Here is a 420,029-nt window from a genome sequence, read left to right as displayed (position 1 = left end):
GAGTGCTCAGGATTGATTATGAACAAACGATTAGGGACATTGATGGATCACAGGGCAAGTATATGCTTAACTTTATAAGAAACTTCCACATAGTTTTCCCCAGTGTTTCTACCATTTTCATTTCCACCCATATTATCTATAACTTCCACTGACTCCACAGCCCTGCCAAATTTGGTGTTGTCTTTTGTATTTTAGCCTTTCTAGTGGGTCTGAAATGGTAACTCATTGTGATTTTCATTTCTGCTTCTCTGACAACTAATGTTGAAAGCTTTTCATGTGTTTAATGGTCGCTCACATATCTTCTTTTGTGAAGTGTGTATTCAAATCTTTTGCCCATTTTTAAAATTTAGGTTTTGTGTTTTTATTGTGTATTTGTAGAAGCTCTTTAAATATGGATCCATGTCCATATTGCCAATATATTTTCCCAGTCTATGGTATGGTTGCTTATTTTCCTAAAGGTGTCTTAATTACATCTTTCTGGGGCCAGGTCACTATAGCTCAAAGTTTTGCAATTTATGTCTTAATGAGATAAGATTAATCAGAGTGGTATAGTCAAAATTAAATGTTTTGATGTCCTGGTCCCATATAGGTAGGACTGGATCATCTAACCAAGATGCAAAAAAAAAAAAAAAAAAAAAAATAGCACTTGGAAAAACTTATTTTAAATTAAACATCTTTATAAAAGCAAACTAGATCAGCATACATTAAAGCTAGCCACAAGGCAAAAACTATACCAAGAAAAAAATAACAGAAATTTTAAAAAGAAGCCTCAGAAGCCTCTTGACATGGTATGGATCTGTGTCCCCACCAAATCTCATGTAGAATTGTAATCTCTAATGTTGGAGGTGGGGCCTGGTGGGAGGTGATTGGATCATGGGGGTGGTTTTGGTTTAACACCATCCCTTTTGGTACTGTCATAGGGAAAGTGAATGAGTGATCTCAAAACCTAGACGTTTAAAAGTGTGTGGCACTTCCCACTTCTCTTTTCCTCCTGCTCTGGCCTTGTGAAGTGCCAGCTCCCTCTTCACCTTCCAGTACAATTGTAAGTTTCCTGAGGCCTCCCCAGAAGCCAAGCAGATGCCAGCATCATAATTCCTGTACAGCCTGCAGAACCATGAACCAATTAAACCTCTTTTCTTTATAAATTGTCCAGTCTCTGGTATTTCTTTATAGCAGTATGAGAATAAACTAATACACCTCCTATCCTCCAAATTTAAATTCTAAACCTTTAATTTGTTGCACACCTACTCTTAAAGATTGACTAAAGGAAGTTCTTCAAACACAAAGTAAATGATAAAAGGACAAATGTTGGAGTATCAGGAAAGAAGAAGAAACAAAGGAAAGATAAGAAATATGGGCACATATATAAGACTTTTCTGTTCTTGAGTTTTATAAATACATTTTTGATTGAAAAAAACACCGATACTCAAGACAAAGATTTTTTTTTAATGGGGAAGGTAGGAGACCTAAATAGAAGTAATGTGTCTACACTTCATTCAAGGTGGTTAAATGCTGATACCGATAGACTGCAATAAGTCACATATGTCTAATGTAATATACAAAACAACCACTATAAAAACTATACACAGATGTACATTCAACAACTCTATAAATCAATTAAGATGAATTTATTTAAGTATTTAAATATTTAAGTAACCCACCAGAAACCAAGAAAAGCAAAGCAGGAACAAGAACCAAAGAAAACAAATAATAAAACGGTAGGCCTAAGCACTAATATATCAATAATTACCTTATAAGTTAGTGGTCTGAATATACTAATCAACAGAGATTGGAGAGTGAATAAAAACCATGACCCAACTATATGCCATTTATATTAAATTTACTTCTAGTTCAATGAAAATAAAAGGATGGAAATAGATATACATACAAAATAATAATATAAAGAAGGAGTATCTATATTAATATATGGTAAAACAGACTTTAGAGGAAATAAAATTACTACAGACAAGAGGTGTCCATTGTTCCTATCATGAACATAAGAATAAAGGATCAATTAATCAGGAAGAGATAAGCCTAAGTGTGCACACACCAAGCAATAGGCTTCAAAACACATGAAGCAAAAACTGATACAGTAGAAAGGAGAAGTAGATATATCTGCATTGTAGTTGAGGACTTCAATACCCACCTTTCAGAAACTAATAGAACTACTAGATAGAAAATTAGCAAAGATCTAGAAGATATAAACAACACAATCAACCAACAGGTTTTAATTGATATATGTATAGAACAGTCTGCCAGCAACAGTGGAAAACACAGTTTTTTCATATTCCCATGATAGATCATATTCTGGGACATAAAACAAACCTTACAAATTTAAAAACCTGAAATAATATAGAGTGTATTTTCTGACCATAATGGAATCAATTAAAAATCAATAACAGGCAATAGCAAAATCTCTAAATAAATGAAAATTAAACAACACACTTCTATATTACCGATGGGTCAAAAAAGAAGTATCAAATGACATTTTAAAATACATAGAGCTGAATGAAAATTTTAAAGTCACATATTAAAATATAGAGGATGCATTCAGTGCAGTGCTAGGAGGAAAATTTATAGCACTAAATGCTTGTATTAGAAATGAGGACAAGTTGACCAGGCGCAGTGGCTCATGCCTACAATACCAACACCTTGGGAGGCTGAGGCAGGTGGATCATGAAGTCAGGAGATCAAGACCATCCTGGCTAACACAGTGAAACTCCATCTCTACTAAAAATACAAAAAATTAGCCAAGTGTGGTGGTGGGCATCTGCAGTCCCAGCTACTCGGGAGGTTGAGGCAGGGGAATGGCTTGAGCCCAGGAGGTGGAGCTTGCAGTGAGCGGAGATCATGCCACTGCACTCCAGCCTGGGCAACAGAGCGAGACTCTGTCTCAAAAAAAAAAAAAAAAAAAAAAAGAAATGAGGAAAATTCTCAAGCCAATAATCTAAGTTCCTATAGCAAGAAACTATGCTGACAGGTTGATGAAAGGGTAAAGCTGCTGCTAAGATAATAGAATTCCTCATCTTGCTGTGCAGAAAAAGGAAAAAATGAAATTGGATTATTTTACCAAATGATTATTTGCCAATGAAAAGTACTCATCACATGGACCATTTTCTATTTTAAAATGTGATAAAACAAAGTATTGTTTAGTAGAGCTTTGTCATTATTTTGGCTAGTTGTTTAGAATCAGGGGTTGACTATATTATTTTACTACTGACTCCAGCTCTACTGATGGGAGAGTAGAAAAGTCATGGACAGGCTGGGTGCAGTGGTTCATGCCTGTAATCCCAGCACTTTGGGAGGCCAAGGCACACAGATCATGAGGTCATGGTGGCTAACACAGTGAAACTCCGTCTCTACTAAAAATACAAAAAATTAACCAGGCATGCTGGCACACACCTGTAGTCCCAGCTACTTGGGAGGCTGAGGCAGGAGAATCACTTGAATCCGGAGGTGGAGGTTGCAGTGAGCCGAGATTGCACCACTGCACTCCAGCCTGGGTGACAGAGTGAGATTCAGTCTCAAAAAAAAAAGAAAAGAAAAAGAAAAACCAGGGATTGAGGCTCTGGAAGTCTGAGTGCTAGTCACCACCTCCTACCAGGTGATCCTGGGAAAACCCTTCCCTCCATCCAGTCTCTACCATCAGAAAACACCAAGGAACTGAACTGGATCATCCCAAGAGACTCTCTGGGTCAAAAAAGGAGGCTGCAGCTAGTGGGAAATTTATCAAGAGTTGTAAAACAGCTGGGTTCCTATGATATTTTAAAATATCACCAGGGCCAGGTGCAGTGGCTCTAGCCTGTAATCCAAGAACTTTGGGAGGCCAAGACAGGCAGATCATCTGAGGTCTGGAGTTTGAGACCAGCCTGGCCAACATGGCGAAACCCTGCCTCTACTAAAAATACAAAAATTAGCCAGGGGTCGTGGTGCACCTTTAATTCCAGCTACTCAGGAGGCTGAGGCATGAGAATCACTTGAACCCGGGGGGTGAGGTTGCAGTGAACCAACATTGTGCCACTGCACTCCACCCTGGGTGATGCAGCAAGACTCTGCCTCAAGAAAAAAAAAAAAACTCCCTGAAAGACAGATTGCCCCACATATTGGGCAGAATCTTATGTTAAAGCAGAGGGTCCAGATATGACCTACCGGTTTACACAACTCTTCACATCCCAGCCCTGTGTTTCTCTTACCAGTGATACATACACTGCTATGGACTGAATATTTGTGTTTCCCCCAAATTTGTATGTGGAAGCACTAACCGCCGATATGATTGTATTAGTCCTTTTTCACACTACTAATAAAGACATACCAGGGACTGGGCAATTTACAAAAGGAAGAGGTTTAGTGGACTTACAGTTTCACATGGCTTGGGAGGTCTCACAATCATGGCGGAAGGTGAAAGTCACCTCTTACATGGTGGCAGACAAGAGAAGAATGAAAACCAAGTGAAATTGGTTCCCCTTATAAAACCATCAGATCTCATGAGACTTATTCACTATCATGAGAACAGTGTGGAGGAAACCGCCCCCATGATTCAATTATCTCCACTGGGTCCCTTCCACAACATGAGGGAATTATGGGAGATAAAATTCAAAATGAGATTTGGGTAGGGACACAGCCAAACCATACCATTCCACCCCAACCCCTCCCAAATCTCATATCCTCACATTTAAAAACCAATCATGCCTTCCCAACAGTCCCACAAAGTCCTAACTCATTTCAGTGTTAACTTAAAAGTGTGCAGTCCCAAGACAGGGCAGGTCTCTTCCACCTATGAGCTAGTAAAACCAAAAGCAAGTTAATTATTTCCTAGATACAATGGGGGTACAGATATTGGGTAAACACAGCCATTCCAACTGGGAGAAATTGGCCAAAACAATGGGGCTACACCTATGCAAGTCCAAAATCCAGGGGGCAGTCAAATATTAAGTTTCCAAAATGATCTCCTTTGACTCCATGTCTCATATCTGGGTCATGCTGATGCAAAAGGTGGGTCCCCATGGTCTTGGACAGCTCCATCCCTGTGGCTTTGCGGGGTACAGCTTCCCTCCCAGCTGCTTTCATGGGCTGGTGTTAAGTGTCCATGGCTTTTCCAGGTGAATTGTGCAAGTTGTTGGTGCATCTACCATTCTGGGTTCTGGAGGATGGTGGCCCTCTTCTCACAGCTCCACTTGGCAGTGCCCCTGTGGGGACTTTGTGTGGTGGCACCCACCCAACATTCCCCTTCTGGACTGCCCTAGCAGAGGTTCTCCATGAGTGCCCTGCCCCTGCAGCAAACTTCTGCCTGGACATCCAGGCATTTCCATACATCATCTGAAATCTAGGCAGAGGTTCCCAAACCTCAGTTCTTGACTCTTGTACACCTGTACACTCAACACCACATGGAAGCTGCCAAAGCTTGGAGCTTACACCCTCTGAAACCATGGCCTGAGCTGTACCTTGGCCCCTTTTAGTCATGCCTGGGGCAGCTGGGACACAGGGCACCAAGACCCTAGACTGCACACAGAAGAGGGACACTGGACCTGGCCCATGAAACCATTTTTACCTCCTAGGCCTCCAGGCCTGTGATGGGAGGGGCTGCTGCAAAGGTCTCTGACATGCCCTGGAGACATTTTCCCCATTGTCTTGGGGATTAACATTCGGCTCCTCATTACTTATGCAAATTTCTGCAGCTGGCTTGAATTTCTCCTCAGAAAATGGGATTTTCTTTTCTATTGCATTGCCAGGCTGCAAATTTTCCAAATTTTTATGCTCTGTTTCTCTTTTAAAACTGAATGCCTTTAACAGCACCCAAGTCACCTCTTGAATGCTTTGCTGCTTAGAAATTCTTTCTGCCAGAAACCCTAAATCAACTCTCTCAAGTTCAAAATTCCACAAATCTCTAGGGCAGGAGCAAAATGCCACCAGTCTCTTTGCTAAAACATAACAAGAGTCACCTTTGCTCCAGTTCCCAAGTTCCTCACCTCCATCTGAGACCACCTCTGCCTGGATTTCATTGTTCATATCATTCTCAGTATTTTGGTCAAAGCCACTCAACAAATCTCTAGGAAGTTCCAAAGTTTTCCACATTTTCTTGTCTTCTTCTGAGCCCTCCAAACAGTTTCAACCTCTGTTACCCAGTTCCAAAGTTGCTTCCGTGTTTTTGGGTATCTTTTCAGCAGTGCCCCACTCTACTAGTACCAATTTATTGTATTAGTTTATTTTCACACTGCTGATAAAGACATACCCAAGATTGAGCAATTTACAAAAGAAAGAGGTTTAATAGATTCACAGTTCCACATGGCTGGGGAGGCCTCACAATCATGGTGGAAGGTGAAAGGCATGTCTCACATGGTGGCCCACAAGAGAAGAATGAAAACCAAATGAAAAGGGTTTTTCCTCATAAAACCATAAGATCTCATGAGACTTATTCACTACCACGAGAAAAGTATGGAGAAAACCACCCTGCTGTGATTCAATTATCTCACACTGGGTCCCTCCCACAACATGAGGGAATTATGGGAGCTACAATTCAAGATGAGATTTGGGTGGGGACACAGCCAAACCATAACAGTGATGGTATTTGAAAGCAGGGCTTTTGGAAGATAATTAGGTTTAGAGGAGGTCATGAGAGTAGGGCTCCTGTAATGATAATAGTGTACTTATAAGAAGAGAAAGAGACCATAGCTCTCTCTCTCTGCCATGTGAAGACAGTGAGAAGGTAGTTAACTGCATGCCAGGAAGAGGCTCTCACCAAACACCAAATCCACTGCCCCCTTGATCTTAGACTTCCTACCCTCTAGAACTGTGAGAAATAAATATCTGCTGTTCAATCCACCCAGTGTATGGTATTTTGTTATGGCAGCTGGAGTTGAATAAGACACCAGCATGCATGCACACATACACACACACACACACACACACTGTCATTGTACTACATGCACATGTGCATAAGCACACATACCATACACAGATAACATACTATACACACATACACACAATTTCATGCACATATACACACCACACTACATACAAAGCCCATGTACACACACCCCTCCCCATCTACCTTCACACACACATATCACTCAGCAGCATGCCCTTGATCCACACTGATTGGTCATTCTCCAGGTGTGCAAGGTCCTTTCTCACCTTTCAGGCCTTGACACATGCCATTGTCTACACATGGAATATTTCTCTGTGACTGTCTTCATCTGACTCATTCTTCCTCATCCTTCAGTTCTCATCTTAGATGGCCCTTCCTCCAGAAAGCCTTCCTGATGTCTCCATTCTCCTACCCTAACTGGCTTAGATCCGATAGGGCCCTGTTGTTGGCTTGTACAATAGTTCCTGCTGATCTATGGTTCCACTTTCCATAGTTTCAGTTACCCACGGTCAACCACAGTCTGAAAACATTACTTGCAATAATATATTTTGAGAGAGAGAAAGTCCACATTTATATAACTTTATTACAGTATATTATTATAATTGTTCTATTTTATTAAAAGATGTTAACCACTTACTATGACTAATTTATAAATTAAACTTTACCATAAGTATGTATGTATAGAAAAAAACATAGTATGTTAACCACTTACTATGCCTAATTTATAAATTAAACTTTACCATAGGTATGTATGTATAGAAAAAAACATAGTGTTCATGGGGTTTAGTACTAGCCATGGTTTCAGGCATCCATTGGGGGTCTTGGAATACAGCCCCTGTGGATAAAAAAAAGTACTGTTCATTTTTTTGTAACTCCATTCAGTGATGTCATGTTGCTGCTTGAAATTTGTGGGAATCTTTACTCATGGAAATTGACAAACACTATAAATCAGGAGCTTTTTTCTTTTCTTTTCCTTTTTTGAATTTTTTTTTGGTAGAGCCAGTAATTAGACTAAGCATACCACTAATTAGACTCCTCATAGTCTTCCCATAGCACCTCATAATTTCTTTTTATTTATACCTAACACGTATTACCCATATTTTCTCCTTGTCTGTATAGCCCACCAGACCATAAGCTCTGTGAGGACAGATGCTGCCTATCTTGTTTTCTACTGGTACACCCAGTACTTTGCATAGCTCTCAGCTACATGGTCTCAACAAATATATTTGGATAGATTACTAAATGAATTCTTATTGTCTCTCTCCTTCTATTTGGTATCTGACATAGTCAATCTCCTAATTGTGGATCATAAAGCCATGGGAATGTGGTTACAGGACAGTTCTGCTCCAGGTAACAATGAACAAGTCAACAGAAGCTGAGACCCAAGCTCTGGAGCAACATCTGTGAATTAAGAGCTCAGTCCTTCCAGGATGACATTACCCTTTTATCTCCAGCCAGCTTTTAAGAAGGTGGAGGAGGTGAAGCACTTAGAAAATGATGAGATGAGACTTAACAGCAAGACTCCAAGAAGCTCTTCCCCCACTTGCTGATGTCTGAACTTGCCTTAAAAGGAGACAGAGCATTTATTTCCATAATCAGAGAGAGATATCAAATGTAAATGTCCTGTTAGGAGTGACATGTCTTGTTTTAAATCCACAATTCAAGTAAAACATTCCTACAAAATCTTTCTTTAAAGCAAACTTTGATGGGAGATATGGAGGGAAGCAAAGGAGCCAAGAGCTGAAGGATGCCAATTGCCTAAAATGGGTGAAGGAAAATACAGTAGACAATTTCCAAAAATGGTTGCCATCAATTCCACCACCCCACAGCAGGTGCATGCCACACCTTCTGCTCCTCCCATGAAGAGGGGAAGTCACCTTGGAGCTGGACTGACCTTAACTTGCTTTGACCAATAGAATGTATTCAAAGTGGCCCTGTGTCAGTTCTGAGCATTTAAGAGGATGCTTCCCTTTCACACTTTCTGGGAAAGCCACTACTAAGAGTTTGCTGTGCATCCTTCCAGACCTCTTTTTATATGTTCATATCATAGATTAAAAATACAATTGTTTTATGTCATGTTTACTTTAAAATTTTTCATTTGTATATATTTAGGAGGTCCAAGTGCAGATTTCTGACATGCATATATTGCATCATGATGAAATCTGGACTTTTAGTGTACCCATCATCTGAAGAGGGAACATTGTACCCAATAGGTAATTTTTCAGTCCTCACTCTCCTCCCACATTTTGTAGTCTTCAATGTCTGTTATCCCACTCTGTATGTCCATGTGTACCTATTGTTTATCTCCCACTTATAAGTGAGACCACACGGTATTTGACTTTGTTTCTGGGTTATTTCACTGAGGATAATGACCTCCAGTTCCATTTACTTTGCTGAAAAAGACTGGTTTCTGTTTTATGATATTTTATAACATAAATTTATGTACTGTATCTATTTTATAACTTTCTTTTTCTTATTCAGTATCAATTTTTGGAGATTTAATTCTGTTGATAGTATACAGGTGTAATTTATTGCTTTAACTACTGTAATTCTAGTGTATAAATATATCACATTTTATTTAACTATTCCTCAAGTAATGATCATTCATTATTCATAATTTTTTCATTATTACAAAAATACTACATGGAATTATGCAGATCATGACACATCTCCACATATGCAAGTGTTTCTCCAGCTGGATCATATAGCATGCACATCTCTAACTTAATAGAAACTGCCAAATTAGTCTAAAAAAATAAATTCATCAATTTATTCTTTTACTAGCAGTATATAAGAGTTGTTATTTTCACACAATTTTATAACTCCTCAATATTGTCATTATTTAATATTTGCCTTTATGACGGCTAGATACAGTATCTCACTGTTTTAATTTGCATAAAGCTGATTATATATTTAGCGATATATTTACAGCCACTGTTTAATCATTGAAAGTGCTTGTTTATATTCTTTGACCATTTTTTCTGTTAGAATGCTTCTTTTCCTCTTTTTTTACATAAATCTGCATTACCAATTTGTTATAGACACCGTGCTAATATAAATTTTAAATTACCTAAAATAAGTCTTCTGATTTCAAGTAGAGAGAGCAGTTTAGTCACAGGGAGTAACTGAGATATATATATCAATAAAGCAAATATTCATAATAATGAGAAGATGGGAGAATAGAAAACCACTTAAGCAAGACTATTCTGACATAAAATTTTATTTGAAAAAATAGTTTGTCCTAAGGTGTTTAAAAATGATAGCTTTATTTAAGGAAAATTCTCTTGCCCAAATAAAGTTACAGTTTAAGAAAAATTGATGTGAGTGTCCCGTTTTTGTTTCCATGTTCTTCTATCAAAAGATAACATTAGCATTCCATAATTTTCATACTTTCTTAGTTCATTTAAAATTTTGATATTTTATAACCTCCTTAATACTAAGTATGGTGATACTGCTCTGCACACTTAGCACAGTATTAAGTATTATCCTGCAACGCGGAGTTTTTTTAAATTTAGCTTTCAGCAAATTAGGTGACTAGAGATATTTAAAAAAGAAAAGAAAAGCAGGTCAATGCCGGGCATGGTGGCTTATGCCTGTAATCCCAGCACTTTGGAAGGCCTAGGTGGGCAGATCACTTGAGCTCAGGGGTTTGAGATCAGCTTGGCTAACATAGCAAGACCTCGTCTCTACTAAAAATAAAGAAAAATTAGACAGGCATTGTGGTGCATGCCAATAGTCCCAGCTACTCAGGAGGCTGAATGAGGCTGGAGTATTGCTTGAGCCCTGGAATTGGAGGCTGCAGTGAGCTATGATAGTGCACTGCACTCCAGCCTGGGTGACAGAGAAAGACCCTGTCTCAAAAAAAAAAAAAAAAATCATTTTCCAAACATTCCTTGACTCCTTGGAAAATTTTGTAGGAACATGATCTACAAATCAAACATATTGGTGAATGCCTAAATGTGCCCTCCTCACCATTACAGGCATCGCTGACCTACTGCACCAGCAACGGCATTTGCTTACCCATTTGGATCACTGTTGCACCCACTTGCCCCTTCAGAAGCCCCAAAGTTTCAAGCTCTCAGCCATTCTTCCTGCTATGAAAACCTGCTATTAGAATAAGGTCTTATATCACGCATTTATGTCTATGACTGAATATAAGCCAAATGTTATCTTCTTCCTGGAGTATTTACATAGAAAGCTTCTCTCAAACTGAGATTTACAGCTCTGATTATTAATCATGGGGAAAAAAACCACATAGTATAAAGATTACCATCTTAACCATTTTTTATGTGTACAGTAGTGTTAACTATAAGCACCTTATTGTGCAACAGATCTCCAGAACTTTTTCATCTTGCAAAGCTGAAACTCTATACCCACTGAACAATTCCCCCTTTCTTTCTTCTATCTCCAGCCCCTGGCAACCACCATTCTACTTTTTGCTTCTATGAATTTGATTACTTTTCATACCTTATATAAATAGAATCATGCAGTGTTTGTCTTTTTGTGACTGGCCTATTTCACTTTGCATAATGTCCTCAAGGTTTATCCATGTTGTAGCATATGACAGGATGTCCTTTTATAAGGCTGAATAACATTCCATTATATGTATGTATATACCACATTTTCTTTATCCATTACCTCATCTGTGCACATTTAGGTTACTTCTACCTCTTGGCTATTGTGAATAATATTACAATGGACATGGGTGTGCAAATATGTCTTTGAGATCCTATTTTCAATGCTTTTGGATGTATATGCAGAAGTGGGATTGCTGAGTCATATGGTAATTCTATTTTTAATTTTGTGAGGAAACTTCACACTGTTTTTCATAGTGCCTGCACAGTTTTACATTCTGACCAACTAGAATGTTTCTTGCCTATTCATACTTTTATATATCCTGGATAATAATTGCCTGTCATATATGACAAATACTTTCTTAAGCCGGTCCCTGGATTTTTAGAATCTTTTAAAACGTCTTTTTTTCATACAGTAGCTTTTTATTTTGGTGTGGTCTAATTTATCATTTTTCTACTTTAATTTTTCTTCCAAGCCCAAGGAAATAAACATGTTGTTTTAAACTTTAAAAAAATGTTTAGGACTTTATCTGTAATTTATTTTTGAATATGGTATCAAGATTAAGCATACTTTTTTTCTTCATAGGTAATCAGTTGTTTTTTCTCTGACTTGAAAATGCCAATTCTGCCATACAAAACTCTTACATGTAGCAAATTCTTCTTCTACCATGTTACCTTGGCTTTTACCTCCCAAATCTGAGTGGAAATAACCACAAGACTTTCCCCTATTATTCAGCAAGCATGTAATTGAATGTTTTGAGTGAACAAAGTTAATCATGGTCACAACTGAGTTGGAGAAGGAATTGTGGAATAAATGGAGAGCACAGAGCTTTACTTTGAAGAGATTGCCATCTACTCAGGGAATACAAAGCACACACAGATCATTACTTAACAGCACTAAACAGTAACAAGATCAGCAATGTAAGGTGTAGATAAGCATAGAAGTGCTATGGGGCCCACTCTAAACCAGAGGTTACTTCCTGGGAAAGTGAACCAATCCCTTCCTTCCCTTCCCTTCCTTCCTTCCTTCCTTCTTCTCTTCCTTCCTTCCCTCCTTCCTGGGAAAGTGAACCAATCCCTTCCTTTCCTTCCTTTCTTCCTTCCTTCCTTCCTTCTTTTCATTTGGTTTTTGAACTGTAACTGTTTTTATTGTGAGTAACGGGAAATGAATGTACGATTTTCCCTCTGGCTTGTCAGCACTACATCATATATGTATATGCACATAATATATATACACACACAAACATACATACATGTACACTATATACATTATATATACATACATATATAAATAATATATACATATATGTTTACTTATATATACACAATTTGTATATGTATTTGTATATATATTTATATTTTATAAATATAAATATATTTGTTTTCATATATTTATTGTTTTATTTTAATAAGTAGCAAATAGTAACTTAAGATCATTTGGATTCTTATTTCTTAAACCACTAGAGAAGCTAAACATTTTAAAGCTATATTTGTTTGCTGTTTGTGTTTTCTTTCTGTAAATTATATTATGACTGCTGCTTTGTTTATTGAGACTCAGATTTCAATCCTTCACCAGATAAAGTTTTGCACAGTTCCAAAACTGATTTCATTATCTCCTCAATTCCCAATTTATTCCAGTGAGATTATTATTATTTAATTTTACTATATCAGCTCTATGTTGTTCTCCACCCAAATCCCTCCCTACCACATGGATTTTGCCAGAATTGTTTTTGACAGTTTCAGGCCATTTTGACACTTGTCATTCATACTTACCTGTACATATTCTTTTTAAAATTTGTTTCAATTTTTATTTTAGATTCAGAGCATACATGTACAGGTTTGTTACATGGGTATTTTGTGTGAGATGGTTTGTGGTACAAATGATCCCATCACCCAGGTAGTCAGCATATACTGATAGGTAGTTTTTCAGTCTTTGCCCCTTGTTCTTTCTCCCCCTTCTAGTTGTCCCCAGTGTCTATTGTTCCCATCTTTATGTTCATGAATGACCAATATTTAGCTCCCACTTGTAAGTGAGAACACGATGTATTTGGTTTTCTGCTCCCGGGTTAATTTGCTTAGGATAATAGCCTTCAGCTGCATCCGTATTGCTGGAAAGGACATGATTTTGTTCCTTTTTATGGCTCTGTAGTATTCCACAGTGCATATGTACCACATTTTTAAAGGCCATTTGACTTTTATTTTTAGTTTTTAGAAGAATGGAAACAAAATGGCCTATTATTGTGGATTATCTTAACAGTATTCTCATAGGTAGATGAAAGAATGGACCTACCAGATAGGGTTAATTATATTCACCCATTAAATGTTGGACAAACTCTACCAAATACAATTTTAGTTGCAGTATAATTTGTGCTAAACTGTTCTTTTTTTAAACTTTTATTTTAGGTTCAGGGGTACACGTGAAGGTTTGTTATGTAGATAAACTCATGTGACGGGCAGGAGGGGTTGTTGTACAGATTATTTCATCATCAGTTATTAAGTTTAGTACTCAATAGTCATCTTTTCTGCTACTGTCCCTCCTCCCACCCTTCACCCTCAAGGAGACCCTAGTGTCTGTTGTTTTCCTTCTTTGTATTCATTAACTCTTATCATTTAGCTCCCACTTTTAAGTAAGAACATGTGGTATTCAGTTTTCTGTTCCTTCGTTAGTTTGTTAAGGATAATAGGCTCCAGATCCATCCATGTTCCCAGAAAAGACATGATCTCATTCTTTTTTATGACTGTGTAGTATTCCATGTTGTATATGTACCACATTTTCATTATCCAATCTGTCATTGATTAGCATTTAGGTTGATTTCATGTCTTTGCTATTGTGAATAGTGCTATAGTGAATATTTGCATCTATGTGTTTTTACGGTATTTATATTCCTTTGGGTATATATCCAGTAATGGAATTGCTGGGTCAAATGGTGGTTCTGCTTTTAGCTCTTTGAAGAATTGCACACTGCTTCCTACAATGGTTGAACTAATTTACACTCCCAACAACAGTGTATAACTGTTCCCTTTTCTCCACAACCTCACCAGTATCTGCTATTTTTTGACTTTTTAATAGTAGCCATTCTGACTGGTGGGGGATGGTTTTGATGTGCATTTCTCTAATGATCAATGATATTGAGCTTTTTTTCATATACTTGGCCACATGTATGTCTTCTTTTGAGAAGTGTCTGTTCATTTCCTTTGCCTACTTTTGAATGTAGTTGTTTTTCTCTTGTACATTTAAGTTCCTTACAGATGCTGTATATTAGACTTTTGTCAGATGCATAGTTTGTAAATATCTTCTCCCATCTATAGGTTGTCTATTTACTCAGTTGACAGTTTCTTTTGCTGTGCTGATGTTCTTAAGTTTAATTAGAGCCCACTTGTCCATTTTTGCTCTTGTTGCTATATCTTTTGGCATCTCTGTCATGAAATCATTGCCCATTCCTATGTCCAGGATGGTGTTGCCTAGGTTATCTTCAAGGGTTTTTATAGTTTTGGGCTTTATGTTTAAGTCTTTAATCCATTCTGAGTTATTTTTTCTATGTGATGTAAGGGAAAGGTCTGGTTTCAATCTTCTGCACATGGCTAGCCAGTGATCCCAGGACCATTTATTGAATAGGGAATCTTTTCCCCATTGCTTGTTTTTGTCAGCATTGTTGAAGAGCAGATGGTTGTAGGCATGCAGCCTTATTTATGGGTTCTCTATTCTATTCCATTGGTCTATGTGCCTGTTTTTGTACCAGTACCATGCATTTTGGTTACTATAGCCCTATAGCATAGTTTGATGTTGGATAACATGATGCCTCCAGCTTTGTTCTTTTTGCTTAGGATTGCCCTGGGTATTCAGACTCATTTTTGGTTCTATGTGAATTTTAAAATAGCTTTTTTTCTGGTTATGTGAAGAATGTCATTGGTAGTTTGATAGGAATAACAAAATAGAAAATTGCTTCAGGCACTATAGCCATTTTCATGATATTGATTCTTCCTATCCATAAGTGTGGAACGTTTTTCCATTTGTTTGTGTCATCTCTGACTTTTTAAGCAGTATTTTGTAATTTTCATTGTACAGATCCTCCTTGGTTAGCTATATTCCTAGGTATTTTATTCTTGTTGTGGCAATTGTGAATGGGATTGCCTTCCTGATTTGGCTCTCATCTTGACAATTGTTGGTGTATAGAAATGCCAGTTATTTTTGTACATTGATTTTGTATTCTGAAACTTTGCTGAAGTTGTTTGTCAGCTGAAGGAGCTTTTGGACTGAGACTATGGGGTTTTCTAATATAGAATCATGTCATCTGCGAACAGGAATAGTTTGACTTCCTCTCTTCCTATTTGGATGCCCTTTATTTTTCTCTTGCCTGATTGCTCTGGCAAGGACTTCCAACACTATGTTGAATATGAGTAGTGAGAGAGGGCAACCTCATCTTGTGCTGGTTTTCAAGGGGAATGCTTTCATCTTTTGTTCATTCAGTATGATGTTGGCTGTGGATTTGTTTTGAGGTATGTTCCTTCAATACCTAGTTTATTGAGAGTTTTTAACATGAAGGAATGTTGAATTTTATCAGAAGCCTTTTCTGCATCTGTTGAGAAAATCATGTGTTTTTTTGTCTTTAGTTCTGTTTATGTGATGAATCACTTTTACTGATTTGCATATGTTGAACCAACATTGCGTCCCAGGGATGAAGCCTAGTTGATTGTGGTATTTTGATTCAGGTATTTTGTTGAGGATTTTTGCATCAAAGTTAATCTGGGATATTGGCCTAAAGTTTTCTTTTTTTTATTGCCCCTGCCAGGTTTTTTTTTTTTTATTATACTTTAAGCTTTAGGGTACATGTGCACAACATGCAGGTTAGTTACATATGTATACATGTGCCATGTTGGTGTGCTGCACCCATTAACTCATCATTTGACATTAGGTATATCGCCTAATGCTATCTCTCCCCACTCCGTTTTTGTATTAGGATAATCCTGGCCTCATAGAATGAGTTGTGGGGGAGTGCCTCCTCAATATTTTTGGAATAGTTTCAATAGGAATGGGACAAGCTCTTTTTTGTGCATCTGGTGGAATTTGGCTGTGAATCCATCTGGTCCTGGGCACTTATTTTGGCTGGTAGGCTATTTATTACTGATTCAATTTCAGAGCTCATTATTGGTCTCTTCAGGAAATGAATTTCTAACTGATTCAGTCTTGGGAGGCTGTATGTGTCCAGGAATTTATCCATCTCTTCTAGGTTTTCTAGTTTGTGTGCATAGGCACATTTTCTTTATCCAATCCACTGTTGATGAGCACCTAGGCTGACTCCATGTCCTTAGTATTGTGAATAGTACTGCAAGGAACATATGAATGCATATGTCTTTTTGGTAGAATTATTTATTTTTCTTTGGGTATATACCCAGTAATGGGATTACTGGGTCAAATGGTAGTTCTGCTTTAAATTATTTGAGAAATCTCCAAACTACTTTTCACAGTGGCTGAACTAATTTACATTCACACCAACAATGTGTAAGCATTCCCTTTTCTCTGCAGCCTCACCAGCATCTGTTATTTTTTGAATTTTTAATAATGGCCATTCTGACTGATGGCCATTAAGATGACACGTCATTGTGGGTTTTATTTACATTTTTCTGATGATTAGTGATTTTTTTTTTTGAGAAGGAGTCTTGCTCTGTTGCCCAGGCTAGAGTACAATGGTGTGATCTCGGCTCACTGCAACCTCTGCCTCCCGGGTTCAAGTGATTCTCCTGCCTCAGCCTCCTGAGTAACTGGGATTACAGGCACCTGCCACCATGCCAGCTAATTTTTGTATTTTTAGTAGAGATGGGGTTTTGCCGAGTTGGCTAGGCTGGTCTCGAACTTCTGGCCTCATGCAATCTGCCCGCCTTGGCCTCCCAAAGTGCTGGGATTGCAGGAGTGATCCACCGGGCCCAGGCGATTTTTATATATTTTTTAATATGTTTGTTGGGCACATGCATGTCTTCTTTTGAGAAGTGTCTAATCATTTCTTTTGCTCATTTCTTTTAATGGGGTTATTTGGTTTTTGCTTGTTGAATTGTTAAAGTTCCTTACAGATTCTGGATATTGGACCTTTGCCAGATACATGGTTTGTGAATATTTTTTCCCATTCTGTAAGTTGGCTGTTTACTCTGTTGACAGTTTATTTTGGTGTGCAGAAGCTGTTTAGTTTAATTAGGTCTTACTTGTCAATTTTTGGTTTTGTTGCAATTGCTTTTGGTATCTAGCCATAAATTCTTTTATAAGGTTGATGTCCACAATGGTATTTCCTAGGTTTTCTTTTACGGTTATAACAGGTGAGGTCTTATGTTTAAATATTTAATCTTTCTTGAGTTAATTTGTATGTATGGTGAGAGGTAGGTGTCCAGTTTTATTCTTCTGCATATGCCTAGCCACCTGTCTCAGCACCATTTATTAAACAAGGAGTCCCTTATCCACTGCTTATTTTTGTCAGCTTGTCAAAGATCAGATAGTTATAGGCATGTAGCTTACTTCTGGGTTCTCTCTTCTGTCTATTGGTCTATGTTTCTGTTTTTGCACCAGTACCATGCTATTATGGTTATTGTAGCCTTGTAGTATAGTTTGAAGCCAGGTAATGTGATGACTTCAGCTTTGTTCTTTTTGCTTAGGATTGCTTTGGTTAATCAGGCTATTATTTAGTTTCATATGACTTCAATTTTTTCTAATCTGTGAAAAACGATGTTGGTGGTTTGATAGGAATCATGTTGAATCTGTAGATTGCTCTGGGCAGTATAGTCATTTTAACAATATTGATTCTTCTGATCCATGAGCATGAAATGTTTTTCTATTTGTATGTGTCATTCATTATTTCTTTCAGCAGTGTTTCATATGTAGTTCTCATAGAGCTCTTTCACCTCCTTGGTTAGATGTATTTCTAGGTATTTTATTTTTGTGTATTTCTAGGTATTTTATTTTATTGTCAATTGGATTGTATTTCTTGATTGGCTCTCAGCTTGAATTTTATTGGTATATAGAAATGCTGTTGATTTTTGTACATTTATTTTTGTATCCTAAAACTTTGCTGAAGTCATTTATCAGCTCTAGGAGCCTTTTGGCTGAGTCTTCAGGGATTTCCAGGTATAGAGTTATATCATCAGTGAAGAGAGATAACTTGACTTTTTCTTTTCCCATTTGGATGTCTTTTATTTCTTTTTCTTGCCTAATTGCTCTGGCTAGGACTTTCAATATTATGTTGAGTAGGAGTGGTGAGAGTGGCCATCATTATTCTCAGGGGTATGCTTCCAGTTTCTGCCTGTTCAGTATGATGTTGGGTTTGGGTTTGTCATAGGTAGCTCTTATCATTTTGAAATATGTATCTTTGATGCCTAGTTTGTTGAGGTTTTTATCATAAGGGGATATTGGATTTTATCAAAAGCTTTTTGCACATAAATTGAGATAATTATATGGTTTCTGTTTTTAATTCTGTCTGTGTGGTGAATCACATTTATTGATATATGTTTGCTGAACCAACCTTGCATCCCAGGAATGAAGCCTTCTTGATGACGGTCAATTACCTTTTTGATGTGCTGCCAGATTCAGTTTGCTAGCATTTTGTTGAGGATTTTTGCATTTATGTTCATAAGGGATATCGGCCTGTGGTTTTCTTTCTTGTTGTGTCTCTGTTGGGTTTTGGTAGCAGAGTGATTCTGGCTTCATAAAATGAGTCAGGAAGGAGTCCCTCCTTATTGACTTTTTGGAATATTTTCAGCAGAATTAATTCAGCTCTTCTTTGTACATCTGGTAGAATTTGGCTGTGAATCCATCTGGTCTGGGGCGCTTTTGGTTTGGTATGTTTTTATGACTGATTTGATTTAAGAACTTGCTATTGGTCTGTTCGGAGTTTCAACTTCTTCCTGATTCAATCTTGGGAGGTTGTGTGTTTCCAGGAATTTATCCATTACCTATACATTTTCTAGTTTATGTGTGTAGAGGTGTTCATAAAAAGCTCTGAGGATCTTACGTATTCTGTTTCACCTTTTTCATTTCTGATTGTGGTTATTTGGATCTTCCCTCTTTTTTCTTTGTTAATCTGGCTAGTGGTCTATCAGTCTTATGTATCCTTTCAAAACACCAATTGTTGGTTTTATTGAGTCTCTAGATTTGCAGGGTCTCAATGTCATTCAATTCTATTCTGATTTTAGTTATTTCTTTTTTTTCTTCTAGCTTTGGGCTTTGTTTGTTCTTGTTTCTTTCCCTCCTCTAGGTGTGATGACAGATTCTTAATTTGAGATCTTTCTAACTTTTTGATGTAGGCATTTAGCAATATAAACTTTCCTCTTAACACTATTTTTGCCACATCCCAGAGACTCTGGTATGTTGTGTCTCTGTTTTCATTTATTTCAAATTGTTTAAAAATTTCTGCCTTAATTTCATTGTTTATCCAAAAGTCATTTAGGAGCAAGTTGTTTAATTTCCATATAATCAAGTGGTTTTGAGAGATCTGCTTGAAATTAGTTTCTATTTTTATTCCACTGTGGTCTAGGAATATGGTTGGTATGATTTTGATTGTTTTAAATTTATTGAGACTCACTTTATGGCCAAGCATGTGGTCAATCCTAGAGAATGTTCTGTGTGCAGATGAGAAAAATGTGTATTCTGTGCTTGATGGGAGAAGTATTCTGTAGAGGTCTATTAGGTCCAATTGTTCAAGTGTCAAATTTAAATCCAGAATTTCTTTGTTAGTTTTCTGCCTCTATGATCTAACACTGTCAATGAGGTGTTGAAGTCTCTACTATTATTGTGTGGTTATTGTATTATTGGGTGGTCAAGTCTTTTTGTAGGTCTAGAGGAACATGTTTTATGAATCTGGGTCCTCCATTGTTGGGTACATATATATTTAGTATAGTTAAGTCTTCTTGTTGAATGAGGTTTCAACCTTTATTATTATGTAATGTCCTTCTTTGTCCTTTTACTATTGTGGGGTTAAAATCTGTTTTATTTGATAAAAGAATAGTGACTCTTGCTATTTTTAGTTTCCATTTGCATGATAGATCCTTCTCCAACCCTTTACTTTGAGCCTATGGTGTCATTACACTTGAAATTGGTCTCTCTTTTTTTAAATTATTATTATACTTTAAGTTTTAGGGTACATGTGCTCAACGTGCAGGTTTGTTACATAGGTATACATGTGCCATGTTGGTTTGCTGCACCCATTAACTCGTCATTTACATTAGGTATTTCTCCTAATGCTATCCCTCCGCCAACCCCCACCCCATGACAGGCCCCGGTGTATGATGTTCCCCGCCCTGTGTCCAAGTGTTCTCATTGTTCAATTCCCACCTATGAGTGAGAACATGTGGTGTTTGTTTTTTTGTCCTTGTGATAGTTTGCTGAGAATGGTGGTTTCCAGCTTCATCCATGTCCCTTCAAAGGACATGAACTCATCCTTTTTTATGGCTGCATAGTATTCCATGGTGCACATGTGTCACATTTTCTTAATCAAGTCAATCATTGATGGATTTTTGGGTTGGTTCCAAGTCTTTGCTATTGTGAATAGTGCTGCAATAAACACACGTGTGAATGTGTCTTTATAGTAGCATGATTTATAATCCTTTGGGTACATACCCAATAATGGGATTGCTGAGTCAAACAGTATTTCTAGTTCTAGATCCTTGAGGAATCACCACACTGTCTTCCAAATGGTTGAACTAGTTTACAGTCCTACCAACAGTGTAAAAGTGTTCCTATTTCTCCACATCCTCTCCAGCACCTGTTGTTTCCTGACTTTTTAATGATTGCCATTCTAACTGGTATGAGAGGGTATCTCATTGTGGTTTTGATTTGCATTTCTCTGATGCCCAGTGATGATGAGAATTTTTTCATGTGTCTGTTGGCTGCATAAATGTATTCTTTTCAAAATGTCTGTTCATATTCTTTGCCCACTTTTTGATGGGGTTGTTTGATTTTTGTCTTGTAAATTTGTTTAAGTTCTTTGTAGATTCTGGATATGAGCCCTTTGTCAGATGGGTAGATTGCAAAAATTTTCTCACATTCTGTAGGTTGCTTGTTCACTCCAATCGTAGTTTCTTTAGCTGTGCAGAAGCTCTTTAGTTTAATTAGATCCTATTTGTCTATTTTTGCTTTTGCTGCCATTGCTTTTGGTGTTTTAATCATGAAGTTTTTGCCCATGCCTGTGTCCTGAATGATATTGCCTAGGTTTTCTTCTAGGGTTTTTATGGTTTTAGGTCTAGCATTTAAGTCTTCAATCCATCTTGAATTAATTTTTGTATAAGGTGTAAGGAAGGGTTCCAGTATCAGCTTTCTACATATGGCTAGCCAGTTTTCCCAGCACCATTTATTAAATAGGGAATCCTTTCCCCATTTCTTGTTTTTGTCAGGTTTGTCAAAGATCAGATAGTTGAATATGTGTGGTGCTATTTCTGAGGCCTCTGTTCTGTTCCATTGGTCTTTGTCTCTGTTTTGGTACCAGTACCATGCTGTTTTGGTTACTGTAGCCCTGTAGTATAGTTTGAAGTCAGATAGCGTGATGCCTCCAGCTTTGTTCTTTTGACTTAGGATTGTCTTGGCAAGGCAGGCTCTTTTTTGGTTCCATATGAACTTTAAAGTAGGTTTTTCCAATTCTGTAAAGAAAGTCATTGGTAGATTGATAGGGATGGCATTGAATCTATAAATTACCTTGAGCAGTATGGCCATTTTCATGATATTGATTCTTCCTATCCATGAGCATGGAATGTTCTTCGATTTGTGTTCTCTTTTATTTTATTGAGCAGTGGTTTGTAGTTCTCCTTGAAGAGGTCCTTCACATCCCTTGTAAGTTGGATTCCTAGGTATTTTATTCTCTTTGTAGCAATTGTGAATGGGAGTTCACTCATGATTTGGCTCTCTGTTTGTCTGTTGTTGGTGTATAAGAATGCTTGTGATTTTTGTACATTGATTTTGTATCCTGAGACTTTGCTGAAGTTGCTTATCAGCTTAAGGAGATTTTGGGCTGAGATGATGGGGTTTTCTAAATATAGACTCATGTCATCTGCAAACAGGGACAATTTGACTTCCTCTCTTCCTAATTGAATACCCTTTATTTCCTTCTCCTGCCTGATTGCCCTGGCCAGAACTTCCAACACTGTGCTGAATAGGAGTGGTGAGAGAGGGCATCCCTGTCTTGTGCCAGTTTTCAAAGGGAATGCTTCCACTTTGTGCCCATTCAGTATGATATTGGTTGTGTGTTTGTCATAAATAGCTCTTGAGATACATTCCATCAATATCTAGTTTATAGAGAGTTTTTAGCATGCAGGGCTGTTGAATTTTGTCAAAGGCCTGTTCTGCATCTATTTTTATAATCATGTGGTTTTTATCTTTGGTTTTGTTTATGTGATGGGTTATGGTTATTGATTTGTGTATGTTGAACCAGCCTTGCATCCTAGGGATGAAGACAACTTGATCGTAGTGGATAAGCTTTTTGATGTGCTGCTGGATTTGGTTTGCCAGTATTTTTTGAGGATTTTTACATCAGTGTTCATCACGGATATTGGTCTAAAATTCTCTTTTTTTGTTGTGTGTCTTCCAGGCTTTGGTATCAGGATGACACTGGCCTCATAAAATGAGTTAGGGAGGATTCCCTCTTTTTCTATTGATTGGAATAGTTTCAGAAGGAATGGTACCAGCTCCTCTTTGTACCTCTGGTAGAATTCGGCTGTGAATCCATCTGGTCCTGGACTTTTTTTTTGTTGGTAGGCTATTAATTCTTGCCTCAGTTTCAGAGCCTGTTATTGGTTTATTCAGCAATTCAACTTCTTCCTGGTTTAGTCTTGGGAGGGTGTATATGTCCAGGAATTTATCCATTTCTTCTAGATTTTCTAGTTTATTTGCAACGAGTTGTTTATAGTATTCTCTGATGGTAGTTTGTATTTCTGTATGATTGGTGGTCATATCCCTTTTATCATTTTTTATTGCATCTATTTGATTCTTCTCTCTTTTCTTCTTTATTAGTCTTGCTAGTAGTCAATCAATTTTGTTGATCTTTTCAAAAAATCATCTCCTGGATTCATTGATTTTTTGAAGGGTTTTTTTGTATCTGTATCTCCTTCAGTTCTGCTCTGATCTTAGGTATTTCTTGCCTTTTGGTAGCTTTTGAATGTGTTTGCTCTTGCTTCTCTAGTTCTTTTAATTGTGATCTCTCAGTGTCAATTTTAGATCTTTCCTGCTTTCTCTTGGGGGCATTTAGTACTATAAATTTCCCTCTACACACTGCTTTAACTGTTTCCCAGAGATTCTGGTATGTTGTGTCTTAGTTCTCATTGGTTTCAAAGAACATTGTTATTTCCGCCTTCATTTCATTATCTACTCAGTAATCATTCAAGAGCAATTGTTCAGTTTCCACGTAGTTGTGTGGTTTAGAGTGAGTTTCTTAATCCTGAGTTCTAATTTGATTGCACTGTGGTCTGAGAGACAGTTTGTTATGATTTCTGTTCTTTTACATTTGCTGAGGAGTGCTTTACTTCCAACTATGTGGTCAATTGTGGAATAAGTGCAATGTGAGGCTGAGAAGAATGTATATTCTGTTGATTTGGGGTGGAGAGTTCTGTAGATGTCTATTAGGTCCGCTTGGTGCAGAGCTGAGTTCAAGTCCTGGATATTCTTGTTAACCTTGTGTCTCGTTGATCTGTCTAATATTGACAGTGGGGTGTTAAAGTCTCCCATTATTATTGTGTGGGAGTCTAAGTCTCTTTTTAGGTCTCTAAGGACTTGCTTTGTGAATCTGGGTGCTCCTGTGTTGGGTGCATATATGTTTAGGATAGTTAGCTCTTCTTGTTGAATTGATCCCTTTACCATTGTGTAATGGCCTTCTTTGTCTCTTTTGACCTTTGTAGGTTTAAAGTCTGTTTTATGAGAGACTAGGATTGTAAACCCTGCTTTTTTTTTTTTTGTTTTCCTTGCTTGGTAGATCTTCCTCCATCCCTTTATTTTGAGGCTATGTGTGTCTCTGCACGTGAGATGGGCCTCCTGAATACAACACATTGATGGGTCTTGACTCTTTATCCAATTTGCCAGTCTGTGTCTTTTAATTAGGGCATTTAGCCCATTTACATTTAAGGTTAATATTGTTATGTGTGAATTTGATCCTGTCATTATGATGTTAGCTGGTTATTTTGCCCATTAGTTGATGCAGTTTCTTCCTAGCATCGATGGTCTGTACAATTTGGCATGTTTTTGCAGTGGCTGGTACTGGTTGCTCCTTTCCATGTTTAGTGCTTCCTTCAGGAGCTCTTGTAAGGCAGGCTTCGTGATGACAAAATCTGTTAGCATTTGCTTGTCTGTAAGGGATTTTATTTCTCCTTCACTTATGAAGCTTATTTTGGCTGGAGATGAAATTCTGGGTTGAAAATTCTTTTCTTTAAGAATGTTGAATATTGGCCTCTACTCTCTTCTGGCTTGTAGGGTTTCTGCCAAGAGATCCGCTGTTAGTCTGATGTGCTTCCGTTTGTGGTTAACCCAACCTTTCTCTCTGGCTGCCCTTAGCATTTTTTCCTTCATTTCAACTTTGGTGAATCTGATAATTATGTGTCTTGGAGTTGCTCTTCTCGAGGAGTGTCTTTGTGATGTTCTCTGTATTTCCTGATTTTGAATATTGGCTTGCCTTGCTAAGTTGGGGAAGTTCTCCTGGATAATATCCTGAAGAGCATTTTCCAGCTTGGTTCCATTCTCCCCATCACTTTCACGTACACCAATCAAACGTAGATTTGGTCTTTTCGCCTAGTCCCATATTTCTTGGAGGTTTTGTTCATTTCTTTTTACTCTTTTTTCTCTAAACTTCTCTTCATTTCATTAATTTGACCTTCAATCACTGATACCCTTTCTTCCATTTGATCAAATCAGCTACTGAAGCTTGTGCATGTTTCACATAGTTCTCGTGCCATGGTTTTCAGCTCCATCAGGTCATTTAAGGTCTTCTCTACAGTGTTTATTCTAGTTAGCCATTCATCTAATCTTTTTTCAAGGTTTTCAGCTTCCTTGTGATGGGTTTGAATATCCTCCTTTACCTTGGAGAGGTTTGTTATTACCAACTTTCTGAAGCCTACTTCTGTCAGCTCATCAAAGTCATTCTCCGTCCTGCTTTGTTCTGTTGCTGGCAAGGAGCTGCGATCCTTTGGAGGAGAAAGGGTGCTCTGGTTTTTAGAATTTTCAGCTTTTCTGCTCTGGTTTCTCCCCATCTTTGTGGTTTTATCTACCTTTGGTCTTTGATGATGGTGACCTACAGATAGGGTTTTGGTGTGGATATCCTTTTTGTTGATGTTGACGCCATTCCTTTCTGTTTGTTAGTTTTCCATCTAGCAGTCAGGTCTCTCAGCTCCAGGTCTGTTGGAGTTTGCTGGAGGTCCTCTCCAGACCCTGTTTGCCTGGGTATCACCAGCATAGGCTGCAGAACAGCAAATATTGCAGGACAGCAAATATTGCTGCCTGATCTTTCCTCTGGGAGCTTCATCTCAGAGGGGCACCTGGCTGTATGAGGTGTCAGTCAGCCCCCATTGGGAGGTGTCTCCCAGTTAGGCTACACAGGGGTCAGGGACCCACTTGAGGGGGCAGTCTATCCATTCTTGGAGCTCAAACACCATGCTGGGAGAACCACTACTCTCTTCAGAGCTGTCAGACAGGGACATTTAAGTCTGCAGAAGTTTCTTCTGCCTTTTGTTCAGCTATGCCCTGCCACCAGAGGTGGAGTCTACAGAGGCAGGCGGGCCTCATTGAGCTGTGATGGGCTCCACCCAGTTTGAGCTTTCTGGCACTTTGTTTACCTACAGAAGCCTCAGCAATGGCAGATGCCCCTCCCCCAGCCAGGCTTGCCACCTCGCAGTTAGATCTCGGACTAGCAGTGAGCAAGGCACTGTGGGCATGGGACCCACTGAGCCGGGCGTGGGATATAATCTCCTGGTGTGCTGTATGCTAAGACCATTGGAAAAGCATGGTGTTTAGGTAGCAGTGTCCTGATTTTCCCAGTACAGTCTGTCATAGCTTCCCTTAGCTAGGAAAGGGAACTCCCCTGACCCCGTGTGCTTCCCAGGTGAGGCAATGCTCTGTCATGCTTTGGCTCACCCTCCATGGGCTGCACCCACTTTCTGACCAGTCCCAGTGAGATGAACCAGGTCCCTCAGTTGGAAATGCAGAAATCACCTGTCTTCTGCTTTGATCACGCTGGGAGCTGCAGACTGGAGCTGTTCCTATTTGGCCATCTTGGAACAGAACCTGAAATCGGTCTCTTGACAGCAGATGGATGGGTCTTTTTAAAATTCAATTTGCCATTCTATCTCTTTTAAGTGGGTCATTCAGACCATTTACATTCACAGTTAATATTGATATATGAGGTTTGAATCCTATCGTGAAGTTGTTAGTTGGTTGTTTTGTAGTTTCTACTGTGTGGTTGCTTTATAGAGTTTGTGAGTTATGGGCTTAGGTGAGTCTTGTGGTGGCATTCTTAGAACTCACCCCATCTCTACTAAAAATACAAAAATTAGCCTGGCATGATGGCAGGCACCTATAGTCCAGTTACTCGGGAGGCTGAGGCAGGAGAATCGCTTGAACTCAGGAGGTGGAGACTGCAGTGAGCTGCGATCGTGCCACTGCACTCCACCCTGGGTGACAGAGCAGGACTTTGTCTCAGAAAAAAAAAAAATGCTTGTAAGGCCGGTTTATTGGTTTAAAAAAAATTAATTCCCTTAGCATTTACTTGTCTAGAAAAGATTTTATTTCTTTTTGCTTACAAAGCTTAGTTTGATGGAATATAAACTTCATGGTTGGAATTACCTTAAGAATGCTGAAAATAGGCCCCCAATCTCTCCCAGCTTATAAGGTTTCTGCTGAGAAGTCCAGTGTTAGCCTGATAGAGTTTCCCTTTAAAGGTCATCTGATCATTTTTTTCTAGCTGTCTTTAAGATTTTTTTTTACCATTGACCTCAGACAGTCTGGTGACCATATGCCTTTGTTATGTTCATTTTGTAAAGTATCTAGCAAGTGTTCTCTGGATTTCTTGTATCTGGATGTTTACCTCTCTGGCAAAAATAGGGATATTTTCTAGAATTATTCCTTCAAATATGTTTTCCATGTTGTTTACATTTTCTCCTTCTCTCTCCAGAATGTCAATAATTCATACATTTGGTTACTTTACATAATTTTATATTGCTTGAAGATTTTGCTCATTTTTTAATTTCTGTCTGTGTTACTTTAAAAGATCAATCTTAAACTTTGAAATTATTTATTCTGCTTGGTCCAGTTTATTGATAAAGCTTTCAGTTGTATTTTGAAATTCCTTAAGTAAGTTTTTCAATTCCAGAAGCTCTGACTAATTTCTTAAGATATTTATCCCTTTTTTCATTTTCTGGATTGCTTAGAAATTTCTTTGTGTTGATTTTCAACCTTGTCTTGGATCTTGTTGTGCTCCTTGCAATCCATGCTTTGAATTCTTTATCTGTCATTTCCAGGTTTCTATTTTGGTTATGGACTATCATTGGAGAGTTAGTGTGATCCTTTGGTGGTATCACAACATTCAGATTTTTTGTGATGTTAGAATTCTTACACTGATTTCTTGTCATCTGGAGATGCTGGCACTTCTAATTTTTGTAATTATTTTCATATGGACAAGATGTTTTTTCTTTCCTTTTTCCCATATAATATTTTTTTCTTTCTTTTTCCTCACTTCCCTAGGGGGTGTAACTGGAGAGAATTCTGGATACGGTCTTTTGGCTTTGTTTCTATAGCCCTATAAACTTCTATTAGCAGGTTTTATATTGGGCTATGCAGTTTGACCTAGAAGTCACAGATGATTCTTTTAGGTAAGAGTTGGCTGCAGCCAATACGGTTGGGTACATACTTGATCCTTGTTTATTGGAAGAATTTCTCTGTTACCTCAGGCAATGGGCTGATCCTGGAGTGCACAGTGGTCTGAGCACCCTGCTCAGCCCAGGAGTGGGGGCAAGATGGGTGGGGCTGAACCAGACAGAACCATCTACAGGTCCCCTGATGGTAGTCACAAGCACTAGTGCTGAAGGAGAATCCAGTGGGTGGCCACCAGGCACCCAGAGATGTGCCTAGGCATAAAGCTAGGAAAACTCCTTGACCCCAATTTCTCTGCATGGGAAGTGAAGGTAGCCTAAACTCAAAATCCAGGAGAATGGGTATGTCAGATGTGTGGAGATCTTCCTGGGCATGAAGTGTAGGGGGCTCCCACTATACCAAATTCTCTGCACATGATGAGAGGGGTGCCTCAGGCTGTTAACTGGATAAACAGATGCCCTGAATGCCTGAAGATCTGCCTCGGTGTGGGGTGAGGATGGTTGTGCCTCAACACACCCTTTTTATCAGCTAGACACTGCCATGGAGGTTGTTTGTCCATATTCTTCTCCCTAAGATCTAGGATGTCCTTCATGATTCCAGCAGATTACTATTATTTTTTCTAGAATGAAAGCTCACAGAGTTGATCTTTATGCACTATTTTGCTGTTTCCAGGTGGCTGAAAAATGCTAAAAGCCTCTAATCCACCATCTTTGAAAAAAATGAAAAGTGAATCTTGAGTGATGTGGAGAAAGATGCAGCTTGGCTGAGAAGTGTAAGTCTGGGAGGTGGGTGAGGAAAGACAGGAATAGAGGGAATTTGTACATATATCTGCATAGAGGTAATAACCAGTAAAAAAAAGTTAAAAATGAACATATTTGATTGACTAGAAAAGAAACAGTGTCATGCAGAGGTTAAACATAGGACTATAAACTGAAGTTGCAGGAGTTGGAATACTGATTCTGCCACTTACTGCCTTTGTAACTTTGGAAAACTTTCCTAAATTATCTATGCCCCAAATTCTTCAACTGTAAGTTCTAGGTAACAATACTTTTTGTAGATCACTGAGTCAATGCATGTGAAGTACTTAGCATGGTGCCTAGCACATACTAAACATATTGGAAAAATGCTTACTGTGATGGTTAATACTGTCAACTTGATTGGATTGAAGGACGCAAAGTATTGATCCTGGGTGTGTCTTCGAGGGTGTTGCCAAAGGAGATTAACATTTGAGTCAGTGGACTGGGAAAGGCAGACCCACCCTTAATCTGGATGGGCACCATATAATCAGCTACCACCATGGCCAAAATACAAAGCAGGCAGAAAAATGTGAAAAGGCTAGACTGGCTTAGCCTCCCAGCCTACATCTTTCTCCTGTGCTGGATGCTTCCTGTCCTTGAACATTGGACTCCAGGTTCTTCAGCTTTGGGACTCAGACTGGCTTCCTTGCTCCTCAGCTTGCAGACAACCTATTGTGGGACCTTGTGATCATGTGAGTTAATACTACTTAGTAAACTCTTATATATATAGGAGTTTATATATACTATTAATTCTGTCCCTCTAGAGAACCCTGAAGAATACAGATTTTGGTACCAAGAGTGGTTCTAGAGAAACAGAATATTAAGGATGGAGTTTTTCATTGGTTTTGGGGTTTCTGGAGTTGGCTGCTTAATATGGTTAGACCCAAAAATGCTAAGGACTCTACTTCTAATAGTATGGAGAACACTGATAGTCCTTGGTATGAACTGTTTAGAGAGTTATGCAAAATAACATTTGACATGCCTGAATCACCACTCGTGAGAGGCAAGGAGTTCAGTTACTCTATACATCATGCCTTTGACTATATGTGGAGAACCAAGGAACATAATGAAGAAAATTTGGTTGGTTGCTCCTAAGTTCACTAGACAAAGTGATGAAAGAAAATGATGAACTCAAAGATTTTAAATGCTGGCTTCAGAAGCAGATACTTGAGATATGAGTCTCAAATCTGCTAAGATTGCCCTGAGTGAGAGTCTTCTCTGCTGTAGAGAAACAGCTGAAATTGTGGGAAAACAGACACAAGCTCTTATCATGTGAGTGGCTGACCTGCAATGAAAGATGCATGCACAGCCTCACCAGGTGTCTACTGTTAAAGTGAGGGCATTGATTGGAAAAGAATGGAACCCTGAAACTTGGAATGGGGACATGTGGGAGGACCCTGATGAAGCTGGGGACACTGAGTTTGTGAACTCTGATGAAACTTTTTTGCCAGAAGAAACAGCTTCCCCATCCCCAGTAGCAGCAACTTCTCCTCCCTAACCCATGTTGCCATCAGCCTTTCCACCTTTATATGAGGAGATACACCCTGGGCTGCCTGAGGCAACAGTGATGGCCTTCCCTGTGGCAGTTGCCAGGCAAGATAATTTTGATTTTCCTCAGAAGCCAACCCCCCCAAAACCCCTGTTTGCTTCTAGGCCTATAACTAGACTAAAGTCCTGGAGGGCCCCTAGAGGTGAGGTTCAGGGTCTTACCCATGAGGAGGTGTGCTACATGCAAAAAGAATTGTTTGAGTTTTCTAACTTATATAAGCAGGAAACTGGGGAACAGGCATGGGAATGGATATTAAGGGTGTGGGATAATGGTGGAAGAAACAGAGTTGGATCAGGCTGAATGTATTGATTTGGGGTCACTGAGTAGGGACTCTGCATTTAACATTGCAGCATGGGGGATTTAAAAAGGTTCCAATAGTTTATTTTCTTGGTTAGCTGTAATATGGATTAAAAGATGGCCCACTGTGAGTGAGCTGGAAATGCCTTATCTCCCTTGATTTAATGTAGAGGAAGGGATCCAAGGGCTTAGGGAGATTGGGATGGTGGAGTGGATTAGTCACTTTAGACCTACTCATCCCAGCTGGGAAGGTTTAGAAGATACACTCTTAACCAATGCTTTGCAAAATAGATTTGTGAGAGCAGCACCTGCATTTTTGAGGAGACCTGTAATTGCTCTTTTCTGTATGTCAGATCTAACAGTGGGAACTAGTCACTCAACTATAAAATTTAAATACAATGGGAATAATTGAATCCAGAGGTGGCAGGGGCCAATTGGTGGCAGTTAATCATCAAAGGTAAGGTGGGTGTAGCTACTGTAATGGACAGCACAGGCAAAGCAGCAATCAGAATAGTCTGACTTGTGTCAGACTATGGCATTGGTTAATTAATCATGGTGTTCCTAGAAGTGAAATTGACAGGAATCCTACTGCATTTCTTTTTTGAGATGGAGTCTCAGTGTGTCACCCAGCCTGGAGTGCAGTGGTGTGATCTGGGCTCACTGAAACCTCTGCCTCCAAGGTTCAAGCAATTCACCTGCCCCAGCCTCCTGGGTAGCTGGGACTACAGGTGCACAAACCACAACCACTTTTTCTTTTGTATTTTTTTTATTTTTTATTTTTTTTAATACTTTAAGTTTTAGGGTACATGTGCACAATGTGCAGGTTAGCTACATATGTATACATGTACCATGTTGGTGTGCTGCACCCATAAACTCATCATTTAACATTAGGTGTATCTCCTAATGCTATCCCTCCCCCCCGCTCCCCACAAGAGGCCCTGGTGTGTGATGTTCCACTTCCCGTGTCCATGTGTTCTCATTGTTCAATTTTTTCATATTTTTAGTAGAGATGGGGTTTCACCATGTTGGCTAGGCTGGCTTGAAACTCCTGACCTCAGGTGATCTGCCTGATTCAGCCTCCCAAAGTGCTGAAATTACAGATGTGAGCCTCAAGTCCTGGCCTTGCATTCCTACTTAATTTATATAAGCAGAAAACTTCCAGGTCAAATGGACAAAAGACTAATTTGAATTATAAAAACAGAGAATCACAACCCCTCAATCAATTTCCAGACTTGAGCCAGTTTACAGACCCAGAACCCCTTGAATGAAGAGGAGGCTGGGTCCCTTTGAGGAAGGACCCCACTGCACAACCAACAATTTATGCTGTTAATCTTTCTCCTATCCTTCCCCAGGAGACTTCCAGCATTTTACCAGGGTACATGTGCATTGGGGAAAAGAAAATGATCAGACATTTCAGGGACTGGCTCTGAGCTGACTTTGATTCCAGGGGACCCAAAATGTCATTGTGTTCCTCCAGTTAAGTAGGAGCTTATAGGGGGTCAAGTAGTTAATAAACTTTTAGCTCAGGTTCAACTTACAGAGGGTCCAGTGGGTCCCCCAGAATCATCCTGCAGTAATTTCCACAGTGCCAGAATGCATAATTGGCATAGACATACTTAGCAGCTGGCAGAACCCCCACATTGACTCCATACTGGTGGGGTGAGGGTGATGATGGTGGAAAAGGCCAAATGGAAGCCATTAAAGCTGCCTTTACCTAGTAAATAAAAAACAATATTGCATCCCTAAAGGGATTGTGGAGATGAGTCCCACCATCAAGGACTTGAAAGATGCAGGGATGGTGATTCCTACCACATCCCCATTCAATTCTCCCGTTTGGCCTGTGCAGAAGACAGATGGATCTTGGAGAATGCCTGTGGATTATCATAAGCTTAACTATGTGGTGACTCCAATTACAGCTGCTCTACCAGATGTGGTTTCATTGCTTGATCAAATTAACATATCTCCTGGTACCTGGTATGCAGACATTGACTTGGCAAATGCCTTTTTCTCCATTCCTGTCCGTAAGACTCACCAGAAGCAATTTGCCTTCAGCTGGCAAGACCAGCAATATACCTTTACTGTCCTGCTTCAGGGTTATGTCGACTCTCCGGCTTTATGTCATAATCTTATTCCAAGAGAACTTGATCACTTTTTGCTTCCACAAGCTATCACACTGGTCCATTACATTGGTAACATTATGCTGATTAGATCCAATGAGCAAGAAGTAGCAAACACACTGGACTGACTGGTGAGACATTTCCATGACAGAGGAAAAAATAAATAAATCTGACTAAAATTGAAGGACCTTCTACCTCAGTAAAATTTCAAGGGGTCCAGTGATGTGGGGCTTGTTGAGGTATTCCTTCTAAAGTGAAGGATAAGTTGCTGCATTTGGCCCTTTACAACCATTGTGCATCTTTAGCACAATGCCTAGTGGCCCTATTTGGATTCTGAAGGTAATATATTCCTCATTTGTGTGAACTGAAAGGCTGCCAGTTTTGACTGGGGTCCACAAAAAGAGAATGCTCTGCAACAGATCTAGGCTGCTGTGCAAGCTGCTCTGTCACTTGGACCATATGACTCAGTAGATCCAATGGTGCTTGAGGTGTTATTGGCAAATAGGGATGCTGTTTGGGGCCTTTGGAAGACCCCCATAGGTGAATCACAGTGGAGGCCTCTATTTTGGAGCAAGGCCCTGCCATCTTCTGCAGATAACTACCCCGCTTTTGAGCAACAGCTCTTGGCCTGTTAATGGGCTTAGGTGGAAATTGAACATTTGGCCATGGGTCATCAAGTCACCATATGACCTGAACTGCCTCTCATGAGCTGGGTGCTTTCTGACCTATCTAACCATAAAGTGAGTCATGCACAGCAGCATTCCATCATCAAACACAGTGGTATATATGTGATCAGGCTCGAGCAGGTCCTGAAGGCACAAGTAAGTTACATGAGAAAGTGGCTCAAATATCCATGGTCTCCACTCCTGCCACCTGCCCTTCTGTCCCTGAGCCTGCACCGATAGCCTCAAGGGGAGTTCCCTATGGTCGGATGACAGAGGAAAAGAAGACTAGGGCCTAGTCACAGATGGTTCTGCACGATATGCAGGCACCACCCGAAAGTGGACAGCTGCAGCACTGCAGCCCCTTTCTAGGACATCCCTGAAGGACAGCAGTGAAGGGAAATCTTCCCAGTAGGCAGAACTTCAATCGATATACCTGGTTGTGCACTTTGCATGGAAGGAGAAATGGCCAAATGTGTGATTATACACTGATTCGTGGGCTGTAGCCAATGGTTTGGCTGGACGGTCAGGGACTTGGAAGAAGCATGATTGGAAAATTGGTGATAAAGAAATCTTGGGAAGAGGTATGTGGATGGACCTCTCTGAGTGGTCAAAAACTGTCATGATATCTTTATTCCATGTGAGTGCTCACCAACGGGTGACCTCAGCAGAGAAGGATTTTAATAATCAAGTGGGTAGGATGACCTGTTCTGTGGACACCACTTAGCCTCTTTCCCCAACCACCCCTGTCATCGCTCAATGGACCCATGAACAAAGTGGCCATGGTGGCAAGAGTGGAGGTTAGGCATGGCCTCAGCAACATGGACTTCCGCTCATCAAGGCTGACCTGGCTACGGCCACTGTTGAGTGCCCAATTTGCCAGAAGCAGAGACCAACACTGAGCCCTCAATATGGCACAATTCCTAGGGGTGATCAGCCAGCTACCTGGTGGCAGGTGAATTATATTGGACCTCTTCCATCATGGAAAGGGCAGAGGTTTCTCCTCACTGGAATAGACAGTTAATCTGGATATGGGCTTGCCTATCCTGCATGCAATGCTTCTGCCAAGTCTACCATCCGTAGACTCATGGAATGCCTTATCCAACATCATGGTATTCCACACAGCATTGCCTCTGACAAACGCACTGACTTTATGCATAAAGAAGTGTGGCAGTGGGCTTATGCTCATGGAATTCACTGGTCTTACCATGTTCTCTATCATGCTGAAGCAGCTGGATTGAGAGAATGGTGGAATGGCCTTCTGAAGTCACAATTACAATGCCAACTAGGTGACAATACTTTGCAGGGCTGGGCAAAGTTCTCCAGAAGGTCGTGTATGCTCTGAATCAGCACCCAGTATATGGTACTGTTTCTCCCATAGCCAAGATTCATGGGTCCAGGAATCAAGGGGTGGAAGTGGAAGTGGCACCACTCACCATCACTCCTAGTGATCCACTAGCAAAATTTTTGCTTCCTGTTCTCACAACATTCCATTCTGCTGGCCTAGAGATCTTAGTTCCAGAGGGAGTAATGCTGCCACTAGGAGATACAACAACAATTTCATTAAACTGGAAGTTAAGATTGCCACCTGAACACTTTGGGCTCCTCCTACCTTTAAGTCAACAGGCTAAGAAGGAAGTTACAGTGTTGGTTGAGGTGACTGACCTGAACTATCAAGATGAAATCAGTCTACTACTCCACAACGAAGGTAAGGAAGAGTATACATGGAATATCATAGATCCATGAGGGCATCTCTTAGTATTACCATGCCCTGTGATTAAGGTCAATGGGAAGCCACAGCAGCTTATTCCAGGCAAGGCTACAAATAACCCAGACCCTTCAGGAATGAAGGTTTGGATCACTCCACCAGGAAAAAAACAAAACAAAACGAAAACAAAAATGACCTGCTGAGGTGTTTGCTGAAGGCAAAGAGAATACAAAATGGGTAGGAGAAGAAGGTAGTCATCAATACTAGCTATGACCATGTGACCATCTGCAGAAACAAGGACTGCAATTGTCATAAGTATTTCCAACTTCTTTTGTTAAAAAATTTTTTTGCGTGTATACACTTGTACTAAGAAAATATCTTCATTTTATTTCCTGTTTCCTTTATCATGTGACATAAGTTTTATTGACTTCATATCAGCATTTAAGTATTGTTAACATTATGTAATAGTATTTGGGTTGGGGATTGGTACATTTCTGGTTGTACGAAGGATAGTTGTATTATGTTAGGTGTAATTATGACCTTATTATTGTCTCTATTTGAAGATTATGATCTCAGGAGATGTGTATGAGTTCAAGTTGATAAAAGGTGGATTTGACAGTTAATACTGAGTGTCAACTTGATTGAATTGAAGGATGCAAAATACTGATCCTGGATATGTCTGTAAGTGTGTGGCCAAAGGAGATTAACATTTGAGTCAGTGGGCTAGGAAAGGCAGACCCACCCTTAATCTGGGTGGGCACCATGTAATCAGCTGCTAGCATGGCCAGAATATAAAGCAGGCAGAAAAACGTGAAAAGGCTAGACTGGCTTAGCCTCCCAGCCTACATCTTTCTCCTGTGCTGGGTGCTTCCTGCCTTCAAACATTGGACTCCAAATTCTTCAGCTTTGGGACTTGCACTGGCTTCCTTGCTCCTCAGCTTGCAGATAGCCTATTGTGAGACCTTGCCATCATGTGAGTTAATACTATTTAATAAACTTTCATATATATGTATGTGTATATCCTATTAGATTTGTCCCCTCTAGTGAACCCTGAATAATACACTTACCTTTATCTGGCAACTGGAGGCAACCAGTCAAAAGTACATTTTGTGGTTTCAAATTGCATTTCACTAATGATTAGTAATGTTGATAATTTTTTCACATACCTTTTGATTTTTTTATGTCTTCTTTTAAGAAATGGAGAAATATCTATTTAGGCCCTTTCCCCACTTTTAAATCAGTTTATTTGTTTTTTTGCTATTGTATTGTTTGAGTTCCTTATGTATTTTGGATACTGATCTCTTACTAGACGTATGGTTTGCAACTTTTTTTCAATTGATAGGTTGCCTATTCATTCTGCTAATTGTTTCCTCTGTTATGCATGAGCTGTCTAGATTAGTGCAATCCCATTTATGTATTTTTGTCTACTTTTTCTTTAGTTGCTTGTTCTTTTGGAGTTATATTCAAAAAATTATTGCCTAGGCCAATGTCAAAAGCTTTTCACATATGTTTTCTTCTAGTATTGTTATAATTTCAGATGTATGGTTAAGTCTTTAAGCAATTTTGAGTTGATTTTTATATTTTGTGTGAGATAAGAACCACAATGAACTATCACTTCACATCTTTTAGGATGGCTTTTATCATAAAAAATGAAAGACAAGTATTGATAAGAATGTAGAGAAAAGAGAGCCTTGTACACTATTGTTGGGAATGTAAATTAGTATAGTCATTATGTAAAACTCTATGGAGGCTCCTCACAAACTAAAAAGAAAACAACCATAAGATTGAGGAATCCCATCATTGGGGAAAGAAAGGAGATCAATATGGCTCCTCACAAAACTAAAAAGAAAACAACCATAAGATTGAGGAATCCCATTACTGGGGAAAGAAAGGAGATCAATATGGCAAAAAGATATCTGCACTCCCATGTTTATTACAGCATTATTCTGAATAACTAAGATGTGAAATCAACTTAAATGTCTATCAGTGGATGAATGGATAAAGAAAATGTGGCATATATGCTAAACGAAATACTATTCAGCCTTAGAAAAGAAGGAAATTCTGTCATCTGTGGCAAGATGGATGAATCTGGAGGACGTTATGCTAAATGAAATAAACCTGACACAGAAAGACAACTACTACATCATCTCACTTTTTTGTGGAATCTAAAATAGTAGCATTCATAGAAGCAGGAAGTAGAATGGTGGTTAACAAAGACTATGGGTTGAATGGGGAGAGGGAAGATGTTGATCAAAGAGTACTGTCTGAGATCTATCACACAGCGTGGTAACTGTAGTTAATAATATTGTACTGTATATTTCAATGTTCTTAAGAGAGTAAATTACAAATGTTCTCATCACAAAAATGATAAGTACATGAGGTGATAGATATGTAAATTAGTTTGATTTAATTATTCTAATTGTATGCATGTATCATAACATCATATTTTACCTCATAAATATGTGCAATCTGTCAATTAAAAATAAAAATATTTTAGACAGGAGGAATATGTTTTGTGCCTCATAAATATATGCAATTATAATTTGTCAAATTACAATAAAAATTAAAAAATAAATAAAATTCTATATGCAATTAAAAAATTAAATTTTGTTGGAAAAGAGGAACTTTTTGAATAATCAGTTATTTTCAGAACTGTGCTAAGTATTTGGGAGACAGAAGGAAAGCAGAAGACACAGATCCTGTCCTCATGGGAAGGGGAAAGAAAACTAAGAGTTTTTGAATGACTCCTATGCGGCAAGAAATTTCACTTTCATGTACTCCTCATAACACCGAGAGGTACTTATTACTACTTTCATTTTTATGTAAAAGAAAACTAAATTTCAAAAACAGCCAAAATTATACAACTAATCAGCAGTGAAATTGGGATCCTGACATAAGAGTTATTTTAACCTGAACATTATGACTTTCCTACTTAACATGCTGAAGTCTAGGCAGAAGCTCAGACTAATTTGGCAGGAGGTGTCGTGGGGAGAGGCAGCATGGGAGAGAGGAGGAATTACAAGTCCTAACATAAATGAATCGAAATTAGAAAGATTAGAGATACAATTAGAATATGACAAATGGAAGCACATTACAAGAGGTGTAATCTGAACCTTGGGCAAATTTTACTTGGGATTAGCATAGTTGTTGAGTTGGTGTGTCTTAAAGAAAACTTACTGCTTTCTCTAAACATCATAGAAGAAGAAGAAAAAGAATAAATCTTAGAAGCACTGGAAAACCAGAAAGTTGTGCCATTAGGAGACCAGAATATTGAGGAATTTCTCTAAGGTATAAAACAGATGGTCTTGGGTATTGGCAAAACCTAATAGAGTGGGGAAATCCACTTTCTTTCTTTCTTTCTTTTTTTTTTTTTTTTTTTGAGAGATGGAGTCTCACTCTGTCACCCACCTGGAGTGCAGTGGTGTGATCTTGGCTCACTGCAACCTCTGCCTCCCAGGTTCAAGTGATTCTCTTCTCTCAGCCTCTCGAGTAGCTGGGACTACAGGCACATGCCACCACACTTGGCTAATTTTTGTAGGAAATCCACTTTCTAAGCAGTTATGTATAGCATTTATTCCTGGTCTAAGGGGTCTAAGGCCTGAAAATACCTCTGCAAATAATAGAGTTTAGTTCTAGGAATGCCCAGCATGAGCCCTGGGGCTGAAGAGAGAAGTAAGGTAAAGCTCCAAGTCACTTCTGGCTTCACTGTAGACAGGGAGCCCCTAACGCAGAAAATGAGCTTCTCTAGCCTTCAGAGGAAACCCACCAGTGACACAGACCCACTCACTAACAAGAGAACCTGGCTATGACATTTGAGAAAAAAAAGAAAGCAAGCCAATAAATGACATAGAGGAATTAACCTCAAGGAAAGCACAGTTAATGAAAAAGCTAAATAAATCCCAACAATTAATCACAGAAATGTTTTCTGAGAATTCAAGAAAATTGCATGCATTAAATGAGAAAGAAATAGTGTGAAATTTAAACCTGAGAACACTAAATAATTCTTGGAAGTTAAAAAATCTGGTTGCTACGATGAAATCTCAGTACAAGGACTGAATTGAAGAATGGAGAGGGCTAAAGCCATACTTAGCCACCAGGAAGCCTACTCTTAAGGACTATTCCAAGAACATGGTCAAAAAAAAAAAAAAAAGGAAAAATGAAAGCTATGAGAGAAAAGTTAAGAAAAATGAAGCTATATCCAGAGATCCAGTATTTACCTAGTAAAATGAGTGTGGAAGGAAAAATAAAATCAAAGAAGTAATGGAAGAACTTTTCATTTGCTAAAGAAAAAGTATGTGTTCAGATCAAAAGGGCCCACCATGTGCTTCATGCAAATATGAAGAAACACATTTTAGTGATTTTTATGAATTCCAAGGATAAAAATAAGATGATACAGCCTTTCAAAGAGGGGGAGGGGTAGGAGGAAAGTTACAAAAGACTTAGAATAAATCTGGCACCAGACTGCTGCTCAGCAAGAAGAGATGCTAGAAAACCCTGAAAAATCAGCCAAGATACTCTGAAGGAAAGGGATTTGGAAACTCCACAAGCTGAATTATCATTCAAGTCTGAAGGCAAAACGAAGAGCATTTCCAACATGCAAGCAATTTAGAAGTTTTGCCACCCACATATCCTTCTGAAAATATTACTCAAATAAAAGTGTAATCCAAGAAAGAGCAGGACATGGGATACAAAAAATAGAGAACAAGTAATTAGTAAAGTATATAATTAAGACAAATAACTCCTCATGGTGCAGCTGTAACATGTATTCTAATGGTTGAGCAAAGATTCCTAAAATAGAAAATATAATTTTAAAACAATTTGGAACAATGTTTTCAAGGAGGAAGAGGAGCAGTAGCAGCAACAGGATCTGGAAGACAAAGCAGAGGAAGCTCGGAGATAGGAAAGGAGTAAAATGGTGCCAATGGTCTGATCTTGTATAGTTTAGGGGGTAGCTGCAGGGAGGGTACAGTGCTCAGGATGCTACAGATTAGTGAGAAGAGACTCTCCCTCCCCTACTCCCACCACCATTGTCACTAAGATTCAATTAAGTCCCCAATTCAATTAGCAGAAATCACAAAAATTTCTCAGAACTCAGAACTACTGGAACTCTATTGGGTAAGAGCAGGTGTTCCATATCCTAGTGTAACATTTTCCTGACTCTTATTTGTTTATAAATAAGTTGGCCATAAGATGTCTCATCCAAATCTGGACATGTTTGAGAGTGAATGGGGCTTTTAACTGCATGCATGCAGAGGAAATATGCACAAATCAAGACTGTCTCCGAAAATGGGGCTAAATGGTCATCCTGTTAGGCAGCCATCTGCCAGTCATGCTGACTGCACTGGATGGAGCCCTGCCAGGTCTGAGAAAACAGCTGAATCCTCGCGTAGCCACAAATCATTTATACGTTTTCATCACCATCCCTGCAAGACTTACTTTACAATGTATGCACTTCTGTGTAACGCATGGTTTGCAAACATCAGGATTCGTTGGTTTTTAAATCAAGTTTCTGCTAATGGTCATTCTTACCTATTTTCCATCCTGTTTACTCCTGAAGTGGTTAAATATAACAAAGAAGGTGCCAAGTTTGAAGTCTATTTCGACCTTTGTTTAAAATGATCACTTCCTCACATTCAGAAGCTGAGAGGCAGAGGTTGTAAAACCCTCCTTTAAAGGGACCAAAGATATAAAATGGCCATCTCAGAGCCTGAGAGCTCTGCACACATTGTCCACATGGGCCAGTCACAGCTGAAGAAAACATTAGGAAGCATGAGCAGACAAAAAGACCATAAAACAGCCTTATTAAGCCCAAGCGTGCTTGAAGTTCAGTAAAAGAAAGCAGCCAATAATAGTTGTGAAGACCACAGGTGAGTCACACTCAGGGTTTTCCACCCATAACCCCTGCCCCTGCCCACTACTAGTCTTAAATGAAAGTACAATCAACAAGGCATTCCAGTCTATGGACTTTGCAGAATGTTCCTTAACACCGCCTCTGGCATATCCTTTCAGACTTGCAAGTGCCTGTTCTCTGCCAGTGTGCCTCTGTGCTCTTGCTGTCTTCAAGGTCTTTTTAAAAACCCACACTTAGGTGATGATTAAAATTGTCCCAAATACAAATACATACATGATGAATATGTGTGCACTTTTCTTTCAATTATTCCTTGTTTTTTTCTGGAAAACCACTATCCAATCTTGTTAAGCAGAAGTACAGGTAAGTGTGAAACCAGGTGTTACAAAAAATAAAAAATTTAGCTTCTAAAACAATGGAGTTACATTTATTTATAATGCTGAGGTTTAGTTATATAATATTATACCTAATGTTCAGCATCAAATTATTCCCCCTGTAAGATATTAGCTGCAGCATTAATGAGGTTTAGTATCTCAGTCTTGGTAACTCTGAAATCAGCCTCTCATGTTTTTCACTGAAAAGCAAGATTTAGTATAAAATAGGTCTATCTTGGATACCATCCAAAGTGGTTTAATTCCTGAAGTTCTAAAAGAAAATTACTATAAAGCAAGATGGGCCCCAGAGTATGCCTAAATTACGTCCATTTTTTAAAAAGTAAATAAATAAAAGTGAATATCTGAACATGGCTTACTATGTGCCTGGCTGTACTTAAAAGTGCTTTACAAATATTAGATCATTATAGTGAATTCAAAGGGCTTTACTCTAGAAAATTAATACTATCAAATGTGGGCGTTTGGTTTTGTTTTGAGACGGACTCTTGCTCTGTTGCTCAGGCTGGAGCGCAGTGGTGCAATCTCGGCTCACTGCAACTTCTGCCTCCTGGGTTCAAACGATTCTCCTGCCTCAGCCTCCCAAGTAGCTGGGATTACAGGTATCTGCCATCATGCCCAGCTAATTTGTATTTTTAGTAAAGATGGGGTTTCACCATGTTGGCCAGGCTGGTCTTGAGCTCCTGACCTCATGTGATCCACCTATCTTGGCATCCCAAGGTGTTGGGATTACAGGCGTGAGCCACTGCACCTGGGCTCAAATCTTTTCAAATCCTATTCTTAAGACATGAAAAAGGGACAAAGAGAAGGAGAATAAAGACGGGAGAGAGACCAGAGAGCTGAGAGACATAAAGAGAGAGAAGAGATTTTTTTTTTTCCAATGAGGGATATAATTGATGAAGAGAGTTAATAACCAGAAGGGGACAGTATGAAAAGCTACTCATCAAAACCTAACCCCCTTCCAGCATTGGTATTTTGGGAGTCTTTTATAAGCAAGGCACTGGTAGCAAAATTAGGAAAAAAAAAAAAAAAAGAAAGGAAAGGTGTATTCCTATTCTTACCTGAAGAAACTCCAGGTTCCCCGTAACTTGGTGTCTGCTTTTTTTTTTTTTTTTTTCCCCCACCGGTGAGCAATGCCAGACAATAACAACAAAAGTAATTACAATGAACATGAATTGAGAGTAAGCTATCTTACTGGCACTGTACTAGGCATATTACATGCATTTTAACCTTTGTGTTACATTCTGCAGAACAGCTTGCTGATATCTATTCCCTTATAGATGATGTCAATGCCACTGCACCACAGATATACTTTGTGTAGTCAGGAAATAGAGGGTGAAGAGTGAAAGACTATATTTTGCTAATTCTTTTATAGTACAGCTAGTTCCATAGCTTGGACCAAACAGATATACCTGCATGAGATTTGGGAGATTCAAGGATATCAAGTGAGGTCAAAGCTATGCTTCTATTACTTCTTCTGTAAAACAGTGCCTTGGAGGTATTGATGTATCAGCTATAGGAGAAGCCAGTCACTCAGGACCACACCTAGCTTTATGGCTGTTGAGAGGCAAGGAGCAGGGTGTCCATATTCTTAGTCCACATCCTGGCAAAGCTTTGGGGGGACAAGCAAACATGATGGCAGCTCCTTGTTCCCCCAATTTCCTGATTGTTAAAGAGACAAAAGCTCACTTAGTGGGCAATTTCTGCAGTATCATTGTGGAAGTCATTCCTGGAAGCTAAGCCTATAGTCTGCTTCCTCAGCCCTCAAAATTTTATAAGCACCTATCCCCTGTGCTAAATATCTTTCTGCTGAAACTGTCTTGAAGAGATTCTGTTATGTGCTACTCTGACCATAGTACCTTGACTGACTAGGACTGGTTATCTGATCTGGTTGGGTTGGAGGATAGTGAAGACTCAGTTGCCATTGAAGAATGAAATACTTATCATTCACAATATGCAGCAGTGAAATAATTCCTGAAACTATCACCTATAGTGATACAGAAATACTGCCTGTTGAGGAAATGATTTTGGAAGCTAGACGTTACTTCTGTAGCACAGTATGAGAAGCACAAGAAATATGAGACCTTTACCAAGGGTTGGATGCTCCTAACTGCACTTCAGAGCTTAAAGAGAATTCAAGGCTCAGCACTGTCTATTTTCAGATCAAAACATGGTCATAGAACTAGGGAATGTCTTAGGTTACCCTAAAAGAATTTCTTATCTCATCTCAAGAATAAGGTATCTAAAAGACATGGACTCAACCTAGGTACTCATCAACAGTGGGTCGCATAAAGAAAACATGTTACATATACACCATGGCATAATATACAGCTATAAAAAAGAACAGAAGCATGTCCTTGACAGCAACATGGATGCACTGGAGGCCATTATCCTAGGTTAATTAACAGAGGAACAGAAAACCAAATACCACAGGGTGGCAAGTGGGAGCTAAAAATTGGGTATTCATGGACATAAAGATAGCAACAATAGATACTGGGAACTACTAGTTGGGTGGGAAGGAGGTGTGAAAGGGTTGAAAACTATTGGGTACTATGCTGACTACCTGGGCGATGGGATCAATTGTATCCCAAATTTCAGCATCATGTGATATACCTATGTAACAAATCTGCACATTTGCCCCTGGATCTAAAATACTAATAAAGTTGAAATTATAAAAAATAAAAATAAAATAATAATGATGCTGCTAAAACTCAGACACAGAGTGTCATCATGTGAGCTGGAGAATCCAGTCTTAGAACATCTCTTATGTGAAAGAAGAGCACTGAGAAAGAGAGAAACCATGAGAATTAGAATGGTGATTTTGAGAGGGATGGGTTTTCCCAAACACTGCTGAACACCCTTTAACTGCAGAATAATCACGTCGTCGTTCCCTTCCTGAAATTTTCCTTTCTTCTCTTGAAAAAAGACCTATTTTCCTCATGTTCCACCTGCACCACCTCTCATTGCCTTTAGACTTTTAACTACAGCAATACATGATTTGTCTCCAGAAAGCCCCAGGAAACCAATCACGAAGTCAAATCCAAGAGAACACTTACATGCTAAAAAAAAAAATTATAAAACTTTGCTAATTTATCTATTGCTATATAACATACCACCCCAAAACTTATTGGCTTGAATAAAATAAATAAAAATTTTATCTAGCTCATGAGTTCATGTTATCGATTTGGGCTGAGAAGAGCTGGGTCATCTTTCTGGTCTGGGCCAGGATCAGCTATTCGTGGCTGAATATGCTTACATTCTAGGTCCTCAGCTGGCATGGCTGGGATGGCAATGGATTCATACGCTCTCTTTTTCCAGAAGGTTAGTTTGGGTATGTTCACACGGTAATGGAATGTTTCCCAGTGAGAGCAGAAGCTGCCACACTTCTTGAAGCCTAGATACTTTTATAGTATCACTTTCTCCATATCCTATTCGTTAAAGCTACTCAGAAGCCTGCTCATTTTCAAAAAGTGGGAAAATACGCTCCACCTCCTAATATAGATGGTGGAAAGAAATTGTAGCCATTCCTTTAACCTACCATACATATGGATAAATAAAAATAACAAAACTAAACTGGTGAAAATATGAGAAAATTAGTTCCAATTTTGCTAGAGTAGACTGAAGCAAGAGGAATATAATTTATCTTGGCTGAATTTAATGATATGAGTGCACTCAGAGATTTTGGATTTAATATGCTAGCTAGAGCAGTCAGGAGTGATTCTAATTTTCCCTAGGTTGAGCACCTTAAAATATCAGTTACATTTTAATTGAGATGCAAAAATTAATTTGTATAGCATAGAAGGAATCTATAGACTAATGAGAAAGGTGCTGATAACCAGAATAATAGCCACATACCAGGGACCAGGAATAGTCACTGCAATTAGAGATAGCACATGATTAAGCTCATGATACTTCACAGTCACACAGGGGAGTTAAATGGACACAATATTGCTTCATGTTTCCTATTTGTTATGGAAGAAGAGCTCCAGGAAACTCCACTTGGTTCTTATACGATAAGCTAAGAAGCATATTTATAGCATGTACTTGTGACGTTACTGCAAGGACCTTCCTCAAGGGACTATCAGTCAGTGAACTTGCATAAGAGGCTGTGACTGTCTATTAAAGTGATTCAAATCAGGCATCTGTTTTTAGGATTTACAATTATTTTTGTTATACAATGCTGTATTTCCAACTGAGGATAGTTTTGAAAGGGAAAGGGGGCACTGGAAATCATGAAAATGTATACATTTTTCTGATAAATTGGCTTATTACATTGGTAGACATATCTAATAGTTCTATTCAAAAACTATTTTTTAAGAGATGGTATCTCACTATACTGCCCATGCTGGCCTCAAACTCCTGGGCTCAAGCAATTATCCCACCTTAATGACCCAAATAGCTGGGACTATAGGCACAAACCACCATGACTCACTTATTCAAAAACTATTTTTTAAAAGAAAACTGTTTCTAAAAAATAAGTAACACACATTTGTACTTTAAAACAACATTTAAAGAAATTTATTTATTTTGATTGTTCAAACATTTAAAAATAATAAAAAAGTTGTTGAAGACCAACCATCTCACAAAGAAAACAAGCAAAGCAGGATTAAATTTTGAAAATTTCTTTTTGAAACTGCAGAACTATCCAGAATGCCAAGACTTGCGGATCAAAATCCCAGAGAGAAATCAGTATCATTGAGATGAGTCCAATAGTCTACCCTACTTTTTCCTTTGAGGCATTTGTTTTGCATAAGCAGCATTAGCTAAGCAGAAAGCAATATTTAACAATCTTAGAAGATAAAGGCTTTCAGAAATCTCACCTCCTGGAAAGACAAAAATTACAGTTAAGGTGGTAGAACAATTTATATTCCTTTGGATATATACCCAGTAATGGGATTGCTGGGTTGAATGGTAGTTCTGTTTTAGGTTCTTTGAGAAATCTCCAAACCACTTTCCATACTGGCTGAACTAATTTACATTCACACCAACAGTGTATAAGCATTCCCCTTTCTCTGCAACCTCTCCAGTATCTGTTGTTTTTTGACTTTTCAGTAATAGCCATTCCAACTGGTGTGCGATGGTATCCCATTGTGGTTTGATTTGCATTTCTCTAATGATTAGTGATGTTGAGCATTTTTTCATGTGATCGTTGGCTGTGTGTATGTCTTCTTTTGAAAAGTGTCTGTTTATGTCCTTTGCCCACTTTTTAATGGGGGTTGTTTGGTTTTTGCTTGTTAATTTGTTTAAGTTCTTTATAGACTGAATATTAGACCTTTGTTAGATGCATAGTTAGCAAACATTTCCTCCCATTCTGTAGGTTTTCTATTTACTCTGTTGATAGTTTCTTTTGCTGTGCAGAATCTCTTTAGTTTAATTAGGTCCCCATTTGTCAATTTTTTTTTGTTGTTGCTGATATGGTTTGGCTGTGTCCCCACCCAAATCTCATCTTGAACTCCCATGTGTTGTGGGAGGGACCTGGTGGGAGGTAATTGAATCATGGGGCAGGTCTTTCCCATGCTGTTCTTATGATAGTGAATAAATCTCAGAAGATCTGGTGGTTTTATAAGGAGGACTTCCCTGGCACAAGCTCTCTTCTTTTGTCTGCCGCCATGTGAGATGTGCCTTTCACCTTCTACCATGATTGTGAGGCCTCCCCAGCCACGAGGAACTGTAAGTTTATTAAACCTCTCTCTTTTGTAAATTTTGCCCAGTCTTGGTTATTTATGTCTTTACCAGCGGTGTGAAAATGGACTAATACAGTTGCAACTGCTTTGGCATCTTCATTATGAAATCTTGGCCAGGACCTATTTCCTAGGTTATCATTTAAGACTTTTATTGTTTTAGCTTTTGCATTTAAGTCTTTAATCCATCCTGAGTTGATTTTTGTATATGGTGTAAGGAAGTGGTCCAGTTTTATTCTTCTGCATATGGACTGCTAGTTATCTTAGCCCCACTTATTGTATAGGGAGTGCTTTCCCCATTGCTTATTTTTTTTCAACTTTGTCAAAGATCAGATAATTGTAGGTGTGCAGTTTTATTTCTGGACTCTCTATTCTGTTCTATTGATTTACGTGTCTGTTTTTGTACCAGTACAATGCCATTTTGGTTACTGTAGACTTGCAGCGTAGTTTGAAGTCAGTTAATATGATGCCTCTAGCTTTGTTCTTTCAAAAACTTTTTTTTAGGTATAAAACTTGTTTGGCTTTTACTTGATATCAACACTTTGAAAATGTTATCTTTGTCTTCCAGATTCCATTATTTCTATTGTTAAGTCAGCTCTCTGGATTATTTTCATTTCTTTAAAGGTAATGTGTCTTTCTTTGAACTTCTTTTAAGACTTTTTGATTCTTAACAATTTGATTATTGTATATGTAGGTGTGGTTTTCTTTCTATTTATCCTAGACTCACAGGGCTTTAAAATATGTTTTGATAATTTTGGTCAGTTTGGGAAAATTCAAAAATATTGCTTCTGCCCCTGATATGGTTTGGATGTTTGTCCCCTCTAAATCTTATGTTGAAATGTGATTCCCAATATTTGAAGTGGGGCCTGGTGGGAAGTGATTGCATTATGGTGGTGGATCCCTCATGAATGGCTTAGTGCCATCCCCTTGGTGATGAATGAGTTCTTGCTCAGCTAGTTCATGCAAGATCTCATTGTTTTAAAAGAGTGTGCCACCTCTCCCTTGCTCTCTTGCTCTCATCATGTGACATGCAGGCTCTCTCTTCACCTTCCACCATGATTGTAAGCTTTCAGAGGACCTCATCAGGAACAGATGCCAGCACCATGCAATCTCACCTGCAGAACTGTGAGCCAAAATAAACCACTTTTCTTTATAAATTACCCAGTCTCAGGTATTCCTTGATAGCAACACAAGAACAGACTAATATAGAAAATTGGTACCAAGGAGTGAGGCATTGCTATAAAGATACCTGATGATGTGGAAGTGGCTTTGGAACTAGGTAATGGGCAGAGGTTGGAGGAGTTTGGAGGGCTCAGAAGAAGATAGGAAGATAAGGGAATATTTGGAACTTCTTATAGACTGGTTGAATGGTTGTGACCAAAATGCTGACAGAGACATGAACAGTGAAGTCCAGGCTGATGTGGTCTCAGATGGAATTGAGGAAGTTATTGGGAAGTGGAACAAAGTTTACCCATGTCATGCCTCAGCAAAGAACTTGGTTGAATTGTGTCTATGTCCTAGGGATCTGTGGAAATTTGAACTTAAGAGTGATGATTTAAGGTATTTGGTGGAAGAAATATCTAAGCAGCAAAGCATTCAAGAAGTAGGGTGGCTGCTTCTTACAACCTATAATCAGGTACAGGAGTAAAGAAATGACCTAAAGTTGTAACATTTAAAAGAGAAGCAGAGCATAAAAGTTCAGAAAATTTGCAGTCAGGCTCTGTGGTAGAAAAAGAATCCAAGCATATGTGGAACAAACACTTTCTAGAGAGATTAGTATGATCAAAAGGGAGCCAAATGCTAATATCCAAAACAATGAGGAAAAAGCCCTCAAAGCCATTTCAGAAGTCTTCAGGGCAGCCCTTCCCATCATGGGTACAGAGGCCCAGGAGGAAAGAGTGGTTTCAGGGGCCAAGGCACTGTTGCCCTGCTTATCCTCAGGACACTGCTCCTCACATCCCAGCCACTCCGGCTCTAGCCTTGGCTCAAAGGGCTTCAGATACAGCTCAGACCACCACTCGTGAGGATGCAAGCCATAAACCATCAAGAAACAGCATGTGTATGTTTGTTGCAGCACTATTCACAATAATAAAGACATGGAATCAACCTAAGTGTCCATCAGTGGTAGAATGGAAAAAGAAAATGTGATGCATAAACACCATGGAATACTATGAAGCCACAAATAAGAATGAAATCATGTTTTTTGTGAGAACATGAATGGAGATGGAGGCCATTATCCTAAGCGAAGTATCACAGAAACAGAAAACCAAATACCACATGTTCTTATTTATAAGTGGGAGCTAAACAGTGAGTACACATGGACACAAAGAAGGCAACATCAGACACTGGGGCCTACTTGAGGGTGGAGGGTGGGAGGAGGGAGAAGATCAAAAAACTGCATATAGGGTACTATGCTTATTAGCTGGGTGACAAATAATCTGTACCCCAAACACCTGTGACATGCAATTTCTAATATATATATATAATGTAGAGAGAGAGAGAGAGAAATAGAGAAGAGAGCTGACTTAACAATAGAAATATTATATATATACAAAACAAACTTGCACATGTATCCCTGAACCTGAAATAAAAGTTAAAAAAATGAGAGAGGAAAAGGAGAAAATTAGAATGAATACTGTGGTGTTGAATTGATATTGGAGATAGTGTGAACCCATGGATTTCAGTAAATATATGTAGATATGGAAATGTTTTAAAAGTCAGAAAGTAACATGTTGATGAGGCTCCAAAGAAAAGGGAATGCTTATACACTGGTGGTGGAAATGCAAATTATTTCAGCTCCTGTGGAAAGCAATTTGGAGATATCTTGAAGAACTAAAAATAGAATTACTGTTGAACTCAGCAATCTCATTACTGGTTATACACTCAAAGGAGAATAAATCATTCTAACAAAAAGACACCTGCTCTCATATGTTTATCACAGCACTATTCACAATAGCAAAGACATGGTACCCAGGTGCAAGTGAATGGTGGATTGGATAAAGAAAATATGGTACATATACACCATAGAATACTACACAACAATAAAAAAGAGCAAAATCATGTCCTTTGAAGCAACATGGATGCAGCTGGAGGCCATTATCTTAAGTGAATTAATGCAGAAACAGGAAACCAAATACTGCATGTTCTCACTTATAAGTGAAAACTAAACATTTGGTATACACAATCACAAAGCTGGGAACAATAAATACTGGGACTCCAAAAAGTGAGATGGCAGGGGTGGGGGCAAGGGTTGAGAAACTACCTACCAGGTACTATGTTCACTAATCGGGCAGCAGGAAGCCCAAACATCAGCATCACACAACATACCCATGTAACAAACCTGCACATGCATCCCTTGAATCAAAATAAAATAAATAAAATAAGGCCAGGCATGGTGGCTCACGCCTGTAATCCCAGCACTTTGGGAGGCCAAGGCAGGCAGATCATGAGGTCAGGAGATCGAGACCATCCTGGTTAACACAGAGAAACCCCATCTCTACTAAAAATACAAAAAATTAGCCAGGCATGGTGGTGGGCACCTGTAGTCCCAGCTACTCAGGAGGCTGAGGCAGGAGAATGGCATGAACCTGGGAGGCAGAGCTTGCAGTGAGCTGAGATCGCGCCACTGCACTCCAGCCTGGGTGACAGAGAGAGACTCCATCTCAAAACAAAACCAAACAAAATAAAAAACAAATAAATAAAATAAAAAATATATTTTTAAGTCAACAACAACAAAAAAATGTTTTTGGGATAGCATCTCACCATGTTCCCTGGCTGCTCTCAAACTCCTAGGCTCAAGTGATCCTCCTGCTTCAGCCTCCCACATTGCTGGGATTACAGGTGTGCGCCACTGTGCCCAGGTAGAAAAAAAAATTAAAGAAAAAAAAGAAAACGAAATAAAGATAATTTTTAGACAAAAAAAGGAGCGAACTCATGCCAGTAAACCTTTACAGAAATAAAAAATTCACAAAGATGTTTTTTCAAGCAGAAAAAAATGATCCAAGATGGAAACATGGAGGTGAAGAGAAGAATGAAGGGTATTAGAGGGAGGAAATTTAAGTTAAAATTATTTCTTCAAAGCATTTATAAAAATGCCTTGTGGGAATTGCTGTATGTATAGAATTAAATACTAGACAAAGATAATATAAAGGATAAGAAGGATACTGCAATAAACATATAAATGCAGATATTTGTTTAAAAATAAACTTATTTATTTTTCTTTGGGTAGATACCCAGTAGTGAGATTGCTGAATCAAATAGTAGTTCTATTTTTAATTCTTTGAAAAATATCCACGCTGTTTTCCACAGAGGTTGTACTAATTTACATTCCCGCCAACAGTCTATAAGCATTCCTTTTCTCTGCATCCTTGCCAACATCTGCTTTTTTTTATTTGTATTTTTCATAATAGCCATTCTAACTGGTGTAAGATGATATCTCATTGTGGTTTTAATGTACATTTCTCTGATGATTAGTGATGTTGAGCATTTTTTCATATGTTTTTTGTGACTTCTTTCAAAAAAATGTCTGCTCATGTTTTTTTGCCCACTTTTTAACAGGGTTATTTGGTATTCGTTGTTGTTGAGTTGTTTGACTTCCTTATAAATTCTGAATATTAGTCCCCTATTAGTTGCATAGTTTGCAAATATTTTCTTTTATTCTCCATGTTGTCTGTTCAGTCTATTGATTACTTCTTTTGCTGTGCAGAATCCTTTAGCTTAATTAAGTCCCATTTGTCTATTTTTGGTTTTGACGCTTGTGCTTTTGAGGTCTTAGTCATGAATTCTTTGTCTATACCAATGTCCAGAAGAGTTCTCCCTAGGTTTTCTTCTAGTATTTTTCTAGTTTCAAGTCTTATATTTAAGTGTTTAATTCATCTTGCACGGTCATTGTTCCACCTGGCTATTGGCATTGCTCCTCCATGCTGACATCTTTTAAGAAGTCACACTCTCAGTGATTTTTAGACATACTGTCTATACCTCAGCCTCAGGTCTGCCAGTGTGCTCTTAGCAAGGTTTGGTGCCTCTTATTTCTTTCTTTCTTTCTTTATTTTTATTTTGAGATGGAGTCCTGCTCTGTTGCCCAGGCTGGAATGCAGTGGTGTGATCTCGGCTCCAGAATCACTGGGACCTCCACCTCCCAGGTTCAAGTGATTCTCCTTGTCTCAGCCTCCCAAGTACCTGGGACTACAGGCACTCACAACCACGCCTGGCTAATGTTTATATTTCTAGTAGAGATGGGGTTTCACCATGTTGGCAAGACTATCCTCAAACTCCTGACCTCAAATGATCCACCCACCTTGGCCTCCCAAAGTGCTGGGATTGCAGGTGTGAGCCAGAGCGCCCAGCCGGCTTGCTGCCTTTCTTAGGGATATAGAAAATTCTACTCTGCTACCAACCCCATTTCTGTTGTTAAACAGAAAACCTGATGGGCTGCCTCACACCTCTCCAGTCCTGCTCCCCGTGCAGCTGGCTCTTATTCTATTCTTGTTCTATTTCTCTAGAGAGAAGACAGGATGCCTATATCTCTTCTTCTCACATTTTGGAGAATTGTTTCTTTAACCACGCACCCTCCCCAAGTTTGGAGTTAACAACTAGGCAAGGAAGCAGGGCACAGCACACCCGTTCAGAGATTCTCACCATCACTGAACTCTCCGCCTCTAATCTAAATCATCTCCTAACTCCGACCAAGACCCCTCCTCCCTCTTCTGCTGGGAGCAGAGGTGCTAGTGAACTGGCTCAGCAGTTTCAACAGGACAGGCTTTTTCACACTTAAAAATCAAGAAATTAATGCATATATCCTCCAGTTCTGCCATGCTGATTTCCTCTTGGAGCAATAAAAACGTCTAGTCCAGCCCAAAGAGGGTAAGGATAAACAAATACACAAACAACAAAAGCCGTAAGAATTAATATTATTCAGCCACACTTTAACAGAGCTTCTTACAGGACAGCAAAGAACTCAATACTTAGAGTAAATTTTGCATGTGCAGATGCAAAGCTTAAAATTTTTCTGCCCGTATAGTATGGACCCTCTTAAATGTAGACATTGGCTTTGGAACAAAAAGAACAGAGCACACATAGAAAATGACAACAGAACAAGAATGATGAATGAATAGGCCGCCAGACAAAAGTAGAGTTTTAAAAAATTGATTGTTTAGTATGGAATAGTGTTTCTCACTAGGGTTATTAGACTTGTGAGAGTCTTTAAATGCATTTTCAAAGGTCCACCTGTTCTCTATAGAAATTCTGAGAGTGTGTATTTTCTTTTCAATGATAATCCTCAAAGATAATATAAACATATTTGTAGCCATCTGTGCAACCACTTTATCCTCAAATATTATCATGCAATTTTAGTTTCTACTTCTGAATTTGTGTTTGCAGTAGTCCTGATGAATTACTTTAAGTGACTATATTTAAGTTTAATGCATTGGAAACATGCTTGCCTGATGTCAGGGTCAGCAGCCAGACCTTAGGTGTCTTAATATTAGAACATAAATAACTTCCCTTGTTCCCAGTTACGTTAGAGTTGAATTATTTTTCCTAGTTATGAATATGCAACTTCTCTTTTGAATGATTGTTTTCAATTAAAAGGCTTTCCCATAGAATGCAATTTCAATTTCTTATATTAGTTGATAAATGAGATTGATTTGACAACATAAAACAACCTCCTGCCACCAAGTAATATAAGGGAGCATGTATTCTAATAATTACAGGCTAATATAAAAAGAACAGTTGAGTTTTTAATGCATAAATCAGACGTTTCTGCTAAATGAAGACCAAATGATGTCACTGTCAGCCTTATGAAAATAAATTTTTCACATTTGAATAAAGAAAAGGGATGGGAAACTTGAGTCATTTCATGGCACAAGAGAACTTAGGTATGGCAACAACAGAAGACCCAAACAATACCACATTCACATTTCACATTGCAACTTAGCCCATGAAAACCAGTTATTCATCACATCAGAGAATACTGTTAACTTTGAAAGTTACTAGGTTTCACAGCTTTATATTTAGCAGGTAAATTGATTTTGTTCTTGTATTTGTATAGAAACTATGGGCCATATGGAGTAGTTTTTCTTTTATTTTAACACATGTAAGAAACATTAAAATAAAAACAATTTGAGTTCTTAATGAACTCTACATGTGCACGCGCGTGCGTGCGCATGCACACACACACACACACACACACACACACACATATCCAGGCCCAGTGTTTTACCCATGATGTCTTCTAAACATTAAAGAAGACATAACACTTTTATACAAACTTTTCCAGGGAAGAGAAAAAGGATAATAGGCATTTCCAATTTATTTTCTAAAGCCAGTATAACCTTGACTGAAAAGAACATTACCAAAAAAGAAAATTGCAAACCTACCTCTCTCATGAACAAAGATGCAAAAATCCTAAACAAAATACTGTATTGTCAAATTGAATAAAAAGGGATTTTTCATTACTTGGGTTTGTGAATCATATAGAGTAACTAGACACTTATATTAGAACAACACTATGTTGCATTTTTAAATTGTGAATGTTAGTACATTTAATGAGGAATATGTACTTTAAAAGTTAACAGTAGCTTTTTCCCAGGGAAAGTATTATTTTTTGTTTGACTAAACACCTTGATAGATCTTGGTTCTGCAAGGCGGAGATGTGAAACAAAGAGAAAGCTAACTGTTGCAAATAATAAAGAAAAAGATGGAGTTCCTTTGGCAGCCAAAAGAAGACATGAAACTATTAGGCTAAAAAGGAAGAAAGATAAAGAAGTTGAGGCTGAAAGAGAGAGCAAGAGGTTCAGCAACTTGGTCATATGAGGCAAGAAAATCACTAGTGTACATTCCTGACAATGGATATGTCCAACGGACTTGCGAAAACAAAGGTGTCTAATACTCCATGTTAAGTTGTTGTGCTATCGTATAAGCTGCCACTCTATCACCCTCTAAACTTTGGGCAAAATTTTTCTAACGGTGTTGTGATGGAAGCACTTTACAGATATCTAGGAGAGGAGGCTGTGCTCTACGTTGGAACCAAAACAAGGTAGAAAAACAGAACACAGCCACAGGAGATGAGAAGTGAATTGAAGAGTTTCTTGAGCAAAGAAAATTTGAACAAGAACTGCTGCAATCTACAGGAATGTACACAAATCTTGGAGAGGGCACTGTAGATGGGACCTTTAAGCATTTTGATTTTAATATCAAGAACAAGATGATTTTTTTGAGCTGAGGACAGTATTTGGGTTACATATACATAAGAATAATACAAATGTTTACCAAGTTCTTAATAGGTATCAGGCAGTTTTACCAAGCCCTTTGCATGTATTAACCTATTTAATTTCTACAACCGTGTAACTTGAACAAGTTACCTAAACCTGGTTGTGCCTCATCTGTAAAATGGAAATAATTGTTGTGCCTCATAAGAGTTGTCACACAATTCGTATGCAATATAGTTGGGATTTGAACTGAGAGAGTTGACTTACCAGAGCCAGTGTTCTTACCTGTAAAGTCACACTGCCTCTTAAAAATGCTGTCTTCACTTTTCTTTTGAGGACTCAGTCATACATCAAAACAGACAAACAAAACAAAACAAAACAAAAAACATTCTTGTTGGCTTCATAAAATCCTGAGTTATATCCCAACTAATATTGCATTGGATCAGAACTTTATCTTTTGCATGGACTGCCCCTGGCTAGTCTCCTTGCTTCCAGTCCTAGCTCCCTCAAATCCTTCTCACATTGATTACTCTAAATGTATTAGTTTATACACTGATCAGTTGAAAACACAAATAGTTGGGTCAGTATCTGGCCTGAGTAGTTATTATCTGACTATCTCAGTAAAGACTTTGGCAATCAAGAGTATGTTAGACCAAGTAAACATCAAGGTCACCTGACACATCTCCTTTAATGAAGCTTATTCTGTACTTATTGCTGTCACACTCTGCTCTCTCTCTTCCTACAGCTGGGCAATGGAACACTGCTAGAAAGTCATACTTCTCCACCAGTGTGTGTTTTCCGGTTCTGCCCTTCTCTCTTTTCGTTTCCTTTGGTCAGTAACTTCTCTGTATTCAGTTATCATTGTAGACCTCCACCATCCTCAAGGCCCTAACATACTCGCTCTCCTCTCATTAGTAGCCAGTGACATTGCTCCCTACTTTACCAGTAAACTGCAGCAAGCACCTCTAAGCTGTTCCACCTCCTGCTACCCCCGGAGTTGATTGGTGGTGACACTGTTCACCCAAGAGTCAGATAGGGAATGGCCCTTGATTCCTCACCAATCCTCATCCAGTTGACTGCCAACCCTTTCCCAGCACCTCCCAAATGATAATTCCTTCTAACACTGATTTGGGGTGTCCTTATCATCTTTTAGAAAACTACTGCCATAACTCATCTCCTGGTCTCCCTACATCCAGTATTTCCCCTTTCAAATTTATGATCCAGCCTTTTGATCAATTCAAATCCAATTTCTCCCATGCCATGCTGCCTTGACTGCCCTATAACCATTTTTATATGAGGATAAAATGTAAGCTAAGTTATTTCTTCTCTTTCTCCAGTACTTTATTGGCAATTGCATCATCAACTTTATGGATTTTAAAGCCACTCCTGTTTTTCAGCCATTTGGAATCAGAGCAAGATAAAGAGGGCTGGTACTTAAAACTATTTTTGCTTAATGGCTGGATTATCTTTATAACTCTCAGCCCCCTGTTTCAGAATGAGAGAGAAGAAGGCAGCAGAAATGGAAAAGGAAATATTTGTTTTGTCCTGTTTTGTTCATTTTCAGGAACTTAGGATCCAGCAATGGTGGAACAGACATGGTACCTTATACTCCTCAGCTAATAACTTATACAGCTGGCATACAGCAAACTGAGGCTAATATACACATTTAAGTAAAAACATGGCATTTGATAAAAGAAAGTTACCAAGCGAATTATTTTCTTTTGTAGGAGCCATGTAATATTCAAGTTAAGTTGCTTTTGTGGTGTTTTCATGTATTCTGTCACGTTTGGGTTAGAATGTCTCCACTCCTGAGCTCGTTTGCACATGCCTGTGCAGTCACAAGTTGTGCTAGATGTGCATGATTGGAGTTAACACCACATATTTTGGAGACTTGTCATGTCTGAAAGCAGGAGCTTCCTATTCTCATGGACTGAGGCACGTACCTGCTTGTTTCAGTTCAGTTTTTCCTTCCCAAAAGGCTTGGGCACTCAAGGAAAGTTGACAGCTCGTTATTTAAGAACTTGGAAGAAGTGTTGAAGCTGGCAAGACTGAGCCTGTCTCCTTCACAATGCCTGCCTCCCTGATCCTCCATCCAGTTTCATTCAGTTACACAGATACTTATTAATTGACCTAGGTACGAAAGACTAGGCTGGACACCCCAGGGAAGAAAGGAGCATGATACAATTCCTGCTACAGAAGTTGTATTATGGGAGTATTCCACAAATACCTATAAGGTACAAAGAAGTGTCGTGAGAGCTGCATAAAGTGCTATGTGGGAGGACCAAGTTAAAGGGAGGACACCCTTAATGCTTAAGGCACCACTGTGGACAGCTGCAGTCAGCCCAGTACTGCTCTTTACAGCTGAGCAGGGTACTCATCTGAGAGCTTTTTCTTATTTGGAAAATGAGGAAATCTATCCTATGTCAAAGAGTTAGACCGACAATTAAATAGAATATTTTATGTGCGTTTCCTCAGCACAAAACCCAAAAGATAACAGGAGCTTAGCAAATGTTAGTTTCTTTTGCTTTGATAGTATCTTTGAGATGGACTCTCCCCAAAACTGATGGGAGATTTACAGGTGGGGATGGGGTGTGGAGATGGGCATGAGAGGACACATAGGTGGGGAAAACAGATTTTGTTCAGAAAAGAGTGAATACTCCAGTTTTACTACAGAGGATTAAGGAGACGGAGTTGGAAGGATAAGCTGGGGGTCACCCTGAGGGGACAGAGATGTCTGGAAGGGCAGTATGTGCCACTGTGAAGCCTGGACTTTGGAGCCAGACTGTTTGGGTCCAAATCCTGGCTCTACCACACTTTTTATTTTTCTTATTTTATTTTATTTTATTATTATTATACTTTAAGTTTTAGGGTACATGTGCACAATGTGCAGGTTAGTTACATATGTATATATGTGCCATGCTGGTGTGCTGCACCCATTAACTCGTCATTTAGCATTAGGTATATCTCCTAATGCTATCCCTCCCCCCTCCCCCCACCCCACAACAGTCCCCAGAGTGTGATGTTCCCCTTCCTGTGTCCGTGTGTTCTCATTGTTCAATTCCCACCTATGAGTGAGAACATGTGGTGTTTGGTTTTTTGTTCTTGTGATAGTTTACTGGGAATGATGATTTCCAATTTCATCCATGTCCCTACAAAGGACATGAACTCATCATTTTTTATGGCTGCATAGTATTCCATGGTGTATATGTGCCACATTTTCTTAATCCAGTCTATCATTGTTGGACATTTGGGTTGGTTCCAAGTCTTTGCTATTGTGAATAGAGCTGCAATAAACATACGTTTGCATGTGTCTTTATAGCAGCATGATTTATAGTCCTTTGGGTATATACCCAGTAATGGGATGGCTGGGTCAAATGGTATTTCTAGTTCTAGATCCCTGAGGAATCGCCACACTGACTTCCACAATGGTTGAACTAGTTTACAGTCCCACGAACAGTGTAAAAGTGTTCCTATTTCTCCACATCCTCTCCAGCACCTGTTGTTTCCTGACTCTTTAATGATTGCCATTCTAACTGGTGTGAGATGGTATCTCATTGTGGTTTTGATTTGCATTTCTCTGATGGCCAATGATGATGAGCATTTTTTCATGTGTTTTTTGGCTGCATAAATGTCTTCTTTTGAGAAGTGTCTGTTCATATCCTTTGCCCACTTTTTGATGCGGTTGTTTTTTTCTTGTAAATTTGTTTGAGTTCATTGTAGATTCTGGATATTAGCCCTTTGTCAGATGAGTAGGTTGCAAAAATTTTCTCCCATTTTGTAGGTTGCCTGTTCACTCTGATGGTAGTTTCTTTTGCTGTGCAGAAGCTCTTTAGTTTAATTAGATCCCATTTGTCAATTTTGGGTTTTGTTGCCATTGCTTTTGGTGTTTTAGACATGAAGTCCTTGCCCATGCCTATGTCCTGAATGGTAATGCCTAGGTTTTCTTCTAGGGTTTTTATGGTTTTAGGTCTAACTTTTAAGTCTTTAATCCATCTTGAATTAATTTTTGTATGTCTACCACACTTTTTCACTGTGAAACCCAGAGCAGGCTACTAACTCCCTGTGCCTTAGTTTCTTTATTTATCAAATGGGGTTAATAGGAATATCTCTGCCAGATTCCTCTCCTGTGGATTAAAAGGTTAAAATCTGTAAACAATTAGAACTGTGCCTGGTACATAGTAAATATTAATACCCAATAGATACTCACCAGCTCTTACGAGCAGGCTGAAATATTCATCATGAAGTCTCATGGCCAGAAGGCATGCTATGAGTGCATACCATTCAGAGGAAATTGGGTCCGCATTTACTATGGAAAATAATTCTTTCTAATCTGAGAAATCGCCTGCCTCTTTACCTGATGGGCATAATACGGAGGTTTCTAAGCAAAAGATAAAGAACAGGTGTGAACTCCTCCCTTAGACTTCCTGCACTTTAAATCATACCTGCAAGCCCCTTCAACTCCATAAGAGTCTCCTCAACTCCATAAGAGTCTCCAGTTTGCCCCAGTGACCATCTGGAACTCCCGACCAACAGCTAACATTACCCCTTCCTGCTTGCAGATGATTGGAAGAGCATTTATATAATGCTGGGTGGAAAGATGACTGAGTGACCAGAGAGAAGCTTGAGTAACAATGGTTCAAGTTTGTGAACTAAAAACCTTGCTTTCACAAAGAAACTACCAGAGACCTTGGGCTCAGGGATTAGAGATCTGTGTAAACAAACCCTAGCCCCTGATCCCTGCTTGGTCACACTCCAGAGGCTGGCTGTCTGGAGGATCCTCCCAAATAGGGAGCTTTTCTGGAGGCCTGGAAAGCCCCTGAGCATCCACCCCTGAGATATTATCTTCAGCTGATAGGCATATTCGTGGAGTAACATTATGCCCTTTGGGTTAAGAGCAGGTATTGCCACTTGATAAATAAACAGGTAATTGGAATTAATACTTTTGCTTTCAGAAAATCCATTATGAGAGAAATTCAATCCACATGGCTTAGAGAAGCAATAATACATTCAATGCGAACACCAGACCTAATCTCCAAGCAAAGGGAAGAAATTAAGAGGGAAACAATGTGTACATTTGTGTAAATTCTGTGTGTATGTATATGTGCATGTACTATAACTCTTTGGTGGAATGGATGACTATGAATTTCACAACTTCAGAGTAGGCAGATGGTGCAAGATTTATTGGGAAAACATGTAACCCAAGGATCAGAAAGAAGAGGTTTGGAGACCTGTGCCTTTTCAGAACCCCTGAGGTTCAGGAGTTGGAACCCAGGGCAGTGTAGCCAGACACACGGTGAATTTGCATTGCTGGGAAAGGACCCTGAACTCCTGCTATCAAACCTTATGGTATAAACTTGAAAGTGGATTAGTTGGGAGAGCAAACATCTTCAGACTCAGGTGTTAAGCAGGCTGAACTTAAGTGCTTGCTGATTAGGGGAGTGCTGAGAAGCGCCATCTGACCAGGTCCAGTGGACTTTGAGGGCCCAAGGGAATTCACAGCCCCTTGAGCTGCAGGAAAGAAGCCACCAATCCAGAGGTCACCATTTATTTGGCAAATTGGGCTCAGGTACAGCCCCTCCCACAGGGAATGAGGGATGTTCAGTCCCAGTCAATTTGTTAATCCACAGATCACTCTGGGGTCATTCCACAAACCTCATCCTTGGAGCCCACACACCAGAGAACCACAAGTTTTGATCTTGGAGGGAGAGTGTCTGAGCTATGTTCTCATTCTGACAGCCAGGGCAAGGGTGGATTGAGAAGGAGGAGCTGGGAACTGTCACAGCAGCATTTGGGGATTCACATAAGCTGTGACACTTTCCTTCTGGGTGTTTGAGATGGTGAAAAGTCCAAAAATCACATCCTCTAAAAACAGATAAAAATACTTTAGAGTGTTTAGTTTAGAGGGATGGGCTCAAGTTTAGTGGTCACACAGAAGCAAAAGTGGACTTCTGTGTAATTCCAGAGAGCAGACCTAATAAGAACAAACAAATTTTACCTCAGTAGCAAAGGACATGAAAACACAGTTGGAGCTGCCCAGAAATGAAGTGATCTCTTTCATAAGAGTGAGTTCTCTATTACTGGAGGTATTGAAGCAGAGACTCAAGACCATCTGTCAACTATTGTGTAAGTGGGATTTCTGCTTTGGGATATGGTTGAAGTAAGCAAAAGAGACTTATCTTTGACCAACACTCAACCAAGGTTGGTTTTTGCTCTTTTAATAGCCCAAACTCTTCCATGGCTTTAATGTTGCTTCCTAAGACCCCAGAAAGTTAAGGAGTTTTGGTTTTGTTTTTAGGTTTCACAAAGGACCTTAAGGATCATGTAGCTTAACCTCACTTTGTTTTATAGATAAGAGACTGGTGTACAACTATTAGGTGGCTTCCAAGGTGGTTGGTGTGTGGATGGTAGAGGAGCACTAATGCCCATGACCTGGGCTGTGATGGTTCCTAACTAGTCTGCTTCCATCTATTTTCTCCCCACTGTTTGCCCTACACATATACCAAATTTATATTCCTAAAACATGGCTCTGATTATGTCATTGCTGTATTTAAACTATCTCAAAAACTCCCTGTACTCTCAACTTGTACTTGGAATTCTTTATTACAGTATTTTAGATTTGACCTTGATTTTATCTCCAATTACAACCTTTCAACACCAGTTCTTTATATACACTGAGATGTGCTTTAAGTTAAAATGCTTTAAATGTAATTGGTTTGGGAAATAATAATTTATGTTTTGGATCATTTCTTGCCACATTCTTCTTTCGTAGGGATTACTGATCATCTGGTTGTTGACCAGTATGTGACAAACCTCCAGCTTTGTTGTTTTTTTTTAATGTGCTGTTCTTCTAGAAAATTAGCACAAGAGACTATGGAACAAACATGTTTTGACCAATGCTGAGCTAAGGGAGCATCACATGAAAGCCTACAAATATGAGGAGGAAAAACCTAGCCATGGCACATTTCCAACAATTTCTTAATAATTCCTCTTTTCTTAACCACAGAAATAAATCAGAGCCTTTAAAAGTTACCTTACAGATACCAGCTTCTCAGAAATTATTTTGCGGTTATGTGAGAGTATGTGCCTTCACAATGTCACCATCAACATCTTTAGTATTTTAAGAGGAAAAGTCAAGTCCACTGAAGGAATTTAACAGATTTTTCCAGAAACACTTAAGACATCTATAATTAGGTTTTAAAAGGAGTGACAGAATATCTTGAATCACAAATTAATCTGAATTCAGGACAATAATAACTTTAACTCTTACCCACTTTTATAAGCCATTATTCCCATTAATGACTGACAATCTATATTTCCCAATTTCCATGCCAAATGAGCTGAGCTTCCACTCTTTTGAGGATGAAAAACAGAATGACTTCTGAAGGATCTGCTATTTGCCAGTATATCAGTTAACTTTTGCTGCCTAACAGCTTACTACCAAAACTTAGTGGCTAAAAACAACATCTATTGAACTGTTAGAAGGTGATAGACCATCATCAATATGTGAAACAAACAAAAAACACAAGGCTCAACTTATTGCTGACACGGTAGGGAAGGGCAGTGCTGATCAAGCCATCTCTCCTAGCTGAGCAGACTGCTGACCTCATAGAATGTTTGGGGGATACATGGAGTTCAGAGATTGGTGAATTTTCAGGGTCATTATCTGAAACTCATTGTCATCAAGTGAGTTGACATCACTTGTTGAACCACAGTTACTTGAGTGAGACTTTAGTTGATTGGTTGGCATACTTAGAGATGTGCTTCTTCTGGTGAATACATTCCTGATTGATAGATTTACAGAAATGAGGGGTTAATATTGACTGGTTGGGCTTGCAAAAGCATGTTCACTGAGACACATTATAGTTGATCTATTTAATGTGTTTAAAATTGGTGTGGTGGCTACCTGTCACTATGGCTATACAAAAACCAGAAATTTTGTTTTTCTAAGAGGCAGACTTAAAAATGACTCTCAACGATACCTGCCTCCTGTTATGATGCCCTTGGATAATTCCTTCCCTTGAATAAGGGCTGCATTAGTAATTTGCTTCTAGCAAATAAATTTGGCAGATGTGATGAAATATCACTTCCAAGATTGGGTTATAAAAAGACTGTGGCTTCTGCCTTCAGGGCTTCTTTCACTTGCTCTTGCTGGGATCTTTCTCTCTGGGGGAAGCAAGTTGCCATGATATAAGCCGCTCAATGGCAGGGGGCCAAGGCAAGGAGGGGATGTGGCAAGGAACTGATATCTCCAGCCCAGTCAGAGAGGACCTGAAGTTCACCAAAGTCATGTGGGTGAGTTTGGAAGTGGATCCTTCCCCAGTCAAGTTTTGAGATGACGGCACCTTCAGCCAACACCTTGACTTCAGCTTTATGAGAGACCTTGAGCCAGAGACATCCAGATAAGCCATGCCTGGATTCCTACCTATAGAATAGAAGAGATAAGATATAAAATATCCTATAGATATATAGTCTATAGAATATAGGATATACGATAATAAATGTTTGTTACTTTAAGCTGTTAAGTTTGAGGGTGATTTATTACACAGCAATAGATCAGTAATACAGTGTGGGAATTTTCTTTAATCCTCATGATCTAGCTTATGATTCTGTGAGTCAATTGGATAGTTGTTTTGTCTGGGCAAGTTTATCTGATCTTTTCTGAACATTCTCTTGCATCTGTGGTAAGCTAGTGTATTTGACGGTGATAGCATGATCTTGCATGGCCTCAACCAACTTGATGGCTAGCTGGCTGGTAGACAAGACCCCAGTTTTCTTCCATCATCTTTCAGTAGGTTAGCCCATGTTGTTCACTCAGTGGCCTGTCTCAGAATTCCAATCCCAATAAGAAAGCAAACCCCAATGCACAAGTGCTTTTCAAGCCTTTGTTTGCATTGTGTTTGCTAATGTCCCATTGGCCAAAGTAAGTCACATGACCAGCCCATTCTTCAAAGGATGGGGATATAGACCAACCCTCTTGAAGGAAAGATCTGCAACATCACATAATAAGAGTGTGGAGGCAGAGAGGCAAGGAATTTGTAGTCATTTTAATAATCTATCATACAGAGAATAACAATAATAAATAACACTTTCATCTTTCTTCCATTTCCCAAGGAAGAAAAGAGATGAACACCTCAGTCACTACTAAACAATTATAACTATACTAGAAAGAGTTCATAGAAGTGAAAATTAAGGAATTATAGGGCTGCTGTAAAAAAGACTAGATGAGCAAAAATATGTCATTTGGATAAGAAATATGTCATTTGGATAAGTGATTCCTAGAAGAGTCTATACATATAGTGTTTGCAAATATGAGAATATATATATAAACATGGCCATGAAAACACAAAGCTAAATTTGGCCTGAACATAAAGAAATCCATCTTCCAAAGGGATTTGTCCAGGTTATTACAAAACAACTCTCTTGCATTAATAAACTTTGGGAATTGCATTGCAATAACCCTCATTTCGGGACTACATGGCATGTTTTCTGGATTCATGTCTAAGGATCATGTGTCACTTCCACATTTAGGGCCTAATAAGACTGTAGAAAGGATTCCAATAAGTCATCCTTTAAGAGATTCATCTAACCTATTGATATCTTTAGGTTTTCTCCCTAGTTGACCAAATAACTTTAGTGATCCAAATGCATAGGCACTATTTAAATTATAATCTGATTCACATCTATTTTCCTGTTTCCACTGAGACTTTCAAATGTTTTAGAGCCTTATTTATTTGTTTTGTTTTCTGAGTTCTTATCCAATCAACCACTTATACTAGTTCTTAATAAACCATTCCCCTTTTTACCGTGCCAGCTTTCACTTGAACAAGACGGCTTCTCTATATGTTTTGTGCTCATCATCATCGCAGAGAAAATGAATTCCAACCCCTTGCATAGCAGAAGGCCAACAAACGATCTTGAAACTCACCACAAGAAAAAAAATACATTATTGGATTCACATTTACAAACTTACAAAGGCAGGCTTTTACTTTCATATTTATTATACTAAAAAGTTGTTTGAAATTAATAATTATATATAGTTTAGTATGAGGCTGCATCATTAAATTCAGTTATATATAACTGGTTATTATGACAACTCCTTCCTAACACTTTCTAAATATTCCAGTGATTATTATATAAAATAAAGCAATATTATTTATAGGTAAAAATGAGGTTCGTGATTCATTCTATAAAAAGCTGGGCAATCAGTTCCTTTTCAGAAAAATAACTTGAGTTCAATTCCTTTCTCTTTTTTTTTTTTTTTTTTAGACAGAGTCTCGCTCTATTGCCAGGCTGGAATGCAGTGGCACGATCTTGACTCACTGCAACCTCTGCCTCCCGAGTTCAAGCGATTCTCCTGTCTCAGCCTCCTGTGTAGCTGGGATTACAGGCATGCGCCACCACATTGAGCTAATTTTTGTATTTTTAGTAGAGACGGGGTTTCACTATGTTGGCCAGGATGGTCTCGATCTCCTGACCTTGTGATCGACCCGCCTTGGCCTCCCAAAGTGCTGGGATTACAGGCGTAAGTCACCGCATCCGGCTGAGTTTAATTCCATTTTTATGGGTACACGTGTCAGATTAAACTGCTCTTGAGACTATCTTTTCCAGAAATATAACACATTGTGTGAATTAAAGAGTACTTTATAACCTGCCAGTTAGGATTTGTTTTGTCTATAGATATAGGGTCTTAATGGCAGAGTACCCTAGAACTTAAAGTATAATAAAAATATATATATATAAAATAAAAAAATTTAAAAAATTAAAAAATAAAAAAAGAAAGAGGTTCACTGACTTTTATTTAGAAATTACAGGCTTTTAAGAATGCTCCTTTATGTCTGTTTCATAGCAGAATCATTCTTAAAAGATGTCTATGCAGCCCATACTGTAAGGTCAATAATATAAAGACAGATTTCAATAACATTCACCTTAAACTAAATGATATTGAATTCCACATAATAGTTATTTTTGTACATGGTATATTATATATTTTACATGCTTTTGCTGTATTATATTTTTACGTGTTTTTAATGCTAAAAAATAAGGTCAAGAAGTTGGTGGAGACATATATAATCAGAATTTTCCAGTGGTTTCTTGTTCATCAATTCAGATGTGATTCAAATGTCTTATCAAAGCCATATGGTTAATATTTCTATAGCAATTTAGAATTACAAATAATTTTCTCATTTTCTTTTACAATAGCCTTACAATGGCCATTGTAGAAAAAAAAAACATTTTACAGAGGAGAAATCTGATTTTTTTGCAAAAACCCCATTTTACAGAGGAGGAATCTGATTCTCATAGGGTTATGGCTTGTCCCAAATAACTCAGCCAGTGAATGGCATAATCAGGACCACATTTAGGTCTTCTGGCTCCAAATCACATTCTTTCCATTTTATCACATACCTTTATAGAATCTTTACCCCCAAACCTCCCATAACCATTCTATTTCCCATGTACAAAAATTGCTGGATCCATCTATGAGAACAACACATGAGAAACACAAGCTCTATGTGTGCTCTCTGTCCTTCAGCAATTAAATAGCCGAGAGGGCCTTCCCCGTTTCACCTTATTCACTTCACTTGTTAATTAATCAAAGGCATCTTGAAGTTATAAAAAATCACTGGTATGTACAAAGTATATAATATTCATTAAACCCAAGCCCAAAGAATAATCAGGAAATTCCTTTGGTGTGCGAGAAAGAAATTCTGCCCACTTCTCTTGTTGGTATAAACATGCACATACATCTGTTGTTTACATTCTCTTTAATATTCTTAACAAACCATCATGTTCTAAAAAAGCTTATGATATGAATTTGAAAGAAAGGAACTCTTGTGTTTGTGTAGTGTTTTATAGTTTATAAAACATTTTCAAATACATTATTTAGCTGATTCTCCCACCAAAATTGTGAGGTAAGCCAGATCTCTATTATCTCCATTTTATGGACATAAAACTGAAGCTTAGAGAGGTTAAGAGATTCTTTCGAGTTTAGACAACTCTTAGGTGCAGAAGGCAGCCATCTCAGAACATTGGTGCTGGAAGGGCCTTCCTGAGATATGAAGGGAAGCATTTTCTGGCATGTGTTCTGTGCCACTCTGGTCTTGTGAGATGCTCTGTAAAAATGTGTTCAGTTCTCAAATAAATTTGAGAAACACTGCGTATTGTTAATCAAGGAACCCTGTTGGAAAATGCTGGTGTAGGGTAACCCCAATATTAGGTATATGAGAGAACTAATGTTCAAAAATATAAATTACTTAAAATCTCATTATTACATACATCAAAACCACAGATGGAACTCAAATCTCCAAATCCTGATTCAGTGCTCTTTCTAATACCCCATATGGTTCTCTATACTTGAATATTTACCTATTCTAGGTAAAATAGTTAGGCTGGTATTCATATTCAAAACCAGAGGTATATTTTGAACAAAAATTTTATTTAGAAAGACTGTCCTTAATTCTTAGTTTATCTTTGTGCTATCAAAACCATTTTGATAATAGCTACCATTCTTATGTGCCAAGATTATAAATGATTTTGAAAGCTTTAACAGACTTGCAAGTTAAATACTTTTACAGATGAAAACACTGAGTCGCAGAAAAATAAAGTAATCTGACGAAGATCACCCATCTATTAAGAGGAAATGCCATGATTTTAAGTTCAGTTGGACTCTAAGCCTATTCAAAAAACATCCTGAGAGTCCCATGTCTTTTAGAAGACATCCTTGAACCCTGACCATTCTTTCTATTGTATCATGACTACTGCAAGGAATTTTAAACAGCAGGCAAGTCATATAGGCAGAAAAAAAATGAAACCTGGACATATACTGAGCAGTCTGGGCACAAACAGAGAGTATGCAAGAAAGGAAAAGTTAGGTAATTATAACTGCAGTAGAGACCATATGCATTGTCTTGTTAATGACTCCAACTAAGTATTTTTAAAAACAGGACCAAAATCCAGAAGCATTCCTTAACTTTCTTTAACACTAAAATCAAACTACTAACTATTGACACATTACTGAGGCTTTTCAAGCGGATCAGAATTTCAGGTCTAATTTCAGGCCTTGGAAGACATGGCACTTCCCAGGACTGGAATTCTATCTACAACATCCCAACAGGTGATTATCTAGCTTCTTTTTGAACACCTCAGTGTTTCAAGGTCATCTTAATAACTCTGGAGGGAGATCATTTCATTATTGGACAACTCTAACTGTAGGAAGTTCTCCAATTAGACTGTATGACACTTAAAAGCAGGATCCATTTCTGTCTTACTCAAACGACATTCCTGGTGTCTAGCAGGAGAGAATCATTAAATATGTTTTTGAGTGATTGAATGATACTGACATAAATCTTCCTTCTTATAATATTTGTTCTATTATTCTAACTCTGTTCTCTAGGCAGAAGTTAAATAATTTTCCCAGTGGGTATCCAATGGGCAAGGCTCCCAGGAAACAACAAAATCCAGATACATTTTTTAAAATTGAAATGCAATTTAAATAACATAACATTCACCCATTTAAAATGTGCTACTTGGTGGTTTTTAACTTATTCACAAAGTTGTACAGCCATTACCACTATCTAATTCCACAACATTTTCATCACCCCAAAGAGAAACCCCATACTCATTAGCAGTTACTCGCTCCCCATTCACTCTCCCCTCAATCCCTGGCAACCACTGTTTGCTCTATGATGTTGCCTATTCTGAACATTCCATACAAATTAAATCTTGTGATATGTGGCCTTTTGTCCCTGGCACCTTCACTTGGCATAATGTTTTCAAGGTGCATCCATGTCGTAGCATGAATCAGTACTTCATTCCACTTATGGAATATAATACTCCATCACATAAACATAGTACATTTTATTTATTTATTCATCAGTTAATGGGCATTTGGGTTGTCTCCACCTTTTGGCTACCATAAATAAGGCTGCTATTAATATGAACACTCCTGTACAAGATTTGTGTGGACATATGTGTTCAGTTCTCTTGGGAATATAGCTAGGGTTGGAACTGCAAGGATATACGGCGACTCTATGTTTAACATTCTAAGGAAACATTCAACTATTAAAAAAATTAGAATGCAATCATTAAAAAGTCAGGAAACAACAGGTGCTGGAGAGGATGTGGAGAAATAGGAACACTTTTACACTGTTGGTGGGACTGTAAACTAGTTCAACCATTGTGGAAGTCAGCGTGGCGATTCCTCAGGGATCTAGAACTAGAAATACCATTTGACCCAGCCATCCCATTACTGGGTAGATACCCAAAGGACTATAAATCATGCTGCTATAAAGACACAGGCACACGTATGTTTATTGCGGCACTATTCACAATAGAAAGACTTGGAATCAACCCAAATGTCCAACAATGATAGACTGGATTAAGAAAATGTGGCACATATACACCATGGAATACTATGCAGCCATAAAAAATGATGAGTTCATGTCCTCTGTAGGGACATGGATGAAACTGGAAATCATCATTCTCAGTAAACTATCACAAGAACAAAAAACCAAACACCGCATGTTCTCACTCATAGGTGGGAAATGAACAATGAGAACACATGGACACAGGAAGGGGAACATCACACTCTGGGGACTGTTGTGGGGTTGGGGGAGGGGGAGGCATAGCTGTAGGAGATATACCTAATGCTAAATGATGAGTTAATGGGTGCAGCACACCAGCATGGCACATATATACATATGTAACTAACCTGCACATTGTGCACACGTACCCTAAAACTTAAAGTATACTAATAATAAAATAAAAATAAATAAAAATAAAGGTTACATGGGTAAAAAAAAAATAGTTGCTTCATTTTACAATCTCATCAGCAGTGTATGAGGGCTCCAATTTCTCCATATTCTCATTAACACCTGTTGCTTTCCTTTAAAATATTACAGCCATCCTAATGGATGTGAAGTGGTATCTCATAGGGTTTTGATGTGCATTTCCCTGATGACTAATGATGTCAAGCATCTTTTCATTTATTTATTGACCATTTGTATTTCCTCTTTGGGGAAGTGTCTATTCAGATTTTTTGCCTATTTAAAAAATTTGGTTGTCTTTATTGTTGAGTTGTAAGAGTTCTTATGTATTCTGGATACAAATCTTCTATCAGATATATAATTTGCAAACATTTATCCCATTCTGTGACTTGTCTTTTCACTTTCTTGATGGTGTCATTTGAAGCAAAAATATTTTTAATTTTCATAAAGTCCATTTATCAATTTTTTCTCATTGTTCATACTTTGGTGTCATAGGTAATAAACCATTGCCTAATCAAAAGCATGAAAATTTACTCTTATGTTTCCTTTGAAACATTTTGTAATTTTATGTCTTACATTTGTCTATGATCCATTTTGAATTAATTTTTCTATATGATAATGTGGTAGGGGTCCAACTTCATTCTTTTGCTTGTGGATATCCATATGTCCCAGAAACATTTTCTGAAAACACTCTTCTTTCCCATTGAATCATATTGACGTCCATATCAAAAATCAATTACCATAAATGTTAAGTTTATTTATGGACTCCCAATTCTACTACATTAATGTATAAGTCTATCCTTATGCAACTAACACACCGTCTTGATTACTGTAACTTTTTAATACATTTTGAAATTAGGAACTTTCAAAACTCTATGCTTTTTCAAGATGGTTTTGGCTATTCTGGGTCCCTTACATTTTCATATGGAATTTACAAACAACTTGTCGATTTCTACATAAAAAGAAAGACAGCTGGGATTTGATAAAGATTACATTGCATCTGTAGGTCACTTTGGGAAATATTGCCATCCTGACACTATTCAGTAATCCAACCCATATAGATGAGTTATCTATCCATTTACTTAGGTCTTTAATGTCTTTCAACAATGCTTTACAATTTTTTGTGTGCAAGTATTGCAATTCTTTTGTTAAATTTAAGTATCTTGTTCTTTAATGGTATTGTAAATTAAATTTCTTACTTTTATTTTTGGATTCCTCACTATTACTACATAGAAATACAATTGATTTTTGTATATTAATCTTGTATTCTTCAACTTTGCTGAACTTATTTATTTCAATCATTTTCTTTGGTATTTGTTGGCAAGTTACTTACACAAGACAATACCATCTGTGAATAGAAATAATTTTATTTCTTCCTTTCTGATCCATCCAGATCAGGATGCCTCTATTTCTCTTTCTTATATAATTTCTTTGACTAGAATGTTCAGAACAATGTTGAAGAAGTGATGAGTAGAAATTCTTGTCTTGTTCCTAATCTTAGAAAGCTTTCAGTCTTTTGCCATTAAGTATGTTAGCTGTGGGGTTTTCATACATGCTTTATATTATGTTAAGAAAGTTCCTGTATACTCCAAGTTTATTGACTGTTTTTACTATGAATAGATATTGAATATTGTCTAATGTTTTTTCTGCATCTATTGAGATGATCTTTTTTTGTTCTTATTCTATTAATATTCTGTGTTATATTTATTGATTTTCACATGTTGACCCAACCCTCCATTCCTGGGATCAGTTTCACTTGGTGATGGTGTATTATCATTTTTATATATTGTTATATGTGGTTTGCTAATATTTGGTTGAGGATTTTTGCATCTATGTTCATAAGGGATATTGGTCTGTAGTTTTCTTGGGATGTCTTTGTCAGGTTTTGATATCATGGTAATATTGGCCTCATATAATTAATGGAAAAATGTTCCCTCTTCCTCTTTTATTTGGAAGAGTTCGTGAAAGTTTGATGTTAATTTCCTTTAAACATTAGGTAGAATTAACTGGTGAAGGCATCTGGGCCTGGGCATTTCCTTGTGGGAAGGTTTTTGATTACTATTAAATCTCAATCTCTTTAATTACTATAGTTTTTTTTTTTCAAATTTTCTATTTCTCTTAGTCCCAGCAGTTTGTGTTCTAGGAATTTGTCAATTTTATCAATGTTAATTAATTTATTTGCATACAATTGTTTCCGTATAATCCTTTTTATTGCTGTAAGGTTAGTAGGTCCCTGTTTTGTTACTACTGTAAAAATTTGAGTTGTATCTCTTTTTTTCTAAGCCAGTCTAGCCAAAGGCTTGTCAATTTTGTTAATCTTTCCAAAGCACTAACTTTTGGTTTTGTTGATTTTTATATTGATTTTCTATTTCACTTATTGCTGCTTTGTTGCCTCTACTTGTTTTAAGTTTAGTTTACTTTTCTCTTTCCAGTTTCTTAAGATGGTAGATTAGGTTGTTAATTTGAGATCTTTTTACTTTTATAGTATAGGCATTTAAAGTTATGCATGTCCCTCTACTCACTACTTTAGTTGTGTCCCATAAGTTTTGGTATGTTTTGTTTTCATTGTAAAATGTTAAATCTGTGTTCATGGGCATATAAGGTATAAAGATGTAATTTGTATGATAATATATCACAAATGGGGGGACGGAATGGAGATTTATGGAAGCAAGTGTTTGTATGCTATTGAAATTAAGATTTATAGTGTGGTTTCCTCAGTTGTCTTTTATATACAATATTTATAATTTCATACATATTTACTTTTAGCAGTGCTCTTTATTTACCTTTAGCAGTGCTCTTTATTTCTTCAAATAGATATAAGTTGCTGTTGAGTGTCCTTTCATTTCAGCTTGAAGTAATCCCATTAGCATTTCTTGTAGGTTAGGTCTGCTAGTAACAAATTCTCTGTTTCTGTCTTGAAAAGTCTCAATTTCTTCTTCTTTTTTCGCATATAGTCTTGTTGTTTACAGAATTATTGGTTGACAGACTTTTTCTTTTATCATTTTGAATATGCCTATTCTGGCCTCCATGGTTTCTAATGAGAAATCAACTGTTAATCTACATGGTAGTTTGTTTCTCTTGCTTTAAGGTTCTCTTTGTTTTTAGTTTTCAACAGATAATGGTATGTTTGGGTGTGGATCTCTTTTCTTGTCCTACTTAAGAGTTTATTAAGTGTCTTTGGTGTATTGATTAATGTTATTCATTAAATTTGGGAAGTTTTGTCCACTGTTTCTTTTTTTTTTTTTTTTTTTTTTGACAGAATCTCACTCTGTCACCCAGGCTGGAGTGCAGTGGCACAATCTTGGCTCACTGCAACCTCCGCCTCCCGGGTCCAAGCAATTCCCCTGCCTCAGCCTCCCGAGTAGCTGGGACTACAGGCACGTGCCACCATGCCCGGCTAATTTTTGTGTGTTTTTAGTAGAGACGGGGTTTCACTGTGTTAGCCAGGATGGTCTCAATCCCCTGACCTCGTGATTCACCCACCTCAGCCTCCTAAAGTGCTGGGATTACAGGCATGAGCCACTGCACCTGGCCTGTCCTCTGTTTCTTTACCAAATGTTCTGTCCCTTCCCTCTCTTCTTCTCTTCTGGAACTCCCAGTATGGGTATGTTGATGCACTTTATGGTGCCCTATAGGTTTCTGAGACTGTTCATTCTTCATCACTCTTTTTTTCTGTCTCAAACTGAAAGATCTCAATTGATCTAGCTTCAAATTCACTGATTATTTCTTCTGCCAGCTCAAATCTGTTGAGCACCTTTAGTAAATTTTTCATTTGAGCTATTTTATTTTCTTCTGCATACTTTCTATTTGGTTATTTTTTATATCTCATTATTGACATTCTCTATTTAGTGGGACCTCATTCTCATACTTTCAATTCTTTAGACATGGTTTCCTTAGTTCTCTGAACATATTTTAAATAGCCAGTTTAAAATCTTTGAGTAGTAAATCCAGCATCTGGACTTCCTCAGGGATAGTTTTAATTGATTGCTTTTTTCCACTGTGCATGGGTCTACTTCCTTGTTTTGTTGTATGCCTTATAACTTTTTGTATTCACCTGGATATTTTAAATAATACAATGTGGCACCTCAGAAATCGGAATCCCCAAGGTTTGTTGTTGCTGTTATTGTTGTTGATTTTGCTAGTGTTGATTGCTGAGGGACTTTCCTTACTTAAGTCAATGAAGTATCTATTTTTTGGTCATGTGTGGCCACTGAATTTTCTGCTCAGTCAGTTTAGTGGTCAGTTCATATATGGACACAGATTTTCTTAAGTTATTTCAACCAATAAACCTTTGACAAGGGGATCTGTGTGCATGTTTGGGCACACCTTCAATACTCAGGCAAGCAATGTACAACCTTGACTTAGTCTTTGCTTTCTGATTGCACAGAGTCTCAAAGTCAGTCAGAGGTGAGATCCTAGAGAGCTTAGGGCCTTCTTAGATCTTCCCTGGACATGCACACAGCCCTGGACATGTACATGGCCCTTCTGGAATATGTTGGAACTTTTCAAATTCCCCTATGGACATCTTATTTCCTAACTTTCCCTTTTAATCACTTTGGTCAGCTTTTTGTTTTTCCCAACTGTTATTGGACTTAGATAGCTTCAATGCTAACATAATTACTGCTCATTATTTTCAACCAACACCCTCATGGAAAAGGCTGCACACATAGAATGAGTTCTGAGACAGGTCAAATAAAGAAAAGCCTTGTGAGTGGGCATTTCCAGAAAACTTCCGGATTGGTCAAATAGTGACAATTTTCTGAGAATGGTTCTTTTGGCCAGCTCCAAACAATTCTGCCTGCTAGGCTGCTGGTTTCCACCTGAGATTACAGAGATGTTGATTTTTCAAGCCTCCCAGCTGGGGAGAAGAGGATGGGAATAGGGCAATTTACAATATTAAAAATCTCACTGTTCTTATTCAGATTTGGCCATTTTTGGGGGGGGGGGATGGGGAGAAAAGGTCTTCAGACTGCTGCAAGCCTTTGATTAATACCCAGAGTTCTATAAAAGTAGATTTTGACCATTTTTTTCCCCTTGGTCTCATTACTTTTATGGAGGGACAGATTTTCCGGGGTTCTTACCCATCCATTCCACTGACATCCTAGGTACATTTTTTTAAAAAGGAAGAAATTAAAACAGATTCAGATCATGGACACTATTAAGAGATTAGAAGTGAAATTTGGGGTAGTGAGAGAACAGCATGAGTGTGTTGGGAACTTGAAGGAAGTCGACATGAGGACTGTAAACCAGCCCTCAGCCCTTCAATGAGCACTATTTTACCAAACACTGTGACATCCTACTCTGCTCCTTTTTTTTCCATTCTTGCATTTCCCTCTCTCTCTCTCTCATCCCTGTCACCTTTCCCCACAGAAAGCCACTCTCTCTTCCTGGACTATGCTTCCTTACTTTTGTACATGCTTCACCCTCTTTCTAGAATTTCCTTCATTCTTTCCATAGTAATTTCATTCATTGCTTAAAATCTCACATACCCTTCTGGAAATCCTTACCCATCTTCCCTATGTGAAAGAAGTTATTTCCTCCTTTGCTTTCCATAAAATATTTTAAAACCTCCTTTAATAAAAAAGTCCTGAAGTAATGTTTCTCAATCTTTAATGTATAAAAGAGCCTCCCAGGATGCTTGTTGAATGTGCAGATTCCTAGGCCACATCCACAGGAATACTGGATTCAGACAGTCTGGGCTAAACTTCATGAATCTGCATTAAAACAAAATATGATTATGATGCAGGTGGTGCATGAATCACATTTTAAGACACAGAATCCTCTAACTGGTTCCCTGTTGAACTTCCTAGCAGAGTAGATATATAATAAGTACTTATTGAATTAAATTTGCAAAATTTTCCCCAAATATCAGTGTTAACATAGTGTCTTATATACATATGGCAAACCAAAAATATTTTGGAATGTATGAAAACCTATATTATATACCCAGGTTAGCCACACTTTACTTATAATCAGAATCACCTGGGGAATGTTTTAAAACTGGTGACTGTACTGTAGTTAGACAACCTTAACAGTGTCTATTCTGTGAGGCCCCACCCCCAGACCTGCTAACCAGGAGCCCACTTCTACATATGTCATCACCAAATCCAGCAGCTGGCCTCTTCCAACAAAAGCACTACATTTTCCTTCTCTTAAATATGTATTGTCTTTAAGAGGTCTGGAGTTATTTGTAATTTGCACCAAATGACTTTTCTTTATTTCCTCATAGCAACATTGTTAATAATAGAAAATAATGGATATGACCCAAATATCCATTGATAGAATGCAAAAACCAGCTGTGGAATATTCACATTATTCATTTTCATACCAGTAAAAATAAAATATAGCTACACACGTCAGCATGGATAAAGCTTAGAATCACTGAAATATTGAGTAAAAAATGCAATTCTTAGAATTTTACATATTGCATATCATTTTCATAAAGCTAGACAAACACCAAATAATATACATTTTGGACATATACAGTAATTCTATGAGCACGGGAATAACAAAATTCCAGATTGCAGTGACCTCTGGGGTAGGACAAATTGCAAACACATGGATGCAAATTATTGGGAATGTTCTAGCCCTGGAGTTGAATGGTTGATTAGCAGTTTTATTATCTTTTAAAACAAATATAATGTACAAGACACATTAAATATTTGAAGGTATAGGCAAATGAAAAAAACAGGAGGAATACAATGTAGGTCCAGACACATCCAGTATGCATGGATTCCCTGTACACACAGTGCTGTCTTCATTATGCATCATCATAGGAACACAGAGGGCTGTGTGGTGGCTAGACCAGGAGGCAGAAGGACCTCAAACTGGAAGAAGGCATTCCTCCCTCTGAGCCTCAGTTTCTCTATACACAAAATAAAGGTGTGAACCCTACCAGGGATGACAAATGGCTGGCACACATATCATAGGTCTCACCTTCATCACCCACTGCAGACCTGGCTAATAGATCACAGCACTTTTTCTCACAGAGTACACAGACAACTTTGGACTCCTCAGCTTGGCACTGCAGGCTGCCAGGGTTGATGGGTCAGCCATGGCACACCAAATGACACCCGCTTGCTGATCCAAAGAGTCCATCCAGTTTGAGTCTGAGAGTTTGGAAGCCCAGCCAGCAGACGTTAGGCACCTAGCTGCCCCCAGGAAGGAGTCCACAGTACCTGGAGTCGGCCCAGGCCAGAGACCCTGACACCTGGAAATGTAAAGCCTCAGCTTCTTCATCACCCACCTCTGCAGCTTCCCATCTCCTGCAGCTGGCCCAGCCCCACTGTCTAGCTATCATTTGCCCAGGTCTCCCTATTCCAACCAGTTGAGTGGACAAGCTCTCGGCAGCCCTATCCTGGTGAACTTTGCCACACTTGAAAACAGTGTGACTAGCGCAGAGGACAGGCAGGGCTCATCGTCACCCTCTAATCCAGGGGGGACCTACAGAAAATGGCCCCATTGTGCGATATAATCTTACACAGCCAGCTGGTCCCCAGGAAGCCAACCCCCACTTATGCTAAGCAGGCAGAACAGACTGCATTCCTTCTACTACCTTTGCAGAGGCAGGCCTCCTACCCTTGCTGCTGAGCTAGTCCTCTTCCCCAAACCTGGTCACCCCAGCTTCCTTTCCCTTATAGCCTCGGCTGAGAAGAATCTTCCCCATTGCTCCTGCCCCAGCGGCCTTCCTCCCCAGTGGGAAGTAATTAACCTTTCCTCTAGATGTTCAGGACATAGAGTTCTGGTTCTCACAGTGTGTGCGAACACCACCTACCACTTTTTACTTGCAAAGGCACTGAAGCAAGAATGCATGGATTCTCAAGAATAAAGATGCCAGAGGTTCACTCTGGTCCCTGCTGTTCCCAGGCTCATCTTCTCTGAAGCCTTGAAAACTTTATTCACCCTGTCTCCTTGCTCTACAACCCCTCACCCCCATCCCATGCCATCCCAGCAAGCTCCCTACCTGGATGATTCTAATTCCCTCTTTAAACCCTCTTAGACATCCCCTCCTCAAGGCAGTCTCCTTTGCCTTCCCTTTGCCCTGCATCACTTATCCTCATTACCTGTTAGAACACACAGTGGGTTCAAATCCTGCTGCTTGCATGTCCGCCTTTCCTTTTATGGGACAGATTTGTGAAAGCAGGGCTCATGACTGACTCACCACATTATCTCCAGCCCTCAGCACAGGACTTGGCCCATAGTGAGGAGGAAGCAGGGCCTCAAAGAAGCCTGAGCTAAATACATGGTCTCTGTCTGATATGGTTTGGCTGTGTCCCCACCCAAATCTCATCCTGACTTCCCACATATTGTGGGAAGGACCCAGTGGAAGGTAATTGAATCATGGGGACAGGTCTTTCCCATGCTGTTCTCATGATAGTGAATAAGTCCCATGAGATCTGATGGTTCTATAAGGGGGCGTTTCCCTGCACAAGTTCTGTCTTTGCCTGCTGCCATCCATGTAAGACATGACTTGCTCCTCCTTGCCTTCCACCGTGATTGTGAGGCTTCCCCAGCCACATGGAACTGTAAGTCCATTAAACCTCTTTCTTTTGTAAATTGCCCAGTCTCGGGTATGTCTTTATCAGCAGCATGAAAACAGACTAATACACTGACTTCATGGAAATTATAGTTTAGTGAAAGACATGATGACAAGGAAAGTGAATTCTAGGTACCTTGTACACAGGCCAGACAATTCTTTCCTGATAATGTCACACTTAAGCTGAGATCTCACTGGTAAGGAAATGTGAACTGGGCAACAACAACAACAACAACAACAAAATGGTGTAAAGAACTTTCCAAAAAAGAGAATAACATAGAGAAACGTCTAAGGTGGGAAGAGCAACTTGTATAACTACTGAACTACTGAAAAGCCAGATAGTCCTCAGCAAGAGATAGGGCAATAAACAAGAGCTCATAGACCACATACATCAATCAGGGCAGGCTAGGTGATGCTGAGTAACAAATGACCCCACATAGCAGGGGTCAACAGTCAGGGGAATTCATCTATCATGCTATATGCCACCATTGCTCTGCTCTGCATCCTCTTGGATCTGGGCTCAGGCTCACTGAGCAGGCTTTATCTGGAATGTCACCTTGGTCACAGCAGTAAGAAAAGAAAAGTGGTTCTTACAGTGCTAGTGTTTACAGTGTGCCCACATCTCCCTCACTTGTCATCCGCTAACCCTTTGCCATGCCTGAGAAAGGCAAGGATGGGCTACAGGACCCTCTGACAAGGAGGGCAGTATGTCCGAAGGCACTGAAGGGGTGAGCAGTATTCCCATTCCACATCATGGTCAAAGTTTTGATGTGTATCTCGTAGGGGCACTGGAAAACAATTGACATTTTCTACTTTTTACCAATCTGTTAGTATTGAGAAGGAAAATAAATTGAAAACAGGCATGAGTGAGTGGATTTGGGGAGAAAAATTAGGCCATTTCAGTTTTCTGGGCAAGAATAAAAGGGTATTACTTTAAGACTAGGATCAGGGCAATGGAAATGGAGAACAGCCAACAGATTTTAAGATATGAGGAGGTAGTGATGTGCAGACAGAAGCAGATGAGAGATGTGGCCCAAAGACAGTGGAAGAAATGCAGCAGACTTGGTTCCTGGTGACTTGCCAGATGCTGACTCTAGTTTTCTGGGAAGTCCAATGACTCCATTCTCATTTTTGAGTTCTCTATGTTCTCCTAATACATCTGTTACATCAGGGGTCTCTGTTCTACCCAAGAGCCACTGCCAATTTCAGTCTGTCTTCCCAATCTGCCTGTCTGCCCCTGCTAGAGTGTCAGCTCCTTGAGGACAGGGATGTCATCAGTCTGGGTGATCCCTGGATCAGCATCTAGTCAGGGCTTGAGAATGTCTCTAACACAGGGAAGTAGGCAGAGCCAGAGGCTGGGAGAGGTGATTCCTGGTGACATCATCCAGCACCCAGGTACAACTAAGGTGAAGTTGGCCCAACATATTATTACCAGCACCAAAGTGGCCATAAAGGTCATCTACAAATATCAGCAGAGCAACTCCAACAGTGTTCATTAATATTTGTAGGTGGCATAGTTTGTATAGTTAGTCTTGTAGTTAGCATTCCTAGTTATAATTTATAGTTAGTGAAGCTAGGAGATCACTATTGCCAGTGACCTATGTGACACGGTTTGGCCTCCAACTCTGCTGATGACAAGACCCTTATTAAGGATTACAAGCTCCTCAAGAAAATCAGCCAAGGCAGCTTCACCAGGGTAAAGTTGGGCCAGAACATTCTCACAGGGACCCAGGTGGCTGTGAATGTCACCTTGAAAGGTCAGCAGAGATCCTCCAGCCTCCAGAGTGTACAGTGAGAGATTGGCATTATGAAGGCTCTAAATCACCCCAATGTCATCAAGCTCTTTCAAGTGATCAACACCATGGACACCTTGTATTTAGTCCTGGAGTCCAATGGCAGTGGAGAGCCCTTTGACTATATCCTAGAACATGGCCCACGAAGGAGAAGAGGCCCAAAGCAAGTTCAGGCAAATTGTATCTGCTGTAAAATACTGCCACCAAAAGAAAATCATCCACAGGGACCCAAAGCCCTAGAACTTCCTTCTACATGCCAACTACAACATAAAAATGGTTGACTTTGGCTTAGGCACAACATTCAGTGATGACCAGAAGCTGGGCACCTTTTTGGAGACTCCATCTTGAGCTGTCCCAGAACTCTACCCCAGTCAAAAATATGATGGCCCCATGGTGGACGTGTGGAGCTTGGACATAATTCTATGCACCATGGTGGCCAGGGTTCTGACATTTGTCAAACAGACCCTTGAGCTAAATTGATTGGTACTATATCTACAGTACAAAACAGTATTAAACAAAACAAATGTTCAAAAACTGGGTACGGTTTTCATTTTTTAAAAAAAGTTCAGAGGTCTTAAAGATTCAGGTTTACTAAAGGCTTTACCTAGAGCTCAATTGACTGATGTTTTCTTAATTGCCTGGAGACTAAACTTATTGATTTAGTTTTCATTGTATTATAATTAATGCAGAAGGAAGATGGAACTGAATAGGAATAAAAATATTACATGAACTCAAAGTATCTAGATTTCAAGGTAATTTTTTTACTAGATACTGATTGAAAATAAAAAAAGAAAAAACCTCACAGGACTAAGAAGCACAAGAAAAGGCCATCTTGCCATACGTGAGGTTCATATATCCCCTGATACAAAATGATAGCTCAGTTGCTAAAAATTTTACTGTTTGTGACTTTGGGGGAAAGCTTTCACCAGTGCAATGATTCAGTCATTTGATTCTTTGGAAAGTGTGTAGATACAAGGCAATGAAATTGGCTAGCTATATTAGGGTACGTTGATACCCTAGAAAAGAATTATGAGAAAGTTAGGAATAAATGTCAGTTAAAAACAGTATATTCAGAACTCATTTATTAAATGCCTCCTATATGCCAGGATTTGTAAGAGACACAGAAAAAAAAAACTTTGGATATGGTCCTTAATTTCAAGGAGTCCGTGTGACATTATACCACCTTAAATTCTCATGAATAACAAAAGATGCATGCTCTTTCCACCTGCTTATACTACTGATTGCTTGAGGAAAATAAGGCATGGAGAAATGAAAGGGCATTTAGACCCATTTCTTGAACAAATTGCTTTACCTATTCTATTTCTAACTTGCAAGGAAAAGTTCTGCACCTGTTTAGGGAGGATCCTTCCAAAACTCCTAGGGTTCTTTTTTTTTTTTTTTTCTCACAGGAAATAACTTTAACCACAGAGAACGTCTGATGCCTATTATTCCCATAACATCCTCTCTGTCCTGGATGGTGGCTATTTTTCCAGTTGTTAATGGATCATCCTGCAGGTTCAGCCGCCTTCCTCCTTCAAATGCCCAGATCTCTTGTGAATGCTTCTTCAGTAATCTCACCTAAAGGACCAAAAGCATTTCAAAATTATGAGCTGGGTGGGGAAGAAAAGAGAGTACCTGCAAATATAATACACTTAAAATAAAAATCATTGGCAACTACTCAGTTAGCAAAAAAGCAAGTTCCTTCCCTCAGTGTCAGATAAAGACATTCTGATAAGCACTGCTGCCGTCTCTTAAACCATCATTTTGCAAATTATTTTCCACCATGCAGAAGGGTCACCTTAGAGAATGACAGCTCTAGACATTATTTCTATTGTTCCAGTTCCTCCTCTGAGGCTCCCACAGCCCCATTCCTCAGCACACACATTGCTTTGGGAGTAGTTACTATTGCCACAGAGATGTCTTTAGATTGTGCTTCAATGTTAGTCAATACAAAAGTGAAATGACCTAGGATTTTGATTCAGTAGGCAAAACACTATGTGTATAAAATACATCTAAAGAGAAAAATTAACAAATTTGCCATCTTTGGATTTTACTTCCTATGGCTAAAAGCCAGATATCAGGCTTCTTTTAATCCTTTTCAAACTCTTTAACTTCAAGCTTTTTCTTGTATACCATCCTGTGTGTGTGTGTACATGTGTGTGTACACCTGACCCATTCCTACTCCTTATTTTTATATTAGTATAAGAACATCAGTAGATCAGTTACTCATCAACCCAAGCTGAATATGTCATCAATTAAAAATAGTTACTGACCATTCTCATATTTCACAATTTTAGTATTCTTCTAACAGGTACCTAGATGTCTATTTAAATCCGAATAGTCAAACAAAAATAATAACAAGATTGTTTTCACAGGACATTGATGTTTGATATAACACACTTGGAGGAATTCTGATTGTTTAATTAAATTGATACTCTCTTGTAATAAGAAATCGACACAACCACTTTGGAAAACTGTTGGCATTATTAACCACTTTGGAAAACTGTTGACATTATTTACTAAAGCTGAAAATACACAGGATTTCCACTCTTGAATAATACCTATATATGTGTGCATATAGATGCACACTACACTCCAAAGAGATGTGCAAAATATTGTTCATTGTGGAATTATCTGTAATGAAATAAAATGGAAACAACTCAATTCTCTATCACCTGGAAAATGGAGAAATAAAATTGTGTATATTCGTATAATAAAGTATTTTATAGCAATAAGAATGAATGAACCAAGCTACATACAACAAGAATATAGCTCATAACCTAATGTTAAGCAAAAAATGTCAGACACAAAGGAATGCATACTGAATGATTCCATTTATATAAATGCCACAAAGAAGCAATCTATTCTATATATTAATCTGTGATGACATACTAATGGCAGTGGCAGTAGAGGAACAAGGATAGTGCCTGAGAGGAAGCACAGGGGGCTCCTTGGATGTTTCATGATGTTGTCTTTCTTGACTGGGTTGTGGTTTAATGGATGTTTACCTTGAGATAACTGATTCAGCTGTACATTCATGTAATATGCATTCTTTCTTCAATAAAAAGTTTTAAAAGAAGTAATGATACATCACCAATATTTCTGATGCACGGAGGAGGCATTATGTGGAAAAGCACCGACAATTCTTGGTTAAAAAGTGACTTGGAAGAGTTAGACTCTGAATGTGAAGTTTTAGGAATATCTTAAGCAATTAATTTTGCTTATATGTTCCTTTTTATTATGCACAAGGAGGATATATGATAAAATTCTCTGTATAAGTAAGCCTTAGAAATCTCCTTTAATAAGTATCAATTTAAAATTCTAAGTGATATGGAAGTATAGTGACAGGTTTTTTTCTTAGTGGTACATAAAATAATGGTACATTTTACTATCAATGGTTTCTTAGATTCGATGGTATATAATATAAAAGTTATTGTTTATAAATTTAATTTATCCAACAAAAGGATTCAGATGGCAGTGAAATTAGGAAGTTGGCATAATCATAAAGAAACGTTGAAGCACTGGCCATGTAAATGCGAAGCTGAGTCAATGTAAGCAACAGTAGTACTAAGCTCAGCAAGTGTTAACTTGTACAGTGATTACGCAGAGTAACAGTTAAGCATAAAATCCAAGTAAAGAAAGAAGGAATTTAGAAGATGGATTAAATGAGAGCTGCATATCTGCTGTGGTTTTTAAAATTTCTGGTTAGCCCAGGGAAATTATTCAGCTTAGGTCCACCAACTTGGGCTAATTGCAATTACAGTTATAAGAATGAACCAAATATCTGCATCTTCCTAACTCCCACTTTTACTTTGTTTCTAAGTTGCCTGTGTACTTGTGTTATCTCCCCCACTAGACCATGACACCCTAAGGACAGGAATAGTCATATTTCTCTTGCATCCTCTATAGCATCCAGGTAGTGCTAAAAATATAATAGACAATTAGTAATCCCCCCAAAAAAACCTCTGCATTATAATGTCTCAGTTCAAGTATGATCCAAGCATGTTTTGTCAAAGACATCAAGAGGAACCTCAAGCGCTCCGAATGCTAGTTCATCTTCACTGACTGTCAGCACCAGAATTAACCTATCTTCCCAGTTTATACGCATGTTTGGGGTTAAGACGCAGTTGTAATTCATGTTTCATAGACTCAACTGCTAATGTAGAAGTTTCCGGCTCCTACAAAATCCCCACCACCCTACAAATATTTCTGGGTACCTCCAGTAGATGGCTCACCTATACTTAGTAACAAATCCACTCCTGGTGTCTGCTACTGCCACTCTCCTGTCTTTTCTACCAGTGCATCTTCCAGCCAACACCATGCTCAATGGGTACTTCTCTCTCCCACCAGAGAGGAGATAGCTGCATTTTACAGTGTTCTCTTGGAAAAGAGGTGGGTAATCGCCTTGCCTCCTTTGGGGTCATAATCTGTTAAAGAACTATTCAGGCCAAGCTGCCGGTGCACTAATGTCTTAAATTTAGAGAAATAGCCCTTCCAGTCTTTACTTTGTTCTCTCTTCCCAACAGTATTGAAGTATTCATGTTGTGGGGGCTGGGCTTGGAGATAAATCGCAACAATACACTCAGTGAGATCACAAAAACTGCCTCTCCCTTTGGAAGAGGCTCAATAGAGCCTCTGAAAAAGGCCCCTTTGGAATGTGGTAACAAAACCTTTCTTTGGGTCACCAAACTGTCACCTAAATTTGTTATATGAATATCCTTAAATATACAGCTGATTGGGGCACTAGACTTTAAACCAGCAATTATTGACTTGGATATTGTGTTTAATGTGTAAAAACAACTGCCTTTTGTTTCTATAGATTTCAAGTCCTGGCAGGTTCCTCGGGCCAGGGTGGCCCAGCCTACAAATGCCTGGCTCCTGAACAGAGAGGACCCAATGGCTATTTTCCGGGACAGATGGAAGCATCAAGACTGGGCAGCTACTGTTGCTCTTGCTGAGTCGCTAGAGAGGCGACATCATTTAATTTGCTTGGTTTTCGCTTGTACCCTCTCACTCAATGCTTTCTGTGTAAAAGCCCACTCATTGTACCTTCTTCTAGTTTCTCATCTTAAATCAAAAAGTTAGTCCTTATTCAGACCAATCTACCATTTGTGACTGGATCTATCTTCTTTGCCTCTCTCTCAGGAACTTCCTCAGCCTCCTAGAAACAGGCTTCTGCAAGCCACTACAAAGCTTGGCAGGCATGCCCAGGCGTGACTAGAGTTTAGGAGTGGGCAGAGTTCATACTACAGCTATTATGATCCCATCTTCAGTTAGTTAGGACATGGCCGAAGAGCTTGCACTGGTTATTTCCACTAGTTGACTCTTACCAACAATTAAATTTCAGAAACATCCTTCTAAGACATCATCTTGTATTAGAAATACATTAAAAAGTCAAAGGTGTCACAAGTGTCAGAAGTATTATGAAGAAGGCAGTTTATCTCATAATCTAAGGATTATCTGTCATAAGACAAGTTTCTATCTCATTTTTGGCAATGCTAAAACTATTCCTTTTCCTGATTCCTTTTCAGGCAAAGACATTCATTTCTGCTGAGGGCAATATTTCATGATGAAGACTTGTAATGAATAAAACAGTAGCATTTGTGTGGTTTTGAAATTGCTCATACTTATACAGATATTTACTTTGTGAACTAAATATGTATTTTGAATAGAGGCATGTAGTGACTTAGATGAATGTAGACTCCGGGTTGAAATAATGAAAAGCTTGGAGGAATGATTGAAGCAGTGTTCACTCAGTTGTGCATGTGAAGCTACATGCACCATCCTTACATTTAATATTGTTTAGTGTTCTGGAATGATAGTCGATCACGATGTATTTCAGTGGGTTAGAGTATTAATTATACAAACATGCCTACCAAAGCCATTAAGTCAAGAAATTAAGAAAGAACTAGGTATGGCAAATATACAAGGAGGGCTGTTCTGAAATATTGCCCTGAGAGACTAGAATTTCTTTCTTTCTTATTTATTTATTTATTTTTTCTTTTGAGAGAGGGTCTCACTCTGTGCCTGGACTGGAGTGCAGTGACGCCATCTCAGCTCACTGCAGCCCTGACTTTTCGAGTTTATGTGATCCTCCCACCTCAGCCTCCGGAGTTTCTGAGACCACAGGCGTGCGCCACTGCCTGGCCAATTTTTTGCATTTTTGTAGAGACGGAGTAGTGCCACGTTGCCCAGGCTGGTCTCAAACTCCCGGGCTCAAGTGATCCGCCCACCTCGGCCTCCCAAAGTGCTGGGATTACAGGTATGCGCCACAGCGCCAGGCTGGTTTAACTTTTAAAACTGAATTTTCTAATAGAGCCTCAGTCAAATCAGTTGACTCTCTATCCCCCTCTCCTGGAAGCTATTGGTACTCAGTGGTTTAAAAAATAAATTAAAAACCCCTTGCTGGAGCATTAGAAATTTTTTTGACAATTCCAATATTCACCCTTTGCTTTCAACTATAACTTGCCAATGCTTTTATCTTGATTCCAGAATTTATTCATTCTTTATAAAGAATTAATCTCTCATATAATTCTTATTGAGACTACATATTGAAGAAAAAGTAAAATAAGAATTTAAAACTCTGATTATATAGTAGATTCATACTTCATTTACTTTTTTCAGTTACTGTACTTGCTCAACTAAATACCATTTAACAATTTATTTGTTTTGATAAATGTCATCTAAGGAACACCAAAAACTTTAGATGTGTTTAATTCCACATGCTATTTTCCTCCTCCCATCTTTCCCTCCACTTCCCTCATCCCCAATCTGCCCTCATTCCTCGCCCCTCACCACCCTAGAGAGATGTCCTTGTGCCTGTCCAGCCAGGGACCATCATTCTCTTCTAAATCAAGCTGAGAAAACAATCTAACAACATCTTAACTAACCTTAGAGAGTGAGTAGAGAAAAGCATCAACACCAAACCATAAATGGGTGGCTTAGGTTGATGAATTGTAATCTTTTTCGGGCATTGTGGTCAGTTCTCTAAAAATGCTATTTACAAAAAGGAGATCCAGGGCTAAGACCTCCATTTTTAAATTTCATTTCAAACAAGGCCGTTTTAATAGTCCATGGCCTGCAATTGCCATGCCAGACCTGTGGTAGTTACTGACTCAGAGCTTTGCTGAATTATCAAATCCTCTTTTATGACACTTCTGGTATTTTCTTTACCTGTGTCAGCCTCCTTTCCTTCACAAGTCAGGGTATAAGCACAAGGCTGTAGAACCTTCAGGTTCAGAAACCCAAATACCACATTGCTCCTTAAGCTAGTATATTCACCAGGAGGTACCTCTCACTTTCCCTCTCAAATCACTTTCAAATGCTCCAGCTTCGATTAGTCATCATGTGATGGTGTCTTTATTTCCAAAATTTTTTTTAAATATTAAGTGACAGAACATTAAACTTACAAGATTAATCATCCTAGGTGGCTCATTAGAATTAGCTTTGCTACTTCTTATTCACATTTTTTTTAACCAGTCTCTAATTATCTAGCTGAAACTCTTAATGGTTTGGATGAATAGCCTGGCTCAAAGACTTTTTTACTTCCTATAAAATATAATTTGGATTCTGGAAAGGTGTTATGAATGCTACATTATTATTTAAAATGTCACAGAAAAAGAAATAGATTAATGCTAAGATTTTGTTTAAAACAGCTCTAGAAATTTTGAGACATTGTCACTTGCCTCTAGTTAGAAAAATATTAATTTCTAATGATTCCTATTAGACATTAGGATAAGAAACTTTTAAAAAGAAACAATTGGAGACTTTACCTTCTTTAAGGGCATAGTTTCTTATTCTTGTGCCAAAAAAAATAGATCTGGTACATGATGAAGACTTTATATAATAAAAAATATTCCCTCCTGGCACCACTGCCACACCTCACCAGCTCCTCATCAACAGTGAGCACCTGAAGGTCATCCATTCTTCTGAAGAGCTGCTCCTACATTCTAATTTGCTGAATTACAATTTGTTCTCCATATTGCCATCAGAATTGCCTTTCCAAAATGCAAATTGATCCTGTCAGTCCCTGTTTAATTGCAGCTCCCTCTTGTCCTTCCTTAAGAAAACCTTTCTATCTGTTCACCTAAATGTTTCTAGCGCCTCGTGGTGTATTTCACATATAATTATGGATACATGGGTAGATGGATGGATGGATGGATGGGAGCATGGATACAACTAGCAGATTTTCCATAGTACAGAGTTCCAGCTTCATACAGGATTTGGTTGACAGCAATTATGGAGCCTAGTGCAACTTCCCACTAAAATAAGTACAAAGAAAAAAACAAAAACTCACAACATCATAAACTAACATTTAAAAGCAATTTAATTGTGTTCAGAAAAATACACCCCAGTTTTGCCTCCTAACACATTTAGACTTCATTTCATGAAAAAGAGACTTCATCTCATGAAAAATCTCATCTCATGAAAAATCTGGGACAAGCAAACACATCTTCACCAAATTAAGCTAAATAAACTAAGTGTTCAACTTAAACTTAGGAAAGAAAACTGCCAGGAAGAAGGACAAATGAGTTAATAAAGATAAAAGCAGATCTTAATTAGCTAGCATAAAACCAGTAGTATATTAACAAATCCAAAAGTTGGTTCTTAAAAAGACCAATAATGTGATTATAATTTTGATGCTATATCATGAAACTGGAAACAATCCATCAATATTAGCATGAATAAATAAATTGTGTTCTAATCACACAATTGGATACTATACATTAACATGAAAAATCTGTAGCTGCATGCACTGTATTAGTTCATTTTCACTGTGCTTTAAAGAAACACCCGAGACTGGGAAATTTATAAAGGAAAGAGGTTTAATTGACTCACAGCTCCACATGGCTGGGGAGGACTCAGGAAGCTTACAATCACGGTGGGAAGTGAAGGAGAAGCAGGCACCTTCCTCTCAAGGCATCAGGAGAGAAAAAAGAGTGAGGGAGAAACTTCCAAACACTTATGAAACCGTCAGATCTCATGAGAACTTATTCACTATCATGAGAACAGAATGGGGAAAACCACCCCCATTGATCCAGTCACCTCCCTGCCTCGACATGTGGGGATCACAGTTCGAGATGAGATTTGGGTGGGTATACAGAGCCAAACATGTCACACCAACACACTTGAATCTTAAAAATACGATTTTAGGCAATGGATTCCAGACCAAAAATATTACATATTATATATTGTATACTTCTATTTATAAAAATTTCAAAAACAGAAAAATAATCTATGGTGTTAAAAATCAGTTTACCTTTGAGGAGAATCATATATAATGAATACTTTTCACGGGTAGGGTGCTTGTATGTGTCTGTATGGGAGATTCTTGAGATGCTGGTAATATGCTATTTCTTGACCTAGGTCGTTACATGGATATGTTTGATTTGTTTTCATTATTAAGTAATACACTTTGATTTCTGCATTTTTAAATATATATGTTATATTTCAATTCAAAAAGTTTTAAAAATTAAATCAAGAACAGAAAACGTTTTAAGAACAAAATATATTCAGAGAAAAATATCAAAATACTAGTAATGAAAATAGCTAATATTTATTGAGTACTGTATTAGTCTGTTTTCATGCTGCTGATAAAGACACACCCAAGACTGGGAAGAAAAAGAGGTTTAATTGGACCTGCAGTTCCATATGGCTGGGGAGGCCTCAGAATCATGGTGGGAGGTGAAAGGCACTTCTTACACGGCAGCAGCAAGAGAAAATCAGAAAGAAGCAAAAGTGGAAACCCCTGATAAACCCATCAGATCTCATGAGAGTTATTCACTATCTCGAGAATAACACAGGAAAGACTGGTCCCCATGATTCAATTACCTCCCCCTGGGTCCCTCCCACAACACATGGAAATTCTGGGAGATACAATTCAAGTTGGGATTTGGGTGGGGACACAGCCAAGCCATATCAGGTACTTACTATATGCACAATATTATGCTAAGTATCTTATAACATATGACCTTCTAATAAACCTAAAAGGTACCTACTTATTAGCCCTGTTCTATAAGGAAGTAAAATGATTCTTGGAATGGTTAAGTGACTGCTAGAGGCCACACGGTTCAAAGTTCCTGTTCTCTACCACTCTTTCATACTGCTTCAGAATAGCTCCAATTCTCAAGGCACAAATTATTTTATATTTATCACATGCTCTTTAAATTGTTCTAGACAAATGGTTTCAAACTTTGGATTTCAAAAACTATGAGAGCTAAGGGGAAAAGTTGGAGAGACCAACATGGAATTGCCAGGTTTTAATTTTTGTAGTAGAAACATTCTTTTTTATTACCATTTATCAGCAGAATCATTTTACAAAAGAATAAATAATCTAACATTGAGAACATGGGAAGTGCGTAAGATCAGAATTAAGGACTATTCTTTAAATCAAATTATGTTATAAAACCCATTGCATCTTCCTTATTTTTTTTCATTATACCAGGGAATCTTGAGAACTTTTCTAGGAATCAGCATTTGTATACTGTTGTATGTTGAGGTTGAAGTTAGGGGAATGTCCCAATAAGTTTTATAATGATAACATAACTTTAATGCTCCAACCTGAGAAAGATAAAATAGACTAAGATGACCATTGAATGCAAACAGAAAGTTCTAAATGAACAATTAAGCAGACTGAATTCAGTCCTGTGTTAAAATAATAATAAACATTTATTATTTTAGGAACTTCAGTTTTGTTTCAGAAATGTAAAATAGTTTAATACCAGAAATTCAATCAATATAATTAGCTAATAATATATTTGCATCAGCCAACTAATGCTACAATGTTGTATAACAGGCAATTATAAAATCTCAGCAGCATGCACCAGAAAGCATTTGTTCAAGTGTTAGTGTGTTGGCTGGAGTTTCATTGACCTAGGCTGGCCTCATCTGGAGAGGCTCTGCTCCACATAGCTCTCTCATCTTCTTTGGAGCAGAAGAATGTCGAGCCCAGATTTGGAGCTAGCAAAGCCATATTCTTCTCATGATGATGGCAGAGGTGTGAGAGACAAAAAAACATTCAAAGGCTCTGCCGGCACAGTTTCAGAACTGGTACACTGTCATTTCTGCCTCATTCTATTGGCCAAAAATAGTTACATGACTGAATCCAGTCAAGGGTTGGAGAAATAATACTCTTCCCTTTTAGCGGGAGGAACTGTAAAGTCACATGAGAGGGGTGAAAAATTGGGACCTGATATGGAAGGATGTGTGTCCCTTGCAACTCTCAAGTTGAAATGTTACCTCCAATGTTGGTGATGGGCCAAGTGGGAGGTGTTTGGATCATGGGAGCAAGTACCTCATGAATGCCTTGGGCCTGTCCTCATGGTAATGAGTTAGTTCTCATTCAATTAGTTCACATGAGACCTGGTTGTTTAAAAGAGCCTGGCACCTGCCTCCTCTGTCTCTCTTGCTCCCACTCTTGCCATGTGATATGCCTTCTCCCACTTCAACCTTACACCATCATTGTGAGCTTCCTGAGTCTTCACCAGAAGGAGATGTTGGCACCACACTTCATGTACAGTCTGTGGAACCATGAGCCAAAATAAATCACTTTTCATTATAAATTACCCAGTCTCAGATATTCTTTTATAGCAATACAAGAATGGACTAACACACAAAACTGGTACTGAGGAGTGGGACATTGCTATAAGGATACTTAAAAATGTGGAAGCAACTTTGGAACTTGGTAACAGGCTGAAGTTGGAAAAGTTTGGGGAGTTCAGAAGCACAGGAAGATGAGGCAAAGTTTGGAACTTCTTAGAGATTTTCTAAATGGTTGTGACCAAAATGCTGATAGAAATATGAACAGTGAAATCCAGGCGGACGAGATCTCAGATGGAAATGAGGAATATAGTGTAAACTGGAGTAAAGGTTACCTGTGTTATGCCTCATCAAAGAACTTCGCTGCATCATTTTCTCATCCTAAGGATATGTGGAAGTTTGAACTTAAGAGTGATGACTTAGGGTATCTGGCAGAAGAAATTTATAAGAAGCAAAGCATTCAAGATGTGGCATGGCTGCTTCTAACTACCTATGCTTAGATGCAGAAGCAAAAACAAGACTTAAAGTTGGAACTTATATTTAAAAGGGAAGCAGGGAGTAAAAGTTTAGAAAATTTGCATGCAGTCTGGCATTTTGTTGGAGAAAGAATCCAGAAAGGCTGCAGAGCAACAACTTGCTAGAGAGATTAGCATGACTAAAAGGGAGCCAAGTGTTAATATCCAAGACAATGGGAAAAGGCCACAGGCATTTCAGAGATCTTTTAGGCAGCTCCTTTCATTGCAGGTCTAGAGGCCTAGGGGGAAGAATGGCTTTGGGGGCCACGCCCAGGGCTCTGCTGCCCTTGCAGCCTCAGGACACTCCTCCCTTTATCCTAGCTCCTGGCTCCAGCTGCAGCTCAAAGGGCCTCAGGTACAGTTTGAGCCACTCTTCAGGAGGATGCAAGTCATAAGTCTTGGTGGCTTCCATGTGGTGTTAAGCCTACAGGTGCACAGAATGCAAGAGTGAAGGGGGCTTGGCATCTTCCATCTAGATTTCAAAGGATGTATAAAAACACTGGGTGCCCAGGCAGAAGCTTGCTACAGGATAGAGTACCCAGAAATACTCTACTGGGCCAGTGCTGAGGGTAAATTTGGGGTTTGAGCTCCCACACAGAGTCTTCACTGGGGAACTTCCTAGTAGAGCTGTGGGAAGTTGGCCACTGCCCTCCAGACCTCAAAATGGTAGAGCCTCCAGCAGCTTGAATCCTGAACCTCAAAAAGCCACAGAAACTCAACTCCAACCTGTGAGAGCAGCCACTGGGGCTGCACCCTACAAAACCATAGAGACAGAGCTGTCCAAGGCCTTGGGAGCCTGCCCCTTGTACCAGTGTGCCCTTAAGGTAGGTACATGGAGTCAAAGGAAATTATTTTGGAGCTTTAAGATTTAATGACTCCCTTCTTGGGTTTTGGACTTGCTTGAGGCCTGTTACCCCTTTCTTGTGGTTGATTTCTCCATTCTGGAATCACAATGTTTACCCAATACCTGTACCTCCATTGTATCTTGGAAGTGAATAACTTGTTTTTGGTCTTACAGAATCATAGGTAGAAGGAACTCACCTCCACATGAGACTTTGGACTTGGAACTTGAACTTTTGAGTTAATGCTGGAATGACTTAAAATTTTGGGACTATTGGGAAGGGATGATTGTATTTTGTAATGTGAAAAGAACTTGAGATTTAGGGGTCCAGGGGTGGAATGATATGGTTTGGATATTTGTCTCCTCCCAATTTCATGTTGACATGTTGCCTCCAATGTTGGAGATGGGTCTAGTGGGAAGTATTTGGGTCATGAGGACAGATTCCCCATGAAGGGCTTGGTGTTGTCCTTGAGAAAACGAGTGAGTTCTCACTCTATGAGTTCACAGAGATCTAGCTGTTGAATGAGTGTTGCCTCTCCTCCCTCTCTCCCTTGCTCCAACTCTTGTCATGCGATATGCCTGCTCCCCCTTCACCTTCTGCCAGGATTGGAAGCTTCCTAAGGTCTCACCAGAAGCAGATGCTGGCACTCTGCTTTTTGTACAGCCTGCAGGATGGTTAGCCAAAATAAAACATTTTTCTACATAAATTACCCAGTCTCAAGTATTCTTTTATAGCAATACAAGAACAAACTAACACAGAACCAATGATGCAAACTGCAAAATCAAAGTAGAAAACAATATGATCATCTCAGTAATACAGAATATATATTTGAAACAAAAATCTATTTCTCTCAGCAAACAAAGCCTGGGAGGCAGAACAAGACCTTGTCTCAAATTAAAAAGAAGAAAAAAAGAAAAGTCTAATCCAGATTTTGGAAAAAATCAATTGAAACAAAGATCACTAACATTTGCTTGCCCTGGGGCCTCAGAAATGGCTACACTTGTCAATGGTTAAACCTCAGTTTTAGGTAATGTGTGTATCTATTATCAGTATGCCCTTTTCAGAATTTTCTGTGTTGGTATTAAGTCACAATTCGTGTACTAAAGGAACTTCATCATTTTGTGCAAAGCTCCATTTCTATACTTCTTCCAAATAGTTGGAAAATTAGAAAAATTCACATTATTTTAAAAAGGTATTCTTTTTTATCACGATAAAGAATGTCCATTTTGATTTTAGTCAATATCATACTTAACTCTAAGACATTAGATTATTACATTTCATTAAAGTAAAAAAGAGTAAAAATCACATCACTTATTCAACACAGAAAAAAATTCTAGCTAGCTCAATAAGAAAAGTTAAAAAAAGGTATATAAGTATAGTCTACATTCCTTATTTGTCTCTGGGATTGGATGTATTTCAGAATTTAGAAGTTTTCTGGTTTTAGAAATGTTAATTTACTATATATCTTGTAACAACAGAAACTGGGGCAGCATTCTGTAATCAGTAATACTTCTAGATTAAAATGTATGAGTATTCACACAAAGTTGAATCATTACGACTATAAACAGCCTCACATCCTCTCAAGTCAGCTTTTGGTGCCAAACTTACAAACTTTCCATTTTCAAACTGAATTGCAAATAAGAGATTGTGAAGTATGATTAAAAGGTAGACCAAATTATAATTACCAGTAGGTTATTGGACTAGAAAACCCAAGAGAATTAACTAGAAAATTATCATAGAAATATATAAAGGTGATCACTTATAAAATAAAGTGCTTTTTTTATATATGAACAAAACCCAGAAAATATAATAGAAAAGATTATTTTCATTATAGACACATAACCTAACTTACACAGCAATTAGCTCAACAGGAATGTGTAGCTATTTTTTGAAGTAAACTTCAAAACATTATCTGAATACATGAAATAAATAAGAATTATAAATAAATTCTATTTACTTTGATGAGAAGACATTATATTCTGGAGTTGCCAATACTTTCAGATTAAAATTATTAAAATTTAAGTGTTTAATGATATTCCACTCAATTTCCTAATAAAGACTGTCTTGGAAGTTGGTATAAATAATTTCAAATTTCATCTGAAAAAAGAAATGGGAAAAATAGACTAGATTAAAAAAATAATAAGGGGACTTATATTATCATATAGTATTTCACTAAAATATACACTTATAAGGCAAGAGTAATAAAAACTGTGCAGTAATGGTGTAGAAATAAAACAATAGAAACACACATCTTGGTCGTTCTTAGTAGAGTCATTTTTGGATGCTCAAAAACCCATTATAAATTTAATAGATGAACTTTTTTCAGTTTTCATTAATTATTTTGTATTTATATTTATTCTAATGATATTTTCATTGTTACATACATTTTCATCATATATACACATTGTTGTTTTTAAAAAAGCAAATAATATACAGGGACATATAATGAAAACAATGTCTTTCTCCTTCTCATCTAATCTCTAGTATTATTTCTGATGGACAACCACATTTTTAAATTGTAGCTTAATTAGATAAACTTGAAGATATCTTTTATATTGTGATTTTTGCCAACAGTATTTCACTTTCTAAATCTAAGTTCCTGACTACAAGCTATTAGTTCTTTAACCTACGGAATTTCTTTCCTTAGCTTAATTCAAATACCATCAACATTTACCAAATTCCTTCTTCTTAATCCTCAGAAATTTTCAATTTTAAAATATTTTTAGATAATATTTAAGCTCATATCTAGATTTAAAAACGGTAAACTTGTATAATTTTATTGGACTTTTACTCTAGACATGTATATATAAGTATTGCTGGTAATAATAAAGCATACAGAAAATATCTCCCTATTCAATATTTTCTTTGCGATACATTCCTTTCCTGAGTATGAAATAAAGGTGTTATGAAAGTCTGTTACAGGGCCCAGTGTGATGATTCAAAATGCCATTAATATAATCCCAGCACTTTGGGAGGCTGAGGCAAGAGGATCGCTTGAGGCCAGGAATTTGAAACCAGCCTGGGCAACTTAGTGAGACTTGTCCCTACAGAAAAAATAGCCAGGCATGGTGGCTTGCACCTGTAGTCCCAGCTACTCCAGAGGCTGAGGTGGGAGGATCTCTTGAGCCCAGGGGTTCAAGGCTGCAGTGAGCTATGATCATGCCACCACACTCCAGCTTGGCTGATAGATCAAGACCTTGTCTCAAATTAAAAAGAAGAAGAAGAAGGAGAAGCAGAAGAAAAGTCTATTCCAGATTTTGGGAAAAAACTCAGTTGGAACAAAGGTCAGTAACATTTGTCTATCCTGGAGCCTCAGAAATTGCTGCATTTGTCAATGGTTAAGCCTCAGTTTTAGATAATTTGTGTATTTATTCTCAGTGTGCCCTTTTCAGGATTTCTGTCTTGGTATTAAGTCACTATTCAGGTACTAAAAGAACTTCATCATTTTGTACAAAGCTCCATTTCCATCCTTGTTCCAAATAGTTGAAAAATTGGAAAAATTCACAGTCGGATGGGACATTGGCCAGGTTCGTAAGAATTTGACAACTCCTTTGAGAGCCCAGGTTCCTCCACATTCAACATTTTGCTGCAAGCCAAGATCAGGGTAACAAACTGCTGCAAACGAATCCGCCAGGAATCAGAGGGTGTCTATAGGCCTGTATCTTCAGCCTATCCACTGTGAAGATAGGCTGACATATCATTTTTTTAATTTTTATTTCAGGTTCAGAAGTACATGTGAAGGTTTGTTACATAAGTAAACTCTTGTCATGGGGGTTTTTTGTACAGATTCTTTTGTCACCCAGGTATTAAGCCCAGCACCCAATGTTTAAAATAACACATACACAAATTTCTACCTATGCTACAAAACATAATTTGCATAATGAAAATACATGACATCACGCAAAAGAAATAAAAATGTGCTCACGAAGCAAAGTGATTTTCTTGTAAGTAGAGATGTTTGCCTTGACATTAGGATTCAAAATAACTTGCAAATCTTGAGGAAGGGACTTAAGCTTTTTAAGTATCTTTACTAATAAAGATAAATGCTGACAAACAGGATAAAAACTGTATGAGCCCAGGATGAGGAAGCGTGCTTTATTAGCAGTAATGTGGGTAAACAGCAGGGCTTGAGTCAGTGGTAACCTCACCATGAGTCAGTAGTAACATGATCTGACAGGGGCAGACATATGGTCTGACCCCAATCAAAAACAAAACAGCAACAGTCTTAGGTTCTGAAAGCTTCTCTTTAAAAGAGATAGAGACAAACTCAAAAGTGTGCAGAAGAAATTACCTAGGATGGAAACCTGACCTCAAACTATATTCTATAAGGGAAAAATCAAGTAAATAAGGAATTCTATTATGGAAGTTGAAATGAGAGTATGATTACTGTCTTCCAATTATATGGCTGCCTCTGTTCTATGCGGCTTCAAAAGCTAAAAGGGAAGCTGATGTTGACTCAGTGTAAAGAGGAACTTTGTAATTTTCAAACGGCTTAATAATGGAAATGTTGCCTTAGGCTTTCCACATCACTAGAGGTGCACAAGCATAGCTGGAAAAAAATTGCTTGACAAGGCTTTTGCAGGAATCAACAGGGAGTTTAGGCTAAATGACCTATAAAGTCTCTCCCAATCCTGAAATCTATGATTCCTTATTCTAAAACAAGTATTTAAAAGTAGCAGAATGTGAGTGCACACCAGATATCTCAACTCAACTCAATTTAATAAGGATTAAATCATCCTTATTAGTGGAAATTCTCTATGAATCACGGCCATAATGTGTGTGAATAAAAAGCTAACCAGCTGTGACACCAGACAGGGTCCAAATATTGGTTCTGCTACTTGTTGACTGAGTAGATGTGGACTAATCAATTAACCCCTCTGAGCCTCAGTTTCCTGTAAAATGGAGATAACTGCATGCACCTTGCAGGAGTGTGGATAGATTTGAGGTAGCGCATGCAAAGCGTCTAGCCCTAAAGTAATTCTCAATCCACAGCAGCTATTATTATTACCATCAGAGAATGTCTGAAACATAATAATTCAGTTACAATAATGAAATTCTGAACTCAGCTTAACTTGATGAACTTTACTGCCTTATATGAAAGAAAAATACTGCTTAAGTAAGGAATGCAAAGAGAATAATAGTCTCAACTTTAAGGAACAATATCAAAGTTCTTTCTTCACAAGTACAGAATCCTTTTAAATTTTGCACATTTCAAAATCACTTAAATACTGTTTGTTTAAATCTCACAAACGAGAGTATAAATTGATAAACCTTGGCTGGAAACAAACACAGCTTGACCCGTTATGTACAAAAGACATGTCACAGTCCAAGAACAGACAAAATGATCTCAGAGGGCAGCTTCTTTCTCCACTCACTTAAATCCTAAGCCAGAGGTGTGTGATTTCTCAGCAAAACACACTGTTTTCTTTTCCCTAGTTTGTTTTAGTCACGGAAGTTGGTGAAGATGTGTTAAAATATGTTAAGGATGTTAAAGTATCGAAATGTTGTCATTTCTCCTTCAGAGAGATGAAAGAAAGTGTGAGCATAATTTTTATTACTTTGTGTTTACTAAACTCTGATTGAAAGCATCAATCTTGGTAATATTATGAATATATAGATTTTCTAAAAATTTCCCAGATCTGCTCTTTAGTTTCAGCTGCCAGTATACAGTATTTCGTGTGACAGTGGGAAGGCTTATGGGCTCTACCTTAAAGAGATCTGGACTCTAGTCTGATCTTGGCTTGTGTGTCACCCTTCTAAAACATAAATCAGATCGTGTCTGTTCTCAACTCAAAACCCTCCAGGGCCTAAAAGCTCAGAGCCCTTACCACACCCACCAGGCCCTGTGGGATGTGCCTCCTCCACTCCCTGCTCTCAGATCACATTCCCTGCCCCTCTTGCCTTTCACTTTTGCATTCTGGCCACCTTGGCCTTTAAGTGGGAGTCCACCTCAGGGCTTTGCACTTGCTGTTCTCTCTGCCTACAATGCTCTTTCCCCAGATATCCATGCAGTTCACTCCCTTACCTCATTTGGGACTGTGCCCAAATGTTGCCTTCACTGAACATTCTTTCTAAGAGAGGACTCCCCTTCATCACCCTTTAGCCCTCACCTTGCTTGATTATGTTTTCTTTAACATTTAGCATTACCTGACCTTTTATATATTTCTTTGTTTAATTTTTATTAAATATCACCCTTCCCACTAGAATAAAAGTCCATGAAAGCAGTGACTGTGTTTGCTTTGCTCACTGCTGTAATCCCAACATGTAGAACTATAGTACTGAGCATATGAAAGACACACAATAACTATGTGTTGAATGTATTAAAGAATTACTTTGAATAAGATACATAATCTCACTTGTGTTCCAATCTGTGAAATGAGGAGGTTGAATTAGAAAATCTTTAACTTATGCTCATGCTCTAACATTCAGTGATTTCTTAGTTTCCTAAGCTAGTTTTCTCAATTATTGTATTAGAAAAAGGAACACAAAGTTCCTTAAGGAACAATATACTTCTGAGATACCCAAAGTTCTAAGTAAATATTATATTAGCATCACAATAACGTAAAATATTGCTCACGAAAAACATGTTACCATTCAGTCTGTTAAATATATTCCTCAAAAGACATCATCTCAAATATGTAGACACCAACTTTTGGCTGGGAAACATATCAGTTTTTCCATTGTTTTTGTGGCAACACTAACACCCAACTCCACAATTACGAACTGTCACCTCCATAGCTTGGAGTGGATGAAGAGACAAATCATTCCTTTAATGTCACAAACAGAATTCAGGACTTGGCTAAGTAAAATATGTGATGGTACACAGATTTCGTTATATCTAAAGACAGCCAGCTCAAAAGAGGGTTCAAAGAATATTGGACCAATCAGTTGTCTTCAGCTTGCAAAAGCTGCCTTGCACTGGGCCATCAGTATTACCATTTAGCCCTCAATTACCAGCTATCTTTCTTTTCATAACATGTTAGATACTTTTAATATTCACCTTCCAAAAATATTCAGTGGTATAGCCACGTCAATTTTAGAGTTGACAGAACTGGGGATCAGAAAGAATGAGAAACACAATGAAGAATATTTTCTCGGTTCTGTATCACTGTGTCTCTGGGGCCTAGAGTATGGTTGGTACTCCATAGATATTTATTGAGTGAATGGTGGAGAGGTGGAGCTAGGATGTAAACCCAGGTGTGTCCAAATAAGGCCAGTTCTTTGTTCATTCTACCCTGTGCCCTCCCAACCCTCACAAAGTCAGAAAGGTCAGAGGCAGCCAAGGTGAGGCAGAAGAGATTCAGTGATCTTGAGCTCCTTTCCTAATTGTCACTATGCTGTATTTGTGTCTAGAAAATGTCTGTCATCTTAGACTCATGAAACATGAGAATACAGTTAAAAATCAACAAATACAACAACAACATTAGGACTAAGGATCAAACATCCTAGTTTCAAATCCTGGCTCTGACTCTTACAACATACCAATCTTTGGCTATGCCACCTAGGCTCCTTGAACCTCTGTTTTCTTATCTCTGTAGATAAGAACCTCTGTTTCTTATTTTAGATGTTGCTAATCTCCTACTCAGAGGGTTAATGAGAAGATGTACTACCTGGCACTTAGTAGGTCCTAAGTAGTATAATTTGTGTTCATTATAAAGCACAAAGAGACCATGATTATACAGGTCTCCCAGTCTATTTCCTGTGACCAGCTTGTTCATTAATGAGGCCAGTTACCACTAGGGGACACTGAACTAGCAAGAAACTAAGAAAGAATCGGACTGAAGGAGATCCATACACTAGTCAGTATTGGAGCTTCTGGCTTCTCCCTCCTTCAACAGATTGTTTCATCACAGTCTCACTGTTGTAGAGGGAGCATTTGAGAGAGGGGTACTCTCTCAGGATGACTAAGCAGTCCAAGGCTATAAGGAAAGAATTCTGCTTCAATGCTGTGGTTAGGTAGCAACATTAGTATTTACATATGTGTCTCATCATTGTTGCAACAGCCACAGAAAGATAAGAATCTCTCCACTGAATTTTCTATTAATGGCAGGTTCTAGACTTAATCAAATGGTCAGAGACCTCCCTTGGTGTTTTTTCTAATTTCCTGAGACTGAAACTTTTGGCAGCCCATTGTATACGTTTAGCAGGAAAATCCAAGTGAGCTGTATTTGCCTTGCTCATGTAAAAGATATGTTTGTACATATGTCATATTCTAAATAATGACTTGCACATATCTTTGTTTAGAAAAATCCTGTCCTTTGTTCCTTTCTTAACCCTGTACAAAGGAAGATTAAATTTCTTGGAGATGCTCCGGCCGGCATTACCAGAAAAGGAAGTCAGAAATGAGAACTTGAGGCCACCCCTTGCATATTTTTTTAACACAAGACAGAAACATTCACCCTCCCTCTACACTGAATATTATTTCAGAGTTTTCTGCTTGAGATTACAAAATCTTTAACGGCAAAGATAGAATTCTATGACGTAACAACTCAATAAAGGTCCTGTTTCCAAACGCTCCTCCTGATCAGCACAACCATATAATTTATTATGCAGTCGGAGCCATTTTTGAGAGTGAAAGGGGATGCTAATAATGATTATGACAGAGGGGCATAAACTGATGAGTTTGTGATCACTTCGTGCTTAATTGTGTTAAGAAACTGTTGAGACATATACAGTCTTAACATTTTACCTTTAAAACATTCATCTTAGAAAATATATTTACATGAGAAGTATTTGTGCTTATTCTGTACAAACAAGGTTGTCTTGATTCTCAGGGCAAGTTAGTATCTGCCTCCTTGCAGATGGGTGGAGTATTCTCTCTCTTGCTCGTTCTCTCTCATTTCTAAGCCTTGGTGAGCCCTTTCTTAAAGCAGTCTCTTTGGCACCAATATTTCTTCTAAAGACTTCCTTCCAAGACCCATTCCCCTCCCAGGCAAACTCTGTGGAATTACTCTGATCTTCTCTCTGTGACTGTTTTGTCTTCTCTATTTAAAAATGTGTCTATGTTATTATAATTCCAAAAATTTTTCTGCTAGTTTTCTATTCTAAACAATAGTTATAATCTATTTTTGCAAGAAGGAAAATTACATATCAATTGTTCAATTAATGTCTTCTAAAAGGTAGAATGTTGCTTCTGTGTGTTTAATATGAATGCAGAAACAGAGAGACAGAGCCTGTCAGCAGAGGAGGTGGAGCCTGTCATGGAGACAGGCAGATACCCTGGGTTATATATCGAGGTAAAATTATACACGTGCTCACCAACCGGGTAATTTCCTGTGAACAGTGGAGTCAGTATATTTACTGGAAAATCTCATTGAAAGGAAATGAGCATTATGAGCCCACTTGAATACTACATATTAAAATTCAGACTAAATAAGGAAGTAGAAAGGAAGTCACAGAGCAAAGAGTATGGAGAAGACAAAATACAGGGACCACATTTGTTGTTTTCTCTGCCTCCAGGGCACAGAATAAACAAATATTGGAATATTTGTTATTTAAAAATTATCTTCATTCTTCAGACTCCTTCCTGATCACTTTAGGTGGGAGATGATATATATGCATAACACAAAAGTAAAACATGAAAATCAAAGCCTCCTGGTATTTTTTTTTAAGTGTGTTCAGGTTTTCTAAGCTAAGTCTTCTCTTTTTTATACAAGAGACACTTCTACTTTTGTTCTTACTAGCCCATTTGTTCAAAATAGAAGGTTCTAACGACAACAGGTTTTTTTAAAAGTCCCCCAGGGTTGTAAGCCCAGAGATACACAGAGCTCCAATTAGGTAGTAGCTCTTGTGAGCAGCTTAAAACCAGCATTCCAGAGTCCGGCAGTCTGAAAGGCATTTGGAAAATCAGTTCTGTATTTCCCTTAATAGCCAACCCCAATCATCCACATATATATTTATTATATGCTTTCATACATTGTTCTAAATAACGACTTGCACATATCATTGTTTAAAAAACTCCTGAGCACACCCATTGGTAAAAACACCACTCCAACTTCTCCACACACTTAGTCACTTTCTTTCCCTCTTCTCCCACCTTTGGCCTGCTCTGAGGCACAAAATATTCAGTGAGCAGGACCCATCATTATTTCTCTAGGGACCCTGAACACTGGCCTTCTGTTTATAAGTTCATTTCCCAGACATTTTCTCAGAACACTCAACCGACAGTTAAACCCTATTAGTTAATTTAGTCTCCATGAATATGCTGTACACGGCCCCTTATTTTCTGGTAAAAACTAAATTAAACAAAAAATAAAAGACTTGCAAATGTTTTTCTCATAAATAAAAAGATGTCAGCTACAAGAGTCTCATACAAAGGCATAGAGGTAGTTAAGAAAAAAAAAATTTTTTTTGAGCACTAAAGTACAATTTTGCATCCAAGTGGGATGGAAATTTTGATGCCAGTGTACATGGGCATTATAATTATAAATTAGGTGATTTCTCCTGGGTCCTGCCAGGCACAAAGAACATTTGGCTATGTGTGTGTCAATTTAACTGAAGTCATTACTCAGGAAACAGGCTATGCTCCTCACTTAACATGTTCTTTTTAAAGCACTGGGATTGGCTCACTAAAAGAGCCTTTTGTAAAGTAATAAAACTTTTGCTTGTGTGAATTTTACCCTACTAATTGCTAAATTCCTTTTTTAGTGTATAGGATTTCCTCAAAGTGAAAAGCCCTCGCTCTGTGATTTGATACAAAAGACATACCATGTTAAATTTCCCATAAAATCTAATATATTGAGGAGGGAAGTAAAATCCATTATTGGGTCTTTCCCTCTTCGTGAGGTGAGAGAAAATTCCTCCCTCCTTGTAGTACCTTAACCCCTGGCTTGCCAGTATTGTCTCTTCTTGTAGTAGCTGTGTCCAAAAGAATAGCTAAAAAAGCAGCAAGGCTCACTTTTTATCTTTCAATAAGCTACAATATTAAAAATTAATTATATTATTTTAACCATATATATCATGTTGCAAAGACAAAACACAAACATCTGAAATTGTATGAAATGGCCTTATGTCCAATTTAAGCCCAAGTATAGGAGTAGCCACAGATTGGGGGTGGTTTCCCTGCTGCAGATCAGCTGAGTCCTGGCCACTCTCAGTGACATGGCCCAGAAGTTTGGAAAGGCAAGGAAGGTATGAAGGTAATTCTAATTTCGGATTGATGGAATAACTCAAACAACTAACCCACTCTAATGACTCAGCCGTAGTTCTTCCCTTTAATGACTCTGAAAGGCAAAAATTGACAATTCTACTTGACCCTATTTTGCCTGTTTTCTGTTTATTCTGCTTAGTGTTAGTAACAACTAACAGTTCTAATGCTTGTCTCTCACTGTACTGAGTCATCAAGTAAGTCTGACTGGCCATCACTTAATAGGCAGCCCTGTCTGCAAAGGGACAGAGTTTCTATATTTGCTTCATGCTACAAATGACATTTTATGACAACTGTGCCTCAAAAGTGGTTTTTTTCCTGAAAAAAAAAAACGCTAAAAAAAAATGAAAAATAGTTCCTAGAAAAATATTTCTCTCCTTATTCAGTATTGCACATCCCTCCTCTGAAAAGGAAAACAATTCAAATATGACAACTTTCTGAATTTGTTGGGTATTGCTTAAGAAAAAAGAAATATGTGCGTATTTCTGATTATCCCCAGCATAGAATTGTTTAAGTCCTAGGGTAATATATGTGTTGGCTTACATGGCATTGAGCTCTCCCAAGGGAGACTGCACCCCATTTCTGATGAAAATATCAGCTTTCCCTTATAAGAACTGACAGAGCCAAAAAAACAATTCCTTTGTCTAGAGCCAATACGTTTTACCCAAGCATATTATTATCTTAGTAATCTATTTCATGTAAAAACAACATTTGATCAAAATTAAGTTAGGGTGTCAGATAAGCTAGAGCCTTCAACTGTTTGGTTTTATTTTTCACAAGGTCAATTTTGACCCAAAGTTCTAGGAGACGGGTTTAAGATACCTGAATAAAAACACACACCCTTGCTGATTTTGCAAGCTTTCCAGCTACATAGACTTAGAACTTTGCTTATAGAGTTAGAAGGAGCCTTATGCATTATCTAGTTCTGTAGAGAAACTGAGGCCAAGAGAGGTCAAGGGACTTGCCAAAGGTCACAACCAAGCAGTATCAAGCGCCAACCTTTCCCGCCTCCTAGTCCAGGACTCCTCCCATTACACCATCGTATCGTTATTTAGGTCAGCATTCAATTAACAAACCATGACATTATGCACCCACCTCTATTTTCACAAATATTCTAACACTCAACAAACTTATGTAAAACAAATTTTATAACTAACTAGCATTCAGGAAATATCTCCTTCTAAAGAACTATCATCTTGCAAAAAATTAGTATTTGGTAAATGAAAACAGCTATTTTTGTGACATATTATATTCCTTCAATCAAAGCTCTGAATCTAGAAGAAATTTAAGCACAAAGCTGGCAAAATAAATTAGCAGAGTGGGCCCCAATGAACATGGCAGACCTCAAGGCAGCTGTGCCAAGGGGTGGGTAAGGCAGCAGCCAATCAAGAGCACCCATCCAGGGCATGAACACAGCACAAGCGAGAGGCAGAAGTGACAAGCCCAACGTGACTGCCCAGACTGGGAAGAGCTAAAAACCCTCAAAATCGCTCTGCCAAAAGTTAGCAACAAACACAATAATGCCTGAGAACATTGTTGTTTTTGCATGGCTTCAAATTACTAGAAATTCCTGACTAATATCCCCTCTCCTACCCCTACCTTCAGGCCTTATATAATTTACTGTTAGGTAACCACTCTGTGACATTTCAATGGCCTTTTTATATTCCAACAAAACTTATTTTTTACCATTCTCCAGGATGAATTATGAAAATGTCTAAAGGCACACGACTATCAAATATTAAAAGTCGTGCTATAGGCTGGACACAGGGGTTCACTATAGGTTCACAAAAACCTATAGTCCAGTATTTTGGGAGGCCAAGGCAGGAGGATCATTTGAGTCCAGGAGTTTGAGACCAGCCTGGGCGACATAGTGAGACCCTGTCTCTACAAAAAGTACAAAACAAATTAACTGGGTTTGGTGGCTCACATCTGTGGTCTCAGCTACTTGAGAGGCTGAGGCAGGAGGATCACTTGAGCCCAGGAGGTTGAGGCTGCAGTGAGCTGTGATTGTGCCACTGTACTCCAGCCTGGGCAGTAGAGCAAGACTCTCTCTCCAAAAAAGTCATGCTGTAGTTGAAGACACTGCCCCAATTCAACTCGTATGGCCTTTCCCCAACTATTCACAAGCTCTTGTGTGCATGCATGCACACACACACACACACACACATACACACACACATTCCCCCAAATATGTGGGATCTTACACGTAACTGTATAAACCAAATTGGGAAAAATTGGGGAAGCCAGTTTGCATCTGTGCAGTGTAGAATCCCCTAGACAGACCAGATCATACAAGTAAATTCATTGATGACCGGGGTTACCAAGCACCAACTGAGGCCAAGGCATCATTGTGGTAGCTGTCTGCTTTCCTCAGGGGAATTGAGTTCTCTTTTTTTAAATGGACCTAACTACTAAACCGCCTAATAAATACCACACTGATAATTCTAAAGGAAAACTATGCCAATTCCCAAATGTCCAAGGGAATCTCTCAATCCCAGGAAATACTGACTGGCTGGCAGTAATAGTTGACTGGCTGGTACTCCCTCATTTCCTACCACAGAATGGGCAGAGCCCTATACCCAGGTCCCTCCAGAGACCTGAGGAAGGAAATTCAAGTTCAACCCTCTCATTGTGAAGATGGGACAACAGACAGACCATGGGGCAAATGTAAGAAGTCCTGGTTCAGGTTGTTCAACCTTTGATCTTTCTATTTGTGACAGAAATCATGGGTGAAACAAAACTGCATTCGAATCTTCACAGTAATTCTGCAGTCTTGCAAATATTTTCCCGACTTTATCAATGTGCCCTCTGCTTTCTATGAATAATTACAATGAAAAACACAGACCTTGACCATACCACAAAGTTTGTAGTACTTTCCCTTTCCAAATTCTGGGGTTTAAGTGTCCCTACTGTGTGTTCTTAGCCCACTCTGCTTTTCTCGTGATAGAACTGATCAAACTGTTTGAATTGCCAATGTCTGCATTCCCATTAAACCATACCTCCACGAGGGCAGGGACCATGTCTGTCTCATTCACCATTATGTCCCCTGGCATACACATTACACCAGTTCACTAAGATTATTAAGTCATTCAATAAATATTTATTGAAGACTTACTATGTGCCAGGCTGTGTTCTGTGTGCTAGAAATACAGCACGGAGCAAACCAGAAAGTCTGAAATACCATGGAGATTATACTGTAATGGAAGTGTTAGATGTCATTTAGTTGCCTGTCTTGGATCCCTTTTACATGGCCAACACTTCCGCTCCCAGTTACTATGCATGTTGGCTCCCATCTATCCCATGCGCAAGAGAATTGACCTCAGTGCAAGGGCATTGCCTCAGCCAGGAAGTCGCAATGCCCCTAACTTAGCACAAAGCCAATGACTGACTGACAGAAGGGTACAAAGAGTGGACCTCTTGCCTCCAGACGCAATTAGTGCACCAGAGAAATTCTTTCTCATGGCTAGACCTCCCTGGAAGCACAACCTTGCCCGGCTGCTTCACTCACACTATCCTGCATCATTCCCTCCCTTTACAGGTTTTCCTGAAGAGCATTCCCTCAATACACACCTGAATTCTTCTCTCAGGTTCTGTTTCTAGGAAATCCAACCTAAGACAGAAGGAAAGACAACAATAAGCCAGTGAACGTGTAAAGGTATATACCATGTTAGATGGAGATTATGGCTTTGGAGAATAATAAAGCAGGAGAAAAGGGAAGGAGTATTTTGGGGAGATAGAGTTCTCATTGAAAAAAAGTGGCCAGAGAAAGTTTTCCCAATAAGGTAGTATTGGTAGGATCTAAGGAAAGTGAAGGTGCAAGCAGTGTGGAAGTCAGGGGGATGGACATTCCAGCCAAAGGAAGCTCAAATGCTAAAGAGCAAGAGGGAGGCTGCTGCAGCTGGAATAAGTAGCCAGGTGGATGGAGGTTGGCAGGGTGTTGTCATAAGTAGACGCTTGGATGTTGGTCTTAAAAAGGAGGGTCTTGGCCAGGCGCAGTGACTCACACCTGTAATCCCAGCACTTTGGGAGGCCAAGGTGGGCAGATCACGAGGTCAGGAGTTCCAGACCAGCCTGACCAACATGGTGAAACTCTGTCTCTACTAAAAATACAAAAAATATATATATATATTAGCAGGGCGTGGTGGTGCGTGCCTGTAATTCCAGCTACTCAGGAGGCTGAGGCAGGAGAATGGTTTGAATCTGGGAGGCAGAGGTTGCAATGACCCGAGATTGCGCCGTTACACTCCAGCCTGGGTGATAGAGTGAAACTCTGTCTCAAAAGGAAAAAAAAAAAAGAAAAAAAAAGGATTTCCTTCTTCCTGCTGCAAAGCGATTGAAGTACCAGAACATTAAAACAAGAGCAAGAACTGGATATGAAAAAAGTCATCTCATAAAGACTGAGTATCTTGTAGAGATAGTGTAGATGAGAAAGTGTATATGTGAACTTTATAATTATATAATAAGGGTATAAAACTTCTTAGTAGAAATTGACAGATAGAGGAGGGTAGTAGTACAGTTCTGTATTTCCTTTCCATATTTTTTCATGAAGGCTTTCCCCTGCATCTTTTATGCATATCCCTCTTTCCATGTGTCTTCTGTCCATCCTAATTTACATGTGACTTCCTTGTATCAATTTTGAATTATTATTCTGTGAGTTCATACATTAATTTGATCACTTTGGTGATATCAATGTAAACTATTGCACAGCCATATTTATTGGAAGGAACTGAATTATACTTTTTTCTTCCCTTTCCTCCCCTCCCCTTTCGTCCTTTTCCTCACCTCCTCCTTTTTTTCTTCTTTCCTCTTCTATTCTTCTCTTTTACTCTTCTCTTGCATGTGGGAGGTAGCTGCTTTCATAAACCAATATACATTTGTGCTGCACCAGCCTGGTGATTGCCGATCCCTCTCTGCTGGGTGCCCCATGCCAGGCTGGAGAGTAGCTACCACCCAACTGACAGAATGAAAAGCAAACTAGAACCTACAGAGTGATGCTCCAAAATATATATTAGCTACAATCTGGGGTTGCTTTGCTTATCATTGCTCTATGATATAGACAGAATTCTTTTTTACCTCTCTTTGGATAATAGCACTCACGTGAAGAAACAGGTGCCCTCCTGTGATTACACAGCATATATGACACACTTCTAATAATAACAATGGTCAAAAGGGTGATTTTTCTTCATGCTTGGCACTATGCTGAACAATTTAGACATATCATCTCATTGAATCTTTACAATCTGTGAGGTGGGTATTATAATTCCCATTTTATAGATGAGAAAACTGAGGCACTGAGGTAAAATTACTTCCTCAGGTTCACTCATCTATTAAGTGGCACATTTGGGAATGCATCTAAGATTGAATGAGACCAGAACTGAAGCTCTTGAACTCCACTACACCACTTCCCCAGTTACACTAATTCACATTTTTTTTTTGCTTCCGTTTCCATCTACCCACCTCCCACCATTGCTCTATGAATTTCCTGAGAATAGAGACTGTATTTATTCACCTGTGTCTGCCAAGCACATGGTTAGGAGTCCAATAAACTAAACAATTGTTTTCTCATCTGAATTCTAAACCAAAAGAGGGACAAGATGAAAGAGTAAGGCAGATATTGATTAAAATATCAGCTTTATTACCAAGGATGACTGTGCTGCAGGAGGCGGCTCAGTGTGAAGAACTATGGGCTTCCTGATGTTGAAGCTCAGAATTAACCACACTGACCTTCTCAGTCATGCATGATGCCAGGAAAATCACAGGCTTCCATTCTACAGTGAAGGGCTTGGAGGAGCAGGCAATAATCTGTGGAAAGAGGAAGGGGCTGAGACACATCTGGCTGACCAGCCTCTTATCTCAGTATTATTAGGTGGGAGTGCCTGGAGGGTAAAACTACTGGAGGTCTTTTCACTTGGAAACAGGAAGCTCAGGCCAAGGAGGTTCAGACCGCCTTCCCTAATCTTAGTACCTGGAACTAAATGTTCTTGAATTAATTAAGCAGAAGGGTTACAGTAAGAGTAAGAGTTAGCTTTATAATAAGCTGTGCAATGTAACACAATCAATCAGCACTCTGAAAGCTGAGAGCCCAAATCCAGAGCATATTTGGGGAGAGAACTCGGGTTTCTTAATTTCCTTCTCAACTGCATAATCCACTGGTATACAGAAATCTGCCCCTCTTTTAAGCTCAGGTTTTTATTTAGGGTTGGATTGGGCTGGTTGGGGAGCCAGGACAACCTGACATGTTTTCTGGGTCCTGGGGGAAGGAGTGCACACCTAAGCCCCAGCTAGCTTTGAAGGACATCACTGAGAAAAGGATCCCTTGTGAGAACCAGAATGTAGTGCAGGCTGGGCATTGGGCATACCTGTGACACTTTGTGGCCCGGTGGCAGGGCATAGCCCTCAGCTCTAGAGGAGAAAACAAGAGAGAAAATCTGAAGTGTAGAGTTCCACCAGCTGCCCAGAATGCTTCACCTTCCCATCAGAAGACATCAAATCATGCCCAAGTCCTCCCAAAGCACCAAGATGTTTACAAAATCTCAGAATCTGCTCAATCTCATCCAACTAGTTCTTCTTCCCTCATCAGCTCATTGAATTCATTTGTGTCAATATTTTACTTTGGAGAGGTGGGAAAACACCAGAACCTCTAAACCAGCCAGCCAAAACACTAGAGCATAGCCATGAACAGAATTTGAGTCTTCTTGGACAGACAGTCTATACTCAAAGAAAATAATCTTTTTGCCTAAATTGTCTAAATTGGCCCTTCTAGCTCTAAGTATGTTGAATGTTGACCTTCCAAATTGCTCTGGCTCTACTGATCCAGGGGTGTTATATTCTGTTGTCAAATAAGAAGTATGGAATGAACACAATCTCAGGAATAAAAAAATTGGCTTCCTTTCATCCAGAACTCAAGGGTCATAGCCTAACCTAGCTCTATCACTTGATGCACAGACATCTGATTGAAAGGGCTAACCAAGACTGTCTTATCAATCAGCTATTTACTTCCATAAACATTACTTTACAGATTTTATCCTATCCAAAAATGCTGAAGATGTAACCAGGATCAAAACAAAAACCCCTACCTGTACATTAATCATTCTAATACAGTCTGAGCCTCTGCTTCCCAGCATAGTAGTAAGAGGTTCTGTCAATGGCTTCATCCGTCTGCTCTGGTTTGCTTTGCACAGATAAAATCAGTAACCAAGAATCAGAGATTTTACTAGTGGCCCCAGCTCTCTCACAAATAACCCAGTGAGGTTCAGGAAAAAAATAGGCCAAGGATGACTCAGTAAAATCCATTGCCTATGGGAAAGGCATCAGAATAGATCCAAATGACAGTAACATTAGTTTAGAAGGAGCATGAGTCTATAAAATGTTATCTCTGGAGCTGAGTTGTTCAAACAAATAGATAAAATCTTGAAATAATGGTTAAATTTGTGTAATCTACTGTGGAAAGTTTCAACCCCAATTATGATATCATCCAAGGCCAAGTTAAATCAGGCGCAGTGGGAATGATGCTATCTCTGCCCCTGGTTCCAACTAGACGAACACACCACCTCCAAAAGCACTAGTGCCCAAGCCAGTTGTCAACCAGATATTATCTCTAAAATCATAGGACAAAAGCAAAGTTGTTGTTCTGCTCACCTTCAGCAAGATAATAAATATCAGAAAGTAGTGTGTGTAGCTCATGGGATTCAATTTCACATGACTGTTAAATTCAGGGAAATAAGGGTAACTGACAGCATTCTATTTGGCTAAAACAGATTAAATAATTTTCCCTGGAACAAAGTGCTGAACTCAGGTATTATGATTTTGAGGATATAAAAAAGAATTGATGTAAGAACAAGTGCTAGTTAATGAAAAAGCAACAACTCTACTGCTAGAAAATAGTTTAACATTTCCACTTCACCAAACTCTCCATACTGTCTTTTTTATGATCACTGACCAAAGTGCTTTTCAGAGGTACACCGTTATTAAAATCATCAGTTGTCAAAATAGTTACTTTTGCATCCATTATTAACTAATGATATTGTTAAATTTTTTTGTAATCCTTTAAACTAGTTAACTATGAGGTGTGAAAAATTACAACTGAAAACTATCAGAGAGAGTTACCTATTTTCAAGAATGTTACCATAAAATTGTCTATATTTTGAAAAAAAATTTATTTTAAAAACGTAGCAGCATCTTCCAGCACGTATGAAGCTTGAAAGTTGCCATTTTGACCTAACAAAAAGTGAAAAGCTGAACCAACTGAAACATCAACAGTTCTTAGATCTCTTAGTCTGTCTAGTGTTGCTATTAAGAAATATCTGAGTCTGGGTAGGTAATTTACAAAGAAAAAAGGTTTATTCAGCTCATAATCCTGATGACTAGAAAAGTTTAAGATTGGGCACCTACAACAGGCAAGAGCTTCAGGCTGCTCACACTCATGGTGGAAGGTGAAAGGGAGCCTGTGTGTGAAGAGCTCAGATGGTGAGAGAGGAAGCAAGAGTGAAAAGGGAGGTGCCAGGCTCTTTTTAACAACTGGCTTTTGTGGGAACTAATAGAGTGAGAACTCACTCATCACCATGAGGATGAGGACACCAGTAGGATCCAGTCAGTGGGTGATTTTTTTTTTTTTTTTTTTTGAGACAGAGTCTCGCTCTTTCGCCCAGGCTGGAGTGCAGGGGGCGATCTCGGCTCACTGCAAGCTCCGCCTCCCAGGTTCATGCTATTGTCCTGTCTCAGCCTCCCGAGTAGCTGGGACTACAGGTACCTGCCACCATGCCCGGCTAATTTTTTGTATTTTTATTAGAGACGGGGTTTCACCGTGTTAGCCAGGATGATCTTGATCTCCTGACCTTGTGATCCACCCACCTCGGCCTCCCAAAGTGCTGGAATTACAGGTGTGAGCCACCGTGCCCTGCCATCAGTGAAGAGATGCCTTCACTGCCCCTTGTGAAGAGACGACTTCCACCATAATTGTAAGTTTCCTGAGGCCTTCGCAGCCATGTGGAACTGTGAGTCAATTAAACCTCTCTTCTTTATAAATTATCAGTTTCAGATATTTCTTCATAGCAGCGTGAGAACAAACTAATACAGTAAATTGATACCGAGGTAGTAGGGCACAGCTATAAAGACACCCAAAATGTGGAAGCAGCTTTGGAACTGGGTAACAGGCAGAGGATGGAATAGTTTGGAGCACTCAGAAGAAGACAGGAAAATGTGGCAAAGTTAGGAACTTCTTAGAGACTTGGAGGGCTCAGAAGACAGGAAGATGTGGGAAAGTTTGGAACTTCCTAGCCATTGTTGAATGGCTTTTACCAAAATGTTGACAGTGATATAGACAATGAAGTCCAGGCAGAGGTGGTCTCAGATGGAAATGAGTAACTTGTTGGGAACTTGAATAAAGGTCACTCTTGCTATGCTTTAACAAAGAGACTGATGGCATTTTGCCCCTGCCCTAGAGATCTATGGAACTTTAAACCTGAAAGGGATGATTTAGAGTATCTGGTGGAAGAAATTTCTAAACAGCAAAGTGTTCAAGGGAAAGCAGAGCCTTAAAGTTTGGAAAATTTGCAGCCTGACAATGTGATAGAAAATAAAAACTCATTTTCTTGGGAGAAATTCAATCCTGCTGCAGCAACGTACATAGGTAACGAGGAGTCAAATGTTAATCACCATGACAATGGGGAAAATGTCTCCAGGGCATGTCAGAGACCTTCATAGCAACCCCTCCCATCACAGGTCCTAGGGCCTAGGAGGGAAAAATGGTTTTGTGGGCTGGGCCCAGGGCCCCCCTGCTCTGTGAAGCCTTGGGACATGGTCCCCTGTGTCCCAGCTGCTTCAACTCCAGCCATGGCTATAAGGGGCCAAGGTATAGCTCAGGCCGTTGCTTCAGAGGGTGCAAACCCCAGGTGTTGGTGGCTTACATGTGGTATTGGGCCTGCAGGTACACAGAAGTCAAGAATTGAGGTTGGGAAATCTCCATTTAAATTTCACAGGATGTATGGAAATGTCTGGATGTCCAGGCAGAAGTTTGCTCCAGGGGCAGAGCCTTCATGGAGAATCTTTCCTAGGGCACTGTGGAAGGGAAATGTGGGGTTGGAGCCCCCACATGGAATCCCAGATGGGACATTGCCTAGTAGAGCTGTGAGAAGAGGGCCACCATCCTCCAGACTCCAGAATGGTAGATCCCCTGACAGCTTGCACTGTATGCCTAGAAAAGCTGCAGATATTCAACACCAGCATGCGAAAGCAGCCAGGGGTGGGGATGTACCCTGCAAAGCCACAGGGGCAGAGCTTCCCAAGGCCATGGGAGCCTACCGCTTGCATCAGCATGATCTGGATGTGAGACATGGAGTCAAAGGAGATCATTTTGGAGCTTTAAGGTTTAATGACTGCCCTATTAGATTTCAGACTTGCATGGGGCCTGTAACCCCTTTATTTTGGCCAATTTCTCCCATTTGGAATGCATGTATTTACCCAATGCCTGTAGCCCCATTGTATCTAGGAAGTAACTAACTTGCTTTTGATTTTACAGGTTCATAGATAGAAGGGATTTGCCTCTTCTTAGATGAGACTTTGGACTTGGACTTTTGGGTTAGTGATAGAATGGGCTAAGGCTTTGGGGGACTGTTGGAAGGGCATGATTGTGTTTTGAAATATGAGGACACCAGATTTGGGAGGGGCCAGAGGAAGAATGATATGGTTTGGTTCTGTGTCCCCACTCAAATCTCACCTTGAATTGCAATCCCCATAATCTCCATATGTCAAGGGTGGGATCAGGTGAAGGTAATTGAATCATGGGACTGGTTTCCCCATGCTGTTCTCATGATAATGGGTGAGTATCACAAGATCTGATTGTTTATATAAATGTCTGGCATTTCCCCAGCTTGCACTCATTCTCTTTCCTGCTGCCCTGTGAAGAGGTACCTTCCTCCATAATTATGAGTTTCCTGAGGCCTCTCCAGCTATGCAGAACTGTGAATCAATTAAACCTCTTTTCTTCATAAATTACCCAGTCTCAGGTATTTCTTCATAGCAGTATGAGAACAGACTAATATGTCAACCTAAGTGTGGGGAGGGGAGACTAAGAAGCATTTGTGAAGTTCACAGTCCAGAGGAACAAGCTTACTAAGGACTGAGACCTAATCATAGAATTATAAAATGCTTCCTCCCCCCAACATCAGACCACCACACTACGAAAGGCCTATTTACAGCAGTTCCTTTTACCCAGTAAATCATGTCTGGTTATCAAGAAAAAATTACAAGGCATACCAAAAAGCAAAGCAAAAACAAACAAAAAAACAAAAAACATACACACACACACACACACACGGAGTTTGAGCTGACAGAGTAAACATCAGCACCAAACTCAGATATGGCAGAAATGCTAGAACTATCAAACTGTGAATTAAAAATAAAACAACTGTGATTAAAATGTTAAGGCTCTAGTAAATTACATAGACAGCATGCAAAAACAGATGGACAATGTGAGCAGAGAGATGAAAATTCTAAGAAAGACTCAAAAATAAATGTTACATTAAAAAACACTATAATAGAAATAAAGAATGCTTTTTGATGGGCTTTAATAAACAACATAGACAGCATGCAAAAAGAGATGGACAATGTAAGCAGAGAGATGAAAATTCTAACAAACACTTAAAAAGAAATGTTGCATATAAAAACACTGTAATAGAAATAATGTTTTGGATGGCCTTGTGTGTAGACTGAACATTACTGAAAAAAGAATATTTGAGAAGAAAAAAAGACTAAAAGAAAGAACAGAATATTCAAGAACTGTGGGACTACTACAAAAGGTATAACATATGCATAATGGAAATACCAGAAGGAGAAAAAAGAAAGGAAAAGATGAAATATTTAATGCAACATGATTATGAATTTCCCACAAGTAGTGTCACATACCAAATCACAGATCTGGAATGCTCAGAGGACAGCAAGCAAGATAAACACCAAAATAACAACATGTATACGTATCATATTCAAACTATGGCGTATCAAAAATGAAAAAAAATTCTGAACAAAACCAGAGGGAAAAAATGCCTTACCTATACAGGAGCAAAGATAAGAATTAGATCTGACTTCTCAGAATCCGTGCAAGCAAGAAGGTGGAGGGTATGAAATACTATTGTTAAAAAAAGAAAAAAAAACACCAACCTAGAATTCCGCACACTGTGAAATTTTCACTCAAAAGTGAAGATGATATAAAGACTTTCTAAGAAAAAAAAATTGAGAGGATTTGTTGCCAGTATTTCTGCCTGACAAGAAATGGCTTTTAAATGTTCCTCAGAAGAAAAAGTATATATGTCAGAAACTCAGGTCTACATAAAAAAAGGAAAAGCATCCATAAATGAATAAGTGAAGGTAAAATTAAAAACATTTTTCTTATTCTTAATTGATCTAACAGATTACAGTTTTTTCAAAATCATAATAGCAACAACGTACTCAATTATATATGCATATATATGTATGCTTCTGCATGAATTAAATGAATGACAGCAATGAAAAATGAGATGAATTGGTTATTATAAGGTACTGAACTACCCATGAAGCAGTAAAGTGTTATTTGCAAATGGACTTATGTTAGTTGTAAATGTATACTGCAAACTTCAAGGCAGTCAAGGAGAAAAAAAGATCACTGATATGCTGATATGCTAAGAAGGGAGAGAAAATTCAATCACATAAAATGCTCAATTAAAACCACAATTGGGCCAGGCACGGTGGCTCATGCCTGTAATCCTAGCACTTTGGGAGGCCGAGGAGGGTGGATCACCTGAGGTCAGGAGTTCAAGACCAGCCTGGCCAACATGGTGAAACCACGTCTCTACTAAAAATACAAAAATTAGCCGGGTGTGGTGGCACAGGCCTGTAATCCCACTCAGGAGGCTGAGACATGAGAATCACTTGAGCCTGGGAGGCGGAGGTTGCGGTGAGCCAAGATGGTGCCACTGCACTCCAGCCTGGGTAACAGAGCAAGACTCTGTTTCAAAAAGCAAACAAATGAAAAAACACAATTGATTTTTTAAAATAGTGCAAAAAAATAGAAAAAAAGAATAAGGGAAACAAATAGAAAACAGTAACAAATATGACATATTTTAACCCAACTATATTAATAATCATGTTGAACACTGATTATCTCAACACACCAATTAAAAGACAGATATTGTCAAAATAGATTTCAAAAACTCAACTATATAGCCAGGCATGGTGACTGAATACCTGTAATCCCAGCACTTTGGGAGGCCAAGGCGGTTGGATCACTTGAGGCCAGGAGTTCGAGACCAGCCTAGCCAACATGACAAAACCTCATCTCTACTAAAAATACAAAAATTAGCCAGGCATGGTGGTGCACACCTGCAATCCCAGCTACTCAGAGGCTGAGACATGAGAATAGCTTGAACCTGGGAGGCGGAGGTTGCAGTGAGCTGAGATCGTGCCATTGCACTCTAGCCTGGGTGATGGAGTGAGACTCTGTCCAAAAATTAATTAACTAATTAATTTAAAAAAATAAAAACTCACCAGGGCATGGTGGCTCATGCCTGTAATCCAACACTTTGGGAGGACAAGGCAAGCGGATCATTTGAGGTCAGGAGTTCGAAACCAGCCTGACCACCATGGTGAAACCCCACCTCTACTAAAAAAATATATCTACAAAAAAAAAAAAATTAGCTGGGCGTGGTGGCACACACCTGTAATCCCAGCTACTGGGGGAGGCTTGAGGCAGGAGAATTGCTTGAACCCACGAGATGCAGGTTGCAGTGAGCTAAGATCATACCACTGCACTCCAGCCTGGGTGACAGAGAGAGACTCTGTCTCAAAAAATAATAATAACAATAATAAATAAAAATGAATAAAAACTCTATGTTGTTTATGAGAAATTCATCAAAATAAAAACACATATAAATTAAAAGTAATTGGATGATTAAAGATATACCATGTTAATACTAATCAAAAGAAAATGGGAGTATTTATATTAATTTTAGACAGAGCAGAATTCATAGCAAGGGAAGTTATCAGGAGAAGAAAGGAAAATTACACAAAAATAAAGGGATCAATTCTCCAAGAATAAGTAACAATCCTCTTTTTTAAACTTCCATTTCAGGTTCAGGGGCACATGTGAAGTGTTTTTACATAGGAAACCTCATGTCGCAGGAGTTTGTTGTACAGATTATTTCATCACCCAGGAATTAAGCCCAGTACCCAATAATTATCTTTTCTGCTCCTCTCTCTTCTCCCACCCTCTACCCTCAAGAAGACCCCAGTGTCTGTTGTTTCCTTCCTTGTCTTCATAAGGTCTCATCATTTAGCTCCCACTTATAAGTGAGAACATGCAATATTTGGTTTTCTGTTGCTGCATTAGTTCGCTGAAGATAATAGCCACCAGTTCTATCCATATTCCTGCAAAAGACATGATCTCATCCTTTTTATGGCTGCATAGTATTCCATGGTGTATATGTACCACATTTTCTTTATCCAATCTGTCACTGATGGGCATTTAGGTTGACTGCATGACTTTGCTATTGTTAATAGTGCTGCAATGAATATCCACTTCAATAGTCTTTATGAAGAATGATTTTTATTCCACTGGGTATATATCCAGTAAGGGGATTGCTGGATTGAATGGTAGTTCTGCTTTTAGCTCTTTGAGGAATGCCATACTGCTTTCTGCAATACTTGAACTAATTTACACTCACACCAACAGTGTATAAGTGTTCCTTTTCTCTGCAACATTGCCAACATCTGTTATTTTTTGATAGCTGCATGCATGTCTTTTTTGAGAAGTGTCTGCTCGTGTCCTTTGCCCACTATTTAATGGGGTTGTTTCTTTTTCTCTTGTTTAAGTTCCTTATCAATGCTAGATATTAGATCTTCGACAAATGCATAATTTGCAAATATTTTTTCCCATTCCGTAGATTGTCTGTTAACTCTATTGATAGTTTCGCTGTGCAGTAGCTCTTAAGGTTAATTAGATCCCACTTGTCAATTTTCCTTTTGTTACGTTTGCTTTTGGTGTCTGTCATGAAATCTTTGCTCATTCCTAGGTCCAGGATGGTATTGCCTAGATTGTCTTCCAGGGTTTTTATAGTATTGGGTTTTTCATTTAAGTCTAATCCATTTTGAGTTGATTTTTGTATGTGGTATAAGGAGGGGTTCCAGCTTCAGTCTTCTGCATATGACTAGCCAATTATTCCAGCAACATTTGTTGAACAGGGAGTCTTTTCCCCATTGCTTGTTTCTGTCAGCTTTGTTAAAGATCAGGTGATTGTAGGTGTGCAGCCTTATTTCTGAGCTTTCTATTCGCTTCCCTTGGTCTATATGCCTGTTTTTGTATCATTACCATGATGTTTTGGTTAGTGTAGCCCTGTAGTATAGTTTGAAATCAGGTGATGTGATGACTCCAGCTTTGCTCTTTTTGCTTAGAATTGTCTTGGCTATTTGGCTCTCTTTTGGTTCTATAGAATTTTAAAAGAGTTGTTTCTAGTTCTGTGAAGAATGTCATTGGTAATTTGACAGGAATAACATTGAATCTGTGAGTTCCTTTGAGAAGTATGGCTATTTTAATGATATTGATTCTTCCTACCCATGAGCATGGGATGTTTTTCCGTTTGTTTGTGTCATCTCTGATTTCTTTGAGCAGTGTTTTGTAATTTTCATTGTAGAGATATTTCACCTCCCTGGTTAGCTGTATTCCTATGTCTTTATTATTTTTGTGGCACCTGTGAAGGGGACTGCCTTTCTGATTTGGCTCTTGGTTTGGCTGTTGCTGATGTATAACAATGCTAGTGATTTTTGTACATTGATTTTGTACCCTGAAACTTTGCCAAAGTTATTTATCAGCTGAAGGAATTTGGGGCCAAGACTGTAAGGTTTTCCATATACAGAATAGTGTCATCCACAAACACAGATAGTTTGACTTCCTATCTTCCTATTTGGATGCCCTTTGTTACTTTCTCTTGCCTTATTGCTCTGGGTAGGAATTCCAATACTACTTTGAATAGGATTGTGAGAAAGGGCATCCTTGTCTCATGCCAGCTTTCAAGAGGAATGCTTCCAGCTTTTGTCCATTCAGTATAATGTTGGCTGTGGGTTTGTCATAGATGAATCTTACTATTTTCAGGTATGTTCCTTCAATACCTAGTTTATTGAGCGCTTTTAACATGAAGAGGTGTTGAATTTTATCCAAAGCCTTTTCTTCATATATTGAGAGAATTATGTGGTTTTTGTCTTTAGTTCTGTTTATGTGATGAATCATATTTATTGATTTGTGTACGTCAAACCAACCTTGCATCCCAGGGATGAAGCCTACTTGATTGTGGTGAATTAGAATTTTGATGTGCTGCTGGACTTGATTTGCAAGTATTTTGTTGAGAATTGTTGCATCGATGTTCATCAAGGATACTGGCCTGAAGTTTTCTTTTTTTGTTGTGTCTCTGCCAGGTTTTGGTATCAGGATGATGCTGGCCTAACAGAATGAGTTGGGGAGAAGTCCCTTCTCCTCAATTTTTTTGTAACAGTTTCTGTAGAAATTGTACCAGCTCTTCTTTGTACATCTGGTGGAATTCATCTGTGAATCCATCAGCTCCTGAGCTTCTTTTGGTTGGTAGGCTATTTATTACTGATTCAATTTCAGAGCTCATTGTTGGTCTGTTCAGGGAATCAACTTCTTCCTGGTTCATTCTTTGGAGGATCTAAATGTCCAGAAATTTAGCCACATCTTCTAGGTTTTCTAGTTTGTTTTCATAGAGTTGTTCATGGTAATTTCTGGTGGTTGTTTTTATTTCTGCGGGGCCATTGGTAAAATTCCCTTCATCATTTCTGATTGTGTTTATTTGGATCTCCTCTCTTTTCCTCTTTATTACTCTAGCAAATGGCCTATTTTATTAAATTTTTCAAAAATCCAACTATTGGATTCATTCACTGTTTGAAAGGCTTTTTGTTTCTCACTTTCCTTCAGTTCAGCTCTAATTTTGGTTATTTCTCATCTTCTGCTAGCTTTGGGGTTGATTTGTTCTTGCTTCTTTAACTCATTCAGTTGTGAGGTTGTTAATTTGAGATTTTTAAAAAACTTTTTGATGTGAGCATTTAGTGCTATGAATTTCCCTCCTAACACTGTCTTAGCTGTGTCCCAGATGTTCTGGTATGTTGTATTTTTGTTCTCATTAGTTTCAAAGAATTTCTTCATTTCTGCCTTAATTTCATTATTTACCCAAAAGTCATTTGGGAGCATGTTGTTTAATTTCCATGTAATTGCATGGTTTTGAGCTATTTTCTTAGTCTTGACTTCTATTTTGATTGCACTGTAGTCCAAGGGTGTCTGTTATGATTTTTTTATTCTTTTGCATTTTTAGAGGATTGTTTTATGTCCAATTATTTGTTCAATTTTAGAGTATGTGCCTTGTGGCAATGAGAATGTATATTCTGTTGTTTTGAGGTGGAGAGTTCTGTAGACACTCATCAGATCCATTTGGTCCAATGCTGAGTTCAGGTCCTAAATATCTTTGTTAATTTCCTGCCTTGATAGTCTGTCTAATACTGTCAGTGGAGTGTTGAGGTCTCCCACTTTATTGTGTGGGAGTCCATGTTTCTTTGTAGGTCTCTAAAAACTTGCATTATGAATCTGAGTGCTTCCGTTAGATGCATATATATTTTGAATAGTTAGGTCTTCTTGTTGAATTGAACCCTTTACCATTATCTACTGCCCTTCTTTGTCTTTTTTGGTCTTTGTTGGTTTGAAATCTGTTTTGTCTGAAATTAGGATTGCAACTCCTGCTCTTTTCTGTTTTCCATTTGCTTGGTAGATTTTCCTCCCTTTATTTTGAGCCTATGTGTGTCATCACGTGTGAGACAGGTCTCTTGAAGACAGCATACTATCAGGTCTTGCTTTTTTAAATCTTCCTGGCCACTCTGTGCCTTTTAAGTGGGGCTATCTATTTACATTCAAGATTGGTATTGATATGTGTGGATTTGATCCTGTCATTATGTTGTTAACTGGTAATAATGTTGACTTGTTTGTGTAGTTGCTTTAAAGTTATACTGGTCTGTGTGTTTATGTGTGTTTTTGTATAAGCTCGTAGTGGTCTTTCCTTTCTATATTTAGTGCTCCTTTCAAGATCTCTTGTAAGGCACGTCTGATTGTAATGAACTCCTTCAACGTTTGCTTATCTGAAAAGAATCTTATTTCTTCTTTGCTTAGGGAGCTTGGTTTGGCTGGATGTGAAATTCTTGGTTGAAGAATCTTTTCTTAAGAGTGTTGAATATAGGCCCTCAATCTCTTCTGGCTTATAAGGTTTCAGCTGAGAAATCTTCTGTTAGCCTGATAATGTTCCCTTTCTAAGTGACCTGCCCTTTCTCTCTAGCTTCCTTTGCCATTCTTACTTTCATTTGATTTTGGAAAATCTAATGATTATGTGTCTTGGGGATGATCTTCTGGTTAATCTTGTAGGAGTTCTCTGTAGTTCCTGAATTTGACTGTTGGCCTCTCTAGCAAGGTTGGGGAAGTTTTCATGGATTATATCCTGAAATATGTTTTCCAAGTTGTTTGCTTTCTACCCCTCCCTTTTAGGGATGCCAGTGATTTGTAGATTTGGCCTCTTTCCACAATCCCATACATCTCGGAGGTTTTGTTCATTTCTTTTTATTCTTATTTATTTATTTTTGTGACTGTCTTTTTCCAGAGAACCAGTCTTCAAGTTCTGAGATTCTTTCCTCAGCTTGGTTTATTCTGCTGTTAATACTTGTGATTCCATTGTGAAATTACTGTATTATGTTATTCAGCTTTGTCAAGTCCGTTAGGTTGTTTTTATACCAGCTATTTTATCCTTTAATTCCTGTACTGCTTTATTGTGAGTCTCATTTTTTTTAATTGAGTTTTCCGTCCTCCTGAATCTTGATGACCTTTAGTCCTATCCATATTCTGAATTCTATCTCTGTCATTCCAGCCAGTTCAGCCTAGTTAAGAACTCTTGTTGGAGAACTGGTGCAGTCTTTTGGAGGACATACAACATTCTGGCCATTTGAGTTACTGGCGTTCTTGCAGTGGTTCTTCCTCATCTCTGCATGAGGTATTCCTTTAACTGCAGTGTAAATTGAGTACAGTCAATAGACTTCTTTTCTGGATTTTTTCAGTGGAAAAAGACTTTGTGCAGGGTCTTTATTTGAAGTTGACTTCTTGTCTCTGGTTTCAGAGTGGGTATGTTAGTGAGGTATTTTTGGTGTTGAAGCTTTGGGGTGTGATTCAGTAGGTGGCACTTAGGCTTATTAGTCAGTTGGTAGACTCTTTCTTGGTCATGTGGCTTCCCTGTTTCTTCACAATTGCAGCTACATTCCCTCTCAATGCTCTGAAAGTGTGGGTGCCTCTCCCCGTTTAGTTCTGGCTGTAGACAGTGGTTTGGCACTCCTAGGCTGTCTACTGCAGCTCTGGGTGATCAATCTAATGTTTATGTTCCTTCCCCAGCTTGGTGGCAGCAGAGGAAAGAACCTTAGTAGTGGTCGTGGCCAAGGGTCCCTTACTTATCTCCTGGGGACTCCACTCTAGAGAGATGCAGGTCAGCAATTGTTTGGTGCAATCAGCCTAGGATGGAGGGTCTGTGCTGTGGGCCCAAGCCAGGGGTCCCTGTCTGATGATGAGCAGTGGAGGGTGTGTGGAGCACATGGGAGAGGGACTGGCTTCTTCTCCTTGGATTGATTGCAGCCTGTTGGAAGTGTGGATAAAGCACTTAGGGTCTTTGTTCTTTTGTTAGTCTGAGGGTAACAAAGACAGTTCTACTGCAGAGGCAGTGGCAGAGAGGTTTTCAGTTGCCCCTGGAGGCTCTGCCCAGGAAGTTGCCAAGTTGCTACTTGTTTAATAGCTCTGGCAGCGGGTGGCTGGAGGTCCAGGCCTGAAGGACCTTCCCAGTGAGGAAATATGGGAACAGGAACCTACATAACAGTCTAGCCACTTTTCCATAGGGCTGCTGTGGTATCCTGGGGACCTGCTCCAGTTTCTACCTGCCTGTCATTTTCCAGTACCTGGAGGTATCACCAATGAAGTCTGCAAAACAGCAAAGATGGCAGCCAAAGATGGGAGCTCCATCCCAGGGAGGTACAGACCTGTTGCCAGCCTGAACACATCTGTAGGAGGTAGCTGGAGACCCCATTTGAGAGGTCTTGCCCGGTTAGGAGGAATGGAATTGGGGACTCACTTAAAGAAGCAGTTTGGCCATGTTTTCATAGAGCATCTGTGCTGTGCTGAGGGTCTGCTTCAGCCCCTGGTAGCCTCAGACATTCCAAAGCCCAAAGGCCAGAATAGCTAAGTCACCCAAATAGCAAAGATGGCAGCATGCCCCTTCCTCTGGGAGCTCCATGCCAGGGAGGTTAGAAATCTCTGTTAGCCAGAGAACACTGGTGGGATAGTTGGAGACCCCAATTGGGAGGCCCCACATGGTGATGAGGAACAGAATTGGGGACCTGCTTTAAAAAGCAATCTGGCCACATTTTTGTAGAGTAACTGTGCTGTTCTGGGGGATCCCTTCCATCCCTTGTCAGCTTGGACTCCCCAAGGCCCGAAGGCTAGAGTGGCTAAGTCATCCAAACAGCAAAGATGGCTGCCCACTCCTCCCCTGGGGAGCTCCATCCCAGGGACATGCAATGCTGCTACCAGTGGCTGGCTGGAATTCCAAGCCCATGGGTCCTATTCTGTGAGGTGCTATGGAAGTGGGGCCTGTAGACTGTCACTGCTCAGTGCCCTGGATTCAGCCTCTTTCCCTAGGGGTATGTACAGGAGTCTAACTGCCAGCTTTGCCAGAGTTGCAGTTACTTTTGCTCTGGGAAGTCCAGAGAGCCCAAGTGTCTAAGGCTCCTAGGTCTCTGCAAGTGCCTACATGGCTACTTTGCAGAGACTCCATGTAGTTCTGTATGTCAGACTGAAGGCCTGGTGGACTGAGTTCATGAGGGGATCTCCTGACCCAAAGGTTGCAAAGATCCATGAAGGAAGTGTGGGTTCCCAGGTCACACATTCACTTACTGCTTCCCTGGGCAAGGGAGGTTCCCTTGGCCCCACATCACTCCCAGGTGGGCTGTTGTCCTGCCTTGCTTTCCTCCATTCTCCATGGGTCAAGTTGTTTCCTTGATTAGTCCCAGTGCTAGTAACTGGATGTTTCAGTTGAAGATCCTGTATTTAATCACCCCTTCCGTTCCTCTCTGTGAGGGCTATGCACACTAGCTGCTTCTAGTCGGCCATCTTTGCCACCTCCAAATAACAATTCTTATTGTGTATACATCTATCAGAGCATCAAAATACATAAGGCAAAAACTGATAGAACTGCAAGTATAAATAAATAAAGCTACTTCAGCACCCATCTGTCAGAAATGGGCAGATCTAGCAGACAGAAAGTCAGTAAAGACATAGTTGAACTCAACAACACTGGATATAATTGACATCTGTAGACTACTTCGTCTAACATCAGCAAAATACAGATTCTTCTCAAGCTCACATGAAACATTTACCAAGATATATCACACTTTGAGCCATAAAACACAGCTTAACAAACTTAAAAGAATAGAAATAACAGAATATCTGCTCTCAGATCAAAATGGAATTAAACTAGAAACAACAATGGAAAGATAGTTGGAATGTCCAAAAGTACTCGGAGATTAAACAACACACTTCTAAATGACATGTGGTACAATGAAGAAATCTCAAGAAAATTTTAAAAATTGAATTAAATAAAAATAAAAAGAAAACATCAAAATGTATGGGATGCAGCTTGCAAATAAATTTATGTCATTTATTGTATTAATATATATTTTAAAAGAAGAAAATTCTAATATCAACCATCTAAGATTTTACCTTAGGAAACCAGAACAAGAGAAAATTAAATTGAAAATAAGCAAAAAGTAAATAAAAAATAAAAAATTATTGCATAAATCAATGAAATTAAAGAAATCAATAAACAAAATCAATAAACCCACCACTGATTCTTTAAAAATATAAACAAAATTGGCAAGCCTCTTCCAGGCTCACTAATAAAAAAGAAAGACAGATTACTAATATTAGAAATAAAAAGGGACATCACTACAGATCCTACAGACATTAAAAGGATGATCAAAGAATACTATGAAGAACTTTAAGGCCATATATTTGATAACTTGAATTAAATGGATTAATTCTTTGAAAGAAACAATCTGTCAAAAGTCACACAAGAAGAAATAGACTATCTGAATAGGCCAATATCTATTAAAGGAATTGAATCAATAATTAATAGTTTTTCAAAATAGAAAGTGTTAGACCCAGATAGGTTTACTGGTGAAGTCTACCAACATTTAAGGAAGAAATTAAACCAATTCTGAAAAATCTCTTTCAGAAGATAGAAGCAGCTATGTCCCTCTTTTATTTGTGATATTAGTCATTTATGTTTTTTCTCTTTTTGCTTAGCCTGGCAAGGGGCTTATCAATTTTATTAATGTTTTCAAAGAAATAGCTTCTGGTTTCATTGACTTTGTTTATTGATTTTCTGTTTTCAATTTCATTAATTTATGCAATAAGTTTTATTATTTCTTTTCTTGTGCTTATATTGGATTTATTTTTTCTTCTTTTTCTAGTTCCTTAAGGTGACAGCTTGGATAATTGATGTTAGGTCTGTCTTCTTTTCTAATATATCTTTCCTAACTCTTTGAGGCCAGCATTCCCATAATACCAAACTGATAATGACATTACAAGAAAAAAAAATACTACAGACCAATATATCTCATGAACACTGATGCAAAAATCCTCAGCAAAATATTAGCAAATCAAACCCAACAATGTATGCAATGAATTATATACCATAACCAAGTGGGATTTATCCCATGCATAAAAGGCTGGTTCAATTTGCAAAAATAAATTAGTACAATTCATCACATCAAAAGGCTAAAGAAAAAAAATCACATGATCATATCAATAGATGTAGAAAAAACATTTTTTCAAAATCCAACACTGATTCATATCAAAAAACAAAACAAAACTCAATAGACAAGGAATAGAGGGGAATAGCCTCAATTTGATAAAGAACTTCTACAAGGAACCACAATTCCCATCACACTTAATTCTAAGAAACTTTGAGGAAAGCATCCCTCTAAGGTCAGGAACAAAGCAAGATATTTCCCCTCACCACTCTTTTTCAATTTTATACTGGAAGTTCTAGCTAGGGCAATAAGAGAAGAAAAAGAAATAGAAGTATACTACTGATTAGGAAGGAAGTAGTATAACAGTCTTTGTTCATAGGTGACATGATCATCTATGTAGAAAATCAGAAAAAATCAACTAACAAAACTCCTGGAATTAATAAGTGATTATAGCAAGGTTGCAAGACACAAATGTAACACACAATCACTTTCTCATATATCAACAATGAACAAGTGGAATGTGAAATTTAAAACACAGTACCATTTACAGTAGCACTCACAAAACTGAAAAAATTAAGTATACATTTAACTAAAATATACAAGATTTGTATGAGAAAAACTGCAAAACTCAGATAAGAGAAATCAAAGAAGAATTAAATAAATAGAGAGCTATTCCATATTCATGAATAGGAAGATTCAATATTGCCAAGATGTCAGTTCTTCCCAACTTGATCTACAAATTCAATGCAATCTCAATTAAACTCCCAGCAAGTTATTTTGTGGATATCAACAAACTAATTCTAAAGTTTATATAGAGAGGCAAAAACATCCAGCAGAGTTAATGCAATATTGAAGGAGAATAATAAAGTCAAAGGACTGATATTACCTGACTTCAAGACTTATAAGTCTATAGTAATCAAGAGAATATGTTATTGGAGAAAAAAACAGGCAAATAGATAAATAGAACAGAATAGAGAGCTCAAACATAGAACCGTGTAATATAGGCAACTGACCTTTGAAAAATGGATAAAGGCAACACAGTGTAGCAGAGATAATTTTTTCAACAAATTATGCTGGAAAAACTGAACATCCCTATGCAAAAAAAAAGAAGTAGAATAACCTAGATGCAGACTTTACACCCTTTACAAAATGAACTCAAAACATATCACAAACATAAATGTAAAATGCAAAACCATAAAACTTCTGGAAGACAACATAGGAAAATATCTGGATGATCTTGGGTTTGGTGATAAATTTTTATCTAAACACCACTTTGTATCCCAATGCCAAAAGTACAATCCATAAAATAAAGAATTGATAAGCTGAACTTGATTAAAATTAAAGTGTTCTTCTCTGTGAAGGACTTTGTCAAGAGAATAAAAAGTCAAGTCACAGACTGTGAGAAAATATTTGCAAAGATATATCTGATATCTGATAAAGAAATGTTATCCAAAATATATAAAGAACTCTTAAAACTTAACAATAACAAAAAAAAACAACCCAACTAAAAGCTGGGCCAAAGACAAGAACAGACACCTCACCAAAGAAGATATACAGATGGTAAATATGCATATGAACAGGTGCTGCACATTATATGTTATCAGGAAAATGCAAATTCAAACAAGGAGCTACAAATACACACCTATTAAAATGGCCCAAATCCAGAACACTGACAACACCAGTTGCTGGTGAGGATGTGAGGCAACAGGTACTCTCATTCATTGCTGGTGGCAATGCAGAATGGTACAGCCACTTTGGAAGACAGTCTGGCAGTTTTCTACAAAATTAAACATACTCTTACTACATGATCTAGCAATCACTCTTGTTCGTATTTGCCCAAAGGAGTTAAAAATTTTTGTCTACACAAAAACCTGCATATGGCTGGTCATAGAAACTTTGTTTATAATTGTTAAACCTTGGAAGCAACCAAGATTTCCTTAAGTAGATAAATAAATAAATAAACTGTGGTACTTCCAGACAAAGGAATTATATTCAGTGTAGTACCCCCAAAATGAAATACTTAGGTATATATTTAACTAAATATTTACAAGATCTATTTGAGAAAAACTATAAAACTCTGATGAAAGAAATGAAAGAATTAAATGAATGGAGAGACATTCTATGTTCATGGATAGGGAGACTCAATATTGTCAAGACATAAGAATCTAAAGATCAACATAGATCTATTGATTGATTTAACAAGCCATCAATCAACCCATCTGAAAAGGCTATATACTGTAAGATTTCAACTATATGACATTTTATAAAAGGCAAAACAATGGAGATAGTAACATAATCAGTGGTTAGGGAGGAGGGAGGCATGAAAAGGCAGAGCACAGAGGATTTTTAGGACAGTAAAACTACTCACTGTGTTACTATAATGACAAATACATGTCATTATACATTTGCCCAAACCTATAAAATGTACACCACCAAGAGTGAACCCTAATGTAAACTATGAGCTTTGGGTGATAATAATGTATATTTATCAATTGCAACAAATGTACCCTGTGTATGGATGCAGAGAGGATGTTGGTAATAGGGGAAACTGCATATGTGGGGACAGTGGGTATATGAGAAATCTCTGTATCTTCCACTCAACCTAACTAAAACTACTCTAAAACTAGTCTATTTTTTAGGAAAGTATCTTAGAGTGATACACAATAATTTCTAACATCACTATCAAATTAGTAAAAAGAAGCACCGACACTGGATGTTTGCATTAAAAAAATTAAATGAAGCTTAGAGAATACATTTAAGCCTTAAGGTGAAGTGCAGAAAGAGTTAATGGGAAAGACTGGTGTCTGATAGTGCCCCATCTTTTGTTGTTGTTGTTGTTGTTGTTGTTTCTTACTCTACCTCCATGAAGAGCACCTAAAGACATATCTAGTAGCCAAGACTAGTCAATAATAAGTTTCTATACTTGCTTGTTTTAAATTAGAAACAAATTGGTACATAGAAAAGCTAATATTGATATAAAGACTTTGTTACGTAAATATGAGAAATGTCCACAAGCCTGAGATGGTAAAGCATGACCCATAACTTCTCTTCTTCCAGATGATCCCTGGAGCCTTTTCTGAAGAATGCACACTTATCCTTGCCCTCATCTCAGTCCGAGAGTAGGGTTTACCACCTTTCTTGACACAATGTCCACCATTCAGGTGCTTTTCAGCCTGCAGTAGTTTGGCCTTCTAACTCTACTGGGAATTGATTCAAGGCAGAAATGTGCTGCTGAGTGTCTTCCTGTTGATATGGATGGAAATAACAAGTTTTGTGGGGATTTATAGTTATCCTGTAAACCATTTCTTCTGTAAACTACGTCACTCCTTTGTGGGGAATAGCCAGAAACAATCTCAGTTCCAACTTTTATGGGAAAAAGAATTTCCTGAGTTACTTCTGAAGTGATCTCACTCACATATTATGTAGGAAAAGCTTTTTCTAAGCTTTACATAGCAAAAATGTTGATCATAAAAAGCATGCTTACTACAGACAAACCTCACTTCTAAAAAGCAACACCAACATTTCAGCTTCAGCCCTGATGATCTCTATATCTCACATCCCTTCACTTATACTTTCTTTGCACTGTATGGCCAATGCCTCCCCAACCTCAAATACAAACCTTTCTTAATTAACTTTCACACCTACCTGACTCTCATTCTGAGAGATGGCAGAAGCCCAGTATTTCTAGGTTTATCGTAATGCTAGCAATGTTTATTGTAATGACAACCGGTTTCAATAAGCTACCAGTTGACATGTCAATTCCTCTGAAAACACTAATTTTGACACTTGGAATGATTTAAGGAGAGCACAAGAGAATGGAGGAAATGAACCCATCCTGAAGCCTGGCCATTGTGACAGCCTCTCACTATGTGACAGTCATTTCACATAGAGTGAGTTCTAAGGTATAACACATCTTCTTTTTTTTTTTTTTAGATGGAGTCTCACTTTTGTTGCCCAGGCTGGAGTGTAATGACATGATCTCAGCTCACTGCAACCTCCACCTCCCAGTTCAAGCGATTCTCCTGCCTCAGCCTCCCAAGTAGCTGGGATTACAGGCATGCACCACCACGCTTGGCTAAATTTTTGTATTTTTAGTAGAGATGGGGTTTCTCCATGTTGGTCAGGCTGGTCTCGAACTCCTGACCTCAGGTGATCCACCCACCTCAGCCTCCCAAAGTGCTGGGATTACAGGCATGCGCCACCATGCCCGGCCTGGTATAACACATCTTCTAAGACAAGACGTCTGTGGGAGTCAGTAGGCAGGCTCTAGTGGGAACAAGAAGTATTTCAAGAACCAGCTTCATCATAATTGTCCTTCAGTGACTCTGCACAGAGCCAAAATATCACCTTTCTTTACTCCAGAATAGATGGCCCCTCCTCCAGCCACTCCTGTCAAAACTCTGTGCTCCACACCCTTCCCTAGGATTCCTCCAAATCCTCACAATCAGATAAAAGCACTGCCTTTACTCAACCTCCATGGCATTATATATCTATTGGATATTTTAAATATTCAATTTGCATTATAAACGTGTAATTGTTTCATTTCTTTATTAACTGGTAAAAAGGCAAGAACATTTTTTTAACCTCCCCAGGACCTAGTGCTATACCTTGACCTAGTAGGAACTCGGTATTTGCCACTACTAAATACAGATGGTCTGGCAATAATCAATAGCTTACCAACCAAAAAAAGTCCAGGACCAGATGGATTCATAGCCTAATTCTACCAGAGGTACAAGGAGGAGCTGGTACCATTCCTTCTGAAAATATTCTAACCAACAGAAAAAGAGGGAATCCTCCCTAACTCATTTTATGAGGCCAGCATCATCCTGACACCAAAGCCGGGCAGAGACACAACCAAAAAAGAGAATTTTAGACCAATATCCTTGATGAACACTGATGCAAAAATCCTCAATAAAATACTGGCAAACCGAATCCAGCAGCACATCAAAAAGCTTATCCACCATGATCAAGTGGGCTTCATCCCTGGGATGCAAGGCTGGTTCAACGTACACAAATCAATAAATGTAATCCAGCATATAAACAGAACCAAAGACAAAAACCACATGATTATCTCAATAGATGCAGAAAAGGCCTTTGACAAAATTCAACAACGCTTCATGCTAAAAACTCTCAATAAATTAGATATTGATGGGACGTATCTCAAAACAATAAAAGCTATCTATGACAAACCCACAGCCAACATCATACTGAATGGGCAAAAACTGGAAGCATTCCCTTTGAAAACTGGCAAAAGACAGGGATGCTCTCTCTCACCACTCCTATTCAACATGGTGTTGGAAGTTCTGGCCAGGGCAATTAGACAGGAGAAGGAAATAAAGGGTATTCAAATAGGAAAAGAGGAAGCCAAATTGTCCCTGTTTGCAGACAACGTGATTGTATATCTAGAAAACCCCATTGTCTCAGCCCAAAATCTCCTTAAGCTGATAAGCAACTTCAGCAAAGTCTCAGGATACAAAATCAATGTGCAAAAATCACAAGCATTCTTATACACCAATAACAGACAGAGAGCCAAATCATGAGTGAACTCCCATTCACAATTACTACAAAGAGAATAAAATACCTAGGAATCCAACTTACAAGGGATGTGAAGGACCTCTTCAAGGACAACTACAAACCACTGCTCAATGAAATAAAAGAGGATACAAACAAATGGAAGAACATTCCATGCTCATGGGTAGGAAGAATCAATATCGTGAAAATGGCTATACTGCCCAAGGTAATTTATAGATTCAATGCCATCCCCATCAAGCTACCAACAACTTTCTTCACAGAATTGGAAAAAACTACTTTAAAGTTCATATGGAACCAAAAAAGAACCCGCATTGCCAAGTCAATCATAAGCCAAAAGAACAAAGCCGGAGGCATCACCCTACCTGACTTCAAACTATACTACAAGGCTACAGTAACCAAAACAGCATGGTAATGGTACCAAAACAGAGATATAGACCAATGGAACAGAACAGAGCCCTCAGAAATAATGCCGCATATCTACAACCATCTGATCTTTGACAAACCTGACAAAAACAAGCAATGGAGAAAGGATTCCCTATTTAATAAATGGTGCTGGGAAAACTGGCTAGCCATATGTAGAAAGCTGAAACTGGATCCCTTCCTTACACCTTAGACAAAAATTAATTCAAGATGGATTAAAGACTTACATGTTAGACCTAAAACCATAAAAACTCTAGAAGAAAACGTAGGCAATATCATTCAGGACATAGGCATGGGCAAGGACTTCATGTCTAAAACATCAAAAGCAATGGCAACAAAAGCCAAAATTGACAAATGGGATCTAATTCAACTAAAGAGCTTCTGCACAGCAAAAGAAACTACCATCAGAGTGAACAGGCAACCTACAAAATGGGAGAAAATTTTCACAACCTACTCATCTGACAAACGGCTAATATCCAGAATCTACAATGAACTCAAACAAATTTACAAGAAAAAAACAAACAACCCCATCAAAAAGTGGGCGAAGGACATGAACAGACACTTCTCAAAAGAAGACATTTATGCAGCCAAAAAACACATGAAAAAATGCTTACCAACACTGTGCATCAGAGAAATGCAAATCAAAACCACAATGAGATACCATCTCACACCAGTTAGAATGGCAATCATTAAAAAGTCAGGAAACAACAGGTGCTGGAGAGGATGTGGAGAAATACGAACACTTTTACACTGTTGGTGGGAGTGTAAACTAGTTCAACCATTGTGGAAGTCAGTGTGGCGATTCCTCAGGGATCTAGAACTAGAAATACCATTTGACCCAGCCATCCCACTACTGGGTATATACCCAAAGGACTATAAATCATGCTGCTATAAAGACACATGCACACGTACGTTTACTGTGGCACTGTTCACAATAGCAAAGACTTGGAACCAACCCAAATATCCAACAACGATAGACTGGATTAAGAAAATGTGGCACATATACACCATGGAATACTATGCACCCATAAAAAATGAAGAGTTCATGTCCTTTGTAGGGACATGGATGAAACTGGAAACCATCATTCTGAGCAAACTATCACAAGGACAGAAAACCAAACACCGCATGTTCTCACTCATAGGTGGGAATTGAACAATGAGAACACATGGACACAGGAAGGGGAACATCACACTCCGGGGACTGTTGTGGGGTAGGGGGAGGGGGGAGGGACAGCATTAGGAGATATACCTAATGCTAAATGACGAGTTAATGGGTGCAGCACACCAACATGGCACATGTATACATATGTAACAACCCTGCACATTTTGCACATGTACCCTAAAACTTAAAGTATAATAATAATAAAATAAAATAAAAAATAAAAAATAAAAAAATAAAAAAATAAAAAAAATACAGATGGTCTGCCATCAAAACCAGTATGTTGCTAAGATTAATATTTATTTTTATTATTCTAATATATTTGAAAGCTTCAAAAAGAGACATTCTAATAAATCCCAATAAAAAAAATTGCAAGGATTCAATTAGAGCTTTTATGCTTTTTTTTTTTTTTTAAAAAAAAGATTACTTAGTCCAAAAATCTAGGATCTAAGGATTTTTTTACGTAAGTCATTGGATGTAAGCAGAAATATGTAATATGATAAAGCAACATTTAAATTATTAATAACAATTAACCATAGTAGAACAGAGTTCTTTTCTTTTTCTGCCACTGAAATGTACATTCTGTCCCTTTAGAGGGTGGTTATGTAACATGCCATTGAAATCCTATCAGCCCCATCTAAAAACTGGTAGGGTGCCTGCTTGCCAACCCCAAATGTCTTACATTTCTTCTCCTATTTCATCCTAAGAATTACCCAGTCATTTTCATCAGGCTTCCATTCCAGGACTCTTCCTGTAGCCCAATGTTGTAAACAGGTGCAGTCAGCAAGTGTGCCAAGTGACAGAAGCCAATCCTGGAAATCAGAGTTAGAGAATCTCTCTCTCTCTCTCACACACACACACACACACATACATGCACACACACATGATACCCAAGCTAACCACAGTTATCAGAATCACTGAGTTGTGAAAATAGTTCATTTTGCAATCATTATGTTAATTAGTTAATCATTGCAAAGATTAGCGATGGTGACAACCTTTGGTTTGTGCTCCTTTAAACTAGTTAACTATGGGATGGAAAATCAAAATCACAACAGAAAATGTCAGAGAGAGTTGCCTGTTTTCTCCACAAACACAGAGTGATGGACACTTCAACAAATGATTCCAGTGGGGCAATAGAGAAATGAATGGCAGGATCACACGAGATTGGCTTCTGATGTACTCACCTCTCCCATGGCGGCCTTAACTCTGATTTCTTATTCAGTAGGCCTGGGGATTTGGTTCAATCTCTTAGTTATATGGATGAGGTTATACAGATGAGAAGAGATCCATGCAGCACACATATCCTGGGAGCCTACAGAGCCAGTGCATCTGAAACAGTGAGGAAATCAGGGGTTGTTCAGCAGACAGTTTGGGAGGCAGCAGGAAACCAGGAACACTGAGTCTTATTCATTTTCTTTAATGCAAGGTAGTAGAGCACATAACAGGGCAGGAGTTCTCCAAGTGTGGACCCCAGACAGGACCAGCAGCATCAGCATCACCCTCAAACGTGTTAGAAGAGCAAATTCTTGGATCCTACTCTGAATCTATTGAATCACAAATTCTGGAGTTGGAACGCAGAAATCTATGTTTAAACAAACTCTTCAGGTGTTTTTGATGCATTCCAATGTTTGAGAACCCTGCAACAGGAGATAGTCAGTAATCATTTGTATTGCCTTTTGAGAAAGCTCAACTTGCTTCTAGATATGGGTGGACCTAGATCTGGAAACTCACTGAAGACCTCACTGCCAATAGATGGTGAAGGTCATAGTGAGAATTTGAGAAATAACTTCTCTTTCCTATCCAGAGTAACTGATCAGTTCTCACAGTTTCCAGGGATGAACATCCCGCTGAGTTCCCTCCATTAGGACCTGCTGTGGGACAAAGTTGCCTACATCATTTTCATCATCACCATCACCACCAGCATCATCATCATCACTGCCAACATTTACACAGTGGTTGCTATTTGCCAAGCACAATTATTAGAACTTTATAAATATTTCTCCACTTAATCTTCACACACACACACACACACACAGACACACACACCATGAGGTTGTACTATATTTATATTCTCCCCATTATACAGATGAGGGGACTGAAACAAAGAAAGATTAAGTGATCCTTCAATAATTTCACCACCTCTAAGGGTCAGAAGAGGGTTTTGAACCCAAGTAGACTGCCTCCTGAACTCTATTCATGAACTCTGCACAGGAAAGGCAACCTAGATAGTTGTTGGGACCTCCTGATTTGGAGCCAGGATATCTGGATTTTAATCTGGCTGCAGCACTTACTATTATCAGTCACCTATTAATTTTCTGGCCTCTAGTCTCACCCTTTCCTAAAAATCCATCTTCCAAATGCTAAAATAATTATCTCTTATATGCAAATATGTTCTTGCCATTATCCTTCTTAAAATCTTTCCATTATTCATGTTCCCTGTAAGATAAAATCTAAACATACTATGCCATTAAAAAGGAGTATCTGCCCACTCATCCTGCTTCATCTTCTACCATTCTTTCTTACATGCTAAGCCCCAGCCATCCCAAACAGCTCACTATTCCTTGAATAAGCCAGCCCATAATTCCTAGAAGGAAATATCCTATCATCCAAAGTTTCTCTCACTTGGAAAATTCCTAGTTACTTTTAGTTTTGACTAACCACTGCTTTCTCTGGGGAAGCCTTCCCTGGGTGCCACCTATACAGGCATACAGCATTCTTTTCTTTCTGCTTTCATTACTCATATCTCCTTCATCACAGTGGCCCCGATATTGCGTTGGAATTACCTGCCTATCTCTCCTGCAGCCTATGAGTCTTCAAGAGCAGAAACTGTCATTTCATCTTCATAGCCCCAGTGCATATCGTAAGTGCAAATAAATATTGGTTAAATGAATGAATGAAGTTAATAAGACCAGTTCCCCCCCCTCACTGCAGGGAAGGCAAAAGACAAGGTTAAAGGGTAACTAGAGAGACAAATGAAGTAGTAATGAAGTGATAATAGTTGGTGTGAGATAATGCTCCAGGAATCCAATGTAGAAACAATGAAGCAATCTTAAGAACATGGTTGAACTTGATATGCTTCATTTCCTCACATGACATCACTGAGATAGCTTCAACTGGGCATCCAATCCTGGGAATCATTTGGCGGAAAATATCTTTACCTATCCAAAGATTTTTTTTTAGTAACTCTCTATGGCACAAAATTTTGAAAGTCTCAATACGATTTTCCTATCATGGCTGTGGAAACGGGTTCTCCTGATGGATGTTTAGCTCAAAGCTGCAGTGATGAGAGGGCTCACCCCAAAAATGACCATTCACAAAGGCCACATGGAGGAATAAGTGGCAGCAATGGCTGTCATGAAAGAAAAGATCTGAAACTTATCTGAAGATATGAGAAGCCCAGATTTGAGTCTTTAACGATCAAACATCTATGACTTAAACTAAAAAAAGATTTTTTCTTAAACTTAAATTTTTCTTTTGCTAAGAATAATATGAAACTATCAAAAATACATCCAGTATTTCATTATAGTAGCTTGCATAGTTTAATAGTGCATCTAACAGTCCTTGCCTGATGATTAAGTTCAATCTGTTTGTGGCTAATTTTAATACTATTATGCCACTATTATTTATTTATTCCAACGTAATTTGTTATAATACATATTATGTCATAACAGATATAATACACACATATAAAATATATTAAAAATATATGCATATATGTATGTGTGTGTTTGTGTATATATATATAGAGAGAGAGAGAGAGAGAGAAATAGGTATCAATATATCAAGGAAGAGTAAAATGTTAAACTGAAAAACAAATCCTAGTAGCATACTAATTTACCAAAAAACTTCCATATTAAAAAGCTTCAGAATTTTTTGCAAAGGATTGCTCTAGAAAGTCACAGTCAGCTCAAAATTGTTCCCGGGGTGAAATTTTCTAGATTTTCACTTCCAATCATTGTTTAAAGTTTGCCAGATAATAAAAGAGGGAGGCATCATCAAGGGAATGATCTAAGACCTTTGGACACACTCCTGAAAACTCTAGAAGAGGCTATTTACCAAATATAACACAACCATAATTCTAAATGTGAGGTGAAACCCCATATCTTTAAAAGCAGCAATGATATCAAGAAACATGTTGAACCCTTGCTCTCTGTCGTCCTTTTCAGGACGCACATGGCCCCAGTCCTTCATGGGTTACACATAGTTGATTAGACAGATACAGGTGTAAATACAAACAGATGACAAAATTAAGAAGAGAGTCTATCCTAAGCCTTACAGGATCAGTACAAATCAAAAGCATACTTCAAGAATCTGGAGTGGGAAGAGATCCCATAGTGAATAAGGAAGCCCTTATGAAAAAAAAAACAAACAAAAAAAACACACAAAATGAGGGAGGGAGAGAGAGAGAAAGTGAGAGAAGAGACCTTGAAGTCTTCATAGAAGAGACCATGAAGGAAGTGCAATTTGGAAGAGAAGGGTATAACAGGACAGGACTGTGAAGAGGGCAAAGGCACAGAGACAAAACGGTATGTCCTCACTGCAGGGACTTTACACTTGCTGTTCCCTTGACTGAGATGCTTCCCCCTAGATATGCATATAGCTCACCCCTCACTTTCTCCAGGTCTTTACTCAACACCACTCTCTCAGTGGCTACCTTATCCAAAATGTCAATCCTTGCCACCCCCTAAAATTTCATATTACCTCTTCCTGCTTTAGATTTTCTCTTCAGTATTTGTCACTACCTAATCTACTTTATATTTTAATTATTTATCTTAGTTATTTTTTCTTCCACTAGAATGTAAACTCTCTAAAGCAGGAAATTTTGTTTGTTTTGTTTATTACTAGATTCCCAAAACCTAGAACGGTGCCTGGCACAGAGTAAGTACCCAATAAATATTTGTTGAAGAAATAAATAAATCATATAGAGGACAAAGGGATTGAAGAAGAGCTATTATTAAAATGTCGGTTGACAGAAGTAGAAATTTTACATGGGAGAACCAGGTTCACGAATTTGGGCAGAGAGTATGGAGACTATTTGGAGAGAAGCTAGAATGTCCTGCCAAGGACTCATAAATAAAAGGCTCCTAGGAGAATCTGAGGGGGTCACTTGGTCTACCTCTCTCATTTCTAGGCAATTCCACACTAAGCCATCTCAGACAAAACAAGGTATTCAGCTTTCTATCTACAGAGAGTTCACTGCACGTTTCTTGTTTTGTTTTGAGACAGGGTCTTGCTCTGTTGCCCAGGTTGGAGTGCAGTGGTGGCATGACCTCAGCTCACGGCAACCTCTGCCTTCTGTGCTCAAGCCATCCTCCCAGCTCAGCCTCCCAAGTAGCTGGGACCACAGGCGTGCACCACCATGCCCGACTGATTTTTTTTTTTTTGTAGTTTTTGTAGAGACGAGGTCTTGCCATGTCACCCAGGCTGATCTTAAACTCCTGACCTCAAGTGATCCGCCCACCTTGGCCTCCCAAAGTGCTGGGATTACAAGCACGAGCCACCGCGCCCAGCTCATTGCATGTTTCTTAGAAGTTGAGGCAAACATCACAAACCTCAAATTTCTAGCCTCACCACTCCATTTTCAACCTCAGAAATGGAAATTTACATCTTTGTGGAGCTAAGCCACTGAATTCCTTCTCAGTGTTTCAGGTGATTGGGCCAGGATATAACTTTCATTCACTCCATTGGAAAAGCTATAAAGGGCAAGGGTGGTTTAGTGTGAACATGCATTTTTTCTGCTCTGAACTCAGGGAGAAACAGCTCCCTGAAACCTACAAGAGGCCACTGGCGCATTGGCATTCACCACTATGGTTGTGCTCACAAGCAGAGGAAATTCTAAGCAGTTGGAGCATTGGATGACAAGTATTTACTACCTGTTTGTGTGCCCTAGGCAGGGTCCTAAACTCTACCTGCATTCATTTCTGGCATCTCTCACCTGTCTATATAGATGGGAAGGAGAGGTATAAGAAGACATGAAACACAATATATTTCAAATATTCTATATGAAAAGGAATCAGACTTCTAGCCAGCTGTCACTCCATACCAAAAGCCACTGGTGTATAGAGCATTCACAGGTGCAGGTATCCATTGGCAATGGAAGCGCCAACTCCTACCAGCAGGAAGCACGCAATTCAGAAAAGAAAATGTGTAAAAGGAAATGACATGAAAAAGAAGTGGCGGATGGGGCAGAAACAAGGAGATATCAAGTCAATCACAAACTGCACAAAGTAGGCATTCAGTATTCACTTCCTTAATTACATTATTTGGTGAAAGCTGAATTTGTCTTTAAGGAACATTTACTCCTACTTAGTTTAAGTGTGTCTTCCTAGAACCAACAATAAGCTGTTGCACCAACTAGCAAAAACAAGCTTCTGACTGCATGCTCTGATTGATGAGATGAAAAAACATTCCTAATTAGCATTTCAAATTCATGAGTAAAATAGTCAACAGACTGCAATAAAAACAAAATAATTTAAACACACACAAGCAAATTACCCTCTTTTCTTGACTCTCTCTTTTAAATAAGGCAGGAAGATAACTTTCTGTTTTTAAATTATTTTTATTGCATTTTCACATTACATATAATACTTGCTTTTCCAATACGAACATCACACAGTTCATATTTACTTTACAGCAGGAAAGGCATACATAATATTTACCAATTTTTTTTTAACTGAAGACAGCAATGGAGGTTAAATGGATAGTGTAACTGTCACTGAACTTCTGTTTTATTTTGAGCCTAGCAATGGGTGTGTGCTTTAGGTTTTCTTATATAGTTTTGTGGATTAAGGGCCTAATCCTCTGCTGTCCTATAGCTTCCATTTTTCAAATTATGCTGTTAATAATGTGATTATATATAAAAAATTACTTACAGTGCAGTTTCAATGCATTTTGAAGAGTAACTTGTGTCTTTGGAATTTAAAGTACTGATTCAAAACAAAGGAAAGACTTAATTCTTATTTTACTTTCCTCTTTAGATGTCTTTATTAACCAGTTTGCCACTTATATTTTGCCTATATAGGCAAAAGATACAGATTTTGCTGATATTTTAATGCTCCTGAAAATTACTTATTTTCTTAGAACCCATAATTTCAAACATAGTAGTGTCAAGATTTTTCTGGAAAAGGGGAAAAGCTGAATACCTATCAAATACCTTTTCTGTATCTTCTTCTTTGTGTGCTGAGTGTTTTATATGACAGCTCATTTCTGAGTAAGTATATTATCCTTATTTTACCTCTGATGAAACTGAAACTTAGTAAATGGCCCAGGGTCACACTGCTAGAAATAGCTGAGCCGGAATTGAATGCAGGTCTGTTGAATTGCAAGGCCTGGGCTCTTGTCCACGTAGGGACAGAAGACAGAATTATGCAACAACTGGGAGGAACCTCAGAGATGGCCTAATGCATCATGACAAACCCTCTGTCCCTCTCCTGCCTGATTACAACTCTGCCAAATACACACATTTCACAGACAAAAACACTGCTAATCAGGTCATTCAAATGCCTCACCAACTCACAAGTTACACAAATGGTGAATGTACTCATACAAAGTGACATTCAACAGTTTTAAAGATGAAAAATTATTGACTTTTAGTTTCTGCTCCACCCCCCTGCTTAAAGTCAACTTTATTGGGATTATAATTTGTATTCAGAAAACTCCATTTATTTAAGGTACACAAATTAAGAAGTTTTGAGAGATGTGTACACTCTTGAAACCACTCCAATGGTCAAAAAACAGAAGATTTTCTACTATCCCCAAAAAATACCCTCTGTTCCCTTGTACTCTATTATTCCCTCTACCCACATCCCAAGGCAAAAACTGATCTGCATTGGTTGCTATTGATTAGCTTGCGTGTTCTACAATTTTATATAACTAAATTCATATTCAGATAGATTCCTTTGTGTCTGAATTCTTTCCCTTAGCATGACGATTTTGAGATTCCTTCATGATGTTTTGTGTGTTAGTAGCTCATTCCTTTGTATTGCTGGGTAGTACCCCCTTGCATGGCTGCACCACATTTTGTCTCTCCATTACCTGTTGAAAGACATTTGGGTTATTTCCAGTTCTTATAGCCACAGCAAATAAAATTACTGTGAATATATGTATACAAACTTTTATGCTGTCATATGTTTTCATTTTTCTTGGGTAAATACATCAGAGTGGGATAGTTAGGGTGTATGTAAAGTGTATGTTCAACTTTTTAAAAATTGACATCTTCCAAAGTGGTTATACTCTTTTACATTCCCACCAGCAATGTTGCATTCCAATGCCTCGACATGCTTGCCAGCATTTAGTCAAAGTTTTCAGTCTTTTTAATTTTAACCATTCTGGTAGACATATAGTGGTTTTCATTTACATTTCCCTGATGACCAATGATGTTGAGCATCTTTTCTTGTGTTTATTAAACATAAGAATATCTTCCTTTGAAAGTGTCTATTCCATGATTTTACCATTTTCATATAATTTTCTTATTATAGAGTTGTAGTGTTCTCTGTGTATTCTGTATACAAACTTTTTTGTAAGCTATATACGCTGGTGGTTTTACAGTTATGTGTACAAATTCTTGGATACTCGTCCACTCAAGAGGTAGAGCTTAATTCAGCTTCCCTTTTATATGGGCTGGATTTAAGGACTCACTTCTAACAAATAGAACATCACAGAGTTATGGGATGTTGCTCCAGAGAGTAAATCATAAAATGACCGCAGCTGCTATCTTTAGTGCACTTGATCACTTCTCTCTCTTCAGCTACTCACTCAAGGAGAAGGGAGCTGCCATGTCCTGAAGACAGACAAGAGGCCTTATGGAGAGGCTCATGTGTCCAGAAACTGAGGTAATCTTCTGGATCTTCTACCAGTAGCCACATAAGAGGGACTGAAAGCGGATCTTCCCCAAATTCAGTCTTCAGATGACTTTATCCCAGCCAACAGTTTAATTGCCATTTCCCAGATTTTGGCCCACAGAAACTGTGAGATAATAATTGTTTGTTGTTTCAAGTTTCTAAGTTTTGTGGGTAATTTTTTATAGAGCAATAGATAACTAACATGTAACATTGCAACAATTTTCTCCAATTCCATGGCTTGCCTTTTTATTTTTCTAAAGATGTCTTTTGAAGAGCAAAAGATTTTAATTTTGACAAAGTCCATTTTATCATTGTTTCTTTAATGGTTCATTATTTGGGCATTTAAGAAATCTTTGCCTTCTTCAAGAACATAGAGATTTTCTCCTATGTTTTCTTCCAGAATTTTTATCATTTTGGTTCTTAAATTTACATTTACCATCCATTTTTGATGGTACATAGGAAATCTTTTTGCAGGACTTTTCCTTAGTTCAGCTAAAGACGAGCTTCTTTGTCCCAAGGCCATGAAAATTCAGGCTCACAGACAATTTGAATGATGAGTAGGACAGGGTTTTATTAGGTGAAAAAGAAGAAAAGGGGGAAACAGGGACTCTCGCAAGGTCAGAGTCCCTGCTAGAGTGCTTGCCACGCACAGCTTGAATCCCAGTTTCCACACAGGAAGAGGAGGGGCCGGGCTCTTCCCCACTGCAAATGGCACAAACTTCCCAAGGTTCCACCCCCATGTGCATTCACCCCAGTGCGCAGGCTTGTTGGAGATTATCCAACAAGACCCCCTCTCACCTGGCACACTTATTATCTCTTGAATGAATGACAACATTCATTTTGTATCTGAGGTAGGAATCAAGATTCATTGTTTCCTTACAAACATCCAGTTGCTCCACCATCACTTGTTGAAAGCACTTTCTTTTCCCCATCAAATTTCCATCTTTGTAAAAAATCAACTGATCATAAATGTAAGAGTCTATTTCTGGGCTTTTCTGTTCCATGCATCTATATATCTACCCTTCCACCACTACCATACAGTCTTGACTATTTAACACTATATAAAGTCTTGAAATTGGGTAACATAAGACCATCAACTTTGTTCTTCTTTTTAAATTTATTCAATAATTTGCATTTTCATATACATTTTATAATTAGCTTCTGAATTTCTAAAAACTAGTATGCTGACACTTTGATTCGGAATATATTGAATCTATAGATGAATTTAGGAAGAATTGAACTCTTAAGAAAATTGAATGTTTACTGTGTATTTTTTAAAAAATTATTGACTCAAGGGGACATTACTAGTATGGAAGATCATAATTTAAGGGAAATTCTGTTGAGCAATTATGTACCTTTTTCTGAAGTTACTTTTGCATATGCCTCAGTTTCCTAGTCTATAAAGTGGGAAAATGGGATACTTACCTCTGAGGATCACAACTGAAATATTAGAGAGGGTATAAATATGGGATAGAGTCAAGTAAAAGAATTAAAGGGCTAGGCGCAGTGGCTCACGCCTGTAATTCTAGCACGTTGAGAGGCAGAGGGGGGCGGATCACGAGGTCAGGAGATAGAGACCAACCTGGCTAACATGGTGAAAACCCGTCTCTACTAAAAATACAAAAAATTAGCCAGGCATGGTGGCAGGCACCTGTAGCCCCAGCTACTCGGGAGGCTGAGGCAGGAGAATGGCATGAATCCAGGAGGCGGATCTTGCAGTGAGCTGAGATCTAGCCACTGAGCCACTGCACTCCAGCCTGGGTGACAGAGCAAGACCCCATCTCAAAAAAAAAAAAAAAAAGAGGAGGAGCCAAGATGGCCGAATAGGAACAGCTCCGGTCTACAGCTCCCAGCGCGAGCGACGCAGAAGACGGGTGATTTCTGCATTTCCATCTGAGGTACCGTGTTCATCTCACTAGGGAGTGCCAGACAGTGGGCGCAGGTCAGTGGGTGAGTGCACCGTGCGCCAGCCGAAGCAGGGGTGAGGCATTGCCTCACTCAGGAAGCGCAAGGGGTCAGGGAGTTCCCTTTCCAGGGGTGACAGACGGAACCTGGAAAATCGGGCCACTCCCACCCGAATACTGTGCTTTTCCGACGGGCTTAGGAAAGGGTGCCCCAGGAGAGTATAGCCCGCACCTGGCTCAGAGGGTCCTACGCCCACGGAGTCTCGCTGATTGCTAGCACAGCAGTCTGAGATCAAACAGCAAGTCCGCAGCGAGGCTGGGGGAGGGGCGCCCGCCATTGCCCAGGCTCGCTTAGGTAAACAAAGCAGCCTGGAAGCTTGAACTGGGTGGAGCCCACCACAGCTCAAGGAGGCCTGCCTGCCTCTATAGGCTCCACCTCTGGGGGCAGGGCACAGACAAACAAAAAGACAGCAGTAACCTCTGCAGACTTAAATGTCCCTGTCTGACAGCTTTGAGGAGAGCAGTGGTTCTCCCAGCACGCAGCTGGAGATCTGAGAACGGGCTGACTGCCTCCTCAAGTGGGTCCCTGACCCCTGACCCCCGAGCAGCCTAACTGGGAGGCACCCCCCAGCAGGGGCAGACTGACACCTCACACAGCCGGCCAGGTACTCCAACAGACCTGCAGCTGAGGGTCCTGTCTGTTAGAAGGAAAACTAACAGAAAGGACATCCACACCAAAAACCCATCTGTATATCACCATCATCAAAGACCAAAAGTAGATAAAACCACAAAGATGGGGAAAAAACAGAGCAGAAAAACTGGAAACTCTAAAAAGCAGAGTACCTCTCCTCCTCCAAAGGAACGCAGTTCCTCACCAGCAACGGAACAAAGCTGGATGGAGAATGACTTTGACGAGCTGAGAGAAGAAGGCTTCAGACGATCATATTACTCCGAGCTATGGGAGGATATTCAAACCAAAGGCAAAGAAGTTGAAAACTTTGAAAAAAATTTAGAAGAATGTATAAGTAGAATAACCAATACAGAGAAGTGCTTAAAGGAGCTGATGGAGCTGAAAACCAAGGCTCGAGAACTATGTGAAGAATGCAGAAGCCTCAGGAGCCAATGCAATCAAATGGAAGAAAGGGTAGCAGCCCTGGAAGATGAAATGAATGAAATGAAGTGAGAAGGGAAGTTTAGAGAAAAAAGAATAAAAAGAAATGAGCAAAGCCTCCAAGAAATGTGGGACTATGTGAAAAGACCAAATCTACGTCTGATTGGTGTACCTGAAAGTGACGGGGAGAATGGAAACAAGTTGGAAAACACTCTGCAGGATATTATCCAGGAGAACTTCCCCAATCTAGCAAGGCAGGCCAACATTCAGATTCAGGAAATACAGAGAACGCCACAAAGATACTCCTCGAGAAGAGCAACTCCAAGACACATAATTGTCAGATTCACCAAAGTTGAAATGAAGGAAAAAATGTTAAGGGCAGCCAGAGAGAAAGGTCGGGTTACCATCAAAGGGAAGCCCATCAGACTAACAGCGGATCTCTCGGCAGAAACCCTACAAGCCAGAAGAGAGTGGGGGCCAATATTCAACATTCTTAAAGAAAAGAATTTTCAACCCAGAATTTCATATCCTGCCAAACTAAGCTTCATAAGTGAAGGAGAAATAAAATACTTTACAGACAAGCAAATGCTGAGAGATTTTGTCACCACCAGGCCTGCCCTAAAAGAGCTCCTGAAGGAAGCGCTAAACATGGAAAGGCACAACCGGTACCAGCCACTGCAAAATCATACCGAAATGTAAAGACCATCGAGACTAGGAAGAGACTGCATCAACTAACGAGCAAAATAACCAGCTAACATCATAATGACAGGATCAGATTCACACATAACAATATTAACTTTAAATGTAAATGGACTAAATGCTCCAATTAAAACACACAGACTGGCAAATTGGATAAAGACTCAAGACCCATCAGTGTACTGTATTCAGGAAACCCATCTCACGTGCAGAGACACACATAGGCTCAGAATAAAAGGATGGAGGAAGATCTACTAAGCAAATGGAAAACAAAAAAAGGCAGGGGTTGCAATCCTAGTCTCTGATAAAACAGACTTTAAACCAACAAAGATCAAAAGAGACAAAGAAGGCCATTACATAATGGTAAAGGGATTAATTCAACAAGAAGAGCTAACTATCCTAAATATATATGCACCCAATACAGGAGCACCCAGATTCATAAAGCAAGTCCTGAGTGACCTGCAAAGAGACTTAGACTCCCATAAATTAATAATGGGAGACTTTAACACCCCACTGTCAACATTAGACAGATCAACGAGACAGAAAGTCAACAAGGATACCCAGGAATTGAACTCAGCTCTGCACCAAGCGGACCTAATAGACATCTACAGAACTCTCCACCCCAAATCAACAGAATATACATTTTTTTCAGCACCACACCACACCTATTCCAAAATTGACCATATACTTGGAAGTAAAGCTCTCCTCAATAAATGTAAAAGAACAGAAATTATAACAAACTATCTCTCAGATCACAGTGCAATCAAGCTAGAACTCAGGATTAATAATCTCACTCAAAACCGCTCAACTACGTGGAAACTGAACAACCTGCTCCTGAATGACTACTGGGTACATAACGAAATGAAGGCAGAAATAAAGATGTTCTTTGAAACCAACGAGAACCAAGACACAACATACCAGAATCTCTGGGATGCATTCAAAGCAGTGCGTAGAGGGAAATTTATAGCACTAAATGCCCACAAGAGAAAGCAGGAAAGATCCAAAATTGACATCCTAACATCACAATTAAAAGAACTAGAAAAGCAAGAGCAAACACATTCAAAAGCTAGCAGAAGGCAAGAAATAACTAAAATCAGAGCAGAACTGAAGGAAATAGAGACACAAAAAACCCTTCAAAAAATAAATGAATCCAGGAGCTGGTTTTTTGAAAGGATCAACAAAATTGATAGACCGCTAGCAAGATTAACAAAGAAAAAAAGAGAGAAGAATCAAATAGATGCAATAAAAAATGATAAAGGGGATATCACCACCGATCCCACAGAAATACAAACTACCATCAGAGAATATTACAAACACCTCTACGCAAATAAACTAGAAAATCTAGAAGAAATGGATAAATTCGTCAACACATACACCCTTCCAAGACTAAACCAGGAAGAAGTTGAATCTCTGAATAGACCAATAACAGGAGCTGAAATTGTGGCAATAATCAATAGCTTACCAACCAAAAAAAGTCCAGGACCAGATGGGTTCACAGCCGAATTCTACCAGAGGTACAAGGAGGAGCTGGTACCATTCCTTCTGAAACTATTCCAATCAATAGAAAAAGAGGGAATCCTCCCTAACTCATTTTATGAGGCCAGCATCATCCTGATACCAAAGCCTGGCAGAGACACAACAAAAAAAGAGAATTTTAGACCAATATCCTTGATGAACATTGATGCAAAAATCCTCAATCAAATACTGGCAAACAGAATCCAGCAGCACATCAAAAAGCTTATCCACCATGATCAAGTGGGCTTCATACCTGGGATGCAAGGTTGGTTCAATATACGCAAATCAATATATGTAATCCAGCATATAAAGAGAACCAAAGACAAAAACCACATGATTATCTCAATAGATGCAGAAAAGGCCTTTGACAAAATTCAACAACCCTTCATGCTAAAAACTCTCAATAAATTAGGTATTGATGGGACGTATCTCAAAATAATAAGAGCTATTTATGACAAACCCATAGCCAATATCATACTGAATGGGCAAAAACTGGAAGCATTCCCTTTGAAAACTGGCACAAGACAGGGATGCCCTCTCTCACCACTTCTATTCAACATAGTGTTGGAAGTTCTGGCCAGGGCAATTAGGCAGGAGAAGGAAATCAAGGGTATTCAATTAGGAAAAGAGGAAGTCAAATTGTCCCTGTTTGCAGATGACATGATAGTATATCTAGAAAACCCCATTGTTTCAGCCCAAAATCTCCTTAAGCTGATAAGCAACTTCAGCAAAGTCTCAGGATACAAAATCAATGTACAAAAATCACAAGCATTCTTATACATCAATAACAGACAAACAGAGAGCCAAATCATGAGTGAACTCCCATTCACAATTGCTTCAAAGAGAATAAAATACCTAGGAATCCAACTTACAAGGGATGTGAAGGACCTCTTCAAGGAGAACTACAAACCACTGCTCAAGGAAATAAAAGAGGATACAAACAAATGGAAGAACATTCCATGCTCATGGGTAGGAAGAATCAATATCATGAAAATGGCCATCCTTCCCAAGGTAATTTACAGATTCAATGCCATCCCCATGAAGTTACCAATGACTTTCTTCACAGAATTGGAAAAAACTACTTTAAAGTTCATATGGAAGCAAAAAAGAGCCCGCATCGCCAAGTCAATCCTAAGCCAAAAGAACAAAGCTGGAGGCATCACACTACCTGACTCCAAACTATACTACAAGGCTACAGTAACCAAAACAGCATGGTACTGGTACCAAAACAGAGATATAGATCAATGGAACAGAACAGAGCCGTCAGAAATAATGCCACTTATCTACAACTATCTGATCTTTGACAAACCTGAGAAAAACAAGCAATGGGGAAAGGATTCCCTATTTAATCAATGGCGCTGGGAAAACTGGCTAGCCATATGTAGAAAGCTGAAACTGGATCCCTTCCTTACACCTTACACAAAAATCAATTCAAGATGGATTAAAGACTTAAATGTTAGACCTAAAACCATAAAAACCCTAGAAGAAAACCTAGGCATTACCATTCAGGACATAGGCATGGGCAAGGACTTCATGTCTAAAACACTAAAAGCAATGGCAACAAAAGCCAAAATTGACAAATGGGATCTAATTAAACTAAAGAGCTTCTGCACAGCAAAAGAAACTACCATCAGAGTGAACAGGCAACCTACAAAATGGGAGAAAATTTTCGCAACCTATTCATCTGACAAAGGGCTAATATCCAGAATCTACAATGAACTCCAACAAATTTACAAGAAAAAAACAAACAACCCCATCAAAAAGTGGGCGAAGGACATGAACAGACGCTTCTCAAAAGAAGACATTTATGCAGCCAAAAAACACATGAAAAAATGCTCACCATCACTGGCCATCAGAGAAATGCAAATCAAAACCACAATGAGATACCATCTCACACCAGTTAGAATGGCAATCATTAAAAAGTCAGGAAACAACAGGTGCTGGAGAGGATGTGGAGAAATAGGAACACTTTTACACTGTTGGTGGGACTGTAAACTAGTTCAACCCTTGTGGAAGTCAGTGTGGCGATTCCTCAGGGATCTAGAACTAGAAATACCATTTGACCCAGCCGTCCCATTACTGGGTATATACCCAAAGGACTATAAATCATGCTGCTATAAAGACACATGCACACGTATGTTTATTGCAGCATTATTCACAATAGCAAAGACTTGGAACCAACCCAAATGTCCAACAATGATAGACTGGATTAAGAAAATGTGGCACATATACACCATGGAATACTATGCAGCCATAAAAAATGATGAGTTCATGTCCTTTGTAGGGACATGGATGAAATTGGAAATCATCATTCTCAGTAAACTATCGCAAGAACAAAAAACCAAACACCGCATATTCTCACTCATAGATGGGAATTGAACAATGAGAACACATGGACACAGGAAGGGGAACATCACACTCTGGGGACTGTTGTGGGGTTGGGGGAGGGGGAAGGGATAGCATTGGGAGATATACCTAATGCTAGATGACGAGTTGGTGGGTGCAGCGCACCAGCATGGCACATGTATACATATGTAACTTACCTGCACGTTGCGCACATGTACCATAGAGCCTAAAGTATAATAATAATAATAATAATAAAAAGAAAAAAAAAGAATTAAAGACACGTAGTCTTATTCGGCTCTAAGAACCTTGGGGGATAAATATTTTTTAGAATAATTTTGAAAAAGAATTATTTAAGAACGCATCTTAACTAGTAAATTTATTTTGTTTTCGGTTCATTTTCTGGTGACCTACAAAAACAAGCAGCTGATATTTTATCCAAACCTGATAAGGAGCTGGCTTTGCTTCGTTCATTTGTTCAACATTCATTTACTATGTACCAGCATGGATCAGGCACTGGGTACAGGGTATGCATGTGTATGTGTGTGTGTATTATTGGTGTGCATAAGTACCCCCATAATTGTGTGTGTCTTTATTTGTATTTGTACATTTTGATGAAAACTCCTGTAATTGTTCTTCTCCTTCTCCCCCAATCTTTTGAGCTAAGATTGAAATTATGTATCACTGATTATTTCAGCCTGTTCTCAAAATTATTTCTTTCAGCTTATTTTGTCCCTGATGTTGCAAAAACATGATTTCTCTGGCCTTTGCTCTGAGGTTTGAAGGAGGGGAAGAAAGAGACTGAAGTTAGAGGTAATGATCATATGATGATCTTTTCCTGTTTCAGATCCCAGGCCATAAGCATCCCACCTTACAGGAAAAAAAGCAACAGCCAACCAATATTTACTAGGTGCCTGGATTTAGTATATTGGAGGCTGTTTATGTCAATATCATTACAACTTGAACTACACTGTTTACCCTTGATGGTGGAAGAATGCTGAAAAGATGTAGGCAGAGCTGTGAGGAGGCTCCAGCAACCATTCAGGTGAAAAGCGATGGAAGTCAGGACCAGTGGTGACAGCAGAAATGGAGAGAAGTGGATGGACATGGGAAATATCACAGCTGCTGATGGATTGGATACAGGATTTGAGAGAGAATGATGCCCCAGTTGCCACAACTGCAGGATGCCGTTATGTTCACTGAGATTTGGGAATAGTGAGTGTCGGTCAGGGTTGGTAGAGGGAATATGATGAATTTGTTTTGTTCATGTTGAATTTAAGAGGTTTTTGAGATGACCAATTGGATACATGAGGACATCCTTGACCTGGTATTCAAAGGAGAGACCTGGACTGGAGATACACATTTCCAAGTCATGGCCATGTGGGCAGGAATTCAATCCTGATCATAGAGTTTGCCTGAGGAAGAAGTATAGAGCAAGAAGAGGACAAGGCCCAGGAATGGGTTTTTGGGAATTCTGATATTTAATGGTCATATAGAGTAGCATGAGTCTGAAAGGGAATTAAGGAAGAACAGAGAGAAAATTTAGTTGAAAGACCAGTAGAGGGTGAAAGCCAGAAGAAAACAGTGTTTCAAAAAGGTGTAGATGACGGGAGTGGGGCTATAGTGTTCAATGCTGCTGAAAATTCAAGTAAAATGAAAACTGGATGAACACACAATTTCATAGCAGGATATAGTTTCTAGCTAAGGAGAGTCTTATTTGTGAAAGAGAGAGAAAGAAAGAAAAGGAGGAAGACAGAAGGAAGGAAGGAAGGAAGGAGGGAAGGAAGGAAAGGGGAGGGGAGGGGAGGGGAGGGGAGGAAGGATAACTTCTCAGGACAAATAAGTCAAAACAACCCAGAAGTGTGATTTTTGGCACTTTCTACCTATGGATTGGAGATTTCAAATTTCAGATTCCTCTTTTCATCTACCTACGGATTGGAGATTTCAAATTTCAGATTCCTCTTTTCATTATCTTCTTCAGCTAGTAAGAAGAAAATAACTTTCTTTACCTTTTGACAGACTGGAATACGTCAACGTTCTCCCTTGAGAAAAATTCTAAATGTGGGATTATCTAGCTTTAAAAAAACAAAACAAAACAAAAATCTTCGACTACCTTTGGCAATGTATTCCAGAAGGAACTGTCAGGATCTGCAAGCATCTTGAGTCCTGTAAGATCAGTTCATGACATTGCTACAGCCTGGAGTCCTCAGCAATCAGAAACTCAATAGATGCAGTTTACAAACAAAATTTAGACAATCTGGAATTGGCAATGGTGTAGAAATTCCTTTATATTCACTGGTAAAGCAGCTTTGAGATACAGAGAGAAGCATATCCAAGCAAACTAAAGTTGGAAGCTATTGTGACAATATGCAATGTTTCTAAAGTTGCTTTTTGACACATGGACTTTTTGTTTCTTAGCAAATAGAATTTTAGACCCAAAGTCAAGAAATCTGAACTTAATTTTGTTAAATAAACCAACTTTATGACGTAAACAAGCCATTTAGGCCTTCCGAGCTTCAGTTTTCCCTTCTTTAAATTTAAAACATTTCTACCCAACTCTCATTGTTGTTACTGTGATCAAAGGTCATGCCCATAAATGTGCTTTAAAAACACCAAATGAGTCTGGGTGTGGTGGCTTATGCCTGTAATCCCAGCACTTTGGGAGGCTGAGGCAGGTGGATCTCTTGAAGCCAGGAGTTCGAGACTAGCCTGGCCAAATGGAGAAACCCCCATCTCTACTAAAAATACAAAAATTAGCCAGATGTGGTGGTGGGCATCTGTAATCCCAGCTACTCAGGAAGCTGAGGCAGGAGAATCGCTTGAATCCAGGAGGCAGAGGTTGCAGTTAGCTGAGATTGCGCCACTGCACTCCAGCCTAGGTGAGAGAGCAAGACTCCATCTCAAAAACAAAACAAAACGAAACGAAACAAAAATGCCACCAAATGATATAAAAATGCCATAAATATGTTTTTATTAACCTTTTAAACATGTTGAGTATGGCTTAAATTTCCAAAGATGGTTAAGAACCAACAAAACAGCCCTCTGTTTTCAGCAGAGATTTTAAGACTTTTTAAAATTTACACATTATAACTTATATCCTATAATTTCCATGGTATTTTTAAAAGTTCTACCCTGATGCCCTCTCAAAAACAAACAAGTAAACCCACAGTAAATGTCTAACTTTGGCTTTGCCCTAACACTTTAAAAAAATAAATAAATAAATCTCACCTTATTTAGGTGGTAAAAGTCACTTCACACATCAGCTTCAATCCTCACCTTCCCATGAGATCTTCCCTGACTTTAGCCATAGTGACTGTCCTGTCTGTGGTTTTTAGCCACAGGGCCCAGCACGCACTGTGCTTTTTTACTCTGTTCTCTAATTGGGCACATACGTGTTCTGCTTCACCAGGTTCAATGATGATCAGGAGAGATGGCATTGAACAATTCCAGGTACCAACCATAGTTCTTTCTTAGTTCCTCACAGATCTTAATCCATGCCATACATATATATTTGTTAAGTTCTTAAATTTAAATAGCACGGAGCAGTGTGTGGAGTAGAGAACAGACAGTTCAAAAACCTCCAGCTTGGCTCTGTCATTCACTAGCTGTTGGCACTGAGTAATTTACCCAATGTCCCTGAACCTTCTTTATCAATAAAAAAGGAAGCTGGGCTAAGTCCAGTTAATTCTATGATAACCAAAATTATATTGATAGATTCCATCCAGCAGTTAACCTTTAAACTCTCTTCCTACAAAGCTGACAACACCTTAGGTCTCTTTTCAGTCTAATCTCTGGTTGCTGTTACTATTAATACTATTACTATTATTAATATAGTATTCCTTGAGCATCTACTAGGTGTTATGCCCCTGTGCCAAACACTTTCCTTGTATTATCTCATTTAATATTCACCTCACTGAGATACTGTACCAATCGGGACTTATAGTGCAAGCTATAGAAACCAATTTGGGCTGATTTAAGGAGGATATCAGGCAGCTTATAGGATTATGGAAGGGCTGGAGAACGCTTTTGAGGCTCTACAGGCTGGAGCACTGCCTAAAAATCACACAATTGAACCATTTTGGTGAGGTGACCACTGCTACACTGGGAATTGGCTAGTGCAGCCTGTAGTGCTAACCACTGGGACTACCATCCCTGCCACCACTGCTGCTCCTGAACTTGATTCTTCTACCACTATCCACTGTGAGAAGTCATTTGTAAACTGCAGCTCTGGGGCAGGTGCCCACACCATAATTACAAGGGAGGCTGGGAGAGCAAGTAGCTGACATTATATAGTGAATGCATTCCTGAGTCACAGGAAGGAGACTCCACACACTGGACAACCAAAAAGAATGGCAAATGTCCACTGTAAATATCCTCACTATTATTATCTCTATTTATCAAAACAGAATATTGAGGTTTAGTAAGGTTAAATAACTTGTCCAAGGCCATAGAGATGGCTAGTGGCCAAAGCAGGCTGTCTGGCCCCATACACTACAGTCTCTCCAACAATGCTCTGCTTGCTCAGACTCAATAACTTCCAGTGAATGGGAGGCTCCAAAGAGGTTAGCTTGGATTGTAGATTTAATTTACCTTTATCAGTATGGTTGTCATCATCAACATTATCACTATATTTAAAGACAATCTGCAAAGTTGTGACTCAATGACCAATCTACTCACAAACCCCTAAGTCACTTAAATGTACCCATAGACATGAAGATGAATTTCTATTTTTTAAAAAAGTAGTTCTCATAGGCAGAAATGAGAATAGAAAAACACCTCTGGTCAGAGACAAAGTGATAACTCACAACTAAGGAGCCACAGTTCAGCCACAAGCTAGTGCTGGAAACTGTGGTCCCATCTCCTAAGACAGCTACCATTTTACAATGAAACAACAACAGCTCTCCAAATCTCAGTGTGTTCTCCCTGCAGTTGATTGCATTGCAATTATGAAAGAGGAAAACTGCAGGTCCTCTGATAATAGCTCTGTGGAGAGAACGCTGCACACTTAAGAGGAGAATCTACATCAAGAAAGTGGGGAAAGCAGTCTTCTTCCCCCTCCCCACCCACCTTCAGACTGCTTTTTCCTAGAGCGTAAGAGAGTTGCTAGACAGCCAATTCCTGATTATATGTGGTGAGGAGGAAGGAGAAAGAAGGACAACGTGGACAGCCCCCAAACCACATTTTATGGCTACAAGCATTGTCTCCTTTACCACAGACCTTTTGCCAGAACTGAACATTAGAAACCAAATCTCTAACTGGGGGTTGTTGTCCTGTCTTCCCCCAGCCCTGGCTGCCAGTCCTCTTTGGTAGAGGAGGTTATAAGCAAGTAAAGGGCCCAAAAGCCCAAGTATAAGGAGATGGCAGGGAGAATTCAATAGCAGGAATAATCCACAGAAACCAGAAAGGCAGCTACTCATTTCTGAGGGAATCAAGAATTAGCTACATTCTTGCTCTCTAAGCAACAACTGTCATGTGATCTTGTTTAAATACTGAGGTTTGATCAATTTCTAAAAATTATTTTGATTTCCCAAAACCCATATGTATAATCTGCTCCATCTCAATGAAGAAAGTGGGTTAAAAATGTGTACTCACTCACCCTTAGTCATCTGATTCTAATTTAGAACACACTTTTCCTGGCTTTCTACTACAACCAAAACTATTCATTGCACTGATCATAACAATTCTCCTAAAACAGGCAATAAAAGGAGCAGAACTTCCTCCTGTGGCCAGAAACTTTCCCAAAGCTTAGGCCTTCCAGCAATTACATGCCTTTTCACTGCAGTACCTTAACCTATTGCTAATAAAGCCTCTTTGGCCAGTCACAGTTGCCATCTTTAGAGACAGAGGGCAAAAACAACAAAAAAAGGAGAGACTCTCAGAGCAGTCATTTATTCAAACTGCCCCATCCAAGAAGCCTCTATTCTTGGTAAGGAGGAGCCCACTTAGGAGACTGCATAAAAGCACACATCAAGAGAATTCTGAGAGAAAATTTTATATCCTGAGTGATTAAGAATGGTGTTTCTAAAACAAACAATGGTTTTAGTAATAGACCCTTCAATGGCTAAGTGCACCAACATTATTATTTTTTATTTTTTATTTTTTATTTTTGAGACAGAGTCTCACTCTGTTGCCCAGGCTAGAGTGCAGTGGCATGATCCCAGCTCACTGCCAGCTCTGACTCCCAGATTCATGCCATTCTCCTGCCTCAGCCTCCCGAGGACCTGGGACTATAGGCACCCGCCACCACGCCTGGCTAATTTTTTTGTATTTTTAGTAGAGATGGGGTTTCACCGTGTTAGCCAGGATGGTCTCGATCTCCTGACCTTGTGATCCACCTGCCTCGGCCTCCCAAAGTGCTGGGATTACAGGTGTGAGCCACTGTGCCCGGCCAACATTATTTTTAATAATTAATGAACTACTTAAAAGAGGAGGATTATTTGTAAGGATTTTGAAATAATGGAATAACTTTTAGAAAATTCTACTTCTGTCATTTGTAGCCCTGATTGGCTTAATTTATTTTACACATCCAAGGCTGATGTACTATAATCAATACAATGAATAGCCCCAGCAGTCAGTCCACAAAAGGATTTTTAGGGCTGTTTGGTGTCCCTTACTCTGAGAAACAGATGAACTGAATTTGAGTGTCAAAGGTATACCATAATAGAGAAGTTGTATAAATTGCCCAAGATCACACAGCCAGCCCAAGAATCTAGTCATCTGACTCTGCTCAGGACACTTTCCTTCCATTGTTTGGACTTTCTGCTTTAAGGAACAGATTTATCAATTTGGTGAGAAAAAAAATGTGATAAGATTTTCAAGAAATGTGCCAGGAACACACATTGCAGAAAAGACAGTCTCTTCAATAAATGATACTGGGAAAATCGGATATCCATATGCATAAGAATGAAACTAGATTTTTATCTCTCACCATATATAAAAATCAACCAAAATGGATTAAAGAATTAAATCCTAGACCTCAAACTATAAGACCTCAAACTATAAAACTACTACAAGAAAACATTGGTAAAAATCTCCAGGCCATTGGTCTGGACAAAGATTTCTTGAGTAATACGCCACAACCACAGGCAACCAAAGCAAAAATGGACAAATTGGATGGCATAAAAAACTTCTGCACAGCAAAGGAAATAATCCACAAAGTGAAGAGATAACCCACAGAATGGGAGAAAATATTTCCAAACTACCCATCTGACAAAAGATTAATAACCAGAATATATCAGGAGCTCAGACAACTCTATAGGAAAAATTCTAATAATCCAATTAAAAAATGGACAAAAGATTTATATAGATATTTCTCAAAAGTAGACATACAATGGCAAACAGACATAGGAAGAGGTGCTCAACATCACTGATCATCAGAGAAATGCAAATCAAAACTACAATGAGATATCATCTCACCTTAGTTATAATGGGTTTTATGCAAAAGACAGGCAATAACAAACGCTGACAAGGAAGTGCAGAAAAAGGAATCCTCATACACTGTTGGTGGGAATGAAAATTAGTGCAACCACTATGGAGAACAGTTTGGAGGTTCTTCAAAAACTAAAAATTAAAAATAGAGCTATCACATGACCCGGCACTTTCATTGCTAGTTACATACCCAAAAGAAAGAAATCAGTATATCAGAAGGATATCTGCATTCTCATGTTTGTTGTGGCTGTGTTCACCATAGCCAAGATTTGGAAGCAATCTAATTGGCCATCAACAGACGAATGGATAAAGAAAATGTGATACTTATACACAATGGAGTACTATTTAGGCATAAAAAAGAATGAGATTAAGTCATTTGCAACATGGATGCAACTGTTAAGTGAAATAAGCCAGGCACAGAAAGACAAACATCACATGTTCTCACTTATTTGTGTGATCTGAAAATCAAAGCAGTTGAACCCATGGAGATAGTAGAATGATGGTTACCAGAGGCTGGGAAGGGGGGATGGTTATGGGGTACAAAAATAGAATGAATTAATATGCCCTAGTGTTTGATAGCACAACAGGATGACCATAGTCAATAATAATTTAATTGTACATTTTAAAATAACTAAAAGACTACAATTAGATTGCTTGTAACACAAAGGATAAATGCTTGAAGTGATAGATACCTCATTTTCCATCATGTGATTATTACACATTGCATGCCTGTATCTAAACATTTCATGTATCCCATAAATATATACACCTACTATGTACCCATAAAAATTTAAAATCATACTTTTAAAAAAGTCATAAGATATCAGCTAAAGACACCCACTCAAATGGAGAACGATTACACACAATCTTCACTGTTCTCCCCAAATTTGTTTTTAGAAAACCATTTCAGTGTCTATGGAAACACCTGCTTTTTTCCTTACATGATATGCACGTTCCCCTGTTCTCTGCTTCTCCGAATTCTGCTAGGCCTTCAAAACTCAGCATGAACCCTATACCACTCCTCAAAGAAGTCCTGCTTGATCACTTGATATCTCTTCTCACAAAAATAGAGGTAACACAAGAAAGAGGTGACAAATGAGGGTTTTAAAGTCAAACAAATCTGGATCCAACATCTGCTCTTTACAGGCTTTTGTGTTACTTATCCATGAGGCGAGATCATATATACTCATATAATGTTTAGCTTTAAAACAAAACAAACAAAACCTTTATAGCATTTATAGACAAACTCAGAGGCTCACAAAGAGTATTCTGAGCCCTCTGGCAGTCTAACAGTGGATTATATTGGTCATAATTAGTCTCTTCAATATTTGGGGTAACGAGATAGAGCTTGAGGCAAGTCGGGTGGCCAAAGTCTGCCAGGCTCGCCACTTCTGGCCATGAACAGTTCCTTGGTTCCCACAAGAGACAACATGATGAATTGCTTCTAGTACTTGCTGCTCTACTCAACATGCTGAGTATAGGGAAGATGGTCCTTTACTGCCAGGTAATCTACATCAGCTACCATCTATCATGGATGAGACACAAGCCCAAAGTTGCAAAGGGTAATCCAAGGTTCTGCCTTGGGAGTGTCATATGCCCTTGCTTTTTCATATTTCTTGTGCTCTTATGTTAGTATCTGCCATCCAGTGTAACAGTTGCTTCTTCTGATTTTTTGAATTTGCTTTTTTAGGGAATGATTTTTTTTGATGATGTATCTATGGTTTTGGTTGGGTAGGACACTTTAGCTTTGATTCTGAGTATATGCAGTAGTTTGGTCGTTGTATGATTTCTTTGGCTCTAGACAGCATCAGTAGTGTCTGTGACTTCCTCAGTGGCACAGGCTATGGTTGTCAGTGTAGTCTGTAGTGCAGTTTTGTTGGCATAAGGACTCCAGGTGAACTTGCCCTTGAGTCCCAGTGGTGGTGGCAGCATGCTAAGCATGCCTGTCCTTGGGCCTCTAGGTGGCGTACACAAGCACCAATGTTACTGGGTCCAAGTAGGCCAATTCTTGGGCCTCCAGGTGGCTGCTCAGGTGCTGGTAGTGGCAACAATGGCCGGGCAGGTAGGTGGGTCTTTTGGCCCCTGGGCAGCATGTATGATGTGAGTGATGGCTGTAGCAGTGGTAGGACAACCAATGGGCTCCCAACGGGCACATGCTTGTGTCAGAAGTGCTTTGACAGGCTAAGTGTGTCAGTACCAAGACCTCAGGTGGTAGATGTAGATGGATACTGGCTATAATGGTAGCAGTAGCCTAAGTGGACCCATCCTCAAGCTCCCAGGAGAAGTGCACAGGTGCCAACAATGGTGGATGGAGGGAGCAATATCCAGATTCCTGGAAATTGTGTTTAGTCACTGAGGAACAGAGGAGTGCCAGACCAGATAGACCCATCCTTGGGTCCCCTAGTGGTGCACACAGGCACAGGCTGTGGTAGGCAAGATGGTCTTATTTCCAAGTTCCCCAGTGGAATGCTTGGGTGGCAGTAGCAACAGCTGCAGTGAGCAAGGAGACCCCACCTCAGGGCACAGGCAAGTGCACTATGGCCTTGCTGCTGGGGAAACAGGGTTGCTACCAGTGGCAGCAGCCACAGGCAAGCAGCAGTCAGGCTCTGGGGAGTGCATGCTTCAGCCCCCAATAATGGTAGCCTTGATGGTGGCAATGATAGCTGCAGGGAGAGCAGTCCTCAGTGTGCGTGCCAGTGTGCAGCATCCCTGCTGCTGGGAGTAATGGGGTTGCTGCCAGTTGTGCATACCTTTGCCCCCAGCAGCAGCAGTGTCAGCAGTTGTAGGCTGAGAGAGCTTTTCCTCAGAGCATGTGCAAGGGCACTGAAGCTCTATTGTTGGTGAGGACTGGGTTCCTGTCAGTGGCAATAGCGCCAGGCAGGTGGATTTTGGGCTCTGATAAGTGCATGTTTCTCCCAAGGAGAGCTTTCCCAATGCATTGCACCATGCATTTTCCAGGACACAATACATTATGTGTGCTAGAGTGCTGGGAACCCTACTGCTCCACTGAGTCCAACCAGTGTTACACTGCTGCAGACCTCCAGGTAGACAAAGGAGGATGTCAGTGTGGCTTCAAGGATGTGTAGATGCAGGGGCTGCTGGGCCCCAAGGCAGAATGCAGGCAAATGGGGACTAGGCTCTCAAAGTGGCATTGTGCTGCAGCTGCTAGGACTCAGAAGATGGTCTGAACTCCCTCTCTGGAGCAATGTTATTATGTGATATCTATGCAGTTCTCTCTGCTAGTCCCAAGGTCAGCAATGCTTGAGGAGCTCTCCAATGGCTAGGGTTGCAGGAGTCCATGGTGGAAATGTAGACCACTGGGGATCTCTCATTTATCCATTCCCCACACTGGTGAGCCGCTCTGGGATCCCAGCTGATCAAAGGCTGAGCTGGGCTACTTTGCTTCCTTCTCCGTCCATGCCCAGGCTGTTTCCTGTAATTTCTCTATTGAATTCCAGTGTTCTCTCTTAGATGCTTTCTTGGAAGTGTGATTATCTGCTTGCTATTTTGGTTATTCCTTGTGGACGAGGTAAGTGCTGGATGCCTCTAGTCAGCCATCCTGAATTCCCTCATCCCAAAATAATTTAATGAGAAATTACAAAGGGTTTTTCTTTTTCTTTTTTCTTTTCCTACTGAATCTAGGAATTTAAGGAAATTTCTATCAGAATAATGTCTGACCACAAGAAAATGGAACAGAGAACTTAATGACTACACATCACAAGGAATATAGTTCAGGAAAAAAATGCAGGGAAAATTTTCTAAACAAATAACAGCAGTATCCATCCCTCATCATGCAATAACAGCAATCCCTAAGGAGGAGGTGAATTTGATTTCCAGAGTTGCATGTTACAATAGTGAAAATGTCCAGTTCTCAAATTAAAATTGTAAAGCATACAAACAAACTGGAAAGTTTGGCCCATTCACTCAAAAATGAAAGAAGTTGACAGAAACTATCCCTAAGGAAGCCCAGACATGGGGTATACTAGACAAAGACTTCAAATTAACTCTCTTAAATGTAATAAAAAAACTGAGTGAACCAGGAACAAAGAACTACAGAAAATCAGGTGAATGATGTATAAACAAGCAGGGACTATGAATAAAGAGGTAGAAATTACAAAATGTAGCCAAATAGAATTTCTGATACTTAAAAAATACAATGGCGGAAGTGAAAATTTCACTAGATAGTTTCAACAGCAAATTGGAGCAAGCAGAAGAATAAGTGAACTCAAAGATAGGGCAATTGAAAGTGCCCAATCCAAGGAGCAGTAAGAAAAAATAATGAATAAAAGTAAACAAAGTATAAGGGGGGCTGTGGTGCACTATCAGGCAGACTAACATATATATTTTCAGAGTCTCAGAGGAGCAAAACAAAGAGATCAAGATGAAGAGACACAAAGAAAGAAAAGGAGATAGCTTATTTGAAGAAATAATGGTAGAAAACTGCCCACGTTTTATGGGAAATATAAATCTACACTTCTGAGATGCTCAACAAATTCCAAGCATGCTGAACTCAAAAAGAACCACACTGAGATATAATCAAATTTTTGAAACAAAGAGGAAATATTGAAAGCAGCAAGAAAGAAGTGCCTTCTCAGGAACAAGGAATCCTCAACATGAAACAAATTTCTCAACAGAAACCATAGAAGTCAGAGGCAATGGGATGATATATTTAAAGTGCTGAGAGGAAAAAAAAAAAAAAAAAGGCTAGCCAAGAATTCTATATCTGACAAAAAATATCCTTCAAAACTGAAGGTGAAATTAAGACATTTCTAGCTTTAAAAAAAATTCAGAGTTTGTCAACAGTAGGCCTTTCCTATAAGAAATGCTTAAAGGAGGTGGCTGGTAAGATGGTCAAATAGGAACAGCTCCGGTCTGCAGCTCCCAGGGAGATCAACAAGGTGGGTGATTTCCGCATTTCTAATTGAGGTACCTGGCTCATCTCACTGGGACAGGTTAGACAGTGGGTGCAGCCATTGGAGGGCAAGACAAAGCAGTGTGGGGCGTTGCCTAACCTGGGAAGCACAAGGGGTCGGGGAACTCCCTCCCCTAGCCAAGGGAAGCTGTGAGGGACTGTTGTGTGAGAAACCGTGCATGAGTACCCAGGTACTACACTTTTCCCACAGTCTTCACAACCCTCAGACCAGGAGATTTCCTTGGGTGCCTACACCACCAGGGCCCTGGGTTTTAAGCACAAAACTGGGCAGCCATCTGGGCAGACACCAAACTAGCTGCAGGAGTTTTTTTTCATACCCCAGTGGCACCTGGAACACCAGTGAGACAGAAGCGTTCACTCCCCAGGAAAGGGGGCTGAAGGCAGGGAGCCAAGTAGTCTAGCTCAGCGGATCCTACCCCTACAGACCCAGCAAGCTAAGATCCACTGGCTTGGAATTCTAGCACAGCAGTCTGAAGTCGACCTGGGATGCTCCAGCTTGGTGGGGGAAGGGGCGTCCACCATTACTGAGGTTTCAGTAGGTGGTTTTCCCTTCACAGTGTAAACACAGCCACTGGGAAGTTTGAACTGGGCAGAGCCCACCACAGCTCAGCAAAAACGTTGGAGCCAGACTGCCTTTCTAGATTCCTCCTCTCTGGGCAGGGCATCTCTGAAAGAAAGGCAGCAGCCCCAGTCAAGGGCTTATAGAAAAAAACTCTCATTTCCCTGGGACAGAGCACCTGGGGGAAAGGGTGGCTGTGGACACAGCTTCGGCAGACATAAACGTCCCTGCCTGCTGGCTCTGAAGGGAGCAGTGAATTTCCCAGAACAGCACTCAGGCTCTGCTAAGAGACAGACTGCTTCCGCAAGTGGGTCCCTGACCCCCGTGCCTCCTGACAGGGAGACACTTACCAGCAGGGGTACACAGACACCTCACACAGGAGAGCTCTGGCTGGCATCTGGCAGGTGCCCCTCTGGAACAAAGCTTCCAGAGGAAGGAATAGGCAGCAATCTTTGCTGTTCTGTAGCCTCTGCTGGTGATACCCATGCAAACAGTGTCTGGAGTGGACTCCAGCAAACACCAGCAGACCTGCAACAGAGGGGCTTGACTTTTAGAAGGAAAGCTAACAAACAGAAAAGAATAGCATCAACATCAACAAAAAGGATGTCCACACAAAAACCCCATCCAAAGGTCACCAACATCAAAGACCAAAGGTAGATAAATCCACAAAGGTGAAGAAAAACCAGCGCAAAACTGCTGAAATTTCCAAAACCCACAACGCTTCTTCTCCTTCAAAGGATCACAGCTCCGCATCATCAAGGGAACAAAACTGGACAGAGAATGAGTTTTATGAACTGACAAAAGTAGGCTTCAGAAGGCGAGTAATTACAAACTCCTCTGAGTTAAAGGAGCATGTTCTAACCCAATGCAAGGACTAAGAACCTTGAAAAAAGTTAGAGAAATTGCTAACTAGAATAATCAGTTTAGGAAAGAACATAAATAACCTGATGGAGCTGAAAAATACAGCATGAGAACTTCATGAACCATACACAAGTATCAATAGCCAAATTGATCAAGTGGAAGAAAGGATACCAAAGATTGAAGATCAACTTAATGAAATAAAGTATTGAGACAAGATTAGAGAAAAAAGAATGAAAAGGAACAAACAAAGTCTGCAAGAAATATGGGACTATGTGAAAAGACCAAAAACACGTTTGATTGGAGTACCTGAAAGTTATGAGGGGAATGGAACCAAGTTGGAAAACACTCTTCAGGATATTACCCAGGGAAAATTCCCCAACCTAGCAAGACAGGCCAACATTCAAATCAGGAAATAGAGAGAACACCACTAAAATACTCCCTGAGAAGAGCAATCCCAAGACACGTAATTGTCAGATTCACCAAGGTTGAAATGAAGGAAAAAATGTTAAGGGCAGCCAGAGACAAAGGCCGGCTACCCACAAAGGGAAGTCCATCAGACTAACAGTGGGTCTCTCGGCAGAAACTCTACAAGCCAAAAGACAGTGGGAGCCAATATTCAATATTATTAAAGAAAAGAATTTTCAACCCAGAATTTCATATCCAGCCAAACTAAGCTTCATGAGAGAAGGAGAAATAAAATCCTTTACAGACAAGCAAATGATGAGAGATTTTGTCACCACCAGGCCTGCCATACAAGAGCTTCTGAAGGAAGCACTAAATATGGAAAGGAACAATCAGTACCAGCCACTGAAAAAACAAACCAAATTGTAAAGACCATCAACATTATGAAGAAACTGCATCAACTAACAGACAAAATAACCAGGTAGCATCATAATGACAGGATCAAATCACACATAGTAACACTAATCTTAAATTTAAATGGGCTAAATGCCCCAATTAAAAGACACAGACTAGCAAATTGGAAAAAGAGTCAAGACCCATTGGTGTGCTGTATTCAGGAGAGCCATCTCACATGCAAAGACACATAAAGACTCAAAATAAAAATATGAAGGAAATTTACCAAACAAATGGACAGCAAAAAAAAAAAAAAGCAGGGGTTGCAATCCTAGTCTCTCATAAAACAGATTTTAAACCAACAAAGATCAAAAAAGACAAAGAAGGGCATTACATAATGGTAAAGGGATCAATGCAACAAGAAGAGCTAACTATCCTAAATATATATTCACCCAATACAGGAGTACCAAGATGCATAAAACAAGTTCTTAGACACCTACAAAGAGACTTGGACTCCCACACAATAATCATGGGAGACTTTAACACCCCACTGTCAATATTAGATAGATCCACAAGACAGAAAATTAACAAGGATATTCAGAACTTGAACTCAACTCTGGACCAAGCTGACCTAATAGACATCTACAGAACTCTCCACCCCATATCAACAGAATATACATTCTTCTCAGTACCACATCACACTTATTCTAAAATTGACCACATAATTGGAAGTAAATCACTCCTCAGCAAATGCAAAAGAATGGAAATCATAACAGTCTCTTAGACCACAGTGCAATCAAATTAGAATTCAGGATTAAGAAAACTCACTTAAAACTGCACAACTTCATGCAAACTGAACAACCTGCTCCTGAATGACTACTGGGTAAACAACAAAATTAAGGCAGAAATAAATAAGTTCTATGAAACCAATGAGAATAAAGACACAACATACCAGAATCTCTGGGACATCACTAAAGCAGTGTTTAGAGGAAAATTTATAGCACTAAATGCCCACAGGAGAAAGCGGGAAAGACCTAAAATCGACACCCTAACATCACAATTAAAAGAACAAGAGAAGCAAGAGCAAACAAATTCAAAACATACTAGAAGACAAGAAATAACTGAGATCAGAGCATAAATTAAAGAGATAGAGACAGGAAAAACCCTTCAAAAAAAACAATGAATCCGGCTGGGCACAGTGGCTCATGCCTGTAATCCCAGCACGTCGGGAGGCTGAGGCGTGTGGGTCATAAGGTCAGGAGATCAAGACCATACTGGCTAATGTGGTGAAACACTGTCTGTATTGAAAATACAAAAATTAGCTGGGTGTGGTGGCATGTGCCTGTAGTCCGAGCTACTTGGGAGGCAGAGGTTGCAGTGAGCCGAGATTGCACAACTGCACTCCAGCCTGGGCAACAGATGGGGACTCCATCTCAAAAAAAAAAAAAAAAATGAATCCAGGAGCCGGTTTTTTGAAAATATCAACAAAATAGATGGACCTCTAGTCACACTAATAAAGAAGAAAACAGAAGAATCAAATAGACACAATAAAAGACGATAAAGGAGGTATCACCACTGATCCCACAGAAATACAAACTACCATCAGAGAATACTATAAACACCTCAATATAAATAAACTAGAAAATCTAGAAGAAATGGATAAATTCCTGGACACATACAACCTCCCAAGTATAAGCCAGGAAGAAGTTGAATCCCTGAATAGACCAGTAGCAAATTCTGAAATTGAGGCAGTAATTAATAGCCTACCAATAAAAAAAAAAAAAAAAGCCCAGGGACAGGTGGATTCAGAGCCAAATTCTCCCAGAGGTACAAAGGGGACCTGGCATCATTTTTTCTGAAACTATTCCAAACAGTAGAAAAAGAGGAACTCCTCCCTAACTCATTTTATGGGGCCAGCATACCATAACCTGGCACCTGATACCAAAACCTGGCAAAGACATAGTAAAAAAAGAAACTCAGGGCAATATCCCTAATTAACATCAACACGAAAATACTCAGTAAAAGGTATTCTACTGCTGGGAAAGCTAATCCAGCAGCACATCAAAAAGCTTATCCACCATGATCAAGTTGGCATCATCCCTGGGGTGCAAGGCTGGTTCAACATATGAAAATCAATAAAAATGATCCACCACATAAACAGAACCAATGACAAAAATCACATGATTATCTCAACAGATACAGAAAAGGCCTTCAATAAAATTCAAAATCCCTTCATGATAAAAACTCTCAATAAACTAGGTATTAATGGAACATATCTCAAAATAATAAGAGCTATTTATGACAAACCCACAGCCAATATCATACTGAATGGGCAAAAGCTGAAAGCATTCCCTTTGAAAACCGGCACAGACAAGAATGCCCTCTCTCACTACTCCTATTCAACATAGTGTTGGAAGTTCTGGCTAGGGCAATCAGGCGAGAGAAATAAATAAAGGGTATTCAAATAGGATGAGAGGAAGTCACATTGTCTCTGTTTGCAGATGACATGATTGTATGTTTAGAAAACCCCATCATCTCAGCCCAAAATCTCCTTAAGCTGATAAGCAACTTCAGCAAAGTCTCAGGATACAAAATCAATGTGCAAAAATCACAAGCATTCCTATACACCAATAATAAACAAACAGAGAGCCAAATCATGAGTGAACTCCCATTCACAATTGCTACAAAGAGAATAAAATACCTAGGAATACAACTTACAAGGGATGTGAAGGACCTCTTCAAGGGGAACTACAAACCACTGCACAAGGAAATAAGAGAGGACACAAACAAGTGGAAAAACAGTCCATGCTCATGGATAGGAAGAATCAATATTGTGAAAATGGCCATACTGCCTAAAGTAATGTATAGATTCAATGCTATCCCACATCAAGTTACCATTGTCATTCTTCACAGAATTAGAAAAAACTACTTTAAATTTCATATAGAACCAAAAAACAGCCTGTATAGCCAAGACAAACCTAAGCAAGAAGAACAAAGCTGGAGGCATCATGCTACCTAACTTCAAACTATACTACAAGGCTACAGTAACCAAAATAGCATGGTACTGGTACCAAAACAGATATATAGACCAATGGAACAGAACAGAGGCCTCAGAAATAATGCCACACATCTACAACCATCCTGATCTTTGACAAACCTGACAAAAACAAGCAATGGGGAAATGATTCCCTATTTAACAAGCAATGTTGGAAAAACTGGCTAGCCATATGCAGAAAACTGAAACTGGACCCCTTCCTTACTTCTTATACAAAATTTAACTCAAGCTGGATTAAAGACTTAAATGTAAGACCTAAAACCATAAATCCCTAGAAGAAAACTTAAGCAATACCATTCAGGACATAGGCATGGGCAAAGACTTTGTGACTAAAACACCAAAAGCAATGGCAACAAAAGCCAAAATTGACAAATGGAACCTAGTTAAACTAAAGAGCTTCTGCACAGCAAAAGAAACTACCATCAGAGTGAACAGGCAACCTACAGAATGGGAGAAAATTTTTGCAATCTACCCATCTTACAAAGGACTAATATCCAGAATCTACAAGAAACTTAAACCAATTTACAAGAAAAAAAAACAACCCCATCAAAAAGTGGGCAAAGGATATGAACAGACACTTCTCAAAAGAAGACATTTATGCAGCCAATAAACATGAAAAAAAAAGCTCATCATCACTGATCATAAGAGAAATGCAAATTAAAACCACAATGAGATACCATCTCATGTTGGTTGGTTAGAATGGTGATCATTAAAAAGTCAAGAAACAATAGATGCTGGAGAAGATGTGGAGAAATAGGAAGGCTTTTATACTGTTGGTAGAAGTGTAAATTAGTTCACCCATTGTGGAAGACAGTGTGGTGATTCCTCAAGGATTTAGAACCAGAAATACCATTTGATCCAGCAATCCCATTACTGGGTATATACCCAAAGGAATATAAATCATTCTACTATAAAGATACATGCACCAGTATGTTTATTGCAGCACTATTTACAATAGCAAAGACTTGGAACCAACTCAAATGCCCATCAATGATAGACTGGATAAAGAAAATGTGGCATATATAAACCATGGAATACTGTGCAGCCATAAAAAAGGATGAGTTCATGTCCTTTCCAGGGATGTGGATGAAGCTGGAAACCATCATCCTCAGCAAACTAACGCAGGAACAGAAAACCAAACACCGCATGTTCTCACTCATAAGTGGGAGTTGAACAATGAGAACACATGAACACAGGGAGGGGAACATCACACACTGGGGCCTGTCAGAGGATGGAGAACTAGGGGAGAGATAGCATTAAGAGAAATGCCTAATGTAGATGACGGGTTGATAAGTGCAACAAACCACCATGGCTCATGGATACCTTTGTAACAAACCTGCATGTTCTGCATGTATATCCCAGAACTTAACGTATAGTTACAAAAAAAGAAAGAAAGAAAAAAAATGCTAAAGGGAGTCCTTCAGGCTGAAATGAAATGACACTACATAGTAACTTGAGCTGTAGGGAGAAATAAATATCAATGGTAAATATAATTGTATAGGCATATATAGAAGTTAGTATTTTATATTGTTTGTTTACAACTATATCTTTGTTTACTATGTGATTTAAAACAAAAATGAATAAAAATAATTATAAATCTATGTTAATTGTTACCCATGTATAAAGATGTAATTTGTGACAATAACAACCTGAGAGGGGGACAGAACTGGATATGATAAAAGCAGAGTTAATATATACTATTCAAGCTCAGTTGGTACCAATTCAAACTAGATTGTTATAAACTTAGGATGTTAACTATAATGACCATAGTAACCACTAATAATATAACTCAATGAAACTAGATAAAAAGGAAGTAAATAAAGAATGAAAATGGTACACTAAGAAAAAATTCAAATAAAAAAGAAGGCAGTAATAGAGAAATTGAGGAATAAGAAAGATTTAAAAAATAGCAAAATGGCAGAAGTAAGTTCCCATTTGTCAGTAATCACTTTGAATGTCAATGTATTAAACTCACCAATTAAAAGACAGATTGGCAAAATGGATTTTTAAATGATCCAATTATATACTGTTTACAAGAGATTCAGTTTAGACCTAAAGACACAAATAGGTTGAAAGTGAAATAATGAAAAAGATATTCCATGCAATTAGTAACCAATAGACAGCTAGAGTGTCTATACTAATACCAGAAAAAATAAATCTTAAGAAAAAGTTAAAAGAGACAAAGAAGGACATTGTACGTTGATTTTTAAAAGGTCTTATCAATAAGATATAACAATTATAAACATACATGCATCAAGTAACATAACCCCAAAATATATGAAGAAAACATTGACAGAATTGGAGAGACAGTTCTACAATATTTAGAAACTTCAATACCTCACTTTTAATTATCAATAGACTATCTAGACAGATGATAAATGATAAAAGAATAGTACTATAAAGCAATTAAACTTAATCTACATATTTGGAACAGTCTACCCAACAACAGCAAAATGGATATTCTTTTCAAATCCTCATGGAATATTTTTTAGATTGACACTCTGTGAGGTTATAAAACAACTGTCAATAAATGTTAAAATATTAAACCATACAAAAAATGTTTTCTGACCACAATGGAATGAAGACAAAAGTCAACAACAGAAGGAAGCTGAAAAATATAGAAATATATGGAAATTAAAGAGTATACTCTTAAATAATCAGTAGATCAAAGAAGAAATTACTAGAGAAATTATACTTTGAAATAAATGAAAAAAAACAACCACAGTATACCAAATCTTAGGGATGTTGCTAAAACAATGATTAGAAGAAAATATATAGCTGTAAATGCCTATTGTATTAAGAAAACAAGATTATAAATCAGCCAAGCATTACCTCTAAGGAGCTAGAAAAAGAACAGCAAATTAAATCCAAAGCTAGAAGAAGGAAGGACATAATAAAAATTAGAGCAGAGATGAACAAAAAAGAGAGTAGAATAATAAGAACTCTAAAGTCACTAAAAATAAACAAAGTATTAACTCTTTATGACCACAGATTTGGCAATGAATTCTTAGATTTGACATCAAGAGCATGAGCAATGAAGAAAAAGAGATAGACTCCATAAAAATTAAATTTTTGCACATCAAAAGATATTAACACAAAAATAAAATGAAAAGACAATCTATAGAATGGAAAAAATATTTGCAAGTCATATATCAGATAAGAGTTTAGTATTCAGAATATGTAAAAATATGTATAAAGAACTCTTACAACTCAACAACAAAAAGACAAACTACCCAATTTTAAAATGGGCAAAGGATTTTGAAAAGACTTTTCTCCAAAGATGTACAAATGGCTAATACATGAGAAGTCATTCAACATCATGGATCATTAAGGAAATGTAAATCAAAACCACAATAAAATCACATGCACTTTTTGAAAAATGATGCTTCCATTGCTTTCCTCTGAAGAATCCTTTCAGAGCTCATTTTATGTCTTTACTACTTGACTTTAAGATGAAAATGTTTAGTAAGGGTTTAACCACAGTGTGCCTCACTGAGGCAGTTGCATTAGAGCATGAGTTGTGGGTAGCAACAAAACTAAGGTACAACCCTGTGCTCCTACAATAAAATAAGGACATATTTGAGAGGTGAGACACGCAGGTGGGAAATGCTTTATGCTTCCCCTGAGCTGATGGGATTGCACATATGGATGAAATGATCTTAGAGAAAGAGTAAAAAAATACCAGCAATGGGACTACCACTCAGCAGCATAGTTGTACAATACCTCGATATGTCTTTGAGAAAGGTATCAGAACAGGCAAGGTGGACCACTTAATTAAGTTCACAGAAAAAGTCTGGGATTTCCAAGTCATACAAAACAAGCTTTGTGTCTGCATGTAGTAAGTTTTGTCCTCTGAGTAAAGGATTTGGCATAAGGTCTGTATAATTTCATGTATCATCTTGCTGTTTCTTCTTAAAATTTTCCAGTGTTACCTAAAAATCGTGACTCCTTCCATTGTCCCAACTAATATTTTCCTCTTTAAAAATTATGTCATAAGCATTAAAGTATAGTAAATGAAAAAAAGAAAAAACATGAGATACCACTTCACACACACTAGGATTATTACTTTTTTTTTTTTTTTTGAGATGGAGTCTCGCTCTGTGACCCAGGCTGGAGTGCAGTGGTGTGATCCCGGCTCACTGCAACCTCCACCTCCCAGATTCAAGTGATTCTCCTGCCTCAGCCTCCCGAGTAGCTGGGAATACAGGTGCGTGCCACCATGCCCAGCTAAGTTTTTGTATTTTTAGTAGAGATGGGTTTTCACCATGTTAGCCAGGATGGTCTCAATCTCCTGACCTCGTGATCTGCCCACCTCGGCCTCCCAAAGTGCTGGGATTACAGGCGTGAGCCACTGCACCTGGCCAGGATGATTATTAAAAGAAAACAAAATAAGAAGTGTTGAGGATGTGGAGAAACAAGAATACTTATCCATCATTGGTGGCAATATAAAATGGTGCAGCTGCTGTGGAAAACACTTTGGCAGTTACTCAGAAAAGTTAAACACAGAATTACCTTATGACCCAGAAACCTCACTTCTAGGTTTATACTTCAAACATTTGAAAGCAGGACTTGAAGATGGCTGAATAACAGCTCAGTTTGGCAGCTTCCAGCGAGACCAACACAGAAGATGGGTGATTTCTGCATTTCCAACTGAGGAGACAGATTAGGTAGTGGGTGCAGCCCATGGAGGGCTAGCAGAAGCAGGGTGGGGCATCACCTCACCCAGGAAGTGCAAGGAGTTGGGGGCCTCCTTTCCCCAGCCAAGTGAGGGACTGTGCTATCCAGCCCAGATACTATGCTTTTCTCATGGTTTTTGCAATTCACAGACCAGGAGATTCCCTGTGTGCGTACACCAAAAGAGCCCTGGGTTTCAGGCACAAAACTTGGTGGCTGTTCAGACAGGCACTGAGCTAGCTGCAGGAGTTTGTTTATTTGTTTGTTTGTTTGTTTTCATACCCCAGTGGCACCTGGAACCCCAGCAAGGCAGAACCATTCACTCCCCTGGAAAGGGGGTTGAAACCAGGGAGCCAAGTGGTCTCACTAAGTGGGTCCCATTGCCATGAAGCCCAGCGAGCTAAACACCACTGGCTTGAAATTCTCACTGCCAGCACAGCAGTCTGAAGTCAACCTGAGAGGATCGAGCTTGATAGTGGAGGGGCATCACCATTACTGAGGTTTGAGTAAGCAGTTTTCCCCTGCCATTACTAAGGACTAGGAAGAACTCAACGCAGCATGGCAAAGCAGCTGTGGTCAGACGGCCTCTCTAAATTCCTCTTCACTGGTCAGGGCATCTCTGAAAGAAAGGCAGCAGCCCCAGTCAGGGGCTTATAGATAAAACTCCCATCTCACTGCTTAAGAGCGCCTGGGGGAAGGGGTGGATGTGGGTATAGCTTCAGCAGAATTAAATATTCCTGCCTGCTGGCTCTGAAGAGAGCAACAGATCCTGAAAAGGAGGGTTCTCCCAGCACAGGGCTCGAGCTCTGCTAAAGGACAGAATGCCTCCTCAAGTGAGTCCCTGACCCCTGTGCCTCCTAACTGGGAGAGACCTCCCAACAGGGATTGACAGACACCTCATACAGGAGAGCTCTGGTTGGCATCAGGCCAGTGCCCCTCTGGGACAAAGCTTCCAGAGGAAGGAGCAGGCAGCAATCTTTGCTGCTATGCAGCCTCCGCTGGTGATACCCAGACAAATAGGGTCTGGAGCAGTCCTGCAGAAGAGGGGCCTGACTGTAAGAAGAAAAACTAACAAACAGAAAGCAATAACATCAACATCAACAAAAAGTACCCCCACACAGAAACACCATCCAAAGGTCACCAACTTCAAAGATCAAAGATACATAAATCCATGAAGATGAGGAAAAACCAGTGCAAAAAGGCTGAAAATTCCAAAAACCAGAATACCTCTTCTCCTCCAAATGATCGAAACTCCTCTCCAACAAGGGCACAAAACTGGACAGAGAATTAGTTTGACAAAATGAAAGAAGTAGGCTTCAGAGGGTGGGTGATAACAAACTCCTGTGAGCTAAAGGAGCATGTTATAACAGAATGCAAGGAAGCTGAGATCCTTGACAAAAGGTTACAGGAACTGCTAACTAGAATAACCAGTTTAGAGAAGAACATAAATGACCTGATGGAGCTGAAAAATACAGCACGAGAACTTCATGAAGCATACACAAGAATCAATAGCCGAATTGATCATTCGGAAGAAAGGATATCAGAGATTGAAGATCAAGTTACTGAAATGAGGCATGAAGACAAAATTAGGGATAAAAGAATGAAAAGGAATGAACAAAGCCCGCAAGAATATGAGACTATGTGAAAAGACCAAACCTACAATTGATTGGGGTCCCTGAAAGTGACAGGGAGTACGGAACCAAGTTGGAGAACACTCTTCCAAATATTATCCAGGAGAACTTCCCCAACCTAGCAAGACAGGCAAACATTCAAATTCAGGAAATAGAGAGAACACCACTAAGATACTCTTTGAGAAGAACCCCAAGACACATAATCATCAGATTCTCCAAGGTTGAAATCAAGGGGAAAATATTAAGAGCAGCCAGAGAGAAAGGTCAGGTTACCTACAAAGGGAAGCCCATCAGAATAGGAGCGGATGGATCTCTCAGCAGAAACCCTACAAGCCAGAAGACAGTGGGAGCCAATATTCAATATTCTTAAAGAAAAGAATTTTTAACCCAGAATCTCATATTCAGCCAAACTAAGCTTCATATGTGAAGGAGAAATAAAATCCTTTACATACAAAGCAAATGTGGAGGGATTTTGTTACCACTAGGCCTGCCTTACAAGAGCTCCTGAAAGAAGCACTAAACATGGAAAGGAACAATCGGTACCAGCCACTGAAAAAACATGCCAAAATAAAAAGACCAATGACACTATGAAGAAACTGCATCAACTAATATTCAAAACAGCCAGCTAGCATTATGATGACAGGATCAAATTCACACATAACAACACTAATCTTAAATGTAAATGGGCTAAATGCCCCAATTAAAAGATGCATACTGGCAAATTGGATAAAGAGTCAAGACTCATCAGTGAGCTGTATTCAGGAGACCCATCTCATGTGCAAAGACACACATAGGCTCATAATAAAGGGATGGAGGAATATTTACCAAGCAAATGGAAAGCCAAAAAAAAAAAAAAAAAAAACAGGACTTGCAATCCTAGTCTCTGATAAAACAGATTTTAAACCAACAAAGATAAAAAAAGACAAAGGAATGCATTACATAATGGTAAAGGAATCAATGCAACAAGAAGAGCTAACTATCCTAAATATATATGCACCCAATACAGGAGCACCTTGATTCATAAAGCAAGTTCTTAGAGACCTACAAAGAGAGACTCCCATACAATAATAGTGGGAGACTTTAATACCCCACTGTCAATATTAGACAGATCAACGAGACAGAAAATTAACAAGGATATTCAGAACTTGAACTCAGCTCTGGATCAAGCTGACCTAATAGACATCTACAGAACTCTCCAACCCAAATCAACAGAATATACATTCTTCTCAGCACCACATTGCACTTATTCTAAAATTGACCACATAATTGGAAGTAAAACACTCCTCAGCAAATGGAAAATAAAGGAAATCATAACAGTCTCTTGGACCACAGTGCAATCAAATTAGAATTTAGGATTAAGAAATTCATTCAATACCACACAACTACACGGAAACTGAACAACCTGTTCCTGAATTATTACTGGATAAATAATGCAAAAAGGCAGAAATAAATAAGTTATTTGAAACCAATGAGATCAACTTACTGGTTGATGCACCAGAGCCTCTGGGACACAGTTAAAGCAGTGTTTAGAGGGAAATTTATAGCACTAAATGCCCAAAGGAGAAAGTGGGAAAGATCTAAAATCCACACCCTAACATCACAATTAAAAGAACTACAGAAGCAAAAGCAAACAAATTCAAAAGCTAGCAGAAGACAAGAAATAACTACGATCACAGCAGAACTGAAAGAGATAGAGACACAAAAAAACCCTTCAAAAAATCAATGAATCCAAGAGCTGATTTTTTGAAAAGATCAACAAAATACATAAACCACTACTCAGACTAATAAAGAAGGAAAGAGAGCAGAATCAAATAGACGCAATAAAAAATGATAAAGGTGATATCAACACCGATGCCACAGAAATACAAACTACCATCAGAGAATACTATAAACACCTCTATGCAAATAAACTAGACAATCTGGAAGAAATAAATTCCTGAACACAAACACCCTCCCAAGACTAAACCAGGAAGAAGTCAAATCCTTGAATAGACCAATAACAAGTTCTGAAATTGAGGCAGTAATTAATAGCCTACCAACCAAAAAAAGTCCAGGACCAGATGGATTCACAGCCTAGTTCTACCAGAGGTACAAGGAGGAGCTGATACCATTCCTTCTGAAACTATTCTAAACAACAGAAAAAGAGGGAATCCTCTCTAACTCATTTTATGAGGCCAGCATCATCCTGATTCCAAAACCTGGCAGAGACACAATAAAAAAAGAAAATTTCAGGCCAGTATCGCTGAGGAACATTGATGTGAAAATCCTCAGTCAAATACTGGCAAACTGAATCCAGCAGCACATCAAAAAGCTTAACCACCATGATCAAGTCAGCTTCATTCCTGGGATGCAAGGCTGGTTCAACATACACAAATCAATAAACGTAATCCATCACATAAGCAGACCAATAACAAAAACCACATGATTATCTCAATACATGCAGAAAAGGCCTTCGATAAAATTCAACACACTTTCAAGCTAAAAACTCAATAAACTAAGTATTGATGGAACATATTTCAAAATAACAAGAGCTATTTATTTCAAAACCATAGCAAATATCATACTGAATGGGCAAAAGCTGGAAGCATTCCCTTTGAAAACTGGAACGAGACAAAGGTGCCCTCTCTCACCACTCCTATTCAACATAGTATTGGAAATTCTGGATAGAGCAATCAGGCAAGAGAAAGAAATAAAAGACATTCAAATAGAATGAGAGGAAGTCAAATTGTCTCTGTTTGCAGACGACATGAATGTATATTTAGAAAACCCCATCGTCTCAGCCCACAAACTTCTTAAGCTGACAAGCAACTTCAGCAAACTCTCAGGATAAAAAAACAATGTGCAAAAACCACAAGCATTCTTATACACCAATGACAGACAAGCAGAGAGCCAAATCATGAGTGAACTCCCATTCACAATTGTTACAAAGAAATAAAATACCTAGGAATACAACTTACAAGGGAGATGAAGGACCTCTTCAAGGACAACTACAAACCACTGCTCAAGGAAATCAGAGAGGACACAAACAAATAGAAAAACATTCCATGCTCATGGATGGGAAGAATCAATATCACGAAAATGGCAATACTACCCAAAGTAATTTATAGATTCAATGCTATTCCCATCAAGGTATCATTGACTTTCTTCACAGAATTAGAAAAAAACTTTAAATTTCATATGGAAGCAAAAAAGAGCCTGCATAGCCAAGACAATCCTAAGTAAAAAGAACAAAGCTGGAGGCATCACACTACCTGACTTCAAACTGTACTACAAGGCTACAGTAATGAAAACAGCATGGTACTGGTACCAAAACAGATATATAGACCAATGGAACAGAACAGAGCCCTCAGAAATAACGCCACACAACTACAATCATCTGATTTTCAACAAACCTGACAAAAACAAGCAATAAGGAAATAATTCCCTATTTAATAAATGGTGCTGGGAAAACTGACTAGCCATATGCAGAAAACTGAAACTGGACCCTTCCTTACACCTTATTCAAAAATTAACTCAAGATGGATTAGAGAATTAAACATAAAACCTAAAATTTTAGAAACCCCAGGATAAAACCCAGGCAATACCACTCAGGACATAGGCATGGGCAAAGACTTCATGACTAAAACACCAAAAGCAATGGCAATAAAAGCCAAAGCAGATAAATGGGATCAAATTAAACTAAAGAGCTCCTGCACAGCAAAAGAAACTATCATCAGAGTGAACAGGCAACCTACAGAACGGGAGAAAATTTTTGCAATCTGCCCATCTGACAAAGGTCTAATATCGAGAATCTACAAGGAACTTAAACAAATTTACAAGAAAAAAATGAACAACTCCATCAAAAAGTGGGTAAAGGACCTGAACAGACATCTCTCGAAAGAAGACATTTATACACTCCACTTCCAAGAGGGGCAAATAGGAACAGCTCCGGTGTGCAGTTCCCAGCAAGATCGACATAGAAGATGGTTATTTCTACATTTCCAACTGAGGTGCCTGGTTCATCCTGGGACTGGACAGTGAGTGCAGCCCATGGAGGGTGAGCTGAAGCAGGGCAGGTGTTGCTTCACCTGGGAAGCACAAGGGGTTGGGGGATTTCCCTTTCCTAGCCAAGGGATGCTGTGATAGATTGTATCTGGAGAAACAGTACACTCCTGACAAAATACTGCGCTATTCCCACAGTCTTAGCAACTGGCAGACCAGGAGATATCCTCCTGTGCCTAGCTTGGCAGGTCCCACTCCCATGGAGCCTTGCTCACTGCTAGTGCAGCAGTCTGAGATTGACCTGCCATGCTGTAGCTGGATGGGGGGAGTGGTGTCCATCATTGCTGAGACTTGAGTAGCTCACAATGTAAACAAAGAGGCCTGGAAGTACGAACTGGGTGGAGCCCACCACAGCTCAGCAAGGCCTACTGCCTGCCTCTATAGATTCCACTTCTGGGGGCAGGGCATAGTAGAACAAAAGGCAACAGACAGCTTCTGTAGACTTAAACATCCCTGTCTGACAGCTCCGAAGAGAGCAGTGGTTCTCTCAGCATGGCGTTCGAGCTCTGAGAATGGACAGACTGCCTCCTCAAGCAGGTCCCTGACCCCTGTGTAGCCTGACTGGGAGACACCTTCCAGTAGGGGTCAACAGACACTCAAACAGGTGGGTGCCCCTCTGGGATGAAGCTTCCAGAGGAAGGATCAGGCAGCAATATTTGCTGTTCTGCAACCTCCACTGGTGATACCCAGGCAAACAGGGTCTGGAGTGGACCTCCAGCAAACTCCAACAGACCTGCAGCTGAGGGGTCTGACTGTTGAAGGAAAACTAACAAACAGAAAAAAATAGCATCAACATCAACAAAAAGGAAATCACACCAAACCCCATCTGTAGGTCACCAACATCAAAGACCAAAGGTAGATAAAACCACAAAGATGGGGAGAAACCAGAGCAGAAAAGCGAAAATTCCAAAAAACGCAGCAACTCCTCTCCTCCAAAGAATCACAGGTTCTTGCCAGTAACAGAACAAAACTGGATGGAGAATGAGTTTGATGAGTTTTCAGAAGTAGGCTTCAGAAGGTCGATAGTAACAAACTTCTCTGAGCTAAAGGAGCATGTTGTAACCTATCATAAGGAAGCTAAAATCCTTGAAAAAAGGTTAGACAAATGGCTAACTAGAATAAACAGTGTGGAGAAGACCATAAATGACCTGATGGAGTTGAAAACCATGGCACAAGAACCTCATGATGGATGCACAAGCTTCAATAGCTGATTTGATCAAGTGGAAGAAAGGATATCAGTGATTGAAGATCAAATTAATGAAATAAAGCAAGAAGACAAGATTAGAGAAAAAAGAGTGAAAAGAAACAAACATAGCCTCCAAGAAATATGGGACTATGTGAAAAGACCAAATCTACATTTGATTGGTGTAACGGAAAGTGACGGGGATAGTGGAACCAAATTAGAAAACACTCTTCAGGATATTATCCAGGAGAACTTCCCTAATCTAGCAAGGCAGGCCAATCTTCAAATTCAGGAAATACATAGACCACCACAAAGATACTCCTCAAGAAGAGCAGCCCCAAGACACATAATTGTCAGATTCACCAACGTTGCAATGAAGGAAAAATGTTAAGGGCAGCCAGAGAGAAAGGTCGGGTTACCCACAAAGGGAAGGCCATTAGACTAACCAGCAGATCTCTCAGCAGAAACTCTACAAGCCAGAAAAGAGTGGGGGCCAATATTAAACATTCTTAAAGAAAAGAATTTTCAACCCAGAATCTCACATCCAGCCAAACTAAGCTTCATAAATGAAGGCAAAATAAAATCCTTTACAAACAAGCAAATGCTGAGAGATTTTGTCACCACCAGGCCTGGCTTACAAGAGATCCTGAAGGAAGCACTAAACATGGAAAGGAACAACTGGTACTAGCCACTGAAAAAAAACATGTCAAATTGTAAAGACCAGCAATGCTATGAAGAAACTCCATCAATTAACAGGCAAAATAACCAGCTAACATGATAATGACAGGATCAAATTCAAACATAACAATATTAACCTTAAATGTAAATGGGCTACATTCCCCAATTAAAAGACACAGATTGGCAAATTGGAAAAAGAGTCAAGACCCATGAGTATGCTGTATTCAGGAGACCCATCTCACATGCAGAGATGCACATAGGCTCAAAATAAAGGGATGGAGGAAGATCTACCAAGCAAATGGAAAGCAGAAAAAAAAAGCAGGGGTTGCAATGCTAGTCTCTGATAAAACATACTTTAAACAAACAAAGATCAAAAGAGACAAAGAAGGCCACTACATAATGATAAAGGGATCAATTCAACAAGAAGAGCTAACTATCCTAAACATACATGCACCCAATACAGGAGCACATGGATTCATAAAGCAAATCCTTGAGGACTTACAAAGAGACTTAGACTCCCACACAATAATAATAGGAGATTTTAACACCCCACTGCCAATATTAGACAGATCAATGAGACAGAAAGTTAACAAGGATATCCAGGACTTGAACTCAGCTCTGGATCAAGTGGACCTAATAGACATCTACACAACTCTACACCCTAAATCAACAGAATATTCATTCTTCTCAGCACCACATCGCACTTATTCTAAAATTGACCACATAATTGTTAGTAAAACACTCCTCAGCAAATATAAAAGAAGAGAAATCACAACAGTCTCTCAGACCACAGTGCAATCCAATTAGAACTCAGGATTAATAAACTCACTCAAAACTGCACAACTACATGGAAACTAAACAACCATCTCCTGAATGACTACTGGGTAAATAACGAAATGAAGGCAGAAATAAAGATATTCTTTGAAACCAATGAGAACAAAGACACAACATACCAGAATCTCTGGGACACATTTAAAGCAGTGTATAGAGGGAAATTTATAGCACTAAATGCCCACAAGAGAAAGCAGGAAAGAGCTAAAATTGACACCCTAACATCACAATTAAAAGAACTAGAGAAGCAAGAGCAAACAAACTCAAAAGCTAGCAGAAGGCAAGAAATAACTAAGATCAGAGCAGAACTGAAGGAGATAGAGACACAAAAAACCCTTCAAAAAAAATCAATGAATCCAGGAGTTGGTTTTTTGAAAAGATCAACAAAATTGATAGGCCATTAGCAGACTAATAAAGAAGAAAAGAGAGAAGAATCAAATAGATGCAATAAAAAATGATAAAGGGGATATCACCACCAATGCCACAGAAATACAAACTACCATCAGCAAATACTATAAACACCTCTATGCAAATAAACTAGAAAATCTAGAAGAAATGGATAAATTCCTGGACACAAACATCCTCCCAAGACTAAACCAGGAAGAAGTGGACTCTCTGAATAGACCGATAACAGGTTCTGAAATTGAGGCAATAATTAATAGCCTACCAACCAAACAAAGTCCAAGAGCAGATGGACTCACAGCTGAATTCTACCAGAGGTACAAAGAGGAGCTGGTACCATTCCTTCTGAAACTATTTCAATCAATAGAAAAAGAGGGAATCCTCCTTAACTCATTTTATGAGGCTAGCATCATCCTGATACGAAAGCCTCGTAGAGACACAACAAAAAAAGAGAATTTTAGGCCAATATCCCTGACGAACGTCAATTTGAAAATCCTCAGTAAAATACTGGCAAACCAATTCCAGCAGCACATCACAAAGCTTATCCACCAAGATCAAGCTGCCTTCATCCCTGGGATGCAAGGCTGGTTCAACATAAGCAAATCAATAAATGTAATCCATCACATAAACAGAACCAATGATAAAGACCACATGATTATATCAATAGATGCAGAAAAGGCCTTTGACAAAATTCAACAACCCTTCATGCTAAAAACTCTCAATAAACTAGGTATTGATGAAATGTATCTCAAGATAATAAGAGCTATTTATGACAAACCCACAGCCAATATCATACTGAATGGGCAAAAACTGGAAGCATTCCCTTTGAAAACTGGCACAAGACAAGGATGCCCTCTCTCACCACTCCTATTCAACATAGTGTTGGAAGTTCTGGCCAGGGCAATCAGGTATGAGAAAGAAACAAAGGGTATTCAATTAGGAAATGAGGAAGTCAAATTGTCCCTGTTTACAGATAACATGATTCTATATTTAGAAAAACCCATCATCTCAGCCCAAAATCTCCTTAAGCTGATAAGCAACTTCAGCAAAGTCTCAGGATACAAAATCAATGTGCAAAAATCACAAGCATTCCTATACACCAATAATAGACAAACAGAGAGCCAAATCATGAGTGCACTCCCATTCGCAATTACTACAAAGAGAATAAAATATCTAGGAATCCAACATACAAGGGATGTGAAGGACCTCTGCAAGGAGAACTACAAACCACTGCTCAATGAAATAAAAGAGGACACAAACAAATGGAATAACATTCCATGCTCACGGATAGGAAGAATCAATATCGTGAAAATGACCATACTGCCCAAAGTAATTTATAGATTCAATGTTATCCCCATCAAGCTACCAATGACTTTCTTCACAGAATTGGAAAAAAACTACTTTAAAGTTCATATGGAACTAAAAAAGAGCCCGCATTGCCAAGACAATCCTAAGCCAAAAGAACAAAGCTAGAGGCATCATGCTACCTGACTTCAAACTATACTACAAGGCTACAGTAACCAAAACAGCATGGTACTGGTACCAAAACAGATATATAGATCAGTGGAACAGAACAGAGGCCTCAGAAATAACACCACACATCTACAACCGTCTGACCTTTGACAAACCTGACAAAAACATTTATAGGGTAAATAACGAAATGAAGGCAGAAATAAAGATATTTTTTGAAATCAATGAGAACAAAGACATGACGTACCAGAATCTCTGGGACACATTTAAATCATATAAAGGGATTCCCTATTTAATAAATGGTGCTGGGAAAACTGGCTAGCCATATGTAGAAAGCTGAAACTGGATCCCTTCCTTGCACTGTATACAAAAATTAACTCAAGATGGATTAAAGACTTAAATGTAAGACCTAACACCATAAACACCCTAGAAGAAAACTTAGGCAATACCATTCAGGACATAGGCATGGGCAAAGACTTCATGACTAAAACACCAAAAGCAATGGCAACAAAAGCCAAAATTGACAAATGGGATCTAATTCAACTAAAGAGCTTCTGCACAGCAAAAGAAACTATCATCAGAGTAAACAGGCAACCTATAGAATGGGAGAAAATTTTTGCAATCTACCCATCTGACAAAGGGCTCATATACAGAATCAACAAAGAACTTACACAAATTTACAAGAAAAAAAACAAACAACCCCATCAAAAAGTGGGCAAATGATATGAACAGACACTTCTCAAAAGAAGACATTTATGTAGCCAACAGACATATGCAAAAATATTCATCATCACTGTTCATCAGAGAAATGCAAATCAAACCACAATGAGATACCATCTCACACTAGTTAGAATGGCAATCATTAAAAATCAGGAAACAACAGACACTAGAGAGGATGTGGAGAAACAGGAATGCTTTTACGCTGTTGGTGGGAGTGTAAATTAGTTCACCCATTGTGGAAGACAGTGTGGCGATTTCTCAAGGATCTAGATCTAGAAATAGCTTTCGACCCAGCAATCCGATTACTGGGCATATACCCAAAGGATTATAAATCATTCTATGATAAAGACACATGCACATGTATGTTTACTGTGGCACTATTCACAATAGCAAAGACTTGGAACCAACCCAAATGTCTATCTGTGATAGACTGGATTAAGAAAATGTGGCACATATACACCATGGAATACTATGCAGCCATAAAAAAGAATGAGTTCGTGTCCTTTGCAGGAACATGGATGAAGCTGGAAACCATCATTCTAAGCAAAGTATCACAAGAACAGAAAACCAGACACCACATGTTCTCACTCATAAGTGGGAGTTGAACAATGAGAACACATGGACACAGGGTGGGGAACATCACACGCTGGGGCCGGTCAGGGGGTGGGGGTCTGGGGGAGGGATAGCATTAGGAGAAATACCTAATGTAAATGGCAAGTTGATGGGTGCATCAAACCAACATGGCAGATGTATACCTGTGTAACAAACAGGCACATTGTGCACATGTACCCTAGAAGTTAAAGTATAACAATAAATAAATAAATAATAAAAAATTTTTTAAAAAGAACATATTTATGCAGCCAACAAACATATGAAAAAAAGCTCATCATCACTGGTCATTAGGGAAATGCAAATCAAAACCACAATGAGATAACATCTCATGCTAGTTAGCATGGTGATCATTAAAAAGTCTGGAAACAACAGATACTGGAGAGGATGCAGAGAAATAGGAACACTTTTACACTGTTGATGGGAGTGTAAATTAGTTCAGCCATTGTGGAAGACAGTGTGGTGATTCCTCAAGGATCTAAAACCAGAAATGCCATTTGACCCAGCAATCCCATTACTGGGTATATACCCAAAGGAATATGAATCATTCTACCATAAAGACACATGCACACGTATGTTTATTGCAGCACTATTTACAATAGCAAAGACTTGAAACCAACTCAAATGCCTACCAATAATAGAATGGATAAAGAAAATGTGGCACATATATACCATGGAATACTATGCAGCCATAATAAAAGAATGAGTTCATGTCCTTTGCAGGGACATGGATGAAACTGGAAACCGTCATCCTCAGCAAACTAACACAGGAACAGAAAACTAAACACCACAAGTAATCACTCATAAGTGGAAGCTGAACAATCAGAACACACGGACACAGGGAGGGGATCATCACACACTGGGGCCTGTTGGGAGGTCTGGGGAAAGGGGAGGGAGAGGATTAGGACAAATACCTAATGCATGCGGGACTTAAAACCTAGATGACAGGTTCATAGGTGCAGCAAACTACCATGGCACATGTATACCTATGTAACAAACCTGCATGTTCAACATATGTACCCCAGAACTTAAAGTAAAAAATATATATAAAGCAGGACTCAAACTACTACTTGCTCATGAATATTCATAACATTCACAATAGCCAAAAAGGGAAAACAACCCAAATGTGCAAGAATGGATAAATGGATAAACAAATTGTGCTACATAAAAAAAAATATTATTTGGTCACAAAAAAGAATGAAGTGCTAATAGACGCTACAACTTGGATGAACCTCAAAAATTATGTTAAATGAAAGAAGCCAGACACGAAAGGTCACCTGTTGTATAATTTCTTGTATATGAAATATCCAGAAAAGGCAAATCCATACAGATAGAGAGCAGATGAGTGTTTGCTAGGGTATGGATGGAGAGGGAAACAGGGAATGAGTGCTTGATGAGTATAAGGTGTTATTCCGGGGTGATGAAAGAGTTTTAAAACTACAGAGAGGTGGCTATTGCACAACACTGTGAGTGCTCTAAACATGACTGAATTGTACACTTTAAAATGGTTAACTGTGTGTTATGTGAATTTCATATAAGAAAAAAAACACCATACAAGTTCTACTCATTAGAGCTTCACCATTATTTGAAAAACTTGAAAAGTTACATTTGTCAGTAAAAGGAAGGAAAGAGCTATTAGTTTTTAAATGTAATTTCAATGACTGTAAACTTCTCAGTCATCTTTAAATTTGTTTGACATGTTCTATCAGATACATATTTGGACAAATTTTCTCATTAATGGTGGTTCTTAAGACTTTAAGGAGATCATCATTAGAATGTCTTGATCAGGAATTGCATGTGGCTGTTTCAAGCATAGGATTAAAAAAAATGTATTCGTAACATTTCAAGTTTCTCCTTCAAACATTTGAAAAGATTTTTTGGAAGTTCTTTTTATTTACAAATTCACTATTTAGCATATCTATCCTCTAATACTTTTTGTTACATTTTTCTTATCATTATTATACAGTATAAGAATGTTTCATTTTTTTACCAAATGCCATACTGGAATTGATCCTAATTACTTCCAAATTTATAAATATACTAACTATGATTATTTTCTATGTGTACCATGATATGAAAAATGTTAAAAAGTTAAGAAGTATCTGCACCTCAAAATAAATTCAATATTGTACCTTTTATTGCTAAGTCTTGTATCCTCAAGTAGATCAAAATTTGCTCAAGAAATGTGATGATGCCTTCAATTGCTATACTTTTATATTTTTCATAACAGTGTGAGTAGCTCAATAAATCCATGTTGAACTGAACTGCATCATAAGGAAAATGTTCCACTCTGTGAGGTTAGTGCAAGCCTGGCCTTGAGCTGTTTACTTTGCAACAAGCATAACACCATATCCAGAAAGACTTACGGTAAATATTTGACTGTCTAGAAAATGTCAGGAGCTCTCTTACTTTTGTTCACTTTCAACTGTGGTCTTCCTATTTCCCCAAGCCACAAGAAGGCTTCTGTGCCTTAGGCTGGAGCCACATGTGCTCATGATTTTTGACTGAAGTTGTGTCCCCTCATGGAACATTAGCCTTGAACTGGTGTTGTCATGGGACCATGGACAATCTACTCAACAAACAGGAAAATGAGATTGCTCCTCCATGGAAATGAAAATCAAATGGAGATGAAAAAGTCTATTTTATAGAGATCTGAAAAATACCTCTTATTTCAACACTCTCTCCTTGTGAAGAAATAAAAAAAAAACCTGTGTGTTTTGATTTGCTAGCTTGTTTCTCTTTGAAAAATAAATCAGAAGTTCCAACTTTACCAAAATTGGAAATTAACTATATTTGCATGCTCCACTGCCAGAAACCATGCCAGGTGTTTTCTTCTACTAACACAACAGAAGCGGGTGGGGAGGATCTCAGCTGAGGCAGGAGGAAGGGGATATGCCAGGCCAGATTTAAATGTGGGTACAAATTTCTATAAAGTTTGTGTGGTCATTTTAAAACAAAACTTCATTATTTACCCTGTTTACATGAGTTTTTTAAATTATACAGAATAAATAATAGCTCACAGAACAAGAGAAAGGACAAATGAGGACTAACTGAGATTATTGCCAAGTCTCAAGGCTATTTTTACTCACAGAATGAGAGAGGAAGGGGTCAGGATATATGGGCTCGGTCTCTTTAAGTGTCCAGCATTTCCACCAAGGGGCTCTGCACAAACCTCAGAAGCATATACCTAGTTAAAGCCAGCCACATGCACTTATTTCTGGAGAGACTCTCATGTCTCAAATTGAACATGCACTTAAACATTTTTCTATTCACATTGTCGTTGGTCCTCATAGCAGGAACACATGCTGTGCTGTACATCATGGCTGCTTGGCCCCGAGGAATCAGGCCCCTAAAATTGTCTTTGTTGCCCATGGAGTTTCATCTAACACTAAGCTATTTCTGGGATTTTTGACAGTAAACTAGCTTATTACTGAGATATTAATTGAAGGGGAGGCTGAAAATGGAAGAGGAAAGTGTGTTAAGCCAATGGCACTAACCTTAGAAGAAAATGAGAAATGATTTCCACGAAGCTGAGGACATTACTCTTGAGTCATAGTCTCCTTACTATGCCATCCACATTTTACCAAAAGGAGAAGGAGGGGTGAGGGAATGTTTGGAGCCATAAATAATTTATTTCTATTTCTGAAATCCAAGGTTTTCCAGCAAGCATATTTCAGTCTAAGATGTGCTCCCTTTCAAACAGGGACACATTGAATATAGCGTGCTGGATGGGGAAAGCAGTGTAGAAACCACAGCTAATTCCTCTACTTTACAGATGGTGATGCTGCTCGTTGTTTCAATTCACAAAATAAGTTGATGTGAGAAACCTGGGATTTTTGGCCTTCAGACCTGTTCTCCTTCCACCTCACCGCATTCCATAATCAATGACAAATTTCAATCCTAAAATGCATCTTAAACAGGGAACTTTTCTGTTTCCATTAAACAGAACTTCACAAAGAGAGGAAAAATACCCGTGGGCTAAACAACAAATTAATTATATTTATATAAATCCATCCACCAAAAACCTATTTTATTTACAGTCTGTGCTTGCCTAACTACTCTTGTGTGATTACATAACTCACATTACTGCTTATCAACATGAGTTAAGATAGAACTTTCTATATTTTATTAACCCTGAAGTTTTCAGGATAGTGTTATAAATTTTGACAGTATTTGTAGAGGTTAAGATAAATTGGTGCAGTTTAGACAGTATGATAACCAGGAACCAAAAAATACTCAAATCCCATTCTATCAACCCACCCTCTTCCCTACATGCTCCTGAGGAACCAAGCAGCCAATGAACCCATCCTACTAAAAGTCCATCAAAGGCCTTAGATGCCAGCAAAGAGCTTTCTGTCTTAAACTTGGGGGATCTATCTTACCAGGCCTAAATAAGGTGTTCTACTTCTCATTACAAATTAAAATCTGAGAACCAGCATGTTCAGACATGTTCCAGGGAGAGTTGTTGAATCTATACAAAAGACCTTGGCTTAATTGGCTCTCTCAGAGATATAAGGACAGAGGCAGAATAGAAGAGTATGTTCATGAATATGAATTTCCTTTTAAGGCAGCGACCTCGCCCATCAGTGAACATGGTATAAGATGTGTATATAGTGTAACTATGGTGCAAGACATGGGAAATCTGAAATCAATATATGAATTTAACTTGAGATTGCCTTAGGGCCTTACTGGCAAGGGTTCAGATTGGAGAAAGCCACTAAGCACAAACCTTCTTGGCCAATTCCTGCCTGTCTGACTCTAACGTCAAAGAGAAAATGTGTCTGAGTCTAGCTCACCCAGAGTTTTGGCAGGATATTTACACCACTCTGGAACAATAGCAACAGTGAACTTTCCCTTTGAGTATCCCCAGGTCAAAGCTCATCTTCCAGGAGAGCACTCAAGTTAATCACTGGCAGCAGATTCTATTCTCCAAGTCAGAAGCAAACAACGCCCCTAAAGTCTTCACTAAATATTCCTGGAAAACCTCTACTCCAAGTTGGTTTCACAAGTCCTTGCTGTTAAAAAAAAAAAAAAAAATCAAACGTTGGGGATTGACCAAAACAGTAGATTGAAACTGAATCATAGAATTTTTTAGCATTCTAGTTATTTTTTCTTCTTAATTTTTTGCATTATTTCAATTTGCAAAAAATAAAAAGTACATATACATAAATGCATGTAAGCCTGTGAGATTTACAGGGACCCTAAAGTTGTTTGTTAATCGCCATGATACCTAGGCTTCCAACCCTCAACTATACAAACCTTGCTTTCCATCTCGTACTGGTCACTTACTATGTTCAAGGTACTAATCTGTAAGAAGTATTGTGAGTAGTATAAAGATATACAAGACCCAGTTTAGGCTCTTGAGGATCTCACTATCAAGTAAGAGAGACAAAAAACATCACAAACAATAATATAAAGCTGTTAAGGCAGTTTATCCTAACATCAAAAGACCATACTTCGGAGTCATAACTACTGGGTTTAAATCCCACTTCAGTCATGTATTTGCCTGTGGACCTTCAGCAAAGATATTGACTACTCTGAACCTCAGTTTCCTCACCTGTAAAGTAGAAGTAATTTAAAAATAGTATCAACATTATGATTTTTTAAGGGTTAAATGATATTTTTTTTCCATTTTCCAATTTAAAATGGCTGGTTCATATTAAGAACTCAATAAATTTAGCTATAATTATGTAAAGGGTGGCATGAACAAAAATATATGAATACAGATATATGCTTAAAAGACAGCCCCTACAATCACTGAACAAGCCCAATTCTTGGCCCTCTTTTGATAGGTAACAGAGAGAGAGAGAGAGAGAGAGATAGAATAGACAGAAAGATTAATAGACAAATAGATAAGAAAATACCAAAACCAGCTTTGTTTCACCCAGTAGAACTTTGGGAGATAATTATCTCCCATTATCACATAAAGAAAAATAGAATTTGTTTAAATTATAGCTAGTGCCCATCTTTATTTTCCTAATTCCCTGTCTAGGGCAGTGCTAGTTGTTTGATTGCCCTCCATAGTGGAATATTTCCTCCTTCTTTCTTTGATTGGAATGCTCTTTGGGGTGAAGATTCTAAGGCCAGGTCCACACTAATGCAAAAATAAACATGAGGGTCTTTTAAGTAATTTAAAAAATATTGATATAAAAAGCCTATCAAATCAGTATACCAAAAAGGGATGAATAATTCCCAAAAGTCTAGAATCCCCAAATCTCAACAATCGTGCTAGAAGGAACTATTCTCTGTATTTTTTAGAAAGGTCTAACTAGTATAAATTATCATTGTGGGTTAATTCATTTATTAAAAATTATTTACTGAATACTTATAGTATGCCAGGTGTTGTTATAAGTATCAAAGATAGAAAAGAACAAAACACAACATCAACCCCTGTTTTTATAAAATTAATATTGGCAATTCAATATCATTGGGTTGGCTATGTGCTTAGAATGATCTTTGTAGCACCATAGGGAATACTAACAATATAAATGTTACTGGGTATTGATCTCCTGGTGCTTTATATCTCAGTAAGCCATGGAGGTGGAGTGAAAAGAAGATTTGCTCATATGAAGGGGCCCATTGCAATGTAAAGCAAAGCAATCAATGCAAGACAAGAGTTTAGGGCAAAACAAGTGGCTCAGGGTATCACAGTTCAAAAACCCTGAATGTGCTTTGTACTTAGTAGGCATATTTGAAAAGTAAATTCTTCTTTGAGCAAGCAGAGTTTTTGAAAAACAAATTTGTGGAAGTTGAAAAGGACCAAGAAAAATTAGAAAAATGGTAGAATATACATAATCAAAATAAGGTGGGTTACAGTGTCTCTATTATTGCTTATCTATTTGCTTGCTCAAAGAAGAATACTCTATAATTTACTAAAACTGGGAGTAAAATAGCACTTTGTGGCCCTGAAACTTTGATGTAACCTTGTTATTTAAACTCATATTGGCAGTTACAGGTTAATATTGACTAAAGCAATTCAAATTACACAAAATTGTATTTTATGTAGCCAAGTAAAGTGACTGCCAAATGGGTTGGATTTATGTCCAAGTTTAGACCATAGCCAATTTGCAGACTGCCTGACACTAAACTTACTTGATTAAATTTTCCAGTCTCACTGTTTTCCAATAATGGTTTCTAAACTACCTTATTCATATAGTTAAAATGGCAATGAAAACAATATTTTTTGGTGGGAGGGCAGAGTATGAGTGAAGCTGTTTTGTTTTTGCTTTCTTAATCTTTTCTTCCTTTTTTTTCTAAGGTCAGAACATCATTTCCAAGATTTACTTTATAAAAAGAAGTAAATTCAAGTATTTCTAATGATGGAGGCAAGTGGATGGGGCTTGCTATTATGTTTTCAACACTTGTTAAAAGCCAGGACTGAGGGATGGCATTATGGTTTATAATCAACAGTTCTAAGAACTAGAACTTTTTTGTATGGAATCTGGTTTCTCTCCATCAGTTTCATCTTTTTCCACTACTACAAAAAACTTACTGCTTTCTGATACTTTAACATTTTTATTTTAAACATTTTGCAGCATGCTTGGTTCCTTAAATACATGCTTCCTTCCCTTACTGCACTTATAATCTTTTGACAGAAACAGATACACTAATTGTTTAAGATCATAATCTAAAGCGCAACTGCTAGGTGTTACCCAAGTTTGAAACGCTCAAACTTCTAAATTCCAAGTGAAAAATGATTGTATTCTGGGTAGAGTTGCCCCTAAACATTTTTCTACACAAGATGACAAAGTATACATCACAGATCAGTAGTTAAATAGCTACACTTAAAGCCCTGGAAATGAATATTGAAGAAACCCAGTTTGCATATTAAGAAAAAGGGAACGAACATATATTTTGGAAGAAAGGTCTAGTAAGCCAAGGAATCTAGCTTCTTAGGAAAATTGTTATTTTAAATATGGGCTAAATGGAACTGAGTTCTACCACAATTACCCATACATTTAATGATGATAAACAAATAGGAAATGATCACAGCTCTGTTAGAGTAGCTGCTAAACATACCTGGAGGTAAACCAGAATGTGAGCTAGAAATTGACCTGCTGTCCAATATGAGACAGAAGTCCTTAGGGCCCCTGCAAAAAGCTATGCAAAGTCTACAAAGTTTGTGGCAGCAGATGGAGGGGCTTTCTTAAGTCACAATAGTGTGTTCTATATCACAACACTGGTATTCAATAGATAGTGCCACCATTGTAACTAACTACATAAATTGTTAGCAAGTTATGAAATTTGAGGAGGAAAAGAGACGGTTAGAAATATAACCATGGGGCCAGCAAACATGCTGTGGCCCTCAGCATATTCATTTATATTAGTGGCCAATGACACTGGAAATTCTCCAGAAAAGCAATGTCTCCACTTCAATTTCGGAAAGTGCTCTCATAAATGAGGCATTTTCCTCTAAGAACTAACCCCTGCTTAGCTTTTAGAATTCCTATTCTTAATTCTTATAAACCAGTTTTAAATAGTTATTCACTATACATAAAATATATTTGCTGACAGCCTAGTAATTCTCTAAATGATGTCACCAAATCCTCAGACAGAACCAAACCTCTAAAAGAACCTCCTCATTTCAACAGACAGAATGAGAGCCCATTGGAATGCCAACAGCTGTGGCCAAAACAAATATCATTTCTTCTAAAATTAGTGTGTTTCTATTATAGTGTCTTTGGGCTCTTGCAGGGGAGGGGTCCCGGCTATTCTTCAACACTTCCCCAGACAGTTAATATACTGACAGTTAATTTGCAGAGTTTGTTCCTGCAATAAGTCTGGTGTGATTAATTGACTCACAGCACTGCTTGTGTACAGAAAAACAACACTGTTGACGGTGATTGCTAAATGGCAAAATTTTAAAAGACTGTGTATGACAGATAGCCCATTCTGCCTTGTGAACTAACTGCCTAGAAGAGTTGGGGGTGGGTGAAAATTGGGAATGAAAAAGTGGAAGAGGTGAAGAGTAATTATTTACTTTTCACTGTGCATAGAGCACTATATATTATGCAGCAAAATGAACTTAACATACGTTCCATACACTGCAGGTAATCTATTGGGTAAAACAACCTGAAAACCATGAAAAAGACCTTAGGACATGTCAAAGCAACATTCTACTGAACGTCTCTACAAGCACTACTTTACACTCTCAAGGATGGTTCTCAACCAGAAACAGTTTTATGAACCACGGGACATTTGGAAATTGTCTAGAGATATTTTTGGTTGTCACAGCTGAGGAGGATGAGATTTACTAGCATCTAGCGAGTAGAGGCCAGAGATGCTGCTAAACATCCTACAATGCACAGAACAACCCCTTGACAGATAATTATCTAACTCAGAATGTCAATACTGCTGAGTTTGAAGGACCCTGCTCTAAAAACAGTACTATCCAGTAAAAATTTAATGTGAGCCACATATGTCTTTTTAAAATTTCTGTTTTATTGTGAAATATAGAAAAAAAGAAATGGGAAATTAAATTAATAACATTTTATTTAACCTGATATATCCAAAATATTATAATTTCAACATGGAATCAATATTTTAAAATTATTCAAGTATTTTATAGTCTAATTATTTTGGTACTAACTCTTCAAAATCCACTGTCTTTTGCATGTATAGCATACCTCATTTCAGGTTAACCACATTTCAAGTGGCTAATGGCTACCCTATTGTAAAGTGTATTTCTCAAGGTTTAGAAATGCATATTTCAGTTTGTTGGTCTAGAAAGAGCTGGGGCTCTTCAATTTGCAAGAAATGAGAGAAGTCCTCTCCCAAGCTTATACCAAAGATTTTTCTAGTTCTAAACAAGTGCCATGACAGACAAAATTGAAGATGCTGTTTGGAAAGCCTCAAAGGGTCACACGTAAGAAGCAAGTGGATTTAAACAAAGAGTTGTCTACCACAGGCTGATAAATATTGACTTCATTAACTGAATGGTACCCTAAAACTTAAAGTATAATAATAAAAAAAAACTGAATGGTAAATGAAATTGAGTGGGGTACAGCCAAAGAACATTTCTGAATGCTTGGAATATACAGCACATGAGACCACTTACCCACAACATTTGAATTCTTCAGAATGTATTAAAACTGGTTATCTAACCAAAACATTGTAAGTCTTAAAGCCTCTTTTTCTTCCACCCAAAGTGTAAAACAACTTCTGAATAGCAAATTAAAAAGTTTCAAGTCCCAGATCAATCAGTCAGCAACACTTATTTAGCTAGCACTGTACATGGACCATGATATTATGCAATAAAAGGGGATTAAAAACAGTTCCTTTGAGTTGCTTACAGTCTGCCTGGGGACAAATAAATGGTAACATATGAAAACAATTTTAGGTCATTTACAATGCAACATTTTACTGAATGCTTCTATAAACAATACTTTATACTCCAGGGCGTTTTTAAATAATATAGTTCCCTTTGTTAATGTAGAAATAGCTGAATATCATCGAAATCTATTAAAATTTACTGCCCCTAAATCAGTCTGCTAAGCCAATTACAAACAATTGAGTGCAGGTTTGTTTTGGAGCACACAAGTGTAATTAAATAGTTTTTTACTCTTTTAAAAAAGTTTCTTATGTTATATTTTCAGAAAAGGGAAATTTCATAGCGAGATTTCATAAAAATTTTGACCATATGAATGTCACAAAATAGAAAATCATTCTTTCTCACCTCTACTCTCAAATTGTAAATAGATTCAGATGTGCATACAGCAATGGCACCTTTATGAGGTAACAGGTGAAACCACACTTTTATGAGGATTGGAGGACCCAAACCACAAGATAAAGTTTGTGTCTTCTTTTGTCCCAAGTTTAATGCCAAATATATCCTGAAAGTGGAAAACACACTGTCATTTGCATATATTTATCTAGCATTTTTGTAAGCAAGACAAGACTCTGAGCATAGTTCTTAGACCTTTTAGCCAAGTACAGAAATAGTTGTGAATGTGGGCAAAAAGGATACACACTGATTCGCTATGTGGAAAAATCATCTCAAGCATCTAGCTAGGCAAAGATAGCTAGAAATATTAGATCTGTGCAAAATGTACCTGAAATTCATTCTACTTAATCACATTTTAATTCAATGCTTCGTATGCTGTTTTCTAAATGAATAAAATTATTAGTTACAAATAATGAAAATCACAACTGGGTAAATGGTCAGACTTTAACTCTTTAGGGTTTACAATTTTTCTTTACAATTCAACAATGAAAAACAAATAATTATCCTCAGCAAAGTAACACAAAAACAGAAAACCAAACACTACATGTTCTCACTTACAAGTGGGAGCTGAACAGAGAGAACACGTAGACACAGGGAAGGGAACGACACACACTGGGGCCTGTCGGAGGAGCGGGGTGAGGGGGAGGAACAGCCTTAGGAAAAACAGCTAATGTATGCTGGGCTTAGTACCTAGGTGATGCGTTGATAGGTCCAGCAAACTACTATGGCACATGTTTACCTATGCGACAAACCCGCACATCCTGCACATGTACCCCAGAACTTAAAATACAAATAAAAATTTTAAAAATGGGACAAAGGACAAGAATAGACATTCTTCCAAACAAGATATATAAATGGCCAATAAGCACATGAAAAGATGCTCAACATCACTAACAATTATAGGAGATTAAAAAAAAAGCTTCTAGAGTAACATAAGTAAGATGGCTGGCTACAGACACCTGGCCCTCATTCCCCTAACAAGAAAGGACCAAAGCAGTGAAAAAACATCTAAGATTTGAATGGAGTGTTGAAAGGAGAGTGCTGGAGGGCAGTGGGGATGTAGAGAGACAGCTGTGGTAATTGGAAGCACAGAGGAAAGTGTGGATGCAAAGTCTGCAACCTCATCTCCCTCACCCCCATCTGATCAGTCCGTAGATACGAGCGACTTCCCCTTTTGGGGAAAAGGTAAGCAGAAGATCCCCACCAGGCCCCATTGCCATTGCAGACACCTACAGTTCTTACTACAGGAGAATCCCACAGTGCTTGCAAGCCCTGAGCCCGATTTGGAGAGCTGCCAGAAATTCACAAAGCTGCATTGCTCCGGATTGGGAGGGTAAGATGCGCACTCCCCATCCTTCATCCACTGCCTGTGAGTCAAACTGCTATAGCACCATACCACCTTGAGATCAGAGCCACCTCTCAGGCGTGCGCTTCTCTGGGATCAAGTAGCCAGTGCACTTCTCCATCACTGGGGCTCCATCTTTATTCCAGCAAGCTCAGAAGGGTGGCTGAACACCACAAACCCAACTTTGCAGCGCATAGGCCCAGGATCAGCTGCAACTCTGGCCCTGCACAGCAACTCCTGCTATCTGCACTTCCAGCTGGAGGAACAGTTTGGCAGTTCTACCCAGGGCAAACCCACCCTAGAGCCAGCCAAACTAATGCTTGCCATCTCTCCCAGTCAGGAGGGGTCCCTGAGTCACTAAGCAGATAGCATACCCATAGGCTAGTGGTAAAGCTGCATACCCACATCCAAGGCCTGAGAACCAGCCTCATGGCACCTTCCAGACATGCCCCTGGCATACCCAAAGTCCCCACACCAACAATCAGGGTCTCAGTAAAGTCTTATAGACAGCCCCTAGCAATGCTCCCCCAAGCCAGCTGAAGAGTTCTGTGGCCCACATCCTGAACCTGAGAAACAGCTCCACAGATTTCCCATGGTGGGCACACCCCCCAGGCTAGCAAAGAAGCTGTGTGCATATGCCCCTGGCCTTAGAAACAGCCAACCCCAGCAAACACGCCCCCAGGCCAGCCAAGCAACTACGTGCCTATGCCCCTAGCCAGAGTAACATTCCCAATCCTAGTGGCCAGAACTCAAGCTGGTCACCATGTGCACGCATGTTCCTTTGACTTGAGAAATAAGCTAGCCCACCATGGCAAAGCCACACCACCATCACCACAAAATCTCAGCCTAAACCACTGAGAAAGTCACAAACGTCACTGGCATGAATTATGGCTGAAGGAACTACACAGAGACTACACTACTACATCCACCTGAAACCAAAGCCAATGCACCCCATCAAACCAGCACCCCAAGTCCCATTCATAATCAGTTTTTCCCTATAAAATCTATTCTATAAAATTGGAACAGGCAACTGATCCACCAGATTCATAAAAATCAATGTAGAAGCACATCAAACATAAAAAAGCAAGAAAACATAATGCCTCCAAAGGAATATAATAATTTTTAAGTAACAGAACACAATCATAAGTAAATATATAAAATGCCACAAAATGAGTTCAAATTAATAATCTTATGAAACTCAGTAAGATACAAAAAAATACAAATAGACAAATCAATGAAACCAGGAAAATAATTCATGATTTGAATGACAAATTTAACAAGGAGATATATGATTTTTTTAAAAACCACAGTGGCTCAAGCCTGTAATCCCAGCACTTTGGGAGGCCAAGGTGGGTGGATCACCTGAGGTCGGGAGTTCAAGACCAGCCTGACCAACATGGAGAAACCCCATCACTACTAAAAAATACAAAATTAGCCGGGCGTGGTGGTGCATGCCTGCAATCCCAGCTACTCATGAGGCTGAGGCAAGAGAATTGCTTGAGCCTGGGAGGTGGAGGTTGTGATGAGCTGAGATCACACCATTGCACTCCAGCCTGGGCAACAAGAGCGAAACTCTGTCTCGAAGAAAAGAGAAAATCTTAAAGCTGAAGAATTCAACAAATGAAATTTTGAAAATCAATAGCTTCAACAACAGAAGAGACCAAGCAGAAGAAACAATTTCTAAACTTGAAGATAGATCTTTTGAAATAATACAGGCAGACAACAATAAAAATAAAAAGAAAAAGAATGAAGAAAGCCTATAGGATTTATGGACACCATTAAGGAAACAAATATTCTCATTATAGGTGTTCCAGAAGGAAAAGAGAAGGGAAAATGTGTAGAAATCATGTTTAATGAAATAATAGCCAAAAACTTCCCAAGTCTTGGGAGGGAAATGGACATCCAGATCCAGGAAGCTGAAAGCACCCCAACAGATTTAACCTGAATAGATCCTTATAGTCAAATTTTCAAAGGTAAAAGACAAAAAAAAATTCTAGAAAACAAAAGAAAAGTGTCAAGTCACATATAAAGGAATCCCCATTAGACCAGCAGCATGTTTCTCAGCAGAAACCATACAAGCTGGGAGAGAATAGGCTGATATATTCAAAGTACTGAAAGGAAAAAAAAAAAAAAACTGTCAGTCAAGAATATTATACCCAGCAAAGCTATCATTTCAAAATAAAGGAGAAATAAAATATTTTACAGACAAGCAAAAACTAAAGGAATCATTACCGTTAGACCAGAATTACAATAAATATTCAATGGAGTCTTATATCTGAAAGTGAAAAAAATGAAAACCAACATCATAAAAAAAAGCAAAACAATAAAATTTACTGATACAGCCAATACACAAAAGAAAAATCAAATCTTGTCACCACAGAAAACCACTCAATCACAAAAGTAAACATGAAATTGGAAGCAAGAAACAAAACTGTACAAAACAACTAGAAAATAATCAAGAAAATGATAGGAGTAAGTTCTCACCAATCAATAATAACCTTGGGTATAAGATTTAATTCTCCCACTTAAAAGCTATAGATGGGCTAAATTGACTTTTTTTATGAAAAAAAGACCCAAAGATATGCTACCCACAATAAATTCACTTCTTCTGTAAAGATACATATAGACTGAAAGTGAAGGGATGGAGAAAGATATTCCATGCAACCAGAAACCAAGAGCAAGCCAGTATAGCTATACTTATATCAGATAAAACAGACTTCAAATCAAAAGTCATAAAAATAGACAAAGACATTATATAGTAATAAAATGATCAACTCAACAAGGGAAAATAATAATTGTAAATATACATGAACCCAACACAGGACCACCCAGATGTGTAAAGTAAATGTTACTCATTCTAAAGGGAGAGATAGACTCCAATATAATAATAGCTGGGGACTTCCTTCCACTCTCAGCTTTGGACAGGTCATGTGGATAGAAAATTAACAAAGAAACATCAGATGATTTAAACTGCACCGTAGATGAAATGGGTTAAAGAGACATATGAAGAGCATTTTACCCAACAGCTACAGAATACACATTCTCCTCATCAGCATGTTGAACATTCTTCAGGACTCGAAAACAAAAACAAAACAGGTCTCAAAAATTTTTTTAACTTGAAATTATATCAAGTATCTTATCCGACCACAGTAAAATAAAACCAGAACACAATAACAAGAGAAACATTTGAAACTATACAAACACATGTATATATATATTATTTTGAGGCAGAGTCTCACTCTGTTGCCCAGGCTGGAGTGGAATGGAGTGATCTTGGCTCACGGCAACCTCTGCCTTCCAGGTTCAAGATATTCTCCTGCCTCAGCCTCACGAGTAGCTGGAACTTCAGGCGCACACCACCATGCCCGGCTAATTTTTTATATTAAACACATGGAAATTAAACAACTTGTTCCTGAAGGATGATTGGGTGAATAAAGAAATTAAGAATGAAATTTTAAAATTCACTGAGACAAATGAAAAAAGAAACACAACATACAACAACCTATAGGACACAGCAAAAGCACTAATCAGAAACACATTTAGCAATAAATGCCTACATCAAAAATTGAGAAAGACTTCCAATAAACAACCTAATGATGAATATCAAGGAGCTAGAAAAGAAAAAATAAACCCAAAATGAGTAGAATAGAAAACATTATAAAGATCATGGCAGAAATAAGTGAAATTGAGATTTAAAAATACAAAAGATCAATGGAACAAAAAGTTGGTTTTTTGAAAAGATACACAAAATCAACAATCCATTAGCTAGATTAAGAAAAAAAAGAGAGAAGACCCAAATAGATAAAATTAGAAATAAAAACATATTACAACTGATACCACAGAAATACAAAGGATCATTAGATTGTAATTGGCATTACAATAGATTGTTCAATACAATAAATTGATCAATAGATTGTTTATTGGCATAAACAACTATATGCCAATGTATTAGAAAATCCAGAAGAAATGGGTAAATTCCTGGACACATGCAATATACCAAGATTGAGTCCAGGAGAAATAAAAAACCTGAAAAGACCAATAATGAGATTGAATCAGTAATAAAAAGTCTCCCAACAAAGCAAAGTCTGGGACTAGATGGCTTCACTGCTAATTCTATCAAAACTTTAAAGAAGAATTAATACTAATTCTTCTCAAACTATTCCAAAAAAATGAAGCAAAGAGAACTCTCTCTAACTCCATCTACAAGGCCAGCATCTCCCTCATCTGAAAACCAGACAAGGACACAACAAAAAAATAAACCTACAGACCAATATTCCTGATGAACATAGACACAAAAATCCTCAATGAAATACCAGAAATTTAATCTACCAATATATCAAAAAGATTATACACCATGTTCAAGTGGGAGTTACTCCAGGAATTCAAGAATGGTTCAATATATGCAAATCAATAAATGTGTTACATTACATCAACATAATGAAGGACAACAACCATATGATTACTAAAATAGATGCAGAAAAAGCATTTGATGACATCCAGCATCCCTTCATAATAAGAATTCTCAATAAATTAGGATAGAAAGAAAGTACCTCAACACAATTAATGTTATATATGACTAACTGACAGTGAACATTATAGTAAATGGGGAAAAAACTGTAAGCTTTGCCTCCAAGTACTGGAACAAAACAACAATACCTACTTTCAGCACTCTTATTCAACATGGTACTGGAAGTCCTAGCCAGAGCAATTAGTCAAGAGAGAAATAAAGGGCATCTGAATTGAAAAGGAGAAAGTCAAATCATCTCTGTTTGCAGACATAATCTTAAATACTGAAAAGAAACTAAACACTCTACAAAAAAAAAAAAAAAAAAAAACTTTTAGAACTGATAAATTCATTAAAGTTGCAGGATACAAAATCAATATAAAAAATCAGTAACATTTCTATACATAAAGAGCAAACTAATTAAAAAGAAATCAAGAAGGCAATCCCATTTACAATAGCTATGGAAAAAAGAAGACCTAGGAATAAATTTAACCAAGGAGGTGAAAGAACTCTATAAGGAAAACTACAAAACACTGATGAAAGAAATCAAATTGGATACAAACAAACAGAAAGACATTTCATGCTCATAGTAGAAGAATTAATATTTTTATAATGATAATACTACCCAAAGCAATCTACAGATTCATTGCAATCTCTATTAAAATACTAATGGCATTCTTCATAGAAACAGAAAATAAATCTTAAAATTTGTATGGAGCCAAAAAGACTCCAAATAGCAGAGCAGCTAATAGAAAAAAGAAGAAAGCTGCAGGCATCATACTACCAGAATTCAAAATATACTATGAAGCTATAGTAACCAAAACAGCATGGTATTGGTATAAAACAGACACATAGACCAATGGAACAGAATAGAGAACCTGGAAACTAATCCATGTATCTATAGGCAAATGGTATGGACAAAGACATCAAGAACATTCATTGGGGAAGGGACAGTCTTTTCAATAAATAATGCTAAGAAAACTAGATATCCATATACAGAAGAATGAAACTAGACCCCTACCTCTTACCCCATACAAAAATCAACTCAAAATGGATTAAAGACCTAAATGTAAGACCCCAAACTATAAATCTGCTAGAAGAACACACAGTGGAAATATTCCAGAACATTGATTTAGGCAAATATTTTATGGCTGAGACCTCAAAAGTACAGGCAACAAAAGCAAAAAATAACAAATGTGATTACATCAAATTAAAAAGCTTCTGCACATAAAAGGAAACAATAACACTGTGAAAAGACAATGGACACAATATGAGAAAATATTTGTAAACTATTTTTCTATGAGGGAATTAATACCCAGAAGATACAAGGAACTCAAACATCTCAACAGCAAAAAAATCCAAACAATCTAATTTTAAAATGGGCAAATGATCTGAACAAACATATTTCAACATACCAATGGTCGACAGGTGTTTGAAAATAAATCCTCAACACCATTAATCATTAGGGAAATGCAAATCAAAACCACAGTTAGGTACCGCAGTTAGCATGGCTATTATGCTATTGTCAAAAAGACAAGAACACAAATACTGGTGAGAACGTAGAGAAAAGGGACTCTTAATCACTGTTGGTGTGGATGTACACCGTACAGTCATTATGGAAACAGTATGGAGTCTCCTCAGACAACTACAAATAGAACTACCAAATGATCCAGTAGTCCCACTACTGGGTATTTATCCAAAGGAAAGAAAATCTGTATATCAAAGAGAAATCTGTACCTCCATGTTTACTGGAACACTATTCACAATAGCCAAGACATGGAATCCACTTAGGTATCCAATAATAGATAAATGGATAAAGGCTACATGTTTTCACACAAGCTAAATAAATAAATAATAATAAAAAAAATTTAATCTCCTAGGAGTAAAAAGTAGAACAGAGGATACTGGAGTCTGGCAAGGGTAGGGGGAGGTGGGGACATGCATGGATTTGTTAAAAGACATAAAATTACAGCTAGATAGGGGGAATAAGTTCTAGTGCTCTATACCACTATAGGATGACTATAGTTAACAATAATGTATAGGTTCAAATAGCTAGAGGGAAGATATTAAATGTTCTCAACACAAAAAAAGATAAATATTTGAAATTATGAAGATGCTAATTACCCTGATCTGATCACTATACATTATATATATATCAAAACATCACAATGTACCACGTAAATATGTACAATTATTATATGTCAATTTAAAATTAAATTAAATTTTAAAAGAAGAAATATTGAGAGGGATGATAGTGATGGTTGCACAACAATGTGAATGTGCTTAATGCCTCTGAACTGTACACTTAAAAAGTTAAAATGACCAATTTTATGTTATGTATATTTTATCATAATAAAGAAAAACATAAAACTTCCGTAGAAGAGTCTCAACTGAGTGCATACAGAAGTCATTTACTGTGTTCTGTTTGTGTTCTTGCTGTATTCCTGCCCCTCATTATTTCCTTATGCCCCAGAGAAAGAAAGAGACTGAATAGAAAGCCTGTTGCATTTGTGTTTTTTCCTGTGTGCCGAATCCATGAATCAACTACCATTTCCACTTGATGTCACACAGGCATCTGAAACTCAAAGTATTGCACAACTGAATGCATTGTCTTCTCTCCCATGCCTACTTTTCCTCTTCTATTCTCTACTTATATTGGCATCAAAATTGTAAAGTAAAACCTTTGGCTTTAGTCACAGACACTTGTATTTCAAACAACCACAGTCAGCTTCCCAAGATACCGTAGATGTGGGTTCCAGCAGCACATGGTGTATTGCCCTGTATCTCAATCATCAAATCAAAAAACTGGGGAGCTATACTTGATTTCTCCTCTACTCAGCCCTGCATCTAATTCATCAAGAATAACTGACTCTACCTCCTCAGACCTCACAAGTCTGGCCCACTTCTTCATTCTTTCCAGTATTACTTTAGCACCTAACCAGTCTTGCTATTCTTAGTTTTGTCTTACCCTAATCTATCCTTCAATGTGTTATCAGAGTGACCTTTATAAGATGCAAATATGTGTAGGTACCTTTCATGTCTGAAAAACTAAACTAAAGATGCCTGCTGCTGCCATTATAGCAACTCCTATTCCAGGAAACAGGAACATAGATGGAAAGAACATAAAATAGGAACTGAACGACATGCAATATCTGTTGACCAAGATTACATCACTCTGGTAACATCTGTATGTATCACTGATGAAGCATTTATTTTTTTTTTTTCCAACCAATTTAGAAAGTTTATTTTGCCAAGGTGAAGAATACGTCCATGACACAACCTCAGGAGATCCTGGCAACATGTGCCTAAGGTGGTGGGGGTACAGCTTGCTTTTATATATTTTAGGGAGATAAGAGACATCAGCATATGTAACATTGTCATTGGTTCTGGTAGGGGGTTGGGGTTCCAGGTCATAAGTAGGTAAAAGACAAAAGGTTGCATTCTTTTGAGTCCTTCATCAGCCTTTCACTGAATACACAATTTAATCTGGCTCAGTGAATCTGCATTTTTACATAAACAATAGGGCAGAGGAAGCAATCAGGTATGCATTTGTCTCAGATGAGCATAGGGATGACTTTCTGTCCCACACCTGTGAAGATAAGCTATTGGTTTCCATAGCCAGGGTGAAATTCAACAGAACAGAGCAATTCTCCTGTCTCAGCCTCCCAAGTAGCTGGGATTACAGGCGTCTGCCATCACGCCTGGCTAATTTTTGTATTTTTAGTAGAGATGGGGTTTCACCATGTTGGCCAGGCTGGTCTTGAACTCCTGACCTCAGGTGATCCACCTGCCTCAGCCTCCCAAATTGCTGGGATTAGAGGCGTGAGCCACAGCGCCCAGCCTGTAGCTGTATTATTGAGGAATAAAATGGGAGGCAGGTTTGCCTGATGTAGTTCCAGGCTTGACTTTTCCCTTGGCTTAGTGATTTGGGGCTCCTGGGATTTATTTTCCTTTCACAGTGATAGCTATTTTTTTTTTTGGTTGTTTTTTGTTTTGTTTTGTTTATGAGGTCAGTCTCGCTATATTGCCCAGGCTGGTCTTGAATTCCTGGGCTCAAGCAATCCTCCCGTCTTGGCCTCCTGAATAGCTGGGACTATAGGCATGCACCACCGTGTTCGGCTTCTTTAGTGATATCTTCTGAGCACACAAAGCACCAGCTAACATTAACATGCTCATGATTTTAGCAGCCCCGCCTAGGGGTAAAGTGTGATGAAGCATTTATAAGTTAAATCACCTCTGTCATAAATTGGTCTCACAGAAAAGTCCTTTCTTTTTTTACAGTCAGTTTTTTCCCACTTATTTCTATTCTTAATTTCAAAAATATTTAATTTTCTAATTATTTTTCTCACACATTCAAGAAAATAACTTGGAATCTACAAATAAAATGCAACAGCATCTGTGATATCATTAAGCAGTGAGCACATCTTTTAAAAAGAGAGAAAGTTACACTCCCAAGGTCTATGAGCAGGTACAATACACCTTGGCTGCTGAAACCCACATCTGCAGAGTCCTCGAAAGCTGGACTGTGAGTGCTTGAAGTACACGTGTATGTGACTAAAACCAAAGGTTTTACTTTACAATATTCTAAAAGGTCAAAAGTATGATGAAATACACAACCAAATAGGTAGTTTACAAAGAAAAAATTAAATGATCATTATCTATAAGCAATGATTTTTGGTTTAAAAACCTCAGTTGAGTCAACTGAAAAACATTAGAAATAATGAGTCAAGAAACATAGCTAACCGTAAGATAAATATGCCAAAGACCCATGGCTTTCTTGGAAACCCACAAAAATATATTTAGAAAGTATGGGAAAAAATCCCTATTCTCAAAAGCAACAAAAAACAAAATATCCTAAAAACTGCCTTTTAAAACACATGGGGATGTAATGAAATACATATCATGGTTCTGCATAAGGATATTGAATTAATTAAGTTAAAAGTATAATGCAATTATTATCAAAATTTTAATAGGATTTTCCTGGTAATGAACTGTTTCTAAAATTTATCTGAAAAAATAACTTCTATATATTTTGAACAAACTCAGAAAACCTCTTACTCTCCTCAGTTTATTTTTTTAGAAAATCCTAGGCTGGCTTTTAAGTGCCTTGCCTAGTATATACCTCTGGCATTATCACACTTCACTGCAGCTCTTCATTTTCATGTCTTTCTTCTCTTGGGCTGCTTGAAGTCAGGGATAGTATCATTTGTCTTTCCCACTACCCAGCGCGAAGCCTGGCTCAGGGAGCATTCAATATGTTTGTGGAGTAAGTGATTTTTAAACTGGTTAAACAACCACACCCACAGAATGGCGGTTAACAGATCAATGTCACTCTGAAGGGCGGGCACCAGTGCCATAAAAGGGTTCTCTTTGCCCTGCCTTCATCTCTATTTTCATCAGTGATTCAGTGAATTTGTATATGATACATTTGCTATTTTGTGAATGACAAGAATCAGGGAAGAATAAATCCTAAACAGGCAGAAATGAGAATGCTACTGCATTCTGATAGGCTGGAAAAATAAGCCTAATTTAGGAGGGTAAATTTCATTAAGTGCAAGTGTAAAATATTGTTCAAGCACATACATGCACACACACAGCCCTATGTGAATAGGAATTGGAGGACACAGGACAGGAGTAGATTTTTTAGAACAAACTTGGAGCCTTGGAAACCACACACAGAGATACATCCTCCAAACTCTAAAACAAGGTGGATTTTTTGTGGTCTAAATGATCCTAGACTCATCTTGAAAAGCAAAAAAAAAAGTTATAGTGTTTCCAGATTTAATAACAATCTTCAGGTTTTTATGGTTATATTTGTTTGGATTAAAATCACTTAATATGTGACTGCCATTTTAGATTTCTATGGTATCAGTTTGTGTCATCTTTTTTTAAGCAGAAATATAATTTGGTGACAGTAAACAATTGCCTCTGTGAGCCTTGGGAAAATTAAACCTTTCCCTGAATCTTCATGTAAGCATGTAAGAACTCGACCAGATACAAAACCAGACACGAACTTGGCCTTCAGCCTTTCCCATAACTATGAGAATAGCGTTATTGTGGCCAAATGTAGATACATAGACAAGGAGCTTGTTCTATTAGAACACTTTCGTCTTTTCTGTAAGGTTCTCAAATGTCAAGATATATGATATGAGAGTTGCTCCATCAAATAAATTTTCCTTGAGAACCCTCTCAGAACATCAAGCTGCGACAGTGCAAGGCACATCTGTTAAACAGAGAGTATGCGAGACTTACCAAATAAAGAAATTAGACTTGCTGTTTATGCCATATCTTAAAACATCTTTGCTTTCCTTTGTCTTTTGTCTCTATTTCTCTCCCTCTCATCCATTTATGTGCATATTTTGCCACTACCGATGTAGCAGAATACAGTGGAGGCATGTGCACAAAAACTCTAACTTAACATAAACAAATTATATCTCAGGTTTATTTTCACTTTAGATATATGTGAAATTTGCCCTTTTAAAAGGTAAGTTTGAGCCTTAAGTTATTAATACTTTTTTCACTCTATCCCACGGCCATTATTCATAAGTGATAAGAGCCAAAAAAATGTGCATATCTTCAAACATGTAGCTACCAGTCTGCATGCCTCACAAAACAAAACTACTTCCTGTAAATATTTTCACATACAAGCAAATTTCCCTGCGTACCATGAGGAATGCGACAGAGGCAGGCAACCTACCATTATACTTCCAATAAATGCAAGTGCACAAGATGGTTCCTGAACTGTTGCCACGGATTTCAGTAATATCTTTTGGTTTACCAGACACATAATTGACTAGCTCAGACTTGACTAAAAAAAATAAAAAATAAATGCTAAATGTCTGGTATGTCTGTAGAAGAAAATGCCAACAATATCATGTGTTACACTGTTAACACTATGAAAGAAAAAGGAGTGCTAAAGATCAAAATTTTCCATCCTTACTTTTTCCCTTAATGAACTGTTATATTTTCAGACTTTATAAATACAGCATAAATATCATCTGGGATCTACTCTCTCCTTGATTCAAACATCCATCCCATGGGTCGTAAAAGACCAAAACCCTCTCTAAAATATCTAGACATTTGTGCGGGAAGGAAAGCTGGAGAAGGAAGAGCTGGTACTTCCTTGGCTCCAAATGCCTGCTTCTGCTTAATTTACTCATTTACCACTCTTCTGTTGGTGCTGACCCTATTCCACCCAACATGGAAGGAAACCTTTCCCATAATTTTCAATCCAAAAACAAAAGAAAGCCCTCAAAAAATGGGTGCTTATGACAGACTTTACTAAAGTTTGAGGAGTTGGAATACATTACAATTACAGAAACAGACACCACTTGATTAACAATTAAACATTCTAGTGCTGAATAATCCTGCAGACATCCCAACACCTGTATTTTCACTCACTGCCTTTACCCTCTGTGATTTCCCAGTATTGCATCATCTCCCTGGCTATTCTGCTCCTCTCCCCTTCCATGAACATTTCTTCTTCTCTACCCCTCCTTTCCTATATCTTCCAATTCCAGTGAAATCTCTGCATATCCAACCACCAAAATTAGTACTAAGACTACCTTACCATATTCAGATCCAAAATGGTGCTCAGCAGACCAAAACATATCTTCTGTTTACAGTATCCAACTTCCTCTGAAGCCAGTTGGGGTTGGTCTTGGCCATTTCCCCCATTTAAATGATAACATATGTGTTTGTTAAAATAATTTGGAGCAGGATTTGAAAATCTGGAGAAACCAGTTGTTTATGTCTTTGCATACCACAACTTTTTAAGAATATAAATTTCAAATTAACCCAACTATTCAAGGTAATTGGAGTGAGTCATGTCTCTCCTTTCGTGCTCATGGTTGCTTAATCGTGAAAAGACCATCATATAAAGACCAAGGAGATCAGGTTCGAATGAAACTTTTTCCTGACTTCCTCACACTGTCAGCCACCCTGGCTCGGCATCTCGAAGTATTCCCTCCAGTGTAACTATCCTTACATGCAATGGAGGATAAAAGCAAGATATTAGTGTCTTAACATGAGTGAATTGTGGCAGTTAAGAAAATAACATTGTATCCCAACTTCAAATGATTTGTTAGTACATAAATGTTACCCTAATTACCTTCTCTTCTAAATTGTTTTTTGGCTTTTTACAGACGTATGCAGCATTAATTTTTTTACACATTTAATACTTATATACTGTTGTTGTATTTTGTAGTCATGTAATAAATTATGCTGACATAGATGGGGGCAGAATCTTCTATCTTCAAACATTCCTTATCTCATGTCTTACAGATGCTAGCATCCGATTCTCACATATGAAGTGAATCTAAATGGTCCTACACAAGAATTTTTGTCGTGGGGTTATTATTCTAATGATATCAGTTTGAAGTAAGATTCACTTTGACAAAAAGAAAGAAAGATATATTTTGCTAAAGAGAAAAAGAGTTCCCAGATTTCCTTTTTTTTTTCCATCTAGCCAAAGCCGTACTTCTGACTGAAGGTGTCTCTTACTCACTCACCTTGTTGTTCAACTCATGGTTTAGAGATGCCCTGGAGGTGAAAATGACTGCTGAAGGGCTTATTCCATCCAACTCTATGATTCACCAGTCCTATGAGCCATAGTTTGTAATTGTAACATAATGGAAGATATTATTTTATGAAAGGAGAAGCTATGACTTGTCCAAAAAAGAAATATACGTTATAGTAAATATAAGGTGAATTAGGATACAAATTAATACTTTCCTTTTGTATGAATAGGATTTGAGTGAGTCATTTTAGATGGGAAAAAAGGAGACTAAAAGTTTAATTGATTATTTAAAACATTTGGTTTATTCTTAATGAGTAAATCATCCTAAATTATGTGTTTTCTTTGTTCTTAAGGAAATGAGCTTTTGAATAGAAGGATTTAAATACTTTAATATTAATTAAAATGTATTTTTACTTCTTTAGTTACTTCAGAAATGTATGTGTTTTAAATTTCCTTTTATAGTAGATATATTTCCACTTCATTAATCAAGAAAATTTTATTGGTGTCATATAAGTACAAGCATTTAAAAGAAAAGTAAGCAATTTGCCAATATGATGAGTAGCCAAATTTGAAACTCAAACACTTTAAGAACCAACTGACTTACAGTAATTGTGTTGTATTTTTCCATCACAGACAAGAGCATTTTGGACTATCTTATTATGAATTCAGAGTCCAGGGAATTCCAATGAGATAATGTCATTGACCTTGAGTACAAATAATCAGTGGTGAATATTGTAATATGATAATGTGAAAGTTGCAAGAAGCTCATTCTCAGACTCTATTAAAAAACCTGCTAAATAAACAATAGGATGAGGCACAGTGCGAACTAAGGGAGCAGAACTTTAAGGCATGTTATCTAAAATAGAAAGGCTTCTAAATAACTCTAAGAGATTAAGAGTGAGCCCTCACGCTTAACTGCTGTTAAATTAGTTCAGCATGTGAGCATCTATCATGTATCTGTCTCCTCTGCATCATGTAAGTGACCAAAGATAAATGTCAACTTTTGTCTCAATGATTTTCATTTAGTTTTTTCTTTGGCCTTTTGTATCATTTAAGTCAATTAAATTTTCCACCATTCTGAAAGCATGCAGCTTCATCAAAAATACTCCATTTCCACAAGCTGCACACTCCACTGTGAATAAGAGAAAAATGTTGACTCTTTAAAGGAGCAATGCCATAAGAGAAAAAGATCATCTGAGCTGTGCTATGTATTTTGCACCTACAGGCTGCCAAAAAACTCCTTGATATTTGTCAGAAATGCAGCTGTAATTAGGGAGAGCAGAAGAAAATCAACTTCAGTTTGCTAACTGACCTGAGGCATCTAATTTATGTACATGTTCATTTTGTTAAAACATGCAAGCAAAGAGCTATTGGAGGCCATATGCCATTTGTTATGAAAAGCACATTCCTTTAGTCTTTGTAATGAAAGCCATATGGCTTTCTGAAAGTTAATTATATCATAAATATGCCGTAATAGTGGGGAGTGTGGTCTAGCAGTTGCTGGAAGAAACTTCAAGACTGGTTTTGAGTCAGTTTCTCGGTTGATTCAATTCAGAATCTCGGGGAAGTCACATGCCCACTGTGCCTCGGTTTCCCAATACTGAGAGTGATGATAATAACATAGCACCTAAGTAAGAGAAGAGAACTGAAAGGTTTTCCTACTTAAAGGTAAATAAAAAAATACAAACTATAATTTAGGTCAATAAACAAACAGTAAAAAGATTCTTTTGAAATATTAACTGGATAATTTATCAAAATTGTCGCTTCCTCCTTCCAATCCTTCTTTCCCACCACCAAAAGAGTAATCTTTCTGAAACACTAGTCAGATTGTTTATTCCACTGTCATACCTTACTTGCAAAATAGTGCTTGAATTCTGTATAAATGGTCCCCAGGCTGCTGGTCCAACTTCATCTGCTACCAGTCTCTCCTTGCCCTGTCACAAAGACATACACACCATGCCCTACATAGGTTTCACTCATTACATCAAGGATGTCCTACATGCTCTTCTCCATTTAACTCATGTGTGTGTCAAGGCCCAGACCATCATTTTTCCCAAAGGAAGGCCTCTGAATCCTTTAGGCCATTGGTAGTTCCTTGCTCTGAGCTACAATAGTACTTGCTGTATACCTTCATAAGCACTTACAACATTGTAGAGTAATTATTTTTAAACACACCCCTCTCTTCCCCATCAGAATTTAGGCTCCTAAAGGGAAGAGTCTATGCCCCGTAAAATAGCGGGTGCTCAATAAATAGTTTATCGTCCACTTTTTAAAGTCAGAGATAACTAGCTGTTTGACCCAGGGGCCCAGTTGTTAACTAGTTTCCATATCCATTTTCATCTCAAAACCCTCTCTCTGTTAACATTTTATAATAGTCAGAAAATGATCCCAAGGGACTCGTAATGTTCTTAACTATTGAAAACAGCTTTCCACTATGCTATCCTTTCGATGCAAGAAAATAAACTTATTTTAGAAAGTTTTTCAACAAAAACTAAAACCAAGTGCTTTCTGCTTAAACTTAAGCTGACTAAAAAATTAAATAAAACTTAAGTCTTCATTCCTCAAATATTCCAGTTAATCATGGTTTTCTGAAATCTTCATGCAGCATGGAAGCCGAATGAAACAAGAAGCCAACGTGTCCAACAATTATATCCCCACCTGGACATAACTAATTGAAGATAGTTGTGCTTGGCATGATAATAATGACCCTAAATTGTCTAAATTCCCATCCCAGTGTTACAGAACATTATTCTAATGACCTAATTTGATTTTTAAAAATTACAAAACTGCACATTGTGCACATGTACCCTAGAACTTAAAGTATAATAAAAAAATTGGTTTGGTTATGCTTGTGGTTTATACTTTAGAGGGAAACCTCTCTCAGATTTCATGGGAGTTGGATTTTGTAGAAAGTAGGTGTTCAAAGAATCCTGTTTTAGGAACTAAATCATATCCACATGTTCTAAAAGTAGCAAAAAAGCAAGAACATTTATGTCTGTGATATGTTCATGTGACTCAGAGCAAAATCAGAGAGGAATGTCTAAATATCAAAGAGGACATTGGACAGAGTCTGACTTACAAATTTGTTGGGAGCTGCTTTATAGGAAACAAGCTTTAGGATCTGATTTGAGGACAAGGCAACAGGGAAATAATAATAATAATAATAAAGGCAGGAGGGGATTATTGATAGAATTGAGCTCCAAAATTTTAATTTCCCCAAAATTGTTTCCAGATGGTCAAAACTATCTTTCTTTCCAGATGGTCAAAACTATCTTTCTATGTATGATATTTTCAGGCACTAAATAAAACATTATTTATTTAGTAAATAACTAAATTAAAAGTTATACATCTGCCTACATGTTAATTTCTCAGTAAGATAGCACATTCATTTTAAATATTGTCACTGTTGATACTAACCCTTTGATACTCAAGACACCTACCTGCCTGCGGGTGAGCAGTATGTTCTAATTTCATCAGAGCTTCAGATTTGTCACCACCCCTGGGATGCAGGGCTCTGAGTCATGAGGATATAACAATCCTGTACTTTGATATCCACTTTCCTCCCAGAAGGAGAGCCCTAACTAACTGTTTGAAGATGCTCTCCCTTCTTCTTTCTGCATCTATAGGATGCAAGTTATGAAACTATTGCAGGGGAAAAGAAAGGAAAACTACTAACGAGGGAAATAAGGTGGCATTTCCTCATTCTCCAAATCCTTTGTCATCTTACAGGAAACAAACCCAAACTGGGTCTCAGAAGACTGGAGGCTCCTCCTCAAGCCTGCCTCTCTGCTAAGTTAATGAGCCGCTTTTAACCTCTGTCAGTCTTTTACTTTCTTAATAGAAATATTAAGAGTATGAATAACCCTATCAAGTACAGGTGAACTTATTAAAAGACTATTACATAAAACATTGACTTGCAAAGGATCATTTTTATTACTAAGCCATGTATGTATTCATTCATTCATTTGACAATTATGTTTGAATGCCTACTATATATCAGAGAATGGGTTCTGGAATTTAATAATGACCGGAGCACAGTCCCTATCCTTGTGGAATTTAAAGTCTAATAATGAAGACAAGGGTTGATTGAATAATCACAAAACAAAAAATTACAAACTGATACATATAGAATTACAACACATAATTATCATGATCCGGAAAATACTGTATTTTCACTATTGAATGCTTTTGTTTCTTCTCTAATTTGTATATCAGTTCATTTTAATCATCGAGGGATTCCTGAAAAATACTTTTCCAGTATAGCATGCTATTTGTAAGTTGAGGCTTTTAGATAATGATTAGAGTTGAGATTTCCAGATGAAACTGAGTCCTCATTTAGTGAAACAGAGGAAATGTTGGTACAAATTTAAAACCAGAAGATAGGAAGGCAAGACCTAAAGGACTTTTCCTAGAAGGACATGGGACATATTTACAAGAAAACCATCTTTCAGTCTTTTTAATATAAAGATCCTACATCTAACCTGAAGGACATAGCATTAAGTGAAATTAGCCAGGAAGAGAAATACAAATACTGCATAACCTCACTTATATTTGGAATATAAAATAGTCAAACACAGAAGCAGAGAGTAGAATGGTGGTTACCAGGGGCTGGAGGTAGGAGTGAGGGGAAGATTCAGGACACGTTAGTCAAAAGATACAAAATTTCAGTTAGATAGGAAAAATAAGTTCCAGAGCTCTATTGTACAACATGGTGATGATAGATAATAACAAAATATTGTACACTTGAGAGAGATTTTGTGTTCCCACCACAGAAAATAAAGGATACGTAGGTGAGGTAATATATACATTATATATTTAGCTCAATATAGCCTTCCCACAATGTATACATATCCCAAAACATCATGTTATACACCATAAATATATACCACTTTTATTCATCAATTATATAAATAATCCTATATCTGTGGTGATAGTACAGCTTACCCATTACATACGCCAAGGTAATGTTCTAAGCACTTTATAAATATTAACTCGTGTAATCATTCTAATAACCCTCTGAGATAGGTAGTGTTAGTGGTAGTGAAATTATCACCATGTTACGGATGAGGAAATTGAGGTACACAGGGATTACACACAGCCAGGTCCTGGAGCAGATCCTGGATGCAAACCCAGTCTGTGCTCTTATCCACCATGTTCTATGGCCTCTTATTCATACCATTGTTCTCCTGAAACATGTCAAAAATTATGGTTTTTTGGTTCAATGATCTAGAGAGCATGTTGAAAATATATCTCTACCCCTTTTCATATTATAAGAATAAATTCTACTTGATAATTCCTGGTGGGAGTGATATTCAAAACAAAGCAAAACAAAACTTTCAATTCTTTTCAATGAGAAATTTAATCTACTTGGATTTAAAACAAAAAGAGATGATTTCATAACTACTTTTCAAAAACAAGAGGCTCAGTTCCTCATGCTTTAGCAAAATGCTTCTTTATTATTGCAGAGTACGTTGCACATAGGCTTGATAAACATTCTACTGTGAAGGAAATGATTCTCCTAAAATCTGGTACAGCACTATGTGAAATGGTGCCCTTGGTCTAAAGTTTAGGATATAAATTAATGTGGAAAAATCAGACCTGAACTGGCCCTGTTCTATCTCCATGTCATTTTGGAGCTAGAAATGCATCTACAGAAGGTGTGTTGATGACTAAACCCTTGTCATCTCAAATCATGCTGCTTCCTAGGTTTCAATCATTCCAGAAGATTTCAAGAAAGGAAGAAAAAGAAACAAAGCAAAAGAGACACCAATTTAGTGTGAAGAATGCCTTTTGACTTTTTTAACGGTAGTAGGATTATTTCTGAGATGAAGATTAAGAAATGATTAGAAATAAAACTCCTTATTTGATTTGAGAATTAGCACAGAGACTATTTTTGGAACTTAAAATATCAGAAGCCCATATTGGAATAATTACTACAAACACTGCCAACCATTGATATGCTTGATACTGCTTATCAAACAGACAAAATAAGAATCTTTGGGGTAATTACTATCAAGCTGTGTTTGAGAGCAAGAGTTTTACTACTAGACAGGAAATTGAATAGATAGAAAATTGCATATACTTGTTAAGATATGTCACCAACTGAAACAAAAGTAACAGCTAGAATTTTATAAAGACTTTTCTTCTGGGTAGATATTATTTGTTGGGTCCGTGAAACACATGGAGTGCGGTGATTATTCCTCATTTTGTAGATGAGGAAAAAACACTTAATTCAAAAATGACAAGTTAATACTTAAGGAAAATGAGTATAGCAGAATACATGAATATACAGTTATTCCTTAACATAGAACTCTAACTTGCACCTCCTAAACTTGTCAGGAAAATGTCAGCTTTAAGCAGGTGCATCCTTCTCAGGAAGCGGAAGGATCAAGCTAAACAATGGTGATTGGCTGTCAGCAAGCCATATGTAAATGAGGCAGATAAAAGGAGGGGCCAGCACTCTGTTCCTCTACCCAATTATCACCTTAAAGATAAGTGTCTTCAGATAGGTCAGAGTTGCAACTGCTGGACCGTGGGTGACATTCAGGCCACCTTCCATGCCCTTCACCCCATTCTTTGGTACCATAAATAACTTAACATGCTCTAAGCAGGATACACTAAGCAGTGGACACACACTTTTTTTTTTTTTTTTTTTTTGAGGCAGAGTCTCGCTCTGTCACCCAGGCTGGAGTGCAGTGGTGCAATCTCGGCTTACTGCAAGCTCCGCCTCCCAGGTTCATGCCATTCTCCTGCCTCAGCCTCCTGTGTAGCTGGGATTACAGGCGCCCACCACCACACCCGGCTAGTTTTTTTGTATTTTTAGTAGAGACATGGTTTCACCGTGTTAGCCAGGATCCTCTCGATCTCCTTACCTCGTGATCCACCCTCCTTGGCCTCCCAAAGTGCTGGGATTACAGGCGTGAGCCACCGCGCCCAGCCTGACACACTCCTTTTGATGAAGGCAAAGCTGTTTGTCCAAGTGTTTGTTTGTTTGTTTGTTTGTTTCGTTGGTTGGTTGGTTTCTTTTTAGAGTTAGGGTACTGAGGTTAGAGCAAAAGACTCAGCTTTACTCAGCTGAAAAAGGGATAGGGATGATGTAGGAATTAAAAGGATACCAAAGCTACATGTATTTTGTCAACGTATAACTGAGTTTAAAGGTCTTAGAGCACAGAAACCTAGTGACTAGGTTTCAATTTGAAGAGAAAAATTATTTAGAATGAAATGCAGTCAGCCACTGCATTGAATGATTGACAGTACATTGAGGGAGACCTCCATCTTTTAACAGAAGACCTAGGATGTGATACAAAATTTTAAAAAAGTTCCCGTCTTTACAGGAGCTTATCAATTGTCTGGGAACTGCCCATGAAATCGTCACAAAAATTTTCAAAGCAGTAAACCATAAAAAACAAGTGCATATGGCTTAATTAAACTGGGTAATGAATCACAGCCAGTATTTGTCAAATGTCAGGTACTGTATGATGTGCTTTACATACATTTCATCCCTGTTTCATGGGTGAACAAATTGAGGCTCTAAAGGGCTTATGTACCTTGCCCAAGGTTACACATATGTTGGCTACAAATTCTACTCTCTCCCTCTCTCTACTATCGCTCACTACCCATAAATAATGTACTACCATTACTAAAAATGAAGGTAGTATAGTGGTGTGGAAAGCTACAAAATATTTTTAAATGACAAAAATCATACAAGTTGTATACATCACAACCATGAAAAGTTTATATGCAGGTAGGAGAGACTTGGAAGGAAACAGAGAAGTTTAAGAAGTTGTGTTAGGGTGGTAGGATTATGGAGGACACTTAGAAAGTTCTTTTATCTTGTTGCAAAATTAGGTAAAGTGTATTTAAATTAGATAGAAAGGTGTTGAAATCCATCAGGGAAGACTTCCTGGATAAAGGCACTTTTCATCACTGTTTCAGAAGGAAGGAGGGTTTCATGCTGGCCATGAGGAGAAAGAAGTCGTCAGAGCAGTGACAAGACAGTTAATTCAGCATTTCAAAGTATGCACAATAGTCACCTCCTTATTCTTGGTTTCAGTTACCCAGGATCAACTGCAGTGTGAAAACAGTAAATGGAAAATGTATAAACAATTCATAAGTTTTAAATTGCACGCCATTCTGAGTAGCGTGATGAAATCTTGTGTCATCCCATTCCATCCCTCCCAGGAAATGAATCATCCCTTTATCCGGTGCGCCGGTGCTGTACGGTACGTATGTACAGGAAAAAGCATAGCATATATAGGGTTCAGTACTAACTGCAGTTTCAGGCATCCACTGGGGCCTTGGAACACATCTTCATGGTACCAGAGAAATTCATGTTAAACAAGTCTGCCATAACACAAAGACAGTTGTCAGAAAGGGTAAGCTGAGGTGTCTGAATTTTACAAGTTAGAAAATGAGGAGTAACGTGATGAAAGGATGTGAGAAACTTTATTCTAACTGCTGTGTGGAGGATGGTTGAGGAAAGACAGAACAGAACAGGGAGACCACAAGAAGACAGTGAAATGACAATGAGAAAGACATTTGGATGTGGTGTGAGCTGAGCATCGCAGCACAGCTATCTCAACTACCCCACAAATAGTCTCAGATAAATGCACCCACTGCGCAAAATTCCCACCCCCCCACCCCCTTTTTTTTTCTTCTTCTTTATTTTTTTTTGAGACAGAGCCTCACACTGTCACCTGGGCTGGAGTACAATGGTGCGATCTCAGCTCACTGCAACCTCTGTCTCCTGGGTTCAAGCAATTCTCCTGCCTCAGCCTCCCAAGTAACTGGGATTACAGGCACACACCATAACACCCGGCTAATTTTGTGTATTTTTAGTAGAGATGGGGTTTCACTATGTTGGCCAGACAGGTCTCGAACTCCTGACCTCGTAATCCGCCCAGCTTGGGCTCCCTAAGTGCTGGGATTACAGGAATGAGCCACCGCACCCGGCCAAAATTCCCCTTCTTTAAAGTGAGGGTAGGGAAACTACAACCTTGGTAATCCCATGAGACTGTTACCACATTACACCAAGGTTGTCATAGGCATAAAGCTCTACAGGTACACAAATAATATGAAGAGAGAATACTCAAAGTATTTAAGTGTTGCCTCCCCTCTGCTCTTGAGGAACCCAGGAAGATTTTGAATGAGTCTTATATGAGTTGGCATGCATGCCACACCTATTAAACAGACAAACAATATGGTTAAAGTGAAATGCTCTGACTTGCATTTCATCAGTCATCAGCAGATAGAGCAGAGCTATAAGTTTGTCTACCTAGGATGGTGGGCAAATTGTTAAGAGGTAAATATATAAAAAACAGCTGCTATTTTAGAACCACACAACATAAGGGCTTTGCACATTCCCTTTTGTGTGACTTCAGACCACGGAATAAGCACATACTTCAGGAAGATGTGCTCTTGTTCTAATTATGGAAATGACTGAACTGATCAAATTACTGGCAGCATATCTTGCGTTACACCAAAGAAACGATTCCAACAAAGGGCTTTGATTTGATGATTGAAAATTGCCAGCCATTTCTGCGGGACTTTGAAGAAACGGAAAGCTCAACTGATGAGAAAAGCATAAACAAGGGCAGTGGAAGGTCGTTTAGCCTTTATTACTGCTGTGGTGGTGGTGGTTTTAGCTGTAGTTACCACTGCCTAATTCAAAGAAAAATAACTAAGAAAAGGAGTTATATTAATTCTCTGTAAACTTTGAAGAGAAATCCTGATTTTTTTTTCTGATGATTCTTCTTATAGTTGGATGTTCAATTTGTATCATATTTACTAGATTTTAAAACAAGCACTTTTCCCAATTAAAAAGATTGAGGGAGAGGGACGAAGGAAAAAAAAAATGGCCTAATGCTGATAATCTGATTGGCTCATTCCCTGGGTCCCATTTCCTGCAAATAACAACAAAAGATTCACTCTTTGCCTAGATTGGAGAATGAGAGGTAACTTGCCTGTGGGTGTTTGGTTGAGGGAGGTGGTTAATAAAGCAACAACAGAAGGCAACCCCTCAATCATACTTGAAGCAGAAATGCTTGGTATTTTTTCAAGGAAATAGAATGAGATTTCTGGGAGTGCCTAGGGGCATGAAATAGAGAATTCAGTAGCCCAATAAATATAGTACACATTCTTGTCATTTCATGTTCTAGACAAGGTAATTAAAATATGCGTAAGATTTTCTGCTCCCCAGTTATTTTTACTTCCAGGTGGATTGAACAGTCAGCTGATTCACCTTCTTGGGCAATGCCCATTCATTCTTGACACTCTCCTATTCCCCATCCTGTCCATAATCCCTCCTCACACACAAGCACATGCCAATAGGTGAGATAGAAAAAGTAATAATATGTCCCTTTAGCACTAGTATGCCTTTAGAGATGTTGAATTTTCTGTGGCAGATCTACAAACTATCCAGTTTTTCCCAAAAGGGTAGCTTCTGTCAAGTGCAGAAGGACATCAAGAAGTCAAATCTCTGAATATCTTTTTCTTTTTGCCCTTTCTGGCTGGCCTGTATGACAAAGAATGATGAAAAAATTCGTAAATTAAATTTCTATTTGCCCATACTTTACTGAGAAACCTGAACTGACTTGCATAAAAATGGCATACTGGTTAACCCTCATCAGTTAGTTTGTATATTCCTGCCTTCTCAGGCCAGTCTTCTTCATCTCTCTGCTGACAGAAATTTCATTCCTTCCCTGCCCTACTCTCAAAATGTGTTCTCAAAATAGAACCCAAAAGACTGATTCTTCTTCAGGGAAGAAATAATTAATGAGACTTTAAGTGGGTTCTTCTTTAGCATAAAGTGCTTCATTTTGAAAGGGGAGAAATGAATTTATAATTGTAGAATTTCAGATTTAAAAAAAATTAAAAAGCTGAATTTGGTGGAAAGGTCCTCTTGGTGCCTCTGAAATCATGCCCTCCTTACCCAAGAGTTCACATTCCTTCTGGAGTTGAATCAGGTGCCAAATACCCCAAGAACTGACAGCAGTTCATCACTTGTATTTCATTTGCATCTGCTCCACTGATACTTACTTACTGGTTGTGTGGGCGTGTGTTTATTTGCTGTGAGTTCAGCAGTCAGAGGAAGCTTATGTGGTTAATGTGCTTAACCATGAGATGAGATGTAAGCTGCCTGTCCACCTCTACGGAGCCCTGAGCTTCCTTGCCTGTGACTTCAGACATTGGGCCCCTTATCTGTTGGCATTCCCACTAAAGCTAGAAACGCTGACCTGAAGAACCTTGTTCCTTTATATCTCCTTTATCAGCAACTACTCTGGAGGGGGCAGGAGAGAAACACCATGAGGTCAACAGGATGCTTGTAAAGGGTACCTTCTCGGCTCCCTCTTCCACCTCCCACCCCGCCAATTCCTCCAGATAAGAAGGAAGGAAGCACTGCTGCTCCCATGCATTTTCATGCAAGCAAAACCCAAAATAGTTGGATAGTAGAACACATAATACTATGTGATCACCATCTCCTCCCTTCCCTCTCCAAACCTTCTCTTCCTGTGGTGCTCAACACAGGAAGAGCCTGTGTGTGTGTCACAGTAATTGTTGACATGGGCTTGGGAGCCTACCTGGGTACAAATCTCAACATCACCACTTACTCCATCTGAGACGCTGGGCAGGCTTCCTAATTGCTCTGAGCCTCACCTTCTTCATCTATAAAATGGAGAAAATAACTATTTTGCAGATTGATACGAGGATGAAATAAAATAATGCATGCAAAGCACTTAGCAGTATGCCAGGTACATAATGAGCACTCAATAAATGGTACCTATTATTATTAATGGAGCCACCATATATCTAGTTGCTCAAAATTGTCAGCTACCTTAGACATCATTCCTCCTTTTTTTCCCTATAGTCAACCTTATCTTAAGTCCAGTGAATTCTACCACCTAAACACAGCTGAACTCATTTCCTCCTCTCTCTCACTGCCTTAATAGCTCAGGCCCATACATTTCCCTCCCTGAACTACCATTATAACCTTTAAACTCTACTTGTATATCCAACCTCTTCCTATTCCACTATTCTGCACATTTCCCAAATGTGAATTTACAAAAATAGAAATGTGCTCCTGACACTCAGTTAAGATTTCTCGATGTGGTTCCAAGATGGCCAAATAGGAACAGCTCCAGTCTACAGCTCCCAGCATGAGCAACACAGAAGACGGGTGATTTCTGCATTTCCAACTGAAGTACCAGGTTCATCTCACTGGGGCTTGTCAGACAGTGGGTGCAGCCCACCGAGCATGAGCTGAAGAAGAGCAAGGCATCGCCTCACCTGGGAAGCACAAGGGGTCAGTGACTTCCCTTTCCTAGCCAAAGGAAGCTGTGACAGACAGCACCTGGAAAATTGGGTCACTCCCATCCAAATACTGCACTTTTCCAATGGTCTTAGCAAATGGCACACCAGGAGATTATATCCCGTGCCTGGCTCGGAGGGTCCCACGCCCACGGAGACTTGCTTATTGCTAGGAAAGCAGTCTGAGATCAAACTGCAAGGCAGCAGCGAGGCTGGGGGAGGAGCATCCACCATTGCTGAGGCTTGAGTAGGTAAACAAAGCGGCCGGGAAGCTCAAACTGGGTGGAGCCCACCACAGCTCAAGGAGGCCTGCCTGCCTCTGTAGACTCCACCTCTGGGGACAGGGCATAGCTGAATAAAAGGCAGCAGAAACCTCTGCAAACTTAAATGATCCTGTCTATCAGCTTTGAGGGGAGTAGTGTTGCTCCCAGCATGGAGTTTAAGATCTGAGAACCAACAGACTGCCTCCTCAACTGGGTCCCTGACCCCTGAGTAGCCTAACTGGGAGGCACCCCCAAGTAGGGGCAGACTGACACCTCACACGGCCAGGTACCCCTCTGAGACAAAGCTTCCAGAGGAACAATCATGCAGCAACATTTGCTGTTCAGCAATATTCGCTGTTCTGCAGGCTCCGCTGCTGATACCCGGGCAAACAGGGTCTGGAATGGACCTCCAGCAAACTCCAACAGGCCTGCAGCTGAGGGTCCTGACTGTTAGAAGGAAAACTAACAAACAGAAAGGACATCCACACCAAAACCCCATCTGTACATCACCATCATCAAAGACCAAAGGTAGAAAAAACCACAAAGATGGGGAAAAAACAGCAGAAAAGCTGAAAATTCTAAAAATCAGAGCACCTCTCCCCCTCCAAAGGAAGGCAGCTCCGTGTCAGCAGTGGAACAAAGCTGGATGGAGAATGACTTTGACGAGTCAAGAGAAGAAGGCTTCAGATGATCAAACTTCTCCGAGCTAAAAGAGGAAGTTCTAACCCATGACAAAGAAGCTAAAAACCTTGAAAAAAGATTAGACGAATGGCTAACTAGAAAAACCAGTGCAAAGAACTCCTTAAATTCCCTGATGGAGCTGAAAACCATGGCACGAGAACCACGTGATGAATGCACAAGCTTCAGTAGCCGATTTGATCAAGTGGAAGAAAGGATATCAGTGATTGAAGATCAAATGAATGAAATGAAGCAAGAAGAGAAGTTTAGAGAAAAAAGAGTAAAAAGAAACGAACAAAGTCTCCAAGAAATATGACACTATGTGAAAAAACCAAATCTACATCTGATTGGTGTACCTGAAAGTGACGGGGAGAACGGAACCAAGTTGGAAAACACTCTGCAGGATATTATCCAGGAAAACTTCCCCAACCTCACAAGGCAGGCCAACATTCAAATTCAGGAAATACATAGAATGCCACGAAGATACTCCTCAAGAAGAGCAACTCCAAGACACACAATTGTCAGATTCACCAAAGTTGAAATGAAGGAAAAAATGTTAAGGGAAGCCAGAGAGAAAGGTCGGGTTATCCACAAAGGGAAGCCCATCAGACTAACAGCTGATCTCTCGGCAGAAACTCTACAAGCCAGAAGAGAGTGGGGGCCAATAATCAACATGCTTAAAGAAAAGAATTTTCAACCCAGAATTTCATATCCAGCCAAACTAAGCTTCATAAGTGAAGGAGAAATAAAATCCTTTACAGACAAGCAAATGCTGAGAGATTTTGTCACCACCAGGCCTACCACAGAAGAGCTCCTAAAGGAAGCACTAAACATGGAAAGGAACAACCAGTACCAGCCACTGCAAAAGCATGCCAAATTGTAAAGCCCATCAATGCTAGGAAGAAACTGCATCAATTAACAAGGAAAATAACCAGCTAACATAATGACAGGATCAAATTCACACATAACAATACTAACCTTAAATGTAAATGGGCTAAATTCTCCTATTAAAAGACACAGACTGGCAAATTGGCTAAAGAGTCAAGACCCATCAATGTGCTGTATTCAGGAGACTCATCTCCTGTGCAGAGACACACATAGGCTCAAAATAAAGAGATAGAGGAAGATCTACCAAGCAAATGGAAAACAAAAAAAAAGCAAGGGTCGCAATCCTAGTCTCTGATAAAACAGCCTTTAAACCAACAAAGATCAAAAGAGACAAAGAAGGCCTTTACATAATGGTAAAGGGATCAATTCAACAAGAAGAGCTAACTATCCTAAATATATGTGCACTCAATACAGGAGCACCCAGATTCATAAAGCAAGTCCTTAGAGACCTACAAAGAGAGTTAGACTCCGAAACAATAATAATGGGAGACTTTAACACCCCATGGTCAACATTAGACAGATCAATGAGACAAAGTTAAAAAGGATATCCAGGGAACTCAGCTCTGCACCAAATGGACCTAATAGATATCTACAGAACTCTCCACCCCAAATCAACAGAATACACATTTTTCTCAGCATCACATTGCACTTATTCCAAAATTGACCACATAGTTGGAAGTAAAGCACTCCTCAGCAAATGTAAAAGAACAGAAATTATAACAAACTGTCTCTCAGACCACAGGGCAATCAAACTAGAACTCAGGATTAAGAAACTCACTCAAAACTGCTCAACTACATGGAAACCGAACAACCTGCTCCTGAACGACTACTGGTTACATAATGAAATGAAGGCAGAAATAAAGATGTTCTTGGAAACCAGTGAGAACAAAGACACAACATACCAGAATCTCTGGGACACATTTAAAGTAGTGTGTAGAGGGAAATTTATAGCACTAAATGCCCACAAGAGAAAGCAGGAAAGAGCTAAAATTGACAGCCTAGCATCACAATTAAAAGAACTAGAGAAGTAAGAGCAAACACATTCAAAAGCTAGCGGAAGGCAAGAAATAACTAAGATCAGAGCAGAACTGAAGGAGATAGAGACACAAAAAACCCTTCAAAAAATCAATGAATCCAGGAGCTGGTTTTTTTGAAAAGATCAACAAAATTGATAGACTGCTAGCAAGAATAATAAAGAAGAAAAGAGAGAAGCATCATATAAATGCAATAAAAAATGATAAAGGGGATATCACCACTGATCCCACAGAAATACAAACTACCATCAGAGAATACTAAAAACACCTCTATGCAAATAAACTAGAAAATCTAAAAGAAATGGATAAATTCCTGGACATATGCACCCGCCCAACACTAAACCAGGAAGAAATTGAATCCCTGAATAGACCAATAACAGGCTCTGAAATTGAGGCAATAATTAATAGCCTAACAACCAAACAAAGTCCAGGACCAGATGGATTCACAGCCGAATTCTACCAGAGGTACAAGGAGGAGCTGGTACCATTCCTTCTGAAAATATTCCAATCCATAGAAAAAGAGAGAATCCTCCCTAACTCATTTTATGAGGCCAGCATCATCCTGATACCAAAGCCTGGCAGGGACACAACAAAAAAAAGAGAATTTTAGGCCAATATCCCTGATGAACATCAATGCAAAAATCCTCAATAAAATACTGGCAAACCGAATCCTGCAGCACATTAAAAAGCTTATCCACCATGATCAAGTGGGCTTCATCCCTGGGATGCAAGGCTGGTTCAACATACACAAATCAATAAATGTAATCCAGCATATAAACAGAACCAAAGACAAAAACCACATGATTATCTCAATAGATGCAGAAAAGGCCTTTGACAAAATTCAACAGCCCTGCATGCTAAAAACTCTCAATAAATTAGATATTGATGAGACGTATCTCAAAATATTAAGAGTGATTTATGGCAAACCTACAGCCAATATCATACTGAATGGGCAAAAACTGGAAGCATTCCCTTTGAAAACTGGCACAAGACAGGGATGCCCTCTCTCACCATTCCTATTCAACATAGTGTTGGAAGTTCTGGCCAGGGCAATCAGGCAGGAGAAAGAAATAAAGGGTATTCAGTTAGGAAACGAGGAAGTCAAATTGTCCCTGTTTGCAGATGACATGATTGTATATTTAGAAAACCCCATTGTCTCAGCCCAAAATCTCCTTAAGCTGATAAGCAACTTCAGCAAAGTCTCAGGATACAAAATCAATGTACAAAAATCACAAGCATTCCTATACACCAATAACAGACAAACAGAGAGCCAAATCATGAGTGAACTCCCATTCACAATTGCTTCAAAGAGAATAAAATACCTAAGAATCCAACTTACAAGGGATGTGAAGGACCTCTTCAAGGACAACTAAAAACCACTGCTCAATGAAATAAAAGAGGACACAAAGAAATGGAAGAACATTCCATGCTCATGGATAGGAAGAATCAATAACATGAAAATGGCCATACTGCCCAAGGTAATTTATAGATTCAATGCCATCCCCATCAAGCTACCAATGACTTTCTTCACAGAATTGGAAAAAACTACTTTAAAGTTCATATGGAAGCAAAAAAGAGCCCGCATCGCCAAGACAATCCTAAGCCAAAAGAACAAAGCTGGAGGCATCACGCTACCTGACTTCAAACTATACTACAAAGATACAGTAACCAAAACAGCATGGTACTGGTATCAAAACAGAGATATAGACCAATGGAACAGAACAGAGCCCTCAGAAATAATACCACACATCTATAACCATCGGATCTTTGACTAACCTGATAAAAACAAGAAACATGGAAAGGATTCCCTATTTAATAAATGGTGCTGGGAAAACTGGCTAGCCATATGGAGAAAGCTGAAACTGGATCCCTTCCTTGCACCTTATACAAAAATTAATTCAAGGTGGATTAAAGACTTACATGTTAGACCTAAAACCATAAAAACCCTAGAAGAAAACTTAGGCAATACCATTCAGGACATAGGCATGGGCAAGGACTTCATGTCTAAAACACCAAAAGCAATGGCAACAAAAGCCAAAATTGACAAATGGGATCTAATTCAACTAAAGAGCTTCTGCACAGCAAAAGAAACTACCATCAGAGTGAAAAGGCAACCTACAGAATGGGAGAAAATTTTTGCAATCTACTCATCTGACAAAGGGCTCATATCCAGAATCTACAAAGAACTCAAACAAATTTACAAGAAAGAAAAAAACAACCCCATCAAAAAGTGGGCGAAGGATATGAACAGACATTTCTCAAAAGAAGACATTTATGCAGCCAACAGACACATGAAAAAATGCTCATCATCACTGGGCATCAGAGAAATGCAAATCAAAACCACAATGAGATACTATCTCACACTTGTTAGAATGGTGACCATTAAAAAGTCAGGAAACAACAGGTGTTGAAGAGGATGTGGAGAAATAGGAACACTTTTACACTGTTGGTGGGAGTGTAAACTAGTTCAACCATTGTGGCAGACAGTGTGGCGATTCCTCAGGGATCTAGAACTAGAAATGCCATTTGACCCAGCCATTCCATTACTGGGTATATACCCAAAGGATTATAAAGCATGCTGCTATAAAGACACATGCACACGTATGTTTATTGCAGCACTGTTCACAATAGCAAAGACTTGAAACTAACCCAAATGTCCATCAATGATAGACTGGACTAAGAAAATGTGGCACATATACACCATGGAATACTATGCAGCCATAAAAAAAGTTGAGTTCATATCCTTTGTAGGGACATGGATGAAGCTGGAAACCATCATTCTCAACAAACTATCGCAAGGACAAAAAACCAAACACTGCATGTTCTCACTCACAGGTGGGAATTGAACAATGAGAACACTTGGACACAGGAAGGGGAATATCACACGCCAGGGCCTGTCGTGGGATTGGGGGAGTGGGGAGGGATAGCATTAGGAGATATACCTAATTTAAATGATGAGTTAATGGGTGCAGCACACCAACATGGCACATGTATACATATGTAACCTGCACGTTGTGCACATGTACACTAGAACTTAAAGTATAATTTTTTTTAAAAAATGATCTCTCAGGGACTCTACACCTTATTTCTGCAATCCCAATTCCTCAGCACAGCTTTCAAGGCTCTGCACCCCATTTCCATTCACTATGCACTTTTTTCTCCCAATGCCACCTGAGCTTCTTAAAACAGCCCTCATGTCCACATGCCTTTGAACATGCAAATTTCCTTCCTTTCTTTACATTACTTACTCTCACTCATTCTCTAAGACTCAGCTCCCAGAGTTCTTTTCCAAGGAATCTTCTTGACTCCTCATTCATGTTCTACATTGTTTCATTTTTTACATACTTGTCCTTCTCCTTCTGTTTAGAACTGAGTTTCTTGAAGTGAGAAACTGTACCTTGCTGCATTGCAAGTGGTTAATATAAATGTTGATTCAATTTGTTCAACAAACATTTACTGAGCACCGATTCTGTGCAGTGCACTGAGCTGGGAGTTAGATGCACACAGGCTATCAATGCACGGTCCCCTGCTGTTTTGTGATATTGGTATCATGGGAAAGTGGGAGCAGAGTCTGACTACTTTAGATAGAAATACCTGTGTATAAATGTCATCTAAATTTATTCTCACAACTATCCTGTAACATAGATATTATCTCAGTTTTGCCCATGAGAAATGCAAAGCTCAGGGAGATTTAATGACTTGCCCATATCATCCAGCTGGTGATTGGTATTAGGGGAGGCAGCATTGCATGTTGGTTATGAGCTAGCTTTTGGAGTAAGACCAACTGGGGTTCAAATCCCAGCCTTTCCACATATGACCCATGTAATGTTACCAAAATTACTTCACGTTTTTGAGCTCAGTTTCCCTTCTTAGAAAGAGGAGGAATATAATACCTACCATCTTGATAGCTGGTTTGAAATCCAAATTTAAAAATGAATACAAGCTTTTAGTCCAGGGACTGGTAAGGTCCCGGGGCAGGGAGTAGATCATCTCAGAGCCCACATTCTTAATCACTCTGTGGTCCTTATATTCTGAGGAAGCATTGGGACTGATTGAAGAAAAGTAGATTCTCTCTGAAACTGCACAGGGAGCCTAAGGCTCAGACTGAGAATGCCCTTGTCAGTCAAGGACACCAAGAAATTTGCCTGTGTGTCAACTTCATTGTAGATATTCCCTAGAGAATTCAGATCTTGCCAGCCATCAAATAATGAGACTTTGAGAAATGTGAAAGTGCTTTGAAAAATACAAATAGGCAGTATTGTTTTTATTGCTAACAGTCTAAGATGGGACTCTGTATGACTCCAGTGAACTTGTCAGCTTGTCTAAAGAATCATTTCCTTCTTTCAACATTTCTTTGGCTAGTATAATCATGATTTTGTATTCTCTTGAACGCATGCTGTATCTAGTATGTTGTTAATTCTTTAGAGTACTTTGTTCCCGTTTTGTAAAAATAAGGTAATCCAATACAGATGTGATAAAATGGAATAAAATTTTCACAGTGTATTGTAATCTTGAGGCTATGGACAATTATAATAATAGTAGGCAATTATTAAATAGTAGACAGTAGCAATCATACTAGGTGCTAGGTACTGGGGTTTAAAAAATACGTTAATTTATTTAATGGAAGAAACCCAGTAAGAAATCTGAGATTTAAAGGGGCTTAAACTGCTTGCCTCAGGTCACATGCTGTGAGCACAGAAGCAGGAATCAAACCTGTCAGAAGCCAACTCCTCATCAGCCATCCTGTACTGAGCAGCTACTATACAGAAGGCCCTGGACTATAAGAAACCAATGTAAACAACACACTGCCCCATCCTCCAGGGGCTTATCATGTAACTCCAACATAAACCCCATCTTGCACAAGAGAGGGGATAAGTAAATACATGGGTAGATGTAATGGAGTAGTCAGTCACCAGATTTAGTCTTTCCTTGCTGAGTCCACTGCATGGTGGCACAGTCCTGCACTCAGATGATAAAAAGTCATGTTCTGGAAGTTCTTAACTTCTAGATCTATAACATATTGAGAGCTATAAATCAAATATTATTCAAAGCAGAGTAAATTGCTGCCTAAAGTAAAATATAAATGAAGTAAGAAAGAAAATCACAGCTGGAGAATCAAGAAACACCTTGTGAAAAACATGCCATCTGAGATTGCGTAGATCTCGCTAGCCATGTCTTAGTTCCCAGCATCACTCTGCTATTCTCATTAGAGTTTCCATTCTATTAATAATTTTGACCTAAGTCCCAGCACCTGTTGGAACTTTATCTCACAATCAAAGCAAGAAGATCTGGCTTGCCTTTCTGTCTTCATTTTTGCAAGGCTGTTCTCTCTGAAACATTACTGCCTCTTACCCTTGACACTGTGTGACTGCCACCAGGGTCCACAGGTCCATAGCTCATTGAGTCTGAGCCACAAAGACGTTTCATGTGAGGGCAAAAGGGACAGCAAGAGCTCTTGGATTCAGTAGGATTTTTCTTCCTTCTGAAAACAATGGGGGCCTTAGATCAGTGTGTCTTTTGGGTTCGAACATAAAACCATTTTGTGAAACTGCATCTAAAACACAGGCTTCATATTGAGACCAAGGTTTTAGTAAAGTTAAAGCCTATCATTTGGTGCCTTTGAAAGTGACCTTTAAAAATACCAACATTATGATTCAGTAATAGGATAGCAATGACTTTTGACTCCAGTTTAACAAAATTTTACCTTATTCTTAGTTCTTGTGTTGATGGGCTATTCAAATGAGTTAATAATATCCTGAAAATGTTCAATAGGAATATACAAATAATAGCACTTATGCATAATCCTATCTAAATTATCCAAGACTTAGATCATTGCATTCCCTGATGCTAATAGGTCTTCCTGTCTTTGAGTTATAGTTTAAAAAACAAGCATCTGAAATGCAGACACAAGAAAATATCTGCTTGAGGTTCTTGCAAGCTATAGAGACACAGCTTTTACACAGTCCTCTTTGTAAAGTACTCTCAAGAACTAGGACATGCCAGAAATACGAGATGGTCAAAACTGTGCACCGTTGCCCCTGTGATCAGTCTCTATGCACTCCCTCCCATCAATCCATAGATTTCACGGTGACCAGGGCCATCTCTCAGTAATACAAATTATTATTTGTATTATTGAGAGGTCTATCAATTTTGTTGATCTTTTCAAAAAAACCAGCTCCTGGTCAGGCCCCTTCCTTGGTTAGAACCTCCCTATTGCTTACAGAAACAAGTCCTAACTCCCTAATGAAGAGGTCTTCCACAGTGTTTCAGCCTGAGTTTCAGCCTCAACCCCCATGCAAACTCTTTCTTACGCCTGCACCCTTTGCTCAGTGATATGGTTTGGCTCTGTGTCTCCACTCAAATCTCATGTTCAATTGTAATCCCCAGTGTTGGAGGTGGGGCCTAGTGGGAGGTGATTGGATCATGGGGGCGGTTTCTTATGGTTTAACACCATCCCCCCTTGGTGCTGTCATCACAATAGTGAGTTCCAGTGAGATCTGGTTGTTTAAAAGCATGTAGCACCCCCTCCATGCTCATGGTCCTGCTCCTGCCATGTAAGACGCCTCACTTCCCCTTTGCCTTCCGCTATGATTGTAAGTTTCTCAACACCTCCTCAGAAGCCGAGCAGGTGCTGCCTTGCTTCCTGTACAGCCTGCAGAATCAAGAGCCAATTAAACCTCTTTTCTTTATAAATTACCCAGTCTCAGCTATTTCTTTATAGCATTGTGAGAACAGACTAATACAACCGGGCTACCTCTCAGTCAGTGCCCTTTGCCCAGGCTGTCTCTCAGCCTACAGTGGCTTCTCATCTGGGTAAACATTTCTATTTATGTTTTAAGAAAAAAATTCAGACATCACCATCTCGAGATGGCTCCCTGTGACCCTGCTACACACACATTCTCCTTTGGGATCCTCCCCTTCTCGCTGCCTGCTCCATCTGTGACACTTCTTACATAGTGCCGTTACTACCTGTTGACAGGGCTGCCTCTCCCCCACAGTCAGAACTTCCAGAAGCCCAATTATTTCTTCCCTAGCCCTTAACAAAGTGCTTCACACACAGTAGATTCTCAAAAAATATTTGTGAAATAAAGAAATGAATGAAATAGGTAAAATTTATCTGTAGCCTTCCGCTCCTCATCAGCTGCCTTTTCTCAGCCTTCCCTCCTTCCTCCCGCCAATGTGCCGACCACTGTCAATTCCCCGTCTCCAGCCCTAGCTGTCCAGTTTTGTCCTAATCATCAACATGAAATGCTGCTCCCAGTAAAGTTTTTGATAAACTCACAAGGCTGACTCTCACACAGGGTTTTTACAATTTACTAGGTGACAAAATCATAAGCCAAAATAATAGATCTCTAATTGTGGGATTTCTGTAGCCGTGTAAGAGGCCCTGTCACAGTCCCTCTGCTCGCACTTTGGCATTTTGGGTAGGGCTGCCTTTTCGTGATTGTTAGAAGTGCCAGAATCTCTATAAACCCTTGGCTGTATGATCTGGGGCCCTAGTAAATCCGTCTGCTTCAAACTGAACGGTCCAGCCAATCTCCAAGAACTGCCAAAGTATTGAAGCTGCTTGAAAAAAAATATATCTGGTTTTCTAATAAGGCTTCACATTTGAAAGATAAGGAAGCCTTTGCCTACTAAACGATTTAAACTCAGCAGATGTAATTTAAACACTGATTCATTTTTATCTTTCTTATTTGGCTAACTATTTAACATGCAGTTGTTAATATTTCCTAATGGGGTAAGTAAGAAAGAAATCATTAAAACCCTAATAGGGACTAAGCAAAGAATTCTTTCCAGTAGTCTTTCAGAAGATAACCAGTCAAACGGTGACAGTGAAAAAAAGATATCAGAAAAGTAACAGAGTTCAATAAACATTCAGCTCAGTTTTCCTACAAATTCTGCAAGTTCCCTCTGAGTGTTTTGTAAGAGACCTTTTTAGGAAGATAAAGGATAGATGGTGAGTTCTATCGTGCCTGCACATCAGAAGAAGGAGTGACCCACTTGGGAGTGACACACACTGCCCAATTTTCTTACACGTAGGATGAAATAACTTGTGTTTAAAATACGTAAACAGAATTCTGCCTGCCCAGTTACCCTCATGACAGAATGGTCCTGTGAATCCCAATACAATGGCTTGTATTGGACAAACCAATACAAGCCACCTCTTCCCCTACCCAACTGAAACAGACTATGATTCAAGAAAACAATGCTATATAAATTTTAATAGCTATCAGACATTTGGGCCACCAGAAAAGCCCACTTAAGCCATCTGATTATAATATATGTTATACTAGATTATGTATTGGTTTGGAATGGAAAATGGTTCCGAGTTCCAACTCAGGCTCTTGAGTTTGTCTACACACCCCTTTTAGTGAGGATAAGATTCCTTTGCTTCCTGACTTCCCCATCTCCCCAGAGTGGAACAAAGGTCTGGCAGCTGAGACATATTTCCTGAGATATTTAATGCTGGAAGAAAGATGAGGAGTCTTCTAGTCCAATTCTCTGATGCGGTGTAGTAAAAATTAAAAGAGCTCATGCATGTATTGCCTGTAGCACAATAACTAGCATACACTAAGCCCTCAATAAAAGTTGCTATTAATAGTACCAATAGTAATATCTCAGAGCTGTTTAGCGGAACTGCAACCTGTCTGTCTAGACGCTCAAACTTTGCAATAAACCCAGTGGCCTCCCACTATGAAAGGACTACCTAGAGGGTGAGGCTTTGAAAAACTGCTTTAGAAGAGCCAATTATTTCCAAGCAATTTATTTTATTGTAAATCCCACCATTTTTATGCTCAGATGGTCCAGTTTAACAGTATCAACAGATAAAGTCTGATTTATTTTAGATTCCCAAATTATTTTCCCATTTCCTTTAATAAAAGGAGTCCAGACATAGAAAGCAAATGTGCTAAAGAAAATCCCTAAATGATTACTTTCATTAAAATTGTGTTTACTTGAAAATTAGACAATAAACCTTCATATCTCAGGGCTCCAGCCGTACAATTTGACAATAACCAGCACCTACAGATATATTTCAGCAAATACACTCCCACAAGATGCTTCAGGCTTTACAAAATGCCATGGCTGCTGGGAAACAACTTGGAACCATTGACCTTCTAAGCCTTATCCAAAAACAAAGGAAAACAAAATGAGGAAATTACTCCATCCCACAACACAAGAACAGTAAAATATTTTCCTGCTTCCTGCCTAAAGCAATGGAGGACCTATCCAACATAGTTACTTTTACTTTACTCAGTCATTAAATAAATTGAATGGTTCGAGTCTACCAAACCAGAAAAGTCAAGTGTAGCTTCATAATCTCTCTGCCTAAAGGACATCATTATTGCCTGAAATAAATCAAACATTGACATTTAAATTTAAGTGGCAATAATAATAACAACAATAATGATAATGGCCAGGATTACAGGGAGGGATTTTGTTAGGGGAAAAAGAGTTTCACAGTCAAAATAAGTTTCAAAAACTCTTATTCAAACAGTTAAATCAATAAAATTGGCCACGTTTCTTTACCACAGTATACTCCAAGGCTTCAGTTCCCTAATGTGAATTATTACTCCAGGAAAGTAAAATACTACGTAGCAATTTGCAAACATTTCTTTGCAGAGAATCAGATGAAGCTGATATTTCCTATAGCCCATTTTGGAATACTCTTAGATTACAGTCAGGTATTGTAAAGTACCTTCTAATATCAAAGTAACCATACTGTATGGGTACATTCTTACATTAGATCTTTAATACCTACCAGTTATACAATATTAAAATATATATTGCTAACCATTGTCTATAGAAATTGAATTCACATTAATAGTGAAAAGAAAATTTATCATTTCTTATCAGAAAGATTATAACTTGTTTACCACATACATTTAATTATTATTAGAAGTTTTCAATATTTGGCATGAAGAAAATACACAGTTTTTCCTTCTTCAGGTCACTGCAAATAAAGTTGACCTTGTTGAGCTAATGTAAGCATCAGTATAGATTTGTAAATGTATTTTTAAGTTGTTTTCTCATGAAAGTGCCTATCTACTTATTATAGAAAATTTAGCAAATGCAGAAAAGATTTTTTAAACAAAATAGTAACTGATCACTAATAATTTCACGGCCCAGAAATAAACCTTGGTATGCTTCCTTTCACAGTTTTGTCTTTTAACTTTTTCACAAACTGAGCATTTTCCCTTGACATTAAAAACTATATAGATTTGAAAGCAAATTATCCATGGCTAAACATGGTGGACTGAAATCATGTGTTCATCTTGTCTCCTATTAAAAAGCGAAAAGTTACAAAGAGAATTTAAGAGTAGGCAATGTCATTTGTTTTTTCAAGATGAAAAGTAGATGAAAGCGTGGTGATTGCCTTAGTAGAACAGAAAAAGCTGAAACTCAGTCTCTACAGCTGGGGATTTTATCTGGATACAAAAAATTCACTCCAGAATCTTCTCCAAAGAGTTCCACAGAAAGTGGAGATGAGATACGGAGCAGAAAAGGACTGGCTTCAAATCTGCATAGGATTAGATGTCCAAGCCCCACTGACTATTCCTTCTCACCCCTCAAAACACAGATGGTTCATTCTTTGGAGAAAATAAACCAGAGAACCTCCTAGACATGGAATTGCCCAGCCCAGCAAAGGTCAAGAGAGAGGCTAAAGATGATCCATGAGACTAAAACTGGGAGGTTGAGTGAAAGTCTGTAAATAAAAAGATGAGACCCCACCACACACCCCCGGCCCCTGTCAGAACACTGGCAACTAAGCTGATACCTGCAAGGCAACAAATTGGAGAATCCTTCTATGAATAAAAAAAAACTAAATAAACTCACATACTTAAAAAGCCATTTTTACTAATATTTGTGGCCCAACTAACAGAAAAGCTAACTCTCTGTCCTATTGTTATGGGATCTTTGGGGCATCACTTTTCTGGCTAGAAACCTCTGTGTGGCTGCTACAGCAGAGTGGGCAGCTCCAGGTACCAGCATGGGCACCAGCTCTCTGTCAGGCTACAGATGGACCAGACAAACCACAAGCAGCTTCCACGGCTGGCTCCAGGGAACATGGTGGCACCTGGAAGCTTGGAGACACCAGGGCCCCAAGGAAGGAGTCACAGCCCTGGCTTGGGGAGCCCCCAGGACTGGGCACCCCAAAGGGCCACAGCTCTTCTCTCCTTCTCTTCACCTGCAACATGCCAAGCAAGGGGCATGTCTCAGCCCTGTTTGTGTTATAGCTCTTTTAACCTCATCACTCCTGAGTTCTTGTCCTGCAACCAGGAAGAATGAGTTACGCAGAGAAGTAGAAGGTGAGCAAGAGGAAGAGGAGCTTTATTGAGCAACAGAACAGCTCAGAGGGGAACCACAGTGGGTAGCTCCTTTCCACAGCCAGGATCTCCCAATGAGTGTTCAGCTCCTAGAAGAGAGGGTAGCTCCTCTCTGCAGCTGGTCGTCCTGTTGTCTCTCTGTCATCTGCTCTGCTCTGGCTGAGCCCAGGGCTTTTATGAGCCTCAGAGGAGTGCCTGCCAATTAGTCCATGGGTGGCCATGGGAGGTCTCAGAAAAGGCACCACAAGTCCCCACTCCAGTCTGTGGGACTGGCAGCCCAGTCCCCCACCTTCAGGCCCCGGAGGGGCCTGAAGGTGGGGCCTCGCTGGGGACGTGCCCTGTTCCATCCAGGAGCCTGTCTGCTTCCTGCCACTGTCCATGGCACCCAGGCTGCTCACACCAACGGGCACCTGCAAGCCAGCTCCCAGCCACCTTCAGTGACCCCTTCGGTTTCCCTGCCCTCAGGCTTGTCAGCACTCAAAGTCCGGAGGGGGCCAAGACAGCAGGGGGCTGTTGTGTCAGCACTTCCCTGAGCACACGCCCACCCAGCTAGACTGTGACAGTGCCCGGGCTCAGCCCCAACCATTCTCCACGATCTGAGAGGGCGCTGGTAGTGGGGAGAGGCCAGGCAGTGGGAGCAGGCACCTCAGGGTTTGCAAGGGCAAGGTGGGGGACTTCCTGGGCCCCCAACAGTGCAAAGAGGCCCAGTCCACAGCCAGGACTTGGGAGGCTGCAGCTACCCAGAGGTGGGGGGCTTCAGGGGATGGGGGGAAGGCTCCTGCCTGATCCCAGCCCCCTCCAGCTCAGTGGGCATGCAGCCGCAGCCACACCCCCTAACAGCCTGGGGTGGGCACTCCAGGTGCTCGCTGTGCCCTGGCCAGCATCAGGGGCAGGGGCCACATTGCCATGAGCTCCCTGATTCCCACAGCATTCAGGGCTGGCCCAGGGTTTAGCGGATTGCGGCCCTGGCCCAGCCATTGGGAGTGTCAGGCTTGGCAGTCACCCAATGTGGGGTGGACCCTGGGGACGCAGACCTGGGTGGCCATGAACACAGCCTCCTCCTGAGATACAGGAACCCGGCGCCCTCCACAGGGTGGGCACAGTGGCTGCACCATTGGCCAGGTCCCCAAAGCAGGCACCACTCCCATTTCCCACCCTGGGCCTCCAAATCATGACCCCAGTTCCACGCCCTAGGGCCGACTCTCACACTCCATGCACAAGTATGGCACCGCCCCGGGCCCACCTCCACCTCAGGGCCCCTGTCTGCCCAACCGCACTGGTCCCCTGCCACGCTGCTCCCCCACCCCCCACCAGCAGGCAACCCAGCTGAGCCCCATAGCAGTAGCTCCCAGTGCTGTGGGCTGCAGGACAGCTGTCCACCACCTTCCCGTGCCCTCCCTGCAGCCACTGGTGTGATAGCAGTGGCCTCTCCAGGCAGCCTGCAGCTGCCATCACTATCATCTACAATAACACTCTGAACTTAGTTCCCAGCCAGCTTTATGGTGCCTCACTCTTAACTATACATGGAGAGACAAAAACTCCAGACATAGGAGGAAAGCTTGAAATGTAAAAAAGAAATAGACATTAAAAACTAGAACTTAACAGAACCCCAGATATTTCAGGAAAAAGGATAAAATATAAAAATAAAACCATGATAAACATCAACATATATACATAAGAAAAGATACTGCAACCATGAATTAAAAAACAGAATCTGTGTCAGGGGACACAGGGAATGAGGGGAAAAAAACTCAGAGATGTTTTTTATTTATTATGGAAATTTTAAAATACTACAGGAAACAAATCAATAGAAGTTTGGAATGTAATGAGCTACTTCCCAGAGTGTAAAACAAAAAGACAAAAAAAATGGGAAATGGAAAGAAAAGGAAATAAAATTAGAAGGTTAAGCCAAGAAGTTCAATGCCTGACTAGTAGGATTGCTAGAAAAAGAAATGAGAAAACAGGACAAAGAATGTGTATGAGAATAATAATTATATTTTTAAATATATAGTTTTTTTTACTAAATAGACTATTTTCCAGAACAGCTTTAAGTTCACAGTAAAATTGAGCAGAGAATACAGAGATTTCCCATATTTTTCCAGAACAGCTTTAAGTTCACAGTAAAATTGAGCAGAGAATACAGAGATTTCCCATATACTCCCTCCTCCCCTATACACACACATACACACTCCCTTACTGTCAATGTTCCCCCAGCAGAGTGGTACATTTGTTACAATCAGTGAACCTACATTGTCACCCAAGGTGCATAGTTTATATTAGGGTTTATCCTTGGTCCTATACATTCTATGGGTTTTGAAAAATGTATGATATGAATTCATTATGATAGCAACATACAGAGTAGTTTCACTGCCCTAAAGATCCTCTCTTTTCTGTCGATTCATCCCATGCTCCCTACTAACCCCTTGAAACCACTGATCCTATTACTGTCTCCATAGTTTTGCCTTTTACAGAATGCTGTATAGTTAGAATCATACAGTATGTATCCTTTTCAGATTGGCTTCTTTCATTTGGTAATATGCATCTAAGATTCCTCCATGTCTTTTCATGGTTTGATAGCTCATTTCATCTTAGCACTCAACAATATTGCATTGTCTAGATGTACCACATTTTATTTACCTATTCACCGACTAAAAGATATCTTGGTTGCTTCCAAGTGTTGGCAATTATGAATGAACCTTCTATAAACATCTCTGTGCAGAGTTTTGTGTGGACATGAATTTTCAACTACTTTGGGCAAATACCAAGGACAGTGATTGCTAGATTGTACAGTAAAAGTATGTTTTGTTTACTAAGAAGCTGCCAAACTGCCATCCAAAGTGGCTGTACCATTTTGTGTTCCCACCAGCAATGAATGAGAGTTCCTGTTGCTCCACATCCTTACCAGCATTTGGTGTTGTCAGTGTTCTGGATTTCGAACAGTTAAATAAGTGTGTAGTGGTATCTGTTGTTGTTTTAACTTGCATTTCTCTGATGACATATGATGTGCTGCCTCACTTCACAGGCATATTTGCCATCTGTATATCTTCTTTGATGAGGTGTCTGTTAAGTTCTTTGGCCCATGTTTTAGCTGAGGTGTTTGTTTTTTATTGCTGAGTTTAAAATATATCTGTATATTTTGAATAACAATCCTTTATCAAAGATGTATTTTGCAAATATTTTCTCCCAGTCTGTGACTTGTCTTCTCATTTTCTTAGCAGTGCAGAAGTTTTTAATTTTACTAAAATCCAGCTTACCAATTCCTTCATTTATGGATCGTGCCATTGGTGGTGTATATAAAAAAAAAATTATTGCCAAACCCAAGGTCATGTAGATTGCCTCCTGTGTTAATCTTCTAGGAGTTTTAGAGTTTTGCATTTTACTTTTAGGTCTGTGATCTCTTTTGAGTTTATTTTGTGAAGGGTGTAAGAACTGTGTCTAGATTCATTGTTTTTTTTGGATATTGATGTTCATTTTTCCAGCATCATTTGTTGAAAAGACTATCTTTGCTCTACTGTATTGCCTTTGCTCTTGTCAAAGATTGGTTGACTGTATTATGTGGGTCTATTTCTGGGCTCTCTATATGAACATGGAATATCTCTCCACTTATTTAGTTCTTCTGTGATTTCTTTCACCAGAGTTTTAGTTTTCTTCATAGAGCTTTTGTTCATATTTTGTTAGATTTATACCTAAGTATTTCATTTCCTTGCATGTGAATGTAAATAGTATTGTGTTTTTATTTTAAATTCCATCTGTTTATTGCTAGTATATAAGAAAGCAATTGACTTTTGAATATTAACCTTGTATCATGCAACCTTACTGTCAACACTCCGTTCCAGGATCTTTTTTTATTTTCATTTATTTTTATTTTTTGCTGATTCTTTCAGATTTCCTTCACAGACAATCATATCATCTGTGAGCAATCTTTTATTTATTCCTGATCAATCCATATATCTTTTATTTCATTTTCTTCTTTTATTGCATTAGCTAGGACTTCCAATATGATATTGAGAAAAGCAGTGGTGAGAAGGAATATCCTTGCCTTATTCTTGATCTCAGTGGGAAAGCTTCAAGTTTCTCAGCATGAAGTATGGTATTAGCTGTAGGGTTTTTGCAGGTATTTTTTATCAAGTTGAGGAAGTTCTCCCTCTATTCCTAGTTTTATGAGAGTTTTTATCATTAATTGCTATTGGATTTTGTCAAATGCTTTTTTTGAATCTGTTGACATAATTATGTAATTTTTCTTCCTTAGTGTGTTGATGTGGCAGTATTCCATACAATTCCTGGAGAAAAGTTGTATTCATACATTGCATTCTGTAGCAGTACTACCTGCTGGGTTGTCTACCTGTCTCCTGGTCAACTGCTTTTGCTAGGAAGTCCAGCTCTCTCTGTGCCCAGGAACACCCAAAGGCATTTTGTTATCTAACCCATTATCAGAACAAAACTTCTGCTATTATAGATTCAGTTGGTAAATAACACTCTCCCACACAAGACTTTAGACAAAAGGGCTAGCACTCTCTTTTATAGCTTCCCTGGTGTCCTAAGCCACAGAGCAGCCCCTGATTTTGTCCTTATTCAATTTTTAAGTGCTTCTAAACTTACTAGACCGGAGTAGAAAAAGGACAGTAAGTAGTTTCCGTTCCTCTACCAAAACCAGTCAATTAGTAGAGCTTACTAGAGCACTACGTTGAAAGAATTCCGAGACCTGGTCTAGGCTCTGTGGAAAAGAGGGCATATCATGAACCTGCAAGAGATTATCTTTTTATATGAGGCAATTCTCAATTTGATTTAACTATGATACCCTCTTTTCAAAGAACTTATCTTGGGAGTAGTTTTTACAGAATACAGTCTAGAAAATGATGTGCCTCACATTGTACACTGCTCCATGTCTCAATAAGCTCATCCCTGGAGTCACAAAGGAACATGGCACATTGTGTAGCAATTCATACAGTTGGAGGGGTCATGATCATATATAGACACTGTCTTGCCATTAAAAATAAACCAAAGTGTTTTAAGATTTTGCTGACACTCTTTGTAGTAAGACATCACTCTTTATGATGAAAACTTCAGTCCCTGAGCTCTCCTCACTTATTGTATTCCCAATGGAGAGACTTATATTCTGGGGAAAACTTCATAAAGATTGACAAATAGAGAAATTTAGGACTTTTCTACTTAATTAGCAGAACACAAAGATGTCTCTATAAATTTTTCTCAACACAATATGATTTTTCCAATGAAAACCTGAAGTGCCCAAAAGAGAAGAGTTCACTTTTCAGAAGTTCACACATGGATTAGTCCCTGTCATGTAACATTAGATTTGCATGTTTCAGTAGGTCAGCTGTTAGCATTGCTGCTCTGGAGGGGATAGAGCAGGGGGTAGGGCCAGGGGCGTGGGGAGGTGGCCTCTCAGCTGTTGCATTTGGCATTGCACCTGTGCGCCTACTCAGAGCTTTTTGAAAGGTAGCACCATCCAGAATACTTCTAGTTACTTGAATGCTGGCAAAGATAAATACATTGCTTTTTAGTTTTGAAAAAAAAATGGCTAAAGGCATTTTTCTTCTTGCTGATTTTTCTTCTTGGACTCTAAAGAACACTCCTTTTCAACTTTTCTGGAATGTAGGCAATCCTGGGAAAAGTATATGGATTTATCTTCCACCTTTTCTTGGCACCCTCCAACCAAGCTTTATTTTTTTCCCTAGCAAAGGGGTCCTAAACCCACATGCCCAGATAACCCAGACGACCTGAACTTTTCAGTGAATCTATGCTACACTCAAATCCCGGACCATGGCTGCCCTTCCTGTGCCTCTCTCTTCCCATTCTGGCTGACTTAGTGTCTCGTCTTCTTTCTTTCTCTCATCCAGACCTCTAAGTGAAACTTCTTTCATTTTTTAATTGTTTGTATCATCTTTATTATTTTTAGCATCTCAATCTGGAGAATCAGCGAATGGTAGCAGAACTTCCATGGACATTGGTATCAGATAGCCTGGGTCTCAGACTCCAATTTAGCCACTGTCTGGATTTGGGCAAGTTATTTAATCACTCTGAGTTTAAGTTCATTCATCTGTACAACAGATATTTTAATAGCTAATTTGCAGGGCTTGTGGAGAAATAAATGTGTACAAAGGCTTAATGGTAGGTGCTAAATAAATGGTACCTATTATTGTTGTTATTTTAATTATCATTGCTTCAATCTGCTGGCGACCGCTTTCTGTGGACTTCCCCTCCTCGCCATGTTGCTGTCCATCACCCTCTCCCTTCTCTGTCATGGGCACAAAAGCACTGATCCAAAACCTGAATTGCTAGTTCTCTTGTCTAAGATCATTTGGTTACTGCCCAGGGAAGAAGAGAAGCTCCCTTCCCATCCACTTGGCACAACGGGTCACATTATTTGCTAAAAGGCAACTAAATGAGACCAGGAGACTTTGTCATAATCAAGCTACCACCTCCCCCAACCAAAGTGAAAATGTGAAGACTTTTGGGCAAGACCAGGAGCGAGGACTTTAGGTGTTTATCAATTACTTCAAGGGCTAAGTCCTATTCCAAATATCTACACAGCAACAGACTTTCTTTTGCATTTTAACTGTAGTCAGTGACTCCAAACCATTCCTCCTTGGGGAGAACGTGAAGAACTCCTTGTTTGGTTTAGGATTTGCAAACCTGGGGAATTCTTGTCTTTACTAACCTGTTCCAGCTGCCCTGGTCCAGCTCTCTAGAGAACTCAATGTCACATGGGAGAATGAGGCACAGCTGCAGCTTGCAGTGAGCAGCTCCGCCAGGCAAACAGCCACCTCCCTTGTCAGAACAGAGAGAAAAACCAGGCCCCTGGGGCTCTGAGCCAGAGGAATTTAGAATGTATTCCCCCTCTTGGGTCAGCCGCTTCCCTGAGCCTAAAGGACTTCCCACGCCTGCTTTTCTCTGACCTCCCTGAGGAGTCACAGTTCCTCAACAAGTTAGCCACACTGATTTAGCATCCTTACCCACATGAACTGTCTCTACCCCTAGCCTCCTCCCATCTCCATCCCCAGTCTCTTTACTTGCTCTTTCCTATGCTTGGAAAAATCTGGCATAGTCCTTCCCATTCTGACCTTCTGCCCTGAAAGGCACAGATAGAGAAACACTTCTTCACTGAGCAATTACCTTGACAGCAGCCACATTTGGGGAGAGAAATAGAGACACCACCAGTTTTTAGGACTTCTCTACTTCTCCATAACTGGGTCCTTGTCATTAGGACTAAATTACCAAAACTGCCAGCAGCAGGGTTGTCAAGTCTCTCAGGAAAACTGTACTAGATATTCCTAATCTTTTCAAGAAAACCTGCTCTGCCCACTGGTCTCAAAGAGGCAGCTCTATCCTCCCATATGATCCTAACTGCATGGGCCATGACTGGATCATGATGAACAACTGACCAAAGAGAACTCAATCCTTTAGCTAGACAGTGGCTTATGACTCATGTGGTCCAGCTCAAACAGATGAGCTGGGCCAATCAGACCCTCACAAATTGTGTATCAAGACACACACAAGCCAGTTGCTATCAGTGCTGTCGGGAAGGCCACTGGAGTCATACGCAAGATGAGTAAGCAGAGGAATTTGGTCAAGATGGGGCGGGAGGGAATAGAAGCATAGACAGAGGCAGAGATGGGAAGGCCACAATGATATGAAAAGATAGAGTAGCCCAGCTGTGTCTTCTAGCTCCCAGCCCCACCCTGTGAGGCTTACTCTACCTTTCATCTTTGTCCTATGACTTTCATTCAGTCCCCTTCTGGTGGAAGCTAGTTCAAAGAAGGTTTCATTTATTTACAGCCAAAAGAATCTTAATGTAAGCAGTTTCTCCAGAATAGCTTCCTGTGTCTAAACATTTTTCCGGATGTGCTGCATTGTAGTCTGAGTCTCCTGTTAGTTTGTCAAAATAATAAATATAGCCATCACTTTCTGAATGCTTTCTTTGTGCCAGGCAGTGTGCTAAGAGCTTCATACATATTATCTCATTTTTTCTCATAGTGATGTAGTAGTAGTATCCCTGCTATACATGTAAGAAAACTAAGAATTAGAAAAGCTATGCAAAATTGCCCAAGGTCATTCACTTTCTAAGTGGGAGACCCAGCATCTGACTCTGTGCTCCTAACTATCCCTAGGATGTTGTCCTCTGTACAATCAGACTGGCAGGATTAAGCATTGCAGCTGCAACCTGCAGGAATGTGGCTGTAGGCTCCACAGGCCCTCCTGGGAAGGGCCAACATCCTAATGCGGTAAACCAACAAGGATGTCCAAGGTGGGACTAAGAATTATAGAGGCCACCACAGACACTGGTCACAACACCTACTCTCCCACCAGTGGGTCTCAAAAAAGATCAGAAACATAAATCCCTTTTCCCATCTCCAGCTCATTACAGGATTCTAAGAGGAAATGCGAAAACGAAAACATGTTAGGAAGCCAGGCGCGATGGCTCACACCTGTAATCCCAACACTCTGGGAGGCCGAGGCAAGCGGATTACCTGAGGTCAGGAGTCCAAGACCAGCCTGGCCAACATGGTGAAACCCCCTGTCTACTAAAAATACAAAAATTAGCCGGACACTGTGGCATGCTCCTGTAATCTCAGCTACTCGGGAGGCTGAGGCATGAGAATCACTTGAACCTGGGAGGCAGAAGTTGCAGTGAGCAGAGATCGCGCCACTGCACCACTGCACTCCAGCCTGGGCAACAGACTCCATCTAAAAAAAAAAAAAAAAAAAAGCAAGAAGGAAAGAAAAGAAAAAAAGAAAACATGTTAGGAAAAGAAGATATGACTGCAAACTTACCTACAGCCCTGATGATTTTTTGAGGAACAATTCCTAAATATATTAAGTAATACAGAGGTAAACTTGATTTAAAAAAAAAATCTCCTTTATTTATCCCTTGGTAACCCTAAACATATTTTTAAATGAACATTTTCTAAATATAATGTCCTGGAGATTATTGTTAGGCTTCTGCTTCACTGATACACAATTCACAAAACTTATTTATTTGTACAGGAAAAGATAAAAATCAATGCAGGTTGACAGTTAATAAAGTATAGATGGCAGCATGATATTTACTAAGTTGTCCAAGCCCCAATTCTGATCAAGCACTATTAGTTATCCTCCAGAGTATCTGCTAGGATAATAGAAATGACATTAAATAAAGATGTCGTATTCAATAACACATTACCTTTCCGGGACAGATAAATGACTGATATTGGGGGTCAGTGTACAACACTCCTGTGGGAGGAAGGACAATGATAAGTGCAAATAGCAATTAAATGTGCTCTAGAAGTTGTTGTGGTTTTGTGTTGTTCTTTTTTTTTTTTAAAACTGGAGCTGTAATTACAGGGCTACTAAAGATGTGAAGTATATAGTTAAGGTTTTATCAGCACTTTTATTGTAATACTTAGTGAGATTAGTCATTTTATTTGTTCCCTTTGTATGCCAAAAATGGAAGACAGCTGTTTGTGCACTAAAAACTTCTTTTTAAAGGATAGTTCTCTCTGGTTATCAAGCATATTTTGCCATCAGGGAAACATATTTTAAAGCTTTTGCACTGTCAAAATGAAGTATGTAGGAATGATTGCTTTAGCTGTTACTTCTAAACAACGACAGGAAGATCTAACATGCGGTAATACTGCACAAGGATGATACAAAATATCTGGCTAGATTCACAACAATTCCAATTACTATCTCTTCCTGCAAAATGTATTTCTGATGGCACTCATCAGACCCTGAATTCATTCCCTGAGCTTGAGAGTGCTGCAGGAGTGTTTAGGGCCAGTTCTGTGGCAGCCCTCATGGAAACAAAGAAAAGCCTAAGGGCTGGTAACCTACATCACGACCAGACCATCGCCCAAGAACACAGCCAGCTTCTTTTGCAAGGTTGTACCTGTTAGTCAATCAAATCTAAATCTGAGAGTTGTGACTGACTTAGACCTATTCATCTTCCAAAGTATAAACCTTAAGAATTTGCTTCCACTAGTACATTAAATATTTGCCACCTAACAGACCAAAAAGCGTGAAGCTTAACTAAATTTTAAATAAAGCTCATGTGTATCATTTGTTCTTAGTTGCAACATGTCAAGTTACCAAGAGAGGTAATATTTATCTCTCTTCTGTGGATGTTTTGAAGATCAACATCTTTTTTTTTTCCAGAGGCACTCAATTATTTTTTTCTCCTATTCAACTAATAACCTAATAGGAAATCTACTGGGCTGCTTTGCAGAATGAGTTTTTTTAATGGTCCTGACTCTTAAGGCTTCACTGTAGTTACTGAGTAAGACCTAAAAACACAAAACAATTAACCAACACTAATCAATGTACTAAAAGACGTCTGTGGCATGGATGGAAATGTACAGCTCAGACCTGCTTTTAAAAGAAGAGTCACTGCCCATCTGTCAGGGCTGTGGGGAACAGACAACCTCCAGCTGTTAGCCTCTTCAGCTTGCAAGCCAAGGTCACACTCTTCTCAGGAGGCGCCCGGACAGTAACTGAGCAAGGCAGTAGTACAGGACCTGGCCATTTACACCCAATGAGTGCTCCTCTAACAGGCTCTCTGCTACAGGACTCTCCACTGGACTGGCAGGAACTTTATCAGATCTGCACGCCATTTGATGGCTCCTGTGCCCAATCCTGCTCTTTTTCTTTCACCACAATCACTTCTCAATAAACCTATTGCAGTCCTAACTATGTCTCAGAGTCTGCCTCCTGGAGATCCTGACCTGCAACAGGGTCAAAATATTAGCCAAAGTCAAGAAGGGGTTGGGACCAGGATTCTGCCATTATCAGAGGTGAAGAGGAGTTGGGAGAGGTATTAAAGTTCACCAGGGGAATTGTGACAATTAATGAGCTTTGAGCTCCACTGCCTTAAATGATACCTGCACGTAGAAGGCCACGGAAGATCAGGAACCAGTGAAAGAGAGTTCTGATAAGACCACTCCAGTGTAGGTTAGGGAGGAAGGGCACTCGAGGAAGGAAGACGTGGTTCTCCACCATTCCTCTCCTGAGAAAGAGAGCTTTATAGTGATATTGTGGGGGGAATTCATATCTTGCACTGAGAAAAGTTCTAATGGAGTCCTAGCGCTCTCACTGATAATCTGTGTGACATTGGACAGGCCACTTTACTTCCCTGGATGTCCTTCTTTCAGTAGGTCTGATGCTGATTCTCCTGCCCCCCTCACAGGGCAGTGATGTGGAACCAAGTGAGACAGTGCACAGAAAAGCATTTTATTGGCTGAACAGCTCTGTGATAACTACGAGAGGATAAGGTCTTGTTACCATGGCACATATGAAGGGCTAGGAGGAAGAATATAAGATGGTGGCCAAGGGGCACCACCACCACCTCCTTCAGACACCAAGGGAGGGTGTGCAAAGCTCATCCTTTCTGAGGATGTCCACTCTCTCACTCCTCAGCATTGGACCTGAAGTCTAAGAACTTACGCTGTAGATACATTTAGCAAATCTCTTCCTTTTCAAATGTGTATCATTTATTCATTTTATTATTTTCTTCCTGACATATTTATAATTTAATCTGGTGATGTTAGGACAAAATATACACCCAACAAATATTTGGGCTGAACTGAATTGGTCCCTTAGTTATTTATTCTAGAGGTTTTTAAATGCTTTGTGATAGCTTTCACAAACTGCTTTTTAATATGGTAACAGCCTGTTCTTTATATCAGAGTGAATGTCACTAGGTGTTAAAGAACATGTTAGCTACCACATTCAATAGGAGAGAATAGCTTAGGACTGCAGGAAAATAAATATTCATAGCCTTTAGCTTGTATTTCATGAATTTTTTAGAGACAAAATTACCTGTGATGCTGTTAGTTCCTATGATGTGTAAATTGCATTCTGGACATGGGGGTGGAGAGACAGATAATGGCTTTTATTTTGTTTTTGTTTTGTTTTTCTTTTTTGTGTTCAGTGTCTCTTTCCCAATTTCTTCTGATAATAACACTCCCACTTTGGGCACAGACTACACTCCCCATCCCCAGTTAGTTCTAGTGGAATTGCCAATCACAGTAACTATGGTTGGCCAGGATGGGCCCACAACCAGGATGGGCTCCATCATGGCACTCATCCCCCTGGCCTACGTGACTGACCTAATAAAGTAGACACAACTCAAGCCAGCTAATTGAGTTAACTTATAGATGGACATTTAAAAAGTGGCATTCTTTTCATGCTCTGTAGGATGAAGGGTAGGCTGGTGTAAACTTACAGCTACCTGGGGTCAAACTCCTCCTTTTCCTCACCACACAAAAGTCTGTGTGCACTGGGAGCAAAGGAGGTCAAATTCCAAAAAGAGAAATGAGGCAACAAAGGAGAAAGACAGGGTGGTGGGGGAGGAGAAGAAAGAAAAAGAGGCAGGTTTAGAGAGAGGGAAAGAAGGAGTAGGAAAGAGATGGGGGTTATAGAAAGAGAGGCAGAGAGATGGTTATAGAGAAGAAAGAAGAGAAAGGGTGTAATACAGAAGAGGAGTGAGGGACAAGAGGAAAGAGGACAGAGGGAGTTCAAAAGAGAGAGAAGAGGAGAGGAAAGAAAAGAAGAAAAGAGGAAAGAAGAGAAAGAAAAGAAAAGATGACTGAGAACAGTGTATAAATATACTACAGAATTGACAAAGTGAAATGTTTCAGTATTATCATGTTGACTTACTTGCTAAACCCCAAAAGAATACCGAGAAAGTACATTTTGTGATTGAGAAAATAACATACTTTTCTAGACTGAAGGGTACAAATAATCATGTAGTAATTTTAGGATCATTAACTTGAAAACTTTTGAAACACTACACAAAATGAGCAACATTACTATTTTTCCACATATGTGATTAAATAATTAGGATTCTTCAGTCAGAAACTACGTCCTTGTATTGCTATGCCTTCAGCATAGCAGGTAAACAATACTGTGAAATTAACATGGAATGGATGGACAGAATAAACACAGTGAAATTTTTTCAAATCACATCCCCAAGGCTGCAGCTAAGGCATTACAACAAAGTGACAGAACACATCTGTCTTTGGCTTTCTCAGCCTCCTCTTTCTGGACACTTTTGTCCCTTTTTGGTACCCCATCCCCCAACATTTTTCCCACCTCTCATATAATAAAACCTGCTTTCAAAAGACAAAATGACACTCCTGATAGTGTTGTAAAGGGCCAGTAGAGCTTAATGGTCCATTCTTCATAGGGTCCTTCTAAGGGTCATTTTAAAAGGAGAACAAAGAAGCAAAGTTTTCAAGTCACAAAAATAAATATTTAATTCTGGAATTTCTGGCCTAAGTTAGCAAATGCTGGGAGCATTTGGGAGGATGGCACAGGAAGGACTGGGCCTCCTGGGACTCCCCTGGTCACACGGGTGGCTATCTACATGCTAGTCCTGGGTGCCAGTAACACAAAGTCAGGGTTCAGGCTAAGAATTTCTGAAATTCTGACCACTGGGCCCTCAAAGGAAGCCAATCTGCTTACATCTGATTTCATTTGCTTATGTTTTGCATTTTTCTTGTAGAAAAATAAGGAGTTATTTTGGTCACATTATGCCACTAAAATCACAGAATGTTTTCCAATGCTTTTAATGACCACCCTGAAAAGAACGAATTTATCACTATCTCACAACTTCAGAGAGTTTTTCAGAAACTATAAACAAAATATTTCATAATAAACTCTCTTTCTCTCTCTCTCTCACACACACCCCCCCCCCAACAAAGGAAGGAGTAACTAAAAATGCTCCATTCATCAATGATCAATTTTGGTCTTACTATAGAATTCTTTTTGTGTGCATTTTCCTTGATTCACTGGTGAGTAAAAGCATGCCTTCCTTTAAGGATTTCCATGTATTTTCTGCTTTTAAGCTAGTGATGGTATAAAATGTTTATCTCGGTTGCCAACTCCTGTGGATTGTTAGTGGCTGACTAAAGCCCTACATTGACAAAGTTGCTGAAGCCATGTCCAGGTACAATGAGAAAAAAAGTGCTATAATTGATTCTCATGGTTGCCATGCATGCAGAGGGAAAAATAATCACATGCCATCAACTGTTTTTGCCACTTGGCATACATTGCCCCCTCTACTGGCCCCCTTGAAGTAATCCCTCTTCCAAACTAGTTCATACTTTAACCTTAGAGTAGAGAATAAAACCAGGTCTAATCTAATTAATATTTCACATTTTCTTGATCATAATGATAGTTTCATGGATACTCAAATAATCCAGTTAGAGGCAGTAAGACTTTAGTGGGGGATGCCACACCAAAGACTCTCAATTTTTTGTCTGCAGCATTTCAGCTTGGGAGGCTTTTATGGTTTCTAGTAACTATATTGCAACCATGAGAGAAAGATCACCTGAAAATGAAACCAACCCAGAGGTAGTGGAAACAAAACTGATGAGAGGAACTCTCCAAGGCATGTCATTAAGCCCTATTGAAAACTAGGCTTAAGCTACATATAAATGTAGTGGGGGTGGAGTGGCCAAGATGGCCAACTAGAAGCAGCTAGCATGTGTGGCTCTCACGGAGAGGAATAGAGGGGCGAGTAAAAACAATACCTTCAACTGAAACATGCAAGTACTCGCATTAGGATTAATCAAGGAAACAACCTGACACACAGAAAACAAAGAAAAGCAGGACACTGAACAACGGCCCACTGGGGAACAGCACAGAGCCAGGGGATCCTCCCCAGTCCTAGAAAGCAGTGAGTGAATGAGAGACCCTGGGATTGCTTCTCCAACAGATCTTTGCAACCCTTGGGTCAGGAGATCTCCCTGTGAACCCACACCACCAGGGCCTTCAGTCTTCAGTCTGACAGAGCCATCTGGAGTCTCACCAGAACAGCCACTCAGGCATGTGTGGAGAACATGGAGGTTTAGGTGCTTGGGCTTTCTGGCAAAAGTAGCTGCAGCTCTGGCAAAATCGGAGGTTAGACTCCTGTACCTACCCCTAGGAAAGAGGCTGAATCCAGGGGGCTGAGCAGGAACAGTCCGCAGGCCCCACATCCTCACCACCTCACAAGCTAAGACCCACTGGCTTGAAATTCCAGCCATCTACCAGTAGCAGCATTGCACCTCCCTAAGAAGGAGCTTCTTGGGGAGGAGTGGGCTGCCATCTTTGCTGTTTGAGCACCTTAGTCGTTCCAGCCTTCAAGTTTTGGAAAGTCTGAGCCAATCCAGGGCAGAAGAGATCCCCTAGCACAGCACAGCTGCTCTACCAAAACATGGCCAGTCTGCTGCTTTAAGCAGGTGCCCGATCCTGTTCCTCCTCACTGAGTGGGGCCTCCCAATCAGGGCCTCCAGCCACTCCCACCTGAGCTCTCCAGCCAAAAGAACTGTGAATTCCCCCTGGGAGGGTGCTCCCAGAGGGAGGGGCAGGCTGTTATCTTTGCTGTTTGGGCAACTTAACTGTTCCAGCCTTTGGGCTTCAGAGTACCTGAGGTGACCGGGAGCTGAAGTGAACCCCCAGCACAACACAGCTATTCTATCAAAACAAGGCCAGACTACTTTTTTAAGTGGGTCCCAATCCTTAAGAGGTCTCACAAGGTGAGAACTCTCAACCAGGGTTTCCAGCCACTTCCTACAAGTGTCTTTGGGCTGACAACAGGTTCGTACCTCCCTGGGATAAAGATCTCAGGGGAAGGGACAGGCTACCATCTTTGCTGTTTCACAGGCTTCATTGGTGACACCTCTAGGTTTTGGGAAATCCAAGGTGACTAGGAACTGGAGCGGGCCTCAAGCATACCACAGCAGCCCTATGGAAAAGTGGCCAGACTGTTACATGGGTGACTGTTACCATATCTCTTCACTAGGCAGGTCCTCCAGGCCTGGGCCTCCAGCCACCTCCTGTCAGAGCTAATCAAGCCAGCACCAACTCAGCAACTCCCTGGACAGAGCCTCCAGGAGCAACTGAAAGCCTCTCAGTAGAGAACTGCCCTTACTACCCTCAGACTAATAAAGGAGGAAAGACCCTAAGTGCCTTATCCATACCTCCAACAAGCTGCAGTTAATCCAAGGAGAGGCCAGTCTGTCTCCCATGGGTCCCACACCACCCTCCCTCCATGGCTAGTCACCAGACAGAGAATCTCTGGCTTGGGCTCACAGCACAGACCCTCCATCTTGGGCTGACTGTACTGAGTGATTGCTAACCTGCATCTTTCTGGGGTGGAGCCCCCAGGAGTCAATCAAATGACCCTTGGCCACACCACCACTAAGATCTCTTCCTCTATGGCCTCTAAGCTGAGGAAGGAATATAAACACTGAGATTGCCCCAGAGCTGCAGTGAGCAGCCAAGAAGTGCCAAGTCACGAACTACAACCAGAACTAAAGGGTGGAGAGGTATCCACACTTTCAGAGCACTAAGAGGGAAAACTGCTCCAACTGTGAGGAAACATAGGGAAACCACACAACCAAGCAAGAGTCTACCAACTGACCAATAGGCCTAAGTGTCACCTTCTGGATCACACTCCAAAGCTTCAACACCAAAAATATCTCACTAACATAACCCCTTCTGAAACCAGAGACAAGAAGTCAGCTTCAAATAAAGACCCTCACAAAGCCTTGGCCTAGTGAAAACATCCAGAAAAGAAGTCTATTTGACTGTATTCAATCTACACTACAGTTAAAGGAACACCCACATGCAGAGATCAGAAAGAATCAATGCAAGAACTCTAGTAACTCAAATGGCCAGAGCGTCCTACATCCTCCAAATAACAGCACCAGTTCTCCAACAAGAGCTCTTAACCAAGCAAGCTCCAACTTGCTGGAATGACAGAAATAGAATTCAGAATATGGATAGGAATGAAGATCACCAAGATTCAGGAGGATGGCAAAACCCAATCCAAGGAAAATAAGAATCACAATAAAGTGATACAGAAGCTGAAGGATAAAACAGCCAGTATAAATAAAGAATCTAATGAGTCTGAAAGAGCTAAATAACACAATACAAGACATTCACAATTCAATCACAAGTATTAACAGCAGAATAAACCAAGCTGAGGAAAGAATCTCAGAACTTGAAGAATGGTTCTCTGAAACAAGACAGTCAAAAATAAGGAAAAAAAAAAAAAACTAAAAAGGAATGAACAAAACCTCCAAAAAAGTATGAGATTACATAAAGAGGCAAAATCCACAAATCAATGGCATCCCTGAAAGGGAGGAGGAGAAAGCAAACAACTTGGAAAACATATTTCAGGATATCATCCATGAAAATTTCCCCAACCTTGCTAAAGAGGCCAACAGTCAAATTCAGGAAATACAGAGAACTCCTGCAAGATTCTACACAAGAAGATCATTCCCAAGACACATAATCATTAGATTTTCAAAGGTCAAAACGAAAGACTGTTAAAGGCAGCTAGAGAGAAAGGGCAGGTTACCTACAAAGGGATCCCCATCAGGCTAACAGTGGACCTCTCAGCTGAAACCCGACAAGCCAGAGAGATTGAGGGCCTATATTTAACATTCTTAAAGAAAAAGTCTTCAACCAAGAACTTCATATGCAGCCAAACTAAACTCCCTAAGTGATGGAGAAATAAGATCCTTTTCAGACAAGCAAATGTTGAAGGACTTCATTACCACCAGATTTGTCTTACAAGAGATCTTGAGAGAAGCACTAAATATAAAAAGGAAAGACCACTACCAGCTAATCCAAAAACACATGTAGACACACAGACCAGTGTCACTGTAAAGCAGCCACACAGTAAGCCAACATAATAACCAGCTAATAGCACAATGACAGGATCAAATCCACACATATTAATACTAACCTGGAAAGTAAACAAGCTAAATGCCCCACTTAACAGGCACAGAGTAAGAAACTGGATAAAAAAGAAAGATTCTATGGTATGTATGCTGTCTTCGAGATACCCATCTCACAAGTAATGACAAAATAAAGGGATGGAGAAAAATCTACCGAGCAAATGAAAAACAGAAAAAAGCAGGAGTTGCAAACTTACTTTCAGACAAAACTCATTTCAAATCACAAAGATCAAAAAAGACAAGGAAGGACATTACATAACGATAAAGGTTTCAATTCGACAAGAAGGCCTAACTAGCCTAAATATATATGCACTCAACACAAGAGCACCCAGTTTTATAAAGCAAGCTCTTAGAGACCTACAAAGAGACATAGGCTCCCACACAACAATAGTGGGAGACTTCAACAGTCCACTGACAGCATTAGATGGAACATCCAGGCAGAAAATTAACAAAGATATTCAGGATGGTAACTCAGCATTGGACCAAATGGATCCAATAGACCTTTACAGAAGGTTCTACCCAAAACAACAGAATATACATTTATCTCATCACCACATGACACATACTTTAAAATCAACCACATAATTGGACATAAAACAATCCTCAACAAATATAAAAGAACCAAAATCATACCAAACACATTCTCAGACCACAGTGCAATAAAAATACAAGTCAACACACTGAAAATTGCTCAAAATCATACAATTACATGGAAATTAAACAACGTGCTACTGAATGACTTTTGGGTAAATAATGAAGTTAAGACAGAAATCAATAAGCTCTTTTAAAATAATGAGAACAAAGATACAACATATCAGAATCTCTGGGACACAGCTAAGGCAGTTAAGAGGGAAATTTATAGCACTAAATGCCCACATCAAAAAGCTAAAAAAAAAAATCTCAAATTAACAACTTAACAACTGAAAGAATTAGAGAAGCAAGAACAAATTAACCCCAAAGCTAGCAGAAGATGAGAAATAACAAAAATCAGAGTTGAACTGGAGGAAATCAAGACAGAAAAACATTCAAAAGATCAACAAATCCAGGAGTTGTTTTTTTGAAAAAAAATCAATAAAATAGGCCACTAGCTAGACTACTTAAGAAGAAAAGAGAGAAGATTCAAATAAACACAATTAGAAGTAATGAAGCAAATGTTACAACTAACCCCACAGAAATACAAACAATCATCAGAAACTACTATGAACATTTCTAAACACACAAACTAGAAAACCTAGAAGAGATGGATAAATTCCTGAACACATACACCCTCCCAAGACTGAGCCAGGAAGAAATTGATTCCCTGAACAGACCAATAATGAGCTCTGAAATTGAATCAGTAATAAATAGCCTACCAACAGAAAAAGGCCCAGGACCTGATAGATTCACAGCCGATTTCTATCAGGTGTACAAGGAAGAGCCGGTACTATTCCTACAGAAACAATTCCAAAAAATTGAGGAGGAGGAACTTCTCTGCAACTATTTCTATGAGGCCAGCATCATCTTGATACCAAAACCCAGCAGAACACAAAAAATAAAGAAAACTTCAGGTCAGTACCCTTGATGAACATCAGTGCAAAAATTCTCAATAAAACACTTGCAAACCAAATCCAGCAGCACATCAAAAAGCTAATTCACCACAATCAAGTAGGCTTAATCCCCAGGATGGAAGGTGGGTTTGACATACACAAATCAATAAATGTGATCCATCACATAAACAGAACTAAAGACAAAAACCACATGATTATCTCAATATATGCAGAAAAGGCTTTTGATAAAATTTAACATCCCTTCATGTTAAAAAACTCTCAACAAACTAGGTATTGAAGGACCATACCTCAAAATAATAAGAGCCATCTATGACAAACCCACAGCCAACATTATACAGAATAAACATAAGCTGGAAGGATTCCCCTTGAAAACTGGCACAAGACAAGGATGCCCTCTCTCACCATTTCTATTCAACATAGTATTGGAAGTCCTAGTCAGAGTAATCAGGCCAGGGAAAGAAACAAAGGACATCCAAATAGGAAGAGAGAAAGTCAAACTATCTCTGTTTGCAGATGACATTATTCTATATCTAAAAAGCCCCATAGTCTCAGCCCAAAAAGCTCCTTCAACTGATAAACAACTTCAGCAAAGGTGCGGGATAAAAAATCAATGTACAAAAATTACTATTATTCCTATACAACTACAACAACCAAACAGAACCAAATCAGAATGGCAATCCCATTCACAATTGCCACATACACACACAAAACAAAATACCTAGGAATACAGCTAACCAGGGAAATGAAAGAGCTCTACAATGAAAATTACAAAACACTGTTCAAATAAATCAGAGAAGACACAAACAAATGTAAAAGCATCCGCTGCTCATGGATAGAAAGAATCAATAGTATTAAAATGGCTATACTGCCCAAAGCAATTTACAGATTCAATGCTATTCCTATAAAAATACCAATGACATTCTTCATAGAACTAGTAAAAATATTTTAAAATTTATATGGAACCAAAAAAGAGCCTGAATAGCCAAGGCAAGCCTAAGCAGAGGAGGAATCACATTACCTGACTTCAAATTATACCACAAAGCTACAATGACCAAAACAGCATGTTACTGGTACAAAAACAGACACACAGACCAATGGAACAGAATAGAGAGCCCAGAAATAAGGCTGAACATCTACAACCATCTGATCTTTAACAAAGCTGACAAAAACAAGCAATGGAGGAAAGACCTTATTCAATAAATGGCGCTAGGATAACCAGCTAGCCACATGCAGAAGATTGAAGATGGACCCATTCCTTATGCCATATACAAAAATCACCTCAAGATGGATTAAAGACTTAAATGTGAAACTGAAAACTATAAAAACCCTGAAAGACAACCTAGGCAATGGCATACTGGACTCAGGAATAGGCAAAGATTTCATGACAAAGACACCAAAAGAAATCACAACAAAAGCAAAAATTGACAATGGGATCTAATTAAACTTAAGAGCTTCTGCATTGCAAAAGAAACTATCAGCAGAGTAAACAGACAACCTACAAAATGGGAGAAAAATATTTGCAAACTATGCATCTGACAAAGGTCTAATATCCAGCATCTTTAAAGAACTTAATGATATTTACAAGAGAAAAACAAACAACCCCATTAAAAAGTGAGCAAAGGACATGAACAGACACTTCTCAGAAGAAGACATACATGCAAAAAACAAACATATGAAAAAAAGCTCAATATCACTCATCATTAGAGAAATGCACATAAAAACCACAATGAACTGTCATCTCACACCAGTCAGAATGGCAGTTGTTAAAAAGTCAAAACATAACAGATGCTGGTGAAGTTGTGGAGAAAAGGGAACTTTTACACACTGTTGATGGGAGTGTAAATTAGTTCAACCATTCTGGAAAGCAGTATGGTGATTCCTCAAAGAGCTAAAAGCAGAGCTACCATTTAACCCAGCAGTCCCATTACAGGGTATATACCCTGAGGAATATAAAGCATTCCACCATAAAGACACATGCATGCAAATGTTCATTGCTGCACTGTTCACAAGAGCAAAGACGTGGAATTAACCTAAATGCTCATCAATGACAAATTGGATAAAGAAAATGATGTGGTACATTGACACCACGGAATATTATGCAGCCATAAAAAAGAATGAGATTATGTCCTTTGAGGGAACATGGGTGGAGCTGGAAGCTTTCATCCTTAGCAAACTAATGCAGCAAGAGAAAACCAAATACTGCATGTTCTCACTTATAAGTAGGAGCTAAATGATAAGAACTTGTGAACACAAAGAAGGAAACAACAGATACTGGGGTCTACTTGAGGAGGGAGAAGAGCAGAAAAGAGAACTATTGGGTGCTAAGCATAATATAATACCTGAGTGACATAATAACAACAAACAAACCCCTGTGACATGTGTTTATCTATGTAACTGTGAACCCCAAAAACCTGAGACAGATCTCAGTTAATTTTAAAAAGTTTATTTTGCCAAAGTTGAGGCCACACACCTGTGACACAGCCTCAGGAGGTCCTGACACCATGTGCCCAAGATGGTCAGAGCACAGTTTGGTTTTACACATTCTAGGGAGACATGAGACAACAATCAACATATTCAAGATGGACACTGATTCGATCTGGAAAGATGGGACAACTCAAAGGCAGGAAGACTCAAATCAGGAAGGAGGCCAGGTCATAGGTAGCTAAGAGACAAATGGTTGCATTCTTTTGAGTTTCTGATTAGCTTGTCCAAAGGAGGCAATAAGATATGCATTTATCTCAGTAAGCAGAGGGGTGACTTTGAATAGAATGGGGGGCAGGTTAGCCCTAAACAGTTCCCAGCTTGACTTTTCCCTTTAGCTTGGTGATTTGGGGGCCCAAAGATCTATTTTCCTTTCACATAGCAAACCTTCATATGTACCTCCAAACCTTAAATATTTTGAAAAAAAATTTAGAGGTCTCTTCTGCAATTCTGGGACCACAAATGCCAGAAAACTTCCAAATACTTCACACTCACAAAAGTATGAGCTTCAAGATCTGGACTTTGCCCTACTGGATATCTCCATTCCATTCTAAGAAATAGGAAGGAATTGCTAAAATATGAGGGGTTTCTGACAATAAACCTCAATATAATCAGTGAATACTTCCTGAGCACCTGCCTCTTGTCATGCTCTAGTCAAGGAACTGAGTGTAGAGATGAATATAAAATGTAATCTCTGACATCAGTGATTTCATTAGGTAGCACAGGACACTAAGCCAATATCTGCCACTTTATCAGCCTTCCAGCTCTGTCTGCTCTAGCCTTTAAATCAGAGTGTGTCCAGATAATAAATCAAATGTTTACATGTGTGGAAGGAAAGAGTACCAGTAGGGATTTTTTTTACTCTTAATCACTTATTTGAGCACACATAGTACCTGGAAAGAAAAAAGAAATCTCTTCTCTGTCTTCGCATCACCAGAAATTTGCCTTGCAGGGTCTGGTATAGTCTAGCTGGCCAGGGGATAATGGTGGCTTGGGTTGGAAGAGGAGGAAGGGTTTCCTCCGTAGTTTAGGTTTGCTTCAGTTTCACCAGTGATTGTTCTCAAAGGTCCCGATAACAGAACCTCTCAACATCTTTCCCCTAAAGAAACTATGATAACCTTGTATCTTTATGACATGACCACTTATGCATCCCAACAAAACTGAGAGAAATAATAGCTTTCTTTAACGCTTCTCTAAGAGAACTCTTCTCTACTCTCATTGACTCCCAGATATGCATCTCTATCCCAGATCCTTCTCCTGATCACCAGACCTATAATGACTGGTGGACACCTCTATTTGACTTTCATGTGGCTGCTTAAAGTTCACCATGCCATAGACTGAACTCACCGTTTCTACCCCACCTTGATCTTTCTATTCTCGGTGACTAGCCGCATTGTTCACTGGTTCCACCCTCTTCCTCACTCTTTATTCAGTACCCTTCATTTCCTATGAAATAACCCCATAATGCCCTACTGACTTCTTGTATTCATCCACTTCTTTCAATCACCACTAGCACTACTTTGGTTCAGTCCACTGCTCTCTTTTGGATTGTTGCTATTCTCCCAATTAGTGTCTCCACTTCTAGTCTTACCTGCTCTGGTCCAGTCTCCAAAGTCATTTTTACAATTTAAAAATCTGAGTATGTATCCTCCATTTGAAGCACTTTAATAGGACCCCCTTTATCTTCAAATAAAGTCCTTCACATAAATCACCACACTTTCATTATATGACCTGTTTATCTCTCCAGCTTCACATAGTGACACTCCCCACCTTATTGTCCATAATCCATACTATTCCAATTGTAGTTCTCCCAATGACAAAAAAAAATTCTATTGCCTCTGGAATTTTTCACATGCTGGCCAAAATATTTATTCTTCGTCTTTTTTATCTGTGCTCTCTCCCAGTTCCACTTTCCTTTTTTCCTGCTTACTCTTCCAAAAAAAATCCTCCCTGATACCTAGAGGACTACATCTGTGTTGGTGTCTCTGAAATTTACTCCCATAGGGTGCTTGACTTACCCAATATTGTAGTCCAAACCCATTGAACTGACTGTAAATGCTTTGGAAGGCGAACCATGACATGTTTGTTGTTAAGTTCCTGTTGACTAACATAGAGGATAGCGCAGAATCAGACATCAAGAAAGATGAATCAAAGGAGAATGACATCAGTAAGATGGCAGAGTAGGAAGCCCTGGACCCTCCTTCTACCTACAAACACAAATTCAGCAACAATTTATGGACAAATTCCCTTTGTGAGAAATCAAAAACTAATTAAAAAGCTCCTGCACTCTGGAACAGCATAAAAACAGACATAGCAAAGCCTGTGGACAGATTCAGGATACTGTCTTGTCAGAGACCCTTGCCCTCAGTGCAGGGCTATACATTCAGGAAGAAACCCTGTAGCTTCCAGCTTCATGCAGTCGAGGTAAGGTGCTGGTTGCACATTCAGCACCCCAACATTTCCAAGGGAGTCCCCAGAGGTTTGCCTTCTTTCTTGCGAGACCTAGTGCTCTAATGGGTCTGGTATAGTCTAGCTGGCCAGGGGATAATGGAGGTGGTGGCTTGGGTTGGTAGACAACATTGATTTCCTTCCCCCCAAGCTCCAGTTGGCACAAAGTGAGCAGATGAAAACTTTCAGCCCTCAGCTTCCCCCAGGGAGGAAAAGAGTTGATCTGTGCAACCAGAGCTCCAACTTCTCCAGGGCTGCTCAAACTATCGGCATCTGTTTCACCAATCTTGAAGCTCTGATGTGTGCAGTACAGTCTAACTACCCAGGAGAGAACAAATATGGCAATTTGGGTTGGTAGATGCTATAGTTTGACCACCCCACTCCATCCTCCAGCTCAGCACAGAAAGAGTGAAAAAAGCCATAGCTCCTGCTTCTCCCTGGGGAAGTAAAGAGGTAGTAGACGTCCACAAGAATCACTGGCTGGGCTGATGGGGGGTGGGGGTGTCTTTTCCTGTATGAAGCCAGTTCATGAAGACTGTGATAGCTGCCTGTTTTGTCTAATAACCCTCTGATATCAACACAGGGAGTCAAGGAAATTAAATAATTGGGCAAAGATATTTTTAAAAAGGGAATTAATATACATTTCCAAAGACTAACCCTAATGAACTGGAGTTACAACTTCATGAAGATGTGAACTGAGTCAGTAAAACATAAAAAAGTGAGGGTTTCAACAGAGATAAAACATATTTTAAAGTACCAAATAGAAATAGCAATGCATAATAGATGAGCCAAAAATTCACTGGAGGGGTTCAACAGCAGACTAGATCATTTAGCAGAAAGGATCAGTGAACCAAAGCACAGGTCATTAGAAATAATTCAAAGAAACAATAAGAATTAAAAGAAAAAATGGAGAAACTTAAGGGACTTATGGATCACCATCAAGTTGGCCAACATACACATTAGGGATATTTTAGAAGGAGGAGAGAGAAAGGACCAGAAAGATTGTTCAAAGAAATAATGGCTGAAAACTTACCAAATCTTGGGAAGAAAATGGGCATTCAGATCTAAGAAATTCAAAAGCCACCAAATAAGATAAACCCAAAGAAATACACACAAATTTGTAATCAAGTTGTCAAAAGTCAAAGACAAAGAGAACTTTAAAAACAGCAAGAGAAAAGTGACTTGTCACGTACAAGAGAACTCTATAAGACTACCGGTGGGTTTTTAAGCAGAAAGTTTTCAGGTCAGAAGGGAGTGGGATCATATATTCAATATGCTGAAAAAAAACTGTCAATGAAGAATACTATACTCAAAAAATTTTTCTATAAAAATGACACAGAGTAGGAGGATTCTGGAAAGGTGGTAGAGTAGGAAGCACTAGGAATAGGAATCTGTTTCCCCACCTACACAAAAATTACCCTGCACTAATCTGTCCAACATAATTATTTTCTAACTCCGAAGTTCACTGAAGGCTTGCAACTTCCAGCAGAAGGTCTGGATGATAAATATGGTTAATGTCAGTCAATTTCAGCTCTTAACAGAGTAACAGCTAACCATCTCCACCCATACTCTCTCCCCATGGGAGGTAGCCATGCACATGATCCTGAAGTAACTTTCACAAAGCTTTGGGAGTCATGGTACCAAATATCTGGTATCTGTGCTGTGATTTCTGATTGCTGCTTCTGATCACAACAGTGTAGACAAGGAGGTAGTGGCCATTGTTGGACCTCCCTCCATTGTTGCAAGCCCCGTCCTTTCTGGATAAAGTGACTTCCAGGGCATGTCACTAATCATCTGGGAAATGCATACTAAACCACATTAAAATGTCACTTCACACCTGTTAGAATGACTATTATCCAAAAAAAAAAATATATATATATATATATATATATAATGTATATACACACATATATATAAAACAAGTGTTGGTGAGGATGTGGAAAAATTGGAACCATTTTACATGGTTGGTGGAAACAAATGAATACAGGCATTATGAAAACAATATGGAGACCTAAAAAAATTAAAAACATAACGATCAAATGTTTCAGCAATCCCACTGCTGAGTACACGTCCAAAGGAAAGAAAATCAGTATGTCAAAGGGGTATCTGCATTCCCATGTTCATTGCCGCACTATTCACAATAGCCAAGGTATAAAATTTACCTAGGTGTTCATCAGCAGATAAATGGATAATGAAAATATGGTGTATATACACAATGGAATATTTATTCAGCCTTAAAAAGAAGAAAATTACGTCATTTGTAATAAAATGGAGGAAGCTGGAAGACATTACATTAAGTGAAATAATCCAGTCACAGAAAGACAAACACTGCATGATATTACTTATATGTAGAGTGTAAGAAAGTCAAACTCATAGAAACAGAGAGTAAAATGGTGGTTTCCAGAAGCTGAGGGGTGGAGAAAATTAGGAAGATGTTAGTGAAAACACACAAAATTTCAGTGAGACAGCAGGAATAAGTTCAAGAGATTTATCATACATCACAGACTACAGTTAATAACAGTATATTGTATACTTGAAAATTGCTAAGAGATTAAAGTGTTCTCATCACAAAAAAAATTATAAGTATGTGAGGTAATGTATATGTTCAATAGCTTGATTTAGCCATTCCCTAATGAATACATATATCAAAACATAGTGTTGTACACCATAAATGTTTATAATTTTTACTCATTAATTAAAATATTTTTTAAAAGAAAAGAAATTCTGACATATGGTACAAAATAAATGAACCTGAAAACATTATGCTAAGTGAAATAAACCAGTCACAAAAAGACAACTATTGTAGGTTTCAATTTATATGGAGTATTTAAAGTAGTCAAAATTATAGAGACACAAAGTAGAATGGTGGTTGCCAGGGGCTAGGGGGTGAAGGGAATGGGGAGTTATTGCTTAATGAGTACAGAGTTTCAGTTTTGCAAGATTAAAAGTGTTCTGGAAATGAATAGACGATGATAGATGTACAACAATATGAGTGTACTTAATACCACTGAATGTACACTAAAAATGGTTAAGAAGGTAAATTTTATGTTACATGGATTTTAACACAATAAAAAATTGAAAAAAATAAAAGTAGATATAAAGACTTTCCCAGACAAACAAAAGTCCAGAGAGTTCATCTTCAGTAGACCTGCCTTACAAGAAATAGTAGAGTTCTTAGAGTTGAAACAAAAGGACACTAAGCAGTAAAATGATAGCATAAGAAAAAGTATAAAACTCATTGGTAAAGGTAAATATGTAGACAAATACAGAATACTGCATTACTGTAATGGGGTGGAAAATCACCCCATAAATTCTAGCATAAAAGCTAAAAGACAAAGTATGAAAAATAAATATAACTAAAAACATGATAAAAGATATACAATATGAATACACATAAATTGTGACAAGAATAATATATGAGGGGTTAAAGTGTAGAGTATGTGATTGAACTTAAGTTGTTATCAGCTTAAAATAGACTGTTATAACCATATTTCATGTAAGCCCCAAAGTATGTATGTAACCACAAAGATTTTTTATGTAACCACAATAAAGTCCCTATAGAAATTACACAAAGAAAATAAAGAACAAAATCAAGCATACTATCTTAGTTTATTTGGGCTGCTATAACAAAATACCTTAGACTTGGTAATTTACAAATAACAGAAATTTATTGCTCACAGTTCTGTGGACTAGAAAGTCCGAGATCAAGGCATCAGCAGATTCAGTGTCTGGTGATGTGTCAGTCTCTGCTTCAAAGATGATGCTTGCTCACTGCACCCTCACATAGTAGAAGGGGTGAATAAGCTCCCTTAGGCCTCTTTTACAAAGGCACTAATCCATTCATTAGGGTGAAGCCCTCATTATCCAATCCTCTCCCAAAGGCTCCACACTTTAATATTATCGATTTGGGTATTAGGTTTCAACATATAAATTTTGGAGGGAAGCAAACATTCAGATCATAGCACATATTAATGCAAAAACTTTATAAAACATAAAGACAGCAAGAGAGAAAAAGAAAAAGGAACTACAAGACTGAGAGAAAACAACTAGCAAAATGGCTATAGTAAATCCTTTCCTATCAATATTACTTTAAATATAAATTGATTAAATTCCCCCAATCAAAAGACAAACAGTGAGTAATGGACTTTTTTTAAAGACCCAACTATGTGCTGCCTACAAGAAACTCACTTCAGATATAAAAACACACATAAGTTGAAAGTGAAGCCAAGAAAAAAGTATTCCATGCATATGGTAATCAAAAGAGAGTAGGAGTGCCTGTACTTATATCAGAAAAATAGACTTGAAGTCAAAAATTGTCAAAAGAGACAAAGAAGGACATTATATGATGAAAAGGGTCAGTCCACAGGCTGTAATACCAATATAAGAGCACTTAAATATATAAAATATTGACAAAACTAAAGGGGAAAATAGACAGCAATACAATAATAGTAGAATTCAGTACCCTACTTTCAATAATGAACAGAATATCCACACAGAAGATCAATAAACAGAGGACTTCAATAGCATTATAAAACAAATGGACCTAACAGACATGTACAGAACATTCCATCCAACAGCAGCATAATACACATTATTTTCAAGTACACATGATTCTTTCTGCAGAGCAGGTCACATGTTAGGTCACAAAATAAGTCAACAAATTTAAAAAGATTGAAATCTTACCAAAGATTGACCATTATGGTCAACCTTTTCTGACCACAATGGAATGAAACGACAAATCAGTAGCCGAAGGAAAACTGAAAAATTCACACATATACGGAAACTAAACAACAACTTATACTCATAAACAACAATTGAATCAAGAGGAAATCAAAAGGAAATTAGAAAATATCTCAATACAAATAAAAATGAAAACACAACAAACCACTGCCTGTAGGGTACAGCAAAAGCAGTAGTAAGAGAGAAGTTTATGGTGATGAACATCTACATTACAAAAGACAAAATATCTCAAATAAACAACCTAACTTTATACCTCAAGGAAATAGGAAAAAACAATAAATTAGTTCCAAAGTTAGCAGAAGGTAGGAAATAACAGATTATTACCCAGAAATAAATGAGAGAGAAAATATTTAAAAAATAGAAAAAAATCAATGAAACTGGGAGTTGGTTTTTTAAAAGATAAATAAAAGTGACAAACTTGTAGCTAGACTAAGAAAAAACACCGAAATAAATAAAATCAGAACTGGAAAGAGGAAACATTACAACTCTTGCCACAGAAATAAAAAGGATCCTAACAGACTACTATGAACAATATCCAACAAACTGGATAACCTAGAAGAAATGATAAATTCCTAGAAACATATAACCTACAAATACTAAACCATAAGGAAATATAAAGTCAGAACCAACACATAACTAGTATGGAGATTGAATCAGTAATCAAAAACCTCCCCAAAAATAAAGCTCAATACCTGATAGAGTCACTGGTAAACTCTACCAAACATTTAAAGAAGAATTAATGCCACTCCTTCTCAAACTCTTCCAAAAAATTAAAGAGGAGAGAACACTTCCAAACTTATTTTATGAGGCTAGCATTACCTTGATTCCAAAGCCAGACAAAGACAACACAAGAAAGAAAACCTACAGGCCAATATTCTCAATGAATACAGATGCAAAAAAGCCTCAACAAAATACTAGCAAACTGAATTCAACAGCACATTAAAGGGATTATACACCATGACCATATGAGACTTATCCCAGAGATGTAAGGATGGCTTAATGTCCAAAAAGCAAGTAATTTAATATACATTAACATAATAAAAAATAAAATCACATCATCATTTTAATAGATGCAGGAAAGGCATTTGACAAAATTTGACATTGTTTCATGAAAAAAACTGTCAACATACTAGGTATAGGAGGAATCTACTTCAGCATTATAAAGGTCATATATAAAATGTCCATAGCTCACACTATACTCAATGGTGAAAAACTGAAAGCTTTTCCTCTAAGATAAGGAACATGGCAAGGATGCCCACTCTTGCCACTTCTATTCAACATAGCACTAGAAGTCCTAGCCAGAGAAACTAGACAAGAAAAAATAAACACAAAGATTCAAACTGGAAAGGAAGAAGTAAAATTGTTCCTATTTGCAGATGACATTAGGTTATACAGAGAAAATTTTAAGACTCAATTTTTTAAAAAAAAATCTGTTAGAATAAGCAGTTAATAATAATAAACAAATTCAGTAAAGTTGCAGTTAACATACAAAACTTAGTAGTATTCCTATATACTAACAACAAAATAAATTGTTAGAATAAACAGTTAACAGTAATAAATTCAGTAAAGTTGTAGTCAACATACAAAACTTAATAGCATTCTGATACACTAACAACAAATATCTGAAAAGAAATTTAAGAAAACAATTTCACTCACAATAGTGCCAAAAAGAATAAAATACATAACGATAAACTTAACTACAAAGGTGGAAAACTTATACTGAAAACTACAAAATATTGATGAAAGAAAACTAAACAAGACACAAACAACTGGAAAGCACTCCATGTTTATGGATTAGAAGAGTTAATATTGTTAAAATATTCATACTACCCAAGGCAAACTACACATTCAATGCACTCCCTATCAAAATCCCAATGGCATTTTTACAGCAATAGAAAAATTTTTTTAATTCATGTGGAACTACAAAAGACCATAAACAGCCAAATCATTCTTGAGAAAGAAAAACAAAGCTGGAGGCATCATAGTTTTTGACTTCAAAATATGTTACAATGCTACAGTAATCAAAACAGTATGGTACTGGAATAAAAAAAGACATATAAACCAATGGAACACAATGGGGAATCCAGAAATAAATCTATGCATATACAGTGAAATGATCTTCAACAAGAGTGCCAAGATACACAATAGGGAAAAGACAGTCTCTTCAATGGTGTGGGAAAACTGGATATCCACAATCAAAAGAAGAAAATGAGATCCCTATTTTATGCCATACACAAAAATCAACCCAAAATACATTAAAGGTAAAACCCCAAACTGTAAAACTCTCAGAAGAAAACACAGGAGGAAAAGTCTCTAGACATTAATCTTGGCAATAATTTCATGGATATAACACCAAAACTACAGGCTACAAAAACAAAAATAAACAGCACACCAAACTAAAAAGCTTCTGCATATCTGAGGAAACAATCAACAGAGGAAAAAAGGCAACCTACAGAACAACCAACCTACAGAATGGTATTTGCAAACCATATATCTGATAAGTGGTTAATATCCAAAATACATAAGGAATTCCTACAACTCAAAATTCAATAGTAAAACAAAAACAAACAAACAAAAACTCCAACTAATAACCCAATTTTTTAAATGGGCTGAGGACTTGAATAGACATTGCTCCACAGAAGACTTAAAAATGGCCATTAGGTATATAAAAAGTTTTCAATGTCATTAAACATCAGGGAAATGTAAATCAAAAGAACAATGACTATCACCTCACACCTGTTAGAATGGTTATTATGAAAAAACAAGACTACAAGTATTGGTGAGGTTGTGGAGAAACTGAAACTGTTGCACACCACTGGTGGAACACAAGGTGGTACAGCTGCTGTAGAAAACCATATGGAAGTTGCCCAAAAAAATAAAAATAGAGCTACCATATGATCCAGAAATCCCATTTCTGGGTATTTTACCTTTGAGAAATTTAGGAGTGCTAATATATTGTTTGTTTTTGAGGTGGAGTTTCACTCTTGTTGCCCAGGCTGGAGTGCAATGGTGCAATCTTGGCTCACGACAACCTCCGCCTCCCGGGTTCAAGCAGTTCTCATGCCTCAGCCTCCCAAGTAGCTGGGATTACAAGAATGAGCCACCATGCCCAGCTAATTTTGTATTTTTAGTAGAGACGGAGTTTCTCCATGTTGGTCAGGCTGGTCTTGAACTCCTGAGCTCAGGGGATCTGACCACCTCAGCCTCCCAAAGTGCTGGGATTACAGGTGTGAGCAACCATGCCTGGCCAAAATATCTTTGAGATCTTAATTTCACTTCTTTTGGCTGGGTATTTTTGCCGAAAGAATTGAAATTAGGATTTCAAAGATATATTAGCATGCCTATGTTCACTGCAGCACTATTGACAATACCCATGATGTGGAAACAGTCTAAATGTTTATTGACAGATGAATGGATAAAGAAAATGTGGTATACATACACAGTGGAAAACTATTCAATCTATAAATAAAGGAAATTCAACAATGTGCAACAACATGGGTAAGCCTTAAAGATATTATGCTCAGTGAAATAAGCCAGCCACAGAAAAACAAACACTGCATGATTCCATTTATATAAAGTATCTAAAAATAGTCAAATTCATAGAATCAGAGAGCAGAATTATGGTGCCAAGGACTGGGCGTTGTGGGAAATAGGGAGTTACTAATCAATGGGCATGAAGTGTCAGTCAAGCATGATGAATAAGCTCTAGAAATCTGCTGTACAATATTTTACTTATCGTCAACAGTAATGTATTGCACACACTTAAAAATGTTTTAAGAGGGTAGTTCTCATATTAAGTGTTCTTACCATGATAAAATAAAATGAAAATGGAAGAAAGATAAATCAATTCAGTGAATAAATTAACAAGTACTCTTGAGTCCCCATGGGTAAATCCAAGGACACATATAGATTGGGGTTTTGTTGTCACGGGGCATTTTGACTTGCATATATGTTTACCTACTCAATATGTGTTATAGTATATGCTATTTCCCATTTCCTACATTTCTATTCCAATGACTTCATGGTAAGCATCTGACGAAATGGCGTGGCTATGCTAGTGAAGATAATATTCCTTGAAACTACTTACTTGGTATTGCAATAATTTCTCACTACAAACATGCTAACTATAGCTCCTGAATGTATAAGAAACCATGAGGTTTTTTTATTATGTATGTGTGCATGTGTATAAACATTTCATGTAGAACTTGGAAGCTGTAATTGCTAAATTCATCAACATGGTGGCTGCCCAGCTATAGTAAATTATATGCCTTCTTCCTCTTCGGGCCAAGCCCACAATGGTATGTGCTATGTGATAGTTAGTGCCCCTCTCACCATAGCTCTTTGATCCAAAGTGACCCACATTGGCTCAATCAGACTTTCTCCTAGAAGAATTGGGAATCTGCTGCTAAAAGACCCAGCACCCTAGAGCTGAGTCATTTGACATGGTCTGTACATTTCCATGGCATCTCATGTTCCCAAGACCTACCTATTCAACTCTTTCTTAGATCCTATGAGAGTCTTCCAGATCATTTTAACAAATTCCCTATTTTTAAAGTCACTTTCTGTGACTTCTCACCAAAAGAAACTCTTTAACTAACATAGCAGCGGTGTTAGAGAAAACTATCAGTATTATACTTTCCTTATTGGTTCAAATTTCTCAAAGGTAAAGGAAAAGATAATACACCTTGAAGTCCCACTTTAATGATTTTCTTAGGTACCATGCTGTTGGATGTAACAAAACTCTAGAAGAAGAAAGTAGACTGAAGGAACTACAGGATCTTTCATGCCAATAGAGCAATTCTATATATATATATCCGTAACATACAACCTAGTCCTAAGTGAAAAGCCTATGATGCAGTTCATCAGGTTCTTCCAGCAGTGGCCAGCCATGCTTTGAATACCAACCATTTTCTCAGAATCCTTTCTAGATTGAGAAACAATATATACTGTCATGTGTCCCTTAATGATGGGGATATATTCTAATAAGTGCTTTGTTAGGCAATCTTGTCATTGTAAGAACATCATAGAGTGTGCTTAAACAAATATAGATGGTATGGCCTACTACACACCTATGCTATATGGTATGGCCTATTGCTTCTAGGTTTTAAATCTGTACAGCATGTTACTGTATTGAATACTGTAGGCAATTGTAACACAATGCTAATTATTTGTGTATCTAAACAGATATAAACATAGAAAAAGTATAGTATAAGAAATCTAAAAGATTAAAAATGGAGGCCGGGGGCAGTGGCTCACACCTGTAATCCCAGCACTTTGGGAGGCCAAGGCGGGCAGATCACAAGGTCGGGAGATCGAGACTATCCTGGCTAACATGGTGAAACCCCATCTCTACTAAAAACACAAAAAAAATTAGCTGGGCATGGTGGTGCATGCCTGTAGTCCCAGCTACTTGGGAGGCTGAGGCAGGAGAATGGTATGAACCCGGAGGCAGAGCTTGCAGTGAGCTCAGATGGCGCCACTGCACTCCAGCTTGGGAGACAGAGCCAGACTCCATCTCAAAAATAAATAAATAAATAAAATAAGTAAAATAAAGATTAAAAATGGTACACCTGTATAGGGCATTTACCATGAATGGCGCTTGCAGGACTAGAAGTTACTCTGGGTAAGTCAGTGAGTGAGCATGAAGGCCTGGGACATTACTGCACACCACTGTAGAATTCATAAACACTGTACACCTAGGTTACACTAAATTTATTAAACAACAGTTTTCCTTTTTCAATAATAAGTTAACTTTAGCTAACTGTAACATTTTTACTTTTTAATTGTTTTAACTTTTTGACTCATCATAACACTTAGCTTAAAACACAAACATATTACATACCTATACAAAAATATTTTTTCTTTACATTCTCATTCTATAAGCTTTTTTCTATTTTAAATTTTTTAACTTATTAAACTTTTCTGTTAAAAACTAAGCACAAACACACACATTAGCCCAGGCCTACAACAGGATCATCAATAATCCCTGTCTTCCAGCTCCACACCTTATCCCTCGGAGAGTCTTCAGGGCAATAACACGTATAGAGTTGTCATCTTCTATGATAACAATGCCTTCTTCTGGAATACTTCCTGAGGACCTGCCTGAGACTGTTTTACAGCTAACTTTTTTTAAATAAGCAGGAGTACATCCTAAAATAACAATAAAAAGTTTAGTTTACTAAATATATAATCCAGTAACATAGTTGCTTATTATCATTATCAAGTATTATGTACTATATGTAATCACATTGCTATACTTTCATACAACTGTAGCACAGTAGGTTTGTTTATACCAGCATCACCACAAACACATGAGTAATGCATTACATTATGATGATACCACCACTAGGCCATGGGAATTTTTTAGCTCCATTATAATCTAAAAGACCACCATCATATAATATGCAGACTGACTTTAACTGAAACATTATTATGTAGCACATGACTCTCTCTCTCTCTCTTTCTCTCTCTCTCTCTCTCTCTCTATATATATATATATATATTTTGTTTTTGTATTTGTTTTTGTTTTTTTTGAGACAGTCTCGCTCTGTTGCCCAGGCTGGAGCGCAATGGTGCAATCTTGGCTCACTGCAACCTCTGCCTCCTAGTTCAAGCAATTCTCATGCCTCAGCCTCCCAAGTAGCTGAGATTACAGGCACCCGCAAGCACACCTGGCTAATTTTTTGTAGAGATGGGGTTTCACTATGTTGGCCAGGCTAGTCCTGAACTCCTGACCTCAGGTATTTCACCTGCCTTGGCCTCCCAAAGTGCTGGGATTACAGGCATGAGCCACTGCACCCAGCAGCACATGACTATATATTTTATATTGCATGCATATATATATATATATATGCAAACTTGATTTTATAATTTAATCACAGTAGTAAGCCAATAAGAAATGTTTCTAAATTATGGAGTATAAAAGTCTCTAATAATGTATTATTCTACCATATATGCAGTTTATACTTTTATGTCACTGATGCTAAAGATCTTTTAAGTGTCCTTAAAACTGACCTTTTTGCATCATATATCAAAATCCATAGTTAGTTGAAATAATCTTACTAACAACCAATGTTTAAGGATAACTTTCAGTATCTGGTATTTATTGATACAAACACAAGAAGAGAAATTTTAATTCCGCATGTATGAGTGAATATTTTATTTTTTAAAAAATCCATTAAATGCCTGTAAATTCCAGCACTTTGTGAGGCCAAGGCAGGTGGATCACCTGAGGTCAGGAGTTCGAGACCAGCCTGGCCAACATGGTGAAACCCCGTCTCTACTAAAAATACAAAATTTTGCCAGGCATGGTGGTGCATGTCTGTAATCCCAGCTGCTGGGGAGGCTGAGGCAGGAGAATCGCTTGATCCCGGGAGGCAGAGGAGGCAGAGGCTGCAGTGAGCCAAGATCATACCACTGCATTCCAGCTTGGGCGACAGAGTGAAACTCCATCTCAATAACATAAAATTAAATTAAAATTAAATTAAATTAAGTAAAATAATAAATAATAACCCATGAAAATCTTTCCTCTATTTATTTTTAACAAATATGCAAGTAAGAAGACATTAAAGTTTTATTAGATGTTTCCTTTGGTATTTTTGGTTTTGATCTGAAAATGCTTAAGATACTTAGAAAATTATCGAATCGTACTCTGCAGCAGAAAGTAGTAAAAGTAATTTAAACTTGCAAGTCTTGTGTGTTATCAGTGGCACCAAATGTATCCATGAAACTGCTCTGCTCAGGATGATGGACAAAGGAACTCATCTTCACCATCAGCACCGGATTCTTCCCCAGCCTCCACTGAGCATACCCGTTGGCAATCCTCCTGATTTCTATAGCAAACACATTTTTAACAATATCCCATAAGATTTGCAGTAGAATATACAAGTAGCCAAAATTTTCAACAAAGCCTTTGTAGATAAGAGTGAGTCTCCGGGTTAATGGATGGTAAGAGTCCCATGAAAGGAAATTTGCCATGGACTTCCCAAAAATGAGACTGCTCTTTTCCACTAAGAGAGACATTATAATGGCCTTTGAAACATTAACTATTTACTTAAATTTAGAGAAATCGGTGTTACCAAAAACTTTCAGCAAATAAAACTGAATCTACTTCAGAGAACAGTGGTACTGGCTGAAAACCATAGTTTACATTCCATCTTCAAAGTGAGATAATGCAGGAATGCCAAAAATTCAGCAGAGCCTTCTCAAGTAACAATCTTGTCCTGAAGAAACTATTGGGATTTTGAGCTGTGGAATTTTCCATCCATTTATCCTCTCATTATCTATCTTTTTTGCTTCAAATGTCAATTGACTCCTCTCACTCATAGTTGTACAAATTACAGGGCTTTTTTTAATTGTCATAAAACAGATACATTATTCATCTATTCAGTTTCATCTGAAGGGAATCCAACAAAGAAGAAATTTTATTTTCCAATAAAATATTAAAGCTGCTTTACCCCACAAGAGACAGAGCAGAAATTCCATCCATGATCTATGTAAGTACAAAACTTTTTGCCTATCAGAGCATGTGTGAATTTAATTTTATGAAAATGTAGGCCTGTTTTTTCCTGTTATGCTTCATTGTACTTGTGTATGAATATGTAACAATTTCAATGTTTTTATTAGTTTGTGAAGCCTCGGTACCATGATGACACCAAGAACATCCTGTGCTTTTCCTAGCAAATATTGACTTAGAAGGACACTGTTGATATTTGTGCTGCATCCTTAATGGAAAGCATGTACATATTACAAGATTTGTTTCCCTCTAATGTAAATACAGTGGAGCAGAAAATTCAAGTGGTGATTATACATACGTCATTACCTTTGCCTCTGGGTTATGGATTGAACTAGAACCCAGGTTAAGGTCATCATGACCCCCCCACCCCGCCCCTTATCGGGCACTTCTGTCACTAATGAAAAGAGGGTGTGCCAAGCTCAACACACACACATCTTTCTAATTGACAGAATCCTGCTCTGATTCATAAAAGTCCTATCTAAAAGGGAGGGAGAAATGATGTTAGCATTGATACAGAGGTACATGTCAGCTCAGTGCAGAAACATAGGTAAATTATATAAGGATAAATCTTTCTCTTTTCCAGGAGACAGTTCACCACTCTCCCTCTATAAAAGGATTGTGGGAGACACATAAGTAGTAAGGAGAAACCTCCATCTGTCTCCCAACCAACCTCTGTGTCCCCATGTTCCACCCAACTCTCCATGATTGAATAATTAAGCCCTTAAGTAGTTACCATATGTCCTTAAATAGTTACAGTCAACCTCAAATGAAAACACTCAGCAAAAAAAAGATGTAGGATCAATGCTCTTGGTCCAAAGATAAAAGATACATTATGAAAAACATAGGAATGACTTTATAAACAAAACAGAACTTTCTCAACAATCTCATTAACCAATACTCTTTCATTGTAAGTGATCATGGTTATTTGGCGTCAGAAGCAAAATATGGAGAGATCTTTCCACAGACAAGTGGAGACAAGGCACAATAAAGGGAGAGTTAGGTGTGTAAAGAAAGTGATGAAATGGACATACTTTAGTGTTTAATTCATAAGGAAGAAAATACATCAACTAGAGCAGAGATTTAACCCCTTCTGGGTGGAATGTCAAATACACATATAAACAATTATTTCTGTTCCTTTCAGCATCAATGCACTCGATATAGTTTGAACTTTTATCTCAGTACTTGGGTTTGTTTCAAGGCTTGGCAAATGCACCTCATAAGATAGTTTTATATATAAAAAGTTACAAATTCCAACGTCTGTAACTGTTTGAAAAGCTCATTGACTCCGAGTCAAGGAAGTTACAATTTCTGATGATTCCATTTCAAACCGTACCCAAACCTACCATTAAACTCACATATGGGGAGAATTTCTGGGACTCACACTTTATGGGGGGTGAGAAGGGTGGTCCTGAACTAGCTGATATTAAATGGCCCTACATTCAAATACAGTGAACCCAGACCACATTCCACAAGCATTACCCAAGTGGTGAGGCTGAACTCTTCTGCAGATGCTTGTACACAAGACTTCATGTTTATTTTGTGACGTCACCTTCCTCTTTCCCCATTTCAAGTTGACCTTGTGTCGATTTTAACCTGGTTTTGTCTGTATAAACATGTTGGGATAAAGGAAAGAACTGTAGGATTTTTGGACCTCATATTCCTTAGTGGAGGACTTTGTATTACCTTTGATAAACGGGTTTGCTAAAACAAATATTTTAAGAAGTGGGAGAGAGAAAGAGGGAGAGCAGGACTGGTTATTTAGTTTCCTTGTTTTTCCTCAAGCTAAAAAGTCTTGAAGGACTAGCTCATCTTATGTTTTTATACAAATAAAACTGATAAAAATGTGTGACTTTTGTTTATCCCTGGAAATAGAGCAAGGCAGGGAAGGAAGGGAATTGAGTGTGACAGGACAGCCTAGGTCCACAGAGCATAAGAAGGATGTGAGAGGATGTGATAAATTGGTAACCACGTAGAACTAGAGCAAACCCTCAAGGTCAACCACTTCAACCCAATTGTTTTAGAGTTGAAAACTGAGGTTCAAAGAAGGAGAATCTTTGCCCCAAAACAAATAACTGAACTACTAGAGTTATTATATAAAAATGATCATTGTAAACATTTTTAATAAGAAAAACAAAAATTCAAATGTAACTTATTGGCCATTCGCTAACTGTGTTATGTGGAGGAAGTTACTTAAGCTTTCTGTGCCTCAGTCTCAACATCTGCAAAATTGAGATAATAATGGTGTCTATTCATACGCTTGCTGGAAAGATCAAATCAGTTAATACCTGTAAAGTGTCTAGAACAGAACCTGGAAACAATAAGTGTTTGATAAATATCAGTTGTTTATTATTATTATTATTACTACCTCTACTACTGATTACAGACAAGCCTTTCTCAAGTAAGTGAGATTTTGTTGATGAACTGGAAAACTCAATCCATTGTGGATTGGAATGTTGCCGTGACATGAACATCAGCTTTTAAGGATACACTAGGGCAGAGTCCAGCATCAGCTTAGAGCCAAACAAAGGAGGGAAGTAGGGACAGTCTTATCTCCATGACTAATACTCATTTTTAAAAATACTTAAATATCAATTTTCATGTTGCATTTTTAAAAACTCCAAGAATGGAACTGAAAACCCAACCTTTTTTAAGTCTGTTTCAATTTTTAGAAACCTTGACCAAGCCACTCTCTCTTACTTGGTAGTTTCCATATATGGCGTAAATAACAATCTTAGCCAGGTGTGGTGGCTCGTGCCTGTAGTCTCAGCTACTTGGGAGGCTGAGGTGGGAGGATCAACTGGGCCCGAGAGGTCAAGTCTGCAGTGAGCCATGATCATGCCACTGCACTCCAACCTGGGCGACAGAGTGAGACCCTGTCTCAAAAAATTAATTAATTAATTAATTAAATAACAATCTTTACCTGAATTGTAAAGATTAAACGTACTTGAAAGCATTTCTGGGTTATAAATTTTGCAGAGAATTGTACATTCTTTAAAGACACCATGCATTACAATTATAAAATATTTATCTTACCTTGAGATCACTGGGGGGCAAAATGTCATTTTTGTTTTTTTCCAAGGACTTAGCATTGACCATGGAAATAGCATATGTAATCAGAATATTCATGGAAAATCTGTTCAAAAGAAAGAACTCCGAGCCGGGAATTGGAGGTCTGGGTTCTAGCCCCAGTTTTCTCATGGACACCTTCATACGGCTCTGGGCAAGTCATTTAGACTTCTTGGCACCATTTCCTTTACTGTAAAACACAGGGTACATTAGCTGATCTCTTCCCCTCTAGTTCTATAATTCTAAATGTCATGCATATGTTTGCATGAATCCATGAGTCACTAAAACCTAGTCAATTTCAGAAAATTATTTAATAAACAAAATGTCTCATAAGCAGTTCAAGAGATCTTGGAACTGACTTCAAAACATTGCATAATTGTGTTCAGGCAAAGACTTCAAACCCAGGAAGAACATCTTGGAATCGTTTCACCATTCTGCAGTGGAGAAAGGCTGTGAATTCACATATTCACACTCATTTAAACAACTCTCATTAATCTCTGAGGGCACTTAATAAAGATAAAAGGGTATTGCCTCTTTCAAAATGAAATGAAAGTATAAGAGCATGCTATATTTCTATAACATTCTCAGCATCTCAAAATGCTGTGATAACAATGTTACCTTTTTTTTATTTCTCTCACTTCTGATTTGATCAATGTAACAACTTTGTGAAAGAGGCTAGACCCAGGAATTATTGTACTAATATTACAAATAAATATCCTGGGGACAAAATAAAATAACTTGCTTCCCACTTAGAGCTGCTGGTCCTCACACTTGGATCTCCTAACTCAGATGACACGTGACCCAGCCTGGGAGTGACCTCTGCGCTGCAGCTCATATGCACATCGACCATGTGCCTGCCTCACCGCTGTGAGCAAGATCAGTCCCTAGTAAGGCCTGGCTAAGCTCCCCGTCAGAAACAAAAAGTCCTCCTCCTATTTTCCACCCCAAGTCACTGTCTGGGAACCTCTACAGAACTGAAGGGGTGTGGCCCTTTTGAAGGACTTCCACGAACAAAAAGGTTCCCAGATAAGAACAATAGACTTATTGATGACCATATCTGAACCTGCTTACCATGCTCTGTGGTTTCTCCCTGTAAACGTTTTTCCCATAATCCAGTGGCTGCTTTGGAAGAGTTGTCCAGAACACTTTCATCAGGGCTATTTTTTCACCCTATGATTTTGGCCATCATCCAGTTTATTTTTTGAAAAAGAGCAGCCAGGAGTAAATCACGTCCCAGAGGGAAAAAAAAAAATCCTACAAGGTTCAAAACATTTTATATTCATGGGAATAATTAGGAAAATTCTAGAATTATACCTGTTAGCCAATTAAGGAGTGACCAACTTCAAACCAGAAATACAGGTTCCTGAAAACAACGTGTAATTTTATGTAACTGACTTACCAGCCTGGGGATAGAAACAAGGCCATGATGCATTTGAAGGGCCTGCCCAGGGCTTGGTTGGTAACTAGAATCCAGCAGAGCTGGTGGGCTTAGAAGGAAAGGATTGCACAGAGATTAATTCCACCAAAACATGCCTGTGTTTGCATAATATTTATGTTTCTGCCCTCATAATGGCTTCATTTCATTTATTCTCCAAACTGAATGGCAGAGACAGCTACTCATTGTGGTACACATGGTTACATTGCTCCTTTTGCCAATTCCATGAGAAGATCATTGTCACTTTTTCTCTGGCTATTGAAAACAAAATAAACATAGGTCTGAATCTTTGACTCATTTTTCACTTACAATGAAAGATATTGGCAGCCATATATATCATTTCATTTAATTCAGATCTGCAAATATTGAGAAACTTCTATGGGTAAGCCATCATGTTAAGTGCTTCAGGGACCTAAATCTGAGCAAGATGCAACCCCAGTTCACAAAATGCTAAATGAAGTGGGCGATTGCTGGGAAATACTGCGGGGAACTAGGGATCAGAAATAGATTGTGGGGAACCAGAGGGGATGGCAAGTCTTCAAATTACTCTTAAGAATCAAAGGTCTAACAGAAGTAAACCTCATGATCAAATACAACATAGATATAAGGTTAGGGACCACATGAAATTTTCTTGCTCTATAGTACTTAAAATAATTTTTTTTAAAAGTAAGAAAGAAAGGCACTTTGAAGTTCCCAAAATGGAATGGCTCTTAAGTCAAAGGGATAAGAAGTGGTTTCATGAAGGAAGTGGCATTGAAAATGAGCCTGGAAGGTTGAGCAGACTTTTAATAAACTGGTAATATAGCTATAGATACAGATATAAATTCACAATTTTAAATGACACTTTTGCCTACATCATCCACTTTTGCATACAAAAAGATGAGGTCCCTCCATGTCAGAAGCACCCCACGAGCAAACACAAGGACTGGGAATTATCAGACAGTCATATGAACTAGTGCATAATTTTCCATGCACACAACAAAACTTTAGTGAGTAACTACTATATTCTAAGTGTGAAGTATAGGTGATACAAGGATTTTGAGGCACAGATGTCTGCCTTCAAGTGTAACACAGTCTGTAGGAAAGGCTGCCATATGTGGCTCATATATGTCAGATGGTATTAGGAGATAAAGGTGGGAGGCTATGCCAGCATCATGTTAAGAGAGTCCTTAAAAACAGGCTAAGGGTTAGTATTTAATTCAGTGACAATAGAAGATCATTAAAGATGTTAGGCTAAGGAGTAATATCCTCTGGGTTGAGTATACAGTTCATTTAAAGTAAAAATATAGAATTTGGCAGGGCGTGGTGGCTCACGCCTACAATCCCAGCACTTTGGGAGTCCAAGGCAGGCGGATCATGAGGTCAGGAGTTCAAGACCAGCCTGGCCAATATGGTGAAACTCCGTCTCTACTAAAAATACAAAAATTAGCCAGGCATAGTGGTGCATGCCTGTAGTCCTAGCTACTCAGGAGACTGAGGCACGAGAATCACTTGAACCTGGGAGGCAGAGGTTGCAGTGAGCTGAGATCATGCCACTGCACTCCAGCCTGGGTAACAGAGCAAGACTCCATCTCAAAAAGAAAAAAAATATATATATATATGTGTGTGTGTGCGTGTGTGTGTGTGTGTGTGGAGAGAGAGAGAGAGAGAGAGACAATTCATTCAGAGCAAAATTGAATAAGGAAAAATACTGGTTTCGAGACAACTGCAAAGCACCCAAGCAAGAGGTAAGAGGAAATATAGTAAGAAGTAAAAGGAAGTATGGTAGCACTCAAGAGAATTAATGGAAAAAAAAGGAACTCAACTGAAATTGACAGTGTAGAACACTGACTTGTTTCAGAGGAAAAGAAAACATTTGGTATGGACCATGCTGAGTTTGAGATGCTATTGGTGTTTAGCCATCAGTTGGACATTCGGGTCTGAGGTACTCGGGTCCTGACAAGAAAGATACATATGAGTACTATCCTCATGGGAGTGATGGTTAAGGCCACAGGACTGAACAAGATAGCTGAGGTAATAAGTGTAGGTCTAGAAGCAAGAAGAAGAAAACATTCCGGAGGACACATACATGTATAGGGAAGTAGAAAGAGAAGCATGTAAAGAGAAAGGAGAACTGAGAAAAAGAATGCCAGGGAAGCAGAGACGGGAATGCTTAAATGAGAGAAGCCACAATCAAATGCTAAGGAGAAGCCAGAGATGCATAGCCTGAGATGAGCACTTGGATCCAGTGCATAGGTCAACAGTTGCCTCTGAAAAAGACACTTTAGTGGGGCTGAGAATAGAAAAGTCAGCACTCAAGATAGTGAAAAATGAGTAGGTACACAGCACAGAAATGGACTTTAGGGAGTTTGATAGAGGATTATAGAATGAAGATGGAAATGACAAGGGAAGGGTTGATGGGGAAAGGTCAAGGGAATCAGGCTGGCAGTTAGAGGGGTTAACCTGACAAAGAAAAAGGACACATACTCCTCAGAAGCAAATTAGAAAGAAGAAAGCATAGGAAGGGGCAGTGAAAATACAAAGATTCTCTCCCTAGACCTTGTCACCCACGCCTATAGGCACAATTACTGCCTCTCCTGGAATTACCCACAAATGTCTGTCTGTCTGCTGCCCTAACCTCTTCCTGAGCTCCTAAGCTATATATAAAACTGCCTACTAGAAAACACCTGGATACCTTCAAGGCACCTCAACTTCAACCTGCCCAAATCAAATTCATGACCTTTTCTTCCAAACAGTGTCATCCTGTACTGTTCCCTGCCTGATAAATGATATCATTATCCATCAAAACTGCCAAAGTTCAAAAGTTAGGACTTGCTTCTACACCTCTATTGCTCTCAACTCCACCCCCAACCAAAGGGCTTTTAATTTGTCTCCTCAAATCTGCTTTTGCCCCCTTCTAAGCTCTGCACTGCAGCTGGAGTGACCTTTTCAAAACTCAACTCTGATCATGGTCACTCCTGCTTAGATCCCTGTAGTGGCTTCCTCTTGGGCAGGGCCACAGTCTGACTTGACTGTTAAGGCACTATGTGGCCTGGCTCTGCCCACCTCCCTGCCTCACCCCACATTCTCCCCCACCCACATGCCCTGGCTACTCTGTCTTCTCTGTGCTTCCTCACATAATTCCAGTTCTCTTCCACCTCTGGGCTCTGCACATGCTGTTCCACCTGCCTGGTACTTCCTTCCCACCATCCTTTCCACCTGGTTAACTTCTACTTCAGGGAGAATAGAAGACAGCAGTATATCATGGTGATTAGGACCCCAGGCTTTGGAATAAAACTGAGTTCCAAAACCCACTCCTCTACTCACCCACTGGCTGGTCCTAAACAAGTTATATACTGTATCTAAGCCTAAGTTTCTCACCTATATGTTAACATGAGTCCGTACTTCACAGAGATTATTCATAGAAAGCACTAAAATCTGAGACTGGCACATAATGCCCACTTCATAAATGTCTGCAATTTTTTGTTAATCTTTTTTCCAGCCATGGGTCAATCATCACTTCTTGGAGAAGCCTCTGCCCAGGTCACCACCCCTTCCTCTGCACCCGCAGTCTCCTTTTTTGCACCCAACACAGATTTACTTCTGCACTTATGTATGAGATTTTTAGAATACAACTGTCTTCTCCACCAGAAGGCTCACTGACAGCAGGATTTGCCTGCTTTGCTTATGCAGAGAGCCCAGCCTCTAGCACAATACCTGACACAGAGTAGACACTCTACCAGTACTTCCTCAACGAAGGAATGAATGAATGAGCAAACCGCAGTAGCCCAGCTGTGGTTAGAGCGGGAGTCAGCATATCCAGCTTGTCCTGTAAGCAACAGCCCAGTATTTGGTCATTTGGCCATTGCGTCCTTGCATTAGTGGGGGCCTGATTAGCAGTTTGTCATCTCATCTATGAATGCCAGTAAATCATTATTAGCAATATTTATTTTTTAAAAACTAGGCGAGACTGAGGTAAAATTCATATTTTTGCAGGCCTCATTGGCCAAGGACATTTGGTCTTCCCTGGCTGAGGCTGATGAAGATGACGACAGCAGAGATGATAATGTTGTAATTAACAAAGCTTATGAATATTAGCACATTAAACTCTAGAACACTTTGGTCTAGTAAATGGGACATACAGAACAGAAGCTCCTGAAGGTCATCTCACATGCCAAGTGAGAAATAGGCAGAGAGCCCTGTCACTTGCTCTTTGGCACATCTTAATTTCTGTGTTGTAGATACATACACACATGCCTCACCAGGTCCCTGTGCCTGGATGTGACCTTCCATGGTCTTCTGACTATTAACTGTGTCATATGAAGTTCATGAGTCAGACCCCATAGTCTGCATCCCTGCTTCTCACTACGTGACCCTCCCTCCCCTCAGGTCTCTTCCAAAGAAGACCGCTGAGTCGGCTCACACTTTATTTTAGGGAATGTTTTCTGACTACTTCTCTTGGTGTCTGTTAATGGGCAAATATCAAATCCATGGGAAATTCCTACACAGTTCTCAACAAATATGAGGAAAAGCAAATGAAAGATTTTATTTGCCACAGTTAAGGATGTGTGCCCGGGAGACAGGTCTATGCCTTTCTCTGAAGATGATTTTGAGGGCTGCAAATTTAAAGGGGAAAGGGTGGGATATTGAGAAGTACACAATTTTCATGTAAGAGCGGGGGTAGGGAAAAATAGTCGTTCATGCCTTTGTCCGGCTCAGTGAATCTGCATTTTTTTATGTAAGGTGATATACACAAATGGGGCAGAGGAAAAATGCAGGGAATCTGTATTTTACATAAGATAACATGGACAAAATGGGGCAGGAGAACAATCAGATATGTCTTTGTGTCTGGTGGGCAGGGAGATGACTGCACCTGTAAGGATAAGCTATAAATTTACATTGCAATGGCGAAATTGTGAAATTTTAACAGAAACACCTTAAAAGATCTTGAAGCACACTAGGAATTTCCTTGTGGGCAAAATATGGCAGAGATGTGTAGCTTTTCATCTTGTAGCCATCTTATTTAGGAAGCAAAAAGGCGGAAGCAGGTTGCATCATCCAGTTCTCAGCTTGGCTTTTCCCTTTGGCTTAATGAGTTTAGGGTCCCAAGATTTAATTTCCTTTCATACCCCCATCTCTACCAAAAAAAAAAAAAAAATTAAAAATTAGCCAGGCATGTACTAATAGCTAAGACTACTAGCACGCACTTGCAGTCCTAGCTATTCAGGAGGCTGAGGTGGGAGGGTCCCTGGAGCCCAGGAGTTCAAGGCTGCACTGAGCCATGATCACACCACTGCACTCCACCATGGGTGAAAGAGCATGACCCTGTCTCTTAAAAAAAAAAAAAGAAAAAACCCTCCCTTTGCCTCTAATGACAAAACAGTCTTTCCCTTGGTGGAACAGCTTGGGAACTTTGGGAAGACTGAATGCACAGTAGGTTCTGCATTGTCATTAGAATCTATGCTGAAGTTATCAATGGCCTTTCTTTTATTGAGTACCTAGTAAATTTAGCAAACCAAAGGCCCGAGATGCATTTACTTTACTTGCCACTAAATTAGGCAGTAGCTTCAATGCCATAAGGGTAAAATCTAATGAGCTTTGTACCCTTTTTAGAACAGGTAAGGAGAATTGAGGTTTCAGCATTCACAGATGATGATATGGCCCTTTGTGTCCTAGGACTGTTTATCTTAGGAGCTCTGTTTGACCCCTGGCAGACTGTTGTCTTTAGCTGAAACAGTAAAGTGTGATTCACCACAATATGGTAATGTTGAGAACACCAAGGAAAACCTTTCATTTCCAGAACTTAGTGACCCTTTTTGAAGAAATCCATTATTGTCTAGCAATTTTATTACAAAAGCACATTAGCGTCTAAAAATGTGAAGTGGGTGTGGAAAAAAAGTCTTATGTAACATTAGACGCAAAAAAAAGATTATAAAGTCTTGTCTATGCTGAGATTGTAACTATATGAAAATTAGATAACATATTGACAGTAACTGGAAGGAAACATTAAAACAGCTGATTTTAGAATGGCAAGATAAGAGACTTTTTTTTCTTTTCTTTTTTTCTTGGTTGATTTCTGTTATTGTTGTTATAGTATTGTTTGTACAATGCAAGATGTCAGCTAAACATGTATATTATGCTTAAAATTATAATTCACTTATACTACAGACATTAAAAAATTATACTCCACCTTAAAATCAAATATAGAAAATACGGAGCTTTGCTACCTTATCTTTAAAAACTATTATTTATTCTGGGAAATAAAAAAGGGAACAACTGCTAGCACAGTTCTTAAAACTAGCAGAAAACAGTTTATCTCCTTCAGCATCACTGAAAACAGCCTAAAAATTTTTATTTCTTTAATGAGAAATGGTAGAACAAAATAACTTATTATTAAATGTTCTTTCTCATTATCTAGTAGAGGCCAGAGAACATCTCTGAAAATAAACCACCATACATTTGAGAAATCTTTACTGGGGTTAAGCCAGAAAAGACTTCACCCTATATTTGCCTGGTGACTACCAGTGCTTAAAGAAAGAGAATGCTGGCTGATTTCTAACAACCAGAATTAAATCCCTAAATTATAAGTCTGCAAATTCAACTCAGAAAATAACCATACAGTTCCCCTGTTTCTTAGCCCTCTATTCAGTACTTAAACCCACAGGGACCTGTTGCCTATAAACAAAACTGAATATAGAGTTAGGATAAATCTCACATGGAATGGGCATTTCCTGCTGTCCAGAAATCTCCATTTATTTACTTTTTAAATCAAGGGACTCCTATCCATAAGAATTGGCTGCCTTTTCCTTTTGGTGTGTCATTAAAACTCAGGTCTTTCTTTGTATACCTTCCATGCAATTCAATCCAACAAAAATGCATCCAGTTGAGTGGCTTCCCAGACCTGTTAGGTCAACAAGTTCTACCAGGAGGCTATGGAAACACCTATTGGCCCTTGAACACTGTGTCTCATCCATTGGTTAGCACAGTTCATGCTGGACATCTAAACAGTTCAATCAGGAATTGCTGGACTGCATGTTCCTAACCTTCCTCTTTGCATGACTGGTTATATGTGGTGAGAGTTATCAGTGGCAAAAACAAGTAAGTCAAAGCTAAAATAATAAGCAATCTTCAGAGCAACAAATGAACTACCCATTATTAGTAAATTGCCATGCTAAAAAGAGTGAACTCCACTCTAAGAGCAATGGGGACCAATGGGGAATGAATTTGAAAAGGAAGAGGATAATGTAACTTGGGTTTAGGATGAGAACTAAACCTAGAGGCAAGATGAATATAGATTACAGAGGACAGAGATAGGAATTGAGGAACTAATTAGTTCCCCAAATGGGTCAGTTGGAATTGGAATTGTTGAACTGACCCAAACCAAGGCAATGATGATAGGAATAGAAATGGGATAGATAATACTTTAAATGGATAAAATGATGCAACAAATTTGATGCAGATTAATGAAGAAAAGCACAGTGTAAAGACAGTTAAGAAGATATTAGAGTTTCTAGCCTGGATTACTGAGTCTGAGTGATGCCATTAATATAATTGAGGAACCAAGGGGAAAAAATTGGTTTAGGGAAGAAGACAATGAGTTTGATTTTGGATATAATAGGTTGAAAGTGTCTTAGGGACATCCATGGGGAATGGCCCAGCAGACAATTAAGATATGCCAGGGCTAGAAAAGAACATTTAACAGTACAGACTTTGAAATTAAATCCTGGTTCTGCCACTTAGATTAAGTGGCCTTGTATGAGATATTTAAACTTCTGAACCTTCTATTTCTTTATCTAAAAAAAGAAGATAATTACATTATAGAATTTTGTGAGCATTAAATAAGAAACGTGTGGAAAGCACTTACAATGTCTGACACATAGTAAGTACTAAAAAAAAAAAAAATGATCTCCCATTGAACCACTGCAATAATCTCTTCCTATTCTGTTTCATGCTTTGCCTCCTTCAGTCCACCTCTGCATGGCAATCGAAGAGATCTTGTCATAACAAAGATGAACTCCCCATCACTTCTCTGCTTAAAAATCCTCTAAGGTATCCCTCTGAACCATGGTCTGTAAGATCTGGCATTTCTATTCCTTGGCCCTTGACCATGCTGGTCTCATTCTACCCTCAGGGCCTTTGCCCTTGCTGTTATCTCTGTCTGAAATGGTCTCCTCCAGATTTTTCAAGGTTGGCTTTTTTCATCCTTTTCCTGTTAGCTCATATGATACCAACTAATGGAAGCTTTTTGGTGACTGTTTCTTCATCTATCCCAGGTACCCTCTATCCTGTTATTCTGTTTTTATTTTATCTATAGAACATTACTATTTGAAATGAAAAATTTAAATATGTTTACATGATGTTTTCTGTTCCCTCTGTTCAATAAGAATATCAGTTCCTTAACAGCTTGTCTGTCTTATTTCCCGCTCTATCCCCAGTACCTGTCATAGAGTAGTTTCTCCATAGTCATTGAATGAATGAATGAATGAATGAATGCAAATATATGGAAGAATGGTGGACCCTTAAATATAAAGTGTGCATTTCACCTCCAGTAAGATGAAATAGTCTGATTCAGAAACATAAACCCATGATGTTGAGCTACTGTAATCTGGATGTCCCAATGAGGTAAGCCAATTAACCTCTCTGGCCCCCATTGTCCTTCTCACTGTAAAAGAATGAACAATTGCCACTCTCTTGCCCAAGACGGATGCAGTGAAGAATATGTGAGATGAAATCTGGCATATGTCTGGAGTTTTACAAGAGGAAGACATTCTATTTAACTGTTCAACCCATCATAAAGATGACTGGCACAGGCCAAAATGGCATAATCAAAATCCCTAAAGTCACATCAAATCACAAGGCTATGAATCCCCAAAATGTCCTGAAACAATAGTCTATCAGAATTTCCACTGAGCTACAATGATAATGTAAATCCCAGGATCACAATTCACTGTGGTAGTTCCTGAAATATTATGAAAAACAAGGCCACTCCCCAAATGGATTAGTAATCACAAAGAGAATGCAAAATGCCTCCTGACAAAGCATGATCAACACCTCAATTTCCAGACTCCTCATTTCCCTCTCTCTGTGGACACCATCAATCAATGTCCCTTTGGTACACAGGAGCCCACTGCTGGAGCATTCGGTCAGCACCTACTAGGAGGCTTACTCTCAGAAAAGCTTTTTGACATACATCCAAACAAACCGAAGAAAATATCGAAGTCTTGAGCTCCATTTCAGGCCCAGCAAATGGAAGCTAGCCTTATAGGTGAACAGATAATGGCTCAGCTCAGGAGGACTCTGACTTAAGCAACATCCCTCTCTGGTTACCCACCTTCTGTGAAGGCTCTATGAGAACAAAGAGATCCAGAAAGTTCATCATACCTGATACAGAAATTAAAAGAATGAGTGTTTCACTTAGGTAGCCCCAGGTTATTTTGATTTTGTTGTTTAGCAGTTACGTAACTTTGGGCAAGTTATTCTAAACTTTCAAGGGCTTCAGATTTTAATCTGTAATGTGAGGATAATAGTGCCTGTCTTTAGTTGGTTGTTTTAAGGATAAAAGAGATAGAATAAAATGTTAAGCATGCTCAATGAACACCAACTATTCATATGAACCAATAGCTAATAATAATCAATTATCATTAATACCTGACTCCAAGTTATTTCTCTTTAACTCATCCAGCAAATATTAATTGGGCATCTGCTTGATGCCAGGATTTGTGTTAGAAGTTGGGGATGCACAAATGAACATGGTAAACTGATTCCTATCTTTGTGCAGTCAACATATTTGTAAATAGGTAATTATGGTGTGGCATAATAAATGTTACCATGGGAAGAGTTCAGAGTGCACTGAGAGCATCCGGATGGAACATCAAACATGGCCCAGGGAGTCAGGAAGGCTTCTTGGAAGAAGTGATGCTTAAGCTACGGATAAGGAAGTCATCCAAAAGGTTGGGGGGGATGGAGTAAAGAAAATCCTATGCAGAAGAAATACTATTTGCAGATAACTGAAGAATAGAGAGCAAGGCATTCTCAAGTTGCAGAAAATAGGTTTGCGTATGGCACAAAGTCTGGTAAAAAGGGGTTTTGCAAGTTCTTGTTAAAAAAGTTTTTACTTTAATCTGAGAACCACCTGAAACATGGTTAGATTCAAGCCAAAGAGCGGTTTGGTTGTATTTATGTTTTAGAATGATAACTCTGGCTGCAGTGTAAAAAAAATAGACTAAGCAAAGAAACCACTATGAGTCTATGAATTAAAGAGATATCCTACAAGGATGTAGACCAGTGGACATATTCTACAGATATCTAGAAGGGATGATGACAATGACAGGACTTTGCAATTGATAGGAAGGTAGAATGAGGGAGAGAAAGGGGTGGAAAATGAACATCAGGTTAAATGGTAGTGCCACTCACTGAAATAGGAAGCACAGAAGAGGAACAACCTTTGAATGTTCAATACAGGATAAGCTGAGTTTGAAATGCCCACAGAGCTCTCAGGTGGAATATTCAGCAATAAGGTGATTAATCAGGCCCAACGATATGGTTCAGCTGTGTCCTCACCCAAACCCCATCTTGAATTATAATTCCCCTAATCCCCATGTGTCATGGGAGGGACTTGGTGGGAGGTAATTGAATCATGGGGGCAGTTTCCCCCGTGCTGCTGTTCTCATAATAGTGAGTGAGTTTGCACAAGATCTGATGGTTTTAGAAGGGGCTTTTCCCTCTTTGCTCAGCACTTTTTTTTTTAGACAGAGTCTCACTCTGTCACCCAGGCTGAAGAGTGCAGTGGCATGATCTCTGCTCACTGCCACCTCCAGCTTCCGGGTTCAAGTGATTCTCCTGCCTCAGCCACCTGAGTATCTGGGATTACAGGTACCCACCATCATACCTGGCTAATTTTTGTACTTTTAGTAGAGACGGGGTTTTGCCAAGTTGGCCAGGCTGGTCTCGAACTCCTGACCTCAGGTAATCCATCCACCTCAGCCTCCCAAAGTGCTGGGTTTACAGGCATGAGCCATCACACCCAGCCAGGAATTTCTTAATGAAAATTTGCTTGTGTATGTGTTTCCTAGGTGGCATTATAAATTGTATTATTTATTGTATGTCACAATAAAAAAAAAGTACCTGTACCTGTAATATAATATAGGCTCCAGTGTGTTTGTTGAATGGATAAATGAAGTGATTTTATAAAATTTATTTGATTTAATAAAATCTATCCCCAACTACAGCCTTGTGAGGTAGGAATTATTGTGCCCATTTTAAAGATGAGAAAACTAAGACTATAAGGGTTAAGTGACTTGCCCAGATAACAAAACATGTAAGAGTAGGAATTGAGAGTAAAATCTAAATGTGGCTGGCTCTAAATTCAAGGATCTTAACACAAATGGGTTGTTCTTGAAGCACTGGACATAGGCTGGCTCACATAATGTCAGGAGAAATGAGAAGCTCGGAGGGAACCCGAAGAAGCCCGGTGTTGGAAGATGGGCACAGGAGGAAGAGTATCAGAGACACCAGAGGAGCTGCCAGAGAGGAGTCTTGGGAAGGAAAAGGAGCACATCAAGAAGGAGGGAGAGGTCCCAGTTGTGAAAAGGCCCAAACTTCAAGAAAAATAAAGACTGAAAATTTGTTAAAGATGTTGGCAAGAATCATTTCAGTGAACTTATAGAACGCTGAAGACTGAGAGTAAAGGAGAGGTAAATATAGACAACTCTCAGGAAGTTTGGCCATGAATCAGAGGGAAGAAGACACAGTCAAGGCAGGGTTTCTGCTTATTTATTTACTTGTAAGATAGGACATTCTGAGGGTGACTATATATTGATGTAAAAGTTGATATACCGAGAGAGGATAGTTAAAGGAACAGGGTTCTTGAGAAGATGAGAGGTGACAAAATCCAGGTAAGAGGTGGGGTGATTGGCCTTGGATAAAGGAAGGAATGCTCTCCTGTTTAATGAGGGGGAAAGGGAGAAAAGGTAAATGCAGAGACAAACTACAAGGCTCTATAGCAAGATGTTGCTGGAGCTCCTCTCTGATGGCCTCTTTTTTCTCTAAGACACAGAAGGAGAGCTTGTGCTGTGAATGAAGAGAGGGCAGGGAATGTGTGGAATTGCCTCCATTTAAAAAAAAAAAAAAAAAAAAAAAACAAAAAAAACAAGGTTGTATTTACATTTGGATGAGCATAAACCCTCAGAATCCTGTTCCTAGTTTTCCAAAAATCAGAAAGCCAAAACTTCTCTCCATCACAGGGCACTGCAGGAGTGGAAATGCAAAATGTTGATAGATACATACTCCAGTCAGGTGAGAACAGAGGAGGGAGCGGACGAGGAAAGCCAGATTATGAGGCAGCACGGAGGGTCCAGTTGAAGGTGGAGCCCATGAACTTCTAGTGACACCAGTCAGCAAATGTCCTGGAAATGACTGGAAAATCTCTTACTCTAATTGAGCTGTTTAACACATCAGGACTTCAGTAATAAGACTCTTACTTCATCCCTCCTGTGAACACTTAAAGCTGAAAGAAACAAACATCCAGCACAGACTAAAAGAAAAATATAAAAACATAGCCATTTTATGGGACTTAATGGACCCTCAAATGTATAAAATCTAAAGCAAAGTTGTAGCCTTTTGGCACCACCCTCATGTGAGCCTTATGCATTTGTTGGAAGTTCCCAATCTTGTATATATAGGTGCATAAGATGATGTTAGTATTACTAGATTTATTTGAAGTTAGATAAACATAAACCCTCAAAAACCTGTTCGGAGTTGTCCTAAATCAAATTTTTAAATGCCCTCTATCACTGTGTAGTGAGGTAACAGGGATACAAAATATTGAAATTAATTTCATTCCCAATGGTAAAAGCAAGTTCTTATTTTTCTTTCTCTGAAATGCTTGACTGCTCCATTTATACCACCATGCTCATAGCCACTCGCCCCCACTCTGTTCCAATAAGTCAATATTCTCCTGTTCCCATAAGGCCCCTAACATCTCTGCAGAGCCCCCCGGTGCCTTTATTGCAGACACACAGGCAATGGAATGTGCCCTCCAGAATCCAGTGTAGCTCTACAAGGCAGGATTACACTTGCTCTCCAGCCACACCCTGCCTAGCCCAGGGCTGACCTAAATATAGAGCTCAGTAGATATGCTGAAGGCCCTCACAACCATCTGGTGGGAAATGTTGGATCCCCACCTCACTCTACATACCCCCAAAATTCCAGCTACACCAATGTCAGAGACCTGTGAGCCACAGCAACTCCATCTTGAATAGGAGCTGGGTAAAATAAGACTGAAACCTATTGGGCTGCATCAGGTTAAGGTTTTCTAAGTCACAGGATGAGCTAAGAGGTCAGCACAAGATACAGATCATAAAGATCTTGCTGATAAAACAGGTTGCAATAAAGAAGCTGGCCAAAACTCACCAAAACCAAGATAGCCACGAGAGTGACCTCTGGTCATCCTCACTGCTTACACTCCCACCAGTGCCATGACAGTTCACAAATGCCATGCCAATGTCAGAAAGTTACCCTATATGGTCTAAAAAGGGAGGCATAAATAATCCACCCCTTGTTTAGCATATCATCAAGAAATAACCAAAAAAATGGACAACCAGCACCCTCAGGGCTGCTCTGTCTATGGAGTAGCCATTCTTTTATTCCTTTACTTTCTTAATAAACTTGCTTTTGCTTTGCACTGTGGAATCGTCCTGAATTCTTTCTTGTGTGAGATCCAAGAACCCTCTCTTGGGGTCTGGATCGGGACCCCTTTCCTGTAACACCAAGATTTAAAATGGAAAAATAAAGCCATAAGAGTACCAGGAGGGGAAAAATTGAAGAATTTTTTCATAACCTCAAAAAAGTGGAAAAGGCCTTTCTAAATTTTTCCATAAAATTCAGAAGCTATAATATCAAATATTAAATGCATTTGACTACATAAAAAATAAAAGTTTCTGTATACCTCAAAACATCATAGGTAAGAGCAAAAGAAATTGTACAGAAAAGGAAATTCCACAGAAAAGGAAAAAACAAATGACTTAGATTATAAATAGGCACTACACTATTCATAATAAAAAAGATGTAAATTTAAGCAGATCAAAATATTTAACAAATTGTGTTGGCAAGTATTTATAGAAACAGGCACATTCTTGCTTTGCTGGTGGGAATATGAATTATTGTAACCTTTTGCAATTTGACAATAATCACTAAAATTTAAAGTACACATATTGTTGGAACCAGAAATTGACTTCTGGGTATTTATCCCATAAATATATTCCCACAGATGAAAATGCATCTTTGTAATAGCAAAAGATTAAAAATAACTAAATGTCCCATGGTGGACGATTAAGACAATATTATTAAATATTGAGATGGGAAGATCTCCAAGATATGGTTAAAGGGAAAATAGTATGGTTCAGAACAGTGTATAGAGTATGCGATCACCTGTATTAAAAAATATATACACATATCCTTATATATGCATATGATTGTAAATATGCAACATACCCCTATAAGTATATATAAGAAACCAGTAACAGTGATTGGGAAAGGAATAAGATGGCTGGAAAATAAAAGAAAGAAGAATATTTGTATTCAACATATTATATGTGCACATTTTGAATTTTTTAACAGATTAACAAGTTAAAAATATCAATATCCAGCAAATTAAATGAAGATACCGCCAACTCACATACACATAAAGCTCATTTAACAGTATAAAACTGTGGGAAGGCTGATCAATGACCAGTTGAAATCACCTCCGAAAGTTTTTCTCTAAATATGAATTCTGGGCTGGGCACAGTGGCTCACGTCTGTAATCTCAGCACTTTGGAAGGCCAAGACGGGCAGATCCCCTGAGGTCAGGAGTTCAAGACAAGCCTAGCCAACATGGTGAAGCCCTGTCTCTACTAAAAATACAAAACTTAGCTAGGCATGGTGCCTCATGCCTATAGTCCCAGCTACTCGGGAGTTTGAGGCAAGAGGATCGCTGGAACCCAGGAGGTGGAGGTTGCAGTGAGCCAAGATCAAGCCATTGCACTCCAGCCTGGGTGACAGAGCCAGACTCCATGTCAAAAAAGAAAAAATAAATAAATAAATGTGAATTCTGGATGAACGCTTAACATTCTTGTGTGCACAGAAAGCACACATACAGTGGCAACAGCACCATTGCTCCTGCAGAGAGGAACAGAACAATTCAAATCACTGATGTATGAACCTAGGAGCTTCTTTGCAGGCCATGATTATGTGATTCTGGCTTAGTTCCCATCTTAATTAACTGCTATTTAAAAAAATAATTTGTAATGATATCAGTAGAAAAATTAAAATAAAGAAAAAAGTCCCTAAATGGTCCTGAGTCAAACTTGAGCTCTGGCTCCACTCAAGAAGAGAGAAAGCCAAAATGGCCTCTGAGATAAGTTTGAGTCTGGTTAAAAGCTTGCTCCTAAAACCATATTTAAACCCTTGGTGTACTGTTTGTCATCAAAGAAATCTGGCACATTATGTAGAAGAGAAGGATTAATGTGACTACCTAGTAAACCTAACAGTGAAATCCAGCCATGTTACTCAAGTTGATGAATGATTTGGAGTGCTGGTACGCTATTGTAAAACACAGCTGACTGTTTATAAGACAGAGCAATTTCTTTTCTTACATTTCTCCTCCAGCATTTCTGAGCAATTATATTAGGAAGTGGCTGTTTACCCTGGCAGCTGGTCTCCATATCTCCACCACTGGAGAGGCAATTCCCCGGGCTACAAATACCCAGAGAGCTGACTCATTACATAAAAAGGAAGTTCTGTTTGGTAAAAGAGTTTAAAGAACACACTTTAGAACGTGCATTAAACACTAGTGTTAATCATTGCCAGAAAGGACAAGTAGGCTACAGGCAAGTTGGTGAACTTAAACCCAAACTTATTCTGATAAAATTTGGTACCTTGAACTCTAGATCTTTTATGAAAACTGAGGTTGTAGGCCCAGCACTAACGAGAGTGTCAGGAACTTTCTATTTCCATTATAATTCTAATAAATTTATTAATATCTTAATGTGATAAGTATGACACTTCTCTTTGTTTCCTCATCTAAAACAATAAGCCTGGCATACTTACCTATATTAGGGGTGATGATGAAATTCAGTTAACTATGCCTAACACCATATAATCCCTGGTGTGGATAGTTTGAAAAGTAAATATATTTTTCTTAATTGTAGGCAAAAATGAGAAAATAGAAAATATCTATTAATAGTTTCATCTATCATAAAATTTTATAGCCATAAAAGATATCTAAGGGGAGTGTATATTCAGGGCAACTTGAATCTATGCTCCCTGATTGCAATATATATCTAGCAACTATACTCACAAATACATATGTAGTAATTTTTTCCCGATTTGCTTGTACATTTCCTTTCTTTTCTATCATAAGACAGGAAAAAAAATTATCTCTGGACACTTCCCAAAGTGGATGCATTTTTTTCTTGTCTGGGCATACAGCCAATAGAGATTAAACTAGGAAGGGAATTGATATGACCGTGGGTGAGTATATTAACCCCTCTGGATGCCAGTTTTCTTCTCTGTAAAATAAATACTGGACTAATAAGTGGTTTTCAAACCTCAGCATATTTTAGAGTTACCTAGGAAAGCAGGTCTTGGCCATCAGGTTAGGATCTATGCATTGGTATTTACTTTTACAAACTCCCAAGATATTCTGATGTACACCAAAGTTAGAAAATTCCTAAATCCAAGCATTCCTAAAGTCACTTCTGGCTCTAACAATCATCAATCTTTTTTTTTCTTTTATTATTATTATACTTTAAGTTTTAGGGTACATGTGCACAATGTGCAGGTTAGTTACATATGTATACATGTGCCATGCTGGTGTGCTGCACCCATTAACTCACCATTTAGCATTAGGTATATCTCCTAATGCTATCCCTCCCCCCTCCCCCCACCCCACAACAGTCCCCAGAGTATGATGTTCCCCTTCCTGTGTCCATGTGTTCTCATTGTTCAATTCCCATCTATGAGTGAGAACATGTGGTGTTTGGTTTTTTGTCCTTGAGATAGTTTACTGAGAATGATGATTTCCAATTTCATCCATGTCCCTACAAAGGACATGAACTCATCATTTTTTAAGGCTGCATAGTATTCCATGGTGTATATGTGCCACATTTTCTTAATCCAGTCTATCATTGTTGGACATTTGGGTTTGTTCCAAGTCTTTGCTATTGTGAATAGTGCCGCAATAAACATACGTGTGCATGTGTCTTTATAGCAGCATGATTTATAGTCCTTTGGGTATATACCCAGTAATGGGATGGCTGGCTCAAATTCTATTTCTAGTTCTAGATCCCTGAGGAATCGCCACACTGACTTCCACAATGGTTGAAATAGTTTAGATCTAATTAAACTAAAGAGCTTCTGCACAGCAAAAGAAACTACCATCAGAGTGAACAGGCAACCTACAAAATGAGAGAAAATTTTCGCAACCTACTCATCTGACAAAGGGCTAATATCCAGAATCTACAATGAACACAAACAAATCTATGAGAAAAAAACAAATAACCCCATCAAAAAGTGGGTGAACAGACATTTCTCAAAAGAAGACATTTATGCAGCCAAAAAACACAGGAAAAAATGCTCACCATCACTGGCTGTCACAGAAATGCAAATCAAAACCACAATGAGATACCATCTCACACCAGTTAGAATGGCAATCATTAAAAAGTCAGGAAACAACAGGTGCTGGAGAGGATGTGGAGAAATAGGAACTCTTTTACACTGTTGGTGGGACTGTAAACTAGTTCAACCATTGTGGAAGTCAGTGTGGCAATCTTTTTTAAAACATACCTTCTTTGCATATATAGAAAAAAATTTTAAGTGTAAAACTGCAATTATATACATACTTTAGGGACATTTTTTCTCTTTTCTTTTTTTGTGTGGCTTGCCCTCCTGCTGATACTCCCATGGGCCCCACGGTAAAAATCTATCAATGATCTTCATAAAGCATGCAGGGGCCTTCCTGGTCCCTTATTCTAGATTTGGGATGCTAAATCCCAAACTTCAAATGTATTTTTTTAATCTAACTGAAAATATCAATTATGTGCAAATCCTCTGTTTCCTCTCATTCTGTCTCCCTTGCCACCATCCAGATAATCTCGTTCCAACTGATTCTGCACAATCACGATTGTCTGCCTCTGTGTCTCCAGGGTGAGCTAAATGCTTGGTGGGCACTTAGGAATTGTTTGTTGACTCACTAACTGGCTTTGGAAAGGGAGAAACTCAATCTTTTCAGCTGATTGTTTGGTGACTCTTAGTGAGAGGTTGTCTTTACTAGGAGTAAGAATATCACAGATGCATGGAAGCAAAAAGGCAGTCGAAAGCCAGAACCCAAGTCTCCCATGAGTCCACTGAACTCTCTCAATTCACAGGTAAATGAGACTCTGAAGTTGGACATTGCATATATAAAAATAAAAGGAAGAAATAATGGTTCCTCCAAAATAGGTAAATAGAGACCTACCAAATATCACACACCAATCCAAATAAATACCATGTGGAATTTGATAAAAATTCTTATGCTTAGTCTATTTGATTATATTTGTTAAATTTTCAAAGAAATTGGATCAAATGAGAAACTGAATGTATTGTATGGTGTTCTATTTGAATAGCAACAAGAATAATAAAGCTAATTTGTAATTTGGAACAGGCAAAAAATTAATAAAATTTTGCTCATGGGTGGAAATCTTCGTGAGACTGGAATTTCATTCATTTGCTCATGGAACCAAACACTAGGGAAAAATGTTCCCAATGAATCACTATGGATGAGAAGCTGAGATATGATTTACCACCTTACCTCCCCATACAATGCATTAATGGTTCCCTGCATGTTTTACTTTATGTTCATCCAAAACACCCAGATTAATAACCAAGCACAAGAGTGTATATAACATCACAGTGCCCATCTCTGAGGTGCCAGGAAGGATCGTGCCAAAACCATCAGGAAAATGGATTGTGCTGCCTCCCTTGGCAATACAAACCAGTGTGTAATAACCCTCTTAGTCAGTTTACCCTTCTGTTGCCATTAATGTAGATTACAAACTTAACTAAGAATTCAGCAAAAGATCCAAAGATCAAAAGAGCATGGATGACTACACACCCTCAAATCTATAAAAACAAATTAATACAGAGCATACACATCAACCTGTTCTTAAAAACACTCTGAGAGCTGTCACATGTGCTAGATAGTTCTCTACAGAGAAGACCTTGGTCTTCAGGATGTCAGGCAAACCTCCTGACTCAAGCACTGAAATAAACACAAATTACCATTATGAAGTCAAATCTATAAACAAGCTTGGAACCCAATCCCAAATTCCTCAGATCCATACCTATACACTCAGTGACTCATGTCTATGAGCCATGGTGACCATGTCCAGGGTTGGGGTCAGAAGAATCAGGGGAAGTGCAACAGCAAGCACTTTTTTGAGCCTTTTTTGAGGGTTCTTCAGTCCTGGCTAACTCTTCATTCCATTTATGATGGCTATGAGGAATACAAGAGGAGCTTCAAATAAGCACTGGGTATATAAGCCTGGAGCTCACCGAAGTCAGAGGGGCATGGATATGTGGGAGATTTTAGCATGTGGGTAACCATAGCAAAGCCTTGCAAATTAATAAGGGCCCCTTTAAATCAAAAAATATTTCCATTATAATTTTGGCCAGCCTTCCCAAAATAGACTTTCTGCATTATTATGATAGTATTTTAATTTTGAAATTTTCATAAGGTTTAGTCTGTTGCAAATTAGCTGTTAAAACTTACACAAGTCATTTAATTAATTAATTAAATTATTAGGCTCTTAGTTTCTTCATCTGACAAGCTGAGATAAACAATAATTATAAACTCTAACTTCAAACGTTAATCTGAGGATCCAATGAGAAGACAGATAGAAAAGCACTTAGAAGATTTAAAACATTATCCAAATGAGACGTTTTATTTCTATTAGGGTTTTTTAACTTTTTAATTTTGAAATTTGTCATAAGATTTACTTTGTCAATTCCTCCTAACAGTGTCGATTTCTCCTAAGCTTGCCTTTCAGTCTTGGTGTTTGGCCTTTGGGACCAGTCCTCTCCTTCCACCTTTCACGCCCTGTCTGGTCCACATCTGTATGAACTACACTCAGCTGGTGGATGTTACTTTCCTACCCAACCTGCTCCTAGAGGAAAGTCAGGGCTCACAGAGGCTCCCTCCAAATGCACAGCCATCAAGGAGAAACAATATTTGTCAGCTTGGGTTGCCATAACAAAATATAGACTGGGTAACTTAACCAACAGAAATTTATTTCTCACCATTCCGGAGGCTGAAAGTCTGAGATCAGGAAGCCAGCATGGTCAGTTTCTGATGATGCTTCTCTTCCTGGCTTGTGGGCAGCTGCCTTTATGCTGTGTGCTCATATGACCTTTCTGTAAGAGAAAGCGTGAGAGAGCTCAAGCACTCATATCAGGACCCCACCTTTATAACCTCATTTAACCTTAATCATTACTTTATAGGCTCTATCTCCAAATTCAGTTTCATTGTGGGTTAGGGGTTCAACATATGAATTTTGGAGAGACACAATTCAGCCCATAGCAGACAATGCAGACAATGAGAATACTCTAAAGCTAATCCCAGAAACAAAAGTGACCTGAGGAGATTTTATTTAATCCAATATGAATTTGCTCTTACCTTCCGCTCTTTCTTTCACCTGCAGGGTCTTTCTCATGAAAGTGGGATGAGGGTATGCAGTATTCTCTTCACAAAATGCAGTCGCATTTTAGAAATAGAATTACTTGCAAATTCAGACAAAAGCCCTGGAAAGGTACTCCCCAAACTATAAACAATAAAGAGTTCCCAGGTGGAATTGGTAGAAAGATGGGGGAGACGGGGGGTTGCTACTATGGTGTTTTCTATTCTACATACTTTATATTATCCATTTTTATATCATGAGAATAGACATGTATTACTTTGCAATTGAAAAGAAAAATAAACTATGAATGGAAAAAATAAATTGAACTAAAATACTGACATTTAAGGAAATGTGTTGTGAATATCAAGCCTAAGGAATAAAAAAGTTGACTTTTAGCATGCTGTTTAAGCAACTCTGAATCACACTCCTGAATTCTCCTACTTGTTTTTTCTATGATTTTAAGCTGGAAATAGATTCCTTAAGAACTTCAATAAACTATTCATTGTTAATAAACAAAAAGTTGAAAATCTTTAGAAATAAGCTTGCCTTTTTAAATTACATCTCTTATTTCTTTGCATATTATTTTAAAGAATCCAATCTAAACTTGTATTTTTTTAAAGACTTGGCAAAGCATAAGATTATTGTCAAATTATTTAAGAATACCTATTTAAAATAATATTTTATGTGTTGTGGCTATTTTACATTATTCTAAGTCATGTAATCACACATGACATGAAAATAACTAATGAAGAGGGGTAGACTGGGAAACAACTCATCTGGCTCATCCGTGGATCTCTGATCAGGTGATCCCTCTGTCACCAAGGGTAACTCATTTTTTCCTGACTAGAGAATAGTCGGTTTCCCTATATGTAACATAGGGAATGTGAGAATTTAGAAAAATTCGTCCTCAGCAGAGTACGTCCTTGAAAAACTTTGACTGCTCAAGAGAGTCCTATACATAGTAGGCATTCAGTAAATACACAGTAAATAAATAAAATTGGTAAAATTACTAGCCACACTTACAGACAAATGACATATTTAACAATTAACCTTCTAAAAATTGTAACAGCTAAAAAGATACTCTTTCAAAGAACCAGGTTTATTCTTAATTGTACTTTTTTTGCTAGATTCAAGAAGGATTGGGAGGATGGAAATCAACTCTTAGATCATCAGAGCAGGCAGAAAAGAATCAGGAACATCTTCATAAGCAAAAATCCAATGAATGCTTTTTAATTGAATCAAACAATTTGGAGTTGTTTAAATAATTTCATTTATTTTAATGTTCCACTATTAAACACTGAAAAAAGTGCAGCCACTGCTCCTCAGGATGAAATAGATTTCTCCTACCCTTTGAACTCAGCCAACTTTCTCCCAGTATATTTTTAGTCTGCACAGGAAATACTAAAGACTAAGGAAGTTGGAATGTGACTGACCTTTTACCTGTAATGATACCAGCAATGCCAACATTCGCCACCAGTGACGTGGGGACAGAGATGACGGGAACTCTTTGCTACGGAACTGAACAGCTTCTTTTCACTTGAGTTGATATCTATCCCTGTAGTTTTGCAACGTCCTATAATTACTTTAGACATCACTGATTTTAAAACAGGGTATGCCACACTTTATAGTCTACTCCACTTAAAAGAAACCGTAAGAGGCCAGGCACAGTGGCTTACACCTGTAATCCTAGCACTTTGGGAGGCCGAGGCGGGTGGATCACGAGGTCAAGAGATCAAGACCATCCTGGCCAACATGATGAAACCTTGTCTCTACTAAAAATACAAAAATTAGCTGAGCATAGTGGCTCACACCTGTAGTAGGAGGCCGAGACAGGAAAATTGATTGAACTTGGGAGGCGGACGTTGCAGTGAGCCGAGATCACACCACTGCACTCCAGCCTGGTGACAGAGCGAGGCTCCATCTCCAAAACAAAAAGGAACCATAAGAATACTATCATAATGTTGTTACCCTTGACTGAAGATCCAAACAGATTGGTGAAATGAGGCTCTAGGAAAATTATCTGCAGCATAAGCAGCCAGACCGTTCTCTATACTTTAACATGGGGCCTCCCAGTGTGAGGGTAGCCTGAGTAAAATGTCTAAATCATTAAAATGTCTGGTCATTTAACATGAAGCAATTTATCAACATTTTGGTCACTAACACTTAACAGTGCAGCATAATTATGCTTTCAAAGCCTTTCACACTCAGCCATTAAATAACTTTGGTCCCAGTTCATAGAAAACTTTATAAAATATTTCCTTCCGTCATAGTTGTAAACCAACAAAAGATGACAACATCATCTTCCTTTACTCTCATTTAATTGTATGAATCAGAATCAGGCTTTTAATTCATACCAGGTAATAAGTATCCAAAGGCACCTACAGACATTGTGCATATATTAATTGAGAAACATAAATTTTTCTACTACTCCAAAGTTTCCTTGACGGGATTCACAGGTAGCAATCACCAAGTTCTGCTGAGAACACCTCCCAAACTGCTTGTCTCCCCTCCCAGAGCCGCTGCTCCTGTGGTCTAAGCTACTACCACTGCTTGCCTAAATTATTGCAACTGCCCACTAACCATCCCTCCGCTAATGTATTCTCCATTTCACCAGAGACAGCTTCCTGAAAGGCAAATCTGATAATGCCTCTCCCCAACTTAATATCCTTCCATAGATTTCCATTGTTCCAAAACAGAATGCTGATTCTTGAAGATGGTAAAAATGATTGCACCCCTGCTGCTTTCTCTAGTCTTACTCCTCTATTGTTAAACCATGTAGGGCTCTCACTTCCTTTAGCATTCACAAAAAAAAAATTTACCTTCAAGTGGTAGCTTTTGTAATAATAGAGATGTTGCTACTTTTATATTATTATACAGAAAAAGTGATTCTTTTTTTTTTCCTGGCCAAATATTTATTCGACAAAACTCAAATGTTGCAATGAAGCAAATTAGTTTTTACAGTTGTTTAAAAACTTTTACTCTAAGTGGCTTTCCTAAATCATCTTCCTTTTTTTTATTATTATTATTATACTTTAAGTTTTAGGGTACATGTACACAATGCGCAGGTTAGTTACATATGTATACACGTGCCATGCTGGTGTGCTGCACCCATTAACTCGCCATTTAGCATTAGGTATATCTCCTAATGCTATCCCTCCCCCCTTCCCCCACCCCACAACAGTCCCCAGAGTGTGATGTTCCCCTCCCTGTGTCCATGTGTTCTCATTGTTCAATTCCCATCTATGAGTGAGAACATGCGGTGTTTGGTTTTTTGTCCTTGCGATAGTTTACTGAGAATGATGATTTCCAATTTCATCCACGTCCCTACAAAAGACATGAACTCATCATTTTTTAAGGCTGCATAGTATTCCATGGTGTATATGTGCCACATTTTCTTAATCCAGTCTATCATTGCTGGACATTTCGGTTTGTTCCAAGTCTTTGCTATTGTGAATAGTGCCACAATAAACATACCTGTGCATGTGTCTTTATAGCAGCATGATTTATAGTCCTTTGGGTATATACCCAGTAATGAGATGGCTGGGTCAAATGGTATTTCTAGTTCTAGATCCCTGAGGAATCGCCACACTGACTTCCACAATGGTTGAACTAGTTTACACTCCCACCAACAGTATAAAAGTGTTCCTATTTCTCCACATCCTCTCCAGCACCTGTTGTTTCCTGACTTTTTAATGATTGCCATTCTAACTGGTGTGAGATGGTATCTCATTGTGGTTTTGATTTGCATTTCTCTGATGCCCAGTGATGATGAGCATTTTTTCATGTGTCTGTTGGCTGCATAAATGTCTTCTTTTGAGAAGTGTCTGTTCATATCCTTCGCCCACTTTTTGATGGGGTTGTTTGTTTTTTTCTGGTAAATTTGTTGGAGTTCATTGTAGATTCTGGATATTAGCCCTTTGTCAGATGAGTAGGTTGCACAAATTTTCTCCCATTTTGTAGGTTGCCTGTTCACTCTGGTGGTAGTTTCTTTTGCTGTGCAGAAGCTCTTTAGTTTAATTAGATCCCATTTGTCAATTTTTGCTTTTGTTGCCATTCCTTTTGCTGTTTTAGACATGAAGTCCTTGCCCATGCCTATGTCCTGAATGGTAATGCCTAGGTTTTCTTCTAGGGTTTTTATGGTTTTAGGTCTAACATTTAAGTCGTTAATCCATCTTGAATTAATTTTTCTATAAGGTTTAAGGAAGGGATCCAGTTTCAGCTTTCTACATATGGCTAGCCAGTTTTCCCAGCACCATTTATTAAATAGGGAATCCTTTCCCCATTGCTTGTTTTTCTCAGGTTTGTCAAAGATCAGATAGTTGTAGATATGCGGTGTTATTTCTGAGGGCTCTGTTCTGTTCCATTGATCTATATCTCTGTTTTGGTACCAGTACCATGCTGTTTTGGTTACTGTAGCCTTGTAGTATAGTTTGAAGTCAGGTAGCGTGATGCCTCCAGCTTTGTTCTTTTGGCTTAGGATTGACTTGGCGATGCAGGCTCTTTTTAGGTTCCATATGAACTTTAAAGTACTTTTTTCCAATTCTCTGAAGAAAGTCATTGGTAGCTTGATGGGAATGGCATTGAATCTATAAATTACCTTGGGCAGTATAGCCTTTTTCACAATATTGATTCTTCCTACCCATGAGCATGGAAGGTCCTTCCATTTCTTTGTATCCTCTTTTATTTCATTGAGCAGTGGTTTATAGTTCTCCTTGAAGAGGTCCTTCACGTCCCTTGTAAGTTGGATTCCTAAGTATTTTAATCTCTTTGAAGCAATTGTGAATGGGAGTTCACTCATGATTTGGCTCTCTGTTTGTCTGTTATTGGTGTATAAGAATGCTTGTGATTTTTGTACATTGATTTTGTATCCTGAGACTTTGCTGAAGTTGCTTATCAGCTTAAGGAGATTTTGGGCTGAGACAATGGGGTTTTCTAGATATACAATCATGTTGTCTGCAAAAAGGGACAATTTGATTTTCTCTTTTCCTAATTGAATACCCTTTATTTCCTTCTCCTGCCTAATTGCCCTGGCCAGAACTTCCAACACTATGTTGAATAGGAGTGGTGAGAGAGGGCATCCCTGTCTTGTGCCAGTTTTCAAAGGGAATGCTTCCAGTTTTTGCCCATTCAGTATGATATTGGCTGTGGGTTTGTCATAGACAGCTCTTACTATTTTGAGATACGTCCCATCAATGCCTAATTTATTGAGAGTTTTTAGCATGAAGGGCTGTTGAATTTTGTCAAAGGCCTTTTCTGCATCTATTGAGATAATCATGTGGTTTTTGCCTTTGGTTCTGTTTATATGTGGATTACATTTACTGATTTGCGTATATTGAACCAGCCTTGCATCCCAGGGATGAAGCCCACTTGATCATGGTGGATAAGCTTTTTGATGTGCTGCAGGATTCGGTTTGCCAGTATTTTATTGAGGATTTTTGCATCAATGTTCCTCAAGGATATTGATCTAAAATTCTCTTTTTTGGTTGTGTCTCTGCCCGGAAAAAGCGATTCTTATCAAACTTAACAGTCCCTAGCCAGCCAATCATTTTTGTGAAAGAGACAAGAATGTGGCAAACAGGCATGATATTTTAAGTAACTAAATGATATTATAATATAGTATCTGTATTTTTTTAATTTTTAATACGTACCAAACATATATATATACTTCCCATTTATGAAATCTCATCTAATTCTTCCAGTAGCCCTTTAAAGTGGGTAACATACCATCTCCATTTAATGATGAGATGAGTGCTGGAACTATGGATTTGTCCACTCAATTTCCATTCATTCTCACTCTGGAGGTTGCAAAGACAAAAACAACATTTTCAAGATCTCCCTGCAACTAGAGTCCTGGAAGGAAATTGGGTCCCAAAAGGTGGATACACACAAGTGTGGCATGAAGATATAGAAGGCAGACACCACCTTCTTATCCCTTCTTGGCTATTTCTGCTGACAAACAGGGTAAGGCTCCTAGTACCACGTTCCAGGACCCAGTGTTCAGAAGCCATGGCAACAATAGTAGCAGCATTAGGTTCTTGACCCTGGCATAGCTCCATTGCTGGTCTCAGAGTTGGTAGCTCCCCTGGTCGGTCAGTTTTGTAAAATATCTTTCCATTTCAAATATTTAAGGTTGTTTATCTTTTCTTATCTTGAACCTGACAGTGTGCAGAAGCCTATATGCTCATTAGACTACAGTTAAGCTGCTGAAACAAAGACACTCAAAAAATAGAGTGGCTTAAATAAGACAGAAATGTATGCTTCTTTATGTAACAATACAGAAGTGGGTGGTATCACAGACGTGGAGTGGCTGTATTGTCATCAATATGCGACATCTCTCTTTGGCCCAAGGCATCTCCAGTTGTTTGCTATTTCTCAGCCAGTTGCAGAAAGGGAAGTGGAATAAATACCCAATGATGTTCGAACACTTAAAAAAAACTCCCATTCATGTACTACTGGCTATAACTGAGTCACATAGCAATCCCTAGTCACAAAGAAGGCTAAGAGAATATAGTCACTAGGTAGGTAACCATGTGCCCTGTTAAAACTAGGTGGGTGGGGGGTGCATTTTGTTAGATAAAGAAAGGAAAAATGGTTACTAGGGTAAATTGTCAGCTTCTGCCATGTCTACCCCTCCTCCCAATATCTATGCACACACTTCTTTTTGCAAATAGACACCACAGTCACCCCTATCTTTGAGTAGGATTCTAATCTATTGGGTTCCATGTGAAAGTCAGAATAGCCAAAGTTTGTCCCTGGTCACAGTTTTTAAGCCAAGTCTTCTCTTTTATCTACTGGTCTCTGTGCTCAGCCTGTCTCTCTTTCCTTTCATTTAATGTTGGCTAACTTTAGTGGCAACTATGTGAAACAGGAAGGCAGCATCTTCAATGTAATCTTTGCTCTGGACTGGCTTCAATTGTCCAGTTAACTGAAGGTACTGAACAGTTGGCAGTTGAATACTTAACAGAAGGCACATGGAAAAGGCCTCCATCATCAAACTTATCTACTGCTGTTTGGGATACAAAGAGATTTTCCAACTCTGCATGACTGAATCTTTCAAGCACATTAGATTACAAGCCATAGGTAATAAGAACCTCCCTTAACAGAGCTATATTCTCTTCTGTCTTTGCTTGCTGGCTAATAATTCCAGAACTTCCATTTCTTCTTATAACACATTGTTAAAAGTAGTGAGGACTAGCCAATATATATCTATATGCAAAGTTTTTCCCATTGAGCTAAAGGTCAGTAGGTGCATGGCATGTCTTCCAAGTTATGACAGGTAACTGTTTTAGCAAATTACGCATCACAGAATAACAAGTATTACCAATGTTTCTAGATCAAATTTTGTGCCCATGTCACCCTCTGCCTGATGCTATTCAATGACACAAAATTTAGCTTTTTGTTATGGTAATGCTCCACTTCTGGTTCAAATTTCTATATTAATTAGGGTATATGCTAAGGTCTTCTTTAAAAAAAAGACCCCCACCCCCACCCCAAAGTATCATGTCTTCATGACATAGAAATTTGTTTCTCTCTTACCTAACAATCCAGAGGTGAGCAGAGACTCTACTACAGATATGGGACTCATTTATGGACTCTCTTCAGCTGTTCTATTATTATCATTTCCCAGCCAGCAGAAATTGTTTTTTTAAAGTAAAATCCAGAAGATGCCTACATTACTGCTTGTCACTTTCCATTGACAAGGACTTAGTCTTGTAGCTCCAAAGGATGCTGTGAAATATTATATCTAGTCAAGTAGCCATGTGCCTTGCTAATACTCGGGAATTCTATTACTAAAAGAAGAAGAAAAGGGACACTGAGACATAATTAGCAATCTCTTCCACCATGAGAATTGGAGGATTACAACTGCATGACTCCAAATCTGAAAAGCAAAACTGCTTCCAAATGGTCTTAATTTATGTACAGAGTGTTAAGGCCCCCAGTATTGCTGTTTACTCTGCTGGTACATATTCTCTAGAATAAGTTGTGATGTCTTTGTTTGTCATCATGTTTTAACTTAATCATTCACTTATCCTAGCAGTCATTATTTATTGAATGCATAGTATGTGTCAGACATTTAGTTGTATAATAGGAATATAAAGATAATGAAGACAGAATGATCTGGGTTCATCATTCAGAGTTTCTTTTTATTTGGATTATTTATTTAGAAAATTTATCATTCTTTTCTGAACACTCCATAAAAAATAAAAATTTGCTTAAAAAGAATTTCAAAGGAAAGCACACAAGGGAAAGGGTTTTATTTTTCACTCTCCTCAATTTTGTATTATTTACATCAATTGGCCTAACTAAAATTATACTTTGCTGTAAAATGTAGTGAATCATTTAAGGTACAAAAATCTTGGCAATAAGAACAAGTTTCAACCTAATTACACCTACACACTCTTACTAATCAACTGCTATATTGATACCACTTTCCATCATTAAAATGAAACTGCAATATGCAAAAAGCTTTTGTCCTCCACTGAGGGCCCCCAATTTGGAATCCTACTTCCTGTGGATCCAAAGCAACATCTGAATACTTCCCAAAAGAATCCAAACGCAACAAGTACCTGTTGTATCATTCCATTTGTACAAAATGTAGACAAACAGGAGAAAGCTCATCTATGCTGTTAGAAGCGAGGATCGAGGTACCCCTGCTGGGGGCATGGAGGAGGCTTCTGGAATGCTGATAATGTTCTGTGTGTATACATCAGGGTGCTGATTGCACAGGTGCATTCAGTTTGTAAATCCCATTAATACCCTATACTGAAAATTCTAGTAGTAGTTTTTCATTGTCCATACTATTTAGAAGGCATTTAAAGAAATCAATGGGGTGCTAAGCACTGTACAAGCCACCGTGGAGGTTTCAAACAATATGTAATACATGTGCTCTTCCCTCAAAGAGGTACCTTTCTATTTTCCCATCAGAATAAGGCAGCTGTGATATGGGGGTAAAGATTGAGAATCTTTGAGGAGTTCTGACACTGCATGTCCATGCATCAGTCCAGGCCGATAGTCACCATCCTGATCTTTAACTTTCTGAGCTATGTCAGAACTCTAAGATTCTCTGCTCTATAATTCTCTTCTGGTCAAATAGTCACGGTTGTCATTTTGTTCTTTTAGTCTAAAGAAGTCTTTTTGGCACTAAGAATATCAAATTAGGTTGACACTGGAAACAAACGTGATTAAATCATAACAAATCTGTGTAGCTTTTTACCAAAAGACAGGGCTGTAGGACTGAAGAAGGCTGGACCTGGCACCCTGACTGCTGGTTTATGTTCAATGCCCTGTCACTAGCTTGCATGGCCTTAAGCAAGGCTTATCATTTTTCTGGTCCTCAGTTTTGTTATTTGAATGTCAAGAGGGCTGGGCTCCCTCCAAATCCCTTCAGTTCTAAATTTCTGTTTCTGAGTTAATGTGTTGAAAACTAAGAAGTAGCCAGACAAAGACTGGTTTTCTGGCTTAAGCCCAGTTTTCTTTCCACCGATATGTATGTTTAAAAAGCAACCTAAATTCAGATTTTAAAATTAATGTTGCCCAGTATGTGCTGGACACTACCATGTGAGGTAGGTATGTTATTCCTTTTTCAGATGAGGAACTGATCATCAGAAAGTTAAGAGACTTGCCCCAGTGTATGTGCCTGATTGATGCCAAAGAGAGAATAAAAAACTTGGTCCTTCTGACTCCAGAACTTCCCCCTCCCATCAGGGCTTGTAATACATCCAAAAATCAACAAATAGGCCTAAAATAAATCCAATCCTAAAGCAAAAATAGTCTTTCTTTTTCTAGTTGCCTCCAGTTGAGAAAGAAAAACAAGAATTGGGGGTTTCATTTATAAAGATAAAATTTCATGTCATTTGTTAAATTTATAAAACTATACGCAGTTTGTAAAAGGTCTTGCAATGCCTCCAAGTCCCAGCATGTTTTAATACTTGACAAACGTGTCTTCGTTTGTGCCGCACTTCACATTTTATCTGAAGATCTTAATTCTTTGGGGGTATAAAAGACTTTAATAGGCATAGAGTCAAATATCAACAAGGATTTTCTGGGCTTTGCTTAAAATTTTACTGCTAAATTAGAAAGGCTTACAGATAGAACACTCAACCTGCCATGACATCCTTTGTCGGGTGTCATATATGCTTTGCAGGAGTTGCCACCATGAAAACAACTGCAAGATGCAAAGGAAAATAGCTTTGTGGTGAGGTGCCATGAACAACACTCATAGTAAACTTAGAAACTTTTTTTTATGTTGTTTCAACCAGGCTGATGATTGTTTTAGAACAAGTCTCCTGCCATGGCCTGACACTTGATCCACAGAATTCCTTAAAAGACACTGGGCCAGGCAGGCAGTAATATATCATATGCCTGACAAAGACACAAAACATCCTGGACATTGCCATAACTCTCAAGGAGTTGTTAGAGTGGCTAGAGGTCACTTAAGTACTTCTAAAAATACAATGGTATAGCCTTCCTGGGCTTATTTCGTTTAGACACTAGACCATCAACTAATATTTGAGAAACATGCATTATAAAAGTTTGCTCTGAGAAAAATTTACAATATTTAGTCAGTCTTTATCATGTGATTCTTCTGGGCTGAATCTCCCATTCAATTTATCTTCCCAGATTCTACCCTAAACTAAATACCAAGGTTTGGGGTTAACACTATATATAATGGGACTATTTTCTAAATCAAGCCTTATGACCCTGCATATTTGTTTTTTTCCTGTGGTTGTAAATTAACAGTATGTTCCCACTACACTTGTGTTCTCACGTATTCCTGCCCCTGCCCTGGCCCAGTGTACTGACCTTACTAAGTGCACAAATAGTGTCTCTTGGAAACTGCTTACGTTCAATAGCACTTTCTAGTGTTCCATGTATCATTTATTAAACATGCTTTTAGAATCTATCATGCCAGAGGCTAGGAGTTACTGATAAAACATTAAACAAGTTGGACATAGTGCTGTCCCCACAGAACTGACCACCAAAGATATGACCAGGAGATATGACCAAAGAGATATGAACAGGAACCCTGGGAATACCAAATGGGAGGGAAATCAACGGTGCAGCAGAAACAGAAATAGAGAGTACAGCAGAAGAGGAATATTCTCCCATATACAGGAATCTAAATTCTACTTGATATTCTATCTCTTATAAGCACGTGTAGTTCACACTTCTATCTGGGATCCCTATAGAACATGGAGAAAGAGGGATGCTCTACTTCCCACTCATTTGCAAACTTGCATTTAGGGAGCACTCACCATACGGTGAGTCTGATGTATGCTGTACATAGTAACAGTATACCCTGAGCCAGATGCTGTTTTAAGCCTTTTACATATATCTGTGAATTTTTTCATTTGATTCTTACAACCTCTCTATGAGGTAGTATACAGTAGTGTCTCTATTCTACAGATGACGAAACTGAAACACAGAGAAGCTGAGTAACTTGCCTGAGTTTACACAGCTACTAACTTGGCAGCAGCATTTAAACTCAGACAGCCTAGCTCCAGCCTGAGCTCTTTGGCCCTTCCTTCCATGCCTCTCTACCCCAGTACGTAGATCAGCAAGCACACCATGCCTCTCTTTCCTGCAGGAGCTCTCAGTCCACTGGCAAAAGTGGGTATAAACACCTACACAGTGTACAGGGACTATACTGGAAATATGAATCACATGACTGCAACTCACAAAACAAACTTCAGAAGACATAGTCCACAACATTTATACAAAACAGAACCTATTCTGCATAAGAGAAATGGCTACCACTTATTGAGTGTCCCCCGCAAGGTACCTGGCACTTCATTTAAATTATCTCATTGCCTTCTCATAACAACCATGCAAGGGGCATAGTATCACTTCATCTTACATAAGAGGAAACTGAGGCTAAAAGAAATTGTGTGACCTCTTTTAGCTGAAGCTGAGGTTCTTTCCCTATTTATGTAGTCTCCTTAAAACACAATGCTTTGTCCTTACTCCTAAAAAGTGACACCAATGTCAGGTAACTTCATAACTTCTCTTTGATGTAGAAAGTAAGGGGAAGTGTTTCTGTTCAGGCAGTCACCAGATTCACTTCCCAAACTCTGCAACAGGAAGCTGGTGCAAACACACCAAAACATCATGCTCACAGCAGCCTGACTGCTTAGAGACCTCCAGCTCCAGATTATACCCTCCAAGGCTGACGGAAGCACTGCTGAAGGCACTTGCAAGGTATAAGGGTGCCACAGTGGAGCGCTCCATCCCAGAGGCGAGGGTGATCCCAGGGACAAAGTGTTTGAAGAGCTCAGCAAATCATAAGGGGGAGGAAGAGGAAGAAGAGGGGAGGGGAGGGACTGGAACAGGATCCTTCCATCAAAATCGTCCTTCAACAACAAAGGTTGCCTAACCCTTCCTGATCAACGCAACCTCCACTTTTGGCTAGAAAGTGTCCTGGAATGGAAAAGAGAACTTAAGACCAAGGATTTGTATTCAGGATTTTAGAAGAGGAAGAGAAGTACATTTTAGCCCTGAAGTGTGAGATATATTGCTTCTAAGAATAGAAAAAAGGTAAAAATTATAACTGTTTTTAAAATATATACTACAGTTTTATAATAACAGCTTCTTTCCTCCCTCCTCCATCCCCCTCCTGCATAGAAAACACACTAACTATAGTTAGTATTAGTAACTATAATTAGTATTAAATTCACAGTAATAGGTCAACTTAATATTAGTTTTTACTTTTTTTTTTTGAGACACAGTCTTGTTCTGTCACCCAAGCTGAAGTGCAGTAGAGCAATCCCAGCTCACTGCAACCTCCACTTGCTGGGTTCAAGCGATTCTCCTGCCTCAGCCTCCCAAGTAGCCAGAACCACAGGTGCACGCCACCATGCCCAGCTAATTTTTGTATTTTTAATAGAGATGAAGTTTTGCCAGGCTGGTCTCCATCTCGTGGCCTTATGTGATCTGCCCACCTCAGCCTCCCAACGTGTTGGGATTACAGGCATGAGCCATTGCAGTCTCTGTAGGGGACAGAAAAGGAGCAAGTCATTAGACTTTCCAAAGAGTAGAGAAAAGAAAAGAACATGGCAAAACAGCATTTGGTTATCAGCAGCAGCAGTGACTCAAATATAAGCATAACAAAAGAAGGGATGTGTGGTTGAGTCAAGAAAGTAGTGACTTGTGTGAAAACCAAAGAGGAGTGAATATTGTTCCTTCTGACCAATGAATGTAGACAGTCAGCATGCTCGGAGCCTCATGGCATCCTGCTTTCCCCTGGGGCTGCTAGGAGGATTAGGTAAATATAAACGTCTTCAAATAACACAAGATGTGAAAAATAGAAAGCACAGCAAACTGGAATAGTCATCAGATGATATATTTAGGAGAGCTTATTCTGCAAGCTAGAATTACAGAACAGAGAGATGTGGTCAATTAAGAGTATTTAAAGATGAGTTTCTATGATGAGGGTGGGTGACAAGAGGGAATTGTAATGCAGGACAAAGAATCAGCAGAGACCACCATTCTCCAAAGACCAGGTGATGGTTTTAATAAACTGGCTCATGTACTATCACCCCAACAGCTAGTTTCTATATCAAAATTAGTTCAAGATTTCAACAAGAGGAAGTGGTTTACAAAAGAATTACCAAGAACCCAGAAGTGTTTAATGGAAAAAAACAATGCTACAGAAGGTAAAAGTTGATTTGTGTATTATTTGGGCTATGCATTTTTTTTAAAAGGGGGTGTCCTACCAGCAGGTAGGACCGTTAAAAAAAGATACTGCTGCAAAATTCCTACACTCCCAGAGTTCTTCATGGCCTGCGACACACTGTCATGAACCTATCTCCTAGACTAGAGCCTCATAGTTACCTGCTTAGATAGTGCAGGAATTATGCTCATTTTACAGATGGGAAACTGAGGCACAGAGAAGTAAAACAATTTTTGAAGGGTCACACAGCTAGCAGGGGACAGAGTTAAGTCCACCCTAGAGACTGCATTTTAAATGAGTCACTTGGTGCAATCACAAAAACAATTATTCTATGATCTGGGGTTTTTTCCCTAATGATTATTGAGATATAAACACGTTGCATGACTTTTTTACTTTAATCCTCACAAAAACACTTTGAGATTTGTAATATTGTCCTTTTGGCACCAACATTTATTAGGCTCTGTAACTTTAACAGCATCACTTAAAGTGAAGCATCTACTTCAGTCTCCTCCTCTCTTATTTTAATCTTCAGTTATTTTAAGGATTCAACTCATTTATTCGTGAAAAGCACTTAGAATAGCACCTGGTACATGGTAGGGTTCTGTTGGTGTAAGCTGTTATCATTACTGCTGTTGCCCTGACCTGGTCAAAAACCTGAACTGTAGACATTCCCTTATTACTACACTAAGTCATCAATTTCTTTCTAGTGTTTACAATGTGCTTCAAAACAAATTAGTTTTCCAAATATAAAAGAAATACTCCTAAATGAAAATATATGCCTTTATATTAATGAAATATAATTCTACCTAGAACAGCGACTGGCAGAAATTATTAGGTCATTGAATATTCATAAGTGTATTAACAAATGAATGGGCAGCCGAATAAAGGAATAAACGATCGAAAGTTCAAACAAGAAAGTGAATAACTAGTGGCTAGGCACAGTGGCTCACAACTGTAATCCTAGCACTTTGGGAGGCCGAGGCAGGTGGACTGCCTGAGCTCAGGAGTTCAAGACCAGCCTGGGCAACATGGTGAAACCCCATCTCTACTAAAATACAAAAAATTAGCTGGGCATGGTGGCATGTGCCTGTAGTCCCAACTACTCGGGAGGTTGAGGCAGGAGAATTGCTTGAACCGGGGAGGCAGAGGTTGCAGTGAGCAGAGATTGCACCACTGCACTCCAGCCTGGGCAACAGAGTGAGACTCCGTCTCCAAATAAAAAAGAATATGTAGCAAACAAAATTATGAAACTTAAATTAATCTGTAGTGCCTGGGAATAAATAAATAAAAAAGGAATAAAATGGAAAGCAACTTTTTTTATTTTCTAAGAATTGTTTTTCAATATTTCACTTAATTCACTGTAAACCATGTCTCCATTAAATGCAGTTAACATTTTTCAAAAGTAAGCAGTATGAAGTCACATAAAAAGCTAATAAAATCAACATCCAATTATAAGAGACCCTCACTGAAATCTTTTTTTTTTTTTTTTTTCTTTTTTAAAAAAATTTTTTATTTCCATAGGTTTTTGGGGAACAAGTGGTAGTTGGTTACATGCTTATTCAAAATTGAGGAAGTCTACAGTCACGTTTTTATTTCATCCTTAATTTCCCACACTTTTCAAAGAGCCATATTATAACTCTTTCTCAAATATTTGGGAGGAAGTATTTTGATTTTGAAAATAGATGCTCCAAGAATACCTAAGCTAAATAAATATTTACATTCTGCCTTTTTAGTTGAACAATTGACTTTGTTCTTTAGCATTTAGGTCAAAATACTTAAATGTTTTAAAACATCAATAACAAGAGGATATGATTTTGTACCAGATAGTCTAAACTTACAGGTTTTAGCAAAACCTTCACAAGAAGGAATTGAGTAATTTAGAAATGTTAATGTACACACACCGTAAAAATAAAAAAAGGGGGTGGGGGTGTTGGCCACTTATTCTTTTTAACTAAAAAAAAATCTCTCTTCCTCTTCCCTGTATTTATGCAGTTAAGCCTTGGTGAGCATTTACAACCACTTACATCATTATAATGATAACCTCAATTTGCTGACTTTATGTAGGATTTATATCAAAGGAGTCTTGGAGCTTAGTATACCTTAGTTCATTTTCAGAGCATCCTTGTACATCACCATGTGACTAGTATCTTATCTGTATCATACAAAATTAAAACCAGATGTACTAGGAGACAAAGCAGCTTTCTCAAAGGAGATAAAGTCACATAATTATCAACTTAATGAAACTTGTCTTCAAACTCATGTCTTCTCTTAATACAGCCAAGTTTTTCCCCACTAGATTATTCTTCCTTTATATAAATTTAAGAAGTCATGGTGGCAGCTGAGCAGAAAGAACTGACTACCTGGAAAAACTCCACGATTTTTTTGAGGTTGGGTTAACCTGACCCAGCAGAAGCTCTGAGACTTAGAAGAAAGGGAAGCAAGGCTGTAAGAACTATTCATGTTTTTTGACATTGAGTAACATGTAAATTACTGATAACAGGTCACCAAAATGAAAGTGTAAAAAAAGTGAGAAACGTCAGTGTTTCATAATCAACTTTCATCATGGGCTTCACTGGAAACTCTTCTTCCAACTCTGAGCTGCATATCGAGCCTTGGAGCAAACCCTCCTTCCATCTGCACTCTCCCTTGAGTTGTAGGAACTGCTCCTGTGGGTGCTAGAAAACAAGGTTCTCCTGAAGCTGACTTAGAGCAGGTGGCTTTGTGTGAGGAGACCGCAGAGGTGTGTCAGGTGTGTCCAGTTGCACTGAATTGTTCACATTTTTGACACTGGAATTTTGCACATTCTTTGGAAATAAGCCGTTCATTTGGATTCCCACAGTCACCTCTCTCAAGCCTGACTTGAGCTGCCAAGACTGAGTCACCTTCTCTCCTCAGTGGGTCATATTACTGGTGGCAGGTTCCACCTGTTTTAGTATTTGCTTGATAACAAAAGTGATCTTTGAGAGTTGAGTGACAGGGGCTGCTGAGCAGGCTTCCAAACCAGTTGTGGGAGAGATCAAGATAACCAGTCACCTACAAAAGGAATTATGAAGACGACTAAGCCAAAAGAGAGTGTTCTAATAGATACCTTTGTCCCAGTATCTTTCTTGGGATTAACCAGTGTTGGGCAAGGTTATCAGTTTAAACAGAAGTAGGAGAGGAAGTAAGCTTAAATTGCAGCAGAAAGAATGCTGGTCTGATAGACTGGAGAATTTCAGAACATGTTGGAGGAAAAAGAGTAGATCTCTACATACATCTCTAAAGTAGACACCTGGAAATATATCCATCATGAGCCTGTCCAATACTAAAATTATCTGGGAGGAAACAGGCTTCAGCCAAATGAAGCACCTTTGAGAGAAAATCCAACCCTTAAGTTCTCTCATCCCTGCCCTCCAAGACACCCCACTAACACTTGTTTTGCAAATAAATTGCTATATTCCTGAATATAATGCCAGAAACCAATTTCTTCCAGCATAGCTTTTCACCCTACTTAGCTTCTCAAAAGCATCACCCCTTTCCTACCATCTGCCATCAGTGGATGAAGTGATAGTCCCACTTAATAACTATTTAAGCAGTGGGCAAAGTTCTCAGTTATGCTCTATCTTAACCTTGCAAATCCAAGAAAGGGTTGTCCACTCTTATAGAAGCAGGAAACCATGTCAGGGTGTGGTAGAGAGAGCAAGTAGTTAAAGAGAAGCTCAAAGCCAAGCAGGATGGTGTTCACCTGTAGTCCCCAGCTACTGGGAGGCAGTGGAGGCAGGATGGCTTGAGCCCAGGGGTTCCAAGGTGTAGTGCACTATCATCATGCCACTGCATCTGCACTCCAGCCTGGGTGACAGAATGAAACTCTGTCTCTAAAAGAAAAAAAAGAAGAAGAAGCTCAAAGGACCTGGGCCTTCATTTCATCCTTGCCACTTGCCATTTGTGTGGCCTTGTGTTAGTAACTCGACACCTCTCTACCTGCTTTCTCCCTCATAAAAACCTACTAATGTCGGAATGTGGCACTTGGCAGATTGTCTCTCTTCCTCCCACACCTGGAAGGCATCAATAATCAACATTTCCACGGGTCACTCATGTTAAAGGTTTCATGTCATTCCCTAAGGACATTTTTATTTCTGGAATATGTATATTTTGATCATTATGAGCCCAGGAAAAATCCAAGAGATGGTCAAGGCCATCAAGTTCAACACTCAATTTGCTTAAAGTCAACCCTTTATAAGTCAGCCAACATAATGTTAACAATATTCATATATATGTGTGTGTGTTTATGTTATTAACATTATGTTGGCTGACTTATAAAGGATTAACTTTAAATAAATGTATCTATGTATATCTGTATATGTATAAACATGTATCTATGTATATACACATAGACACATATATAGACATATATATATATCTGAAATCTAGCCTCTCACAAAATAATTCACTTTAAGAAACAAGAGTAATTTTGTGATTGAAAATTATTTCAATGTAGGAATCATCAGTGAAATCAGTTAAAATGTAGACTTGGGGTAATTGTGTAGCATATAAGTCTATGTCTGAATAATCTGTTATTTTCTTGATACTTTTCTTCAACTGCAATAAGCACTGATATTTACATGATATTAAAATACCTGTCTTTAAACCAGAACATTAAATGTCATCCCAATTCAGCATTTCTCTAGTTGAGGAAGAGGAAGCTGAAGGAAGAGGAGGCTGAGTTTTCATTAGATGATATTTGTGGTCTTTTTTATGATTATTGTGCTTAATCATATTATTGCTACATTATTACTAAATTTTTGTCTTCTATAAAACTTTAAGATCATGAAATAGCCAGGAAGGATGCAGGGATTGCTCTATCTTCATCAGCAGATGGGAGGAATGGCACAGGAAAATGAAAGAGTTTATCATAAATCATAAATATAGGTTTCTAAGATAAAAAGAGAGAGCAGAATTCCTGATCCCAAGCATGAAATCGGCCTCTTTTACTGTAACACATGTTCGAAGCGATCTAGTGGCCTTTTCTCCATGCCTCACAAGAATCAGGCATTGGAGAAATTACGTTGTTCTTTAGCCCCCTTATGTTTCACAGGTAACACTCTGAAGCCCATAGAATGTATGTGACCTGCCCAAGATCATGTGTTAGTAAGAGAGAATGAACTAGGACCTAGGCCTCCTTCCTACCTCCTCAACATGGCCCTTTCCTAGACACCACACTGCTCAGTTCCACATTCCATCATAGAGCAACTGGACTGGACTCGCCCATTCACTCAGCAAAAATGTACTGAGAACACACCTAACATGCTAAGTCCCGGATATAAGTCAAAAAAAATGTAAGATTCCATCCTCCCCCTTCCCAAAGGAAACACAACCACAACAACAACAAAAATAGTCAAAATAAACAGGTAAATAGGTGAGGACGAGACTTAGCACAGGCTTTAAGATTGGACAGACCTGGACACATAACCTGACTCTATGCTTTACTAATGGTGTGACCTTGAGCTTCTGTGTTCTCTTGTATAAAATTTTGTGAAAATTTTTCAGAGGTGGTTTGTGAGGATTAAATATGATAGCCTTTATTTTCTTAAAATAACATAGTGTCTGGACTATACTATTACTATACTGCTATTACTCTAGTAAGGGGCTCAGCAATGGTGGTAATTACCACTACTACTGGTTGACATGAGGCTGACAGAGGGAGGAGTACTTGTGGTCCCTTTTCTTCATTCTCCCATCAGATAGCCTAGAGTCCTCACCTTCCTGCCATCTGTACCACACAAATGGGGAGAGTTATTGGTAAGTTACAAGGGGCCCAGGAATGCCTCACTTAATGGGTTCTGCCTGCAGCAGGACTTAGTATCTCTCGATCTCTCTCTCTCTCAATTTCTCAGGCTGACTGTCTCAGTAAACCACTGCTATTTAATTCTTCAGAGTCAATGAGTCATCCACCAGTCCAAACTTGTACACGTTCCTGCAAGATATAATTTGGAACCTTTGCCTAATAAGTTTTTATTAATAGTAAGATTATCAGACTAAGATGAAAATTGCTACACTAAAAAACAAAAAGAAGTATACTGAGAGCTTTCCTAGATATGCCCTTTATCCATTGTCTTTATAATTCATTTAACTTATAACAATGTAGGGCATTACATAAAAAAGCAACATGGGATCCCTATCCTCACAAGCTCTCCTGGAGGAAGCAGAATAAATACTGGTAAACACCAAGTAGTGAACATGGAAACATAAAGGCAGTTAGGGCTATATAAAGACAGGCACGTCAGTGTTCGGGAGGGAGAACATCTATAAGAAACAAGAGTTAGCAGAATGTCGGTCTGAAATGAAGCAGGACAGCACCTGTTTGGAAAGACTTCAAGGGAAGGGTTCTGAAGGGCAGTGGGCGATGAACAGAGAGGTGGCTTCAGGTTTGACAAGAAATAACAAAGCAGGGATGTCAGGAGATAACAGGGAAGGTAACCCTCTAAGAGCAGAGAGCAAAGGTGAGGGGATTTGCAAATTCCTCCAGAACACTGCAGTACTCACACAGTCAAAGCAAACCAAAGAGTTAAATAAAACTGATTTATTAAGGCAGATGTGAATTATATTGCACTCTCTCCCCATTACTTGTTTATCTGTATTAATCAGGTAATGAGTCAGCTTTCTGCTCATGGTTATCATGAATGGGAATGAGAATGTCCCAAAGCCAAACCCCAACATATAACTTCAAAGGTCCAGAAGTGAATTATTGGCCCCATAGAGATCTCTGAAAGGTTAGAGACATCTAGGGATGACAGGATTTTTTAAAAATTATTAAAAATTATAAGAAGAGGATCTAGAAAATTACAGAAATACTTATTTTTTTAATTCTAAATGTTTTTGTTACCATGTCTTGCCACATATGATGGCAAGTTTTTAATAACTAGAAAGTTTATATTTTTGCTTTTTGTACAGCGTTTAATACAACATCACTATGTTGTCAATGGATACTTTTATAAACATTTGTTGACTAACTTGGCTGTGCTTCTTACTACAGTCATGAGACTCACACATATCCCTTTCAAGAAACCTTGATTTGCTCCTCTACAAAGTCACTGCAGGCCACATGGGTGAAATTTATATAGGAAAATAATAATTCTCATTTAGCGAGCTCGTTTGATGTGACAGGCACTATTCTAGTGCTTTACTCATCATTTCCAATCCTTGATGATTAATGAATATCACTGTATGATAAAGCAGATGTCATTACAGATGAGAAAACAAGGGCTTAGAGAAGAGAAGCAACTTCCTCAAGGCACACAATTAGTATGTCACTGAGGAAACTACAGTCCAGCTCTACCTGATGTGAAACAGAGAAGAAGGAAAGAAAGAAAAAAAGAGAGAAAGAGAAAGAAGGAAGGAAGGAAGGAAGAGAAGAAAGAAAGAAAGAAAGAAAGAAAGAAAGAAAGAAAGAAAGAAAGAAAGAAAGAAAGAAAGAAAGAAAGAAAGAAAGAGAGAAAGAAGAGAAAGAAAGAAAGAAAGAAAGAGAGAGAGACAAGGAGAGAGGGAAAAGAGAACTATACCTAAAATTTTGAGAGTCAGAGAGAGAAAGATAGATAGATCTAGAAAAAGGGAGGAAAAAAATCATAAAAACAACTCACCCTTCTTAAACAAGGCACAGCTGGAGAATTCAAATCAATTATATTTCCCAGCCCAGAAAATGTTTAGCAAACCACAGATTTTTTAGGGCTCCAGCATTATTCCACAGCACCTCTTTCCAAACACCCTTTTTCTTCTATTACTATATATTACTGGATATTTTTAGAAAATATTGGTAACTCATCAATGAATATCTCCCTTGTCTCCCAGCAAGGAAGAGAGGGCAGGAGAAAGGAAGGAAGGAAGGAAGGGAGGGAGGGAGGAAGGGAAGGGGAGAGGGTCTTCATAGACCTCTACAATAGTTTTTCAAATGAAAAATTAAATATCCAGTAAATAAGTCCCAAGAGTCACCACACAAGATTGAAACCAGACTCTGAAGCCAGCTAAGAGTTCTTTTTCTCCATTTCCCAAAATACATGATCACTGAGTCAGATATCTTCGGGTTACCTACACACCTGTAGCCATGTGCCAGGAGTTCTGCTACAGAGAGAAAATCAACCAGGTTGGAAATAATTGCAGCATAAGGTCTCACTTTATTGCCACTAATAGAAGAAATCTTACCAGTCAACAAAATCTCATAGGAACAATCCACAATGCCTCTTGCCACTTAGAAAGGTAGATGTTGTACAGAACATCTACCCTCTCCCTGCCCATGCTCCAGCTTGGCTCACTTCCAGTGGGAAGTGACTGTGTCTGGAAAGGAACTGGCCAACTTTGACAGCAGCCTCAACTCCCACAGCACACTGGCTCCGTGTTCTTTAGGATGGTGCCCTGGCTGGGACACAGGAACAACATCAGCCTCTACAGAAGCAGTGGGGAAAGGCCAGTTGCACTGACATTGTTGTTTCTGGACTGGTTAGCATGTCAGGGAACATGAGGCCATGCAAGGACTGAAAAGAGGCTCTTGTTGAAACGGAGCTGCCTCTTTTCTTTCCCCACATTACTTCAAGGGGGAAGTGCACTGCTCCTGTGTCCCACTCATCTTCTTATCTGAACCTCCAAAAAATGACAACTACAACTTTGAGAATCCACTGTGACAGCAATGCCATGCAGATGATATTTTCAGCTGAATTGGACACTCAGAGCAATGCCCAAGGAGCTGGTTAAGTAAGAAAGCCTATGTGAAGAGGCTGGGTAAGGTATGAAGCACTACAGAAATGTGCCTTTATGATATAAGCAGAAATAGGAGACTGATCAGGAGACATAGCTCAGCCTAGACAAAACCAAAGCAATGCTCATCACAATAGAAGGAAAGAAATCAAAATTCCAGAAGAAAGCTGGGGGGTGGGGTGGGGGTGGGGCGGGGGGTGGACTTTAAAACATCTTACCCTTCTTAAAGAAGCCACAACTGTGGAATTCAGATCAATTCTATTTTCTAACCCAGAAGATGTTTAGCAGATCACAGATTTATTTGGGGCTCCAATATTATTCCACAGCCCCTCTTTCCAAACACCCTTCTTCTATTACTAAATGGCTAGGTTTCTTTTAGAAAATATTGATAACTTGCCACTGAATCGCTCCTTTCTCTCCCAGCTTGAATCTCCAGGGGAAAAAAATAACAAAAGAATAAAAAATAAAAGAAAGAACAGTGTGGTTTAGAAAAAAAAAAAAGTGGGGACAGAAGACCTGAAATGTCTTAGATCTGAGATCTGACTTCCCCTTGCGGACATGTTTTCTTTATAAATTGCCTTTATGAACACCCGCTTAGTGGCTTCACGAGCCTGCAGCCTTTCACTGTGGCACATGCTGACTTTTATGCGCCACAAGTTTCCCCTTTCCATCCCACTCACAATGCCTGGGTTCAATCCCTTGTCACCTTTTGCCTCACTGAGGGGGTGAACCCTCCACTGCCCTACCTCCAGGCTTGGTCTCTCCAAGCCACCCTCCACTCTGCCACACAAGTAGCATCCTAAACTTTAAATCCCTTCACGTTCTCCTTTGTACAATTTTTCATTATCTATTCATTACCTATAGCAGTGGTTCTTAATGGTTTCTTGGAGATCTGATTACAGCTTTGGTCACTTTTTTTCATCCCTTGAAAACAAATCATCCATAAGCAATAAATCCTGAGTTAAGAACCCTTGGCCTAGAGCAGACGTCTCCAAAGGGGTAAGCACCAGATGATACATATGGTACAGAAAAACAATGCTAGCATTCCGATTTTTCCATATTCCTACTCTTTAGCAAAACGAAAAAGAAAATAATTAGAAAGTAATTTAAATGTATGCATGTTGAGTGTATGGAATGATACTGATGCCCTCACCTAACCCAGCTGAGTTTCCCTGAAGGAAGAACTCTTAAAGGGTTCCACAAGTGAGAGGTGATAGGGGGATCCACATTTATTTCTTCACTCTCAGAATATTGGAATGAATTGCATTCCACATGCTAGAGGATGTTATCAGTAGTTAATTTGATAAAATTAAGCCCTTTATATATAAAGAAGGTTCTTGGCAAGTCTTTTAAGTTTGATGAAAAAGTTTATTGAACTTAAAAGACTTGCCAAGAACCTACTTTATAAAGGGCTTAATTTTATCAAATTAACTGTCCTACTAGTTGGCTAGTTATTTTGTATCCAAATACTTAACAGTTATCCAACTAAAAGTGGACTTGCACATTTTTCTTTTACAAAAGAAAAGGCTCCCAAGTTGTCTAACCTTTCCTGTGATGACTAGTGGCTGCCAGTATTATGCAGATATTTTCAGAAAAAACAGATATGCTTAATATGTATTTTCAAGGTAAAGGTAACATTTTAATAGTGAATAAGAAAGTAACTGCTTTTCTAAATTAATTTGTTGCTTTGAAAATGGGTGTGCTAGCAGCTTCTGAGGTTGCCCCTGCTGATCTTCTCTTCCTGGTATCTATGTCCTTATGTAATCCCCTCCCCTAGAATATGGACTGGATTTAGTAACTCTAATAAATAGGATTATGTAAAGAGTTACTTCTGAGATTATGTTACAGAAAGGCTGAGACTTATATCTTATTCACCCTCTCTTACTCTCTCTTTATTGAGAAGCCCATGGCAAGGAACTACCACCTCTAGCCAACAGTTGACCAGGACCTGAGGCATGCCAACAGGCACGTGAGGGAACTTGGAAGCAGAGCCTCAGTCAATTTGGCCTTGAGCTGACTGGAAGTCCGGCCAACCCCTCAGCCACAGTTTTGTGGGAGACTCTGACCCAAAATAATGCAGCTAAGCCACTCCTGGGATCTGTGACCCACAGAAACTATGAGATAAGAAATATCGGTTGGGCGCGGTGGCTCACGCCTGTAATCCCAGCACTTTGGGAGGCCGAGGCGGGCAGATCACGAGGTCAGGAGATCGAGACCATCCTTGCTAACATGGTGAAACCCCATCTCTACTAAAAATACAAAAAATTAGCCAGGCACGGTGGCAGGCGCCTGTAGTGCCAGCTACTCGGGAGGCTGAGGCAGGAGAATGGTGTGAACCCAGGAGGCGGAGCTTGCAGTGAGCCGAGATGGCACCACTGCACTCTAGCCTAGGCAACACAGCGAGACTCCGTCTCAAAAAAAAGAAAAGAAATGTCTGTTGTTTTACCATACTAATTGTGGGGATGATTTGTTATGCAGCAAGAGATAACTCATACAATTGGGGAAATGTTTCCTCATCATTGATTTAATGGCTAAAAGTAATGTGACTGTGTCTCATTAAAAAAAAAAAAAAAAAACCTTTCCTATCTGCACATTAAAAAAAAGATTAGAAACAGAATTTTCTAGCCTGTGTCTAAATAATTCAGATGAAGAGTATGAATTTGAACCAACTACTAAAAATACTAAAACGCAACATCTTCCAAAGAGTTTACAAGAATGACTAAATGATATCAGGAAAAACAGAAAGTTATTAATTACATTTCAAGAAAAACCTAAGTACAGTGTTTAAGACTGAAAAAATAAAAACTGCAAAAACTGCATTATGACTTAGTTAGTCTTGCCAACAAACACTCCTTCAATTGGAACTGTATTTATTTGTGAAGTGTCTTGATTTAATTAAAACTAGAAATCAAAATAAACTGAACTTAGAACCAGTCCTTTAAATTACCCCATCATAAAGTGTTAAATCAAATTTTTCAAAAACATATCTGCATTTTCAAACACATTATTCATTCTAATGTTTAAGAAAATTTTATAGGAGCAAAAACTAACATTATCTTTAAATATTTCCTATTTAATCACATCTGTGTGTATTTCCGAAGGGATATAAGAAACTAATCTGATAGTGTATATATAAAAATAAATATATCCAAATAAACACATATTTGAAGAGTATATGCTCAAGTTATTTTTACTGGTAGGTGTATGCAATTAAAAGAGTTTATATAGCCCTGACCTCAAAGACAATTCCAAATGCTTTCCCTCGGTTTGCACAACCTATCTTTTTCGTCCTGGTCTTAGAGCCACTTGCAATTCTCAGGACACCATTGACTGAGCTTAGAAGCAGATCCTGTTGCAGAAGTCCCTTTCTACACCACTACTCCTATACCCACCCCCAAGTCCATGGAAGAATTCCTCCTCATATTTCAATGCCTAGCTTACTTGTCAAACAATTCATAACATTTCCTCCCTCCTTCCCCTCCTTTCACCTCTTAATGCTCTCAAAGTTCCCTTTTAACCCTTTTATTACAGAACTTACCATCCTATGTTATATTTTAAGGATTTGTTTCTGTTCCATTTACCCTTAACAAACCAAGTGCTTTCTACAAAATTTGCTTAGTAGCAGGTAGTATGCTGAAAATGCTGTTGAATACATGAATTAATGGATGAACTAATTTTTTCAGAACTTTTTTCCTGTGACTCAAACTATAGCAAGTTGAAAAGGGAATCTCCTGTCATCTTATTCCAGTCAGATATCTGTATATCTCACCACCAACATTTAACTTAATACATATTTTTCCAAAAAAAAGTTAAAAATTAATTTAACTAACAGATTCAGCATTTCTGAGCAGATTTCTTACAACCTTGTAAGCAGCATTATCCTATGGTAAGGAGCCAGACTGTGTCAGGTTAAATCCACCTTTGGCACCTATTAACTCTGTAATATTGGACACATTAAATATCCTCATTGCACCTCCATTTCCTCATCTGGTAAAATGGGGAAAATAAGATATGGCACAGACCTTATCTTACTAAAGGTCCATAAATGTTGCTTGTTATCCTGTTGACCTTTTGCAGATGTATTAAATAAATATTAAGTGCTAAATATACTCCCAGACTAAGCCTCCCTGGACCTCCAGTGAATGCGCACAGCACAGACAGAGATAAGCATGTTAAGGACAGGAGCTCTGTCTACTTTTATTTTCATTGTAGGCCCAGTACCTGGCACATAGTAGGTGCTCAATTACTGTTTGTTGATTGATTTCAGAATTCCCCATACATTTCTGCCTTATACAGATTTGAATCCACATTGTAGTTTCAGACCACCGTTTCCAAAAGCATTCTCAGGATGGCTATTGTCAGAATCAGGATGTGGAAAAACAGTTAATGTGGCTATGTTGCAGGAAAAGCTGAGAAGAAGACCTGAAAGGAAATGACAGTTCAATAAAGACCAACATTCTATCAGTAAAATAATGGGAAATGATTCATAAATGCAGTATTTACACACAAGTACAAAATGTTCTAGTACTTCAGAAAGTAAAGAAGGTTCATTTAAAAACAAACAACAACCTTGGCAGACTCTAACATAGAATTAAAAACTTTTAAAAATTAAACCAATTCTATTGTCAGAATTCTTTTGATTGTCAGCAGACTAGAACAAGATTAACTAGTATAAGAAAGAAATTGTATGGGGTCACATAGGTGCCAAATTTAGAAGACTGTCTTGCCAACTTAAAGGTCTCTTCAGGTGGGCCCGTCCATCTCTCTACCCCTTTCTCCACACATCTGTTCATCCCTCTGACTCCAGCCTCTCTCTAGATTTTTAGTTTTTTATCTCTTACTACAGGCAATTTTCCTCCATTTGGCAGTGGAAAAAAAAGGGGGGAGCAAGGCTGCCAATGACTGCAGGCAAACTGCATCCCAGCTCACTGGCCACAGGTGAAAGATTTCCTTTCCTCTTAGCTGCATATAGGGTGGGAAGGGATGCTGGGGAGACCGGACAATGCGCATCCACCACATCCAAAAAGGAAAACATGCTCAGAATTCTACTACCACATACAAACTACATCCCATCTTCACACTTCCTTCCAACATTAATGAATAACTTTTAATTACTATCGTGGTACATATTTTTTCTTTTGGCTTTTTGTCTTAAGCATTTTACCTGTTCCTCCAGAGGCTTTATAATGACCAGATTTAAGTGTCTAAAAGTCATTATGCAATAATTCACCTATCATTTCCTTAATGATTAAAATTTATGTAATTTCCAGATACAGCTACATTTAAAATACATTATAATTATTCTCCTCTTACCTGAAACATGTTACTTTAAAAATGTATCTCCCTTATACCTAATGCTAGACCAGCATGGCACATGTATACATATGTAACTAACCTGCACATTGCGCACATGTACCCTAAAACCTAAAGTATAATAATAATAATAAATAAATAAATAAATAAATTTTAAAAAAGTATCTCCTTAAGATAATTCTCAGAAATTGAAATAATGAGTGCAATGTTAAGAACATTTATATAGATCTGGTTCTTAGGACACATTATCAAATTTTTGTTCAAAAAGTTGTATTAAATTTCAGTGTCTCCACAATACATACGTGCTGCAGCATCACCATATCTTCATCAGCAGTGAGAATCATATGCAGATAAATGTTTGTTAAGTCATGGTTCCTAAACATTCTCACTAGCTCAGAATGCTGTCATTAATCCTACTACACTTATGGCCTGACTTCCTCACCTGGGAAGACACAGGAAACTGCCAAGCATAGTTCTAGCACACAGTAGGCACTCACTAAAAGTTAAGTAAAACTGCAGCTGAATGTATTATGTTCCTATTCATGTTTCCAGGGAAGATCGGCTTTTGAAATGTTAGCTTTGATCATACTAACTACAGAAAAAAGATAAGCAAAAAAATATATATCTTCTGGTTACTTCTATGAAAACCTAAGACAGAAGACACAGGACTTACCTTTTTATCTGTCTACTCCCTTGATCTTCTCTTATCTCTGTTTTGGCAGAAAGGACAAATAAATCTGAGGGGTTTTTTTTTTGTTTTTTTGTTTTTTTTTTTGTTACACAGAAGCGTAATGCAATTAGCACTGGTCCTTTTTAAAGACTATTGTATTTTTAAAGATTAACCAAGCCTATCGTTGCTTAATTAATGTTGTGGATCAAAACCCTGGATGCCCGTCCGAATGACCTGTAGTGGGATTTTAAAATGTAGATATCTAAACCTTTTCCCAAATCCTCTGGTTTAGAATCTCCAACAGGTGGAGCCAGGTATTTGTAATTTTTTAAATCTCCACAAGTGATTCTGACACAGAGCCATGGTTTGAGAACCAAATAAATCAACCTGTAATGAGGCATGAGTATTAATGTCAGTTATTCTTAGCCCTTCAATTAAAATTGCAAGCTAAATTTATTAGGGGTATTTCCTTCTCCCTTTCTGCTGTTTCATGCGTCCATGTGGAGAAGGTGCCACAATAGCAATACTCCCCTCTCAACCAGTGCGATTGCTCAGCACCTCTGTCTGCCCTCTGCACCCATGCTGTCCCCCTACCCCAGGAAGCCTGTAGTTCTTTAGGTTTCCAATGGCTGGCAACTGGGGATGTCCTCTTACTGCCTGACTGAAGGACTGGCAAGTCCCCTGAGCTAACACATCCATGCCACATTCTCCAGAATCCACTGACCTCTGGGACCCTCTCTCAATCTCCTTGTTACCAACTGGGCCAGGAAAAGCGTGCTTATTTCTTGGGCTCCCTCAAACCCCACCTCTAGTTGTCTGTCTATGCATTTCATCTTCCTTGCTAGACAACATGCTCATTGAGGGCAAGTTTGCACATCTCTCCCTATGGTTTGTAAGGCTCAGAGCTTAGCACATACAGATACCAGATAGGTACGTGAAGAGCAAAGCATGAGCAGAAAACTGACGTCCAATCTACGCGTACGCCATGCCAAACACCACGTGAAGACTTTATCTACCTTAGTTCATGCTACCCATACACACTCCTATGAGATAGGATTTAACATTCCCAAATTGCAGGCATGAATAGAAATGGTCATCAAATGAAGTTCATTCCATCAAAGACTGTAGGCAAGAGCATTAAAAAAGTGGGAATGCATTGCTCTTTTCTACGTGCTGCCTAGTTTTCTTGAGATAATTTACTGTAAACACACAGCCAGAAGTCCATATATCCCTTATATGACAGACATATAGTTATCTAGAGATGTGTTCTCTGTTGGAAATTGTCTAATTGATGAGATCTGACCCAGACAAGTGTTTTCTTTCGATGTTGTTCATTATCATGCAATCTTGGTATTTTAAATAGGATTATGCCGTTTAAGCTGGGCACTTAAAATCTCCCTAAGGGCCAAGGCTGAGTAATTTTCAGGTAATGAGCTTTAATGTCCAAGGAAAGAGACATCCTGAATCACCTTCTGAACCTGTGCCATGAATCTGCTGTAAAACTCAGTATCAGTAGTTCTAGAACCTCACATAATTGATCTTGTGACTTGAAATTGAATCACTTTCAAGGTTTCTTCCAAAGTGGTTTTGCCCTCCTGAACCATACTCTATTACAGCTACACTTATCCAGTCAGCTGAAGAAAAAGAAAATGATAATTCTCTGGTGTTCCTGCCTTTGTTGAGCAGCCTTTAAAGTCACTCTGAGCCCATTTTACCCTCAAGAGCAGAGGCACGCCAGAGGCAAACTCTCCCAGCCTGAAAAAAAAAACACTGAGGTAAAATGCAGAGGAAAAGGAGACCTTACTGCTTATGAGCCAGACTTAGGGATTCAGTCTTTCATACCCCAGGGGCTCTGAGTCACTGTGCTGTGGAAGTGACCTGAGTTATATAAATCCTTGTGCACATCACCAGAGAGAGACTCTATGTCAGTGTGCAATATTAGTGTGCAACGTATAGTAAAATCTGTGAAGCCAGACCCCGCCAGTTCAAAACTAGGGATCATAAAACCTTATACCTGGCACTATCTCCTGTTACAGATGAGTAAACAGGCTCATAGAAGTTGAGTGACTTACTGGAAACCACATGGGTGTTGAGTAGCAGGACAGTAGTTTGAAGGTAGTTCTCCAGAATTTAAGTCCAGTGCTCTGTTTTTAAAGAATATTTCCTGTAAATGCAGGGAAAGCTGAAATTTAACTTTATCCTAAGAAAATATCATTTATAATCTAAAAAAGCCTAACTGAGGATAGAGGTGAGGGTAAGCAGAAAGAGATATGTTTTTCCTACTTAAAAGAGATTACTGGGCTTGAGGAAGAAGTAGGAGGTAAGAATTAGAGGTCCACTCTTGAATTTACCAGCTGGGTAATTGTGGGTAAGTTAGTTGACTTTCTAGTTGTGAATGTCCACTTTTTGACCTATAAAATGGACCTACTCACAGGGTTATTACAATTATTAAATGAAACAGTACAGATAAACTAGCTGAAACTTAGCAGGTACTCAATAAATGTTGCTACCCTTCCTTGAAACAGCTATAAATTAACACATTATTCTTATCCATTCAGTAGAGAGCTCTCCCAAGGACTCTTACTTCATGTTTTTTGGCCTTTTATTGCATCTACTTATTTGCTTAATTGTTTATTGTCTGCTTCCTCCTATTAGAAGGTAAGCTAAAAGATAACAGGCCTTTTTCTATCCAGTTCCACTCTTTATTCTCAGTTCGTAGGACAGGACTTGGCCGATAGTGACAATTAGAAAAATTTGTCAGGCCAGGCGCGATGGCTCATGCCTGTAATCTCAGCACTTTGGAAGGATGAGGCAGGCGGATTGCTTAATTTCAGGAGTTCAAGACCAGCCTGGGCAACATGGTGAAACCCTGTCTCTACAAAAAATACAAAAATTAGCTGGGCTTGGTGGCACATGCCTGTAGTCTCAGCTACTTGGGAGATTGAGGCAGGAGGATCACCTGAGTCCAGGAGGTGGAAGTTGCAGTGAGCCAAGATCACACCGCTGTACTCCAGCCTGGATGACAGAGCCAGACCCTGCTTCAAAAAAAATAAAAGAAAGAAAGAGAGGAGAAAGAAAATAAAAAAAGAAAGAGAGAGAGAGAGAAGGAGGGAGGGAGGGAGGCAGGGAAGGAAGGAAGGAAGGAGGGAGGGAGGGAGGGAGGGAAGGAAGGAAAGAAGGAAGGGAGGGGAAAGAAAGAAGGAAAGAAAGAAGGAAAGAAAGAAAGAAAGAAAGAAAGAAAGAAAGAAAGAAGGAAGGAAAGAAAGAAAGAAAGAAAGAAAGAAAAAGAAAGAAAGAAGGAAAGGAAGGAAGGTAGGAAGGAAGAAAAAAAGAAAAAGAGAAAAAAGAAAGAAAGAAAGCAAGCTTTGCCAAGTAACATAAAAGAATTAACAGCTTCATACGGAGAAGTGAACCCACTTCCCCCTACCATAATCCTTTTAAGAAAAGAAGATTTCACTAATTCTTTTATCCTAAATTTTTCCTGTGTACAGAACATGGTTTTATGCATATTTTAACTTATGTATGCATATGCATATATATCCAATATCAAAATAAAGTATATACCCTTTATGAGGTAGTTGTTGTCACTGAAGAAAGAATAGACAACAAAGAGAGAGAAACAAAGGGGAGAAACAAAGAGAAGCTCAATATTAATCTACAAATGTCTTATTTCTTTTATATTAAAAATGACAGACAAAGTCAAACAAGAGCTAATTTAATCAGAGGGGTAGAAACTGCGTGGGAAACAGGCATTGATATAGAAGAAATAGAAATTGACCCTGTCCTAACAAATTTATGAAGTAAATAGTCCTATTCCAAGTTTACAAATTGGGGAATTGAGGCTTAGCAACTTGTCCAAGATCAAGTAGGCAGCAAGCAGCTGGACCAGGTGGGGAAGTGAGGACAGGGGTTTAGCCATTTAGACCCAACTCATGCCTGGAGGACTCAGCTTGATTTCCCAGCAGATCAGATTACCATTAGCAGAATTCCCAGTGTATCTGCCTCTGGAAAAACCTATATGATCATCATTATTACAGCAGTGTCATTCCCCAGAGGAGTGGGATCGCTGAATGTTGTTTAGGCAAATGTTGTATTTGTGAATCATTGCTCTATTATAAATAAAAACACTGTGTTAGCCAATTTTCACCCAGTTATGGTCATTAATAACCCCAAAAAATCTCAATGGCTTTTTAACAACCAAGGTTTACTTTGCATTCACATTTCATGTGTTGGCCATGACTGTGCTCCACCTGGCTTTTTCATTCAGGATCCAGGCTTGAAGAAAGAACTCTTCCGGGGAACATGCTGAACTTGTGGCAGGGAGAAAGCAGAGTGCCAACTGCCATGGCCCTTAAAGTATTTGCCTGGAACTTCTACTCGGACATGGCTTACATCACATCCTTTCACTCCATTGGCCAAAGCAAGTCACATGGCCAAGTGAGAAGGATAGACAGAGTCCTTCCACAGGGAATTACTATAAATCGTATGGCTACCTTGCTACCAGCAGGCATTATACAACCCTTAAAGGGTACAGTGAGTAGTTGTGAAAAATACTGTAATACAATATTCCATGGATACCATGTTCTCTGCTTTTGTAATCAACAGGTAGGGTTTCTGTTTTCATTTCCAGCAAACATACTAACACTTGCTTTTTATCATTTCCATAAATTATTTGTTTCAGAGGCAACAGGCTGCTGGACAAAGTATTTAAATATTCCCCAAAGTTCCCAGAAACTGTCCTTTTCTGGGAGAAATGCAACAAATACTAAACGTTCATGACCCATTCTAATATTGTTCTTCCAAAATTATCATGGCCACACCAGGCTGATTTAAATACATTATTGTAGACCCTTAGATTTTTGCTACATAGTAATAATACTTCAAAGGAAACAAACAGCATAAATGTCCAGAGTGGGTTCATTTTGTTAAACAATGGTTTCGAATTTTCCCATTGTGGGTATTACAGTCTAAGTAGAAGGAAATTCAATTAGAAGTGTCTGTGCTTTATCTAATGCTCCACTGTCACCATCTTGAAATTCTTCATAGTTTTTGAACAAATGATCCACATTTTCATTTCGCACTGGACTCCGCAAATTATATAGACAGTCTGGCTTAGAACAGATATTCCCTCTTCTGGAACATTTCCCAGTACTTCCAGAGAAACCAGGTACCTCTCCTAGGTGCTCGCATAAGGCCCTGTGACTATGGCCCTTGACGCCCTTTACTAAAATTTATAGACTGTCTTCCCGTCTGGCCCGTGTGTTCCTTGAAAGCAGGAACAATGACTAATTCAGCACTGTATTTTCAGCATATACTATGCAACAAATATTTGATGAATAAATTAGTATGAGACATTAGTGTACCTTTGTAAAATTTCCAGTTTGTGAAACTTTTTCTCTGGCAGCTGAAAAACTGCTCACTGCTGCTCTGGTGTTTTTCCTGTGCTCTTTGCCAGGCACTGCCAAGTAAACTGACAGCAGCAGAGTGCCATTTTCCTACACCGTCAGGCTGCTGTGACTTTCCCTAGAGGGACCTGAGCCTTCAGCTGGAGTCTCACATCACTTGGATCTGTCCCCCAGATTGACTTTTTTCCTCCCATACGATATAGAAAATCACATACAGTATTTCATTTATGTCTAATACTTGAAATCTGTGGCTACTGCCAAAAGCATAGGACTATAGGGTCAAATGCAAATTACCATAGTCCAAAGGAAAAACTAGAAATTTACAAAGAATGCATGTTTTTCACATCCCACACAGTAATTAATGGGTCTATTTTCAATTAATAAGGTTATTTCTGATGCATGAGAACTAAGTACAAAATAAATTTCAGCAAACCATAAAAGGATCTACATCTCTTTATATGCACTTATCTTTGAATAAAAATAAACTGGAGCATGTGTTACTCATGTTAAAACAAATCCGGACAGTTAACCAATAGCCAAGTTGGGGGAAATATCTGTAAAATCAGCACTCTGTAGATAGACATATGCGGTACAGTAAAGCACACAGACTTGAGGTGCAAACATCTGTGAGTTCAAATCCTGACTGCTACTTACTGGCTGTGTGATCTTGGGTCATTTACTGAAACCTCTGAGCCAGTTTCCTCATTTGAAAACTGTGGATAATAATATCTGTCACCTCATAGGTCTGTTACAGAGATTAAGAAGAAGATATATATGCAGAGCACTTAGCACAGAGCCTGGCAAACTCAGAAAGCCTCAACGAGTCATATTCACACCCTTCCAGCAGCACTAATGCCCTAATTCCCACACATTCCCTCCTCTGCCTCTGTCCCATTCACATTCTATTCCTCTCTCCCCCTTCTCCAGATTAATCTCTAGTTACAGATTTGGTTAATCCCCAATGCACAAAAGTCAATAAAATATCTTTTTAAAGGAATATTCTTAAGCCTTTGGTTTTTGTGGATTTATTTCTTCAGTAATGGAAAATTTTGTGTACTGTTTTTTGAAAATATATGAATAAACATACATCAAGGATACCCTCTCTGACATCAGTAAGTAACTCAGAGATGTTAAATATGTAAAAATGAAGACTTGCTTTGCTTTACCAGAAAAGAAATGGTATCACTAATAACTTTCTGATAAGAGGTGCATTATATACAACATGAACCTCTTAGATCATCCAAAGGGAACTGTTTTCTATGACATTTTTCCTCTCCAGTTACCTCAACATTCCTCATAAATAATATTTGACAGAAAAAAATAACTCATAGTACAGCTATAAAAAACTGTCTTCAAATATGCACATCTAATGTTTGCTACTAGGTTTAATTTTCTATGATTTCGTCATCCAATAACTCTGGGAGAAAAATGCCTTAACACATCAATTACCAGGTACCTGCCTTGATCAAAATAGCCAGATAGTTACCAAAATCTTAACCTCACATAGAGTTATGTGGATAAGTAAAGTAATGACAGTATTTAACAACACCACAATTTGCTATGAATGAAATTTCCATATTATCAACAAACATCAATTGAGGAATCACTCTATACAGACTAGAATATTGTGCTACAGTGAAACAGGACCAGAATCTGAGACCACAAAAACTCAGCCAGCCACTTTTTTACTCCACTCTGGAAAGTCTAAAGACTGAAGAGTAGAATGGTCCTTTAGAATGAAGGAGACTGAGAATTAAAGTCAGCAGAGCAGGATTTGAATTGTGGTACAAGCCATCTGGTCAGACAGGCCTTGAACAAATCATTTAATATCTCTCTGAGCCCTTAATTTTCTCACTTAAAACAGAAAAAAATATTATATCTCTTCTTTATTTCAAGAGGTTGGGATGCTTGAATGGAACTATGCATAGGAAAGAATTTTATGAAATATTATATGAATACGAAGTTGTTTTGTTTGAAATGCTGAAACGAACTGAAGTCCTATGTCACATTCAAACGTTTGTTAGAGTCACTAGGTCCAGCCCACATTCAAGGGGAGGGGATTAGACAAGGACATGGATGCCAGGAAGAGGGGATCAGTGGCAGCAACCTCAGAGGCTGCTACCACACCCATTTTCAAAACAGCAAATTAAGTTAGAAAAGCAGTTGCTTTCTCATTCACTATTAAAATGTCATTTTTACCTTGAAGAGACGTATTAAGCATATTTGTTTTTCTGAAAATATCTGCATAATCCTGGCAGCCACTAGTCATCACAGGATAAGTTAGACAACTTAGGAGCCTTGTATTTTGTAAATGAAAAATGTATAAGTCAACTTTCAGTTGGGTAAATTTTAAGCCTTTGGGATAGGTCCGCATAGATCTGCTCACTGTGGAACATATATAAACTATGATTGTGTTGTAAAATTGTATTTAATGTGTGTATCTACCTATCTATATATTTCACGTATTACATAATTTATTGTAAATAGCCTGAAATATATACCAAAATGTTAATAGTAGTTATCTTTAGATGGTAGAATTATGGGTTATTTTTTCATTTTACTTTATTATTATTCTTGTTAGTTTTCTCTTTTTTAGTTGGTGCTGTTGTCTTATGTTTTTGCTTTTGAAATGAAATTGTATTATTTCTGATCATAAGAATATAAAACATTGTAGATAGTACAAAAAGACATAAATTAAAAAGTGAAAATCTCTCACAATCTCACCACTGGAAGATACCACTCTTAACATTTTGATGCTATCCTTCCAAACTTATTTCTACACATCCCCCTACACACACACACACACACACACACACACACACAACTATAAAAAGAGGATCATACGTGCATTTTTTTTAACTAACAGACTTTCTTAGATCAGTTTTAGGACTACAGAAACATTAACCAGAAGGTGTAGAGAGTTCCTATATATTCCCATTCTGTTCACCACCAATTTCCCCTATTATTAACAACTTGCTTTGGTGTGGTACATTTACTACAATTGATAAACTAATATTGATACATTACTACCTAAAATGTATATTAAGATTCATTCCTCTATGGGTTTTGCCAAATGTATGATGTCAGGTATCCACCATTACAGCATCATGCAGAATAGTTTCACTGCCCTAAAAATTCTCTGCACTCCACTTATCTATCCCTCCCTGACTTTCCTCCAATCCCTGCCAACCACAGATCTTTTTACTGTCTCCATAGTTTTGCCCCTCCCAGAATGTCATATACTTGGAGTCATAGAGTATGTAGCCTTTTAGACTGCCAAATGCTATTTTTTCACCTAGCAATATGCATGTAGGATTTTTCAGTGTTTTTTCATGGCTTAATAGCTCATTTATTTTTATAACTGAATAATGTTCCATTATCTGGATATACTACAGTTTGTTTTATCCTCATTTACTTGAGGACATCTTGCTTGCTTCCAATTTTTGACAATTATGAATAAAGCCACTGCAAACATTTATGTGCAGGTTTTTGTGTGGAGTTAAGTTTGAGTAAATACCTAGGAGTACAATTGCTGGATCATATGATAAGAGGATGCTTAGTTTTGTAAGAAAGTGTCAAACTATCTTCCAAAATGGCTGTAGTAATCTGCCTTTTAATAAACAATTTATTGTGGGCATCTTCCTATATAAATAAATAATAACTGCATAGCATTCCATAGCATTCCACATTGCATAGCATTCTACTGTAGCTTATTTAACCATTTCTCTATTAATGGACATCAAGATCATTTCCAGTTATTTACTATTGCAAACAATGCTGAGATAAACATTTTTGTACATACATTCTTATCTTTGAACACTTGTTCAATTATATCCTTTTAGGGAAAAAAATCCAAGGAAATTTAAAAGGCATAAACATATTCAGTTTTAATGAAAGGCTGTACAAATTCACACTCCCATTAGCGGTAAGTGAGAATGTTGTATATTCCCATTGCCTCCCATAACAATCCTCTTAGGGCTTACCAATCCAATGCGTAAAACATTGCATATCAATGCAATTTCAGCTGACCTTTCCTTTTTACTCAAAAGGTTTAACATCTCTTCCCTTTTTTTAGTTATTTGCATTTCTTTCCTTGTGAACTGTTTTCATACTCTTTTTACTTTTGCTATTGAGTATGCAAAAATATGTTGCTTTTTAAAGCTCTCTATATACCTTAGTCTGCTCTCTAACAGGCAGTTTATTAGAATACATACTATAAATTTAGTAGTTCCTAAGAGCAAGGAGAAAGAGACATTACCACATTAAATGTATACACTAACTTCAGAAGGAGGGCAGGGACTAGAATAAGGAAATAACAGTATTTCTGTGATATGTATTTTTTTAATTTAACTTTTATGGGTGGTGATTGTAATTTTTTATTTTGTTTTATTTTTGCCACCTCAAACTTTTACATGGTCAAATCTGTGGACCATTCTGTTCATTTTTTGAAAGAGAGTGGGGACTAGAATAAGGAAATATAGTATTTCTGTAATATGTATTTTTTTAACTTTTATTGGTGGTGATTTTAATTTTTTATTTATTGTTTTATTTTTGCCACCTCAAACTTTTATATGGTCTAATCTGTGGACCATTCTGTTCATTTGCTGGCTTTATTATGCTTTAAGAGGCCTTCTCTAGTCAAAGGCTGTATAAAAATACATACTTAAATATTCTTCAGCTGTTTAATGTGTGTGGTTTAACATGAAAACTTTTTATAAATTTGTAATTTTTGTCTGGATAAGGCAAGATCCCAACTTACCTTTTTCCCCCAAAATGGCTAGCAAGTTGTTCCAGCACTCTTTCAAAACAGTCCATTTTCTTGGCCACTTTATCACATGCTAAATCTTCACATATATTTGAGCCAATTTCTGAACTCAATATTTTGTTCTATTTTTCTGTGTCTCTTTGAAGTTAAGACCACACTGTTTTAATTACTGTAGCTTTTAATATCGATAGCCACATGACTCACCTTCTCCAGGTCTTTACTCAAATACCACCTTGTCTGTGAGATCTTGCCTAAGCACCCTATTCACAGTTGCCACTTCCGTCCACTTCCATCCCCTGTCCGAACCCTGGAACTCTACAGCCCTTTCTTTGCTTTATTCTTCTCCTTAACATTTTGCACCATCTGACATCCTATCTATTTTACTTATTTATTTGCATATTGTTTATATCTCCAAATGAGATAATAAGTTCCATGAAAACAGAGATTTTTGTCTATTTTTGTCTATCTGGTGCCTAGAACAGTGCCTAGAACACCACGAAGCACAGAGTAGATCCCCAAACATATTTGTTGAATGAATCCATGTCTGGTGGAAAAAACATTCTAAATATAACCACTATCCTTCTTTCTGAGAATTCACCAACTCAATTCACATACCAGTTTTCCATGAAATATAGGATTAAAGATCCTATGAATTTCATATTAAGAATATTCTTAATAATTTTGTGATATTTTGTTACCAGGAATTCATTTACACAACAAATGTTTATGGTGTCTACTATGTGTCAGACCCTGTTATAGGAGCTGGGGATGCAGCTGTGAAAAAAAATGGTTTCTGTCCTCATGCAGTGTATGTTCTAGTGAGAATAAATTTCTTTTTCCCTTATATTTTATTATTGGTAATATTTGGTATATAAGAAAGCTATTGAGTTTCATATATTTTAACTTTTAACTTGTCTTTTTACTAAATTTTTTATTGTTTCTAAAAGTATTACGATTGATTTTCTAGTTTTACTAAATAGACAATCGTATCACCTACTGAGAGTGATAATTTTGTCCTTTCCTTCTCAAAAGTACATATCTCTAGTTGATTTTCTCCTTTTATCCATTAGCACAATGAAGTATTTCATTATAATCTCTGTATTTACCCACACTTGCATTTCTGGAAATTAAATCCATTTTTAAGGTCTGAAAGAAAGTCAGAAAAATTTTTTTAATCTTTAGGCCCATATAATATATCAGAAGTTTTAATTCAGGTGAATCAAAATATCTCATAGGATACAATTTACATCAGTTGTATGCAACTGATGCAAAAGTCATTCTCAGGAAATATTAATTTTGTTCTCATTCCTGGCAGTTTGTTGATATAAAATTGAAAAAAAAAAAAAGGAGGAGAAGGATGAAGCTGATTTATGTTTAGGAGGCTAACTAATTCATTGAATCTCCTACTGCTGAATCTAATTTAAAAATATATATAACCATATTTCTCCATTGAAAATCAGAAAACATTAAATCTACTTATTTATTTTATATTACTTTCTATTTGCCAATTATCTGTGCAAACATTAAAGTGCTAAACACTTAGCTTGTATATGCAAGCATACTGAAATAAGGCTGCATAAGTAAAGTTTTACACCACGTCTGCAAACTAAAATTTCCTGGGGTGTTACATTTTTCCTAATAAAATAAAACAGAGGTTAAGAAATATGATTCAGTGGCCATTTCTACAGCTGAAGAACATGAGACCGAAGCCCTAGGTGTCTTGCCCACGTTCACCTAGCAGATGGCAGAGCCTAGACTCAAACTCTGGTTTTCTGCTACACATCAAGTATTCCTTCTACAGTGCTCTTCCTTTCACTCAGCATTATCTACATAATTAGAAACACTCGAATTTCTTTCCCCATCTGCCTAGAAAATTTCCCCAATTATTACCTTTGCATATTATTTTGGTAGAAAGTTATCTCTTATAAAACTCACATGTAGCTTTCAATTTTATGGCATTCTTTTCCTGCAAGTTCAAATAATTAATACATGTTTGAAACCAGTAAATTCTTACAACAGGCCTATGTGTAGGGAAGCAGAAATGATGAGTCTTCTGTGATATAAATCAACATTCTAATAGTTAAAAAATAGGTGCACCCATTCATAAGTGTCACAAAGCACTCCACACTGAATAGGAAGGGATATCTGAGTGGCACTGATAACAGCCAAGCCTGAAGAGGAGGCACAACAGCCCATTACAAGCTATTGAAAAGTTCCATAGGAAAAAAAAAAAAAATGACATACAGCAGGAAATTCCTGACCAGTAGTGTAATTTCTTACATAAATGTGTTGGCAGATAAATGGATTTCTATGACTTTGCTTACGTCTGCTGCTTACTGCCCCTTTAGATATGTCACTTTGCAAATGTATTATAACTTCACTCTAACTCTATTTAATGGTATCATGCAATAAATTGTAGGTTCATCATAATCTCCTCAAAATACTCTTGGCCTTTTGCCCAAAAGTGGGGGAAGGAATTAGTAACTAAAATAGCAAGAGAAGCTTGCTGTCAGTTAGTCTGGAAAAGTACTATACTGAAGATTCAATATAGCAATGCTGTAATTTACTAATACGGTATATAAGGAATTAGACAGTGGAAAATTTAAGGTACAGATTAAGATTACAGCTACAGGACTATAAACATGGCACTAAAAAGTAAATGAGGCCAGGTGCCTCATTTAGCTGGGTGTGGTGGCATGTGCCTGTAGTACCAGCTGCTTGGGAGGCTGAGGTGGGAGCATCACTTACGCTCAGGAGGTCAAAGCTGTTGTGAGCCGAGATCACACCACTGCACTCCAGCCTCAGCAACAGAGTAAGACCTGGTCTCAAAATAAAATAAAATAAAATAAAAAAGGCCGGGCGCAGTGCCTCATACCTGTAATCCCAGCACTTTGGGAGGCCAAGGCAGGCGGATCACCTGAGGTCAGGAGTTCGAGACCAGCCTGGCCAATATGGTGAAACTCCATCTCTACCAAAAATACAAAAATTAGCTGGGCATGGTGGTAGGCGCCTGTAATCCCAGCTACTCAGGAGACTGAGGCAGGAAAATCACTTGAACCTGGGACGTGGAGGTTGCAGTGAGCTGAGATTGTGCCACTGCACTCCAGCCTGGGCAACAGAGCAAGGCCCCATCTAAAAAAAAAAAAAAAAAAAAGTACTAAATATGTATCGAACTCCATGTATATGAAAATACTGACTAGATGTCTTCTTTATATAATTTCATGTTATTTTCATAACAATACTGTAAAATAAACATTATGCCCTCCTTACAGCTCAGAAAACTGAGTTTCTATGAGATTAAATTACACAATTGATGCCCTCCCATTTTCTAGGTAGACCCAGATGTAGCAATACATGGCTCTTCCACTTTCAGCCTGTGTAATCCTGGACAAGTCACTGAAAATCTGTGAGCCTCATTTTCCTCACCTGAAAAATGAGTAATGAGACCTACCTTACCACTTCCAAAAGTTATCACGAATACACTTAATAAACTACAAAACAAAACACAAGTGGTGGTTACTCTTATTAATACAAACAAATAGTTAATAAGAGAAAGTGATAGAGACTGATTTCTAAACTGTTTCCTGACACTTTGTTTTCAAATGCTTGATGATGCAATACTGAGCTGTGTTTTCCCAGCAAGGTCTTTGGGGTTGTCAATGAATCATTTCCTTCACATTCACATGAAAGATATGCCTGGGTAGATCAGGTTCCCGCCCTGTTTTATCTTAACAACCCATACATTGCAGGTAAGCAAACAATTAGTATTGTTCAGAATTTCACTTACAGAAATCTAAGATTCCCTCTCTGCGGATATTTTTCAGCACAAAGAACAGGGACTTTTGGGTCATTGACCTACTGACACTGGGTTTACAATGACAAGTTCTATGTCTGCAACGTAAGAGGCAAGAAGACTAAATCTGTTTTCCATTTTTCTTGTGAACTAAACTGGGTTTTCAAAGAATATCTTATGTGAATCTACAACATAAAAAACAGACAGCAAAAGAAATATTTTATTAGAATATTTTATCAGTTCAACTTTGTAACATATTTATTATAAGATTAATCAATAGTAACAATAAGTTTTAAGGAACATAAATTTGAAATTGAAGATTATTCATGACAGTAATAACAAATCTAAAAATAACCTCAGTATCCAATTCATTTTATCTTGCTGTTTGGTTTTTACTAAACTAAGTCTGATTCATAAGCAATTGCATATGAGAACAGTTTTTTAATATTTTGCCACATTTACTCCATTTATTCATCAAACCATCCATTCATCCTTCTATTTTTCATTTGTTTACTGAACCACTTCAAAGTAAATTACAGATAATAGCATGCCTCCCTCCTAAACCTCTTGGCATGCATCTTTTAAAAATTAGGGAGTTTTCTTACATAGCCACAATACCATTATCACTCCTAAAAATTTAGGGATTCCTATAATATAATTCTAATATCTAGTCCTTATTCAGAATCCCAATTATCCCTCAAACTTGTTCTCCCAACAGGATCCAATACAGAATTACACATTGTTTTCATGTTTACATCTCTCAAGTTTAGTTTATCTTAACATAGCTCCCCCTGTGCCCCATCACCTGCTCTTTTTCCCATCCCACTGACCTGAAGAGACCAGAGTAGTGCCCCACAGTCTGGATTTTTTTTTGAGGGTTATGCCCAATTCTTTCATTTATTTATTTAATTGCTTTTAATTTTAAATTCAGGAGGTATATGTGCAGGTTTGTTACATGGGTATAATACCTGATGCTAAAGTTTGAGCTTCTAATGATCCCATAAACCAAGTAGTGAACATAGTACCCTTGCCCCCTCCGTCTCTGCCTCCTTTTGGAATCCCCAGTGTCTATTTTTCCCATCTTTGTGTCCAAGTGCACCCAATGTTTAGCTCCCACTTATAAGTAAGAACATGCGGTATTTGGTTTCCTGTTTCTGCATTAATTTACTTAGGATAATGGCCTCCAGATGCATCTACGTTACTGCAAAGGGCATGAATACATTCTTCTCTGTGGCTGCATTGTGAACCTGGTGGATATTCACCAAATTTTTTTAGTCCAGTCCACCGCTGATGGGCACCTAGGTTGATTCCATGTCTTTGCTATTGTGAATAGTGCCATGATAAGCATAGGAGTGCAGGTGTCTTTTTGGTGGAACGATTTATTTTCCTTTGGGTATATATCCAGTAATGGGATTGCTGGGTTGAATGGTAGTTCTATTATTAGTTCTTTGAGAAATCTTCGAACTGCTTTCCACAGGGGGTGAATTCATTTGCATTCCCACCAGCAGTGTATAAGCATTCTCTTTTCTCTTCAGTCTTGCCAGTATCTGTTGTTTTCTGAAATTCTGATAATAGCCACTCTGATTGGTGTGGGATAGTATCTCATTATGGCTTACATTTGTGTCTCCCTCTCTCTTTTTTTTTTTCTTTTTTTTGTTTTTTGAGACAGAGTCTCGCTCCATCTGTAACCCAGGCTGGAGTGCAATGGCACGATCTCAGCTCACTGCAATCTCCAACTCCCGGGTTCAAGCAATTCTCCTGCTTTAGCCTCCTGAGGAGCTTGGACTACAGGCATGCACCACCACACCACACTCGGTTAATTTTTGTACTTTTAGTAGACACGGGGTTTTGCCATGTTGGCCAGGCTGGTCTCAAACTCCGGACCTCAGGTGATCTGCCTCGGCCTCCCAAAGTGCTGGGATTACAGGTGTGGGCCATTGCACCTGGCCTGTGTCTCTCTTATGATTAGTGGTGCTGAACATTTTTTTATTTGTTGGCCACTTGTATGTCTTTTGAGGAGTGTCAGTTCAAGTCCTTTGCCTACTTTTTAATGGGGCTATTTGTTTTTTCTTGTTGATTTGTTTAAGTTACTTATAGATTGTGGATATTAGTCCTTTGTCAGATACATAGTTTGCAAACATTTACTCCCATTCTGTGCATTGTCTGTTTATTCTGTTGATAGTTTCTTTTGCTGTGCAAAAGCTCTTTAATCAGGACTTAATTGTCCATTTTTGTTTTTGTCACATTAGCTTTCAAGGACTTAGTCATAAATTCTTTGCCTTAATCAATGTCTAGAAAAGTATTTTCTAGTTTTTCTTCTAGGATTTTTATAATTTGAGGTCTTACATTTAAGACTTCAATTCATCTTGGTTAATTTTTATATATGGTGAGAGGTACAGGTCCAGTTTCATTCTTCTGTGTATAGCTAGCCATTTATTGAATAGAGTGTCCTTTCCACATTGTTATTGTTGACTTTGTCAAATATTAGTTAGTTGTAGGTGTGCAGCTTTATTTCTGGGTTCTCTATTCTATTCATTGGTCTAGTGCCTGTTTTTGTACCAGTACCATGCTGTTCAGGTTACTGCATCCTTGTAGTATAGCTTGACGTCAGGTAATGTGATTCCTCCAGGTTTATTCTTTTTGCTTATAATTGTCTTGATTATTTGGGCTCTTTTTTGGTTCCATATGAATTTTAGAATAGTTATTTCTAATTCTGTGAACAGTGACTCACAATTTGATAGGAATAGCATCGAATCTGTGGATTTGTTTGGGCAGTATAAACATTTCAACGATACTGATTCTTCCAATCCATAAGCATAGAATGTTTTTCCATTTGTTTGTGTCATCTACGATTTCTTTCAGTAGTGTTTTGCAGTTCTCCTTGTACAGATCTTTAACCTCCTTGGTTGGATGTATTGCTGGATATTTTATTTTGTGTGTGTGTGGCTACCATAAACGATATTGCATTTTTAATTTGGTTCTGAGCTGAATGTCATTGGGTATGGAAATGCTACTGATATGTGTACATTGATTTTGTATCCTGAGACTTTGCTGAGGTTGTTTATCAGGTCTAGGAGTCTTTTGGGAGAATCTTTAGGGTTTTCTAGGTATAGAATCTTATTGTCAGCAAAGAAAGATAATTTGACTTATTTTTTTCCTATTTGGATACCTTTTATTTCTTTGTCTTGTCTGATTACTCTGGCTAGGGCTTCCAGTACTATGTTGAGTAGGAGTGGTGAGAGTGGACATCCTTGTTTTATTCCAGTTCTTAAGGGGGAATGCTTCCATCTTCCCATTGAGTATGATGTTGGCTGTGAGTCTGTTATAGATGACTCATTATTTTGAGGTATGTTCCTTCAATGCCTAGATTGTTGAGGGCTTTTATCATAAAGAGATGTTGTATTTTATCAAATGCTTTTTCTGCATCTATTGAGATGATAATATGGTTTTGGTTTTTAATTGTTTACGTATTTTTAATTCTGCATATGTTGAACCATCCTTACATCCCCAGAATAAAGCCCACTTGATTGCAGGGAATTCACTTTTTGATATGCTGCTGGATCTGGTTTGCTAGTATTTTATTGAGGATTTTGCATCTATGTTCACCAAGGATATTGGCCTGTAGTTTTCTTTTTTGTTATGTCTTTGCCAGATTTTGGTATCAGGATGATAATAAGTTTATATAATAAGTTAGGGGGAAGCCTCTACTCCTTGATTTTTTGGAATAGTTTCAGAAGGACTGGAACCAGCTCTTCTTTGTACTTCTGGTAGAATTCAGCTGTGAATCCATCTGGTCTAGGGCTTTTTTTGCAAGGTAGGTTTTTTATTATTTATTCAATTTCATTCCTCGTTATTGGTCTGTTTAGGATTTCTATTTCTTTTTGGTTCAATCTTGGGAGGTTGTGTGTTTCCAGGAATTTCTCCATTTCCTCTAGATTTTCTAGTTTATGTGCATAGAGATGTTCATAGTGTCTCCGAGGATCTTTTGTATTTCTATGGAATCAGTGATGATGTCACCTTTCTCATTTCTAATTGTGCTTATTTGGATCTTCTCTCTTTTTTGAGTCTAGTTAGCAGTCTATCAATCTTGTTTAACCTTTCAAAAAACCAATTTTTCATTTCATTGATCCTTTGTATTTTTTCTTGGGTTTCAATTTTGTTTAGTTCTGTTCTAGTTTTAGTTATTTCTTTTCTCCTGCTAAGCTTTGGGATTAGTTTGCTCTTGTTTTTCTAGTTCCTTTAGGTGCAAGTTTAGGTTGTTAATTGAGATCTTTCTATCTTCTTGATGTAATCATTTAGTGTTGTAAACTTTCCTCTTACCACTGCTTTTGCCATATGCCAGAGGTTTTAGTATGTTGTGTCTCTATTTCCATTGTCTCAAAGAACTTTTTTATTTCTGCTTTAACTTCATTGAAGTCATTCAGGAGTAAGTTATTTAATTGCCATGTATTTGTGTAGTTTTGAGTGTTCCTCTTGGTATTGATTTCTATTTTTATTCCACTGAGGTCTAAGAAGATACTTAGCTTGATTTTCAGGTTTTTAAAAAAAATTATTGAGACTTGCTTTATGACCGAGCATGTGGTCAATCTTAGACTATGTTCTATCTGCAGATTAGAAGAATGCATTCTGTGGTTGTTGGGTAGCGTGTTCTGTAGATGTATATCAGGTCCAACTGCTGAAGTGTTGAATTTAAGTCCAGAATTTATTAGTTTTCTGCCCCAATGAGTGTCTAATGCTGTCAGTGGGGTGTTGAAGTCCACCACTATTATTATGTGGCTGTCAAAGTCTTTTCTTAGGTCTAGAAGTAATTGTTTTATAAATCTGGGTGCTCCAATGTTGGGTGCCTATTTATTTAGAGTACTTAAGTCTTCTTGTTGAATTCAAGCCTTTATCACTATGTAATGTCCTTCTTTGTCCTTCTTTACTGTTGTTGGTTTAAAGTCTGTTCTATCTGATACAAGAATAGCTCCTCTTTTCTTTCCATTTGTGTGATAGATCCTTCTCCATACCTTTACTTTGAGCCTATGGGCGTCATTATATGTCAAATGGATCTCTTAAAAACACTAGAAAGATGCATCTTTTTTTTAATCCAATTTGCCACTCTATATCTATTAAATGGAGTATTTATGCTATATATGTTCAAGGTTAATACTGATAGGTGAGGTTTTGTTCCTGTCATACTGGTGTTAACTAGTTGCTCTGTAATCACAATTGTGTACTTGCTTTATAGGATCCATGAATTATGTGCTTGTGTCTGGTTTTGTGACAGCAAGTATTGTTCTTTTGTTTCCTTGTTTAGAATTCCTTTAAGGATCTCTCGTAGGGCCAGTCTGGTGTTGATGAATTCCCTTAGTGATTGAAGGTCAAGGAAAGACTTTATTTCTCCTTCATTTACGAAGCTTAGTTTGGTGGGATATGAAAATCTTAGCTGGCATTTATTTTCTTTAAGAATGCTAAAAATGGGCCCGCAATCTCTTCTGGTTTGTAGTTCCTGCTGAGAAGTCCACTGTTAGTCTGATGGATTTCTCTTTATAGGTAATGTGACCCTTTTGTCTAGCTGCCCTTAAGATTTTTTTCTTTTCCATGACCCTGCGTAGTCTGATAACTATGTGCCTTGGGGATGGTCATCTTATATAGTATCTTGGAGGAGTTCCATGGATTTCTTGTATGTGCATGTTGATCTCTCTAGCAAGATTGGGGAAATTTTCCTCAATTATATCCTCAAATATGTTTTCCAAGTTGCTTACCTTCTCTTCTCTCTCAGAAATGCTAATAAGTTACAGATTTGGTTGCTTTACATACCCCATATTTCTCAAAGCCTTTGGAGAACAGTTTTTCTTTGTTTGCATGTTTTGTTTCGTTGTAGTGACAGGTTTGGTTGTGTTCATGTTTAACAGCTTTTATCTGCTTTTGGTCAAGCAATTAGCCAGGGAGACTTTGTTAGAGAATGTGCACATAAAGAAGTTAACCTAGCCAGCCAGGTGTGGTGGCTCACGCCTGTAATCCCAGCACTTTGGGAGGCCAAGGCAGGTGGATCACCTGAGGTCAGGACCAGCCTGGCCAACATAGTGAAATCCCGTCTCTACTAAAAATACAAAAAATTAGCCAGCTGTGGTGGTGGGCACCTGTAATTCCAGCCACTCGGGAGGCTGATGCAGGAGAATTGCTTGAACCCAGGAGGCAGAGGTTGCAGGGAGCCGAGATCACACTATCACACTCCAGCCTGGGCAACAAGAGCGAAACTGTGTCTAAAGAAAAAAAAAAGTTAAACTAGCCATACAACTTAGCATCACCATTATTTAATATTGTTTAGAGGTATGTGCAGATAAAATGATTGCTTAGCTGGAGAACTCAAGAGAATCAGCTGAAAAACTATTACAAATAGTGAAAGAATCCAGTATGGGGCCCAGGTAAGAAATATAATATGGAAAAACCAATACTATTCTTACATTTGAACCACAACCAGAAGACATAATAGAAGGAATCATTCTATTCACAAAGAGGGCAAAAAGATAATAAATTCCAAGAGACAAACTTAATGGTAATTTTTTAAAAGACTGAAGCAAATCGAATTATGTTTTTCATTTTAAAGACTTGGCATCTTAGGCCTGGTGCGGTGGCTAATGCCTGTAATCCCAGCACTTTGGGAGGCCGAGGCGGGTAGATCGTTTAAGGTCAGGAGTTCAAGAACAGCCTGGCCAACATGGTGAAACCCAGTCTCTACTAAAAACACAAAAATTAGCCAGGAGTGGTGGTGGATACCTGTAGTCCCAGCTACTCGGGAGGCTGAGGCAGAAGAATTGCTTGAACCTGGGAAGCAGAGGTTGCAAGGAGCCAAGATGGAGTCACTGCACTCCAGCCTGGGTGACAGAGCAAGACTCCACCTCAAAAAAAAAAAAAAAAAAAAAAAAAAAGATGTTGATTCTTTCAGAGCTAATTTATAAATACTATATTGTGAATCACACCCCCAAAATTATTAGTAGGATTTCCAAATTAAACAAGTTGATTTTAAAGTTGCTACGTAAAACTAAAAAAGCAATAACAGCCAGGAAAAAACATCTAGGGAAAAATAAGAAGACGAATGAGGAAGGACTGATAATACCAATTATTAAAATTGGAGAGACAGAAAGAGAACAAAGAGAGGGAGGGAAGGAGGGAGAGGAGAAAAAAAGAAACCCTACCTTTTATAACTGCTATCTAGGAAATACATTACGTGAACTTTTTAATATAAATATATTACCTTTCCCCTCTTCTCCACCTCACTGATATACAAATACCTCATTAACTTAATGGAATAAATGAGCAATTATAAATGGAATAAATGAGCAACTAACAAATAGCTTTTAGTCTTAAATTCAGCACAATTTTAATAAAACTAGGAAATATAAAATCTACTAAAATCCTTAATATAATCCCTGGCACATAGAGGCACGCACTCAAGAAATATTTGTTGAATAAATAGTAAGTAGTAGAGATATTTGGTAAATTGTCTTTTGGAGTCCTAATGCCATTGAATGGATTTAGACACTATGCTAATATGTGGGATTTTTTTAAAGGTAATTAATTAGTCTTATTTTTTAAACTCAATTTTGAAAAGTTGAAATTATAGGAATCAGGACCAAAACAGTTTCAATTCAAAAGTAACCAAAAAAGGAAATAAATTTTATATTTTTAAGTAAATATAGCAAAAATATTCTAATTGTTCTCCTGTGGTCACTTGGTCACGCAAAATCCCCAAAATGTATTATAAAAAGACACATCATTCATTGTAGCATTATAATTATGGCAGCAAAAGTCTAAAAAAAAAACCCTAAATATCCATCAATGGAGGACAGATTCTGAACAAATCCTGGTACATTTTATGCAATGGAATACCATATAGTTATTTTAAAAAATAAAGTAGATCTCTGTGTGCTGATGTGGAAGAACCAAGATATCTTGTTAACTTTCAAAAAGCATGGAGCTGAACAAGGAGCCATGGAATGCACCTTACCCGGGGCTCTGGAGTCAGTGTGTAAGGCTAAAATTTAATATAGTCCTAATGTCCCTCAAAGATCCCCCAGGGTAATGCCAGTTTGGAGGCATTACAAACACTCCCTCAGTAAATGTTGCACAGAGCTAGTGTTTCCTTTGGCACTAAAAGGCTCTTGTAGTTCTTCAGTTGCACACCAGATGAAGCTGGCTCGCACAGGGACCATGTTTGTGATAAATACAGTCTTTAAAAGTTAGCCTCTATCCAGCCTTAAAAAGGAAGGAAATCTAATCATTTGCTACAACATGGATGAACCAGGAGGACATTATCCTAAGTGAATTAAGCCAGACACAGAAGGCCAAATACTGTATAATTCCACTTATATGAAGTATCCAGTCAAACTCATGGAAACAGAGAGCAGAAGGGTTTCCAGGGGCTGGGAGAAAGGGGAAATTGTGAGTTGCTACTCAATAGATATAAACCTTCAGTTACATAAGATAAATGAATTCTAGAGCTCTGCTGTACAACACTGTGCCTATGTTGTATTATATACTTAAAAATCTGTTAAGAGGGTAAATCTCACATTAAATGTGAGATCTACAGGCACAATGGCACATGCCTGTAGTCCCTGCTACTCAGGAGGTTGAGGCAAGAGGATAGCCTGAGCCCAGGTGTTTGAGTCCAGTGTGGGCAATGTAGCAAGATCCTGTCTCTAAAAAAAAAAAAAAAAAAAAAATAGAAAAAGAAAGATTAAAAAATGTGTTTACCACAATAAAATAAAATTAAAAAAAAAAAAAAAAAAAAAAAGCTAGCCTCACTCCAGACTCAGGGCTGTGCATGCTAACAGTGAGTCCAGCTAAAGGAGCAACATGCTGTTGTGACCGTCTCCTGCTCAGTCATCAAGTAGAATGTCATGTGGATCACCAGCACTGATTCTTTCCTGCTTTGGTTTGGTTTATTTTTTACTATTTTTGTTTTGTCACATACATGCATTACAATAATATAAGTCAATTCACCTATAGAACATCTCCACTGTAAAATTCTCCTATTTGTGTAAAATAAATAAATAAAAGAACACATATCCACAAATATACCCACCTATACACAGATTTTTCTGGAGGTATACTCAAGAAACTGGAAATACAGGTTATTTTTGCCAAGAACAACAAGGAATCTGGAGAACTGGAGTCAGAGGACATTTTGCACTCTAATATTTTTGTATTACTTGAATTTTATCATGTATATGAATTACTTTTTTAAAAAACCTACCAGTAAAAATGCCATGTTTAAAAATACATAAAATCTAATGATTTAAGATATAAGTGTAGACTAAATACCTACTTACCTCCCACTAGTAACAACTTACTCCATCTCTAATTCTTAACCTTTGGGGGGTCTTATGGAATCTTTGGAAATTTGGTAAGAACTACAACCTTTTCCCCAGTAGAAGACATATACATATACACACATATAACCATGAAGTCCATAAATTTTAAATTTATAGTTGTTGTACTACAACATTTATCTGTGGGATTCTTGCCAAAAATGTTTAACCTGAATCTATTCATGAAGATATAATCTGATGAATCAAACATATGCGGCATTCTTCAATATAACCAGCATAGACTCAAAAAATTCCATGTCATAAAACAAAGGAAACTAAAAACATAAATCCAAAAAGACTAAGAGACACAACAACTAAGTACAATGTAAGAATATTGGTCAAATCATGAATTGGGGAGGGAAAAAAACTATAAAAGATATATTTGAAACAATAAGAGAAATCCAAATTCTGGATTCTGTATTAGATGATATTATGGAATTATTATTTATTTTATAAGTGTAATGATGCCGTTAAACAACTGAGGGGTGAAAAGTCATGATGTCTGCAACTTATTTTTATGGTTCAAAAAAGTATACCCAGGGATAGTGCAAATGAATGTGACTAAAGGTTAACAACTGCTGAAGCTACATAAAGGGCATATGGGTACCCACTGTACTATTTTTCTAACTTTTCTGTAAGCCTGAAATTTTCCTATATACAAAGTTGAAGTAAAAAAAAAAATGCTAAAAAACTTCACTCTCCTATAAAACTTCACTCTCCTATAATTCTAACACAGCACCCACCACCAAATTTCCCTCTCCCACTTACTCTTTTGGCTTTCCATCTCCTTATTTCTTGACAAAATGGATTGTACTATTCAGGAAATCTAGCACTTGATTTGTTTCTTCCAAAATTATTATGAAGCATAAACAATGTCTCAACTTGGACTGTCTCTTTTTTTGTCTGTCTCTCTTGGTTAAGCTACGAGCTTGATGAGGGAGGTCAGGAACTATGCTTTTGTCGTCTTTATAACCCCAGTGTCAGAACACAATAAGAAGAGTCAATAAACATGAGGTGAACTGAAACTTTGGACCAGTTCACTGAACTTTAGTACCTATTGTGCTATTCTTTAGCAAATTGGGTAACAGATAATATGGAAGGATTTTTTAAAATGCTGAAACTAAACCACTAAAATAAAATACTAGAGTTACTTCTTCCTTGAGTATGGAGAAAATGAGCCTTGCTTTTAAGAAGCTTTGTACCACATTAGCAAAAGTCTGGAAATACAAAGCACACTCAAAGTTAATAAAGTTAAGATTTTCACACTGCCATTTGTGCAAGCCACTGGCTTTATCTGACTTCTACCTGTTAGTTTTTTTATTCTCTAATTCTACACTGACAACACTTTCTGTGAAGATGGAGGTGAAGAGCTTGTCACTGGCAACATAGCACCATCCTCGTTTAAAGTAAATAAAACTATTTAAAGCAAATTGGAAACTGAATGACAGAAAGTGCCACAGATGGACCACACTGGGAACAGGAGTGGAATGCCGCATTGTTCATCATCCCCACCATCCAAGAATGAAGTTGGCACCAAAATGCTGGCAGTAGACCAGAGTGGACCATCACTGTGTATGCAAGACAATCCAAATGAATTGTACTATCCTTTGAGGTGAAGAAGATGCTCATGGACTTTCCACTAAAATAAAAATCAAATCTATCAATTGCCATTAGTGTTTCGCTTTTTAAAAAATGTTTCCCCTTAACTTGAGTCATCATTGCTCATTATTTTTTCCTCTTTCTTTTCATGTACCTTCTTTTCTCTTTGGAGATGTCTCTAGAATGGAAATACATGGAACTCATCCAATTGACACAAATTCTGTAACCTCTATGATACAAAGTTACTTCGTTTGCCATAAAGCTTAAGCGCCCCAATGCAGACTCTTTATTAAAGTCATGATAATTCAGAAACTGAGTTGGATTCAAATAAAAGTATTGCTAAAAGCATCATGAATGGCCAAAGTCTGAGGACTTCTTTCTTTCTAGGGTGAAAGGACCAAAGGTTAACACTTTGTTGCCTGCCTATAGAAAACTGCTTATTCTTTTAAAGACCAAGCATTCCTTTGTCCTGTTCTCCTTCTCGCTTTCTGTTAATCCAGGAAGACATCAGAGGAGAATGAAAGAAGAAAGGTTTATGAGAACCTAGCAGTGCTCAGACAAGAACTCTACACATTGAAGTCAACTGGGTAATTTACATTTACCTATGCAGTAGTAGGTCTACCCAGCCTTGCTCTGGATAAAATGTGTACAACTCTCCCAAACTGATGTATGACCTGTTGCATAATTACCCCTCATTACATAATTGATCCTACCTCCTGCAATTCCCTTCCCAATAACCACTATTCATTGCTCCGAGCCTGGAAGATCAGATATTCAAATTTACCAGCTCAGGCTCCATGTTCCTACCGGAACTCTTGACCTGGTTACAGGAAGGAAAAATAGTCACACACTTTTCACTGCCTAAATGTTTCAGCCCCATTTCTTTCTGATTTGAGAGCCCACTGAAATCCATTATCTTGGTTAAGCTTAAAAAAAAAAAAAAAAAAAGAAGATACCTGTGGCTGGGGTAATAGCGGGGCATACTGGCTCAAGATGGGTTGTACCAGAAATAATTGGTGATGTAAAATATATTCCCTATCCTAGCCCACCCTTTTCTATCTTCAGTTTCTTTCTGTATTTTTCTGCTCTTTTACCCTTTTTTCTCCCTTCCACCCCTTCCACACCCTATGCTTCTGTCAATGACTGCCAAAGATACCAGAATTGGTAAAGTTATTTCTGTTCCCTTCTCCTTTTCATTCGTCAGGTAGTGGCAGCAAAACGGTTTAATCCAAGTTAGTGTAGACTAACCAACTTATCTAAGTGCTCTGATATTTACTGAGTAGTGCTCTGTACTAGATGCAGTGAAAGCAAAGAGGAGGACGCCTTCATCCTTGCCTGCAAGAAGTCTACACTCCAAAGCGGGGAAACAAGCATGCAAACAACCAAATCTAATGCAAGATATAGGAACACAGAGGGAAAAGCAACTAAATGACAATGAGGAGATAGTTTCACTAATCCCTACCAGGAAATTATACTACAGAGAAATTTTTTTCTAAGAACACTTAGGAAGACAAAAGTGCAAATTAAGTTTCACTGGATGTCATGCAAGGAATCCTCAAGCTCAAAGAGCATCTCTCCTCTCAAGTTTTTGCACAGGGCGGGGAACTGCACAGTACAAATGCTTATTCTTTATTTTTTGGCTCAGTATATTTTTATTTAATTTTTATAGATACATAATAGTTGTACATATTTATGGGGCACATGTAAAGTTTTGATAACTTACAATGCATAATGATCAAATCAGGGTAATTGGTATATTCATCACCTCAAGCATTTAATATTTCTTTGTGTTAGGAACATTTCAATTCCAATCTTGATTTTGAAATATACAATAAGTTATAGTTAACTCAAATGTCTACTCTTTAGCACAAAAGTAACTGAATAGATAGAAAACCAGAGGAACTACTTACAAGTGTTATGTTTCCACCTGTGGTGACTCTATGTTGAGAACAGAACTTATTTTGCCTCTTCCAAAAAAATGGTAAAAACAAAGCTGTGCAAATTGACTAGGGTTGCACAAACAAGCTAAGCATCCAGGTCTATATAATATAAAAAAAGGGAGTAGATATCTGACTGGTAAGTTACCCCTCTTTCCTTTTTTTTTTTTTTGTTATCCAGGGAATTAAGCAAGTTCAGAGAACTGAACCTGGGTAATTACCCAATTAAACATTCTCCTGGCATTGGGAAATCATGATGCATGGAAAGGACAACAACAGTGGGAGAAGGCAGGAATGCAGAAGGAGACAAGTGCCAATCAGAGGCAAAATCCGAGGCCCTTGTGGCCTGACTATAAATAATTGCTTTTCCACACGTCCTTGTCACCTCTTCCTAAAATTAGAATTAGCTTCCTGGCCTGAAGGCTAAACCTCACTCCCACACCCTCCTTTCTCACACAGCAATATTCCCTAATGCAATAAGGTGGTGGGATTTCAACAACAGCAAGAGTTTAGAAGTCAGGTAACTCTTTGCTCAACTCCTGCTTTTTCATTTCAGAGCTTTATTAATCTGTGCACCAAGCTTCTTCATCTGAAAAATGCAGATGAGGATGATGATGATAACAGCTAGTAATTGTAAAACAGGCACTGTGCAAAGTGCTTTATGTGCATTATTTATGTAATGGGCAGTATTCATGATTATTACTACTGCAATTGTAGTCCTCCTTTACAGATGAAGAAACTGAAATTCTGAGAGGAGTTAACTTTCCCAAGGTTTAACCTCAATGCCTTAACTCTTGACCCTTTCTACTACTATAATAATACTGCCTAGACAAGATATTCAAAGGGTTAACATTAACATATATGGACACACCAATTAATGCTATTGTCATCGCTTTTGATGTTGCTGTTGCTGAGCATGATACTGTTTTTGTTGCTTTTCTCTCTCCCCAGATACTAGCAGTTCTAAGATCCAATAAGCCCAAACCATCCACCCATATACTGGCAAGTATAAACCAATGTCATGGGAACATTTTTGAGCACCAAATAACAAAGCTGATATACCTTTTAGATCTTTCATTATTAAAATATTTCTGTTGAGCATGAATGAGAGAGCAAGAGAAAAAGAAATGGGATCCAGTACTAACTAAAATGATCCCCCATGCCTATGTTTTTAAAAATTCAGAATGACAAATGAAAGGTACACTGTTCTTACATGTGTCACTTAGATTTCTTAAAATAAAATTATGTATCACATGCTAATTTTTGACTATTCAAACTGCATTTCTGCTTCATTCTTATCTTTTAATTCACTTTTCATTGTAATGAAATAACTATAATACATGTTTAAACCTCTAACACGCTAAAATGACAATCAGATTAAACACAATAGCAAGCATTTGGCATACACCTGGAGACTTTCCTAAATAAAATAAAATTATTATTACATTTTATCACTTCCTTTCTTATTGCCAACTAATGTCCCCATGTCTGAAAGGGTCATTTTCAAGCTACACATCTATTTATAATAGTGTGTTCACTGTCTTCCTTCCTCTGGCACATTATCTATGACCTTGACCATTTCAGGACGGATAAAATGGTGCCATAAACATACGTTTATGAAGCTCCAGACATCTTGTAAGAGATTTCATGGTTATTAAAAGCAGCAAAGAGTGACAAGGACAGTTCTATACTATAATACTGCCTGTCAAGAGAAAAATGTCACCCTTACCATAAAGTACCCAGAGGCATAATTAAGAAGTGGCAAAGGGAATGATTTCCTGGGCACAGTAATAACAGGGCTGAGATGAAATCCAACAGCAATGGAAGCTGCCGTCTCTCCAATGTGCCTGAGTGGAGCCCTGGTCCACACCAAGGGTCCAGGGCATAGTCATGCTCCCACGTCCAAAATGTGGAACATCAAGGAATGCCCAGGACAGCCACACTCATGAAGAGGTGGCAACAAGAATTTCTGGGAGCAAATGAAATATTCTGATGTTTCTGACTTTTCCTAATTGCATCATTATGAAAACTAAAATAATGAATCCTCCTGGGCACCAACTAAGAACATTAAAGAAATTGAAACTTCACAGTTCCTAATGCTCCATACCCATAAACACAGATCCATATAGTCCCCACAGAACTATAAATAAATCCTGCCTGAAGGTCTCCTTCCTGATGTTTCTCCATAAAACTTGGTAGTATCTCTTTCCTTTTATCTTAACTTTTATCCTTGTGATTCCTGTCCATCAAGGACAAGAAGTACAAATAAACGGGGCTCCAGATGCTTGCTCAGTTCATCGCAACTCCCCCTGAAAAAGTCTCCTTTCCCAGGACCAAAGGAATAAAAATAATCCCTGTAAAGTTATGCGCTGCTTTGGGGCCCTTTCTGCAAAATAGGCAGTTCAGTGTATCCCTAGGCATCCTTCCAGCTCAAATATTTTCTAATTCTGGGATGTATGAGGCTGGAGATGAGAGGAGTCTCAGGAGCAGCCCCTGCAGCCTCTATCCTAGTCAGGAGCCCCTTCTCAGATTTGGGGGCCCAGCCCCGGCAGCTGTAAGGCCTGGGGCTAGGAGGCTGGCATCTGTCCTCCTCAGAGCTAACACTGGCTTCAGCAGGGGAGCAACTTTCTCTCAAGTGATTTTTCTCACTTACAGAAAAATCCTATCTTTCTCACTTTTACAATCAGTAACATTCACCTGTCAGCACTCACTCCTATCCCAGCTTCTCCACTTAGTAGATGTGTGACCTTTCTGGGCCTCAGTTTCCTCACCTGTAAAAAGAAGGCACTAATGACATCAATTGCTTTTGCAAAGATTGAATTGGTTAATGCATGGAACGTGTTAAAACAGTCCCCAGAATACAGGAAACACCAGGTAATTGCTAACCACCAGGTGTATTATTATTACTGCTGGTTGTAGTAGCGTTCTCTCTCACCAACACAAGGGATCCCAACACTACTCTTTCCCTTACCTTTTCACTTCACTAAGTTTGGAATGTATGGTTCAGATTCCCACTTTAAGAGCCCCATTGGACTTCACAAAGCCTCCTGCCAGTGCTCTGAGACTTTCCCGGAAGGTTTTCATTTTCTCTTGACAGGAGGCACTCTATGTGGAAAGTGTCCTTGCCACCTCTATAGTATAAATAACTATCAAATGCAACTAAGAATCATAAACATGTCAGTGATTTGATTCCATGGATTTACATCATAATTGAAATAGTCAAGGTCACAAATAATGGGCTAAAGGAAAACAGCAGCACCATACCAACAATCCTGAATTTTCTCCAACTTTTCTTTAATATGTACTTTTTAGCATTTTAGAGTCCTATAGAGTGCCTGTGTTTAAGGAATTAATTCCTTTCTGATAACATATGTATTTTGAATAACACCCCAGTTACAGATTGAATCAGGGTGACAACAGGAAATGGCAGAAAAATAATGGTCTAAAATATTCCCAAACCCAAACCTCTTCTATCAGAAAGAGGTGTAGAGCTGTGATAAGTAAGCTACCACATTGCTCATTTCTGCCCACAATATCCAGTAATACTCAAAGGCTGTGGTGTTGAACTAATATTCTACCTAAGGTTAAAAAAAAAAAAAAAAGATAATAGATCCAATCATTTAAATTATTTTTTGCCCAATATTTGACAACTTTACAAGCTCTAAAATGATAATATGTTCCAATCACTGAAGGTTTTATTTTATGAGATTCTTTCATTTCAATACATATCATGAACTAATTTATCGTTGTTCACTTTAAATCTAGAGAGACATTGTGGTACCAGTCAAGGTAGATGTGGTCAGAATCACTGAAATAGAATGATTTACTTAACACTGTGCACATTCTTCATGGGATGGGGGCGGGTATCTTCATAAATAACTGGAAAATCAGAATAATATTATAACAAACAATTTATTTAAAAATTGAATACCTTTACCTTAGTATGGGTGAAGTGGAGATGTCAGAAGACAAAGTCTTCCTGGTGGTATACTGGTCCAGAGACAACTCTGTTCTCACCCTATCTTCCCCAGTGGAGGGGTCTAGACATGTGCAAGTGGGTGGGGAGGGAAGATGGTGTCCTATCACTACCTCAAATCAGTATACCCAAAACCCAGAATATTGTACAATCTAAGTTCACTCAAGTCTCTTCACTCAAGTTCAAGTGAGGTAACCTATCTCAGACAGTGATGTAATCCACCTTGTACAACATCCAAAGTGTGGTGAGGAGTTGAGAGTGTCATCACTAGACTAACTCATTCCTCGATACTAACTATGGGAGTGGGGCTCAATCCCAGACTTTTGGGAGCCCCATATCTATGTCCATACCATCAGTGGTCAGTGAGTGACTTCCCCCTGCCATTTTCTTCCTTACATTCTCTTCTTATCTCTCATAGTTCCTCTCTCCCTGAAGTTTCCACTCCTGTGGTGTCCTGGACACATGAATGGATTTTTATTTATACTCATTATGTGCTCCACATGGTTCTGTTGCTAGATGGGGAAGATTAAGATGTCTGTGGGTGGAGGTGCTGGGGGAAGGGTTCCTCACAACAATGTGGTCTCTGAGGGACACCAGCTTAAATCACAAAGGTTAATCTCTTGCTGGTACAATTGTCCTACCTTATCAAGCTAAAGAGGCTCAGCCTCTTTCCCAGCTTTAAGTTGTAGTTCAAAAAGCTGCCTCCAATTTCCATACTACTCTAAATAAAGTAGCTTCCCCAACCCTCTCTATCCCATTAATTTTACTTTATTCTTAGTATTTAACATTGGGTAAAATTTATATTGACTTTTTTCCACACTAATTGTCTCCACACCGCCCCCCCAACTCCCTGCCAACCACATTAGAATCTAAGAATTCTGATAACATTTGCATTTTGTATTCACATTCACTAGAATGTGAATATCTTTAGGATATTCACGGCTCTATATGCAATTCCTATAAAGGTGCCTGGCACAAGATAGGCACGTTCCAGACCTGCATGCCCAATTGTCTATTGGTTTATCACATGGACATCTCAATCACAACTTGGACAAAACTGAATTCTGGAAAGCTGTACTTAGAAAACCCATTCTTCCTCCTATATTTTCTACCATCTACCATTTTCCCCAGCTAGAAAATTGTCATCCTTTAATTAATTGTTCCCCTTTCCCTTTCTTCAATTCCCCCACATTCCCAAGTCTTCCTCTCCTTCCTCTACATCCATCTCACCTCCCCACATCTAACTGGCATCCAACTCGTGCCAATTCTTCCTCCTCAATCCTCCCGCTTTCCTACCTTTAAATGTTACCACTTCTGTGAAACCTTTTCCTTACCACTACTGTTAGTAGCTTTTATCTCTGTGCTTCACACCATCCTATCTCTTCAGTGTTTTTAGGTCCTTTTAGGGTTTCACACTTTTTTGAGATCTGCTACAAATCATGGGCCCAAGAAAATCTATTTGCACTCAGACTTTTACATAAAATGACAGCACTCTATATTTCAAACCCTTTACTGTAACATGCATCATGATAATTGTGTTATATTTATTTATATATCTGTCTTCTTCACTAGAATGCAAAAAGTTCTAGGACAAGTTTGTATCATGTTATCTTTTTCATAAAACTCCTTTGTGTATAATGCTTAGCACAAGGTACTAAAAATCATCAACTTACTGTCTACTGCAATATTTAGATGTTAGGTGAAGACAGCATCTTCCAAATAGTCATTTGAATATCACCCTCACAATTTTTGCCATATCTGCTACAACTTGTCCTATTATTTACTTAACCATTTGTGTAGATTGTTTGTAAAATCTTTATCAAAGATTATTCCCATTTCTGAACATATGTGTCATTAAACCCCCAAAAAGGTGTGGAGTCTATTTCTCTTCCCCTTGAATCCAGACTTGTCTTGTCACTTGATTTGATCAATAAAATGTAGCCGGAGTAATGCACTGTGACTTCTAGGTCCAGGCCTTAAAAGACTTTGTACTTTTCTTTTTTACTGTCTTTGGATCCAGCCATGATGTTAAAAAGCTCCATGTGGTCTCTCATCACTGGGAAGTGATGAGACACCACTAAACAGGGAGAGGCTTGACCACCTGCAGCCATTCTGGCCACCCCAGCTACGCTGCCAGACATGTAAGTGTCTTAGTCCATTCAGGCTCCTGGAACAAAATACTTTAGACTGAGTAATTTATAAGCAACAGAAATCTATTGTTCACAGTTCTGAAGGCAGGGAAGCTCAAGATCATGGCACCAGCAGATTTAGCGTCTGGTGAAGGCTCTGCTTCATAAATGGAGCCTTCCTGCTACATGTTCACATGGCAGAAGGGGCAAACAGGCTCCCTCAAGCCTCTCCTATAAGGGCACTAATTCCATTCATGAGGGCAGAGCCTTCTAAAGGTCTCACCTCTCACATTGAGTCTTCAGTTCCAACATTTGAATTTTTGAGAGGACACCAACATTCAGACCACAGCAATGAATAAAGCTATTTTGGTCCTTCCAGCCTCAACCAAACTCTCAAGCCACAGGAATGACCCCAGCAGACCTCATGGAGAGAAGAATTGCCTAGCAGAGCCCAGCCAACCCATAGAATCCAAATAAGTCATTGTTTTTTAAACCAGTATGTTTTGGAAGTAGTCCACACAGCAATAGATAGCTGATGTGATGCTTTTCTTTAAAACTCTTTTTTTAAAACTTAAGTCAGTGTTAAAAATTTTTTTCTCACTTCCATAAATAGAAAATTACTATCACTTCCCATAAAACTAACCACAATGAAAGAAGAAACAAAGTAATGTTATTTACTTCTAGCCAGATACTCCTGCCTACAAAAGTCTCTGTGTTCCTTCCAAAGGAAGATCCCCAAATGTCAGAGAGATATTAAAGATACACCAGAACTAAATGAGGACTGCCTCCTTGGTGTAAGTTAAGCTAAAAGGAAATGGAATGAAACTAACATGCTCAACTTTGAAATTTGATAGTATTTAATACTGTCTATCACCAAAAACCATTATCTTGTAATACAGGTGGTAAGCAACTACTGCAAAAATTGTGAGGGTGTTACTCAAATGACTGATATTTGGAAGATGCTGCATTAACCTAACACCTGAACACTGAGGTAGGTAGGCAAGTGGGTTGTCAGCATTTTTACTACCTTCTATGCATCAGGCACAATGCAAAACAGAAAGGGGTGTGGATAAAATATACAACATAATGTACTGCTGTGCTAGAAGTGCTTGTACTCTAGTGGAGGAGACAAGAGTATAAATAGTTGTAACACATAAACTATGGTAAATGTAACTATAAAAGATTCAAAATACAAAGCCCATGGACTCAGACATTGTCAAGGACATAAAATCCCTGACATTTTGTGCAAATGTTTGAGGATATATGGATATTCTGGGCCCATTACTTTCATTAGATTCTCAAAGTTCATTGGAACACATTCTGTAACACAAGAGACACTGGAATAATTAATGCATGATATTGTTGGTTCTTGGTTCTTGCCTGGGTGTTCTTTTTTAGTTTGTCATTTTGGAATCATAACTGTGGCCTCCTCTTTGTTCTTTATGATTTTATACTTTTCTCACATAGCTGTATGAAAGTTATCTTTAATTCCCTGATGACCAAACTCCCCTAAAGGTCTCTACCACATTTTAAGCTCTTTGAAGCTAGAGACATACCATACAGCTTCCTGCCTTCTACTATAAATAAACATCTGTTAAATGAAGAATAAACCTTGTAGAACTCCTGCAGGAAGTTTTCCTGCTGTCTAGAACTGATTAAAAATGTTTTCCATTGCTCAGACTATGAACACTGAAAGTGTTTCTAATCTGAAATGTGTACATAATAAAATATTTGGAAAAAGGCACCAAGTTCTTCCTGCAATGTGTTATGTGTGTATATTCACAAACGTCTGTCTGGACTGGCATTTTATGTCTAGGCCTGTTTAGGTCAGTGTTGAATATTTTAAATGGTGTGGGGACTGTGTTTATTTACATACTGCATAAAGCAGCCATTGCAATGTTATTCACACATGGGGCCTCTGGGCTTCTCCTGAGCATGAAAGTGCTGCTGTTGACATTTATGCTTTTCTCAGTATATCTTCTTTTATCCTATTCTTCCAACATAGCAATTTTGTCTTCCTCTGGAACTGAAATTCAGTGAAAAATATAGGCCTCTAAAATGTTAGTACTTTCATCCTAATTTTTTTTAAATTTTTTAGCTATGCTGTGAACTAAATGAGCTGAAGCCTCCACTATTCAAAGTTCTTCAAGGTTTGACATTTAAATTTATTCTAAAATAGTTTTTGCATGAAAAACCAAGAAAGGGAGGATTGTGGTTTGTACCTTGGCATGGAATTTTATATGAGTGGGATAGAAACAGAGTAGTGGTGTTGAAGCTGTCTGCAGGATTTACTGGCACTGATTGGGAACAGGAGCGGCCCAGTCTCCAAACAAACCCATAATTCATATGACTAATTCTAGCTTTTGCCTTAAGCCTCCACCCCAGCCCCCACCCTGCCACACACACAATCAGCATATACGGAAATGTTAATAAAGTCATCATCTCATTCTCTTCAAAATGATTGATTCTTATCACACCCATGCCTCAGCATTTCCAGGTAGGAAGGGGGCCTTCAGGACAAGAGGTTGCAAAGGGTAGCAAATTCAAGTGAGAAACCCTGCAAAACTTTCTGGGAGGTGACAGAATTAAACATCTCTCATTCCGAGATGTGTTCTAGTAGGCATGCTTCTGAGCCATAAGAGCATCCATATTACGGCTTTGAAAATATTTTATATACACATTCTCAAACACTCTAAAACTTTATTTTTTCTAAATTCTTTTTAACCTCAACTTCTGTTTTTAAGGCAAGTTTAAGATCTAAATATATTCTTTGGTTAAGTGATTCCTATTTCAATATGTGAAACACCATTTTCATCCATCTATACTTCTGAACCTTTTTAATAATGCCTCATTATAATTAAGAGTTCAGACTGGTTAGCCATAACATGACAATCATCTACAGAGATTTAATACACTATGTATGTGTAATAGAAAACACCTACTATTTGAAGTGTACAGCTCCCCTAATATAAAGTACCAGATTTTGAGGGGAATGCATTTTACAGTGACTGCCAGATGCATGCCAAAGCCCCGCCTCCAGCGGCCCAAATAATCATTGCAATGACAGCCCTGGGAACAGCAGGGAGAGTTGTTTTCAGGCTAAACCCTCACAATTTTTCTCTTACGGCTCCTTCCAAAAGGGAACAAAGCAGCTTTGCGTGTGTGTGTGTATATACGCTCCTACACACGTGTATGTTTTCCTGTTTTGAGTGTAGAAAGTACCAGAAGTAGATAGCAGATAGTGCCTGAGATGCCAACATAGGCAAATGAAGAAGGTGGAGTAGACATGGAGAGGATTAGCCCAGAAGTCCTACAATGGCTTTTTCCAGGTTCAAAAAGTCTCTGATTGGGGCAACTCAATGTGCACATAAACCCTGCTTCTCCCCAAATATAATGAGCAAAAGGGAAAAGCAGAGTGCTGACTTAAAGATGGAGGAGGATGAGCAGACAGGAAAATGTGGTCAGAGTGCGGTCCCTCAAAGGCTGAGGAGAGAAGGCTCCCCAATGCTCCAAGCCCCTTCTCAGCAAATGGGGCAAAGGCCATCTGCACATTGTACACACCTGGAGCTCCTCTCCATCTGGTAAAAGGCAACCCTGTGCATCTGAATGGACATCAAATCTCTGAAGAGACTGATCTAACATTTATCAGTGTGTGACCTTACGTTAATGGCTAAGCTGGTCTCAGCTCAACATTTTTTAAACTGCAGAATGGACACAAATGCAATGCTATGTTACCAAAAGAAAGTGGTGAGGACAAGAAGAAAGGCCTGGAAAGAGCCCATGTCTGTGTGTGCCCATGAGGGGAGAGTGAGAGGGCTGGCCTTTCATGCAGCACACTGGTGCACATGGCACAAGAACCACGGACCACACTTTCATCTGTCAAATGTACTAACTGCCAGCAAGAGGCCTGATGAGCCAGCGTGGGCACCTATGCTCCAACCCATGTATACGTCTCTGTGTCCAAACACCCAGCGTGTCTCCTCCTGTAGCCATGGTTGAATAGCTCAGGCTCCTAGCTAAGACCCATCCTGCCCCTTGTGCACTGGCGCCCATCCATCTTACCTACTTAAAGACATTGCTCCAGCAATTGTCCACCTGCTCTTGTATCATCAGTTGTTATTCTCTACTGGATCATTCCCAGCATACAAATGTACTGTCATAATTTCTTCTACTTAAAAGATTCTTTAAAACTCTCCTGGCTCCACATCCTCCTCCAAATACCACCCTATTTCTCTTCCCTTTTAGAGTAAAACTCCACTAAAGTGTAGTGTCTACTCTGCCTCCAGTCCAACTACTCCCGTTCCTTCTGGAATCCATTCCAAATAGCTTTCATCCTCATTACTTCATCAAAATAGTTCTTCTCAAAGTCATAAATGACCTCCTTGTTGCTACATCCAATAGTCAGTTCTCAGGCCTCTTCTCCCTCACCTTGTCAGCAGTACCTGGCACACTAGATCACTCCGTCTTTTTTTTTTTAAAAAAACTTTCTTCCTTTTAAAACAAAAAAAATTTGGAGAGAGGGTCTTGCTCTGTTGCCCAGGCTGGAGAGCAATGGTATGTTCATGGCTCACTGCATTTTCTTTTTATTTATTTTTTTATTATACTTTAAGTTGTAGGGTACATGTGCACAATGTACAGGTTTGTTACATATGTATATATGTGCCATGTTGGTGTGCTGCACCCATCAATTTGTCATTTACATTAGGTATTTCTCCTAATGCTATCCCTCCCCCTTCCCCCCACCTCACGACAGGCCCGGGTGTGTGATGTTCCCCATCCTGTGTCCAAGTGTTCTCATTGTTCAGTTCCCACCTATGAGTAAGAACATGCGGTATTTGGTTTTCTGTCCCTGCGATAGTTTGCTGAGAATGATGGTTTCCAGCTTCATCCATGTCTCTACAAAGGACATAAACTCATCCTTTTTTATGGCTGCATAGTATTCCATGGTGTATATGTGTCACATTTTCTTAATCCAGTCTATCATTGATGGACATTTGGGTTGGTTCCAAGTCTTTGCTATTGTGAATAGTGCCGCAATAAACATACATGTGCATGTGTCCTTATAGCAGCATGATTTATAATCCTTTGGGTATCTACCCAGAAATGGGATCGCTGGGTCAAATGGTATTTCTAGTTCTAGATCCGTGAGGAATCACCACACTGTCTTCCACAATGGTTGAACTAGTTTACACTCCCACCAACAGTGTAAAAGTGTTCCTATTTCTCCACATCCTCTCCAGCACCTGGTGTTTCCTGACTTTTTAATGATTGCCATTCTAACTGGTGTGAGATGGTATTTCATTGTGGTTTTGATTTGCATTTCTCTGATGCGCAGTGATGATTTTTTCATGTGTCTGTTGGCTGCATAAATGTCTTCTTTTGAGAAGTGTCTGTTCATATCCTTTGCCCACTTTTTGATGGGGTTGTTTTTGTAAATTTCTTTAAGTTCTTTGTAGATTCTGTATATGAGCCCTTTGTCAGATGCGTAGATTGCAAAAATTTTCTCCCATTCTGTAGGTGGCCTATTCACTCTGATGGTAGTTTCTTTTGCTGTGCAGAAGCTCTTTAGTTGAATGAGATCCCATTTATCAATTTTGGCTTTTGTTGCCATTCCTTTTGCTGTTTTAGTCATGAAGTCCTTGCCCATGCCTATGTCCTGAATGGTATTGCCTAGGTTTTCTTCTAGGGTTTTTATGGTTTTAGGTCTAACATTTAAGTCTTTAATCCACCTTGAATTAATTTTTGTATAAGCTGTAAGGAAGGGATCCAGTTTCAGCTTTCTACGTATGGCTAGCCAGTATTCCCAGCACCATTTATTAAATAGGGAATCCTTTCCCCATTGCTTGTTTTTGTCAGGTTTGTCAAAGATCAGATGGTTGTAGATGTGTGGTATTATTTCTGAGGGCTCTATTCTGTTCCATTGGTCTGTATCTCTGTTTTGGTACCAGTACCATGCTGTTTTGGTTACTGTAGCCTTGTAGCATACTTTGAAGTCAGGTAGCGTGATGCCTCCAGCTTTGTTCTTTTGGCTTAGGATTGACTTGGCAATGTGCGCCCTTTTTTGATTCCATATGAACTTTAAAGAATTTTTTTCCATTCTGTGAAGAAAGTCATTGGTAGCTTGATGGGGATGGTATTGAATCTATAAATTACCTTGGGCAGTATGGCCATTTTCATGATATTGATTCTTCCTATCCATGAGCATGGAATGTTCTTCCATTTCTTTGTGTCCTCTTTTATTTCATTGAGCAGTGGTTTGTAGTTCTCCTTGAAGAGGTCCTTCACATCCCTTGTAAGTTGTATTCCTAGGTATTTTATTCTCTTTGAAGCAATTGTGAATGGGAGTTCACTCACGATTTGGTTCTCTGTTTGTCTGTTATTGGTGTATAGGAATGCTTGTGATTTTTGCACATTGATTTTGTATCCTGAGACTTTGCTGAATTTGCTTATCAGCTTAAGGAGATTTTGGGCTGAGACGATGGGGTTTTCTAAATATACAGTCATGTCATCTGCAAACAGGGACAATTCGACTTGCTCTTTTCCTAACTGAATACCCTTTATTTCTTTCTCCTGCTTAAATGCCCTGGCCGGAACTTCCAACATTATGTTGAATAGGAGGGGTGAGAGAGGGCATCCCTGTCTTTTGCCAGTTTTCAAAGGGAATGCTTCCAGTTTTTGCCCATTCAGTATGATATTGGCTGTGGGTTTGTCATAAATAGCTCTTATTATTTTGAGATAAATCCCATCAATACCTAGTTTCTTCAGAGTTTTTAGCATGAAGGGCTGTTGAATTTTGTCGAAGGCATTTTCTGCATCTATTGAGATAATCATGTGGTTTTTGTCTTTGGTTCTGTTTATATGATGGATTACGTTTATTGATTTGCATATGTTGAACCAGCCTTGCATCCCAGGGATGAAGCCAACTTGATCATGGTGGGAAAGCTTTTTGATGTGCTGCTGGATTCAGTTTGCCAGTATTTTATTGAGGATTTTTCCATCGATGTTCATCAGGGATATTGGTCTAAAATTCTCTTTTTTTGTTGCATGTCTGCCAGGCTTTGGTATCAGGATGATGCTGGCCTCATAAAATGAGTTAGCACTCCCTCTTTCTTAAACCACTTGGCATCTGGGCCATCACTCTGTTCAGAACCCCAAAATGGTGTCTCATCTCACTCTGAATAAAAACCAAAGCCTTAGAATGGCTCAAAAGGCTTTCTTTGATTTCTTTTCTAGGAATTTTCTTCCTCTAGATAACTACAGAACTCATTCAATCAATTCTATTAGCTCAAATATGACCTTATCAGTCTGTGGGTCTTTCCCTAATGTCCATGTAAAATAACCACCTCCCACTTTGGGAGGCCAAGGTGGGTGGATCATGAGGTCAAGAGATCGGGACCATCCTGGCCAACATGGTGAAACCCCGCCTCTACTAAAAATATGAAAATTAGCTGGGCATGGTGGCGCACGCCTGTAATCCCAGCTACTTGGGAGGCTGAGGCAGGAGAATCACTTGAACCTGGGAGGCGGAGGTTGCAGTGAGCCAAGATCATGCCACTGCACTCCAGCCTGGCAACAGAGCGAGGCTCCGTCTCAAAAATAAATAAATAAAATTAATTAGTTAATTAACTGCCTCCCTAGACTCCCTCCTTTGTCCCTTACCAGGAGCTTCATATTATAATCTATGTTATATAATCACAGGTTTACTTATTTTATAGAAGCTGGGTTTGTTCACTGCCATATTGGCAGCACCTATAACAGTTTCTGGCACATAGTAGGAAGTCAAGTATTTATGGAGTGATCTAGGGAAGGAATCCTAAGTCCTGGAAACTGAACAGAGGATGGGCACGTAACCAGCCTTCAATGTTTGCTTCAGAGAAGGAGAAGTTCTCAGAATACAAGTGGACAGTGCTAGGGACATTCTGTACACCCTATTTATATTAGGCTGGAAAGACCACTCCCTGTCCCAGGGTGAGGCAGGACATAGCCACCACAGTATCTCTGAAAAGATTCTACAATACCATAGAAACTTTTAAGTAACATCTGTTTGGTGCCCTAAACAGAGATGTATGAAAACACATCCCTATGAAGATGAAAAAAATTCAAAAGCGAATAGGCTAAAATGAAAACAGAAAAGAACATGAAGCCACTGGAATAAGAAAAAAATACAAGGAAACGCAAAATGCCATACCAGAATTAAAGTACTCCTTTCAAGCAGTAAAGACCATTAGTACTGCAGAAAATCAATTGTGATGTGGACAGATAACTTGAGTAGCTCTTTTAAAATGCATAAAGGTGAAAAAAAATACATAAATGAGATTAAAGGAAATTTCCCAGGGGGGCTCACACCTGTAATCCCAGCACTCTGGGAGACTGAGGCGGGTGGATCACCTGAGGTCGGGAGTTCAAGACCCGCCTGACCAACATGGAGAAACCCCGTCTCTACTAAAAATACAAAATTAGCGTGGTGGCGCCTGCCTGTAATCCCAGCTACTCAGGAGGCTGAGGCAGGAGAATCGCTTGAACCCAGGAGGCGGAGGTTGCAGTGAGCTGAGATCACGCCATTGCACACCAGCCTGGGCAACAAGAGCGAAATACCATCTCAAAAAAGAAAAAAAAAGACAAATTTCCCAATATATTAATGTCAGCATCTTCAGTGATTTTCCTGTTTATATATTTCTTCTGTTCTAAACTTTTAATAATATACATATAAATCACAATAATCAAAGAGAAAAATGGAAAGTAAAAACTTTATATACCTTAAACTGCTCATTCATAGTTTCTATTTTGTGAGAGGAAAACTATTTCCTAGCCCATTGTCCTCCTTACAGCCCAGCAATGTGATTCCTCCCCGCAGCACTCAACTACCTAAAAATTCATTCTCCTGGAAACTACTGAAGGATCTGGCTTTTTTAATATGACTAGATCTAAGGAAGGTCCCAAAACTTTGGATAAAATTAGAAGCACTGAGAAACAAACATGAAGCTGAGGACACTGTTTTCTTTATATTTCTCTACCTCTCACAGTGATGGGGACACAACCATTTTGTTAAAATGCCTGTTAGGATGGAGAGTGCCAGTTTCCACTTACAAATACACATTTTGCGTATGGGATAACAAAATGTTCATAGGCTACTGAGCCTATGTGTACATTAGAGTTCTGATGGGAAATCGGCCTATAATCCCATATCCTTAATGCAGTGGACTTAGCTGCTTCAGGAATACTTCCAAGACTGCAACTAGGGTTTTTAAACCTCAGTCGGCTTTGCTGGCATGTAGTGCTATTTCTTTCCCTCCTTCCCCAAATTTGAAGCTGGTTTCTTCTTAAATTCTGCATTAGATGATGCATGAATGCGTTTTATTTCCTCAATGGAAATGTAGATGCTGCACAGCTGTTAGACTTGAAATCACCAGGTGGTACTTGGAAGCAGGAACTAAAATGGTGTTGCCAGGGTAACCACACATTCTTCCAGCTATGGGAAGAGCTGCCATGTTTTCTATGCTCTAGGGAATATACGTTATTTTAAAAATTGGCTTAGTGCATATGAATATTTACTATTTAAAAAGAATACCCATTTCTTCACAAACCAGTGAAATGCTTTTTGATTACTCATATGCCTGAAAAAAACATTATATTTTATCTTTTCAGGGCATCAGGCCTCATCTTTCTTTGCCAATAGAATTTTAAAGATCCAGTAATAACTAATATTTTATGCTACCCATAATATACTGGTACATCTCATTTTACACCTTACATAGATTCACTTCAAATATGCAATCAGAGCTTACTATTTAAAGAAGTACCATTGTGAATTCTGTAAGGAAATGCATTTACAGAATGTACTCATCGGTTATGAAAATCCTTACTGCCATTCATAGTAAAATCTGAGAGGTAGAGGTGAATCGTCTGAGATTCCCAAAGTTCCACTGGAGTTGACAAACCTTTAGGGTGGTTTGAGACCATACAGACAAGAAAGCAGCAGTTCCACAACACCCAAAACAAAGCAAAAAGAAGTCAATGACACAAATATTCTTATATCTATCCTTCCTTCCTCCCTTCTTCCTTACTTCCCTCCTTCCTTCCTTCTCTCCTTGCTATCATCCTTTCTCCCTTCCTTCCATCCTTTCTTCCTTCTTTTAACATCTATTTACTGAGCTCTTACTTGGCACTAGGAACCGTGGCATGTACTGGGAGACTTTCTGTAGGGATTAGATCCAGCAGTAGAGGTGCAGATGATACGACAGGCTCATCTTCAACTGTACTAGATTTTGTTAAATTGTTTTCCAAAGTGGTGATGTCAGTGAAATTCTCCCATGAGCAGTGCATAAAATTTATTTGCTCTACATCCTCACCAATACTTGATCTCTGGTGAATGTAAAATCCTACTTTCTGGTGGTTTTAATTTTGTGTTTCCCTGATCAGCGTGTTTATGGTTATTGGCCATTCAGGTTTTCTTTTCTGTCCACTGCCTGTTTATATCCTTTACCCATTTTTCTATTAGGTTGTCTTTTCTTCATTGATTTATAGGGGTTCTTTATACACATTGTGTATAAAATTTTTTATATGTTTAAATCTCTTTCTCACTTTTCACTTCTTTAGGTATTAACATCAGAAATTTCTAAACTTAACACAGTCAAGTTTATCCATCTTCTTTAATGTTTATGTTTTTGTACATTGTTTAAGAAATTCTTAGGTATTCAAAGGTGACAAAAGATTTCCTTTCAGATGTTTAAAAATTATACTTTTCACATTTAGGTCTTCAACCTACCTGTGATTAATTTTTGTACATGGCATGATATAGGGATATAATTTTACTTTTTCCCATATGGATAACTAGTTGTACCAGAATCCATTACTGAATCATCAAACTCTTCTTCTATATTATCTCTTATATATAGCAAGTTTCCACCTGTATGTGGGTCTGTTTCCTAACTGTCCTTTCTGTCCCATCAGCATATATGTCTATGCCTTTGCCATCACTGCCCTCCCTTGATTACTATGGCTTCATAATAAGTCTTGAGATCTATTAATGTAAATACCTGTACCTTGGTCTTCTTCAAAATTATCTTAACTATTTTTGGCCCTTTACTCTTTGTATGGAGTTTAGAACAGGCATGTTGAACTGCTACTATCACCATGGGTCTTTTATACTACACATTATACAGCTGGATTTTTATATACAAAGGTTAATTAGAAAATACACAATCTGTTACTTGGGGGCTCTGTTAATTGGCTACAAAGTTGTATACACAAATTCTAAAAATGCATGAACTTTGAGCACATTTTATGAATTAAGCATTGTGCAGGGCACCTTGCATATATTAATTTAGATGGTCCTTCCAGAGATGTTGTAAGGTAGATAATATAATCCCAAATTTGCAGGTGAACACACTGAAGATCAGAGAAGTTATGTGGAATGCCTAAGGAAGGTGCAGTAACCAGCAGTAAATGTTAAGGTAAAGATTCAATTCTAGATCTTTTCAGATTCCAAAGTTCTTGCTCCTTCTATAATACCACTTCTGACTACGCCAAAACCTTCTAGTTTAAAACAATAAACATAATGTGACTACTATTTGTATTGCATTTAGGTACTCTGCATTTAGGGATACTTATTTACAAATTGTCATTTGCCCATATGGTGAACAATTCAGTCATTTACTTGAAAGGCATTAAATGCCTATACTATACTAGGCACTGGGTACTCTTAAAAGCAGCTCAAAATTGACCTGAATGTCAACACACTCTGAAAAAAAGTTAGAAAAGGTGAAAATGTCAAATTAGCTGGGGTTCAAGGTTCTCCAATTACTTTGAAAAGCTTCAGATGCACTACCATTAATTTTGCTTGAGGGTTGCGCGCGCGTGTGTGTGTGTGTGTGTGTGTGTGTGTGTGTGTGTGTGTGTGTGTGTGTGTGTGTGTGTGTGTGTGTGTGTGTGTGTGTGTGTGTGTGTGTGTTCTGAGCTGAAAACCCAAAGAATTTTAAATCATTTCAAAAGATTCTCTAAGTTAGGACAAATTCACAGGTAGCTACTAATTCAGGTATTTGCCAATTTAGGCCACATCACATGTACTACACTGAGACAGTCACGTGGGAAAGGCTACTCGGCAAAACCCCTACAGTCCTGCGCACTGGGGTGGAGCCACAGAAGTCTGCAGGGAGAAGCCTGGCCCCTTCTCTTTCTGGGTGAAACCTGGGATTCAATCTGCAAGGCAGGAAGCCCAGGGGCAAGAAGCACACTCTCTCGCTTTGCTAAGAGTCTCCCTTTCCCCTTGTCTTCCTTTTCACCCAATAAAACCCTGCCTTAGTCACCCTTTAAATTGTCTGCGAGCCTAAATTTTCAATGCCCTGTGACAAGAACCCCATCTTCAGCTGAACTAAGGAAAAGTCCCGCAACAACACTACATGTAATTAAAAGTGAGGAAAGGATGTCTTATAATTTTAGGACTGGTTAATCACATGGAAATTGTGAGGACATGTCTCTTTTTTTAATCAATAAAAGGTAAAAAGTCTGGTTCTCTTCCTATATTCTTTGGGTAGCACAGTATGTAGATCTCTGAGCTTTAGTTTCCCAGTTTGCAGAAAAGGAGAAAATTGTAATGTCCATTTCAAAAGATCATAATATTAAACGTGTAATGCATTTGAAAAAGTACTTTATAAACTATAATGTATTAAGTGCATGTTACTTACTGTCAGATAAAAATTTAATAATCGAAACAACTGTTTCTAGAGCCTATGTGTGAGCTAAAAAGCAGTCTGTACTCATTTCAGAATGGAAAAGACTCAGGGCAGGGAAGTAAAAATTAAAGATTTCTAAACAAAAATAAAGAACGAAACAACACAAGTTATTTCAAGTTTTCTTAAGAATCAGAATAAATATACTTGAGACAATAAAACTTCTCAATGTCTTTTTACAGGTGGCATCCTCCTTGTAGGGGACAGAAGAGTTATTACCTGATCAGCATCTTCCAAAGTTCAGGACCACTGAAACCATAATAGAAGAATCTTGGGAGCTAATGTCAAAGAATCAAGATTTTTTGCTATGCTTGATTTAAGTCCAAACTTTAATGTGATTTTAATCTATTGCATATCCAATAAGGAATTTAACTGTGATAATACTGAAAAGAAATATTGGATGACAAACAAGACAGGCCAAAACCCACAAATCTCCTGGGGCCACTCCTGACATGATTCTATGTCAATAGACTGGTTTTTAGCCAGAGGCTTTTCGGAGCATTCTGTCTCTCAGTTACAGATTGCAAACCATTGGAAATAAAATGCATCATCTTAAACTGCAACAGCATGTAGAAAAAAGGTAGCAACAGCATTACAGAAATATGATTTATCGCTAAAAGGGTGTGATATTCTGATGCCTTTCTCCTTGCTTTTAGGCTCCTGTAAGGTTCAGCAGGACCTTAACCCTAAATTAAGTGGCTTCATAAAACCTCTGACAGAAAACAGTCTTGGACTGTCAGCAGGATGTTTGTGGATTATCTTAAGTAATAATTAACAATCAATCATTGGATTCAATGACAAAAAATACTGAACCATCTCTTCCCCAGTTCCAGCTATTGAAGTAGACTATGACTGAAAAATAAAATAAACAATATATTTCCTGAGCTGAAGCACAGAAAGTAAAATTCAAAAACCTGTCTTCATGGCTACCACATTCAATGTGCCATTTGTGTACTGTACCATGTCCTGGGGGGAGGGGGTGGTTAGGGCTGAAATCCAGCCTGTACTCCACTTATCAGGCCCTGCACCCTGGGATGGGGCTGTGTCAGCCAGAAGGAAGAGAGGTCTTCTAAGCAAAAGGCTCCATGAGTCTGAAATGCTGCAACAGCACAAGGCTAATTGTCACAAAACCATTGTATAGACTAGCGGGCCCAGCCTGGCTGGCTCAATAGTGACTCTCTAAATGACTTATGGAAAATCACAACTTTTTCATTTCCTGCAAAGAAAGCCCTTCACATTGTTAAACTACCAATGTTTGTCAATCCACACAAAGATTACAGTCCATCTCCTGCTGACGGGTAACATCAAGGGTATTTCTCTCAAAATAGAAATAATAGAAACAATTGTTATACAGCAAGGTCCTGGCCTTTCTTTAATCAACGGCATTCACTCTGCCACACTTTCCTCACCTTCTTGTCCTCTAGCTTTAGCCACAGCTGGATGGAAGCTCTAGAAAACTTTTCACAAGAGAGGATTAATCCCAAAGATCATTTTTCTTTTAAATTTAACTAGCTGTTTGCTGCTTCAGCCATCACTTGATGTTAGCCTCTCTGACATGACAAAGACAAAATTTGAGATTTGTTTGTTTAAGCTAACACTTGCGAAGTACTTAACATACGCCAGGCATGGTTCTAAGTGCTTCCTTTACAAGTTCAGACTTAACTAAATCTTCATGAGTTATTATTTATCTTTCACATTCATGAAATTAAAGCACACAGCTAGTAAAAAGCAGAAGCAGAAATGAAACCAAACAGTCTGGATCCAGAGTCCATCATACCCAGACTGCTTTGCTGTAGGTACTGCCCTACAGCAAAACAGGTACCTCTGAAGAATATGTTTGCCAATATTCCCATTTAGTGTATAATGCCCTAGGTTACAGCCTTTGGCAAATAAATGGTGGTGTCCTTGATGCCAGATATCATACCTAAATTTTTAAAAATTTACTGTAGAGCAAAATAAAATCAGAAGAGCATACTAGGACGCAATATTCTCAAGTAAGACCAGCTAAGGCGGCTTCCATTGTATTCAGCAGAAAACATAATTTCTGCAGACAGATTTAAAATATTTGAAAGTAAAATGAAATGTTCACCTTTAGCTCTCCACCTTCTAGGGCCAAGTGATGCAAAAATTCCATATTCCTAACAATAATATGAATTATCAAGGAAAACATTCATCATCTTTTCTCTTTAACTCTTTTTTGTAAATTTAAGTTACAAAGCAAAAAATTTCAAATCTTGTTTTTTTAAACAAGGGAGGGAGCCTTTTAACCAGGACTTACTCATGAAATTTATGCTTCAGAATCACAATGACTATCACTGCAGCTTCATCAATAAGAAGAAACTAGAATACTACTTCTTAGATATATATTTTCCTAATGTTTCTAAATGAAATTTCCGGGACAAAGGAACCTAATGATCATTAAACCAGTACTTCAGATGAACTTCTAATCATTGTCAAAGGCAAGTCTGTGTGATAATACATATATGTGTCTATAAATATGTATGTTTCATATGGTTATAATGGGTATCCTCTAACTTGAAACATACTGCAAATTATAGTCGACTTAGAATCAACTTTATGAAGTAACTAGGAATGACTAGTTAATTAACTAACTCTGGCTTCCCCAAAATTCTGAAAGTAGATTTTTAGCCTAATGGGTTAAAAACGTTAAGTACTAGGTACTCGCTGAGAGCACATCTGGAATCACTTTATCTTGAAACTGTTGTATAATGAGGTGCTAACATAGCCAACTATGGCTTGCCACCCACTGAAATGTGTGTGTGTGTGTGTCCTGGACTTAACTCTCTTCCAGTAGCGAGTTCAAATTCCAGAACAGTTTGTCCAAGGATCATGTTGGCAGGAATGTGCTTGTCTTGGAAACTTGTGGACCAAAATATGTTCATCCTTAAGAAAAGCACATTCTGCAGATAACAGTGACTGGCCAATCAGTGTTACCATGTCACAGAACTGTGGGTTCTCATTTTCTTACCCTCTTTCCAATATCCAGCCCATATTCAGCACTGCTTGTGTAACAAAAAGCAATAAGCAAGAAGTTGTAACAAATCCTAACAGCAAACAGACCAAGCCTTGGGGAGTTGCAATCTGGGAAGCTGAGGGTTAATATTTCACAATGTCATTGATGAAGCCTGTGAATTTACCACAGATTTTACGGTTGTCAGTTCACAAACTTTCTGGTGAAAACAGACTTCTATAATAATAATAATTGGATTGACTAATTTCCATGACAGGACATGAGTAGAATGAAAAGGCAGATAATCTGGGTTCTACCTCCAATCCAGCCACTAATCAGCAATTCAACCAGCGATAAGTCATTTTCCTGTCTGGCCTCAGATGCATTCATCCATAAAAAAAGAAGAACCGTCAGATAATCTCTAAAATCCTTTCCAGTTTATATACATTTTATAACAAAGTTTTTTACCTAACCTCAAATATGTGTGTGTGTATGCTCATACACACACACACCCACACAGAGAGAGAGAGAGAGAGAATGAATCCAAACAATCTACTGAAGATTAACCAGGCATGAAAATCCAGATGCTGCTGTATACTTTACAGATGATTCTTTAGTTATCATTTCTTCCTCATACAAGAGTGTGGGGGGCTCACTGAGACAGGCCCTGAGTTCCCCTCACTTGTACCTTTTAGTCTCTCTCATTTCCTCTTTTCTTAACCACTGTCACACCAAAAGAGGTACAGTATACTGCATAAGGTTGCAAAACTATAAAATGATACCATTCTTTGATTCTTCGTTCTTCGATGCCATTCTCAACCTTTTGTACTTGGAGAAACATAGCTATTTTCACTTTTAAATGTCATTTATATTAGCATATTGTGAGTTGGTTATTACTTTTAAATACATTGACTATCTTTTAAGTTTTTAGTCTTAATTTCTACTATAAATATCAACAGATATAGTCCACATAAACAAAACTCTTTGTGGTCCTCAATACTTTTTAAGACTGCAAGGGGGTCCTGAGACCAGAAAGTTTGAGAATTGCTAATGTAGTAGTTAAGAGGACAAACTCCAGATCCAGCTGCCTGAGTTAAAATGTCACTTCTATCACTTAAGAGTGGTGTGACATTGAGTACAGTCGCTTAGTCACACAGTTGTTCTGTGCCTCAGTTGGGGATAATAACGACAACAGTACTGACCCCATAGGGTCATCATAAGGCTTAAACGAACTGATATATGTACCATGCTTAGAAGTGTTGTGAGCCATCATTCTCTTTGGCGCTCTTCACCTACCTCCATTCCCCTGTGGTTTGCTTGGTTTGGTTTGATTTGGTCTGGTCTTACTACTGCTGCCTCTCCATTTGACTGGCAAAGTGTGACTGGCACTGCTTCACCAGGGGCTAAAGGCATAGCTGCCTAGGCTCCTTCATAACCACAGCCACAAGTTCGCACTCCAGTGCTGCAGCACCCAGCTGCACTTTGAATTTGCCCTTCAGAGAGGCTCCATCAACAAAAGACAACTGGAAAATCAAAGCAAGCAATGCTAAGTTTTTTAAAAACATGCTATGTCAGATGAATTAGTATGTAAAGTAGAAACTCTAGCCTTCGGAATAAATCAATGAGAGGAAGGAAGCAGAGAGAAAATGCAAGCAATTACATTCATTCCTTAAAAGAAAAGGTGGTATTTGCCCAAGCTCCCTCCAATTTGAACCATGTTTTCACAGCCTTCTATCTCCTTTTTAAAATCTCTCTTCGACATCCCAGAGCAGCCTCCTCCCACCTGGCCAAGAACCCTCAGGCCATCAGCTTGCTTAAAAAAATATGATGGCCCAGATTCTGATCACGTGCACATGACTGACGGCCATGTGATCTTCCCAGGGAGTACTGAAGTTTTATGAGTATTACGATCATAATCCCTTGCATTTATATTAGTTTTCTTTCTCATCTATATTTTCACATAAATTTTTCTTTAATTCTTGGCACTCAGCATGCTGTTATTCCTATTTAACAGTTTAAAAAACTAAGGCTCAGAGAAGCTAGCAAACTTGCCCTAAGTCCCAAAACTTTGAATTAACAGAACTGAAACTGGAGTATAAATGAAATGGGAAAATTTTTAACGACTGAAGGACTGGGGAAATGCACACAGCAGGGAGGGGCAGGCATGCTGCGGGGAGGTGGAACTAAGCTATTTTTGTCAGGGGGTTACTTAAGCAAATCTGCTCTACTGTGGAAATAACCTCAACTAATTCCCCCAGAGTTTTACACAGCTTCTTTATTGCCTCGACAGCTCAAACTATACATTCTCTAATTCTAAGACTTATTTTTTATTTTCTTATATACTAATTTGTTCATACAATGGATATCCAGGTGGTACTGTTCTTAGGAGGATTTTAAAGACGGTACACCCAGTATGTTTTATATTTAACCTACGGCTGCTTCTCAAGAGTGTTTGTAAATTGAGAACCGTCTGTATTGCATGTGTGATGTCATTAAATATATATTTGGTCTGTCCAAAACTATCTGGCATTTGTCCTTTACCAACATTACTGAGTATTTTAGTTTCTCAATCATGCGAGCTTAAAAAGCACAGCCAAATCTAATGAATGTCAAACTTGTGTAGTGACTCAAGTTGATTTCAGTATGCTCAAACAGAAAAAAAATAAAACTCACAAAGGATCAACTGGAATGAGTATTCACTTTAAAGGAATGCAAAAAGGAATCCTTTTGAACCATTATCCTGAATATGTTTAAATGTGCATTAATTTAGGCACAACTGCTAAGGAAAACTGTTTATCATATATGATACATTTTCTCATTAAAAATGGCAAAAACCGCAATTACTTTTGCACCAACCTAATAGACACTTCGAATATGAGTGTAATGTTCTTTGTATGTAAGAATGCTAATGCTAAGCTATCTAAAATATCTTCTTTTACCTGTTTTTTTTCCTTTGGTAACTTATCAGCCCTGTCCAATAATACTTCCTACAATAATGGAACTGTCAGTGCTGTCCATTTTTGAATGAATAAAATTAATTTTATTTAAGTAGTCACATGTGGCTACTGAGCAATTAAATTGCCCTACTGAAGAACTTAATTGTCAATTTTATTAATTTTAATCCATTCAAATAGCCATGTGGCCAGTGGTTGTGTATTGGACAGAGCAGTTATAAGATCTCCTTCAGCCAAAAAAAAAAAAAAAAAAAACCTATGATTTTATCATTCTATCATTGTGAAGCCAGAATTAAGGCTGTAGTTATTAAACCTCTGATTATTAATTGGGTGCTGAAATAAAGTTAGCTAACTGGACACACAATTTTAAAGAGGTTGTTTTTGTTCTTAATAAACATCAAAAAACTATTATGTGCAACATAACATGTGGGTCAGTGGGATATAGAGAGACCAAGATTGAACAGACAGTTCCTGACAGGTACATTGCTATCCCAGTTTCTGCTAAATTCCAATTCAGTACATCCTAACAAGACATGGCTGATCAACTGTGTAAGCTCATGCTTTTAACAAGTATTGCTTAGCTCAGTAACTCCCATAACTCTAGGACAAACAACTGTCCTGAGCCCTGGGGACACGCTGTTGCACTCTGTTGAGCCTGACAGAATGCCTGCTCTTTTAGGCACTTACTCTCCTGGGAAGCACAGCCAGGTGAACAGGCCACGAGAATACACCGTGGTCAGTACCACTACAGGGGCAGACCTTGGGTGCCACACGAACACACAAAAGGAGCTTCTAACCCAGTCTTGGCTGGACAAGGAAGGTTTCAAGTGCAGAAAAGAAGGTTCCAGAAGGAAAAAACCAGTAGTATCTTGCTATCAAATCTATCCATTATTTAGGTTTCTTTGGGAAATTTCCTTTTCATTTGGCATTATGTCATCGTCCTTTCAAGGGTATTCACTTCTTGAATACATTTCAATCGATATGTATTTATCGAACCCTGAAGACTTTTAAAAAGCCTCATCGACATTCTCCTGGAAGATTCACCATTTGCTCGGGGCTAAAGGTGTATGAAGACAAACCTTTCTCCTGAGAAAAAAAATAAGTTCTTAGGTCAAACATTTCAATAATCTACCCTGTAAGAAAAATGTAACACTGCCTTGGAATGCATGATTTCTTCATAAGACTTCCTTTTTAAAATTGTGTGTGGCTTTCTACCCAAACTAACTTTAAGCATTCCTCCACAATAAAATTCAGGAAGGCCACTTTAATAAAACGAGGGGGAAAATCCCACCAAAATGTAAACTTAATATTTCAACACAATTAAATTTATTAATAAAGAATTTCTATTGCACAGTGAACAAAGCATTGGATTTACCTGACAGTTTGGGGTCAAATTCCAGTTCCTCCTCTTAGAGAACGAATGGCCTTGGGCAAGTTATCTAACTTCTCCGAGCATCAGTTTCCTCATTTGTAAAAGGTGAATAATGGGGTAAGAATAGCCCCTACCTCAGAGTTGATGAGAGAAATGAATATGCACACATTTATAAAGACCTTAAAGTAGTGCGTACCCTAAGCCTTATATGAAGATTATTCTTACTAATTACAATAATTCTAATTGCAGAAATCTATGCGAAAACAATACACACAGTTCTGACTAAAAGAAGTTAAAACAAATGTGAAAAATAAGCGACATCCAGAAACTTCAGCAGCTCCCTTCTGTCCTATGCCTCAAGGTACCAGAGAGGGAAAAAGACCCCCAGGAGAGGCTGTGAGGAAACCTGAACTGCAAACCCACCACGCTGTCTTCCTGGGAAAGGCAAGTTGGTAAAGAAAGATGTGAACTCTATTTCAGGGTAGTATGTTTTTTTCATTTGCTTCCAAGACTTTGATGGAATGACTTGAGAGGAAAAGTTCACAATTACTAGAAAGAACCTAAAAGGACACGAGAGACGAAACGGTTGCAGTATTTTTGAAATAAATGTTTCCTTGCAAGAGCAGAGTCATGGGCGGGGTGTCTGTGTAATGTCTACTCAACACGGCCGCAGGGTAAGAGGAAATCTTGGTATGCCGACTTCTAAGTCTTACTGGGGAACCATACGGAACCAACTGCACGCCAAATCCCACGCTCACCGAGGCTTCAGGGATTTTCTCGTGGGTCTGGGGGTTTAATCTGACAACTTCTAGAGCCTTCAGGACTTCCCGGGCACAGATAATGGGCCGCGACTGCACCCCCGCGTCCCTCCCTGGGGCGCAGGCTTTCCACAGCTACAGTTCTCCACGTCAGCAGCCACGTACACAAGCGCGGGCAGCTGCCAACAGGGCGTGCCCGCTTCCCACCCTGCACTCTCCCAAGCAAGGCATCCCTGCACCGCCTGGCGCGTTCGCGAAAACTCCGCGGGGCCTCGAAACGACCCGGGATTAGCTCTGACGCTGTAGGGCTCTCTAGGTTTTCCACGACGCAGGCCAGCGTAGCTGGCGCGCACCCGACAGCCTCCCAGCTTGCCCAGGCTCGACTGGATGGGGCTTTGCTGGGCCCCCGACCCGACCCCCACACACCCGGGCGGCGGGGCCCAGGTACCTGCCAGCGCCTCCGCACCTCCTCGTCCCCTCTGCTTCCCCTCCTCCCTCTCCCCGAACCCTTCCCCCACCCCCCGCCTCTTCCTCCCCCGACTCCTGCTCCCCCACTTGGCTCCACGTCCGCGCGCGTGCTGGGGAGGCGGTGCCGAGTGAATCACCGTCACGTGGGTCGCGGGCGCGCAGAGGCGGGCTGCGCCTGGGCGGCCCTGGCGCTCAGAGCGTTAGTGGAAAATTTCCGGAGATCTACTGTGGCTGCGCGCTGCAGGCCCCGCCCGCCGCCTTCCAGCTCCTTCGTCTCCCCACCTCCTTTTCCCCCTCCCTCTTCCTTCTCCTTTTCCCCCTTCCTCCTCCTTCTCTTTTTCTCTCTTCCCCCGCCGTTTTCCGGTCGCAGCCGGGCCGCGACATTGCGGAGGTTCCTTTCTCTCCCGGGAGCGGCGCTGCGCACGCCCCGCCCGCTGCAGCGCCCCAGGCTGGCGCCGCCAGAGCCGTTTGCCCTGGGGCCGCCAGCCCTCGCTTCCTTCGCGCCGCTCCAAGCCGCCACGCGGCCTTGCCCCCGACCTTGCGTGTAGCCGGCTGGTATCCTGAGAGGCCAGGAGCGGCGTCCTGGCGCCTCCGCCTTCGCCTCTGGGGCGCCGCACCCCCGCCCCCTTGCCCCGCCACCTCAGTTCCGCATTGAGACCCCCCCACACCTCCGGGCGGAATGTGAGACAAAGGGAAAAGACGGTGACGATGGGCGTCTTGTCTTCTCATTTAGAATTACTGCACCGCCGTTTAAACAAAGCACATGCATGGCCAATTGTGTTTTACCCACTCCCACTTAACCACTGAGAAAATAAACAAGCCATTTTCCCTATCCCATAACATTCTCCACTTCGTTTTCCCGACCACGAACAAAATTTATTCCTGAGACAGCAACTTTGAGGATTTCGTTGACCTCATCCATGTAGAAGTGACAAATGGTTACACAACAAAATTGTTTCACTCAAAGGGGGTTGTTGTGTACGTGGTTCACCTCAATAAAACACACATTTAACTGTTTCAGCAACTGTTTAGCCCTGGACTGTCGCCCAGGTTAGTGTGGCTGAATGGGATGGGGGGTTGAAAAGTGGCATTAGCGCCACGTGTCCCAAGACGAAGTGACATGGAACTGGAGGCAGGTGCCTTAATCAGTCAGGAAGTGCCAACGATGTCAGCCAAAACAGTTGGGAGTTTTATTGAGTAAAGATCTCAGAACCAAGCCCATATATTAAATGCTTCCCATCTAAGAACCAGAATTGCAGGTATGTTAATTTTAATAAATCCTTATTTCAGTATCTTAGCCCTGGGCAAAGAAAGATCCGGAAACTGACTGAAGGCCAGGAATGTAGGTCCATCGTGGCCTACGAGTGCTTTGGGTAGGACACATTCATTCAGTCACTGTCATTTCTCTTTAGATAAGAAGACCCCTAACAAGTATTAAAATAAAGGTATTTTTTAATGATCCTATTTTGGAAAATTGTAAGGGTCTGAAATTTCTAATTTTTTAAAACAATGGAGCACTTCAATAAAACTTCTATTTTCTTTACTAAGAATATACACAGCTTGTTTTCTAGCTTAATTCTTGATTGTTGCTGTGACCTTACCACATTCTGAATAACCTTAAGCATGTATAGGAGAATCGTATCTGTGATTTTGCTTTCACATTTCACTTTCCAAGACACTTATTGGTATTTAGCAGGTATCAGTTTACCTAGCCAAAGAACCATTGTCAATAAATCCTTCATCTCTCTGCCATTGTTTTCTTTCACATTCATTGGCATATACTACACCTAGCAAAATAGACCATTCCAGGGTCAAATGAAAAGGCCAACAGATAAGTATCACAAGAAGGTCATTAGTCAAGCCGTTATTTCCCCTCTTTTATTTGGGAAGGAGATGGGAGAAACAGAGTTCTGATACTAGGTCCCTGGAAAGTTCTTCAGTCTTGACAGAATTGGGTATGTTTGTACTAAAGTATCTGTAAAACTATCTAAATATTTTTAAATTTGTTGTTGTTTTGAGACGGAGTGTTGCTCTTGTGGCCCAGGCTGCGGTGCAATGACGCGATCTCGGCTCACTGCAACCTCCGCCTCCCAGGTTCAAGCAATTCTCCTGCCTTGGCCTCCCAAGTAGCTGGGATTACAGGCGCCTGCCACCACACCCAGCTAATTTTTGTATTTTTACTAGAGACGGGGTTTCACCGTGTTGGCCAGGCTGGTCTCAAACTTCTGACCTCAGGTGATCCGCCTGCCTCGACCTCCCAAAGTGCTGGGATTACAGGCATGAGCCATCGCGCCAGCCATATTTCTAAATTGTTTTAAGACTGAGTTTCTGTGGGCACCTTAATTTTCTTTTTCTTGCTGAAAAATGAGGTATGCATTTACAAAATACTGATGCTTGCAAATATATGGATTTACAATATAATATATTTTTTAGGCATTACTATGTTATCCAGTCCTGGCCAGTGGGATCTGAGACAACAATAATAGCGTTTCCAGGAAATGTTATCTCTCAAAATAAAATTAACTCACAAAATGACGCTCCTTTCTTTTGCAATGGATGTGGTCCTGCCTGCCTATGACCCCTAAAACCACTGCAGCCAACATATGACCATGATGGGAGAGATCCCCAGCATGTTGAAGAAAGCAAAGTGAAAATATAATGAGCTCTTTGTCTTGGAGGGAGGTATCAGGGCCAAGAATTAACCCTAGAACTGCGCTGTCTACATACTTCTTATTATGTGAGATAGTGTCATTATTTAAGCCACTTTCAATTGCATGTTGTGTTTATTGCCATAAAATGTTTTCTGGCTGGGCACAGTGGCTCATGCCTGTAATCCCAGCACTTTGAGAAGCTGAGGTGGTGTATTGCTTGAGCCCAGGAGTTTGAGATCAGCCTGGGCAACTTGGCTGAAACCCTGTCTCTACAAAAAATTAGCCTAGCCAGACGTGGTAGCCTGTGCCTATAGTCCCAGCTACCCAGGAGACTGAGGTGGGAGAATCACCTGAACCTGGGCTCTCTGATCACACTGCGGCATTCCGGCCTGGGCAACAGAGTGAGACCCTGTCTCAAAGTAAAATAAAATAAAATAAAATAAAATAAATTAAAATAAAATTCTTGCTGCTGACAACCTCTCTGTGGTAGCCAGCCTCCAAAATGGCCCCCAGTGATGCTTACCTCCTGGTATTCACTCCCTTGTGTAGTCCCCTTCTATGTTGAATCAGGGCTTGCCTTTGTGACTGATAGAATATGGTATAAATGATAAAGTGTGACTTCCAAGGCTAGTTCATAAAGGCATTGCAGCTTCTGCCTTGCTCTCTCTTGGCTAACTTGCTCTGGGATAAGCCAGCTGCCATGTCGTGAAGACATTCAGTCAGGGTTGTGCAGACACTTTCTTGGAGAGGAAGCAGCCAGCCAGCACCAACTTACCAACATGTGAGTGATCTTGGAAGATCCAGCCCCAGTCATGCCATCAGATGACTAGAGCCCTTTCACAGCTGACTGCAACCTCATTAAAGACCTAAAGCCAGAACACCCAACAGAGCTGCTCTTGAATTCCTGATTCATAGACACTTTGAGAGATAATAAATTATTTCTGCTTTGAGACACTGAGTCTTGGAATAATTTGTTACATAGCAATTGATATCTAATAGAGTATCTGTCAACACCAGAAAAACATGCCAGTCAGCAAAGTGCTCCCAGAGTCCATACTGTTACTTTAGACTTGAGAGCTATCTTACAAAGATTGAATACAACCGTTCATTTATCAAGCACTTGCTAAATATGATCCCAAGAATAATATATACAAAATGATAAAAAGAAAAAAAGAGTTGAGAGAAGAATTTCCTCAGGCACCTGGAAAGATTAATATTAAAAATATGGAAATGCAACAACATGGATGAACCTCAAGAACATTATGCTAAGTGGAAAAAAGTCAGAAAGACAAATCACATAATCTTATTGGTATGTGGAACCAAAAACACTCAAACTCATAGAAGTAAAGAATAGAATGATGGTTACCAGAGGCTGAGGGAGTGGAGGGGAGGAGGTCTGGGGAAATGTTGGTCAAAAGACAACAAAATTTCAGTTAGATAGGAGGAATGAGTTCAAGAGCTCTATTGTACAACATGGTGACTATAGTTAATAACAATGTATTGTATTTTGAAAATTGCTAAGAAAATAGGTTTTAACTGTTCTCACCACAAAAAATAAGTATGTGAGGTAATGCATATGTTATTTGGCTCGATTTAACCATTCCACAGTGTATACATATTTCAAAACATCGTGTTGTACATGATAAATACAATTTTTATTAGCCAATTTTAAATATTTAATTATTCTCCAGTCTTCACTATGTGAGGAAAAAAATTAAGTTAAATACATAAGAAGCCGGGCGCAGTGGCTCACGCCTGTAATCCCAGCATTTTGGGAGGCCAAGGCAGGCAGATCACGAGGTCAGGAGATCGAGACCATCCTGGCTAACACAGTGAAAACCCGCCTCTACTCAAAATACAAAAAATTAGCTGGGCGTGGTGGCGGGCACCTGTAGTGCCAGCTACTCAGGAGGCTGAGGCAGGAGAATAGCGTGAACCTGGGAGGCAGAGCTTGCAGTGAGCCAAGATCGCGCCGTTGCACTCCAGCCTGGGTGACAGAGCGAGACGCCGTCTCTTAAAAAAAAGAAAGAAAAAGAAACAGTAAGAAAATATGGAAGTCATTGGAATAAGGGGAAGGGTGTGGTTTGAAGGGAGATGGAGGGAAGAAAAAGTAATTTCACTATCTCTCCACAATGCCAGTGTTCATACTTGAATTTTGAATAACACTGTCCTAAGACAAAGGAGTGAGGCTGCGTGCATAGCAAAGGGACATTTAATTAAGTGAAATAAAGCCATTAGAAAGCAAGCCTTGGAGTTCATCCTCATGCTTGTGTCTTACAAAGACTGGGTCTGAAATGCCGGGCATGGTGGCACATGTCTGTAATCCCAGCTATAGGGAGGCTGAGGCACAAGAATAGCTTGAACCCAGGAGACAGAGGTTGCAGTGAGCCAAGATGGTGCCACTGCACTCCAGCCTGGGCAACAGAGTGAGAAAAGAAAGAAAGAGAGAAAGAGAAAAGAAAAGAGAAAGGGAAAGAAAAGAAAAGAAAAAGGGAGGGAGGGAGGTAAGGAAAAGACAAGACAAGACTGGGTCTCAGAAAAAAAAAAAATACTGTCTTTTCTACCATCAAGGCATTGCAACAAATATGGATTCAGAGTTTATTTTATGCTAGGCACTGAGGGAAAAAGTTGAAAGTACTAAATCAACAAGCACTTATTGAACACTTTTTATGTATCAGGCACTGTTTTAGGCAATGAAGATTCATTTAATAATGAGCCAAACCAGTCTTTTCCTCATGGAGTTAATGTTGCAGAAGATCATAAGCAAACAAACAAATAATGTGTTTTCACACATTGCACTAAAAAATAAAATAGGACAGTGGGGAATGGAGCTTGAGTCCAAGGAGCAACTTTTGCTGGAATGGCCAAAGAAGATTTTCTTGAGTCAGTGACATTTAAGATAAGATCTAAATGATAAGAAGGGAGCTGCAAAAAGATACAGTAGTTCTCCCTTATCTGCTTGAAATACATTTCAAGACCCTCAGTAGATGCCTAAAACTGCGGATAGTACCAAACCCTTTATGTACTGTTTTTTCAATCCGATTAGCAATATGGCTACTAAATGACTCACAGAGAATGGACTGTGAGCACCACGAGTGGAAACCCACACATGAGTTAGGCTATGATTCAGGAGATGTCTTGAGAGAGATGATAGTCTCACTAGGGCCAGAGCAATGCAGATGGTGAGAAGCAACAGAACTCTGAATATATGTGGAGGCAGAGCCATCATGACTTGCTGATGGGTTGGTTATTTGAGGAAAAGGAGGACTCAAGATGGTTCCTTGGTTTGGGGCCTGAGCTCCCTTATGAATCATGGTGTTATTCTGACTTGGAAAGGTTCGAGGAAAAATAGTTTTGATAGAGAAATCAAGAGTTCTGCTTTAGGCAGTAAGGGATAGGATAGATGCCCTTTAGACATAATATATAATAGGTTTCTCCTGGTTCTTGAGAAACTCAAAACTATTTACCCTGCATTTATTCATTCAGCAAATGTATTGTCAGGAACTATTTCAGGTGCTGGAACTAGCAGTGATCAAAGCTGATTAAATCCCGGCCCTTGTGTGCTTACGTTCTAGTGAGGGAGACAAACAATGAAAAAGTAAATAAATAAACATATTTAACATAATTTCAGGTGGTGATAACTACTATAAAGAAAAAAGTATTTAATTCATTTATATATTCAAAAAGTTCCTTATTTTTACAAGTAACTGGACTGGGTGTAATTAGCAAGAGGCTGCCCTGAAAAGACACTAACATCAAAGCTAATATGTAGACAACAGGAAAAGAAGTGTCACCAAAAAAAAGGATATTTATAAAGCACTAAGTTGAAAGTAAAGTGAGATCAGTTTCAAATGGGATCACCAAATAAAGAGGAGCTGATACAAGTTGTGATATTTAAGCTGGGCTTCAAAGGAAAGATATAATTTAAATATATAGTGGCAGGGAAGAGGAGGTATGAAGAAATTCCAAGTAGTAGAAACGGTTTAAATGGAAAACAGTTTATATTGAGAACACTGAGCAACATATATTGGCAAAAGCATAGGGTATATGAAGGGGAATATATTGGTTATCTACTGCTGAGTAATAAAATGTGCCAAAATGTAGTGGCTTAAAACAATAAACATTTGTTATCACTTGTTTCTGTGGGTCAGAAATCTGGGCTGAGCTTATCTGGTCCTCTGGCTAAGGGATTAGCTGGGACTACAGTCATCTCAAAGTTCAAATGGATGGAATCTGCTTCCACACTTACTCATGTGACTATTGGCAGGCCACAGGTTCTACCTGGTAGTTGCCAGAAACATCCATTCCTTGACATGTGGGCCTCTCCATAGGACAGCTCACAAGGTGGCAGCTTGTTTCCTTCAAAGAAAATGAAGGAGAGAACCAGAGAAAGTGAAAAAGAGAACAAGATAGAAGCCACAGTCTTTTTTTTTTTCTTGTTTTTTTTGAGAAGGAGTTTCGCTGTTGTTGCCCAGGCTGGAGTGAAATGGCGTGAACTCGGCTCACCGCAATCTCCGCCTCCCAGCTTCGAGCCATTCTCCTGCCTCAGCCTGCCAAGTAGCTGGGATTACAGGCATGCGCCACCATGCCCAGCTAATTTTTGTATTTTTAGTAGAGACGGGATTTCATCATGTTGGTCAGGCTGGTCTTAAACTCCTGACCTCAGGTGATCCACCCTCCTTGGCCTCCCAAAGTGCTGGGATTACAGGCATGAGCCACCACGCCTGGTCTGTCTTTTTGTAACCTAGCCTCAGAAGTGGCATGCCATCACTTTTGCCACATCGAAGTGCATCACTAGGTCCAGCCCATATTCAAGGAGAGGGGATTACAAATATGTATGAATACCAGCAGGTGGTGATTTATTGGGGCCTATCCTAGAAGCTGCCTACCACAAGGAATAATGGGAAATAAGATTGGAAATATAGGCTGGGACAGATCAAGAAAGCCATAGAAGTTAATCTGTGAATGAAACTATACAGTTGGAAACGGAGGGTAGAGAAAAGCAAATTTTATGTGTAAGCCCACTTTTGGCAAATTGTAGTGCTGGATAAATAGAATTTTGAGGGTCATCTTAAAAACCAGTTGTTTAACAACAAGTAGAAAATGTCAACCAATGACAGCTTCCAGGAAACAGAACCACTCTATTTTATCAGGAAATAATGGTCAAAAAATTGTACAGAACATAGCTACCTACCTTCAATAAATAGTTCTAACAATCTATCCTGACAATGCATTCCTGAAAATCCAGAATTGATAACTGATATTTGTGACAGCTTTTCTGTCTTAGGATAGGAAATAAGATTCAATTTCAGTAGCTTTCAAAATTCTTTGATCCCCCCCAGCCCACAGCAATAAATACATTTTACATCAGCAGTCCCCAACCTTTTGGCACCAGGGACTGGTCTTGTGGAAGACAATTTTTCCACAAAAAATTGGGGGAGATGGTTTCAGGATGAAACTGTCCTACCTCAGATTGTCAGGCATTAGTTAGATTCTCATAAGAAGTATGCAACCTAGATCCCTCACATGTGCGGTTCCCAATAGGGTTCATGCCCCTATGAGAATCTAATGCCACCACTGAACAGGCCGAATGCTGGCTGAACTGCCACTCACCTCCTGCTGTGCAGCCCAGTTCCTAACAGGCTTCAGACTGGTACCAGTCTGCTGCCCAGGGGTTGGGGACCCCTGTTTTACATCACAACTCATAATACACACACACACATATATATACACACACACACATAATCACATATATATACATATGTACACATATATACACACATATATACACATAATCAAGATAAAAGATTTACAGAATAATAGTACATATGGCATACTGATTTTTTTTTAAAAATTATTCTGTTCTACTGCATTGAAGAAAATAGAAAGCTAGTAGTAATCCACCGAATTCATCACTGTCCACCACTTGGTCCCATTCTGAAAGTTTAAAAAATGCTGCTCTTCTAGAACATTAGCTTAGAAATCAAACAAAATTATAGCGCACTGACCAATAGGTATTTGGCAATATCGTTTCCCAGAAATTGAATGAGGACACTGTGTCCAATGCATTCGAGCCCAAAGCATAACAGCAATTGCTCAGAGCACATCAGGCCTCAGTTGGAAGCCTGATGGAGTTAGCAGGCATGCCTCAGTTTGGCCCTCGAAAAGACAAATCAAACTGGCAATAAAAACATGGAAGTCTCACCTCCCACCCTTCTTTTTTTGTCATTTACTGTTCAAGTTCTGATCATACAGAGACCAGATCAATATTGCAGCCCAGCCCCGCCCCTGCCCCCCACTTTGCCCTCAGCAAAGGTATTATGCTTCTCCTAAATATGTGTTGCAATACAAACCACCAAAAAGTCCAAAAGACATGAGATTTACTTAGAGTGCCACTTGCCACCCATAACTACCAACCCTGAGGGCCTCCTTAGCACCTCTAACTGGGCAGAGGAAACGACCAGAGATTCATCTGGAATGAAAAAGTGGTTTAAGACCTTTTGATTGTTATCAGTTGAAACCTAATATAAAGAAACTTCCTGGGACTCCTCTCTAACCTACCACTACCAAGATTGTTGTGACAAGAAGAGTTGATTATTTTACTGGGGAATGTATGTGGAAAGAAGATAGTTTTTTCAGCCCTAATTGTGTGTCAAATTCCAAACCTGCCCTTGGGGAGTTCACAATCTCTGGGCAGATGATACTACAAATAGTCTGGAACGATTTTGAGTGCATGACAGCACGGGTTTTTAAAAGTCTGTCACCACATTGTTTTAGAAAATAGTACTTGCAAAAAGAGGGCTGAGTACGGAGGGATTAAGGCATGCGAGGCGCTTTCCTGAGGCTGAAAGACTAAGCCTTGCATGATAGCGGCATTTAAGGGTATAAGAGGAGGTTGGACACCAAAGCAAGAATGGCTATTATTTAAGACTGGCCTGAACAGAGTAGAAGGTTTGGGGTAGGGAAGACTGGCCTGAACAGAGTAGAAGGTTTGGGATAGGGAACACTTGAGTGTGATGGGGGAAATCGGGACCTCGCTTGTCAATCATAAACACTGGTGCAGGCGAGGGCACCCGAAGCCTCACGTGCGGCGGAAATAGGCAGTTGTGCAGATTTCCTCAGTAAAACATTGAAAGCAAAAACTGTGATCACACCCAGCCCTTTCCTCTATGCCCTGCCCAATTTCTCCCAAGTCCCCTAAAGGAAGAGAGCAGTAGGTCAAACTTGTTTATTCATTCATTCCATGAACATTTCTCTCTCCTAAGGGGTCTTTGTTTCCAGCAAGGGAGTGAGTCTTGCCTTTCCCGCAGCACCAATTTTTCCACAGCGAAGGGGCCCCCTAGTTGCCTAGCTCAGCAAGACCACATCACCATTGAAGGGAAAGGACCAGGCTCCGCAGAAAGCGCCTCAGACCCGCATTCAGACAAGGCAGTGCCTTTGCCGGGGGCGGCGGTGGTGGGATAAGAGAAGCAACGTGTCAGCGAATGGAAAACTGGGGACTCCCAAACGGCCTTAGGAACGCCGGGCTCCCCACTGGGGCCTCTTTCTAAGGGGTCTGGCTTGCTGGCCAAAAGCTAGCCTTTCCGCTAGTCCAGTTTTCCATGGCCGTACAAAAAGCACATCCCGAAAAGGAGCTGCTCGCCGACCTCTGGCTAGTTTTGAAGAGTGAAAGCAGGTCTAGGTGGAAAAGAAAGAACAACAAACCATCAGGACAACGTTGCTGCCTTGGCCCAAGTTTGTGAGACAAAACCTCACTGTAAATCACAAAAATAACAATCAAGAAAGTGTTTGGTGGGAGGGTGGTGTCCCCCAAAAGCCTTGATGTGTCCCCCGAAAGCAAGGATTGCTGGTGACTCGGACAGGAGAAAATTTTAAGGAGATGGCTCCTCAAAGACAATCGCATGTGTTGAGCACCAACCCGGGCTGAAAAGGATAGGCAGGGGAAGCATCTGGGGGTCTTTCCAGACTATTTAGAAAGCTGGAGAGAGTGGGCTTGGGCTTTGCGGGAGAGTCTTGGGGGTGCCCGTGGGCGGGGCTGGGCCGCGGGCGCGGGCCGCAGAGGGAGGGGCAGGGAGGCGGGGCCTCTGTCTGGGCGGGTCGGAGGCGGGGCCCAGGTGGTGTTGATACACAAAGAGAAGGCGCCCGGGTGGCCGCGGCCCCGCCCACTGACGCGTCCCCGGGGTGCCGCTATAACCCTCCGCTCGCAGGGCTGCTCCAGAGCCGCGCAACGCCGCCGCCTTAGAACGCCTTTCCAGTACTGCTAGCAGCAGCCCGACCACGCGTTACCGCACGCTCGCGCCTTTCCCTTGACACGGCGGACGCCGGAGGATTGGGGCGGCAATTTGTCTTTTCCTTTTTTATTAAAATTATTTTTCCTGCCTGTTGTTGGATTTGGGGAAATTTTTTGTTTGTTTTTTGTGATTTGTATTTGACTGAGAGAAACCCACTGAAGACGTCTGCGTGAGAACAGAGACCACCGAGGTAACGCGTGCGGGGTGGCGTCTGTGGGGAGGGCGCGGGGCCCGGGCGAGAGTGGGGGAGGGGCTTCCGGGAGGGGCCGCGCGGGAAGGCGGCCGCGGGATCCGTTTCCTTTCGAGGCGGGCGTTGTCGGTTGGGCTAGCCAGCCTTCCATCCTGGCCCGCCGCGCGGGTGTCGCGCCCGCGGCGTGGGCAGGAGAGCGGGCGCTGGGCGGGGGCCGCGTGCCTGCACGGTGCGGAGCCGCATCTTCCCATTAGGGGGAGGGGAGCTAGCCCGGCCCGCGGCTCTGCTGCGGCAAGTCTTGTGACTGATTTGCATTTAATAAAAAAAAAAAATTAAGTCCAGGGAACCAGGAATCTGGGGGCGGCGGAGGTGGGCTTGGGCATGTATTACAGGAGAGGCCAAGATTGGGGAAGACGAGTTGGGAACATTTGACAATCGACGATCGATATTGCATCAGTTTTCTTTCCGGACATAGGAGGGGCTGGGCGGGCGTTAGCACTCGCGGGCCAGCTGCCTGTGGACGGCTGTGCTTGAGGGCACTGGCGCGCGTGTGTAAACAAACCCCCAGCTCCCGGGGCCCGGGCGTTCGCCCCCCTCGAGAGAGGAATAGTGTCGGCCCTTTCCGCCTTCTTCTGGGGAAGGCTGTTTGCGGCAGAGGCATTTCCCCGTGTGGGGACTCCGGGCAGTAAAGGACAGATTACGCAGCATTGCTGTTCCAAATGCTAGAAACGGAAAGCCGTGCGCCTAGGTTGCATGCACACGAGCCAGGGTCGGGGCTGGATGTGTGCCGTGAGTGCCTGTGCACGTTTGGAGCGACTGGGAAAAAGCAAAACAGAACCCCCCTCGCCCCCTCCACTCCGACGAGGGACAATAGAGAGGGTGAAATACTGAAATCTGCCGGAGTAGGGGGCCTCGACGACCGTAGCACAGCGGTGGCATCATCTTTGTTCTCCGCTGCTTCGCCGTCTGTACTTTTCCGCCCCTCGGCGCGCCCCCGCCCCTCGCGCGCGGCTAGTACTTTTCCACTCGCCTGGCCTGGGATGAATCAGCCGCGCTGCGCCTCCCTGCGGCGTCACGTGACCGCGGCGGGCGGGCGCTGCGGTCCTGACGCGCCGCCTCTACTTTCGCAGGCCGACTCGCGGACCGGTGCACCCACCGCCAAGGACAAAACGAGCCCAGCGCTACTAGCTGCACCCGATTCCTCCCAGTGCTTAGCATGAAGAAGGCCGAAATGGGACGGTTCAGTATTTCCCCGGATGAAGACAGCAGCAGCTACAGTTCCAACAGCGACTTCAACTACTCCTACCCCACCAAGCAAGCTGCTCTGAAAAGGTGGGAGAAGTTGTGACACTTTTGAAAAAACGGCCTGCATGGGTTGGGTTCGGGGAGTTGCCTAGGACTCTGCTTCCATTGCTTTAATTTGCTATAGCATTTAGAGAAGGTGCGTAATCTCTGAAAGAGTATCCGATTATCTTGTTGTAATGACAAGATAGCTGGTGTGAAAGTCAACTCCTAGTTAATATTTATACATTTAAGTAAAGATGTATCAGAACTATGCTGTTGGGTATTTTATGTTAAAGCAGTCTTGTGTGTAATGATAGACATTTCAATCCAGTTTACAATTATATGTGTCTATATTTTTTGCAGCCATTATGCAGATGTAGATCCTGAAAACCAGAACTTTTTACTTGAATCGAATTTGGGGAAGAAGAAGTATGAAACAGAATTTGTAAGTTAAAAATAGTAATTTGTCTGTCAGTGGCTTTATGGAGTAAAAGAATAGTTTTACTTTTAGAATTCAAATCTAACTTGCCCAAAGCTGGTTTTCTCCATTTAATTATTGTTATATGTTTGGTTATCGTTTTCCCTCTATGTAGCATCCAGGTACTACTTCCTTTGGAATGTCAGTATTTAATCTGAGCAATGCGATTGTGGGCAGTGGAATCCTTGGGCTTTCTTATGCCATGGCTAATACTGGAATTGCTCTTTTTATGTAAGTATGTGTAAGTAGTGAGTCTGCCATGCAGGGCAGTTACTATGGTAAAACATATTTTGGCTCCAGAAACTGAATTTACAGTTGGAGTAGCTGACTCAAAAATTACTTGCTTAAAATTAAAAGTATGAGAAACCCCAAAAATCTCTTTATTCTACTACATACTGCACAATATCAAGAAAGCCAACTAGAAAAAAATAGGGCAGTCCTTAAAACTGACAAATTAAGCCAGAAGTCTTCTAAGTTAGTGGGAATAGTTAAAACAAAATTGTAACAGATGGTAGATATTGAAAAAGAACTATGGCTAAATCCAGGGTAGGTATAAATTTTGTTTTGGCGAATCAGAAGCTGAAAATCCTAATCTCCAAATCATTTTGATAAATCGACACAGTTCTTAAGGACCTGTGGCCCCTTATGTGAATAAGGAAAAGAAAATTTCTTTAAACATACAAGGTGTGGTGGTATTTACCCAGCCTGGAACATGTTTGTTTTAAGACGAGGGAGTCATAATTTTCTGGACCCTGAAAAGCAATCCATACATGTTTTTTTAATGTTTGCTTTTGTCAGCCCTGTTTGGTTGCCACATGTTGTGGCAAAAAATGAATATTGTAGTAAGTACTTGTTTTTAAATGGTTCCCCCCACAGTTGCACAGTTAGACTTAATTACTCCTGTGCTTTCCAGCATAAATACGTGGATAGACTCTTGGAGGTACAGAAGACTTCAGAGCAGTGGTTCTTAGCCATTTTTGCGTCACTGACTCTTGGAGAATATGAAGGAAAAATGTGAATGTTATTTCCAGGGAAAAAGCACAAAACAAAAATACATACAATCTTAAGCATATATCTTTCAGTGATGTTTGTGTCATAGCCCTTAAGTTTAAGTACCCGTGGACCCCTGGCTAAGGCAATTTCTGTGGAGGATTGTGTAACTTAATAGTTTCATTGTACAGATAAGGAAACCATACGTATATAGCATGGAATTGTCCCTTTGTGACAGATGTGTTTTACTTAGCTGACTGGTGCCTTCTACTCAAGTTATTTTCTCCAGCATGATAGAATGTTCATGAAAAGAAAAGCAGACCTTTGCAAATCTCTGCTTTGTGAAATTCCACACTGAGGTTAAGCCTGGCTTTGAGTACTAGACGCTAGGATTCACTCTGGCTTGCTTCAATTAGGATGAGGCTTTTTGAGAGAACTCTTACTAAGGTGAAGAACCAGCGATTTACGTAGAATCCTAGAATCTCAGGAGTTTTTAGTGGAGAACCTGAATGGCATCACTGTTGAATATTTGAAATCCTTGTTAGCACTTGGTATAAAAACTGGAGGCAGTTTTAAAGTGCAGCCAGTGTAGTCAAAGTAAGAATTTAAATGATACTAAATGGCACCTCTGTTTCATAAGTGAAGGTCAAATTCTGATGTAATCCTTGTACTCTTGGAATTATACTTTAATAGGTGCTTATATCATTGATTTACCATTTTACTTAATGGCTAAATAATAAGATTGCTAAAGTGTGATTTTATTCATCAGTATTTACTTTATATTTAGAGGTATAGAGGAAAATGGGCCAAAAACCACATGGCTGCCACGGTCCACTTCAACAACTCTGTAGCTAACCTTTTTAAGTAGAATCAATCTGAAGGTTGAAAGTGACCTCAAAGGTTATAAAGTCTATTCATCCCTCGTCATTTCAGTATAAGACATGGAAGGACTTAATTTGGTTTGTTTTTAAACCAACATCTTTTCTCCAGTTAGAAGTGAGGTTGATAGTGCTACCTCAGACTAGGCCCTGTAAAACTTCTGGCATTTAGAATGGTAGTGTGAAGCCACTTTCTCTGTTTAACTAATAGACATCAGTTTCTTTGTCAGCACCTTACATGGTACTGGGTGCAGTTTGTTCATACGGAATCAAAAAACATGCAACTCTTCTCCTTTGCACGGTTTTCTATGAGTTTCCCTGTTTTGTTATTTAATTTCTTTAAAAAATTAGTCTGTATCTCTGGGCTCTCCTAGGTGGAAGGAAAGTAAAGCTGGAATGAGGAAGAACCCTTACCCTAAAGGAAAATTAGGTGACATTAGGGTCCCTTTAGTCACTCTATGTTACCTTATTTATTTATTTTTTTTCTGTTGCTCAATCCAAGTGAAAGGGTCAAGGGAGGAAAGGCTTAGAGACAGTCAAGCTGATAGCCTACTTGTTCTAGCACAGACATTGTTTAACTGTGACAATACTGGGCCTGTATTCCTCACCATGGGGTGCAATGTAGTATGTCATCACAATGGTTAGTTCTCTGATTTGTGCCCAGTTGTTAGTAAAGCTTGTAGTGCCTCTTAAAATGTTAGTATCATGTTAGTGTCATTTCCCCCTTACCATTCTTTTCCTTTTCCTTTTTTTTTTTTTTTTTTTTTTTTAGAAAAAAAAAAAGACAGTATTTCATTTTGTCCTCCAGGCTGAGTGCAGTGGCAAACTGCTGGGCTCAAGTGATCCCCCCACCTCAGCCTGAGTAGCTGAGACTATAGGTATACACCACCACAGCTGGCTTTTTGTTTTTCCTTCGGTAGAGATGGGGCTTCCCTATGTTATGTTGTCCAAGCTGATCTCGAACTCCTGGCCTCAAGCGGTCATCCTGCCCCAGCCTCCTAGAGTGCTGGGATTAACAGGCATAAGCCACTGCACCTGGCCTCTCATTCCTGTTTTTGTGTATACGGTCCATGTGGTCTTAAAACCTTTCCTGAACGTGTCTCAGTTGAATTTCACAAGAACCTTGTGGGCTGGGTTTAGTGGCGGATATTACTAATATTTTACAGATAAAGGGAACTATTGAAATGCAGAAAGGTGGCAAGCATACAGCTCATTATTGTGGTGCCAGAATCAAAATACAAGTTTCAAACTCCACCACTGGGAAGTTGAGCTTTCCAGTGTCTCATGCTGTGTTTGGCTCAGTGGGTAGACATCCTTGTTCCTAACCAATGCTGTAGAACTATCACCTGAGAAATGATGCAAGTTTTTACTGCCAGGCAAGAGACAGTGTTGACATTCCAGTTAGTAGGAGAGGAAATGCCAGTTCTTCAGGGCATTTTGACACAAATAGGACAAGTTACACACATAATGTTAAACAACCAGAAAGAGTTGTCTTTAAATATAGCCATGCTTATTTATAACCCTGTGCCTTTTCCTTCTCTCATCAGAATTCTCTTGACATTTGTGTCAATATTTTCCCTGTATTCTGTTCATCTCCTTTTGAAGACTGCCAATGAAGGAGGTATGATAGCATTCTTGATTTTTCTAAAACAATGTATACCTATCATGATTTTATTTCTCTTTTAAAATCCTTGGCTTCATGCTTCTGTCTTCAAATTGTAGGGTCTTTATTATATGAACAATTGGGATATAAGGCATTTGGATTAGTTGGAAAGCTTGCAGCATCTGGATCAATTACAATGCAGAACATTGGAGGTAAGAATTTTTCAAAAGATTATTTGGGTAGACTTTATGCTCGTTGTGTAGCACAGAGTGGTGACACATGCGTTTTAGTGTCACGTGCCACGTTTTGCACTTGTAATGGTATAATTTTGTTTTCCTCCAGCTATGTCAAGCTACCTCTTCATAGTGAAATATGAGTTGCCTTTGGTGATCCAGGCATTAACGAACATTGAAGATAAAACTGGGTAGGTGCTAAGTAAGGTTACTCATAAGAAACAATTATAGTCAAAAGTGGTTAGATATATTTTTATCAAAGTTATATACAAAATGATTATTAGTTAGTTATCCATAAATGTTCCTTTTGAAACTGACCAAGAAGGCCCCCCATCCCCATAAACTGATTCGAACTTTGGAGAAGGAAAGGCCAAAAGATAGTAGCTAGCCCTACAATTTTGGATATCTTAATTTCTAAAACAGGTTTTCTAGAACTTGCTTTCTGTCTTTATGTTCATACTTAAAGAAGTTATAGCTGTTATTAATATATATCCTAAGTGAGGACTGAAGTTTTGAATTACATTAAAAATTAATCCATCTTATTTTTGTAAGTTTGGAATTCTTAAGACTTAATCTGTTCAATGCAAAATACAGGTTGGACATCCCTAATCTGAAATCCAAAACTTTTTGAGTGCCAACATGACGCTACAAGTGGAAAATCCATACCTGATCTCGTGACAGGTGTGCAAAATTAATTAAAATACTGTATAAAATCACCTTTAGGCTATGGGTTTAAGAAGGTGTATAGGAAACATAAGTGTATTTTGTGTTTAGACTTTAGTCCCATCTCCACGATACTTCAAATATGTATATGCAGATACTCCAAAGTCCAGTACACTTTGGTCCCAAGCATTTTGAATAAGGGATACTCAACATGTGCCAGAAAATGTTTGGGCATGCTATAGAAACCATTTTCTTCTAGCAAAGTTACTCATCCCAGTGAACTCACAGGTATTTATCTAAAGTAAACATGGGGAAGGATAATTTACTTCCCACCCTACGTGCAGCTCATTACGTCAAAATAGAGAAGTGCTGTTATCTCAGATGTGGCTTTAGAAATTTAATTTTTTAAGCTGATCCGTAAGTGTTAGTGTTCTGCGGAGTACTTACTGCTGAAGTGAACAGAATTCATGAGGCAATTAGAATTTGAAAATAGTGATTTAGAAGAGAGTGCAATTCATGATTTACCTAAAAAGAAAAAGGCTTAGAGGACATACATAATGTTTTCTAAAGTTCAAAAGGGATATTTTTGGCTGTCTTTGGAGTTAAAGGTGGGTCAAGATGTCACAACATACTGATAACCTGGTTTGGGGGACTGAGTTTTATAATTTTTTATGGGGGAGGCAGTTTGCCTGTGCATTTTATGAAAACGTTTCCTTATTGAAATTAATAATATTTGCTAACACATCTGGAAAAAAACTTGTTTTAAAATTTTTTAGTTTCCAGCATTAGAAATTACATGCTAAAGCCGTACCAAAGTTGGTGTACAATTTTTCTGAAAGTGCTTAAAGATAAGATTACTGGCTTAACAAACAAGCTTTGTTCCCTGCATTAGTATCAAGTCTTTGGGAAGTATTTTGTGTTATGAATCAGCTGGCAGCCTTCCCAGAGCAAGTAGTGGGACAAAAGTTACACTGTTTTATACCCACCTTCTAACCTGAGTAAATATTCATCTAGCACACAAAGTTAAAAAGTTATTCCTATCTTGAACAAGGGAAACTTTTTCCAAACATGTCTTTTCTGTGTGTTTGTTTTCATGGTATTTCTATAAAATGAGTCCTCTTAGAAGATGTGTGTATTCTTCTGAGGATATTTGTGACTGTTTTGACCTTGTTTCTGTTTTCTTTAGATTGTGGTATCTGAACGGGAACTATTTGGTTCTGTTGGTGTCATTGGTGGTCATTCTTCCTTTGTCGCTGTTTAGAAATTTAGGTGAGCAAACTCATCTCTAAAGAGAATTGAAATGAGCCTCTCACCAGTTAGTTGGGCTTTCTCTGAATAGAAATTAATAAGAATGAGAAAGCCCTAGAAAGTAGAAACGTATATCTTTGGGACTTACAGCATGCAAAATTTAGGAGCAATTGATACTATATGTTGTGCTTTGTAAGAAATAATGCAAATGATAGTTTTTATTACCTTGGGTTATGACAAGTATATTTAAATAATTCTATATTTTAGTATCATAAGAATTAGAAATTTAGTGCTGTACCCATATTTTAGTGCCTAAAGTCTTCCCAGCAGAATTGAGTTATTCAATGGGAAAAAAATATTTGCCTTAAATCTGTTTCATTAAACTAATACTGATTCCTGCCACCCCCCCTTATAGGATATTTGGGATATACCAGTGGCCTTTCCTTGTTGTGTATGGTGTTCTTTCTGATTGTGGTGGGTATGATTTTTTTTAGAAAAAATTTTTTATAAGCCCTGCCATGTCACTTAGTTTAACACATGCAAAATAATATATTTTTAGGTCATTTGCAAGAAATTTCAGGTTCCGTGTCCTGTGGAAGCTGCTTTGATAATTAACGAAACAATAAACACCACCTTAACACAGCCAACAGCTCTTGTACCTGATTTGTCACATAATGTGACTGAAAATGACGCTTGCAGACCTCACTATTTTATTTTCAACTCACAGGTAACTAAATATGCTTATTTTCTCAAAAGAAGAGTTTAGGGAAGAAAAGAGGGAAGCTATTCACTCCCAGGGTAGAGGGAGGAGGAGAATAGGTGCTTTTTAGAAAACATGTAGATTAGCTAATTATTGAGGACTGTGAAGAAAGTTTTGGTTTACATCTGAAAATAGATTGAGAATTGAGATAATCATGGTGCTAATAATTGACACATTCAGAAGTGAGGATATTGATCATACTTCATGAACAGATTAGAAGAATGGAAGCTAATTACACAAAGGAGACTGAGGCTTTGATTCTAAGATTGTTTACATAAAATATATGCTGCAGAAATGTGACAGCATGAGTTCGTTATATCTTTTACGTTTTCTTTCAGACTGTCTATGCTGTGCCAATTCTGATCTTTTCATTTGTCTGCCATCCTGCTGTTCTTCCCATCTATGAAGAACTGAAAGAGTGAGTATTTCATTTTTATATAAATTTGAGAAAATATTAGACAACTGCTGTAACTGCTGCTGAAATGTATATTTGAATTTTCTTTTGAATTACATAGCCGCAGCCGTAGAAGAATGATGAATGTGTCCAAGATTTCATTTTTTGCTATGTTTCTCATGTATCTGCTTGCCGCCCTCTTTGGATACCTAACATTTTACGGTAAATAATGCCTCCTTTACCAAAAAAACAAACAAACAAAAAAAAACAAAAAAACGCTTATTGAAATGAAGCTGCTAGTTTTCTATGTATAGTTCCATCACTTTAAAAATAGTCTGTTTTAATATATTTCATATTTGTGATGAGAAATTAAATTTAGAGCTTAGAATTTTCTGTAGTGTATTTAATCAGTAATTTCTAGAATCCAGGTTTGAAAATTTCATTAATCATTTGATGGCATATTTGTATGATACACCAGCCTTTGAGTTCATCTTGCCTGTCTCCTCTCCCATCACCTTCAGACTATATAACACAAACACAAATTGGAAGCCAAGCCAGGAGATTTAGCTGCTTAACTCCTGTTGTTTTTAATGGGAGTCATGTAGCTAAATCTCAATGTGGTATTTAGAAAAATTTTCCTTCAATGTTACTTTAATTGCATTAACCATAATTCCAAACAAATCTTATTAGCCTCTTAGTTTATAGTCATTTTGTGAGTAGCTAAATAACTGGTGCACATTTTACTGTTAAATTTTCTACTTGGTGTCCAATGAAAACAGCCACTCAAAGTTTTTTTGGTCTTTCCCTGTAGAACATGTTGAGTCAGAATTGCTTCATACCTACTCTTCTATCTTGGGAACTGATATTCTTCTTCTCATTGTCCGTCTGGCTGTGTTAATGGCTGTGACCCTGACAGTACCAGTAGTTATTTTCCCAGTAAGTAATCACTTGCTCTGCTTTCAGTAGGAAGGAGTTTTTAAACATGGGAATATTTGTGAGATTTTCATCTTCTGGAAGAAGGGAAACACCAGTAGAACAATACTAAGTTGGTGGTGGTTTTGAAGGGGCTTTTTAAAAATACAGTGTATATTTTCAAAATATCCTGGGGACATTTTTTTCACCATAAGATATAAAATGATCTTTAAGTGTTCAGATGTTCAGGAAACAGCAGAGAAAGAGGCACGGTTTTATTCAGAAATAGTTACTATTTTGGATAGATTCCTTGTTACTCGGGCATTCTTTTCATTCATTGAAGCTGGATTTTTAAATTTTATATTGCTGCTATTTTTTAAATACATTTTATTTATTTTTTTTGCAGATCCGGAGTTCTGTAACTCACTTGTTGTGTGCATCAAAAGATTTCAGTTGGTGGCGTCATAGTCTCATTACAGTGTCTATCTTGGCATTTACCAATTTACTTGTCATCTTCGTCCCAACTATTAGGGATATCTTTGGTTTTATTGGTAAGTTTTAGAAAGTATCCAAGTTGATTCAAACATCAGGGGTTTTAAGATTTAAAGAATGAATGACAAGTGGTTCATTGAATCCTCAAGAAACATAAATGTTCTTTTACAGGTGCATCTGCAGCTTCTATGTTGATTTTTATTCTTCCTTCTGCCTTCTATATCAAGTTGGTGAAGAAAGAACCTATGAAATCTGTACAAAAGATTGGGGTGAGTGAAAGATTATGACCATAGAAACAGTAATAATATCATAAATTTCCCCAACTGATTTTAATTTTATTCTAGCTGTAATTTGTTGTGGTTTCACTTTTAAGTTTCCAGTAAACATTTCTGTAATGGTATACTTCACAGATGGAAGATTGCAGAGGGAAGGGGAAAGATAGTTTGCCATCTAATAAATACAAGTTAATTGCAATAAAGTTATTAGATACTTTGGAGATAGGAATAGGGATGAAGACTAGTGTGAGATACTCAGCTTTCAACATTTGTTCAACCAGTTTTCACTGGACTGCCTACAGTGTGACAGGCACTTAAATGGGCATTGAATATATAAAAGAGAAGGAAGGGCTCTTTAGTTGCATGAGACTGACCATCTTCAGAGCGAAGCTCTCAGGGAGGCCATCTCTTCATAGTGTTTACTATTATGTATCTACTCTAAAGTGTAGTACCAGTTGGTGACAGAGAATGATGTGCTAACCACAAATGATGTGGTTCCTAGTACCAGAATCCTGGTGGTGATACTTAGGAAAAAGACTGCTTTTTAGTCATTATTTTCCACCTCCATTCTGCTCTGATTAAAGTACTAGAATTGTTTATAAACCAACAACTGTCATCTTGTTTTACTTTAAATTACACAGTGGCAGTATTGAAGGGTAGGATTTAGGAATTAACTTAGTATTTCCTGGAAAGACCTCTGGCTTTGACTTTTGCTGCATTTTAGGATGATTTGGGTTTGATTTTGTGACTTTACTTTTGCTCTAAAAAATTGCAAAAAAATCCAGTCCAGTTCTATATGAAGCAGTTTGTTTAGCAAGAAAATTCCCTTTTCACTTGAGACCAAGGAATGAAAAAGTGAAAAAGTTCAGAAGGCGTCAAAGGTAGTTATTTTGTCCTGCAGATAACATACTGAGCACTTAGGAGTTTATATTTAGAAGTTAAATATTCATTCTATAGATTATGATATAGTAGATAGACTTTAGTAATTAAAGCACATTTCAAAAAGTAGAAAAAGAAATGTTTAGCATATATGTTTTATTACTTGCTGATCAATTTTCTCTGTGCTCTTTGCAGGCTTTGTTCTTCCTGTTAAGTGGCGTACTGGTGATGACCGGAAGCATGGCCTTGATTGTCTTGGATTGGGTACACAATGCACCTGGAGGTGGCCATTAAGTGGCACCACTCAAACTCAAACTCAGTCCATCTGATGCCAGTGTTGAGTAAACTCAACTACTATGAAATTTCACCTAATGTTTTCAGTTTCACTTCCTTTTGAAGTGCAGATTCCTCGCTGGTTCTTCTGAGTGCAGAATAAGTGAACTTTTTTTTTTTTTTTTTTTTAAGAAACTTATCTGTATGTTAGAAATGGATATGAACAACAAAACCACGAGTCTCGGGTTAAGGGAAGTGACAATTTTATTCCATTCCAGAGAATGGACGAACTCTTAACTTTTATCAAGCCACATGCTTGGCTGTGTCATTGTTTAACTTGGATATTTTATGATTTTACTTGAATGTGCCTAATGGAACCATTTGATGTGAGAAACAATTCTTTTTAATTTACAGCAAAGTATTGAATAACCATTGACAAAACACTATTATTTTTTTGTACCAAAAATACTTAAAGACCTCAGAAGCACTCTTTTACTTTTAAGAAATTGCTTTTTTTGAACTTTATTCAGAAGCAGTTATCAATAAATTCCGTAAAATAATGTCATTGGTATTTAAAAATGAATATTAGTATAATGAAATAATTTGCCTTTTTGTAGGCATAATAAGCCAAATACTTTTTTACCCAAAATAATTTTTAGAGAAAATGATGTAATGAAAAATTGTACCATGAATTAGGAGCATAGTTTTTTCCATTTAAATGTCACCATTACTTAAAAGATGATTGATTGATTATTGCTATACTAAATCAGATGAACTCTGTTCATCACTTTTCTTCTCTGTTCCCAAACAATTTGGTTCATTCAGACTGAAATATTTGTGTCTTCAACTTATTAGAATGGAAGATAATGCAGATATTTCTGTGGGAAATAAAATAACTAATTTTGAGGTACCAAATAGTGCAATTGGGTAAAACAGGGTTTATTCAGTTGCATCTGTCTCCAGTGTTGTATTGACAGCTCTGGGTCTTTTTTTGGGCCAGCCCTTTTTTGACATTGCTTCCAGCAGTGGAAAATGGGCATTTGATGGCAGTAGGCCAAAATTATTGTGTCCAGAGAGTACACTTTTTCAAAATGCTCACCTACTGGAAGTGTGAATTACTTGACAATGTATGGCTTAGTTGTGTTCATGTTTTGTCTACAGTAGAGGTCTAATCCACAGGTTACACCTATGTTTGGTATGATATAAGTTCTTTTTGCGTAGGCCACTGGGTTTCTCATGCAGTAAGCTTTATAAAAACTCATTTGCACTGGACTGTCATCTCATTCTTGTACAACGTAGAATTGTTTACATCCAACAAATGGTTAGCTAGGGAAAACAGTGCAAACTGAGTGTTAGTAATCATTTTGGTCCAACTGCATGTCAACCCTTCCATTTCAATCCCGGTTAGAAGTGAAAATAATTACTTTGAAACTTGGCTTTAAGAGCACATTTATCGTACGTCACAGTGTATGGTGAATGTATTATTAAATAATGTGGTACTTTGCTCATCAGGCATAATATCTAAAATATAATATACATAATTCCATTAAGTGGTTGAGGGAAGCAAATAATGGAATTGTCAATTGGTCATCTGGCTGTAAGGTTTGCCCTTGACCTAAAAATGTTGTTTGGGGCAAGGGCCAGAAATGTGGCAGACATGGTTTTTGTTACGCATTCTTGTATTATATGTGACTAAATTTACGAACAAGATACATGTGTAATTAAAGACCCTTATGGAACTGGAAGACGTTTTGTAGTGCTACATTGGGTGAAACTGTTGGTCCATTTTTGTCTGTTTCTATGAAGATAAAATAATTGGGGACCATCTAGAAATAGAAAGGCAGTGGGAAGACAGATTCTACAGCACTGCTTTCATTTAATTGGGCTTTAGGCACTCCATTCGAATGCAGAACCTCACCTCTAGTTGAGACCAAGAATTGGCAAATTTGCATGAGCTCCTGGAAAGAGTTGCTGACTTTGTATCTAAGACCTGCCAGGGAATACCAAGAGTTGTTTCTACAGACTTTTTTTTTTTTTTTGTATGGGAGAAGACACTGTGGCAACCAGGAAGGAATGGAAAAAAAATTCTTTATTCTCTACAGCAAATTAATGTGAGGAAGCTCCTCCAATCCTCTGGCTATTTGAGGTTCAAAATCAACTGCCTAGGGAAAATTCCAATGCATGATTCTCTTGGAGCTATCTTGTCTGCCTTGAGGTTCCTAAACAATGAATTCCCATTAATGAGCAGTCTTCAGTATTAAAACCACTGTCTTGTCACCTCATTTTGCATTACTGTCTTCCATGGATGTTTCAGTTATAACTGTAATGTTATTTATAGAACAACATTAATCCATTAAAGCTAACCTATTTTTCAATATTTATGATAATCTATGTACATATATTGTCTGTCCATATGTATTTGTAAATAGGTTGTATATAATGTCAGGTTTGGGTCTTGGGTTCAAGTGTATATATTCCTGTAAGTTTCTTAACTGCATTTTGATGAGTTCACATTATGTAACTATAAGAATTGTCCCAAAAGTACCTGTACAGAAAATTGAATATTGAAAAATTGACAAGTTGTATACAAACACTAAAAAAAACTTGTTTAAATTGTATTTGCAATAAACAACATCAAATTTTTTCATGAAATCTTGGTGCAAATTCAGATCTCTTATTTAAAATTTAAGGAATAAATTTTCAAAATGCAGTAATCAAAATGTGATCTAGTGTAATGAAATAAAATGTAATCTAGTGTAATGGAAGACCTTTGAGAACCTGGGTGTATTAACTTTGTGTATATAGTGTAAATATCCCCACTGTACTGTTAGAGGCCAACAATTCTAGTATGGCTTGTTGGCAAAGAGTGCTACACCGTTTCAATGAAACAATGTATGTTTGTTTTAACTGAACTAAAATAAATACATGCTTAATCCTGAGTAGCAGTGTTTTTTGTTTGGTTTTTTTTTTCAGGTAATGGGATAGGCAGTGTCTAATGCAAATTGCATTGTAACTGCAGTACCTAGCACCTAGTAGGTGTCCATATGTTTGTGAAGAAGAAAAGAATGGTCAGGAAAAAAAAGTTTAGGTTCCCAGAGATTCTAAGTTTCCAAAGTGAGAAGGAATGGAAAGTCTTAGAGAGTTGGGGGAAGATGCTAAAATGCATCTTAAGGGCCCAGGCTCAGCCCTGCTGATGGAAATAAATAGGCCAATAATGTATCAGAATCAACTGGAGAGCCTTTTAAAACCACAGCTTTCTGAAACGTGCCTAGTTTGTCTTGATTGCAAAGGTCCAGCTGTAGGGTAGCCCAGGATCTGGTTTTTTACTTAAGAGGGCCACTTGGGTGATAATGATGCACGAACTCCAGGAGCAATGAAGTGGCCTGGAAAGAAGTTGGGATATGTTCAGTTTGGTGAAAAAGTCACATGGAAAAGAGGAATTAATGGACAAGCTGATGCATGTAACAGCATGGTTTTACTTGAGCAACAGTGGAAGTGGGAAGGTTACTAAAATACACAAGCTAGTTTAGGTATGGCCTACTGATAAGTCTGAAAAGCTTGAGGCTTGTGAAATGAAATAACCAGAGCTGAAACAGAAAAGACCACACCTTGGGATAGCCAAGTATGCCCGATGGTAGTTCCAAAGTCAGGAAGCATCTCCAAGAAACTTAATATGCAGTTACTAATGATGGTCAAATGAGAAGGATTAGGAAAGGCAGCAGAATTTGCAACAAAAATTGAAGAATGACTTGTGGAATTTTCAAGTATTCATAGGCAAGCTCTAACTGAACACCTACCGTATGCAACTAACATGCTCATTGGACAGAGGGTAGGGTTATGTGTCAGACGAGTTCTAACAAAATCCATACACTTTCAAATGTGCTATTTTTTAGAAAAGATACCAGCTGGTCGTGGTGGCATACCTGTAGTCCTAGCTACTCCAGAGGCTTAGGCAATAGCATTACTTGAGCCCAGGAGCTTGAGACTAATCTGGACAGCATAGTGAAACCCTTTGTCTCAAATAAAATACAAAAAAATTACCAAAGTGAACCAGAATGCAAATTTATTTATCTACAATTAGAAATATACTGGGTTAAGCCAGGTGTGGTGGCTCATGCCTCTAATCCCAGCAATTTAGGAAGCCAAGGAGGGTGGATTGCTGAAGCCCAGGAGTTAAAGACCAGCCTGGGCAACATGGTGAAACCCCATCTCCACAAAAAAAATACAAAAGTCAGCCAGGTGGTATGCACCTGTAGTCCCTGCCACTTGGAAGCCCAGGGAGGTCAAGGCTGCAGTGAGCCGTGACCATGCCACTGCACTCTAGCCTGGGTGACAGAGTAAGACCCTGTAAAAAAAAAAAAAAAAAAAAAAAAAGCGAAGGAAGGAAGGGAGTGAGAAAGGAAAGAAATTGGGTTGACAGGTCCACTGAATATAAAAATACGGTACTCTAACCAGGGAGCTAGCTATTCCAGAGAGATTTCCATTAAGTTTAAGGAATATTCTAGGAACATTTCTAAATAAAGAGCCAGAGCTGTTTGTCTTGACTTAGAAATTTAGAAATACACCTGGACATTTGGCTTAGTCAAATTTCTGATAACAAAAAAATCCATTGAAATTAGTTTAAGAAAGAATGTCCGATGGAGAGAACTCCTTAAGAGACTGGGATGCCTCAGAGAATTAAAAGATAAACAGCTTCCAAAAATCAAAAATTGTCTTTGTTTTAGAGACCTCAATGACAGAAGTGTGTGAAATTTCACTATAGAGCTGTGCAACTAGATTCTGAGCTTCTTGTTTTCAGTTCAATTTCTCAATACAAACAAATCGGCCAGTAATGGGTCAAGATTCCACGCTAATCTCAAATGTAGTTAGATGGGCAGGGTAACACAGTACAAACAGCTGCCAGGACCTACCCATATGGTGGACAGAATAGTTTTCAGAGGAGAGGTACAATGGTCATGCACTAGAAATAGGCTAGAAAACTAGGACCAACTGTCCAGTTTTAACACTGAAAGTCCTGCAGTCCCAGGCAAACTGGGAATGGTTGGTAACCCTAGCTAAGAAGGCAACCCCCAAAATGTTTAATGAAACAGTCCAGAGATATTGATACATTTATTTTCTTTGGATTTCTTTTCTCTAGGCTTCCATGCAGGACACCAACCTTCTTTTATGCCTTTGCCCCAACTCAATGGTTGATAGCTTCCTCAAATCACATGTTTTCTGACTTCCCCACCACAAAAGCTATAAGCTTCATAGGAACAGACATCTGTCTATCTTTTCATCAATTTATCCCCAACACAGCTGGGCGTGGTGGCTCATGCCTCTAATCCCAGCACTTTGGGAGGCCGAGGTGGGCAGATCAAGAGGTCAGGAGATTGAGACCATCCTGGTTAACACAGTGAAACCCCCTCTCTACTAAAAATACAAAAAGTTAGCCGGGCGTGGTGGCAGGCACCTGTAGTCCCAGCTACTCGGGAGGCTGAGGCAGGAGAATGGCATGAACCTAGGAGGTGGAGCTTGCAGTGAGCTGAGATCGTACCACTGCACTCCAGCCTGGGTGACAGAACAAGACTCCGTCTCAAAAACAAACAAACAAACAAAAAAATTATCCCCAACACTCAGAACAGTATCTAGCAAATGGTACACAGGTACTCAGTGTAATTGTTGGAATAAAGGTACCCTTGATTCCTTATAGTTTCTTATAGTATAGTGGAGGTGAGGCTCAAACTTTTAAGCAAGAATTTACTAAATGCTTGCAAGATAAATACTGCATGTGACATGAAATTAGACACTTTGACTTAAAAGATATCACTCACTTACCTTCAACCAGAGGCCCACAACAGGAAGGCTTTCTTAGTTCACCTGTGATCGGCCTCCAGATGGCAAAGCCATCTTTAACCTCTACCACATAAGTGATTTTGTGGCAGTGAAATCCTTTTTTCAAATTCTAGCCAGATTTGGTTCTCCTGTACATATTGTGAGGAAAGAGTTAACACAGCAAGTCTGGTGGCTCCCTCCTATGTCGTCAAGGGAACCATGAGTGACCCTTGACTAACTCCTGGGAATGTGGCCCTCAGAAGGTTCTTTATGTTAGTGACTGATGATTTTGTTATATTCACCTGGAGCAATGGACCATGCTGAACTGGTTTGTCAGTTTGCTTTGCACAAACACGAAGGTTAATCATGTGCACCTGGTTTCACTGTTGGGTCCTGATTTTGGGTGGCCAAGGATGGTTGCACAGCTGGATATGCCTATGTTAACTAGCACCCCACCCCCTTACCCTTCCAAAAGCATGGATCCCTGAGACTTATTTGGGCTTCCCTGAGCAGAGAAAATCCACACATTTCCTCATAGTTCACTGCTAGAAAAAGAGCACACCTGTGTGATCTTGGACAAGAAAGGTATTAAAGCCTGTGCTGGACCTCTCTAGACTCCACTGTTGCACATATTTTTCCTGTTACTCTGTATCCTTTCCTGTAATAAATCTTAGCAGTGAGTATTACCTGCTACTGAGTCATGGGAGTCCTGGAGAATCAGCAAATGAAATGTGTGTAGTCTCTGTTTTTTCTCTACACCATCAGTTTAGAAACCTCAGTGCCTCTTGGCTCCTCCAAAAAGAATCTATTCTCAGTAAAAGCTCCAAGCATTATTGTGCAAGTTTTACTAAATAATACTGGGGGTCAGGAGGATTAGATAGCAAAGGAGGGTTTTACATTGCACACCTTACTGCATGCAACTTTATAAAATCCCATTTGACAGATCTTCCAAGTCCCTCTGGTGGTGTGAATTAGAGATTGTCTCTGTCTGCCCTTCCTCCCACACCATCTATGGCCTGTCCCCTTTTCTCCTGGGTAGTTCAACTCTGCCTTCAAATCTGCCTATTCTTCTCAGAAAAACAAAAGCTTTGAAGTTATCAGAACTTACCTTCCTGAGATGAGAGTTTACTGGCCATATATTTTTGTTTCCATTCTGCTCTTGAAGACCTCACTTCTACTCCAACCCTTCCTAAATGACTTTTCTAAGTATTGTTTATTTAGCAGCTTACAGTACTTTTTCTAAAAGGAGGTCTGGTAAATAAATTCAACTTTTTCATCAGATTACCTTAAAAATATCTGCAGTAGATCCTAATCTATAAAGTAGGTGAAGACAGAGCTCTGCTTGTTGAAACAGGGTTATGAGTAAAATCTAGAGACTGAGAACTCAGCCTCCCAACTGCTTTTCACCTGCTTCATCCCTCCATTTACCCATAATGGTCCATGAAGTGCTGCCTTAACCTGGTCCTCTATGGAATGTGATTTGAAAAACATGGCTTTAAATTATTTCAAGAGAAAAAGATCTCATGATGATAAGATTCCTACCAGCCTGACGTTTAGCTTCTGAGTCCCCATTTTCTGAGAACAGCTTCTTTCTCTGCTTACTGACAGGATGGTGGCCTTAGCCTCCTTACACAACACGATTATCTTTAGCTTGGTATAACCCAATAACCTCAAGATTGACATGAGGTTCACATAGAGGCCAGGTGTCCTGGATTGCAGATGTGTTGCTGAGTAGATACTCAAGTTTTTCCAGGTATCTCCAAGGCAGGGCAAGTGAAGAAGTTAAAGTGGAAAATAGACACAGATGTCATGTAATCTACCGCCTGTTCCCTAGTCAACAATGATCGTCTTTTTAAATAGGAAAGGGAAGACATCTTAAAGAAGAATGTGTTGACCTTCAGTTAGATTCATTTCTGAAGATCTTTAATGATTTATGACAAGTAATCATAAACCAATACTGAATCATTTGTTTCTCAGGGATGTGGGGAATTACTCCTGGGTTCTAAATGTGCAACTTGAACTTTCAAAGTTATCATATATTCTTCCTGAAAATGTAGCAAAATTGCACACCAATCATTTTTTAAAGAGCGATACCTGGTCAATAAGGCAATGAAAGAAGCCAAATAATATATCAAGGATGCCCATTTTAAGGATGCAATTCCAACAAACAACTATTTATTTTTATTTTCTTCTTTTTTTTTAAACAAAGTCTCACTCTGTTGCTCAGGCTGGAGTGCACTGGCACACTCATGACTCACTGCAGCCAGGACCACCCAGGCTCAAGCAATCCTCCCGCATTAGCCTCCCAAGTACCTGGAACCACAGGCCCATGCCACCACACCCAGTTAATTATTGTATTTTTTGTAAAGACGGGTTTTTTTTTTTGCCATGTTGCCCAGGCTGGTCTTGAATTCCTGGGCTCAAGTGATCTGCCCTCCTTAGCCTCCCAAAGTGCTGGTATTGCCGGCATGAGCCACCATGCATGACCTATTTAATTTTCTTTTTTTGGGAAATATGCCCCTTAAGTTTTGGTAAATGATAAATTTTCTTCCAGTGTCACCAGTTTATATCTTATCATGGAATCATGGTATGTTCTAAACCAAAAATAAACTGTATTTCTTTTTATTTCCTTTCATTTTCTCTGTATTTCCCTTTAAAGTGACTGAAAGTCTCAAGAGATGTGGAACTCATGGTTCACAACCCTTCTGCTTCAGATAGAGGAATTGTATTTTTAAACTGATCCCTAAATAGAAAGATCCAAAGAAGGAAATATGTGGAATATGAAAATCTCTTCTCAAAATGCATGAGAGCCTCATAAATTTGGAAACATTCTTCTCTCATAAACTGCTCCAAAAAGAAATGTTTAGTACTTACGGCCTATATTGAAGGCAATGAAGCAAGAGAGCATTGCTTCTTTCTTGTGGGGTAGAGACAGTGAATTATATTTCAAACAAGCATTCTTTCTTCTTCTTTTTTTTAAAAAAACATGTAAACAATAATACACTTAGAAGCCTATAATTCCCAATAAACTATCACAGATTTTACTGTAATATTTATGGCATAGGAGTTAATTATTCACAATGCCAGTAATTGCTCCACACTAGTTTTCACAATGCCACACTATTTCTGGAAAGCTCTCCCCTTCATGGGGAAAGAGAATGATCTTGTAGTTGTGCAGAGATGGATTCAAGCTCTGATTTGCCATTATCAGCTGTGTGATCTCCAGCAAGCTCCTTAACCTACTCATGCTTCAGTTGCTTCACTTTGTAATAAAATTTAATGTAACTCACATGATTTAGTGCTTCAGGTACTGCACAGAAGGTAATTACCTTAATCCCCTAAGGCAGGTACTTTTTTAATCTGCATTTTACTGAGGAAGAAACTAAAGTTTTTAGGTTAAAGCCTCAACCTTAACAGGTTAAGTAACCTGCCTAGAAAGTGGTACAGCTGAAACTAAAGCCCTAGTCCTTATCCCATGCTCTTAATCCACTTACTTTACAATTTGCAATTGCAAAAATATGGAACCAGCTCAAATGCCCATCAATCAATGAGTGGATATATATATGTACACACCATGGAATACTACTTAGTCATAAAAAGGAAAAAAATAATGGCTTTCACAACAACCTGGATGGAATTGGAGACTATTATTCTAAGTGAAGTAACTCACGAATGGAAAGCCAAATATCATATGTTCTCACTTATAAGTGGGAGCTAAGCTATGAGGATGCAAAGGCGTAAGAATGATACAATGGTCTTTGGGCACTTGGGGGAAAGGCTGGGAGGGGAGTGAGGAATAAAAGACTACAGATTAAAAAAATAAAAATAAGAAATTATCAAAAAAATAAAAGTAAGTATGAATATTAAACAGCCATTTTCAGGGTTCTTTTGGATATTAAATGAAGTAACCCAGAAAGTGGCTTTCACTGTGTATACCACACAATGGAATATTATACAGCACTGAAAATGAGTGAACTACAGTTCATTTTTGTAATAAACAAAATTTTTTAAAAAATCAAGTCCCACAATAACACAAACATCTAGTATTATATCCTTTCGTAAAGTTCAAAACAACTAAAATGAAATGATGTCTTTATTAGCATACTTATATATTTGATACAACAATTAAAGAAAAAAGCAAAGGAATGATGTACACAGCATTCAAGATAGTGGTTAGTTTGGAGAGGGGGAGAAAGGGTATGGTGGCAGAGCACATAGGCAGATGCAAGTTACTGTCAATGTTGTAGTTTGTTGGTGTTCCTAGGGGAAAGATGGAGAAAAAATAGACACACAAAAGAGGACCCATATGGACCAGTCATGAATGTGCTGTGAAGCAGACTGATTACTCCAATTACGTGTTTTTGAAGTCCACAAACAAGTGACTTTTTTTCAGCCTGAATCATAAGAAATTTCCAATTTTCTATCATTTTTTGACCTATCAAACTGGAAATTTTATATGGTTTGACCTGATATGTATTAATAAATTTTGGTTTCCTCTATTGACCCTTTCTCTAGCTTGCTTGATATAATGAGGTGCCTACATAATTCCACAGTGCCCCGAACCCATCAGCTTCCCCAGTGTGGGCTATGAGTCAGATAGGTGATTTCCGATCCCAATACTAATTATTGGCCTGAGTCCCAAAGGTTTTATCAAAGTGACAGGTTCATCTAGGATGCTGAATAATTATTGAATCAATGATCACTCAAAATCTCAAAGTAGTTCAATGAGAGAAGAAAAAGATTACAGTAGATGCAGAATAGGTTCAGAAGTCTAGGCACAGATAAATATATTAGAAAAGATCACAGGCCCGGCCAAGCATGGTGGCTCATGCCTGTAATCCCAGCACTTTGGGAGGCCGAGGCAGGTGGATCACAAGGTTCAAGACCAGCCTGGCCAAGATGGTGAAAACCCGTCTCTACTAAAAATACAAAAAATTAGTCGGGCATGGTGGCACGTGCCCATAATCCCAGCTACTCCAGAGGCTGAGGCAGAGAATTGCTTAAACCTGGAGGGGTGGAGGTTGCAGTGAGCCGAGATCGCGCCACTGCACTCCAGCCTGGGCGACAGAGTGAGATTCTGTCTCAAAAAAAAAAAAAGAAAGAAAGAAAGAAAGAAAAGATCATAGACCCAAATAGTTGGCTCCTTCTAGTCCTGTCCCTTGTGACGAGGAGATATGCCTTGCTGCTTTGAGGTTTCCTCTAAGTTGCTAAAGGCTCTGCAGGTCCTCCAAGGACCTAATCTTGAAATCCATACCCCATACTGGCATCCACTTCTGCCTTCCTAGTCAGCCTTACTCCTAGACTTTGCCTTTGACCTCTGAGGCTGTTTCCATTTCTGGCATCTGTAGACAGGGCCTTTCCTGTAGCCCTTGGCTTGCAACCCTGTTCAGTTAGTTTCAGGCCACTGGCATTTCTACAATCTACTCTTGACTTCCAGCCTTGCCCCCTTCCAATTCATTCCCCTTATGGCAGTCAGGCTGATTTTTTCCATGGAACAAATGTGATCATGTCAGTTCCATTAAAATCTTAGAGTGGCTTCCTGTATCTCTCAGTATAAACTTTCAAATCTTCACAGCACTTCATGACCGGGACTCTTCCCTCCTCCCCAGCTCTGCATCATAGCATTTTCTCACCTCTTACTTCATGTCCCAGTCACAAAAAATTATTTGTGGATCTCTGGACCCACCATCCTCTTACACCACCATGCCTTCGTATATGCCTTTGTACGTGCTTTGTCTTCTGCCTGGAATGCTGTTTCTTGCTCTTCTGCTGGGTAATACCCATTTTTAATCAACACACAAATCAAGCATCACCTCCTGCAAAAAGCCTCCCCTAATTCCTGCCTATGTTTTTTTCTCGTGGGCTCCCAGGGATTCCTGTGCTCTAGCCAAGCACATGTTTGACTTTGTCTTCCTGTCCACCTGACCCACTAGACTAAAGCTAGTGGGAGACTATCCCTGTCCACCTAACCCACTAGACTGAAGCTAGGTCAGAGACTGTGTGCTCTTTTCTCCTATACCTCAGCACCTAACAGTGCCAGGAATAGCTGCCACATGAATGTTTGCTGAGTTACTAGATGGAATCCATTACAGCCCCATTTCAGACCAAGCCTTCAGCTGAGTCTTACCCTAACCCTTAGCAATGCTTTCAGATGGCTGTACGTGTCAGACCCTGAGATAAACATTAAGCACCCAAAAATGGAGAAGGCTTTTTTTGTCCTTTAAGAAGTTCACAATCAAGGTAGGGGAAAAATAGTTAACTATAACTAAAATTTAGAAGTGCTATCATAAAGCAGTACAGTAAATGATAGAATAATGATTTAGTGTAGTATAGGATTAAGAGAGTAGGCTTGAAACCATACCTGGATTTGAATTGCAATGTTGCGCTAGCTGTGCGGCCTTGGGTATATTACTTTCCTAGACCTAAATTTAAAACTCTGCATAGGGGAAGAAGGCAAGAACTAACTAAGATCAGAGAAGAACTGAAGGAGATAGAGACATAAAAAATCCTTCAAAAAATCAAAGAATCCAGGAGCTGGTTTTTTGAAAAAGACCAACAAAATTGATAGACCACTAGCAAGACTAATAAAGAAGAAAAGGGAGAAGAATCAAATAGATGCAATAAAAAATGATAAAGGAGATATCACCACTGATCCCACAGAAATACAAACTACCATCAGAGAATACTATGAACACCTCTATGCAAATAAACTAGAAAATCTAGAAGAAATGGATAAATTCCTCAACACATACACCCTCCCAAGACTAAACCAGGAAGAAGTTGAATCCCTGAATAGACCAATAACAGGCTCTGAAATTGAGGCAATAATTAATAGCTTATCAACCAAAAGAAGGCCAGGACCAGACGGATTCACAGCCGAATTCAAACAGAGGTACAAGGAGTAGCTGGTACCATTCCTTCTGAAAGTATTCCAATCAATAGAAAAAGAGGGAATCCTTCCTAACTCATTTTATGAGGCCAGCAACATCCTGATACCAAAGCCTTGCAGAGACACAACAAAAAAAGAGAATTTTAGACCAATATCCCTGATGAACACCGATGTAAAAATCCTCAATAAAATACTGGCAAACCGAATCCAGCAGCACATCAAAAAGCTTATCCACCATGATCAAGTGGGCTTCATCCCTGGGATGCAAGGCTGGTTCAACATATGCAAATCATTAAATGTAATCCAGCATATAAACAGAACCAAAGACAAAAACCACATGATTATCTCAATAGACACAGAAAAGGCCTTTGACAAAATTCAACAGCCCTTCATGCTAAAAACTCTCAATAAATTAGGTATTGGTGGGACATATTTCAAAATAATAAGAGCTATCTATGACAAACACACAGCCAATATCATACTGAATGGGCAAAAACTGGAAGCATTCCCTTTGAAAACTGGCACAAGACAGGGATGCCCTCTCTCACCACTCCTATTCAACATAGTGTTGGAAGTTCTGGCCAGGGCAATCAGGCAGGAGAAAGAAATAAAGGATACTCAATTAGGAAAAGAGCAAGTCAAATTGTCCCTGTTTGCAGACAACATGATTGTATACTTAGAAAACCCCATTGTCTCAGCCCAAAATCTCCTTAAGTTGATAAGCAACTTCAGCAAAGTCTCAGGATACAAAATCAGTGTGCAAAAGTCACAAGCATTCTTATACACCAATAACAGACAAACAGAGAGCCAAATCATGAGTGAACTCCCATTCACAATTGCTTCAAAGAGAATAAAATACCTAGGAATCCAACTTACAAGGGATGTGAAGGACCTCTTCAAGGAGAGCTACAGCCACTGCTCAGTGAAATAAAAGAGGTTACAAACAAATGGAAGAACTTTTCGTGTTCATGGATAGGAAGAATCAATATCATGAAAATGGCCATACTGCCCAAGGTAATTTATAGATCCAATGCCATTCCCATCAAGCTACCAATGACTTTCTTCACAGAATTGGAAAAAACTACTTTAAAGGTCATATGGAATCAAAAAAGAGCCCGCATTGCCAAGACAATCCTAAGCAACAAGGACAAAGCTGGAGGCATCACACTACCTGACTTCAAACTATACTACAAGGCTACAGTAACCAAAACAGCATGGTACTGGTACCAAAACAGAGATGTAAACCAATGGAACAGAACAGAGCCCTCAGAAATAATACCACACATCTACAACCATCTGATCTTTGACAAACCTGACAAAAGCAGGAAATGGGGAAAGGATTCTGTATTTAATAAATGGTGCTGGGAAAACTGTCTAGCCATATGTAGAAAGCCAAAAATGGATCCCTTCCTTACAGCTTATACAGAAATTAATTCAAGATGGATTAAAGACTTAAATGTTAGACCTAAAACCATAAAATCCCTAGAAGAAAACCCAGGCAATACCATTCAGGACATAGGCATGGGCAAGGACTTCATGTCTAAAACAACAAAAGCAATGGCAACAAAAGCCAAAATTGACAACTAGGATCTAATTCAACTCAAGAGTTTCTGCACAGCAAAAGAAACTACCATCAGAGTGAACAGGCAACCTACAGAATGGGAGAAAAATTTTGCAATCTACTCATCTGACAAAGGGTTAATGTCCAGAATCTACAAAGAACCCAAACTAATTTACAAGAAAAAAACAAACAACCCCATCAAAAAGTGGGCGAAGGATATGAACAGACAGTTCTCAAAAGAAGACATTTATGCAGCTGACACATGAAAAAATGCTCATCATCACTGGGCATCAGAGAAATGCAAATCAAAACCACAGTGAGATACCATCTCACACCAGTTAGAATGGTGACCATTAAAAGGTCAGGAAGCAACAGGTGCTGGAGAGGATGTGGAGAAATAGGAACTCTTTCACACTGTTGGTGGGACTGTAAACTAGTTCAACCATTGTGGAAGACAGTGTGGAGATTTCTCAAGGATCTAGAACTAGAAATATCATTTTACTCAGCCATCCCATTACTGGGTATATACCCAAAGGACTATAAATCATGCTGCTATAAAGAAACACACACACGTATGTTTATTGCGGCACTATTCACAATAGCAAAGACTTTGAACCAACCCAAATGTCCATCAATGATAGACTGGGTTAAGAAAATGTGGCACAAATACACCATGGAATACTATGCAGCCATAAAACATGATGAGTTCATGTCCTTTGTAGGGACATGGATGAAGATGGAAACCATCATTCTCAGCAAACTATCGCAAGGACAAAAAGCCAAACACCGCAAGTTCTCACTCATAGGTGGGAAATGAACAATGAGAACACTTGGACACAGGAAGGGGAACATCACACACCAGGGCCTGTTGTGGGGTGGGGGAAGCGGGGAGGGATAGCATTAGGAGATATACCTAGTGTAAATGATGAGGTAATGGGTGCAGCACACCAACATGGCACATGTATACATATGTAACAAACCTGCACGTTGTGCCCATGTACCCTAGAACTTAAAGTATAATTTAAAAAAATTTTTTTGTATTTTTAGTAGAGAGGGGTTTTGCCATGTCAGTCAGTCTGGTCTCGAACTCCTGACCTGGAGTGACCCTCCTGCCTTGGCCTCTCAGAGTGCTGGGATTACAGGCGTAAGCCACCATGCCCACCTATTTTAAGATTTTAAATGTAATTATCCATTTAGTTTATGACACACAATATTTAGAAAAAAATGTATAAAAAAATAGAAAAATCAAACTCTGCATAGGGGAAATAATACACAGCAATTAGAAAAAACACGGTATTTCAGGGGAAGGGAGTATTGTAGTAAAATATATCTCACATAATATTTATCGTTTTCTAGTCATTCCTAAAAATATAGTTCAGTGGCATTAAATATATTCATAATGTCATGTAACTATCACCACTATCCATATTCAAAAGTTTTTCATCATCCTCAACAAAAACTCTGTACTTATTAAAGAGTAACTCCTCTTACCCCATTCCCCTCAGCCCCGATAACCTCTATTCTGCTTTCTGTCTCTACAAATTTGCCTCTTCCAGGTACCTTTTATAAATGGGATCATGTAATA

At 38.8% G+C, this 420,029-nt stretch overlaps 1 protein-coding gene and 2 long non-coding RNA genes across 4 annotated transcripts; 2 read left to right on the top strand and 1 right to left on the bottom strand.

The window, feature by feature from the left end:
- Window positions 1–81,658: 81,658 nt before the first annotated feature.
- LOC129049115 (uncharacterized) lies at window positions 81,659–331,050 on the bottom strand. Its single transcript, XR_008511916.2, has 8 exons — window positions 329,548–331,050; window positions 327,479–327,515; window positions 325,714–325,914; window positions 298,723–298,836; window positions 135,792–135,936; window positions 110,279–110,441; window positions 108,210–108,249; window positions 81,659–82,176 (listed from the first exon to the last, which is right to left on the bottom strand). It is a non-coding gene; the product is annotated as an uncharacterized LOC129049115 (long non-coding RNA).
- On the top strand, window positions 273,573–379,355 carry LOC134759498 (uncharacterized). The gene is made up of 3 exons (XR_010135758.1): window positions 273,573–273,909; window positions 371,815–371,888; window positions 373,346–379,355. It is a non-coding gene; the product is annotated as an uncharacterized LOC134759498 (long non-coding RNA).
- Window positions 379,356–392,467: 13,112 nt separating this feature from the next.
- SLC38A2 (solute carrier family 38 member 2) lies at window positions 392,468–407,119 on the top strand. Of its 2 annotated transcripts, XM_002823134.4 has the most exons (16): window positions 392,468–392,818; window positions 393,949–394,150; window positions 394,466–394,547; window positions 394,696–394,811; window positions 397,996–398,069; window positions 398,171–398,263; window positions 398,394–398,475; window positions 400,134–400,216; window positions 400,611–400,669; window positions 400,755–400,922; window positions 401,294–401,373; window positions 401,471–401,571; window positions 402,161–402,285; window positions 402,668–402,812; window positions 402,925–403,022; window positions 404,103–407,119. In XM_002823134.4, the coding sequence occupies exons 2-16, from the start codon at window positions 394,035–394,037 to the stop codon at window positions 404,199–404,201; spliced, it is 1,521 nt and encodes a 506-aa protein (XP_002823180.1). In that variant the 5' UTR covers window positions 392,468–392,818; window positions 393,949–394,034; the 3' UTR covers window positions 404,202–407,119. The 2 variants fall into 2 exon arrangements, with proteins under 2 accessions (XP_002823180.1, XP_063568200.1); XM_063712130.1 differs by lacking the exons at window positions 392,468–392,818; window positions 393,949–394,150; window positions 394,696–394,811.
- Window positions 407,120–420,029: the final 12,910 nt, after the last annotated feature.

Source organism: Pongo abelii, chromosome 10, assembly GCF_028885655.2.
Source record: "Pongo abelii isolate AG06213 chromosome 10, NHGRI_mPonAbe1-v2.0_pri, whole genome shotgun sequence".
NCBI lineage: Eukaryota > Metazoa > Chordata > Mammalia > Primates > Hominidae > Pongo > Pongo abelii.
The sequence above is the reverse complement of the archived record's forward strand: the minus strand, read 5'-3'. Positions and strand labels throughout refer to the sequence as shown.

Bases quoted from the DNA above. Each gene is read 5' to 3' on its own strand.
- SLC38A2 (XM_002823134.4), top strand. From the start codon at position 394,035: ATGAAGAAGGCCGAAATGGGACGGTTCAGTATTTCCCCGGATGAAGAC. The intron at 400,670-400,754 runs GTGGGTATGATT...ATATATTTTTAG, and splicing joins TGGTGTTCTTTCTGATTGTG to GTCATTTGCAAGAAATTTCA. The intron at 402,286-402,667 runs GTAAGTAATCAC...TTTTTTTTGCAG, and splicing joins TACCAGTAGTTATTTTCCCA to ATCCGGAGTTCTGTAACTCA.